A 576,716-nucleotide genomic window follows, 5' to 3' on the forward strand; every position below is an offset into this window, starting at 1 on the left:
GAGTCGCACGAGAAGTCGGCCACGGTTTCAAGTTTGTGACGTAAAGCTACCTCCCCTCTTTTTTTACCTCCGTGTTGTGAACCCGACTTTGAAGTTCCGTATGCGATGACCCCTGGGGAGTGAATCGATCTTGAAAAGCTCACGTCTACTTTCGTGACGTCTCAATTTGTGGCATAATACAGTGACGTAGTTTTACCATGACATATAGAAAAAGGTATATTTTTAAGATAAGTGTATGTAAAAGTGGAGATGCACATGTTTACTCTTAGCAACAAGTGATATTTACAAATACGCAAACACTCGGACTACGAATAATGTCTGTGGTAGCCAACTTGTAACATCTATGCATAGTAAAAAAGAAGGAAATCTGACCAGCTGTGTGTAATCTTTGTGGGGAGGTTGTTTTATACGTGGTGTTCCAGTGTGTGAAAATTTTTACGATGGTAATGTTATTTATAACATTTGATTGAATGCAGTGGTATCGTTAATAATACATACCAAAGTTTGCCGTTGTTAATTATGTTGAACTGTTCATTTATTCGTGGTTTCAGCATTGACCTAATGACCTTCATGGCATTAACTTTAAATAAAATGTTATATAGGTTGTAGAATTTCGCTCGTTATAACGTAGTTCAGTTAACATTTAATACCTAGTAAAATATGTTGACTGATGGAGGATACTGATTTGTTGATAGGCTGAACCAATTCGTGTGGTTGTTACTGGGGCAGCCGGACAGATCGCATATTCGCTACTGTATCAGATTGGCAGTGGCGAAGTATTCGGCAAGGATCAACCACTTATCCTTCATCTTTTGGATATTCCACCCATGATGTCAGTATTAGAAGGCGTCGTCATGGAAATAGCTGATTGCGCTCTTCCTCTCGTGAAGGAGGTAGTACCCACAGCGGATCCAGCTGTCGCATTCAAAGATGTGGAAGCGGCTTTTCTTGTAGGTGCTATGCCACGTAAAGAGGGCATGGAGCGGAAAGGTGGGTGAAACCCGTTTGACACTGCATTTCATGGTTGTGTGTGAGGCTTCGAAGTGTGCAGCTAGCTATAAACCAATATTAAAGCTTAGCATAATGAATAAGTAGTCGATAGGGAGTTCACAAGGTTTCCTTCTTGCGTACGCATTAATTTCTGCTCAGTGATAACGACTGTTGTGGCATTTATTGAAACAATAAACTAATTAAAGCAAAACCAGATGCTGAACTTAGTGACCACACACACACACACACACAAAATGTACGAAGGGGTGCTTAAGAGTTGCCAGAGGTGTGACAATTTGCAGCATTTACATAGACATCGTGTCAGCTGATTGGTTCCATGTTCTATGACTCAACTAGAGTGTACTGTAATTATGATGTGACCAACTGGTTCAGAGAGTAATGTTTTGCTTAGTTTTAAGGAAACATGCTGATGATTTATGTGAATGTCTTGCAAATATATTTATTGCAAATTTGGGTAAAAATTAAATTTTGGACCCCCCTTTCATTTTTCAGTATGATACTGTCACCCCAAACTAAGTTAGACTCTGGTTGTGCCACAGTTTCATGCCAACAAAGATTTTGAAGGGGGTAGGGGAGGTGGGGCTGCTCCAATATCACACTTCAACCCAAATTTGTTCTAGTTAGTTTTATTTGAAAACCATGCAGTTTTTAATGTTGATTTTGAAATTTTTTTAGTAGAAATGTTACTTGTCAGAAAGTTTTCAATCTTTTTACAGATGAGTATTTCACTCTTTTGGTATTTGTTCCAAGTTATCAGGGAAACTGGAGCAAAGATAAAGACACAGGTCTCATACAGAGTTCTCACATCTATACTTTTACTCTGGAAGTTACATTAGGGGGTGTGATAAAAATTGCATAATATTGCCTATAACTAGACCTAGAGTGCCACCTCCGCCTACTCATTGTGTGAATGATGTACACGATAGACAAATACTAGACTTTGTTTGAATTTCGTCCATTGCCTCCCACCCCTCATTTATGTTCAGAGTTACATGTAGGAGAAAGTAATATGTTGCTGGATTCTTCTTGAGAAGTGCACTATTGAAATAGTGACAGTGAGATTTTCCATAATGCAAAATGCTTTGTGCATAGTGTCTAATACTGAAATTTGATGGGCATCAGAGTTAGTACTCTTCCTTGACTGAAGTTAAGAATAGAAGTGTTGCACAGGGCAAATTTTCTCCCCTGACCTTAAATTTGCAGTCAACCAGTTTTGAGACGCCAATAGGAAGATACTTCCTGGCAGATTAAAACTGTGTGCCGGACCGAGACTCAAACTCGGGACCATTGCCTTTCGCAGGCAAGTGCTCTACCGACTGAGCTACCCAAGCACGACTCATGGCCCGTCCTCACAGCTTTAATTCCGCCAGTACCTCATCTCCTACCTTCCAAACTTCACAGAAGCGAACCTTGCAGAACTAGCACTCCTGGAAGAAAGGATATTGCGGAGACATGGCTTAGCCACAGCCTGGGAGATGTTTATAGAATGAAATTTTCACTCTACAGCGGAGTGTGTGCTGATATGAAACTTCCCAAGTTCGAGTCTTGGTCCGTCACACAGTTTTGACCTGCCAGGAAGTTTCATATCAGCGCACACTCCGCTGTAGAGTGAAAATTTCATTCTAGAAATAGGAAGGTAGTTTTTGGTAATGAAAGAGATGCAAGAAAAGGTCTTTCAAGTTGTGAAACTGAAATCTTTTGATATTATTTAGAGTCCGTTGTGTGCTCTCAGCCATTTCTTGGACTATGTAATGTAGACCAAGATCATGGTTACATTGGGCCACAGTAGTGTAATTTAAATTGCAGCAACTGGTGCATGATGTTCACTGTTTTCACAAATGACCCATCCTGATATTGTGGCTGTATAGGAAAGTGAGTAAAGTTGCAGCCAACCATCTTTTATGTTGTTGCCGTTAGTCGTGTCTATGTCTAAATACATACTTCGTAAACCAGCATATGGTGTGTGGCAGAGGGTAGCTTGTACAGTTTCGAGTCCTTTCCTTTGTTCTTCCACTTGCAGATAGTGAGGGGAAAAATGACTGTGTGTACCTGCATATGAGCTCTAATTTCTCTTACCTTCACGGTCGTTACGTGAAATGTTTGTTGGCAGCAGTGGAATTGTTCTTCGGTCAGTTTCTCGCTCTTGCGGCTATTTACTCCGGTTCCCCAACTCATTGGCTCCTACATTGGTTGCTTCCGCCGCCGCAGGCAGCTGGCATCTGGGCCATCTGCACTAGACACTTCTGTGTCGTGCTATCCACGCAGGCGCTGTGATCGCTGGTCCTACACGTGAGTTGTATTGCTTTTTTATTTACAGTGTTATTCAGTTCATTTCTGTCTGGAACTTTCCCCAAAGTTAGCATTTTTTTTTCCAGTCCCATGTGTGTGTTTGATGTGGGTGTGATCCCCAATGACTGACTGGCCTGACCGCCACACACATTTTCATAATTGTGTGAGTACACCACTTTCCACAACTTTAGCTTTCTTTTTAGTATGTCTACCCCATAGTATTTGGATATTACCAGCCCCTGCCCTTGTTCTCAGTGGGTGGCACCTGGAGATGAAACTTCGAACTTCAAAAGTGGTTCTGGAATAAATTTACAAAACTTGCATCACCTGAAGTGGAATGTTATTGTATAAATATGTCTCTTAGTTGTGGGTTTTTGCCTGATCAAATATTTTCTACCTCAAAAAAAATTTGTACCTACTGAGATCACCTTGTGCTGTATTTGTCTCCCTGTGATAGGATAGAGAAAATTCTACCAATTAGTAGACCTGAGTGAACAACTATCGATGCATTTCTTTTACTGGGTTGCTGCCCACAACTGACGGTGAGGCAGCTTTAACAAACCGTCAGATTGACAAATAATCTTGAAGCCCATACTCTGTTTACTTAACATTGAGACCTCCCCACCCCCTCGTCCCATACGTACCTCAGTGTAGCTATGGGAAAACACTGCTATAGGCCTTGAAATGCAAGTTCTCATGTTCGATCCAGTGAAAGTACTGCAAGAGGCGGCTGTTGGGAGGGAGAGAGGGAGGGAGTAGAGATGATTGTGTGTCAGGAGGCACTTGACCAGTTCACTCCTTGCCATTTTTTCTCAGAAGGATGATGGTCTCCTGTTGCCATCAGTAGGTGCAGTGAAAGATGATTCAAAATTGTTTATTTCCATAAGCTACAATCAGTGACTAGACTCGCTGTTGACACTGGCTGCCGATGCCTGTCGAGGTTCCTCATCGTAAGTGGCATTCAATCTGCTCAAGGTAACTGATGCTGCACTCACTTTTCCTGACCAGATACTGCTACGCTGGTTGGCTGCATGTGGTAGCAGCAGCGCTGGCTGTATTGTGATCCCGTGGCACGTGTGTTGGACTTGTACACAGCGATTTGGGAGGTGCTCTTTTCCCTCCCACTCACTGCCATTCACTAGCATCTGTTGAGCCACAATGATGGTTTCCATGTAGTACGACAGTCTTGGCCTGCTGTTCAGGTAGACCCTGGTTAGTCCGCCGAAATATCAGGCCTGCTGATGTACTGGATACGATGGGGAGGACCCCTGGTTCCACCCATCTGTGACAGTGGCAGGCTGTGGTATTGAACTCTGTGATAGGTGATTATGGTTATGTGGCCATTTCTCCCAGTGGTGGCTGTCATTACTCAGTATTGTGCAGGAAATCTATAACAGACTTGTGCCAGACATCAGTTTACCACAATCAGGGGATCTAGTGTAAGTGTTATGTATGCCATTGGTCCGCCTGACCGACTATCTTACAAGCTAAAATGCTGTAGAGTTTATGGAGCAAAGTAAAGGCTAATATTTACCCAACATCACTTGTCATGACTGCATAGGTCTTGCTATTATGAAGGTGTCAGCAGTTCTCGTGCTTACTTATTGAGTTTGTTGTAGTTAAGGACTGGTTCGTAAATGCTCTTGGCCTGCCTTGTTGGATTAGCAATAGAGTTTCTTTCATGCTGCAACAAAGGTGTCCTGATCCTGGCCCGATGCTGTGCTGTACTACATTTCTGTTGAGGTCCGCTGTCTGTCTCTCAACAAGCACTGCTGTTGTTTTCCCAGACCCACTCTCAGTGGTGAAACGTTATTCTTCCTGCCTGCCTCATGGCAACACCACCATAATGTAATCTCTGCCTGGGCTTCGAAGATTTCATCTGTTTTGTTGCCTTGTATAAAGTTAGCATGCAGCAGTACATAATGAGCTTTGTGACACTTCACCTCCCAACAAGCATTCTGTTGCTTCCAAATCACCAACAAACAGAATGCTTACTGAAATTTCACAGAAAGAGCAAGTTTTCAGCTCGAAATTATCATTTGTAACTTCTGAATAAAACAATGTTGATGATGATTGAAGGGATACAGCTGATACTCTGTTTAATTTCGTAATCCTTAGACCTTTCTACCAAAAGATCAATGCTGTTGTGCATCAAAGGAATTGTTGCAGCCATTTAAGAGAGGACATACCAGTGATACCTCACTGCCATATTTCACTGAAGCATTTGTGTTTAACAAGTGCCCCACCTTCAGAATAAGTAAATGTCACACAGAAGGTGCCAGACTATATTTTGAGACTCAGAAGCTAATAGCATACAATGTAATTGTATGTGAAGGAACACCACAACTTTAGCTTTGTATCATGACAGCACCGGGACTTCACAAAATCTTCAACCAAATGCACGAGCACATGAGCAAGAATAATTAAAGATGTATTCTCAAAACATTTAACCGTGTTTGGTTTGAAGGTATATCCTGCCAGTGGCAGGAAAGTACTATTATATTCATTTTAAAATGATGGGGTAATGAGTCTTATGAATAAATTATTTAAAGTAAATAAGTGGATATTCAGTGGATTGTTGGTCCCTTGAATTGATAGTCAATCATAGTCACCATTGTTTCTGGCATACTTGCTCATTGTTGGCCATTTAGTATATTAAGTCAGTAATTCTAGGGGCTTTGTCCACTCTCAACACCTAGTTGCCATATTTTTTCTATCTAGAAAAGCTGTATGACACTACTTGGCACCACCACATGCTGTCTGCCATATAAGGCTGCCTAATGAGCATAAAACAAAAACTTTTCTCTCTTTCGCAACCCAGTGAGCACAATCTTCAATAACTTAAAGGTACAACAGAACAGGGTGCCTCACGTATCTGAACAGATGTTTAGATCAACAATAGCTTCACAGCAGATGTATCATAAGCACTGACAGTGAAACAAGACTTACATTATTTGCAGCAGCTAGAAATATGGTGGTGGGTTCAACAATGTTCCCACATAAAGACATACCCGAAAGAACATGTACATCAGCAGATGAAAACTTAATAAATGAAATTGCCATGTGCTGGGCAGATGCATGACACAAATCAGCTCTATTGGATGTGAGGAGCCATGGAGGTCTAAATATAGATTTTGATCACTTTCTGTTCTGGGCATGAGTGAGGGCTGGGATCTCCAGTGCAGTGCAGGGAACATGACACACTATGCCTAAATTAGATAACAGTACCAGGAGAGAATAACAAGAATATTCAAAAGTGCTGAATGTAATAACATTGAATATCAGCTGGAAATAGATGCAGCAGAAACTGCAGCAAGTGGAATGCTAGGAAGGGAAGTAAGACATAAAAGATCTCTGTGGATTGATGCTGAATGTGAAATAGTAATGGAGAAAAGAATGAGGCATATAAGAGGACACTACAATCACAGTGTACAAGGATGGTGGAAGATTATAAAGGAGGAGAATTGAAAAGAGGGCCCATTAAAGAAGAAAGGGAGAGTGGATGAAAACAAAAATTGAAGAAATGGATCTTCTGAGGAGTAAGTATGAGGCAAGAAAATTTTACAGATAAGTAAAGGCAGCAAGGAAATCCTTTAGTGGTAAAACAAGCCATATAAAAATAAAATAGGAATAATTTTAAGTGAGGGAAAAGAGATGTGTGAAAGATGATGCAGACACTTTGACAAATTTCTCAGACAGCATAGATCCACCAAACTTGCTGAGAAGAAACTGAAAAACAAGACAGCAGCAACAGACCATATTCCAGCAGACATACTTAAGCAAGGAGGTAGCAAATTCGAATGGATCTTAAAGACAACTGTTTTAGTATGGGAAGAGGAGAAAAGTGCCCCAGCAGTGAAAAGAAGGAATTATATGCTCCATGTACAAAAAAGGGTATATTTTAGAACGTGGGAACTGTGGAGGGATCATATTACTTATATTGTGATATAAAGTATTCTCAAATGTACAATTCAACCATCTCCTCCCAATAATTCAGAGCAATCAGGGGATATCAACCTGAATTTCTCCCAGGAAAGTCAGTTGTAGATCAGATCTATACGCAAAGGCAAATCCTAGAGAAGACAATAGAATTCTACATCGGTACAAATCCTCTCTTTATATGCTGTAAAGCGGCACATGATTTATAGAGAACAATTATTTTGTGCCTTGGCTGAGTTGGGAATCCCTAGTAAATTGGTAAGACTAGTGAGAATGACAGCAAGTGATACATGGAAAAAGCATAAGAACTGGAAGAATCATATCTGATACATTAAACACTGAAGATATGGTACTTTTCTCAAATGGCATCCTGAATGCCATGGGTCAAGGAGTCAGGTAGATGCAGTATTTTTCAATTTCCAAAAAGCAGTTGACTTGGCACCACACACATGCATTTTATCGAAAGTATGATCATATGGGGTATCGAATGAAATATGTGACTGGATTGAGGATTTCTTGGTAGGGGGGATGCATCATGTTATCTTGGATGGAGAGTCGCTGCCAGATGTAGAAGTAACTTTGGATGTACCCCAGGGAAGTGTGTTGGGCCCCATACTTTTCATGTTGTATTTTATTGATCTTGCAGACAATATTAATAGTAACCTCAGACTTTTCACAGATAATGCAGTTATCTATAAAGAGTACTGTCTGAATGAAGCTGTACAAATATTCAGTCAGACCTTTGTAAGATTTAAAAGTGGTGTAGTGATAGGCAGCTTGCTTTAAATGTTCAAAAATGTAAACTTGGGCACTTCACAAAAATGAAAAAGCATAATATACTATGAATGTAATGTTAGTGAGTCACAGTCGGAATCTGTTAACTTGCGCAGATACTTGGGTGTAACACTTAGTAGCGACATGAAGTGGTATGATCACACAGGGTCAGTCAGGGTTAAAGCAGGTAGCAGACTTCAGTTTATTGGTAGAACACTAGGGAAATACAACCAGTCTACAAAATAATTAGCTTACAAATCACTCATTGGACCCATCCTGAAAATTGCTGGAGTTTGTGGGACCTGAACCAAATAGCAGTAGCACGGAACATGGAACGTACACATAGGATGGCACGAATGGTCACAGGTTTGTTTGAACCCTGAGAGAGTATCACTGTGATGTTGAAAGAACTGAGCTGGCAGTCTCTTGAAGACAGACTTAAAATATCCCAAGAAAGTTTACTAATGAAGTTTCAATAACCAGCTATAAATGACTCCAGGTATATACTACAAACCCCTACATTTCACTCCCATAGTGATTGTGATGACAAGATTAAATTAATTACAGAACACACAATATTTAAACAATCATTTTTCCTGTACTCCATATGTGAATGGAATGGGAAAGAGCCCCAGTAACTGGTACAATGGGATGTACCCTCTACTAAGCATGTGATAGTGGTTCAGAGTATAGATGTAGATGTAGCTGAGGGAATCCTGTGTGACTAGTAAATACTTCCATTGATGGCATGCAATTTAGTTGCAATGCTTGTTTTCAGATGTTAGATGGGATTATGAGGAAAGTGTCTGTCATTACAGACACATTTCCTCATGTTGAATACACCATGTATCTCTGAATCAGAGATGACTTCAAATGCACAATGGTCCCCCATTGTTCAATTAAAGACTGCAGGAAAGCACACATTCTAAGTTTATTTTGAAAACTTGTGAATGGTTCTAGAGTGAAATTTTCACTCTACAGTAGAGTGTGTGCTGATATGAAACTTCCTGGCAGATTAAAACTGTGTGCCGGATCGAGACTCGACGTCAGGACCTATTGCCTTTCACGGGCAAGTGTTCTACCGACTGAGCTACCCAAGCACGACTCACGCCCCGTCCTCACAGCTTTAATTCCGCCAGTACCTTGCCTGCGAAAGGCAAAGGTCCCGAGTTCGAGTCTCGGTCCGGCACACAGTTTTAATCTGCCAGGAAGTTTCTTATGAATGGTTATTTTATTACTGGTAACTGAAGGAAACAATAAAAGTGCTGGTACACAAAAAAAATCAGGTAAAGACCTCCCTTAGTCAGATACAGATTTCCACTGTCGTGGTTGTCGTGCATTTCTTTCCATAGTAGGTCATCTTCATGCCCAACTGTTGTCCTGGATGGCATGTCGAAATAAACAGGAGCCTTGGTCAGCATTTACGATTTGCCCTAAGAAATAAGCATGTTACTTTCTCAGTCTTATAATGCGTCTCTGATACTCGACCAACTTCCCCACATAGAATGCTGGAAGATGCTGAGCAAGGGCTGTTGGACATCGTAGCAGACGTCCATTGTATCGCATCATCCTTGTGCACCTCCTAGAGCTGGATTTAAATTGGACCCCACATTCCTGTGCAAAATAACATGCTTAATTTTGTATGACATCGCAGGAAACTGCAGTTTCTCCTTTACATTTCTCACACAGAAATGCCACCACTTACATTTCATTATTTATGCAATGTCCTCTCTGTTGGCCACTTAAAGCTTTCTTGGTAGACTTCGCATTTCTTAGATGTACAGGGTGATTCAAAAAGAATACCACAACTTTAAAAATGTGTATTTAATGAAAGAAACATAATATAACCTTCTGTTATACATCATTACAAAGAGTATTTAAAAAGGTGTCTTTTTTTTTTTTTTTTTTTTTTTTTTTTTTTTTTTTTTTTTTTTTTTTTTTTTTTCCCCCCCACTCAAAAACAAGTTCAGAGATGTTCAATATGGCCCCCTCCAGACACACGACCAATATCAACCCGATACTCCAACTCGTTCCACACTCTCTGTAGCATATCAGGCGTAACAGTTTGGATAGCTGCTGTTATTTCTCGTTTCAAATCATCAATGGTGGCTGGGAGAGGTGGCCGAAACACCATATCCTTAACATACCCCCATAAGAAAAAATCGCAGGGGGTAAGACCAGGGCTTCTTGGAGGCCAGTGATGAAGTGCTCTGTCACGGGCTGCCTGGCGGTCGATCCATCGCCTCGGGTAGTTGACGTTCAGGTAGTTACGGACAGATAAGTGCCAATGTGGTGGCGCTCCATCCTGCTGAAATATGAATTGTTGTGCTTCTTGTTCGAGCTGAGGGAACAGCCAATTCTCTAACATCTCCAGATACTGTAGTCCAGTTACAGTAGCACCTTCGAAGAAAAAGGGACCAAAAACTTTATTGGCTGAAATGGAACAGAAAACGTTCACCTTAGGCGAGTCACGTTCATACTGAGTTGTTTCCCGCAGATTCTCAGTGCCCCATATACAGACATTGTGACGGTTGACTTTCCCGTTAGTGTGGAAAGTTGCTTCATCACTAAACACAATCTTTGAAACGAAAGATTCATCTGTTTCCATTTGAGCAAGGATAAAATCACAGAAATAGATTCTTTTAATCTTATCAGCTGCAGACAGTGCTTGAACCAATTTCAGACGATAAGGTTTCGTAACTAACCTTTTTCGTAGGACTCTCCATACAGTTGATTGTGGAACTTGCAGCTCTCTGCTAGCTCTGCGAGTCGATTTTCCTGGGCTGCGAACAAATGCTTGCTGGATGCGTGCTACATTTTCATCACTCGTTCTCGGCCGTCCAGAACTTTTCCCTTTGCACAAACACCCATCCTCTGTAAACTGTTTATACCAACGTTTAATATACCACCTATCAGGAGGTTTAACACCGTACTTCATTCGAAATGCACGCTGAACAACTGTCGTCGATTCCCTTCTGCCGTACTCAATAGCACAAAAAGCTTTCTGTTGAGCGGTCGCCATCTTAGCATCAACTGACGCTGACGCCTAGTCAACAGCGCCTCAAGCGAACAAATGTACAACTAAATGAAACTTTATAGCTCCCTTAATTCGCCGACAGATAGTGCTTAGCTCTGCCTTTTGTCGTTGCAGAGTTTTAAATTCCTAAAGTTGTGGTATTCTTTTTGAATCACCCTGTATTTTGTCCTCTTGCCACCTCCGAACATTGGCTTCTGTGACTCGATATTTCCTCATAGCCACACAGTTGTCTGTTGCTTCTGCATACTGAACAACCATGATTTTGAAATTCGTGATTCTGCTGAAACATTTAACGTTAAACAACATTGTTCCACATCATGATCCATTACGCACTTTACCGTACAGTTTAGATGTAGGATCCCAAAGTCAAACAACTGATAAAAATATTACCACAGCAAACACTTCCTGCTATTGTACAACAATGTTCAAAGTGCATGTGCAAGTATATGTTCAGGGTTAAAACGGTAATCATGGCAGCGATAAGAATTACAGCTTAATGAAAGCTCGAGGTTCTGTTTGGTAAAGAAAAGAAAAACTCCACATTTTATGCCATAAATGCAAGATGACCCCCTACTCCTGGACTTGAAATTTTGTGAAAAAAATCTCATCTTGGATTTAGAGATATATACTGTAGTCTTATATTTGTGATAGTGTAGATTAGTGTTAGTAAATCCTGAGTTCTTTAAAAAATCAAATTCTCATGTACAAAGATTCTATCTTCTGATTACTTTATAAACAACTTATTGTGCTGCATATTTCATGTAAAACATGTAAGTGAGAAAAAGTTCAAAAAAAGGTGTGAAATTATGCTTAAAATTTGTTGGAACTCTTGAAGTGCTCTCACTGTCAAATACTTGAGAATAAAGTCCGGATATTAACATGCAGTGTGTTATGCTGCCTCAAAACACACTGTTTCCAGCTGTGAAACTTGTCTTATTGCATTCAACTTTTAACATCGGATTGTACCTTTTAATGAATGGATTATTACAGCAGTTTAAATTTGGCCATAATTTCAAGAGATATTTAAAATCAAATTTTTATTGCCCTTGAAAGCCATTACATAGGCTGCAACTAACTAGTAGCAGGTTCCAGGATAGTCACTTAGTAATAATACCTGGTGTCACGATGATATAACTCCTGAATTTACTTTATGTTTAACGCTTTACCCTATCAGTAGTTAGTAATAAGACAATGTGATCTAGTGAATGAAGGAGTTATTTTATCTTAAAAATTAAATGTGATCATTTCCTGAAACACGTTTTAAAAAGTGTTCCAAGGCTTTATATTATATAAGTGTAAAGACTGAAATTTCCTTAAAAATGTGATACCTGCACAGACTTAGTGTTAAATTATTTTTTTTTTATTTTTTTTTATTTTATTTTTTTTTCATTTTTTTTTTTTCAGATCTACTGTCTGCAAATGTGCGTATCTTCAAAGTACAGGGTGAAGCACTCGACAAATATGCCAAAAAGTCAGTTAAGGTGCTTGTGGTCGGTAATCCAGCTAACACTAACGCGTTAATCTGCTCAAAATATGCTCCAAGTATCCCACGCCAGAATTTCTCAGCTATGACAAGATTAGATCAAAACCGTGCAAAAGCCCAGATTGCAGCACGCCTTGGGATTGGTGTATCAGCTGTTCGCAATGTTATTATTTGGGGAAATCATTCATCCACACAGTTTCCTGATGCACGTAATGCCACAGCTGACATTGGAAAAGGTGCACCTGTGCCTGTCTATGAAGCTGTCAAAGACGATGCTTGGCTGCAAGGAGACTTTGTGACGGTAAGATTACTATTTTGACAGTTAGAGCTTGCTGTTATTTCTAGCTTTATATACAACAACAGCCTGCTGCACAGGATTAAAAGAGTTTAGATTTTCATTTATCATCCAGAATATGAAAGCTGTAAGTAGTTCGTGTTTTAAGGTATTTTTCAGTTAGTTTTGATTTTGTTAAAGACCCCCTTGAGCATATCCAGTATACAGTGAGATAAGTCATAGGATACGCTCTAAAATCATGTCAGACCACCTTATGCCCAGCACAGTGCAGCAACTTGCACCATGGACTTAGCAAGTTGTTGGAAGTCCCGTGCAAAAATATTGAGCCCTGCTGCCACTATAGCCTTGCATGATTGTGAAAGTGTTGCTGGAGTAGGATTTTGTGCACGAACTGACTTCTTGATTACGTCCCATGTTGGGTGGTCTGGGTGACCAAATCATTTGCTCAAATTGTCCAGAATGTTCAAACCAGTCGCAAAAAATTGTGGCCTGGTGACATGGCGTATTGTATCCATAAAAATTTCATTGTTGTTTGGGAATATAAAGTCCATGAGTGGCTGAAAATGGTCTCCAAATAGCCGAACATAACCATTTCCAGTCAGTGATAGGTTAAGTTGGACAAGAGAATTTAGTTCATTCCACCCAAAGACACCATTATGGGGCCACCACCAGCTTACACAGTGCCTTGTTGACAACTCAAGTCCATGGCTTCATGGGGTCCGCACCACAGCTCTTACCAATTGAAATTGGGACTCATTTGCCCAGGCCACAGTTTTCCAGTCTAGGGTCCAACTGATATTGTCATGAGCCCAGGAGAGACACTGCATGCAATGTCATGCTGTTAGCAAAGACACTCGATCTAGTTGTTTGCTGCCATAGCCCATTAATGCCAGATTTTGCCACACTGTCCTGATGGATATGTTTATCGTATGTCCCACATTGATTTCTGTTGTTATGTCACATGGTCTTGCTTGCCTATTAGCACAGACAACTCTATGTAAACGTCTCTGCTCTGTCATTAAGTGAAGGCCATTGTCCGTGATGAGAGGTGGTGCCTGAAATTTGGTGTTCTCGGCACACATTTGACACTGGGTCTTAAGAATATTGAATTACTGGAATGTCTCGTGCATCCTAGCTCCAACTACCATTCCTGTCGTGTGGCCATTAACCACGTCAGAAATGTTTTCGCATGAATCAACTGAGTATACAAAGGACAGCTCTGCCAGTGCAATGCCCTTTTATACCCTGTGTGTGTGTGGTGCTACCGCCATCTGTGTATTAGCATATCAGAATCCCATGACAACTGCATAACAAATACAGCACAATTGTAATACCTGGTGGCGGTACATCGATAGGGCTCTGATCCAAGTGAGTTGAACCTATTACCATCATTAAGCTTTGTTTAAACTTGTGTGAATAATTTTGGATGATTGCCTGCATCATTAATTACTGAGGCTCTCACAAAATCTTCATGTTAACTGTGAGAAATCTGGCACTGCCACCAGTGTATTAGTCAGTAATGAAGAAAACTTAACAGTTCTTGGCAAATGAATTCCATTTCTTATGGTTTTGTTATGGGTAGAGCATATTTAATTTTATATATATTCTGCCAAGATTTCGCTGGAACTGACACTCTATTAACTCGTTATACGAGGTGCGTGAGAAAAGTAATGAGACTAACAACACTGCGACCGATGCAATGCTGTGTTCTACTTGTGTAGGCAGATGTGGTTATCCCTACCAGATGCTCGCTCAAAGTTTCAGCTCTGTACAGCCATCACAGTATTTCTGAGAGAGTCATCAGTGAAATTGTGTTTTTGCTGTTATTACTAAAATGGAGCAGCAGAATTTAGAGCACCATTATGGAACCAAATTTTATGTTAAACTTGGGGAATGTGCAACTGTGACATTTGAAAAGTTGAAACAGGCCTGTGGGGGAACATTCCTTATCACTAGCACAAGTTTTTCAGTGGCACAAATCATTGTCGGAAGGCCAAGAATACTTGGGAGATGAACCTCCTTCAGGGAGATCTTCAATTTTAAAAACCAGCAAAAACATTGAATGTGTGTGTGTGCTCTTGAGATCAGGTAGACAACAATAAGGATGATGGGTAACCAGTTAAACGTAAATACTTCCACCATACATCAAATTTTGACTGAAATTTTGCACCTGCGAAACGTTTGTGCCAAAATGGTGCCGAAAAACTCGCAGCTGAGCAGAAGGACGGTTGAAGCAATGCATACATTGATCTTGAGAGGATTACCAGTGACCAAATGGTTCAATTGTGTAAGCACAGGTGATGAAACATGGATTTTTGAGTATGATTCTCAGACAAAGTGGCAACGTGAGGTGTGGCACACTGGAACATCTCCTTGACTGAACAAATCTCGAATGAGCAGATCAAAGATCATAACAATGTTGATTTGCTTTTTTGACAATGAGTACTGCACATAAAGAATTAGTTGCTCCAGAACAAACTGTCAACAAGTGTTTCACAATGAAGTCCTGGAAAGGCCCAAGAAAAGGGTGAATCGAGTGAGATCAGATATTGGAGCCAAGTGGATATTGTGTCATGATAACACCTCATGTCACGCAGCCACATCCACCACGGAATTTTTGGCCTCAAAAGGCATTCCTGTTGTTCCACATCCCTTCTGTTCGCCTGATCTGAGTCCTTGTGACATTTCCTTTTTCCAAAAATTGAACATTGTCTTAAAAGGACATCATTTTGGGGCTCTAGGGAACATTCAAAAGAATGTGGTTGGTTGACTGATAGATTTGTGAGAGGGGACCAAACAGCGAGGTTGTCAATCCCATTGGATGCGGGAAGGAAATCTGCTGTGCCCTTTCAAAGGAACCACCCTGGCATTTGCCTGAAGCAGTTTAGGAAAATTACTGAAAATCTAAATCAGGATGGCCAGACGCAGTTTTGAACCCTTGTTCCCCCAAAAAAGAATGTGACAGTCATGTTAAAGACCCTACCAGTTGAAGCTGTTCAGTACTGCTACTAAGTCTGGGAACAATGACTTCACTGGTTTATAGCTGCGGAAGGGAAACTTTGGTGGATAAAAAAATCAGTCTTATTACTTCTCTCACACACCTCATATTTATGTGACAAACTTGTTTCGGCAATTATTGCCGTGTTGAAACGATTCTGCAATGATGGTACAATTGTTTGTAATATTATATGTTAAAAGTACATTGCTTACGTCTATGTGAGTAGTTTGTTCTACAACTTATGCCACAATATATTGTGCTACATGAGTATATGTATATGTTAATGGTTGTTTTGTTTATGCTCCAGTATAGTATAATATTAAAGTATATGGATTACATATACAGTATGTTAATAGTTTGCTTTATGTCCCTGATGTTACGATGTATGTCACCATATTGCTTCCTAGAGATTATTTTTGATTATCTCTGTTTTTGTATTATTGGTAATTTTTCTGTGTGTATTAATTGTATAGAAAGCCCCACCTATTTTTCTAAGTTAGAAAACTAAGTACACTGATAACCAGATTTATACAAATAATAAAAAATAAACAATAAAATAGCTCTCCTAATATATATTAGCCCCCCAGGAAGGAAAATTTGTTTCGTTCCATATAACCACCTTCTACACAGATACACATTAACAGGAAAAATAGAGATTATAAAGAAAATCCTTATACACAATGGGAAATATCTATCATCAAAGCATATGAGACATTAGAACTATTAAGGACACACCTTGTCACACAATTATTTTCAATTCTGGAATAAAATTTACAGACCGTATGATGAAGTAGCAATTGTCAATTGTAGACACAATTGCAGAAATATTAATTGATGCATCAGAAGAGAAATTTTTCAGTTTGAGTTTGCCCACTTTAGACAAAATTATCTATCTATATGTGAATGAATGGCACACTATTACTGGTAAATGGTAATGACAATAACATACAAATAGTTTACAACAATTAAGTAGCGCGCACACACCCTAAAGTGCAGTCAAAGGAGAACAAAACAAGTTAATAAACTCTCTAGACTTAACAGTGAGACATGATATCAACTATCAGAGGTTTCAGATATGTAAGGAACCCATCACAGCAGACATTATCATAAACAATCACTCCCATCATCCAGATTTGCTTAAATATGCGTTCTTCAGGTCCATAATTAATAGAATCACAAAATTATCACTTGATACAGATACCATACAAAAGGAAAAAAAAAACATTGCGATGCATAGCACAGCAGAATGCTTTCAACCACACAGTGGTGCTCAGACTATACGAGCAGTACACACAAGCAAAAACATGCTTCATATATAAAGAAATAATCCTAAAAAAGAGGAAGGAATCAAAAATAAACCTACGTACATCACAGCACCATGCATCGGTCAAATTTGAAGAGAACTGAACAATCTATTCAAAAAGATGAGAAAAACTAGCCCGTACCAATAATAATTTGAAAACAAAAATTCGATCAGGAAAAGCCAAAGTCTTTATTTTTTTTAATGCATGGATTTACAAAATCTCTGGCCTCAGTTGCTGGAAATTTTACATTGGACAGACGGGTAGAAATCTCAGAATAAGGTTTGAGTAACACATCTGGGACTGTTGGAGCAATCAGGCTTCATTTTACATGTACCCACAAAACCAAAAACAGAAAGCAGCAAAAATAGAACATTCAGTAGATACTCTACATAAGGTATACAAAGGACATAACAAATATCGTAGAACTACTTGAAATCTGTACTCACACAGACGTGTACCAAAACGAAATTCCTAAAGCAAAAACGGATGAATTTCGATGTTTTGTGACACTTAAATACAACAGAATACTCAGCACAAAAATCTTTGTACAAGAAATGAATAAATTGTAGTGGTACAGTCTACGTAATGTATTTATTGCTGTTTTTTTTTTTTTTTTTTTGAAACTTATGATAAACATGTAAGCATCACAGGAGAAAGCTGTTGAAACACGTGCTATTATAAATATGATCACATGCACATATGCAATTTTCCTGCAGTACATGTTACTGTGACTACTTTGGTTAACATTGGATATTAGGCGTCATAGGAAGGGTCTGTGCACCTTACATGAAAAGTGTATTTATTCATCAACCACTAATCATGTACATCTCTCCCTCCCTTTCTATTCTTTGTAAAGATCATGTTAAGTAGATACACTACTTGTTTCAACTGTAAGTATTAAGATTCAAAGTATAGCTTTGGGAATGGCTCATCAGTTGACAACAGTTCATCACTTTCTTGTAAGGGGCAGCAGTTCTTGATCAAAGAAACTGACAATGGTTATCTTTATTACCTCCCAAAGCTTTTTCAATGCAAGAACACTATGATAGGGCTCCCAGAGCAGCTTACAATTTTTATCTACAATTACCTATCCCTTGCAGTGTTCCACGTCTGGGCAGGTTCAACCTGCAGCTACCAATATGTATACGGAACTTTGGTCTCTCGGGGATTGGTTCTGAGTGTATCCCTCTCCACACTGCAGGAGGTGTGGGAAGGATAGGGGTAAAGAATGCCCTACCACTATCCTTCTCACCCTTCCCACAGTGGTATTCCACCACCCACTGAACTTGCACAATATCTTCATCCTTCCCTACACAACCACTGCTTCCACCCCCTTGCCTTATGACTCATATCCCTGTAATAGACCTAGGCGCAAGACCTGTCGCATACATCCTCCCACCACCACGTACTCCAGCGGTCACAAGCATCTCCTATCTCATCGGACACAGGGTTACCTGTGAAACCAATCGTGTGGTCTACAAGCTAAGCTGCAACCACTGTGCATGACAACCAACAAGCTGTCTGCCTGCATGAATGGCCACCGACAAACTGTGACCAAGAAATAGCGGACCACCCAGTTGCAGTATATCGTACATTCCTGTAATCCTTCTGGCCTCAACATTCGTTAGTCATCGTCCTATATCCACCTATCCCCACTCCATAATAGTACAGCCCTTTATTTCACCAATGTACCCACAGTCTTTTTACTTCCTCCTTTTCCACGGCCACTCCCCCAAATGTCTAACCGCCCAACTGCACCTAGCTGCCCTACCCTCTCTTCATCTCATCCCTGTATGCTCTCACAAGCAGTGCTTTACGGTCTGTCAACCATACCCTGCTATTCCACGCCCTCCCCTGCCCTAGTCGCCTTCTTTTGTGTGTGTGTGTGTGTGTGTGTGTGTGCGCGCATGTGTGTGTGTGTGTTTAATTCCAATGAAAGCCTATTTGGTCGCAAGCTTATTTGACAATCTTTTCGTTGTCTATCTGCAACTCAACATATCTACTATATGGTGCTTTGCAATCTATCATTTCCGTAATACTCTCTGCATGTTACTTGCGTTTACCATCAAATGTGTAACCTCAGCAATTGTTAAAGTTCACGTTTTCTCACACCATTTTGTTCAGGGATGTAGAGTGAAGAAATCAGTAAGTTTGGTCAATCATCAATGAACAGTTTCTTAATACCCTTGTTATTGAATTCTTTGCCTCCATCACATCTAAAATGTTAACAGCATGTCCATTAGTTTGAGCTTCGTTAAAAAATTATTTCAGCATAACATATTTAGGAAAGAAAATTCGACAAATTTTAATTAAATCATGTTTTAAAAAATTTAATATCGAGCACCTCCAGGCAACTCTAGACTCAACAGTACATTGACATATGCATGGATTAAGTCGCCAGTAACCATGGAGTAGTTTACTTGTTGTTTGAATGGTATTTTGTGTCTCTTTCCATTGTAAAATTCGTCATTTCGATCTTCTGTTCTTATATCAGTTTCTTCAAGATTTTCTTGATGTGTTGTTTATTTTGATTACCAAATTTTTCATAGATTGCTCTTGTCTGGCCTAACAACAAGTACAGCCCGTTTTCTATGTAGCTTGTCACATCTGTGGTACCACTGACTTTTCCCGAATCCTGGCGCTTTTATAGTCAAACATTAAATTGCAGCTATTATATGCAGCTGCTCTGCCTGAAAAGAAATGACCCCCTGCAGCAGACACACACAAAACAGTTTTGCACTTAAACAGTGTACCATTTGTTCCTTTGTCTAATTTTGGTATCAACTGTTCCTCGACCAAATGCACGTGTACCTTGTCTTCCGAATGAAATCACTTTAGAAATATCAAATTTTCTGTGCAAGGGGGGGATCATTGTCCAAAAAGCTGCATCCAAAAATGTGATTTGTCAGGTCATATCTTGATTTCTATTGATCAGAGAGAAAAGGTAAAGTGTTTTGGCTAACCCTGGTCTTAGCAGCCATTTGTATGCGTATCAGAACAACGGGCATACTGTAACTATCCTATAGTACATAGTCAAAATTTGAACACCACACATTTCCTCCAGCCCAGGAAGTTGAAGAAATCTATTGGTTCTTTTGCATTAGATGTGGTTTAGCGTGGACCTTCGGGAGCTTATAAAAGGGCATCCCGAGAAAACTCAGAAAAACTACACTTTTAGGTACGAAAAGTACCAATTGTGCGGTGTGGTCACATCTGTTACTTCTGATTGTGGCAAATCATCAAAATTTTTACCATATGCTCTTTAGACAATGTTCTTGAGGAACTTTGAAACTTTTTTTTTATATCATTATCCCTTCCATAGGTTCATAGTTACTGTACTTCAGCAGCTAATATATGCATGTAATATTCAGTCTGGGGTGTAAATGTAATTTTAACTGTCATAGTGAACACTTGGCAAGGTTGTAAGGTTATTGTAGGGGTTGTGATGTAACCACTTTTTTTACCAGTAAAATTTTGACGTACCCTCTCTGTATAATGGGAACTGATGCTTCCCATAATAAAAGAAGTGAAATGAGTATGGCAACAAACAAACTGCCTTTATTTAGTTGCATAGGCGGTACATACCTCCACGAATTTAGAGCAATTAAGGGAAAGATGGAAAACAGATAAAAATGACGATTCAACAAATACATCCAAAGTGGTACTACAGTGTCAAAAAATGGGCTAGAAAGGGTCTTAACGTGCCTGAAAAGAATTTAAAATGGCTGCAGTCTTTCCAGTTTTACATAATTTTTGGCAAATTCAAAAAAAAGTCCAATAACTTTCGCTTAAGACACAAATCATTAGCCGGTCATTTTTGGTGAATTGTGATCAATGAGCAAAGTTTCCAAGACAACATAAAGCAAATGGTTTTGTGTTAACCTTGTCTGAGGCATACTTGTTGTGTGTATGTGTCAAAGTACACACTTCAAAAAAAGTTTTGCGTCACCTCAGTTCCAAGAGATCCAGAACCTCTACAGAAAATTGGAATAGAGATCAATATAAACATCATTTCTGTCCTTTTTATTGCTCGTCAAAACCACACATTGCATGTTGTACCACCATACAGCAAGACCTTCAGAGGTGGTGGTCCAGATTGCTGTACACACCAGTACCTCTAATACCCAGTAGCATGTCGTCTTGCATTGATACATGCCTGCATTCATCGTGGCATACTATCCACAAGTTCATCAGGGCACTATTGGTCCAGATTGTCCCACTCCTTGAAGGTGATTCGGCATAGATCCCTCAGAGTGGTTTGTGGATCACGTTGTCAGTAAACGGCCATTTTCAATCTATCCCAGGCATGTTTGATATGGGTCATATCTGGAGAACATGTTGACCACTCTAGTCTAGTGATGTCGTTATCCTGAAGAAAGTCATTCACGAGATGTGCACAATGGGGGCACGAATTGTCACCCATGAAAACGAATGCCTCGCCAATATGCTGCTGATGTGGTCGCACTATGTCAGAGGATGGCATTCACGTATCATGCAGCCATTAAGGTGCCTTCCATGACCACCAGCGGTGTATGTCAGCCTCACTTAATGCCATCCCAAAACGTCAGGGAACCTCCACCCTGCTGCACTCACTGGACATTGTGCCTAAGGCGTCCAGCCTGCCGGGTTGCCTCCAAACACGTCTCCGACGATTGTCTGGTTGAAGGCAAATGCGACACTCATTGGTTAAGAGAATGTGATGCCAATTCTGAGTGGTCCATTCGGCATGTTGTTGGGTCCATCTGTACCACACTGCATGGTGTTTGGTTGCAAAGATGGACCTCGCCATGGATGTCGAGAGTGAAGTTGCGCGTCATGCAGCCTATTGCGCACAGTTTGAGTCGTAACACGATGTCCTGTGGCTGTGCAAAAAGCATTATTCAACATGGTGGCCTTGCTGTCAGGGTTCTTCAGAGCCACAATCTGTAGGTAGTGGTCATCCAATGCATTAGTAGCCCTTTGGCGGCCTGAGCAAGGCACGTCATAGACAGTTCCTGTCTCACTGTATCTCCTCTGTCCGAACAACATTGCTTTGGTTCACTCAGAGACCCCTGGACAATTCCCTTGTTGAGAGTCCTTCCTGGCACAAAGTAACAATGCGGACGCGATCGAACTGCAGTATTGACCGTCTAGGTACGGTTGAACTACAGACAATACGAGCAGTGTACCTCCTTCATGGTGGCATGACTGGAACTGATTGGCTGTCATACCCCCTCCATCTAGTAGGTGCTGCTTATTCATGGTTGTTTACATCTTTGGGCGGGTTTAGTGACATCTCTGCACAGTTAAAGGGACGTGTCTGTGATACAGTATCCACAGTCAACATCTATCTTTAGGAGTTCTGGGAACCGGGGTGATGCAAAACTTCTTTTGATACGTGTGAATGTTGTGAAGTATATAAACAAACTATCAGAACTTAACAGATCTATAGAACTATTTTATATATAAGCAGCACACCCTGCTTCAGCTGTGAAAAAGAAGGTAGCCGGGAGAAAATGCTCCTATTGGAGCACAGAAAAGGCAGATATGTTCCTCTTTAAAAGTCTTGGACAGGAAAGTGGGGAATCAGCTGCCTCAGTCCTCACTCTGCCTTTCTTGCCAAAAATTTTGCAATGCGAACATGTTCACACTTTCTTGTGCTGAAAGAGAGAAGCAGAGAGACAGTGCTGGTAGGAGAGAGAAAATACCAAGAGAGTGAGAGATAAAGGGATAGTAGCAGTGAGAGCTAACGAAAGAGAAGACCATGGAAATGAAAAATATGAATGAGTGGAGACCATATGTAGGTGGGGGAGGTATGTTCTGCATCATCCCAGATCGGCGAACTTTAACACACAGGTATGGTGGAGGGTGCGTTTTTGACCAAAATTTTAAACACTTTGGTGTAGAGGAAAAAGTAAGTTGGAACCTCTAGAATTTTTCAGCTGCCGAGTTGTGGTAGAGACAGGGGCAATAGGAAAGAAGACAAAAGGAGACAGTGTGAGAGGGGAGACAATGGCAGTGGCATATACTGTAAATCAATGGATACAAAGGAGACAGTGGTACAGAGACACACATAGACAGTGGCAGTGAGAGGGAGATGCTGAGTGTGAAAGCGTAACTACAATGAGAGACTAGAGTGTTCTGTTTTAAGAACGTGAATATATCTGCATGTCAAAAATTTTGGTGAAGGTGGAATGAGTATGGAGGCAGCTGGTTACTGACTTTTCTGTCAGAGCCTTCTACAGAGGAACATATTTGCCTGTTTCATACTCCAACAGGAGCATTTTTTGTGCTAAGCTTAATACATACAGTTCTTAAATGAATTAATTATGTAAATGCCGTTATTGACTTGTCTGGTATATGGAATAGTAATCTCTACAGTTAATAAAATTGTAACCTACTAATGTCTGTACATAGGAGATATTTAAGCAAACTTAATATGAGGGATCTTCACAATAGGAATGGGAGCCAAGACAATTATTTTTAAGAATTTTTGTCTGTTTGTGTGTGTATGTATGTATATTTTTACATGCATCAGACATAAACTACTGCACGAAATTGGATGTGGTTTTCACAATTGTATTGTTGGAGGTATTAACTTAAAATCTTGTATGTTCCATCTTGATATGGCACCTAGAAGCCAATTTATCTTTACATACAGTGTGTTTCCTTTAACTTGGGTCAGTAAGGGGAAATCAGAATCCTAGGAGATACAGGGAAACTGTCTTAGGAATCTTTAGGTGCTTTTCTGTGAAAAGTAATTTGACCATAATCAAATTTTTGGTCAAGCACGAGTTGTCCATGAAAATGAGAAAACTGGCAAAAAAATTTCTATACAAATCGACTCAGTTTTGTGTAAGAATCATTTCATTATAGGCGAAGAAAAAATTGGAACAGCAGAAGTTTTATAAAACTAAACTAAATAAATCAGGATATTTTTTATCATGATAATGATGTTAACAGCTAAATCCTGTGATCCATAAACATTCTTGAATTCATTCTTGAATAAATGCAACTATTATCATAGATAAGTTTGTCGAGGAGTAGTAATGCCTTCCTTGGTATTTCATACTTCGAATATACAAACACATCAGTTGTTAACCGATGTGCCCATTTGATAGCTTCATCTTCAGTTTTCTTATATCCGTGTATCTCACCAATAATAAGCTTCAGGATTTTTAAAAATTTGTATGGATTCAAAATCCATGGGAACAAAGTTGCAGACAAAAGCTAGTTGTAGATAAAAAGGACCAATAGATAAATATGTAGTTGTCATTTGTGAATGTCATGTATTCCACTGTGTAAGAAGTTGAGGATTCTTATGTTGACACTGACATGCATCTATTTCTTGATATTATTTAACAACATGCCTGTATTTGAAAGATATAGATACTGACGATGATGAGTATTAGAAATGAGTATTAGAAATGATATACATATAGGGAGCATGTCCATTTCAACTCACTGCTGCAAAAATTGAAACTGAAATTTCAAACCAAAGTTGAAGGCTTTGTTCTTGACAGACTCCTGCACTCTGTAGGAATATCCAAATTTCATTTAAACCTCTAAAGTGGGTAAAGTGCAAAATTGTTTTTAGTGGCTGTTTTCCCATTCCTATTTTTATTCAAATAAAATTACCACTTCATGGTGTTTGTTTGTTGTTGTCATTGTTGTTAAAGCCTGTGAGGTATTATTTTGAGATATCTTAAATATGTTAACCTTTGTGACAAACACTTGAATGTACAGCATTTGTATTTAAGGAAATTCTGTTTCATTTTCACATCCATCCAGTCTGTTATCCTTTCCTTCATCACTGTAGGCTTTGTGAGTCAATCTAGACAAATTATTTGTTGCTGAATTATGTACATATATAATTTTTTTTTTTTTTCAGTGATTTAAAATTTTTACCTGTTTGTTTTATATATTCTACAACGAATTGCATCCCTTGTTCTGAATTTCTGCTTTTGGTATTTTAGACAGTTCAGAAGCGTGGAGCAGCTGTCATTTCAGCTCGTAAGATGTCCTCTGCAATGTCTGCTGCAAAAGCTGCTGCTGACCACATGCATGACTTGTGGTTTGGCACAGCACCTGGCGAAGTTGTATCCATGGGTGTTATCAGCGATGGATCATATGGAGCTCCACCAGATGTTGTTTTCTCCTTTCCTGTTACTATAAAAAACAAACAATGGGAAATTGCTCAGGTATGTATCACAGGTCCAGTCTGAAGAACTGTATTGTCATTCTTCTGACTTGACACGAAAAGGGAACAGTAGAAATTAACTGATAAAATAGTGCATACAAAAACTGCCCATACTTAAATAAAATATAATGGGCAGATTTCAATAATTTGCAAAAATTATAAAACCATGACAGCACATACTCTAGATATTTTTCTAAAACTACCTAAATTCTTGCGTCTTCACTCCAACAAATAGATATAGTACACAAATAAAACAAATACTGCGGGCAATTTTTGCCACCCGTTAGTGGTGCTAGGGTTAAGTTATCTGTGTCTTTCTTACCAAGCTTGAACAGTGTACCTTTGTTTGATAATACACTTTCTTTTCTCAATTATGGCTAAAAATAAAACAGATATAATGGGGGTGGTAGAGGTAATAATTAAAGAATTGAAGAATTTGGATTTACCCTTTGGCTGCTGTGGGCATTTGTACACATCCTGCTCCACCATTCCTCAGGTGCTATGGATATATATAAGCGTGTCGGTTTGGTTTCCCTACAGTGCTATGAATGTCTGTATGCTTTCTGAGCTGCCGACCTGTCACTGCTACAGACGAGTTAAAGCTTAGAGTATTTATCATGCAATGTATGTGCCTCATTGCATTCTATCATGTCCAAGAAGTGTCATTTAGATATCTTGAATCATTTATTAGGTATGAAGATTGTGATAATGTGATTTCTGATGTGCAAGGACAGGAATGGGTGCGTAGCGCACGACCCTCATTTGAATATAAAACCCAATAACTCAAGTGCAAATGAGATATTGTTCTGCTCTGTTTTAAATAAACTTTCGATATCTTACCTGCATCTCGTGCACTGTATGAGCTAGTAACAACCATACACAAAGTTTACGCAATGTGTTTATACCTCTGCAAAATCTTTATAAACGTTCGTGCAGTGTTTCAGTTAATTTGATGCAGCACACTAACTATGGTGTATAACGAAAAGAAATGGTCCTTTATCAAGCAAAGATATCAGACTGTAAGATGTACAGAAAAAGGAAATTTTTCGACCTAATAGTTTTCTTAACCCATTTCTGAGAATCCTCTGAGAGAGCGCAACAAGCCTTACGGGCACAGATTTTGAAATCGCCTGTTATATCTCATATTTCCAACTTTAGTGCCCTAAATATAATCAGTGGCTTTCATGGGAATGTGTAAAAACAGAAGATATCAAAATGGATGCTTAAAGCACCTTCTCACAAACACACAGGAAACAAAATGTAAAGGATAGAAATTTTGAAACCATTACTGAATGGTTGGTTTCCAGTACATAAATTTTACTGAGCAGTAAATTTGTGCAAGAAAACTCCAATTTTAAGTCACTATTTTTTGCTGGTGTCTTTTGCACTCACTCAAAAGTCCCAGCTTTTACATTCATAGTTTGACATCCTTCTGCAACCCACACAACCTAATTGGGGAGGTGGGTGTAAGACCATGTCAGCTGTGCCTGTCAGGCCAATTGCATACAATGGAGGTTCAAATCTGATACGTATATCGAAGCAGCGAGCAAGTCCACATTGACAGAACTGGGCATATCACGTGCGATCGTCCATCAGATACAAAATCCAGTAACTTGAGACTGAAATGAGATACTCTTCTACTCTCAATTTTAACTGAAATTTCGATATGTTAGCTACATTTCATTCCGTCCAATGTATGAGCTAAAATCAACCATATGCAAAGTTTGTGGTGCTTTTTTTTTTTACCTTTGCAAACTCTTCAACTTTCTGTGCAGTGTTTTACCTAATTTGATGTACTGCTTTAATTTTGGCAGATAACAAAAGAAATTCAATTATTTATGAGTGAAGGTATTGGACTGCAAGATGTGCAAAAATCATTTTTTTCTCTAATAGTTTTTGAAATAACAGATTAAGTATTTCATATTGCCACAATGCCATCTCTCAGCACAGGCACCAGCATTTGGCAAGCAGTGCAGCCATAGCCAAAGATGCCTCAGCACGAAATGCCGAGCGCACATCTGTAGCAGCGAAAGAGTTAATATCATATCTTGCAATTTGGCACTGTTTGTAGAGAAACACACTTAGTTAACAACTTCGACTAAAACTGAAATCGAGATGAATAAATATTATTAGATGCATTTATAATTGTGAAAAGTAGGTTTCCATAAATTTGCAGAGCTAGATACTTATTTTATTTTGAGGAAGCTGGTAATAAATATACCATCTTCGCTTCCCTCTGTTGTCATTACTATAGCTTTACACAGTTGGCTGAAATGAAATGGTGACTTTCCACATTCAGAAGAATCCATAGAAATCATTGAAAGTTGAGTAGTTGGCTCATATTCATTTGATCATTAGGGATATGTTTATACATAGAAGTATTTTATCAAGTTAAGCATATTATGCATTTGGTATTCCTGGTCTGTGTATAGTTTAGTGAATAAAATTGCATTGTATGTTTGCTGCACAAAATTAACTTCCAGATTTTATTGATTTTTAAAATTCTATTAATGCAGTGCATTCATTTCTTTTAATAAAGAAATGGGAAAAAAATTAATCATTTTATCAGAGTGGTTACAATTCCTTTAAAACAGTTTATTAATGTGTGACAAAATTATATACAAGAAAGTCTTCACACATGTGCTCTCCCACATACTCTACCATTGTTTGTATTTCATTTCTGTGATTGTCACGAGATTGCACTGGACCGTGAAACAGTGCTGTTGGTTACTATGAATCTCCCACTTTAATACTTGCTTGAACACATTAATGCTAGATGAAGTATAAAAAAGTTACTTTCCCAATCTTTCATTCTCACTCCCACTTACTATACTTATAAACTGTACTACAAAAATGATAGCGCTACTTACCATAAAGATGACGCCTCAAGTTGCAGACAGGCACAATGAAAAGACTGCTACACGTTAGAGCTTTCAGCCAAAGCCTTTTTCAGCAAAGAAAATGTGCACACATTCATACAACCACTACCACCAGCATCTCCAACCGGAATGTGACTGTCAAGTAAGTAGCAATCTGGAGTGGTTGGGGTAAGGGAGAGGGATAGCAGAGTACAGATAGGGGAAGAGAAAAGCACTGTCTGCCAGGCCATTCAGGGCCTAGGTATTAGGAGGTGGGGGCCTGGGGGGGGGGGGGGGGAGAAACGGAGAAGATACGAGGTGTGGCTAGAAAAAAACCGGACTAGTACTGGTGAAACAATAAAACGAATGCAATAAGGCTGAAAGTCGCGTGGCCTGTCACGTGACTCTCGCTCCGCCTACTGCTCGAGTTTCATCTGCCTCCTGCACTCAGTCTGCCCGTGGCGTCTGTTTTAAGTAGTTGACGTTTTGTCTGTGCGTCGGAAAATGTTGAGTGTACAGAAAGAACAGCGTGTTAACATCAAATTTTGTTTCAAACTAGGAAAATCTGCAAGTGAAACGTTTGTAATGTTACAACAAGTGTACGGCGATGATTGTTTATCGCGAACACAAGTGTTTGAGTGGTTTAAACGATTTAAAGATGGCCGCGAAGACACCAGTGATGACACTCGCACTGGCGGAACATTGTCAGCAAAAACCGATGCAAACATTGAAAAAATCGGTAAACTTGTTCGACAAGATCGCCGTTTAACAATCAGAGCAGTGTCTGAGTTAACAGGAGTTGACTTGTTGTCTTGTCGAACAAGTTTACCGATTTTTTTCAATGTTTGCATCAGTTTTTGCTGACAATGGTCTGCCAGTGCGAGTGTCATCACTGGTGTCTTCGCGGCCATCTTTAAATCGTTTAAACCACTCAAACACTTGTGTTCGCGATAAACAATCATCGCCGTACACTTGTTGTAACATTACAAACGTTTCACTTGCAGATTTTCCTAGTTTGAAACAAAATTTGATGTTAACACGCTGTTCTTTCTGTACACTCAACATTTTCCGACGCACAGACAAAACGTCAACTACTTAAAACAGACGCCACGGGCAGACTGAGTGCAGGAGGCAGATGAAACTCGAGCAGGAGGCGGAGCGAGAGTCACGTGACAGGCCACGCGACTTTCAGCCTTATTGCATTCGTTTTATTGTTTCACCAGTACTAGTCCGGTTTTTTTCTAGCCACACCTCGTATTGTTGATACTCCAACCTGGAGTTTCCATTACGCTATAAACTATTTGAGTACTCTCTCTATAACTTCAAACTGTATGTATGCATATTTTGTTGACACTAGTTTTTCAAAAGATTTGGTGAATGTATCAAAAGAAATTGCAGTTTTGTTTTGATCGTGGCTTGTCATTTTTAAACAAACTGTCAAGAAGAGATGAAAGAACAGTGAATCACACTTGAGCAGTAACTGAATGCTGCTAATGCTACCAAATGACTTAAAAAATCATTATTCCCTAGCAGGTGCCAAATTCCCGAGATAACATCTTTATTTATTCGATTTTCATTCTGATCAGATTTGGACCATTTACAGAGTGAATTGTGGGTGTGTGTGTGTTCTGAACACATTACTTTGTACACTGTAACCAAACTCTTACCATCAGATTCAAGGGAAAACTTAATAAATCAAGGCAGTGAGTTAAAACACACCTGAGATTTTGAGCAACAAACTTCAGACACTTCATATTTATAATTCTATTTAGGGAATCATGTGACAGAACGTTATATTTCAGTATCTCACATCTGAATTTAGAATAAGATTGAGATGAGATGCTGGGATTTGTCACTGTTTGGATCTTGTTGTAATACAACTTAGGAATTTCTTCAAAAATAAGAGTGCAAGAAAACCTTTATTAATAGATACAATTTTCACTTCAAAAAACATTTATGATACAGAACTCTGTTTGATAAGAAACTGCTGTAAACCATTCCCATCTGTGGTTTCAGGCAACAAAGAAAGTAACTTTTTATAGAGAAGTGCTGTTTATTCAAAGAATGAAATACTTTTAGAAAATGTGTTGCCTTTGTGTACAGTTCTAATGTAGAAAGTCGCATATCTAAGATTAAAATCAATGGCACTTTAAGATAAATTGCAATTTTAGAAATAAATGACTGGATGCCTAGATATGAGATGTTACTGTTGTAGTTTTGACTGTCAGATTGTCATCTAAGGAGGCACAAAACAGTTCCTGTAGGTATATTTTATTTATTGTGCAATTTACCTTAATGTAAGAGTTGTAGTCCATTCAAATGCAAATTTAAATGTTTGTATTTATGATACAGGGACTGCCACTGGATGATTTTGGTAAAGAAAAATTGGCGATTACTGGCAAGGAGCTACTGGAGGAACGCACTGAAGCACTTGCCGTATGTGAATCTTGCAATCTGTAGGGAATTGCAGGACGAATTAGTAATGAGGGAAGCGCAGTGAGGTCTCTGGATCAGTGAGTCAGACCACTAGTAAAAGGATTACATTGCTTTTCATTATATTTAGTGCCAAAGATAGTGAAAGGAATATGTAAGTTATTGCATTTTCTTGTTTCTCATTCCCAGCTTATTGGCTCAAGGAAGAGTAAACTAAGGTAGTGTTACATCAGTGATACTATACTCGCAGCTTTTAATAAGATTGACACTGCTTTATCAGTATATATTTGCAGTTCAGTGGGCATTCCAGTGCTGAAAAACTTGCTTATATGGTTACTTTTTATGTGCATCGGTAATACGATTTCACATTGCTTTCTCTTTTATACTCCAGTTTTTTTTTTTTTTTGCCTTTTAATTATTGCTGTGCGAATCAGTGTAGCTTAACCTCCCACCCCCCCATTTTGATGGATGAAAATGTAATGTTGTTTTATAAATGTCAGAGGAAAAATAACCACCTGTTATGTTACAGATTAGAAACTATTTTTATGTATATAAAATGAACTTCCTTTCATAAAACATGGTGCAATTTGTATGAGATTTTACAAAGGTTCCTAGGTTCTTCACTAGATTAAGAAGCTGTTATATAACTGAAGATTGTGATACTCGTTTTGACAATTCTCACCCACTGCCAGAGGCTGTGTGTTTCCCTACTGTGTTATTCTTGTGTTAATGTACTCGCTGACAGCCTCACATCACACCTTTCCAGGGTCCATTGTGCAAGCTAGTTATGAGCTGTAGCTAGTGAGATACACCTAGGTAATATGAATACTCAGGTAGAATCAGTTCCATATTTTTGTTTTAAAATGATGTTAAACATTGGAAAGAAAATGTTTGTTTAAAATCTTGTTAAAGTTTATATGTATATAAATTTGTTATTTCACTTTGGGAATAAATTTGTTAATGCAGTTGATCTTTGTTTCACCTTGTTTCATTCACTTACATCCAATGTAAAAGTGTCAACAATGTAGGAAAAGACAGATTGCAGCTTAACGCAAAGAAGACTTGTCAAGTTGCAGTCGGGCACAATTAAGAAACTCATATATAGTTTTTGGCCACAGCCTTTGTCTGCAAAAAAAAACACCACACACAAAACCTCATGGACACACAACTGCTAACTCCAGCATCTCGGGCCAGCATGCAACATCACACTTAGGGTGCAAGCAGCAATCTGGAGTGGGTGAGGAAGGGGAAGCGATAGTAGTGTACAGGTGGGAAGAGAGACGAACATTGTCTGGAGGAGTGTGCAGGGACTAGACTGCCAACAGGTGTAGTGTCAGGAGGTCGTGGGGCAGGAAAGTGGAAAAAAAGAGCAAAAAGGGAGAGGACCAAGGAAAGACAGGCAGATGCATTGGCAGAGCGCTGCAAATAAACGGGTGGGATATGAGAATGGGGACAGAGGGGGTGGAAACTATTGAGTGGAGGGTGTGAGGATAGTATAACTACCGTAAGTCGAGGCTGGGATAATTATGGGAGCAGAGAATTTGTTATAAGGATAACTCCCATTTGTGCAGTTAAAAAAAGCTGGTAGTGAAGGGAAGGATCCAGATCACTCGGGTAATGAAGCGCTCATTGAAATCAAGTGTATTATCTTCAGCTGCATGTTGTGCTACAGGGTGGTCTATTTTGCTCTTGGCCACAGTTCAGCAGTGGCCGTTCATCCAGGTGGACAGCTGGTTGGTAGTCATACCAATATAAAAAGCTGTGCAATGATTGCAGCAGAGCTGGTAAATGACACAGCTGCTTTCACAAGTGGCCTGGCCGTTGATGGTTTAGGACAAACCTGTGATAGGACTGGAATAGGAAGTGCTGAGTGGGTGGATTGGGCAGGTTTTGCATCTGGACCTTCCACAGGGATATGATCCCTGTAGAAAGGGGTTGGGATTGGGAGTGGCTTAGGGATGAACTTGGATGTTGTGGAGGTTGGGTGGGTGACGAAACACCACTTTCGGAAGGGTGGAAAGTATCTTGGGTAGGATTTCCCTCACTTCTCGGCATGATGAAGGGTGTGGTTTAGTTGTTCCAGTCTGGGTTGGTACTGAATGATGAAGGGGACACTCCTTTGTGGTTGGTTCTTGAGGGTATTAGGAGTTTGAGGGGAAATGGCACAGACAATCTGTTTGCAGACTAGTCTGGAGGATAGTTCTTGTCTGTGAAGGCATTGGTGAGACCCTGAGCATATTGAGCAAGTTAGTTTTTGTCACTGCAGATAAACTGTCCCTGGGTAGCCAGGAGAGGGATTTTTTTGTTGAGGTGGACCACGTGAAGCCGAAGGGGGGGGGGGGGAGATGTTGAGGTTCTGAAGGAACAAAGATAAGGTGTCTTGGCCCTGAATCTAGATCATGAAGATATCATCAATGAACCTGAACCAGACTAGGGATTTGGTGTTTTGGAAGTCTATGGAGGACTCCTCTAGATGGCCCATAAAAAGGCTGGCATAGGAGGGTTCCATGCAGGTGCCCATGTCTTTTCAGCAGATTCGTTTGTATACCATCCCTTCAAATGAGAATTGTTGAGTTTGCGATTTTATGGAGCATGTAGGAGGTGGGGGTGCGGGGTGTCATAGGGGTGAGGAGGGAAATGGATTGAGTGGAGACTGTTTATTTGCAGGCCTCTGCCAACGCATCTGCCCATCTTTTCCCACTCCTCCCCTTTTATTGCTCTTTTTTTCCCATCTCCGTGCCCCACAACTTCCTGATGCTGTGCGTGTTCACAGTATAGTCCCTGCACACTACACCAGACAGCATTAGTTTTTCTCCCTGCCCCTACACTACTATCATTACCCCCTCCTCCCCCCTTTCAAGATTACCGCTTTAATTGTGCCTGTCTGCAACCTGACGTGTCTTCTTTACGGTGAGTAGCAATCTGTCTTTTCCTGCATCGTTGATATTCCTACCTGGAGTTTCCATTGTTTGATTCAATGTAAAAGTATAAAAGATGTCATGTAAAAGTATTATATTCTATAATATAATTGCGTAGGCTTCCGCGGCCAGAGTCAGTCGACATAAAAGTGACCAATAAAACAAACTATCTTTTTAATATTATGACGTTATGGCATGCGCAGTGAACAATAACAACAAATATAAGGGCCACTGCATAGCTAGAACGCACCAGTAGATGCAGAAGAAGGCTACTGCAACTGTGGCTGAAACATTGTTTTTTTCTCCAGCAGCAGTAGTTTTATACCAATGATGCGGTTCCACACCCAAAAAACTTTTATGTCTTATATTCTTTTCTGGCCCAGGATAGCCAGATAAGGTAGCAAAAAGTTGAGTACCTTTATCAAAACTAACTTCAGTGACGCTCATTCTAAGAATGAACACAAGGTGGGGATAGTAAAAGTGGTGGTTTTTTTCCAGTTTCATTACTTTAAGCAGCAGCTGTTATCAGTGCTATTAAAAACAAGTGGCGCAGAAGTAGTTGATCAAACAAAGAAATCTGTGTATTTCCAGTTTGTAAAAAAAATGGGAATTGACATTGACTTCAAAACAATAATTCATTTGAAAATAATATTGCCGTGAGGAAATATTATAGAGTATCGAGTTATATTATGTACCTGGATGTTATAAAAGCGCTTGTCCGCAAAAGTGGTGAGCAGGGAATGGAGGAATTCTCTAGTGTCATGAACATAAAAATAGAAAGAAAAAAAAGATTACACGTTGTAATAGATAAAGCATTCATTTTTGGTACACAGAAGTATTTTTTAACCTAAAAAGGATTCAGATATACGTTTGGTTTTTATGAAACTTATCTGGTGAGAAATTGCCATATAATCGTGAATAGAATGATTCGTGCTCAATAGTATTGTGATGATCAATATTGCCCTGTACCTGCAATTGAAAATCGCATGATACTTCTTTTTAAAAGACTCATTGTCACAGACTTCCAGGGAATTCATGGCTGGGAGTATAACAAGAATAAAATAACTTTGTTAATGACAGTCGGAAACAGTTAGGTGCAGTCTTCAGCTTTGCAAGGCTCTGCATGTAGCTAAAAACATAATCACAATGAGCACATGCCACACAGCAAAAACTTGTGATTGGCTGGTGGCTGATCCCATACACTCAGTTCACTGACATGTCAGATACAAATTTATTTTAATTTTAGCCAGTGACTGGTTAATAGGCCCATACCACTCAACATTCTGAGTCAAGACAGATAAACTTGGATCATGAAATTTGGGTACACATGCTTTGAAAATGAGGACCTTTTGAGTAAGACTGACTCTCTCTCTCTCTCTCTCTCTCTCTCTCTCTCTCTCTCTCACTCACACACACACACACACACACACACACACACACACACACACACACACACACACCTCTCTCTCTCTCTCTCTCTCTCTCTCTCTCTCTCTCTCTCTCTCCACACAAGGGCTAGTGGGACAAAACTTTTGATGGTAACTAGAGAATAGCCAAAAAACATTTTACTTATGGTCTGCTGTCCAGTTCCTGACATCTCAACAACTTTGCTGTAAAATAACTAGTTTTTGTATAACTTGAAGAGGAATAGAACTGAAACCAGCTCTACGGTATCAAAAAGTTCACCTAACAGCACCTCGCATCGTTTAGAATTGAAAGGCAATGGTAGTTCCTAGGTAACCAATTGAGTTATCAGCAGGTAATTTCAATAGACATTTGCTTGCTATAAAGTGAATAGTTTATAAAGTTCAACTTCCAATGCAGTATATAATGCAACGAGCGCACACTATGCAAGAATGATTAATGTCTGGTAAAATATACTGCACAATGTGAGAAAACATGTATTAGCACAATGTAGTATACTACATTCAAAGAAAATCTGGTGTCATAATTTGGCACCTATAGATGTTTTAATTACTTATGTATAACAGAAAAGTAGTCATGTTGTCAACTATAATTTAGTAAAAACTGTGCCTTGATATATTTACTCTTTCTGTGTATATTTTGCTTGGCCCGTCTTAGTTGCTCGACAGTTGGAATGCAACATTATTAAAAGCAAAGAGGAAGTAGATGAAGACAAGATGGAGGATGCAATACTGGAAAAAAGCCTGTCAGTACTGAAAGACTTAATTTGAAACGAGGGACCTGAGTTCTGTGAAGTAGCTATAAGCCTTTTCGAGGGTCCTAGGATCGTCAAGATTTTCTGCAGCTCAGTCTGGACGGAAAAAATAGGGTCATAAAGAATTATTTTGTTTTTCTTCCATTCACACTGAGCTGCAGGAAACCCTGAAGAGCCTTGGCCCCTCAAAAGGACTCTCAACTGCTTCCTTAGTACTGTATACCCCCCCCCCCCCCCCTGCACTTTCTACCTACTTCCCAAAATACACATATGCAACCATCGTGGCCATCCCATGGTAGGTGGCTTGAAAGTACCCACTATACACACTTCAACCATGGTTGACCAGCACCTCCATCCCCACGTATGCAGCCCCATAAAGTAGACAGAACACACCAATCACTTCCTGGAACAGCTCAGATTCCTTCCACTCTCACCCACCTCGAACCCTCCTTCTCACCTTCAGTGCAACCATGCTTTACAAAGACATACACACAGCCACTCAGCCTCAGAACACTACTTTTCTAAATGGCCACTTCAAAGCCTTTCTAAAACCACATTTATTGTCAACCTATTAACTTCATTCTTACCCATAACTGTTCTATGTTTGTGTGCCAGACTTACAAACAAATCAGGGGGATGATTCTAACCCGTGTCAGCATTTTCACACAGAACAGTCATTACTCGCAACCCAAAAACTAAGCCCTGTTGGCTTGGTATCAATTACATCTTTGTGGTCTGGACTCGGGGCAAAGAAGAATTCCTCTACTTCCTGTAAAAACTTAATGCCTTTTCCTAGCTCGAATTTGTCTGGTCCTTCTTTAAACACAAAGCCATCTTCCTTGATGTTGTTGAACTCAGCCTCAATCAAGCATATACCTCAACAACTACAGCAATCACTCTCTCAGCCTTTCCTCTCCTCCATCTACCTTACAGATGTTAATTAGTTAGTTTCAGGTTCCATGGATCATTTGCAAGATTAATCATAATGATTTGGAACAAGTTATTTTAGAGTTGCATCGTAAATTGCTTTCTAAATGCGTCTGCATGCTGATCATGTATAACTTCTTTTTATTTAAGTACTGATGTGAACTGGTAACTCCTGCCCGCTGCCTTGTACACATTGTAATAATAGAAATTCTTCTATGGAATAGGAGTTATCAAGGAGAAACCTCTTCAGTTTGTTTTCAAATTTTACTTTCCTGTCTGTCAGACATTTTGTATCACTGGATAAGTGATCAAAAATTTTGGTCGCACTCCACAAAGAAATCTAATGAGCAGCATCCTTGTCTCACCCTCTGACAAATACTGTTCCCCAGAATCACAGTTGCCCTCCTCTGTCACGCAGTACTCCCCAGACCTTGAATATCTCAAAATGTGACTGTGCCAAGACTATGATCTTTTAAAGTCAAGCCCTGAAACGAGATATGACTTTTCAAACCATTATCCCTACCACAGTATTCCTACCTATGCTCTCACCCCTGCCGTAAAACCTGCTCCATGTACCCGCCCAATACAACTCACTCCAGACCACAACTGATATATCCTACCGTTTCAATGGCTTGTGAAACCATGCGTATTGGTTAGCAACTAGCTCGTGTACACTGCACAGCATTCTATATGGTCAGGACCACCACAAAAATGCCTGTGCGCATGAATAGGCATAAAAAAACTGCCACCCATTACCCAGTTGCTGAACATGCTCTACTCTCTACAGCATGACTCAAGGGACTTGAGTGCTTTCTACACCACACAGGCTGTTTGGACCTTCCCACCCAGTACTAGTTCCCTGAACTGCAGAGATGGGAATGTGCTCTCCAACACATTCTTACATCTGGACGCCCTACTGGACTAAATTCTGGTTCACACATACCCTCTCTTATTTTATACAGGCTGATTATAATTAAAGTTTCAGTTTCAAAACAGTGTCAGAAAAGAACAACCACTGCTCAGAATGATGTCAAATTTGAACATTACGTTAACAAAGAAGGGGGAAATGTTATGGAAACAAAAAACAAAACAAAAAATGAAAATGTTACCACTAGATAGCACTGCAACTGGCAGAATATGCGAAATGAGAAGTGGGGTGCACTACACGGCTGTTCCTCAGTTTGTGTCAGAGATGCTTGGTATAACCATCTCAATGCAGGATCGCTCACTGTTGGTAAAGCTCTTTTACAAGAGCGGTGAGTGCACACCAGTAGCTCTGTGGACTCTCATGGGTATGAAGGAAAAAAAAAAAAAAAAAAAAAAAAAAAAAGAGGTATTTGTCCGATGTCTGCCAAGGATCTGGAGAAAATGATTGTTGCTGTGGTCTTCAGTCTTGAGACTGGTTCGATGCAGCTATCCATGCTACTCTAACCTGTGCAAGCTTCTTCATCTCCCAGTACCTACTGCAACCTACATCTGTCTGAATCTGCTTAGTGTATTCATCTCTTGGTCTCCCTCTACGATTTTTACCCTCCATGCTGCCCTCCAATACTAAATTGGTGATCCCTTGATGCATCAGAACATGTCCTACCAACCGATCCCTTCTTCTAGTCAAGTTGTGCCACAAACTCCTCTTCTCCCCAATCCTATTCAATACCTCCTCATTAGTTATGTGATCTACCCATCTAATCTTCAGCATTCTTCTGTAGCACCACATTTCAAAAGCTTCTATTCTCTTCTTGTCCAAGCTATTTATCGTCCATGTTTCACTTCCGTACATGGGTACACTCTATACAAATACTTTCAGAAAGGACTTCCTGACACTTAAATCTATACTCGATGCTAACAAATTTATCTTTTTCAGAAACGCTTTCCTTGCCATTACCAGTCTACATTTTATATCCTCTCTACTTCGACCATCATCAGTTATTTTGCTCCCCAAATAGTAAAACTCCTTCACTACTTTAAGTGTTTCATTTCCTAATCTAATTCCCTCAGCATCACCCGAATTAATTTGACTACATTCCATTATCCTCATTTTGCTTTTGTTGATGTTCATCTTTTATGAAATTTGAAAAGACTGGTTCTTTTGAAGTGCAGTGTGGCAGAGGGAGGGAAACAATTGATCTGACGTCAGTAGATATGGCCACAATATTGCAGGAGGGGTCAAGTGGTGGTCTGCAAACATACAGTGCATGGAGAATAGACTGAACTTTGGACATGTCTGTGAGCACGGTGCATAAAATTCTATGGAACATTCTGCATTATTTCCCATACAAAAGTACCCATGTTCAGGAGCTGCTTCATGCTGACCTGCCCTTAAGAAAAATGTTTGCTCTACAATTTATTAATCACATGGAGGTGGACAAACAAAGCCCATTTCCATCTCCAAGGGCATGTCAATACACAGAATATTAGAATATGGGCAATGGAAAATCTGCCCCCACTTCAACTAATATCTCTCCATTCTGCTGAGGTAACTGTGTGGTGGAGGTTGACAGCACTGTTTACCATAGGGCCATATTTTCTCAAGGAGACAGATCCTGGAGGTTCTATTATCTGTACCATTACTGGGAAACATAATGAGAGTCTTTTGTGCACAGTGTTAGTCCAACCCTTCAACAGTGTGAATGTGGGGTAGGATCAGTTTTATGCAAGATGGTGTTCTTCCTCACACTGCACAGCCAGTGAAGCAGCTTTTGCAGAGGCATTCTGGAAATGCTAGAATTATCAGCCATCATTTCCTTACAGCCTGCCCATCCAAATCACCCGATCTTAATCAGTGTGACTCCTGGCTGTGGGCTTATCTGAAAGATGTTGTGTTCAGTGCTCCAAATACAAATATAGGTGAACCAAAGCCACACATTGCGCTACAATTCTGAATGCTACAAACAGGCCTGACCTTACTGACAGTGTAAGTGTAGCGTCAGGGATTAGTGATCATGATGTCATCATAGTGATGCTGGTCACTTAAGTTGATAAATTCATCAAGAAGGCTAGGAGAGAATTTATGCCAAAGAAAGCAGATAAGCAGTTGTTAGCATCCCACTTAGACAATGAACGGACATCATGGAGTTGCAATATGACAGATATAGATGATTTGGGGAAAAGTTTAAACTGATTGTAAATCACAATCTGGAGATGTGTGTGGCAAGTAAGTAGGTCAATAATCAAATTTGGAAGATTCTGAGGAAACAGAGATTGTTAGACTCCCAGATAAAAAAGAATGTGCAAATGTTGATGGCAAAATTGAGTAGAAACTTGTGCATCGGCAAGATGATCAATATGTAAAAATACAAGTATGTCTGCCATCTTACCTTAATGAATGATCTAGCCAAGAAAATTGTGGTCATATACAAAATTGCTTTGTCCAGTCTGGGGTGGCAGTGGAAGACAGCAAATGGAAAGCTGAAGTTTTAAATTTCACATTTAAGAAATTTTTCACATAGGAGGATCATACAAAATACAGTCGTACAGACTGCAGCCTGGAGGACGTAGAAATAGACATCTGTGGTGTAGACGAGTAACTGAAAGAGATGAAAATAAGTAAGTTGCCTGATCCACATGAAATCCAAATTCAGTATTGTAGAGAGTCCTCTGTGGCATTGGCCCCTTGCTTAGCTTGCGTTTATCATGAATCGCTTGTCCAAAGTCCCATGTGACTGAAAAAAGTAAAAGTTACTCGTGTATACAATAAAGGTAAAAGAACAGGCGCACAAAACTGCAGACCTACATCATCCTTAACATGAGTTTGCAGTATATGGGAAGGTGCCATCAGTGAGTGAGTAACTGTAGGAGTAAGTTAATGCAGATGAGTAGGAGAAACACTCCTGTAATATTTGAATACAGCATTAGTAGAGTGATGCTCGACACAGTCACACCTATTAACTATTTAGGCATAATGTTTCAAAGTGATATGAAGTGCAATGAGCATGTCAGGTTGGCAATAGGGAAGCCGAATGCTGAACATCATTTTATTGGGAGAATTTTGGGGAAGTGCATCTCATCGATAAAGGAGGTGGCATACTGAATGCTACTGCAGCCCATTCTTGAGTACCATTTGAGTGTTTGGGATCTTCACTAGGTTGAATTAAAGGAAGACATCGGAGCAATTCGGAGGTGTGAAGTGTTTCACATTGGCTTGCTCTGCACAGTTGTTTGTTACACCAAACACTTAAATAAGTTGCCACCTGAACACTCCTTTTATGTATCATGAATGTTGCTTACTGAATATTTGGCCACCATTAAGTATAATTAATCAGGGTCCAGCTAGTCTTTGCCCCGAATCCGTGTGCCTTCTTTCTCCAACTTAGCTCAGACTTCGCCTCCTTGCAGGCTGCAGATGAAGCTGAAATTCACCTTCTTATATTATCTACAAAATTACAATCCAATAGGCCTACATGATAAATAAGGGTAACTACCAACTTTTGTATACTGCCTCTGAGTGCTATGTACCGGGTGATCAAAAAGTCAGTATAAATTTGAAAACTGAATAAATCACGGAATAATGTAGATAGAGAGGTCCAAATTGACACACATGCTTGGAATGACATGGGGTTTTATTAGAACAAAAAAAAAAAAAAAAAAAAAAATACCAAAGTTCAAAAAATGTCCGTCAGATGACGCTTCATCTGATCAGAATAGCAATAATTAGTGTAACAAAGTAAGACAAAGCAAAGATGATGTTCTTTACAGGAAATGCTCAATATGTCCACCATCATTCCTCAACAATAGCTGTAATCAAGGAATAATGTTGTGAACAGCACTGTAAAGCATGTCTGGAGTTATGGTGAGGCATTGGCGTGGGATGTTGTCTTTCAGCATCCCTAGAGATGTCGGTCGATCACGATACACTTGCGACTTCAGGTAACCCCAAAGCCAATAATCACACAGACTGAGGCCTGGGGACCTTGGAGGCCAAGCATGACGAAAGTGGCGGCTGAGCACAAGAGCATCACCAAATGACTTCCGCGAGAGATCTTTCACGTGTCGAGCAATATGGGGTGGAGCGCCATCCTGCATGAACATCATACATTCCAGCAGGTGTTTATCAGCCAGGCTGGGGATGATGCGATTCTGTAACATATCAGCGTACCTCTCGCCCGTCACAGTAGCAGTTACAAAACCAGAATCACGCATTTCCTCGAAGAAAAAAGGCCTGATAATGGTAGATGTAGTAAATCCAATCCATACCGTGACTTTCTCGTCGTGCAATGGAGTTTCCACGACAGTTCTAGGATTTTCGGTTGCCCTAATTCTGCAGTTGTGGGCGTTGACAGGCCCTCGGAGCGTGAAATGAGCTTCGTCGGTCCACAACACGTTACTCAACCAATTGTCATCTTCCGCCATCTTTTCAAATGCCCACACCGCAAATGCCCTCCGCTTCACTAAATCGCCAGATAACAGTTCATGATGCCAATGGATTTTGTACGGATAGCATCACAGGGTACGCCTAAGTGCCACCCAAACAGTAGTGTATGGAATGCCGGTGTGACGTGAGACTGCACGAGCGCTGACTTCCCCGTGCATAGACAAACCCGCTATAGTCTCCCATTTCCTCCTCAACTGTCTCAGCAGCATCACGCCTTGTGCTCAGTCGGCCACTAAGGGGTCTATCGTCTAAACAACCCATGGCTTCGGACTTTGAAATTATTCTCGCCACAGCTGCATATAACTGACCTTTACCCGGTCGAATCCCCTTCCTATGACGATAGGATCGTAACGCTGAACTAGCACATTCCCCATTCTAATAATACAGCTTCACTAAAAGCGCCTCTTCAGGTAACGTCAACATGCTGCGACTGCTGGCACATCTGATTCTCTCTCTCATTACAGCTCCTTTTATACAAGATTGTCATGCGCAGTCACTGACATTTTACTGTCCAGCGCCATCTGTCAGACATTTTGTGAATTTTTTTTTTTTTAATAAAACCCCATGTCATTCCAAGCATGGGTATCAATTTTTACCTCTCTATCTACATTATTCCGTGGTTTATTAAGTTTTCAAATTTATACTGACTTTTTGATCACCCAGTACATAACAGATCTGCTATTCAACTTCATAACTAAAAATTACAATACATTTATTATCTTTGAAATTTTGCGTTCTTGGATTTCATGGAGCTTTTTCCTCCACACCACCCACTCCATGAACTCTTGCCACCAACTCAGGCAGGTAGGGTCATCTGACTGCTATCCACTTCCGTGCAGTCACTGGATCATTAGCTCTGGTATCAGCACCTACAATTTAAAACACCTTCTGACACTGGGGTGCTCACAACTTATCAACTACTCTAACTTGAACATCTTTTCTCTGACATATGTATTTAAGGACATTATCCCTCTCGTTCAGGGAATGGGATGTATCAATACAGGTGTGCTGCTACATTTCTTACCAGTAGGTTCGATCAGCACACAAGTACTATGCAGAAGCTTTGTGAATTCAAATATAAATCCCTGGAGACAAGACAATGTAATTTTCATGAGGCATTATTGTGAAGATTTAGAGACCTGGCATTTGAGGGTGACTGCAGAACAATTCTACTGCCGCTAGTGTTCATTTTACCTAAGGACAATGAAGATAAGATCTGAGAAATAAGGGCTCGTACAGAGGCTTTTAGACAGTCATTTTTCCCTCGTTTTATTTGCAAGTCAAACTGGAAAGGATATGACTAGTAGTGGTGCGTTGTATCGTCCACCATATGGTGGCTTGCGAATGTGGGCACCCCTACCCATTGGCAAGAGGGGGTTGTAAACCCCTCCCCTCTCTCCCCCCCACATTCTCAGGTAAAGGAAAAAATATAGTGTAGTCAGGTGTTTTTCTTTCAAGAAAATAATTTAAAAGCTGATATTATGCAAGTTTTTAATGGGGTCAGAACAGGAGCTTTTAGTTAGCTGCTTGCTAGTTGTTGGTCTTCCAAAATATTAAAAATACTCCATACCCTCAGGTAGAGCCTGCTCCTCCTTTTCCCCCTACAAACTATCAACTTGTGGGCACCATTGTTGTGGAGTATGTCTGTAGATGTAAATGTAAAACGTGACCCCTGAGACACTCGGATCTGTTGTAGAACATGCCACATCTCAGTTTCAACTTGCAGCAGTGAATGGTGGCCAGCATATTGAACCCATCTTGCACCAGTTTCACGACAATTAAAAACTGATTTCATTGTTACTTTTTATGCGGGTTTTGGCCTCTGGCCAATTAGAAACTGGTTTCATTGTTGCTTTTCGGCTTCAGCACAATTAACAACCAATTTTGCCCTTATTTTTCCCATCTAGTGTAGTATGGTAATGCTGCGGTGCATGGGCTTACCTAACTGTGCCACAGTTGTTGAGTGACAAACTTGTGTGGCCATTCACATTGCATAGTGATTTAAGATGCAACTCACACCATAGCTGTCTATTGAGATTCACCCGTCTTTTGTAGATGAACCCATTTATGTTACGATGCTTACAGTGCCGTCAAGTGGGAATTTTCTTTTCTAAATTTTGTTTGTTTGTATAACATTTCCCCACTTCTTTGGTAATATTCCATTCAGGTTTGATGCCATTCTGAGTAGCAGTTACATATTATGACTTTTTTCCTCCCATAACTCTTAATTGCACTATACCTTTCTCTTCCCTCAAATCTGCCTTTGTTTCTTACTTTGTCCTTATCATCTCTGAAGCTGACAGTGCTAATCAATGTAAAATCTTTGTTTATATCTGTATATATCTTGATGCAGAGTAACTTGCAGTCTGCAAGTTACCCAGACTATTTGAGAATGAGAACACATGGACACTTCCAACAAACTTAAGACATAATTTGAAAACTTTGCAGAAATATTCCTCACTGACTGAAAGGAAAAAAGTTTATTGCTTACTACATTTTCGCTTTTCAAGCACTACAAAATCAACATCAGACGTGACATTTTAATTTATTGCTTCTTTACTACTAATTCTACTTGCAACACATTTAGCAGACATCCACATATACCACTGAATCTACCTGCAAAATTATATCATTCTACAACAAACAGTTTAAGCGATACAGCACCGTACACATTGAGATGCATGAAAAACTGGCTTTTTCTTAAAATAGAGTGCAAGTTACCCAGACTATGCTGATACTCAACCACTGTTTGACAATGAGAGAACTTAGCAACATCCAACAAAAGTTAAATTTTATTTCCAACCTTTTCTGAACTTTTTCACACTTACACGCTTAATGGCAAATATTTCAAACGTTGACTCATTTATAATGTAAACAGAAGTTTGAAGCTGTTCTATACATGGATGCTTTCAATTGTTTAAAGAATAAGGGTGTACTGGTAATTTCTAAAAGAGAAATCAATTACAGTAACTTTAACCACACAAAAGAAAGCCGATAAAGCAAAACGATCAATAAGAAAAGGGATGGATAATTTCAACCAATTTTGTGCATGGCCAAAGGTGACCTTTATATGAGAACCAGGGGGATGAAACTGATAAGGACTTCTCATGACTTGCCCTTTTTCTACTGCAAGTCAACTTGGAGCACTGCAGGTTTATCGATCCTTTCTCATATTTTCGTATTAGGTGGTTTAAAGTCCTCCATATTTGTCTTCGAGTCATAGTAGGCCATTCCCTATCCTTTATGGCGTTTTTAGACAGTGTAGAAATACTCTTTAGTGGATTAAGGAATTTCAAAGAAAACGTAATTGTAGTTGGAGATTTTTGTGTAAATTTTAAAATAATCTGTCAAAACATATCTAAACTGAATAATTTGTTATATTCACATACTTTATCGCCAATTGTCTGTGAATATGGTAGATTTGGAGAGACTTCTAAAACTACAATTGATAAAATATCTTTTGAGTCGCAAACACATGATAATAATGTAGAAGTAATTGACACCGGATACTCAGATCATGAAGCAATAAAATTTAGTGTAAATAGCGTATTCAGAACAAATTCTAGGAAAAGTGAGAAATACTATAGAAGATGTTTAAATGTGGACAACTTTATGATTTTTGATTCTTTGTTAAGAAATTCAAGTTGTCAATTTGGATAAATATGACAATGCAGATATGAAGTTTGAGCCATGTATAGATTGTTACAAACATAAGTCGGTACTACGTTACAGAAAAGCTTACAAGAAAGTCATTACAGCAGTAAACAAAATTCAGTGATTCATACATCATTACAAACAAGGGCAACAAAAAAGTTACAATCAATTTCGAATGTGATAAATACAAACTTAGGCTAAAGCAAAGCAAAAAACATCAACATTGTTATTAAAAGTGAGGACAACACTATAAATGATCCTTGTTTCCTGCTTTCATGCAATATGATCAGCCCCAATTGAACAGCTCTATCAGGAGGGTCAATATGGAGCTACATCAGCTGCCTCAGCAGTTACTTTGTCAGGCATAGATTTGGTACCTGTTGGTGGTATTGGTAGGTGGGACTCACAAGACATGGCTTGCATCTCAGTAGGAATGGGAAGGGTAAACTGGCTGGGATGATTGCAAAATCTTTACGGGGGGGGGGGGGGGGGGGGGGGGGTGTTTATATAAAAGCACAGTGAAAAATAATGTTAGTATATTGCATCAGAATATCAGGGGATTAAAAAACAAAGTAGATGAGCTTCTTGTTTGGAACAGATGTACTATGCCTGTCTGAACATCATATAGTCAAAGGTAGGGAAATGGTAAAAGTAGGTGGATATAAGCTTTCAGCATATGTAAATAGAGACACTATGGAGAGAGGAGGAGTTGCCATATGTGTCAAAATCTGTCACAGTGTGAAAAATATGGAAACTAAAAAATTTTGCATAGAGCAACATATAGAAGCATGTGCGTGTGAGCTTAAACTAAATAATGGCACTTTTATAATTGTAGCCGTGTAAAGGTCCCGAATGGGAAATTTTCAACAATTTTTTAAAAACTTGGACTCTTTGTTGTGCTATCTGTCAGACAGAGGAAAGCAAGTTATTGTTTGTGGGGATTTCAATGTAGATTTTCTGAAAGAGTCTAATAGGAAGCTTGACCTTGAAGTATTACTTGGTTCTTTAAATTTGACATCAGTTATTGATTTTCCTACACAGGTGGTACAGGAAAGCAGCACACTGATAGATAACGTTTTCATAGACCAAGATAAATTCAATCAAATAAAAACTTTTCATGTTAAGAAAGGTCTGTCTGATCATATGCACAACTAGTTACAGTATATGACATAGCTCCATACAGTAATGCAAAACAGTCCTCCAAAATAATGTGTTCAGTTAACAATTAAATATTTTAGGGAAAGCTTGCAACAGTTAGACTGGGATGAGGTGTACAGGGAAAATGATGCTAATTTAAAATTTAACCTGTTTCATGATACCTTTGTGAGTATATTTGGAAACAGTTTCCCTAAGAAAACAGTGAAATATAATCGTAAGAAACCATGTAAAAGGCCGTGGCATACTAAAGGGATAAACATTTCTTGTAAACAGAAAAGGGAAATGTATCTTATAGCTGGGAGGGGTAATGATCCCAAAACAGTGAAACATTATAAAAACTACTGCACTGTATTAGAAAAGTTATTAAAAAGTCCAGAAGTATGTACATTATGTCTGAGATTAGCACATCTGATAATAAAATTAAAACAATTTGGAATATTGTTAAAAGGGAAACAGGGCAACCGAGGGCACAGGAAGACTGTATTTCTATCAAACACAATGAAAAATTAGTTAACAAGAAGTCAGAATTAGAAAACATTTTTAATAATTATTTTTAAGTGTTGTAGAGAAAATAGGGGGCCAAGGAAATGACCTGGGGGGGGGGGGGGGATCTATGCAGACACCATGAGACTCTGGCATAAAATGGGCATGATACATGATTACAAGAACTCAGCAAGAGAGTTCTCACAGCCTCTGTCACCTCAATTCTCCAACTTCCTACCTACACGTAGTGCCCCTGTTAAGCCGAGCAACTCAGCGGAAGGTTGGGTAACCAACCCCAGCGGGAAACTGAGTTGGTGAGCAGATAGGAGTTGGAGGACAGTGGAAGACAACGGGAAACCACCACTGAACTATCCCAAGAAAACCCCATGGCTTCGCTCAGCTCAAAATGTTCCGGAGTTTCAAGTTCCCCGATCGGATCTCCGGGGGGAACCAGGTTGAGAGGAGCTTCACGAAGAGTAAGATGGTGCAAAGAGAAGCACTTCATAGGAACATGGAATGTAAGATCCATGTATCAAGGAAAACTAGACATAGTGAAAAGAGAAATGGAGAAAATTAACATCGACATATTGGGAATAAGTGAAATGAGGTGGACTGGCATGGGAGAATTTGCTTCGGATGGCTATATGGTGTATTACTCTGGGCACGATAACAACAGAAGTAATGGAGTAGCCTTCATAGTTAGTGATAAAGTGAGAAAAGCTGTAATGGGATGCAAATATAAAAATGATAGAATGATGTCCATCAGACTTCTAGGTCAGCCCTTCAACATCACAGTAATTCGAGTTTATGCGCCAACAACTGATGCTGTAAAGGAAATTATTGACCAGTTCTATGGAGATTTACAAGAATTACTACTGTCAACACCAAAAAAGTATATCGTCTTCATAGTTGGAGATTGGAATGCAAAAGTGGGAAATCAAGCTGTAGAAGGTATAACAGGGAAATATGGTCTTGGTACAACAAATGAAGCAGGGCAGAGACTCCTAGAATTCTGCCAAGAAAATTCATTTATAATTACTAATACACTGTTTCAACTACCAAAACGACACCTATATACCTGGACTTCACCAGATGGCCAACACTGGAACCAAATTGATCTCATACTTTGTAATCAGAGGTGGATGAGCGCCATTCAGTCAGCTACAACAAGACCTGGGGCTGACTGCAGGTCAGATCATGAGCTCCTGATTGCAAAATTTCGGCTGAAACTTCAGAATGTAGCAAAAAGTATCCCAACTTGCAGATATGACCTTAACTCTTATACCCTCTGACTACACTGTAGAGGCGCAAAACAGATTTAATGTATTAGAGCTGGAGGACAAAAGCTCACAAGAGATATGGACAGAAGTAGCTAATACTGTCAAGGAGGCCGCAGAGAAACACATTCCCAAGAAAAGGAACAGCAAGAAGGCTAGATGGCTATCAGTTGAGGCACTGCAAGTTGCAGAAGAATGAAGGAAAGCAAAAATCAAGGGAGATAGATCAGCCATGTTTGAATTAAATAAAGATTTTCAGAAATTAGCTGAAGAGATAAAAATACATTCTTTAATGAACAGTGCAAGGAAGTTGATGATAGTAACAGAATGGGGAAGACAAGAGATCTTTATTAGAAAATTAGAGAAATTAAAGGAAAATTCCAGGCAAAAATTGGAATGATAACAGATAGAAACAGGAAAGATCTGAGTGTAGCAGAGGATGTTAAGGAAAGATGGGCAGAATATGATGTTAATGTTAATTTAGAACTAGAGCCAGATATTTTGGAGAGCAAAATCCAGTGGGCCCTTGTAAATATGGCTGATAACAAAACTAGTGGACATGATGAAATACCAGTAGAATTGTTTAAAGTCACTGGAAAGGATGCAGTGAAAGTGCTGCACTCAATATGTCAAAAAATATGGATCATGCAGCAGTGGCCAGAAGACTGGAAAAGATCAGTATTCATCCCCATTCCAAAGAAGAGAAGTTCTAAAGAATGCTCAGATTACCGAACAATCGCACTTATCTCTAGACTACACCAATATCTAGATCGAGAGCTACCAGAAGAACAAGCAGGATTTAGGAAAGGAAGAGGAACTAGAGATCAAATTGCTAACATTCAGTGGATTATGGAAAAAGCAAGAGAATTCCAGAGAGATGTGTACCTCTGCTTTATTGACTATGCCAAAGCCTTTGACTGCGTCGATCACAACAAATTATGGAACATACTGAAAAACGTGGGTGTACCAGATCACCTCATTCATCTGATACGGAGTTTATACCTTGACCAAGAAGCCATGGTGAGAACTATGTATGGAACAACGAAATGCATAAAGATTCAGAAAGGGGTCCGGCAAGGCAGCATACTGTCACCATACGTATTCGATCTGTATGGAGAACATGTTATGAGGAATGCGAGACTAGATTAAGGAGAAACAGGAATTAAAATAGCTGGAATAAATGTTAACAACCTCAGGTACACAGATGATACGATCCTGTTGGCAGAAAGTGAAGAAGAATTGAGAACAATCTTGCTGAAGGTGAAAGACGAAAGTGAAAAGGCCGGTCTTAGGCTGAATGTGAAGAAAATGAAAATTATGGCAACTACACCTACCAATTCGTGGGATATAGCAGGAGAAACCATGGAGGTAGTGACCACATTCAGTTATCTCAGTTTCCAGGTCTCTGCTGATGGCGACTGCAGCCATGAAATCCGGAGACGCCTGTTGCTCGTTAGACAGGCAATGTCAAACCTTGACAAGGTTATAAGGTCCAGAGATATAACACTAGCAACAAAGATCCGTATTGTGAGGGCTATGGTCTTTTCAGGTGTGATGTATGGATGTGAGACCTGGACCATTAGAAAGGCTGAACGGCGAAGAATTGACTCCTTTGAATTGTGGTGTTGGAGGAAACTTCTTAGAGTTCCATGGACTGCAAAGAGAACCAACAGATCAATATTGGAGCAAATAAAACCAGATTTCTCCCTGGAAGGTCTAATGTTAAAACAAAAGCTGACCTACTTTGGACACACAATGCGAAGGCATGCCTTGCTGGAAAAAACATTAATGCTGGGGAAGATTGAAGGAACTAGAAGAAGAGGACGTTAGAGGATGAGATGGGTCGATGGCATCACAGAAGCAATGTGTTCCAACCTTGAAGGTCTATGGGAGAAAGTGCAAGACAGGGAAAAGTGGCGTGATTTGGTTCTTAGGGTCACGAAGTGTCGGAACTGACTAAACGAAGAGAGAGAGAGAGAGAGAGAGAGAGAGAGAGAGAGAGAGAGAGAGAGAGAGAAATAGGATCCAGCTATTCATTAGAAAATGCAAGGCAGTATATGGAAGAAGCAAGAGACCTATGCTATTTGATAAAATTGAAATTCAACCCACCACTCCTACTGAAATTAGGGAAAATAATAAATTCACTCAAAAGTAAAAGCTCACATGGAATTGATGGCATTTCGAACATAGTATTAAAAGCTTGTTCCCAACAAATAAGTAGGATTCTCAGCCACATATGTAGTAGCTCACTGAAACAGTGCATTTTTCCAGATAGACTGAAATACTCTATTGTTAAACCATTGCATAAAAAAGGGGATAGGTCTAATGCTAACAACTACTGTCCAATCTCACTTCTGACAGCTGTATCCAAAATGCTTGAAAAAGTAATGTATTCAAGAGTAGCATCACATATTTGTAAAAATGAAATACTAAGAAAATGTCAATTTGGCTTTCAGAAAGCCTTTTCAACAGGAAATGCTATATACGCTTTCACTGATCAAATAATGAAATGCATTGAATAACCAAACATGACCCATTGGGATATTTTGTGATTTCTCAAAGGCTTTTGATTGTGTGAATCATGAAATTCCTATAGATAAGCTTAAGTGTTGTGGTATGAGTGGGGCAGTGCACAAATGGTTTAATTCATACTTAACTGGAAGTTTGTAGAAGGTTGAAATTAACAGTACAGATAGTCTGCAAAAATCAGCAGAGGCCTCTAACTGGGGAGGTATCAAGAATGGTGTCCCACAGGGTTCTGTCTTGGGTTGCTTATGGTTCTTAATATGTGTTAACGACTTGCCACCCTATATTCATGAAGATGCAAAGCTAGTTCTTTTTGCTGATGGTACAAGTATAGTAATCACACCCAACAAGTACCAATCAGCTGAGGAAATTGTACATAATATCTTTCAGAAAATTATTACATGGTTCTCTACAAATGGACTCTTATTAAATTTTGAGAAAACACAGTTTATACAATTCTGTACAGTAAATGGCATAACATCACTGATAAATATAGACTGTGAACAGAAGTCTGTTGCTAAGGCATAATACTCAAAATTTCTGGGTGTTTGCATGGATAAGAAATTTAATTGGAAGGAACACATTGATGATCTGCTGAAACGGTTAGGTTCATCTACTTATGCTATTAGGGTTATTGCCAATTTTGGTGATAAACATATCAGTAAATTAGCCTACTATGTTTATTTTCATTCACTGCTTTCATATGGCATCATATTTAGGGGCAATTCGTCATTAAAAGAGAAAGTATTCATTGCACAAAAGTGTGTAATCAGAATAATAGCTGGAGCCCACCCAAGATCCCCTTGCAGACATTTTTTTAAGGAACTTGGGATATTCACAGTACCTTCGCAGTACATGTATTCTCTCATGAAATTTGTCATTAATAGTCCAACCTAATTAAAAAATAACAGTGAAGTGTGTAGCTACAACACTAGAAGAAAGGATGATCTCCACTATTCTGGATTAAATCTCACTTTGGCACAGAAAGGGGTGAATTATGCTGCCACAAAAATCTTTGGTCATTTGCTGAATAATATTAAAAGTCTGACAGATACCCAACCAACATTTAAAAGCAAATTAAGAGAATTTCTGAATGACAACTCCTTCCACTCAATAGATGAATTCTTAGGTATGAAATAGTAACTGTAAAAAATTAATTAATTATTATTTTGTGTAAAGAAAACTTATGTTAAAGTGACACTTTCCACATCATTACGAAGTGACATATTCATGACCTATGGAACAAGGATTAATGTATGTATATATATATGTATGTATGTATGTATGTATGTATTTATATACAAACACTACACTCAGTCAGTATACAAGCATAGCACAAAATCTTATAAAAAAAACAATCATATAAAGGCTAATCATATCATCTCTGCAAATCCCGAAACTATGTTGTTGTGTCCTGTAACATTACAAGAGTTCGAGAATGCAATCAACAAATTAAAAAATGATTTTTTTCCTGTGGCACAGATGGCATTTCAGATAAAGTAATTAAAAACAGCAAATATGATGTTCCTCTGCTTGTTGATATTATTAACGCTCTTTCAGGACTGGTGCTTTCCCACAGAAGTTAAGCTGGCTAATAAAACCATTATATAAAAACAGAGAGCCTTAAGATGTAAAAAGCTACAGACCTTTATCAAAGTTGTCTTGTTCTCAAAAAATTTTTGAAAAGAGTAATGAATGAAAGACTCTACTTTTTTGAACAAAAGTGAAATATTTACCAGTGAACAAAATGGTTTTAGAAAAAACAGATTCACTGAAAGCACTATGTATAATTTTCTAAAATACATTGATTATAATGAAGTAAACTGTGGATTGTTTTTAGATTTATCTACAGCATTTGATGTTATTGATCATAAAATACTGCTTGGCAAACTATACTGGAGTCCATGGCACTGCTCATATGTGGTTAAAATCTTTCTCATCTGTTAGATACCGGAAAGCAGAAATAGTTCTGATGTACCTCTGTCACAATGCATGTGATTTCAAAGATTGTGCATCCATACAGTTGACACGCCAGCTTATAGAGGCCACCTGGGTCAGCCCCCTGCCATGCTCTGGTGAGCCATCAAAGGAACAGTATTATTTAAGTGCTTGACCCATTCTGTAACCTATATTACTGTTGTCCAGTCAGTGTGTTCAGTACTATGCACAACCTGTACTTCATTGTATCTTACATGTTGCTCTATGAAGTACTACAGTGAAGAGCCAAAGAAATTGGTAGACCTGCCTAATATCGTGTAGGGCCCCCTCAAGCATGCAGAAGTGCTACAACATGACATAGCATGAAATGTACTAATGTGTGAAGTAGAGCTGGAGGGAATTGACACCATGAATCCTGCAGGGCTGTCCGCTGTCCATAAATCTGTAAGAGTATGGGGGGGGGGGGGGGGGGGGTTTGCAGATCTCTTCTGAACACCTTGTTATGAAGTTCATGTCTGGGGAATCTGGTGGCCGGCAGAAATGCTTAGACTCAAAGAGTGTTCTTGGAGACACTCTGTAGCAGTTCTGGATGTGTGGGATGTCACATTGTCTTGCTGGAATTGCCCAAGTCCATCGGAATGCACAATGGACAAGAATGGGTGCAAGTGATCAGAGAGGACGCTTACATACGTGTCACCTGTGAGAGTCATATCTGAATGTATCAGGGGTCCCATATCACTCCAACTGCACGTGCTCACACCATTACACAGCCTCCACCAGCTTGAACAGTCCCCTGCTGACATGAAGGGTCCATAGATTCCTGAGGTTGTCTCCGTACCCATAAGTCCAATGTCGGTGTTGACGGGTCCAGGCAAGGCCTAAAGCTTTTGTGTCATGCAATCGTCAAGGGTACATGAGTGGGCCTTTGGCTTAGAAAGCCCATATTGATTATATTTCATTGAATGGTTCACACACTGACACTTGTTGATGGTCCAACATTGAAATTTGCAATTTGTAGAAGGGTTGCACTTTTGTCATATTGAACGATTCTCTTCAGTCTATCTTTGGTCCAGTTCTTTCAGGATCTTTTTCTGGCTGTATTGATGTTGGAGATTTGATGTTTTACTGGATTCCTGATATTCTCAGTACACTCGTGAAATGGTCATATGGGAAAATCCCCACTTCATCACTTCCTCGTATGTGCTGGGTCCCATCACTAGAGTGCTGACTATAACAGCGCATTCAAACTCACTTAAATCTTGATACCCTGCCACTGTAGCAGCAGTAACTGATGTAACAACTACAGCAGATACCTATTGTTATATATAGGCACTGCCAACCACAGCACCATATTCTGCCTGTATTTGAATACGCATGCCTATACCAGTTTCCTTGGCACTTCAGTGTATGTTCAAAAACTGTTTGTTCTTGTCATAGCAAGTTCATGAAGGTAAACCCTACTTTTTTGGATAGAAGGAAGTTACTCATGGAGTATCACAAGGATCGGTGTCGGGACCCTTGTTGTTCTTGATATTCATAAATGACTTACCAAGTTATTTATCACAAGCTGATGCTGTACTGTTTGCTGATGATGCTAGTCTCTTTTTTAAAGTGCAGAATGTAACTGACTTACACAAAAAATAGAAATAATAACTGAAGAAGCAGCTAAATGGTTTAGAGATAAGTCTTTTTGTTACTATGAAGAAAACATTATGTATGAATTCCAGGTGTACATCAAATAAAGTAAACTCTAATATAATAATGGAATCAGGTGAATAGAAAATACCGCAAACTTCAAATACAATTTTTTTTTTGGAATTTGGTTAGAGAGCATCTTGAATGGGATAAACATAAAGAATGCTCTATAAAAAATTAAGTAAATGCAGTTACATATTTAGAATGATCAAAAATTCCTGCAGTGAAGAAACGGTGATGAGCCCATTATCACAAAAGTATAATATGTGATCCCAAAATTCTTGTTAGTGTCCTTCCCTTAAGAACTAAAAAGGTATCAAAGCTGCACATTTTAAAAAATGGGCATAAGAAAATGCTTATAAGTGAAAGCTTTTATAGTGCTGATGAATACATGAATTTTATGAATTCGAGGACATCCATAACTTAAGTAAAATATAACCACGTGTCACTGGATATAATGTAAACTTAGAATTTGTTTGGTTCATGTATTTAGTTATCTGTATGAGTTGTATACAGACACTATTACTTAAGATTTTTTATCAACAAATTACAAGTTCTGTATCATTGTATCTGATAAAATGGATGATTAATACATATCAGTACCAACAGAAGCTGGTTTCATTGTATTGTGTTTCTAATTATGACTTCTTGTGTGTATTGTGCTCTTTGAATTACATTGTAAATATGTTGGGTCATCGTCCGCCAGATTTGCTTGTATTCTTAGTATTGCATTGGGTAAACAGTTCCTTCCTACCTCTCCCTGACCAATGCCCTCTGTGAATCTCAAGCTGGTTTTGTCACATAGTGTTTGTGGACTCGTGTATATTTTTTACTGCTTACAAATCTGTATTTTAACTGCTGGATTTAGATGCATTGTGAGTATATTGCCCTCACTGCTTTATTTTTGTCTGCATCCATTTTTTGTACTTTCTTGCATGTAATGAAAACCTATACCATGGATCTTTTCTATACTTATTGTGTTTATGTATGTATGTGGTTTTCCCTTCCCCTAGAAGTGAGGAGTGACGTATCTTCATTTGTGATGCACGTGATTTAATTAACCGCACACCCACACAGTTCACTGGCCCACTTATAGCAGCTACCTGGGTTGGGCCCCTGCTGTGCTCGGGTGAGCTGCCAAGGAAACAGCACTATTTAAGTGATTGCAAATGACTGCTCAGCCTATTCTGTAATCTGTATTACTGTAGTCCAGTTGATGTGTTCAGTGCTATGCACATCCTGTACTTCATTGTATCTTAAATGTTGCTTTATAAAGTACTATGTTCCATAAATTGGGCTTGTCCTTGCTGTAGCAAATTTTGCAATGAGTAATAGTTACATTTTCTCCACATGTTAGTGCCAGTGGTAAGTCACCCAACAAACATCTCCATGGAAGAAATACTCCAGTGTATCAATGCCCTGCAGCAAGAACCAGAAGAAGCAGCTAGCAGCAAGAATCAAGTGTCACCTGTGTGTTTGTGGCAGGTTACTCTCCCATCAGTGCAACTATTACCCTTTCTGGCATATGACGAACTGGCTGAAGATAGGGACTCCTATGAGACATGGTTACGCCAACATTTCTAGGTTTTTCATGTGTGCGATGCAAACATGTGTTGAGCTTTCTTTCTTTCTGCCTTTTGCCATTCATTTATCAGTTGTTGTGCCAACTTGCACCTTTGCAAGATCTGGCCAGTCTATCACTTGATGAAAATTGCAAGCTTCTCTCTGCCTATTACTGTGGCAGAACGCACATCATTGGAATGCATGTGGAATTTTCCCATTGTCAGAAATGCTTAAACCAATCTTACAAAGCCGAAGGTGCAGGATTAAATAAGTTGAGCCATTGTTGTAAATTTGTTACTAGTACCTCATCATGAATGCTATGCTGAACACATGGTGTGTGATGCTATTATTCATCTGGCCCCGAACAGGGAAGTCTGTGAAAAAGCACTTCAATGTGAGAATACGATGCTTACAAATGTGCTCAATATAACACGGGCCTTCGAAATATTATGGGCCACAGGCAGTCAGATTGCTGCATGGGGTAGGCATCGGAAGTTGCTCAGTCAACTCCAGTTAGGCATGCTCTAAGTGTTCAGGATGATGGGGAAGCCATTGCAGCAGTACAACCTTGGACTCTGTGTCACATGGGGCTGTGTCGGTTATGGCCACAGCAACACCAGGCCACTTCAAAACAAGGGCCATGTGCCCCCCCCCCCCCCCTTTCTGTCTTGCCCATAATGCTTCATCCAACACAAGGCGGTGCCTGACCTAAGCATTGGGCTGTTTGCAACAGGTATCGGAAAGAAACGCCACACTGTAACATTGTGTAACTTCTCTTCAAACATGGCTGACACAGAAGAATCAATGGACATAAACTGTATCTCTACAATGACTGTCTCTCTGAACAAATTGTTTATTGACTTTCCTGTGTTTAATAAACTGCTAAAAATGCAAGTGGACACAGGAGCTGCAGTGATTTTGGTAAACACACAAACGTACATGGACTTGGGCTTCCCTCCCCTCACACAGGTTTCATGGAAGTTGGTTAGCTACAATAAACAGCAGATTCTGATCCTAGGTCAGTTCTGCGCTCCTGTCTGTTACATATCAGTTGTTCACCCTCTCACCTTCCTTGTGAATCATTCTCATACCACAAACCTGTTTGGGTTAGATGTGCTAAACACTTTGAGTTTCTCCATTGCCAATGAGGTACTTTTAGTTCAGATCAAATTCCGTATGAGCAACTGGAGCCCCCTTGCTCTGACTTTCTGTCTCTCTTTTCCACTGGACATGGTTGTGCTAATGGTTTTCAGGCCCACATTACCACGAAAAAGACTGCCTGCTCTGTCTCTTCTTCTTCTTCCTTTTTTTTTCACAACAGGTGCCTGTGGCATTGCGCAACTCTATCAAGGCAGAATTAGACCGTTTAACATTGCCTGATGTCATTCAGCCTATTTCTTCCAGTGAATGGGCTCCACCACTGGTCATCATTAAGAAGGTGACTGGTAAGCTTTACCTATGTGGTGACTTCAGTATCACGATTAATGCACAGTTCATGATAGATAAATACCTTTGCCCCACCCTGATGACTTGCTCGTAAAATTATCAGGCGGTCACTAGTTTTCCAAAATTGACTTGTTGGAAGCGTAGCTCCAGCTCCCCTTGAATGATGCCACTAGGTCCCTTCTCATTGTCAATACACTGTGACGTTTCTGGGCAAGACTTTTGTAAAATCTGTGTAATATATGCAAAAAAATACATTTATCTGTGTTCTTATATTTCTTTTCTGTATGAACAGTTATCGATTGTGTGTATTCTGTATAAAAGAAATAATCATTTTGCATTTTTATGTTTGTATAATATTATGTATGCCAATTTTGCAAATAACGTCTGTGGTCGGCGAGAGTGGAAACCGATGCAGACAATGATAATTAAAAATATAACAATGATATATATTAGCATATTCAATTGCTTATAAATAGTGGAGGCTTAGACATTACTGTCTGTCTTCTCGTAGCCGTGAATGTTGTAAGAGCCTGTGACGCTATCTCGAACGCTTAGTTTATTTCGTTTGTTTTTTGATCGAGAAAGACGCCATTGGGCACTGATGTATACAAAAGGTGTCTACTTTGAATTTTATGTTAACTCTGAATATAGAAATTATTGAAAATACTTGTAATAATTTGTAGCTTGCTTGCCCAGTATTTCATCCCACATTTTTAGCCCTTTTCAGCGAATTTAGCATTTTTTTGCGATGCAGTGCTGTGCCATGATCGCGGGAGCCGCTGCTGTGGCAAATTCAAACTATAATTGAATGAAAGCAGTTTTCCTGCAACTATGTGGCCAGGTAATTGTACATTAAAATTATTTCTTTGAGCTTCCTGGAGACCACAAAGGAGAACTGCAGATTTTATTATGTCAATTTCAGATGGGCACGGGCAACTGCTAGTACAATATTAGTGACGTAAATAATTTATGTAAATCAGAGAGTTAAAACTTTACTTGTGTGAGATCAAAGACCGCTGTGTTGAAATTTGATCTGGTTAATAATATTAAAATCATTTTCATTTTTAGTTTCATGCTCTCGTGTTAGCCATGGCAATCAATAGTGTTCAAATATTAAAAAATCCACTGGCAAGCATTGCATACTGTAACTTCTGTGTGTGTAATAAGAGTAATTTTCAGTGCATTTCAGAGACTAAAGTAGAGAAAGACATGTTTAATTCCGTAATCAGTTACAGTAATGATACAGTGATTCATTTCTAACAAGCCAGATCAGAGTTATGAGAACATGGTTTTACAAATTAACAATCATACATTCATGAACCGTGGACCTTGCCGTTGGAGGGGAGGCTTGCGTGCCTCAGCGATATAGATAGCCGTACCATAGGTGTAACCACAACGGAGGGGTATCTGTTGAGAGGCCAGACAAACGTGTGATTCCTGAAGAGGGGCAGCAGCCTTTTCAGTAGTTGCAGGGGCAACAGTCTGGATGATTGACTGACCTGGCCTTGTAACACTAACCAAAACGGCCTTGCTGTGTTGATACTGTGAACGGCTCAAAGCAAGGGGAAACTACAGCCGTAATTTTTCCCAAGGGCATGCAGCTTTACTGTATGGTTAAATGATGAGGGTGTCCTCTTGGGTAAAATATTCCGGAGGTAAAATAGTCCCCCCTTCGGATCTCCGGGCAGGGATACTCAAGAGGACGTCGTTATCAGGAGAAGCGAAACTGGCGTTCTACAGATGGGAGCGTGGACTGTCAGGTGGGTTAGAAAATTTAAAAAGAAAAATGGATAGGTTAAAGTTAGATAAAGTGGGAATTAGTGAAGTTTGGTGGCAGGAGGAACAAGACTTCTGGTCAGGTGAATACAGGGTTATAAACGCAAAATCAAACAGGGGTAAGTCAGGAGGTTTAAAAATGAATAAAAAAAATAAGAGTGCAGGTAAGCTACTACAAACAGCATAGTGAACGCATTCTTGTGGCCAAGATAGACACGAAGCCTATGTCTACTACAGTAGTACAAGTTTATATGCCAAATAACACTTGGTTCAAGAATCATGATAGAAGGTTGTGTACATGGAAGAAGCCTGGAGATACTAGAAGGTATCAGATAGATTATATAATGGTAAGACAGAGATTTAGGAACCAGGTTTTAAACTGTAAGACATTTCCAGGGGCAGATGTGGACTCTGACCACAATCTATTGGTTATGACCTGTAGATTAAAACTGAAGAAACTACAAAAAGGTGGGAATTTAAGGAGATGGGACCTGGATAAACTGAAAGAACCAGAGGTTGTACAGAGTTTCAGGGAGAGCATAAGGGAACAATTGACAGGAATGGGGGAAAGAAATACAGTAGAAGAAGAATGGGTAGCTTTGAGGGATCAAGTAGCGAAGGCAGCAGAGGATCAAGTAGGTAAAAAGACGAGGGCTAGTAGAAATCCTTGGGTAACAGAAGAAATATTGAATGTAATTGATGAAAGGAGAAAATATAAAAATGCAGTAAATGAAGCAGGCAAAAAGGAATACAAACATCTCAAAAATGAGATCGACAGGAAGTGCAAAATGGCTAAGCAGGGATGGCTAGAGGACAAATGTAAGGATGTAGAGGCTTATCTCACTGGGGGTAAGACAGATACTGCCTACAGGAAAACTAAAGAGAGATTTGGAGAAAAGAGAACCACTTGTGTGAATATCAAGAGCTCAGATGGAAACCCAGTTCTAAGCAAAGAAGGGAAAGCAGAAAGGTGGAAGGAGTATATAGAGGGTCTATACAAGGGTGATGTTCTTGAGGACAATATTATGGAAATGGAAGAGGATGTAGATGAAGATGAAACGGGAGATATGATACTGCGTGAAGAGTTTGACAGAGCACTGAAAGACTAAGTTGAAACAGGGCCCCAGGAGTAGACAACAATCCATTAGAACTACTGATAACCTTGGGAAAGCCAGTCTTGACAAAACTCTACCATCTGGTGAGCAAGATGTATGAGACAGGCAAAATACCCTCAGACTTCAAGAAGAATATAATAATTCCAATCCCAAAGAAAGCAGGTGTTGACAGATGTGAAAATTACCGAACTGTCAGTTTAATGAGTAACAGCTGCAAAATACTAACGCAAATTCTTTACAGACAAATGGAAAAACTGGTAGAAGCCGACCTCGGGGAAGATCAGTTTGGATTCCGTAGAAATATTGGAACATGTGAGGCAATACTGACCCTACGACTTATCTTAGAAGAAAGATTAAGGAAAGGCAAACCTACATTTCTAGCATTTTTAGACTTAGAGTAAGCTTTTGACAATGTTGACTGGATACTCTCTTTCAAATTCTAAAGGTGGCAGGGGTAAAATACAGGGAGCTAAAGGCTATTTACAATTTGTACAGAAACCAGATGGCAGTTATAGAGTCGAGGGGCACGAAAGGGAAGCAGTGGTTGGGAATGGAGTGAGACAGGGTTGTAGCTTCTCCCCAACGTTATTCAATCTGTATTTTAAGCAAGCAGTAAAGGAAACAAAAGAAAAATTTGGAGTTGGTATTAAAATCCATGGAGAAGAAATAAAAACTTTGAGGTTCGCCGATGACATTGTAATTCTGTCAGAGACAGCAAAGGACTTGGAAGAGCAGCTGAACGGAATGGACAGTGTCTTGAAAGGAGGATATAAGATGAACATCAACAAAAGCTAAATGAGGATAATAGAATGTAGTCAAATGAAGTCGGGTGATGCTGAGGGAATTGGATTAGGAAATGAGACATTAAAAGAAGTAAAGGAGTTTTGCTATTTGGGGAGCAAAATAACTGATGATGGTCGAAGTAGAGATGATATAAAATGTTTGTAGTTCTCAAGTGCAATCTTGACAAAATTCAATTTTTTCAGCAGTCAGTGGGGCACCTATGTTTTGAGGTTTCTCAAACAGGGGTCAAGCCATTGCATCACCACACTGACACAATTGCAGCTATGCTGCAGCTGACCTCTCTTAAGGAACTGCAGGTTTTTCTAGGTAAAGCTGTGTGCTACTGTAAGTTTTTACCAGATGCATCCACTGTTGCTCAGCACCTGCATGTGCTTTTGTGTAAAAATGTCTTTTTTTCTGGTCTCCAGATTGTGACTGAGTGTTCGATTACATGGGCAGGTCTGAACAACCCATTGTTTATGCTTCTAAGTCTTTAACTCCCACTCAGCAGTGGTATTCTCTGATTGAAGAGGCAGCTTTAGTGACTCTGTTTGCCCTCAAGAAATCTCATGTCTTCTTGTATGCATCGAAGTTCCATTTAATCACAGATCACAAGCCATTGGTTGCTCTTTTTAACCCTTTGGCTTCCATGCTGGACAAGGCAACACATCATTCGCAGCAATGGGCTCTCTTCCTCTCCTGTTATCATTATCAGATCCATTACTGGCTGACAGTGCAACATGCCAACGTCGATGCCATATCTTCCTTCCGATCAGGCTGGACCCATCATTTGATCAGCATGAGTTGCTTTGTTTTAATGCAGATATTGTGAATCAGAATGGTTTTTCCTTTACTAGTGCCACGATAGCATCAGCTGTCACCACAGATCCTGTACTTAGTCGGGTGCTCGGTTTTGTACAGCACAGTTGGCCGAAAATACCCGAGGACCATGTATTGGATCCCTTACATAATAACTTACCCCTCCAGCACCACTTTTCTGTGTTTGATGGGGTTCTTTTGTTAGCTATGGAGGACACTGCTCCCCGGTTTGTGATTCTGACTTCCTTATGCTGTAATGTATTGCGGCTTCTTCATGTCAGTCATTGGGGGACCTCTGACACCAAAATTTCAGCCCATCAGCATATATATTGGCTGGGTATAGATGTGGTCATTACACAGCTTATCACCACCTCACTGTATTCAGCAACAGGCAGTCCCCCAGGTATTTTCCTCCCCATGATCACTGAACGGGGTGGCGCAGTGGTTAGCACACTGGACTTGCATTCGGGAGGACGATGGTTCAAACTCAACTCCGGCCATCCTGATTTAGATTTTCCATGATTTCCCTAAATCGTTTCAGGCAAATGCCAGGATGGTTCCTTTGAAAGGGCATGGCCAATTTCCTTCCCAATTGCATTCGGTTGGACGATAGTTCAAACTCAACTCCGGCCATCCTGATTTAGATTTTCCATGATTTCCCTAAATCGTGTCAGGCAAATGCCAGGATGGTTCCTTTGAAAGGGCATGGCCAATTTCCTTCCCAATTCTTCCCTAATCCAAGATTGTGCTCCGTCTCGAATGACCTCATTGTCGACAGGACGTTAAACACTAATCTCCTCATCCTCTCCTCTCCCCATGGTCGATGCCGCGGCGCCCATGGAGCATCTACGTATTGAATTTGCTGGGCCCTTCGTAAATTAGTATTTGCTCATTGTTGTGGACACCTATTCCAAGTTTCTCTATGTGGTGCATTGTCTGTCCATGTCCATGGCAGCCTCTATTTTGGCCCTGTCTAAGAGTTTTGCAATTTAGGGAAATCCATATACCATGGTAACAGTCCACCTTTTGCTCAGGCTGCTGGTGTTCACTACCTCACAGCTCCCCCATTTCACCCTCAATCTAATGGTGAGGCCGAATGCACAGTTCAAATGTTTAAAACACAGATGCGGAAGTATGTATCCAACAGGTATTGTGAAGCTCCTTTAGGCCATTTTTTGAGTTTGTTCCATTTCACTCCAGTGGAGCCCAATGGACCTGCTACATGGACACCAACCATGGACCTTCCTTCACCTGCTACATCTGATGTCGCATCTGCCGTCTATGTAACACTTTCGGCCAGGGGCACAGTCTGGGCTCGTGGTTTCGGTCGCCAGTCAAACTGGGTTCCTGCCATCGTCAAGTGTTGTTGGGGTCAGCGCCTGTGCATCATCTGTGTTCCTGACAGATAGACGTCATGTCAATTTGACCAGCTGCGGCCGCAGATGGCAGTGTCTGTTCTGGATGGCCCACCACCTCCCCCGCCCCCGCTGCCACCAATGTCTGTTCCTATGTCGCAGATGGTCTGATTTGTGCTGCAGCTGGGATCACTGCCTGGCAGATTGCTGTCGGTGGTTCCTGTCTCCAACTGCACAACTAACTCGACTGCTGTCGCCAGTGCAGCCCTCGCTGCACCTGATGCCGCAGCAGCTGCTGCGATCTCCGTTGCTGGGTCCTGTGCAGCTGTTGTCTCCGACACTCCCTCCCTCCCCCCTCCTCCCCCCCCCCCCCCTTGCCTCTGCTGCCGACTGATGACCTCTATGAGGACGAAACGCCATCCGCCATCCCCGGTCCTGCCCTGCAGATTCTCACAAGAGGAGGGATGGCACACCATCCGCCCTCTCATCACTTCTGCCCCTACTTGCCGGTGACTGCTGCCACACGCTGCAGCAGCTGCTGTCACCAGGCAATGAAATGGATGTCAGTGCCGTCATTGGTGTGTTTCATATATCGTAATGTCAGTGCCTTGTGTGATCAGTGCTTTTTTTTCTGTACCACCAATATTTCTGTACCATCAATATTTCTGCACCTAGTGTTTTTATGTGTGTATGTGGTTTTCTCACCTTCTAGAAGGGAGGAGTGATGTACCTTTACTCATGACACAACTGATTTCAGAGATCGCACATCCATACAGTTCACATGCCTGCTTATATTATAGAGGCCAGCTCGTTAGGCCCCCTGGCGTGCTCAGGTGAGCAGCCAAAGAAACAGTATTATGTAAGCGAACGCAAATGAGTGCTCAGCATATTCTGTAACCTGTATTATTGTTGTCCAGTCAGTATGTTGAGTGCTATGGACAACCTGTACTTCATCATTTTTCCATAAAGTACTTTGTTTCATAAATTGTGTTTGTTCTTGTTCTAGCAAGTTCATGAAGGTAAATCCTACTTTTTTGAGTACAAGAAAGTTACTCTTGGAGTATCCCAAGGATGGGTATTAGTATACTTGTTGCTCTTGATATTCATAAATGACTTACCAAGTTATTTAACACAAGTTGATGCTGTACTGTTGGCTGACAATACTTCTCTCTTTGTTAAAGTGCAGAATGTGACTGACTTACACAAAAAATTAGAAATAACAACTGAAGAAGCAGCTAAATGTTTTAAAGATAACAGTCTATCTGTTAAGGAGAAGAAAATGTTATGGATGAAATTCAGGCATACATTAAATAAAGTAAACTCTGATATAATAGTGAAGTCAGGTGAATAGAAAATACTACAGACTTCAAATACAATTTTTTTTGGTTAGATGAGCATCTCGAATGGAATAAACATATAGAATGCTCAATAAAAAATTAAGTAAATTCTGTTACGATTTAGAATGCTCAAAAATTCCTGCAGTGAAGAAACAGTGATGAGCACCTATCATGCACAGTCTACTGTGGTATGGTGTGTATGTTTTTCCAGCTTACAAATCTGTGTATGAACCACTAGATTTAAATGCATTACGAGCATATTGTTTGTATTCCTTTATTTTTTTCTGCATTGGTTTTTGTACTTTCTCGCATTTAATGAAAACTTGTGTAATTTTCATTGCAGTGGGGTGATGATCCTCGTACACAGATTGTGCTAAAATGTATTGTTTATAGTACCTGTTAATAATGTGTGAACACATTTCTGTAACTATTGTTGCATTTTCAAGGAAAAGTGCTCTAATCATTAAGACTACAAAGCATACTCACAGGGAGAAACACCACGATTCAAAGCAGAATTACTTTCTCGTTCCATGACAAGAGACAGTAAAGTTGAATGTCAATTCTGTCGAGAAGCTGGTAACATGGAGTTCTTTTCTGTTTTGTTCAGAACAAATATGGGCTCATTTAATTCACCCAATATTACAGATTAACCAGAATACGAGCAACGTTCAAAGAGTGTGATACACCCCAGAAGTCGTAAAATGGAACACAATGCAATGAAGCCAGCTTCTGTCTCACGTCATGTTAGATGATGTTTAGGTTTTGGGGTGTGTTAAAAGTGCAATTATTTCCACTTGGTAGTGGCTACATGGTCAAAATTGCAATATTAGGTTTTACAAATAAATAATTTTATATTCTAAAGGCAACCACAATCTGTAAAATTTTACATGAGTGTGTGTACCCCAGCTACGAGAAGTTAACCTTAGTTTTTTATTGATAATTTTTGAGTATACTACTCGACTTATCGGTGGTCCACAATTCCACCCCATAAAGCATAAATGAAAAATATTATTGTACGATACTCTAATTTCGCAAAGCAAGAATACAGGTTTTTGAAACACATTTTAACTTATCGAAGTTTACTGCCAGGCCACTACGAGCAGTACTGTAGTTCTCTGATTCCATATCATAACATTGGCACTACACTCTTAAGACATAAAAAATCAATGCACTACAAGGGTATTATTCAAATGGGACAGAAATTGATAGATGTGACGTACTTAAGCAGACAAACAAATGATTATAATTTCAGAAAAACTGGATGGTTTATTCAAGAGATAGAGCTTCAGAAACTAAACAAGTCAGTTGTATGTTGGTCCACATCTGGCCTTTATGCAAGCAGTTATTCAGGTTGGCATTGATTGACAGAGTTGTTGGATGTCCTCCTGAAGGGTATCATGCCAAATTACGTCCAATTCGCACATTTGATAGTCAATATCCCGAGATAGTTGGAGAGCCTTGCCCATAGTGCTTCAAATGTTCTCAATTGGGTGGAGATCTGGCAACCTTTCTGGCCAAGGTGGAGTTTGGTAAGCATGAAGACAAACAGTAGAAACTTTTTCTGTGTGTGGGCACCATTACCTTCCTGAAATATAAGCCCAGTATGGCTTGGCACGAAAGTCATCAAAACGGGGCATAGAATATTGCCATTGTACCACTGTGCTGTAAGGTTGCCATGGATGACAACCAACGGGGTCCTACTATGAAAAGAAATGGCACCCCAGAGTGTCACTCCCGGTTGTCGGGCCATATTGTGGGTGATAGTGGGGTTGGGATCGCACTGCTGTCTGCGACATCTCCAGATGCTATCTCATTGGTAAACAGATCTAAATTCTAAGCAGAACTCACCACTGAAGACAGTTCTACTCTACTCATTGAGGTTCTTGGGCAAAGACACGTCTGGAGACACTTCGGACAGCAGCGGGAAACCAACAGACTGCCACCCACCAACCAGGAGTTGGAGCATTATGAGCAGGGTGCTCCATCCATCTCAGGATTTTGATGATCTAATGTGCCAATAGGACAGAATTTGGCATGATATCATTCAGGAAGACATCCAACAACTCTATCAATGAATGCAAAGCCAGATAACTGCTAAAACAAGGGCCAGAGGTTGACCAATATGTTACCGACTTGCTCAACTGGTGAAGCCCTTTGTCCTGAAAAAACTATCCAGTTTTTTCTGAAATTGCAATCATTTGTTTGCACGTGTACAGGGCGATTTTAATTAAAGTTTAACTTTCAAAACCCTGTAGAAATAACGCCACTAGTCAGAATGACACCAAATTGCAATGGAATATTATCGGAGAAGGGGGAAAACATATGGCAGAAGAAAAAAAAATGGTGTGAAAATTGATCAATAGATGGTGCTATGTGTGTCAGAATATGTAAATGAGAACACCTGCCATGTGCATGGTCCACTGAAGTTATGTATAAACACACCGGGTACACGGCTTTTCCTCCTTTCGCATCTGCGACGTTCGCCATGACTGTCTCAATGCAAGACCACACTCTGCTTGTATTACAAGAATGATGACTGTGCACACATCGCTCTGCAGAAGTTCTGGACATTGAAGGGTTTGAAAAAAGGCGCCGGTCCAATGACTGCCATGGGTGTAGAGAAAATGATTCAGAAATTTGAAAAGACAGGTTCTTTTGGTGTGCAACCTCATAGAGAGAGGAAAAGAATTGATTTAACATCAGTGGAACAGTGACCACAGCAATGCAGCAGGAGACGAGAGGTGGTGTGCAAACGTGTAGTGCATGGAGAATTGTCGGAACATTGGACATACCCGTGAGCACTGTGCTATCCATTCAAAATTACCCATGTGCATGAGTTGCTTCCTGTTGACCTGCCAACAACAGAGACTTTTGCTTTAGAATTTATTGCTTGCATGGAAGTGGATAATGATAGGCTGCGGAAGATTTTGTGGACAGATGAAGCCAACGTCCGTATGACAGGATATGTCAATACCCAGAATTGTCGAATATGGGCAACAGAAAATCCACAGGAAAATTAACCAGTACCACTTCATCCTGTAAAGGTCAGTGTGTGGTGCAGGTTTATGGCATCATTGTTCATAGGGCCATATTTTTTCGAAGAGACAGGTGCTTCCGTTCCTGTTACCTGTATCATCACTGGTAAGCACTATGAATGTCTTTTGCACAACCATGTTATTCCACCTCTCCAGCAGCATGGATGGTATCATTTTTATACAAGATGGCGCACCTCCACACATTGAAAATCCAGTTAAGCAGCTGCTGAAGTGCCATTTCCCTACAGCCTGGTCACCCCGATCACCTTATCTTAATCTGTGTGACGTCTGGCTGGGGGGCTATCTAAAAGATGTTGTGTTCAGTGTTCCGACTACAAACTTAGCTGCACTGAAGGCACACAATGCACAACACATTCTGAACGGGACCCCAGGAACACTTCGATCAGTTGTGGAACATGCTGTTTCTCGATTTCAACTTGTTGCAGAATATGATGGACAGCATATTGAACATATTTTGCACCAGTCACACAGAAATTAATAACCAGATTTGATTTTGATTGGTGCTTTTTATGTCGTTTTTGGCCTTAGGACAATTAAAAACCAATGAGAGTGATGCTTTTTATGCAATTTTTGGCCTCAGGACAATTAAAAACCTATTTTTCCCACCCGATGCGATATGATCTTGCTGTGGCGGATGGACTTGCGTAACTAACAGTATCACACCTGTACACCCGTGCACACTGAATAGTACAGTTTATTTAACAACAATTGTACACCTTAGGCATTTGTTCTATGATTCATTTGTCATTTGTAGTCGACCACTATTACATTATTATGCTTATAGTGCCATCTATTGCTACATTTTTTGCAACTATTTCAGACAATTCCTTCATGGGGAATTATTTCTTTTTTCCTTAATGTCTGTGTTCTGTACCACCAACTTTTATTATGCAAGAATTTAGGATATGACAAACAAAGCAGTTTTCATCTGAATCTCAGACTTATGAAAGGTACAGCAAGTTGAATACAATTACAATCACACACTTTTTCCTATTCCTATCCTGTTTTTAAGGTTGTCTGTGTGGTAACTGATGCCTTTAATTAAAATTGTTTGATATATATGAAACTAGGCTTGTTGTATATGTGACACAACCATAGTAGCTTAATGCTTCCAGGGAAGCACATTGTCTGGCAATTTTGTGCTGTATACATCAACAATGTTGTACTACAAGGCTGTGATGACTCGATATTGTGCCCTGGACACGACTGATGCTGAGAGAACATTAACTACGGTTAGTTGGGGTGCAGAATTTTCACTGGCTGTGTCCAAGGTGGGTGGTTGCCATCAACTCCAGGGTTTGTACAATTGCTTTACCTCTGTCTGCTGCTATTTTGCAATCGGATCTTTGTGCGAAGTCTAAGGCTTGAGTTGTTTGTAAGATTTTGTCTAATGACAGGTCTACTAATTTTAATTCTTCAAGACATAGTTCACTTTCTGGTAAACACTGGACAGTCCCATATTAACAAATCTGCTTGCAAAGTTTGACACTTACGACAGAAAGGAACATGTATGGCTTAAAGCATGAAGTTCCAGTACCTAAGACTGCTCCGATTTCTTCTCCAACATATAAAATGCTAAATATATCTAAAAACAAAGATGATGTGACTTACCAAATGAAAGTGCTGGCAGGTCGACAGACACACAAACAAACATACAAAATTCAAGCTTTCGCAACAAACTGTTGCCTCATCAGGAAAGAGGGAAGGAGAGGGAAAGACGAAAGGATGTGGGTTTTAAGGGAGAGGGTAAGGAGTCATTCCAATCCCGGGAGCGGAAAGACTTACCTTAGGGGGAAAAAAGGATGGGTATACACTCGCGCACACACACACATATCCATCCGCACATACACATTTGGTGTCTGTGTATGTGCGGATGGAATATCTGTGTGTGTGCGCGAGTGTACACCCGTCCTTTTTTCCCCCTAAGGTAAGTCTTTCCGCTCCCGGGATTGGAATGACTCCTTACCCTCTCCCTTAAAACCCACATCCTTTCGTCTTTCCCTCTCCTTCCCTCTTTCCTGATGAGGCAACAGTTTGTTGCGAAAGCTTGAATTTTGTATGTATGTTTGTGTGTCTGTCGACCTGCCAGCACTTTCATTTGGTAAGTCACATCATCTTTGTTTTTAGATATATTTTTCCTGCGCGGAATGTTTCCCTCTATTATAACCATATAAAATGCTAAGTTAGAAAGCCATCATGTGCAATTTATTAATGAAAATACACTGTAAAAACATCGCAAATTTTGGGAAAAGGAAATGCATCCAAATCTTCTAATGGACCAGGCTTTTTAATAACTGCAACAGAAATATTTGTCCTCAATGGAAATCCCATGTACACATTTTTGAATGTTCAATCTTTTCATGCAGCACAAGTGCTGCCACCTGGCCACCTGACCGGCATCACTGTAACAACACAAGTGAATTTAACAGTGTGCAGCAATTTGTGACCACCAAAATCCAAGGAGATTGGTTAATTATATTCCCATGTATTATTGAATATTACTGTTCTTTTTGCATGGTAATTGTTGAGTGATTAGTGTATTTGTTACAACAGTGAATATTTCAAACTTAATTATTTTGTCCATTAAATGAGCCAAGTGTAGAACAAAATTTTATTTTGGAAATGGATACACACATTTATATACATCTTGCTTTTAAAATCATGCAAGATCATTAGAGCATAAATAAAATTTTTCCTCTCTCCGTAGATAAAATTCAAGTCTGAGAGAGTTGAGTATGAATAAAAAAAGAAAAAAGTGAATCATTAAGAAAAAATTACTCCAGGTTAATTTGCTCAGTGAAAGGCCACACCTCTTGTTTATGAAAAATCAGTAATGACACACAGGAAAGAAGGGAAAAACGAATGAAAGGAAGGAAGAAAGAAGGGAAAAACGAATGAAAGGAAGGAAGAAAGAAAGAAAACATGGCAATTACAGAGAAAATTGCATCTCAAAAACATTTAGGGGTAAGAGAAATTTTGGACGAGAGGAAGGTCATTTGAGTGATAGTAATATAATTATCATGAAAACCTGCTTAACGGTTACACCTGTTGCTGTGCAATAATGTTTTTAGTTAATAAAGAAAAGTAAAGAAACAATTTTTTGTGTTTTGTGATTATTATTTCTTATGTTATCCCAAAATTTGACACTGCTGAAATAACCCCAACTCTAATAATCAAACTTGACAAAAAACAATGCAACAATTGACAAAGCCCAAAAGAAAAGTTCATCAAAATAGCACATAATTTAATTCTGCTTCAAAAGAAACAAAAGAACCCTTGGAAGAATATGTGCTGTAAAAGAGCAGTTAAATCTAAGCATGAGGCATTCAAAAATTGGAATAGTAACAAAAGTGAAAATAAATACACCACCTTCCTAACTGTAAGAAAAATTAATCGGTTAGACTAAAAGAAACTATGAAAATGCCCAACTTTTAGAAATCGAAAGAGACTTGCAAAAGAGCAATACAAGAAACTTTTATAAAACATTCAAAACAAAACTAACCAGTTACCAACCTCAGAATCTTTGCATCAAAAATGAAAATGGCAGTTTGACTCTTAACAACTCGGGAATTGTAAGGTACTTGCTAATTATCTTCAAAAACTATTAAACTGTCCACAACCAGCAAAGAAATTCCAACCGCAGCAAACTAATAACACCAACCCTAACTCTAAAGAACCTGACGAAATTGAAATAACTAAACAAATTAAGAGAGTTAAAAACAATAAAGCATCTGGAGGAGATGGTATAATTGCAGAACTACTAAAAGCAGCTAGTCCCAACACTATAAAACAGATCACTCAACTAAAAGGACATATCTGGTTAAATGGGAAAATACCTGAGGACTGGGAAACTGAGATAATTCATACATTGAATAAAAAAGGGAATAGAACTGATGTTAATAATTATTGAGGAATCTCTCTTTTTTTTTCCCCCCCCGTCACATACAAAATTCTCTCACACTGTTTACTTGATCTAGCCCAAGAACAGTTAGAACCTAAAATTGGCTTTAGACCAAACAGACCCCGTCTGGAACAAATTCATAATTTAAAACTAATCCTTAGGCACCAAAGGATTTCCAGTAACAATATTGTATGTATATTTGCGGATTTTAAAAAAGGCCTATGACTCAGTTGATTGTGAATCTCTTTTCCAAGTTTTAAAGGAACGAGGTCTACATTATACAACACTGATGAAGGAAATGTTAAGTGACACTAGCTCTCAAGTTAAATTAATGGAAGAAATTTCTAAATCATTTGGTATAAAGACTGGTCTTAGACAGGGAGATGGACTCCCTGCATTACTGTTCAACTGTGTTATGGAAAAGGTAATTACAAAATGACAAGAGCAAAAGTCTAGTCAAAATATAGGTCAATGAGTCAAGTTAGGTAGAAGTAATATTAGAGTAATTGCCTTGCCTTTGCTGATGATTTGGCAATTTTAACTATGGATGTCCAGAGCTGCACTGGACATCTTCAGAGGGGTGTTTCTCCTCCGGTGAGTCTTGCCGACAGTCGGCAAGACTCACCGGAGGAGAAACACCCCTCTGAAGATGTCCAGTGCAGCTCTGGACGAAACGTTAGGAGCTGAAGAGTTTCATGGACCACGACCTTACATCCCGGAAGGTTTACCAGAAGATATGTCATCCGGTCGTGAAAGCCTTCATACTATGACTACAAATACCGTTGAAAAAAAAAAACAAAAAAAAAAAAACAACCGAATATATGATGTGCAACAAACAAGCACCAAAGTTTTTGGACACAAAATGTAGAAAAATAAAAAGGGGTTTCTGAGATTAAATATTTGTGGGAAATCATACAAGCAAATAGCCTGGAAAATTCTGCAAATAAAGTTTGCTGTCAAAATATGGCAACTGCATTCAGATTAACACAAAATATTTATGATAAAAAAATCACTTTCTAAATTCAGTAAACTTAGGTATTGCAGTACTGAAGGTCTTCATAGAGCAGAAACTTTAATTTTAGAGAGGGGGATACTGAAGAAATTCAAAAGAAAGGTTATTAGGAAAATATAAAGCCCCAGAATTACTGATGGAGAAACTTATAGGCTGAGAAATAATAAGGAAATACAACATGGTGACATGAGAAAACGAAGACTTAAATTTTATGGGCACATTAAAAGAATGGGACCCACTAGGCTGACAAGACAAACAGTAGAATTCTACGAAAACAGAAGCAAGGCCAAAACTGAGCCAATTAAATGGATCGCTATGATTAAGGGGGACCTTAAAGTAGCTGGTGCAGCTTGTGGCGAAGCAAGCCGAGATATTTTTAATTCCCCTCTTGTTTTGTCATCTGCCTCCTTAAAATTAATTTTGTTACTTGTAACTAATTACCATTAGCATATGTAAGTTTAAATCTGCATTTTCATGAAAGAGGAAGGTTGGCCCCCAGTTTTAAAGAATATAACATCAGATCTGATTTTGTGCTTAGTTTTATGTATTTGATTTTCTAATTTATTTTGGTTATTCCTAATTAGTAACTTTCATTATTAGGCAAAATCAGTAATTGTTTTGTAACTAAATTCTATTGTTGCCATATAAACAAATATCAGTTCTGTAATAACTGTAGACATTTGGAAGACGAAATGCTAGTAATATTAAAGGATCTATTAAGCTCTATTTGAAAACATGTTAGCAAAACCAGCCATTCATTAATAATTAACAATTTTGTCAAAAGTATTGTTTACATAAATATATTTGTTAATTTCACGATTTAAACAAATAATTTGGCATAACACTCGTAGCAGAATAAACTGCTCAAAAGAACCAATTTTTCAATGTATTCAGTTAATTGAGTTTTTATTGTAATTTCTGTAAATTAAACTTCGAACAATGTGTAGTTTCAGTACCGATTACTGTGATGATATATGAGGGCCCGATTTATGGTCATGAGACAGTCAGTCCACGGCAGAGTTTCTGACGAGTAACCTGTGCTGGTTAGAACAACGACAATGCTTCAAATTAACTGTGGAATAAGTGTTCAACAATTAGGCCATGTGTAAAAACAGTGAGTGTCTGCTCCATACGTACCTGATTATTATTCAAGAACTGTGGACTTTGTGGTTAGGCTTTACTGCTCGTAGATGTTCAACAAGAAACTATTGTAGCAGTATGTGGAGCTTCGCCTGCAAACTGATGATGAGGCTTATCGTAAGTTAAACAATAGTGCACTGACCATCTCACAGTGTATTATTATGGGTTTGTGAACAGTGAAATTAAAGTACTGTAAAATGTAACTGCGCATCTGTCAGCTATATCATTTAAAGTAGTCAGTGTTGGAATCCACAAACCCCATTTTTCAGCCAGTGTAGCATCGCAATATGTTGACATTGAGGACAATCAACAAATGAAGAAATAAAAAAAGCAGGAGGAACCGCCACAAAGTCAGGCAGATGTTACAGGTAGAAACACATTCAGACATTAGATATTTGATTGGAAAGTTGGTCAGGATGAGACTACAGAACGGACTGGAACACCATGGTCCGATGAAACAGACTTCATTCTGAAAGGATGGAACAAATTTGGACACAAAGGAAGGCCAACCATCAAAAGCGGCATTTATTGATTGTACGTCATGTGGTCCTATTGGGCTCATACGTGAATGGTGATGATAATAATGATGATGATGATGATGATGGATGATGATGATACTAATTTCTTATGGTATGAAAATCAATGCTTACTGTAGAGTAAGCAAATAGAAACAAAAATGGACAAAAGTTTTAAAAATATACAATTTTAGATTTTGCTACAGATGGCTGTACAGATTACCTAATCATTTGTGATAATGTCATGAGACTCATCAGCATTTTACTAGCTAACAGTTATTGTACAAATGTTCGAATTGGAAGCAGTTTTGTATAACTGCAGTGTGGAATACTGCTGTGATTGTATTCGACAAGATTATCAGCATTTTAATATTTACAATGAAAGCAATGATCCTGACAATCATTTACACATCACATTCCAAAGTGTTAAATACAACTTGTACTACCTAAGAATTTTGTGTACTATTCAAAAAGTTGAGTCTGAGGAAACAGGTTTTTGTTATGTTTTAAATGTTTAATAGGAAGACACGTGTGGAAAATATGGACTACTATTTGAACAATTTGCCTCTTTCATGTTTCCCACCACCACATAGTGCCCTTGCTTTGGAAGAAAAGTATGCACACGAATTTGTTTTTCCACCAGTGCGACGTCCACATAGGCAAAGTACCGGACAGGATAAATCCTTCCGTGAACCAGTTGTGCCCACAAATCTCTATGTCCACATATCTCAGGACACCTGTTAACCATGGTGAAAGATATTGCCCAGGTGATCCAGTAAATGCTGCGCAACTGATGGTCAAAGCTCGCCCCACTCTGCACTGTCAACTGGTGAGAGTGCATCTCTGGCAACCTCTGGTTGCTGTCTGCTGGGTACCAAACAAATGGCTGCCAATCAGGGCTGGCCACAGTGTGCCGAACTTCATGTGTGCAGCGTGTATGGGGTGAGGCCCGGCCTGTCACTTAGCTGTGCTCAATCCTTCTCAGAAGTACCCGTAACAGTGCGAAATTTGATATAGCATTGCGGTGCGGCATTTTGTGGTTGGCACAACTATGTGAGCGCAGCAGAATCGTAGGGTCAGCAGTGTTTATCCTTCACTGTTTGTTCATGTATGATGGATGTTCACAAGCCCAGTGGCTGTTTGCACAAAAAGAGGCAGTCTAGTGATCTGTCATCACAATCTTTTAAAATGAATGGGAATGACATGAGAGAGGTGAGAATTCTCAGTTCGTGTAAGCGAGGGGTACGTTAAATAAGTAAGTGGCTCGAAACAGCATATCCAGACACTACGGGATGATGATGGCATTGAAACAGAGGATGACACGCGTAAACCTGAAATACTAAACACCTTTTTCCAAAGCTGTTTCACAGAGGAAGACCACACTGCAGTTCCTTCTCTAAATCCTCGCACAAACGAAAAAATGGCTGACATCGAAATAAGTGTCCAAGGAATAGAAAAGCAACTGGAATCACTCAATAGAGGAAAGTCCACTGGACCTGACGGGATACCAATTCGATTCTACACAGAGTACGCGAAAGAACTTGCCCCCCTTCTAACAGTCGTGTACCGCAAGTCTCTAGAGGAACGGAGGGTTCCAAATGATTGGAAAAGAGCACAGATAGTCCCAGTCTTCAAGAAGGGTCGTCGAGCAGATGCGCAAAACTATAGACCTATATCTCTTACGTCGATCTCTTGTAGAATTTTAGAACATGTTTTTTGCTCGCGTATCATGTCATTTCTGGAAACCCAGAATCTACTATGTAGGAATCAACATGGATTCTGGAAACAGCGATCGTGGGATTCCGGAAACAGCGATCGTGTGAGACCCAACTCGCCTTATTTGTTCATGAGACCCAGAAAATATTAGATACAGGCTCCCAGGTAGATGCTATCTTTCTTGACTTCCGGAAGGCGTTCGATACAGTTCCGCACTGTCGCCTGATAAACAAAGTAAGAGCCTACGGAATATCAAACCAGCTGTGTGGCTGGATTGAAGAGTTTTTAGCAAACAGAACACAGCATGTTGTTATCAATGGAGAGACATCTACAGACGTTAAAGTAACCTCTGGCGTGCCACAGGGGAGTGTTATGGGACCATTGCTTTTCACAATTTATATAAATGACTTAGTAGATAGTGTCGGAAGTTCCATGCGGCTTTTCGCGGATGATGCTGTAGTATACAGAGAAGTTGCAGCATTAGAAAATTGTAGCGAAATGCAGGAAGATCTGCAGCGGATAGGCACTTGGTGCAGGGAGTGGCAACTGACCCTTAACATAGACAAATGTAATGTATCGCGAATACATAGAAAGAAGGATCCTTTATTGTATGATTATATGATAGCGGAACAAACACTGGTAGCAGTTACTTCTGTAAAATATCTGGGAGTATGCGTGCGGAACGATTTGAAGTGGAATGATCATATAAAATTAATTGTTGGTAAGGCGGGTACCAGGTTGAGATTCATTGGGAGAGTGCTTAGAAAATTTAGTCCATCAACAAAGGAGGTGGCTTACAAAACACTCGTTCGACCTATACTTGAGTATTGCTCATCAGTGTGGGATCCGTACCAGATTGGTCTGACGGAGGAGATAGAGAAGATCCAAAGAAGAGCGGCGCGTTTCGTCACAGGGTTATTTGGTAACCGTGATAGTGTTACGGAGATGTTTAATAAACTCAAGTGGCATACTCTGCAAGAGAGGCGCTCTGCATCGCGGTGTAGCTTGCTCGCCAGGTTTCGAGAGGGTGCGTTTCTGGATGAGGTATCGAATATATTGCTTCCCCCTACTTATACCTCCCGAGGAGATCACGAATGTAAAATTAGAGAGATTAGAGCGCGCACGGAGGCTTTCAGACAGTCGTTCTTCCCGCGGACCATACGCGACTGGAACAGGAAAGGGAGGTAATGACAGTGGCACGTAAAGTGCCCTCCGCCACACACCGTTGGGTGGCTTGCGGAGTATCGATGTAGAAGTAGATATTTGCTACGAAACGACATTATAGTACCATTCAGAAAGAATTTAAACTTTTAGATGACAGTGAAAGAGCAAAAACTTACAATGATCGACAAATGGGACTCCTTGTTTTGTACATCAAGAAGCAATTTGTGCTAAATTTATAGGCGTGGAGCACTAGAAGAAATTGGTGGCACGAGTAGTAATATTTTTTAAGTCGCAGCCGTTATTCCTTTTTCAGTTCCAAGAGTTTTCAATGGAAATGAGCACACAGTATGGAGACTTCATATATTACTACAAAGTGCGTTGCTTAAGTCAAGGGGTATGCCTGGAACGATTTTTCGATTTAAATATCAATACTGTTGAATTTATGAAAGAGAGAGAAGTGCAGGGACGAAAATTAGAGCATCCAGAATGGATCGCACCTTGCATTTTAAGTTGACTTGACTGCACAGTTAGACATTCCAAGGTAACTTCTTTCCGATTTGATAAGGATGCATTTAAAAAGAAAAACACATTGTACAAGAGAGATATCCTGACAAAGACAATACAGCTCCCGCAGCTCACTGGCATTAAATAAAGTGCGAGGTTTGAAGAATTCATTGTGGCCTTGCAAGAATTACAACAATAATTCTATGAAGGTTTAGGGAACACTGGTCACTCTTCATTTGTCATTTCAGTTGAAAGTGCCCCAGTGCATGTGCAAATGTAACTGACTGACCTGCAAGGTAATTCCAGTTCTAATTACAAATCTGTTTGTTAAAACTGTCAGCACGTCTGCATTGCTTTTCTCACGTAGATTTTCCAAGTCTCCATAATGAAACTGCCAGAGTGCTACAATATTTCACTCGACATATTTATGTGGAAGATATTTTTTTCAATTATGAAACTAGACAAGTCACAATTATGTGCCAACTTGAGGGCGAAACTCCGCAAAATTGTTTGCGTCAGTCTGTACGCCGACAGTTTTTACCAGATAAAAATTATATTATGTCTTCAGCATGCCAAAAATAATTAATACTGAAAACTTGTTTTGTTTGAAATCTATGTTGTTGAGAAATGGGAAACACAAAACCAAGTCATATGCAGTATGATTGTATTGCCATTTAAATGCGCCGCTTCGCTGTTTTCCCGTTCCCCTTTGTCGTGCTCTAGACAGGGTGCTGTGGCAGTGGGGGAGATGTGAAGCGAGGCCGAGTGCTTTGGTACTCGCACTCGATTACCAGTAGGACATCATTAGGAATAATAATAATCATAATAAACTGTGAAACACGAAACAAGTCTGGCCCCGGGGCAGCCAGAGTGAGTGGTCGTGTGGGAGAGCTTGTGTTTGCGTGAATGTGGTAGTTTATGTTGTCTATTTTGGAAGAAGGCTTTCTGGCCTAAAGCTTAAATGTTTAGTAGTCTTTTTGTTGTGCTTGACTGCGGCTCAACATCTCCGCTATATGGTGAATAGCAATCTTTCCTTTCCATAATATTGTCGATCATCCATCCTGGATTTTCCATTGCTTGAAACAAGAAATAAATTATTTGATCTCTCCATAATGTGTACTTGAAGAAGAAAGAAGTCACTTTTAAGTATCAGTATTTCACGAAGTTACTATTTCTTCAAAAGCTTTGCAGTTGCTGGTAAGTTTTTGCCATAACCTAGCAACACTTTCATATTCAGAATGTGTAGAAAAGTTGAAATGGGACTCTCATGAGAAAAATACATTTTTACCACTCAGCGTATCACCAATTTGCAACTTCAGAAAAATGGAAACCAACTCAGTGGCATACTCCCGCTACAGTGTGTAAGTGTAGGACCAACACTACAGATGAAACTGTACATTCTGTTACACCCTTGAGAACGTTGTCATACTGCATGGCCCAGTACCCACTTGTTTTTACACAACAGCACTCCCCTTTCTGCTGTTTCCAGATCATCACTGTTGTAACAGAGTGTGAACTAAAATACCACACTGTGAGGTTCTCCTCCTCCAAAGACTGATACTCACTTCATTTTGCAGCTCTTCAATGATAGACTTGTGTAATAGTAACAATTCTGGACACGCAAATGTGTACATCTGGTTCTAAATCTACATCACCTCTCTTTAATCTAAATCAGTTATTGCTGGTTGTGTGGTCTTTCTGGATGTTCAATTTTCCCAAACTCTGGTACATTTTGCAATTATGGCACAAAGTTCCATGATGTGCATTTATTTAATAACTTTTTATTTATTTTCTGGTCTGTAATTTTAACAGAAATCAGCTATGCTGACACCTTCACAGTCAGTGGGTACCACTGAATTCTAGTCATAGAAATAAAATCTGTAGTTTGCTTTATATTTGCATTTCCTTTACTTAATGACAATCTTCTGTTTTGGAGATGTTCATTCTGTGGTTTTTGGCTACCAATTCAGTATATTTCAACACTTACAAAGAGTGGTTCTCAGCAATGGAATCGACTTTTTTGAACTATCTATACAGTGATGTACATTAAGATCCCAGGTATCACATCCTGCAGCCATTCATCTTGGTGGGCCCTCATTTCCAAGTAATCAATGGAAAAAATTGAAATTTCGCATGATACTCTACAGCTTTGAAAAAGGGGTGTTTTAACAGACTGGTTGTGCAATTGTAATGATTAAGGTACAGGCTTTACACGCAAAAGGTTGTGTGGGTTTGCATCTCATGTCATTTTTATTCAGTTAATTTGTTTAAATGTAATTTTTTTATTTCTGTTGGTCTGTCACACCATTTTATTTTTATGTATTGACTTAGATTTAACTTCTTCCGTTTATCATTCTATATTTTTGTCCATGTTATTGCATTCGCTATTTCTATACCTTATTTTGCTTGAATTTCATTTTATTTATAACCTCTCCTTTCATTTAAAACTTCATTTGCATTACTTTGCCCACAGTGCAGTAAGAATTTATTGTTTGTATGACAATTACTATCCAAAATAATGTAACCTAGTGATGAAAAATGTTTAAATATTGTGATAGATAAATAAAAGAAATTAAATACACATGCAGAAAGAATACAGAATCCAATTGGAAAAAGAGAGGAAGAAAAAATGAGATTGAAAAAGCGAATATGGTGATTACAGAAATAAAAAATTTCAGAGCACCTGATGACATTCGAACCCATAATCTTTTGCATGTGAGGGCTGTACATTAACCATTAGACTGCACAGCCCATCTATTAAACATCTCTATGTTTATAAGCTGCAGAGCATCACGCAAAATTCTGAAATCTTTTTTCTTTGGCTATTCGTGAATGAGAGCCCACCAAGACGATGGTTACAGGGTGTGATACCTCATACCTTAACCTACATCACCATACAGACGACTTCAAGGAGTCTACTCCAATGCTGGGGATGTCGCCATGTAAGCAAGACTTCTGTACTTTGTAGACTTCCAGTTCCTCTATGTATGCCAAATTTGTCAGCAGCAACTGAATATTCTGAACCATTTGGACCGTGTTGTTCTGTTAACAGGCATCATTTTGTTATGTGCTGGGACGAGGTCATCATCAGATTATAAATTTCTTCTGTTGTGGCAGTGAATGTACACTTCACTATGTATATCACACAAAAACTCTAGAAACTGTGTAATTAGGTAAACAGCTTTTAAAAGCAAATTACTCACATGAACCTCCTTTAAAAATCTTACTACAGAGGGGTTCTTAGTGTATAACACCATGAAAGGAAAGTGGGGGTTGGAGCAAGACATCAAGACTTCTTATTTCATTTTAAGAACTAATCCATCTATTTCCTGCCACATTCCTAACACCATCGGTAACCATATTTTCTAACTTGGCCCAGTCTAGTTTCCATTCCTCCACAGTTGCACACTTTTTTTTTAATTACAAATGTACTGTCAATTCCTCAAATAAAAATATGAAATTGTACAGTGTAACAGACTGTATGTACTTCTATATAAAGTGAGAGAATACAAATAAATCTACTAGCACTTTCCCTTGTTTCAGTTCATCACCAATGCCCTATTTTTCTCATCACTTACCTGAAAGGCAAGCAACAGGCTTGATTGCTGATAAGTTTTCTAAAGATTTCTCTTCAGTTGTGATGGCAGAGAGTGCAAATGAGATGGAACGAATGTTAGATGATCTAAAAACAAAATTAGAAGAATATGGAATGAAGATTAACTAGAAGAAAACGAAAAGCATGGTAATTGGAGGGAAGGGGAGAAAATGCCATGTGAAAATAGGGCGAGAGGAAATAGTGCAAGTGAGTTACTTCAATTACTTGGGAAGTGTAATAATGGATGATATGTATTGTTCAACAGAAATTATGGAAAGAACTGCAATGGCAAAAGAAGGATTCAAGAGGAAACAGAAATTACTTTGTGGACCACTAAACAAAAATCTAAGGAAAAGACTTGCCAAATGTTACATCTGGAGTGTTGCACTGTATGGTGTGGAGACCTGGACATTGAGGAAGGAATATTGGAGGCACTAGAGATGTGGATATGGAGAAGAATGGAAAAAGTGAAATGGGAAGACCGAGTAAGGAATGAAGAACTATTAAGAAGAGTTGGAGAAGAAAGAAACATGCTGAAAGTCATCAGAAAGACAAAATGGAGCTGGACTGGACATTGTTTGAGGAGGGACTGTTTATTGAAGGAAGAAATAGAAAGAATGGTGGAGGGAAAAAAGGGGAAGAGGAAAAAGAAAATATCAAATGCTGGACAATAGCAAAGGAGAAAAGTATTCTGAAATGAAAAGACTGGCTATGGACAGACAAAAGTGGAAGAGGCTTAACCCATGACAAGGCCTGCCATAAGGAAACTTCACACCAGTGCACGACCAACCACCCATGCCTACTATCTCCACAATACAGTAACTGTCCAAAACCACATCTAGAGAAGCATGACTACTTGCTGCAAAGATCTCTTAAGTACACTTTGGTATTATGAGTGTCAAAATTCATCATAATTACAAGATGGGATTTGGTAATAGTGTTACTCAAGTTTTTTTCTTTCTGCATTCTTCTGATGAAATTCTATTGTTGTATCGGTTCACCAGAAATGTGACAAAGCAAATGCCAGCAGTTTAAACAGTAAGTGATACGGATCTTCCATCTGTGATGTCTGGCTCATCTTCATTTTATAAAATCTAAAGATACAAAAAGTAGGGTTTAAGATCAAAATGAATCTTTACGAGATTACACCTTTTGATTAACATTTCATGTTCTACTTCCTTAAGGATTTGCAGCACTCCTGTGGTAAAAATGAAGTGCAGTCTGGATGGGACCTACCACAATAGTACCAGTTCATGTGTAAAATAGTAGTTCTGTAGTTTAAGAGATTGACAGAATATATGATGGGAAAAAATATCAAATAGTTAAAAGCGATGAAAATTTAATATTAATGGGCGACTGCAATTTAACAGTAGGAAAGGGATGAGAAAGAAAAATATCACGAGAACATAGAATAGGAAAAATGAATTAAACGGAAAGGTGCATGGTATAATTCTGCACAGTTGGTGAGAGTTGTAACAGGAGCAATCATGTAGCGATTCAAATAAACAAGGAAAGGGAATACGAGATAAAACAGATGAGTAGCTCTGAGAGATGAAATAATGAAGGCATCCAAGGATCAAATAAACAGAAAGACAAAGTCCAGTAGAAATCCACAGATACGTGAGATTGAATCTAACTGATGAAAGAGAAAATAAAGAAAAATGAAGCAACTTAAAGAGGCAAAAGGGAATACAGATGTCTAAAAAGAGGTACTGACAAAGTGGAAAATGGCAACATGAATGGGAAAGATAAATGCCACCAACAGCAAAGTTAGAGAGACACCTGGAAAAAATCAAAACACCTGTGTGAATATGAAGAAGGTTAAATGGCCAGCAAGTACTAAACAAGGAAGGCTGACACATGGAAGATAGGGAAGCGCTATACAAAGACAACAAATCTGAAGGCAGCATCGTAGAAAGGGAAGAGGAAGTAGATGACAAGATGGTAGAACTGATACCACAACAATAATTTGGAGGAATAAGTCAAAACAAGCCTCCTGGAATAGACAATGTTCCCTCACAATCTCTGGGAAAACTAGCCATGACCAAACCATTCCACCTTCGGAGTGGGTGAAAGAAACAAAAGTGGCCTCAGCCAAAGAAGCACAGTTGAAAGAAAGTGATACCATATGTGACTAAAATAAAACATCTTCATTCAGTCATGAAAGTTGCATGCTTGTATGTAGTAAAATCTAATAATGATAGGAAAGTGTGGAATGAGGACATCAAAATAAAAGATAAAAGTACTCTGAAAATTCTTGGGCCCCGAGACTTAAAATACATAGAGATTTGTTACTACAAGCTAAAAATGAGACCTAATAGCTTAGGAAAGTGGCAACAAGAGAAGGAATAAGTGGACTGAATTATAATCAGTTAAGCCAATGCGTCCAGAAGTGCACAGGAGGTGGAAGAAGAACTGATAAGAGGAAGTGATGCAATGGAATTAAGACACTGGCTGAAAGTGAGCACACAAATAATGGAACAAAACAAATTATCTGGTTTGCCTGTGTGACCTAAATGTGAAAGTAAGAGTGCAGCAATAACTATATACACAAAACAACACTATTTATTCAACAGATAGATGGCGGATGCCATACTTTTAACAGTTTGGAGAAACTTATAATTATGGACAATGAAGGAGTGATTAACAAAGAGAAGTGACATATGTAACAAGATCACAAGATTTATTAGCTAATGGTTAGATCCCTGTAGTGAGAGAGAAGCAGGAAATATTTACAAGATTTTGGACAGGAATGTGTTCCAAATTCTGGGAAAGAACAGGTTGGATGTTGTGGAAAGTGAAAAGTATTATATGAATTTTACATAACATGCATTTTAATAACTCACATCAAAAGTGAGTGAGTAGTTAAATCACCAGCAAAAAATAACGAACAATAAAAAGTAACATAAACATGACACATGTACAGAAAGTTCTATTTAGGAATAAAGGACACAACTCACCGAAAGGCAGATGTGCTGTGTTGTCAACAGGTACACAAAAAAAAAAAGGTACAGAGCTTAGCTTTGCTAGCTTTTGGAATGAAATTCCTTTCTCAAGCTGTAGGAGAAAACACACACACACACACACACACACACACACACACACACACTTCTCCTACAGCTTGTGAAAGAATTTCATTCCGAAAGCTAGCAAAGCAAAGCTATGTACCTTTTGTTTGCATACCTGTTGACGATGCAGCATTTCTGCCTTTCGGTGAGTTGTCTCCTTTATTCCTGAATAATACTTTATTAACGTAAACATGAGGTGGAGAAGACAAAAATATCTGAAAGGAAAGATGAGATGAAGGAAGAGTGGTTTAGTGTATCATGATGGTAGAAAGGTCAAAATACAAGTTGGTAGGTTTAGTGTATCATGATGGTAGAAAGGTCAAAATACAAGTTGGTAGGTGCATCCGAGGGGCTTATAAACAGGTTTCAATTCACATACGCTCTGACTAGCAGGTAACTGAAACACAGCATATACAAATAACAGTGAAAAGCTCTGGTAGGCAATCAGTATAACAACCATTGCAAGAGCAATAAAATAAATATCAATGCGAAAGCAAAGATTTCAAGGAAACTGTTCCCCTTGGGCTCGGTGTGGGATTTGTCAATTTAAATGTGGTCCAAATGTTAGGAGTCACTTCAGTTACACAAAGTACTGTTGAAAAAATATAATTTCTCAATGAATGTGTGGAGGAAGCGCCAGACTATGACATTTCAGAACAGATATTTCGCACGCAAGTGCGATTTTGTGTGTGTGTGTGTGTGTGTGTGTGTGTGTGTGTGTGTGTGTGTGTGTGTGTGTGTGTAGCTTTTTAAATCAACCGGCTATTTTTCTACAAAGTACTTTTTAAAAATCTGCTATCATAATCAGTGGTATCACAACTAACTTTTCACACCCCCAAACAAGTTTCTCCATGTTTTTCTGTTCACTGGATGACAACAATTGAGGTATGCTCAAACTGTACTTCAGCTTACTGGTTCCCTGTTTTATCCATATATTAAATCTTGCTACTCCAACACTTTTATGAAATTCTTTAGAAGTTCCGATTCACTATTTTACATGTCCACTATTTTCTTTATTCAATGCAGACGTAATGTCTGTCTGAAACTGGTCACTGAAGAAACTGACAATTTCTCCACTTGTATAAACATTCCAAAGGATCACAACGAGCCACAGTAAAAGACAAGACAAAAACATATTATTGACAGGTTTAAGTCTTTCCTTGTACATGAACATATTGACTATAAACAATTATATACAAAATAAAGTAGACATCTTAAAATAAAACAGTAACTTTGGAAACTCTACAAAAAATACACAATTAACACAAGTCTCATTCTCACTATGCACATGCCTGTGTATTTAAAGGAACAATAATTCTCACTGACAGTGATTTATCCCCCCTCCTCCGCCCCATTTCACATCTTATTCTCCCCCCCCTCCCCTCCCCCCCCCCCCCCCCCCCAAAGCACAAGTGATACACAATGGCATGCTGTTGTATAGCAGACACAGAAACGACACTGGTGAGCACATTCAGTTCAAGTGGAAACCACGTTCACGTGTGGCAGCTAGTAAACGTTGTCGCAGCAGTTCCTCTGTTGGGTAGTCTGGCAGCTTCAGATAGTGCACACACGTGTTGACAGATGGGTAACTACCCTCGCCTGCATCCACCTTTCGTACGACTGTCAATCGAGGATACAAATTTGCGAGTCCACCTGGAGGTAGTGAGGAGCATCCTGTTGTGAACTGCAGGAACGCCTTACGCTCTTCAGCTGACATGGCCACCAGGACATTCACAAAGCGTAGGAAACCAGGACTGCAACGTAAAATATTAAAATTATGTATCTCTGCACACTGGAAACTCAAGATTCTTGAAGGCAACACAGACAATAACAAATATGGGAATTATATCTTAACCCATGTACTGTGTGAAACACAGAGACTAATGTTCCTCCTCACACTACTCCAATAGAAATGAAAAGTAGAGCGTTTACGTAGATGGAGAAAGTACAAAAATGGGAAGGCTCATCTTGTTTCTTATTGCAACTATTCTTATTAACAAATCCAATTTTGATTTGCTATTCTATAGTGGCTTTTGATATGACTAACGTGTTGTCAAGCAAGCAACATGTAAGATAACCAAGAAACCTAATTTCTACTGACAGCAACAAATGCACTATTAATCACTGACAGTATCAAATATGGTAGCCATTAATGTAACTTTTTCAACTACAACAGCAAAACAAGCAGCTCTTCGACCTTGAAATGCTTCTGTATATCTACTATGCAAGCCACCACATGGTGTAGCTAATAACTATGTTAAAGACATCACTAGTTGAGACAGGCAGCTTTGGACAATATAGTTTTATCTATTACTGCCTTGGTCTTGAGAAATTTTGAGCATTACTATTGGTATTGACTAATTTTGAGCACCTCAGATCTCTGCTGACTTTGAACACCTCTTCCTTCTATAAAACATCTACACAACCTTTTTTATCTAGCTCATATTTTTCATTTGTTTAATTAATTTAAGTAATTGTTTAAAAGGTTACAAAATATAGAAATTCAATGTCAGTCTCACAATTTTGTTTCAGCTACTAAGAATAACAACCCATTCCAGATAAGCATGTGAATGCTGTCATATCATGGGGTATACCAAATGAAGAGATGTTTGAATGTAACTGCTCACAATTTATTTCATAGAGTGCAACCAGCACAAGTATATTTGTAGTTAGTATTTCTTCAACCGTCATGACTAATCTATTACACTGAGAAAAATGTTCGAAGTGACTTTCAGCAGTTTGTAGCAACTTTGTAAGTTGATAGTGAATGCTGTGAGCATAAACAAAATTATACAATGTATATGTAAAACTGATCACAGTGTGTTGCTTCTACTGTTTACAAGTCGTTAAACTATCAGCACAATACAATGCTGCAGCAAAATGGATTGCTTTAAAAGTCATACAAGAGATATAAGCTGTGCCTGAAATCAATGGAGTTGATCTACATCTACATCTACATCCACATCCACATCCACATCCACATCCATACTCCGCAAGCTACCTGGCAGTGTGTGGTGGAGGATACCTTGAGTACCTCTATCGGTTCTCCCTTCTATTCCAGTCTCGTATTGTTCGTGGAAAGAAAGATTGTCGGTATGCCTCTGTGTGGGCTCTAATCTCTCTGATTTTATCCTCATGGTCTCTTTGCAAGATGTATGTAGGAGGGAGCAATATACTGCCCGACTCCTCAGTGAAGGTATGTTCTCAAAACTTCAACAAAAGCCCGTACCAAGCTACTGAGCGCCTCTCTTGCAGAGTCTACCACTGGAGTTTATCTATCATCTCCATAACACTTTTGCGATTACTAAATGATCCTGTAATGAAGTGCACTGCTCTCCGCTGGATCTTCTCTATCTCTTCTATCAACCCTATCTGGTGCGGATCCCACACCAGTGAGCAGTATTCAAGCAATGGGCGAACATGTGTACTGTAACCTACTTCCTTTGTTTTTGGACTGCATTTCCTTAGGATTCTTCCAATGAATCTCATAACATCTATGACACACACACACACACACACACACACACACACACACACACACACACACACAAAATTCTAATTTATAACTAAGTATTGAAGCAGCTTTTATAATACCTCTAAGCTTTAAGTGAAGAGCAGAAGGGAAACAAAAGAAAGGAAGCTGGATAAATGAGTTACCCAGCTTTCTAATAGGGTACAATGTAAGGAAGCAGTCCACTGATTTCAGCAACTGATGAAGGAAGTGGTAAATATCAAGATATGTAATGCAGTAGATACTAACTAACCAAGTCGGAGGCAATATAATGAAAATGGATAGTCAAAAAAATCTACTCAACAATAGGTGGCAGGACAATACACACACACACACACACACACACACACACACACACACACACACACTCAATTATTGTTTATTTTTGTTATTATACAATTTGGAGCAAGGTTGACAATTTTGAAGAGGTTCGTATCTCCAAATAGTTTATAAGGCCTCCAGCATTATCCATTAAATAATGTACATTTATGGAAGATAGTAACAGCCCCGTACCACTTCCTTGTTTGCTCCTGAAATTATCTTCACATTTGTTGATTTTGTTCCATTAGCAATCATATGTTGAGTTCTATCTGCAAGGAAGTCTTGAATCCAGTTACGAATCTGGTCCTACACTTGATAAGTTTGCATTTTGTTCACTAAATGAAAACGTGAAACTGTACTGGATGCCTTCCAGAGGTCTAAGATTGTGGCATTAACCTGGGTGCCTTTGTTTGTCCAGGAAACCCAGAGCACTGTAGCCAAAGATCTCTGTTTACAGATTCAATGATGATTTTATACAACAGATTTTCTTTCTTGAAAAATGTCAATATGCGCGAGTATGAAGCAACCTTGCTAGGTCTCCAACAGATTAAGCCAACTACAGAGGCCTCTAATTATGTACGTGTGTCTGGTGACTATTTTTAAAATGGGAATGACCTGCACTTTTTCCAGTAAATTGATAGCCTTAATTGCTCCAGATGTATTTTATATCATGTTAATATCTTTAGTGAAAGATAACTCTTTTTTTCAGATGTGGTGTATGAGTTTTAGACAATGCTCATTTGTGGTTCATTTCACTGTGTGATTGGTTTCTTCTGTGAGGCGAGTTTATTTTGCACTACAGAATTTCTGAAGCTGTAGTGGAAGTGAGCAAAAAAGTGTAGCTGCTAAATGGAAAGTTCAGCAATCTACTCATGTTTTGCGTGGCCAGATGCGCGAGTTACTGTGCTTGATGCTAGACTATTTCTAGAAAGAGAGAGACAGTGGTCCAACTCTATTTCCTCCAATAAAAGTAGTCAAAAGAACTGCAAATGCCTTGAAGATGCATTATTCTTCGGGAGGCAAAGTTACTCAGTGGTAGCAAAATGTCTTTGTTAATGGTTGTCAGAGGCCTCAGTTTTTGCTATAAAAAAATTGAAGAATGGAAAATTATAATGGAGAGAGGCATTGTTGATTTTTAAGAACTATAGTTAGAGGCGTTTGAAGGTGTGTGGCTCAACAAAACCTGGATAAATGCCAGTCATTCTGTCATAAAAGACTGGACAGATGATGGCACATGTGGAAGTTCTGCTATTCAAGTGGGACAAGGAGCAAGAATTATTGTCTTGCATGCTAGAATTGCATCTGGTTTTGTATGTAACTGTCTCCTTGTTTAGAAATTGACGAAAACAAATGACTACCATGAGGAAATGAACCATGATAGTTTTCTGAAGTGGTTCAAGTGGCAACTACCGGAAAACTTAGATCGGCTGTCTGTCATTGTAATGGACAATGCCCCATACATTCAGTTACTAAAGATAAAGCTCCAATGACAGCAATGAAAAAAGCCGACATTGTTGAATGGTTGAAAATCCACGTGTAAATTCAGGACGATTTATGTAAGGCGGAGCTCATGGAAGTAGTGCAAAGAATAAAAAGCCACAGTTTCAACAGTATGTTGTGGACGAGGTAACTAAAGAACTTGGCCAAAGGATTCTTAGGCTTCCTCCATACTAATGCCACTTTAACATCATTGAAATTATTTGGGCACAAATTAAAAATTATGTGACAACAAATAACAAAAGCCTCACTGTGGCAGAATTTTGAAGACTGTTAGAGGAAGCAGTGGCACAATAACACCAGTGAATAGGAGAAATGCTGTACACATCACAGTGATTGGTAAGTACTCAAAATCAGTTTATATAATTTAATGTTGTTTCTTATTGTATTACGTGAATGATTCAGATCCATTTTAACACCCCTTATGTATCGAATATGATGACTGAATGCAATTCATTCTGATTATTGTAAAAACAGTGCTCTGTATGTTGCTTTTGTTGAGATGCATAAATAATAGGAACACGGTATCATTTTATACATGGGAGTGGTTTTGTTAAGCCACAAGGATACAACAATCTTTAAAGCGAACTCAATACTGCCCATTACAAGGCGGCATGAGGATGTAGTCCAGTAAGAAACCACACAGCTGTTGCTGCTGCAGTCATCATGCACACTTACACACTGGTCAATCTACATTGGCCCCTTCCATGAGCAACTGTGCTTTGCTGTCAACCACTTTGTTACTCTGATCTGGGCATAGTGACAACAAATCATGACAAATTTTTAAATAGTATAATTTTATTTCTTTATGTTCAATGCAATTGTCATCAACACCTCTACAGCCACAGAAGAAAAAACTGCAGCTTTTTTCTGCACTGTATGTTCAATAAATCGAAAGTGTGAAGGCGGGTTATCAGTCTCACAAGGGAATGGTCCAATCCGACAAGCTGAAAACTACTCTGAAATTTTTCATGCAGGAAGAACACACCAAAAGAAATGCACTAAACCATACCAAAAATGTCTGCCATAATGAAGTTTTTTAATAACTTGCAGTTCATATCAACAGATAAACCACTGCAGATGTAACTGCTACGCAAGTGAAGAGCAGAGGAAAGAAAAATCAACGCAGTGTACGATTTTACATTACAGACGACTTCCACTGATTGGGATTTTAATTTGTTGATATTAAATATTTTATAACAAATTCCTGTAGCACAGTTCTTATAATAATTGATGAATATTGTATATTTTGCCAACAATGAAACATCTCCCCGTTTATTCTCTATAATTGACAAAAAATGCAAAAGCATCTATCGGATATGAAAACAAACATTTCCTCTACACTAGGCATGCCTGATAAAAGAAAAGTTAATGCACTGAGGCACTTCACAGTAATTACTAGTACTTTATTTAGACAGAACTGCAATTGAGTAAGAAACGGTCATGCCCATTGCTCTGCATATTGGCTAGCTGTGTACCAGGCATACTTTATCAAATTTGTAGACTGTGGTTACGCAAAATGACAATGCAGAAATGACTTTATTTTAACAATGCAGTTCTGCTGATGACAAAAAGCTGTGGAAAATTATCTTGTATAACAATTTTCTGTTGAAAAAGTTTTTTTTTTATTGAGAGGCTGAATCACACTATTAGCTCCAGGTGGAATCAAAATTATATTTTGTCATCCTCCTAAAGACAGAGGTAACATTATGTTCGGGCCAATAGTCCAACAAGAGCAATGAATTATTCTCTGTAAGTGGTAAGATGTTTGGGATATAAAATGGAAAATTATTCTCTCCCATTTTTCCACTTTGTTACACTGATTACAAGACTTTTGCAAGTAAACCAGTCCTTTGTCTTAATTTTTGGTCCTAAATTGCCTCGATGTTCCTGAAGAGAGAGACAAAGTTGTAGAAACAGCAATCTATTGACACTTTACCACTGGTACTTTTGTATATAAATGTCTCATAGCAAGCATAGACTGCACAAGTGACATTGATAATTTTTTGCTTCAAATGATAAAGTGTAGTTTGCACTAAATCTGACTGACTGGCTTTATATGTAGCTTTTAGGGGACAAAAATAAGCTCTACTTTAGATGTTGTTGTTGTTGTTGTTGTTGTTGTTGTGGTCTTCAGTCCTGAGACTGGTTTGATGCAGCTCTCCATGCTAATCTATCCTGTGCAAGCTCCTTCATCTCCCAGTACCTACTGCAACCTACATCCATCTGAATCTGCTTAGTGTACTCATCTCTTGGTCTCCCTCTATGATTTTTACCCTCCATGCTGCCCTCCAATGCTAAATTTGTGATCTCTTTTGATGCCTCACGACATGTCCTACCAACCGATCCCTTCTTCTAGTCAAGTTGTGCCACAAACTTCTCTCCTCCCCAATCCTACTCAATACCTCCTCATTAGTTACGTCATCTACCCACCTAATCTTCAACATTCTTCTGTAGCACCACATTTCGAAAGCTTCTATTCTCTTCTTGTCCAAACTATTTGTTGTCCACGTTTCACTTCCATACATGGCTACACTCCATACAAATACTTTCAGAAGCGACTTCCTGACACTTAAATCTATACTCGATGTTAACAAATTTCTCTTCTTCAGAAACGCTTCCCTTGCCATTGCCAGTCTACATTTTATATCCTCTCTACTTCGACCCTAATCAGTTATTTTGCTCCCCAAATAGCAAAACTCCTTTACTACTTTAAGTGTCTCATTTCCTAATCTAATTCCCTCAGCATCACCCGACTGAATTTGACTACATTCCATTATCCTTGTTTTGCTTTTGTCGATGTTCATCTTATATCCTCCTTTCAAGACACTGTCCATTCCGTTCAGCTGCTCTTCCAAGTACTTTGCTGTCTCTAACAGAATTACAATGTCATCGGCGAACCTCAAAGTTTTTATTTCTTCTCCTTGGATTCTAATACCTACTCCGAATTTTTCTTTTGTTTCCTTTACTGCTTGCTCAATATACAGATTGAATAACATCGGGGAGAGGCTACAACCCCGTCTCACTCCCTTCGCAACCACTGCTTTCCTTTCATGCCCCTTGACTCTTATAACTGTGATCTGGTTTCTGTACAAATTGTAAATAGCCTTTCGCTCCCTGTATTTTACCCCTGCCACCTTTAGAATTTGAAAGGCAGTATTCCAGTCACCATTGTCAAAAGCTTTCTGTAAGTCTACAAATGCTAGAAACGTAGGTTTGCCTTTCCTTAATCTTTCTTCTAAGATAAATCATAAGGTCAGTATTGCCTCACGTGTTCCAACATTTCTACGGAATCCAAACTGATCTTCCCTGAGGTCGGCTTCTACCAGTTTTTACATTCGTCTGTAAAGAATTCGCGTTAGTATTTTGCAGCTGTGGCTTATTAAACTGATAGTTTGGTAATTTTCACATCTGTCAACACCTGCTTTCTTTGGTATTGGAATTATTATATTCTTCTTGAAGTCTGAGGGTATTTCGCCTGTCTCATACATCTTGCTCACCAGATGGTAGAGTTTTGTCAGGACTGGCTCTCCCAAGGCCGTCAGTAGTTCTAATGGAATGTTGTCTACTCCTGGGGCCTTGATTCGACTCAGGTCTTTCAATGCTCTGTCAAACTCTTCACGCAGTATCGTATCTCCCATTTCATCTTCATCTACATTCTCTTCCATTTCCATAATATTGTCCAAGTACATCGCCCTTGTATAGACCCTCTATATACTACTTCCACCTTTCTGCTTTCCCCTCTTTGCACAGAACTGGGTTTCCATCTGAGCTCTTGATATTCATACAAGTGGCTCTCTTTTCTGCAAAGGTCTCTTTAATTTTCCTGTAGGCTGTATCTATCTTACCCCTAGTGAGATAAGCCTCTACATCCTTACATTTGTCCTCTAGCCATGCCTGCTTAACCATTTTGCACTTCCTGTCGATCTCATTTTTGAGGCGTTTGTATTCCTTTTTGCCTGCTTCATTTACTGCATTTTTATATTTTCTCCTTTCATCAATTAAATTCAATATTTCTTCTGTTGCCCAAGGATTTCTACTAGCCCTCATCTTTTTACCTACTTGATCCTCTGCTGCCTTCACTACTTCATCCCTCAGAGCTACCCATTCTTCTTCCACTGTATTTATTTCCCCTATTCCTGTCAATTGTTCCCTTATGCTGTCTCTGAAACTCTGTACAACCTCTGGTTTAGTCAGTTTATCCAGGTCCCATCTCCTTAAATTCCCACCTTTTTGCAATTTCTTCAGTTTTAATCTACAGTTCATAACCAATAGATTGTGGTCAGAGTCCACATCTGCCCCTGGAAATGTCCTACAATTTAAAACCTGGTTCCTAAATCTCTGTCTTACCATTATATAATCTATCTGATACCTTTTAGTATCTCCAGGATTCTTCCATGTATACAACCTTCTTTTATGATTCTTGAACCAGGTGTTAGCTATGATTAAGTTATGCTCTGTGCAAAATTCTAACAGACGGCTTCCTCTTTCATTTCTTAGCCCCAATCCATATTCACCTACTATGTTTCCTTCTCTCCCTTTTCCTACTGTCGAATTCCAGTCACCCATGACTATTAAATTTTCGTCTCCCTTCACTACCTGAATAATTTCTTTTATCTCACCAGACCTTTCTTCAATTTTTTCGTAATCTGCAGAGCTAGTTGGCATATAAACTTGTACTACCGTAGTAGGCATGGGCTTCGTGTCTCTCTTGGCCACTATAATACGTTCACTATGCTGTTGGTAGTAGCTTACCCGCACTCCTATTTTTTTTATTCATTATTAAACCTACTCCTGCATTACCCCTATTTGATTTTGTATTTATAATCCTGTATTCACCCGACCAGAAGTATTGTTCCTCCTGCCTACTTTAGATTGGCTACGAATTTCTCTACAGTATTACCTATTAATGACATCAATCCTACACTTTTCTTGAGGCAGACTTTGTAATTTATTAACTACCTTTTCCATACAATTTCTTGAATCTGTTTACCCACACTGAAGAAGCCTGGAAATCAGTAATGGTCACCTCACTTACAATCCAGAGCACCCCATCTTCTAGATCTCCTTCAGTAATGGTGCACTGGCTCTCACAAGCAGTTCTCAATCCTTCAAATAGTTCTCCTTTCACACTTTTGCCAGATGCATTTTGGCTCATATTTTGTACCCCCATGTAAATCTTTCTTCCATTTGTACATTTCATGTTCATATTTTATGACATGAAAGCAGCTCTGCACACTGCTTAAGTTTAAGCATTTTCTCCCTCCTTGTTTAACCAAAAAATTTATAGCTCTTTCTTTCTCACTGAAAGCTATTACTCTGCGTGCCCCTTTTTTTCTGGCTTGAGACGTACTCTGTTTTTGTACTGGACTTTAATTAGCATAACAATCTTCATTCAAACCACAATTCATGGACTTATCCGAGTTATTTCCTGTTTCTTCTGATGTTTCCAACAATTTCTAACAGAATGTGGACATCACTGGAATGAATGTCCAATGATGATAAACAGGACACATGTAAGGCCTGCAGGAGAAGTAGTTGATTTTCATTGCATACCGGTACCACATTATTCATATTTCATCTTTGCAAGATTGAAAACATTAACTGTATTCCACATTACTGTGAACCTCTAGAACTTCCACAAAGACAGATGATATTAGCAACCATATAACAAGAAACCACAAAGAAAATTACTTCATTTTTATCTCCAGTGTTAGGAATACTGCAAACGCTGCTGCTAATTAATATGGATATTAAATAAGAGGCAAATCTGAGCGAATAGCAACTGTGTACAATTATGTCAGAGAAACTATCAATGGAAACTGAAATTCACACTACAAATTATGATCACATTGTGCCTTCTACCTGTTTACCGATGTGCCATCAACCGAGGACATGTAACCTCCATGATGCACATGTCTGCAGCCATCTGGCGAGCTATGCATTCAGCAAGTTCAAACATTCCTTTGAAACATCTGCTGTGTGTCTTAGCACCTAAAATTTTAATACTGTGTTTCTTCGGTGTATTCTTTTTGCACAAAAAAATTACAGTGAAGGTTTCGAAATGTTGGACAGTTCCATTGTCAGCCTATAAGAGCAGTGATAGTGAAAAGCATGAACCTGGGATCAAGTCCCAGTCTTACAAACAGAACTGAGATATAAAAGTTTCAATTCTTTAGAGTATTATTGAAAATATGCATTAATATAATAAGTAAAATAAAGGAAAGACAACTACTCATCACGGTCTGTGTGGCAGTGTGTGTGAATGTGTGTACTTTGCTGGAAAATGAGCTGGTGCTTGAAAGCTAGTGTGAATGCTGTTTTCTGTTGTGTTATCATACTCCACACATCAATCTGCTATAGGTGAGCGATTGCTATTCCTTTATTTTACATATTGCTCCATCCAGGAATTTCCATTAGTGTAATAGCACATACCTGTCACGAGTATATCCAAGTTTGGGCTCAGTGTAAGTTAAGAGATCTTCTCTGGACCATTGTGGATTCTGGTCACCACACAACATGACACGTACTTCATCTGGGCTAAATGCCCTCAATTTATCCATAGGAAACACTCTGTTAAATCCAGCACGAAAAGCTTCTAACTGCCGTGCAATACCACGCTCCAAGCAAAAATTTGTGGTCAGTTCAGCATATTCCTCTACATTGTCTAGAGTAACCTGCAAAGTTAACCATAGGAAAATGATGATTACTTATCAATTTTAACAGACTGACTTGAAGGGTGACTGATCTGAAGGACACTTTTCCTGTTAATCCTGCTCAAGCACCACAAATATACATGGAAATCAGCTAAAGTCACTTGATATGATTAAAAAGAAAACTTCCTTTCTACTACTCTTAGATAACACTTCTATTTCCTACATGTTATCTTAACATCATAACAACACGGAAGGTCGTGTTATTGGCTTATTACATAGAGGGGGAAAAAATCATTCTCAAATTGTGCTAACTTCTCACGCTGGCACTTCCTTTGAATCGCATTTGTTTGTAGCACCTGGAGACACAAAGTGGTAGAGGAGTGGTGCATACCACAACCAAATCCCTTATAACTAAGGTATAAAAAAATTGAGGTGGTGGAAAAGAAATCTACAAATTGGTGTCAAGTATTTTGAAAAATAAATTGAAGTACATATCATTTTCATATAAATGACCATCATATAAAAATAAGCAAAATTATCATTTTATGAACAGCAGAATTACAAATAACTTCAAGAATGAATTTCACAAAGTGATCACATTTTATGGGATCATATGTCTTCTATCAAACAATGGCTTTTGTCACGTCATCGTGCGTATACCAGTCAAAATCAAAATCAATGCACCAGAAACCAAATGACGTACCATTATCTGTCAAAAAATATTTCCAATCCTCTTGTAATTAGAAAAATATTTCTGATATTTACTTCAGAGATGCTGTTGAACATTATGTTCCCTGCAATAAGCACTGGTGCCATTTGACATCTTATTGATAGCCTCAGGAGAGAGGAAGGGAGCGGTGGGGGATGCAGCACGATGTGATGCAATTTTTCCATTTTTGTTAAAAAAATGTAAAGATGAACCATTAGTTTAACACATTTTATTAGATAAAATGTGTTCTCAAAGACAGTGCATACCCTAACAAGTAAAAAACTGGCTCTAGTGAAACCCTTACACACAAAAGGTGAAATAAAGCATGTTCAGAACTACAGACTTACTTTGCTATTTCAACATGCAGCAAACTGTTTGAGAAAATAATATTAAAAAGCATTTTTAAAAATTACAGCAGTGCTGACACAAGGTGATTTCCAGTATGGTTTCAGAAGAGGTCAGCAGTAGTACAATTTATCCTTTATAAACTTGATGAAGTAAACAGACAGACCCAATCAGGATGAGTATTCCTAGACCTCTCCAATGCTGTCGTCATCACTGACACTCTCTAATATCAAGAATTGTGATGAGAGAGAATATTATATGACAGTGGAGAAGTACTGAAGAGAAGATAGTCAAGAATAAGAACTATATGTTTTGATGTCCCTCAAGGGCTCCTTCATATTGATATTACGTAAATGATTTTTTCGAGGTCTCTAGATAGTAAACATCTGATCATTACCATATTTCCTCGAATCTAAGACACACTTTTTTTCCGGTTTTGTAATCCAAAAAAACCGCCTGCGGTGTAGAATCGAGTGCAAAGCAAGCGGTAGAATCGAGTGCAAAGCAAGCGGAAGTTCTGAAAAATGGTGGTAGGTGCCGCCACAACTAACTTCTGCTGTCGAATATATGTAGCGCTACACTGGCATGCTTTGTAGGCACAGAGATAAATACTGGCGCCAAAACCTCTGAGTCAGTAAATAAAAAAAATAAATAAATTAAAAAAAATAAATAAAGAAAGAAAGAAAGGTGGAAGTCCAGCTTTTTTTCCTCCGCCCCGAGTTTTGACCACTACATTTTCATACATTATCCAACGAAGTAAATACAAATTTCTTATTGTTCATCTTCAAATGTAGCAGAATTTCAATGTACTACGAAAATACGACTGGCAAGACTGTTGCCAATAGGAACCTGATGAAATGTGAATTCTCTTCACCATAAGAATAATACGGATATAAACATTTTGCCATGTATTCTTTCGTGTTTGCTGCTATCTCATTTAAATCCTGTCTGCCTAATAAACTACGAAACTAGAGTGAGACAACAGCAAACGCACAAGAATATATGTATCGTGTCATGTTTATATTCGTATTATTCTTATGCCTAATAGTGATACAGTCAGAAATGAAGCACGGCAACGGGCTAGATTTTTAAATCTAAGATGACTAATTTCTGTGCAGAATTTGATGTACTAAAGAAGCAGCCGCAAAGATTTTCAAACGGAGAAAAATTTTCGCCTAACTCTCGTTCAGAACATGTTGTATCATACGCAGTCTATTATTTGGTTCTTGTTGATCATTATCAAAGAAAGCAGCAGTGTAAGTAACAACAAATAGCAGTCTCTTGCCACTGTTTCGCTAATGAGATGATTCCTCCCTCTCTCTCTCTTTTTTTTTTTTTTTTTATTATTGTAAGCGGCGGTAGCGCGCACAAAAGCAAGCCATGCCGCGAGCGGCGACAGGCCATAAACACACACTATCAGAATGCGACAAACAATGCATGACGCAGTACAGTAATGCATTTTCAGCTTAGAGTGACGTAAACATCTATAACAAAGAAAAGGCACTTATCAGATCAAAGCAAAATAAGCAATCGATTCAAACCAGACAAAGCACGTGAAAAAGGAATGGTACCCGTATAAATACGGACGGAGCGTCTGACGCATAGCAATGGCTACCTGGTAAAGCTTAACTGCTAAGCTTACAACTCGAACCAAACTACTGTAGCTGTATCGTCTTTCATTCGACTAAATTGTGTCTCATATTACATTGAACCAACTTTGTTTCGATTTGGAGGTGCGGCCTAAAACTTTTTTCTCCCCTTGAATTTCGAGTCTCAAATTTCAGGTGCGGCTTAGATTCAGGAATTTTTTTTTCCCTTTATTTCGAGTCTCATTTTTCAGGTGCGGCTTAGATTCGAGTAAATACGGTATGTATTCCAATGACACCTTTGGTGGCTGCTGGAGACACAGTGAGCCCTGCCTTATTGAAGAGATTAAAGATTTCACTGAAAAGACGAGAGCTCACTTTGAAACAGAGGACTTCAAAGTTCACACAGGAAAAATAAATATAATTCACTTAAAACTGAGTGGTCCAAATAGACAAAATATTGTGAATAAAGACATTCTCCCAAAAATCTGTTCAGGAAGTAACCTTTTTTGGATTTATACATAAATGAGACTTTCATGGAAACAACCACCATGTCTGCAAAAAATAACCTTCAGGCTAAATCTATTAACAAGGCTATCACCATACCTTAATTGTCAAACTCTAAGGAGTGTCTAATTTTGGATCAGTATATCCTCATTTGTCTTATAGAATAGCACTGTGTGAATGACACATGAAATATTATTAAAAGGGTTTTCACACTGCAAAAGAGTCTAGGATTTTAGCAAAAGTAGAAAAAGCCTCTTTATTAATTTTGATAATCTCATGAGTTATGCCACTTATATGCTACAAATCATTATGCTAATGAAAGAAAACACTAAGGTCACAAAAGTGCGACATGCAAATTCAGAGCCATGGTACAAGGCATACAGTTAACATAACTGATACTTCAAAAGGAAAACATCCACATGCCACACTTGCTGTTTTTCATCATTTGCAAGCAAATGATCTTAAAATATTGACAGGAAATAGTTATTAGTGGCTTTTTCATAAAAGGAACAGAACTTGAATCTAACATGAATTATAATATAAACAATGTAAGGAAAAGATAAACTGCTATTTACCATAAAGATGACATGTTAAGTTGCAGATGGACAGAATTAAAGACATTTACATATTAGCTTTTGGCCACAGCCTTTAGCTGAGAAAGAAATGCGTGCAAATTCATTCACACAAGTGAGCACATGACCGCCATCTTCAGCAGCTCAGACCAGATTGCATTCTGGTCTGAGCTGCCAGAGATGGTGGTCATGTGTGCCTGAGGTGTGCTTGTATGTGTGAATGAATGAATATGTGTGTGTGTGTGTGTGTGTGTGTGTGTGTGTGTGTGTGTGTGTGCATTCCTTTTTCAGTTTAAGACTGCGCGACCAAAAGCTAATGTGTAAAAAATGTTTTTTAGTCGTTCCTGTCTGCAACTACACGTCATCTTTACGTTAAGTAGTAGTCTTATCTTTTTATTACATTGTTAATATTTCAACCTGGAGTTTCCATTGTCTGAATAATAATAATAATAATAATAATAATAATAATAATAATGCAAGCAACAATACCGTCCTAGAAATAAGTACAGTACAAAATTGCACATAAAACCTACTGTTCATTATGGAATGAATTACCGTCTTACTATTTGAATTATTTAATTGTAGAATATTGTAAAAAAAACTTCTCTGTGCACAAACCTAATGCTGTAATTTGTATTTTGTTGATGTCGCCCATGTGTGTAAAATAATGTGTTATGAGCACAAAAATTTGAAATCTCCAACTACAATTTGATGGACGTTTTTGTCACTCTTACTCCACGCAAACTGAAGACAAAGCTTTTGTTTGAACCTTCTCTACCATCTCTGTTAACCGAAACAGGCATGCTTTCCACATCATCACAAAATAAACCAGAACTGCTCAAATGATAGCTCTATATGTGACCACCTTCATGGCCGAGTTATACTTCCTTACCATCTCCCAATAAACTTAAGCCTTCCATACATTTAGATCTATGTGGTTGTTCAATTTTAAATTACTCCAGCCAGATATGCCTGGATACTTACTCAGCAGTGATTTATTTCAGTGATCGATTGTCGACCACACTTTATTGGTATCGAGCCTTATTTACGTTAAATTACACTTATTTATGTTGAAAGTCAGCTGCTGCCAATCTTTGCACCAGGTGCTGATTGTATACAAGTCTCCTTGCATATCATAACTATTTCTAATGGTGCCACTTCCCTGTACACACCTTTGTCATCTGCAAAGTACTTTGTTTGTTTTGTAAGATGTCTTCAGTCTAGTCACACATCTCGTCTGATTTCTGCATGCACGTTCTGTTTACTAGGTGATATTGTGGAATTGTATCAAATGATTTCTGAAGGTCAAGAAACATTATCAATCTATGCTCTGTTATTTGAAGTATTTGACGGAAGCAAGCTTAGAGTTTACTGCCCTGTTGACAATGAAGTCATAAGAGACCGAGCACAAGCTCAGATTAGGGAGGGATGGGGGAACAAAAATCAGCCATGCTCCTTCAAAATAACCATCCAGCATTTGTCTGGAGCAATTTAGGGAAAGCACGGACACTCAGATCTGGATGACCAGATAGAGATTAGAACTGCTGCCCTCCCGCATGCGAGTCCAGTGTGTTAACTGCGACAACTGTCGCAGTTACTACTATTTGCTTTCCTAACTTTCTAATGCCAGAAAATCTATGTGCAAATCAAGGGAAACTGCCCAACTTTATTTTTTGTTGTCTGCTACTGAACTAACAGGAGTAAAGCAATAAATTTTAGGATTTTTACAAGACGGTAGCATTAAGACTTGATCCACTCACCTCTACATCGGCACCATCACGAACGAGGTCTATGGCAGTAAAACCAAAGTCACGGGAACCTGGAAGATATTGAAATGTAAGAGCAAGGTCTTCTAGTCGTACTCCACCACACAGTGCAAGGTTCGCTACTTGGTGGGCACGTGCCTCTGGAGACAATGTATTATCTTGCATTATCCGTGCTTTACGTATCGATAATTCACTTAGTTGCGACAGAAACTTTCCACGTTCAGGATCGACAACTGCTAAATCCTCAGGGCCCAGTATGTTGTGGAACCTGTAGCAAAAATAAAGTAAAATATTACAAAAATGCAAATCAGAAGTTCAGACTTAAAACATGAGACTTCACTATTTTCCATGGAACTAGAACAAATCAAAAATATTTGAGTATCTCAGAATGCAGAAATTACATGTGACCATGGATTAACATACGGTTAATTTAAAGGGGATGAATTAACGCACTCTTTATGTATTAGTTATAATAAAAAACTCCATTTAAATCAATTATTTCTGTACAACTTCATATTTGTGTGTCTAGCCACTGAAACATTTCCTATATATGATGAGCAGTTGCCTTAGCGTATGACATAATTGATTATGTTTCAGATCAACTTTTTATATTTAAACTTGAGGGCATTAGATACGTATGTGACTGACTGATTACTGGAAACAGCTTAAAGGAACAATTAGTGATTCAGAAATATGATCCATAGTATTTGTTCATCAGCTATTTTGCTTCATGACTTGCAACTAGTATCATGACAATAGCCCTAATTCAAACAGTGAAAATTTATAACACAGCTTTTTTTCATCCTAAATGGATGGACACCTTAGTACTCAATGCTGCATCTATTTTGTAAAAAATGACTTACCTATGCATAGATATCAATAGTCACAGAACAGGTGTGACAAAAACAGCTAAATTGGTTAATAGATTATTATTTTTCTGTCTTACGTATCTCCCAAGACAAAAAGTTTACATAGGATAGGCTAAGTGAAACAGTATTCTAATTGGTCGGGAAATTTTACAAAATACTAGGATGGGTAAAGGTTACTATTTTACCACTTCCTAACAACGCTTCAATAGTGAGATGGTAAGACACACATAAATACAAACCAGCGACTTTGTTATGTAAGAAGACCCACCTAAAAGTCACTAACCAGTTGGTATATCAGTTCCCAAATTCCCATGTCAGCCATATTGTAATAAGTAGTGTGCACTTAATGCTACCAGTTAGACTTACTTTGTAACAAACAGGCTAAGTTTTAGTACAATCACATGACTTCCAAGACATTAACAGGCCATACCAAAATGTAATGTTGCTGTAGGCTTACCACGGTCTACTTTCTGTGATGAACATTGGTTTTGGAGGATCCAGTTCCAACTCCTTTTCACTCTCTTCAGAAAGTAGAGATGATGTCATCGGATCGTCATCTGAGGGTCGTATATTGGAACTAGGCCCAATGCCGCTTACCAGATCGCCTCCACACATCAACTTCAGGAAAGGCTGTGAAAGTGGCAGGTCAACAAGTCGATTGTCCTGTAGCACTTTAGCCAAGAACACACCCAAAAACCAGAAGTACTTCGTTGCACGATCACATGCTGCTGAGTCCTGTCAACAATTTAAAAGTGCTGGAATATCTTCTCAGTATGAACAGCTATCTGTAAAATCAAATCTAAATCTTACAGCAATTTAATCATGAGCAAGTACTGGTAAAAAACTGTTCTATGCAACACATCATTAGTAAAAGTAAATCTGAATTACGAAAATTTAATTCTATAACAGAAGCCATATTTTCTTTCATAAATGATGTTTTGAATGTATGGACAATATGTTTTGCCAGATGGTATACTCCTTGATCTGTCTAAAGCATCTGAATGTGCTGCTCACAGGATTCTTCTCGAGAAAGGAAGCCACCATGCAGTAAGAGGACAAGGGATAAGAGGCTAAAGCCTTATCTATGGAGCATGCAGCAAAATGCTGTTCTAGATTTCGACAAAGAACAGGCAGGAAGGGTAATCTGCTGTGGAATGGTACATTATTGAGTCCCACAACTGTCTTTGGTACCTTATCATATTTCATATACATCAGTGATGTACCTTTGTCTCATAATAAAGCAAGCAACTTCAAAATGTTTGCTGCTGATATGAGCATTATGATGGACAACACACTGTCTACTTAAGGGGGCTAGGACGTCAAACGGGCCGACTTTGAGCAGGAGAGGCATCTCAGGACATTTTAGTTTCCAGTGTCTATATTTTTACAAATAAATTCATAAAACTTTGTCAGCATCCCCACGAAGGATTCAGGATTCACACCCATTGCTGTGGAAGTTTGAAAACATAACAAAAAAATTTTTTTACGTGCGAAATTTCATCATTTTTTCACTTACTAACAGCTGCATTTGTTGCTATAGGTACCCTTTTCTTCATAAGTTAGAGAGATGAATTTTGCACAGCAGACATACCATACTTACAGGTGTATGAAACTCTAGAATTTATTTAATTTATGAAAAAACGAATGAACTGTTATATTTTAAACTTCATGTTTAGAAAAAGCACAAATTTTATAGTTAATTACCTCAATTTTTACTATAGTTTTTAATAGATTTGGAAAATTCTAGAGTTTCATACACCTTTAAGTATGGTTTGTATGCTGTGCAAAATTCATCGAAGAATCTCTCTTACTTATGAAGAAAAGTGTACCTATAGCAACAAATGCTGCCATTAGTAAGTGGGGGGGGGGGGGGGGGGGGGGGAATTCACACGTAAAAAAGTAACTTCGTTATGTTTTAGAACTTCCACTGCTATGAGTGTGAATTCTGTATCCTTCCTGGTCATGCGGACAAAGTTTTATGAATTTACCTGTAAAAGTATAGACACTGGAAATTGAAATGTCCTGTGGTGCCTCTCCTGCTCCAAGTCGGCCCGTTTGACGTCCTGTACGCCACTGGCCCCCACCTAGACTTTTACGCAAACTGCAGTTTTAAACAAGGTAGATGTTCATAAAAAGCCGAAGTAAGCAGTGTACATTCCCATGGTTTGCCTGTACAACAAAATTTCTGCCTGTTCAAAACTACCCTTCCTGCACTAATCATAGTTCTCAGCCTAACTGGATCACTGCCCCTGTACAAAACCTCAACAGTGAAAGCTTCACCTGTACATGCAAGACGATTCCCATATTAACTTATAAAACAATGTAAAAATTTTGACTTCAGCAGAAATAGTTTAATCTGTGAATATAAGATCAATCCATATTTTTCAAAAGATAAATTTGGAAAAAAAAACCTCTTCATATAATTGGGTAAATACAGTAAATTAATGGAATGTAAATGACATGCGTACCTTTGTGCAATATTCTCTTACCACAGTTCTCATACATGAAGAAGGAATAAGGAAAGCATAGACAGATGCATTCAAGTAAACAGAACTATTTGCTGTGCTAAAACTAAAGTTTTTGGAAAATTACATGCAAGAAAAGATGCCAGTGAATCTCAGATGTGGAATCGAATTGTCTACAGCTGTTCTCAACCAGGCTTTCCTTATCTCTGTGTCAAAGACCTGTTCATTTTGGAAGTTTGAGGAGGTTTGGTCTGCACCTAAGTTGATTTCCATACCTCTGCCAATGTAGTGCCACATTAATTCAACCTTAACAAAATGCAAAAATATACCACAATTTCAATTTTCAAAGCGGAAAAAAGGGGTGGTGTCAGAATAAAATTATAGCACTGCTTACTTCCATTAGGCTGCAATGAACTTATGCTAAGTTCAGTTACGTATTGTTATAAATAAAAAGAAAATACTGTCTTTTTCCATACTTGAGGTAATGGTGCTGGGAAGAGGCCTGAAGATCTCCGTACATAAAAGCCCGGCGGTCGTGCTACTCCACCGAGATCTGCAACAGCTGTGTCATACACTGCACTGTCTGAGGCCTCTGTGTCTATAGCTTCATCACACAGCCACAGCCCCAAGTCACAGCGCTGAAGTTCTGCACCTACCAACGCATAAAATTCCAGAGTTGGGCCCAGACCTGTGCCCTCTTCACCCTGGAACTCAACCTGCGAAAACATTACAAAAGCATTTATCAGAAAACACAAGATGCCATGCAGGGAACAAAATGCACTTGCCCCCGAGTTTCTCTTGGGTGACAAAGGTATCAAAAACTTATTCTAATTTTACTGTCTCATACCAACGTATTTACATTGAAGTTGAAGCAACAATACATATCTGTAACATAAAAATTATGGAAAGGGTAGAGTGCTACACTCCACAAAGATGACATGTTGAGTTACAGACAGACACAATGTTACACACAAAGCTTTTGGCCAGTGTGTGTGTGTGTGTGTGTGTGTGTGTGTGTGTGTGTGTGTGTGTGTGTTCTCAGTGTTGCTTGTGTGAATGTGCATGTGTTTTTCTTTTCTGATGAAGGCTTTGGCCAAACGCTTAATGCGTAACAGTCTTTTCGTTGTGTCTGCTGGCAACTTAACATGCCGTCTTTATGGTGAGCAGCAATCCATCATTTCCAACCTGGACTTCCCATTGATTGTTTCCTGTATCCTGTAATGTAATTTATTCACATAAATCATATTTTGTGAATCCCACCATGAGGAAGATACTTGCAAAATAAAAACAAATAATGTCAGTGAAGTGAGAGCAGAAGAAATTTTCACCTTAAAAAGAAATGTTGAGGAAAAGAGGCTACAATAACAGCAAGAGCAAGAGGATGAGTAAATCGTCCTGATAAACCAATATTAAAATCTCTTCAACAGCAATACAGGAAGATGGTGACTCATACCTCAGCTTCTCATGAAAACAAACAGAGTGATTATATTTTTTGCCTATAACTGTGTAAGCTTTCTCAGCCATTTTCCTTGAGGTTAAGAGTTTTTCTTCCTAATACATATTAGCACTGTCTCATTTTCCACACATCTTTTCCCAAAATCTGAGCACCTTTGCAAGTTTCTTCTTCCACAGTACTTTCTCTTTAGTGTGATTTGTGTACTGCTCTTTAATGTAGGTATCTTCTGTGTGACAAGAGTTGCCATTCTTCCATCTGTCCTGAACCCTTTCACTGTGGAATGGAAACTGCCTTTTTGGTACAGGTTTACCCTTTCTGTTCCCTTATCTCTTCCCTCATATGCAATGGCTAAAAAGAAGTATACTGACTGTGATTCAAGTGGTTGAATTTGAAGGTTTTTTTGATCCAACAAACAGAAACAACAGGGCATGGTCACTCCTTCCTATTTGCTTTCGTGTTCCCATTATATGTTTAGCTTGATTTGAATACGGCATTCAAAAGCCAGTTGAGAACACACACTCACTGCTCTTCTTTGTCTACAGGTTGAACAAGCTTTAGCACTTGCTTTTGCAGCCACTAGCTATTGAATGGAGGTTTTGCACTTCACTAACATTAGATTTTATAGCTCAACTGCAGGTACTGGTTCTCCAATTTCTTTGCTGCATTTGTATCAAGCTGTTTCACATGTTATGATATTTTTACCACCACAGCAGAATAACTTGAAACTGAAGGTAGGTTTAGCACTTTTTAAGCCTCTTGCACTTCAGAATACAAGATAAATCATTTTTATATATAATTCTGTCTACTACAAACAGTCAGGATACACATCCACCTCAAACAGGACATTTGAAGCCAGTTATCAGATACTTTTGCAGGTGAACATTGTTGTTGTTCTTGTTGTGTTCTTCAGTCCAGAGACTGGTTTGAAGCAGCTCTCCATGCTACCCTATCCTCTGCAAGTCTCTTCCTCTCCAAATAACTACTGCAACTTACATCCTTCTGAATTTGCTTACTGTGTTCATCTCTTGATCTCCCACCACAATTTTATCCCCCCCCCCCCTCCCCCACTACTAAATTGGTCACCCCTTGATGCCTCAGAATGTGTCCTACCAACCGATCCCTTCTTCTAGTCACGCTGTAGCACAAATTTCTCTTCTCCCCAATTCTATTCAGCACCTCCTCATTAGTTACATGATTTACCCATCTAACCTTCAGCATTCTTCTGTAGCACCACATTTCAAATACTTCTATTGTCTTCTTGTATAAACTATTTACCATCCACATTTCACATCCGTACAAGGCTACACTCTAAACAAATACTTTAAGGAAAGACTTCCTGACACTTAAATCTATACTCTATGTTAACAAATTTCTCTTCTTCAGAAGCGCTTTTCTTGTCATTGCCAGTCTATATTTTATATCCTCCCTGCTTCAACCATCATCAGTTATTTTGCTCCCCAAATAGCAAAACTCATCTACTACTTTCAAGTGTCTCATTTCCTAATCTAATTCCCTTACCATCACCTGATTTAACTCGATTACATTTCAATATCCTCGTTTTGGCTTTGTTGATGTTCATCTTACATCCTCCCATCAACACACTGTCCAGTCCAGTCAACTGCTGTTCCAAGTCCTTTGCTGTCTTTGACAGAATTACAATGTCATCGGCCAACCTCAAGGTTTTTATTCTGTTTACAGAGCAACATGTATTTTCTTGTGGTAAAGAGGCCCTTGACGTTATGTTCATTCACGTACTTGGTGCGTATACACAGAAAAATAAATAAACAAAATAAACAACAAAAAATTCCAAATTTCTCCCAGATCAAGTGAAATTTGTGACTGCATTGAGAGCTTTTTGACACGGAGGACACAGCATATTATCTTGCATGGAGAGTCATCATAAGATGCAGAAGTAACTTCAAGTGTGCCCCAAGGAAGTGTGTTGGGACCCTCGCTGTTCATGTTTTATATTAATGACTTTACAGGCAATATTAGTAGAACCTTGGACTGTATGCAGATGATGCAGTTACCTGTGATGAAGTACTATCTGAAGCTGCATAAATATTCAGTCAGAGCTTGATGAGTTTACAAGGTGGTGCAAAGATTGGCAACTTGCTTTAAATGTCCAGAAAATGTAAAACTTGTGTGTGCACTTCACAAAATGGAGAAAAAAATAAATAAATAAAGAGAAAAAAATAGTATCCAACAACTGCAATATCAGTGATTCTAAAAATATGCTTTTTCCCAGTGAAAATACAATATATACTCTGGATGAAAGACATTTTTTTCTGTGTTAAGTGACAGTATATTTTCCTTCAGAGCTGTAAAACTTATCACTCCTTTGTATGGCAAAGATTTTATACACTGGCAGAACTTCCTGGCACTTAGGAAATGAAGCCCAGCAAAAAACACAACATTTAGGAAAGATCTTAGACATTCTCCAAGATATACACTGCATATTTTTGTATAGCAAAAGTATAAATACAACTTCTACCAAATACAGTACAGTAACTTCTGAAGCACTGAAATTGAGATTGGCTGACAAAAGCGCTTGTGCAAAGCAATCGTAGTTCGTCTCATGTGATCTCACCAGCCAATGACAGGAGATATTCAGAGCACAGGTCAAGTGAGGGAGTCTGCCAATAGCAACATTACTGTTCAGCAGTATGAACACGCAAATATGAAAAGTTAATGGTTGATATTAATATACGTACAGTATAGTTACAAGAAAAGCTAAGCTTTTGCATATAACACTGGTCATCAAAGTGTTTTTGCTGCTTATTCTGAGGGTGTGACTCGGTGGATCCTAACAGCACAGATTAAAATGCAGCAACTAAATATTTCTGACAATCATGTGATTACAAATTTCATTGCTGTGCACCGAACATTTTGTGAGTTACCTGGCTGAACACACATTCCGTCGAGCATTTTGGCTTTTCAAGACCAGAGTAAAACATTCCAAGATTTGTTGTTACTAAGTACTGCATAGACTTCGTCCTAAAACCTTTGACACATTTTGCTGTTGGCAGACGTTTGTGTATGTGCTATGTTTTGTTGATGTAAATGGCACATTTTCTTTGCAACTTAAGTTTTATTTTGGTGTTATTCTCTTGTTTATGTTTTATTGACGCAGGATTATTCTGTAATAGTGGGCTAATGTAAAATTCTTTGTTAGAGTATCAGTTGTTACCAGCCAAAATTACAAAAATTCAAGTGCAAACTAAAAACAACAACAAAATCTCCAAGTACTAAAAAATTTCCAGGTTTTTCCTGGTTGCTCTAGGGTGTATACACACTGTTATTCTCATAAAAATTATATATCTCTAACCAGAAGTACGAACCAGCTACATTGAAGCTAAAAACATTGCTATAACCATCACTCATAATTTGCCTGCTCACTATCATTAACTTTTACCACTCTTTGTGTGCAACTCATCTTAGTCAGCAGTTACTAGTGAAATTTCACAAAGCTTATGCTATGTTTGAAACACACATTTTCTCTATACTCTTAACTCCAACTTAATTTTCTTTCACCAAGACACATTGTGCAGCTATCTATAAGGTTTACCTGTGTAGAAAAAATGAAAAGTATTAATTCATACAGGGGCAAGTTGAATGCGTCAAGGATATATTAATTAATGTAATCTGACAGGGTAGCGGAAAAATTTTAAACATTATAGTTGCATCTTCAATTTTTTATAACACCACCTCTCTTGTTTTAATGCTTGTAATAGAGCTCTTCTGTTCTCATTTCATCCGCTGTTGTGTACAGATGTATGTTGTTCTATATGTGCCTAATAAATAAACATGGATAGCTCGTGGAAGAAAAATATTTTATTTCTACCAGTTGCGAGAACACCTGTTCCCCTCTGTGTGCATCATGAACCATCTTCAGGATTCAGGGGAATAATCGTCAAGAAGCTGACCACCGTGTCATCATTGGCATTGTCGTATTATGAGAGATGAGAGGTAATTGTTGTTAACCCTTTTAGTGCCAAATACGATCTGATCGTGATCCAGATTTTCGGCGAAAGCTGCCAGTAACGATCTGATCGTGATGCCCTTCTCACTCATTTTTTCCGCACTTGAAGGGAAAGTTGTTAGTATTCCCTAGCCAAGACACAGAAGGAAGGCCGAAGGCACAGCATATTAATCTTCTTTTCGATTGTCAGTGCAATATGTCGAGTAAAATAAACTTCTCTGGTGTTGTTTATTTACCGAGCATTTCACAGGAGTAAGGCGTCATCGTGTAAGAAGTTGCAGTTCGATATGAGTGATTTAGACAATAATATGATAAGTAGTGGAAGTGAAGATGAATTTGCAGGATTTGCAGAAAGTGAATAGGATTATGAGATGTCCGGTGGAGAAGAGGACTCATCGTTTTCTTCTTCAAGTGACGATTGTGCGTCAGCAAATGATGACGACGACGACCAAACACAACTGAATTGCAGTGCAAATACTTTTGTTGAAATACTGGGTGAGGCATCAGATAATCCGCCCCCTCCAAGCTTTGTGTATGCAGAAGCACCAGGCCCTAAACATATACCAGCAAACGCCACACCAACAGATTTTTTCAATTTATTGTTCTCGCAGCAGCTTCTTACGATTATGGTGACTCAGACTAACAGATACACTCGCCAGGTGATTCAGTCAATGCATTTATCGCCAAATTCGAGACTCAAAAAGTGGCAACCAACAACTGTAGCAGAAATGAAGGCTTTTGTAGCAGTGATTTTGAATATGGGAGTGATTAAAAAACTGACTATTTTTAGTTATTGGTCAACTGATGCAAACCTGTTGACACCGTGGTTTTCGCAAATGTTTTCATGCAACAGGTTTCAGTTGTTGCTGCGGTTCTTACATTTTGTAGACAATTCGAAACTTCACCCTCCTGGTCACCTATTGTATGATCCAACAGCAAAATTTCAAGTGTTGGTGGATATTGCCAACAATGTTTTCTGTCACTACTACACTCCACACCAGCAACTGAGTGTTGATGAAAGTCTTGTTGGAACAATGGCGCACTCACAGCTAATCCAGTACCTTCCCAATAAACATCATCACAGATGGGGAGTCAAATTTTGGATGCTGTGTGATTCAGTAGTAAATTACTGCCTAGGGTTTTATGCATACCGTGGTGCAAAATGTGATGATGACAAAAACGAAATAAAAGAGAATGGCCTGGGATATGTAGTCGTCATGAAACTACTAGCTCTTGGGAGCTACATGCAAAAAGGTTACCATGTGTTTTGCGATAATTTTTTTACATCTATTCCTATGGCAGAAAAGCTGTATTTAGTCGGCACTTATCTAAGGGGAACAATTAGAAGAAACAGGAAATTCCTGCCACGTGGTCTTCTGTCGAATTACGCTGTAGGTCAGCTAAAGTTTTTCAGGATATCTTTTATACTTCTCTGTGGCTTCAGACAGAAGAAATCACAGAGAAATCCAGTCCTCCTCGTGAGTACATCATCCTCAGTTACATCATCAGAAAAGACAATTTGCAATAGACAGTCGGTCAAGAAACCAGATGTAATTTTTGAATATAATAAGTATATGGGTGGTATTGACTCCTCGGATATAATGGCATACTGCTATTTAGATGAGAGGAGGACTGTCAAGATGTGGAAGAAGGTAGTGTTCAGCATAATTGCCAGGATGTTACTGAATGCATATGTTTTGTATAAGGAAAGCCTAAACCCCAGCGACAAACCACTGACACGGCTGAAGTTTAACAGCATAGTCATTTTCAAACTTTCTCAACAGTGGTTTCAGGCAAGGACTGCAACCACAAGTGCAATAGATATAAATGTACCTGCTCCAACAGTATATGGTGTAGAGACTCTTCCGGCGAGAAAGGAACGCTACTGTAGTGTTTGTTCTACGAAGGATAAGAAGCGGCGTCCAGGCGTCCACAAACAGCATGTGTTTGTTGCAAGAAAGGACTGCATCCTTCATGTGTTGGTCAGCATGTGTGCAACTAGTTGTCACAACTGCAACCTCACATTTGTCAGTGATTTATGACTGAAGAACTGGGAACACGTTCAAAGCAAAACAATTTTTTTGTAATGTTATGTTCTTTTTGATTTTTTCCTTAGTGAAATAAAAAATTTTGTATTCCTTTATGATGTTTTTGTTAAGGAAACTACAGAGATTCCATATATACCTGAAATTTTTGAGTATATCATCATCTGATGGGTCTCAGAGTAAACTGAAATCAAAGTTTTAATTTTTTTCGGTAAACCCTATCATGAAAATAATTTTTTTTCTCTGAAAATATATTCTTTGACAATGTGTATTGCACATATTACTGTAGCCAGCAACATTCCCTAAAAATTAAAAAAAAATTACATTCCTTTATGCATTAGTTTAGATTTTATTGCAAGTATGGCAGAGGTCTGCATTTTACTGTAAAATCGCATGGCACTTTTAACATGATCTCTTGAGAAAATGTCTGGCACTAAAAGGGTTAAGAGGAGTTACTTTGTGTTACAGAAGATTGAAAGAGGTACCTATCATCACATTCTGCATGCTGCTCGTGTGAAGTAGAAAGCTTTCAACAGGAGTTGTTGATTGTGACGTCGTCATCATCCCCCCCCCCCCCCCTCTAAATTAATTTTATTTTTATAACACCCAGAATGCAATTTCTGACTTTGTTTTAATATTAAAATAAATCCCATAATTAGTTTCTATATTTGATTTCGATGCAATTGCCACCAGGCTTCATTGAAATTAATGCAGAGGCTCATCACAATATAACTATCATGATAACTTTAATTACTAGTGCATTACCTCAGTACAGTAGCTCCATCAGACAAAACTGGAGCTTTAATTTAATTTTGACAGACAGAACTACCCTAACATACGAATTCAATATAACCACTATAAAGTCTTTGAGAAGTTTTGATATAAATGCATGCAGCTGTAAGTCCAAAATATAACAAAAACAGATTTAATAGCTTCAGTTGCATGAGGATGCAGTCGTGTGAGAGAGTTGTGTTTGCGTGTGTTTATGCAGGTGTCTGTTTTTGACAGATGTCTTACTGGCTGAAAGCTTTATCTGTGACAGTGTTTATGTTGTGCCTATCTGTGACTCAGCATCTTCACTATATGGTGAGTAGCAACTTTCTTTTTCGTAACACTGTTCCACCCTTATATTTTTATTTTTTCAAGGCTGTTTATTTGGTACTGTCTCCTAACTGTAAATTCAATCTTGCTGCCAACCTTCAATATACAAATTACATCTTATTACTATTTAGCAGTTGAGAGAACTTTATTTCGTGCTGTATTCAGGATCACTGCTTTTCTACTAAATTTTTCCATTGGACTGATAAACACATAAGTACTCATAATGTTTCTTGTTAATTAGTACAAACAGGAATGTAATACTCACCTCAAGGATGCTCTTCCTGTCAGCATGCAAACGCATGACTTGTACAGCCCAGTCTAGGAGCTTCTCACCACGAGGAACTTTGACCCTTTCATGTTTCAGTCTTCCCACACGGAATTCATGAGGGTCTTCTCGGCGGGGAGACAAACCTGGTGCTCGCTGCCGCTCAAGAGTTACATCACGTTGTGTCTGAAGCCAGACGATCGACCTGTAAAATCGAATGCAAACTGAAGGTAATTCTACTACGCAAGTTAAATATCTACACACAGAAAACATATTTCTCAACATTTGTGACAAAATAAGCATTGCATACCAACAGTAACCCTCATCCTGGCTTGTAGCAGGCAGTGTGCTACAAATTGCACTGCCCATTTTTGGCTCATGGACCAACTCAAAATTTCAGCTCGACACTTTTTTCTTCTCAGGATTAATATTAATCTTACAATTCAACATTAACTGAAATATTATTGCAAAAGTTATGCCTCAAACATGGTTCTAAGAAGAAGAAGGAGAAGGAGAAGACGTTGATGATGAAAAAGGAGGTCATCAACAATCAAAACGTTGGTCTGAACACATTTAAGGGCTCTACTGGCACAGTTTTATTGGAGGTAGCATGCCTTTGACTTTCTCCAGCCACTAGCTAAATCTGTTAACAGTTATTAGAGAACTGGCGGTATAATAAGGATTCTATGCCATGGTACAAATCGGCATTTTTCAATTGGGGCTCGGTGGGGAAGTGCTAGACTTCCATAGGTCCAGGCTCAATACCCAGTTAGTCCTCTCAGATTGTTTTCACCCTTGTCACTGTTTTTTCACTCCTGGCAATGATTTGTTAATGACAAAATAAAATGTTGCTCTGTGGTTTGGAGTCTGTGTTTAACTGTATGTCCCCTGTAAGTGGTAAGATTGGAGGATGGGAAGGATATACAGCCTCCAATGGGACCATGCCTTGTAGAGCATTGCGGAGTTTAAACTGACTTTTAGTTTGAGGACAGTTCTGTTTTTTATATATATGAGGTGACTTACCGAACAAAAGCGCTGGCAGGTCGATAGACACACAAACAAACACAAACATACACACAAAATTCAAGCTTTCGCAACCAACTGTTGCCTCATCAGGAAAGAGGGAAGGAGAGGGGAAGACGAAAGGAAGTGGGTTTTAAGGGAGAGGGTAAGGAGTCATTCCAATCCCGGGAGCGGAAAGACTTACCTTAGGGGGAAAAAAGGACAGGTATACACTCGCACACACGCACATATCCATCCACACATACAGACACAAGCAGACATACTTAAATTTTTCCCACGTGGAATGTTTCCTTCCATTATATATATATATATATATATATATATATATATATATATATATATATATATATATATATATATATATATATATATATATATATATATACACTATTACAACAGTTCACAATATTATGAAAAGGATAGATTGCTACACACCATATAGTGGAAATGTTGAGTCACACATAGGCACAACAAAAGACTGTCAAACAAGTAGGCTTTAGGCCAGAAGACCACCTTTCAAACTGGACACCAAGAAGTACTACAGTTAGAAACTGTGTGTATCTTTAGGCAGCGTAACTGACAGCCTGCAAGTACCCTGATTTTATTCATCCATTATTTGAGAGTAAAAGCACTTGGAACATACAACAAACATTACAGACAATTCTGAATCTTTATGGACCTTCCTCTTGCGGATCTCCCCCTCCCCCCCTTTTCCCAAAGTGCACACACAAAATGAGGGAAGGAAAAAAGTTAATCACTGACTACACTTTGGCTGCTCATGCAGTGAAACTTCAGTATCAGCCATGACTTTAAATTTATTAGTTCTTTAGTACTAACTCTATTCACAACACAATTTGCAGACACTACCTACATAATTACTGAATGTACCTGCAAAATTATATCACTGTACAACACATAGTTCAGGAGATATGTCATCATCATCATTAAGATGCATGAAAAACTTGCTTTTCCTTACAATGGGGCACAACTAAGACTATGTTCACCCACTGTTTAGCAATGAGAGGTTAACAACTTACAACAAACATGAAGCACAATTTCAAACCATTTCTCGATTAGATAATTAATGTCAAATATTTAACACATTACCTCATCTGTAATGTAATTAGAGGCTTGAAGGTGTTTTATACATGACAGTTCAATTCTTTAAAAAAATTGGTAGTTTACTGACAACAGTATCAAGCAGTGCTGTTTATATTGTTCATAAAAACGGAATCACTGACTGCTAGAAATTAGAACATACAATTACACCGAAGAGACTTTACTTAACTGTAAATTAGTGTTCTCAGCGAGGTGAGTATCATCATCATCATCATCATCATCATCATCATCATCATCATCATCTAAGACTGATTATGCCTTTCAGCGTTCAGTCTGGAGCATAGCCCCCCTTATACAGTTCCTCCATGATCCCCTATTCAGTGCTAACATTGGTGCCTCTTCTGATGTTAAACCTATTACATCAAAATCATTCTTAACCGAATCCAGGTACCTTCTCCTCGGTCTGCCCCGACTCCTCCTACCCTCTACTGCTGAATCCATGAGTCTCTTGGGTAACCTTGCTTCTCCCATGCGTGTAACATGACCCCACCATCTAAGCCTGTTCGCCCTGACTGCTACATCTATAGAGTTCATTCCCAGTTTTTCTTTGATTTCCTCATTGTGGACACCCTCCTGCCATTGTTCCCATCTACTAGTACCTGCAATCATCCTAGCTACTTTCATATCCGTAACCTCAACCTTGTTGATAAGGTAACCTGAGTCCACCCAGCTTTCGCTCCCATACAACACAGTTGGTCGAAAGATTGAACGGGGCACAGATAACTTAGTCTTGGTACTGACTTCCTTCTTGCAGAAGAGAGCAGATCGTAGCTGAGCGCTCACTGCATTAGCTTTGCTACACCTCGCTTCCAGTTCTTTCACTATGTTGCCATCCTGTGAGAATATGCATCCTAAGTACTTGAAACCGTCCACCTGTTCTAACTTTGTTCCTCCTATTTGGCACTCAATCTGTTTATATTTCTTTCCCACTGACATTACTTTCGTTTTGGAGATGCTAATCTTCATACCATAGTCCTTACATTTCTGATCTAGCTCTGAAATATTACTTTGCAAACTTTCAATCAAATCTGCTATCATAACTAAGTCATCCACATATGCAAGACTGCTTATTTTGTGTTCACATATCTTAATCTCACCCAGCCAGTCTATTGCTTTCAACATATGATCCATAAATAATATGAACAACAGTGGAGACAGGTTGCAGCCTTGTCTTACCCCTGAAACTACTCTGAACCATGAACTCAATTTACCGTCAACTCTAACTGCTGCCTGACTATCCGTGTAAAGACCTTTAATTGCTTGCAAAAGTTTGCCTCCTATTCCATAATCTTGTAGAACAGACAATAACTTCCTCCTAGGAACCCAGTCATATGCCTTTTCTAGATCTACAAAGCATACATACAATTCCCTGTTCCACTCATAACACTTCTCCATTATTTGTCGTAAGCTAAAGATCTGGTCCTGACAACCTCTAAGAGGCCTAAACCCACACTGATTTTCATCCAATTGCTCCTCAACTAATACTCGCACTTTCCTTTCAACAATACCTGCGAAGATTTTACCCACAACGCTGATTAAAGAGACACCTCTGTAGTTGTTACAATCTTTTCTGTTTCCATGTTTAAAGATTGGTGTAATTACTGCTTTTGTCCAGTCTGATGGAACCTGTCCCGACTCCCAGGCCATTTCAATTATCCTGTGTAGCCATTTAAGACCTGACATTCCACTGTATTTGATGAGTTCCGACTTAATTTCATCCACCCCAGCTGCTTTATTGCACTGCAATCTATTGACCATTTTTTCCACGTCCTCAAATGTGATCCTATTTCCATCATCATTCCTATCCCATTCTACCTCGAAATCTGAAACATTACTGATCCCATTTTCACCTACATTGAGCAACTCTTCAAAATATTCCCTCCATCTGCCCAAGGCATCCACAGGATTCACCAGCAGTTTTCCTGACCTGTCCAAAATACTTGTCATTTCCTTCTTACCTCCCTTTTGAAGACTGCTAATTACACTCCAGAATGGTTTTCCAGCAGCTTGACCCATAGTCTCCAACCTGTTTCCAAAGTCTTCCCACGATTTCTTCTTCGATGCTGCAATTATCTGTTTGGCTTTGTTTCTTTCTTCAACATAACTTTCTCTGTCTACCTGAGTTCTGGTATGTAGCCATTTTTGATACGCCTTCTTTTTCCTTTTACAGGCTGCCTTGACTGTATCATTCCACCAAGCTGTTTGCTTCATCCTACTTTTACACACTACTGTTCCAAGACATTCTTTAGCCACTTTTAGTACTGTGTCCCTGTACCTTGTCCATTCCTTTTCCAATGACTGTAATTGACTACATTCAACTAACTGGTACCTTTCTGAGATTGCTGTTATGTACTTGTGCCTGATTTCCTTATCCTGAAGTTTCTCCACTCTTATCCTCCTACATATGGACCTGACCTCCTGCACTTTCGGCCTCACAATCCCAATTTCACTGCAGATTAAATAATGATCAGTGTCATCAAAGAATCCCCTGAATACACGTGTGTCCCTCACAGCCATCCTGAATTCCTGATCTGTTATTATATAGTCAATGACAGATCTGGTTCCCCTGCCTTCCCAAGTATACCGGTGAATGCTCTTATGTTTAAAAAAGGAGTTTGTGATTACTAAGCCCATACTGGCACAGAAATCCAAGAGTTGTTTCCCGTTCCTGTTGGCCTCCAAATTTACCCATAACCTTTTCATACCCTTCTGTTCGATTTCCAATCCTGGCGTTAAAATCACCCATGAGCAGAACACTGTCCTTGTCCTTTACTCTAACAACTACATCACTGAGTGCCTCATAAAAACTATCCATCTTATCTTGATCTGTCCCTTCACAATGCGAATATACTGACACAATCCTAATTTTCTTGCTAGACACTGTCAAATCTATCCACATCAGTCGTTCGTTTACATACCTTATTGCAACCAAGGACTTTTAAAAATGGGGTTTCAAACATGTTAACCAGACAAATTATACCATAAAACACCTGGATACTATCCTCAGGAGCCAAAGAAAATGGTACACCTGCCTAATATCGAGCAGGGCACCTGCGAGCACGCTGAAGTGCTGCAACAAGACATGGCATGGACTCGACTAATGTCTGAAGTAGTGTTGGAGGGAACTGACACCATGAATCCTGCAGGGCTGTCCATAAATCCGTAAGAGTACGGGGGGTGCATCTCTCTTCTGAACACCACAATGCAAGGCATCCCAGATACACTCAATAACATTCTCGTCTGGGGAGTTTGGTGGCCAGCGGAACAGTTTAAATGCAGAAGAACTTTCCTGGAGCCACTCCGTAACAGTTCTGGATGTGTGGGATGTTGCATTTTCCTGCTGGAATTGCCGAAGTCCATCAGAATACACAACGAACATGAATGGATACAGCTGATCAGACAGGATGCTCACATACATGTCACCTGTCAAAGTCATATCTAAATGTATCAGGGGTTCCATATCACTCCAACTCCACATGCCCCACACCATTAAAGAGCTCTTCGGGAAAATTTTTAAGAATGGTGGTCAAACCCTACAGGATACCATCACATAAAGGCTGAAATGTGTGGAACTCCATTTAGTCGCCTCTTACGACAGGCACGAATACCTCGGGCCTATTCTTACCCCCAGACCCGCAGGGGGAGGGGGAGGAAGGGGGTGGACGAGACGGGACGAAATGATGCATCCTTTGAGAGGACACTGCAGATTTATTCAGTATACCCCTAATAAGCCTGCAAATTATGGGATCAAGATTGATGTCTTATGTGATGCCAAAACATTTTACACCCTGAACTTTGAAATTTATTGTGGCAAGCAGATGCCAGGACCCTACCTGAAGTCTAATAAGCCTGATGACATTGTGCAAAGATTAGTGACACCAATTGAGAAAACAAACAGAAATCTTACAACTGACAATTACTACAGTAGCTACCATCTGGCTTAAAATGTACTTGGCAAAGGTTTGACTTTCTTGGGAACCATGGGGGAAAAAAAGAGGATATGAAGGAAACAGCTCAAGAATTCCAAGCCAATAAAACCTGGGAAGTCCAGTCATGTCTCTTCGGTTTTCAAGACGATTTCTGTATGGTCTTGACTGTTCCTAAAAAGAACAAAGCTGTGATTTTTTATCGACAATGAACAGCAGAAATAAAATAGGTTAAGAGACTAAGAAATCAAGAATGAATTTGGACTACAATGCTACCAAAGGAGGAGTAGGCACTGTAGATCAGATGTGCCCATCCTACAGTACTTCCAGAATAAAGCAATGATGGCCACTTGCACTTTCCTACAGACATCTCGATATTGCTGGGATAAATACAAACATTATTTTCAAATTCAACAATCCTGATAATAAAGAAAGAAGATGAATTTTTTAAAACACATTGCTCTGGACCTTATGGAAGAACATTTGAATCAATGAGCATTACTAGAGACACTTCCCTAGGATATTCACACCTTCTTGACTAAATATAGGCACAAAGAAGAGAAGACCAAGGAGCCCAAGGAGCTAACAAAACCTGGAATTTGTTAAATATGTGGCAGGCATAAAAACGACAGAACCAAAACAGTATGTATGAAATGCAAGAAAAATATATGCAAGAAACATAGTGTCATAGATACAAAATGCGTGCAATGTGAAAGTGAGCTTCAGATGGAAGTTGACTAATTTATTCACAATCATAAACAGTAGTGGGAGTTTATGAATGCTCGATTTCATAATGTGTCCCCTTGTTACTTTCTTTCATGTGAATCAGTGTAATTAGGTGATACAATTAAAAGTACCATGAAGGCAATAAAGAATATCTGCTTGTTATAAATTACTATGACAAAAATAGGCAATTGTGAAGGCAACATATAAATAAAAAGATTATTTTTATAGAGCCATGAAATGTTTTATGTTTACTCCAATAAAATGTAACTGGCAATTATATAAAGCTTATTTTTCCTTAGGTTAAAACTGTAGTCCTAATTGCAGTGTAAAAGCTGCAACACTCTCACTCATGGAAGTATGAAAGGCGTGCCCACCAGAGGGTTAATTCTCTGCATCATTTTGGGAGTCATGTAACTGTGGCAAGATGTATAAACAAAACTTGTAAGCACAGAGTGTGGTGAGAATTATTCACATTATGAGATAGATACAGCATCCAACAAATAGATACTTATCACTGTAAGTAAATGTGAATAATGTGAATAAATGTCAGTAATTCCCACCACACTCAGTGCTTACAGGTTTTGCCTTGCCAGAGCGACATGACTCCCACACTGCTGCAGACAATTAATAAATATGTACATTCTGGTGACTAATCGCTAGGCAGTGCGAAACCAGTAATGGACTACTAAAAAAATTGAAGAACAAAACAAAAGGTGACTGGTTGCCGTAATTTCAAGAAACCTTTACAATATTCCCACATATCAAATGAAAGAAGACTCTTCCCGAGACTCCGGACAAGTGTGACACACAGATATTCATCTTGCAAGAGTAGCTTAAAGCCAGGAGTCAGTCATCATGAAATAGATAATAGATGGAGTAGTACACCACAAAAATCACCGAGACTTTCAGAAACTCTGCTAGTTATTTATTTATACTAGCTTTACTGTAATTCAGCCCTGAAAGTGCCACTTAACAATCACTAAGTTTTAGTATTAACTAACCTTGAAGCGCCAAATGCAGTACAATTGAAGTATAGCTGTCTTGTCTCAAAGGGAAAGAGGAATGGACAAGATCGGTTGAGTTCTTCACACCACGATGGAAGTGCCCCTGATGACAGCACCAGAGGATCCTGTATCTGTTGTAGCAATTTATTGGTTATCTTCTTACTAGTGAATTCTTCAATAGCTAAGTGACCTTCACTGTCTTCAATTTCATTTTCATTCTCTGCCTCTGTTATAAAAACCAAATATAAATGTATTTTTCTTAAAGAAAGTTAGTCTTCTAAACACATTAATGCAACAACAAAAAAAGAAACTATAAAAACCATCGTAGTTTGTTTCCCAAAAATAATGTAAAATGCATAAAACAAGCTACACATAGGAAGAAACTTAGAACACTGTGATATGCTAGTTGCTTCAATTATATAAGCTCTGAAACAAAACTTCAAAATAACAATGATCCTTCACCTTATCTCACTTCCTGTATGGCACTCTTAAATAAAGGTATTAAATCTATAATTACAAATGTCTCCCCAACAATTGTGCACCAAAACCAGCACGTCTGCTTGCACCCCCAATCAATCACACATTTGCCTCTGTGAAACTGGACCAAAGATGGATGGTTGGGGTTCATGAACACAAAATAAATAAGGAACATTACAGTTGAATGACGTAATATCAACGAAGTCATTACACAGAGTACTTGCTCAAAATGAATCAACGATGAAGCAGAAAACTGAGTTTGTTCCAGGGTAACTATGTAACTATGGCTGGACGAGTGAATGAACCCTGTTCCTTACAAATATGAGGACATACCTTGCCTGCTGCTGTGGAAGGGTTTTCAAGCAGCATACATTTAAAGGGTGGATAGTAGTACTTTAGGCAGACTGTGTAGGAGAGAGAGAGAGAGAGAGAGAGAGAGAGAGAGAGAGAGAGAGAGAGAGAGAGAGAGCGGAACTTATAAAAGCAACCCTCGGACAGGATAGCGAGCTAAGTAGGCATATGTGAGGGAAATACTATAACCGACAGGTAGCACAGGCTGAAATATACAGTTGAAGGCAGAAGTAAAACATGTATGATTTGATTTCATCTCAGTTAAAGAGGAAGCTTAAAGTATAACATCTTGTCAAATCTAAATCATCAGACCAGGGAAAGAATTCAAAGATAGGAAAGGAAATCAGCCAGAACGTAGCAGAGGAACCTGTTGGCACATTTACCTGAATTGATTTAAAGAAACAGTGGAACATGTCAATCCAGATGACCAAGCAGAAATCTCAATAGCACTTATCCTAAATTGGGGTGCCCTGTATCTACTCTGCAGAATCTCAGCTGGTCACACCTTGAGAGTTCCAGGGCACTAACTATCTGATGTAGTACTTCAAGAATGTTATTCTCCATACCTATTCATGAAGAATGTTGTGCAAGAAAATACAGTGATGTGATTACAATAAAATAATTACAGATAGCATAGAACTGCAGTGTGATCACTTACACTTGTAGAAAACAGGGAAGAGAGTTCTATGGGTGCCACAGGATCTATCAAGTATTTTATGGAACCGGGTGGGTGATGGGGTGGAAACATTTAGTTTTAAGTGCCAATTAAAGAAATTGTATCCCCAGTAGACGGACTGCAGCATCGGGTAGTACTGTATCAGGAAACAAGTGCTTGAGTATAATTTTCTGTTTCGTATTGTAGTGCGGTCAACTAAAGATACTTGTCTCCAGGAAAAACTTACAATGGATGCCATACAGAAATATCCACGAGGCCATCACATTTTTTTTATTGTCCACCAAATGCTACAAAAGGGCAAAGTTTGATTGATTTTTTTCTCATTTGTCATGAAAGTAACTTGGGTCACCTGTGAACACTCATACCACTGTCTGTAATTTTTGCTGTCTTTCGCTATCAATACTGCTTACTTGCTTGTGCCCATGATCTGTGGTACACTACAGTTTAAAACAACTGAAAATGTTACCAACAAGTAGGGATAAGAAAGAATAGTTATATTTTGTGGCAAAATTCTGTATCATTCTTTTGCAAAACTGGTTTGTTGTTGCCAAGTCAACTTTTTAATTTTTTATTATTATTTTATTTTTGCTTTAGCTGAGTTCAATCTCTTTTTTGTTAAATTTCGATGTGATTTTTGTCAACTTTGATGCTATTTTCATAATTACTTCAAAGTTTGTTATGATCATACAGATACCATAGTCTTGAGGAGATTAGAAGTGAACAAGCAATTTTCACGTTTAATTACTCAGATTTATTACTTTTTATACAGGAAAACTACAAATTTCATGATCTCTCATAAAAATCACCAATTTAATTAAAAGCAACTAATTTTGCATTACAGTTTTCACATTATTTTCTTGTCCCTTTTCATGAGCAATTGAAAGAAAAACCAACATACAGTTTCCAAAACGTTAACATTTCACCTGCTTGCAGGGTATGTTTATGATACAGTTTTGCTGCTGGCACTTTCCTGATCACCAGGAGCCTCGTTATATTCATGCTGCAGCCTTACTGCTGGTCGGGAGTAATTACCCTGCAGTTAATCACATAGCTAGCAGAATTAAAAAGGGTGCCGGTGGAGTGACCTTGAAACAGCCAATCACAACTCAAGTTTCGGAACATACAATGATGGTTGTGAAATGAAACACAAACCACCTTGAAACTGTTGCCTCGTGAAGATCACAGCGAGCAGTGGGGAGAACAGTGACAGTGCAGGGTAAATGGGCTGGTAAGACTCCGTGGGTTTGATTCACTTCAGGAGGCCATGCTGGCAAGGTGGAAGCATCAACACACCCTAAGTTACTCATTAAACCCTTTCCTTCTCTTCCAATCAAGTTGCCCATATTTAAATTATTATCTACAATGCAATTAACTACGTTTGTTTCCTATAAAAATGCATACATAATAGTGACGATACTATCTACAAACCTATAAGAAGACAAAGTTCAGCATTTCATATTATTATAGGGCTGAAAGAATGTTCCTGAAGAGGAATAAAAATAATTATCTTCACTCAACACACACACACCCTACTTAAACAAACATCTGAGAAGGAAGTGCAGTTTTGGGATTATGCAAACAAAACATTTTTTTTGTAAATACTAGGTAATTGTCTGAAGATGCACAAAGGTCACATTCTTTTTTTCTCCCTTCACTGCTGTAGGCTTTAACACAGAGTGATGTTAAAGTTCAGGTTATTCCCATCAATCAAAGAATATGGTGACAACAAAGGCAACAATCAGAAAATGTAATTACATTCTATGACATAATTCATTTTATTCATCATAATCTAGTGACTTTTGGTTTTGGGATTGGGCAACACTGAAAAGTAAGAATTACAAACAGCAACCAAATCAGTAACACATATTAAGCATAAAATTCTTCACTGTTGGATTCACTTGGGACAAACTAACAGGTCAATCTATACATGTGTGTAGAATTTAATTATGAACATGCGAAACATGGAAAGTCACATAACTTTTAACACTGCATTGTTCACATTCTGCAAGAAAACAGCTCTCTAACATAGTAATACCTACACAGAAATTCATGCCCAAGACTCAAGTTATATTTAATCATAAATAAATAAAAAAAAAACATTTTTTAAATATGAGCCCCCTCAATAAAATGCAGAGGAGAATCTAATAAAGCTTACCTTCATCTTTAAATGTGCTGATGACAAAAAGATGCCTGAGAAGTTGCAGCACATCATCAACACTGCAGGCAGGCGGCATGGTTGGTGTCGCAGGAGTAGAAGGTGAAGTAGTACTTGAAGGAATACTGCTCTGGTGTGTTGAATCTACATTTTGTTGATCCTCTTGTCCAGGTGTGCTGTCATCTTCGCGATATACTATGCTGTACCACAAGAGACACATGCAACAATAATAAGCAGCCCTATAACAACATTAATATGATCATCAAGTTAAACTTTGTCATGGAGTCCGTGAACAGTGCAACAAATTAACTCATCACATCCCACTGTATGATTTATCATACGCATTCTCTTCTTATACACATCTGTTTCCAGCAGATCATGTCAACAACTGTAACATTTCTTATAACTTTAATTGTTAGTTTGGAAGTCCATGGCTGAAAACAACAGTTAACAGAGAAGAACAGGATTGCTTACTACCTGGTAGAAAGCATTTGTTCTAGTGCTATTAATTCTGCCACTTCTCGTAACGGCTAGGTGACATGTATAATAAAATTACGATGTATATTTTTGTACCTTTGCTCATATTATTACAGATTACTAATTTGGATACTAAAATACATAGAATAAATTTAAAATGATTACTTTATCAGCACTGTTGCGTGATTGGCTTGTATCAGTATGTACGAAATATCATATTTTATTTCAGACAAAATTTGGAAAAGCAGAGACATTTAGAAGAGCTTTTAAATATCCTGTACTCCACAGAAGCAGAAGAAGAAGATGATGATGACTATAAACTTTTACTGATACATTGATACCTCTCAGGAGCTTGAATTTGTGTTATTCAACCAATTGATGGTGATGACAGTGAAAAAGACGATGTGAGTACTGATTCAGAAGGACAGCCCATCGCTTTGTCTAGTCTCAGTTGCCCACCCGCAGCTGTAGCATCATTTTGGTGCAGCCTTCTATACAAACCCATGATCTTTCTCGGTTTCAGTCAACTCCAGAGTCCATGGGGCATTTTATAGGTGGAACTAACATTGTCTGCTGCTCCTGTAGTCCATACTTGCTTCCAAAAGGAAGCCAGATATAAACTATAAACCCCCCCCCCCCCCCTTTTTTTTCCTTCTTAGGCTGGGTGCTGAGCAGGTCTGTTGAGTCTATACAGGTTGTTTACCCCTAACAGATCTTGTACCACTCTTTCCAGTTCATCACTGTGCCAGAGCACTGATTGTGCATTTAAATGTGCATTTAATAGTAAATTTTGTTTGCTTGCATAGTTTATAATTATACTAATACTGACTGCATAACTTCCTGTTTCACGAAAGTACTGACCAAAAACTGACTGGAGCCATGTTCCACTGTCCCCTGCTAACTCTATTCTATAGGGTACAGTGTTTGGGTACCTTATGGATAGCACATTTCAGAATTAGTTACTATGACTGCCACCATGATTACGCACCATCCTGCTACCATGATCACGCACCATCCTCATTTAATGCTCAACAAACACATTTACAGCAATCCTCTTGTTTGCCTGATAAAGAAACCTTCAGTTCTGACAGTTACTTGCAGCTTGCGTAAGTTTTTATTGGTCTGCCTGCTAAGTACAACTGGTAAGTACAACTTCCCTTTATTTACATCATTACCCACGAACATTAGTTTATGAAGGTTACAGAGTTTCGGTGATTGCTAATCTCATTGCAAGTGCAGTTATGTCTGGCGAAAATGCTACAACCCAGTTTGTTCAAACTGGTGAAAAAGATAACTAGTTCCCATAAAACAATGTTCTATTAGTTGTGGTTACCTAACTACAAATGAATATATCACAGCATTACAAGGTATTTTAAATACTACTAATTGGTATCTGCAAAGACTGAGTTATTGTTGAAAGGAAACGAGGTCCTCAAGCTGCTCATGATTATTCCTGTGTGTGTGTGTGTGTGTGTGTGTGTGTGTGTGTGTGTGTGTGTTTTTTACAAAGTGTATAGGGTTTAGACGTGTAGAATGACTCGATCATACCATACTGTTTCTGACATTTCCACACATTCATGGAGGGGGCTCTAGCTATATACAATGTGTAATCTGATATAAATTCTTAGCTAAATAGCTGCTTATATCATTTTCAAAATATGCACTAGATTTAAACCTACTGAAAATTATAAGAATTTATGAATAATGTCAACTTACTTATAAAGAATGTCAACTTACGTGTATACTGGTTCCCATATACGTCGCAGCTTTTCTTGCCTTGTTCCAAGTTCTGCACTTTGGACAAGCTGTTGTACAGCTCTGAATATTGTCCAGTTACGGTCTGTTAATGGTACTTCAACATCAGGAACCTAAACACATAGAAAAGAAAGCATTATTTACAAATTGCTTATACTTGAGTTTGTGTTAATAATAGAAAAGTTAATTATATGGTGATGACGCAGTAGTACTGTTGTTGTTTATGAGTAAAAGACTGATACATGAGCTAAGGAAATACTAAATTAATATAAATATACCACCACTTCAAAATGTTCTGAGACTTACAAGCGATGTCGGCACAGTAACTACAGTGGTGGCTTGAACCAACAACTGTAAACAACAGATATGCATTCAGACAGTCAGTTGTTTGTAAGCAGTGGCTATGGGACTGTGTTGTGTCAATGTTTTTGTATTCCACATAGCAAATGAGCAACAGCTGTAAATCGAGTGTCCATCATATTCTCGACAATGTTTTTAAGAAGAAAATGTATGTGCAAACTCAAGCCATTAACAATATTATGAAAAGGATAGATTGTTACTCACAATATTGAGGGTACACCGAGTCACGGACAGGCACAACAAAAAGACTGGTACACATTTGAGCTTTCGGCCAACAGGCCTTTTCCTAAAACAGAAAACAATCACACACACACACACACACACACACACACACACACACACACACACAAAAATTCACAACACATACACAGCCACTGCCTTTGTCTCTGTCTCTGTCCTCAGCAGCCAGAAACAGTGGTTATGTGTGTGAGAGATGTGCTTGCATGAGCGCGCGCGTGTGTGTGTGTGTGTGTGTGTGTGTGTGTGTGTGTGTGTGTGCGCGCGCGTGTGTGTGTGTTTTCTACTTCAGAAGAAGGCATTTTGGCCAAAAGCTCAAATGTATAGCAGTCTTTTTGGTGTGCCTGTCTGTGGGTCAACATCTCCTCTGTATGGGGTAGCAATATATCCTTTTTGAAATATTGTAGCTACTACAAACTAGTTTTTCCATTGCCAATGTGATAAGCAAGTTGAAAGACATAACAAATGAAGACTTTTCTAACATTTTCACAGGGCTGTATGAACATTCTGCACATTGAAGTCAAGGGAGGGGGGAGCTGATGCATTCAAACAATCATCTTAACTTTTATCTATTTTTGTTAATTCAGTCTTGATTATTTTTTTTTTTACTGACCTGGGTATTTAGTAGAAAAATAGCTTCAAATGATTTAATATTACTGCTATTATACGATGAACTATTATCTTTACACATTCTGCAAATATAATTATTTTTATACTCAATATGAAACATTTCACTGACTTCACGCGCGCATGCTGTACCTCGTGTCAAGTGAAAACGGCCTTTTTTCCAACAATAACGGGGGTGAGTAACTCAAAACTGCATAGAATTTTGTATTATTCACATGATCATTATACAATTCTCCCTCATGCCAATACAACCAAATTGATGCTCTCATCAACATACAATCACATGTAAAACAACATTTTGGACCGAACGAAGTGTGATCCTCTGGTAATGGTGCCACTGCATTTGGTGTGGAGGGGTATGGGGTCAGCATACCACACTCCCAGCATTGACATTTTTTGTGACCTGGAGCCCTACTTAGCCAAGTATCTCCTCGATTGGCACTTATAATCACTGGCAATACGTAAAGACTATCACATTTACGGTTGAGGGATGAAGTTTAATGCCTGGTCACCGTTTAAGTTACTACGGACCGAGTGTGATTTTTGGACTGTACAAGTATAGGAAAGCAATTCAACCATTTATTACCAAAACTGTTCCTGAGAGGTAAAACGGGAAGAGAAGTTGCAGGCTACTCCAACTGTTCTTAAAATGCTCAAGAACCATCTGAATTCATCTAATGTTGGTTGAAGGCTTTTTGGGTTAGATGCTTGGCTGAGAGAAAGCCTGCTAATCAAATTGTGTGTTGAAGGAGTATTGTCGCAGTTGTGCAACTGGATTCACAATAATTTCCTGAAAGGTCATAGTTCATAATAACTGACAAAGTCACTGAGTGATATATGGAATTTCCAACAAAGTGTTATAGACCCTCTTCTGTCCCTGATCTAAATAAACTTATTTAGGACACAATCTGAGCAGCCCTCTTAGATTGTTTGCATGATGCTGTCATTTACCATCTAGGAAAGTCAATAGAAGATCAAAATGACTTAGGAAAGATACCTGTAAGGTGCGATAAGTGGAAACTGACTCTAAACAATAAAAAGTATGTTGTCATCCACATGGGTACTGAAGGAAATCCGTTATATTTCAGTTCTACAACAAATCTCTCAAAATTAAAGGTTGCTGATTCAACTAGGTACCTAAGGATTACAATTACAAAGAACTTAAACTAGAACCATCACATAGAAAATGTTGGTGGGGGAAGGCAAACTGAAGATGACAGAACACTTAGAAGATGCAACAGTTCTACTAGACTGTTTACACTACACATGCCCACCCCTTCTGGAGTACTGCTGCGCAGTACAGGAGCATTGCCAGATAGGATTAATGGACGACATTGACAAAGTTCCAAGAAGGGCAGCTGTTTTGTGTTATTGTGCAACAGGAGAGAGATTACCGTCGATATGACATGTGATTCGAGGCAACAATCATTAAAATATAGGAGTTTTTCATTATGTCAAGATATTTTCGTGAAATTTCAATCATTAATTTTCTCCCGATTCCCACTACATAGTGTGACTTGATCATAATAATAAAACAAGAAAAATCACAACCTGTACAGAAAGATTTAAGCAACTGTTTTTCCCATGTGCTATTTGAGAGTGCAACGGTAGAGAAATTGTCTGAAAGTGGTTTGATAAACCCTGTGTCAGGCAGTTAAGTGTGAATTGCAGAGTTACGTAGCAAAAAAAGAAGGATATCACCTAGTGCTACTTAAGGAAACCAATGACAACCTAAAGCTGCATGACCGCATGTACATTTGAACACAGTCCCTCTTGAATTAAATACGAGTGTCATTATCACTGCACCATCTCTTTCAGTGATTTTATCTAGGTCTTAGCCTATCATCTTTTTAATAATAAAAAGCATAACAATTTCTATAAAGAAATTTCCACCATTTGACTGTAAATTACTGTTCATTTATTTCACACAATCAGCTTTAGAGCCTGTTTAGACAGAATGGACATCCTGCAAGAGCTCAGCTAGCACTTTAGAATGGTTATAAAGCCAAAATCGTGATGGCATGACCAGTAATTTACAACCAAATGGTGGAAATTTCTTTCAAAAAGTTCTATACAAATGATTCTGCCAATGTGGCTTATAAATAATATAATTGTAACTGTTGTGTTTGACTCTCGAATTTACAATTAAAAAATAGAAACATGGTTACAAACTACACTATGTTAACTATCACAGCATTTTGAGTCAGGCAAACACATGAAGAATACAACAGTAACTGATAAAAAACAAACCATCAATACAGCTCTAGTATGGATGTACAGTCTTGTGACTCTGAATTAATAAAATTTTCTTGAATTCATCAATTGACAATGACCAAGAAGTAATCAACAGAAAGCAAATTGAGTTTTAATACTTAAAGTGAGAAAAAACTAATTTAATCAGTGTTTCAGATGGTTACAAATTTTATTTCCCAAAGATAATAACATAAATTGAAGTTAAGGATTATAGAAACATATATTTTACAATTTCCCTACATAAATTTCCAACAAAATTTATTACAGATGAATAATTGGGAAATGTGGTTTTCTATTTCTTCATATCCATCACGATGGCAACGACATGCAATCCTACTCTTTCTCAACAGAAAGAATTACCTACCCCGTGCTGGTTTGGTCCTCGTAATGATAGTTTGAGGCGGGGCTGCGGCACTGTCTCTACATCTGAGCTGCTCCCAACACTGATACAACTGCTCTCCCCACTTGAACTTTCATCTGATCCAGGTGGAGGAACTTCCAAATCTGATGTCTGATTAACATTAGTGCGGCCCGGTCGTGGATCAAACGCAGGTATAAGTGCCGAAAATTGCCTTTTCAGGACAAAGTCATCATCCCACGAGCGTCGTTTACCACCTCTAACTTCGTATCCTTCTTCCTCCTGTTAAAACAGAAAACCAAATTCGATTTCCAATGGTGAAAAATACCAGCACCAAAAGACATTACAGTATGTGTTTGTTGCATAACCAGTTAACAAACAATCACACATAATGAGACAAAGAGTGCCATTTTTGTAAGAATGATGAGTTCAACATGTTTCATAAAAATGTTTGTTGAAGGATATGAACAAACTAGAGAAAATACTAGATACCTGATCACCTGTAAAAAAGCTATTCATCAGTTGTGTAATTTCACCTTAATATTAGCATTTCATAAACATGTCACCAGAAAATTGTTTTTAAGCATGTAAATTTAAGTAGATAATGAATATTAACTCTACATACAATACATGCTTTGTAACAAACTAGTACTTAAGCAAGTGGTAGCAGAATGTTTCATACCGAGTCTTATAAGCTAAATGTTGTATCTCGTGGTTTTTGACACTACTGCTGACTTGTACTGTCAATCATACTTCTCTGATTCAGTTTGGTGTCCAAGTCTGCCACCAACTGTATTACTGAATGGCTAACCAGTTTCATGGTTCTTGGTGCAAAGACTCAGTTGCAAATTGCCTATATAACAGCTTCCAGGGGCAACAAAAATTTTATTTTTAATATTTTATATAATTACTGACTGAATTTAAAATTCTGTCATGATCTACTCGTTAAGAGGTACAATCTTATATAAAGAAGGTTTAACACAGTAAGGCAAGTATTATAGTAAGGAGCTGTGAATAGACATAGCGATTTCCAGCAAACTTTCCACGTAATTTCAAACCTTCACAAAACTTGTTCTCACCAACACCTCTCATAAAATGATGAAAGGAAAAATGTTAATTGCTTACAGTTTTGTTGTTCATCCACAAAAACTTTAACTTCAGGCAAGACATATTAATTTATTACTTCTTTACTACTCACTATTCGCAACACATTTTGCAGAAAGTATCCTAATTTACTACTGAATGTACCAGCAAAATTATACGATTGTATATAGTTCAGGAGATATAATGTCATCAATAATGAGATGCATGAAAAATTAGGTTTTGCTTAAAATGGAAAGCAATTACCTGCACTATACTTAACTAGGCTCGATAACGAGAGCACTTTGCGGGTTTCAACAAACTAAGATAATTTCAAACCTTTTCTAAATTTATTCTCTCTTACATGTTTAACATCAAATATTTAACACGTTAACCCGTGCGTAAGGTAATTAAAAGTCTGAAGATATTTTATAGATGAGAGTACAATTCATTAAGGAATCAGGGGTTTACTGGTGCTCTACTAAACACATACGCCTGGCCACTTTTGAAATTATGCACCATAATCATACCCTGGCAGTTTCTTTTACAATTAAATTCCAATACGTAGTTGCGCCCTCAAATAGTATTCTGTTGTCATTCTCCAGTCATTGTTCCACCATGGCTGACTTGTCCACTTCTCTTCATTGTATATGGAGCTTGTGTTCAGCACAGCACTTTGTGACTGTGCAGCTGGTCTTTTCTACATAAATACTATACACACCTGGCACTCTAAAGTGTTGAGTTGAGCTTGGACAGCTCAGAACTTGAAAGTATTGACCATGAGTGGTAAGGGCACATACCCGACTCCTGGCACAACAAGGTAAAGACTTAATTTGTGAGTAACTTCATGGCAGAGTGCAAGTTCTTTTTGTTGAAGGTATTTATTTCTTAACTTGAATTCTTCTGTGTGTGGACTTTCACTCTGTCATTATCTGGTTTAACTATGCACCCAACCAACCAACCAACCAGCCCCCCCCCCCCCCCCCCTCCACAGATGTGACAACACCCTCTCACCAAACAGTACATGCTATTTAAATACAAATCCCTGGTTGTTTCACCCCATCTCCAAAGTTACCTTAAATATTTGAATAATCTGTGCTTTTTTTTCTGAATTTAAGGACAAAACACTGGGGTATGGAGATTATTCGAAACAAGGTTGGTACTGCTCCGCCTCCAACAATATATCCCATTATACTGTAGCACTGTTGTGGCCTCAGTTTGTGATGCCTCTGTAGCACATTATAACTGAAGTATTGACATCTTCAAACTTGTTATTATGGCTACTATTTCATTATCGCTTGTACACTGCTAAACAAAAATTGAAAATTACTGAGAAGCCGAAAACATTGGAAACCGCGCACCGCGCAGTGGGAAGAAAGTATGACATGAACGAGAGTTGTATTCGTGCCTGGCAAAAAAAAAAAATTATGCTGCTTCAAGAAACTAACAGTAACTGCTGGGCATTTCAATTTTGCGGCCAAAAAGCGAAACATCCAGACCTCAAAAAAAGGCTCTGCTATTATGTGGATGAGAAGCAACAATACGCAGTGATGAGTGAAATGTGCCAGCTTAAAACATCGGCTTTAGCCAAAGAAATAGATATTACCAATTTCAAAGCTAGCCGGGGCTGGCTATCAAGATTTTGCAACATAAATGGTAACACTGGGGACAGCTGTTGGGGCCTGGTACCCGAAAAGGCATCTTATCTTTGCCCAGACTTGGGAAGGTGACATGTGGCACCCAATGGTGAAGACGTGTCTCTCCCAACACTCCTTCTTCCGTTGTTTGATAAGGTAGTGAACACTGGTACGGAGCCGTTTAAGGGGTATGAGGTGCTCCACGGAAGGGTGTCGCTGTAGAGCTCACTGACAATCCTTAATTGCCTCAGCGACTTCCAGCAACCCCCAAGGGACTGTCTTACGGCTCAGGCACCCTAAAGAGCAACGAATCGTGTTTTCTGCCGCAGAAGCAATTGTACTGGTCACCTGCTCAACCATCACATCAAGGTTACCGTGAGGGGGAGATTCAGCAGTGACAGCAGAGGTGAAAGTTCCCCAGTCCACCTTGTTCAAAGCCCGTCTCGGCGGGTGTCCGTGTACCTGATGTTGGGGCAGTGAGAGGAAGACGGGGACGTGGTCACTACCACACATGTCATCATGCACTCTCCAGTGGACGGACGTCCCTGATGGTGGTGGTGGTGGTGGTGGTGGTGGTGGGTGCTGCTCCCGAAGTAGGTGGTGGTGCAGGAGGAACAGGGAGGGAATGGACCCCCTACAGGTGTAGTCTTTCGGCTCCGAGAGGTGACCTGGGTTGGCGGAGCTAATGGTGCCAGAACCGTTGTAGTGGTGGTGTAAGATGATATATGCACAAGATCAAGGCATTCAAATTTTCTCTTAGCCTCAGTGTAGCTCAGTCGGTCCAGAGTCTTGTACTCCATGATTTTCCTTTCTTTCTGGAGAATCCTGCAGTAAGGCGAATGGGGCTCTCTGCAGCTGACACAGATGGAAGGTGGGGCATATGGAGTATCGGGATGTGACACTGGAAGTACAACGGGAGACATATGGCTGATCTTCCAGCACGTAAAGCACCGCATAGAGGGAGGGAGGTTGATTGGTTGGTTCTGGGGATTGATGGGGGCTAAACATCGAGGTCATCAGTCCCCTGTTCCAAACATACATACTTGTAAAAGGCCTATACAGTAAAAGCGTAACCTCTGCACCCAGAGGGAAGGAACACCAAGGGGTACAGAGCTAAAATGAACACCGCAATAACACAAAACAGAGGACACTTAAAAGGAGCAGAGCAAATAGTTGACTAGAGTAAAACAGACTACAGTGGTTGATGGATTAGGTAAAGGGTCAACGACTCAACTACAAACGAAGAACCTCCAGATGGAAAGTGTTGATAGAGGTACCAACACAACTTGTTACCATAAAAGACACTATTTTGGTATCCACGTCCCAATTAAAAGTCGCTGGAGTGGGTGTAGCCTGAGAAATCATGCGAGAGTGCCCACACTAGAGTGAGTGATAAAACCCAGCTGCACGGATAAAACGTAAAACTGAGTCAACTATAGAGGCATCGTCATATAGAATTAAAGGAAGTGTAGCTGGTAAATTAAAGGACTGCCGCAAGGGGGCTAAAAGAGGGCAGTCCAGCAGAAGATGGACCACTGTCAGCCCTGCATCACAGCGACACTTGGGCGAGATCTCACGGCGAAGGAGATAGCTATGGGTCAACCGCATTATGTCCAATTCGGAGACGGCAGAGAACAACCGAGCCCCTACGCGTGCTCCTCAAGGATGTGTTCCATACGGCCGTAGACGACTTTACCAACGGAGCTTATTTGGAGTGTTCAAGACAGACCATTCAGAGCTCCAGACATCGCGGACCTTGCGATGTAGGCCTGACCAGAGGTCTCTTTCCATGAGACCAAGCTCCAGGGGTGGCGAAGTGGTGGCCTGCTTGGGCAACTGATCGACACGTTCGTTTCCTGGAATGCCGATGTGGCCCGGGGTCCACACAAACGTCGCTGAACGACCACACTCGGCAAGAGCAAAAACAGCATCTTGAATACCGCGCACCAAAGGGTCCTGAGAAAAACACTGGTCGAGTGCTTGCAATCCACTCAGGGAGTCACTGTATATGACAAATGACTCCCCAGGACAGGAGGAAAGGTGAGCGAGTGCACAATAAAGAGCAACCAGCTCCGCAGTGAAAACACTACTCCCACAAGGCAGGGAATGCTGCTCAACATAGTCCCTGTGGATGAAAGCAAACCCAGCGCATCCATCGACCACAAAACCATTGGTGTAGACTACATCTGTATCGCGAAACGAGGCAAGAAGAGCCATGAATTGTTGATGAAGACTGGCAGGTGGAACGGAGGACTTGGAGTCACAGGACAAATCCAAAGAAAGATGCAAGCGAGGGAGGGACCAAGGAGGGGTAGATGAAGAGGGCCGGAAGGATGGAGGAAGGGGAAAGGACTTTATGACGAGAGAAGGGAACGAATGCGGGTCGTGATCCGGAGACCCAACCTAGGCCGCCGTTGTGGGGAGGGGAGTGCAGAAGATGGAAAAAGGAGCTTGCGGTTTGGGTAGTCGGGCGAGGCATGGACGTGGGCGATGTATGACGCAAGCAACTGTTGTCTGTGGAATCGTAGGGGAGGGATTCCAGCTTCTACAAGAAGGCTCTCGTAGTTGAGACGGGACTGGACTAAAGCCTTATAGAGCTGTAGGAGGGTTCTTCTTGTAGCCCCCCAAACAGTATGGCTGAGGCAGCGAAGGATGTTGACGTGCCACCAGCACCATTGTTTAAGCTCGCGAAGATGAGGTGTCCAACTGAGCTGAGCACCAAACAGCATGCCAAGAAAGCGATGCATCTCCTCAATACGAAGGAGTTAATTGGGAAGGTAGAGCTCTGGATGGAGGTGGACCGTTCGATGACGACAGAAATGCATCACTCAGGTCTTAGAGGCTGAGAACTGAAAACCATGGTTGGATGCCCAAAAATGAGCCTTACGGATAGCTCCCTGCAGCCGCTGTTCAGCGACGCTGATGCTTGGGGAACTGTAATAAAGACAAAAGTCATCAGCATATAGAGAGGAACAGACCGATGAGCCCACCGCAGCCGCAAGACCATTAATTGCCACCAAAAAGAGGGGGAACACTCATCAGAGGAGGGAAATAGGGCTTTACATCACTCTGCTAGACAATCACATCACTCTCAAAGACCATCACCTCAACCTTCTTGGGCAATGTATCACCCTCAAAGGCCAAGATGAAGGCACTGGTGGCAATCCGAGTATCCTTCGAACCCCGGTGGATATGCTGCACAAAATATACACCTCGCCACTCTAAATTGGCGCGCATCTTATCATCGCACTGCAAAAGAAGTTCTCTGTGAAATATGATACCCTGGATCATATTTAAGCTCTTATGGGGCGTGATGGTTACAGAAACATCCCCCAGCTTGTCACAAGCGAGTAACCCCCGTGACCGAGCAGTTGCCCAGATCTCACTTTCGACAAGCCCTCCACCTCCCCGAACTAGTCCTCTAAATGCTCAACAAAAAACTAAGGCTTCATCATCATGAAAGATTCCCCATCAGCTCTCCAACATACAAGATATCGGGGCAAATAAGATCCACTGCCATCTTTAGCCTGACGTTCCTCCCATGGTGCGACCAGGGAGGGAAACGATTTGGGGTCGTACTTCTGTGCGTTGAACTGAGCTCGCTTAGAGACTGCTGGTGTTTCACCACCAGCAAGACAGGAAGTCTCGATGCCCCAGGGGGATGGGCATCTACCCCTTGGCATATGTGAGGAGTTAACGGCGCAGGCGTCAGCAGAGCGATCCCTGTGTGGTCAGGGGGCTACACCCAACAGGGTACATGGCGGCCACACCACAACGGACTGGCTACCATGCTGGATATCAGGTGCAAAGTAGTCCATGGTCATTGGCGATGCAGAAGTCAACAATGTATAGTGCATGGAGGAAAACACACCCAGGAAGGTGTCCTCGCCCAAAAGATGGAGACTGGGCAGGACTGCAATGCGACAACGAGAAAGAGGGCTAAAGATCTCAATGCACAATGGACATGATGCACCTTGTAAGGAACCCTTCCCCAACTGGCTCGTTCTTCGGGAAAATTTTGTAGAATGGGGGTCAAACCCTACAGGGGACCATCACATAAAGGCCGAAACACATGAAACTCCTTTTAGTCACCTCGTACGACAGGCAGGAATACCTCGGGCCTATTCTAACCCCCGGAGCAGCACAGGGAAGTGCATGAATTATTCCAGGGCGTGGATTATTCGAGTATATACGGTAAAATAAAACCGTTGGGAAGAGTGACATTCAAATGCCTCAGACTGCTGACAATGCACAGCAGCCGGCAGTTACTGCGACTAGCCTTTGGGGTGACCAGCTAATGCCATACACAGTTTTTTTATTGCACTTACCAGTCCAAAAATATTGACTAGGAGGCAAAAACAACCACTTCCAGTATCTGTTCTGGGTATCTACTTGGTGTCATGTTATTTGGTTATTTAACAACTGCTTAGTTTGTATCCACATCTGCCACCTCCTGTGTCATGAATGCAATCCAGAACTACATGGTGTTCGAGTTTTATGTTCCCACAGTCTCTGTGATGCAGGTATCCTGGCCCTCTCTTGCTTCAAGTGGGGTTTACAACAACTAAAGTCAGGAATGGTGACACGCACGAGTGGTGTTCCAGGATAACAACAGAAAATGTCTACGAACCCTGGAACGATATGATGTAAATAACAGCGGGTAATTATTGCATATAGCCGGCCGTGGTGGCCAAGCGGTTCTAAGCACTTCAGTCCGGAACCGCGCGACTGCTACTGTCGCAGGTTCGAATCCTGCCTCGGGCATGGATGTGAGTGATGTCCTTAGGTTAGTTAGGTTTATGTAGTTCTAAGTTATACGGGACTGATGACCTCAGATTTTAAGTCCCATAGTGCTCAGAGCCATTTGAACCAATTATTGCATATAGCTATCTCATAATTTGTGACTGGAAATATCATAACATTTTATCCACACCCAGTATCTTACAATTTCATTTGAAATGTCTCTCAACCTGCCCCTCCCAGCATAACAGCATACGAAAAATCAACTCGGTTTGAGAGAACCCAATCTGTTCTTAGAGAAGAAACCTGAACATGTCAGACAGTGAAGTCGGGACTGACCATCTTAACATTTCCGTGAGCTGGATTCCCAGTGCCTATATATCCGCTCTACCTTACGCCACCACAAGTGTGATTAGTTAAGATATTATGATGTCACTCACTATTGCGGAGTCAGAATGAGAGTAAAAATTGGAACAGAATGTGGCATCCTCATGGGGAGCAAACCCTACACCTGTATCTGACACAGTCTATGTACAAATAATTCTTATATTCAACTGTGTTATTGTTACATGATTATTCATTACCACAAAAATTATATGAACTAGTTCTCTTCGTGCACGTTAGGAATGTAACAGCCCAAAAGCCACCCAGCCATAATACCACCATCATCTCTAACAGTACAGACTGTTTGCTGGCCAAAGCAAACAGTGAGAGGGGGAAAATAAGGAAGAGTGGAGCACATGGTATCAAGGGTAAGTGTGACAACTTTATAACAAAAGAGACAAAATGGACATAATGTATCAGAATAAAAATGTAAAACCAAATATGGAAAACAAAAGAAAAAAGAAAAAGAGAAAAATGAAGAACAGTAAAAGAATTTATTTATGAATACCTTTAGTAACTGAGTACACACACAGATGTTAACAACGTACAGCTACTTTATTTCCACACATCTCAATTTTTTTTTTTTTTCTCTCTTACAGCTTTCATTTTACCTCTTTTTCCAGAAAAGTCTCAACAGAAATATTTGTATCTCTGCAATCAAAATTTATTCAACTCTTAACAACTCGCAATTTTTCTTTGTCTTAACTGCAAAGTAAAAAAGGTAAACATGCTGTCAGCAGTACCAGCAGGCTTATGCTCTGCATGATAATTACGATAAAATTTTCATCTGAACTCACCATGACCTCTTCATACTCTTCATCGTCGTCATCCTCATTCTCATCACACTCATCATCACAATCAGCATCTGGGATTTCGTCATCATCTTCCAGTTCAGCGAGCAAAGTTGGAGCACGACAGCTCTCCAGAAAATCCTGTTGGTAAATATTCACATAGTGAATAAGTAACATTAAAATTATGCTTCACAATGGCAGCAAATTTCATATACCAAAATGCAACCTCTAGCAAATAGCATGAAAGCAGATGATGATGATGATAATGGACTGGTTTGTGGGGTGCTCAACTGTGCGGTCATCAGCACCCGCACAAAGCCTCAATTTACACGCAGTCCAATCTAGCCACTGTCATGGGTGATGATGATGATGATGATGATGATGATGATGATGACGACAACACTCAGTCCCCGGGGCAGGGAAAATCCCCAACCCGGCTGGAATCAAACCCGGGTCCCTGCGATCCAGAGGCAGCAACGCTACCCACTAGACCACAAGCTGCGGACATGACAGCAGAGGAGGGGGAAAAAGCATGAAGGGAGATTGGGAAGGAGGGAAGGGAGTTAACGTGGACAGTGGCACGTAACACAACAAGTGAAATTGTGGAGAGTGAGGGGGGAGGGAGTGAGGGGGGAGGGAGGGGGGGGGGAGGGGAAAGAGGAGAGAAAAACAGAAGAATTAAAGTGTGCGAGAGTGAGGGGAAGGGGGAAGGAGTGGGTAGCATGTCATAGAGGGGGAAAGGGAGGACTTCAGTGTGAGAATATGGAATGAGGGAATGGATACCAAGAAGTCCACTTAAGAGAAAGCTTGGTGCAAGTAAAAATGTTATAGAAATTAAAAAAGAAAGTCACTATTTGTAAGCAGCAATAGAAAAATGAGTTCTCTTCAGAAGAAAATGTATACATAAAGAGTAACTGAGAGTAATGCGTTGCCAAACCATCAGAAAATCTGGGATACATGCAACAAATTTAAGTCACTTCTTGGAAACCTCGTTTAAAGTTTGCTATGAGACTTACTGTGCCTTCATAATTAAAGACATCCGCACAAAAATTCTTTTTCATACACTAGTATTGGTACACTGTAAAGCGTGGTGAAGTATAACACATCCTGCCCCACTCCTCATCTTCCTAATCTACCTTTGGTTAATTTGCAAGAATAATGACTGTCAGTACATCTCTACATGGATCCAATTTAGATGTTTTTTTTAGATCTGCATTAAAACTACAAATCACTGTGTCATTTTCATTACCATGCACACAGTGCTACTAAAAGCAATACCATCTTCTTTCCATACGGCCTCCTTCACAATTTTAACATATTTCTTTGTGCACTATGTGCTAATGAAGGAAGTTTAAACATGAAAATTATTGTACATGATAAAAATTATATAATCTCCATTGGATGCCAGACGGAACTCACTTGCTTAAACCTCTGCTTTAAAGAAGCATGTATAACAAGATCACAATGTCAACTTATTTCCTTCTGAAATGATATGTTTCCTTCCATTATATTGTGGAATGTTTCCTTCCATTATATTTCCTTCTGAAGTTAGATAATACTTACATTATAACTTACTTTTATTACTAAACAGCACTCACCAATCTCTTAATACTCTATTACCATGCACAAGAGAGAAACTCAATAATAGTCCGGAGCACTAACCTCCAGACTGACCTGCTCGGAATCACTAGAGGTCGAGGTAAGACTCATAGTAAGTGCCTGACTAAGGCACGGCGCACCTCCAGCGGTTGTTGATACTCCACCTGAACCTGTTCCACCACCACTCCCGCCACCACTTGTTGTCAAACTGGGATAACTCTGAGCTGTACTCAGAAGACCACCTGCAAATGTTTCAAACACATGTCATTTGTAAGAATAAGGTTGAGAAGAACAAAAGATGTGGAATACTATCACTAGGAAAAAAGGCAATACCGACGTAGAAGTTTATAGAATGAAATGAATGACTGCATGGCATTACTGATTAGGAGACCCCATCTGGGGTTGTTTGTCCGCCTGGTGCAAGTCTTATTTGAAGTCACTTTGGTGGCTTGCAAGTCAATGAAGACAATATGAAAGGATTAGGAGAAAACAAACACTGAATCCCCAGGGGAAAAACATCTTAGACCCAGACACAAATCAAATTCGGCATACTGCAATCTAGAGGCAGACACACTAATCACTAGACCACACGCTGCAGACAGTTTATAGACTGTACAACATAACACAGTGTTGACTGTAGACTTCTCCCAAGGATTGCAAAGACAACATTGAAAATGGACAAGAACCACCAACACGATGACAATAAAACAGCCAACAACAAGCTGACAGTTTCTTCTACTGCAGATCAATTTACAAATACGTCTACTGTGGCTAAATGGAGATAATTTGTAGAGTGGACACACAATGGAATACAACAGAAAACAAATTTGCTGTCCTTGCTAAAATACAGTGGAAATGTGGCAAAAAAATGGTCAAAATTTCACAATCTGAATATAAGACATTTGTTATGTGATAGCAACACACACAACTCTCACCAACATTAACAATAGTTTACCACTGATTTTCTGTGAGCAGATTATAATACAGGATATTTGTGTACGCCATGACCTGTCACTGTGACTGGCACCCATGTACATTCCTCATTCATATTCTTTCATCCAACCATATACAGAAACAGAAGTTACACTGAAGCGCCAAAGAAACTGGTATAGGCATGCATAACCAAATATAGAAATATGTACACAGGCAGAATATGGTGCTGTGGTCGGCAATGCCTATGTAAGACAAGCATCTGGCACAGTTGTTAGATCGGCTATTGCTGTTACAGGGGAGGTTATCAAGATTTAAGTGAGTTTGAAGTGGTGTCAGGAATCTGGCAAAACATAAAATCTCCGACATCACTGCGGGAGAAAGATCCTGCAAGAATGGGACCAACGATGACTGAAGATAATCGTTCAACATGACAGAAGTGCAAGCCTTCCACAAATTGCTGCAGATTTCAATGCTGGGCCATCAACAAGTGTCAGTATGCAGACCATTGAATGAAACATCATTGATATGGGCTTTCGGAGCCGAAGGCCCACTCATGTACCCTTGATCACTGCACGTCACAAAGCTTTACGCCTCGCCTGGGCCCATCAACACTGACACTGGACTGTTGATGACTGAAAACATGTTGCCTGGTTGGACGAGTCTCATTTCAAACTGTATCAAGTGGATGGGCATGTACAGGTATGGAGGCAACCTCAAGAATCCATGGACTTTGCATGTCAGCAGGGGACTTTCTGAGCTGGTGGTGTGGGGCGTGTACAGTTGGAATGATATGGAACCCCTGGTATGTCCAGATACGACTGACAGGTGACACGTACATAAGCACCCTGTCTCATCACCTGCATCCATTCATATCCATTGTGCATTCGCACAGACTTGGGCAATTTCAGCAGGTCAATTTGACACCCCACATGTCCAGAACTTCTACAGAGTGGCTCCAGGAACACTCTTCTGTGTTTCAACACTTCTGCTGGCCATCAAACTCCCCACGCATGATCATTATTGAGCATATCTGGGATACCTTGCAACGAGCTGTTCTGAAGAGATCTGCCAACCCCTCTTACTCTTAGAGATTTATGGACAGACCTGCTGGGTTCATGGCGTCAATTCCCTCCAGCACAACTTCAGACATTAGTCGACTCCATGCTACATTGTATTGCGGCACTTTTGTGTAATCATGGGGAGCCTACACGATATTGGCACATGTACCAGGTTTTTTGGCTTTTCAGTGTAGTAGCAGTAGTAGTTGTGGTCTTCAGTCCAAGATTGGTTTGATGCAGCTCTCCATGCTACTCTATCCTGTGCAAGCCTCTTCATCTCCGAATAACTACGGCAGCCTACATCCTTCTGAATCTGCTTAGTGTATTCATCTCTTGGTCTCCCTCTACGATTTTTACCCTTCACACTGCCCTCCAATACTAAATTGGTGATCCCTTGATGCCTCAGAACATGTCCTACCAACCGACCTCTTCTTCTAGACAAGTTATGCCACAAATTCCTCTTCTCCCCAATTCTGTTCAGTACCTTCTTTTTAGTTACATGATCTACCCACCTAATCTTCAGAGTTATTCTGTAGCACCACATTTCGAAAGCTTCTATTCTCTTCTTGTCTAAACTATTTATAATTCTCATTTCACAATCATACATGGCTACACTCTATACAAATACTTTAAGGAAGGACTTCCTGACACTTAAACCTATACTCTATGTTAACAAATTTCTCTTCTTCAGAAAAGCTTTTCTTGTCATTGCCAGTCTATATTTTATAACCTCCCTACTTCAACCATCATCAGTTATTTTGCTCCCCAAATAGCAAAACTCATCTACTACTTTTAAGTGTCTCAGTTCCTAATCTAATTCCCTCACCATCACCCGATTTAATTCGATTACATTTCATTTCAATATCTTTGTTTTGGCTTTGTTGATGTTCATCTTACATCCTCCTGTCAAGACACTGTCCATTCCAGTCAACTGCTGTTCCAAGTCCTTTGCTGTCTCTGACAGAATTACAATGTCATTGGCAAACCTCAAAGTTTTTATTTTTTCTCCACAGATTTTAATTCCTACTCCAAATTTTTCTTTTGTTTCATTTACTGCTTGCTTAGTACACAGACTGAACAACATCAATGATAGGCTACAAACCTGTCTCACTCCCTTCCCAACCACTGCTTCCTTTTCATGCCCTCCACTATTACAACTGCAGTCTGGTTTCTGTACAAATTTTAAAAATCCTTTTGCTCCCTGTATTTGACCCCTGCCACCTTCACAATTTGAAAGGGAGTATTCCAGTCACCACTGTCAAAAGCTTTCGCTAAGTCTACAAATGTAGGTTTATTATTATTATTATTATTAAGCATTACAATCCATGAAGGCTTTTTGCTGCAGAATGGACAATGTTGAACCACTTTGCTCTGTCTTTACAAGTAATTTGCCACTGTCTGTCATGTCCAAGTTTTCTGAGATCGTCTTGAATATTGTCCAAGTATCTCATGCGTGGGCGTCCAAGAGGTCGTCTTCCGGTGGGAATCTCTTCAGTCACTTTCTTGATGGTCCTGTTTGGTGGTGCTCTGATGACATGCCCTATCCATTTCAGTCTTTTGGCTTTAATTTTGGCCACTATATCGGAGTCTTTATATAATTTGTAAATTTCATTGTTATTTAGCAATCTCCATTCATCACTGATCCTATCTCTTATGGGTCCAAATATTTTTCTCAAAATTTTTCGTTCAAATACTCTTAATCTGTTTTCCTCTTTTTTTGTGAGAGTCCAGGTTTCAGATCCATAGGTGAGTACTGGTATAATCAATGATTTGTATACTTGTAGTTTGGTGTTCCTAGAAATTAACTTGCTTTTGAAAACTGTCAAGAGACTATAGTAGCATTTGTTAGCCTTCTGAATTCGTGATTCTATTTCAATTTTTATGGAGTTGTCAGAGGTTACTATTGTACCAAGGTAATTAAATTCATTTGTCTTTGTGAAAGCTGTGTTATTAATTTGCAGTACATTATTATTTGATGGATAGCGGGATAAGATAAAGTACATTGTTTTGTCTGTATTCAGCTGGAGGCCTGTGCCATTTGTGGCTTTAATTAATTGTGCTGTAAGAAGCTTCAAATCATTCTCACTGTCAGATAATAATGCAATGTCATCAGCGTATGCTACAATGTTAATTTTGCTTTCCAGTTGTGCTCCAATTTGTAGTAGCTTTACTTTTTGGATTATTCTATTGATTACTATGTTAAAAAGAACTGGTGAGAGTGAATCCCCTTGTTTGACTCCAGTTTTAACCTCAAAGTCTTCAGAAAGTTTGCTAGCTACTTTTATTTTGTATTTTGAGTTTAAAGTGCAAGATTTTATTAAATTTATCAATTTGTTAGGGATGCCAATCTGCCTCATGCACTTCCATAAATATTCCCTGTTGATACTGTCAAAAGCTTTTTTAAAATCAATGAAAAGCATATGTACATTTTGATTGAATTCATATTTCTTTTCACCCAACATCCTTAGGACATATATATTGTCAATAGTCGATCTGTTAGGTCTAAATCCACATTGGGCATCATCTAGGGAGTCTTCAACGTAAGGGCTTATCCTTGCTAACAGTATATTTGTCAGAATTTTATATGTTGTGTTTAGTAACGCAATTCCTCTGTAGTTTGAACAATTTGTTGGGTCCCCCTTCTTGTATATAGGGCACACAACTACTTCTTTCCAATCATGTGGGACCTGTTCCTGCTTCCAGATGTTGGTGATGATTTTGTGTAAGCAGTTTACAAAAGGAAATTTACTGAGCTTCCATATATCTGTGTCTATACCATCACTTCCAGGAGCTTTATGTCTCTTCAGCTTCTTGATGCTTTCTTTAATTTCTGCTAAGCTGGGCTCTTCGTCCGATGGGTCAGCAGTAAGATATTCATTGTCATCTTCCTGAGAGACGCTTATAGTTGGAGCATTTAGTAACTCATTAAAATATTCCTTCCATCTGTTAGCAATGTCACTTCTTTCTGTTAGCAAGGAGCCATCTGGGTCTGTTATGAACTGTCCATAATTTTTTATATTCCCACTTTTAAACATATTTATGCTCTTGAAAAATCCTCTGGAGTCTGTGGTACGGTCATTCTCAGCTCTTTTTAATTTGTAATTCATAAAATCCCTTTTCTTTTGCCTAATGAGTTTCCTGGCAAGTTTCTGTTTCTCTTCAAAAATAAGTTTGTTTTGTGTTATTGGTTTTTGTAGGAATTTTTCCCTTGCTAATTTTCTATCTTCGATAGCGTTCGAGCACTCGGCATCAAACCAGGGGTTCTTAGTTGTAGTAAAATGTCCCAAAACTGAGGTAGTTGCTCGTGTGATATTTTCTTTCAGAGCGTTCCAGGCTTGATTAGTATCATCATTGTTAATTTTACTTTCCACTTCAGGTTTGTGTGTTTCTAATTCTCTAATGTACTGGTTGAGAATGTTTGGGTTTTTCAGTTTCATTGTATTAAACCTAGGAACACCGTTTAATTTAGACCATTTATGTCTTGAGAGTGAGATCTTGAACTTGGCTTTTACAAGAAAGTGATCCGAATCACAGTCTGCTCCCCTTTGACTTCTGATATCATGTATGCATTTATGATGTTGTTTTTCGATTAATACATGATCAATTTGATTTTTTGTGATGCCATCTCTTGAAGCCCATGTTTGTTTATGTATATCTTTATGTGCAAAATATGTACTTTTGATCAACATGTTTTTGGAAGTGGCAAAGCTAATAAGTTTTGTTCCGTTTTCATTACTCTGCTGATGTAGACTATGAGGTCCAATTGTAGGTTTATAATGATTTTCATGTCCTAACTTGGCATTGAAATCTCCTAGAATTATTTTAATTGAATTTTTCGAGAATGTATCATATACCTGTTCCAATTTGTTGTAAAATTCTTCTTTAATATTGTCCTCTTTATCCTCTGTTGGAGCATGGCAATTTATAACATTTAAAGTCTTATATTTGCATTGAATCGTAATGTGAGATATCCTTTCATTCACTGCCTCAAATTTCCTAATAAAAGGTAACAATTTGTTGTTTATTATAAATCCTGTCCCTAGTGCATGTATTTGTGTATCATTTCCCCCATACATTATTGTATACTTATTTTTGTTTATACTTCCATTACCCGTCCATCTGGTTTCTTGTACTGCAACTAAATCCATTTTATACCTTTCAAGTTCCTGTATGACATTTATCAGTGATCCTGATCTATAGAGACTTAATACATTCCATGTTCCCATATTCATAACCTTTAAATTTTGCAAGTTCGTCATCAAGTTTGGTGGCCCAGCATTCTTGTCATTCTGATTCGTAGCAATCCATTTTCTCCTACAGGATCCTGTGATAGGGTCGCTGGCCCTAAGCACAACCCCCAACCTGGAGGACCAGGGTCTTGATTTCGGGGATGCCTACCCCTAGAGCAGTTGCTTTCACTTCAGCTAACGAACTTGCTCTGCCCGGCCTGTTGGACCGCGGGAGGTATTTGATTTCCCTCCTACCACCCATATCTGGGAGGCGTTCCCCTATCCGCCACCTGGGGACGCGCCCTCTAGGAGTTACAGGCTCTCCTGAGGGCAAATGTAGGTTTGCCTTTCCTTAATCTATCTTCTAAATTAAGTTGTAGGATCAGTATAGCCTCGCGTGTTCCAACATTTCTACGGGATCCAAACTGATCTTCCCCGAGGTCTACTTCCACCAGTTTTTCCATTCGTCTGTAAAGAATTCACGTTAGTATTTTGCAGCCGTGGCTTATTAAACTGACAGTTCGGTAATTTTCACACCTGTCAACACCTGCTTTCTTTGGAATTGGAATTATTATATTCTTCTTGAAATCTAGAGGTATTCTGCATGTCTCATACATCTTGCTTACCAGACGGTGTAGTTTTGTCATGGCTGACTCTCCCAGGGCTATCAGTAGTTCTAAAGGAATGTTGTCAGCTCCCGGGGCCTTGTTTCGACTTAGGTCTTTCAGTGCTCTGTCAAATTCTTTGCGCAGAATCATATCTCGTATTTTATCTTCATCTATGTCCCCTTCCATTTCCATAATATTTCCCTCAAGTACGTCACCCTTGTATAGACCCCGTATAGACCCTCTACATACTCCTTCCACATTTCTGCTTTTAATTCTTTGCTTTGAACTGGTTTTCCATCTGAGCCCCTTCATATTCATGCAGGTGGTTCTTTTTTCTCCAAATCTCTCTTATTTTCCTGTAGACGGCATCTATCTTACCCTTAGTGATAGATGGCTTTACATCCTTACATTTGTTCCCTAGCCATCTCAGCTTAGCCATTTTGCACTTCCTGTTGATCTCATTTTTGAGAGGTTTGTATTCATTTTGACCTGCTTCATTAACAATTTTTTATTTTCTCCTTTCATCAATTTAATTCAATATCTCTTTGGTTACCCAAGGATTTCTACTAGTCCTTGTCTTTTTACCTACGTGATCCTCTGCTGCCTTCACTATTTCATCTCTCAAAGCTAGCCATTCTTCTTCTGCTGTATTTCTTACCCCTGTTCTTGTCAATTGTTCCCTAATGCTCTCTCTGAAACTCTCTATGACCTCTGGTTCTTTCAGTTTACCCAGGTTCCATCTCCTTTAATTCCCACCTTTTTGCAGTTTCTTAATTTTTAATCTACAGTTCATAACCAATAGATTGTAGTCAGAGTTCACATCTGGCCCTGGAAATGTCCTACTGTTTAAAACCTTGTTCCTAAATCTCTGTCTTACCATTTTATAATCTATCTGAAACCCTCCAGTGTCTCCAGGTTTCATGTATACAACCTTCTTTCATTATTCTTGAACCAAGTGTTAGCTATGATTAAGTTAGGCTCTGTGCAAAATTCTACCAGGCAGCTTCCTCTTTCATTCCTTACCCCCACTCCATATTCACCTGCTACTTTTCCTTCTCTTCCTTTTCCTACTATCAAATTACAGTCCCCCACGACTATTAAATGCTTGTCTTCCTTCACTATCTGAATAATTTCTTTTATCTCATCATACATTTCTTCAATATCTTCGTCGTCTGCGGAGCTAGTTGGCATATAAACTTTTACTACTGTGGTAGACGTGGGCTTAGTGTCCATCTTGGCTGCAATAATGTGTTCACTATGCTGTTCGTAGAAGCTTACCCGTGCTCCTATTTTTTTTTATTCATTATTAAATCTACTCCTGCATTTCCCCTATTTGATTTTGTATTTATAACCCTGTATGCAGCTGAGCAGAAGTCTTGTTCCTCCTGCCACCAAACTTCACTAATTCCCACTGTATGTAACTGTAACCTATCCATTTTTCTTTTTAAATTTTCTAACCTACCTGACAGTCCACGCTCCGATCCGTAGAACGCCAGTTTTGCTTCTCCTGATAACGACGTCCTCCTGAGTAGTCCCTGCCCAGAGATCCGAAGGGGTGACTATTTTACCTCCGGAATATTTTACCCAAGAGGACGCCATCATCATTTAACCATACAGTAAAACTGCTTGCCCTCGGGGAAAAATTACGTCTGTAGTTTCCCCTTGATTTCAACCATTCGCAGTACCAGAACAGCAAGGCCAGCTCAGTCGATCATCCAGACTGTGACCCCTGCAACTACTGAAAAGGGTGCTGCCCCTCTTCAGGAACCACACAATTGTCTTCAATGTAGTATTTGCGTAAAATTACTCTTTTGTTGTACAAGTGGATTATAAATATATATGTGTTATCAGACAGAGACACTGTTTTCTTAGGAGGAAAAAGGTTCCACTATTTAACAGTACCTTTTATGGAAGTGTTGTATTCAAGTTCCATCATAAACATCGAGAAGCAACCGAATCTCAAAATGTGAGTAAAGCTTCAAAGCTGCACACCATTTATACAGGGGCATTCGGGAAATAAAGGGCAAGTTATTCTATGCCCACAATGTGTTTGCCCTGTGCATGAACTTTTTAAAAAAAAAACACCCACCACCACCAAATATTTCTCATACAGTTGATGACTTCAGCCATTTGTTGGCCAAAATTGGTTAAATAAAAAAACACATTATGATGCAGTCTAGAGTCCTGCAATGCTGAATTTCCAACCAGTTGCGACTCACCTGCTGAAGGAGGGACTGAGCCGTTAATATCTGGCTCCACACAACTCTGCTCGGTCAGGCACTTATTCTGTGTCTGTTGTCCGGACTCCGGACTTGTGAATAACCGAGCATGACCAGTGTTCACTCACATCTCATCTTGCCTCGATGCACAGCACAAATCAAACGACCCCATCCCCCTTGCTCCCTCTAACACACATGCAGTGTTTCCAGGAACACTCATGTCATACAGTTAACTTCATGCATGATGTGGGAAATAATACAATATTTCAGTACAACCACAGAAAAAGATATGACTCATTTCCACATTGCATTAATGCTGTTCCTCAAATTCAGGGGAAGACTGTCTTCATAAATAAAACAGCCTAACAATATTATATATGTATGGCTGCAACTTGTCACTTTTTCATTTGCGTGAAAGAGAGGACACTTTAATAATTACTGTTGATTAGCAGTTGATCACTCCTGTGCCCTAGATTTAATAGGCTGCAATGATTTGTTAATAACATGCCAGCAGTAACAAAGAGCAATTCAATAGGTGTCCTTACTGCTAGGATACATAAGATACGCCTTGAAACTGCAACAACAGGAAATATTCAAGCTTTTGCTATAATGATTTAGTCATACGTTTAAGAAGAAGTCGATATGAGCATCACAATGGCGATAAGGGAGACCAACATGCAAGGACACTCAACATGTAGTAATCACTGCACACACTATTTTTTTTTGTTTAAAAAAACAGAGAGAGAGAGAGAGAGAGAGAGAGAGAGAGAGAGGAGCAATTCTGAGCAATCTTTAAACTGTATTAAGTTATACTTGCACATTAGTCTAAGTGTGCATAGTTTTAAGCTTTCTACCATTACCTCAATTTGGAGAATCTAAAATTTCTGACTGACATGCATACTTAATAATAGGCAAGAAATAGCTTTAGAAAGGTAGCGATCACAGGAGCAGCTCAAAAGAATATTTCTTGCAACAAAATTAGGTGTATGCAATCTGTCATTCTGTAGACTGACAATTTTTGCAACTAATAAGGATGTTACTATATGAGATATACTCCACTGCAGCTACAGGAGCAGCAATTTCCAAAAGGGTAGGATGCTAAGACAGACGAAATGGCTTGAAGAGACAGTACTTTAACTATGTGTATGATTCAATCAATTCAAAGAGATGAGACACTGGAAACTGAATATCTGTAAGCTGGAGATCTGTAAATTAAAATGGGAGGAACAGTGAAATGCTTTGAAAGAACAAATGGCAGTAGATGACCATGATCATCTCACCTTAATACATCCCCAAAGCACAAAAACTTTAGAGACAATGTCTCTAAATTACGATGGGCAAATGCAGAAAGAATTCTTGAACAAGGCCACAAGTTATTTAGTTTCACGTTACACAAGTGTGTGTGTGTGAGAGAGAGAGAGAGAGAGAGAGAGAGAGAGAGAGAGAGGGGGGGGGGGGGGCGACAGGAGGGGGGAGGAGAAGGATGATGACGACAGGTTTGTGGAGCACTCAACTGCGCGGTTATCCGCGATTGTACAAATTCCCAACCTTTGCTCAGTCCAATCTCATCACTTTTATGAATAATGATGAAATGATGAGGACAACACAAACACCCGGTCATCTTGAAGCAGGTGAAAATCCCTGACCCTGCTGGGAATTGAACCCCGGACCCTGCGCTCGAGAAGTGAGAACGCAACCGCGAGACCAGGAGCTGCAGACTGGAGGAGAAGGATCAGGAGTAGACCATTACCTGAAGTTCCTACGTTAACAAAATAAATAAATTTTACCCTAAAAATTTTACATTTCTTTTACAATTCAGATATTTATACACCAAACCAAGTACCAAAAGATCACTTCAACTCAACATCCCTAAAAGAGTCAACAGGCAGAAAAAAAATCTTGAGAGCTCATCAAAAATGGCATCGAACAAATATCAACGGGGGGACTGAGAAACTTTTATAGCCTTATTTTTTTCAGCATTTTCATTTTAAGATTTATGATCCCCCATGTCAATAACTCCGCCCCCGCCCCCCCCCCCCCCCCCCCACCCCCCCCCCAAAAGCAGGATTTACAAACACTACTTAACACTATTTGTCCTCCTACACTGTTACACAACATGCCCTTGCTTGCAACTTAAATACAAGAGAATTACATGAAAGGCCCCTGCAGGTACTGCAGTTGTTGCCACACAACTACTGTATTCGAATAAAATTCCACATGACTTGTTCTCAGATGACTTCCAAAATATTTCTGTCCACTCACCTGGAAAATTAGAAGAGAGTGCTAGACGAACAAGGCCAGAAACAGAACCGGGCCCTCGTGGGAAGAGAGTTGCTGCATTTCCAGAGGTTGGCGGCCCACCGCCAGATGACGCTGGAACAGGCTGCCGGGCTCGACGGCGAGCTACAGCGGCAAACGTTTCTAGCAGACCAGCGGCAGCAGGGCTTTCCCGCTCCGGTGGACAGCAGGAGCCACCACTTGCACTTAGGTTAGGCACTGATACTGACATTGGAGCACATTCCTTCTTGCCTCCAGCAGCTGAACCTGTAGGGTTGTTATTTCTACTTCACCATGCTGTTCTGTTCTATTTTAGAATGTGTGTTTAAAAAAATATATACATAAAAAATGTAAAAATAATAGAATTATCACATCTACAAGATTTTCCTGTTCTTTCCTCTTTAGTACTCATCAGTTATATTAGGTTTTCTCGAGTATTATTGTTTCTGCTAATTTTTTCATCAACTTTTACAAATGCTGTCACACGTTTGGGAAAACGTTATCTTAATTCATTGCTAAAACACAAGACATCATGCACTTTTACCCACATAAAACTTTCTATTTGCAATCTTTTAGTGCTTTCTTGTACCAACACAATCTGTGTATTTTGGGTTTGATGTATTAACTTTTTGTTCCTTCATATTGATAATTATTTGCTGCATGCGCCATGATTAACTACAGTTTCATGCTCACTAGACATAATAGTAGTCACCCCCTTAAAAGGGCATAACGGACCCTTTGGAGTATTTTAGATGGGGTAGAGCACGTAGCAGGCAGTCATGTGACCCTCATTTATGGAGATTGTTCATGGCAGTGGAATGATGTGTATATGCCAGTCAGTCGTATGGAAGCAGTGCATTAGAATGGTTCAACATCGACATTTGACAAAATGGTAGAAAGGAATTGTGTTTAAACATGCCTGTGACCACACCTTGGCTGAAGTTGGCAGATATGTTGCTGTATAGATACAGACTGTCCAGTGTGCCTGCAAGATACGCTGTATCAATCACAGCCACATAACATGGTGTAGAAACAGTGGCCATAATTAATCTTAACCAAGATGGACCAGAGACCAACGTCTCACCTCATCAACGACAGTGGGTTTCAAAACCTGACAGAAGTTGCTGTTGTCAGTGGAGGCAGGTCCATATCAACGAGGTTCTGAGTGAACACTGTGAAGGGAATTGCATGTAATGGAATTTGGAGTCAGGCAACTTCCAAATGACTTTTGTTCACAGTGGCACATAAAGGTGCATGTCTTCAATAAGCCAAACAATGCAGAAACAGGACAATAGTTGACTGGAGCTTTGTAGTGTGGTCCAACGAGTAGCCATTCTGTACCTTTTCAAATAATTCGAGGCATGGAGTGTGCCGAAGGCTTAATGAGGTTTCATAATTTTTAACCTTAATAAGGTGTTTAACCTGCTGTATATGGAGGGTGTAGTTCAGGCTGCATATGGTTCTGTGATATTTTGGGACTTGGGTCCATTCCAATGTTCTAGGTGATCAAGTACTGACACTACTTCTACACTTCCATAATGAGAATGTTGTGGGCACACTCAATACGACATCAGTCATCTTCAAAGGGCTGCAAGTGTACCTTCCTGGTTTCGTGGACAATCACTTAGAAGTTGTTTCATCTCAACTGATCTGCCAAACAAGATTAAACCCACCTCTCCCCCCCCCCCCCCCCCCTGCTTTCTTTCTTTAAAAGGGATTGAGGGGGGGGGGCAAAATTTGGCAATTGATATCTCCGAAATTTGGTAATTCAACGAGATGTAATCAATAGTAAGTGTTTTCAGATAAAAATGGCATAACTGAATAAACTTCTGGACTATCTTCCTTGCCAAATTTACAGTGTGTAAACTTAAAGTTGGTATATCAGCTCCCACATTCTGAATCGACAGAAGTCAGAAGGCTTTGGCCAGTAGTCATTTGTTTTCGATTGCAACTAACGTCAGCCGGCTAACAGCACAGTCCTATAAGTGGCCCTTGTTGCCTGCTGCATTACTTTGTTGTATTTTACTATATTTTCGAGTGTTTCCCTTCACTGTGATAAGTGTGTGCACCAGCTGCAGTTAGGACCTTTATTAAACATATCAATACGCAAGACAATTTCAGTTTTGATTGCAAACAACATGTCACCATTTTACCTCTGTGCATGACTTCTTCTATTGCAAAAGCATGAAGCACAGTTTGAGGTGCCTTACTGCGGGATCGCACAGTTGAATATATGTGTGACACCCCAGTGTTTTGCATTGTGTGTGCATGACTACATCTACATTTATACTCCGCAAGCCACCCAACGGTGTGTGGCGGAGGGCACTTTACGTGCCACTGTCATTACCTCCCTTTCCTGTTCCAGCTGCGTATGGTTCGCGGGAAGAACGACTGTCTGAAAGCCTCCGTGCGCGCTCGAATCTCTCTAATTTTACATTCGTGATCTCCTCGGGAGGTATAAGTAGGGGGAAGCAATATATTCGATACCTCATCCAGAAACGCACCCTCTCGAAACCTGGCGAGCAAGCTACACCGCGATGCAGAGCGCCTCTCTTGCAGAGTCTGCCACTTGAGTTTATTAAACATCTCCGTAACGCTATCACGGTTACCAAATAACCCTGTGACGAAACGCGCCGCTCTTCTTTGGATCTTCTCTATCTCCTCCGTCAAACTGATCTGGTACTGGGAGATGAAGAAGCTTGCACAGGATAGAGTAGCGTGGAGAGCTGCATCAAACCAGTTCAAAGATTCAAATGGCTCTGAGCACTATGGGACTCAACATCTGAGGTTATCAGTCCCCTAGAACTTAGAACTACTTAAACCTAACTAACCTAAGGACATCACACACATCCATGCCCGAGGTAGGATTCGAACCTGCGACCATAGCAGTCTCGCGGTTCCAGACTGAAGTGCCTAGAACCGCTCGGCCACACTGGCCGGCATCAAACCAGTCTCAGGACTGAAGACCACAACAAAAACAACATGCGTCAATAATCTAAAATTAATAAAACCAATATAGTTTGGGTTTTACATCTTCAGTCATACACATTTTACCCAGCAAACATCACATATTTGGCACATTAACTCATTTGTAAATAATCACACGCCTGAAGCTGTTTTATATGTGGGAGTTCCATTCTTTTAAAGAAGCGAACGGAGGGGTGGGGGTGGGGGGAAGGTATGTGTCGGCGGCAGTTTACTGGGAAGTAAGAAAAACTTCATGGCCCACAAAACTAAAGTCTTTTGCTTTTGGTTTCAATGGTTCACGGATGAAAACAGTCCTAAAAAATTTAAAAAATCTTTCACTTACTGCTAGAACAGGCTGAAAGGATCCAATTACATTCTATCTTACAACAATCAAGGCAAACAGCAACAATTAAATCCTGTATATAAGCAAGATTAATTCTAGAGTTTGAAAACAATGCCAGAAAGTAACCAAATCTAATCATAAAACAAAAATCAGAAATATGGCAAGGGAATTATTGGTCTGACGAGACTATACATCACATCAGTTCAGAGGTATACAACATGACTATCTTCTTCACATTTCTTCCACAAAATTTTTGGCGAACTGTTGGTAACGTGTTGCCACGATTTTTCAGCACAGTCTTCTGCTGTATCTTCCGGTGAAAATATGCTGAGTCTCCCCTACTTAAAACCCCGCTGCTGGAGTGCATGTTCATTAGCTGAATGTCAGTACATTGCACGCCTTTTGTGGCAAAAGCTTGCCACACTGATATCAGATTGATCGTCTTACAATAGTAAAATCGCAGATAAAGAAGTTTTTCTATGACAGGATCCCATCCATAATCTAACTGGAAGCAACAGTCCTTACAGACATGGGCTCTGACTGGTTTCTTTCCTCTGATTCACTGATGATGGAACTTCGGCTTATGGACATGCCCTATGGACCAAAATTTTTCTTACTGTATTTCACCAAATGGCCAATAAAGATACAGTGCTCAGCAATAGTGGACTTGGTGGCTCAGAGGTTCCCACACAAGAATGCTGCTCAAGTTCCTAGATGTGATACTGAACAGTGTGCATCATTTGCCCCGTGTAACATTTGCTGCACTCGCACAGAACTGTATAAACACCTGCCACATGCTGCCCTAAGTCATCTTTGATACATCCCAACAATGCTGAGATAGATTACTTTAACCTTAAGTCTTCTTACTACTCTGCCTATTTTCACAGAAACATTTGCAATGAATGTACAATAGGCTGTTGTTTTGAAAGGTTCATCCTCTTCCTTGTACTGCCATTTGTGCATCTGTAACACTACCTGTACTTGCTGGGACGAATATCCATTGTTTAGGGACATACTTCATAGGTGTTTTCTTTCCATTCCCATGTCATTGGCATCCGAGACAGAATGAGTTCAGTGCTCAGTCGATCAAGGTCTTAGAAGGCCCACAGTTTGTGCTGGATGGTGGCAACTAGTAGCCTGGAAATGCAGGTTTGTATGAGTGGACTTTTGAAATATCAAATGTCCAAATGTGCCACTGCTTTTAAGTCATAAGAAGATGACTAAAAATGGCAGACAACCTACTTCCTCCAGCTGCACAGTAAACTTTATGTTTTCATTTACAAAGTTTAGATGCCGCACAAACTCCAGACTGTCCAAACCGCGAGGCCAAACTATAGAAGTATTATCAAAGTATAGCCACATTCTGTTGGTTTTAAAACAGCTGAGTCGAGTGTCTGCTCGTCTAATCTTCCATAAAAAGATTAGCTACCAGGGGAGAGAGAGAACCCTTCAAGGCAACACCATCAGAGTGTGTGAAAAACTCAATGTTAGATAATGAAAAATCCAGAATAGAAAATTGTCATTGTTAGATAATAAGTATGTATGACTGAAGAGAAACGTTTCACCTGTGGAGGGGCTGCCCTCTGCAACTTACAGGCAAACATGGATAAAATAGTGGTCAAATTGGGTAAAGGTAACACAACCATGGTCATAGGACGGGATGACAATATTAACAAGATCAGTGTTTAATTGTGTGACTCAGTGTGCCATAATATTGATAAGGATCCTACTGACCGTGTGATGAGAATAACAATGAAACTTTATAGTTCTCTACCAAAGGAGGTCATTAAAAAACAGACCACACAGTCAAGTGTTCACATCATATAAAAAATTCTACAGATTTCATCAACAAAATTAAATCACTTAGGCTGGAAAGCGATAACATATCAGTTAGTTCTGATGTCGTTTTGGTTTTTGCAAATGTGGCTCTGGTGAACTTGCTACATCTAACTGGCACAAGGTTTGGGGGCTGACATTACAGTATTGTTAGAGCACACACTAAATTGCCTGACGTACTCACAGCAACTGTACTGAATAACCATTAGGTGACATTTCACCTCCTCGATGTATTTTTTTTTATCTACCAATGAGTTTTTTGAACAACATATGTCTCTCCTGGTGGCCAGCCGTCTTACAGAAGACAGCTGTTAACCACGCTGCGCTCCCAAATCGGTAGTTTTGTTACGATGAGCAAAGGTGAATAAGTAAGCTATTGTACATGTGATAACGTCAGCTGCCACTATATGTCTGCTTTGCATAGCCGGTATAATTCTGCAATTATTTCATTTGAAGACAACCTACCTGATATCAAAGAAGTGAGCTTTCACCACAGAATGTGTGTGGTGCAACGCACTGACATGCAGCAGAACTGCATGTGCTCAAGGAGCATGTGCGCTGTAACAACTGTGTACACTATCTACATGCTGATACGGTCTTAAAATGGGAAGCTTAAGGTATTTTTGCCAGTATTCCACTGGAGATGGCCAGATGACTCTGAGCTGAAATATCAAGGTGGATATTTACAATCATCTAGCAGTCTGCCCACAACTTTAAGGAAGAATCTACAGGCCGGGAAAGTTTTAAATTTCAAAGTCTTCACAATAGACAGGAATGAGTGAAAGTCACAGGTGGAAAGATTAATTAACCATTGAAGACTGAACATGGAGCTGATTTTTGTGTTTTTACGCCAAATGTCAAATACATCATCATATACATGCGCACAACATTATTTGTTCAGATAAGAAGCACCCTTAAATATGCGCTTGATAGGTTTGTTATCGACTTCAATAAATGGTGTGTGTGTGTGTGTGTGTGTAGACTATGTAAAATGCTATATTCTAAGAAACAAAATATTAGGGCTGTCCACTTTTATTCTCTCTCGTCAATTGGTGGACAAGGATAAACCATATCCCTCAGGCAACTCAAAATATTGATTTGAGCTAATACTTCCTTCTTTCTATTCTTTTCCTCAAGATTAATTTACACCCAGAATTAGATGCACACTGTACTTCACAAGTTCTGTCAAAAACTAGAAGCAACTACCTGTTGTGATGAGTCCACTCCTTTAAATTCATTTTTCATTGGTACATTAACTACTTCCATTTCTATCCAAAAATAGCCTATTTCAATTGTGTAATCGGCATACTGTGTGTTCTCCATATTTCTGATGTCCAACACAGACAATGAGTGACATCTAAAACAATGTGAATCCTGCACAAACTGATGGGTATAAATTGTGAATGGTGGTCAAGGGGTATTACAATTTATCATAAGGAAACTGTGAGAGATTGGAGGAGGGTAACAAATCTTCATTTTTCTAAAACAAACAGGAAATGCTAAATTATAATGAAATTTAACATTTGTAGAGGCCACATAAGACAAATGACAAATTTATTTTTTCAAATAATCAGTCTTCCGATTATTTTGATGCACCCTGCCATAAAATCCTATTTTGCTAACCACTTCATCTCCGAGCAGCACTTATGTTCAAAATCTTCAACTATTTGTCAGATAAACCCCAATCTCTTTTCTTCTCTCACAGTTTTTACCCTCTACAGCAGTCTTTAGTGCCACGGAAGTTATTGCTTGAAGTCTTAACGCATACCCTATCATCCTACCCCTTCTTGTCGGTGTTTTTCAAACATTTTACTTCGCCGGTTCTGAGGAGAACCTCATTCCTTATCTTACCTGCCCACCTAATCTTCAACATCTTTGTAAAGCACCACAACTAAAATGCTTCAATTATCTTCCTTTCTGATTTCCCCACAGTCTCAGAAATTTCTCCAACTACAGTTGGATTCATGAATGAAGGCAGTTCTTCCAGCTATTAATGCCATCTTTGCCTGTGGTAGACTGCTTTTTATGTCATTACTTTCTCCATCATGTTATTTTGCTTCCAAGAAAGCAGAATTTCTGAACTACATCTATTTCATAGTCCCTGGTTGCAGTGTTTTGGTTTTTCATAAGACTTGCTTCCATTATTAACTGGAACATCAGAACTGCCTTTCTGGTGCCTTTATCTTACCAAAAGCCTAATTGTCGTCTAACAGATACACAATTTTCTTTTCAATTCTTCTGATATTATTCTTTTTAGCAACTTAGATGCATGACCTGTTAAACTGACTGTGCAATAGTTCTCGTAGTTGTCAACCCTTGCTATCTTCAGAATTGTGTAGATGATTTTGGAAGTCTATCTCCAGACTCACTGATTCTAGATACAAACCTGAATTGTCATCTCGTTGCAACTTCCCCAATGATTTGAAAATTCCAAAGGAACACTGTCTACCCTATCTGTCTTATTTGACCACAAGTACTCTAAAGCTCTGTTACATTATGCCTCTTAATACTGGATGACTTCCATATTGAGCCCCACTACTGCTTTTCTCACATCATCAGACAAGTTCTTCCCCTCATAGTGGCCCTCAATGCACACTCTCCACCTACTGACTCTCTCTTCTGTATTTAACAGAGAGATTCCCACTACAGTCTTAATGTTGCCACCCTTCCATTTTATTTCATCATAGGCTGGGTGGTTTTCTGTATACTAGATCAGTCCTTCCAACAATTATATCTTTTTTCAGTTTCTTCACTTTTTTTGTTCTCATTTCGAATTGCATTCCCTGCACTTCCTGTTTATTTGATTCCTCAGTGACTTATGCCACTGTATTCCTGTCTTTCCCTGAACACTTTTGTTCTTTCTTTTGTCAATCAATCGATTTCAATGTATGTTACGTTAGCCAAGGTTTATTCACAGTTCCATTATTTGTACCTATTTCTATCTGTTAAGCTTTTGTGATTATCCCCTTTAGAGATGCTCATTTCTCTTCAACTGTGCTGCCTACTGTGGTATTATCACAGTATCCACAGTCTTGTAGAACTTCAAATGTGTCATCATTCCTTCCTACTTCAGCATCCCACTTCTTTCCACATTTATTGTTCTGGACGAGTTGTTTCTAACTTCATCCCACTCTTCATCATTACAAAGTTGTGATCTGTGACTGCTCCTGGGTATGCCTTACAATCCAGTATCCGATTTCAGAAATTCAGTATGACCGTGATATAATCCAATCGGAATCTTCCAATATCTCCAGGCATTGCCTTGTGATTTTTGAACAGTGTGTTCGCCATTACTACCTGAAATTTACTGCAGATCTCAATTAGCCTTTCTGCTCTCTTATACCTATACCAAGCCCATATTCTCCCCTAGCACTGTTTTCTATTCCTTCCCCTACTACTGCATTCAAATCCACACGATTATTAGATTATCACCATCCTTTCATACTGAATTACTTTTTCAATGTTCTGACATACAGGGTGTTTCAAAAATGACCGGTATATTTGAAACGACAATAAAAACTAAACGAGCAGCGATAGAAATACACCGTTTGTTGCAATATGCTTGGGACAACAGTACATTTTCAGGCAGACAAACTTTCGAAATTACAGTAGTTACAATTTTCAACAACAGATGACGCTGCGGTCTGGGAAACTCTATAGTACGATATTTTCCACATATCCACCATGCGTAGCAATAATATGGCGTAGTCTCTGAATGAAATTACCCGAAACCTTTGACAACGTGTCTGGCGGAATGGCTTCACATGCAGATGAGATGTACTGCTTCAGTTGTTCAATTGTTTCTGGATTCTGGCGGTACACATGGTCTTTCAAGTGTCCCCACAGAAAGAAGTCACAGGGGTTCATGTCTGGCGAATAGGGAGGCCAATCCACGCCGCCTCCTGTATGTTTCGGATAGCCCAGAGCAATCACACGATCATCGAAATATTCATTCAGGAAATTAAAGACGACGGCCGTGCGATGTGGCCGGGCACCATCTTGCATAAACCACGAGGTGTTCGCAGTGTCGTCTAAGGCAGTTTGTACCACCACAAATTCACGAAGAATGTCCAGATAGCGTGATGCAGTAATCGTTTCGGTTCTGAAAAATGGGCCAATGATTCCTTTGGAAGAAATGGCGGCCCAGACCAGTACTTTTTGAGGATGCAGGGACGATGGGACTGCAAAATGGGGCTTTTTGGTTCCCCACATGCGCCAGTTCTGTTTATTGACGAAGCCGTCCAGGTAAAAATAAGCTTCGTCAGTAAACCAAATGCTGCCCACATGCATATCGCCGTCATCTATCCTGTGCACTATATCGTTAGCGAATGTCTCTCGTGCAGCAATGGTAGCGGCGCTGAGGGGTTGCCGCGTTTGAATTTTGTATGGATAGAGGTGTAAACTCTGGCACATGAGACGATATGTGGACGTTGGCGTCATTTGGACCGCAGCTGCAACACGGCGAACGGAAACCCGAGGCCGCTGTTGGATCACCTGCTGAACTAGCTGCGCGCTGCCCTCTGTGGTTGCCGTACGCGGTCGCCCTACCTTTCCAGCACGTTCATCCGTCACGTTCCCAGTCCGTTGAAATTTTTCAAACAGATCCTTTATTGTATCGCTTTTCGGTCCTTTGGTTACATTAAACCTCCGTTGAAAACTTCGTCTTGTTGCAACAACACTGTGTTCTAGGCGGTGGAATTCCAACACCAGAAAAATCCTCTGTTCTAAGGAATAAACCATGTTGTCTACAGCACACTTGCACGTTGTGAACAGCACACGCTTACAGCAGAAAGACGACGTACAGAATGGCGCACCCACAGACTGCGTTGTCTTCTATATCTTTCACGTCACTTGCAGCGCCATCTGTTGTTGAAAATTGTAACTACTGTAATTTCGAAAGTTTGTCCGCCTGAAAATGTACTGTTGTCCCAAGCATATTGCAACAACCGGTGTATTTCTATTGCTGCTCGTTTAGTTTCTATTGCCGTTTCAAATATACCGGTCATTTTTGAAACACCCTGTATTATACATTTACATCTAAACTTTATGTTCCTTGAAACAGTGATTGTAAATGTTTATGGATGATAAAAAAAAGAGGCAGAAATGGAGTTTTCACGTGGAAGGTAGATACCCTCCTGTCCTTATTAACAAAATGAAGTAAGTAGGTTGACATGTGGACCCTGAGATAAAGACTGGGGTACATTTTTTTGACACCATGGCATGAAGTTGGTGTAAATATGTGGCATACTAGTTCTTATTACAATTTCCTTATAAGGGTCTTTTCATGTTTTAACATTCTTTAAATTATATACTTTTTACTATCCTATGTGGACTGACAAACAATGAAACGAATACACTTAGGCAATGTGAAGAACAGGAAGGATGAGAAACACTAATTTTAGACTACAAAATCAAACAATGGAAACTCCATGTAAGAGAAGATAGATTGCTATTTACCATAAATATAACATGCTAAGTTGCACACAGACATAATTCAAAGTCACTTACACATAATCTTTTGGCGACAGCCTCCATCAGAAAAAGAGAAACAAAACATACACAATTCATTCACTGAAGCAAGCACACCTCATGCACACTTGACTGCCAACTCCGTGTCCTGAGCTGCCTGAGTTGGTGGTCGTGTGTGCATGAGGTGTGCTTGCTTCAGTGAATGAATTGTGTATGTTTTGTTTCTCTTTTTCTGATGGAGGCTGTCGCCAAAAGCTTATGTGTAAGTGACTTTGAATTATGTCTGTGTGCAACTTAGCATGTTATATTTATGGTAAATAGCAATCTACCTTTCCTACATGATTAACTTTAGACAATGATGCATGATGTGCTAACATCCAAGCACATCAAAGTGAAATCATTAAGATTCATAGCGGCACAAATTAGTGACTTTTTTGCCTCCCCATAAACCAGTGGAATTCTACAAATAGATATTTTGATCACTCTTGGGAGAACGTACAGGAATACTTAAAGAGACAGAAAGTGAGAAAACTTCATACTCAGGTACTTAAGTTGAGAAACTTAAGTTTAACTCAAAATATGGGAATAGAGAGAAGGGAGAAATCCATATAATGATAGGCAAGATAGTCGATTGTACATACAAATTGGGTAATGAATAGGTAGGTGCACCAATAAAAGAAGAACTACAATTTGAGTGAGGAAAAGAACACCAATGTTGAGTGGAAGGTTATATGATAGCTGAATGTCTTGATAAAGGAAGTGTAATTAATGTTTTCTACAGAAGTAGAATACTGCTCGTTACAAAGCTTACTCCAAATTTGCATAATAGAGGAACTTACCTGACACGTAGTAGGCTAGTTGACATAACGGATTAATAAATGAATAATAATGGTACAGTTGGCAGAACTTTGTGTACTGTTTCTAATATGAGTAATAATAGGTAAAAGAGTACAGTAAACAAAACTCAAAGTTATTAGTTGCTGCAAAAGTGTTAACTCCTCCTGCTTGTTCACAATGATTAAAGAAGAACTAAATTACTTTAAATTGTGTACTTGATATAGAGAACTGAATGCCTGATGTAAAATATGATTCTAAGTAACAGCCTGCTTCCAGCCGGGGATTTACATATTGGTCGCAAACTGTGAGAGCATATTTTAGGATATTTATAAGGGATTTGTATATCTAATTCACAAATGGGAAAATCTGGTGGCAATTTGTACAGTTTTCGGTGAAGTGCTACACATTTAATACAGAGGGATTTGAATTGATTTGACTGTACCAAGGAAATGAAATACTCATTATTTTGTCCATCTACAGCAGGGGAGAGAGGCCTGAAACAGCAGCAATTCAACAACAAGAATAATAATGTATGTGTGAAATAGTTCTGCTAGTTCAGTATTTCCTAGACGTTTACCAGATAAATATTATTATCTATTTATTCTAATAATATTTAATACACCTTTGCAGCATAACATATTAATTTACTCATTAATGGAAGAGAGAAAATTTTACAGAATAATGTACTGAGCACAGAAAGTGCATTTTCTAACCGCAAGGAAACAAGTCATGTGGAATATATATTGTTTTATATATATATATATTTATAAAAAATTATCCAATATATTTGAGAACACAGAATGACATTAGCTATTGCAAATTAACTTCCAAATACATACCCACTAGAAGAAATCATCTCTCTCTCAGCTCAAACCTGTTCTCCCGCACATAATACATCAGTAAAAAATATGGACAAAAATTTGCCATTCAACAATGTATGTAGGGGAGATATAGAGAGAGGGGGAGGGAGTGAGGAGGGAGGGGGAGAGAGAGGGGGTGGGGGTGGGGAGAGAGAGGGGGTGGGGGGAGGTAGAGAGAGGAGAGAGGGGAGAGGTAGAGAGGAGAGAGGGGGGGGGAGGTAGGGAGAGAGAGAGGGGGGGAGGTAGAGAGAGAGGGGGGGAGGTAGAGAGAGAGGGGGGGAGGTAGAGAGAGAGGGGGGGAGGTAGAGAGAGAGGGGGGGAGGTAGAGAGAGAGGGGGGGAGGTAGAGAGAGAGGGGGGGGGAGGTAGAGAGAGAGGGGGGGAGGTAGAGAGAGAGGGGGGGAGGTAGAGAGAGAGGGGGGGGAGGTAGAGAGAGAGGGGGGGAGGTAGAGAGAGAGGGGGGGAGGTAGAGAGAGAGGGGGGGAGGTAGAGAGAGAGGGGGGGAGGTAGAGAGAGAGGGGGGGAGGTAGAGAGAGAGGGGGGGAGGTAGAGAGAGAGGGGGGGAGGTAGAGAGAGAGGGGGGGAGGTAGAGAGAGAGGGGGGGGAGGTAGAGAGAGAGGGGGGGGAGGTAGAGAGAGAGGGGGGGGAGGTAGAGAGAGAGGGGGGGAGGTAGAGAGAGAGGGGGGGAGGTAGAGAGAGAGGGGGGGAGGTAGAGAGAGAGGGGGGGAGGTAGAGAGAGAGGGGGGGAGGTAGAGAGAGAGGGGGGGAGGTAGAGAGAGAGGGGGGGAGGTAGAGAGAGAGGGGGGGAGGTAGAGAGAGAGGGGGGGAGGTAGAGAGAGAGGGGGGGAGGTAGAGAGAGAGGGGGGGAGGTAGAGAGAGAGGGGGGGAGGTAGAGAGAGAGGGGGGGAGGTAGAGAGAGAGGGGGGGAGGTAGAGAGAGGGGGGGGGAGGTAGAGAGAGGGGGGGGGAGGTAGAGAGAGGGGGGGGGAGGTAGAGAGAGGGGGGGAGGTAGAGAGGGGGGGAGGTAGAGAGGGGGGGAGGTAGAGAGGGGGGGAGGTAGAGAGGGGGGGAGGTAGAGAGGGGGGGGAGGTAGAGAGGGGGGGGAGGTAGAGAGAGGGGGGAGGTAGAGAGAGGGGGGAGGTAGAGAGAGGGGGAGGTAGAGAGAGGGGGAGGTAGAGAGAGGGGGAGGTAGAGAGAGGGGGAGGTAGAGAGAGGGGGAGGTAGAGAGAGGGGGAGGTAGAGAGAGGGGGAGGTAGAGAGAGGGGGAGGTAGAGAGAGGGGGAGGTAGAGAGAGGGGGAGGTAGAGAGAGGGGGAGGTAGAGAGAGGGGGAGGTAGAGAGAGGGGGAGGTAGAGAGAGGGGGAGGTAGAGAGAGGGGGAGGTAGAGAGAGGGGGAGGTAGAGAGAGGGGGAGGTAGAGAGAGGGGGAGGTAGAGAGAGGGGGAGGTAGAGAGAGGGGGAGGTAGAGAGAGGGGGAGGTAGAGAGAGGGGGGGCATAGAGGGGGGAGGTAGAGAGAGGGGGAGGTAGAGAGAGGGGGGGCATAGAGGGGGGAGGTAGAGAGAGGGGGGGCATAGAGGGGGGAGGAGGAGGGGGGAGGGAGAGAGGGAATCTTCCAACAACCTATCATAAAAAAAAATTGCCCTAGATCACAAATACACCTTGGCCATTTTTTAAATCCCAAAACAGAAGCTTAAGACACGTGGCTCTGCAGAAGATTAACAAAGATTAGATGGGAAGATCAGATAATTAATAAGGAGCTGCTGATCCAAAATGGGAGATGCTGACACCTTAAAGAAGCATCAGTCTGGTAATCTGGGGGGTAGGTAAAAACTGTAGAGTGAGACCAAGGCCGGATGATTACAGTAAGGAGGTTCAAATGCACGTACACTGAAGTAGTTATGTAGGGATGAAGAGGCTTGCACAGGATATACTAGCATGGAGAGCTGACTCAGACCAGTCTTCACACTGAAGACAGCAACACTTGCGTCTGAATATAATATTTCCTTTTTATTACCACAAAGTTTTGAAATTTCTCAAAAAAGTACAAGGTAAATGAAAATTGTTTAAATATGTTGTTCCCAACTCTTTGAGGAATTGTTGCATGGTTTTTACAAATTGCTGCCAGCGGCTGGTCATTTGTGAGCTAGTAAACTAAAACTTCCAAGAAGCTTTGAAAAATTAAGAGCTTCATTTATGGTAGATTTTGCTTTATATAACACTGCCAAAACTGCTGGAAACAATTTTCTCAACATTCTTTTATACCTTTCATTACAGACAAGTTTTTATTCAGACACTGGATGAAACCAATTTCATGATGGTACATTAACAAACAATTTTGCTAGAAATTTTAGACTGGACACTTACTTACTAACAAGGAACATCATGAATAAATACGGATACAAATGCTGAGAAAAGTAGTCTGTAGGACTGGTCATTGGTTATGTAGGTAAAAGGGAGGACTGGATTTTGCATAAACGTGGGCCAGGATCATGTAAGATGGCAGCCAGAACCCAGTATCACACAACACACAAGTAAGAGAGGGTGGACTCAAATGAAACACATGCAAAAAATGAGATCTGAAAAGCTGGGATGTGAAGATGTGATGTTAATGAAAAGAGAAAAGGAAATTAAGGTGAGGACAAAATGGGAACTGTAACAGGGAAGAATAGAAAGAAAGAAGGATAAAGATTTAATGCCTTGTTGGAAATGAGGTCCTGTTTAGATTGGGGAAAGTCAGGAAAGAAATCTGCAGGGTCATTTTCAAAGAATGGTCATGCAATTCACTTTTAAAAATTTAGGGAAAGCAATGAAAGTCTAAATATGGATGGTTAAATGTTGATTAGAACTGTCATCCTCCCGAATGCAAATCCAGTGCCTTGCAACTGTGTCACTTCACTCAGTACAAACAGAAATACAACTACAAAAAAGAAACAAGTAGTAATCAGAAAAAAATGACAAATGACCACTGAAAATCTGAAGGGTTGAAAAGACAATGAGAAACAAATGGCTGTTAGGAAGCAGGTAAAGGAACAAGACCAAGATTCAACAGGCGAGATCAGTCTCAAAGGATACAAAGCCTCATGCAAACTCTCATGTCATATCGAGCTCAGTATGACAACTTTGAGGAAGAAGATTAGCAAGGCCATGGCATTGTTTCAGAAATCATACTGGCATTTATATTTGATAATTTACGGAAACTACAACAATTTAGATTGTGTGACATCATGCAGTCTAATTTGTTATGGTTTCTGTAAATTATCAAATATAAATGGTTGTTAAATTCTGAAGCACTATATCATGAAACACACACAGACATGATTACTATTGACCTACTGAGCATAATTTGCAACACTTTTAAGCATATACATGTATGCAGAGTGGCTATTCATCCTTACTGAAAATGTAATAGGGTTTTACAAATGAGAAAGCTGCATAATGGTATTAGTAATTTTGGGAATGCTGAATGCCCAACTATACAGTCATCAGTGTCCACATAACCATCAGCTGGTATACAACCTGTGTCACCACACACATGTCACATTTGGTGAAATAGCCCTGATCAATTATGGGACGGATTCACAGTGAGAAAACTGCACATAACCATTTTCAACAAGGCTAGTCTGAAGTATAGAATCTTCTAGACAAAAAATTACGCTGATGATGGCATTATTCTCACTGGGATGCTATGGAATCAAAGAGTAAGAAAAAATTGTGTTTACCAAAAATGTTGATTGTGTGTAGAGGGAAATTTTTAAATGGAAATAATAACAACTGGTCCATCAATGTACTACTTACATTCAATGAGGTGTTCAAATAAACACATACCTGTATGCCAGAAATAAATTGATACTGGTGACTATTGTAAAGCAACTAAGCCAAAGAGGCAGTTATAAATTTACTGCAGTCCCAATTGTTTGACGCTGACAGTTTTTGTCATTTCAATAGGAGAGGATAACAGCCTATACTTGTATTCATGTATTGGAAACTTTGACAGATGTTTAAGTCTCCATTGATCTCTCTGTGGCACCACTGGCGGTTCACACTGTCACTCCAGATTTACCAGTCACTCCTGTTGTCCTGCAACCGTTGAGTCGCATTGACACACACACAGCTAACCAACAGCTATGAAGGATCTTCTTCTATTTTGGTTTACACTACCAATCTTAAGAAACCTCTCCAAAAAATTGGTAACCACATAGTAAAGTAACAGCTATGAAGGGTTTCCTTCTATTTTGGTTTACACTGTAAGTCATATGAAATCTGGTGTTCCATTTACACAATGTCAATGAAATTTTGGTTTCTATGAACTGCACCAAACGGCAACTGTACTTTTTATCATTAAGAAGAAAATGTATTTGGAGAGTTGTGCCTGTAAAGTGCAATAAGAGGAAGTTAGTTATTAAAAAAAAAAAAAAAAAAAAAAAAAAAAAAAAAAAAAAAAACTGAGCTCGCTGCAATGCAAGGGTGTGGCAAACTGAAAAGTGTCAGTTGATAATTACAAAGAGAATGAATTCTGACAGTTTTCTATAGATCATTAAAAATTGTTTTAGTCAGCTGTCAGGGTCATAGGCTTTGAAGAAACTGAAATAGAAGTTTCCTGTTAAATTCATGTACATTCTCTATGACATCTTGCTTAGTTTGTTTATTGGATCATTGGTGAAGCCACCATACTATGGATTTACGGCCTTTGTTTCAGGCCCGCATTCCTATCTGTTGAAACATTTTTTCCTTATGTATAATACATATTTTCATTAAATATTTACCATTTTGAAATTTTCAATAATTTCATTATATTCCATGTGTATGCATAGCCCAAGAAGGTTCTGTAACATTGTGCCTCAAAACAACTAAGGATATTTCATAGACATCATTTGAGTCTACGTACCGTCATGTTCACTCTCTTATGATGTAGTATGAGACCCCTCTGAAAAGTTGTAGACACTACAAGATAATTATGGGTGATTTTAAGGTGACATTAAGGCAGAAGTTAAAGACTACTCAGTGGGAAACATTAGATATGATACCGGAACGAGCAGAATTTGCAAAGAACAACATGTTTGCCCTTAACAAATTCTTCAAAAAAAAAATAAAAAATGGACTTAGCAAGGACCAAATGAAACTAAAACTGACTTTACTACATTTTATACAGGTTATATAGAGCGTGGCAACTCGAACCATCATTAGTATCACAAGTGATTGTAGACTCTTGATAAAGAGTAAATATGAGGGTAACTAGTTTAAACCACAAGCAACAAGTTCAGTATCTTAGAAAATAAATGTTATAAGGGCACTGACATAAGGGGAAATAATTCAACAAAGGTATTATGGAAACTGACAAAACAGATGAAGCAGATACAAAGAAAATAACATAAAAGAATATCTCAAATGAAAGGAGACAGCTATTAAGCATTTAAGATGGTAAACAGCACAGACAGAGATTGCATTGTTGCTGGTTCTAAGCGACAGTCACGACACATGTGTACATGTGCTTTGCACTTTAAGAAAATGTTTATCCTACAAATTAGGTCTGTCACTTGTCTATGTAGAATTTGTCATTAACCACCAACATCAGCAATGACAACTCACAACAAACAACTCTACAAACAACTTGCTTCGAACACGCTAAATGCTCGCACTGGCTGCAACATTCACATTGTAGCACTCCAAACAGTCTCCTATTTGTGACTCCAACTACAACAACAAAGAGAAAGCTGTATAAGCATTCCAAGGTGTTCAAATTTTAGTATATGTTAAGAGGCCATAATGAAATTAAGTCAATTCCTCATATAAAGCTGAATGAGACACACAAAGAAATTCCACTACCAAGGAAGAAAAGCCACCTGCAGATAGTGGCATTTCATGAGAAATGGCTAAAGCTGGAGGGATTGGGGAGGGGGAGAAAAAAGAAAATTCAGCCTGTACTCTGTAATACGAGGGTATTTTGGAAAGTGAAGATACACCGTATGCCAGAGGAACAGAAGAGTTTTGACGAGCAAGTTGGCAACACTGGTGTTAACCTTGAACTGTTATCTTTCTCCTTGCGGTCGTTTGGCAGTTGAACGTTGCTTCTGGTTGGAGTAGGTCGTGTTAAAAATGGCTGCGCTGATTCAGAATCCCACCAAATGCGAAGTGCGCTCCGTCATGCATTTTCTTCATGCAGAAGGTCAGCGATCAGCGGATATTCACAAAGAAATTGTTTCTGTTTATGGGAACATTATGAATCGACAAAATGTAATGAAATGGTGTCGTAATTTCTCTGAAGGTAGGACCGATGTTCATGACGAACAAAGAACAGGTCGGCCATCTGTGATCTTTGATGCCCTTCTTCGGAGAATGGAGGAAGCAATTTGTGCGAATACACACACACATTGAAAGAATTGCATCAGAGTAAACCGAACGTATCAATGACAACTCTTTATGACGTTGTGACTGTCAAGTTAGGGTACAGGAAATTGTGTGCATGTTGGGTTCCAAAACTGTTAAGGGAAGAACACAAAAAGGAAAAGGATGGGCTTTGCACTCTACTCACTCACACGCTATGCTGAAGCAGGTGATTAGTTCCTTGATCACATTGTGACAGGTGACGAGACGTGGGTTTATCACCACACACCTGAATCCAAGCAACAATTGATGCAATGGTGCCATTCGAATTCACCAGAAGCCAAGAAATGCAAAACGTCGATTTCAGCGAAGAAAATCATGGCTTTGTTTTTTGGGACAGACAAGGCATTCTGCTGTTGGAATTTATGCCTCCTGGAACGACAATTAATGCTGCTACATATTGCCAGACTTTGAAACGTCTTCGAAGGGCAATTCAAAACAAACAAAGGGGAATGTTGACAAGTGGAGTCCGCTTACTTCATGACAATGCTTGGCCTCACACAGCGCTCGTAACAGAAGCACTATTCAAACAATTCAAATGGGACGTATTGGACCATCCGCCATACAGCCCGGAACTTGCACCCACCGACTTCCATGTCTTCCATTACCTGAAGTCACATCTTGGTGGAAAATCATTCCACGACAATGAAGAGATCAAAGATGAAGTTGAAATGTGGTTTCGACAACAGGCGGCAACCTTCTATGACTGTGGGATACAAAAGCTTGTGCACCGACTTAAAAAGTGTTTGGATAACGGAGGTGGTGATGTCAAAAAATAACAAATAATCCAGTTAACAAGATGTAACTGACATTTTCTAAATAAATGTTCTATTTAAGGACTGCGAGCCGTTGTATCTTTAATTTTGAAAATGCCCTCGTATATACATTATTCACAAAAATTATCACAAACAACATAAAAATAAATATATTACATTTTCAATCTGGCGAAAGAACAAGCTGGCTTTAGAGGTGGATATAACACAGCAGACCATTTGCCAGGTGCGAACGAATTTACAGAACAGAACTAGGATATGAATAAACACTTGATTGGGATGCATGGATTTTGTGGCAGCTTTTGAGATGGTCCTAATAATTTTTTCACTAACAGCCCTTAAGGAATAAAGTTTTGATTTAACTTTTGTTTGCATATTGAGGAATATATATATGTCAATGCCATGGCTTCCATTGGACTACTTCAGGATAATGAGAAATACAGAATTTAAATAGAAACCAGAGACACTATTGCATATCATCGAACTACTCTCATATCCTTAAATTAGGAAAACAAAGAGGGAGTACATATATGAACTATCTTCATTTTCCTGATGACTGTTCTGTCTGACCCTAACACAGATCACTATCAGTGAATGGAGTAACCTGATAAAGCCTGAATAATGAACCTCCTCAAACAACTACTGACGTGTTGAAAACAATCTCAATCTCAATCTCATACTTTTCAAAAAGATATTTCTGAGAGCAAATCAATGACCTCATTCGTTTGCTAAAAACAGTAGCAAAATTTGGCTATAATACTGTATAACCAATGTATTTAAGGGGAGTTGGGGGAGGGGGGGGGGGGGGGGGGGGAATTTCGGATTTTTATTTCATTACAAAATTTGCAATTTTCCAAATAAAATTATATATATATCACCTAAAAACTCACATGGGAAGTATTTTTTTTTTTAAATATAATCTACACCCATTGGAAATGTTAAAATTTTTACATGCATTACTTCAAAATCTAATAAAATTGGTAATTTTTTGTTTGTAAGGCTGTGGATTGCTGCGTTATAAAGGTTAAATTACGTGTTTGTATTGGTAGCACTGTCAAAAACAGTAACTTATCATTTCATAGTATAAACACGAGTTGTATGTCAAATATTAATTTTTTTTTTAATTCGAGGAAAAGTGACGAATAGATTGGTAAATGTCTCAAAAAGTAAAGTATGATGCCAAAACGAAGTGTTTTTAAGAAACGTGGGTTTCATTGTAATAGATTTTCGAATAAAGGGAAATACTGTGTTTGACATGTGGTGTGTGAAGTTACAGACAACAAAATACAGGAAAACTCATCAGTATCTAAAGAAACACCCATTAGTGCTTCGAAGATTAAAATAAAATGTTGTGATACACAGTTTTCTCAAAACCAAAGTGATGTAAACAGTAGGTTAGGTTATATTCTGACAGATTTACATATCCTAACAAGGATGTTAGGTAAATGTGTGTGTTGTAAAATATGTGGAGGGCTAGTTAGTTTACATGAAGACACTGAGGTATCAAATGGACTAGCCAGGGAACTTATCATTAATTGTGCTATTTGTAAATATATACATTCCTTTTGGAATTCTGGTAAATGTAAAGATAATTATTTTGAAGTAAATGGTAGGTGGATTTATGGATTGAGAGCTATTGGCAAAGGACACACTACAGCAGAAACAATGTGTGCCGTGATGAATATGCCACGCCCATCATGTAAAAATCGACAAGTATGCAGGATTTATTGGAGCTGCTGTGGAACCTGTTGCATGTGAGTCAATGATGGGCACTGCAAACGAAGCTAATGAAGTAAGTGATGGTGTGACTGACATACCAGTAGCTTTTGATGGCATTTGACAGAAGTGCAGCTACAGTTCTAAGAATTCTGTTGCTACGGTGACCAGCGTGGATACTTGAAAGGTAATAGATTTCCAGATTTTAACCAAACATTGTCATAAGTGTAAATCAGTGAAAGAAGAATGGCGTTTCTGTGATAGAAATTATGAAGGAACAAATGGTGATATGGAGGGCTCTGCAGCTATTGAAATTTTTAGTCGATCTGAGAACGAAAGGGGAGTGTGTTACACTAAGTTCTTAGGTGACGGAGACTCAAAAGCATACAACAGTGTAGTAGCCACTCAGCCTTAAGGTGAGAAGATTATTACAAAACTGGAATGTGTTGGTCATGGCCAGAAGAGGATGGGCACCAGGTTGAAGAAGTTGAAACAAAGTTTGAGAGACAAGAAATTTTCTGATGGTAAAACCATACAACACAGGCTGACAGACAAAACGATTGAAGAACTACAGCAGTGTTATGGGATGGCCATTAGAAATAAAACTGAGGATTTCTTGAAAATGAAGCAGGCAGTATGGGCTACCTTCTTCCACAGACTGTCAACTTATGAAGAAACAGTACACCATGTTTTCCCTCCTGGACCTGATTCATGGTGCAATTACCGCAATGCCCAATACTCAAACAGTACATACAGCCATAAACATTCAATCCCAATCATAAAACCTATTAACAGATACCTGGCAAATCCTGAATTACTGAAGAAGTATGTGCATCCCAATGAGTTGTTCAATGATCTTATATGGACTCGCTTACCAAAAAATGTTTTTGCTGGAATGAGGACACTAAAGTGGGGGGGGGGGGGGGGGGGGGGTCAGGTCAGTAATGCTGTTATTGCTTTTAATGATGGCAACATTGGTAGGGTGGAAGTGCTACAGCATATGGGAATTAATCCTGGAGCAAACTGAGTCAGAGAATTTGAAGAGATGGACAAGGTTTGCACTGATAAAGCAGAGTATGCAGCACAGTTTGCCACTATGAAGTCCGGAAAGAAGAAAAAACTTAGAAAAAGATGAAGAGGATGATATACGGTATGGTGCAGGGTGCTTCTGAGTGACTAAAAAAGAAAACAACTGCGAGTAGAGTATTCATATTTTCAGACAGTAAGAACATACGCATCCTGCGTCTACTGAACTAAAACAAGAACATAATGTTATGTATAATTACAATTATTTAGGATAACGTACAAAAAAGTACACAAAATTTTAACCATGTAATTAAAAAATTGTATTTCCAAAAGCAGTGGCTGAAATGCAATTACTGTAGTTCAGTAGACTCAGAAAATACAGTTTAATGTTCTACAAAAGTTTCATGTCAATGGCTACAGTGGTTCCTGAAATACAGGGAAGCCAAATCACTAAATTTAACATTGTCGGGATAAGGCGTTCCAACTCCCCTTAAAAGAAAGCAGTTCAAATCAACAAAGAAATCATAGAAACAGTATGGAGAGCAAAAGAAATTACCAGAAGAGTAAACATGGCATAGAGTCCTTTTGGTCAACTACATACATGTTTCAAAACTAAGATTCCCAAATGTCTTAAAATAAAAGTTTACAATTAGTGTATACTACCAGATTTGAATAATGTCAAAGAGACTAGAATTTTTAATGCAAAAATCATCAAACATGTGAGAGTTGGCTAGCAAGAATGTAAAGACGCATCTTGATAATTACTACGAGACACAGGTAAATGGTTGGTAGAGGGAACTAGAAAGTTCTGTGCTGATTTACAAGAGATGAGTGAAGGCCATGACAAGTTGGTGGAATTCGCAGTCGGTGGATTACATTAGAAAACGCCCCGGAGATACAATGATGCCTATATCTGAAGATGGTAATGGCAGAAAATTTTCTAGAGGTGGTCTTTCGTGAGCACTGAAGTTTAGTGGGAGCTGCTGCAGCCACTGATGATGATGATGATGATGATGATGATGATGATAAAAACCCATCCCCACTGTTTCCGACACTAATACGAAAGCATGTTTACTTTGTTTACACACACCACCACCCTGCGTGTGCATGCACACACGTGCACCCCTACAGTAATACACACGCACACCTGGGCAGGGTCACTCTGGAATTTGTGGCTCGTAACATGAACTCTTTCAAAAGAAATAATAGTGTTTAAACTGGCAAACACTACACAGGAAAAAAATTTGCACTCTGATTACACTTCCTTGTCCACTGTAAAGGAAGGTAACTAGGCTGACAGGCTTCTTTAATGCACACCTTTTTATTTAGTGGTCCTCACAGAAGTTTAGAGCTGTTCCCTGTAACCTATTACTTACTTATTTACTACTTATGCTATCCTAAACGTTTTGCTACATATGTTTTAAATTAAATAAAATATATATATTTTTTTTACCGCTACTCTGTCAATTTTATAGTGTCACGTTACACAACAGTAACACTGATCGTAACATCAGGGGGGGGGGGGGGGGGGGTCCTTTAAAATGTTATTAGCTTATTATCTTGCTCCTTTGTAGTAGGGTAGTACACTTCTTAACGTTCAAAATAATCAAACTTTGTGAGGAACTATAATCAGTATCAGGCTGTAGCAGCCATCTTGTGGTACTCATGACATTACAATTATTCGTTTCTGAATGTGAACTAGAGAGAGAGAGAGAGAGAGAGAGAGAGAGAGAGAGAGAGAGAGAGGGGGGGGGGGGGGTTGAAATTGGGTTAGGTGTGAAGGTGAGGGGGAGGGAGACTCACTACGAGGCATTCAACTGAAAATACAAGGGATTCCCCTAAATATTTACGCACCGTCACTTGTGACTGATGTTGACTGCTGCTGTTGCTGTTGCTGCTGTGAAGATGGAATCTTTGCACCACCTGCTACTGATTTAATCCGTATTCCCAGACCTTTCTCTTCACTGCTAGTACTATCTGTGCTTTCTCCACCAGATCCAGAAACACTAATGCGTACTGATGGAGCCAATGCAGATGCCATTAGCCCTGCTACAAATACAATTATGTTACTTTATTTATCCACTGTAAATACTGCCAAATGATGTAGAAAATTTTTTAACACTTTAAAGCATACCAATTGATACAGGCGGCTGCTGAGTAGAACCAAGCAATGAAGATGGCAACAATTCTCCAGAGAGAAAACTGTTTGTGTTGTTACGCAGCAAATCTGCACCTTCACGCATTTTGTCCAGTACGTCAGCAGCTTCTGCTGCCAGAGCAGCTTTTGATCTCGATGATTTTGATCGTCCTTGACCCTGTTCATTCCAACCCTTATTATCTTCACTTGCCTGTCGTCGAAGCTGTCCACTTCCTAAAAAATTTCAATAGAATGCACATTTTCAGACTCATGAATTGGTATGTTAGAAATGCAATATCATTTATCACAATTTACCAACAAGATATTCATTACAAATGTATATATATATACTTTTATTCTGACAAGCACTTTTAACTCTAATGTCTACTGAACATACCACTAGCAACATCTGGAACTATTATACACTTATTCTATAATTTTGTCATTTATATTCTGAAGATTACTAGTATCAGTTGTTTAATATGGGGAGTTGTTATCAACTTTTGGTTATTGGTTACTAGAGTGTGCCATATAGGAGTATGATATTGAAATCTGTTTCGCGCACACACGCACAGGCATGACCAAGCGAGGGGGAGAGGGGGGGAGGAGGGGGAGAGAGGGGGGAGGAGGGGGAGAGAGGGGGGAGGAGGGGGAGAGGGGGGGAGGAGGGAGAGAGAGGGGGGGAGGAGGGGGAGAGAGGGGGGAGGAGGGGGAGAGAGGGGGGAGGAGGGGGAGAGAGGGGGAGGAGGGGGAGAGAGGGGGGAGGAGGGGGAGGAGGGGGAGAGAGGGGGAGAGAGGGGGGAGGAGGGGGAGAGAGGGGGGAGGAGGGGGAGAGAGGGGGGAGGAGGGGGAGAGAGGGGGGAGGAGGGGGAGAGAGGGGGAGGAGGGGGAGAGAGGGGGGAGGAGGGGGAGAGAGGGGGGAGGAGGGGGAGAGAGGGGGGAGGAGGGGGAGAGAGGGGGGAGGAGGGGGAGAGAGGGGGGAGGAGGGGGAGAGAGGGGGGAGGAGGGGGAGAGAGGGGAGGAAGAGAGGGGGGGCCACACCAAGGAGCTATAACTATGTACCTGAGCCACTCTCACCAAGAGCCAGTGTCTCAACGATGGTAGCCAGATCACCAGAAGCGATGGCTGACAGGTCGGAATGCGGTTCCCTCAAAGCGTGCACCACTACAGATAGTTCGCCTTGCGGTTGTAACTGGGCTTCTCCAGCTACTGCCACAATTGCTTCCGCTCGAGCAACAGTGAGTACGCTCTCTGCTATTGCCTCAGCTGCTTGCTATCAACCAAAAGATTTTCATAAAACTTTTGATTTAAAAGAAAAAAATTGTATACAAAATATTGAGCAACATTTATTACTGAAATCAACTTTTGATTTAAAATAAGGAAAAAAAATTATACAAAATATTCAGCTATGTTTATTACTGAAATCGAAGTGATACAGCAATAAGATTAAACACAAAAGAACAGAATGTATGTTAACAGCTGTAAAATTATGCAAGGTAAGTGCCTAATTATTTGTCACATTTCGAAGCAATTCCTGTTTTACAATTTCAGGTCAATTTACTGTTTGTTTCCTTTTACCATCAGCTGAAGATTTTGATTTCTCTCTCTTTCCCCTTAGTACATGCAAAAATTTACATAAACACTGTCTGCAGAAACCAAGTTGACACTCAGTGGTGTGGGTGATGGGAGCAACCATAAAGTCATTTCCCACTTACAACTGCTCTCATCAGCTACCACGCTAAGTGTCAACTTTTGTGCAAACACTACAGCTATTGTACCTGTCTACAGCAAGAAATGTTATACAGGGTGATTCAAAACGAATACCACAACTTTAAAAATGTGTATTTAATGAAAGAAACATAATATAACCTTCTGTTATACATCATTACAAAGAGTATTTAAAAAGGCTTTTTTTCACTCAAAAACAAGTTCAGAGATGTTCAATATGGCCCCCTCCAGACACACGAGCAATATCAACCCGATACTCCAACCCGTTCCACACTCTCTGTAGCATATCAGGCGTAACAGTTTGGATAGCTGCTGTTATTTCTCGTTTCAAATCATCAATGGTGGCTGGGAGAGGTGGCCGAAACACCATATCCTTAACATACCCCCATAAGAAAAAATCTCAGGGGGTAAGATCAGGGCTTCTTGGAGGCCAGTGATGAAGTGCTCTGTCAAGGGCTGCCTGGCGGCCGATCCATCGCCTCAGGTAGTTGACGTTCAGGTAGTTACGGACAGATAAGTGCCAATGTGGTGGCGCTCCATCCTGCTGAAATATGTATTGTTGTGCTTCTTGTTCGAGCTGAGGGAACAGCCAATTCTCTAACATCTCCAGATACTGTAGTCTAGTTACAGTAGCACCTTCGAAGAAAAAGAGACCAAAAACTTTATTGGCTGAAATGGCGAACAAATGTACAACTAAATGAAACTTTATAGCTCCCTTAATTCGCTGACAGATAGTGCTTAGCTCTGGCTTTTGTTGTTGCAGAGTTTTAAATTCCTAAAGTTGTGGTATTCTTTTTGAATCACCCTGTATATTTCTAATCTTAACCAGCATATCATCACCTCTCTGTGACAACAACACAATATGTTGCTATAAGATATAACATTACTCTTGAATAATGAATTTTATTTCCTTCCATGCATGTACCTTATTTATTTTCTTATTGTATATGGCCAGTGTCAAAATTGTGTAAATTTAATTAAAGAAAATATAAGAAATGAATCTTAACTGTAGAGTCAACGATAGTCAGAAAAGATAATAAAAATTCTTTAGAGTAAGTATGCAAAGCAGCAAGCATATGTGATGTGATGCAGCTGTGTATGAGAAATGGTGCAAGAGAGTGTTGCTACAGCACAGTGACTATGAGTGCAACAATATCCCGTGGTTATTATAGGCGACACAAGATCCAAGGACCACAGTACACTGGTAACTGTGTAAGTTTATAATCAGGTTTAAAAAGAGTTAAAAGGAATAATACTGTTGGAACATAGCACAAATTAAGAAAAATTTGAATTTAGGGATGAGAGAAGACTATTGCAATTGTTGCCACTGAGCTACTACTTCGCTCCTGCAATGTCTCAGAATGGAAGACTGAACCATTTTTAGTATTATAAAAGACTTGCCAGTATTTTGAGTGAACTTATTCATAAATTTTTGGTCATTAGTATCCCAAATCACTGCCACATAAAACAGGGTCCATATCCAATCACAAGTTCCGAGAATCACATCATGAATCAAAAAGTCTATTATTTGAAGAGTTGATAACTTTGCCAGAAAGAACAGTAAATTTTTTTTGTTGAATTGAAAGTTCATTTGTTGTTAATTGATTAATGTCATTACATAATTCTTGAGCTAAACATTCATGAGTAACTTTTACGGTAACTGTTAAAAATCAATAAATCTGGCAAATCTTAATGAATTTTACCATTTATCCAACTATGCTGAGTACTTTTGTGTTTTTGGTAAATATATGTACTAATGTCTTGGTTGGTGCCTTTCAGCATTGCCAGGGTATTTTGCTGTTGTTTTGGAGTCCTTCACATTTAAATGTGATATATGTCAGGGTGAACTGTAATTAATTGAAAGGATTGGTTAACCACAATTAGTAACGTTAAAGATTACAGTGAGGTTACACTACGCAATTATTACCATTTCCCATAATAATTCAGTAATTCATTTAGTTTTGATTTTGTCTGTAAGAATTCTAAAGTTTTGAATAAGTATTTGCATTTGCCCAGCTATTTTTCTTATCACTTTGATATACAAATAAGTTTCTGCAAAAGTGCCGACAAATGTCACTAGTAAATGTGTTTCTGACTACCATGTAAATGTAAATTTGTTATAACCTCTGGTTTCAGGAATAAATTTTCAGCATTAGGACTGGCAGCTATGTGAGTTCATTACATAATTCAAATTTTATTAAACTGCAGTTTTCTCATTAAAGACAAATCTGACTAATCATTCAAGATTAATCTTTACACTTTTCATTACTGCACAGTGTATCCACTTTTTAAGCTAACAACTAGTGTATACTTTGCTGCACTCTTTTGGTCTATTCGCTTCAGAAACAATGCCTTTCCAACAAACAACGTACACACAAAGTTGACTGTAGCACGTATGAGACGAGGTGAAAATGTTACATCTCCTGCCGCTGTACACGACAGGATAGGAAGAAAATCCACTAGACTTACATTACCCTACAGCAAATTCAGTAAGTTCTTAAGACTTGTCTGTTGATAATGCCGAATCCCATATGATAAGCTACAGACTGTCTGGATATTAAATATCAGTACAGAACTTCGACTAGGGAAATCCATAGGTATGATTCCAAGAGAATACTGAATGTGGAAACTTGGTTTTATTAATTATGGCATACCTTACATACTACTGCTGAATGTAACAACTGCATTAGTTGTTTATATCCTGTACACAGCTATACACATACCATTTATATCGTGAACTTTAAATTTCTGTCATTAAAATTTTAAGCAATGATATCAAGTCCTGGAAAGTAAAGTGGTACGAGTAATACCCACCACCATCATCTTTAGAGGCTTACAAAGTTTTAAACATGAGTGTGGTTAAAAGAAAACCACAAAATATTCGTCTCATAGCCTGCTCAAATAGGAAGCATACTCAAATCTACACTAGAAAATAAAGTGTACTCTCTTAAAATATGAGTTACCGTAATGAATATGCCACAGCAATACAAACAGGTTGAGCATCTCACTAGAGCAAAAAGCAATGTGTAAGGGGGCTATGACTGAAGTGGAGGCATGTGAATAAGATCTCCTTGCACTGGTGTAACCAAGAGGAGAAACGCCACAGACAAAGTTGGTTTCACAGTCCACATCTTGTCACCCTTACCTCCAGCCATTCTTCCTAACCCTTCCTGGCTACTAAGTCATCCAGCTTGTTTCCATTCATTCCAGCGTGTCCCAGTGCCCAACTTATCACACAGCAGCAACAAGGAAATAATATCTTGAATATTGTGTACAATTTTTCTGTAGAGTATATTTATTAAGGGCTTGGAGAGCACTAACGTATCTGAACAATCTCACTCTTTCCCCTTTTGCCCCGTTGTCCCCAGGATCAAGTGCAACTCAGTACGATACATTTTAAATCTATTGTGACAGGTAGATGCTGAAGACATGATCAGAAAAACTGTTGGGTGGCCAAGTGAATTTTGCTGCTTTGCCCCACCTGTATACCTAAAAACTATATTTGGAGCACTTTCTTTTCTAAAATAAGTCAAATTTAAAATAATTCTCTGTCTCTTAATGTACAAAGGTGGTGGCTAACTCCAAACTTGGAATAAAAACATTCACCCTGCACCTTTCTGTATTGTGGCTCTTTGCTTGGATCCCATATAGCCTTGTTGCTCACAAAGAATTATCTGAAATATCTGTTGATCCATTGCGGACTGGGATAGCAACTGATCAAATATTTAACAAAGAAATTCGCTGAACAGCTGTGCAAATTGAGAAGTTATTTTATTTTATTTTTGCTACCAGTTTTGGCAATTCAATATGCCATATCCCAACATGCAACTGAAGTCAAATCTCGAAGGAAGCACTTGAGAATTCACGACATACAGAAACAGATGGACCCAGTATACCAATATTGATAATTTTGGAGAGGTGCACATGGGGCCTGAAGATGGCATATTGAACTGCCGAAACTGGTAGTGAAAATAAAAGAAAATAATTTCTCAATTTGCACAGCTATTTGGTGAATTTCTTCGTTAAAAATTATCTGAAATAGTCCAGGGCTGGATAACCTAAAGTGTGCCAGGCAAGTGCTTGGGGTACTGAGTGTATTTTGTAAGCTTGATGCACCAAGAATACTTGTCACTTGATTTGAAGAGGGGACTTGCCAGCATCCGCACAAAGGCTAGGAACAGGGCCCATGTGACTGATGTACTTCCTTCACGATGGACTGTATCTAAGATTTTCAGTTATGTTCTTGTTGATGTATACACTGTCACGGAACAAATTTAGTCGATACGGACTTAAGTGTGGCACTTCAAGAACACTAACTCAAACAATGACTAGAATGTAATATGCTGAGGCTGAATTCAGTTCCACTTCAGCTAATACCAGAAGATTACATCTTGAACAAGCCTTAGGAGAGAACCAGATGCAACAATCAAACATGAATCTTCACATATATATTCCATCAAACTTGTGGTTCATCTTGCATTTTGATGCTTTTATTACAGTCATCAGTCTGAAGACTGGTTTGAGTAAATCTTTTCATATCTGCACAACAACTCCAGACAACATCCGCTTGCACTTACTTAATGTAGTCAACACATTAGTCTCTTATACAAGTTCTACTCCCCATACTTACTTCCACTGTCAAACTGACTACTCCTTGATGCTTCTTGATTTATCTTATTAACCTCTCCTAGTCAAATCTTAATGACAGAGGGGTGGCTTGCACAACTCTATGACACAAATAGCTGTACCATATGTGAAATTACATCAGATGTGTATCTGTGGGGAGGCCAGACAGATTTATGTATGGAGAATTTACAGATCTGATCTTGTAACATTAGCCAACACTTTTTTATGTTGGTAAAGCTACCAACAGGCAGAAGACGTGCTTTGTTGGTGCATGTCTTGATTGTAACTGAGGTAAGCTCATGCCACAGTGTTCTTCCTTGGCATGCCAGTGTAAAAGTTGGTACAAAAACAGCTAAGTAAAAAATATGTGCCATTCACACGTTTATTTATATGTAAAAGCCAAATTCGTAACTTTCCTTTATGTGAGACTGCGTTTGCAAGAGCCACGTGATGGTTTGAAATTCTAGATTCGGATATTTTACTGTCTGTGTCACTTCAGCATAAGCTTGCATTCATTGTATCATTACCCACAATTTGTATTGCGAAATTTTGAACGATCAGAAGTGCTGCGATAAACACTTACTGTTACTTTAGTGTCAATTCTATGTTTAAACTTATTCGTGTTCTTTTAAAATTTGAGAACAGTAGGCCTATCCTCATTCAAAACAATTGTCTCTAATTTCATTGTATAATTACATGCGAAACAGCTTATTTTGACGATTTTTGAATGCTAACAAAACTATACTTTCATAAATTAACAGTACAAGTCTTTTGGATAACTTATTTCATAACAAATCAGCATTTGTAGTTCAAAGTTACTGCCAAAGAACAGATCACCCCAAATTTCATTGTATATCAACACAAATAAACATGCATTTTTTAGAATTTTCAGAAGTTACCATTCCCCTGTACATAATTTAATCTCTAGTAAATTAGCATTTGTGATTTGCAGATATTGTAACTAACATATTGTGTAGCATCTAGCTTTACCTTAAAGAGGAGTATACATACGTTTATCATATATTAATTCTATTTTTCTATTTTCAAGTTTGTTAGCGACTATAATTAACCTCAGAAAGTTTTAGGAAACTGTCATTTTTACCACTGGTTTTTCTGTTTCCTTATCAAAAATATCTTTTGGCATATTTACTTCAGTTCTTATATGGAATTAATACTTTAGCTCAACAGATTAAAAGATAATCAGTAGACTTAGTTTTAAAATAATTTGTTCACTGTCCTATAATACATTGCAACAGCCAAAATGCAGCTCCACTGTTGTTCTTAAACGCAGGATGAGTTGGTTGATATTCATAAGCAGCTTGAAATTGACCTGACTACTATCAAACGAATGGCAACTACTGCGAATCAGGGTGTGGAAGGGCTCCTGAGGGTCATGTATCCGTGGTACCAATACCAAAGGTATCCTAAGTAACATCCTCTCCTGTGGATCCTGTATCCTCCGCAGAAAGTACACGATCTGTCATTACCTGTCCATTTGACTGCGATCGGCATGTCAATGGTAGATCTGGTAGTCGTTTACATGGTGGATGGTGACCAGGGAGGACTCTGAGCTTTGTACGAGAGTTGAATGAGAAGTGATGCCTCCACCTTCGTTAATTGGGTTTGGATGAGAATATTTTAATAAATCAAATGCAGAAATAATCCTTAGAATGTGATCTTTAATAACCAATATTCAATTTTCCACATAATCACCAGCCAATTGGATACATTTCTGCCAACGATGAACAAGTTTTCTGAAGCCGTCACGGAAGAAGTAGACACACTGTTTCTGCAACCACATTCTCACAGTTCTCTTACCATCTTCATCAGAAGCATAATTATGTCCCCGCAGATCATCTTTCTTTATCGGAAACAGATGGAAGTCAGACTGTGCTAAATCTGGACTGTATGGAGAATGGTGTACGGTGGTGAGATTCAGTCTCTGAAGTTCTGCTGTGGTGGCACATGAAGTGCGTAGTTTGGCATTGTGATGCTACAGGAAAACATTTCCCTTTTCCTTTTGGACCCTTGTTAGCCGTCGTTTCAGAGTTTGCAGCACTGTGATGTAATGCTCTGAATTTATTGTTGTTTCACAATGAAGAACATCAACATAACACTATCTGCGTCCCAGAACACTGTGGCTATGATTTTTCCAGCGGAGGGCCGCGTCTTTAATTTCCTTTTCTGGGGTGAGTGTGTCGATATTCCATGACTGACGTTTCATGTCCGGGTCATAATGGTGTACCCAAGCTTCGTCTCCTGTCACAATCTTTTACTGAAACTGAGCCAGGGGGACTCACTTCATTTGTTTTGGGGAAACGTGTTTTGGCCTATGAAAAGAAGACAAACACAAAGGGTCTATTAACAGTCAGCAGTTCACACATACAGCAAATGATGGTAGGGAAATGGCAGCAAGGAACAGAAACGAACAACAGGTGCATTCAGTGCGTATACCTGGAGGCATCATTCAACATGTTGCAAAGGCTATTCCAGCAGCCACTGAGGCAACAGGGCTCAACCAGCTGCAAATTATAGAGCACGTTGGACAAAATGATGCCTTTCATCTGGGCTCCTACGTCATACTTGGACTGTGACTGGCACAGAAGTTTGAGAAGACCAGCTTTGTGCATGGAGTTTCAATGAACCTAACAAGTGGCAGCACTGTCCGGAGAACGGATCGTGGCCCTTCGATTCTGAGTCAAGTGGAGGGACTGAACCAGAGACTTCCAACATGCTGTAACACGTTAGGCTGGGTCTTCCTGGTCTTGCACCATAGGGTTGAGAACTGTGGGGTTCTCCTAAATAGGTCAGGTGTGCACTACACTTCAGATGCTGCTACCTATGTAGCTGACTGTGTGGAATGCAAACTAGGCTTTTCAGATTAAGCAACTCTCCATCCAATCCAGATAACAATAGTTGTACAATACTCAAAACAACAAAAGAAATGCCTCCCCCAAGTGAGTGTATTAAAATCCTATGGTAACAAAGTTCCACAATTCAAAGTGCTCTTGAAAAGCAGTACAGCTCACATAATACTTCGTACAGAAAACTGGTTGAAACCTGAAATTGACAGCAGTGAGATTTTAAACGAAATTTAGGAGTATGTCGAAGGGGTAGGGTAATAGGAAATGGAAGCAGTGTATTTCTCACAGTAGACAAGGAACTCAAATCCACTGAGATAAATTGAAGCTCCATGTGAGACCGTTTGGGCAAGACTAAGTTTCAGGGTTGGGCATAAAATGGTAACTGGATCGTTCTATCACCCACTATACTAATATCCTGATGCAAGTGAGCACTTTAGAGAAAACCTTAGTTCGCTTGTACGTAAGTTCCCCAGTCATACTGTAATCATTGGAAGCAACTTAAATCACCCAACAATTAAATGGGAAAATTACAGTTTTGTTAGTAGTGTGCAGGATAAGGCATTCTGTGAAACTTTAAGCCCTTTAGTGACCGGTGGGAACTATAGTTCCCACTTATTTGTTTTTGCTGTAAGTTCAGTGGTAATCCATGTTCCCACTTCTAACTTGTGCTACCATCTCAGTTAGAATGTGCTAACTATGTGTAGACTGTCAGCGGTTAGGCGAAAGCTGTTATATTTCTACCTTGTGAGTCAATCAATGCAGAAGTGCAGTTCCCACGTGAAAACGAGCCACTGTTTCGACCGCTACAGTGTTTTTTGGATGGTGTGCTTCTCTTTTTGCGTGTGAAGTGACTTGTGTTGTATTTATCTACTTTTATATTTTAGAGGGGTCCGCCCCTCGTGGTCTCGCGGTAGCGTTCTCGCTTCCCGAGCACGGGGTTCCGGGTTCAATTCCCGGCGGGGTCAGGAATTTTTCCTGCCTCGAGATGACTGGGTGTTACTGTGTCGTCTTCATCATTATCATTCATCCCCATTACGGTTGGAGGAAGGCAATGGCAAACCACCTCCACTAGGACCTTGCCTAGTGAGGCGGCGCGGTTCTCCCGCGTCGCTCCCCTACGCTCTGTAAAGAAGTATGGGACTCATCATCATCATCATATTTTAGAGGGAGATAGTATTCATGTATATTTACTGGATTTGACTGAAAATTACATAAATATTACAAGGTAAGTTAGTGGAAGCAGAAATGAAGTATTCTGCCCATTGGCTGTGGCAGAGTATAATAAAATAATGGGAGGAGTGGATAGATTTGATCCGCTGCGTGAATGGTATGCTGTAGGCCGTCATTCATGGAAGTGGTGGCACAAACTGTTTTTCTTTCTTGTGGATTTGGCAGTTGTCAATTCCTACGTTATGTGGAAGCTACAGAAGACAGAAGCAGACCAGCTAACATTTAGATTGCACTTGGCAAGGCAGCTTATCTCTGACTTCTCACGTCGTAAGAGAAGAGGAAGGCCTGTTCATTTTCAAGCACCAAAAAGAGGTGTGTCTGGAGTACCAGATGAAGTTTGCCTGGAGAAAGTTGGAACTCATTTCCCTACAAAAGGTACAACAAACAGAAGATGTCCCCAATGTAGCACTAAGAACAAAGAAAAGAGAACAAAAATAATGTGTAGCAACTGTCGTGTACCTTTGTGTGTAGCACCATGCTTCTCGAAGTTCCACAGTTCATCACCTTAGTGAACGCAAAGGACAGTATGAACTAATACAAATATAAATGTAATGTTTAACATGTTTTTGTACTAAAAAATAAAGGAAATACATTTTTTTAAATTTGAAAGTGAAGTTACTCCAGAGTTCGGTGGGAACAATAGTTCCCACTAATTTTTTTCTACTCATAGGCTAAACTCTCACTTTCAAGATTTAAACTATGATTGTATGAACGGTTTCTTAGCCCAATAAAGTGTTCATAAAAAGTCTACAACTTCCTGAAAAAATTTGGTCACTAAAGGGTTAAATTCCTTATCCGAAAAGACCTAGAGAAGATAGTTCGAAACCCCACTCACGGTGGAAATATATTGGATCTAATTGTGACAGACAGACTTGACCCCTTTGAGGATGTCCACATCAAACTGGTATCAGTGACCATGACGTGGTTGTAGCAACAATGATTACCAAAGGACAAGTAAACTAAAATCAGTAGTTTCATATCTTAACGAGAAATTGAACAGAATAATTGGCCATGCACTGGATAGGTACCCAGTAAAATCAGTTCATAATGGGAGGATACCTATATGGTATACAGTCACTGTAAAGAGAGATTACTGCATAATAGGTGTAAAACAAAGCTTAGGGTTACAGATAGAGATATGGTTTGCCGGTGAAGAGAGCAACTGTGAAGCCTTCAGAGACTACCATAGCAGAATATTGTCAAAATGATCTTTCACAAAACCCACAGAAATTGTGGTTGTATGTAAAGGCTGTTAGTGGTACCAAAGTTGGGGCCCAGTTCCTAGCAAATGAGACAAGAATTGAAATTGAGGGCAGCAAAGCAAAAGCTGAGGTGCTTAACTTGGTTTTTAAATATTCCTTTGAAAAAGAAAACCCTGGATAGCTGCCCCAATGTAATCCTTGAGCCTCCAAAATGATGAGTGGAATCAGTATTAGTGTCAGTGGTGTTGAGAAACAGCTGAAATCATTAAAATTAAACAAAGCTCCAGGATCTGAGGGAATCTCTATCTAAATACTTAATCTGCAGCTCACATAGCCCCTCTTCTAATTGTAATCCATCATAGATCCCTTGAACAGAAATCTGTGCCCAGCACTTGGAAGAAAGCACATGTCACAAACATCTACAAGAAGGATAGCAGAAGTGATCCACGAAACTACTGCCCAATACTCTTTACACTGATTTGCAATAGAATCTTAACATTCTGAGCTCAAACACAATGAGATGTATTGAACAGAATAACCTCCTCCATGCCAACCAGCACGGATTCTGGAAACATCTATAATGTGAAACCCAACTTGTACTTTTCTCACATGACATACTGAAAGCTTTGGATCAAGGCTAGCAGCTCGATTGAGTGTTTTTGTTTTCCGAAAAGCATTTGACTCGGTACCACACCTACATTTATTGTCAAAAGTATGATTGTATGGGGTATGAAGTGAAATTTGTGACTGGACTGAGGACTTTATGGTAGGGAGGACACAGCACATTTGTCAGATGTAGCAGTAACTTCAGGTGTGCCCCAGGGAAGTGTGTTCATACACTTGCTACTCATGTTGTATACTAATGACCTTGCAGACAATATTAATAATAAAATCAGGGTTTTTGGACATGATGCAGTTACCTGCAATTATATACTATCTGAGAGTCACTGCTTAATTATTCAGTCAGATCTTGATGAGATTTCACCATGATGCTGAGATTGGCAACTTGCTTTCAATGCTCAGAAATAAAATTGTAGACTTTCACAAAATGAAGAAAATATAGCATCCTATCAATATGAAATCAGTGAGTCACAATTAGAATCAGCCAACTTGTACAAATACCTGGTTGTAACACTTTGTAGGGATATGAAACGGCATGACCACATATGCTCAGTTGTGGGTAAAACAGTTGTTAGACTTCAGTTTATTGGTAGAATATTGGGAAGTGCAATCAGGCTACAAAGGAGATTGCTTACAAATCATTTGTGTGACCTATTCTACAATTTTGCCCAACTGTGTGGGACCCATACAAGGTAGGACTAACAGGGGATACTAAATGTATACAGAAAAGGGCAGTACAAATGGTCACAGGTTTGTTTGACCCATGGGAAATGTTACAGTGATGCTGAAGGAACTGAACTGGCAGACTCTTGAATATAGATATGAATTATCCCAAGAGACTCTACTATCAAAGTTTCGATAACCAACTTTAAATGATGATTCTACAAATATACTACAACCACATATGTATAACTCACATAGGGATCGTGAGGATAAGTTTACAATAATTACTGCATGCACAGAGGCATTTAAACCATCATTCTTCCCATGCTCCATATGTGAATGAAACGGGAAGAAATCCTAATAACTGGTACAATGGGACATACCCTCTGCCATGCACTTCACGGTGGTTTGCACAGTATGGATGAGAATGTATGTAGATAGATCTGAAAGCAAGGGGAAACATTTCTTATGGACATACAACTCTATTGTACGGCTAAATGATTATGGCATCCTCTTGCTAAAATATTCTGGCCAGGTAAAATAGTTTCCAATTTAGATTTCTGGGAGGGGAATGTCCACAATGATGTCATCTGAAGAAACATATCTGATATTCTACAGGTTGGAGTAGGGAATGTAAGGACCCTTAATTGAGATGGTAGGTCACAAAATTTAAAAAGGGAAATGGATTGGTTGAAGTTAGATATGGAGGGAGTTAGTGAAATGTGATGGCAGGAAGAACATGCTGTCTGCTCAGATCTGCACAGGGTTATCAATACAAAATCAAATAGGGGTAATGTAGGAGTAGGTGTAATAAGGAATAACAAAATAGTAATGCAGGTAAGCTAACAAAAACACATTAGTGGATGCACTAAAATGGCCAATATACATATAAAGCCAATACCCATACTGTAGTAAAAATTTATAATACTGACTAGATCTGCAGATAAGGATGATGATTACGATCTTGAAAGAAAGAATGAATGAACACAGAAATGGAATTATTCAACAGCTACGGAAAACAAAAATTTTATTGTGATGGAGGGCTAGAATTCAAAAGTTGAAAAAATGAGAAGAAAAGTACTAGGAGAACACAGACTGGGAGAGAGGAAATAAAATGGAAACTGACTGGCAGAATTTTGTACAGAGCACCATTTGATCGTTGCTAATACCTGGTTTAAGAATGATGAAATAATGATGTATACTTGCAAGGGATCAGAAGACACCAGAAGGAGGTTTCAGAGAGATCGAAATACCTGATTTTAAACTGCGTAATGTTTCAAAGGACAGATGTAGACTTTGGCCACATTATATACAGCAACCATGATGCATAATTACAATAGAGGAAGAAAAAAATGAACGGTGTCGGAAAAGACAGATTGCTACTTACTGTAAAGAAGACACACAAAAAAGATGCAGACTGGCACAATTAAAAGACACAAGTTTGGGCCACAGGCCTTCATCAGCAAAAGAGAAACAACACACACCTGGTCAAATACACAAGCAAACACACCTCATCTCGCGCCGAACTGCTGGAGGTGGTGGTCATATGCACATGAGGTATGCTTGCTTGTATGTATGTATAACCTGTTGTGTGTTTCTCTTTTGCTTTATGTGTGTGTCTCTTATTGTGCCTGTTTGCAACTTAACGGGTCTTCTTTCAGGGTTTCCGCAAGTTTCCCCAAGTCAAATTTCCGGGTATTTTCCTGATTTCCAGACAAGTTTTTGAAGTTTTTGCATTTGTCCCTGATGAATTTCGAGATCTCAAGCATAAGTAAAGACATAAATCGACAAAAAAAATGTAAGGACTTCTGTATTTCTCCCCCGTGTGAGCAAAAATCAGAAGTACTAATATCAACCTCTTTTGTAATGAACTGTTTTTAGATGGAGAAAGCAAGCCAAATGGTATGTGTTTCATTAAGGCCAGTGCTGTTATTTTATTTCAGTATAACTAAACACTTTTAGTGACAGAAACATGCATTTCCTTGGAGTTGCAGGACAGATTTAAAATACCTTCACCGATTTCAGAAATAACTTCAGAAAAACATGGGTCTCTTGAAAGAAGTGTTTAAGACAGGGAAGAGTTGTGTATATCAACACTATAGGTGACCACCAATAAAATGTTGGTTCTACTATGTCTGTTATTGTCAGTTATTACCCACTGTGTTATGTCTATTATTTTACAGGTATTGTCTCATTTTTCTTCTGAGAAATATATGAATACATAGCATACAAACCACCAGCAACTGCCACAATTTTCTTCTTCTTGTTGTCCATACTTTCTAATACATAAGTTATTTTCGAAGTGCCAAAATGTAATAGAATAAATAAAATGTCTATAACACACCACACTGAACAATGTACTTGTGGCGAAACACTGACAATTCCTGAAATCCATTGCCCATGGCCTCTGGCCTGTCGAGGAGCACTACAGTCCTGGATCCTTGGATAAACCATGAAAATCGGACGAATTATGCCACACACAGACTCGGCCTGTGGGCAGACTGGTGAGACCTGTAGGACTTGCACGTGGGAAACGATGGGTTTCAGATTGGGACGCCCGATTCATTAGAGATACCCGCAGAAATAGCCTGTGGTTTTAGCCCATCGTGGAAGTCCACTCGTGTGGTTGGCTATCCATATGTCACAGACACCATGTTGTTGAAATGAGACAGCAGTGATCAATCCATGCAAGAGATAACTTGCAGAAATACTCTTACAATCAATACTAATGAGGATAGATAGCAACGCACCATACAGATCACACTCTCACAACTAAATTTTCAGCCTTAGCTTTTGCCAGAAAACAAGAGCACATGCACACGCACCTGCACACACAACCACTCAGACACAACTAGTGCAGACATGATCGTTGTCTCCAGCCATGGTGTCAACAATATCCGAGAATCAGATCCAAACAAATCATTCCTCACACCTCCCAGCCTCTCATCAGCAGCTGCTACGCTAGTGGCAGGAAGTGGTGGCAGCATTGACTGCAAGCTGAGGGGAGTGGTACGAAGGGGAGAAGCAGTAAGAATGAGGGAGTAGGAAGCGGTGCAAGCACTGAGCTGCACCCAGCCAGTGACGAAGCACATCATCTCAGTAAGCAAACCATTTCATCTAATGACACAGAAACAAGATTTTTCTAGTGTTTTTTCTTTTTTTTACCAAATTTCTCTGACACATTTGAAATTCCCTGATTTCCAGAATTTCCAGAACTTGTGGCAGCCCTATCTTCATGGTAAGGAGCACTATCTTTTCTTACCAAACCTGGAGTTTCAATTGTTGATTTAGAACCAAAAAAATGACATTCATTACTCCACATTGTCTTTAGCACAAAAAGGGGTGCGCTATGTTGTCATCAACATTTTTGATCACTGGCCAAATAACATAAAACTTCTGACAGAATACAAATGTGCATTTGAAAGCAAACTGAAAAAGTTTCTCCTTGACAACTCCTCCTATTCCACAGAGGTATTTTTATTTTTGCAATGTATAAAAATGGTTAATTGCCAGCACATAGTCACATTTACATGTGAATACGTAATGTGAACGTTTATGATTAATTGTACAACTGAGCCATAGAATTTAAAACTAACTAAACAACCATAATTTATTGGTTCCAAACTGCAGATTAAAACTGGAGAAAGGTAGGAGACAGGACATGGATATGTATATGTTGCAAGAACCAGTAGTGGTTTCAAGTTACAGAGAGCACAAACAGGGGAAAGGAGTAAAATAGAAGACAAATGGGTAGCTATGAGAAATGAAATAATGAAGGGAGCAGTGGATCAAATAGGTGAAAAGACAAGAACCATTAGACACCCTTTGATGATAGCACATGAGATATTTAATGCAGCTGAGGAAGGGAGGAAACAAAGCAGCACATGAAACAGGAAAAAGAGAATACAGATGTCTAAAACATTAATAGGAACTGCAAAATGGCAATGTAGGACTGGCTAGATGAGAAATGCAGGCCTGTGGGTACATGGATGACTAGGGAAGAAATAGATGCAGTCTACTGAAAAACTGTAATGGCCTTTGGAGAAAAGACAAGCACCTGTACGAATATTAAGATACTGAATGACAAGTCCATACTAATTAAGGAAGAAAAAGCTGCAAGGTCAGAGGAACGTATAGAGGATCTATATAAGAGAAAAACTTGAAACCAATACTATAGAAAGAGTAGAAGAAGAAGGAGAAGAAGAAGAAGAAGACAAGACAGAGTATAGAGGAGGAAGAATTTCACAGAGTACTGAAAGATCTCAGTTGGAGTAAGTGACAGACGTTCATTCATTCTGAGTTACTGAGATGAAATGGATTGTATTTTGAGGCAAGGACATAAGATGAACATAAAAAAAAGGTAAAGTGAAGACAATGGAATGTAGTTGAATTAAATCAGACGATGCCAACAGAACTGTATTAGGAAATAAGAAACTAAAAGTAATTGGTAAGTTTATCTATTTGGGCAGCAAAATGACTAATGACGGTGTAAGTAGAGAGGCTTTAAAATACAGACTGTCAATACCAAAAAAGCATTTTTTTTAAAAGAGAAATTTGCTAACTGTTGTGACAGTGCCACGACATTTAACAGTGCCGCCACGACAGTACGTGCAAACAGCGATAGAGGCGCTCCGCAACTCGGCTGAGCGCGGGAACGCCACCTAGCTACGAACGGCGCCGGCCGCATGTCATGGCACGGCAGTCGAGTAAGAGATACTGAGTTGTTATGATGTAACCAGCTATTGTTTCTAAGTGAGTGTGTTTGAATATCCACGCAATTATTGGTGATTAAAGGTTATAACACTTTTTGGCGACGAGGATGGGATCTTTTCCCTGCGTTGTGGATTTGTGTGTTCGTGACAGGGCAGACATGGAACAGCTTATGCAAGCGCTCATTGAACAACAAACACAGCTGCTATTCAGGCACAACAAACACAGCTGACGGCTGCTATTCAGGCACAACAAACACAGCTGACGGCTGCTATTCAGGCGTTGTCAACGTCACTTACTCATCGTCTGTCTTCCTCTTCTCCGCCTCCATTCCCTCCTTACGACGAGGCCGCTGAAGACTGGGAGGATTATGTGAAGCATTTGCGGCAACACATCTTGGCTTTCGGCGTTGTCGACGCTCCTATGTGTAAGTCGTTATTTCTATCTTGGATTTCCCCACGGATCTATCAGCTGCTATCTCAGTTAGCCCCTCTGCGGGAACCTGCCTCTCTGTCCTTCCAAGAAATGTGTGACTTATTGTCTAACTATTACCGAAAAAACACCCACGTCGTTGCCGCCCGCGTGGCGTTCTATCGGTGTCGTAAACAGCCCCATCAAGCTTACAGGGCTTGGGCGGCGGAACTACACGGTCTGAGTAGGAAATGTCAGTTTGTCACGGACACTCATCATGAGTCTTATGCTGATTCAATGGTGAGGGATGCTATTCTACGGCTTGCTCTTGATAAAGAAGTTCGGCAACGTGCCCTACAACTGCCAAACCCGTCGTTGTCGGAAGTTCTAAGCATCGCTCAATCCTTTGAAGTGTCTCACGCTGCTGGCACGCAAACAGACGCGTTGTGTGATGTAGGCGCTGTACAGTCAACTTTCGACACGGAAAATTTGCCTATTTCACAGGAGAACGAAGATGTGGCGACAGTTCACACGCGTAAATAACTTCGTGTTGGGCCGCAACGCTCACAGCGAAAACAGCAACCACAGAAGCAGGTTCGTTCCGCACTTTCTTCTTGTCCACGTTGTTTCGTACAGCATGACAGGGCTGCGTGTCCAAAACGTTGGGCCACGTGTAATTCATGTAGGAAAAAAGGCCACATTGCTTCTGTGTGTCAGTCCCCTAAGGTTGCTGTCGATGAGGATGAGGCATCGGACATGGATGTTCACCGTGTGCTTTCTCAAACAAATAAGTTGTTGGTTACTGTTCATGTTCTGGATGAAGACATTCGCATGCAAGTGGACACTAGCTCTGCAGTAACTCTCATTAATTCTCACACGTATTTGGAGTTGGGCTCTCCTCCCTTGTCTCCAGTTACACGAAATATGAGAACTTATAATAAACAGAAAATTCCTATCATTGGCCAGTTTGATGCTTCCACTACCTACAAGTCTGTTGTTAGGCCCCTCACGTTTTATGTGGTGGATCATGCGGGCACTGAAAACCTGTTCGGTTATGATGCTTTCCAGTTGTTCGGGTTCTCCATTGATGATGATGTGCACCTCATATCTGCAGATATTCCGTAACAATAGCTGGATGGATTGTGTTCTGAATTTTCGTCCGTGTTCTCTGCTGGTCTGGGTCGTGCCAAGGATTTTTAAGCCCACATTACTCTTAAACCTACAGCTCGCCCTAAGTTTTTTCTGGGCACGCCCTATTCCGGTGGCGTTGCGTGCACCTGTCAAGGCTGAGATAGACAGGTTAACAGCTTCAGGGATTCTCCTTCCTGTTACCTCCAGCGAATGGGCATCGCCAATCGTGGTGGTTTCTAAACCAAATGGGAATCTGCGATTGTGTGGTGATTTTAAAGCCACTGTCAACGCTCAGAGCCTCATTGACACTTATCCTCTTCCCCGTCCTGAGGAGTTATTTACCAAGCTCGCTGGGGGCCAGTTCTTTTCCAAACTTGACTTATCGGAGGCGTACCATCAGTTGCCGTTGGATGCTTCTTCCAAGGAATTTCCCATCATCAACACTCCTTGTGGGTTGTATCAGTACCAGTGGTTACCATTTGGCATCGCTAGTGCGCCGGCCATTTTTCAGCGGTTTTTGGAACAGCTCACGGCTTCCGTTCCCGGCTGCATCAACTATCTGGATGACGTTGTTGTCACGGGGGCCTCCACTGAGGAGCACCTTCGCAATTTGCGTTCACTGTTTTGGGTTTTGCATTCGGCTGGGTTGAGGTGCAATCTGGACAAGTCACAGTTCTTCCAACCCTCCATTGTGTATCTTGGTTTCCACTTGTCCTGTGAGGGTATATGTCCTCTACGTCAGCATGTTGCGGCCATTAACGCTCTACCCCAGCCGTCTACGGTCAAAGAACTTCAGGCGTTTCTAGGCAAGATTGCTTATTACCACAAATTTATTCCATCCGCGGCGGCGGTAGCTCATCCTCTGCATCAGCTGTAACGCAGAAACGTCCCTTTCTGTTGGTCCGATGAGTGTGAGCAGGCTTTTGTCCGCCTGAAGGCTCATTTGCAGTTGGCGCCTTGTCTTGCCACATTCCGTCCGGGTCAGCACTTGGTTCTGGTGACTGACGCATCACAGTATGGCCTAGGGGCTGTTCTCGCCCATCGGTATGAGGATGGGTCGGAACGACCCATCGCCTATGCTTCCAAGACACTCAACGATGCGCAACGGCGTTACTCTCAAATCGAAAAGGAGGCGCTCGCTATCATTTATGCTCTAAAAAAGTTCAGCGTTTTTTTGTATGGTTCTAAGTTTCACCTCATCACTGACCACAAGCCACTGGTCTCTCTGTTCAGCCCATCGGCGTCGCTTCCAGATAAGGCAGCTCACCACCTGCAACGTTGGGCCTTATACTTGTCTCGTTTTCACTATCGCCCCACGGCCCAGCACGCCAACACTGACGCATTGTCGCGATTGCCGATGGGTCCCGATCCGGTTTTCGAATGTGATGAACTACTCTGTTTCCACATTGATGATGAAGAACGTCGTGCGTTGAGGGTTTTCCACTTACAGGTTCGCAGGTCGCATCGGCTACTGCGCAGGACCCGGTCCTGCGTCAGGTGATCGGTTTTGTTCAACGGAGTTGGCCAGACAGGACCAAGGGCCGGGCATCGAATCCCCTTCGCAACTACCATGCCTTGCGCCTTCGTCTGTCTGTTCGTGATGGTGGTGTTCTTCTGGCCACGGATGGTGCATCTCCACGGGTCATGGTGCCAGCCTCTCTTTGCAAAGATGTTCTCAAGCTGTTGCATGAAGGCCATTGGGGTATTTCTTGGACTAAGTCCCTGGCCCGCAGGCACGTTTATTGGCCCGGTATTGATTCGGACATCGCCCACATGGTTGCTGCGTGTGGTCAGTATGCTCAACAACTGGCTGCACCTTGTACAATGCCCTCTCCGTGGCCTGATCCGGCGCAGCCACGGGAACGGGTGCACGCTGACGTTGCCGGCCCCTTCCTCGGTACTTATTGGCTACTGTTGAAGTTGGCTACTTCTTGAAGTTTCCGTTTGTTGTTCGATGTCCGTCGCCCACCACTGCAGCGACGACGCTGGCTTTGTCCAAAATCTTTGCGCTAGAAGGTCTTCCATCCACGATCGTCACGGGCAATGGTCCTCAGTTCTTTTCGCAGGCCTTCCGTGATTTTTGCACTGGACACGGGATTCATCATGTTACAGCACCACCCTTCCATCCGCAATCGAATGGGGAGGTCGAGCGCCTTGTCCGCACTTTCAAAAGCCAGATGAAAAAATTCCTTAGTGATTTTTCCACAGATGGCACTCTGCTGCAATTTCCGAGTTCTTATCGCTTCACGCCTCTGGGTGATCGCAGCCCTGCTGAACTCTTGCATGGCTGCCAACCGCGCACTCTACTGCACCTGCTTCACCCTGTCAGGCCTTGTGCTGTGACCCCTAGTGCGGGAAAATACTCGTTGGGTGCCAACGTGTGGGCACAAAGGTATGGATCTTGCCCTAAATGGATTCCAGGGGTGGTCAAGGCTCTTTGCGGCCGCCAGCTTTGTGAAATACGTACGGACGATGGTATAGTTGTTCGCCATTACGACCAGATGCGCCCACGAGTGATGGCCACGCCGGTGCCACCGCCCCTTCCTTCGCCTCCACCAGCCCGAGAAGCCAGTCCTGTTGCTGCTGCCGATCTACTGTCCGTGTCGACGCAGCCGACGTCGCTACCGCTTCCGCGTACGCCGGAACCAGCCCCAGTCGCGACGCCGCCTTCTCTGGGACCCATCTCGCTGGAGCACACCCCCAGGTCCACGACACCTATGGATGCTGCTCCGGAGTTTTCACCCATCATCTCGTCCAGGAGGCACGTTCCACGCAAGAGCTTCCGTCCTGGACATTTTCGACCATACTCTCGTGTCTCTCCGCGAGTTCTTCTCGCGGCCTCACAAGAGGCCATGGATGTCTCCGCACTGTCCATGTCTCCAAGGAAGTGAGTGTTTTTTTTTTTTTCAAGGGGGGAAAAGTGTTGTGACAATGCCACGACATTTAACGGTGCCTCCACGACAGTACGCACAAACGGCGATAGAGGCGCTCCGCAACTCGGCTGAGTGCGCGAGCGCCATCTAGCTACGAACGGCGCCGGCCGCATGTCATGGCACGGCAGTCGAATAAGAGATACTGAGTTGTTATGATGTAACCAGCTATTGTTTCTAAGTGAGTGTGTTTGAATATCCAAGCAATTATTGGTGATTAAAGGTTATAACACTAACACTGAGTGTGAATTTAAGTGTTAGCATGTCTTTCTCAGATGTATTAGTCCTGAGCATAGCCTTGTCTAGAACTGAAACATGGGCAATAAACAGTTTAGACCACTAGAGAATCGAAGCTTTCAGAAAGTGATGCTGCAGAAGAAAGCTGAAGATATAGCAAATAATAATGGATACAGTAAATAATTAACGAGGAAGTACAGAATCAAATTGAGCAAAACAAAATTTTTTGGAACAGGTTGATTAAAAGAAGGGATCAGTCGATAGGACAGCTCTAGAGGCATCAAAGATGAAACATTTGATAATGTAAGGAAACATAGAAGTTAGAAATTGTAAAGAGAGCCCAACACTTGAGTAGAGTAAGCAGTTTGAAATGGACACAGGCTGCAGCAGTTATATAAAGATGAAGCAGCATACACACAATACACTTCTGTGAAGCGATCTACATCTGCATCTACATCTACATTTATACTCCGCAAGACACCCAATGGTGTGTGGCGGAGGGCACTTTACGTGCCACTGTCATTACCTCCCTTTCCTGTTCCAGTCGCATATGGTTCGCGGGAAGAACGACTGCTGCATAGCCTCCGTGCCCGCTCTAATCTCTCTAATTTTACATTCGTGACCTCCTCGGGAGGTATAAGTAGGGGGAAGCAATATATTCGATACCTCATCCAGAAACGCACCCTCTCGAAACCTGGCGAGCAAGCTACACCGCGATGCAGATCGCCTCTCTTGCAGAGTCTGCCACTTGAGTTTGTTAAACATCTCCGTAACGCTATCACAGTTACCAAATAACCCTGTGACGAAACGCGCCGCTCTTCTTTGGATCTTCTCTATCTCCTCCATCAACCCAATCTGGTACGGATCCCACACTGATGAGCAATACTCAAGTATATAGGTCGAACGAGTGTTTTGTAAGCCACCTCCTTTGGTGATGGACTACATTTTCTAAGGACTCTCCCAATGAATCTCAACCTGGTACCAGCCTTACCAACAATTAATTTTATATGATCATTCCACTTCAAATCGTTCCGCACACATACTCCCAGATATTTTACAGAAGTAACTGCTACTAGTGTTTGTTCCGCTATCATATAATCATACAATAAAGAATCCTCCTTTCTATGTATTCGCAATACATTACATTTGTCTATGTTAAGGGTCAGTTGCCACTCCCTGCACCAAGTGCCTATCCGCTGCAGATCTTCCTGCATTTTGCTACAATTTTCTAATGCTGCAACTTCTCTGTATACTACAGCATCATCCGCGAAAAGCCGCATGGGACTTCTGACATTATCTCTTAGGTCATTTATATATATTGTGAAAAGCAATGGTCCCATAGCACTCCCCTGTGGCACGACAGAGGTTACATTAACGTCTGTAGACGTCTCTCCATTGATAACAACATGCTGTGTTCTGTTTGCTAAAAACTCTTCAATCCAGCCACACAGCTGGTCTGATATTCCGTAGGCTCTTACTTTGTTTATCAGGCTACAGTGCGGAACTGTATCGAACACCTTTCGGAAGTCAAGAAAAATAGCATCTACCTGGGAGCCTGTATCTAATATTTTCTAGGTCCCATGAACAAATAAAGCGAGTTGGGTCTCACACGATTGCTGTTTCCGGAATCCATGTTGATTCCTACATAGTAGATTCTGGGTTTCCAAAAACGACATGATACGCGAGCAAAAAACATGTTCTAAAATTCTACAACAGATCGACGTCAGAGATATAGGACTATAGTTTTGCGCATCTGCTCGACGACCCTTCTTGAAGACTGGGACTACCTGTGCTCTTTTCCAATCATTTGGAACCTTCCGTTCCTCTACAGACTTGCGGTACACAGCTGTTAGAAGGGGGGCAAGTTCTTTCGCGTGCTCTGTGTAGAATCGAATTGGTATCCCGTCAGGTCCAGTGGACTTTCCTCTGTTGAGTGATTCCAGTTGCTTTTCTATTCATTGGACACAGTCTTTGGACTGAAGACCATAATAAAACCAACAAGGTCACTTTTCTCTTGAAATCAATACTCTACCTCTTTTTTCAGTTACTTATCTATCCACCTACTTTCCAGCATTCTTCTGTTAACACCACATTTAAAAATATTCTTTTCTCTTCTTATGTACAAGGTTATTATGTATTCCGGACAAATAACTTTACAATATACTTCCCAAAACTTAAATTTATATTTGATGTTAACATATCTAGCACCTCCTTTCTTTTGGCAGTATACAATTTATACCATATTTATTTTGCTGTCATTAGTAATTTAGCTGCCAATATTTTTATAGGCATGATTAAAATTGGTGTCTTAAATTTTGTAGTAGTGCGCATTACTATTACCTTTCATTACTGTCTCTTTACATACCATATTTTCCGTGAACCTGCACTAAAAGAATACAAGAGGAAGAAATAAACTGTGGAAGGATATTCATGCAAACACCTCCCCCTCAGAGAGGCAGTATGGTGGGGACAGCGGTACACATTAAAAATGACAGAAAGAATGATAGGATCTTAAAATGTGTATAGAATACATAACTAGAACAAAAGGTTACCTTTGCTGCAAGATTATCAGCTGATGCAGCTTGTTCTGTGCTTGCAACGGACGCCCGTGCTGCACCAACTTCAGTAGCGTCAGGCAGGCTCGGAGTTGAACTAGATTTGCGGCTTGCAAGAACACTGCTGCTTCCGTTCTTTCCACTGGCCTTACTGCTGCTTATTTGCTGGGTTGTACCACTGCTTGGTGTTGCTGTAGCTGCCAAATACCAAGTTCAACATCTACACACACTGTAAGAGAATTTACAGGGGGCAGGCGTGGGCACAGAGGGAAAAGCGACTCGAGGGGTATTGGGGGAAGAGGGGTATCGAGGGTGTGTGGGAGGAGGGAAGAGGGGTATCGGGGGTGTGTGGGAGGAGGGAAGAGGGGTATCGGGGGTGTGTGGGAGGAGGGAAGAGGGGTATCGGGGGTGTGTGGGAGGAGGGAAGAGGGGTATCGGGGGTGTGTGGGAGGAGGGAGGAGGGGTATCGGGGGTGTGTGGGAGGAGGGAGGAGGGGTATCGGGGGTGTGTGGGAGGAGGGAGGAGGGGAATCGGGGGTGTGTGGGATGAGGGAAGAGGGGTATCGGAGGTGTGTGGGAGGAGTGAAGAGGGGTATCGGGGGTGTGTGGGAGGAGGGAATAGGGGTATCGGGGGTGTGTGGGAGGAGGGAATAGGGGTATCGGGGGTGTGTGGGAGGAGGGAATAGGGGTATCGGGGGTGTGTGGGAGGAGGGAAGAGGGGTATCGGGGGTGTGTGGGAGGAGGGAAGAGGGGTATCGGGGGTGTGTGGGAGGAGGGAAGAGGGGTATCGGGGGTGTGTGGGAGGAGGGAAGAGGGGTATCGGGGGTGTGTGGGAGGAGGGAAGAGGGGTATCGGGGGTGTGTGGGAGGAGGGAAGAGGGGTATCGGGGGTGTGTGGGAGGAGGGAAGAGGGGTATCGGGGGTGTGTGGGAGGAGGGAGGAGTGGTATCGGGGGGTGTGTGGGAGGAGGGAGGAGTGGTATCGGAGGTGTGTGGGAGGAGGGAGGAGTGGTATCGGAGGTGTGTGGGAGGAGGGAGGAGGGGTATCGGGGGTGTGTGGGAGGAGGGAGGAGGGGTATCGGGGGTGTGTGGGAGGAGGGAGGAGGGGTATCGGGGGTGTGTGGGAGGAGGGAGGAGGGGTATCGGGGGTGTGTGGGAGGAGGGAGGAGGGGTATCGGGGGTGTGTGGGAGGAGGGGTATCGGGGGTGTGTGGGAGGAGGGGTATCGGGGGTGTGTGGGAGGAGGGGTATCGGGGGTGTGTGGGAGGAGGGGTATCGGGGGTGTGTGGGAGGAGTGAGGAGGGGTATCGGGGGTGTGTGGGAGGAGGGGTATCGGGAGTGTGTGGGAGGAGGGAAGAGGGGTAACGGGGGTGTGTGGGAGGAGGGAAGAGGGGTAACGGGGGTGTGTGGGAGGAGGAAAGAGGGGTAACGGGAGTGTGTGGGAGGAGGAAAGAGGGGTAACGGGAGTGTGTGGGAGGAGTGAGGAGGGGTAACGGGGGGTGTGGGAGGAGGGAAGAGGGGTAAAGGGGGTGTGTGGTAGGAGGGAAGAGGGGTAATGGGGGTGTGTGGTAGGAGGGAAGAGGGGTAATGGGGGTGTGTGGTAGGAGGGAAGAGGGGTAACGGGGGGGTGTGGGAGGAGGAAAGAGGGGTAACGGGGGTATGTGGGAGGAGGGAAGAGGGGTAACGGGGGTGTGTGGGAGGAGGGAAGAGGGGTAACGGGGGTGTGTGGGAGGAGGGAAGAGGGGTAACGGGGGTGTGTGGGAGGAGGGAAGAGGGGTAACGGGGGTGTGTGGGAGGAGGGAAGAGGGGTAACGGGGGTGTGTGGGAGGAGGGAAGAGGGGTAACGGGGGTGTGTGGGAGGAGGGAAGAGGGGTAACGGGGGTGTGTGGGAGGAGGGAAGAGGGGTAACGGGGGTGTGTGGGAGGAGGGAAGAGGGGTAACGGGGGTGTGTGGGAGGAGGGAAGAGGGGTAATGGGGGTGTGTGGGAGGAGGGAAGAGGGGTAATGGGGGTGTGTGGGAGGAGGGAAGAGGGGTAATGGGGGTGTGTGGGAGGAGGGAAGAGGGGTTGCTGGAGAGACATTCGGCCATTAAAAGCAATAATTACCATATTCTAGTGATTCAACAGGTGAATCTTCTTACCCTCTACTGCAATCAGTTAATGATGTAGTTACTGTAGATGCCTCAAGTGGCATTATTTTATTACTATGCATCTAAAGGAAAAACAAGTTGTGGTTGCATGCTGCTTTTGGCTGAATCATTCCATAATCACCCTGATTTCATTATCCACATGATGACATGAACACCTGAATTATTGATACTGAAGAACTTTTCTTTATCTACTTCTACTTTTCTTTTATTTAACTGAATACAACACAAAAATAAATTATGACAGCCATACCCCCCACCAAGGCGTGCACTCTATACATAAACCACAACTGACTACAAACACACTGTACAGGAAAATCTCTTAAGACATAACAGTAAATAATGCCCCATTTATTTAACTTTGGTTGTTGTATTACAGTGTTTTTTTTTTTCCAGTAATGAAAAGAATTCATTGTATCGATCAGCAATTAAAGAATTTATTAATAAGGGCAATATATTTAGTAACAACTATAAGAATTTGAAGCTAGATTATAAGATCTATGTTTTTCCAACCAGAAGTAATATGCCATCTGTATTTATTTCCTTCTGTTACTGGGTGATGTAAATATTTCCTAGAAAATTTAAGCTGTTTGAGATAACTGCAACTACATGAAGTTGGTTTCAGACTAATGTTGTTATTTGTTAAATAAAATAGACTTTGAATCCTTAATAACTAAATGATGGGGATTTGTGCAACCAGAAAAAAAGTTCCTGTGACATTTACAAATTGGAGTATAACGAAATACAAAGAGATATCAAATATTACTGCAGAACAGTTTGAATTATTTGTATATTCTAACCAAAAGAATCTAGCAATTCCAAACAGAAAGATCAAAGTTTGTATAGTGTGACAGTTATTGAACGATATTGAAAAAAAAAGTAAATTAGTTACAAACTACAGTGTGCATGCACTTTATTCAACAAGTAAATGTGACTACAGATATTCAAATTTAGGTTATGACACGTTCGATATGCACGTCGTCATGACAAAACCATAATCCAATGAAGTGTCAGAACACTGATACTGTCGATGACCTGAATAGCTATTTTCAGCTCAGCAATGATTTTGGGGTTATTACTGTACACTTTTGTCTTTAATATGGCCCCACAAAAATAAGCAGCATGTGCTCAGGTATGGAGAATATGGCTAATTGAGGACGATGCCACTGACCTCTGGGTACCCCAGAGTCAGAATGCGGTCCCCAGAGTGCTCCTCCTGGACATCAAATACTCTCCTGCTTTGATGGGGTGGAGTTCCGGCTTGCTTGAACCACATATTGTCGAAATCAGGATTACTTTAAATAATGGAGATGAAATCATCTTCCAAAACCTTCACATACTATTTGGTAGTTACCATGCCATCAAGGAATATCGAGCCAATTATTCTGTGACTGAACATTGCACACCACACAGTCACCCGTTGGGAGTGAAACGACTTCTCGATCGCAAAATGTGGATCCTCAGTTCCATTGATCTTATTGCAATATCTCTACAATGTGTCTTCCCGCAGATGAGGACGTATTAACTGCTTACTGAATTTAGCAATCAATTCTTCAAAAAGTGTCCTTATTACTGTACTCTTTTTAGTTACCTGTGTTCCCAACGAGAATCTGCTACTATTTTCTCGAATTTGATTTTTCTTTTCAATACACCTGTTTATCCTCCATTGCCCTCTTCCTCACCATGTTCACATTTACCGTATCACACCATGTGAGACAATTACTAACTGTTTCACACCGCTCCGGTTATGATCAAGGAGTGGTGGGAAGAAACTGCATGCGTAGAGATGAATTGAAGACACCAAAAATTCAGTTTGTAAACTTAGTTGAAATTATGCCTCTCCAATGTGTAAACCACCAGGTTTTGATCCACTTCATTTTCATTACTTTAACTTCCCAGTATTAACATCTGAGGGGCAATACAGCTACATTATTAGTTTGAAACAGTTTGTATGGTTCATTTGCTGATCTACAACACATTTTCCGAAAACTGCTGATTAACTTTACATGACACATCAATAACATTGGCTTTATAATACTCTTAACATCTATCAAACTTTTGCCAACGATAAAACTCAATCTCCTGACAATGTTCAATATTAAAGACCCATTTTTAACATACAAATAGCAATTTAGCTTCTGCAATAAGAGCATACACTAAGACCACTAAAAGTCAAAAGTCACAAAGTGAAAGTTTTTTTGACACTTTCAACACTGATGACAGAGGCTGCGGTTAAAAATGCGGTAATGACTCTTTTGTTCTAATCTCTGATGTGTGTGTTGTTAGACATGGCATAAACCGAAATCTTTTGTTGGTCCTACAATACCTGAGTAACAACAAGGGTGGGAGATTAGAGTTTAGTGTCTTGAAATGGAGCTCAAGCTTGGAATAGGACAAGATGGATGAAAGAAATCAACAATGGTGTTTCATAGGAACCATCCCAGCACTTGACTTAAACAATTTCAGGAAACCACAAAAAACCTAAATCTAGATGGTTAGAAGAGGATTTGTATCGTTGACCTCCCAACTGTGAGTTCCATGTGTTAACCACTGTACCACGACGTTCAGTACGAGAAACAAGAACAAATGATTATAGCATGTGAATTTTTAATTATATTTACCCCTCTAAGCAGATGAAAGCATGTTTATAAATGTATGAGAGTCCACTTTAAATGTTCACATTTCAGTTGCTATAGAAAAACCAAGGCTACAGGATAAAGTAAATTAATTTTATATTAGATAAAATGTCAGACTGTCAAGTAACATGTAGATATTCACAATATTACTTTCACTTAATTTCAGCACATTGCGTAATTATGCTGCCACCTTGTACCAGGCACTATAACCAAAGTAAGAGTATAATGTCTTGATACAGATATCACTAAATACAAAGGTCAGTTTAACAAAGGTGGGTATGAATCTGCTATATTCTTTAAGGAACTATGCTTCACCAGAAGTAGTTCAGGTGCATCTCAAAAAGATTTTCACCAAGATGACAAATATTTCACCCCTCAAGTTACCTTCCATTGGGAATGTGGGTGCACTTAACAACTGTGATATGACTTTCAAATGAGCACAGCAATCTGTTGTTATTTTCTTTCAGGTTTTATTAGGCAAATCTAGATTTCAGCTAGTGTCTAGCCATTATCAATGCACTATTTCATGATTTCAATGCATGTCCTAGTATGTCAGTCACCTGTTGTTCAGGCCTCTGTCAAGTTCGTTCATGACTACTAGAACTATGACATACATTGATACCATGAGATAGTGCACTGATAATGGTTAGGCACTTGCTGAAATCTAGATCTGCCTAATAAAACCTTAAAGAAAAGGACGACTGATTGCTGTGCTCTATCATTTGAAAAATATTTTACCTCCGTCCCCAGGAAACATAAGAGCACTATCTTAAACATTAGGCCACTGTGTTTTGCATCTATTACTCAACAGCAAATTAGACTTTGTAAGGCCAACTCATAGAAAAATGATTTAGATATGTGGACAAATAAAAAGCCTACACTGTCTATAAATAATGACATAAATATATAAAATAGGTTTTCTAAAGAACATTATTTCAGCTGTGAAAAGTCAGCTATAATGTGGAAGCAAAATATCTGACACATGGGAGAAGGTGGGGGAGGCTATTTGTTGACAAAGAAATGGTTCAGCTGCTGAATTATGTAGGAAGTGAGTCACAGAATAACAGTCATGATTTCAAATGATACTAAAATTACATGAATGCTGTCACACATGCACCTTGCAACAAGTTACTGGCTCCAACGCACCAAGTAACAATAATAATCCTAACACAGCAATGTAAACAATTTTGTGGTGACCCTATACAGAGCATTGTAGGTTTTAGCTGCTGATAAAGACAAGTGAAGCACATTTATATCCAGGTGATAAATGTAAATATGAGAAACTGTAGCTTATTATCAACAGAGAACCCATGACGGAGATATCTGAAACTTCACTGCTATGTTAAAGTAACAGTTTTATTCACTTTTTCTTTTTTTTTTTTTAGGATGTACGATATTTTAATATCAACTTTGGAATGTTATGAAATAGAAAACTAGACCTTACAGCTAGGTGTTCAAAAAATATCCCTTAATACATACACTCTTATTTTGGTATTGTGCATTTGTCTCCACACATAAAAAGGTCTTTTGTTGGGGTTGATCCACAATGTAAGTTTACTTTCACTCTCACATAGTGGACAAACAAGATTCCGGTCGTACAGAAATTATAGCTATCTCAGCAGAAATGTTGGTTTGTGTGATGTAGAACTTCTAAGAGAAGTCTCTAATTAGTACAATGAAGATCAGTTAAAAATTGAATTTACAAACTTTATCTTGTTTTAATGAGAAGTGTACAATTTTTTGTGTTCTCATATAAATAGTATATTCAGATAAAAATGGGTATGTTTCTGACTATCTGTGCTTTGGCAAATACACATATTGTCTTGTAACTTGCACAAGGACCAATTTCATTGTAAATAAAGCTTACTTTTTTGCTTCATAAAGTGCTCAGGGATTTTTAACTGCTGATCTAGCAACACCAACAGCCATGATGTTATTTACAATGGAACTTACTGCAGAAAGTTCCTCAATAATAGCGTTGTACAAAAATCCATTCTACATTACTTTAAAAGGAGAAATTAAAGTTCAGTCATTACTAAGGAGATACTTGTTATGTTTTTCAACTACTGGGACAAAATCAAGGTTCATAAATGATAAGCTGCATACTATATTCCCTTTGTTTCATTAATGGAGTTGATTCTTTGCATAACTGTAGACAAAGGTTTCACTTTGAGAAGCTTTACTATCAGATTAATTCAGACTTCTAAAGATCAAATTATTGAAAAAGATTATCCAGGCAAGGAATTAAAAAATACAGAACCAAAAACAGTTACAAAATCCTACCTTTCCACTGAAGTAAAGATGGTTTGTCATGATTATCAGTCAGGTCTTTGTTCTCTGATTCAAGGAAGTAGTCTCAATACAGAACAGTCGTGGACTCAGAAGTAGACAGAGAGCACAGGTCGGGAGCTTACCAGCAGGAGCTGTCGGCGTCTTGGGTGCGTCGGCATCTGAGACCCCTGCCCCAGAAGGTGTTCCTGCCAGGCGAAGGTCGTACTTTCCCTCAGCACCCATGCGGTAAGAGTTGGAACCTCCGTGGTCCCACGTGACATCGATCCAGCCTTTTGACATACAACCACACATCCCTGAAGGGGGACGAACTGCATATCTTCCCCCAGAATGGGTTGACAAGCACCTTTATGTAGGTGAAACTCACCTCCCTGAATTTGTCCCTGAAGAGTCTAACAGTTCTGAAAATGCGTGGTGCTTAGGGCTCTCTTCAGATATAATAGTACTGTTTCCTAATTACCACTATCTAGAAGACTGAAGCAGCCAGCAAGGAGGTTAGTGAAAATTACATGCAGAATAGAAAACTCAAGCACTCCTTTATCTGTGACACAGAGAGCTTTTTATTTCTGCATGTATGAAATTACTTCGAAAGAAATTAAAAAACTCGTGGTGGTGGATGTTTAACATATAATTAGATGTAATAATAGCTCAATTTCATTACTGTAATATGAAAAATACTTCCTCATATATTTCATTTGTTTATGAATGCATTAGGATAAAGGATATCAAACTGGAAAAAGTTAAATGTCTTTGGATACTATGTAGTTCCTCTCTCTCTCTCTCTCTCTCTCTCTCTGTCTGTGTCTGTGTGTCTGTGTCTGTGTCTGTGTGTGTGCACGCGCGTGACTGGGCATGCGCGCATACCCAGGCGCGCGCGACTGGGAGTGCGCGCATACCAGAGCACACAGGCATGCATAGAGAGATTTTTAAGAGTATTTGAAGAGGGTGGGACAGAGGTTTTAAAGTGTAAAAACACTAGCCTACAGAGGCCAGAAGTGTTTCAAGAGTCCATGGCTCAAAAATATGTTTAGGTAGTGGACCAAGGCAAAGGAGGGAGAGACCAGGGGGGAAGGGGGGGGGGGGGGGTGAGACAGCATTTCCTACATTGCATGGCAAAGTACACAATCATATCACGGAAACAGACACAAACTTTGAACAATGTAGTGAGGAAGCAACCATGAAGGTGTAAATAAAGAATAAAACACATTTAGGAACTCTAACTTACGTGGCTATTTTCAAATCCCCTGAAACTCTTGTCTGTAAGAACTTATGCGATCTCCCATCAACAATGAAATGTTACAGGTATGTGAAAAGATGTGTAGTGTGCATTCTATATCAGAATGTATTTTGTGTGTTCAAATATACATCATGGGGTATGTGTGTGTGTATGTGCTAACTTTTTTCAGTTCTCCACAACATCACTCCTGATATGTCATGAAAGAGCACTAGTGACAATTCTGGCAGACAGGATGACAAAGAATGACACACTATTGCACTTTAATTATTTTCAACTACCAATACTGAAAATAATCCATCCTTGTATTTCAGTGCTATGGGAATATTGTAAGTACTGGTGGTCAAGGAACTGAATAAATCTTGTCATATTATGAGCTAATCAAATATAATAGGTTTCAATAAAAAAGTCTACACAAACTGAACCTACAACTGAGTCCCGTGATATTCAGAAAAGCTCAGTGGATAAAGCCGACAGCTTTGACTTCATTTCAAAGAAAGTTATCTACTCACAATGTCTTCAAAACAGATTACTACTGAAAAATGAGAACTATGCTTGTTGGTACTGACAGGCCAGATGAACAACGAAGGCAACTTCAGACGTTTCCAATGAATTCAAATCATTTCTGTTACTTGTACGAAAGCAACAATAACACACTTGGTATAATATTCAATACTAATTATCTGCTAGTTTTATAATTTGATTTGCAGTAACACGCAGACAAGATGAATATCTTGTCAACTTTTGCTCTGTGGAAGGGACAAGGTCCTACAAGATGGGTGGAGATCATGTTATATTAGTAATTACTACCATTTGCAAGTTGAAGAGTTTAAAAAATGCTAATGAAACAAAATTACTTCATGTGCCTCTTTCAATTACCTCTACAATGCACTTTTTGACAGTCACATACTTTTAGCCATTTACCTCCTGCCTTTTAAGGCAAAATACACTAACTGTTCCATTTTACACTATAGCATAAGGAGTAGAGGTGAGGTGGAATCAGCAAATATTTTTACCTCCTGCAATATCAACAACCAGAATAACTAATACAATAACTTGAAAAAAGTTTCCATATCAGAGATTATATCTTAAAAAACACTTGAAAGTGCCAATAACCATCACCAAAACAAAATGTCTTATCAAATTATTAACGTGTCTCAGAAATCTATCTGTGATAGTCGTCACAAAAAATTGAAGACAGCAACAGCAGCTACAACTAAAACAATAACAGCTTCTAATGCTTTTCAATATCAGGAGTGTCCAAGGCGAACCAAAAAAACTTGCTCTTTGTGGCACCTCAAGACGAAAATTTAGCACTTACAATCAATATTGGTGCAAAATTTTTAATTATGCACAAATCTGTTTTGAATGTTTTTTGTCCTCAGAGTTTTACGTCCACCTCCATGCGAAGACTGCTGCCATGCAGAGGACCTGGGTTCGATTCTTGGTACAGCCGAGGAATTTTCCCAGGTGGGAGGGCTGGTACAGGGTGTGCTTACCCTTGTGATACCAACTGACAAGCTACTTGATTGAGAAGTAGCAGCTCCAAGGTCTGGAATGCCAGCAAAACAGCTGGGAGAGTTGTGTGCTGTCCACATGCTCCTTCACACCACAGCTGCATGATGTCACAAGGCATAGAATGACACGGCTGCCAGTCAACAACCTTTGGCCATTCAAAGCCTGGACGAGAAGCTCCTTTTTTCCAGTAAGGTTTTATGTCTCACTTTTTTGGCAATAGAAATTGGTGCTTTGCTTGCTGTTCCTATTTCATACTTGCAGAGAGAAAAATCTTGGTTGCAAGGTCAGATTTTTTGTCCCTTTAGATGACATTTAGCTAAGTGACATCAGTTGTATGTTATCTCTCTGCTCCTTCTGATATGGTGTCAGTAACACACAATGATCAAAATAACAGTAGCAGCATTCTAAAGATGACATTATTTCTACTTGAAAAGCAACTGAACTGATCCAAATAAAACTTACCTTAAAATGTTCTTTTGCTAAGGACAGTATTATATTAAACGTTGTTGCCTTGTAATAGTTTTCTGGTAAAGATACGATGTAGCAGAGCAATTAATCTGATATACGCTGCTTGCACAAAGAGAAGGGTTAAAAGAACTACATGCAAGTGAAACAAAATATAATGTACTTAAAATCTCATGTTGTTCCTCAAACCTTCCCCAGAACGGAAACAAATTACCCATATCCCTAGAGAACACAACGTAAATGAAGTTGGGTACTAGATCAAAACTGTTGCTCAGATCAGGAAACAAGTACAGCCACTGACTTTCACAACAGTACTCTCATACCAAAACTAATGAAACGTACAATTATCCACTTCCCTTCTCCTCGCTTTACAAACTCATACCGTGATGAAGAAATTAATCCGTACACTAGTCTTTGTCTTCAAGCCAAATTTCTCCTTTCCACCACCAGTTTTCTATTACAAGAGCTGTCCACACACCACCTGCAAAATGCAGCCATACACAAACCCCCCCCTTTAATACAAACAAACAATACTGGGGAAAAAATGAATTATTTGTCCTTTCTTATAACTTTCCCAAAACAGTCAAGTTCCAGACACAAGAAGTATATCAAACATTTAGTTTGGTTTTGGTGGGCATGAATGGTGGTACACAAGATATGCTTGTATATCTCTACTTAAACATGCACAACTGACATTTAAATTGATTATGACTGTGTATCTTAAAAGGCTAAGCAATGTTATAATTGAGGGATGCAGTCAGGCAGTCAGCTTTTAAGAATAGAAATCAGTAGCCTGTGAATGGAGTGCAAGGCAAGAACCACATAAATCTGTCAAAATTAAGACTCAGTAGCCATCCCCAAAGAAGGCAAAGGTAGGTAACACACTGAAAAAAGTAGGAGGAGATTGGCCAATCAGTAGAAAGAAGAATGTTACAGATTTGCAGCCTTAACCTTCTCACTTAACTAAGCAATACGAAACTTCAGAGGACGTTCTCAAATTATACAAGAATTTATTTGGAAGCACACTAATGAAGATCCAAGGCTTTCCTAATGTCTGATACTTTCTGGTTCTCTATGATGGTAAGATTTGTACACTATGTTCTATGCACCATTTATTTTATATAAAATTGAGATCATTAAGAACAAACTCAACACAGATAGGTCTGTACTTAATATCTGAATACATAATGTAGCAAGACTAATTAGCATAATGAAAACAACTACAGCAAGGAATAAAAGAATATCAGAAGCTCTTCGACTACAACAAGTAAGGAAAAAAGCAATTGCCAAACCATCATATTCCTGTTTACCTGAGAAACCCTCAAAGTTTGGAATGTGTTTTCAGTTTCTGAGTGATTACCTAGCAAACTTAAGATTTTTATTACTAAACTTTCATCTTACTTAACAGCTCACCCAGAATATAGACAAAATCAGACACCTCAGTGAAATAATGTCTACAGTCTTGCAAACACAGTACTGTGAATCTTTAAATGCAGGGGGAGGGGGGGGGGGAGGGGGGGGGGGAGATTATTATTGTTTATAAATGACTTATCTGATGACATTCATGGGCAGGAGCTTTACACAATACATAAAAAGCACACAAACCTGCTGGCTTCTTTGAATAAATAAGAAAATATACATCACCCCACACTGAACTTGGCAGTCTCCAAGTGCAACAAGTGCTGTTCAAATAAGCATTAAGCTACACCACATTTTGCTGTACACATGGGATACTGAATGAAAACTCTGCTTACCGGTGAGGGTGAGGGAACCATAAGAAAATGCTCAACCAAGAGCAAGAATTAGCATCAAACCACACCATTAGTGGAAAACTTTCAGATCACGTGGCATTGTTAAAATACTTGGAGGTAATATTAACAAGCAATTTAAAATGAATTAAAAATGTGAAATCAATAACAGGGCACTAAACAGAGGACTTGGGTTTGTTGGGAGGGTTCTGGGAAAGAGCAGTACACCTGTCAAGGTAATCACATTCAAAACTATTTTAGAGTCCTGCTGCATTATTTGGGGCTCCGAAGAAGTCAGTTCGAAAAGAGGAGGTAACAAGTATCCTGCTAGGATCTCCACAGTGGAAGTAATGAGTAAATTATATCACTACTATTTATTTTTGCAACCAGTTTCTGAGTGTGTCTTAACTGCTACTCCAAAACTGGCATGTACTCAAAAATGGCAACATTTCTTTTACTCTCCATTCCTCTTCCCCCCCCCCCCCCTTTTCCCCACATTTCGTTGCTGACATTGTTGTAAAGAACATTATGCCCACAGAGTGTGGTTAGAGGACGGGATCAACTATGGCCTGTACGATGAACACCTTTTTCGTGAGAGCGTAGACTCATTTATCAACAGTAGTTAGACCCTCACAACATTGGGCAGCCTATATATTTTAACAACACATCACTGTTATGATGTGCAGTTTTGTAAATCTACCTTTAAAGAACCTTGGAGAACTTTGACACAGAAGATTTTAATAATGAGATCCGCCACAGCAAAAAGCCTACACATAGTGTTACAGAAGACCTGAAGTTAATGGGTTAATTGTTAGCTACACGAAGAATTTATATGGATCTTCAACCTTTGCAAAAAGACCCATACTAACATACGCCCAATTAACGTACGAAATACGTTATACAGCAGTTTAATGTAAGATTCATACACACATTTGCAAGTACTCAATTGGAAGACAATCATGTTTTGAAACTGTCTACATACTTATCTGACCACTATTCTTCAGTAGGAAGGGAACTGCAGTATTGGTAGTGGCATCACAAAGTGTATGTAGCTACAAGTGCTTACATATGAAGGTCTCCATTATTCTACATTTCGTTTCTAAACAATTGGTTTCTTACTGGTCACTACAGAAGCAAATTTAAGAGTATTAAAGATTCTTCAGGTACTTGAAGCTTTTCTTCTCAAATTTAACACGAACTGCCTATGTGGAAAATACTGATTTACTTTGAACTGCAGTCACCTCTACAACTGACTAGCTCCATGGGTAATCACATCAAAAGAAGAAAAGGAAACACACTATCATCGATATGAGCATCAGTTGTACAGCATTCTGTCATTAAAATCAACCTGTGGGCATATAACAGATTTACGACTACAAGATGGCACTATTGAAATGTGATGTTATTACTGACTTTGAATATGTCATTAGTTATTGCTAAAACAGCAGAAACTGGGTGAGCAGTTTGTCTGCAGTAAGTATTCACAGAAACAGTGTTGTGAAAAATAGAAACTTCATGCAAAGGTTCATTGGATGATACTTTTTCTAGCATTTTCTGTAAAAATCTAACACGAGAACAATGGTTAATGAATTTTGGTACTCAGTTATCTTCTGTAAAGACATCTTACAATTATTGTTCTGAAGAATTCCTTAACAGTCATGTTTCTGTCTGTTATGTACTTAGTGAAGTTAACTAAAATCACTTGATTGTTTACAAAAAAATTGATGCCATGCACAACATGAGTGAGGAGGATCAGTATGCGACTAAATACGACATGGAGGCATCCTTATGCATATTTAAGGCAGCAATAATTTGTATAAGTTTGAACACTTAGTTGTGAAAAAGTATCTTCTCAATAGATTCCACGTAATTTGATTAAGCTCAAGAAAAGGCTTGTGTCCACCGACATATGGAAATGCTCAACAAACTATTGAGGAAATGCAAAGTCTGCATAAATCTTCATGGGTGAAAACTAGGAAGCCATCTACTGCTTGGGTGTTCCAAGATGAACAAAAACAAACGATAGTGGTTCATTCACAAAGCACTTCCAAGAAATGATCACTTAATAAACAATAAAGTTATTTATACCTTAAAAATGATCGTCTTTTGCAAGAACTAAGGCTGTTCTTATACACCTCTGAACTGAAGTTAGCATAAAGCATATTTTTTTTATTACCTACCCCCAAATACTTTCTGCTTTCTGGCCAGGAGAAGGAATCTGTCACTGCAAGAGCTGAGAAGCTCCAAAAGCTGAGTGTTATATATATATATATATATATATATATATATATATATATATATATATATATATATATATATATATATATATATATATATATATATTTTAAAAAAAATTCTGTATTGGGTGTTGTGCCACCTGAAGGTAAGTGGTGACCAGCATAATATAAGAATGATAATGTAGTACAGCAAAAGACTGTTTTATGGCAACTGAAGTAAGACGATAAAGGATCTGAAATTCTGGTGGTATAATTCTTTCCTTGAAACAATTGATAAGGCTGTAAGAGGAAACTAGTGTTTAACATCACAATGTATGGGCCCATCAGATTAGTAATATGAAGGCAGGTGGTGGAATGCAACCAGTAGATAGTCTGAACCTTAGCACAAGCTGCACATGCACAAGACTCTGCTCTCTATAAATTGGCTGTTACTATATTCACATTTCAGCAAGGGGTTTAGAATGTTGGGAGTATAATAAAATCCTGCATCTTTCATGTAGTGTGGGTCTTTCTGCCCTGTTATTAACACTATAAATAAATTTGTCCATTACATATTGAAAAACACGAATAAGTGCTTCAAAAGTAATACATCTGAATTTAAAAAACTGACATGTACAAAACAATGTGTTTCAGATATGTATTAATGGTTAAAAGTGTGAAGTGATTTTCATTCAAAATTTCCCTTAATGGAAAGGAGGAAAGCATAAGTTTGAGGGGTCACATGGCAGCTAGGGTGCAAAAAGCACACAAGCCATAGGACATAGAAGCAAGACATGCTCTAAAAATCTGCATTGGCATTGCCTGATGCTGATCAAAAATCTAAAAAATGGGCTGATTTTCATAGTTTTTGTACATTTTAGGCATTGAACCTGTTTATTAGCAATGAATTTTGTTCGTATGGTGGGAGACTCAACTGGATTACTTAGAGAGGATGATGATGATGATGAATGGCAAGACAGAACACTTACTTCTACTAACATCCATCTCAGATAAAAACCTTCTTGCTGATTGATCACTGCTTCATCTTCACATTATGTAAGGAAACAACTAGGACCAGGACTTGGGGGGGGAGATCTAATCACCCCCTCCCCCTTACGCATATGGAGGGGGCTGGCAAAGGGTTATAGGTAGGGGTGCAAGAGGCAAATGTGAGGTGAGTACTGAAGGGGTATCCTAGGGGGAAAGGGAGTAGTAGTACTGGACATTTAACAACAAGGTTGGTGGGTGGGGGGATATAGGAACTAGGCTAGTGGAGAGAGAGGGAGTGGGGATGGGTTCAAGATGGGAGAGAGACAAAGGGTGGAGGGGGCGATGGGTTTCCATGTAAGAGCCAAAGTAGACGAGTGGGGGTTGGGGGATAAGTTGGATATCCACAACAAAGTGTGGGAGACTGTGGAGCATGTGAGGTTATGGGGACAGAAGGTGGACATGGAATCCACTATAAAACACACAGTTGCTGTGAACAATATAAGAAAAAGACAGATTGCTACTTACTGTGAAAAGGGCCTGTTACATTGTCGACATGGACAAAACCCTCACGCTTTAGGCTTTTGGCCACAACCTTTTTCAGAAATGGAAACACATTTACACTCATTCACGTCTCATGCATACCAGACAGCCATCTCCAGCAGCACGAGCTGGAGTCCAGATGTCAGCTGTCACATAGAATGGAAGCAGCAATCTAGAAGGGGCAAGGAAGGGGACAGGATGACAGGGTATTGGAGGGGAGGGGGCGAGAAGAGCACTGTGTGGCACACAGGGACTAGACTGCCAATAGGCAAAGTGTCAGGGGGTTGTGAGGAGGGGGGGGGGGGGGGGGGGGGGGGGGGGGGGGGGGAGGGAATTGGGGAGTGAGAAAGGAGTGGGAAAAGGGATAGATGAGTGGGTGTGTTGGCAGAGACAAAGATGGTGGGAGACCAGAATAAAGAGGAGGTGACAGGACGAAGGGGGTGGTAACTTTTGGGTAGTGGGTGTGGGGACAGTAGGTTGCTATAGGTGGAGGCCGGGATAATTTCAGGAGTGGAGTATGTGTTGTAAGGACAAACTCCCAGCTCCACAGTTCAGAAAACCTGGTGGTGGAGGGGAGGATCCAAATGGCTCAGGTAGTGCAGCAGCCACTGAATCAAACCTGTTATTTTCAGTTGCCCATGTGCCAAAGAGTGGTCTACTTTGACCTTGCCCACAGTTTGGCGGTGGCTATTCATCCAGGTGTACAGTTGGTTGGTAATGATGCCAATATAAAAGCTGTGCTATAATTGCTGCATAGCTGATGCATGACATGGCTGCTTTCACAGGTGGCCTGGCCCTGAGATGGGGTAGGCTAGGCCTGTGACAGGACTGGAATATGAAGTTCTGGATGAGTAGATTAGGCAGGTCTTGCACAACCTGGGTCTCCCACAGGGATATGACAGCTGCAGTTCAGTCCAAGCTGCTGAAAACGGCAGTCGCGTGTGTGAGGTGTGCTTGCTTGTTTGAATGAATGTGTACGTGTTTCTTTTTTCTGCCAAAGGCTGCGGCCAAAAGCTAGTGTGAAAATGTCTTAGTTGTGCCTATCTGCAACTTAACGCGTCATCTTTATGGTAAGTAGTAATCCACCTTTTCTGTATATTGTTGATATTCCAAGCTGGAGTTTCCACTGTTTGACAGTTGCTGCAGGTATGCAAGGGTGTGGTTGTAGAAACGAAGGTAAACACAGCAAAAAGACCAAAATGGCATGGGAGATTCTGATATGAAGCCCATATAGCAAGATATCAATGGTCAAATTTAAGATCTACTGTTTCAATTATTGTTTGTATCAAAACGAACTACATATCCTACTTTATACCAATGCATTCAATGTTTTGTTCAACTCATTCTGGGGCCCCAAAATCACTTTTGTACTGTGGACTATTTCTGAAAACTACAAACACAATAGCAATCACTATAATTAAATATAAGTACGATGTTCTACATCAAACCTGTAATTAAAATGTATCAGTCAACTTTGTGAGCAATAAGAGACACTGAAAAGCATATTTTATATTTAATATGCACAGACTGAATTTTAAATAATCTAACAAATACATATATCAGAAGAGATTAACAACAAACAAAAACTGCCATCGTCCAGTCTCCCATTAGCATGAGCATGTGCAGAACAGGAAAAGTGCAGAGACATAACATCTTTTCAATTTACATCACAAACAGGATACAAACAGATTCTGTGAAGACACATGCATAACCTCAAAGCAGTGAAGAAATCAGAAGCAAAAAAGTAGATGGGTGTCAAGGAAAATAAGATTATGTGTGGTACAAGTTCATTCACGACAAAGCCATAAGCATCGAAGCACACAGTCCATACATTGTGATTAAATATTCAATGTGGTAAAAACATCTTGTAGAAATTAACTGCCAGTCACACCAGGTGTGAATGTTACCATGCAGCATGCAGTTTTATGAAGCTGTAATCGTTTTTCACTGCAGGAACAGTGGGAGAAAGCAACAGATTGAAAAGCTTGTCAAAAAAGAATAGAAAAGGGCCTGCATAACCCCTCCCCCCCCCCCCTCCCCTGGTGATTAAAATGATCAGCTACCCTTAATAGAAATTGTAGAAGTGGCTGCTAACAAGTAGGACAGTAAGATGGGATTTTTTTTTTTTTTTTTTTTGCAGTGTCAAACATAATGAAAAACTATGACAATCTCTTCCTAAATAATGCCTCATATCTATAATTTTACCCAATAGATCCACCACCCAAAGACAGGTTCAATATTGATAAGTGCAATATTATGCTCCCCAGTCACTGAAACTTAAAAGTTCCAGCTACGATTCAGCTAATTTTAAATCATTAACACCAGAGATTATTGAATTTCAGACAAGTTTCATCTATGATTCAACTAATTTTAAGTCATTAAACAACAGAAATTAGTGACTTTCAGCAGAGTGTAGCCAAATAACCACAACTGTTTTCATGTGGTTTTTAGTGGAAAATCTCAATTAATGAAACAAGGGAAAACAATATGCATTTAAATGAAATCTGTCAAATTTTAATTTGTCTGTGTACTATAAAAATCATACCTCTATAATGAGGAGGAATTCAATGTTAAAAAGGGCAGAAACATTGTAATTGGTAACATGAAGGGTTCAACTAACGCTAATACCAGTTGTGTCAAATATTTCTGGAACGCTGTATTTGTAAAAACATCAAAACATGCAAGTACAGTGTACAGGTGTACATAAGCATAAAAAGAATTAACACAAAATGCAGCAAGAAGGGGTAATTTAGGGAGAAGGGAAAAAAAAAGTTTTAAACATTTCATTTTATTTGGATACTCATGCAAAGAAGCAGGTATAATATTATACAAGAACTAAATCTCAACCTTACAGTATGTGTTTGAAATACAGAGCAAAACCTACCCTAAAATGAATATTAAACTGAAATACTCTATGTGCAGACAATGTGTTTCAATTGTCGTAAACATTGCTCCAGTGGTACTGGTGAACCGATTACTACAGTTGCATAATCTGATGACAAAGTTAACACATTATTTCTACAAAATAGGCTCAATATCATAGTTTTATTTTCTTCACAGCATTTGAAACTGTTAACATACCAAAGACAGAACTCTGAAAATTATCAGAAAAATAAATTTCATCCAGAAATGTGAGACTAATAACCTACACATCTCATTATTAGAAGATTTATTCCTGATGCAAACCAAACAATGATTGATGATTTAATTTCTCAACAGATTATTATGTTTGTACTTTCCAGAGAATAATTTAGTCTCTTGATTTCACACAGAGCCTGTAATTAATCTGTTTCTATTAGTAAAATACTTTCTATTTAATGTAACTGCCTTTCACACTTCACAAGATACAAGGAACAATCTCTCCAACTTTTTTTAAAACTTTTAATAAGAGTTGACAAGAAACTCATCACTGCTAACAATATCTTTTTGAGCACAAGTAGGTATTAGAAGTTTATTTCTATCATGTGAACCATACTAACATACTATTTCATGAAGTCAGTGGTATGCTTTACTTAATAAATTTGGAAAGTAAACATTAAAATATCGTTTATGCCTTTACAAACTGTTTCCTTTGATGCTCCAGCCACTATGTTATACATCAACCTTTTTTCCTACTACAGCCATACAACAGCATATATTTTTTACGTCTTCACTTGTGTGTTATGTAATAAAAAACACACATTTCATGACAAAGTGAAGTTGGAATTTACTATCTCTTTACACCACTCTAACCCTAATTTACATTTCTGTCACACTATGTAAATACTTATTTTATCACTAAACAAGTTTTTGCAACCTACCATCAACTCCTTCAATGTATGAAGTTCATTCAAATGAAACCTGGTGAGTGCGTCTACCTTTGCCCTACACTTAAGGTGGGACCACATAACTGTGAGTATGGTGGCGCCACCTATTGGTAGAGAGACTGACACGTGCACACCATTTGATGTTACATAGCACCAGTGTGGTTTCACGCCGAAGAGAAGATGGATATACAAGTTATCATCCACTACCGAACATGCAGGCGAGTAAGCAGGAACAACGAGGAGTGATTTGATTTTTGGCAGTGGAGGGAGCTGGAGGTCATGTAATGTATCGACGGACGAGGGCTGTGTACGGTGAGTAGAATCCGAGTCATTCAAGAGTTGTGGAATGGCGCAAACAATACCTTGAGGGGCGCACGTCACTGGAAGACTATGCTCGTCCTAAACAGGCTCATGATGTCATCACATAGCAAATGGTTGCGGAAGTGAATGCTTTAGTCTTTGACAACCGCAGAATCACCTTAGACGAAATCCATCGATTACTGGGTATTGCGTGGGCACCACCCACGCCATTAATGCCTTCTGACAACAGCCTACTGTCTTCAATGACAGTATCAACCGGATAGTGTTGCAATGTGATAAATGTGCCAACAGTTTTGGCACTATTTTTGAGTATGTGTACTGTGTGTAAACTACATTTTTGAGTTAGTAAAATTGTTACCGTTACTTTACACTAGTGAGCGGGTTTCATTTGAATGCCCCTTAAAAATTCACTAAGAAAATGATCACCATCTTCTGCGATACTTCAATTCAAATCTTTTGTAGAGGTATACATTTCATTTCAAAAAACACATCAACCAATGGAAAGTGTATTTTAATTACACATGGACCTTTTTTGTCTATGCGGGGATCAGGGTTCAATTTTTGGTACTGCCAACTGAGGAGCTGCTGAACCATTCAGTAGCGGTTCCATGGTCAAGAAACCTTACAACGACCAGCAGGGCGGTGTGCTGACCACATGCTCCTCCATACCACATCCAATGACACTACTTCATAAGATGATACGGTGGGTGGTTGGACCAACTGGCCCATCTAGGGCTGGAACGAGAAACTTTTACTTACTTATTGACTTTGAATGGCCTATTGTAACAATGCGAAAGCTGCAGAGAACGTGTAACTTTGCTTCAAATTGCACAATGTTAGGGCAAGTAACCTTTATTTGTGCTGGAAAACAGAGGTGATTGTTGTTTCAAATCACAAGAGCACATTATATAAATTGTGAGTGATGGCATTTTGCAGCGTCGTAATTTTGAGACACCATCACAACTAATACAGGGTGTATACATGGACAAGGAAAAAAAATTCCCAGATTTTTCCCAGATATCCCGGTTAAAAATATACTTTCTCCTGGGGGAAAATACACTTTTTCCGTGTTAAGACAGTATACTCTTCCTCGGCACTGTAAAACTCATCAATTCTTTGAATGTTTATGGTTTTATATACCGTCGTAGAATTTCCCGGCACTTTAGAAAACAAAACTTAGGGGGGAAAAACGTTTTGAAAGACCTTTGATGTGCAGCAACATGTACACTGCATATTTCCATATTATGAAGGTATAAATTTGAATTCCACCATACACCGCATGTCACTTTCCGAAGCATTGAAATCAAGATTGCAATGCGCTTTTGTAAACCAGTCATAGCTCATGTCATGTGATCTCGCCAGCTGATGACAACATAGGACATGTGGTGATGTCAGCCAGATCACTCTTAAGTAGCACAAACACACAAATAAGAAAAGTTAATGGTTTAAATTAAGTTACATAGCATTCACATATAATATTGGTCTCTAAGATTAATAAGCTGGAAGAGAAGCTAAGCTTCCACATATAATGTTGATCTTTTTGATCGTGATACACTTCAAGATATATCACACAAATGTGCCAGTAAAATTTTTTAATAAAGACGTAAATGTCTGATCTTCTGGGCTCGAAATTCTTCTAAATGGTTGTCCTCAATGAGTTCATTTTTAAATGAGAGTCAAACGCTTTGTGATTTAAGAAATTCATCGTACATAGTTCATCTTGTGTAAAAGGAAATTTGGTTTGAATGTAACGCTTTTCAAATCACCATTCACAATATTTTCCTGCGACCTGTTAGAAATAGGTTCGTTTCAGCAGTTGGAAAAGAGTGCCAGGTAATAGGCGTCACTGTGCTTACACAGCTACGATGAAGCAGGAAGCCCATATGTTCGTACGTGTAAAACATTAAAAGACCTTACATTATGTCATAAAAGAAACAAGACTGCAGAGGATACTTCAAGAGCATCGGAATTTCGTGAACCATACTAAAATGCATAATTTGGCTTAAAATGCACATTCATATGTCCAGATTCGTATGTAAATTTTCTTGGACTACCAGTACTGTATTATCTCATGTTTAGTTCTTTATTATGGCACAGTGACATAAGTGCACTTGAAATGCAGCCAACAGTTGAAACTAGCCAATAGTGTGAAATTAAACATTTCATTTCAAATAAAGCAGAAAAGATTAATGAAAGCCAAATCTCTCTAGCAAACCGACAAAAATAACTTCACTGTTCTGCAAGGCGATTAATGATTGACTGTCAGGAAGGTCAAAATAAAATCTAAAACTAACAACATATTTTAGTCTTCTGTAATTATGCGAACGTATTTTAATTAATTTGATAACTCCCGGATACAAAAATCCGTTTGTTATCGTTTAACGTGAGTACAATAAACGAAGAGGAAAGAACAAAATCACTGAACTCAAACACAGTTCACGTGGATACGACCCATCTCCCCACCACAACTCAGACTGCTCTGAGCATCAGCGCCAGATTTACTATATTTCCGAACCGGTGCAATATTAAGTAGGGGCGCCCAGCCATGCTTACGTAACCAGAAGTGAAAGAAGGTACTACAAATACGAGACTCAACTGCGCATGCGCAAGAGCCCGCCCGCAACTGCTCAAACGAATCTAATTTAAACAGTTGTCACGTCAGGCTCATTGGAGGCAGTTTGTTTTTATGAAGCACTGCATAGTCTTCCTAAAGCCCTTGACATACTTTGCTGTTGGCAGTCGCTTGTATGAGCACTGTGTTTTGTTGTTGTATACGGCTCATTTCCTTTGCAACTTAAGTTTTATTTTCGTTCCTTTTTTTTCCTCTCGTTAATGTTTTGTTGTTGCAGTATTATTCTGCAATAGCGGGATACAATAATATTCTTTGTTAGAGTATTAGTTCTTACCAGTCAAAATCACAAAAATTTAACTGAAAACTAAAACAATGAAAAATTCCCGGAATTCTAAACAACTCCTGGGTTTTTCCTGGATCTCCCGGGTCGTATACACCCTGTAATATCACTACGGATACATCATTAACCATTCAATTTTTTCCCCCCAAGATATCAGCAATTTCAAAGAAAATATGACAATTATCCAATAATTTGATGGTGCTTAGCACTTTAAACTCTGTTTAGTGACTTTATGAGCATGAAACTGTGTCACAATCACAATTAATTGACTGATCTGCTATGTCAATCAACATATTAATCTCTATACTTTTCACGTACATAGAAACTTTCACTTGATATCACTTTCATATTTCATCTATATTTTGAAAACAATTAAAATTTAAATAAGATTAAGTGCTGGAGGATAATTCAAGATACAAACCATCATTGTTTTCAAAACTACATGTGTTTGCAGTCACATTTTTTTTTTTTCTTTCATCTTTTAAGTGATTATTTCATTTACGAAAAATCAACATAAAGTTGAGTCCTCAGTCATTTTTTCTACCGTCTTTTCACCCTACTAACTCGGGTCTCTCCACTTTTCAGCAACAGCTTCATAATTCTGTCTCATTCCTGAACACCAACCCAATAAGAATGACACACAACTATTCGTTTTTTAAAATCTCTCAGAATTGCACAAACAGCTTATCAACACGGGAGGCTGTTAATATGTGGCTCGTTTATTTATTAGCAACCATATCATGACATTCATTAGAAGAAAGTCATTTTCCTGCACCACACCTCTGAAATGAACAGTATTATTTCAGCATTAGCTTATATCCTCCATGCCAGTTTAAGGAAAATTAAAAACATAGTTAGTAACAATATTAGTCACAATTGATTATCCTTCACCAGTAACATGTAGGGACACCCAATATTTGCACAAAAACGTTAATCTTTGCCTAACCAAATCATAAACATGTATGTCAACGGCAGTTTAAGTTTTTTCTCAACAGCTTGCATATTTAAGTATTTGGTGTTAGCATCCTCTTGTATTCAGTTTCTGGCACCTTTGAACAGTTGTTTACCACACTAATAGCGAAAATGACTGAAATCTGCCCACCACAACACTATGAAATGGCAACAATCATCTACAACCAAAGACCAAAGAATGCACAACTCAAAGGGGAAATCAAACACACTACTTTATATCTCTCTATTTTCAAACAGCATACAAGAAACTGCTTGTATTTATCCTACTTTAATACCTGGTAATTTAAGAGTGTCTTACCATTGTGTAGCTCACCCGTGACAGTGCCTTCGCCAGGTGGGCTGCCATCCTGATCACGCCACTTCCAGTCCAGCCCCCTGGCCACACGAGCACCAACAACAAGCTGCTTCAGCACTTGTGTCCGCAACAGCCTACGCTGCCTTCGTAAACTTGCCTCTGCCTCTTTTGCAGCTTTACCTGTCATGTAAGTGAATGCTCTATCACAAAAAGATTTCTTCCTTTGTTTCTTAACCACCACTGATAGTGTGAAGTACCATTCTGTCAATGGCTCACACTAATTGAAAGAAAATAAAAACATATTTTTATAGTCCAAGACTTTCAGAAAGGCCACCTGAAATAACTTTTGGTGCTCTACATTGCCATTTACTCCTTGTCTACACGGGGTTGGTCTCAAAGCAAAGGAAGGCTTCAAAAAAATATACTGCACTTGCAATGATACAAGTAAATACAACCATGCTAAATACTGGGAGATGTTAAGCAGTGGATAAGTACACAAACAAGAACTCTGACATAGGAGCACAGATACACTGTGACATCTCGAGACCTTTAGAAATTTCTTGCATAAGGGTAAGAGATGAGGAAAAGTATGCACGCCTATCCCTGCATCTTGGTACAAGAAGTAAAACCACGTAAATAAAATGTATGCTATTCACAGATTCACAACAGAACAGATATGAACTTTTTTTATTCCACAAATTAGTTGGGTTTTCATTATCCAGCTCTGTCAATTTGCAGAAAATGCACATACAAGCATCTGGAGCCATTCCTGTCCTACACGATCATGTTTGGTGGACACCATTCTATTCAAACATTATTAAATCCACTGTACCCATGGTGCTACAGTGGCCATGGATATGTACCTCAAACAGAACACTGACTGTGGACTTCAAGAGCTGCCATGGCAAGATGATGTCCACTTGTAGTTTAGCAAGTAAAACACACATTTTTAAAGCCAGGCCAACTGCCTCTGTACAGTTGCCACTACCATCCCCATTAAATCTGCAAGACATTGTCCTATGTCTTATGATGCTGGGCATGTTTATCTGGTAATACTCTGCACAGTCAGGTAACTCAGAACAATTACAAGAAAATAATAGTGGTACTTATAAGGATGTTCCCAATTCTTGGCATAACATGGAATTTCAAATCTGCTACTACCTGGTGTCATCTACACAGGTATTTAACTCACCAAAGTGAAACGACCCATAAAATATGTATACCTGTTTTGTATATGCAATAACCTGAAATAATTTCTAATGAAATCATTTACATGACAGAATTCACAATAATATCAGTAAGAATGTCCCAGAAGATGGTATAAATCTGGAAACAACACGCACTTAGAGAGCCAGCAGCGGCCACAGCAGAACCACATGCCTGACGCTGTGCGACTGGCCTGGTGGTTAACATCTGTCACTATGCACGAGGCATTTAGTGCGTTATGGATGAAAGCTTTGAGCAAAACCCAACCTGGTTCTTTATCTTTCATGGACAATATTCTACTACTGCAGGGCAGTAAAAGTCACAATGGAATATCTTCCTCCTAAAAACTTATATTAATTATAAGCACTGTGACAAAGTCCAAGAAGTCTAAGAACAACATACTTCAATGAACAAACACTTGGACAACCTGAGTGACAGACACTTCTATAATTCACTACAGTACAAGCCTAACAAGCGTATCAAAATTTAACAAGGACTGTTTGTGTGTATGTAATATATTAAAAGTGACTGTGTAGAAATAATTCTGGTCTTCCACATTTATCAACACTGTTAAGAAAGTTGAATGTGTTTTTGTTTGTTCCTGAAGCTACAGTGATCCGAACATTCAACTCTGTATAAAAATCTCCAAAATGACATAACAACTAAACAAAGCATTTTTAATACACTTACTAAGTCGCAGCTATTATACACAAAGACTGACCGTAACAGTGGATACGGTAAAAATAATTCCTTCATCTAGCAAATAAGCAACTGAGAAAGGAAGTCGCAAGGACACAGCACTTTTTAAATGTGTCTGGTTTCCAGTCCAAGAAAATACAGGGAGACCGAACATTGGGATGGTTAACAGTACAAGTCCAACAACATAAGAGAGAGAAATCATTTTTTTCTATACAAAATAAAATATTTATTACTGAAGTTGATGGCTATTTTTGAAACACCCTGGATAGAACTGGAATGTGTGGATGCTTGGAAGAAAAAGATAAATAGCAGAGGACTTCTAGAAGTGAATTCACATATGCATGAAGAAAGAGAATCTTAACAATCCTAGAATGCAGGATAGGCAGATGGTTTTATTAAGTGTATGTGATAAATGGCATAGCACAGGCCTAGACACTACGGTCTCCACTTGTTAGCCAACAGGAATGGATCATTACATTCCAAATAACTTGCACACAAACTGAGAACCCAGAGAGGATCGACACTATCTACCATCCGCAAATGTCTTTGCTGTTGACCAACAATTAGTGATTTTAAATCCATGAAAGGTATGTCCAGAATGAGCAGAAGGTTCTGTAGGTGAAGGCTGCAAACATTACGAACTGTAGTGTCTCACATCTGACAGCTCAACTATATTTTAGGCTTTAAAGAATGACAGCTGCCTCTAGTGGAGAACCATGCAAGCTTATGCCATGCATCACAGAGCATTGCAAAGTTCTATTGGGCAGAATACTATCCAAGATTATACAGAAAATAAGCTATGTTAAGCTACAAATAAAATACTGATTAGAATTGTTAAAATACAATCATCAGAAAAATCTTAAACCTTTTTATTTCTTCCCTGCAAAGTCACCATTCAGATTCAAGCATTTATCATCTCTCTTAATGAGTTGATAAGTTCCTGCTGCCTAAGATTGAAACCAATACGTGACAGCGTGTTGAAGTTCATCCAAGGCCAAGTGTTGGGAGGCAGGCCACTGTTATGCATGTGAAGAAGTGGAAACTAAGTCTGTATTTTACGGTGGATGTTCAAAAATCCACCATGTCTCGATATAAAACAATTTATTTACACCACATACATTCCATAAGCAGTACAAATTTCTTTAAGTTTTTTTCCTCTAAAAACAGAACAAATTTCAAATTTGGTCGGATTTTCAGTTGTAATGTTCATACTGAAAGGCTACAGCAAGGGAACACGCAGTAATATGGCTTAATTGCGACTGCAGCTCTAAGCACAGTGATCTATCAGTGCATAGACCCTTCTATTCCTCTCACTACTACCCATGTTAGACGAAAATGGAGGTTGTTTTGGAGATGGACTTAGCAGCACAGGACAAGAGGATTCTAAAAGTGCCTGGAAATAAAATTTCCATAACAGAGTTTATGAGAAATTATTTCCAAAAAGAAGTACACCTCTAACTCCACCCCCCCCACCCCCCACCCCACCCCCCTGCCCCCCACCCCCAAAAGAAAAAACCAAGAGCAAGTGATACTTTGATACTTACAAAACAACTCAAGTTTTTCAGTATAAACCAGGAAAAAAAGGAAAGTAGCCCTTTCAACAGAAATAGAGACAACATTGTGTAGACAATTATGAAACTAATGCTCGCTGTTCATTTTGTTTCCAGAAGTGAATCTATAATTAATTTGCACCACAGCAAAGTCTGTCAAAGGTGCAGAATTTGTGGATATCCACTAGGAAACTGATGACGTGGATTCGCTGGCAAGGAAGTTTGTCCGGCAATGCACTGCAAGAGTTTCTGACAAGGCTTTGTGCTACTATGTGAAACTGACCAACTGGCTTGTCCAACACCTTCTTGCTCCCCTGGTTGAAGTCCAGTCTGAGGGGACAGTATTTTGTACTGTTAAAATGTACAGAGCAGCATCATTAGGATTTTGAAAGGTTCTTCACTTCAAGGTTTGCATACCAGTTACAGCACGGATGGAACTGCTGCAAATGACATATTGATGCTCAAATTTGTTTTATCTAGTTTTAAAGAACATCCATTATCTGTAAATATAACTTCAACCCAATGAATCATTATTCTACAAACATTTCCCTCAGGGTGCACCAGAGACAACTCTTGGGCCTAATTCACACACAGATGGCATGGCATGGTGTGGATGCACCACTTCATGGTCTGCACCACACCCTATTGCACGTTGTGGAGATGACCAAGTGGTGCACTGCTGTTTTCGTCACTCTGAAGTCATCTGATATGCCTTCAAACTTTCGATGTGCTGTCTTTCACTCAAACTAAAATTGAGCAAGTGGGACTCACCTTCACCTGATTTCAAGAAACCTGTTTTGTTCAGTGTCAAAAGGTGGAAAACGCAACAGGGTAGGAATCTCTTAAGCATTCTCAGTTCAAATATATGGTGACTGATGGTATCCTTTAGGGAAATGGCAGCAAGGAATAGGAAAGACATCAGGTGCACTAATTGTGTAAGCCTGGAGTCTTCATACAATATGTTTAAGAGGCTAATCTGGTAACCATTGAAGGAACAGGCTGCATCCGACTGCAGATTATGGCGAACATTGAAACAAATTGTTCCTGTCGTCTGGCCTTTAAGATCATAATTGGATCATTCCAGTGATTGGCAGCGAAGGCTGATAAGACCAGCTTTGTGCAAGCAGTTTCAACAAAGCTCATAATTTGTAGCATTGTCTGCAGAACTGATTGTGGCCACTTCGTTCTGCGTCGAGTGGAATGCCTGAATCAAATGTTCTGCGAACCATTTAGGGGGACCCAACAGTTTTCAACCCTTATGAGTAGTGTATTACATATCAGAGGCTGCTAGATAGCTGACGGTGTGTGGGATTCACACATGGATTTTTTAGACTACGCGACACACTATCCAGTCCATATAACGATAGCTGTAGGGAACCCCGAAGCATCAGTGTAAGATGCCTCCAACAGATGAAAGTATTGAAATCGTGGTGGTTAACTGCTAAAGCACTAGCAACGAAGTGCCAAGAGTTTGAGATGATCCTGAAAAACAATGATGCTCACAAAATACTATGTACAGAAAGCTGACTAAAACCTGAAATTGATAGCTGTAACATTTTTGACAAAATTTAAGAGTATGTCGAAATGTTAGGCTAATAGGAAATCGAAGTGATGTATTTGTTCCAGTAGACAAGAAACTCGAATCCACCAAGATAGAAATTGAAGCTGCATGTGAGATTGTTTGGGCAAAACTAAATATCAGGGTTGGGCACAAAACAGTACCTAACCGAACACTTTAGAGAAAACCTCAGTTCACTTGTACGTAACTTCCCCAGTTGTACTGTAATCATTGGTGGAGACTTTAATTATCCAAAAATTTTGTTAGTGCTGGGCAGAATAAGACATCCTGTGAAACATTACTGAAGGTCTTATCTGAAAACTATCTAGAACAGATAATTCGAAACTAAAAAGACTAAAGTCATCAGTATTATTGTCAGTGGTGTTGAGAAACTGAACAATGCTCCAGTGCCCACAGGAGTTCCCATCAGATTCTACATGGTATTTGTGAATGAGGTAGATTTTCTTTTAAGTATAATCTATTGTAGATCTCCTTAACAAAAACCATGCCCAGTAGATGGAAGAAAGCACAAGTCACACTTGTCTGGAAGAAGGGTAGTAGAAGTGATCCACAAAACTACCATCCAATATCCTTGACACTGATTTGTTGTAGAATCTTACAACATATTCTGAGCTGAAACTTACAGTATCTTGAACAGAATAACCTCCTCCATTCCAAAAACAATGATCATGTAGAACCCAACTTGCACTTTTCTCACATGACAAACTAAAAGCTTTGCCTCAAGGCAGTTAGGTAGATGCAGTATGTCTCGATTTCCATAGAACATTTGACTTAGCACCACATCTATGCTTATTGTCAAAAGTTCGACCATATGGGGTATCAAGTGAAATTTGTGACTGGATGGATGATTTTTAGGTAGGAAGGATACAGCATGTTATCTTGGGTAAAGGGTCAAGGTCAGATGTGGAAATAACTTCAGGTGTGCCCCAGGGACCCTTGCTATTCATGTTGTATATTAATGACCTTGCAGACAATATTAAAATAAGGCTTTTTGTAGATGATACAGCTATCTATAATGAAAGAAGCTGCATGAATATTCCATCAAACCTTGATAAAATTTCAAAGTGGTGCAATGATTGGCAATTTACATTAAACATTCAGAAATGTAAAATTGTACACTTAAAAAGAAGAAGAACAAGTAGTTGGAATTGGCCACCTCATAGAAGTTCTGGGTGTATCACTTTGCAAGGATATCAAATGGAATGATAACATAGGCTCAGTTGTGGGTTAAGCAGATGGTAGAAATAGGTTTATTGGTAGAATAATGGGGAAGTGTAGTCTGTCTAGAAAGGAGACAGAGGGCCGTCCATTACTTACATGAGGCAATTTTGGAATTTTTTCACTCCCTTCTGCCTCCTTGGTGAGATGTCTGTGAGGTTTGGCTCAACCTCCTCCACCTCTCCCTAATCTCATGCGAGATCTTTCAAAATGTGTATTTATTTCATAAAAACATTAATCTTTGCTTGATTGCATTATATATAAGCATTTAACGCAGAATGGAAGTCTACAATTACAGTGAGGAAATCGAACAATGAAATACGTAAACAAAAGGAACTACTAAAATCTGTGAAAAATATTCTTTCTAATTCAGTTCACTCGCGTGGTCTCAAATGTGACTACTGGAATCAACACATCCATGTGATTTTTAGTAAAATTTTTTACAGGTGTAAACACAGTAGGTTGGGACCTGCCCATGTGTTGCTGCCACCCGGCTTGTATACTGCAGCATTCTTCGAGTCTGTGTGTGTGTGTGTGTGTGTGTGTGTGTGTGTGTAGGGAGCACAGGAGGGGGGGGGGGGGGGGGGGTCAGTGTGACACTGCTGAAACCCCCTCCCTCTTCAACATCTTGTCCCCAGATCAATTCACCCGGTCCTCCTCAACACAACAAGCCACCTCCAGAGTGGCTGCATCAGTACCTCTGTCCATATTAAACCTACTACCAGTCACCAGGAATACCTCCATTTTGACAGCTGCCACCCATTCCATATCAAGAAGTCCCTTCCGTACAGCCTAGCTATCCGCAGTTGTCTCATCTGCAGTACGGAGCAGTCCTCCTCCAAATATACCAAGGGTCTCTCCGAGGTCTTCACAGATTGAAATTTTCCACTTGACCTTGCACACAAACTAATATCCTAAGCCTTGTCTCCCCAGTCACCGAGCACCTCTTAACATACCCACCATTTGGCCACGAAGAAGCACTCCCCTCACCCCTCCCACAGTGGTATTCCACTACCCGCTGAAACTACACAATAGCCTCATAATTCTCCATTCCACCACTGCCCCAGCCCCTTGTCTCACAGCTCATATCCCTACAATAGACCTGAAGGCAAGACCTGTGCAATACATCCTCCCATGACCACCTACTCCACACCAGTCACAGGAAAGGCTACCTGTGAAAGCAGTCATCTGATCTACAAACTAAGCTGCAACTGCTTTGCTGTGTTCTTCGTGTGCCTGAAGACTAACATGCTGTCTTCTCCATCAATGGCCACTGACAAATTGTGGCCAACAGATAGCTAGACCAACCAGTTGCTGAACATGCTGCCCAACACAACATGCTTCAGTTTAATTACTGCTTCACAGCCTGCACCATCTGGATCCTTCCTACCAACATCACATTTTCTAAATAGTGTAGATAGGAACTCTCCAAACCCCCCCACCAACCCTTCCCACATAATGCTATGGCACCACCTTATCCCCACCACTGGATTTCTGTTCCCACCAGGAAGTTACAACTCAATACAGCCGCAGAGGCCAAAGAATGTCATAACGTGTATATGAGTTCATGCTGCACACACGCACACATTTTCTGCATCAGAAGGTCTTTTGGCTGAAAGCTACAGCGTATAGCAGTCTTTTAATTGTGCCTGTCTGCGGCTCAGTGTCTCCTCCATATTTTGAATAGCAATCTATCCTTTTCATAATACTGCCATTATTCCATCCTGGAATTTCCACTGTTTGAGGAGTGCATTTCATTTATCTCGTATATCTTGTACCTCAGATGGAACAGTTTTGTTATGATTGATTCTCTAATACATTTAAATAAGTCTGACTAGAGATGAATGTAGAAGGCATGCAAGTAAAGCAATCTGTCTCTGACAAACTGAATTTGATCACAAGAGTGTACAGCGAATGACTTTTCAGGCATCCAGAATGAAGAAGAAATTGTTTATATTTGAAACTTGTTTTATTCAACTAATGTGACAGATAAGTGTGATTAAATGAAAAGGAAAACCCTTAAATATTGTACTTCCTTTCTTGGGGCAGAGAATGAACAATGAGCAAAATTTGTTTTTCTGGCCAGCATACATACTGAGTTGTCACTCTAGCCAGTTGATATTGTCTAGAACAAACTCCTCTATAGTGGATGAGGGAAAATAGTTTCTAAGAGCTGCAGCAAAACTTTGTGCAGAATTCTCCTCCTCATAATCATCCCAGCCACCTTCATCCAGTTCTGCTTGGTTCTTTAGAAAAGCATCGCAAAGTCATTTATATCTACGTGATGTACAATAGTCAGAACACCGTCTTTACAACAAAGTCCTGAAATGTCACTTGTTGGAATATCTTTGACACTATTCAGGGAAATCATGATCATCTCCTTCTACAGCAACTGATACTGACCCCACAGCCAGTACAATTCAACACTAGTAGGTTACAGCATTCCAGGCGGAAACTACGCGTAGCCTGTAAAATATTCATACTCATTATATCCTGTCGTTCTAGGAATGAAACATACCTCTGGAAAACAGCCATTCAGTATATAAACTACCACACAACAAATTAGGCTGAAGTCCAGAGGCTGCAAGCGAAATTTTTAATAAAAAGAAAAAGACAAAGCTTCAATTCCAGAAAGCTTTCTCAGACCTTATCTCATAATAAATTCTGATCTATGGGAATGGATCCACTACTAATTTTGCAGTACACACTGAACTAAGACGAAGGTGCCAAATTGTATTTCTTTGCCTTGTAGAAGAGTGTAACATTTCAATTGCCTTCAATATCTCAAATAAATGTCAGCTTCTGCTGAATGTTCAGCTTCCTTCTTTTGCTGCCCAAAAACTTTCACAGTGTAGACCTCAATCACATGACTTACATGCAGAATTCAGCACTTGTTTGAAATTATCTACCAGACCCTATGACCCACTACTGGCAATAAAAATCGATTTAGAATGACTAATCCAATAACCCATTTAACGCGGCTTGTTCAAAAATGTTTGGAATCGGGATTCAGTCTCCAATACGTTTAAACATTTTATTATTTAAAACCAGACTTTTCTTAAAGTATGGTTCCTCTACACCAAATTTCAATAGCATAACTCTAATGGAAAATTCAATAGGGCATACAGGAATATTCATTAAAAGCAGAAATTTCTTAACAGTGCCTTCATTAATATGGGATTTTACTATAGTAGATAAAAATTAACAAGATATATTAGCAAAGGTAACGAGTAACCTTTTCACCAACAAGATGAAACTGATTTTTTGATAATAAGCAGGTCAATCAAATATAAACTGGAATTTTTTTATATACAGGTTTATTTAACCTACAGAAAAATTCACACTCACAAACTTATTTTTCTATATAGTCAGTTGCAGTTTCTTGATCCTGCGTTTGTAAAATGAACATCGCTGTGTCAACAGCCAGCTGCATACAAACACTTCAAAAGCGCCATAGCCATCAAATCTGTGTATTTCGACAGCCTCCTTTAGTGATCCAAATAAATGAAAATCGCAGGGCGATAACTCCACTCCTTAGAGAGAATGTTCTAGTATAGTCTGGGATAATTCCTGAATTTTTTGTTGAGATTGGGCAGATGCCTGGGTTAGACCACTGTCACGAAGCATGATGATATCCCAGATCATAAATAAGCACCTTTTCTGATGATACACACATTTTGTGTGGTTCAAAAGTTGGCAACAGTATGCAAAGTTCACAGAACAATGTTCATGGAGAAAATCAACGAGAAGAACTCCTTTAAGATCAAGAAACACTGTTGCAAGAACCTTCCCCATGGGAGAGTTTTTTTGCTTTGATGAGTACTGATTCATCATTTTTGTACATTCCATGCTGCTTTTTTTCCGATTCTGTGTTTAAGTGCATGTATGTTTCACTGCAGGCCACCGTCTGGTGCAAAAAAAGTTCCCTTTCAGTTCTGTAGTGTGTTAATACCAGTTTCCTCAAGACAATGAAATTTGTGCTCTGTGGTGAGAAGATGGGGCACCCACCTTGGGACACTTTCCAATCTCCAACATTGTCAGTAATGATCGCCTGAGAGTACTACCATAGATTATGTCAACCCCAGTATCAATTTCAGCAACTGTTATTCGGTGATCATCTTGAATAAGCTGGCTAACAATGCAAATATTCTCCTCAGCCATGCTGGTCCTCAAGCGATGCTAGTGAGCTGCACTCTCAAGTGTGTCTCATGCTCATAAAAACTGTTTGTGCCAAGCATACACTTTAGTCTCTCTCATGGCATTGGCCCCAAACTGTGCCAGAAGTCTTAAAAATTTCAGATGGTTTTGTGCCCTCTGTTGTGAGAGACTTTATTATAAAGTGTTGCGCAACAGATGGCAGTACCTCTTGCTCTGACATTTAGTTTCTGACTAAAGAAACAGTATGTCAACGCTCCAGCTGTGGAGAACAATCAATCATCGGAAATGACAGCAACAATTACACCACTCTCCATTTACAAAAAAATTTGCAAAACAAAAATTCTGGTTTATATTTAATTTACCCTTGTCTACCATGGCCACTGCAAATCTATTATGTTATTGCTATATACGGAGTCAAGCAATTAAAATGTGTAAATGTGTAATAAGGGATTCTATTTTATGTGCTAATTATGAAGAGGATACAAAATATTGACACAAAGTGCTAGTTCTCACCAAGGTCATCGCAGACGCCTGTTACTGTCCCGTACAGTTCCAGCCCTGACAGACTGAGGTAATGTGTTTGACCCGAAGCGTTCTTCCCAGCCTGTTGCAGCCTTACATGGCGCCATCCTTGAGTTTCTTCAGCTGGTGGTTCCAAAGGCCATGAAGCTGTACTGCCTGGTTCATTCAGGCTGCCATCATCCACATGAGTATAAAGTGTAGTCCAATTTACACCATCTTTTGACACCTGGATAGAGGAATTAGAACAGAAAATTCAAGTGCTGATACAAATTTGTGCAACATTCGAGTGTCATTATGCTACATTCAAGTGTCATTATGCTATAAATTAAACACTTAAACACAGTCTGGTGTTTGAGTGGCTATTTCCTAATTAAAATTGCAGAATTACTTTCAGTAATTTTTGCATGGGGGGTAGTACATTAAAACAAAAAGTAGTGAGGGAGGGTGGAAAACGGAAGAAGAAGAAGAAGAAGAAGAAGAAGGAGACCTGGATCACAGAACAGTCTCTATAATCAACAATTAATGTAATGAACAGTAGGTATGATAGAAAATGAAAGTACATGTCGATGAACGCACTACAACTAGAAAGATGAGACTGGATTTGCTAGAACAGTTATGTTTAGTATCATTCACAACAATAATAATAATAAGAAGAATAAGAAGAAGAAGAAGAAGATTAGCCAACTTCCACAATAAGAATAATAGTGAAATCTGGGGGAATAAAAATCAGTGGCTCTTCATGTGTCCATGTGGCTGGGGAGGGAATACTGTCTATGGAGAAAGTTCCTTCCTTTTATATTTTCATGATAGAGATTGATTCATAAGAAATAAATTAATTGGAGATAAGTAGACTGTTTGTGCAAGTACATTACATAAGCATCTAGCAATGCATCTGTGGAGGGTAACTGCTTCATTTACCCGAGTATAAGACGACCACCCCCGTATTCTGTCTAATCAAAATTACAAACTTTTATTGAGAAAGTATCAGCCTAAAAAATTAGCATTACACCTATTCTAAATTTATTCCATTTATTGTCTAACGTTTTGATAATTCAAGGAGAAGTAAAATAAACAAAAAGAAATTGTTTGCATTAATTTTTATCTTTACTGCCTTTTTTGTTAAGCTTCTCATCTGTGGAACAACTATTTTGAATCAGGATGATGATGATCACAAATATTTAGCTGTTGAACATAAAAGAGGATTTCCATCTATACAGACATGAGAATGTTACAATGTCTTTCGATACAAAAGCATATCATCTGCCCACCACTCTCTTATTGCCTGTGCAGAACCAGCAGCTAACACACCACCTATCATTCCCATCATACTTCAAGGAGAGCATCAATGACATTGCTGCATGAAACATGAAAGTACGCCAGTGGCCCCAATCCAGACTTTTAGCATCTCCTGCAAAAATGTATGCCATTGTTAAGTATCTGTCCAATTTTGAAATCGATTCGATTCAGAGTACAAATGGATTGAGGCGAACTGCAGTTTAAACATGGTAGACATTTTCGTAAGGCTAAAGTACGCACTGTATGTTTCCATGATTGTAGCAAGATGAAATCTGCTGCCTGCCCACAACTCCCCTCCCCACACTTATTACAGTTCTCTGTCAATCTGGTGTGTGTTCCTCCTCCAAACCTTATGTTCTTCAACATTCACTCATCAGTCCAATTCTTGAACTTTTGCTCATCCCGCAATCTAGATATTTCTGTTGGTACTGTCTCTACAAATTTAATCTGGATTAACTTTTTCCCTAGTTTCATCTGAATGTCCCCATCTTGTTCTGAAGCTGATTAAAAACTGGTAACATTTTTCATCAACATTCTAATATGTGACCAGTGATCAAATATCTCATAAATCATTAGTTTCTCACAACCAAACAAAATATTTATTGGGTTCAGAATCAACTCATGGTTTATGTAGGATAAGATTTTCACCTTTGAATGTTACCTTTACTTAAAAAGCAGCACAAATGTATGGTATCCACACATGTATGAGAACCTTTATTGCAAACCCATTCAAACAATAGAAGTCTGTAAGTTGACAGAATTTAATGCTACTTCCTCCTGTGTTTCACATAATTGTCAATGGCACTGTTGTAGCAGCTAGTTCACAGTTTCTCTCGTATTCGTTGCTGTTGAGTAAAATGCCACCTGATTGAACAAGATCGATACTGTATAGGGCACTTCGGCATATCAAGAAATCTGGAGCTACTTGAACTAAAGTATTATTTGCTAAGACCCACTCTTTGAAATTCTTCAAAATAAATTTGTACAAAACTTTATCTGTAAATTTAAGACAACCCCTATATTAATTATTATATATTAATCCATCCACTATATATATATTAATCCATTCAGCATTGCAAAAAAGCTGACCTCAATAGCAATTGTTTAACCTGCAAATATAAGATTATCCCGTCTTTTTCAAATGATGAATTTGGGAGAAAACCTCATCTCATAATAGGCTACCTTCCTGTGTTAAAAATATGATTTGAACTGTTGTTATTCAGGTCAATAACATTCAAATAGCATTTATGGTCAACATTCTCACAAAATGTTATTTTCATGTAATTAAAGCTTAAAAGTCATTAAATATCAAGATTTGGTCATGTATTTGAAAATGCTGGGTTAGGGGCCTGATGCTATGGTGTGGTGACGTCACAGACTAAAGTTACAATGTTTTTACATCTTTTTTCTGCAAACAGTTTAGCTATTTAATAATGGAAAATGCAATTGCATCTTTTGAGTAACAACAGAAATGGAATTCTGTGAACGCTGATAGTGGGAAACACTGTGAAAGTTTATGTGTTTGTGCTGCACCCATTTACAGCGGCAATATGTGCAATGACGGACATTCTTTTCCCTGCTTCTTGCAACATCATTAAACTCGTCTACAAAACTCACTTAAAACTGAGGAATTGTAGAACTTTTGCAAATGGGCCACTATTTAAAAACTAGACTGTCGACTATCACTCATGAGATATGACGCAAAGCACAATAAAATTATTCTTGGCAAACCTTAGTGCTGATTTCCTATACAGAAGACACCCAAGCAGAGGTATTGGTCTGACGAGGCGTTCAATGCTGCAACGGATAGCACATCTGACTACGGATAATGAGGTCGAACGTTCAAGTCCCTGAAGGGTCAGTTATTTCTAAAAGTTTTACACAAAATACGAAAATAGCATTAGCAAGAACAGATCGTAGTAGATGTTTCAATGATAGGAGTATGATATATGTAGCTTCACATTAATCTTACTCTGAGAAATGGACAACAGAGGATAAATACATTTCCTTTGTGAACAAACAATTCACTTTTTTTGGAAAGCATTACTTGTAGTGAGGATATCACCATACGCCCACAATACAACGAGGTGTATGACAATGAGTTTTTCTATATAAAAAGATATAAAGCATGTACACCATGCAGGTAGCACAAACTTAAGGTCTGTGATGTTTGGGAGTGTAAAATAACGTCAATGCTAAAACAGACTTACTTCATCTTCACACAAGATGAAACTTTACAAGTTTACAAAACTGCGATCCTAGCTGGACAGTATGAAGATAAAAAATATTGTTTCTAGTAAAGTACAAAGACAAACATCAAGCACTCATGTAAATACCTCAAAGTTAAAGAACAAAAGATTGAAATAGTAAAAGAATTCAAATATCTCTGAGAATGGATTAGTTGGAATGCTGGGGAAAGCAAAGCAATGTAATCTAGAATAAGCAAACTTGAATTGGCCTTCCAACTACAAAAAAATACATACAACAAAAAATCCCTATCATGGGGGTCCAAAATTACACATTACAAGACAGTGATTAAGCCAGAAGCACTGTATGCAGTAGAAACACTAAACATGAATTTCAAAGGCCAAATGGAGAAACTTGAGCTAAAGTAAAGAAAAATTTTAAGAAAAATTCTAGGACCAAAATTTCAAGACAATAAGATTATAAACTTCAAAAATGAAACTCTCTACAAGAAAATTGAAAACTTTCAGATACTATGCAAAAAGGAGGATAAATTTTTATGGTCATCTCGGAATCAATTCCAACAGATTAACCAAACAAATCTGACTTTTTCCGTAACCGCAAAATGAAACCCAACTTGTTTAAAGAAACTGAGAAAGACCTAGTAGAATGAAAGATTTCAGAAAATTCACTTATCGATCGAACAGCTAAATTAATTACTAAAGATGAAAACCTAAGGTTCCAAGACAAATCTACACGAAAGTCAAACCCTTCATCTCGGAAGAAGAGAGGAAAAGAAGATCAGAAAGAATGAAGAAATACTGGGCCCTAAGAAAAGAACACACAAAGAAATGATTGATCCAGCATGCCCCAAAGAGGGTGAAATGAAAGAAGAAGAAGAAAGTACAAAGTGTATGGTCACATTAATTACAAAATATCTTTTTGAAGGTGACGTGTGAATAACAACTGCAAATTTAAGTGCATGTAAACAACAAGGAAAACACAATAATATTCTGTTTCCGATTGGTCTGATGAAATTTTGTGATTGTGATTACATTATCACATAAGACGAATGTCGAGTAGTTTTATAAATAAATGAAAATATTCTTCCAGGTTGGAGTCAAACCAGCAATTTATGGACATCATCTTGTAAAATTTGACACTCTACCAATCTCTCACATTCTCTGGAACATTCAAACTTTTTCGGGAGTTATTACAGATGTGTTTGTAAATTATGGTACTACGCACCATTTGTAACCATTTTTATGCAATGTAAATTCCAAAACATGACATTACTGTGAATAGCTTTATGGCAGTAGGAGCAGCGAGATAGCCAGTGACATCACGGGCATCATATGACTGGAATGGAGTGTTTTATTGAGCTTTCGAATTATCTGACTCATTTTCATTTTTATAAATGCATACTGACATTCAAGAGGAAAGCATGTTAGGGGGATAAAATAATGTAATTAATCATTTAACAAAATTTCCAGAAAACAGTCAAATACCCTACTGGGTAAATATAGTAAAATTTCAAATTAACTGAAAATTGATAAAAAATAAAAATCCTCTAACATCCTAGCCCTACAACCTCTCTCATTAGACATCTGCAAAGGAACGCCCATCTAAACAATTTTATCTCATCTTTCTCCTAGGCTTCGACTGTCTATCGTCCCGCCCAGAAACGAAGAACATCTCTCACCTCTCCTTCATCTCCCCCCTTCTAAAGTACATCGACATTGTAGCTTAAGACAGAATCCACTTGGACAAAAGGATTCCAGTCTGCTTTTTAATCTTGCCAGATGGAGTGAGTGCACCATAGTGAGTGCACAAGCCCCTTCTAAAGGCCAATTGGAATAATGTTTTGCAATTTTCTGAGGCAGTCTTTTAATGGCTTGTTTATGCAGATAAGCAGCGACCTTATTTTTGGTGGAGGTCTAAGTCCAGGAATGTGGCCGACTGGGCAGAGGGGGACTACGTGAAGTGGATGACAAGAGAAAATGTTGAGGTCGTAAAGGAATGGTGTCCTGGCCCTAGGTCCAGATCACTAATATGTTATAAATTAATATGTTACAAATTAACTTAACCAGACATGGACTTTGGGAGGCCAGGAAGGTTTCCTTTAGATCACCCATAAACACACTGGCACTGGAAGATGCCGTGTAACTGCACCTCTCATGGTTCCAACCATACTTTCAACTTTCATCCATTTCCAGCACACTAGCCATCTATAGTACCTGCCTTTTGACAGCTGCCATCTCTTCCACAGGGGGGGAAACCATCTCACTCCCATATAGTCTGGCCCCCTGTGGACAGCAGGTGGACAGCGTATCTGCACTGATAAGCACTATTCCTCAAACGCAGTCTGCAAACGTTTTCCCGTGCCTTATCCTCACGCTCTCCTAATCCTTCCACCAGTTCCAAGAACCTGCTGCAAAGGAGCACCTACTTATCACTCAATACCATGCCAGGCTGGAGCAACTGAGCAATTTGATTATCTATCACCATGGTGGAAATAAGGGACCATCCTATCTATGATCCTTAAGTGGTATTTCACTGTTCACCCAGGCTCCACAACATCTTGCTCCATCCTTATGTCCTCTCACTCCCAACACTTTGCGCTTTGCCATAGGCATCATATCCCTAAGTAAGAGCCAAGTGCAAGACTTACCTGATTCACCTGCCCAACACAGCCTACTCTAGTCCTGGCACAGGCTTATCCTATCCTATCAGAGACAGGACCCCACCAATGAAAGCAGCCATGTCAAATAGTAACTCTTCTGCAATTTCTGCACAGCTTTTTATGTGGCCTTGACAATCAGCCAACTGCTCACCCAAATGAATGTCAACTGCCATTCTGCAGCCAAGAGCAGACCTGACCACCTAGTGGCGGAACACACTGCTCAGCACAATAGACTATATCCATGGCTGGTTCATAGAGTGTCATTTGGATCCTTCCCCCAGACCAGCTTTTCTGAACTACGCAAATAGGAACTATCCTCCAAGCACATCCTTCATTCCCATAATCCTCCTAGCCTCAATCTCAATGAATCTGTTGCACCCTCACCCTACACTTAAAATGTAGGTGCACGGGTGCTCTAGCTCACTGAGACACACCCCTCCCCTCCAATCTACCAACTGAACTCCAGTCCCGGCAACGAAACCAAGCAAAGTTTTCATTCTTTTTTGTGTTCCTGATGACAACTCAATGCTTCTAGTATTCATTGCTTATGTTTATATTATTTAAATAATAAAAAATCATTTACACAATGGCCACCATTTTTCCCTAAGGCTGTATGCTTTAAGTTTCCGTAAGTTTTGAGGAATAGTCAAAAATTATAATTTTATCTTCTCCATAGAAACGGATAACAGGAAAGGCAAAAATGAAAGATGAACTAGTTAACGAGTGGACAGATGTGCAAAAATTAATTGCATCACATTGCAAAATTAGAAAGACAGTATTATATCTAAACTAGGATGCACAAGGTATAGTTTTAAGGGATCACATACCACAAATTTCTACAACACAAACTGAATGAGAAAATATACTGTGAGCATGACCACTACGCAAGAAAAAACAGAGGAAGCTTAACTCCAGAACATAATTCAATTACATATGAAGATTGAACACAAGGTTGAGACACAAAGAAATACAGCCATTTGTCCAATAACTATCTGACCACAATGTAAGTAAATGAATGTGCCTTGAAATCTACATACAAAGTCCTACCATGAAGGCAAGCATGCAAGGTATTTTACTGTATCGTAGTTTTGGTCCTGTTGTCTACAAAACGTCATTTGCATAAGACAATGGCCAAGTCAAGTTTTAAGTACACTTCTATAAGTAATTTCTAGGCACACTTGTTTAATTTTACAATAATATGCTTTATACACTAAGTAGTATATATAACACACCTCATAAATTTAAATATCCTTTAATGGAGTAAAAGCACTGATGCGGTAAATAAGACTTTAGAGATTTTCCAAAGGTTTTGACCTCAGTAATAGCTCTTATGTTTACCGTAAGGTTTTTTTATGAAGTTTAACACCCACGTGGAATGAACCTTTTGGCATAGACGTGTGTTGATTTGGGTTCTAAATAAATTTTTGCATTATCTAGTAAACCGATCATGTACATCGCAGTTTTTTTGCAGACTGCATCCTTACCTATTACATTTATTTTAAAGAATATAAGAGTATTCAAAAGGCATACACATGCTAATGGAGGAATACCAGATATCTTAAACAGAGGTTTGCAAGAGTCTCTAGTTTTGCATCTAAACAAGATTCTAATGGCACTTTTTTGTAATTTGAGAGTGCTATTAGCTGTCAAAGTTTCCCCAGAAAGTGACTCCATGTATAAAGTGAGAATGGAAGTAAGTATGGTATGCATTCGTTACTATTTTCTCATTACAGCACGATTTTATAGAGCAAAGAAAGTAACATGACTTGCTAAGTTCCACATTAAGATATTCAATATGCTTATTCCATTTTACATTGTTCTGCAGTTGAAGACCTAAGAATTTGGTTTCAGTAATATTACCAACTAGTCTGTCATTGATTGAAACCAATGGGGTAAACATGTCCTTGCTTGGAGCTTTGTTGAATTTTAGTGCAAACATTTCTTCCCCCATTTACATTTTATTAAAACCTTTCAAAAATTTGATTTATTGAAATTATGTGGAAAAAGAAATGATTTGGTTTAATAGCAAATTGTGACTGTGTAATAATTCATAATACTCAATAAGCATGTAGCACACACACACACACACACACACACACACACACACACACACACATTCACACATTCCAATATACAAAATTATTTTCAGCACTGTCACCTTCAGCAACTTTCGTGTCTATTTTTGTTTAACATACATTCACTGTCTTGAGTTAATCACCCACAGTTTAAAAATACGAATGCTACATCCTCGCTCAGCCCCAACCTCCAAGCTTATATTACACTTAATGTGGAACTGTTTCTTAAAAATAACACAAAAAATGACTCCCTAGACTGTTCCCAGTCTTACCTGAAACAGCCAGTTCCGAAGAGCAGATCTCCCATAACCACGAGCATGGCGCAACGTGTAACTGGTAGGAATAAGCCAGAGGCCAAGGTCAACAGCAAACCAAGCACGCTTATCATCATTTGTATGGCAGTTTAGGGCAGAGGTGTCACGGCTCAGTATATCCTCTAGACGTCCATACGGCAGGTTACGGCCATCTGATGAAGTCACAGTTACAAGTCCAAACTGTGCTGGGTTAACCCATTCTGGACTTGTCCTGTAAATATTCGCGTGATTATTGTGTGCCGAGGTTGTCAAAAACAAGATAAAGTTATAATTTCAGTATCTGTTCTCCCAACAAATTTCAAAAGCTCACTGAGCACAACATAATAGCAAATATATATCCAAAATAATGAAGACAGGCTGCAGATATTGAGGACATCACCTTAATGTGAGGATGGCAAAAATTTATTAAATTCATCAAAATTAAAAAACCAAGATACTTTCGTGTTACCACCACGAGGTTCTCAATTAAAGGTATCCGCTCTTAACTGAGACATGAATTATGTTCTTCATAATGACACTGCAATACCTGTATTTTGTAACATGTCAGTGATTTATTTTTTCCATATAGATTGTGAAAGTCTCCTACCTGTTACAAAATAAATTACAGTGTTTTAAGTCTGGTGCTCCCTTTCTCTTCCTCTCCAATTTTTGTGCAACAGGCTACAATTAAATTTAAACACAGTAAGGAAACTTAAGCTATGTGCTTTTCCCATAGCCCCTCCCTTGCAACTCCCCCCCACCCCCTCCACCACCACCAGTGCAGCTTGAAAGGCAGAGCTGCTTCTCAGAATACCCATAATGCGCGCACACACACAAAGTAGATGTGATGCTAAACTCTACGAGCACTCAGAATCCGATACAGCATTTAGTCTTTGTGTAAGTGCCTGTAGTAACACACTGTGTTGAGATGATGATGACAGTTGGTAACATGAAAATTGGTGTTGGTATGTTGGACTCAAGCAGCCATCTCCTTTATCTATGACCTGCAGAATCTAGAAGAAAAAGTTCTCCATTTTTCTTCTCTTTCACAGTGGTGTGTGTTTAGATGTTCTAAGAATGTGGCCTCATGTTTTTGTACTGTATCTCCAGAAACAGGTGAATTTTAGGACTTCTAACTGAAGTGTACCAACACTTATCAGTTTGTTCAAAATACAGTTATTGGATAGGTGAAGCTAAGCAAGTTAGTATCAAAGTTCCATTTTACAGGCAAGTTCCCCTTCAGGGGCGTTCCTGCCCATAGTTTCTCATGGATGCCAGTGTGTGTTCATGGTGAGGTACTAAATGAATTGGTTCACAATATTAGCTTCACACAGTTGCATCAGCAGTTAACTCATCAAAATATTTTAGTTATTACACCAATATTGGATATAATGCTGAAGAACCATTTAAGAAATACAACACACAAAAAACATGACAAAAAGACAATTTATTTTGCATGTAAATAACAGTAACTGTTTCACAGCAGCTATCTTGCCAAATATATTGCCAAAAGATATTATCAAATGACTACTGCTGCGAGAAAATGATTAGCCATCTCTATGCGGAAAATCATAAAATTAAGAATGAGTGAATGAATAGAAAGTTTCAGATATGACCTTTCTGAGGATGTAACTGAGCCATTATTTTGATCTTAGTTATTCCTGAAAAAATATTTTACCAAGCAATACTCGTACTTGACTTGTTTCCTTCATACGAACAAAGCAGAGAATTCAAATATGTATTTAACCCTATTATATTATAAGTATTATGAAAATTATAATTTCATGAAAACTGAAATCTAATGTGAATGTTCACAAAAAGTAAAAATCTTGCTAGCAGCAGCTGTTTGTGCGTGTCAATGACCTGGTTATTATGGAGAAAACACTTATCTAACATGTTAAGAAATGGGGTCGATTGAGAACTGGATCAAATTATGCAAATTTTTAACTAAGATATGAGCAATTAAACATGCTGGTATTTACAGTACACAGCCTTCAAACATGTTTATGAAACTATTTTTATCTAGGAAGTCTTTTTAAAATAATTCATGAACTATGCTGTGAAGCTTATACATCACGAATGGCTGAATTACATAGCCCAACTTACTTTGCATTAGTGCCAATCCAGTAGAAGAGGCCATTTTCATCAAAATCATGTTGCTGCAAGAATGTAATGCGCCCTTGTTCTTTAATACGTCGTACAAAAGAGAAACTTGTACGTTCATAGTCATACCACTGTTTAGCCACCATTTTCAGCAAGTAGCGCTCTAATTGCTGAACAGTTGCCAACGGTTCCATCTTGAGGCAGCGTCCTGTGCGATCTATCAATGATGATTCACCCGGAGCTTTCTCCAGTCTGAATCGAATACGCCTTGTGAGTATCTGCAAGAAGCATTGAAAACTTATCACTATCCATTCACAAAATGACAGAAATCAAAATTAGTTAGCAGGATGGGGTCAGATGTTCATGGTAACTTTTTGCAGACTATATAATGACCAGCACACACAATTTTATGACCAACTGAATTTTGGTGGCCAAAAGCTTACTTTTTGACAGTCTTTTTGTTGAGTCTGTCTGTGACTTGGCATCTCCATTGTATAGTGAGTAGCAACTATTCTTTTCATAATATTGTCATATTCCACCCAATACCACATTTTCCATTGTTTGGTTTTGTTTAAGGCTAAAGTAAAAAGATGAGCTAAGCACTTTGGGGGGGATTAAAATAGTCAACTTAATAAAACAGGGAGGAAGTAGTATAATACAGAATCTCTTAGTACGAGTATCACATCAATATCAAATACATAGATGTAGGCCCTATATGCCCTATGCTTGGCACAGCTTGGAAACTGTGAGGGATCACTAAACAGGACCTCTGAATGTCTGTCTATGTGTGTGCATTTGTAACTAAATTATTATGTAACTTCCGCGATCCATATGTTCTGTGTAAATAAATGTCTATGTTGACTGGTGTTGTTCAGTCATTTTATAATTTCTCCAGCAGAAAAACAGTTAAAAGCCAGTGGCCTTAAATCTGTAGCTGAAACTACCTGGTTGAATCTCTTTAAATTAGGTTCAGTTGTCATTCCACAGACCCCAATATGAGATGATTCTCGGGAGTGTGGAACATGTCAGAAAGTAGAACATAAAAAATAAACAAGATCTGAACATTAACACTCACTTCCCTGATCATTTGTTAGGAGATTGTCAAGAAATGTGAATACATTACAGTAAACTGGAAATATTAATAATTGTAGAATTAATACACTGTCAGAATGAAACATACTTATGCACTTTTAATGAATTTATCATACACAGAATATACCTAGTAATCTGACTGTTATGACCAAGTACTTTCAAAACTGAAACCTAACCAACATTTTTACTTCAGCTGGTCTAACAATCCCTGTTAAAATGCCTACCAAAAAGTCTTTCAAACTCCGTTTCAATTACGTTTCATCTGAATCCAAGTTTCTGATGGCTGCCGCTAATTTACTGAAAATGGGTGTTCCCGAACACTGGACACGTTTTTCGACCAAGGTATGTAATTTTAGTTCTATATGTAGATTGTTCTCATTCCTCACACATGACAAGACATACGACTGTTGTACCTCAACAGCAATTGTACAAGAAACAGTATGTTTTAACCATCATCACATCTCAAAAAATGAAGTTCTGCAATCAATGTGGTATGGAGATAGCAATGTGTACCATGCCTGTGCCCATGTACCTGCAACCAAACAAAAAAATTAATTACCTAACTATTTTTGAGGCGATAATTTGAACTTTATGAATGCACGCCACATACAACTTTAGCTGTTGCACTTGCAAACTAATTAAATCGTCATGATCTCGTTCACCAACAATTACGACACCACCTTCTCCTGACCTGGAAGCAAGTTCTCTCTACACAGTACGCAGATCATGCAGCATGTGTGGCAAAAGCAGCTGTGAAGTTTATCTGCACAATGAAGTATTATGTTCTCCAGTGTGACTTTATCAAATGACACAACCAGCAGTTAAGTGTTCCTGCACCATTGGTAAGGTAAAATTTCTTACCAACCCCCCCCCCCCCCCCCCCCCCCCCCCCCCCCCCCCCCCCCCGCCCGCCACACACACACACGTGTGCTCGAAATATTCTTATTTGTATGTTATTTCTCACTACACTTCCACTTGAAAAAACCTCTTCCAAAAATCCAATGTGTTATGAAACTCTGTGATATGTCAGTAAGCAACACAGTCTCAAGTTTTGCTGCTGTTTATTGGTTGGTTGATTGGTTTAAAGGCAGGAGAAGGGACCAGACTACGAGCTCATCGGTCCCCTAATAAAACAATGCCACAAGTGTGAGAATAAAACAGAAGAAGCATATAACACAAAACGGAAAGAAAGGAGAAGTCACAAGAACGAAAGGGAAGGCAACGAACACTAAAAGGAGTAAAAGAGGACAAGAAAACAACAGAGATGCTAGAAATAGAAGAGAGTAAAACATGAAAGCAGATTACAGTGGCTGGCCAACCACGAGAATAAAAAGGGAAAGCCAGCCACTCTGCAACACATTAAAACCTCCACTCTAAAAGCACTAGGGTAGAGGACACAGAAGGACAAAGTACATGCGCTAAAACCTATATAGAAATATAAAACCCACTGTCACGGACAACACGTAAAACAGGCATTGTCACCAAACACCGAAGGCAGGGTGCTGGGAAAGTGAAAAGTCTGCCACAGAGCGGCTAAAAGTGGGCAGTCCAGCAAGAGGTGGACGACTGTCATTTGGGAGCCATAGCGGCACTGAGGTGGGTCCTCGCAACGGAGTAGGTAACCATGCGTTAGCCACATATAGCCAATGCGGAGCCAGCAGAGGGCAACTGATTCCCTGCGAGAAGCTTGCATGGAAGACTTCCACACATTCATAGTCTCCTTAATGACACGCAGTTTGTTGTGCATGCTGTTATGCCATTCCATCTCCCAAAGCTGGAAAACCCTGTGGTGTAAGACAGAATGCAGGTCAGCTTCGGAGATGCCTATCTCCAGAAGCGGTTTCCACGTCACCTGTTTGGTCAGCCTGTCGGCAAATTCGTTTCCGGGGATTCCAACGTGTCCTGGGTTCCATACAAACACCACGGAGCGGCGGGACTGTTCCAGGGCATAGATGGACTCCTGAATGGACGCTACCAGAGGGTGGCGAAGGTAGCACTGGTTGATAGCTTGTAGGCTGCTCAATGAGTCAGTACACAGGAGAAATGACCCGCCAGGGCATGAGCGGATGTACTCAAGAGCACAAGATATGGCGCCAACTCTGCAATGAAAACACTGCAGCCAACTGGCAAGGAGTGCTGCTCAATATGTCCTCCATGAACATACGCAACGCCTTTGTGACAATCAGCCATTGAGCCGTCGGTGTAAACTGATTCAGAGCCCCGGAACACGTCAAGAATCAAGAGGAAGTGATAGTGGAGAGCGGCGAGGTTAACGGAGTCCTTAGGGCCATGCAAAATGTCCAGCCGAAGCTGCGGCCAAGGCGTACACCATGGAGGCCTACGTGAACGGACCACACATAGAGGTGGTAAAGGAAAGGACCCCAGTTCGGAGAGAAGGGATTGCACATGAACCACAATCATTAGCCCCAATCTGGTCTGTCGATGCGGGAGATGGACTGCCGCGGGCGGGAAAAGGAGATGGTAATTCAGGGGAATTATGAATATGTGCTGCATAACTGGTGACCAGTTGTGCACGTCTGATCTGCAGTGGAGGGGCACCAGCCTCCACCAGGAAACTGGCAATCGGACTCGTCCTAAAAGCTCCTGTCGCTCGAACCCCACAGTGGTGCACAGGTTCGAGTAAATGCAATGCCGAAGGCACTGCCGAACCATAAACCACACTCCCATAGTCAATTCGGAATTGGACAAGGGCTCTGTAGAGCTGCAGCAGCACCCCAATTGGTGTTGCTCAGGCAAAGGAGGGCACTGAGGTCCTGCCAGCACTTCTGCTTAAGCTGATGAAGATGAGGGAGCCAGGTCAATCGAGCATCGAAAACCAGTCCTAGGAATTGATATGTCTCCACTACAGTCAGTGGATCGTCATTAAGGTGAAGTGCAGGATCCGGATGGACGGTACGACGTCACCAGAAGTGCACGACACACAACTTTGCGGCTGAAAACTGGAAGCCGTTGGCTAGAGTCCATGATTGTGCCTTGTGGATGGCTCCCTGGAGGCGCTGCTCAGCAACAACAGCACTGGAGCAGCAGTATGAAATGTGGAAGTCATCTGCTTACAGAGAAGGTGAGACAGACGGCCCAACAGCTGCTGCTAGACCGTTAATGGCAACTAAAAATAGAGAGACACTCAATACAGAGCCCTGCGGGACTCCTTTCTCCTGGATATGGATGGAATTAAGGAGTCACCAAAATGGACACGGAAAGAACGGAACGACAGGAAGTTTTGGATACAAATCAGGAGTGGTCCCCGGAGACCCCACTCATACAATGTGGCAAGGACATTATGTCGCAAGTCATGTATGCTTTATGTAAGTCAATAAAGACGGCAATCAAGTGTTGCCGTCTGGAAAAGGCTATCCAGATGGCAGACTCGATGGACACAACATTATCAGTGGTAGAGCGACCCTGGTGGAAGCTGCCCTGACAGAGCCAGCAAGCCATGTGACTCCAGGACCCAACCCAATTGCCGACATACCATACGTTCCAGCAGCTTACAAATGGATCTGAGCACTATGGGACTTAACATCTGAGGTCATCACTCCAGCAGCTTACAAAGAACGTTGGAGAGGCTGATGAGCCGATAGCTATCCATATCAAGCAGGTTTTTATCGGGTTTGATCACCAGAATGACAGTGCTCTCCCACCACAGGGATGGAAAGATGCCATCACACCAGAGCCAGTTGAAGATGACAAGAAGATGTCGCTTGTAGTCAGATGAGAAATGTTTAATCATCTGGCTGTGGATGCGATCAGGTCCAGGAACTGTGTCGGGGCAATGTGCGAGGGCACTAAGGAGCTTCCACTCTGTAAATGGGGCATTATAGGATTCACTGCAGCATGTACTGAATGAGAGGACATTCCCATCCAGCTGCCGTTTGAGTGTGCGAAAGGCTGGGAGGTAATTCTCCGATGCAGAGGCTCGAGCAAAGTGCTCAGCAATCACATTTGCGACAGTACATAACTTGCCATTTATTGTAACACCGGAGACAGCTTTTGGGGCCTGGTACCCGAAAAGACGTTTGATCTTTGCCCAGACTTGGGAAGGTGATGTATGGCCTCCAATGGTGGAGACATATCTCTCCCAACACTCCTCCTTCCATTGTTTGATAAGGTAGCAAACATGGGCACGGAGCCGTTTAAAAGCTATGAGGTGCTCTAGAGAAGGGTGTCGCTGTAGAGCTCACCGACGCTCCTTAATTGCTTCAGCGACTTCTGGTGACCACCAAGGGACTGTCTTATGCTTCGGGCAGCCTAAAGAGCGAGGGATCGCATTTTCTGCCACAGAAACAATTGTGCTTGTCGCCTGCTCAACCATCACATCGATGTTACCTTGTGGGGGAGATTCAGTGGTGACAGCAGAGGTGAAAGTTCCCCAGTCCATCTTGTTCAAAGCCCATCTGGGCAGGCATCCGTGAGCCGGATGCTGGGGCAGTGACAGGAAGATGGGGAAGTGGTCACTACCATACAGGTCGTCATGTGCTCTCCAGTGGATGAACGTCCCCGATGGTTGGAGGAGTGTTGCTCCCAAAGTAGGTGGTGCAAGAGCAGCAGGGAGGGAAATGCCCTCCACCATCAAGGGAGCAGGTGTAGTCTTCCAGCTCTGAGAGGTGACCTGGGTTGGCGGAGCTGATGGTGCCACAACTGTTGTAGCAGCGGCGTACGACGATGTCGTACGCAGAGGGTGCAGGGATTCAAATTTTCTCTTAGCCTCAGTGTAGATCATTCAGTCCAGGGTCTTGTACTCCATGATTTTCGCTTCTTTCTGGAGAATCCTGCAGTCAGGCGAGAAAGGCAAATGGTGCTCTCCGCAGCTGACACAGATGGGAGGCAAAGCACATGGAGTATTGGGATGTGATGGGTGTCCACAATCTCGGCACGTGGCACTGGAAGTACAGCGGGATGACATATGGTCGAACTTCCAGCACTTAAAGCCCCGCATCGGGGGAGGGATATAGGGCTTTACATCACAGCGGTAGACCATCACCTTGACCTTCTCGGCCAATGTATCACCCTCAAAGGTCAAGATGAAGGCACCGGTGGCAACCTGGACATGCCGGACAAAATGTACACCTTGTCGCTCTATATATGATACCCTGAACCAAATTTAAGCTCTTACGGGGCATGATGGTTACAGAAACATCACCCAGCTTCTCACAAGTGAGTAACTCCTGTGACTGGGCAGAGGATGCTGTTTTGATCAAGACTGACCCAGATCACATTTTGGAAAAGCCCTCCACCTCCCCGAACTTGTCCTCTAAATTCTCAACAAAAAATGAGGCTTCATCGTCATGAAAGATTACCCATCAGCTCTCGAACATACAAGGTACCAGGGCAAATAAGATCCGCTGCCATCCTTAGCCTGACATTCCTCCCATGGTGTTACCAGGGAGGGGAACGATTTGGGGTCATACTTCTGTGCGTTGAATTGAGCTCATGATCCCTTAGAGACTGCTGGTGTTTCACCACCAGCAAGAGATGGTGGACTATGCTTCATCGCCTGTAATCCACCCTGATGCCATCTACTCCAACCAGGCGCCCTCCCGACGGGCGCCACCCAGCCGCAGCAAAGGCCACCTGGCAGGATGGCCATTGCCAGGAATCCCGATGCCCCAGGGGGATGGGCATCTACCCCTTGCATACGTGGGGAGTTAACGGCGCAGGCATCAGCAGAGCGATCCCTGTGTGATCAGGCGGCTACAACCATCAGGGTACATGGCGGCCCCACCACAACGGACTGGCATCCGTGCTGGATATCAGGCGCAAAGAAGTCCACGTTCATCATCAATGCAGAAATTGACACTGCATAGTGTGTGGTGGAAAATATACCCAGGAAGGTGTCCTCACCCAAGAGATGGAGAATGGGCAGGACTGCAATGCGACAACAAGAAAGAGGGCTAAAGATCTCAACGCGCAATGGACATAATGCACCTTGTAAGGCACCCTTCCCCAATTGGCTCGCTCTTCGGGAAAATTTTGACGAATGGAGGTCAAACCATCACATAAAGGCCGAAACGTGTGAAACTCCTTTTAGTTGCCTCATACAACAGGCAGGAACACCTCGGGCCTATTCTAACCCCTGGACCCACAGGTTGGGGGGGGGGGGGGGGGGGGTTATTGAGTAATAGACATTTCTTCCACTTTGTTTGTCACCTTTCTCAATTACTCACGAAATGTCAGTATCAGAGCAATTATTTGTAACTCTTTATGAAGTAAAATGGTGATACTTTTTCAAATGAACCATAATCCTTTTGGTTACTGTGAAGACGCATTACATGCCTTCAAATTACAGTTACACATATAGGAGCACTTGCTCATGGCCTGCAGAATATTTTTTTGGTAGCATACTGAGAACCAATTTGATCCCACTAAAAGACAGGAAAATAATCATCAGCCCAAGCACAGCATCACTCACTGGATAACCCAAACATAACCCATGTGCAGTAGCTGCTTCTATATCTATACCACCATTCAATCACCTGCGTAACATGTGGCTCACCTTGAGAAACCATTTCTTACAGGGCTACTTACCATACACTATTCCACTATAACACAGAAGAGTGTTCCTGAAGCATGCACAGAGCTTTCAGTCTATAGTGAAGAATTGCTCCCTGGTCAGAGAACCTATGTCTTCAACGGTGTTCCTATTTCACCTTTCCTGATGTTGTCCACCCAGTTTCCATTGCGCAAATGTGTGTGTCTTTACTGATCTCTTGGAAACCAAGAAAGAAATTCCTTGTTATAATGACTACCCATTCACTTGGATATAGCGTCCACCCGCTACCATTTAATTTTAATTACAGTCACAATTATAACTTTTACTTGTCTGTCCCCTTATCCATTTGTTTGTTTTCCAGTCTCTCGCAATTATTCTAAAAAGGGCAGGGGAAGGGGGCAGCAGGCGGTAGATACATGGAAAGAATATGTTGCACCTCAAGTGGGACAATGTATCCGAGTGATTTTGGTGAAGTATGTTAACTCAACAATCTTATTCCATGAGCCTCATCATGAAAGGAAGCCTTCAAGGAAGTGGAATGAGACAAGTTATATGTAAACATGAAGAAGCAACCACTGCAAGGTACTTCTGTGAAGTATACTAACAATTTATTGTAAGTACCGCTAATTTACTCACCGTAAGAACTATGTGAAGCACTTTAAAATATTTTTATGGATGTCCAAAAGCTAAACTAAGAGCAAAACTGTTCTTATGTGCCCATTTACTGAGTATTGTCTCAATTGAGGAGCATTTTTTCAAAACTCTGCAAACATAAAAATGTAGATCTTTGAGGAAACACCTTTTTAAAGTATCATATCAAAATACTAATTATGTAAACAAGATAATTTAACAGTTACACAGCTTTTGCAGGCGTGATTCTGACATTGTGTTTGACTTTTCTAAAATTTTCATTGTTTCTTTCATAATAGAGGAATGAAATTTCCCAGATTTTCAAAAGTCAATAAATGCAAGATGAAGTTAAAAGTTTTGTCTATACATATTCAAACTAATTTTTTCCGTTTCTTTTTTATTTTTAACATTTATTACATTAGAAGGTACTTTACTGTTCATTTTGTATAGAAATACTATAATGCACCACGATATTACACTCCAATATCATATTTTCCATAAATGTTTGACAGGCAGACGTGGAAAATAGCAACAAACACTTCTGAAATATAACAGAAAACACTGGGTGCAACAACACTAAAGTGGAAATCTACTGCTCACTTTCAACAATGTCCTTATAAAAATCTTCTTCTCCTTCTGGTACATTAAAATGCCTAAGACCAGTTTTTCTTTTCCTTGCTGGCCACATTCTCCTTTACCAAGGTGGCTGCTTGCCTCACTTCCTGGCTGCTGTTTCTGCATTTCTGTACCTCAACCTCTCCTGAGCTTCCATTATAAGTGTCCGATACTGACAAAAATACTCTGTATCAGACTTTTTGCCATCACTCACTGAGCTGTTATTTTGAAATGCATCTTAGATCATAGAGCTTTTAGTGTACTGTACCTGATATCCTTTGTCTCCCAAACTTTAGCAGCTTGATGAAGCCATATTGTTCCAGCACTTTATAGTACTCAGTTGGTTAAAGAATACTTCCTTTTCCTGTAGTCTTTAGCCCTCTACCAAACACTCCGTCATTGCTACAGCCATGACCAAAAATAGGGAAATAATGTATCAGCTTATTAAATTTTTTGCTTTCGTCCACAAAGGTCATTAGTGCACACGAAATTACTGTAACTGTTTTGACTGGTACAAGACTCAGAAAATAACCAAATTTGGACTATTTTCTGGCTGGGGTGCCTCAAGGTTTTTGGGAAAACTTAATAGAGCAAATGCTACTTAGTTACATACTTTCTGTCCTCCTGTTTCAAGCTAAGTATAAAAAGCAGTCCTTTCATTTGTCTGTGCTCAAGAATGAACTGTAATGTAGAAACTGTATAGACAATCCTGGCTTGAGTAGGATACTTCGACAGAGAGCTTTCATTTTAGCTGATTCTGTTTTATATCTAACTATACTGTAACCACATTTGTGTTTTCCTCCTCCATTATTGCACTGAACTTTCTTTGCACACAGTTTGTGGAAGCTGTGATTTGTTGTTAATTGATTCGTTTTTTCCAGCTCTTGGTCCTTTTGAGAGTGTTTTTGGACATCTCTGATGATGTTTCAAATGTTGCGGTACATACAGGTGCTGTCTAGCCATGTTTTTTCTCATGCTGTATTCTTCCTTTTTGCTTCTTTACTGATGCTCCTTCGTCCTGAAAAACCTTGCTCGAACTGAGCAATAATCAGAAAATTTTGTTGTATAAACAACTAATTTACTTCTGATGTTGGCAATGGTGGCAAGTGCTTGTCTACAGTTTATTTTCTATTTTTCTGCAGAATACTCTCCCATTATCATTGTCAGCAACATCCTAGAAAGTTATTTTCCCTTTAAGTCTCTCAGGAGCCCCACACAGTTTGCATTTATTGACTTTTGCTTTAAGTGGCCGAGACCAAATATCAAGTGTTTTACAAAAAATCTTTGTTTTCAACGCCCTGTAACCGTAAATATTGGCTTTTGACAAAACTGTTTCAACAGGTTATGCATGGTACCAAGATTGATTTTTAACTACAAAAACTAAATTTTGAAAAACGGGTCATTTGTTGACTTTCGGAGGGGGAAAAAAGGAAAATGCTCCTCAATCACATATCTTTACTCTGGCCGCTGTTTGAATTCCATCCAGAACTTTCCAGTGCAGTAATAATAAAGGTGGTTCAGGCGCATTCCACTAATATGTATTCTTCCTCTTTTTGTTACAACCATTTTCTTCTCAGTTTACGGATTGGAAAGCTGCTTGAAACAGTTTTAATGGTATGGGATATCTCTGCCCAATTATTCCTTCAACTCTGAACTTCCCACAAATCTTAAGACATCTAGAGGAAGATATTAGAAAACTAATGAACACACACATCAGTGCTCTTAGGTTCAATGAACGCTTTGCTCTTCAAGGATATTAGTACAGACTGTTTAAGATGAATCAAAAGTTTTGCTCAAAAACATACGAATCCCAGGTAAATCAGCAATTATACTCACTGCTCCATTATATAACTTTGTTCATGAGTCAAAGACAGTTCACTGTACAAAGTTTGATCCATCCAAGTTTGATGACAACAGAAAAGAGAAAAATATGTGAAGCTGTTAACACTGTATGCTACAACACTGAGATACAGAATAGTAAGTTGTTTCAACAAAAAAGGAGAAATAATATTTTTCTGTCAATAGAGAAGTGCAGCTACTAGACTTACAGATGCACAACAACCAATATCAATAACACATAGGTTCAGCTTTTCCTGGAAACCATTGAGTGTTCGAAATTTTTCCTTAAGTGGATCACTTTCCTGGATGTTCCCTGAAGATATCCAGCAAGAGATCTGCTTAAAGAAAAATTACAAATGTTTTCAGGAAATGTCAAAGCTGGAGACAGGGAAGGTGTGGACTCTAGAGAAAAGACCAACACTGGAAACGAATGCACGAGAATTGGAGGGGGGTGGGGGGGAGCAGTTAAAGCTCAGAAAGAGAGACAGTTGAACTGATGTGGTCCCTAGTCGATCAAAATGGAGAGAGAAGGGCAATAATCAAAAGTTTGTTTCCATAAGGAAATAGAAATACTATTTTTTGTCAACAGAGAGACCCAGCTACTAGACTTATAGTTGTACAATTACTAATATCAATAATATTGTAAAGTTAGGCAGAAAAAGTTCAGTTTATGATTGTACAGTAAAAATTTTAAATAGGGGGGAAAAAATTTCAATCTGAAACTGTGGAGGGCCTCGGAAGCCCGATATTAACAGAATTACACTTAGTTAAAACATGGAGTGCGACACTGTTTTCACGCTTTATACAAATACTACATTACTAATAATTCCAGAAGAAAAAGCTCATCTGCTTTCCACCAGGAATAACAACTGGTATTAACATAATCACAAAAACTGAAATTTAAAGACGTTGCAGTTATTACTACCTTTATGTCAAATATTCTGTCAATTTTAAGTTTTATTTGACTACATGATGTAGCGCCAAGCTAAGCTAAATTTCTTCACAAAAGCACTTGTGGCCAAACTAAAACAATGGTGGAAAGCTATCTCATAGCACCGCATGTTTGCTTGGGCCAATACCAATTTTCTACCAACTTTATACTTTGTCCAGCAAAACTGTACAGCTGTCAAGTCTTATTCTATTCTCCTCCCACCTCTTTTTTCTTTTTCTTCTTCTTTTTTTTTATTTATTTATTTTTTATTGGTCTATAGCAAAATGTTTCAATGGAAGTGATACTATAGGGCTGGTAAACCACATTTGAGTCACCTGATGTTAATCAATTAATTCCTTTTCCAAATATTCTGTTCACTTTGCCGAAGTGAGTAACCAACTGACAAGTACACAAATTTTAATTAGAATGCTTAGCTTGGAAACTTGAATGAGGACATTTCTAAGGAAGAAAACCGGCAGTCTGCAAAAGCAAATACATACTCCAAGATACTTTCAGGAAAAATTGAAATAATGGGATTTATATCACTTACCTGCAGCCCGTATCCTGAGCCAGGATTATCATAGAGATAAATGGGCAATTTCTCTATTGATTCGAGAACGGCAACCAACTTGTGCACCAGGACAGACACTGAATTCACACCTGAATCTTTGTCCTAATAATAAAAGAGGAACATATGAAACCGTTTCAATTAATTTCAACAAAAATATATTATTCAAATGTAATCAATTACAGTCATGTTTTTTCCCCTAGATCCTAATGCTGAAATTAGAAAGCCTTGAAAATAAACAATAAAAATAAACTTCCATCTCAGAGGAGAAGTGTGAAAACTCACTTTTGCAACAAAAATTATAATCAACAAAATTTTTAATGTTTCACAACACATTAGCTGCTCAATAATTATTATTATTTTCCTTGGTGCATTACAGGGAAAGTCACTAGGAGTAAAACTAAAGTTTTAAGGACAATGATAAAATCTGATCCACTTTAAAACTATTACCCTATTACCCACACCATAAGAAACCATGGTTTTTTTTCTATTTTTTCATCAAAAGGAAAGTCTCATGGACTAATCTGTTGTTTCCAGACTTGTAGCTAAACACACAATTTTTAATAAGACTGAAGAAGCAAGCTTATTTACCTATAAATGGTGGCAGTAATCATCGTAACACTATGAATATTAACATTTTTATTCTAATTCTTCACCATCAGGTGATAACCTGAGGGGAAAGGGGCAAAAATGAAACAGTTATGCTCAGAATACAGTAAATACAGTAGAGCACCAATCATCTGAATAATGATCAAATGACACACAAGTTAACCGAAAGTGTTCCAGACAGCAAATTTAACATTGTGTATGCACCTTGAAGTTCTGCTGGCATTGGACTGGCTCCATTCTGGGCTGGCCAATCTGGCATTTTACCACTTACTGCCAACCAATACACTGATAGTAACTTAGCAATTTTCAAAATTCGAAGAATGCAATCAGGAAAATATTGAAGACTGGCTTGAGTGCAATAGTGTTGAACCCGACTATCAAGTACTGGCAGATGAGGAAATAACTGTCAGTGTCATCGACGACAGACAACCGTCAGTGTCATCGACGACAGACACCTGTCGGTTTCATCGATGACAGACACCCTACAGTTGTGGTGGTGCAAATATCTCTATAGCAATGCCTCAGTATTGTCCCAGCACTGTAGACGGCAACTGTTTCTGCCTGCAGCTGTCGGCATTTCACAGTTGAAAGCTGGCAACAGTGCTACAAGCTGTCAGGGATCTACTTACACTGTCTTGACTAAAGGAGAACAACCGTGCTGTGAACAGTCCATCCAGTGGGGATGCCTTGAGACAGCTGTGAACTGGTTTCACAAGAAGAAAAACCAGATGCTGTTCTGTTGCTGTCTTTGAAACATTAGCGAGATTTAGCAGTAGAAAAGTGTCTCAGCTCTGAAACAAATACGTATTAAACTGGTGCCCTCTTTTTAATGGTCATCTGCAATTTTCAAACCATTTATGCAGTGTTCAAAACTGGCTCTGAGCACTATGGGACTTAACTTCTGAGGTCATCAGCCCCTTAGGACTTAGAACTACTTAAACCTAAATAACCTAAGGACAACACACATCCATGCCCGTGCAGGATTCGAACCCGCGACCGTAGCGTTTATGCGGTGTTATTTGTAAGATGTGGTATACAAAACATATATTTACAGGTTTGTGTTAAACTCAGTGTTTGTTTGTTTGTTTCAAATTTCTATGAATACTAGTTTAGTACGTTTTTGTAAATGATGGATAACCTGAAAAATCCGATTCTTTTAAATAACCAATGCTCTACAGTACTCCTGTCAGTGGGAAGATGAATCAAGCAATGTAGGAAATAGACAAACTTTGACGTTAGCAATGCTGAAAAGAGAAAAAATAATGAAAGGCAATGATGAAAATGGAAGGGAGAGAGAGAAAAAAATGGCTTGGAGCAAGAAGTGCGGGCACAAAATAAGAAGAGCATGCCAACAATGAATCATTTACAAACTGACTACACCATCACAATGAAACCTTTTTCTTGTATCTTATACTTTCGCGGTATTAAATATATTGGAGCACACATTAATAAAGGTTTTGCTTTGTTTTCATCTTATTTTCATTATGTGATGTCAAATGCCTGTGAGATGGCGTATTAATGAGTAATCAATGATAGCTCCACCTTAACTAATTCCAAACTCTCCATAACAAAACAATATAGGGGTCAATTAGGCTATGCTTTGACGACTGGCAACTGTTTCTAATGCACTGTGTTGCTGCAAAATACAGATCTGCAAATATTATATGTAACTGATTTCCTTAATGTCATATATTGACATTTGATCTGGAATGTAAAGGTCTGACTACTTTTGCTGTAAATGCAAAATTTTTGTCAAATGCTTTACAAATGGATGTAGGACAACAGGTTTGCCATTTTCACACACTAGGTGTGTCTTATCCAACATTCCACACCTGAGGTACATAGGCGCATTTGTGCACAATAGAGAAGTTTCCTCTCACAACCCCCCCCCCCCCCCCCCCCCACACACACACACACACACACACACACACACACACACACACACACACACACACACACACACACTTAAGTTTTAGGAAGCTCTTAAGTCAGGCAAATAATGGAGGAAGGTAGTGGTAGTACGTGGTGGTGTTGGATGGAGGATATTGTAGGAGGAGATGGAAATATCCCACAAGAAGCATTATAGGAATGGGTATGTGCGATGACAGGTCCTGGCAGCCCAACAGGAGGAGGCCATCAGATTCTGTATTGTCTTCACTGAGATAATTATACATGGACGGCTAGCTCAGCTATGAATTGTATTTTATTATTCAGGTTTACTCTTATCTACACACTTAACATTTATCTTAATGCATGTGTACCTGAAAACACCGTTTAAAAACTCGGATACGCTGCTTCTGCAGGCGTGCTGTGGTGCGCGAGTGCTGGCCCTGATCCCAGTAACTTGTAGCTAAAAGTTGCAATAGCGCCTGAACAAGGCCCGACGAGTGCAACTCGTAGGCTGACACCAGACCTTCTTCCTGCAGAAGAGCTGTCAGTTCACCCAGAGCAGAACGGAGATTATCACGCCACGCATCGCCACCACGCATGTGCTGTAATTTGAAAGAATGGCAATAATTACAGAACAACACACTGAAACAGTAAACTACAAAGAAGGAAAAGCACTAACTCCGGTGGAGCTGTATAACCACAAATAAATAATCAGAAATTCCGAGTAGCTTAGGCTTTTTTCTCGTACATGTAAAACGCATGTGCATTCACCCTGCAACTACTGTTTATGAGTGGTTGTCTATCACATGAATGTTTCGGGAATGCATAAGAGATGTTAAGACACACGAGCCAAAGAGAGGGCAGGGAAGTACTGAGAAGTAAAAGAAAGGTTGCTCTCATTGTCTTTTCACAGTTTCTCATCCTCAGACAATTATCTTGTCACTATGGAAATTACATCAAGCACAGCAATGACCTTTCCACAATGGAACACAACCTATCCTAACATAATTGACATCAACTATATCTTCTGCTTCCTTATCTTCCACAACAATCACAATCCAACCCATAATTATTTCTTATTTGAAGGTGAAGTTCCCAAACAAATTCTATAAACTGCTTTTAATGGCTGACCCAACATTTTCTCCAATACTTCCTCACCTCCTCCTGCCCTAGATGTCTTCCCTGTTCTCAACGAGCGAAAACGCACCCCCACCTGCTACATGGGCAACTGTCGAACAGAGAGAGAGAGAGTGTGTGTGTGTGTGTGTGTGTGTGTGTGTGTGTGTGTGTCTCCCCTTGTTTTTTGTACCTACTATGGAAGTTGTGTAAGGAAAAAAAAAAAAAAACCACCAGAGAGAAAACAAACAAGACAGAACTAAAATAATAAGTAGGTTTTATCTGATGTAAAGGAAATATACGGAAAATGATTTAACAAAACTTACAAAATAAGAATCAGGCAATTCTGAACAAAGCTGATGTCACATAGTACACCTAATGGGATGCAAAATATACAGTGAAATCCCACTTTTACAGGATACCTCTCGCATTTTCGCACTTTATGTATGGCATATGTACATAACAGGGATCAAAAGACTTGTCAGGGACTTGTTTATTATCTAATAAAAACTGCTGGTGTAACTGATAACTGTCTCGGAAGTAGGAATGTTTGACTCCATTTCATATGTCATAATCAATGTTTTTGAAAGCTTGCAGCTGTCATTCATTATTTAAATAATGAAATACTGCAGTATTTATTTATTTTCATGCTCAGCATGACAGCACAACACTATTCGAGGATTTTTTCTGATTGTCAAATGCAAATACGTACACAAGTATTTTGTGTGGTGTTTGAATATATGTAATTCTGCTTCTCGCACACTGTAGCCATCTTTCCGAGGTGGTCAGGTGCTGTGCTTCCTTGGTTATGTAGAAAACCACACACATGCAAATAATCACTCACATTGTTTGCTTGTGTAACATCACAAAAAATACATACGTAAATACTGCATTTGACAACGAAAATAAGTTCTCGAAACGAGTTTTGCACAGCAGAAAAAAAGATATGTAACTGGTGCTGTGTTTAAACTAAAAACATTTGAGCAATGCAAAGTGAATGACGGTGTCAACTAGCACTACAAGTGGCCAAACCCCAAAACACGCTAAATATGGTTCGACACAATCACAGCAATCACCAAACTGTGTTTGCGCAGTGGAGACAGTTAAGAAATGGTTGTGATTGGTCACTATATCTTCATTCAAACAAACTGAGTTACTCCTATCAGCCACCACGCCAAGTAGAGCTTGGCAGCAGCAGGAGATGCAGCATGAATTGTTCCAACTTTTACATGGTCAGCAGTTAAAATCCGCTGTGTAGAGTGCCCTGGTGTCAAGAAACTTAACCACGTTATATTTGTTAACACTACTGGATGGCCAGCATCATGCCAGTGTCATTTTTTCTCCATGAAATTTTTTTTTGTAATGTGTAAATCGGGGGGAAAATTATAAATATGTTGAAGCAAAATCAGTTGTAAATGAACACTGTGGGAATAGGAAATTTGACGGTAAGGATAAAAAATGTCGTAAACGGCAGAAAAATGTTAATTCCGGGAACGTAAAAGCAGGTTGATACTGTATACAGAATGGTGACTGACCTAAATTTAGGTACATGGATAACCAAAGCATAAGCAGTTTTCATACACAAGGGAAGCATTAGCAATTTTTTCTGCTTGTGAGATTTCATTAGTACACTCAATGTAGGCTTACCTGTTTCTGACATGCTAGCTCAATTTGAGCCACAATGTTCCCAAGCTTTGCAACTACTCCTCTGGGCTGTGCCTGAGCTGCCTTGAAATACTTGTCATAGATTTCTTGGGCCTGAACTTTCACCTGGAGGGGAAAAAAAACCACTTGCTTAACAAAATTCATATATCGCCAACGCGCACGCGCACAGGTGCACACATGTAGCTGCTGTAACTGCAGCAATTCATGATCTCCTTCCAGGCACTAGTACATAGTTCACAACCACACTGCACTGGATAAAATTTACCCTGATCTATGGCAACAACACTGGTGTATCATCTCTCTGCAATCAGCCACAATAACCTAACTATCACAGCGTCGGATGCAGGTCATTTACACTATTCACTACTGGTATTTCTAAACAATCAGTGTTAATTCTACAAACTGAAGATAATATTACTTTCCTTTTATGATATTATGCCAAATGCAATACTAAAAATTAATAGTAATTAACTCACAAAACTGTGTTATGAAGTATTGGCTGCAAAACCACATACAAATTCTCAAGCAAATTTAGTTCTGATTAGATATTTTTTCGTGGGCAGCAAAAGAGTGGGAACTGAAAACATATTTTGCACAAAAGAATGACTGCAGCTAACTGTTAACTATGCCAAAACAGGTCTCTGAAGGTCCAAAAGTACTGACCGACACGGTATCAGTAATTACAGTATTAACATACCTTCTGCTTCATAGCTTCCATCTTTGATCGTAGCCGTTTTCCTCGCTTTCCTGTCCATCCTGCAGCAAATTCTGGACCAAGTGAAGTTTCAGCAGTGAATGAATGTTTCGTACCACGATTTGATTCAAAAATAAAACCGGGTAGATCTTCACGCAAAATAGTTGTTTGCTGGAACAATTAAAAAACCACACACTTCACATGAAAAATATACTCTAAATGAAATAAATATTTACATATGATATTCACAAATACTCTGCAGTTTTATATTAAATCCTCAATACTGAAGTGACAAAAAATAACTTCATAATAGTATATATACAACTGCTAGCTCTTTGGTCAACCTAAGAAGAAATGGATTACTAATATTTGTATCTTTACTAAACATAAACACATTCCTGTTAAAAGCTTCATGTTTGTGAAAGTATTAATGTTAAATTGCTTTTCCACTATTTTCTATTCTCACAGTACTCATACAAGTGGATTATTTTCTGACACTTTGTCCTTGACCATATATTTTGAAGTTTCTGGGATCAATGTGAGAGGCAGGGTTCGTGACTGATGTGTGATTATAATGAGAAAGACTTCTTTGTCAATGTTCCTCCAATTCCCTTCCACCCTTTCACCATCCAACCTTCAGAACATACACAACTTGTTATAAGTTTGCTCCCAGCTCCATGACAAAAGACCTACTGTAAATTCATACTTAAGGCTTGCTCTACGTTTCACCTCTGCCACCTTCCACTCCAATCCTGTAGCGGTCACCTCTTAGGTTAGTCACCTTAACAAGCAGCACAATTATTGACTCCTATAAATTACAGTGGCAAATTAGGATCACCCACATAACACTGAGCAGACTGGAGTAAACAAAGGACCTCAAGGATTAAGCAATGCAGATTATGACAACATAAATACATACCTGCTGGCCATCAGAATTATGTATATGAAGCTCTCCCTCTTTTCGTGAGGACAATGCCCAGTTCCCTACTACTAGTCGAGCCGGCCCAGCATGCGTCAAAACTGGTTGGCTCGGGGTATTGGGCTTCACTTGGGATCGAGCACGCTGCAGTTTCTCAAGAAATTCCCCTCGATTCTCTGTGGACACAAGAGATAATTATCATCTAATTATTCTCTCTCTTTAGCATTCCAGGTGCATAATAGTTTCTATATGTGTGTGTGTGTGTGTGTGTGTGTGTGTGTGTGTGTGTGTGTGTGTGAGGAGGGGGGGGGGGGGGCGGGGGGGAGGCGCCTGAGCTTTGTAGGTTGTCATCTCTATTAAACTGTTAAGCAATTTTTATTTATTTATTTATTTTTTTGCTGTAGTCTTCAAAATTTGTGGTTGAATCATGGAGATTTATTGGGTGGTAAGTGGGCTTTAAAGTAACTCTCGTAATTAATTTTTCACCTACTGATGAGAATCATAACAAAGCTTTCATTCATCTCACTCTTGAGTCTTCTGATATGAGAGATTCCCAACAATGTATACCTCACTTAATTGAAATCTGAAATGCTTAATAGTTCCCGCCAAAAATGAGTCTGACAAAGGATGCAAATATCTTTTTACATACTTTATGTAGGCTTTCATAATTGAAGTAGTGAATACTGAACTACCACTACTTTGTTTCTCGTTGGTCAGCAATTGTCTTCCACTTTCTTATTCACTGTGTTCTAGAGCTTAATTTTTATTCATTCTCTCTTATGACTCAGTCTTCCGAATCAATGCTGTTTCTTTTCAGATTATCATGTATCTAAACTAATTTCTCCTTCAAGTTTCTCCATACGTACACGGTCCTGTGTGTTAGCTACTCAACTGCAATTTCAAACTTCATATCCAGTAAATTCCTGTCCTGAACAATGCTGAAAATGTAACATTGTTGCTATACTGAAAACATACTGCAACAATGTTACATTTCAGCATACTTCCTTTAGCCTTCAATGATTATCACACGGTGCAGAGTTTTAAATAAATGTGAATGCGCAACGCTTAAAAGCATATAAAATGGGCTTATGGAACTTCACCCAGTTGTACAAGAACTCTAAGCTGAAATCTATTTGATAAGCCTTTCTACATACACAATGCAGATAACAATATGTAAACACTGAAAAAAACAACACATGAACACACCTATTACGATGTGGAAAAACTGCTGGCATTCAAAACCACTTCCGGTCATCTCAGAATGGATAAACTTACAAGTTCCGTATGGTTTCCAAGTGAATCTTATACCATTCTTTCTGAAAGTTAGGGGCAAGTTCAGAAAACTATGACTGAAATGTATGGTGATTGTGGTCTACTTTGGAGAGAAGTGTGCACAAAGTCTCAATAACATTGATATCTATTAACTGAGGTGGCCAGAGAAGATGTGACAATTCATCCTTGTGTCCACAAAACCAGTCGTGGATTATGAGAACTGTGTGGCCCTTGTGGTATCAATAGCTATGATGCTATGGCGTAAATACACGACAGCGCACTCTAGCCGGAGCAGGAGAGCTCTACGAGCTCCGCTCCAGATTCTGCCCATTTGATCAAGAGCAGACGAGTGTGACACTTCGCACCTCATTGCAAAGTTATGTAACCATTGATTAACTTGTTTTTTGCCTATAGTAAACATCTACAAGTTGAAACACAGTACCGACGTGTCTTACCTTTTCCTGCTCCTACTCACTTCCTACATTCAGCCAACCTTTCAGTTTTCAGGAGCAGACCCACGTGTCGCCTTCCAGGTGGGATACAAAAGCCCTGTCATCTTGGAACACCGCATCACCATAGGCAAACAAACACTATATTGTGGGATGGTCACATAATCCTTGGCAATAACACAAGCTTGCAGCCCATGAAATACCATGATAAGGCTGCCCAAATCGCCACCGAATTGGCACAATGTTTCACTCTTCAGACATAAATTATGCCAAAATTTGAAAACAGTATGCCACCAGACTAATCCGACCAAATGACTTTCTTCCATTGCTCCATAGTCCAGGTTTTAAGGCTTCGGCACCACAATTTCCTGTTTCAGGCATTTACATCAGTAATGTATGGTTTTGGGATTCCTTCAGCTTGCCCTGCAATTCCCTGCTTGTAGAGTTCCCTTAGCACTGTTCTGGTACTGACTAGGTTCGCCAGTGCAACTTACAGTTCTGCAATGACCTTCTCAGCTGCCATCCATTTTTCATCACAATTATCTTCAATGACTATCACTGTCACTCAACACACTTTCATACGCTTTGTGACTTAGTGGACAATGTTTTTCCACTTTCCCTGTATGGGGTACAACTCTTTGATATTGTGTTCTGGAAACACCAAATGCTTTAGCTATCTTGATTACAGATGCACCCACCAAACAAGCATTAACAATTTGCTCACTTTCAAAATTGCTTCTCCCAACATAATGCTCTTACAACTATACAGAACACTGCAAAGGTGCCATTTGTGGTCAAATACAACAGTGCAATCAACAGGTTTGGCTAGTATCTGCATTTATGTTCAAGTAAAATTTGCAACAGAAAGAGTTTGGATACCACCCACTTCCTAATAAAAACAAAAATAAGGAAATCAACTTCCTCAGAGTTATCTGGTAGACAAATTACATAACAAAAAAATATGACATGGATAACAAATAATGTTCCATTGGGTTTCAACTATCTCAGTAAGATATCACCCTATGCAACTTCCTTCAACACATATGACAGTTGCCACCCTTCCACATCAAACGGTCCCTTCCCTACAGCCTAGGTCTTCGTGGCAAACGAATCTGCTCCAGTCCGGAATCCCTGAATCATTACACCAACAACCTGAAAACAGCTTTCGCATCCCGCAACTACCCTCCCGACCTGGTACAGAAGCAAATAACCAGAGCCACTTCCTCGTCCCCTCAAACCCAGAATCCCCCACAAAAGAACCACAAAAGTGCCCCACTTGTGACAGGATACTTTCCGGGACTGGACCAGACTCTGAATGTGGCTCTCCAGCAGGGATACGACTTCCTCAAATCCTGCCCTGAAATGAGATCCATCCTTCATGAAATCCTCCCCAATCCGCCAAGAGTGTCTTTCCGCCGTCCACCTAACCTTCGTAACCTGTTAGTTCATCCCTATGAAATCCCCAAACCACCTTCCCTACCCTCTGGCTCCTATCCTTGTAACCGTCCCCGATGCAAAACCTGTCCCATGCACCCTCCCACCACCACCTACTCCAGTCCTGTAACCAGGAAGGTGTACACGATCAAAGGCAGAGCCACGTGTGAAAGCACCCACGTGATTTACCAACTGACCTGCCTACACTGTGATGCATTCTATGTGGGAATGACCAGCAACAAACTGTCCATTCGCATGAATGGTCACAGGCAGACAGTGTTTGTTGGTAATGAGGATCACCCTGTGGCTAAACATGCCTTGGTGCACAGCCAGCACATCTTGGCACAGTGTTACACCGTCCGGGTTATCTGGATACTTCCCACCAACACCAACCTATCCGAACTCCGGAGATGGGAACTTGCCCTTCAGTATATCCTCTCTTCTCGTCATCCGCCAGGCCTCAATCTCCGCTAATTTCAAGTTGCCGCCACTCATACCTCACCTGTCTTTCAACAACTTCTTTGCCTCTACACTTCTGCCTCGACTGACATCTCTGCCCAAACTCTTTGTCTTTAAATATGTATGCTTGTGTATGTATGTGTGGATGGATATGTGCGTGTGTGCGAGTGTATACCTGTCCTTTTTTCCCCCCTAAGGTAAGTCTTTCCGCTCCCGGGATTGGAATGACTCCTTACCCTCTCCCTTAAAACCCACTTCCTTTCGTCTTCCCCTCTCCTTCCCTCTTTCCTGATGAGGCAACAGTTTGTTGCGAAAGCTTGAATTTTGTGTGTATGTTTGTGTTTGTTTGTGTGTCTATCGACCTGCCAGCGCTTTCGTTCGGTAAGTCACCTCATCTTTGTTTTTTTACATATAACAAACTTAATTATGTACGTAGATAGTTCACCCAACCCTGGAACAGAGAATCTCTATGATTTTTTCCCATAATCAACAATGATACTGGCAAGGAGTCAGTTCGGGAATTCCATGATTTTCGAGAATGTTTTAATTTTAAATTTGTACGTGGATAACAAGTGACAAAAGACACATATTTGTGTGATGAATTACAAATTACCAATTTTCTGATTTTTCCCCTTTACATCCAGTGTGAAACCTTGCTTCCTGCCAATTTAATGATTTTAGACCAACAGAAAATACCCTATAGTTTCTGATAAGTAACTTTGCGAGTAATAAACTATGTGATACAAATGACCGTATCTTCTGACTGCATTGACTTAAAAGCTTCAATTTTTACACCGCCAATGGACTGTATACCTCAGTATGTGACAAATTTGAACTTGATACATCTATCTGTTCCTGAGAAAAAGATTTTTAACAGGGAAGGACAGACAGACAGACAGACAGACAGACAGACAGACAGACAGACAATATTTTTACCAACTGTGGTACAGAATCTTAAGAATGACATCTTTACTTTTCATTGTTGCACAACAGGCAAGAGAAAGCTACAGCGTATAAGACATAAATCTTCAAGAAGGACCTGTGTGTAAGCAAACACTTAAAAACTGTGTTACATTAGGTTGGTGAGATAAATTTGGATTAACACATTTTATCCCGACTCAAGTACTACATCTGTATCTATTACACCTGTACCCACAAACCATGTATGCTGTGTCATTTGGGGTAATTTGTGTACACAGTTCTATTGCACTCCCAATTACATTTGCTGACAGTCCATGAAAAGAATAAGTGAGTGTAAACATCCCCGTGAGGAAGATTTTTTGCAGTTTTAATATCATGATAATTAGGCTTTTTCCTATGTAACTGCACCATCACATTCCTTTGGTACAACTTTGACTGAGTACCAGCTTGAACTTGGGGAGCATTAGAAGTGAAGTTATTTTTGTCAAGTGCATTGAGGATGAGGGATGGCAAAGTATCACCAAAACTGCATTATCAAATTTTGTGTGAAGCTGGAAAAGCCATTATTGTACATTATGAACAGTTACAAAGAGCTTAAGGAAAACATTCCCTATCCAGGGCACAGGTGTAATTTGCCACTTGCCCTTTTAAGGAGATTGGTAAGAAGTGAGACAAGAAGGTCAAATGCAGAGAACTCTAACAAGACACCAATATAGAAGGAATTAAACGTGTAATGCGATCAGATTGGCAAATAACTAAGTAAGAGAATGATCAATGATGGGTAAAATTTGAACAGCTTCAGTGTCCTTCAGTTTTAATACTAGATTAGGAGATGCACAAAAGATTGTTGAATAGAATTTCTTCAGTTGAAACAAAGTACAGTCAGTGATATGTGTGTGTCTTGATATTGTGTACAACCTTCAAAGAGGCAGAATTCTTCGGTTGCATTATCACATGTCACAAATCATGGATTTTCAAATCTGACTCAGAGACAAAATGTCGAATTCTTAAGTGGCACACCAAAAATTCTCCCTGTCCCAAGAAGGCAAGAGTGAATACATTTTTTGATGACTACAGGAATGTGCACAGGGAATGTGTGCCTCCAGAACAAATTGTCAAACTTTTTATCAAAAAGTCTTTCAAAGATCCAAGAAAATGAGGGCACATGTGATCACACGTGCTGTATCTATTTGGATACTACACCACAAAGACACTGTCTTTTCATGTGATAGTCTCCATCAACTTTTGGCAAGAAAAAGCATTCCTACATTTTCTCAGACTCCCATTTGCCCTGTAAAACTTCTTATTCTTTCCACACTTCAAAAAAAAACCCTTGAAAAAGCATCACTTTGGTACTTTCGATAACATCCAGAAGAACTGTAACGAAAATAACTGCATTGAAAAGACTGTAACCTGTGGGTTGAAAGTTACTTGAGCAGAAATCTTCCACCATTACTAAGACGACTAAAAACAATGCCTCTGCCACTGTGCAACAGCTGAAGGAGACTATTTTGAAGGGCACAACCCTAAAGTAGCAAGAAATTAATGACTACATGGAAAGACAAGAAATAAACACCAGCCTACGTTATCATAGAGATATCTGCAGTAAGAGCAAGATCTCCAGTGAGGAAAGAGAAATACCTCTCTAGACTTATAATTCATTAGTCACTTGAGATCATGTTTAACTGAATCTCAATTGAGACATTTTCTGACAAAGTGGGTTAAGACTACATTAAATACAGATATGAGTTGCTAATAATACAAACCCAAGAAAAGCATATGGACAGATTCTATGTAAGCCTGCACACTGTTCTACACTGCTACAGGAGAACTGATTATTAGTCATCCTGTACGGCAGTTGTAGCACTCTTCTGGAAAAGGCGAATTCCTACGCCACGAGCACTACTTGCTTCACCAAACTTGTGTTTGTACAGTGGAGTTGTTTTAAGTTTACTATGGGAGTATTTATTTGCATTTATATGAGCTTTTATATAAAATATATTCCTATAAACAATGGCTGAAAAGTGCTTAATTTGTAAGTGTGGTGTTGTCAAAGACCTATGTAGTATTGGTGGGAAAGGGACTGTATTGGTAAATGTGATATCTTGCTGCTGTCTGTCATTGACAGCATATTGTAAAATGGTCTGTCTTTGACAACATGTTCTAAAGCCACATAACTGTGTTGTATTTATTGGTGAATTAACAAATGACCAGAAAGTTACTGTGCTTCTCTCACCATAACAAATGTGAAATGATTTGGGTGAAGGTCACGGTTAAAGCAGGCTCAGACATGGTAATTGGATGTCTCTATAGGCCCCCTGGCTCAGCAGCTGTTGTGGCTGAGCACCTGAAGGATAATTTGGAAAATATTTCGAGTAGATTTCCCCACCATGTTGTAGTTCTGGGTGGAGATTTTAATTTGCCGGATATAGACTGGGAGACTCGAACGTTCATAACGGGTGGCAGGGACAAAGAATCCAGTGAAATTTTTTTTAGTGCTTTATCTGAAAACTACCTTGAGCAGTTAAACAGAGAACCAACTCGTGGCGATAACATATTAGACCTTCTGGTGACAAACAGACCCGAACTATTTGAAAAAGTTAACGCAGAACAGGGAATCAGCGATCATAAAGCGGTTACGGCATAGATGATTTCAGCCGTAAATAGGAATATTAAAAAGGGTAGGAAGATTTTTCTGTTTAGAAAAAGTGACAAAAAGCAGATTTCAGAGTACCTGTTGGCTCAACACAAAAGTTTTGTCTCAAGTACAGATAGTGTTGAGGATCAGTGGACAAAGTTCAAAACCGTCGTACATAATGCGTTAGATGAGTATGTGCCAAGCAAGATCGTAAGAGATGGAAAAGAGCCACCGTGGTACAACAACCGAGTTAGAAAACTGCTGCGGAAGCAAAGGGAACTTCACAGCAAACATAAACATAGCCAAAGCCTTGCAGACAAACAAAAATTACGCGAAGCAAAATGTAGTGTGAGGAGGGCTATGCGAGAGGCGTTCAATGAATTCGAAAGTAAAGTTCTATGTACCGACTTGGCAGAAAATCCTAAGAAATTTTGGTCTTATGTCAAAGCGGTAGGTGGGTCAAAACAAAACGTCCAGACACTCTGTGACCAAAATGGTACTGAAACAGAGGATGACAGACTAAAGGCCGAAATACTAAATGTCTTTTTCCAAAGTTGTTTCACAGAGGAAGATTGCACTGTAGTTCCTTCTCTAGATTGTAGCACAGATGACAAAATGGTAGATATCGAAATAGACGACAGAGGGATAGAGAAACAATTAAAATCGCTCAAAAGAGGAAAGGCCTCTGGACCTGATGGGATACCAGTTCAATTTTACACAGAGTACGCGAAGGAACTTGCCCCCCTTCTTGCAGCGGTGTACCGTAGGTCTCTAGAAGAGCGTAGTGTTCCAAAGGATTGGAAAAGGGCACAGGTCATCCCCGTTTTCAAGAAGGGACGTCGAGCAGATGTGCAGAACTATAGACCTATATCTCTAACGTCGATCAGTTGTAGAATTTTGGAACACGTATTGTGTTCGAGTATAATGACTTTTCTGGAGACTAGAAATCTACTCTGTAGGAATCAGCATGGGTTTCGAAAAAGACAGTCACGTGAAACCCAGCTCGCGCTATTCGTCCACGAGACTCAGAGGGCCATAGACACGGGTTCACAGGTAGATGCCGTGTTTCTTGACTTCCGCAAGGCGTTCGATACAGTTCCCCACAGTCGTTTAATGAACAAAGTAAGAGCATATGGACTATCAGACCAATTGTGTGATTGGATTGAGGAGTTCCTAGATAACAGGACGCAGCATGTCATTCTCAATGGAGAGAAGTCTTCCGAAGTAAGAGTGATTTCAGGTGTGCCGCAGGGGAGTGTCATAGGACCGTTGCTATTCATAATATACATAAATGACCTTGTGGATGACATCGGAAGTTCACTGAGGCTTTTTGCGGATGATGCTGTGGTGTCTCGAGAGGTTGTAACAATGGAAAATTGTACTGAAATGCAGGAGGATCTGCAGCGAATTGACGCATGGTGCAGGGAATGGCAATTGAATCTCAATGTAGACAAGTGTAATGTGCTGCGAATACACAGAAAGGTAGATCCTTTATCATTTAGCTACAAAATAGCAGGTCAGCAACTGGAAGCAGTTAATACCATAAATTATCTGGGAGTATGCATTAGGAGTGATTTAAAATGGAATGATCATATAATGTTGATCGTCGGTAAAGCAGATGCCAGACTGAGATTCATTGGAAGAATCCTAAGGAAATGCAATCCGAAAACAAAGGAAATACGTTACAGTACGCTTGTTCGCCCACTGCTTGAATACTGCTCAGCAGTGTGGGATCCGTACCAGATAGGGTTGATAGAAGATATAGAGAAGATCCAACGGAGAGCAGCGCGCTTCGTTACGGGATCATTTAGTAATCGCGAAAGCGTTACGGAGATGATAGATAAACTCCAATGGAAGACTCTGCAGGAGAGACGCTCAGTAGCTCGGTACGGGCTTTTGTCAAAGTTTCGAGAACATACCTTCACCGAAGAGTCAAGCAGTATATTGCTCCCTCCTACGTATATCTCGCGAAGAGACCATGAGGATAAAATCAGAGAGATTAGAGCCCACACAGAGGCATACCGACAATCCTTCTTTCCACGAACAATACGAGACTGGAATAGAAGGGAGAACCGATAGAGGTACTCAAGGTACCCTCTGCCACACACCGTCAGGTGGCTTGCGGAGTATGGATGTAGATGTAGAAATCACTTCCATTCAGGAATTGCTGGCAATTCTAGAGTGGGCTGCACTTAGTGTAATGACAATAACTTCCATGGTATATCTTGAAATGTGGGAGTGAATATGTGTGATGGAATGAGAGTGATTAAGTTCATGTCTAGAACAGTTATCTGCTGTAATGTATTGTTTGTCTAATGTTGAAATACTGAAGTTCCATAATGCTATGTGACCTATTTCTGTTCAGAAAAAGCCAATTTAAGCCTCTGGGCCTCTTCAGTGCTGGAAGAGCTGAGGCTGGGGTGATGCATTCGATACCATCACGCTGTGAAAAGTATTCCAGTCATTGACAGTGCAGACAATGAAATCAACATTGCGAATACATATCCACAGCAGGTTATACTTGGGGGCAAGCTATTCAGTGTAGTACAGTTAGCAGCTCCAGCTGTTGAGCTGATTTATGTAACAGCTCATTTAGCAATTTCAAATAAATACTCCTTTAATGAACTAAAAATAAGCCCACTATACAAACATGAGCTTAGTGAAGTTAGTTTGCCTACTCACATGAGAGACCTGCACAGAAAATGCTGGGGAGGTGCAGACAGTCTGTAAACTGAAAAGCAAGCAGCATTCATGGTGGGAGAAGTTGCCTTGCCCAGAAGAATGTTACGGCTACCATACAGGATGACTACAAATCAATTTCCCTCTAGCAATGTAGAATGGTGCGCTGAGATTTTCATAGATTCTGTCTGCACATTTCTTGCATTAATATTTTTGTAGTTCATATCTGTATTCCACATAGCGCTAACACACTTTAGGGAGAATGAACACCTCCCAACATGGTTGCATACTGTGTCAGCGATTTGTGATTTCTAAGGTAAGCTGTGGAAGGATCAGTATCATTTTGTGAGGCCCTGCAAAGTTGATTTTTGTGAATGGGTGGTACAGAGAAATGTAAAACTGCCTGGTCGCTCTTCACTTTGTAGACCTATGGAAGAGGGAAGTGTACAACTACAATCCAGCCATCTACCTTCCCTGCCTTTCCTTCCTGTATTACCCCCAGAACAAAACTTATCCATTAATATGGTTCTATTGTATTTAGATGTGACACAAACATTTTACATTTGTTCTTCTTATTTAACAATACGCATTAATTTTATACCACTGAAACACTATTTTTAATAATATACGATTTTGCCATCCCCTGCAATGTGCAAACTATCAGTCCAGGAGAAAAAATGAAAAGGACCTTTTTGTAGTAAATTTAATGCAGTTCAATTTTGTAATGCAAAACATTTTCACTAGAAACCAACATTTTAGAGATGGTCAAGAAACACAAAGAAGTGTCCTTTAAACACCCCCTCCCCTCCCACTCTCATGGTCAGGATTTTTACAATGTTATTCATTACACTCCCCCTACCAATGCACAAAAGTTTGCGACTATATGATGTTTCCCACTAGTTTTCCATCACTGACTGGACTACATTAATACCTCACTGATCTGATGATGCTCTAGGTAAGACATACCATTTCATGCACTAAGCTGAGAGCAGTTCATACCCTACATCTACATCTACACCTATACTCCAGAAGCCCCCCCCCCCCCCCCTGCTTCCCTGTTCTATTCATGAATGGCCTGCCAGAATAATAAACATAGTTAAAGTTTCTTATGAATTCTGGCTAATTCATTCACTGTCTCTAAGTGGATTGCCCAAAAACTCCTGTCAAAACTTTACTGATGTATTGAAACAATAAATGTTTATACTACTCTCAGTTATAATCAGAAGTACACAATATTTCACTATTATGAAATATATTACGTTTAAAATTTATCTGTATTTAGTAATAAATGCTTTTTGGCATGGAGTACTACATTAATATCTTGGCTGACAGTCCTTACTGTGTTGACCCTAGCCCCCAAATGATTTAATTTGAAAACAAACCTGTGAAGTTGAAATGTGCAGTTTTCACCTGTTAAAACATATTTTGAAGGAGAAATGTTTTTCACAACACGGATCAGAATTGGTAGATTCACATTCTGCAAACAAGCTGTGCGATATGAGAAGCAAGCTACCAGCCAGCAACAGAAGAAGGCATCCACAAGCCTGCACAGCGAACAGCCACTGGATCACAGAGATTCATGGACTTCAAATCTTATTTAGTAGTAACCCACAGACTTTGTTGATAAAACTTTTTCACAAATGTATCTCTATTGTGTCCTTAACAATCGAATCACTGCAGGAAGCGGTCTGAAATATTTGTATGATTTGCTGTAACCTACACAAATACACAGAAATGAGCAGTGGCTGGGAACTACACACTGGAACGAATCCAACTCAAGCTCACATTTCTACATTAACAGCTACACATCAAGATTTATTGTGGTATTCTGTGCCAGTAACCATTCTAAACTCAGCATCAGTTAAATTCAACACTAAACTATAGTTTTGGTTTTTGAAAATATTACTACCATAATTCGTAAAGCCAGAAATTATGTCAGGTAATGTGTGAAATTTTACCAATATCAGCCAACTGTAATCCTGATGTTTATGGAAACAATGATCCTCACTGCCAGTTCATTGCACATTTAAGTCATCTAATGAGATATATAAACACAATTAACACAAGCAACCTCCTCAAGCAAAAAAGAATATATTCCAGACGCAATTTTTGCTGACACCTCTCATTGCTATGACAATGTGTTCTGTTGGGTAATAGGAATAAAAGGGGAAACTACACTCCATCCGTGAGTGGGGGGGGCAATTTTTTTTCCAGAGAGCTTGACACAACTGAAAATAATGATCACCAAAGAAATGACCAGATTTCCATTTGAAACTTCCCAAGTCATCATCCATGAGTTCTTTCAGTAACTTACCTTCTGTATAAGATGTGGCTCCAGAAGGGCAACACGAATTCGTCCCATTCACCTAAACCCCCCCTTCTTAGAAAACCTTGCCAAATTTAAAGAGCCTTACCTTCAGTTGTGAGCGTTTCTGTGTTTCTTCCTTTCCCTGGGAGAAAGAAAGGGTATATTTAGTAACAGGAAACCGAGGAGGCTGTTAGAGAAAATATGAGAAGTAGAAAACCAAACAAACAGCTGCATGCAAGGACTGATGTTAATTAAGCCACTAACACTCTCATGAATTTGATATGCAACTGTATATTGACATTCAACTATCTAGTCATAATGTTAAAACGCTCTTCATAGCATGAGACGGTTATAACAGTGTTTAACTGAAACAAGTAATATGAAAAAATATAAACGGTTACAACATTACACTAACAGCTACCATATAAGGTTGTTTTTATCTGAAAAAATGTCCAACATTTAAATTCAACCGTAAGATAAGAACTATTATGTTATGTCGTATACAATTTTTAATACTTCTGTAAAATCACAAATTAAATTCATAACTTTTGAAACTAACAAAAATTTCTGCTCCCTGATGGCATAACTAAAAACAAAAAAAGTGAAAGAACAAATACCGTATAAAGAGCATACCACAGAAACAGCTCTGATGAGTCTGATGAGCAAAAGTTTGCTCTTTACAAACAAGGATTGAATACAAACATATTTTGTACACCTCTCTCTCAGTTTTTAAATGTCTTAGTCGTTTTTCCTCAAATACAACTTTAATATTCAAGCCACCATGTAAAAAGGGGAACAACATCAATAAAACAACTGGGATATAGTGTATTTATTACTTTTCAAAGTACTTTCCCTGAAACACTACAAATAAGAAAGCAAGTGATGTGAATGGTGCATTGCTAAATTGACTGGCACAAATGGGTAATGAAAACTATGACTATAATTGTGAAACAGTATGCAGAGAGACATAATAGCCGTTTTAATTTTCAAATTAAAACTTGAATATGTACAGCAACAGGGAGACTGGAGAAGATGCAGGACTGAGGTTATTTACAAATACAAATCACTATCCTCTCCCTATTGGTTCAGTCATTTCTCTTTCTTTCACCTAATTCAATTTTGTTTCATTTTATTTTTCTCACTAGTTCACATATTTCTCATACTTCACCAATTCTTCCTGTACATTCTGTGGCTTTTGCTTAACATTTCAAACAGAAGCAGAAAATCTGGAAATTGGCCAGATCCACAAATTGTGTCGTGCAGATCGCAGGCAAGCCTATATTATGTTAGCACCAAACTTCTCTATACAGGACAACTGAAGTAACTTCAAGGACTGTCAGTTTAAAAGTTCATAAATATGTGTGGAGTCAGAAAAGAAAATTGAAGAGCCCAGGCATCATGTTTACCCATTACAGGTTGTCAAATCTTGCCTACTACCATTCATTTTCTTTTCACTCTGTTTTGCAGAATCTCCCTTGAGCTAGGTGACCTTTTTGTCTTCTGCTTAATACATAAATAATCATAGACTCTCTTTCCCTTTATTCTGTCAAACAAACAGAAGATTTTGGAAGCTAGAATTTCTGTCTTTCTTATTTCATGTTCATTTCTGTTGCCGCATGCTAATTATAATGCTATAATACCGTCATCCGACAGTTACTCCATATCACAGAAATTAATATGAGGTTTACTCCAAATATTTCTCCTTGCAATTTTGATGCTATTTCTCTCTATTCATTTTCAGTACTTCATTTTCTCTTTCCATCATGCTTACACAGAATGTGACACTTTCATGTTTAATCCGGGCAGGTATGAGCAAAATAAAATGGCCCAGAAAATATTTGAAAGACATGTGGAATTGAGCCTTGTTAATGCTCATCTTATAAAATGCTGGAAACTGATCTCTAGGGACCAATCAGTTACTTTCACATGTTTGCACTTGCACACTTCCAGCACGCTCTCTCATTACATTTGAGTGAGTGAGAGGAGCAGACATGGTTAGTGACCATTTGAATGTAACGCAAATGGAGCTCACAATAAAAATAGCACTTATTCATTGTTGAGTATTATGCGAGGCGTATATCATGGAAAATACGTGTGGAGCTGTTTGTGCACGAGCTGAAGACTTGAAGCATATTGGCAAAACTTCTAGTAAAATATGCAATGCAAAACTTAGTGGAAATGCAGTGCAAAATGGGCTCTGAAGTGAATAAAAAACTATCCGAAAAATAGTTTGAATGCCAGAATACATTGCTCGATTTAATAAAAGTCTGGAATGAAGTCACTATCTCTGCAAGAAGATATTAAGAGACTGCTTATCAAAAAGGACCCGTATCCTTAGAAATTTACTGTTTTGCACAAGCTGAAGTACCCGCACAAACTTTCATGTGTTGGGTTCTGCTGCTACTTTCCAAGTGAAGCGGAATCACTGCTTTTAGATCCTCAGTTTTTCATTTCTTCAGACAAGGCCTGGTTCAACCTTTCAGGATATAGAAGACCCACCATAATGCATCAGGAAATCCCCGCCAGAACTTTGAAGAACCACTGCATAATCTCAGGATTGGTGCACAAAGGCTGTTGACTGCAATGTAAAATGATCCTTTCACCAAGAAACTTTTTAAGTCGTATATGGATCATCCCACGAAATATAAATGACTGAATGGATATTTTCAGCAAGATGGAGCAACAGTACACTTTGCTTTGACAACCTTGTCATGAGAACATGTGTTTGGTGAGGAGAGGATACACAGCATAGGTGATGCAATCTCCTGCCCACACTGATCACCTACTTTCTCTTCTGATGAAGTGTACCTATGATTTTTGAAGGGTTAGGTGTACTCAAATAATTGTGACATTGCGGAAGAGGTACAGCAGAACATTGATAAAACTACTGCTACTATACCTCGGGCAGAGCTACTGCATGGGTTTCTCAATTTGAAAAATCAGGCCCAGCACTGCATCAATGTCAACTGTGGAGATTTCCAGCATTTTCTGTGATTTTCATTAACAAGGACCAATTCCACATCAATTTTATTGTAAATATTTTCTAGGCCAGTTTTATTTTGCATGTTATGTATAATACAAACAGCCTCAGATATCCATACAACAACGGCTGATAAATTAACTGGAATATTTTTTTCTGCCATAGGTTCAAGATGAGTCTTATGAACATTACTGGTTTTTGGCTAAAGTTCATCTTCGGATAAGTGAAGAATATAAAAAAAGCTAAGATAACCTACTGGTTGAATAGAAACATACAAATGGTACGTAGTAATAGAATTTTATTCATGACACAGGTTATCCTTCACAAGCCATTATAAACAGATACTGAGGATGAATTTATTGTCATGGTATCTAGTGCTTCTTTGGCTCCTGTGCACCATATTCGTATCATTTTAGATCTGGACTCGAGCAGCAAATAACTGGTGAAGTATGCACCAACCTACAATAAATGTAGCACATCAAAAATTATGAAAAGGACACATTGCTACTCACCGTAAAGGCGACGTGGAGCTGCAGACACGCACAATGAAAAGACTGCTACACACTGAGCCTTTGGCCACAGGCTTCTTCAGAAATGAAAGGAAAACACACACACACACACACACACACACACACACACACATACACACACACACACACACACACATTCAGACAAGCAGGTACAACTCACACACACATGACCACTATCTCTAGCCACTCTGGCCAGACTACAAAGGTTGGGTTGAACAAAAGGAACAATCCGGAGTGGGGCAGGGAAGGGGGTGGCATAGCAGAGTACAGGTGGGATGGGCAGGAGGTGGAGGGGGGGAGACAGGGAGAGAGAGAGGGGGGGGAGAGAGAGGGGGAGAGAGAGAGAGAGAGAGAGAGAGAGAGAGAGAGAGAGAGAGAGAGAGAGAGAGTACGCCTGTCTGGCAGAGTGTACAGGGACTAGAGGGCAGCAGGACAACGGACAACATGCCAGGCACAGCATCAAGAGGCTGTGGGGAAGGGGTAGCGGGAAAGGAGAGGAGTAGAAAGGGAAGAAGACCAGTGTATGCGCTGGCAGAGAGTGGTGCAGAATGAGGGTGAGAGGACATGAAATGGGAGGAAGTGATACAGCAGAGGGGAAGAAACTTGGGTGGAGAGTGTGAGGAAAGTAGGTTATCATAGGTTGGGCCAAAATAATTTTAGGAGTGGAGAATGTGTTGTCAGAATAACTTCCATCTGCGCAGCTCAGAAAACCTGGTGGTGGAGGGGAGGATCCAACTAACTCTGGTTTTGTAGCACCCTCTGAAATCATGCATATTATGTTCAGCTGCATGTTGTGCTATAGAGTGCTCTACTTTGCTCTTGTCCACAAGTTGGCAGTGCCGATTCATCCTGGTGGACAGCTGGTTGGTAGTCACACCAATATAAAAACCTGTGTAATGACTGCAGTGGAGCTGACATATGGCATGGTGCTTTCACAGGTGGTCCAGCCTCTGATGAGGTAGGATAAGAGGATAAGCATGAGGCAGGAGTGAAAGAGGAATTGCTGGGTGGATGGATAGAGCAGGTCTTGTACATGGGTTTTCCACAGGGTGTAACAGAAAAGAAGAGGAGTAGACAGAGGAATGGGTTTGGATTGGGAGTGGTATAGGAATGGACTTGGATGATGATGATGATGATGATGATGATGGCGATGGAAGAATCTTGGGTAGGATGTCCCTCATTTCAGGGCATGATGACAGGTAAGCCCTGACAGAGGATGTGGTTTAGTTGTTCCACTGATGAAGAGGGTGGTGGGAGGATTGGGGTGTGTGAGGATATGGCACAAGAAATCTATTTGTGGACTAGGTATCATGAACAGTGCCTGTCTGTGGAGACCTTTGTAAGACATACCACATGTTGGGCAAGGGAGTTCATGTCACTGCAGTATTCAATCTGCAAGTGGCCGTGTGGATGGAATTTTTTGGTGTGGAAGGCATAGCAGCTATCGAAATGAGAGTACTGTTAGTGGGTAGTGCATTTAATGTGGAAAGATGTATGGATGGAGCCATCAGAAAGATGGTGGTCAACAGCCAGGTTGGTATCATGCTAGGTTGAGGAGTACCAGGTGAAGCTGTTGGGAGGGAAGGCATTGAGGTTGTTGAAGGAATGAGGACAGGGTGTCTTGGCCCTGAGTCCACATCATTAAGATATAGTCAGTGAACCCAAGCCAGATCAGGGGTTTGGAGTTTCAGGAAGCTAGGAAGGTTGAGTACCAATGGCTGTGCCCTGGATTTGTATGTTTATTTTCCCTTCAAAGGAGCTGTAATTGGGTGTTAGCATATAGTTAGTAAAGTGTATGAGGAGTAAGGCTAAGGGCTGGGAGTCTGAAGGACTTTGGGAGACATACTGTTCTATAGTGGCAAAACCAATGGCATGAGGGATGTTGGTGTATACGGAAGTGTTGTCAACAGTGACGATTAGGGATCTATGAGGTAAATGGGTGGGGATGGTGGAGAGTTGGTGAAGGAAATGGTTGGTACCTTTGAGGCAGTTGATTGAAAACGTCTATCAATGAGTGCTGAAATTCTTCCAGTGGTGCAATTATCAGCCGCAATTGGATGTCCAGGACTGTTGCATGTGTGTGGATTTTGGGAAGCATGTAGAAGGTGGGTGTCATAGAGGTGAAGTGAGAATTGCATTCAGGGGAGAGATTCTGGAATGGACTAAAGCTTTAAGCTGGTATTGAAGTTTATGTTGGACTTCTGGGATGGGGTCATTCTCCTTTGAAGAGAAGTTAAACAAACACACACACACACACACACACACACACACACACACACACACACACACAAAATAAAATAAAAATAAATAAAAAAAAAAACACTACACAGCCATCGGCAGTCGCATGGCATCCAGTTATGTCCACCTGTTTATGGGTCATCTAGAGAAGACTTTCCTAGCCCTGCAAAACTCTAAACCCCTGATATAGTTCAGGTTTACTGATGATATCTTTGTAATGTGAACTCAGGGCCAAGACACCCCTACCCTCATTCCTTCAACAACCTCAATGCCTTCTCTCCCATCCACTTCACCTGGTACTCCTCAACCTAGCGAGCCACCTTCCTGGCCATTGACCATCACCTCTCTGATGGCTCCATTCACACCCCTGTCCACATTAAATCCACTAACCATCAACAGTACCTGCAGTTTGACAGCAGCTATCCCACCCACATCAAAAAATCCCTCCCACATAGCCACACTGCTGTGTCAAGAATGTCTCACAAAGGCCTTCAAAGATAAGCACTATCCTAATATCCAGTCCACTAACAGATTTCTCATGCCAAGCCCTCAATGCTCCTACCACCCCCAAGGACAAGCTATAAAGGTGTGCCCCCTTTATCACCTATCACCCTGGACTGAAACAACTATATCACATTCTTCACCAGGGCTTTGATTATATATCATCATGCCTTGAAATGAGGGACATATTATCCAAGATTCTTCCAACTCCTCCTAAAGTGGTGTTCTGGTACCTACCACCCACCACAACATCCTAGTCCAAACCAGTGCCATTCCCAATCCCAGCCCCCTGCCACAGGTATCAAAGCTTTGGAAGACCCAGGTGCAAAACCTGCACAATCCATCCATCCACCCACCCAGCACTTCCTATGCCAGTCCTGTCACAGACTTATCCTACCCCATCACAGGCTGGCCCCCATGTGAAAGCAACTGTGTCATACACCAGCTATGCTGCAATCATTGCACAGCTTTTTATATTGGTATGATTAACAACCGGCTGTGCACCTGGACAAATTGCCACTGCCAACTATGGCCAAGAGCAAAGTAGATCACCGTGTGGCACACAACGTGCAGCTGAACATCACATGCTTGAATTCAATGGCTGCTTCACAACCTTGGCCATATGTATCCTCCCCTCCCAAAATTATCATGGCCTCAACCAATTATAACCTATTGTCCCCAAACCCTTCACCCAATAGTTTCCAATCCTCTCTGTTCTATCACCTCCTCCCACTCAATGTCCCCTCAACCTCACTGTGTGGCACACACTGTTTATGCAACCATCAGTCCTTTCCCCTGCCCCCTGCTCCCCCTCATTTTCTGCTCCCTTCCCCCTCCTACCCCCACAGCCTCTCAAAGCTGCATCTGGCAACATAGTCCTGCAGCCTTCTAGTTCTTGCACACACTGCTAGACAGGGCACTTCTCTCCCCTCACCTGTACACCACTATCCCTTCATCTTGCCTGCCTCACTCAGGATGGCTGCGTTCGCTCAACATAACAGTTGCAGTCCGGCCCAAGGAGCTGGAGATAGTGGCCATTTGTGCACGACATATGCTTGCTTGTGTGAATGGTGTGTTTTTTCCCATCCTTTTGTGAAGAAAGCTTTGGCCGACTGCTCCAGTGTGTAACAGTCTTTCCACTTGTTGTGTCTGCAGGAATATGCCATTTTTATGGTGAGCTATTTCTCCTTTTCACAATTGTTGACATCCATTGTTTGATAAATGCAGCATATAAATTTCCAGCTTAGTTCAGACTTCCGTTTTTTAACTGTACGGTAATGAATATGTCCATTGGTGCATATGTAAACTTTGAATATGTTTTGTAACTTTCATCTGTTTGATCTTAATGTTCATTATTGTAATATCACTACATCAGTTGCTTCTGAATTAAATGTACTACACAGTATTGTTTTATTTCTAATTATAGCTTCAGGTAAATGTTGTAGCTAATATCTCTGTAATTTGGATGGGGAATCGCTTCTATTACAATTAATCAGATTACACTATAGTTCAATTGGCAATTGATACAGTCCAATAATCTGGTTGCCCATTACCCTAGCCTACACATTACCTCTGCAAGTGACATCTTTTATTCACACAAGAATCATTATTATTGATGTGATACTTCCTGAATCATTTTCTGAAGACAATTATTTTTAGCATAATGGACCTATGCATTAAAGCCGTAAGATAACAGATTGCCATTCACACTGGTGCTCCACCAGAGGTTATCAAGTCCAAACATGAAAGAGAACTACTCTAACAGTCAGTACTTGTTACAGTACACAAGTTTCTAATCACTAAATAACTGTGGGTTAAATATCAGGCATCAGTATTATTTTATGGAGTAAAAGGGTAATACACTGCCAGCACTGTGCCTTCTGTCAGTATGACATGTCAACCATATTAGTCATCTCAGTGTTTTCTCACAGAAAGCTATGTGCTAGGACCAGGTTTCAAGACACAGTGTAACTTCTAGTTTACCCACTGCTCACACATGCGAACCCAACTATACCTCACATGTGCTCATACTCAAAGCCCTATGATCCGTACATGTAGGGTTACCAAATTTTTAAACCCAAAAATGGCTAGACCCGTAACAGTACTGAACAACTCATTTTTAGGGCAGTTCTAGTCTGGATCTCTGTAAGAGGATAGAATAATGTAAACATTGTTGAACCCTATCATATATAGCGATGCTAGAATTTAACTTTTATTTACTTTTTTAAATGTTGCTATAAAACAATGATGCCATTTTCCTATCGAGATTAGACCAGTCCCTTTAGGACTGCTGAATGAAACACCATTGGTTAAATTTTATGTCATCAAATGGCTATACTACATATATAACAAACAAAATAACAAGTATTACAAACATCCCACATGGCTCATGTGTGTTTTTTACTGAACTGAATTATTTTTAAAGATCCTTTTGTTGATACAAACATTTGAAGAAGTTTTTGCAACTGGAATGTCCAAAATTAAATTTTACACTTAAAAGATTGTAATTCCTAAAACTAAAAAATGCAGACATTAGAGAAACTCTAAAAATGTATGGGGTTATTACATTAAATGATAAAATGTGAGCATGCCCATGTCAATGTGGATGTATGGTAACCCTACACACACGGTTGTTACATACTACACTTTCCATATACTGAGTGACTCACAAGTACCGGTCATTCAACATTCAAACTCACTCATTCACTCTTACAGTTATCCCATATTTATTATAAAAGTAATTAAATAAGCAGGTCTGCAGAGCCCTGAACAGTGCCATACAGTAACAGAGAACTTAATTTCTTTCAAGACTCCCTTCACGCGAATTCTCTTGAGGAATATAACCATGCTCTTGAGGAATATAACCAATCTACAAGAAAATCAATCCAGAGCCAAAGCACTGGACACCGACTTCCAATCAGTGGAATTACAGATACTTCTAACACTATATTACATTATAACATTAACACCACCACTAAAATATTTTCCTGGGGGAATTCAACAAAATATAAAGTTTTTATGATTTGCAATGAGCTGGGCTGCAAAAGCAAAATGACTTGTAATGCTTACGCAATTATTAGCTACCATTTTCCCCACTTGACACGTATTTTAGAACAGCTGATAGACATTATGAAGATACAAAAAAAATCTAAATTTCAAAACTAAGTAAGCCTCAAACATAACAGTAAGTTTAATTTTTCATCTACAGCAACATTATTTGTCTTGAGCACATTGTTTTCTTGATTTTATTATATCTTAAGAGTTTCAGCATTGCATCATTTTCAAAGAATCTATAATGAAATTGGTATCTGTAAAATAAGAATATGAATCAGTCGTAATAATGATTTCTTTAACTGCACAACCAATTTCAGAGCATTAGAGCTCCAACCTCAGGTGCTAACAACTGTAAATACAGTCTTTACAGTCATTAGCATGCGAGGATGGAGCTCTCCTGCTCAGAAACCAATCACAAGTTAAATTTTTATTACAAGTGAAGCAGATTCTTACTTTATGAATCTTACTTAGATGCAGATGTCCTCCACATCAAATCTTTTGTAAAATGGGTATCAGTGAGAAACGTGTGATAACAACAAAAATAGTAAGTACCACAAAACAAGCAAATAAAACTTAACACTTACCCAAAGAACAACTTTTTTATGGATAGCAAAAAAAGCATAATGAATATGTCCAATACAGACACAAAGTATCTCATCACCCTTAATGTTATGACACATAAATGCAAATTTATTAGAATGTGCACACGCACGCACGCACGCACGCACACGCGCGCGCACACACTAAAGCAAGCAAGCACACCTCAAACACACTCTGCCGCCGCCACCGGTAGCTCCGACCAGAATGCCATTTCATTGACATTCTGGCCGGAGATGCTGGTGGTGGCGGCAGTGTATGCACGAGGTGTGCTTGCTTGTGTGAATGCGCGTACATTTTCTTTGCTGAGGAAGGCTTTGGCCAATAGTTGCATGTGTAACCGTCCTTTTGTTATGGCTGTCAGTAACTCCATGGGTCATCTTTACAATAAGTAGAAATCTATTCCTTATATTATTTTTATTCCAACCTCGAGTTCCCACTGTTTGAAGATGTGAGTTACTTTTACTATGGTTCTTAATTTCATTATTTTATGGTATTGTATGGTGGTTATGGTAAGTAATCAGATTTTGATGCCCTGTGCATTCCTGATGTATCATTCTGATGTCCTTACAATTAGCCACCACCTACTAAACCTCATACAACATGCTCATCACTGCACACTAAAAGACAACTTTACAATTTTAGCTTTGTGTGCTCTTCTTAGTTATAACAGTGATTATATCCATATTTGTGTATTCATTACTACGTATTTTTTGTACAAATATTACGTATGACACGTAACTGTATAAATATAACCATCATATGTGGAATGCAATTTGGTGGTCTGCTCTTCTTACGGATTTGTGAGTGCGTGCTAAACAGTTTGCATTTACAAGTCATTTCACCAAGCTCGACGAGATAACTATGTACCTATACTGGATAGATTCATTCTGCTTTTTGTTATCTGTAAAACTATGTTATAATTCTGTGTCAGTGTTAAGTTTCAACTGCTTGTTATGCTTTGGATGTTATCGTACTATTCTCACTGATGCCCATTTTATTATCGATCTTCTGAAAATGGCGTAATGCAAAAATGTGTAACGTGTAACAGTCAATAAAATACTGTAGTCGAGACACACAGTGTTATTATTGAGCAACTAAATCACCACAACATCTCAGAGAGCATTTACGCAACATGTATCTTTAGTTGTTCAAACCGTAACACACCAGAGCTATCAGTGCCTCCCTCAGGGCTCCCACTCGAATACATTGTTGCGAGTTTGCCATCAAGGATGAAGCGAAACCAGCCATTGCTACCATTTGACAGTTCAAGTGCTGCTGCATCCGACCATATGTACAAGCAGTCACGCCCACGACACAAGCACCAGTCACGCCAATGGTAAGCCTTGCCAGCAACCATCTCTTTAGCATCCTCAACAGCAGGTTCTGGTGGTTGTTGCTCTGTCTCCTCCTAAAAGGGAAACAATTGGAAAATAATAGCCAAATGTGAATGTTCAAAGTAGTTAAAGATAGACAACATATTTATGGTTACCATAATAACATGTGGCACTGGTGCAATGGGGAGGGGCGGGGGGATGGAGGTAGAGGGAATTCAAGGATTTTGCAACCAAAAACATCTTTCTTCCTATTTAACCCCAATTTAATTACAAGTTTGTGATTTCTTTCTGCTAACTCTCTCTCTCTCTCTCTCTCTCTCTCTCTCTCTGTGTCTCTCTCTCTCTCTGTGTGTGTGTGTGTGTGTGTGTGTGTGTGTGTGTGTGTGTGTGTGTGTGTGTGAGAGAGAGAGAGAGAGAGAGAGAGAGAGAGAGAGAGAGAGAGAGAGAGCCGACAGTCTGTTAAATGATATGTTTTGGTTTGGATTGAGAACAACAACAGAGTGATAGATAATTAAGACTGTATCAATTTGTAATAGGTATCACTTGATAACTATAAAATTAAATATTTCATTATTTAATTTTTTCATTAACTTTTATATTGATGAATATGCAATCAGGTAGAGTAATGCTACATTTCAAAGCTCACAAAGAGAAATTAAAATATGTGAATGCCAATAAATGTAACATTGAGGTGGAAAACTTGCTTGCAACACAAAAGAGGAAGAATATGTCTGAATGAAAATAAACTAATAAGAGTGATTCTGATATCTTTTTTACTTTTCCTCTATGAATACTGCATAAACTGATGGTGTAATTTTTATAGACGGAGTGTCAGAAGAATGTCTTTACACAGGAATTGTCTGGCATTTGCCCAAAATCATATCCACAAACTACAGTAAACTTAAATATGATGGCCGACCAGAGTTTGAAACCTACTCCTAACAAATACAAGTCCAACATCTTAACTGCTGCTGATCTCACTCTGTGATACTGAATTCATTTAGACCTCACAAATTCATCTAATAAAAGAAGTTTCTATACAATGGCATAATGGTTACACAAAATTTAAAAAAATAATAATTAGACCAAACAAACCGTGGGGCAGGTGAATTTTATGAAATAGCTCACATATGAAAACTTTAAGAGGTGTTAGGGGTTTTTCCAACACAGACCAGCACATCCACAGTAATACATTCACATGCAATTCGAACATATTCCAACAGGTAGTTTTCTAATTGTTGAGAGGCTTCCGAATAGAGTTCCACAGATCACTTCCATCTTCTTGGCAAGTTAAAATCAGGACTCTAACCCAGATCCTAGCCTTTAACAGGCAATGCTTTTACAAACTGAGCTCTCCAGGCATGACTACTCTACACAGATTCATTTCTTCCAGTGAAGTTTCAAACGCTCGCTCTCTGCAGCCATGGAGTAAAAGATTATTGTGCACATTCACCCAGTAACAGCACAAAAAGCATTTGTGAAGAACAGAAACATAAAATGTGGTCATCTTTAAAAATGAAACAAACAATACAGAGAACAACACAGACTGTTGAACCTCGACAGGTAAATTGGATAACAAAGAGGCGATGATTCGAGTAGGGTAGAAAATACTTTAATAGCACAACTTGACAAAGAGGAGGTAATGTTGATATGACACATTCCCTAGTACCAAGTAATGGGGAATTTGGTGATGGAGAGAAGCCTGAGGGATAGCAACAAATAGACATGCATACATCCACACACAAAAAAAGCAGCTTACAGGAGGTTCTTCTTTCTTCTCCACTGCATCTTGTGGACCAGCAAGTTGTAGAACCTTGGAAAAAACTCCAAGTTTGGCAAAGTGATCCAGAAATATATCCTGTGCTTTTGTCATCAAATCCTGGATTATCTGTAACACAACTAGGTGGCCATCCTCATCCTCCTGCAACAAAAATAACCCTTTAGTAGGAAGCACAATACTTTGTATTAAATGAAAGCAGTAACACTAGGCAGAAAACCACTTCCTCTCAGAGGTGACAGTATGTAAATTAAGTTAATTATCAACACACTGACGACATTTACCCGCATTTACCCGAAAGCACACAACTAGTGTAATCTATTGTTTCTGCAAATACTAACTGTGTAATGAGAGTTAGCCACTTAAAATGCAATGACTCAAAGACTTATTTTCATAAATAATAATTCCAAATCATATTAAACATATGAATATGAAAAACTTAACAAATTGCTCTGCATTGGAAACAGAGAACTTCTATCACCACAGCAAATGGAAGAACTTGGCTTATCACAATACTATGTTGTCGTAGGATCTTTTATTTTTCAATTGGCATTACAATCTAGTCCAGTATGGACAATCTGTACAATAGCAGCAAATTTTAGCACAATCAGATCACTGGCACTTAAGGAATGAGATGCTCCAGTGCCAAAATCACACAGGTAGTAATCTTTTCAGGTATCACGCTGTCAAGAAAGTACCACGAGCACCTCAATTCAGGGAAAATCACCTTCATATAAAGTGTCATGGTCAACTGAGTGTTAGTGATGGCGATTTCAGACAATTGTAACAGGCCACAGACCAGTAAATCACTTACCAGTTCAGCATTAGACAACAGTGCGTGAGCAGCCATACCATCAGTACCATCATCTCACTATGAATAATAGGAGCTGCTGCTTCACATGCATATCTCTGGCCATTGCACATAAAAGGGCACAAAGATTAACCTTTTCATTGCTGTCGGCATGTATATATGTCCTGTTGTGCCGTTTCCCAGGTGTTGTGGATATGTCTACATGTGCTCCTTGGGTTTTCCGACACTGCTATGGATGTCTAAATGTGCCCTTAGTCACCAACCCCTCACTGCTATGGATGAGTTACCTCGAATCTTGTAAACAAAAAGGTTTCAAGTTTCATTGTGTGCTATCATTTTGCAAGAAACCTCATTTCGATATCTCAAATTGTTTATGACATATGATTACTGTAATGACCACACGATCTGCAATGTGCAATGATGTGAAAGGGTGCGTCGAGCGCAACCATCATTCAGATATTAAAACTAATAACTCAAGAATGAAATGAGATATCCTTCTGCTCCCAATTTTAAACAATATTTCAATGTCTTATCTAGGTTTCATACACTGCAATGTGTTAGCTAAAATCAATCAAACACAAAGTTTACACAGCGCATTTTTGCCCCTGCAAAATCTTTACATCTTCATGCAACATTTTACTGAATTTGAGGTGGTACAGTAACTATGGAAGCTTTACCAACCAGAAGTATCAGACTGTAAGATATTCAAAAATCAATTTTTTCACCTAAGAGTTTTCTAAAACCAGGATGATATGTACTTCGTATCCGACAGGAGGACCCAAGCTGATGCCAGGCTACCAGTACACTGGAAAACATTAGGCAATGTGTGTGGCTTGCCAATAGGGCACTGTTCAGGCAGGTGGTGGAAGCATTCTCTTGTGGCACATGTTTACATAGGAAGAAATGGTAACCCCAAATCTATCTGCCAATGTCTCTCACCAGCAACTGGCATGGGAACCTACTCTCTCATCACGTGTAGTCATGCTCACCTATAGCACCTCTGAAGTGACCTGTACCCTTGACATATTGCTCCATCCTGTCACTTCAAAATGAAGCCAAAATTCTTTGAGGATCGCCCACAACATGAAAGTGTTTGTGCAGGACAAGGATAACTTGCGTTCAGAGCTAGACTGTGGGAAATGTGCAGTTATGCATCAAGATTACTCAGCATTTTCTGCATTTCGGGGAATCCATGCCACAGCATGTTACGGCTGAGGTAGGGGTGAAATGTAGTGTTATATGCTACTCCATAGGTGTGTGTAGTTCCATTTATTCATAAGGGTGCTGTGCTTCACAGGTCAACATCCTACTATTACTAGATAATAGCAAACAATAAGCAACAACATTTCTGTTCGACAGCTATTATGCCTTTCATATTTTATCTCTCTACCATAGTTTACAGCCTTGTGAAACCCTAATCTGTTGTGATACACGCTGTTGAGAAGTCTCATATGGAAAAATATTTATGTCATCATCTCACAAAAGTGAAACCTTTGGTAACATCACCTCTATATCCACAGCAATATTTGATGTACAGAGCTATTCAAAAATAAGGAACAGATTTTGAACATTTGTTGCTTCCAAACTACAAAAGACAGACATGCAGCTCCAATGCTCCTGGAAAGAGTAAAGGTCCAATTTTTATGCATTCAATCTAAGCACCACAAGTTACATGACAAACATCAAAACTGTTGCTCATTTCCTGCCGCACATGAAGCAGCTGGTATCAGTTTCAGAAATGTTATGCCGCAAACTTTAAAGAGTGTCAGGTTTGGGGGGGATAAAAACGTGGTCTTTACATACCATCTTATGTAACAGAGAGAAATTCTCTAAGCACATCTGACGTTATAGAAGAGGAGAAACAGAAGATGAACTTCATTGCCTGTGTCCTCCTGGGTTTCCAGATCTCTCACCTTGTGACTTATCTGTGGGGTTAGGGGTCTCCCTGGTGAAGCTCGACTGCTCTTTCATTCGTTACCCAAAACAGATCAAGTCGAAATGGTGATAGTGATAAAAGGTCATTTGCTTTCTTCATTTCAACAGGTGCAGTTTGTTTGGAGTCCAACACTGCAAGTCCAACAGCTAAAACTATTTGACAATGGAATCAGCAGTTGCAAGATACTGGTTGTTTATTTAAGGGTAAATCAGACATACAGCACACTGCAAAGCTTTGAATATAGCATATGTACGTCAACTCCTCATGCCATCTGCGAGTTGGTCATTTCTCACGTGTCTCCCCCCCCCCCCCCCCTTTTGTTTTAAAGCAACATACTTGTTTCATACTACACAAGAGTCAATTGGCACAAGCCCTTCATTACCGAAAATGACATGTTAAGTTTCGTGAAATCATTCTGTGTGTGGAGAAAGAAGATAATTCCTTAACTTTTAGTTTTTGGTGTTGAGACTATGTTCCATTTAACTGAACAAGATAACTACCACAATTAAGAATAAGGGGAACATAGCAGTCAAAGGCCATAGCTTCATGTTTTGGGCAATTTCCTAAGAAAAGATTTTCAGCCCATTCTTACATGCCAAAAAGACATTTAGAGATCTGGCTTTTTCCAAAATTGCAATAAAATGGCAAAAATTTTATTTTTCAGCACGGCTCAGCACCACTAACACTCGTGCCTGCATTTCAGAGCATTTCTTAACAATGAGTTGCCACAGCAATGAACTGGCCAAAAGAGGCATATCTCTCACACTGCACCATTGGCCTCCAATGTAACCTGATCTCAACATATGTGACTTATTTGTGGAAGTTTGGTAAAGGATTTGTCTAACTTTGAATGAATTTTGGTGCCAAGCAGCAACAGTGGTGTATGCAGTACGTCTAGATGTGCTCACAAAAGTATGGGATGAGTATGACTATTGTCTGGATGTCCGTTTTTGTAGAGGGCATACTGAACTTTTGAGAAAGGTAAATGAAAAATGTACTCCAAGGTTGTATGTGCATGCATGTCAAATGCAATGGCACTAGCTGTAAAATAAGAACTTTGTAGCCCTGTGTGTAAGTTAAAATTCACCTCAAGCTTCTATCTTCGTTCAAGTAGAAGATAAAGTCCTGTTAAATCTGATTAATTGTTTGAAACACCATGTATTTAATGATGCTGAAAACCACACCTAAATTTTAGTTTTACTTTTTCAATCATCTGAGTTCCTCCTACCAGTGCCAACAACAAAGAATTCTTAAGAGTTCAGCTATTCAACTGTAAAGTATGTGTGTAGAACTGTAAACGGATCCTAGCCAAGGCTCAACATACGTTACGCACCAAGAATAATGGAGATGTAACCCTTGTGCGTGATTTCTGGTTAAGCCACCTCACAAGCACAAGTATAAATTTAAAAATTACAGGGTCGCCACCAGCCCAAGCCCTTCCTAACAATTAACAAAAGACCAAATTGGAAATTACCAGTTTAATTTAAATAAGAATTTAATTATAGGAATGCAATTTTTTTCAAAGAAACTAACAAGATGAACAGCATTGTATGTCGTACATCAATGAGCTTGTTTAATTACATGTGAATTCCTTAACTTTGAGACAGTATGCCATTCACTTGGATTTTAACTCCCATTTTTGTTCATCACAAGCAAGCAGATTAACTTTTAAAAAATCAGGGAACAGAATATTAATTTGAAAAGTGGCACCAATGAAAAGATAAAGGACGCTGAATTTATCTTTTACTTAGCACATTTATTTCATGACTGAATTTGATGCACATCCTATGAATACACAAGACTGGTGCCTGGATAAAAAATTTAACTAAACAGTTCGTCCAAAATGGTAGAATAGTGCAATTAAAAAGCACACAAAAGGGAAGTGGAACACAGTAATTCAATCATACCCACAACAGAAATAGTTCAGAGAGATACCTATCACCATTATGCTCATGCACTAGCTTGGAAAGAGGTTTATCCGTTCGCAAGGTTTGTATACTAGATATACAATGCGGAATCCATGCCTGCCGCTTATGAACGGCTGAACTTCAGCACATGGTAAACTTGATCACGAGTTAACTGTTCAGAAATTAGACATTAAGCCAAGCACAAATTTAAGAAATTTTAATGGTGCAATACCAGAATGATTTTGCCACCACAAAATAAAATTAACTCAGCCAGGGAGAAACCCCCCCCCCCCCCCCCCCCCAATTGTTTCAACTTACACGTGGTCCATTCAGAAACAAACCGTTACAAACATTTGCTCTATGCGCACGAAAAACTGATATTTTACTGACATTATACACACGAAGCAATTAAACTGGTAATATGAAAACCTACTGCAGTGCCGTAGTAGACCAGAAGGATCATAGGTTACCACACACGAGGTACAAGACGAACACAAAGAGAGAATAGAAAATAAGAACAATAAAAAGTCACACTCGCTCGAAAACACTATTATTCTCACATTCACCTGAAGTTATACTGACTAGCTTTTCCTAAACATATTCCCTGCTAGAAATTCCACACCGTGATGTCCGAAAGGAACAAAGCAACTTCTGCACTTTTAATTTCAAACCACCATCATCGCCAACTCTTTTAATAAAATCATTATGCCACATTCCAAAAATACGTAACTACACACATTTCAGTTAAGCTGAAGTACTTAAATATTCCATGAGTTTAACATAAGGAAGTTCTAATTCAACTTACTTCCTGTCAGCAGATACCACCTCTGGGACCTGCGAACTATACTCACCAACTGCTAGCTGCAGAGTGTCCTTTCTCCACCGAGCTTCACCTAACTAACGGTGCAACGAAATCTACCAGACGGGTAGGCTTCCAACACCAACCTCAGACTAACAGGGGTAAACCTCTCTGACCAGGTACTAGGATCCTAAGTTGGTCATCCTGTGCTACCCTCCAAACGAGGAGCAAACATCACCTGCTCCTAGCAGACGACAACCAACTCAGCGGCCCCCCACAGAAGAAACCCGAAACCACACGTGAAAACACTCATTCAGTCACATTCACGCACACATAGGGTAGAGTGAAGGGAAAAACATAATAAATACAGGTCATGATTTCCAATGGAACACACAAAAATCAAACATAATATCGTTTAATAAGCCTTAGTTTGATTGCCCAGTCTTTCTGGGAGAATCAATAAATTAAACCGCAATCAGGCAGTGGACAAAATAGGATGCACAGAATCCAGTGAGACAAGTGTCTTATGAAACAATTCCAGAGAGATGATTATTAAGGACATCATTGCGCAGCCCATACCACTAAGGACAGAAACTTGAAATTTGCAGATGGTGTTGATCTTATACTGTAGGCACCATTTCAGAAAAGATTTTTCAAAATTCCACTCCTAAGGGGGTGAAATAGTATTTTGAAAAGTATTTTGAAAACATTTCACTATTGAGGCAATTTCGAAGATAGACCTACGAAAATCGGTATTTGGGTTCTCAGTCAGAAATAAAGAAATACATGTTTCAACATTTTTTTGAAATTTTATCCCTGTGGGGGTAAAATAGTGGATTATTTTTAAACAAATCATTATTAAAGAAACTATTTAAGTATTTTTAAACGTAGATTATGAAAATTGGTATTTGACTCCTTGGTTACGAATTAAAAAAAAAAAAAAATGTGTGTTTCAGTGTTTTTGGAAATTTAACCACTGAGAGCGCGTATTATGAAATATTTCATTTTGAAAGAATTTTTAAGGCTACATGTATGAAAATGTGAATTACGTTTCTTGGTTGGAATCTAAAAAATTACATTTCACTATTTTTTTAAATTGAACCCCTATGGGGATGAAAGTTCTTATGGAAATATTTCATTATGCAAGCATTTTTAACGTAAATCTAAGAAAATTTGTATTTGGCTTCTCTGTTAGAAATTGAAAAACACACCTTTCTCTTTTTTGAATACTCAATCCCTAAGGCAGTGAAGAGGGGGGGGGGGGGGGGGTGACATGTTTTATGAAAATATTTCATTGTGAAAGCTTTTTTAAAGCTATACCTATGACAATTAGTATATGGCTACTTACTTAGAAACAAAAAAATACATGAAACTTCCTGGCAGAAAATTAATGTTTTAGCATTTTTGGAAATTCAACCACTAATGGGGTAAAATAAGGGACGAAAATCTAAAAAAATATATTTTATTATGTTAAAAAAATTAAAGGTAAATTATGAAATTGATATTTTACTTCCCTGTCAGGGGATGAAGTTTCTATGGAAATACCACTGCAAGAATGCAAAAGAGACAATTAACAAAAAATCAGACTCCACCGATGAGAATCTCTTTTTGGTCAGAAGTACATTCAGCAAAGGCCATCCTTTTATGACCTTAAATAGCGTGAAATGTTTAGAATGTGTTGCAATTTATGAACATCATAAAAAATTCGATTAAAAAAAGTAAAATAAAAAAATTCTGTGTACAGAACGCAGTCTACATGAGCGAAGCAGCAAGCGCTAAGCTAGTAAAATTTTAAATAAGTACCTCATTATCTAATACTGTTGCAATAACTTCAACCAACATTGTACCAAAGTTATATGTTGGAGACTCGGGGCTACACACTTCAACTAACAGGCTTGGCTGGATGTAATGTACCATCTTCTTGATGAGACCCAGGCTGGCTTTCCTGTAAGCACAAGTAATGTAATGAGCTATTAATATAAATTGTATTCTGAACAAAATTTGTGAGCAAACTGCCAAGAAACCCTACACACTCAACAGGTACGATTAAGGTCATTTTACTAAACAGATAATATTTGTAGATATTTAGAGTCTGCAGTGAAACCATGAAATGTTACAATAAGGAGCCTTCTTTTTATCTGCAGTGTTCAGTTCAAATAGCTTAATATTCAGATCATTATTTCAAATGATTTAATGTCAAATGCAGCAGTCATCTTTTCTTTACTGGCTGTATGACTGCACAATTTCACTGTTCAATCATTATCAAGTATTGTATAGAACAGAACCACCGCGTGTTCCTGTATAACCAATCACTTAAAAGTTAAAATTAGTAAAAAGTGAAATCTTAAGATGCGCTACAAAAAATGCAACTTGCTTTAGAAAAAATTCGTTGATGGCATACTATCCCACACAAGTCTCTGCACTTGCACATCACAAAAACATCAACATTCACTGACCTATGAATGCAGGTGGTGTAAGTATCATCAAACTGAAACCACTATCACCATTACTATAGATGCACATCATAGTTTTTAGAATTTTATGTACTCCATGTCCTAACACACTCAACATATGCATTATGGATGCACAAAGTATAATGTGAGCTTGGGAATACACAACAGCTGTTGCATAGGTCTTACACTAAAGTATACTTAAGACATACAAAGATTACATGCTCACTGCACATAGGCAAAGCACACAGGTGTTTTCCTTCATTTGGGCTTACAAGTTGTAAGATATGTTAACGTAAAGTAAAAGCCAGAATTTATAATTTACCAGTCGAATAGCTAAAATGAAATAGTTTTATAATAAAACAACAAAAAATATAAAAAATTAATAAAACTAACACATGATGATATGCCCCCCCCCCCCCCCTCTCATTGTGTCTACATATCACCATAGCAGTGACTGATTCTCACATGGCCCTGCAGTGCCTCGCCACAGAACATGCAAACATGGTCATTAAATTTTGTTTTTTGTGTGTCTCCTTGGTCATTTAAAACAAACCAACTGATGTGAACAACAGAAGCACCGAGTCTTCAATAGGATCACACAAAAGAGGAAAAACACTTAGCATACGAAAGAGGAAACTGTTCGGTAGAGGAAGTGGGGAAAGATTGAGATAAGAGGGTTACAGGAGTGAAGGATGTGTTGTAAGGGTAACGTATTGCTTCTTCCAAACTTAATGATGCTAGCAAGGTTATAGATGACATGTGGAAAGAATTCAAGCTTATCCAAAACAAAGTTGTGTTACCTAGTGAAGTGGTGATTGTTTTGAAGTGTGGAGACTTTCGAACAAAATTTAACAAGAAGTACTGGTATGCACTTGCTCAAGTGAAGTTAATGTCAGATCCATGGGATCCGGGGAGTCATCTATCCCCCAGGGACGTTAACATTCTTAGTTAACGGGTGGAGTGTAGTAATTTTCCTGCACCAAATTCCCCTAAACTCAAACTATTCTATCCTCCCACACTTAGAGATACTGGTTAAAACCTTACCAGCGAGAATTTGTTATTACATCATTCAAAATTGCTCCTGGTAAGAGATTTTCTTGTTCCAGTCAGATGTCCCGACTTTGCACGGCTGCACCACGAGGCAGAGAATGCACACGTTGTCTCCGATCTTAGTCATTTGGCACAGCCTTCGGACAATATATATTAGGTGCCTGGTCAGTTCTTATCTCCCTAAGTCACAGGAATACTATTCTCATGCAGATTGTATCATAGTCAAGCCAGCTTTTGCCTTTTTGCTCTACACGAGGTTTCTGTCCTCGCAGAGCTGGCCCTAGGACAACTGCATTATTCTTTGACACAAGTACCGTCATAGTCGGTCCAGAGTTCAAATTTATATTTCCTAACGCATATTTGCCTTAATGAACGGGAGTGAATATTACGTTAGCAGAACATACGATATTGGACGAATAATTAAATAGTGATGATACTATAGCATATTATGTTCTATTTTGTATAGAATATTTTATACCTTTTATGAGATGTCATGTAGACGGGAAGGTTTGTATTGACTTTGAAAGGGGTGGGTAGTGTAAATAAGAGCATGATTTACATTAACAGAGAAATCATGGCTAACACAGAACACACATCACACCTTCTTTTAAAAAAGAAACACCTCGTAAACAAGTGTGACTGGCTCTTCACCATTTGTCGTTTCCATAGGGTTGCTAAGATTTTCTTCGGGGACCTCAAGGGTGAAGGTCTAAAGATGGCCTTGTACGCCAAAAACTGGTTAACAATAAAACTAATATTGTAGAACAAAAGCAAACTGGTGCTTTTCATTTATTATAATGTTGTTATACCAAGAACTGACGGAAGATTCTGTTAATACAACACTTTATAACTGAAAAGAAAAACCATTTTCACATAGGAAACTGAGGACCAGTTCAAACATCTGTGCATCATCTGCTAATATTAAAGACAAGGAATCTGGAAGGCTATACTTAGTATGAAGGGGGCAAAAGAAGGGGTCATTACACCAACATATGGAATTCTGCCAGTCTGGCTCCACAGCCACATTGTGTGGGTCGCTCATTAGACTCCTACGAGAAGAGCGGAAGGAAGAGCGCCAAACAGCAGTAGTCTCCGTGATTGTGTGGAGTTTTACTGAGAGCAGTTGCGCACCAGATGTCATTCCACTTTTGGGCAAAAGAGAGATCTGACGTGTATCCACATATCTGCATGTGGAATCCTGAAAGGGATTGGAGGTGGGGGTGGGGGTAGTTATCTGTCTCTCTAGCCAAACACTTGGCCAGTTCGTTCCCTGGGATGCCCACATGGCTTGGTGGTGGTGGTTGTTGGGATGTTTAAGGGGGGACTAAACAGCGAAGGTCATCAGTCCCCCATTCCAAAATCAGGTGAGACATAAATGTGCGAAGCAGGTAAAACCCCAAGGGGAAGGAGACTCCCCCCCCCCCCCAGGCACTGAAAGAACACAAATGCGGCAACGAACACTACAGACAAGAAGAGTACAGAGGAACACCAGACAGAAAGAAACAGAAGAAAAGAAGATGGCCGGACACTGGTTGACTGACCACGAGAACAAAAGGCTGACTACACACTAAAATCTGCAACCAAATATGAGACACTCGAGGACAAGAGACACAGAAAGGGAAAGGTGCAGGACCTCCCTAAATGGAACCATAAAAAGGACTACTACGGATAAAATTTAAAACGTCGTCAGCCATGGAGGCATCGTCACATAAAACCAAAGGCAAAGTGCCCAAGAGATTAAAAGACTGCCAGAGGGTGCGCAGTCGGGGACACTCCAACAGAATGTGGGCGACCGTCAGCCGGGACCCACACCGACACGGGGGGGGGATCCTCCTGACGCAAAAGATGGCCGTGCATCAGGTAGGTATGGCCGATGCGGAGCCGACACAGGACGACAGAGTCCCTGCGAGAAGCCCGCAGGGAGGAGCGCCACACATCGGTCGTCTCCTTAACAGCCCACAGTTTATTCGGAGATGTCATGCCACGCCACTCAGCAGTCCACATCCCAAACACCTTACGGCGCAACACCAACTGCTGATCAGGAGCTGGGAGGCCGATCTCCAAAGCTGGGGCGTCGATCGCCCCTTTGGCCAGCCTGTCAACACGTTCGTTCCCCGGGATGCCAACGTGACCTGGGGTCCAAACAAAGACCACCGAATGACCAGAACGGGTAATGGCGGAAACAGACTCCTGAATAAAGGACACCAGAGGAGAAGAGGTACAGCAGCGGTCGATGGCTTGGAGGCTGCTCAGGGAGTCACTGCAGATGACGATGGACATGCCTGAGCAGGAACGCATATGCTCAAGAGCACGCAATATGGCCACCAGCTCTGCAGTAAAAATACTGCAGCCAGCCGGCAAGCAGCGCTGTTCAACATGGGCAGTGTGAGCAAAAGCGTAGGCAGTGCGACCATCAACCAGGGAACCATCAGTGTAGACAGTCTCTCAGCCCGAAAATGAGGCGAGGAGCGCAAGAAAACGAAGACGGAGGGCCACAGGCGGAACCGAGTCCTTGGGTCCCTGTGCCAAGTCCAGACGGATGGACGGCCGGGGCAAACACCAGGGAGGCGTAGGTGCACGGACTCTGAAGGGAGGCAGAAGAGGGAATGACCCAAGTTCCGACAGCAGGGACTGGACGCCGACAGCTATGGAAAGCCCAGACCTAGGTCGCCGTTTGGGCAGATGGAGGACCATGGCAGGGAAAAGCAGGCGACGATTGGGATGGCCCGGCGAGCAATGCACGTGGACAGCATAGTCGGTGAGCAGTCGATGGCGGCTAATCCGCAGCAGGGGAACCCCGGCCTCCACCAGTAGACTATCCACGGGGCTCGTATGAAAAGCGCCAGTTGCAAGCCGAACCCCACAGTGGTGTATGGGGTCTAACAACGTCAACACTGAATGTGATGCAGACCCAAAGGCCAGGCTGCCATAATCAAGCCCGGACTGCACAAGGGCTCATACAATCGCAACAGCGTGCAGCGATCCGCACCCCAAAATGTGTGGCTCAGGCAGCGGAGGGTGTTGAGGTGCTGCCAGCACTTTTGCTTCAGCTGAGTAATATGAGGAACCCATGTGAGCCGGGCATCAAAGACGAGTCCTAAGAAGCGGCAAGTGTCCACCACTTCAAGCAGGTGGCCGTCGAGGTAAAGTTCAGGATGAGGGTGGACCGTCCGACGCCTGCAGAAGTGCGTAACTCGAGTCTTGGCTGCAGAGAACTGAAAACCATGAGTCAGAGCCCATGATGCTGCCTTGCGAATGGCTACTTGCAGCCTGCGTTCGGCGACTCCCGTAGTCGTGGAGCTAAAGGAGATGCAGAAGTCGTCGGCATACAAAGAAGGAGACACAGACGACCCCACGGCTGCAGCCAGACCATTAATGGCCACTAGAAATAAGGAGACGCTCAACACCGAGCCCTGCGGGACCCCATTTTCCATTGTATAAGATGAACTAGAGGTGGCACCGACTTGCACCCGGAAAGAGCGGCGCAATAGAAAGGTTTGAAGAAAAGCTGGGAGCCGACCACGAAGACCCCACTCATGCAACGTAGCAAGGATGTGATGCCTCCATGTGGTGTCATACGCCTTCCGCAGATCAAAAAATACAGCAACAAGATGCTGACGTCGGGCAAAGGCCGTACAGATGGCAGATTCCAGCCGCACCAAATTGTCCGCAGCAGACCGGCCCCGACGGAAGCCACCCTGCGATGGAGCGAGGAGACCGCGCGACTCAAGGACCCAACACAAACGCCGCCCCACCATACGTTCGAGCAATTTGCACAAAACGTTGGTGAGGGTAATGGGACAATAGCTGTCCACCGCCAGTGGGTCCGCACCGGGCTTCAAGATGGGGACAATAAGACCCTCTCGCCACTGCTCAGCGGGGCAGGCGCCCATAAGAATGACACTGGGGCAGTGACAAATAGATGGGAAAATGGTCACTACCACACAGGTCAGGATGCACCCTCCAGTGGAGGGATGGGACAAGTCCGGGGCTCCAAAGAGAGAGATCGATGGCCGAGAACGAGCCATGGGCCACACTGACATGCATGGGAGCACCGGTGTTCAAGAGGCTAAGGTCAAGCTGAGCCAACAAATGCTCCACAGCACGACCGTGGTCATCGGAGACAGTCTCACCCCATAGAGGGTTGTGGGCATTGAAATCGCCCAGTAACAAGAAAGGTGGCGGCATTTGGGCTATCAGTGCAGCCAGGACATGCAGCGCGACATCACCAACCGGTGGAAGGTAAAGACTGCAGACGGTAATAGCCTGCGGCGTCCACACCCTAACAGCGACAGCCTCTAAAGCCGTTTATAGAGGGACAGACTCACTGTGAACAGAGTTAAGGACATAGATGCAGACGCCACCAGACACCCTTTCATATGCTGCTCGGTTCTTATAATAACCCCGATAGCCTTGGAGGGCGGGGGTTCACATTGCTGGAAACCAAGTTTCCTGCAGAGCAATGCAGAGGAAAGGATGACGGCTGATAAGTTGGCGGAGCTCAGCTAGATGGTGGAAGAAACCGCTGCAGTTCCACTGGAGGATGGTGTTGTCCATGGCTGGGAAAGGCGTGACGGGACTGGGAAGGCAGATTACGCCACTGGGTCACCTGCTGCCTCCGACTGAGCACCTGTGCTAGTGCGTTCCATGGCGTCGGAGGGACCGGCGAGATCGAGGTCCGCAGCGGAGCCAGGATCTCCACCTCATCCTCAAGAGTTGGAAGGTTGCGGTGGGACAGGTGCCACCGCAATGTCAGGATGCTTGGGAGCCTTTTTCTTCAACTGCTTTGCACACTGTGCCTTTGGAGGGTCTGGCTGGAAGGGCCCCTCTGGGTCAGTCTCGGGGACGGACGACGACTGTGAAGCCCTATGACCAGCGACCGGTTGTTGTTTCAAAAATTTGAGGGTGTCCGCTTTGGCACTGGGCAAAGCCTGGGATGGGAGGGCCCCAAGGGACCCCTTCCTGGCTAGAGTAGCCGAAGAAGCCTCACGCTTCTCCGGCTGGGAAGGGGGAACGAATGTCCCCGATGGTTGGGGTGGTGTTGCTCCTGGAGTAGAAGGAGCAGGAGCAACAGAGGGGGAAGTGCCCCCCACAACCAAGGGGGCCGGTTCATTCTGACATAGCTGAGAGGCAACAGTACGTGACGACATGGGAGAGGATCGTACCGGTGTTGCAGCAGCGGCATAGGTGGATGTCATGGGCACAGTATGGAGCCGCTCATATTTCCGCCTTGCCTCGGTGTAGGTCAGGTGGTCCAGAGTCTTATATTCCATTATCTTCCTTTCCTTCTGGAAGATCCTACAGTCCGGTGAGCACGGGGAATGGTTTTCTCCGCAGTTAACACAGATAGGAGGCGGGGCACAGGGAGTATCGGGATGGGAAGGATGGCCACGATCTCGACAGGTGATGCCGGAAGTACAGTGAGATGACATGTGCCCGAACTTCCAGCACTTAAAACACCGCATCGGAGGAGGGATATATGGCTTCACATCACAACGGTAAACCATCACCTTAACCTTTTCGGGTAAGACATCACCCTCGAAGGCCAAGATGAAGGCACCGGTGGCTACCTGATTATCCCTCGGACCCCGATGGATGCGCCGGACGAAGTGAACATCTCGTCGTTTGAGGTTGGCGCGTAATTCATCGTCGGACTGCAGAAGAAGATCCCTGTGGAGTATAATACCCTGGACCATGTTGAGACTCTTATGCGGCGTGATGCTAACTGAAACATCCCCCAACTTGTCACAATTGAGCAACATCCGTGACTGGGCAGAGGATGCCGTTTTGATGAGCACAGAACCAGAGCGCATTTTGGACAAGCCCTCCACCTCCCCGAACTTGTCCTCTAAATGCTCCACAAACAACTGGGGCTTGGTCGACATAAACGAGCCCCCATCAACCCGCGTACACACGAGGTACCGGGGCGAATATTCCCCACTGCTGTCTTTAGCCAGGCGTTCCTCCCATGGAGTGGCCAGGGAGGGAAACGATCTCTGATCAAATTTCTTCCCGTTGAAGTTAGACCTCGATCGCTTAGAGACTGCTGGTGGAGGCCCACCAGCGAGAGACGATGTACCACGCTTCATTGCGGGTCATGCGCCCTGATGCCACCCACTCCGACCAGGGGCTCTCCCCACGGGCACCACCCAGCCGCAGCAAAAACCACCTGGCAGGATGGCCTTTGCCGTGAGTCCCGATGCCCCAGAGGGATAAGCAGCTACTCCTCAGCATACGTGGGGAGGTAGCAGCTCAGGCATCAGCAGTGCGATCTCTGTGTAGTCAGGGGGCTACCACCAAGAGGGTACATGACAACCCCACCACAACGGACTGGCTACCGTGCTGGATGTCGGGTGTCGAAATATCCATGTACATCATGAGGGCAAAGATGGAATTGCACATTGGAGGGAATGTATGGCACCCAGAACACACTGCAGTGGATGTGGCCGGAAGCTCGATGTAAGTCCAACTCCATGAAAAATCAGGTGTGCCAGATCTTAGGGCAAGATGGATGTAAGATGCACCACGTAAGATGTCCTTCCCCAAATGGTACGCACTAACGGAAAAATTTAGAAATGGAGTGGTCAAACCCCTTAGGGGACCATCACATTAAAGGCCGAAACAGTTGAGACTCCTCTTAGTCGCCTCGTACGACAGGCAGGAATACCACGGGGCTATTCTTACCCCCGAACCCGCAGGGGGGGCCACATGGCTTGGGGCCCAGGAAAGATAACCAAGCAGATTTCATGGCCAAGGGCAGAGAGAAGGTCATGGACAGCAGAGACCAAAGGGTGACAAGATTAGCATCGTTCTATAGCCTGCAGGCTCCTCATTGAGTCGGTACATATTAAAACACGTTGGAGGGAGGCCCAAGTATCAAAACAGAGGGCCATGTCAAAGGCTACCAGCTCTGCTGTGAACAGAATACATGATACTAGCAGCAAATGGTGTTCCGTGTCAGTGGGAGACGTAAAAGCGTATCCCATTTTATCTATCGTTTTAGAACCGTCAGTGTAGAAGATGGTAGCACCCTGGAACTCTTCTAGGACGGAATGCACAATATGATTGAATATCATAGGAGCAACAGAGACCTCTAGGAGTTGGCTCCATCGTATGTGTAGAGGGGGAATCGCCACTTGTGCAAGGAGACTGTCGCTGTCAACAGGACTAGTGCTGAAAACACCGACAGCCAGATGCACTCCATAATAATGAAGAGGGTCATGTAGTTTCACAGACAGGAAGGATCCACTGGGCCATAAGCCTGATAACCATAATCCAGTCTAGACAAAACCAGAGCACAGTAAAGATTGAGAAGAGTAGCACAGTCTGCACACCAAGATTTGTGGAACCAGGAGACGGAGAGCATTAAGAGCTCTCATGCAGATAGTCTTCAGGTAGCAAATTGGGTCAGCCACATCAGCTTTTTATTGATAAAAAAGGAGGCCCAAGAAATGGGACTGCCCTGTAACATTTAGGCACTGGTTTGTTCAATGGCAAAAATGCAGAAGCCACGTTTTGGAGGGAGAAAATTGGAAGCTATGGGAAAGTTCTCACGCAAAGGCCTTTCGGATAGTGTTCAGCAGACACAACTCAGTGGGAGCTGCAGCAGATGCAAAAATCATTGACATACAATGCCGGGGTAACCAGAAGCCCAACAGAGGTTAAAAGCACATTGATGACCTTGAGGAAGTTTGTGACACTTAACAGAAAACTCTGTGGGATACTGTTCTATTGGATCCAAGGGGTGCTTAGGGAAGTGCCAACTCAAACCCGGAAGAACTAGTGGGACAAAAACTCGCAGATAAAAACTGAAAGATGGCCACAAAAGCCCCAGTCATGGAGGTTAATTAAAACGTGATGGCGCAAAGCCATGTTGTATGCCTTGTGTAGATCAAAGAAGACCACGACAAGGCGTTGACTTTTAGCAAGTCTGTCAGACTGCTGTTTCCAATTTGAGTTAATAGTCACTAGCAGATCATCCTTTCCAGAAGCCACACTGATACAGGGACAAAAGACCTCGAGATTCGAGAACCCAATATAATCTTAAGCTAACCATTCTCTTGAGCAGCTTACGAAGTACACTGGGCAGGCTGATCAGTCAGTAGCTGCCAAGAGATGTTGGGTTCTTCCTGGACTCCAGGGTGGTGTAACCCCATGAGCCAAATTCGGCTGAAAGACCGTGAGTAGATGTTGCCGAGCCTGTAAGAATTCCCATTCAGTGAATGGTTCATTACAGATTTCTGCTCGGTGGGGTCGAAACAGAGGGGTGTTTCTTTAACTTCTTGTTTCTGCATGAGAAAGGTAGCAAGATTGGAAGATAATGCCAATTCTGAAAGGGCCAATGGATCAGTACACAGAGCTCTCTGTAGGATAAGAACTCGGGCAGTTGGCTATCACTGGTGGCCCAGAAGGCTACACAACTCAGACCAAACCAAGGATGAAGAGGCACATGTCCCAAGGGAGGAAACATAGTGCTCCCAGCACTCCTTTTGATTCCGTTTAAGGTAGTGAGCCTTTGCACGGAGACGCTTAAATGCAATTAGTTTAGTCTGTGAGGAGTGTCATTTAAATCGTTGCAGAACCCATCGGCGGTCCTGATCGTCTACTGCTACAGCCTTTGTTCACCATGGTACCAGTTAATGACAAGGGGGACCTACGGACAGGGGGATAGCAGCACCAGCGGCGTGAAGTGCAGTGTCAGACACATCTTGCACGACCATTATCAATGCAATTTGAGAGAGAGAGGTGTCTAAGTGCACAGCAGATGCATATAAGAAGCATCTTGCTCTGCGGAATCCCCAATGTGGGAGCCTGTTTTGCTGGCGGTGGCAGGGGAATGATAGAATCACCGGAAAGCGGTCAGTGTTACAAAGATCATCATGGGGTGACCAGTGTAGTCAAGCTAAGAGAGCAGGGGAGAAAATTGTGGGATAGATTGCAGAAAAGGTGACATGAGTGGCACTTGAAGTGTATAGGAGAACTGTCATTGAGGAGACTCAAGTCAAAGCCCGTAATAAGTTGGTCAATTAGAAGACCCACTACCCATTGAAGTGGCATTCCCCCACAGGGGATGGTGTGCATTGAAGATCCAAAGGAGATACAGGGATGGGAGTTGCTGTATTAAGGTAGGTAGTTCAACATAAGAAAGTGGCCTACATGGAGGGAGGAAGACGTTGCAAATGGTGATTGTTGAGGTTGTTTGCACTCGTACCATTATTGTTTCCAGGTTGGTATGAAGGGAAACCAGTCACTAATGACATCGGTGCGAATAAAGTGCAGACCTCTTGAGATGCAATCTTGGGGCTGGCACGGTTCTGACAACACCTGATAACAACGAAACGATGGAGAGTGGTCATCATGGAAATGCATTTCCTGCAGAGCAAGACACAATGTAGGATAAGAGGGCACAAGTTGTGTTTCGATTAGGTGATGGTAATATCCGCTACAATTCCACTGAATTATCATGTGGTGAGAGTGCACGTCAGGCGTAAAGAAGCCTAGGGGAGGTCTTGTCACTGGGTCAGTGATCATCACCGACAAGGATGGGGTGACATCCATAAATAACATGTCAGAGACAGGCTACAAGGGGGAAATTGGCACCACTGGGGGCACTGGGAGGTGGAAGGGGGTAGCTTGTTCTGGGACTATTAATTCTTATTATTCTTCTTTTTCTTCTTATTCTTCTTCTTCTTTTTCTTCTTCTTCTTCTTCTTCCTCTTCTTTGAACAGGCTTGGCAAGTTCTGGAACCAAAAGAGAGTGAGCGACCTTGGCATGCACAGACTGTGTAGCCTGTGACCAAATTGTGGTAGCAGGCCTCTGGCCTGAGAGATGATGTGGGGAGGGGTCCCAGGAGGAAGCCCCATCACTGGCAGGTGCCGAAGAAGGGGGGCCCTTTTCCAGCCTGGGAGAGGGAGCAGCACCCGGAGGGGAGAGGGAGAGGAGAGGGGTTGGGACTGGAGTAAAGAAAGATGTAGGAGAGGGAAAGGATGTAACAGAGGCAAAAGTAGAAGACATCAACACTGGGTGGAGAAGGTCATACTGTTGATGAGCCTCAGTGTAAGATAGACGATCCAGGGACTTATACTTTTGTATCTTCTGTTCTTCCTTAAGCATGGAGAGTGGTGGTCATGACAACTTACACACACAGGAGGTGGAACACAAGGGCTTCCCTCATAGAGGGAGTGTCCACAGTCACCGCACAGTGGGAAGACATATGCCCAATATGCAAATGCCGAAAGCACTTCATGGGTGGTGGGATGTACGGCTTCACGTCACATCAGTAACACGTAACCTTAATCTTCTCTGGGAGATTATCTTCCTCGAATAAAGGTGTCGGTATCGGTGTGGTTGTCTTTATTACCCTTCTGCATATGTTGAACAAAATGAATGCCGTGCCGCTCCAGATTAGCCCAGTGTTTCTCATTAGTTTGAAGGATGAGGTTCCTATGAAAAATCACTCCCTGGACCACATTCAGTGACTGTTAAGGGATAACAGACACCTGGACATCGCCAAGACAATCACAAGCACGAAGAGCTGCAGACTGGGCAGCAGAAGACGCTTTGATCAACAGAGCTTGACCGCATCTTACTGACAGACTCCACTTCGACAAACTTGTCCTCAATATCCTCCACAAAAAACATCATCTTTGTGGCAGTGAATGTGTCCCCATCTGTCCTAGTACAGATCAGGTTGTGGTGGTAGTGTTTCACCTCAAGCCAGCGAGCTTGGCTCTCCTCCCAGCCTGTAGCGAGGGAAGTGAAGGCTGCAAGGTCATACGAAGCAGCATTCAATGCTCTGTTACCACTCAAAGAGATGCCAGATTTCTACAGCTTGATTCGCTCCATGTGCTAAGTATCCACCCTGATACCACCCACTCCATTCAGATGCTCTCCCCACGGGTGCCACCCAGCCACATCAAGGACCATCCGGCAAGGCGGCCATTGTCGGGAGTTCCGATGCTCCAGGAGTACAAGCAACCACTCCTTGGTATACATGGGGAGACAACAGTTCAGGTATCAGTAATTTGACCCCTGTGTCGTCAGGAGCGGGCTCAGTTAGATGGGTACATAAAAGCCCCACCATGCAGACTGGCTACATGTGCTGGCAACTTAGCAGTGCAAAGGGGGGCTCCACCACATGGACTAGCTATACATGCTTGTGACCTAGCGGGGCAGAGGGCAGGGGGGGGGGGGGGGGGGGGGGCTACGGAGGGGATGGGAAGGAAAGGAATGGGAATGGGAAAGGAATGGAAAAGGAAAGTGGAGTGGGGGAGGAATCCATGCCGTAGATGATAGGGTGGGTGTTCTTCCCCAAATGGCTCACGCTAAAAGCAGAAAATTTAGAAGTGGAAATCAAATCCCAAGGGGGGACCAAAACACCAAAAAGCATGGAAGAACAGGCAAGAGGAACAAAATCACATGGAAAACAGGGAACCAGGCGGATAGCCAGGTCAATATAAACAAGAAAACAAAGGGATCGGAAGAAGGGAGCAGCAAGCAAGGAGTGAGGATGGGGAGGGAGGGGCACGATGAAGGAAACGCAGCCCGAGAAGCAAGAAAGGGCTGCAACATCTCGGGGTCCCATGCATACCACACACAAACTCGTGAAAGAACTATGAACCCCCTGGGGAGGAAGTATGAACGAAGAGTTTTTATTTTGATAATGTACGGACAGTTCTGGTTGAAAATCACAAATTATTTAGGAATAATGGAGACTATTCACCAAAAGGAAGAAGCACTGCATCATCAATAGGTACACAAACAAAAGATATGGAGCTTGACTAGATTCCAGAATGCACTTTCTTTTTCTAGCTGCAGGAAAAATATGCGCACACACACACACACACACACACACACACACACACACCTATCTCTCTACAGTCGACGGGGCATAATGTAGGGAGACAGGTGTGTGTGTGTGTGTGTGTGTGTGTGTGTGTGTGAGAGAGAGAGAGAGAGAGAGAGAGAGAGAGAGAGAGAGAGAGAGATCTTTATTCCTAAATAATTTGGCTCTTTATGTTGCTAATGTTTGCCACTATTGTTTCCAGTTTGCTCTTACTTGTGAGGAACTATAGACATTTCTTTACTTTCATTTGCTCTGTAATCCAGGGAATTAAACAGCCAGAAAAAGGAAATACATGGTAATACTGTCCAAATTCCAAGCGTTTCTAGTTAGACCACTCAGCCAAAGTGCTAATGCAAAGACAAATTTTAATGTGTGCGAAAGAACTGAATCATTTAACAGTCAGACATAGTGAAGCAAAGCACTAACCAGAGAGAATCGTGGAAAGGTCCACGACTGTGGAACTTGTGAATAGGCCACCACACACTCAATTCAGAGGTATGCATGAATTAGCACTGTTGCAGGCACCTCTTTGCCTCTTCATGCAATAACTGCAGGCATCTGGTGCACAAGAACAGTTGCACAGGTGTAAATGCACCTTAAGAAAGGATGCAATCCCATAAGGGATTGCACTACAGAGACCCATGTCAGGAAAACAGATACCACACAGCAGAACTGCGCAAAAGCAGAGAAAATGATACACTATCTTCTCCATCGCCTCCAAGAAGGATACACCAAACACTGTGCAGAGGTCATCGCAGGGACACCATGTTGTCGACGCAATCTTCAATGACATTCAGAGCTGTGTGAAAAGGCAAGACCCATTATACTGTTATGTTCGTAAAGAACCCCAACACTGGCCTGACAGTGTCACAACAATGGTACACCGGCAAGAACAAAGACTCAGAAACTGGGAAATGAACGAACGGTGTCAGTACAGAATTGATTAGTACATTGAAATGGCAAGAATGACTTCGTAAACATAAGATGAGGGCCGCGAAGCATGGGAATCTTGAGTTTCACAATAGATAGAGCCACTCATGTGAGTGTAATAAAGGAGTCAGCACTGAAGAATATGATGCACAGTAACACTGATGGAAGAATAAAACTTAAAGACATAACAAAAGAAATAAGACACATGGAGACACGATGTTAACGATGATTGTAGATGACAATTTGTGTGTGTGTGTGTGTGTGTGTGTGTGTGTGTAACACAAGTTTCTTGTACAGAGGGCAGTCAAAAGAAAATGAGCCAGATGGAGAAAGTAATTTAACAGTTTACTATTCCAAAAGTAATCACCGTAACTGCTAATACATTTATCCCTCAGTGAGAAAAGACAGTCAGTGCTTTCATGGAAAAATGTTGATGGTTTCCTATGGAACCATGATTGTGCTTAGTGTGCATCTCTTCATCTGAAGTATACATATGGTCACAAAACGTTTTTGTCAGGGCTACAAAAATATGAAAATCGCATGGGGAGGGATCAGGACTGTACGAGGGTGTTAAGGACTTCCCAGTAAAACTGCTGTAGCATAGCCTAAAGAAGCTTGGTAACTTATGTATGGGAAGAGGAAAGGACTTACTGCGCCTGAATCAGGGTAGAAGGCATGTGTACTGTAGTGGGAGCAGTGATGGGTACAGACAGGTGGGGGACAGATACTAACGAATTTGAAGCCATGTGTGTGACAGGAATGAGCAATATGTTGTAGAGAGGGTTCCCACCTGCGCAATTCAGAAAAGCTGGTGGTGGTGGTGGTGGGTAGAATCCAAATGACACAAGCTATGAAGAAGCACATTGTGTTGGGTGGCACATTCAGCAGTTGAGTGGCTGAGCTGTCTCTTGGCCACAAGCTATGGGCAGGCAGCTTGTTAGTCACAATTCCCATGTAGAATGTCGCACAATGATTGCAGCTAAGTTTGAAGATCACATGGTTGCCCTCACTGGTGACCCTGTCTCTGATGGGGTAGGAGATGCCAATGAAAGGAACTGGAATAAATGGTAATGGGAGGATGTATGGGCACAAGGCTTTCATCTGGGTCTATTGCAGGAATACACATGCAAGGCAAATGGTTGGGGGCAGGGGTGGGTAGGGACAGACAAGGATACTGCATAGGTTCGGGGTGGGGGCAGCGGAACACCACTGTGGGAGTAATGGGGAGGATAGTAGGAAAGATATTTCTCATTTCAGGGCACAATGAGAGGTAGTGAAAGCCCTGGCAGAGAAAGTGATTAACTTGTTCAGGTCCTGGATGCTACAGAGCCAGGGAGTGCTACTCCTTTGTGGCCAGACAATGGGTAAGTGGGGCATAGCAGGAGTCTGAGGAGACACGGCAGAGGTGGTCTGTTTCTGGACAAAGTCTGAATATCTCCGTGAAACACTTGGCATATTTGGAGAGGGACTGCTCATGGTTACAAATGCAATGCTAATTGGTGACCTCGCTGAGGGACTGCTCACGATTACAGATGCAATGATAATGGGTGGCCTGGCTGTATGGAAGATGGAAGGGATTTCTTGGTGTCGAATGGGTGGCAGCTGTTGAAATGCAGGTACTGCTGGTGGTTGGTAGGTTTGATGCAGACTGAGGTAATGATGTAGCCATTCTAGACGTGGAAAATTTTCAATATTCCATAAATAAATAAGAACCAGACCTTCCAAACATTACAAATACTAAATGATAAACAAATGCAGGATGCAAGAACTGAACCTGTGATTGTAACCACTACATCAAAGAGGATGACCTGGAGTGGGGGAGGACAAGATTTCGGTTGGCGGGCCATGCCCAGGGCAGAGTGCAAAGCTCTCAGTCTAGCTGGCATGTTTTCCTCACCATCACGCCATGCTGTCTGAGAATGAGGAGGGGTAAGAGGGGAAATTTAAATGGCAGTGCAGCCGCAATGCATACAACTGATTTATATTTCACATTTCTCAACAACAGACCACAAACTAAACAAATTTTCAGCTTTCGTTAACTATTTTTGATGCACAGAAGACAATTTTTATTTGGTACAAACTGTCAGCATATGCACAGACGCAGAAAATTTCAGAGCTTTGCACTCACGTTGCCACTACTCGTGACTTATTTAGTTTCATAATCGAAAAAAGGTCTTTCACACATATATGTCGACAGAGACAGTGTAACACTTTTGCAACCTCATTAGAGAGATCCTACGTGAGAAAAGCAATGTAGACGCCCTGGAATTACCGTGCAAGTCAATTGGTTACATTTGCATGTGCACAGGGTCACTTTCAACTAAAATGGCAAACAACCTCAAACAGCTTGAAAATAATTCGAGGTTGATAGTGTCTTCAAAACCTTTATAAGCCTACTCCTGTAATTCTTTCAACTGCAATGAATTCTTCAAATTTCACTTTTTTTAACGCCAGTGAGCTTAGGAAGCTGGATTGTTTTTGTCAGAATGTGATCCATGTACATTGTGATTTCGTTTTTAAATTAATCCCCATCAAATCAGAAGTTACCTTGCAATGTCTTACTTTGGGCAGTGTGCAGTCAGGTCCACATAGAACGCGAAGTTTGCCATCCATTCCGGATGATTTCATTTTCATTCCTGCACTCATTTTTCCTTCATAAATTCAACAATTATGAGTTTCAAACTGAAAAATCATTCCAGGCATGGCCCTTGACTTAACCAACGTACTTTGCAGTAATATATAAAGGTTCCGTATGCTTTGTTCAGTTCCAATGAAAACTGTTACAAATGACAATGGAATAATGCGTGCAACTTCAGAAATTTTACTGTTCGTGCCACCAATTTTTTCACATGCTCCATGCCCGCAAATTTAGTGCAAAGTGCTTCTGATGAGCAGAACAATGAATTTGCAGAAAATACCACCGGTGTAATGACAGGCAGTTATCTCTCAATATTAGTAAGTGTAACCTACTGCGTATAACAAGGCAAAAATCCCCATTAACGTACAAGTACAAAATAAATGCCCAGTCTTTGGAAGCAATAACGTTCATCAAGTATCTAGGTGTGACTATTCGAAATGATCTCAAATGGAACGATCAGATTACACAAGTAACGGGCAAGGCGAACTCTAGATTGTGGTTTATTGGTAGAATCTTGAAGCGATGCAGTCCTTCAACAAAGGAAATTGCTTACTATATGTTAGTTCATCCAGTCTTAGAGTATTGCTCGTCTGTATGGGACCATTACCAGTTGGGTCTCAGTCATGAACTTGAAAAGGTCCAAAGAAGAGCGGCAAGATTCGTGACTGGTACATTTAGCCATTGCAAGAGTGTTACAAATCTCATAGAAATTATATATAAAAACAAAGATGAGGTGACTTACCGAACAAAAACGCTGGCAGGTCGATAGACACACAAACAAACACAAACATACACACAAAATTCAAGCTTTCGCAACAAATTGTTGCCTCATCAGGAAAGGGGAAGGAGAGGGGAAGACGAAAGGAAGTGGGTTTTAAAGGAGAGGGTAAGGAGTCATTCCAATCCCGGGAGCGGAAAGACTTACCTTAGGGGGAAAAAAGGACAGGTATACACTCGCACACACGCACATATCCATCCACACGTACAGACACAAGCAGACATATTTAAAGACAAAGAGTTTGGGCAGAGATGTCAGTCGAGGCAGAAGTGTAGAGGCAAAGAAGTTGTTGAAAGACAGGTGAGGTATGAGTGGCGGCAACTTGAGATTAGCGGAGATTGAGGCCTGGCGGATGACGAGAAGAGAGGATATACTGAAGGGCAAGTTCCCATCTCCGGAGTTCGGATAGGTTGGTGTTAGTGGGAAGTATCCAGATAACCCGGACGGTGTAACACTGTGCCAAGATGTGCTGGCCGTGCACCAAGGCATGTTTAGCCACAGGGTGATCCTCATTACCAACAAACACTGTCTGCCTGTGTCCATTCATGCGAATGGACAGTTTGTTGCTGGTCATTCCCACATAGAATGCGTCACAGTGTAGGCAGGTCAGTTGGTAAATCACGTGGGTGCTTTCACACGTGGCTCTGCCTTTGATCGTGTACACCTTCCGGGTTACAGGACTGGAGTAGGTGGTGGTGGGAGGGTGCATGGGACAGGTTTTGCATCGGGGGCGGTTACAAGGATAGGAGCCAGAGGGTAGGGAAGGTGGTTTGGGGATTTCATAGGGATGAACTAACAGGTTACGAAGGTTAGGTGGACGGCGGAAAGACACTCTTGGCGGAGTGGGGAGGATTTCATGAAGGATGGATCTCATTTCAGGGCAGGATTTGAGGAAGTCGTATCCCTGCTGGAGAGCCACATTCAGAGTCTGGTCCAGTCCCGGAAAGTATCCTGTCACAAGTGGGGCACTTTTGTGGTTCTTCTGCGGGGGATTCTGGGTTTGAGGGGACGAGGAAGTGGCTCTGGTTATTTGCTTCTGTACCAGGTCGGGAGGGTAGTTGCGGGATGCGAAAGCTGTTTTCAGGTTGTTGGTGTAATGATTCAGGGATTCCGGACTGGAGCAGATTCGTTTGCCACGAAGACCTAGGCTGTAGGGAAGGGACCGTTTGATGTGGAATGGGTGGCAGCTGTCATAATGGAGGTACTGTTGCTTGTTGGTGGGTTTGATGTGGACGGACGTGTGAAGTTGGCCATTGGACAGGTGGAGGTCAACGTCAAGGAAAATGGCATGGGATTTGGAGTAGGACCAGGTGAAACTGATGGAACCAAAGGAGTTGAGGTTGGAGAGGAAATTCTGGAGTTCTTCTTCACTGTGAGTCCAGATCATGAAGATGTCATCAATAAATCTGTACCAAACTTTGGGTTGGCAGACTTGGGTAACCAAGAAGGCTTCCTCTAAGCGACCCATGAATAGGTTGGCGTACGAGGGGGCCATCCTGGTACCCATGGCTGTTCCCTTTAATTGTTGGTATGTCTGGCCTTCAAAAGTGAAGAAGTTGTGGGTCAGGATGAAGCTGGCTAAGGTGATGAGGAAAGAGGTTTTAGGTAGGGTGGCAGGTGATCGGCGTGAAAGGAAATGCTCCATCGCAGCGAGGCCCTGGACGTGCGGAATATTTGTGTATAAGGACGTGGCATCAATGGTTACAAGGATGGTTTCCGGGGGTAACAGATTGGGTAAGGATTCCAGGCGTTCAAGGAAGTGGTTGGTGTCGTTGATGAAGGATGGGAGACTGCATGTAATGGGTTGAAGGTGTTGATCTACGTAGGCAGAGATACGTTCTGTGGGGGCTTGGTAACCAGCTACAATGGGGCGGCCGGGATGATTGGGTTTGTGGATTTTAGGAAGAAGGTAGAAGGTAGGGGTGCAGGGTGTCGGTGGGGTCAGGAGGTTGATGGAGTCAGGTGAAAGGTTTTGCAGGGGGCCTAAGGTTCTGAGGATTCCTTGAAGCTCCGCCTGGACATCGGGAATGGGGTTACCTTGGCAAACTTTGTATGTGGTGTTGTCTGAAAGCTGACGCAGTCCCTCAGCCACATACTCCCGACGATCAAGTACCACGGTCGTGGAACCCTTGTCTGCCGGAAGAATGACGATGGATCGGTCAGCCTTCAGATCACGGATAGCCTGGGCTTCAGCAGTGGTGATGTTGGGTGTAGGATTAAGGTTTTTTAAGAAGGATTGAGATGCAAGGCTGGAAGTCAGATATTCCTGGAAGGTTTGGAGAGGGTGATTTTGAGGAAGAGGAGGTGGGTCCCGCTGTGACGGAGGACGGAACTGTTCCAGGCAGGGTTCAATTTGGATGGTGTCTTGAGGAGTCGGATCATTAGGAGTAGGATTAGGATCATTTTACTTCGTGGCAAAGTGATACTTCCAGCAGAGAGTACGAGTGTAGGACAGTAAATCTTTGACGAGGGCTGTTTGGTTGAATCTGGGAGTGGGGCTGAAGGTGAGGCCTTTGGATAGGACAGAGGTTTCGGATTGGGAGAGAGGTTTGGAGGAAAGGTTAACTACTGAATTAGGGTGTTGTGGTTCCAGATTGTGTTGATCGGAATTTTGAGGTTTTGGAGGGAGTGGAGCTGGAAGTGGGAGATTGAGTAGATGGGAGAGACTGGGTTTGTGTGCAATGAGAGGAGGTTGAGGTTTGCTGGAAAGGTTGTGAAGGGTGAGTGAGTTGCCTTTCCGGAGGTGGGAAACCAGGAGATTGGATAGTTTTTTGAGGTGGAGGGTGGCATGCTGTTCTAATTTACGGTTGGCCTGTAGGAGGATGCTCTGGACAGCCGGTGTGGATGTGGGAGAGGAAAGATTAAGGACTTTTATTAAGGATAGGAGTTGACGGGTGTGTTCATTGGCTGAGTTGATGTGTAGGTGAAGGATTAGGTGGGTGAGGGCAATGGATTGTTCAGTTTGGAACTGGTATAGGGACTGATGGAAGGAAGGGTTGCAGCCAGAGATGGGAACTTTAAGTGTAAGGCCTTTGGGGGTGATGCCAAATGTCAGACAAGCCTGAGAAAATAGAATATGGGAGTGTAATCTGGCTAGGGCGAAGGCATGTTTGCGGAGGGAATGTAAATAAAACTTAATGGGGTCATTGTGGGGGTGTTGTGAGGGTGACATGGTATTAGAAGGTGGAAAGTGTTAACATGAGGTGAAATGAAAATGAAAATAAAAATATATGGGGAGAGATAAAGGTGAACCGGAAAGAAACAGGAGATCTGGAATGAAAAAAGGCGAAAAGGTGTTGGTTACAGCTGGGCTATGTTGGACTTGGGTTGGTAGATAACGATGTGCATAAAGGTTAGGTGGTTGTGTTGCCGCCAAAACACGTTAAAGGACGCAGAAATTCGGGAAAATTTCGAAAAAACTGCGTGTAGTATATTAAAAGGAGTGGTATTGTGGTGGCAGATTATGAAAATGAGACTAACAATTGTCTGACGAAGAAATAATCGCGTTAAAACCTGTGGGAAGCGGCTAAAAATGATCGGTGGTGTGGGAAAAACGGAAATGGAAATAAAGCGAAAGTTATTAGAACTGGCCGAAATGGTTGTTTAAAAGGTGAAAGGAGCTGTTTGTGAACCATGAAACGGTGGATATTATAGCGGCGGTAGTGCTGAAAGCGGCAAAAAATTTTTTTGGTTATGGTTTGGAAGTGGGTTACGTATAATTGAGTGTATATATATAGGCGGGATAAAATAGTATAGCAGATTACGGTAAAAAGGAGAAGGTGAATACAAAGTGAAACTACTGGCAAAAACAGAAGGAGGAAAATAAGACGACAGAAAAGATTTCGAAATGCAACAGTGACAATAACAAACGTAATTGTTGGATTCAAATTAATGATATCAATATAATGGAAGGAAACATTCCACGTGGGAAAAATTATATATAAAAACAAAGATGAGGTGACTTACCGAACAAAAACGCTGGCAGGTCGATAGACACACAAACAAACACAAACATACACACAAAATTCAAGCTTTCGCAACAAATTGTTGCCTCATCAGGAAAGGGGAAGGAGAGGGGAAGACGAAAGGAAGTGGGTTTTAAAGGAGAGGGTAAGGAGTCATTCCAATCCCGGGAGCGGAAAGACTTACCTTAGGGGGAAAAAAGGACAGGTATACACTCGCACACACGCACATATCCATCCACACGTACAGACACAAGCAGACATATTTAAAGACAAAGAGTTTGGGCAGAGATGTCAGTCGAGGCAGAAGTGTAGAGGCAAAGAAGTTGTTGAAAGACAGGTGAGGTATGAGTGGCGGCAACTTGAAATTAGCGGAGATTGAGGCCTGGCGGATGACGAGAAGAGAGGATATACTGAAGGGCAAGTTCCCATCTCCGGAGTTCGGATAGGTTGGTGTTAGTGGGAAGTATCCAGATAACCCGGACGGTGTAACACTGTGCCAAGATGTGCTGGCCGTGCACCAAGGCATGTTTAGCCACAGGGTGATCCTCATTACCAACAAACACTGTCTGCCTGTGTCCATTCATGCGAATGGACAGTTTGTTGCTGGTCATTCCCACATAGAATGCGTCACAGTGTAGGCAGGTCAGTTGGTAAATCACGTGGGTGCTTTCACACGTGGCTCTGCCTTTGATCGTGTACACCTTCCGGGTTACAGGACTGGAGTAGGTGGTGGTGGGAGGGTGCATGGGACAGGTTTTGCATCGGGGGCGGTTACAAGGATAGGAGCCAGAGGGTAGGGAAGGTGGTTTGGGGATTTCATAGGGATGAACTAACAGGTTACGAAGGTTAGGTGGACGGCGGAAAGACACTCTTGGCGGAGTGGGGAGGATTTCATGAAGGATGGATCTCATTTCAGGGCAGGATTTGAGGAAGTCGTATCCCTGCTGGAGAGCCACATTCAGAGTCTGGTCCAGTCCCGGAAAGTATCCTGTCACAAGTGGGGCACTTTTGTGGTTCTTCTGCGGGGGATTCTGGGTTTGAGGGGACGAGGAAGTGGCTCTGGTTATTTGCTTCTGTACCAGGTCGGGAGGGTAGTTGCGGGATGCGAAAGCTGTTTTCAGGTTGTTGGTGTAATGATTCAGGGATTCCGGACTGGAGCAGATTCGTTTGCCACGAAGACCTAGGCTGTAGGGAAGGGACCGTTTGATGTGGAATGGGTGGCAGCTGTCATAATGGAGGTACTGTTGCTTGTTGGTGGGTTGGATGTGGACGGACGTGTGAAGTTGGCCATTGGACAGGTGGAGGTCAACGTCAAGGAAAATGGCATGGGATTTGGAGTAGGACCAGGTGAAACTGATGGAACCAAAGGAGTTGAGGTTGGAGAGGAAATTCTGGAGTTCTTCTTCACTGTGAGTCCAGATCATGAAGATGTCATCAATAAATCTGTACCAAACTTTGGGTTGGCAGACTTGGGTAACCAAGAAGGCTTCCTCTAAGCGACCCATGAATAGGTTGGCGTACGAGGGGGCCATCCTGGTACCCATGGCTGTTCCCTTTAATTGTTGGTATGTCTGGCCTTCAAAAGTGAAGAAGTTGTGGGTCAGGATGAAGCTGGCTAAGGTGATGAGGAAAGAGGTTTTAGGTAGGGTGGCAGGTGATCGGCGTGAAAGGAAATGCTCCATCGCAGCGAGGCCCTGGACGTGCGGAATATTTGTGTATAAGGACGTGGCATCAATGGTTACAAGGATGGTTTCCGGGGGTAACAGATTGGGTAAGGATTCCAGGCGTTCAAGGAAGTGGTTGGTGTCCTTGATGAAGGATGGGAGACTGCATGTAATGGGTTGAAGGTGTTGATCTACGTAGGCAGAGATACGTTCTGTGGGGGCTTGGTAACCAGCTACAATGGGGCGGCCGGGATGATTGGGTTTGTGGATTTTAGGAAGAAGGTAGAAGGTAGGGGTGCAGGGTGTCGGTGGGGTCAGGAGGTTGATGGAGTCAGGTGAAAGGTTTTGCAGGGGGCCTAAGGTTCTGAGGATTCCTTGAAGCTCCGCCTGGACATCGGGAATGGGGTTACCTTGGCAAACTTTGTATGTGGTGTTGTCTGAAAGCTGACGCAGTCCCTCAGCCACATACTCCCGACGATCAAGTACCACGGTCGTGGAACCCTTGTCTGCCGGAAGAATGACGATGGATCGGTCAGCCTTCAGATCACGGATAGCCTGGGCTTCAGCAGTGGTGATGTTGGGTGTAGGATTAAGGTTTTTTAAGAAGGATTGAGATGCAAGGCTGGAAGTCAGATATTCCTGGAAGGTTTGGAGAGGGTGATTTTGAGGAAGAGGAGGTGGGTCCCGCTGTGACGGAGGACGGAACTGTTCCAGGCAGGGTTCAATTTGGATGGTGTCTTGAGGAGTCGGATCATTAGGAGTAGGATTAGGATCATTTTTCTTCGTGGCAAAGTGATACTTCCAGCAGAGAGTACGAGTGTAGGACAGTAAATCTTTGACGAGGGCTGTTTGGTTGAATCTGGGAGTGGGGCTGAAGGTGAGGCCTTTGGATAGGACAGAGGTTTCGGATTGGGAGAGAGGTTTGGAGGAAAGGTTAACTACTGAATTAGGGTGTTGTGGTTCCAGATTGTGTTGATCGGAATTTTGAGGTTTTGGAGGGAGTGGAGCTGGAAGTGGGAGATTGAGTAGATGGGAGAGACTGGGTTTGTGTGCAATGAGAGGAGGTTGAGGTTTGCTGGAAAGGTTGTGAAGGGTGAGTGAGTTGCCTTTCCGGAGGTGGGAAACCAGGAGATTGGATAGTTTTTTGAGGTGGAGGGTGGCATGCTGTTCTAATTTACGGTTGGCCTGTAGGAGGATGCTCTGGACAGCCGGTGTGGATGTGGGAGAGGAAAGATTAAGGACTTTTATTAAGGATAGGAGTTGACGGGTGTGTTCATTGGCTGAGTTGATGTGTAGGTGAAGGATTAGGTGGGTGAGGGCAATGGATTGTTCAGTTTGGAACTGGTATAGGGACTGATGGAAGGAAGGGTTGCAGCCAGAGATGGGAACTTTAAGTGTAAGGCCTTTGGGGGTGATGCCAAATGTCAGACAAGCCTGAGAAAATAGAATATGGGAGTGTAATCTGGCTAGGGCGAAGGCATGTTTGCGGAGGGAATGTAAATAAAACTTAATGGGGTCATTGTGGGGGTGTTGTGAGGGTGACATGGTATTAGAAGGTGGAAAGTGTTAACATGAGGTGAAATGAAAATGAAAATAAAAATATATGGGGAGAGATAAAGGTGAACCGGAAAGAAACAGGAGATCTGGAATGAAAAAAGGCGAAAAGGTGTTGGTTACAGCTGGGCTATGTTGGACTTGGGTTGGTAGATAACGATGTGCATAAAGGTTAGGTGGTTGTGTTGCCGCCAAAACACGTTAAAGGACGCAGAAATTCGGGAAAATTTCGAAAAAACTGCGTGTAGTATATTAAAAGGAGTGGTATTGTGGTGGCAGATTATGAAAATGAGACTAACAATTGTCTGACGAAGAAATAATCGCGTTAAAACCTGTGGGAAGCGGCTAAAAATGATCGGTGGTGTGGGAAAAACGGAAATGGAAATAAAGCGAAAGTTATTAGAACTGGCCGAAATGGTTGTTTAAAAGGTGAAAGGAGCTGTTTGTGAACTAGAAACGGTGGATATTATAGCGGCGGTAGTGCTGAAAGCGGCAAAAAATTTTTTTGGTTATGGTTTGGAAGTGGGTTACGTATAATTGAGTGTATATATATAGGCGGGATAAAATAGTATAGCAGATTACGGTAAAAAGGAGAAGGTGAATACAAAGTGAAACTACTGGCAAAAACAGAAGGAGGAAAATAAGACGACAGAAAAGATTTCGAAATGCAACAGTGACAATAACAAACGTAATTGTTGGATTCTAATTAATGATATCAATATAATGGAAGGAAACATTCCACGTGGGAAAAATTATATATAAAAACAAAGATGAGGTGACTTACCGAACAAAAACGCTGGCAGGTCGATAGACACACAAACAAACACAAACATACACACAAAATTCAAGCTTTCGCAACAAATTGTTGCCTCATCAGGAAAGGGGAAGGAGAGGGGAAGACGAAAGGAAGTGGGTTTTAAAGGAGAGGGTAAGGAGTCATTCCAATCCCGGGAGCGGAAAGACTTACCTTAGGGGGAAAAAAGGACAGGTATACACTCGCACACACGCACATATCCATCCACACGTACAGACACAAGCAGACATATTTAAAGACAAAGAGTTTGGGCAGAGATGTCAGTCGAGGCAGAAGTGTAGAGGCAAAGAAGTTGTTGAAAGACAGGTGAGGTATGAGTGGCGGCAACTTGAAATTAGCGGAGATTGAGGCCTGGCGGATGACGAGAAGAGAGGATATACTGAAGGGCAAGTTCCCATCTTATCTACCAACCCAAGTCCAACATAGCCCAGCTGTAACCAACACCTTTTCGCCTTTTTTCATTCCAGATCTCCTGTTTCTTTCCGGTTCACCTTTATCTCTCCCCATATATTTTTATTTTCATTTTCATTTCACCTCATGTTAACACTTTCCACCTTCTAATACCATGTCACCCTCACAACACCCCCACAATGACCCCATTAAGTTTTATTTACATTCCCTCCGCAAACATGCCTTCGCCCTAGCCAGATTACACTCCCATATTCTATTTTCTCAGGCTTGTCTGACATTTGGCATCACCCCCAAAGGCCTTACACTTAAAGTTCCCATCTCTGGCTGCAACCCTTCCTTCCATCAGTCCCTATACCAGTTCCAAACTGAACAATCCATTGCCCTCACCCACCTAATCCTTCACCTACACATCAACTCAGCCAATGAACACACCCGTCAACTCCTATCCTTAATAAAAGTCCTTAATCTTTCCTCTCCCACATCCACACCGGCTGTCCAGAGCATCCTCCTACAGGCCAACCGTAAATTAGAACAGCATGCCACCCTCCACCTCAAAAAACTATCCAATCTCCTGGTTTCCCACCTCCGGAAAGGCAACTCACTCACCCTTCACAACCTTTCCAGCAAACCTCAACCTCCTCTCATTGCACACAAACCCAGTCTCTCCCATCTACTCAATCTCCCACTTCCAGCTCCACTCCCTCCAAAACCTCAAAATTCCGATCAACACAATCTGGAACCACAACACCCTAATTCAGTAGTTAACCTTTCCTCCAAACCTCTCTCCCAATCCGAAACCTCTGTCCTATCCAAAGGCCTCACCTTCAGCCCCACTCCCAGATTCAACCAAACAGCCCTCGTCAAAGATTTACTGTCCTACACTCGTACTCTCTGCTGGAAGTATCACTTTGCCACGAAGAAAAATGATCCTAATCCTACTCCTAATGATCCGACTCCTCAAGACACCATCCAAATTGAACCCTGCCTGGAACAGTTCCGTCCTCCGTCACAGCGGGACCCACCTCCTCTTCCTCAAAATCACCCTCTCCAAACCTTCCAGGAATATCTGACTTCCAGCCTTGCATCTCAATCCTTCTTAAAAAACCTTAATCCTACACCCAACATCACCACTGCTGAAGCCCAGGCTATCCGTGATCTGAAGGCTGACCGATCCATCGTCATTCTTCCGGCAGACAAGGGTTCCACGACCGTGGTACTTGATCGTCGGGAGTATGTGGCTGAGGGACTGCGTCAGCTTTCAGACAACACCACATACAAAGTTTGCCAAGGTAACCCCATTCCCGATGTCCAGGCGGAGCTTCAAGGAATCCTCAGAACCTTAGGCCCCCTGCAAAACCTTTCACCTGACTCCATCAACCTCCTGACCCCACCGACACCCTGCACCCCTACCTTCTACCTTCTTCCTAAAATCCACAAACCCAATCATCCCGGCCGCCCCATTGTAGCTGGTTACCAAGCCCCCACAGAACGTATCTCTGCCTACGTAGATCAACACCTTCAACCCATTACATGCAGTCTCCCATCCTTCATCAAGGACACCAACCACTTCCTTGAACGCCTGGAATCCTTACCCAATCTGTTACCCCCGGAAACCATCCTTGTAACCATTGATGCCACGTCCTTATACACAAATATTCCGCACGTCCAGGGCCTCGCTGCGATGGAGCATTTCCTTTCACGCCGATCACCTGCCACCCTACCTAAAACCTCTTTCCTCATCACCTTAGCCAGCTTCATCCTGACCCACAACTTCTTCACTTTTGAAGGCCAGACATACCAACAATTAAAGGGAACAGCCATGGGTACCAGGATGGCCCCCTCGTACGCCAACCTATTCATGGGTCGCTTAGAGGAAGCCTTCTTGGTTACCCAAGTCTGCCAACCCAAAGTTTGGTACAGCTTTATTGATGACATCTTCATGATCTGGACTCACAGTGAAGAAGAACTCCAGAATTTCCTCTCCAACCTCAACTCCTTTGGTTCCATCAGTTTCACCTGGTCCTACTCCAAATCCCATGCCATTTTCCTTGACGTTGACCTCCACCTGTCCAATGGCCAACTTCACACGTCCGTCCACATCAAACCCACCAACAAGCAACAGTACCTCCATTATGACAGCTGCCACCCATTCCACATCAAACGGTCCCTTCCCTACAGCCTAGGTCTTCGTGGCAAACGAATCTGCTCCAGTCCGGAATCCCTGAATCATTACACCAACAACCTGAAAACAGCTTTCGCATCCCGCAACTACCCTCCCGACCTGGTACAGAAGCAAATAACCAGAGCCACTTCCTCGTCCCCTCAAACCCAGAATCCCCCGCAGAAGAACCACAAAAGTGCCCCACTTGTGACAGGATACTTTCCGGGACTGGACCAGACTCTGAATGTGGCTCTCCAGCAGGGATACGACTTCCTCAAATCCTGCCCTGAAATGAGATCCATCCTTCATGAAATCCTCCCCACTCCGCCAAGAGTGTCTTTCCGCCGTCCACCTAACCTTCGTAACCTGTTAGTTCATCCCTATGAAATCCCCAAACCACCTTCCCTACCCTCCGGCTCCTATCCTTGTAACCGCCCCCGATGCAAAACCTGTCCCATGCACCCTCCCACCACCACCTACTCCAGTCCTGTAACCCGGAAGGTGTACACGATCAAAGGCAGAGCCACGTGTGAAAGCACCCACGTGATTTACCAACTGACCTGCCTACACTGTGACGCATTCTATGTGGGAATGACCAGCAACAAACTGTCCATTCGCATGAATGGACACAGGCAGACAGTGTTTGTTGGTAATGAGGATCACCCTGTGGCTAAACATGCCTTGGTGCACGGCCAGCACATCTTGGCACAGTGTTACACCGTCCGGGTTATCTGGATACTTCCCACTAACACCAACCTATCCGAACTCCGGAGATGGGAACTTGCCCTTCAGTATATCCTCTCTTCTCGTCATCCGCCAGGCCTCAATCTCCGCTAATTTCAAGTTGCCGCCACTCATACCTCACCTGTCTTTCAACAACTTCTTTGCCTCTACACTTCTGCCTCGACTGACATCTCTGCCCAAACTCTTTGTCTTTAAATATGTCTGCTTGTGTCTGTACGTGTGGATGGATATGTGCGTGTGTGCGAGTGTATACCTGTCCTTTTTTCCCCCTAAGGTAAGTCTTTCCGCTCCCGGGATTGGAATGACTCCTTACCCTCTCCTTTAAAACCCACTTCCTTTCGTCTTCCCCTCTCCTTCCCCTTTCCTGATGAGGCAACAATTTGTTGCGAAAGCTTGAATTTTGTGTGTATGTTTGTGTTTGTTTGTGTGTCTATCGACCTGCCAGCGTTTTTGTTCGGTAAGTCACCTCATCTTTGTTTTTATATATAATTTTTCCCACGTGGAATGTTTCCTTCCATTATATTGATATCATTAATTTGAATCCAACAATTACGTTAGTTATTGTCACTGTTGCATTTCGAAATCTTTTCTGTCGTCTTATTTTCCTCCTTCTGTTTTTGCCAGTAGTTTCACTTTGTATTCACCTTCTCCTTTTTACCGTAATCTGCTATACTATTTTATCCCGCCTATATATATACACTCAATTATACGTAACCCACTTCCAAACCATAACCAAAAAAATTTTTTGCCGCTTTCAGCACTACCGCCGCTATAATATCCACCGTTTCTAGTTCACAAACAGCTCCTTTCACCTTTTAAACAACCATTTCGGCCAGTTCTAATAACTTTCGCTTTATTTCCATTTCCGTTTTTCCCACACCACCGATCATTTTTAGCCGCTTCCCACAGGTTTTAACGCGATTATTTCTTCGTCAGACAATTGTTAGTCTCATTTTCATAATCTGCCACCACAATACCACTCCTTTTAATATACTACACGCAGTTTTTTCGAAATTTTCCCGAATTTCTGCGTCCTTTAACGTGTTTTGGCGGCAACACAACCACCTAACCTTTATGCACATCGTTATCTACCAACCCAAGTCCAACATAGCCCAGCTGTAACCAACACCTTTTCGCCTTTTTTCATTCCAGATCTCCTGTTTCTTTCCGGTTCACCTTTATCTCTCCCCATATATTTTTATTTTCATTTTCATTTCACCTCATGTTAACACTTTCCACCTTCTAATACCATGTCACCCTCACAACACCCCCACAATGACCCCATTAAGTTTTATTTACATTCCCTCCGCAAACATGCCTTCGCCCTAGCCAGATTACACTCCCATATTCTATTTTCTCAGGCTTGTCTGACATTTGGCATCACCCCCAAAGGCCTTACACTTAAAGTTCCCATCTCTGGCTGCAACCCTTCCTTCCATCAGTCCCTATACCAGTTCCAAACTGAACAATCCATTGCCCTCACCCACCTAATCCTTCACCTACACATCAACTCAGCCAATGAACACACCCGTCAACTCCTATCCTTAATAAAAGTCCTTAATCTTTCCTCTCCCACATCCACACCGGCTGTCCAGAGCATCCTCCTACAGGCCAACCGTAAATTAGAACAGCATGCCACCCTCCACCTCAAAAAACTATCCAATCTCCTGGTTTCCCACCTCCGGAAAGGCAACTCACTCACCCTTCACAACCTTTCCAGCAAACCTCAACCTCCTCTCATTGCACACAAACCCAGTCTCTCCCATCTACTCAATCTCCCACTTCCAGCTCCACTCCCTCCAAAACCTCAAAATTCCGATCAACACAATCTGGAACCACAACACCCTAATTCAGTAGTTAACCTTTCCTCCAAACCTCTCTCCCAATCCGAAACCTCTGTCCTATCCAAAGGCCTCACCTTCAGCCCCACTCCCAGATTCAACCAAACAGCCCTCGTCAAAGATTTACTGTCCTACACTCGTACTCTCTGCTGGAAGTATCACTTTGCCACGAAGAAAAATGATCCTAATCCTACTCCTAATGATCCGACTCCTCAAGACACCATCCAAATTGAACCCTGCCTGGAACAGTTCCGTCCTCCGTCACAGCGGGACCCACCTCCTCTTCCTCAAAATCACCCTCTCCAAACCTTCCAGGAATATCTGACTTCCAGCCTTGCATCTCAATCCTTCTTAAAAAACCTTAATCCTACACCCAACATCACCACTGCTGAAGCCCAGGCTATCCGTGATCTGAAGGCTGACCGATCCATCGTCATTCTTCCGGCAGACAAGGGTTCCACGACCGTGGTACTTGATCGTCGGGAGTATGTGGCTGAGGGACTGCGTCAGCTTTCAGACAACACCACATACAAAGTTTGCCAAGGTAACCCCATTCCCGATGTCCAGGCGGAGCTTCAAGGAATCCTCAGAACCTTAGGCCCCCTGCAAAACCTTTCACCTGACTCCATCAACCTCCTGACCCCACCGACACCCTGCACCCCTACCTTCTACCTTCTTCCTAAAATCCACAAACCCAATCATCCCGGCCGCCCCATTGTAGCTGGTTACCAAGCCCCCACAGAACGTATCTCTGCCTACGTAGATCAACACCTTCAACCCATTACATGCAGTCTCCCATCCTTCATCAAGGACACCAACCACTTCCTTGAACGCCTGGAATCCTTACCCAATCTGTTACCCCCGGAAACCATCCTTGTAACCATTGATGCCACGTCCTTATACACAAATATTCCGCACGTCCAGGGCCTCGCTGCGATGGAGCATTTCCTTTCACGCCGATCACCTGCCACCCTACCTAAAACCTCTTTCCTCATCACCTTAGCCAGCTTCATCCTGACCCACAACTTCTTCACTTTTGAAGGCCAGACATACCAACAATTAAAGGGAACAGCCATGGGTACCAGGATGGCCCCCTCGTACGCCAACCTATTCATGGGTCGCTTAGAGGAAGCCTTCTTGGTTACCCAAGTCTGCCAACCCAAAGTTTGGTACAGATTTATTGATGACATCTTCATGATCTGGACTCACAGTGAAGAAGAACTCCAGAATTTCCTCTCCAACCTCAACTCCTTTGGTTCCATCAGTTTCACCTGGTCCTACTCCAAATCCCATGCCATTTTCCTTGACGTTGACCTCCACCTGTCCAATGGCCAACTTCACACGTCCGTCCACATCAAACCCACCAACAAGCAACAGTACCTCCATTATGACAGCTGCCACCCATTCCACATCAAACGGTCCCTTCCCTACAGCCTAGGTCTTCGTGGCAAACGAATCTGCTCCAGTCCGGAATCCCTGAATCATTACACCAACAACCTGAAAACAGCTTTCGCATCCCGCAACTACCCTCCCGACCTGGTACAGAAGCAAATAACCAGAGCCACTTCCTCGTCCCCTCAAACCCAGAATCCCCCGCAGAAGAACCACAAAAGTGCCCCACTTGTGACAGGATACTTTCCGGGACTGGACCAGACTCTGAATGTGGCTCTCCAGCAGGGATACGACTTCCTCAAATCCTGCCCTGAAATGAGATCCATCCTTCATGAAATCCTCCCCACTCCGCCAAGAGTGTCTTTCCGCCGTCCACCTAACCTTCGTAACCTGTTAGTTCATCCCTATGAAATCCCCAAACCACCTTCCCTACCCTCTGGCTCCTATCCTTGTAACCGCCCCCGATGCAAAACCTGTCCCATGCACCCTCCCACCACCACCTACTCCAGTCCTGTAACCCGGAAGGTGTACACGATCAAAGGCAGAGCCACGTGTGAAAGCACCCACGTGATTTACCAACTGACCTGCCTACACTGTGACGCATTCTATGTGGGAATGACCAGCAACAAACTGTCCATTCGCATGAATGGACACAGGCAGACAGTGTTTGTTGGTAATGAGGATCACCCTGTGGCTAAACATGCCTTGGTGCACGGCCAGCACATCTTGGCACAGTGTTACACCGTCCGGGTTATCTGGATACTTCCCACTAACACCAACCTATCCGAACTCCGGAGATGGGAACTTGCCCTTCAGTATATCCTCTCTTCTCGTCATCCGCCAGGCCTCAATCTCCGCTAATTTCAAGTTGCCGCCACTCATACCTCACCTGTCTTTCAACAACTTCTTTGCCTCTACACTTCTGCCTCGACTGACATCTCTGCCCAAACTCTTTGTCTTTAAATATGTCTGCTTGTGTCTGTACGTGTGGATGGATATGTGCGTGTGTGCGAGTGTATACCTGTCCTTTTTTCCCCCTAAGGTAAGTCTTTCCGCTCCCGGGATTGGAATGACTCCTTACCCTCTCCTTTAAAACCCACTTCCTTTCGTCTTCCCCTCTCCTTCCCCTTTCCTGATGAGGCAACAATTTGTTGCGAAAGCTTGAATTTTGTGTGTATGTTTGTGTTTGTTTGTGTGTCTATCGACCTGCCAGCGTTTTTGTTCGGTAAGTCACCTCATCTTTGTTTTTATATATAATTTTTCCCACGTGGAATGTTTCCTTCCATTATATAAATCTCATAGAAAGTTTGAAGTGGGGCACACTTGCAGATAGACAACACGCTAAACGGAAGGGCTGCTTACTAAATTCCGAAATCTGATCTTCACTGAGGATGCAGAGCATATATTATTACCACCAACATTCAAATCATACAATGATCACCATTCAAAAACAAGGGAAATTAGAGCTTGTACTGAGGCGTTCAGACAGTCGTTTTTTCCCCTCGTGCGATCTGCGAGTGGAACAGAGGGGGGGGAAATGTGACTTTGGCATGAATTATGCCCTCTGTCACGCACTTCTTGGTGGCTAGCCGAGTATGTATGTAGATGTAGAATCCCATCTGTCGACTGTTGTTATTTTTTGCTCTTTCATTGTCAACTAAATCTCTAAATTCTTTCTGGATAATGTTGTAATGTAGTTTCTTAGTATATACGCACTACCAGTCACTTACGCAAACTGAGAAATCTCACCCACCTCGTCTGTCGTTCCCATGCATTTTAAAGAATTCTGACGACAGGTCAATAAACCTCTCTCTCTCTCTCTCTCTCTCTCTCTCTCTCTCTCTCTCTCTCTCTGTGTGTGTGTGTGTGTGTGTGTGTGTGTGTGTGTGTGTGTGTGTGTGTGTGTGTGTGTGTGAACAGTCACTGGACCTGTGGACATACCATGAACAAATAGCAAACCTTAAACAGCACTGACTGCATGATTCTGCCAAATTCGGAGTTTTTCTGACTATAACCCACCACATCACAAAGCTGAATGAAATGGTGCACTGTTCTGGGTACTTCCGAGAAGGACCAAGCAAAGTCGAGTAACAGGCCGGGCCTTGGCCCGTACAAGGTGCATGCGTGAAGTCTGGCATGCCATGGCCGGCCCTGATGTAAGGCACGCGACATTGCTGCCCCTACTTACAAACCTGAGATCCACTGTTTTGGAACAGACTATAGCTCTTCCCAGATTTGGATCTAGTCTGTTTTTCTTAAAGTAGTAATGGGAGCCTCACATTGATCTGTTGTGGTCACTGCGCGATTGTCGGGCAGACCTTTAGGTTGCTGGGTAAGCACTCAATGGTATTTTGTCTTGTAGAAATCTCTGGCAATGATCAACAAATCTCTTTCTCAATTAACAAAGCTATCTAATCATGGCTGTGTTTGACATTCAGTGCTGCTGCATCAACTGCATGGTTTCAACTTTAACCCTCATATCTCTCCTCCCACTATTAGCCTTATTATCGATGTATCATCACATATGGTGTTCCATAAATGCCATCAGTACAACATTTGGAAGTCTGCTAATGTTTTTTGGTGTACTCTTTTTGGGGGCTTTGCCTCGGTGTACTGGCACCATTTGACAAAGCAATCTTGTGTCATCTCCCCCACACATTAGTCTCCTTTATTGAGCTATACAGATCTTCTACTGATTGTAGTCAAAGATTTTCTAAAGATCTGAATGAAATTTGTCCCAGCTCTCGAGCGTTTCCTCAGTCTCAAACCAACGCTAGGCTGTATTGCTCACAAAAAAAAGTAGCTGTTGCAAAGATGAATTGTGTCATCTCAACCATTATTAGCGAATCCTACTAGTAATTTCATCGGACCCTGGACGTTCTCTCCTGACAAATATACTGGGTGCCCGATAGGCATCTGACTCACTGACATTTTGTACTCCTTGATATCTTGACAGAACAGATCATAAGAGCAATGTACTACACTTTCACGTGCCTGCCTATAAATGTGACAGCTATTGGGTAATATTACTGGAATCACATCAACATCTATATCTGGGATACTCAGCATCTCAACCAAACTATGTCAAATACAATCCAGAATCAAGTGCAATTACAGTAGCAGTATCATCAAGAAGAACAAACATTTCACACAGAAAGCACATTTATTAAGGCCCCACAAAAATAGAGACAGATCTGAAATGTCTCAGTGCTATTTACACATACATAGAATGTTTTAGTAAATCATTATATTCAATAAATAAGTTAGTTCCAGAACCTTTTAGAAATCATGAATCTTACATGATGTGGGAATTGAACTGGTTATTACATGTTGCCAGCCAGTGACAACAACGGCTACACCTTGCCAAATGACAAACAGCATGTAGCAATATTCTGTATACAATACTATCAATTATGTTTCATAAAATACTTCTGACCTGTGTAAAATAATTTGCCCATTCATCCCTTCATTTATTTCTCCTCTTCATGATAAACTTTGTTAAGTGAACACTGGAAGTACTGCGAATTTTACTTGTGTGTTCTGGAACACCCTCAAGAGACTTCACTTTTTAAAATTTGATTTTGTGATTAAGAAGAGAGAGATACCCATCCAGCATAGCTTTCATCAGTCTTCTCTATGAAGAACCATTATGCACCATTCTCTTTTAGCAAAATGTTTGTGAATTAATATTTTGTTTTTCTTTTTACAATTAGTTTTGTGTAGGTGCAGCATGGGTAGCCTAATCAGTGTTTGAGAAGTATCAGCAGCAGGTGACAAATTAGTAGAACGACAAAATTCTCATTCAGAAAGAACAGCAGTACACAGCCTTGCTACTTATTCTGGATTACACGTACAGTAAGGCTCATGATGCAGACTAATTCACGACTCCCCCTGTCTGTCTCTCAATCTGATCTACTCTTAAGGTATTCTCACGGAACGAAAAATTAGTGTCACACAATATAATACCTAATAATTGTGTGTAGTTAGAAGCTGTTGGTCTATGCACATTACAGACAGCTGACACACACACACACACACACACACACACACACACACACACACACACACACACAGAGGAGAGAGAGAGAGAGAGAGAGAGAGAGAGAGAGAGAGAGAGCACGCATTAGCAGTCTATAGCTGCAGCCTCCCTATGTGATGAAGTGACTCTCAGCATGTTGTTGTGAGTGGCTGTTCAGTGCAGGTAAATGTGTCTGGCATGGAAATATTGTATAACTTTCTGACAACTGTTCAGTCTGGCTTCTGTAAAGGATTCTCCACTGATCACTTTAAACATGGCAATGTGGAAAAGCTCCATGTTATCAGATATCGCTTTCAGCATCATCATTGTCACCATTCTCTTTCTCCTCCTCATCCAATCTTGATTCAGTAGGTACATGAAATATCAAAATGCTTTCACAAGCTGTATGTTTATAATGCTTACTGTTCACAGTGAAACTGAGTTGAGGGATGACAATGATATAAATATATTGTAAACAAACATTTCAGAAAATATTCAAAATTTAACATACAGAAGAAACTCAAACACAAAAATTTGACAGCACTAATAAGCGTGCTTTAAGATGGACATAGTACATTTAAGGCCCCACTTTTCACTACCCGCAGCTGGTGATTGCGAAAATTAACAACATGTGTGTGTTTGGCATTTGTAGTAAATCTGCTTGCATTGGTAACCTGCCAAATCCTGTCACCCAACGCAGTACAAAAGAGTTCCCCCCCCCCCCCTTCCATGATCCACTGGCTTATTCACTTCCCCATCAGACACCAAGAAATATACAGAGAGTTAATTATACTAAAACAAATAGCCACACACACGGATCCTTAGCACACCACATTATACAACTAAACAATAAAAATTAAGAAATAAGAAGAACTAAAACACTGTGGAATATACCCAACAGCAAATAATAGCAATAATTTTGTCCAGATAACATATTATGGACAAATTTCTCAACAAACTTACAGTAAGAACTCAAAATGATGTCCCTCTGTGATAAGAGCAGCCTGACATCTCCTGAACACATTACTAAGCACTCGACAAATTTTGGCTGCCGAAATCTGGGAAATGACTAGCCAAATCCTGACTTCCAACTCTTCGAGCATGTGGGGATTGGTTGCATACAATTTGTCTTAACATTCTTCATAGACAAAAATCACACGGATTTAGATCTGGATAACAAGGCCATTCAACTATTATTCTATCATCAAAAATGCTTTGTACTGTCGTCATAGAAGAACTGGCAATGTGTTGTCTTGCACTGCTCTGAATGAAATAGCCAGACATCTTTTCATTAGGTGTTTTCGAGGATACAAATTTTTAAAAAAATCATGATGCATTATATTGTTCTCATACTTGTCAAAAGGTATTGTTTCATGGAAAAATATTGGTCCAATAATTCAGTTGCACTAATTGCACACCATACTCCTGTTTTCACGTCATGTGGAAGTTGTTGATGTAATTCACGATTTTCAGAGCTCCAAAGTCTATTGTTCTGAGAATTTACTTATTCTGACAAATGTAGCCATGCTTAATCAGAAAAAAAAAAAAAATCTCACGATCAACTTCCCGGCATGCACAGACTGTAACAGCCAGTTACAATAACGATGTTGAGCAACAGTGACTGAGTTCAGAGTTGCTCAGTTGATGCATTATCATTATTCAATTTCAGTGTGTACAAAGCTCTGTGAGCAGATGTTCTTGACATCGCTCAGCTAGTTTATTTTCTGTTAAAACACTAGGTTTTCTAGGCCTTTGTTTGTGAACCACAGATCGAGTATCTTGAAATTTCTCCACCAATCTGTGTATCGCCAAATCATTGGGCACATGCACATTGGGAAGTTATTGAATGAATTCAAGCCAACATTCCACACAGATCATGTTTTTGCATAGTTCAACAGAAGAAACCTCACTGATCCTCAATGGAAGCTCGACAGGAAACTCAAAACAAAACACCCGAACACTCAGTCACACAGTACAGAAGACGCAACCAGCATTTCTGTCTGAGGACCAGGCCCGAGACACACAGGCGGGGTAAGTCCCGGACTTAGCGCAGTTGCAATAATGACAGCTAATAAAATTATTTTAAGTGATTAACCTAGACAAAAACTCAAAATAAAACACCATTTAGCTCAGTTTTCACTTTTTCAAGTAGGGCTGTGTTTGAGCACGACTCAAACTGTTTGAATAGTTTACGTCACAGTTCGGCAAATGTTGTATTCTGTCAATCTTTTGATCGGCCCAAGATCTACTGATTTTTGCTGGTACTATATCCATGACCTGTCTTAGTGTCTGTATGGCACTGTGGATTTTAATAATAAAAATAACTGTGAAATACAAACTAAAATTTCTTCTAGAGTATACATCATTTGTAACAACAGTAACTATCTATAAATAAGAGTTTTCAATATTGTTTCTGTCAAATTCTCATGCGTTCACTCATCCAGCAATCTAGTGATGTCTGACCGAGACTGATGCCGCCACTGTGATTTATTCTCACGATAGGAATTACAGTCAGTTTACCACGATATATTTTGTTTGTTACGAATTTAATTTTTCATTAATTTTCTTCACTGTTTCATCTTAATGTAGCAATTTCAAGTAAATTGGTCAAGAATTTTGAAGGAAATCAGTCAAGTACTTTCCGAGACATTTGGTAACAATGTTTCTCCTTTATATATAATTTATTTATTGTGTGTATTAAAAAACAAATACACTATCTCCACCCAAATGTTCATTATGGAATAACGTAGAAATTTCAAGCACGGCCTCCAAGAATTTTTAGTGTTTTTTGGTAACAACCTTTCCTTTTGGCATATTAGGTACATATGTGTTTCATGTCAGATCATAAAATTTCATGTAGACATCAATCTTCCTCTTGTCTTGAAGCTAAAGTGTGCCAAACTTTATCAAAATTGAAATAAAACTGTAGATTTGTGTGAACTGCAAACAAACAGACACACATGTGCTGGGTCTTGCTTTATATACCCCTACCAATGGGTAGCCCCACAAGTGGTGAATTCCCCAACATACCAAAAAGACTGAGTGGTCCACAATGTTCCAGAATGTTCCAAAATATTCGAAAGTGTTCCGAAATGTTCTACAATGATCTGGGATGATTCGGGATGTTCTCAAACATTCTGGATTCTTCCTGAATATTCCAGACTACTACTGAACATTTCAGAACTTCCCATATCATTGTGGAACATTCTGGAACATTTTAGAATGCTCTCAAATACTCTCAAATGTTCTATAAATTTCTAGAGGGCGAAACTTCCCAGCCCTTATATCTTCGAAAGCGCACCCTTCAGATAAAAATGGGAATCTTCTTCATGGATGGAGGGTAGTGGGCTACCACACCACGTAACTACTTTGATCGTTTCTGAGGTTTAGCTGCATGCACGCTGTACCCTTACTTTTGTAATGTATTATACGTACTGATTAATTACTTTGTAATTTAACATTTTGTAAAAGCCTTCTTATGCAACCTTTTAAATGGGCAATGTGAGCAGTGCCACAGTCACTCTCTGTTGAGCATTCACGGAGTCATTCAGAAAAACAGAGCTGAGCCACAGTCAATTAGTTCAGTTCAGTAAACTGCTACTAATTACATGAGGTGTAATTGAAAACTGACTCCACAGAACCTGTGGATGATACTGATCCTAACGAACATTGTAAACAGCAATATGTTCAGTATCTGAGTTAAAATGAAAATAAATGTTCAGCAACTGCAATTTAAACTTTGCGAATATTGTCTTGATTATTATGATTTGTTACAAGTATCTATTCACCCACAAGAACTGCAAAAAAATACAAATTGATATTGTTGCTACTTTGCCTTTGTCCCGCACCAGCACACGGTCGGCATTGTTGTTAACAAATTTGGCATGGTAGTTTAAGGGGGATGGATGCCCCTCCTGCCACCACCCCATTATCACCAGGACGGAATGTGTGTACCCCAACTGTTTGCGTGCAGTGTTATTCATGCGAAAGTTGGCAAAGTTTCGCTAAATGTTACAAATAATGTAACTGAGGCGAGACTTCGCTGGCAACCTGGTATTCATCTAATGGGATGTGGGAAACCACCTAAAAACTACATCCAGTCTGGCTGGTGGCACACCTATCCTCACTGTTAATCAGCCGAGTGGATTCAATCAAAGGGCACGTGCACCTCCCAGTCCCAGGAGCTGCACTTTAACATGCTTAGCTATCCTGACAAGTCATACAAACTGAGAACTAAACAACAAAAATTACCCTGTTGGTATTTTCTGTTACTCTGCCAGGTCTGTCAACAGATACATCAGGCTCACGGGAGAAACATCGATGTGAGCCGGAGAGGACAGTCAGGAATGTTAGGCACTGTGGCATTCTATGTTAATGTCTTCACATGAACTCACACTGACTCTTGTAGATACTGAATTACCAGCAACATGTGAATTAGAAGTTAAAATGGAAAGATAATTAGAGTTCAATGTGTACTTTCACAGCCACAGTGTGTCAAGAGCACAAGCTCAAACTGGACAAGGACCTAGACTATGGATCTGTCTAAAACAAAGATTCCCCAATTGGCTTCAAGTTTTTCAGGGAATCTACCATAAATTGTAACTCGGGATAGCCAGATCAGGATTTGAACCCTATTCCTCCTAAACATATATCTGGTGCCTTCGGCACTGCACTCACTCGGAAAGATTCCACAAAGCTGTTTACACTGACAAACACGTTTTACAGACAAATTTACTGGAATCAACACGTACTTAAAGAAATATATCTAAAAACAAAGAAGATGTGACTTACCAAACGAAAGCGCTGGCAGGTTGATAGACACACAAACAAACACAAACATACACACAAAATTCTAGTTTGTGTCTGTGTATGTGCGGATGGATATGTGTGTGTATGCGAGTGTATACCTGTCCTTTTTCCCCCTAAGGTAAGTCTTTCCGCTCCCGGGATTGGAATGACTCCTTACCCTCTCCCTTAAAACCCACATCCTTTCGTCTTTCCCTCTCCTGCCCTCTTTCCTGATGAAGCAACCGTTGGTTGCGAAAGCTAGAATTTTGTGTGTATGTTTGTGTTTGTTTGTGTGTCTATCAACCTGCCAGTGCTTTCGTTTGGTAAGTCACATCTTCTTTGTTTTTAGATATATTTTTCCCACGTGGACTGTTTCCCTCTATTATATTCATATCATTAATTTGAACCCGTACTTAAAGAAATTTAGAAAAGGTTTGAAATCAGGTTTAAAGTTTATTAGAAGTCCTCTAAGTGCTCTCATTACCAAATCCTGGGTGAGTATAATCTGGAAGTCATACCTCCTGAACTACGTGTCACACTACAATGTAATATAATTTTTTCAGGTACATTCAGCAGTATACGTGAATACTGTCTACAAAATGTGTTGGAAACGGGATCATTAGTAAAGAAGTAATAAATTAAAGTGTCATGTCTGATGCTGACAGTTTAGCCCAGAGCAGAAAAAATGTAGTAAGCGATGAACTTTTTTCCTTTCATTATTGTGGGAGGGTGGGCAGAGGTGGGAGAGCGCATTTGCAGCGGGGAAAAAAGTTTCGCAAAGGTTTGAAATTACATGTAAAGTTTGTAAGATGATGTTAAGCGCTCTCATTATCAAATACTGGATGAATACAATCTGGGTACTTGAGTGCAGAGTTATGATGCCTCAAGACATATACACAGTTTATAGCTGTAATTCTTGTCTTTTTGTGTTAAACCTTTAGTATACGATTATCTCTCTTCATGACTAGATTATGACAACATTTTCAATTTTCAAATTTGGTCAATAGCTATGCAAAATATTGAAAATCAAATCTTTGTTGCCCCTGAAAGTCATTAGGCAGGTAACCTCCAACTGGGACTGTGAACCATGAACCTAGCCATTTAGTAAAACAGATTGCCCGTGGTAACAATGAAGGGTTCTGCCACCTGTTAAAAATATACAGTTATTACAACTACTTGTTTTCTGTGTGTAACTTGATTGGATGTGCAGTTCAAAATTATTTTCCACAACTATAAAGCTGCCTAAAAAACATGCCACTTCCAACTCCGCTGGATTCAACAAAGGCATTATCTCACTAAATACAAACTCACATTACTCTACAAATAGGAATGTGGAACAGTAGCCTACTTCATAAGGCACATAGTAAATCTATTAATAATACTCTTACATTAATAACAGTCTAATAAAATGTGAGTGTATTACCTGACAGATGGAAGCATAGTAGACTGGAAAGTAATGCAGAAAACAGGCAGCAATCTTCGAAGATAGACAGGAGCCATTTCAGGGTCCCCCTTTGGTTCTGAACTCTCTTCTGTTTGCTGCTGCTGCTGCTGCTGCTGCTGTGCCAATTGCTGTGGCTGCTGCTGCTGCTGCTGCTGCTGCTGCTGTGGGGGTAGCTGTGGTGATGGTCGTGGCTGCTGTTCTTGTTCATGTTGGTCCTGCTGCTGCTGCTGCTGCTGCTGCTGCGAGTCTGGTTCTTGTGAGGAGGATTGTGTTTCTGGCTGCTCTTGCTGTGGTTTTGTACCTCCAGGCTCTGATTGTTGGCCCTGATCACGGCTGCTGCCAGCTGCAGCTGCAGGTGCAGGTGCAGGTGCAGATTCCGAAATGCCACCCGCACCCGATGCCTGCGACGACGATTGAGAGTCCGCTGTCGAAGTCCCTGGGTCCTCTGTGGCATCGCGTGTCTCCTGTGGAACCATCCATTCACCAGGACTCTGGAGAATAGCAGCCACCTGCAGAGTAGATCCGTAATAAACATGATACAGACGAGTTTTCGTTCCTTATAACTAATACCTGTGAGATCTCGAGCGCAGGAAATTAATGTTGACCTTACTTCCATTAAGTGGCAGTCACATATCCCAGAAGCAGAAAATACTTCTATGTTTTGTGTTTTGATAGCCTTTATAGTGTTTCTGGATTACAACTTTGCAATTAAATTTCTGTTTTCTTTTTAAATAGAATTTCTTACATCGAGTAAGGAAAGAAAATTCATAACTCCGAAATAAATTTAGATCTGTAAACTGTATTACAGAAAATTTAACTTAACACTTTGGAGAGCCGAGTGGAAGTTGGGTCATCATTTTCTGGATATGCGAGCCACTAGCAGCTCGTAAACTGGACTCGTTTCATACGAGAACAATGTACAGATGTCTCGCTACCTGTCCCTTGACTGGTGTTGCCTTCTGTCGTCAATTTCTAGAATTGTTTAACAAGACATATCAGCAAAAGTAACAGCTGCTGTTGCGAATGGCCGAGTCAATACAATTGCACTGACGCAATTTCGAGTGTGTACTTGTTAGGTTTTGCAGTTTGCTGGAATTATTCTACAAATACGTGATATCTGTTGCGTGAGCAAGAAATTTTGGATGCTCAAGAGGAATAAATTGCTCACTGAATCACCTGACACTTCTTTCGTGGGTGAATAATTATACTTTCTGTCAATCATTTTAAAACTTGTATCTATTAAAGAACTAAAGTAAATATGAAAGATAAATCTTGAAGTTTGGCTCTTTTTTAGTATGTACTGGTGCTGAAAATACATTGATTACATATGTGCCAGTAATGCTTTAAATAACAGCATAAATGGCCAGTTTCCTAGGCTCGGTATTCTTCTAAGTGGCTGGTCTCCAAAGTGTTAAATGTTACTTGTGAGATGGCAAGAAGTATGGCAGAGAGAGGTGAACAAGAAAAAAAAAAATGTTAAATAATCTGTTATTCAGTTTTATGCATGATGTACTTATGTACTCAGGAAGAAATGCACTATGTTACTGTCATGGACATACAGCTAACAGCTTGTAACAGAGAAATATGCCTGACTGCTAATACAGCTAGAGCTGACTGTCAGTAGCCCTACAGGTGACGGGCATGTGAAGCAGAAATGAATTTTCGAAGAGTTTATTTCTTTGCTGTAATATAATATGAAAAATTTACAATTCTATTAAGAAAGGAACTGAGGATTGCTTTTTTAATTTAACAATGCAGTATATTTAACTGTTATTGTGGTAAGGCTGCCCAACTATTCAGTCAGGAGAATTCTCCAGGAACTTAAGTGCATGACACATTCAAGTTCATCAATGCTGTAACAAACATTTGTTGTGCACCCATTCACCTCATTAGTTAAATAGTGAATTTGGAGAGAAGAAGGTTGGGTAGAAAGGCTACCGTTTCCCTATCCATTAATGATGTTATTTAAGCTGGAGCGCAAGCTGGGTCTGAGAAAGATTTGGTAGGATATCGACTAGGGTACTTTCAAACAAAAAATCCCAGAATTTGACTAAATTTTCAACTGGAAAATAATCACCACATTTGAATTTTCATTCATTGGATTCTAACAATTTCAAAGTTGAAGGTGCCAACAAGCCATAAACCTGGCAACCATAATCCAGTCGGAATGAGACAAGAGCCTGGTAAGTGCAGAGGGGACTAGCAAAATCCGTACCCGAAGAGGTGCAGAAAGAGTTAAACTTCCTCATGTAGCTACAAAGCATTTAAAATTAGCTGCAACTTGACATTTGGCTAACGGGCAACATGACGCCGTTGACCAGGTAACACCAATAGCAAGCTGACTTTTCCTACAACACTGCCAGCAGTTCGATTGGCAAAGCACCCCTATTGCCGTGCTGTGGATAAGAAGTACCATGTGGTGTCACACATTAGGTGCACCTGTGTTTGTTAACTCTCATTGTAAAGCGGTATCTTTTGGTGTTCAAGTATTTTACAGTCATCCAGTATTGTGAAACAACATGTTGCCCAGCTGTGACAATTTTTTGCTGCGAAATATTCCTCCAAATTCGACAATTTTAATGAACAATGTGCCATACCAGTCTGTTGTGATGGATAAAGCTCCAACAATGCAGTGGAAGGAAGCAAGTATTTTACTCTTGTAAGTACAAAGAAATGTTCCACGGAATGAAGTTGAACCTGTATAAGGCAGAGTCAATGGAACTTCTAGCTCTATAGAAACCGAAAACTCCATGCTACCACGTTGACGAACTGGCTAACATTAATTGGCATAGTTTAATCATGATTCCTCCATATCACACCCGTTTAAATCCAGTTGAGAATATATGGGCCCAGGTGAAAAGAAGCATGGCAAGAAACAACAGTAAGTTTATGCACAGTGATGATGTGTGATATCATTTGCCAAAATCTTGTTTTGACAACTCAAATCGTTTGAGATACAAGGGATTTATAAATATTTCATTCTGGCTTTTTAGGCTGCCATTAGTGACTGAGCACTTTACACACGCTACACCTTCTTGAGATAAGACAGAGATAGCCTTCCCAGCTTAAAAAATAATCAATATGTTACCTATATCTCGTATGCAGTAACACGACCTACACCTACCACACGCCAAACATAAAATCATAGTGATCCCCATTGTTCATTGCAAACTTTAAGAATGTCCCTTAGAATTTCACCTAACCTCGAAATGTCGCAATAAGTATGACCGTTAACAAAATAATAGGCAGCACATTATAAATCTGATAAATGAAACTATAAGACAACAACGAAAATAATCAACTACTGATAATATAATGTGACTGGATAGATAAAAAAATCTACTCACCAAGCAGCAGCAGCAGTAGCAGCTGCAGAACGAGTGTGCGCGCGCACACACACACACACACACACACACACACACACACACACAAACACACACACACACACACACACACACAAAGGTTTAACTTAGGCAAGCTTTCGGAGCCAGTGACTCCTCCTTACGGCAGAAGAGTTGAAGGGGAAAGAAGAGGGATGGCAAAAGGACTGGAGAGGTTTAGGAAAACAGATACAGTTCAGAAAAGTCACCCAGAACCCTGGGTCAGGGTAGACGTACCAAAAGGGATGAGAAGAAAAGACCGATTGTTGGGGACTGCACTAGAAGAGATTTGAAAACCTGAGAGCTTAACGGTGGAAGAGAGGGTAAAATGCAAGACAGAAACTACTACTAAAACATTGTGCACGAGTTAATAAGAGCGAAAAGCTAAGTTCTTTGTATGTAACAGAATGGGAGGGATGACGGCAAAAAAGAGACAGGTCAGAAAATGAAAGATGTAGGGAACTAAAATGGAGTGAAGAAAGGAGTAGTTACTGTGCAGGAAAGATGAGAGACTGAAGAAATTAATGTAAATTAAGGCCAGGTGGGTGACAAGAACCACAGACATGTTGTAGCACAAGTTTCCAGCTGCAGAGTTCTGAGAAACTCTTGTCTGGGGGAAGAATGCAGATGTGTGTGGTGAAACAGGCACAGAGGTCTTGACTGTCATGTTGTAGAGCATGCTCTGCAACCCCAATCCTAAAACCTTTACAACAGTAAACATGACACTGAACTCTGCTTTGAACAATTCTGGCAGTGATCTCGACTTGACCACCCACAACTTCCTCAGAATCATCCCTTAACAAGCCTTCCAAGAATTCCTCACGTACAGCATTGCTTCACAACCCTTCCTCCTCAGGTCCCTCTACAACATTAGCCTAACGTGTCCTCTGCAAAACTCCAGACTCTACATTCCCTAAAAGCTTATGACTGTCATTATCCTCCCAGCAGACAAAGGCTCTACCACTGTGGTACTTGACTGACAGGAGTGTGTAAGTATAGGTCTGCAACAAGTGTCTCACACCTCTGCATATAGCATCTGCCATCAAGATCCCATCCATGTAATTCAAACTGACCTGCATTTGCTCCTAAAATCCTCAGGTCCCTCACTAGGACTTATACCCCATTCCTTAGAACTTCTTACTCCACCCAAACCACACAGGCCTACCTTTTACCTCCTTCCTTCGATACGCAAACCCAATCACACTGGCCGTCCTACAGTTGATGGCTTCAAAGCACCCACCAAATGTATATCTGCCTTAGTTGATCAACACCTGCAACCCATAGTACAAAGATTTCCCTCCTATATTAAAAACACCAGCCATTTCCTAGATTGTCTGGAATCCGTGCCCGACCCACTTCCTCCACACACCTCGCTTGTCACCACTGATGCCATCTTCCTCTATACCAACATACCTCACATACAATGTCTGTCTGCTACTGAACATTTCCTAAGTCAGTGTCCACTGATACCAAACCTATGACATCCTTCTTGTTCACCTTAATCAACTTTATACTTACCCTTCAACTCTGAGAGCAAATAGATCAGGAGTACAGCCACGGGAAAAAGGATGGCTCCGTCCTATGTCAACCTTTTAGTGGGTTGCTTGGAGGGGGCTTTTCTGAGATCCATAAGCTTTCAGCCTCTGGTTTAGTTTAGATACACTGATGACATCTTTGCCATAAGGACTCATGGTAAGGCTGACATGCTAAAATTCCTGCAATCTCTAAATACTTTCTCCCAATTAAATTTCACATGGTCCTATTCCAAATCCCATGTCACTTTCTTTGATGTTGATCTAATCCTCACTGAAGGCCTGCTCCACACTCCATTCTACATTAAAACTACTAACAAACAACAATATTTACATTTTGACAGTTGCCATCCTTTCCACGTCAAACGTTGCCTCCTATACAGCCGTGGCATTCAAGGCAAACATTTTTCGGATGAGAACTCTTTACAGCAATACATCACCAATCTCACCTCCCGTTCACTGGATGTAATCATCCCTCCCCCCCCCCCCCCCCCCAAGTCTAGTTCTAAAGCAAATTTCCCAGGCCATCAATTCCAATCCTAGTATTGCTGATCCTTCCAAACAACAACTTCAGAACAAACCACTTGTCACACATATTATCCTGGTTTGAATGTATTAATCAGCTACTTTGCCAGGGCCATGACTTCCAAAATCATCCCCTAAAATGCGATCCATTCTGTCCAAGATTTTGCCCACCACACCTAAAACAGCTTTTCATCAACCTCCCTATCTCCACAATACCATTGTCAGACCCCTTGTACCTCTTGCATCCATGAAAAGACATCATATACCCGCTGTTATGTAACCACTGTTTGGCCTTTTAGATTGGCACTTCTGCCACCCAGTTACTAGTCAGGACGAATGGGCATAGACAGAGGATGTATACCAGCAACACACTATACCATATTGCAGAGCATGCTCTACAACATGACAGTCTTGACCTCAGTGCCTGTTTCACCACACATTCCATTTTTATTCTTCCCCCAGACACCAGTTTCTCAGAACTCCGCAAGTGGGAACTAGCGCTAAATGTTCTTGGTTCTTGCTATACATCTGGTCTTAATTTAGATTAATTCTTTCTGTCTCAGTGTTTCTTCACACTAACTACTTCCACCTTCACTCATTTTAGTTTTCTACATCTTGTCATGCACAATGTTTTAGCAGTAATCTCTGTCTTGCATGTTACCATCTTCCACCTTTGAGCTCTCAGGTTTTCAAATCTCGTCAGGTGCAGTCCCCAACAATCAGTCTTTCCTTCTCATCCCATCCAGTTAAGTCTCCCCTCACCTGGGGTACTGGGCGACTTTTCCAAGCTGTACCCCTTTCACTAAACCTCTCTAGTCCTCTTCCTTCATCCCTCTCCCCTCTTCCTTCCCCTTCAACTCTTCTGCTGGAAGAAGAGCCACTGGCTCTGACAGCTGGCTTAAGTTAAACCTACCTACCTACCCCCCCCCCTCTCTCTCTCTCTCTCTCTCTCTCTCTCTCTCTCTCTCTCTCTCTCCCCCCCCCCCCCCCGTGTGTGTGTGTGTGTGTGTGTGTGTGTGTGTGTGTGTGTGTGTGTGTGCGTGTGTGCGTGTGTGCGTGTGTGCGTGTGTGTGTGTTCTCCTGCCACTGCTTGGTGAATAGACTTTATCTATCCAATTAAATGAAGCTCTAAGACATGTACGAAACAAGATTTTTTCCCTGAATAGTTTCTTTAACATCATTTAAGAAAGACTGCAGATCAGGCAGCTTGAGTGACTTCTTGTTCAAGCAGTCAAGCAAATTTGCTAGCTTTCGTGTCAACTAGCATGGCATTTTTGCCGCACACTGATGTACTCTGCACACACTGTCAACTATGCTCCTCTGCACTCGCTCCAAACCAAACTGTCAAAAGTAGCTGATTATTTTAAATGCACTCTAGTCTTTAGAGGATGAATATGGGGCAGCTGAGACAGCTTTTTATCAAACAGAAGGTCCAAAAATAAAGACTGTGCAACAACGTCCTCGTGCTGGGTATCCAAGTAGAGTTCTGGGACAGTATAGGCCATGGTATGACAAGAATTCGTGAACCACATTTTTGCAAATGAAATTGGTAACCACGGGAAAGGGTACAAGCTGACGTCCTTCAGATGGCACTTTGGAGCTGGCATTCCACCATGGCTACAGGGTGGGAGCTGCAACAAATATGGAAGTCGTTGACATGACATGTGGGGGTGGCCCAGTGGCTGGACAGAGGTCACTAGCTCATTGATAGTGACGAGGAAGTGTGTGTCACTCAGCACGGAGTCATGAAGGGCATCATTCTCCTGTGGAGAGCTGAGTGGAGTACCAACTGCACCCAGAATAACTGGCGAGTTAAAAACAGCTGCAAAGAAGTGGTGTAATTTAGAAAAAGCCTGTTGGATTGTGGTTTCCAGCCTAGCCAGATGGTTGGTTGTCGATCATCCTTCCCAGAAACCATACCAACATGGGACAAAAGGTACCAAGATTTGAGAAACCAGCATAATCTGTGGACAACCATCCTTTCAAGCAGTTTGCAGAACACATTAGTGAGGCTAACTGGTTGGTAACTGCCAGTAGATTTTTGGCTTTTCCCCTGGATTAAGGAGTGAGACAATGATAATACTTCGCCACTGCTGAGGGAAGATGTGTTCTAGCCAAATACAATTACAGAAACTGATGACATGTAGCCTTTGAGAAGTATTCAAATGTTGAATGATCTGTTTATCAATTGACTCAGAGTCACAGGCTGTTATTGGAAAATGAGGCACGGGCCGGAAGCAGTTTCCAGTCAGTGAAAGTTTCATTTTACAATTTGGCTTGGTGAGGTTGGGGGGCAGAAGAGGGAGGGAAGTGAAACTTGAAAGGTAGCTGGGTAAGAAGAGGATGCAGACATTTCGCGAAGTGGGTCACAAGTGTTCAGCAAGAACCAATGAATCATCAATACATAGACCATCCTGAAGGATTAATCCCGGAACAGTTGCTGATGTTTGACAGCTTGGAAGACTATAAAATTTGTTCCATGACTGGGAGGGAGAAGCTTATGTTTCCAAGGAAGAGATGTAATACCAACACCATCCTTCTTACTGCACTTCATAAGACAGTCAGCCTTAGTGTGGAGTTGCTTAAAATTGAGGCCTGTGAAGGATGCAGCTCAAGACACTACAGGGCCCTACAATGATCCTGAATAGATATTACAATGTCTTTGATTCACCATGGGACTGGCCAACAGTGCAGCATGAAAGAGGAATAGCAGTTCCAGTAGCACGAGTGAATGTAACAACAGAGGTATATAACTGTCAGTTGGATCTTTAAAGAGCTCATCTGGTAATTGATCCATCAGCCACGATAAAGAAGTGATGGTATTATATATAAGGTCAACAGTCAAAAAGGTGCCATGACTGGCACTGGAGTAGGTAGTAGTACAATCACTAAGAAAACACGAACTGAGATCTGAAAGAAGCTGGTCAATGAGAAGGGTCCTATCAGACAATGTGTTATTTTCCGCAGGGTGTGCTTCACAATGAAATCCTCAAGCGAAGGGGACGAGAGGAGGCGGAGAGGAGGGGAGAGCTGTTGGATAAAGGAGTCATCACAAGGGGACTAACAGTCCTGCTTGAAGGTAAATAAATGTTATAAATGATGATTTCTGGGATAGTCTGCACTCACACCACTACTGTTTTCAACATGGTATGGACAGGAATCCACCCACTGATGATATCTGTGCGCACAAACATACAGACTCCTCTAGGAACACTGGGAAAAGTTCAATTATCACAGAATGCATGGTAACCCCAAAACATTGAGGAATGGTCATCAGTCAATTTCTTGGAGGGTGATACGGACTGTAGAACTAAAAGGAAATTAGTCGCAGTTCCAGTAGGTGACAGCAGCATCCATTACAGTTCCGCTGGATCATCATGTTAAGGGTGCCCTAGTTAGGTGTGAAGGGGCCAGGAGGACCAGTCATGACCCAAGATCACTGCCAGCTACCAGAGGGGATGGAATCACATAAATGAACATTGGTTCAGATTATTACTGCGTGGGAGGATCTGGCACCTCCAAGGTCAATAGAGTATTATTACTATTATTATTCTTTCCTTTCTCAGACGTTATGTCTGGTTAAAAATGGAAAGTGACACGGACCTTGATCAAGCGTGAATTCCTTTTAACTGTACAGTATATGTTACACTGCATTTCGGGTACTGTATTTACTCGAATCTAAGCCGCACTTTTTTCCAGTTTTTGTAATCCAAAAAACCGCCTGCGGCTTAGAATCGAGTGCAAAGCAAGCAGAAGTTCCGAAAAATGTTGATGGGTGCCGCCACAACTAACTTCTGCCGTCTAATATATGTAGCGCTACACAGGCATGCTTTGTAGACACAAAGATAAATACTGGCACCAAATCCTCTGTGTCAGTAAATAAATTTAAAAAAAGGTGGAAGACGAGCTTTTTTCCTCCGCCCCGAGTTTCAACCACTGCATTTTCATACATTATCCAACGAAGTAAATACAAATTCCGTATTGTTCATCTTCGAATGTAGCAGCATTTCAATGTACTACGAAAATCCGACTGGCAAGTCTGTTTGGGATGTTTGTCAATATGGCCAACTCTACGTTCTGAATTTTTTCCTACCTATGAGAAGAGATGGTTGCTAATAGGAACTTCTATGAATTGTGAATCACACGCAGTATTCTCTTCACCATAAGAATAATACGAATATAAACATTTTGCCATGTATTGTTTCGTGTTTGTTGCTATCTCATTTAAATCCTGTCTGCCTAATAAACTACAAAACTAGAGTGAGACAACAGCAAACGCGGAAGAATATACATATCATGTCACGTTTATATTCGTATTATTCTTATGCCTAATAGTGATACAGTCAGAAATGAAGCACAGCAATTGACTAGATTTTTAAATCTAAGATGACTCTAATTTCTCTGCAGAATGTAATGTATTAAAGAGGCGCCCGCAAAGATTTTCAAACGGAGAAAAATTTTCGCTAAACTATCGTTCAGAACATCTTCTATCATACGCAGTGTATTATTTTGTTCTTGTTGATTATTATCAAATAAAGCAGCAGTGTAAGTAACATCAAATAGCAGTCTATTGTCATTGTTTCGCTAATGAGACGATTCCTCTCTTTTAATTGTAAGCAGCGGTAGTGCGCACAAAAGCAAGCCATGGCGCAAGCGGCGACAGGCCGTAAACACGCATTATCAGAATGCGACAAACAATGCATGACACAGTACAGTAATCCATTTTCAGCTTAGAGTGACGTAAACACCTATAACAAAGAAAAAGCTTAACTGCTAAGGTTACGACTCGAACCAAACTACTGCAACTGTAGCGTCATTCATTCGACCTAAATTGTGTCTCATATTACAATGGACCAAATTTTATTTCGATTTGGAGATGCGGCCTAAAACTTTTCTCTCCCTTGAATTTCGAGTCTCAAATTTCAGGTGCGGCTTAGATTCGCGAAAATTTTTTTTCCTTCATTTTGAGTCTCATTTTTCAGGTGTGGCTTAGATTCGAGTAAATACGGTAATTGAACATGTATCAATAATTACGGATTTCTGTAATTGTATATATAAGTTTGGATGTAGCTGTATTGCGTTGATGTACTGGTGGATATTGTGTGGTATGACTCCTGTAGTTGATAGTATAATTGGTATAATGCCAACTTTATCCTGATGCCACATGTCCTTGACTTCCTCAGCCAGTTGGATGTATTTTTCAATTTTTTCTCCTGTTTCCTTCTGTACATTTGTTGTATTGGGTATGGATATTTCGATTAGCTGTGTTAATTTCTTCTTTTTATTGGGGACTATGATGTCAGGTTTGTTATGTGGTGATGTTTTATCTGTTATAATGGTTCTGTTCCAGTATAATTTGTATTCATCATTCTCTAGTACATTTTGTGGTGCATACTTGTATGTGGGAATGTGTTGTTTTATTAGTTTATGTTGTATGGCAAGTTGTTGATATATTATTTTTGCTACATTGTCATGTCTTCTGGGGTATTCTGTATTTGCTAGTATTGTACATCCGCTTGTGATGTGACCTACTGTTTCTATTTGTTGTTTGCAAAGTCTGCATTTATCTGCTGTGGTATTGGGATCTTTAATAATATGCTTGCTGTAATATCTGGTGTTTATTGTTTGATCCTGTATTGCAATCATGAATCCTTCTGTCTCACTGTATATATTGCCTTTTCTTAGCCATGTGTTGGATGCGTCTTGATCGATGTGTGGCTGTGTTAGATGATACGGGTGCTTGCCATGTAGTTTGCTCACAACAAGAAGCGACAGAGCAATTAGACGAAAAGAAGCAGAAATTACAAGCATTGGCCAAACGACTTAGAAGATACAAAAAAAGTGAAAATAGAAGGAAACAAAACCAAACATTCAACACAAACCAAAAGAAATTTTACCAGACAATAGATAACACACACAACCTTTTTCGTTTTTTTTCCGAGATTTCATTTCTTATAAATTGTGTTAGCTGTCCGATGTCTTTTCTCAGTTTTTCTATTTTGATCTGTAGCCTGTGTTGCCATGCTGGTTTTGTGGGTTTCTTCTGTGTGTTGGTTGGTTCTGATCTCTGCCTAGTGTGTATATTTAGTGTAGTGAGTGCTCCTATATATACCAGTAGTTGTAACTCTTCCATAGTTGTGTTTTCATTTATTTTGTTGTGTATGATTGTGTTGATAGTTTTTATTGTTGTTTCGACTTGTGGGTTATTTGGTGGTCTATGCAAGAATGGTCTAATGTCCGTATTTGTGTCTTTGTATTCTATATATGTTAGCTGAAATTTTTCTTCTATATCTAATATATGTGTCACTTTGTGTTCTATTTGTGCTTGTTCTGGTGGCTGCCTTAAGATTTCGTTTTCCTCTGATTGTTTAATTGGTGCGTATTGTTCTTTGTTTGTTTGCTCTGGGATGTTTGAGTCCATTACTGTATTTTCTTCTTCTTCTGATTGCACATTATTTTGTTCCAGTATTTGTTGTACTTGTTGTTTGATGTTATCTAATTCTGACTGGGGTATCCTGTTATTTTTTATTATTACACGGATCTGATCAGCCAGTCGTCGTTCTGTTAAAAATTTTAATTATGGGTATCTGGTAATAAATGTTGTGTATACTTGTGATCTGTATCCAGTTGTGTTGGTTTCTAGGTTTGTTGCTTGGTAATAACAGAACATGAGGTGTCGATTAACTTCATCTGACCATCTCATCCTCTGTCTTTGTTTTCCTTCTAGGGTGGTTGCAGGAAGCATATCCTGCAAAACACCTCTATTTGGATTTAAATCATTTTCCAGTTGGCTAGCAGTGTCGTTACCATTGTGGGCGGGCATAGGGTTCAAGCATCGTCCCCGACCATGACGGCGCTTGTCCGAGGCTTCATTAGTTCTGTCCTGAACCAACTAATCACACTAAAAGGGGGGTTAGCCATATTAGTGGTTTGTTCTTTTCGTCGCCTTTTACGACTGGCAGAACATACCGGAGGCCTATTCTTTTCCTGGGCCTCCACGGGATTTATTATTATTATTATCTTCACTTTCTCAGACGTTAAGTCCGGTTAAAAATGGAGTGACGCGGACCTTGATCAAGCGTCACTTCCTTTTAACTGTACGGTATGTGTTATATTGCATTTAGGAACTTTCGGGTAATTGAACATGTATCAATAATTACGGATTTCTGTAGCTGTATATATATGTTTGGATGTAGCTGTATTGCATTGATGTACTGGTGGATATTGTGTGGTATGACTCCTGTAGTTGATAGTATAATTGGTATGATGTCAACTTTATCCTGATGCCACATGTCTTTGACTTCCTCAGCCAGTTGGATGTATTTTTCAATTTTTTCTCCTGTTTTCTTTTGTATATTTGTTGTATTGGGTATGGATATTTCGATTAGTTGTGTTAATTTCTTCTTTTTATTGGTGAGTATGATGTCAGGTTTGTTATGTGGCGTTGTTTTATCTGTTATAATGGTTCTGTTCCAGTATAATTTGTATTCATCATTCTCCAGTACATTTTGTGGTGTATACTTGTATGTAGGAATGTGTTGTTTTAAAAGTTTATGTTGTAAGGCAAGCTGTTGATGTATTATTTTTGCGACATTGTCATGTCTTCTGGGGTATTCTGTATTTGCTAGTATTGTACATCCGCTTGTGATGTGATCTACTGTTTCTATTTGTTGTTTACAAAGTCTGCATTTATCCGTTGTGGTATTGGGATCTTTAATAATATGCTTGCTGTAATACCTGGTGTTTATTGTTTGATCCTGTATTGCAATCATGAATCCTTCTGTCTCACTGTATATATTGCCTTTTCTTAGCCATGTGTTGGATGCGTCTTGATCGATGTGTGGCTGTGTTAGATGATACGGGTGCTTGCCATGTAGTGTTTTCTTTTTCCAATTTACTTTCTTCATGTCTGTTGATGTTATGTGATCTAAAGGGTTGTAGAAGTAGTTATGAAATTGCAGTGGTGTAGCCGATGTATTTATATGAGTGATTGCCTTGTGTATTTTGCTAGTTTCTGCTTCTCTTTCTAGAAAGAATTTTCTTAAATTGTCTACCTGTCCATAATGTAGGTTTTTTATGTCGATAAATCCCCTTCCTCCTTCCTTTCTGCTTAATGTGAATCTTTCTGTTGCTGAATGTATGTGATGTATTCTATATTTGTGGCATTGTGATCGTGTAAGTGTATTGAGTGCTTCTAGGTCTGTGTTACTCCATTTCACTACTCCAAATGAGTAGGTCAATATTGGTATGGCATAGGTATTTATAGCTTTTGTCTTGTTTCTTGCTGTCAATTCTGTTTTCAGAATTTTTGTTAGTCTTTGTCTATATTTTTCTTTTAGTTCTTCTTTGATATTTGTATTATCTGTTCCTATTTTTTGTCTGTGTCCTAGATATTTATAGGCATCCGTTTTTTCCATCGCTTCTATGCAGTCGCTGTGGTTATCTAATATGTAATCTTCTTGTTTAGTATGTTTTCCCTTGACTATGCTATTTTTCTTACATTTGTCTGTTCCAAAAGCCATACTTATATCATTGCTGAATCCTTCTGTTATCTTTAGTAATTGGTTGAGTTGTTGTTTTGTTGCTGCCAGTAGTTTTAGATCATCCATGTATAGCAAATGTGTGATTTTGTGTGGGTATGTTCCAGTAATATTGTATCCATAATTTGTATTATTTAGCATGTTGGATAGTGGGTTCAGAGCAAGGCAGAACCAGAAAGGACTTAATGAGTCTCCTTGGTATATTCCACGCTTAATCTGTATTGGCTGTGATGTGATATTATTTGAATTTGTTTGGATATTAAGTGTGGTTTTCCAATTTTTCATTACTATGTTTAGGAACTGTATCAACTTAGGATCTACTTTGTATATTTCCAATATTTGTAGTAACCATGAGTGGGGTACACTATCAAAAGCTTTTTGGTAATCAATGTATGCGTAGTGTAGCGACCTTTGTTTAGTTTTAGCTTGATATGTCACCTCTGCATCTTATCAGTTGCTCTTTACATCCTCGTGCTCCTTTGCAACAGCCTTTTTGTTCTTCATTTATAATTTTGTTCTGTGTTGTATGTGTCATTAATTTCTGTTTAATGACTGAAGTTAATATTTTGTATATTGTTGGCAGGCATGTTATGGGGCGATATTTAGCTGGGTTCGCTGTGTCTGCTTGATCTTTAGGTTTCAGATATGTTATTCCGTGTGTAAGTGTATCAGGGAATGTGTGTGGGTCTGCAATGTAACTGTTAAATAATTTAGTTAGATGTGAATGTGTTGAGGTGAACTTCTTTAACCAGAAATTTGCTATTTTATCATTTCCAGGGGCTTTCCAATTGTGAGTAGAATTAATTGCTTGGGTGACTTCATGTTGCAAAATTATCACTTCAGGCATTTGTGGTATCATCTTGTATGTGTCTGTTTCTGCTTGTATCCACCGTGCATGCCTGTTATGTTGTACCGGGTTTGACCATATGTTGCTCCAGAAGTGTTCCATATCTGTTATGTTTGGTGGATTGTTTATTTTAATGTGTGTGTTATCTATTGTCTGGTAAAATTTCTTTTGGTTTGTGTTGAATGTTTGGTTTGTTTCCTTCTATTTTCACTTTTTTTGTATCTTCTGAGTCGTTTGGCTAATGCTTGTAATTTCTGCTTCTTTTTGTCTAATTGCTCTGTCGCTTCTTGTTGTGAGATTTTACCTAACTTTTTTCGTTTTTTTTCCGAGATTTCATTTCTTATAAATTGTGTTAGCTGTCCGATGTCTTTTCTCAGTTTTTCTATTTTGATCTGTAGCCTGTGTTGCCATGCTGGTTTTGTGGGTTTCTTCTGTGTGTTGGTTGGTTCTGATCTCTGCCTAGTGTGTATATTTAGTGTAGTGAGTGCTCCTATATAAACCAGTAGTTGTAATTCTTCCATAGTTGTGTTTTCATTTATTTTGTTGTGTATGATTGTGTTGATAGTATTTATTGTTGTTTCGACTTGTGGGTTATTTGGTGGTCTACGCAAGAATGGTCTAATGTCTGTATTTGTGTCTTTGTATTCTATATATGTTAGCTGAAATTTTTCTTCTATATCTAACATCTGTGTCACTTCGTGTTCTATTTGTGCTTGTTCTGGTGGCTGTCTTAAGATTTCGTTTTCCTCTGATTGTTTAATTGGTGCATGTTGTTCTTTGTTTGTTTGCTCTGGGATGTTTGAGTCCATTACTGTATTTTCTTCTTCTTCTGATTGCACATTATTTTGTTCCAGTATTTGTTGTGCTTGTTGTTTGATGTTTTCTAATTCTGACTGGGGTATCCTGTTATTTTTTATTATTACACAGATCTGATCAGCTAATCGTTGTTCTGTTAAAAATTTTAATTCAGGGTATCTGGTAATAAATGTTGTGTATACTTGTGATCTGCATCCAGTTGTGTTGGTTCCTAGGTTTGTTGCTTGGTAATAACAGAACATGAGGTGTCGATTAACTTCATCTGATCATCTCATCCTCTGTCTTTGTTTTCCTTCTAGGGTGGTTGCAGGAAGCATATCCTGCAAAACACCTCTATTTGGATTTAAATAATTTTCCAGTTGGCTAGCAGTGTTGTTACCATTGTGGGCGGGCATAGGGTTCAAGCGTCGTCCCCGACCATGACGGCGCTTGTCCAAGGCTTCTTTAGTTCTATCCTGAACCAACTAATCACACTAAAAGGGGGGTTAGCCCTATTAGTGGTTTGTTCTTTTCGTCGCCTTTTACGACTGGCAGAACATACCGGAGGCCGATTCTTTTCCCGGGCCTCCACGGGGTTTATTATTATTATTATTATTATTATTATTATTATTATTTCTTTCCTTTCTCAGACGTTATGTCTGGTTAAAATGATTATTATTATTATTATTATTATTATTATTATTCCTCTGCAGCTTTTGGTGGCCAAGATTCTTGCAAGGGCATATCCGTGGTGTGTGTGGTGACAGACTAAGAGAAGGCTGCCTTGAGACAAATAGGCTGTGGCTCCTTCAGCAGATGGCTGGTGCTGGGCCTCTGACCTGTATGTTTCTGGGGAGAGTGAGCCCGAGAGAGTGTCCTGTCATCAGTAGATGCTGGACAAGGAAGCTGTTACTCTTGTCAGGTGTGGGAAGTTGTTCCTGAAGATACTGTCATAGCAACCACGAGACTAGAGACCAGTGGTAGCTCTGGTTTGGAAAAAAAACAAGCACAGAAAGTGACAGCAGGATTTTTGCGTAGTTGGTCATCATGTAAGACAGGATGCAGGTGTTCATATTTTTTCTTGCCTTGGTATGTGACAGGCAGTCAAGTGAATTATGTTCTTGTATTTTCTTTTCCTTTCTAAATACTAGGCAAAACTGTGAACATGGAGGATGGTGATCAGTATACATTTTTCCCAATCAGTGAAATTCACCAAATTTCTCTCCTTTGTGTTCCATAAAAAATAATGGTTTTGTTGCCATAAAAGTATTTCCTCCTGTAATACTATACATCAAGTAGTGACTAAACTGTTTCACTTCCAGTCTGGCTTGTCCCTCCTCCACCTGAGAGTCAGGGTAGGAAAAGCAGTAGCACTGAAATATCCAGACCTATCGGCTGAGAGAACCAAATCAGAATGGCCATTGCATTGATTCAATTTGATATATTTAAAACCAAATCAGAATGGCCATTGCATTGATTCAATTCGATATATTTAATGTGAAAAACATCCACCCTAATGACATCAAATCCAATTGAGGGTGCCACCTAGCCACACAAAAGGTCATTTGGCATGATGACCATTGCTGGGAGTCCTGAAGCCCCAGGAAGATGGGCATTTACTGTGGCATGCATGGGTAACTACTAGCTCATGGATCAGAAGCGTGATGCCCATTCTGTTAAGAGCTCTACCAAAAGGGTACCTAATGATCCCACAACATTGGATTGGCTACCACACTGGCTCAAGTTCATATACAAGTCTATGCAATTACTGCGCACAAAGGATCATTAACACTGTAGGCTGTTTTTAAGGCATTCTTCCCCAGTCAATCCAAACTACAGGAGGGGGGGATACTGAAAATTGAAGTCAAACCCAGGGGCAGACAAAAATTATTTCAACTGAAAAGTGGTGTAACAAATAAGAAAACAACAAAAGACAGCAGAACCTTCTAAAATAGTCAAATCAACATCCAAGGGCTGCCACTGCGAGAAAAAAGAAAAGATGGGAGACTGCAGGACAAGAAAGCAAGTAAATGCTGCAATAGCTCGAGACCTTGTGCTCACCACATGCGTACTTATGAAAGAGCAGTGAGCCTTTGCAGCGTCTACAAAAAGGGAGAACTGGTTGGTGCGCTTGACACCGAAACAGGGTTTTATGGATAATGAAGAGCTGGAGGTCAGGGTACAAGAAGGTAGCAAGCTGGGCTGAATAAGACCACATGAAGTGGATAAGAAAGAAGGTACTGAGGCCACCAAGGAATAAGCAAAACATGTCTTGGCCCTGGGTCCAAACTGTGACGATACCAGGGAACATGAAACAGACAAGGGCCTCCGGATGGATCTCTGATGGCTAGGGTGATTCCCTCTAGATAGCTCATAAAGAGGTGGACTTATTTATGTTCAAGAACACTGTTTATCTTCAAAAAGGACAATATAAACTAGTAACAAGTTTTTAATACAACTTGCCTCACGATGGCCTTCATCGGACCTTTCACGAGCCTTGTCCAGAGGAGTCTTCCCATCTTCATCACGCAAATCAGGATTTGCACCATGGCGCAGAAGTACTTTAGCAATAGCTGGTCGTCCGAAACAGGCAGCATAATGTAGGGAAGATGAGCGTTGACCTGTAAACACAATGGGGTTTTGTTTGTAAGCCAATTTAACATTTCAAATTTTTATGAAAAACTAATATAATTTATGGATCACTAGAAGAATAAGTAATGGGCAAGTAATTAGACTATTAGAGGGCCAAAGGAAATTAAATCTTATTGAATGTGTACTGTCTCAAAAAGTGAAGAGAGAAACTGGTAGAAGCAAAGGTAGAAATCTGATAGTAATAGTGATCCATGTAACACTTATTTAATAGAATAATGATGCAGAACCCCCCCCCCCCTCTTGTGTGTGTGTGTGTGTGTGGGGGGGGGGGGGGGGGGCGGGCATGTGTTAATGTTGACCCAAACAAAAAGTTTTCAAAAACTGCGTCAAACTGTAATGGTGAAGTTGTGTCAGAGGGAATGGGTTACAATAAACATGCAAAAAGAGCCGAGACAGTCTAAGACTAGTTGTTATTTTTATACATCTGAACTAGAATGGTTTAGATGGTACCATGTGTTATTTTGCAGGTTAATTAACATTAAATATGTATCAAATGTCGAGAACATTATGACTATGAGAAAGGTTGAATTCCGTGAATCTGACATAAGCAACGTGTTGCATTTCAATATTTGTAATTAAATTATACGATTTGCAACAGAAACAAGTGTGACACTCACTCGCAACAATTCACCTTATTCACGAAGCATCTATTCTGAGAGCTGAAGCTTATTCTCTGATTGTTGTTAACTTTGAAACGTGAAACTACCATTACAAAGTAAAGAAAATCAATGAATTAAAGCTCGGGTAGTTATAAAAGGTGTACCTCATGGTGTCAAGCCTAAAGGTTGATTTTATGTAGCTGTTCACCCTAATCTATCCTGAGCAAGCGTCTTTGTGTCCACCTAACTACTGAAACCTACATCCATTTGAAAAACTGCTTATGCAGTCCAACATTCATCTCCATTGACAATTTTTATTTCTCAGACTTTCCTCCCTAATCTTATTACAATTTTTTGATTGCTAGAGATGTATCCAATCAACTGATCCCTTCTTTAAGTCAAGCTGTGTCATTAATTCCTTTTCTCTCTGATGTCACTTACTGTATCTTCATTAGTTAGCTGATTTGATCATCTAATTTTTAGCATTCTCCTGCAGCACCACATTTCAGTTATGTACAAAGCTATACTCCGCACAAATACTGTCAGAAAAGATTTCCTAACACTTAAATTTAGTTTTCTTTCTCTCTCTCTCTCTCTCTCTCTCTGACCACCGTCCATTTGAAATTCTCAACAACCACTGGTTCTTTCAATTAATTGATCCCACATCCTTAATTTTACAACCAACTGTAATTTCTTCAGTTGTAACTTTCAGTCTTTAGTCAATAAATCGTGGTCAGAGTCCACATCTTCCCCTGCAAAGATATTTCAGTTCAAAATTTTTTCTTACCATTATATAACCAATCCAAAATCTTCTGGTGTCTCCTGGCCCACATATACACCTCCTTCCATAATTCTTAGACCATGTTTGCAATGATTAGATTGTGCTCCAATAAAAATTATAGGAGATGAATTACCTTTTCATTCTTTTCCCCTTACCCACGTTCTCCTAATCGCCTTTATCTTTATTTTGCTGCTGTTGAATTATGATACTCCACCATAAATTTTCATCTCCATTAAAAATATAAATTACCTATTACTTTTGTCTGATCATATATTCTTTCAAACTTTTCATTACCTGCATAGCAAGTATGCCTATATACTTCTGCTGGGGGTGTTGGTTTTGTGTGTCTCTTGGCTATAATAATGTGATGCTGTTCATAGAAGTCACTCATATTCCCAATTCCTTATACATTATTAAATTAAAACACTCATTTGTGGCTCTCCAAGATGAAGTGTTTCATGAAATAAAATCCAAAAGTTGAGTTTTCCTCCTAGAAAAATATTAATCTTCATTCCCCATATTTTACACAAGATAGTTTTCATGTATGTAGGTTTCCACCTGGATAAGTATTCCAAAAATGTTCTGTACAAAAAGAAATCAGGTGTTGCATAGATATTGTGCGTGCAAAATTTTGTGCAGCCCAGCAATTACAACGGACATGAATTAGGGATATTTCAGTAGAACCAAAGATTTCAGACACCTTACATGCTGGTATAATAGGACAAAATCCCAATTCATTAATGTTTTTCTAAAGTTTACATTTATTTAGATGTGATGCATATGAACAGAAACCTATGTGCATACCTTTATTGACATCAGCTCCTCTCTCACACAGGAACTCTACCATCTCCTGTGTGCCAAAAGCAGATGCCCAATTCAGTAAGGTCTGTCCAACATCATCCATGAAGTTCACTTCAATACCTGCAGACAAAAATATTTTCATTTAGGAGTTAATTTTGTACTTTACAGTACTACCCAGGCAACCATAACAATTGTTTTAAGTGACTGGAAACATCCTGAATTCACCATTTGCGTTTCTTGGCTGTTTAGTAAACAGTGTTGCTGGACTATGTTCACCAAGAAGGTGATCCGTCTTCAACTAAAGAGAGTGAATTCTTGCAAGTCCAGTGCAAATTGTGAATGTTCCACCCAAAATATGTCAGTGTACAAATAACTTTTTTGCTCCTGATATACTTTCCATAATGCTTTGCAGAAATATTTGAATGCATGTATCGTATCATTAATTACCTATTTTCAACCTTTGAACACAGATATATTTTGCAAAAGCACACTATTTCAAGCCCCTCTGCAGCTGACAGTCTTTATTCTACACAGCTATAAATTATTTGAAATTTTATGTAGTCACTGCATATTATAAAACAAAACGAAACACACAACACATGCGCGCTATTGTTTGCTTGAATATATTTCTAAATTTGCATGAATTTTATGCCAATATCCTGTTCCGAGACATGATGGGTAATTGGCATCTGCACTGAGTCCTTTCAACTTGTAGATGACCTTTTCCTTAATGTAACTGCAACTCATTGTACCCATGCCACCTCGTAAAAATGATATAATCTTAACAGTAATGTAGTGTTTGAAATGAGAAGTCATTTGAGATTAAAAAAAGATAATTATTCTGCCAATTACTTCATTTAAAAAATCTTACAAATCATTTAACTTGTGGACAAACATACGTAAGACAAATGTATGTTCTTCGTCCCTTACATTCTGACATGTTTACCTGCTTCCTGAAGATGTCTACCTGCAATGAACTACACCCTGAAAAGTTCTCGGCATTTCATCAGAACTTAACCTCTTATAAAGTGCAATTTTTCTCCAATGTTCATGTAGTTCATTTCTGTAAAAAGTTGGTGTGCTATAAGACAATGACTCAAAGTACACTCTCATACACTCAAATGTTTATAGAATTACCAAAACAAGTACTTGAAAATAAAATTATAACAACAATGTGCTTAATTATTTACTTTAGTTCAGGATTTCTAATAACTTCAAAAAAACCCTAATCAAATGATGGAAAATCCAAGACGGCAATATTATGAACAGTAAAGATTGCCATTCTCCATACAGAGGAGATACTGAGTTGCAGACGGGGAAAAAAGACCACTGTCTCTGGTCCGGCCTCAGTGCCCAGAGAGAGTGGCAATGCGTTTGTGTCTGTGACTCAACAACTCCATATGGTGAGTAGCAATCTCTCTTTTCTCATAATATTACTGTTATAAAACCCACATTTAAATATACTGTTCAGCCATTAATTTTAATGCGGCTCCCAAAGGTAGGTTCAGTGGCCACATTTGATGCTTACTATTGTTAGAAAGTTGCGGTACTTTAAGCCAAAAGAAAAAACAATAACAACTTGTTTGCTACAAAAATTTTAAATCAAACCAGTACCGGCTAGTAATTTATAAAATAATAAGAAAGAAGTAATTATTTTTGTAATACCTCCACTATCAATGGCCTCAATAAGGGCATCAGTGTCCTTGGAGCGAATACAATCTATCAGTTGTCGGTGTGTCTTCTCTCCGGCACTGTCCATACGACGAAGCCGCGGTAGGAGTTGGCTGCCACCTGCACCAGAGCGTGCAAGAGCCTTACGACCCTCAAAAAGCAGCACCAGCAATAGATCCACAAGGCGCATTGAGTCCAAGGAACACCTGTAAATGTAAAGAAGTACTTAGTTCTGCGTCACAAAGCCGAGACTGTGGAATGTCAAATGTATTTATGACAACTTTCACACAATAGTGTCAATTAAGTTATAAAATTCAACAATGTGTACCCAAGCTTTTACATATTACCAGGAAATGGAAGTGCTATGTATAATCTAAAAAAATGCTCATGTGATTCTAAGAAACTTACATCAGTTGCTTTCTACAGTCAATTCAAAATTATTTTAGGATCAACAGCTATGATGGATGTATTAGGGAGGAGGTCCACATGGGTGGCACGGACCCCACTGTGCCAATACCATGAGACCCGTAGCCACAGCAAGCACCCAAAGTTGCCAAACTTTCACCCTATCACAATCCTTCCAGCCTGCACTTCACTTCTGCTACAGGGAGCCAGCTGCCCTGCTTGATTGTTGCGCCCTGTGACTTTGTTTTAGTTTTTACAATTGTAGGAGCTGGTATTTTATTTGTTCTTACTGTTATTTTCTGTGTAATGCTGAACAATGCCAACAGGAGGTGCGTCAAAAGTTATGAGCAGTAAAGATCAACAACATTCTCCTGGCAAGGGGATTATCGTAACAGGTCGGTCAATAAAAATGGTATGTGCATTACATGCCTACGCTGGGACTGAAAAACTTAATGATAGCCTACCCCTTTCCATTAACAAGGTAATAAAGGAAAATGCTGCAGCTTTGGGAAAAAAACCACTTACAAAGACTGACAAGGAAACATCTGAGAAAAAAAAAAGGAAGTTGGAGGAACAATGAAGCTTAAAACCCTAGATAAACATTGTATGGATAAGAGGCTTACACATGTAGACTTCAGAATGAGATTTTCACTCCACAGAAGCACTGATAAACTTCTTGGCTGATTGAAACTGTTTGCCGAACTGTGACTTGAACTCATGGTCTTTGCTTTTGCAGGCAAGTTCTCTGCTGTGGGTGAAGCACTTGCCCATAAAAGACAATGGTCCCAAATTCAAGTCATGTTCCAGCACACACTTTTAATCTGCCACTAAGTTTCAACACAGATTTTTCTGCAGAGGATGCGATTCATCTTCATGTTTATGATTATTACAGCAGAAAAGAACATCTGATACCACCAACTATTATTCTCACTTAAGGAACCACAACTTTTTTAACTGCTAACAAGTCATTATTTACAGTTTAACACAACCTAGGCTTTCGCTATGCACATCCCTGTGGCTGTAAGCTGTTGATGGAAAGGGAGGACATAGCTGCATGGCAATTCCGATTTTTAAGGCAGATTCATAGTATGAGTATGAACAAAGTTGTGAGGCCCAATGAAACATGGATCAGCTCTTGCGGTAGTGGTATGTATAGAGCACTCAACACTGGTGATTAGTGCTCAGTTCTGGTCAAGTTGTCAAGCACGCCTGGACAGACAACAATGAAAAGGCTCTCTGCAGCTGAAGCACTCACAAAAAATAAAAAAAGCAGTCAGAATGTTACCCCTGAAGACGAAATAAGCAATCAAACATACAGACACAGTGTCATGGAAAGAGCATAGCAGAATGAAGCTGTTTTGGAAAATTCAGTAAAGGAGAGGATTATTCCAATAAATAGCAACAGTGACAGTGACACTTAAAGCCTCTGTCACAGCGAGTAGGTTGATGACAACAAGCCATCACCACCATAGAAACAGAGCACAGGCAGATTCTGCTGCATGTTTGGAGTGCACATTTCACAACTGTGTAGCTACATATTAAAGCCTTATTAGCATCTCATTCCAAATGAAGTTTCTCTCAAATATTCAGTCTGTATCAAACAGAATAAATTATACTGTTTACAATATTATAGCTGTAATACTGAGGCTCTTTTTTTATACTGTTTTTGTTCTTTCTCCCAATAACAGTTGGTCTGTTTAAAACATTTTCCCACAGTGGTATATATGCATTTTTTTAATTATTTAAAATTTTTTTCTGTCTCAGAAATAAGTAGACCGACCATAAATATCAATTCTAACGGGTGAATTACGAATCTAGCTATCTGTTTCTGGTAATGAAACCATATGAACAGTTGATTAGTATTTGACACACAAGCAGAACACTGTGCGTCGAAACTATCTCGTGTTACAAAATGTTGATCAAATTATAGTTTGGATTATGAAAATGTGATGTATTCTTAAGTATGCCCACAGTGATGTCTCTTTCCTCCTGTACAATCACACAAACATGGGAATACAACAGTATGCACAAAGATTTGTGGAGAAAATGCGTGTACCCGTGGGCATACTCGTATCCGCACACTGTGTCACTGAGAAAGCAGTCTGCTATGGATGTACCCCTTCTTTGCATGTGAGCTCGTGCTGCATTTACTCTTGTGAAATGGCGACAGAAAAAGAAAGTGCAGATGTGAGTGTTTGTATGAAAGTATTAAAATCATAGTAGTATGAGAAGTACAAAGTGACGACAACATTTCGTTCGCAAATTTTAGGCGGTGGTCACACTCAGCTTTTAGATTTATGTATGGGAAACTGCAGCAATATGGCTGGCAATAAGATTTCATTATCTAATAACCGGCGACTTATGCTCCAGTTTGAACAATTTTTTGTATTTCAAAACAAAGTGTTTCCGTGATACTTCCTGAAACTTAGAATACTTTCAACATGTCATTTGTGTTTTATTTTATAAGAAAGGTGTTTACACAACTTTAATCATGATCGATTGTACAGTCGAACTCAACAAATTTTTGGAATTTCATAGATGCCAGAATCCACTGGAAAGGAAGTCGTGTTTTCCATTTTTTTTTTTTTTTTTTTTGTCATCAATGTCCTTCATTCTCATTTCTACTACACTGTTGAGGAGCTACACACACTCCATCACTTCTTTCTGATTCAGGCTCTTGAATTATTGTACTATTATGTCACCACAGCATGAATTTAATTCCACTGCTTTCATATAACATACATTTTTCATACATTTCTAACTTATTCTGCTGTGCTTTCTTACTTCAAAATTTCAAGTATCTTATTCTTTACAGCAATAACATTTGAAACTTTACATAATACCTCATAAGGGCATCAATTGCAACTTTTCATTCAAGCAGTCTACAGAAGTGGTATTACAATTTTCTTTGTCTGTAATCATCTATAAATCTCAGCATTCTGACTTTTGAGTCAACAGACGTTATAGTTAGGGACAGGAAAAAATTGATTTACTTTATTGTCAAATATGAATTTCTTTGCATCAAATTTGGTGGTTTTTTTTTTTTAACACCAAATTCAGTGCTATTTTTGTGCTAAATTTAGTGCTATTTTTTGCAGCAAATTCATTTGCCAATTTCACAGTTTTTTTTCCTGTTATTTTGTTTTGCCAATTTCATTGTTATTAATTTTGGTGCTACTTTTTACACCAAATTCGATGACAATTTTCCAGATTCGATGACATTTTTTGCCAAATTCGATGACATTTTTTGCCAAATTCGATGACATTTTTTGCCAAATTCGATGACATATTCTTGAATCAAGCTTTAAGAGACACCATTGTGGAATCTGTGATGATACACCTGGTTGAAACAAGCGACAGTGAATCTGAAGACACGGAGCCATAAGATCATTCAGTTTAGGTTGGTGCCATCTATGTAAAAAGCTGACTTTATTTAAATGTATGTCTATTCATTTCAGTTATAGAGGACATACTGCGAATGTTTTTCCCTTATTGTAGATTTCTGATAAATTTATCACAAGTGGTGGCGATTAGTATACTTGATAGTAACTGTCAATTAAAATAAGATTGTCAATTCTGCATTAATTAACAACAGTTTTTCCTAAAAACCTGTATTGAATGTCTTTACACTCACATATAATCTTACTGCATTCGGTTTACTTGTACATCCGAAATTTAACTCCTTTTTTTTCAAAGAAGGATTTACTGGCTGTTTTGTGGTAAGGGTAATGCAGTTCATAAAATGACAAAATGTTGTGGTGCTTGGGTGTATCGACTGTCTATATAAACAGTGCAGTAACATCAGAACAGTCCCAACACCTATTCTGATTCTCCGAGAACAGCACAGAAATCTATGATATTTGACAACTTTTACAAAAAACTAGACCATAGAATTGTATTTCTTTAGTACGACAGAGGATAGTATCCGACGGTAGAGAAATGCAGGGTAATGTCCATGATAAAATTGATTATTCTGGCCAGTTACTTCAATGCACTGTCTTCTCCACTCACTTGGGTTTTAATTCAGAAACTGCAATGATGGACGAAATTTGTGACACAAGACAGGGGCATTGCAGTAGTAAGAACGAGGTTTTTGTGTACCAAGCACAAGCTGAGAATAATAGAATTACAACAAATTTAAATAAAACTTGGGTTTCACAAAACCTTTTGAACAAGTATTTTGCTCGACTTCAGTGAAAATATTGGCTTCAAAATAACTACAATTACAGGGTGTCTATGTGGACAACGAAAAAAAATTCCCGGATTTTTCCCGGGTAAAAATACACTTTCTCCCAGTGAAAATACACTTTTTCCGTGTTAAGTGACCGTATACTATTCCTTGGTACTGTAAAACTCATCAATCCTTTGAATGTTTATGGTTTTATATACCGAAGTAGAATTTCCCGGCACTTTAGAAAACGAAACTCAGGGGAAAAAAAAAACACGTTTTGAAACACCTTTCATGTGCAGCAATATGTACGCTGCATATTTTCGTATTACGAAGGTGTAAATTCGAATTCCACCAAATACCGCATGTTACTTTCCGAACCATTGAAGTGGAGATTGCGATGCGCTTTTGCAAGCCACTCATGACTCATGTCACGTGATCTCGCCAGCTGATGACAGCATAGGACACGTGATGTAGTCAGCCAATAGCAAGATCACTCTTAAGTAGCGCGAAAACACAAATAAGAAAAGTTAATGGTTTAAATTAATCTACATAGCATTCACATATAATATTGGTCTCCAAGATTCATAAGCTGGAAGAGAAGCTAAGCTTCCACGTATAATGTTGATCTTTTCTGCGCGTGATACACTTTAATATACATCACACAAATAAGCCAGTAAAATTTTTAATAATGACGTAAATGTGTGATCTTCTGAGCTCAAAATTCTTCTAAATGGCCATCCTCAAAGAGTTGATTTTTAAATCAGAGTAAAACGCTTTGTTATTTAAGAAATTCATCGTACATTCTCGCACATAGTTCATATTGCGTAAAAGGAAATTTGCTTTTAATGTATGCAACGCTTTTCAAACGACCGTTCGCAATATATTCCCCGCTACTTGTTAGAAATACCGTAGTTTCGTTTCAGCAGTTGCAAGAGAGAGCCAGATAAAAGTCGTCATCGCGCGATGACGCAGGAAGACCATATGTTCGTACGTGTAAAACAGTAAGAGATCTTACATTAGGTCATAAAAGAAACAAGACATCAAAGGATACTTAGGAGCATCGGAATTTCGTGAACCATACTAAAATGCATAATTCGGCTTAAAGTGCACATTCGTATGTCCAGATTCAGATATAAATTTTCTTGGAGTACCATTATTGTATTATGTTTGGTTCTTTATTATGGCATAATATCATACGAGCACTTGTAATCAGCGAACAGTAGAAACCAGCCAACAGTGTGAAATTAAGCAGTTCGTTTCAAATAAACTGACTATCTCAGCAGAAAGGATTAATAAAAGCCAAATCTCTTTAGCAAACCGACAAAAATAACTTCATTGTTCTGCAAGGCGATTAATGCTTGACTGTCAGAAAGGTGGAAATAAAATCTGAAACTAATGACATATTTTAGCCATCCGTAATTATGCGAACGTATTTTAATTCATTTGATATATCCCGGTCACAAAAATCCGTTTTATCATTTAACGTGAGAGCAATAAACGAAGAGGAAACAACAAAATCACTGAACGTTAACACAGGTCACGTGGAGACGACCCACCTCCCCACCACAACCCAGACTGCTCTGTGCATCAGGCCCGGATTTACTATATTTCCAAACTGGGCAATATTAGGTAGTGACGCCAAGCCACACTTCTGTAACAAGAAGCGGGAGAAGGTACTACTCATACCCGAGTCAACTACGCATGCACAACAGCCTGCCCACAACTGCTCAAAGTAATCTAATTTAAACAGTTGTCACGTCACGCTCATCAGAGGCAATTTGTTGTTATGAAGCATTGCATAGCCTTCCAAAAGCCTTTGACACATTTTGCTGTTGTTGACAGACGCTTGTATGAGTACTGTGCTCTGTTGTATACGGCGCATTTCGTTTGCAACTTAAGTTTATTTTACGCTTTTTTTTTCTCTCTCTCGTTCATGTTTTGTTGCTGCAGTGTTATTCCGCAGTAGTGGGGTACAGTAATATCATTTGTTAGAGTATTGGTTCTTACCACTCAAAAGCACAAAAATTTAACTGAAAATTAAAACAATGAAAAATTCCCGGAATTGTAAACAATTCCCGGGTTTTTCCCAGATGAAAAAATTCCCGGGTTTTTCCCGCATCTCCCGGTTCGTATACACCCTGAATTACTTTAGCGTAGCGTATATTGGCATTTTGAGTGATGGATGCAATGACAACGGATGTGTATTAGCAGCCAGTAAAATATTTTCGGGAAAAAGGGAATATTCTCGGTCCTATTAAAGCAAGCCGTCCGAACAAAACTCTTTGCGACAGCCTACGACTCGCGCGCTGCCGCACACAGAATGTCGCGGAAGTAATTTGCCTCTGTACGTGATACAATACAATAATTATGTCTAATGTTACCAAAAATAATTTTGTACTTTTCTTAACAACCTTCTCATGGGAAGTTTCTTCACAGTCCTACAGAATGAAAATTCATCAGCAACTACATTTTTCACTACGCACTTGGCACAGTTTCACACCTCTTGTAATATTTTATTTTTTATCTCAGAATACTTTTATGTTTCCGATATAAAAGGCGCAGCATATGCATCGGTAAACTTTGAGGATGTTCATTTTATTTTATTTTATTTTATTTTTTTCAGTCCGATTACGATTCTGTTACTACCATAGGTTGAAGTAAAAAATTATTTTCCTCCAAAATTTCTTGTAATGTTAGTTTAAATTTTTTTCCTAGCAGCTAGTGGGCTTTTTCTTTTGGAAAGCACTCCATCACATTCTGAACTAAAAACAGAGTTGCCCAATTTTTATTTTTACAAACATTTGAAATTATCATTATAAAAAAACTGTCAATGCTGTAAGACAGCGAGGTGACCTTGAAGCCCTATTTTCATGCCGGCCACTACACCAACTGTTTGAATTCACGTCTCTGTACCAACGGAGTGGGCATACAGTGCTAGAAGTCACAGGTAGTAGCCTAACAATGGTGTAGAATGGATTCTGAAGCAAGCAGCTACAAAACGATCCTTCCAATCCATGTACAGCTTCTAAAATTTTACAATATTTATGATGTTGTAAAGGGAAGCTGAATTTTGGCAGTAGGAAAGGATATCAGAAGATGAATGGTTGGACTCCAAGTTGTGGCAAACCTACACTGCACGAACTTTAAGAAGCAAGGAAGGATAAATTTTATTTGTCCAACCTAGTCCTCAGAAACAGTAGGAATATGTTGTATGTATGACCGCTCTACTGACTGCCGAGGTTAAACATCTGAGCTGCTGCTTGATGAGTACATTTTTTTAGCTATCCAGTAACACTATACTTTCAAAATTTCATTATTTTCATTGAAATGAATTTTTGGACACTTAAGCAATGAATATTTCTTCACTGTTTAAAAACATTAACGTACGTACATTTTGGACAAACTGTGGCACGACATCAGCAGTTGGTTAAGCATTCCAGAGTAGTTGCTACACCACCATTACACCACTCTGTCTTTAGAAAAAAAAACACTCACGAAACACAATGCTTTGAAGCAAAGGACTCTTCTTGTTCACCTACCCAGGCTTCATTCTTAATATCAACTACATGTTTCCTACCTTGGACTACTGATATAAACTTAAAATATGATATTTAATCTTACCTCTCATCACCTTTCAATGCTTTTTCAATAGCGTCTGGTAGTTCTGACCTCAGAAGATCCTGAAACAGAGGTAAATACATTCTGTGTAAATGCTGTCAACAATCTTCCTTTTATTAACTACCAACAACTTCCTTAAAGCAACCAGTACATTTTTCAGTATTCTACCCACTGAAAATTCTCTATGAAAAACACTCAAGTGAGTACAATTTGATAACATATTGATACGGAAAACTTACATGTGTGATGGTTGGAGATCCCCTACAGAGTGTAGAAAGAAGGCTTATAATAGTTGATACAGAGGCTGACGATTTGGTCTCGGGGGCAACAGTTGTAGCTGTTGTGCCAGATGTACCTAAACAAAAGCAATTACATAAAATAATTCTCTCTCTCTCTCTCTCTCTCTCTCTCTCTCTCTCTCACACACACACACACACACACACACACACACACACACTCCTCAGAGGTAAAGGTTTGTTCAGCTCGATTTACACTATTCTGACATAAAACCCTATTTGTAATACTCAAGACAGCCCTCATTTCTGGAAGAGGGTGTCATCCTGCTGCAGCCCATGGCCAAACTATGCAGTGTTAAATGGAAATTTACCTATGTCACACTCCCTAACTTGCCCATGGGCCAAGACTGGCATTCCTTTTCTTCAAATAATGTTCAAATGTTATGAATCTGGTCTTAATGACAAAATTGCAAAAATTTGACTTGGATCTGTATAACACTCCGATTCAGATATACTGTCAGCAAAATTTTTGTAGAATGAAGTCCACCTATTCTGAATAATATTCTCTTCTTGGAGGAGGGAATAATGACAACATAAAATTTTCTCCACAATTAAAATTAATCTGCTCCACTGCACTTATAATGATAATTGCATGCAGTCTTGTAATGAAATTGTCAAAGTATAAATAATGTGAATCCCAAGAATACAACCAAGGAAAGCAATGAACCAAACACGGCCCACCCACCTACACCCCCCTCCCAGGGCACACAAATTGAAACTTACCTAGAATATTGTACAATGAAAATTTAGAAGCTACAAAATGAGTAATTTTTATTTGATACATAGTTAAGATTTACAATAATTATGAACATCTAAAGAACCTATGAAGCGTTGTTCTGTAATCTTAGTACAACAGATCAACATTTATTGTAATCATTAAAATAAAAAAAAGGGCCCTGTCCGTGAATACCAATCTACCTCATTGCTCGCAAGTGTTTAATTGTCACTGCATAGAGAGTTGAATAGTAGTAAGGAGCGCATGTGACTTGCACACTGTACACTTTATTTAGGTCTTTCATGCCAAGACTCGCTGCCGCCTGATGTAAAGACGTGGATATGGGCCTCTGTACAGTCTGACTATGAGCTCACATTCATATAAAGGTTCTATACTAAGGAACAGATGTACTGCTCTGCTCTCCATGCCTTTAAAATGTTTGGTGCTTTATGATAATTGATTTTTAATCCTTCGGGTGTGTCACACAGTTAAAGTCTAACAACGGAAAGCCCACAAAAAGTTTTAGTAAAAAATGAGGCTAGCAAGTCAAAATGAATCTCTAAAAGTTTAAAATGGGGTACCTAACTGTTAGCTCTGAAAAATAAGCACCAAAATATTAATAGTTAAAAAGAACACACACTTATAACAAAATGGAAATTCCTAGACTGAAAAATATCTGAAGCAAGGGAAAGGCAACAACTTACCTATTGAAGATTGATGCGTGGCGCACACAAACACATAATTGAAAACAATTAATACTAGCTTTCATGCTCAGAGACCTGAATGGGGCTTCTTACCACAGGCATTATGCAATTAAAATTACTGAAAAAGGGCCACAATTGAAATATTACTCTTTGGGCTGTCTTAAGCTTATTATGCAGAGAAGTACAAGATTCTTTCCACTGGAATTTAAAACGTACAGTAAAATGAGACTTTAATTATACCACTTATTACTTTATCAGATGGCTATAACGTAAGGTAGTTACTAAATTTAGCCAATATTTTACTGGAAATAATGAAATGAAATATTTGCAAAATAATTAAATTTATGAGGTTTTATCTTTCTTTAGTACTACAAAACTCTTTAAATTCTGATCAACTGAACGTGTGAAAACTAAATTATATACACTTCAAAAAATCTGATCCCTGTTAATAAATAGCTCAATAACTAAATCCAGTGAATTTCTTCTACACTACAACAAGGTACTCTTCCCCTTTCATGAATAATAAATCCACATTCAAGTAATTTCTTTACCCATAGAAACTTCAAATAAGACTTACCACTAGCAGCACTAGGAGCAACAACAGGACCAACAGCATTCGACAGTCTTGTAAGCAGCTCATTACACAGTCCATGCTCTGCAAGAGGAGCTGGATCGACACCACGGCGTGTGAATCTATCAGCTAGTGATGCAAAACAGCGTAAGGCACCATCAGCAACCTATAAGGAATACAACCCAATAAATATAAGTAAAGCAAACAGTGAAATGAATTGTAATTATTAAGCTGTACATTTTTAAACTAACTGCCCATAATGCAGTAAGCCTACAAATTGCTGGGTAAACCACAAAAATTTAAAAATGTGACAAGTAACAGTACCAACATTTATTATGTTCTACCATTTAAGTTCCACACAGAGTAGTTTAAAAATGGTTTCTACACCATACAAATTTACATCGCAGCAGCTGTGGACTGAGATGCCAGCGTGAAAGAAAAAAATATTAAAGAAGGCTGCACACAAAAAAGCTTAGAAACCTACCTCACAAAGCTTAAAAACCTCAAGAAATACACGGGTGCGGAACATGGTCTGATGAAATAGCACATGATAAAACTGGAAACATGATAACCCAAACACATGCATTAACTTCAGTTGGGGTGAGTCAGCAGAAAATACACACACACTAAAAATAAACATAGCTGTCAACCGTTGAAAGATATGATGGTACTCCAAATACATGCAGAACATTAAGTTCTGAAAATGAGAAAACTTTTACAAATCCGAAGTTAATAGAACTGGTAGTGTGATGGTTTCCACTTCCCAATAACTATGACCAACAGGAAACTGATCACGAAGACTGACTACAGCCGGGAGAGCTGTGTGCTGACCACAGGCCCTTCCGTATCCGCATCTGGTGGCGCTTAAGGCCTGAGGATGACACAGCGACCGGTCGGTACCATTGAGCCTTCAAGGCCTGTTCGGGCAGGTTTTTTTTTTTTTTAACCAAGGGAAGTAGGTCTCAAGGGTCATATGTTCACTGTGCTGCATGTACATGTAGAGGTCTGACAAGCATGACTGGCTGCAGGACAGCAAATACCCCACTCCCCCCACTGACAAACCGGCAGTTATGGGCTATAAAACAGTGCACAAAGTAAAAGATGTCAGTCAGTCTGCAAATGATATGGAAGCCAAAGACTTTTAAGCTGTTAAAGTAGAAACCTCTGTTTTTGTGGAGTATACAGACCACAGTTGTCCTTGCAACACACCACTCACTCCTGTGATTCTCCTAGTTTCAATCTCCAACAACCCACAGCACATCCACTCCCTCTACTCTACAGTCCCCAAATCTGTCCTGCCACCCGTCCCAATCCACATCTATAGGTCATCATCGTTGTGCCCTGAACCGACTCATTGGCTCTGTGTTCAGTCGGCACCACATTTGTGTGTCTGCACCAACAACTCAATGCTTCTACTATTCAATGAGTGGTCTCCTTCACTCCTAAATTATTTTCATTTTGCCAGAACTCTCCTCAGCAAATCTGGTAACTGTAGTTCAAAGAAAATATTAAATTGAGAAATTGTTACTATTACAGTGAGACAGAAAAACTGGCTAATATGAGAGGACTTCAAAAAGTAAGTTACACATCATTATGGCAGGTCAAGTAATCTTTACTCAGTGCTGAACTACACTTTAAGGTGATACAAGTCCAAGACACTATTTTTCAAGCATAGTCACCAAGTCCTGTAAACAACAGTCAAAACATTCAACCAATCTTTCACTTCCCTGATGACAGAAATTTGTTCCTTGGTCACGGAATAGCCATTAATCACTGTGTGAATGTCCGCTTCTCCTCCTCCCCCTCAAGTGTACTTTCAGTTAGTTGACAAAGAAATCACATGGCGCAAGATCTGTACTGTATGGCAGATACTTTCAGGTTGTGTGTGTGTGTGTGTGTGTGTGTGTGTGTGTGTGTGTGTGTGTGTGTGTGTGTGTGTGCATGCGTGCGTGCTTGTGTGTGTGTGCGCGCGTGTATTTTTCTTGAGCTTACGGGCACCCAACACCGAGATTATAATACCCTTACACATATTAAAAGAAACAACTGTAGATAAAATGTCTAAAAATGTCGCACAGTAACAAGGAAACCTAAAAAATGACACTCACTCACATCCACCCCACTCATGTCAACCCACACAATCACTATCTCACACGCCTTAATACAATGGAGAAAGGTGAAAACTGCTACTCCTGTGATTGAAATAGGAGTAAAACCACAGAAGAGCTAAAAGAAAACCACAGGGCTAAGTAACTGGCTGACCACTTCCAAAAAACATAGGTATCACAAAATGTTAAAACTAATCACATTCATTTCAATGTCACTTAAAATAGAAGGCAGGAGAGTTTCTGTAAAGTCTGGAAGGTAGGAGACGAGGTACTGGCAGAAGTAAAGCTGTGAGGACGGGGCATGAATCGTGCTTGGGTAGCTCAGTTGGTAGAGCACTTGTCCGCGAAAAGCAAAGGTCCCGAGTTTGGGTCTCGGTCCAGCACACAGTTTTAATCTGCCAGGAAGTTTCATATCAGCACACACTCCACTGCAGAGTGAAAATCTCATTCTAGAAGGCAGATATGCTGCAAAATCTGCCACTGCCCTCTGGTCCAAAAATCAAACACTAGTAAAATGTGGTGCACAATTGTCTGTACACCACAAGCACCACACACCGGAGGAGCCTCTTATTGGAGCAAGGAGCAATGTGTCAGACGACTTTGGCCTATGCAAAGATGAGTAGGCACGACCTCATGTCATCTTTGTGGCCGAGAGAAGGTAAGCCACAGCCGCATAGTGAGCTTTACTAGCTACATCTTATTATCAATCACTTCCAGCCATTCGTTTTCCTTTCTGCACATGACTCTGTACCTCAACAGTGAAGTAATAGTATGCAAGTGGGGTAGCACATCGCTACACTTCTCCTTGGCTGCTACATTTGCCCTTCATTCCCCACGATACTCATGTGTCCTGGTACCCAGCAGAAAAACACGACCTTCTGCAGCTGTTGTAATTGATGAGGGACATCCTGGATATCCTGAACTACTTTATCTACTACGTACAAGTGTTGTAGACAGTGAAGGGCACTCAGAGAAATTGAACAAACAAAGCATTTACCACTCAAACCATGGCCCATCTGCTCCAATGCCCACAAGATCACACGCACTTCTGCATCAAAGACAAAGAATTCTCGAAGTAATCAGATCTTGAGGACATGATCAGGAAAAACAACAAAGCAACCAATGGAATTCCCCCGTTTCATCCAATCTGCAAAGGCAACTACAAAGTTGTGGTGCTCAGTTAAAACTACAGAAAATAAAATACTAAAAATATATGCAGAAGTGCAGTCTCTCCTGTACGGCACTAGATCTAAAATTACTCTGAGCCTATGCAGTAACCATGGTGGCAGGTGGTTAAGACCCTGGATTGAGGTTGTACGTTTGCCACACCAAGTGACTCCAGCACACGCTGCGCACTGATCCCAAACAGCATTGCTGCTCAAGGATGTGGAGAAAAGGCGTTCCAAAGTCAGATGAATAACAGTCTGGTGTGTAGGTAATTCAGAGCTCCGAGGACCTTTCGTGCCTGACACCATGAGGAGCTGCTGCTGGATGGTGAGTCTCAGCACAGAGACTGGCAACAAGACCGGACCAGCCTAATCCCCTTGTGGTGGATAGCATCAATAACCTTCACGGAAGGAGGTCTCGCTGACCGATACACTGTGCATCCATAGTCTAGCCATGAATGCATAAAACCCCTATAAACTGGACCAAATATGCCCCCTCTGCTCCCCAAGACGTGTCTAACGCACTTTATGATATTCCTTGCCTTCTGGATTCTGGCACTCTTGTCTCTCAGATGTGGTAACTACAACAGTTTGGAGTCAAAAAATGAGCCCCACAAATCTTACTGAGCCTTAAAATGTAGAATGGGTATCCCTCATATGCAAGTTTGTAAATTAAAAATGTGATGAGAATTATTAAACTGATCACAAACAATTTTTTCTGCAGAAGAGTGGAAACCTGTCTGTGTAGCCCACTCGTCTAATCTCAGAAGTGTAAGTTGCAACTGATGGGTCATTGTTCCAACACTGGACGAGGAACAGAAAACAGCAAAACCGTTCGCATATAAGGAGCACTGTATGGGACTCCTCACCACAGACACGATACTGGTTATGGCTACAGCAAACAGGATAAGAATTAAAACACACCATTCTCCTGCTAAAAATGACCGGACAGCACATCAACTCGGGACCTCAACAGGGCTTAGACATGAAGGACCATATGGAGGTGGGGAGTGGCCACAAAAGCCCCATTGATGGAGTTGCATGAAGATACTGTGTCCCCAAGTATTATCAACACCTTACTGATATCAAAGAATACACTGAGACCGTGGTGTTTATGTAGGAAAGTCTGCTGAACAATCACCTCTAGTAAGGTCAGGTTGTCAACAGTAGATAGAAATCTCTGAAATCCACACCGAGAGCGGCTAAGAAGTTGCCTGGTCTCTAATCAGGGTCCTTTCCTGGTTTGCGGTGAGGTATCAGAATTGCCTCTCTCCAAGCCCTGGTTGCAGTATCATGAGTGTCAGACAGTCAATTCCAACTCCCACTTGGAGAAAAGGTAGTTGTAGGAGTCAAAATTGTGGGAGATGATATCTAACTTTGTCTCAGTCGCAGGGTAGTGGCAAAATCCCAGATCCTGGCTGGCATTGGCTGTAGTTGCTGCAAAATGCTCTGCCACTGTCTGAGCGATGTCTCTGGGTGTGGTTGGGAGATACCCCTGTTTCAGCACTGCTGCTATTGGTAAATGAGTGTTTACGGGAAATTCTCCAGATGGCTTCCCATTCTTTTGGAGAGAAGTGGAACAGTTGATAGAATCCAGGAACACATGGCATGACCTTTTCTTACTCTCCTCAATTAAGCATTGAGCCTTGGCTCTTGTGACTTGGAAAACTGTGAGGTTGTCTGCTGTTGGACAGCATTTAAACCACTGAAGAGCAGCACACCTGTCCCAGATTGCTGAATGGCACTCATCAGTCACCAAGGTACAGGCTGCCTCCTAATATGACCCAAATATTTTGGGAAGGATAAGTCAGAGGCATGATGGATCACTCGCTTAATGGGATCCACCCATTCCTGAATGTTGTTGCAGTGGCCAAACACAACCAGCTGGATAAACAGCATCCACTTAGCCCATCCATTTCGATATCTCCTGTTCAAATAATCTTCCTTCCAGTAGGTGGATCCACAGTGGGAACTGTTCATTGGAATGCTTCCCACTGTGCTGAGTCTGCAAAGACTGGAAAGCAGAAAGAGAGGTTGATTTGAGGATGAACCAGCAGCAGTAGACAAATAAGTGGAACTGCCTGTGTTGAGGATGCACAGCTCCGGAAACATTGTGAGGTTCTCCAAGACTTGACCTCTGGACAAGTATAGTTCTAGCCACATACTGCATTATGGGCACTGAAATCATCCAGTAGGAGAAATGGATGGGGGAGTTGTACAACCAGGCCTTGAGAGAACCTCAAGAGTCTATGGCATCCTGCTGAGGTAAGTATAGGGTGCAGATAATGATATGACTCGTATGAACAGCAAGCGCTACTGCTTGTAGATCAGTAACCAAGGACGAGTGGTGTTTGTTATTGGCAAACACAGCAACCCCTCCCTTGGCTCCTCCTTCAGTCAGGTCATCCTCCCAGTGGAGGGTATAGCCCTGCAGCACAGGGATGTCAGATGCTTTGAAACATCTTTCCTGCAAACACAAGCACATGAAGTGTGCCTGTGCCAGGAGTTTCAGTTCCTCCAAATGAGTCCTGAACACATTCATGTTCCACCATAGTAAGGGAGCCATTTATCATGAGGATTGCACTTTCACCCTGTTTTCTGCTGGGGTGGGGAGACAGCAAAGGGTGAAGGGTCAACAATGGGGCAAGGTGGTTGCCCTGGGCCGACTTTAAATCCCATTCGCTCTGACGCAGATGTAGAACTGTCATGTCGAAAAACACTAAAATTGTATGACAGTCTACCAGCTGTTTTCGCCCTTGCTGGAAGCCTCCCATTGGCTTTCTTGGCCTCGGAGGGCTTTGTGGGAACCACTGCAGCAGCAGTAGAGAGAGAGTGCTGGATTTATTTATTTTTTTTAACCAGACCTGCCTTTGGGGATACCAGGAGATCTGCAATTGTGGCTTTATCTGATGTTCTTGGGAGAGCTATGGGCTCTGAAACAACTGCCACTTGACAAGAGCACTGACAAATGCAGGTACCAGTGCTGACTTCAGTAACCTCCTTTTGTGTAGAAGCACTGGCTGTCAGAATAGGCTTTTTAAAGGCCAAAGCAAAAGATGTAGTGAATGTCGGAGGGCTGCATGGCCTTCTACATCTTATTGGCCTCATCATATGGAATGCATTTCAATGTTTTAATCCCTGGGTCTTCCTTTCTTCAAGGAAAAAGCTGCAGTCACGGAGAGGAGCAACCAACTCCATCATGGGCAGCCTTGCCATATTTACCAAAAGTAGTTTCTCCCTTACATCCTGAGATGGTGTGTCCAATGTGCTGGCATTTAAAAAAACACACTTTGTTGAGGAAATAGGCCAATACACTTCGGCGAAGGAAACTTACCTTGATATGTTCTGGTAGTTTCGTGCTATTCAAGGTAAGAATGAAGGAGTCAGATTTTATTAGATCTCCATCCATCCTTTTCAATGTATTTTGCACATCCACGATTCCCTCTTGAGACCAATCACCTTTCAGTTCCACCTTGGGAGTGCCTACCAGATCTCTACATGACAACATCTTTGCCGTAGTTCAAGGTGCTGTGGAGCTTCGTTTCTATGGCATATTCCTAGGGCTTTATGCTTTCCAGAAGCTTGTCATTTGTTGGGAATTACAGGGTGTATAAGCAGACAAGGAGAAAAAATTCCTAGATCTCCCAGTTAAAAATACATTTTCTCCTGGGTGAAAATATACTTTTGCCATGTTAAGTGACAGTATACTTTCCCTCGGAATTGTAAAACTTATCCATTGACAGGATATGGTTTTACACACGGCTAGAATTTCCTGGCACTTTAGAAAACGATACTCGGGGGGAATAAACACGTTTTGGAAAGATCTTTGATGTGCAGCAACATGTATGCTGCATATTTTCGTATTACGAAAGTAAAAATTCGAATTTCACTAACAGGAAAAGTTAATGGTTTAAATTAATATACATAGTGTTGCTACAAGAAAAGCAAAGCTTTTGCACATAATATTTGTCTCTAAGTTTAATAAGCTACAAGAGAAGCTAAGCTTTCACTTATAATGTTGATCTGTTTACCACATGTTACACTTTAGGATACATCACACAAATACGCCAGCAAAATTTTTAATATAGACATAAATCTCTGATCTTCTGGGCTCGAAATTCTTCTAAATGGCTCATCATCAAAGAGTTGATTTTTAAAAGAGACCAAACACTCTGTGATTTAAGAAATCCATTTTACATTCTCGCACATAGTTCATATTGCGTAAAAGGAAATTTACTTTGAAAATAACACATTCCGAACAACAATTCGCAATATTTTCTCGTGACCTGTTAGAAATAGTTTCATTTCAGCAGTTGTCAGAGCGCTCCAGATAAGAGGCATCACCGTGCTTGCACAGCTACGGTGATGTAGGAAGCCCGTATGTTTGCACGTGTAAAACATTAAAAGATCTTACATTATGTCCTAAAAGAAACAAGACATCAGAGGAAACTCCAAGAGCATCAGAATTTCGTGAACCATACTAAAATGCATAGCTCCCCTTACAGTGCACATTCATACATCCAGATTGTCAATGACATAGACCTGGACCAGATATGAAGCTTTTCAGTGTGGTTTTCGGGACGTAAATTTTCTTGGAGTACCAGTACTGTATTATCTCTTGTTTGGTTCTTTATTATGGCATAATTCCATATGTGCTAGAAGATGAAAATGTGCATCTGAAATGCAGCAAACAGTTGAAACTAGCCAATAGTGTGGAATAAATTGACTGCTTCAGCAGGAAATCTTAATAAAGCCAAATTTATTTATCAAACCGACAAAAATAACTTCATTGCTCTACAAGGCGATTAATGCTTGACTGTCAGAAAGGTGGAAATAAAATAAAATCAGAAACTAGTAACATAGTTTAATCTTCCGTAATTATGTGAATGTATTTTAATTCACTTGATAGCTCCCAGCCACAGAAATCTGTCTTGTTTTCATTTGACATGAGAGCAGTAAACAAAGAGGAGTGGAGACTCCTCCCCCCCCCCCTCCCCCCCCCCCCCCCCCCCACTATAACTCTTACTGCTCTGCGCATCAGAACGTCAAAAATAAAAAATAAAATACAAAAAAAGAGACACATTTCAAAAATAAGTTCATTTTGTAGCGCACATCTTCCTGAGTCTGATACATAAAAGACATATCTTCGAGGAAATGTAAGACACGTTATTTGGTCTTAAGCGTGCGGTGATGTGCCAAGCATCTTCAAACAACATTCTTACACCGCACATCACTGTCTTTCCCTCTGTGGAACTCAAACGTGTATATTTTGTAATGGATGTCATCAAACTATTTCAGGACAGTGGAAATTAAAATGGCATGTACCGCCTCTCCTGCTCCCAGTTGGCCGGTTTGACATCCTGTCCTGTCCTGTCCTGTCCTCTCTCTCTCTCTCTCTCTCTCTCTCTCTCTCTCTCTTTGTAAAAAGTCCATCACAATTAATACTGGATAGGATTATTTGTAACTAGGAGAACAAGAACTCTTCAGAAAAACTGGACTCTTTATTGCCTATTAGCTAATAACTTGCTCTTCTGTGTGATATAAAATTAAATACAGGACACCTAAAACCAGTAAAGACAAGAGACAGGCAAGACAGTACACATTTCTTCAATCCTTAGGTCCTAGTGATGTTTCTCTCTAATCTTGCTACAGCTTTACATGGCGTGCTTTCCTTTCTGCGAAAGGACTATTATCTTATCAAAGTTCATCAAACGTTTTGCTACATGAAAAATAGAAATGTCATTGTCTAATACTGAAAAAGCTGTTAATACAAATAGTACCCAAGACGGGTGTGGTTTCTCAAACTGATTACATCTATTTTATTACTGTGTGCTGGAAAAAACAAAATTGACCTTTCTAATATTTCAGCAATTGTAACACACACACCAAATAGGCAAGACTGTTTTGGCAATAATGATCATTTTTATAATACGTCAGAAAATAATTCACAAGTAACAATACGAAATATCTATTTGGCCTAATACAAGCAAAAAGCTTTACGTTAGAAATAGTTTCACATTTCATTCATACGCTCCAGTTTCTCATGCACGAGACCGAAGAGTAGTAGAACGAAATTTTTGTATACATTTGGAATCGTCATATTCTTCCATAATTTGTGTGATGTCGCCGCTTCTTCTCCTTCCTCGTTCTAACAAACAGTCTTGTCATCACTAATTCTGTAACTATTCCTACCACTGTCACTCTCCAGTTAACTTCACTAACCCTGCCACAATCACTAGTTTAGTTATCCAGCAGTCATTCTCCAATTAAGCATTATTACGTGTTTGTACAATGCGTTTTCCGTGCTACTCCCAGAATGGAACTTAAGCAGCTGCTAGCCGGGGACTACAACTGGCCCTGTCTCATGTAGCAATCTGGCCAAAAAACTTCTGCCAAAATTTCACTTTCTTGGATACACCAAGAAGATAATACGTCATATTTCTTACCTGTTAGTTGTAACTCTGGTAGTCTGAATCTATGGATTTCGCGAGTAATTATAACAACACTGAACATTCGCAAACCAAATCAACCACATAAACAAGCAACACTTGGCATTCACCGGTTCGGCTTGATTCCGCTCAGCTCGCATAGCCCCGTCCCATTTTGTCTGCAGGAAAGTTTATTTCTAGATGTGACTAGGATTCCCCTGGCAGAGACATTGCGTACACTATGCACACATTCAAAAATCAACTTATAATTCATTCAGAAATCAACTTAGAATGTGTTCAAAAACCAGCAGGGGTGCGTTTCAAAATCATATGAATAATCGATAGACCGACTTCCACTGGATGCTAGCTGCTTTGTGAAACAAGGTTTTTTTCTTCCTCAAGTATATGAATTTGCCCCCTCCCCCTGAAATTGCCGCCTGGTTCAGATACCCCGGTTTGCCCTCACTCCCCACTAGATCCGGGCCTGCTGTGCAAGCGTGAAGCTGGCAGTTTGGGCGCGCCAGTAAAATTTTTCCAGGTAACATGTGGCTGGTTGCTGCTGCTGCTGCTGCTCACACAGCCAACAGCCACATTTCTGTAGCCAAAAGCTGGAGGAGGTACTACTCATACGCGACTGAACAGTGCATGTGCATGAGCCCGCTCATAACTGATTAAATGAGTAATGTAAACACTTGTGACATCACACTCATCGAAGGCAATTTGTTGTTATGAAGCACTGCATAGTCTTCCGAAAGCCTTTGACACATTTTGCTGTTGGCAGACGCTTGTACGAGCACTATGTTATTTTATATATGGCACATTTCCTTTGAAATTTAAGTTTTATTTTCTCGTTCGTGTTTTAATGCTGCAGTAGCGGGATACAGTAATATCCTTTGATAGCTTAATGGTTCTTACCAGCCAAAATTACAATTTAACTGAAAACTAAAACAACGAAAAATTCCCAGAATTCGTTTTTCCCAGTTTTCTCCCGGATGAAAAATTCCCGGATCTCCCGGTTGTCCTGGGTCGTATACACCCAGGAATTAGCTGTTTCGACCAACAGTTTGCTGTTATGCAACCGCTTTACAGATTTCACTGTACCTGTGATGCCCTCTAAACCTTCTTGTGTATTAATGGCGAAAGCTTTTCAAAGCTGCCCTCTTTCCATTTAAAAATCAAAACACATTCTGACCGGCAGCATGGGTTCAGATACCCCTGAGCCTGAAGGGCTGGCTAAATGAGCCCTCTCATTTGATTGGGTGGTACTACCTAATAGTGGCCACCCTTTCTGCTGGGAGGAAAAAGATACAATTTCGAGGGTTCCATTTCGGCCCCACGAGCAGCTAGGGAAATGAAAGTCCACCTAAACAGAGCCTAGGTAAGCCTTATACAGCTGAGGTGCAACAGGATTCCCAGAGGTTGCACTCTAATGATTGTTCCACCTCAACTGCTATGCATCTCATCAGCATACAGCGCGCCTTGAGATTGAAGGGATTTTTAGAGATTTTTAACATCCTCATGATCCAAGCGGTCAAGCCAAGGTTGCTGTTCCCTGTGGTATACAATGTTCCACCACCACGGCGCACGATGGTCGCTGAAGCATGCCCAGAGCTTATGGTGACAGAGGACTGGTGTCGCTTACTAGTCCTCAGCTCAGGAACTTCAGGGTCACCAAGCTCGAACCCGGAAAATGAATGTTGGGCCCCAGAGACATTGGATACTTCTAAACGTCCCATCAAAAACATTTTACCAAAGCTTGTGTTGTGCATGCCATGTGGGACATTGCATAGTGCACAACAATGCCTTTGCTTAATATCCTGCGCCTCTTGTTCTTTACTGTTGCGTAGCAATGTCAATGTTGCACAGTATGAATCGGCATTAATGACTGTACCCTTTGACAAACTTTGTGTACATGACTCCTTCAAAGGCGAACAAAATGGTGGCTATGATCTGCTCAGCTGATGGCACAATTTCACATTTCTTCCACACAGGCAAGGTCGTGTGCCTCTGTCCCACAAACACTCTCTTTGTTGCAAGTGTGAAATTATGACTAGTACTGGTATGTGATACTCCTTGCATTGCTTGTGGGGTATGTATGTAGGTGTAGAGGGACCCGTCTCTTATTGCCCATAATGATGTAGCTTGAGAAATCAGGAAAACAAAGCCTTCCACAGAGGAATGTTTATGACAGTCCAAGGACACCGTAAATCTTGCACATTTGAGTGGAGGTGACAGTGTTTGCGAAACCTAATGTGAGCACAATGTCTGATACTGCAGACATTCTCATTCTCAGATAGCGAAAAGAGCACTGCCTATTGAGATGTGCGTCTGCTGGGCATGTCCAGGATAGTCATTCCACAACTGCTGTGAATCAGTTCCTCGACTGCTTGGACACTGTCATCTGGCGTCACTGTCAATGGCCTTCCTTCTCAATCAGCATCACCCATGTCTGAACAATCTCAGTCAAATCGTTGACACCACTCGAATAATGCTGGGCACAACATTGCATCTTACTCACATACTCCCAGAATTTCACAGTGAGACTGTGTGCAAATTAAGCATTTTCCCACAAGAATCATATTGTCCCCCTTACAATTCGGAATAAAGTTCCAGTTGCCATACCATTTCATTCACACACTGTGATTCACCTGCTATTCGTATTGCAGCAGAACTGTGTCTGCAGGAAATCTGGAACATATCCTCTCTTCTGACAATGCACCACTTTCGTTGCGCAATTCTCTTAGCGAGGAACATCACGCCAAACTTAGTTTATGAAGTATGTACATATGTATCATCTGGAGACATACTTCTAAGTAACACAAGAACAAATAATTAAAAGTAGAAATCACTGTTACCAGACATGCGAATTACATCTTCACTCTTCTGGACGGAAAGATAGATTAGCTGGGGAAGGTGGGAAGAAAGTTCACAACACCCAAACCATAAATTGTAAGTGATTCACCTGTTGTGAGGAGGAAGAGAGGCAAAGATGAAGCAGAAGGAATCACTGTAGGAGTCTGAGGATAGTACATTGGTAAGAGCACTGTGCCAGCTTCAGCTCAAATAAGACAGAAGGGGCAAAGTGGGAAGTAAATATGGATCAGCAGAAAAAAAGAAAATGGAAAGCAGAAAGAATAATCCAGTTAAGGAAAGTACAAAGGGGATAAGGATTGGGAGACAGAAATTTTATCTCTTGAAGGTAAGTTTGATTGTGTGTATCACTAGATAATTTCTTGCATTTTTTACGAGATGCTGAGCAATACAGCCAAAGATAAACCAGTTTCAAAGTGCAAATGGACCTACTGTGAATACAATGAAATATTCTTCTAACAATAGTGTCCACTAATGGTTAACAGGCACTGAATACCAGTGTACTCACATGACTGTCCTCATGCTTGAGGAGAGTGGAGAGCGCCTCTACGCAACTGGGCAGGCTGGCATCTTGTGGTTCCATCTTCGTACAGAGCCGAGATACCACAGCCATTGCTGAATGCAGTGTATCCTTGTGTACACGCCATCCATTATCCCGAATGAATGACAGTACACAACTGAGGCCACCAGCTTCAAAGACTGCACCTGCCTCTCTTGTGCATATCAGCTCCAAAACCTAAAGAAAAACATTCACACTTTAAAAGAATTTTTACCACCACCACCACCACCACCACCACCACCACCACCACCACTACTACTACTAAAACAAAAGCTGTATTCCAAGAATTACTTTGCAGACACAGAGCTTCTCCTGGCACACACAAGACTGGGTCCTTAACATCTACCATAGCAGCTCTGTGGATAAAGGGCTCTCTATGATCAAGTAAACAAAACAAGGATCACTCATATGACATATGTAAGTTGGTCCATGTACTGTATTTCTGCACCTTGCTATGCCCTTGAGCCCACAAGTACGCCATCCTGAACATCATACGTGTGCTTTCGTAATCCAGTTTCAGGAACTTCATGTCAATGATTCCATTCATGTTACGCATGTTTCAGCGAAGATTAGTTGGTAGTCACTAAGATTGAGCTTCACGGTGGAATGATGATTAGCACATGATAATTTCCTTATTTAACGGAAAGGTCACTGAACATATTGACAGTAACCTCCAGTGTTTATAACTTTTTTTTTAAGGAAGGAGAGCAGTACATAGATTCTGCTTCCGTAGGTGTGAAATTCTACCAGATGTACACAAAAAAATGTGAATTTAATCGAGTAGGTAAGACTTTTGTATTAGATGGCTATGGAGTATTATACAAATAACTTACTGATACAGATTTATTTAAAATATTGTAACGAATCTTGAAAACCACTTGAAGAAATACTAATTTTGCAACTCTGTTATGACAAGAGCATTTAAAAACTCTTACCACTGAGACTTAACTGTTATCCATCCCACTGTCTATATACCAGGCATAAAAGAAAACACTGCATACAAAATTTTAGTGTGTTTGGAGGAGATAAAAGAAAATTTTTTTCAATGTAACAAAAATGTCACAGGCACACAGTTTCTTAACTAGAGGTCCATGAAGGCTTTCGACCAATCATGTTCTGAGACAATGTTAAAACTGCCACATGATGAATATTGTTTTACAGATGCTGCTGAAAATGTTGTCCGTTTACATTACTACAGAACTGCCATCTGTCTGCTAGCAACTGTCTGGCACCTTCAAAACAATCAGGCGTTTCATGACTAATGGCCGCAGCTTTAGGCAAATGGACAACCAGCTCTTCAGTATGTAACAGCATCATAAATCGCTGTTCCCTCTACAACTCTACAAGTATGACGACACCTACTACATGGGAAAACTACACGGGTGGAAGGTGTAAAAACGGTGGAGAGAAGGGGGGGGGGGGGGGGGGAGTGTTAAGGCACCCATTTAGAGGCACTGAAACGCATTTTTCATAATGACAGCCCAAAACTGATGGTATATTATTTCATTTGCTTCTGAAACTTACACTACACTGTCATCATACACAGACAAAAATGCACACCGTTTAGTTAGCTTTGACTACAAAAGCAAGAAAAACCTATGTGTAAGACGATTTCATCCAGCAAGTACTTTCCTTACCCCTTCTCGATCAGTACAAAAATAATTTCAGTGTGGAAAGAAAATAATCACCTTGACACACTGCTCTGCGAGATCCTTACTCGTTCGAGAGGCAGGCTCTGCCACGACAAGATGGGAACATATGGCACGTACTGCCCCTTCCATGGCAACGATGCGCCGAGTGCATTCTGCTGAGACATCCAGGTAATATGTGATTGCACGGGCTGTCACCTCCAGAACATTGTCTGGAGCACACTCGTCTAAGAATATGCGACATAGTGCCGGGAGGAACGTGCGTGGTGGGCAGCTGTAAATAGAAAAAGAGTCATAAAACCACATTTTGGCAAGGTGTATATGTAACAGTCCCATGAAGACTAATCTGGAAGACTGTGTGCTTAAATATATACAATGGGTCATGTCATACACTAACTGCTTAATAAACATAAAAATAGTTGTATCATTTATACTAGGAGTAGACCCAATTACAGACTAATTTCACACCAGTGAGTTTGATGAATGTCTTAAAATGCTACAGGAATTAATGATAGTATAACTATTTACATCAACAGAAATTGACTGCTGTGCCTGTATGAACAACACATTCCTACAAGTTATGAGATGTGTTCAAAAAGTCAGATGACTTTATTTTTATGAAAAAGTATTTATTTATTAATCAATATTCAAGTAGTCCCCTTCAAAGTAATCCCCCTCAGAAACAATACACTTGTGCCAACACATCTTCCAATCCTCGAAACACTTCTCATAAGCACTTTTCTGTACAGCCTCGAGTACTTCCGGCAATGCAGTTTTTATTTCCTCAATCGCTGAAAATCTTTATCCTTTCACAGGTCTCTTCAGTTTTGGGAACAGGAAAAAGTTGCAGGGGCCAAATCTGGTGAATATGGTGGCTGAGGCATGATTGTCATGTTTTCAGCCAAAAATCTCTCAAGCACCGATGAATGAGCAGGTACATTGTCATGATGCAGAAGTCTTGAATTGTTTTTCCACCTTGAGGTAAAAATTCATGATGCACTATGCCACAGTAATTGAAAAAAACATTGAGCATAACTTTGACATTTGATTGAACTTGGCATGGTTTTCTCAGTCTTGGCTCTCCGGGATACCTCCACTGGGACGATTGCGCTCTGGTTTCAACATCATAACCATAAATCCATGTTTTGTCACCAGTTATGATCTTTTTGAGCAAATCAGAATAATTATTGACGTCATTCAAGAGCTCCTGAGCAATGCTCAAGCGATGGTTCTTCTGATCAAAAATGAGAAGTTTTGGAACATCTCATGTCCAAAAGATCCAACAAAATTGCTTGATGTGAGACGACCAATATGCCAACATCCTCAACAACTTCTCTTATGGTAATTTGACGATTTTCCAAAACAATTTTTGTTCGTTGTGGTCTTCAGTCCTGAGACTGGTTTGATGCAGCTCTCCATACTACTCTATCCTGTGCAAGCTGCTGCTTCTCCCAGTACTTACTGCAACCTACATCCTTCAGAATCTGCTTAGTGTATTCATCTCTTGGTCTCCCTCTACTATTTTTACCCTCCACGCTGCCCTCCAATGCTCAATTTGTGATCCCTTGATGCCTCAGAACATGGCCTACCAACCGGTCCCTTCTTCTAGTCAAGTTGTGCCACGAACTCCTCTTCTCCCCAATTCTATTCAATACCTCCTCATTAGTTATGTGATCTACCCATCTAATCTTCAGCATTCTTCTGTAGCACCACATTTCGAAAGCTTCTATTCTCTTCTTGTCCATACTATTTATCGTCCATGTTTCACTTCCATACATGGCTACACTCCATATAAATACTTTCAGAAACGACTTCCTGACACTTAAACCTATACTCGATGTTAACAAATTTCTCTTCTTCAGAAACGCTTTCCTTGCCATTGCCATTCTACATTTTATATCCTCTCTACTTCAACCATCATCAGTTATTTTGCTCCCCAAATAGCAAAACTCCTTTACTACTTTAAGTGTCTCATTTCCTAAACTAATTCCCTCAGCATCACCCGACTTAATTCGACTACATTCCATTATCCTTGTTTTGCTTTTGTTGATGTTCATCTTATATCCTCCTTTCAAGCCACTGTCCATTCCGTTCAACTGCTCTTTGCTGTCTCTGACAGAATTACAATGTCATCGGCGAACCTCAAAGTTTTTATTTCTTCTCCATGGATTTTAATTCCTACTCTGAATTTTTCTTTTGTTTTCTTTACTGCTTGCTCAATATACAGATTGAATAACATCGGGGACAGGCTACAACGCTGTCTCAACCCCTTCCCAACCACTGCTTCCCTTTCATGTCCCTCGACTCTTATAAATGCCATCTGGTTTCTGTACAAATTGTAAATAGCCTTTCGCTCCCTGTATTTTACCCCTGCCACCTTTAGAATTTGAAAGAGAGTATTCCAGTCAACTTCGTCAAACGCTTTCTCTAAGTCTACAGATGTAGGTTTTCCTTTCCTTAATCTGTTTTCTAAGATAAGTTGTAGGGTCAGAATAGCATCGCGTGTTCCAACATTTCTACGGAATCCAAAGTGATCTTCCCCGAGGTTGGCTTCTACCAGTTTTTCCATTCATCCGTAAAGAATTCGTGTTAGTATTTTGCAGCTGTAACTTATTAAACTGATAGTTCGGTAATTTTCACATCTGTCAACACCTGCTTTCTTTGGGATTGGAATAAGTATATTATTCTTGAAGTCTGAGGGTATTTTGCCTGTCTCAGACATCTTGCTCACCAGATGGTAGAGTTTTGTCAGGACTGGCTCTCCCAAGGCCGTCAGTATTTCTAATGGAATGTTGTCTAATCCTGGAGATTTGTTTCGACTTAGGTCTTTCAGTGCTCTGTCAAACTCTTCACGCACTATCGTATCTCCCATTTCATCTTCATCTACATCCTCTTCCATTTCTATAATATTGTCCTCAAGTACATCACCCTTGTATAGACCCTCTATATACTCCTTCCACCTTTCTGCTTTCCCTTCTTTGCTTAGAACTGGGTTTCCATCTGAGCTATTGATATTCATACAAGTGGCTCTCTTTCTCCAAAGGTCTCTTTAATTTTCCTGTAGGCAGTTTCTATCTTACCCCTTGAGCAATAAGCCTCTACATCCTTACATTTGTCCTCTATCCATCCCTGCTTAGCCATTTTGAACTTCCTGTCGATCTCATTTTTGAGACGCTTGTATTCCTTTTTGCCTGCTTCATTTACTGTGTTTTTATATTTTCTCCTTTCATCAATTAAAGTCAGTATCTCTTCTGTTACCGAAGGATTTCTACTAGCCCTTGTCTTTTTACCTACTTGATCCTCTGCTGCCTTCACTATTTCATTCCTCAAAGCTATCCATTCATCTTCTACTGTATTTCTTTCCCCCATTCCTGTCAATTGTTCCCTTATGCTCATCCTGAAACTCTGTACAACCTCTGGTTTAGTCAGTTTTTCCAGGTCCCATCCCCTTAAATTGCCACCTTTTTTCAGTTTCTTCAGTTTTAATCTACAGTTCATAACCAATAGATTGTGGTCAGAGTCCACATCTGCCCCTGGTAGTGTCTTACAATTTAAAACCTGGTTCCTAAATCTCTGTCTTACCATTATATAATCTATCTGATACCTTCTAGTATCTCCAGGATTCTTCCATGTATACAACCTCCTTTTATGATTCTTCACACAAAATTTGATGCAAATTCTTTGCTCCATTTATTGTAAAAATGGAAAATCGATGAGCACACTAAAACACATCTAACCTTTCTATCTGCCAAAAACAAGCAAAGTATGCTATACATTTGAAACTGAACGTATATTCGGGACATGTGTTAAAAAAAGACTGATAATCAAACGTACGTTGACTGCGCAATTTGAAAAGCCACCTTACTTTTTGAACAGCTCTCGTACTGTCAATAGCACAGCATGTCTTCGTTAACACACTCAATTGAATGTTTTATGTTCTCTTGATGCAGCAAACTGGGATAAAATTTGAACCTTTGGGCAAATGTGCTCAGCAGATCCTTAGGAAACAAACAACTATGGTAAAAAATCCATACCTTACTTTTATGTTACGTATGCCTAGGATCGACCAGCTTACGTTACCATGAACAAAATGATATGGTAGCAATATACATATGAGGGTTTGCATCTAGCATTAAAGGAGACCAACACAGGGGAGATGATTTACAATACACATTCTTGTGTTTGTAGAAGCATGCAACTACATAATTTCTGGCAGGAGTGAGTGGAGGAAAGTATATCCTTCAGGAATCATACATCTCAATTTCTTCCACCTCCATACAAGGTAGAAAATGTGAGAAAGTGAACTTGAAATTTGTTACTGGCTATAAATTGGGAGCACACAATGCACTTTAATAGTTGTTTGTTTTTCCCCCAAAGATTTTAGTTTGAGCCTTCAGATTTATCCAGTTTCATGAAACAGATGCTGGCTAGAAAAGTGTAAATACACGCTGAAACATTCACAGTTCACCGATGTAACCTGCATATCAGAATAAGCCTTCATAACAATGGATCACACATACCAAGAGGAACAGTTTTGTCATGGTTGGTTCTTGCAAGAGTCGTAATAATTTTGAGGAAATTTTGTATACACTAGGTGCATTGTTTTGACTTAGGCCAATCGGTGTTATGTCAAATTCTTCTCACAGTATTGCAGTCTCTGTCTGATCTTCATCTACTTCCTTCTCCCTTTCCTAAAACTGGAACAGTCGTGCTGCTATAACCCAGTGGCGTTTCTCGAAAATTGAAATCCTATTGAAGAAACAAAGTTAAATGCATCTTCCGTCTGTCAACAATTGTCAGAGTCCTATGTGGAAAAAAAATCTGTGTGAGAAGGTCTAGTGTCAATATAAGATTCCTTGTAGCTGCAGGAATTTATACAGTGGACTAATTTGTCACACAGTGAAAGACAGATGCATCTGACATCGATGATACACAAGCCTGGATCAGCCAGAGAAATCTGCAGTACAGGGCACAATATGGATTGTTGAAAGCACAGGCTGTTTAAAGCGTTACTCCCCCTGGACAGAAGTTGGCATTGTGCCCTATGTATTCAATCCCAACGCAATTTCTGTGTTTCATCGTCAATGCGAAGGTAAAAGGGTTACAGTAAACCAGCAGTGGTGCATCGGAATCCACTACTGGACTCCCAGGAAAGGTTCCAAACACAAACGGTTTGAAGCGTTACTCCCCTGGACAGAAGTCGGCATTGTGCCTTTTGTATTCAATCCTGATGCAATTTCTGTGTTTCATCGTCAATGTGAAGGTCCAAGGGTTACAGTAAACCTGTCGTGGTGCATAGGAACCTAATACTGGTCTCCCAGGAAAGGTTCAACACAGACTGTTTGAAGCGTTATGCCCCTGGACTAAAGTCGGAATTGTGCCTTTTGTATTCAATCACGATGCAATTTCCTTGTTTCATCGTCAATGTGAAGGTCGATGGGTTACATTAACCTTCCACAGTGCATCAAAATCTAATACTGGTCTCCCAAGAAAGTTTTAAAGTACAGACTGTTTGAAGTGTTACTCCCTCTGGTCAGAAGTCGACATTGTTCCTTTTGTATTCAATCCCGATGCAAGTTCTCTCACCCACATCTTTGTATTACAGTGGAAATTTGCAGTTTGACAAACCTGTTGAACAGACACAGGGTATCAACACAGTGTACCACAGGATCCAACACTAGAAATATTAAAGTCACAGCATCCACACAGGGAAACTTTGGCTCATACAAGAGATGATGATTTCATGGCAACATCAATATTTGGATGAAAATAGCGAGGTTGGTCATATGACAGTGTGGACGTGTGCATCAGCATGAGGCTCCAAATGGAGGGTGCTGGTGCAGCAACAGCAGCATAAAGAATAAGCTAAGACCTTTTTAAGTGCACCAGAGCTCTCAGTTCATGAACTGACAGGGGCATCACTGTAATGTAATCCATATCTTTACTACCCAACTTTTCCTTTCACATAGCTGTTTCTTTCAGAAGGCAGAAAAATTCTCTGACAGATGCTGAATGTCAGTCTCATTGCCTTGATGGGATACATTCAATGAATTGAGTTTTCAAACATGTCAGAAAGATACGCCAGCTTCAAAACTAAGTCACTGATACATACTTGTCAGAACTCAAAACATTTCTCATTAATAAGGTAAGGGTAAAGTTCATTCCTGAGTTCATACGTCAACTTCAAGACTTCCCACGCAAAAGCCAGCAACAGTTCCTGTAATAAGTTAGGGAAATGTTCTCAGCTCCCATGTCGATGCACATATGCTAAAAGCATTTTGATTTAAATGACCAACATTTAATGAAATTTATCACTTTGATCACCCATTTAAGAATCTCATGAAATACAGGGCTAATGCTTTTTGTTGCCAGTGCCTCTCAGTAAATACAAAAGTGTGCCCGAATAGCATGAGGAGCTTCTTTACAGATAAGAGCTTGCAATGCAGTGTAACAGCCAGCCGTACTACGAACCTACAACACTATTTTTCCAATTAATGTTGGTTTCTTCCAATAAAGAGTGTAAGGGGTCTGTTTTTGTTCCATGTGTTAGTTTCCTGGAGAAAATATTATTTTAATCAAATCTTCTGTCATGTATAAACCACATGTAACAAATTAAGAGTTGCATAACTGGTTGTCTATAGCTTCACCAAACTGAATAACTAATTACCTTTGAGGTTTTCACCCAACTGATCATTCATGGTACCAACCATATCAAGTATCCAACAACTATTAATGTTGTGTGACAAAGACACAGTTTAAAGTTTCTTGGCAACTGATTCACCTAATCCTAACAAATACCATGTCAAGAGCAGGTTTTCCACTATGGTGAGATATTTCATGCTGTTTGCAATGTGGCGGGCAACTTCATTAGATGAAAGAAGAGTCTTTGTAGGAATCATAGCTTGTTTAGTGAACGTTTATTTTGTTACGACATTTCTTTTAACTTGTGGGAAAAACATTTTCGTAGTTTGTTTATCAAAATTTCCAACAGTAGCACATGTAAAACCAAAATTCAATTAATTGTTGTCATACTTCCTGAATTTTTGTATATTGCGTGTTTGGAACTGCACAATACATTTGAAGTATTACGATCTGTATTTACAGTTAAAAATGTTTCTGTGGTGATAGAGAAAAACAAATAGAATAGATACAAAGAACAGTTAAAAGTAATCGGTATTCAACAAAACTAACATACCGACCGTTACTGCTATCTTTATGCTGGCATAGTAACAACACTCACTTGTCAGCCCACTTGATATCCCTACACTTTATGCAGGAAGCAAATTACACAATTATCACAGAAGCCACAGTTTTATCGCTAGAGATATAATAAAATTATCTTGAAAACTGGAAAAACACTGGAAATAGTATGAAGATTTGTTAACCTAGTGAGAGTCAATACTACATGACAGATAAATAAGAAGTCTGATAGATCTATGAGCACTAAACTGTAACTGTATCTAATCCACCGTAACATCAGCTTTCAACCACCACTGATTTTAATAAGACTAAATTTTTTGTGCATCCATTCACAAAATAATAGATTTGACCACAGAGAATCAGCTACCTCTCAAAGCATCGATCCACATTGTCAGACATCAACAGCAACATGCACAACTGTTCCAGAGCTATCAGCTGCATATCACGCTCATCCCCCTGGCCCATGTTCAGCCATTCCAGCAGAGTCTCAGGATCCACATCAGCCATCTGCAAGACCAAATAGTAGATATAACAACACCGTGTAAAATTAACAACTTAAAATGGAAAGCTTTACATGAGGAAAGGATTTTACAAACTACAGAAACTGGTCACACATTACTGTTCATTATAAAAATACCCAATAATATAGCGCATGAAACTTCCTGGCAGGTTAAAACTGCGTACCAGAATGGCACTCGAACCTAGGACCTTTCCCTTTAGTGAACAAGTACTCTATCGACTGAACTATAGGAGCACAGCTCACTAGCTACCCACACAGTTTTAGTTCCACCAGTACCTCATCTCCTAGCTTCCAACCTTCACAGAGGTTCTCCCTGTTTGGTTACAAATACACTAAACAATATCTTCAACTTTGCATGACTTGAGCCAACACAGGTTTCTCATTTGTGGTGTACCTTTAATTAAGCATCCTGAAGAAGCGAGTGCAGTAACAAATTAAGATTCAAACCAATGTACGTACACTGAAGAAACATCAATGTTTAAAAGGTGATAATGGAATAAATTTCTATTGGATGAAGATGATTGAAGATGAAAAAAGCAAGTCTACTGGGTAGATATCATGCAGCATTCAGGAACGTCTTACTGAAACAGATATCTCACAATGACACAGCTCTTTCAGGGCTACCAGCAAAAATAAAAATAGTATTACAGGAAAGCGTGTTGCAATCGGTGCCAAGAAAATAAACCTATTAACGTTGTTTCTTATTAAGTTTTCATACAACTAGGCTGAGATTCTATGTGGGCATTACTGAGAGATCAATGATTCAGATGTCATGGTACATCCCTCTACTTAAGTAAATACGTCAAGAAATTGGCTGATGCAATTCGAAGTGGCATAAAGCCATCAGTTGTTAACAAAGTTATTAATAAAGTATATGCTGTGACAGTTGACACACAGACCAATTTGCACAAAAAGGTGCACTATTTGACCCTTATAGCACAATGCATGAATGCAGATCAAGTTCTCATTTACAACTAAAATCCTAGACACTAAGAAAACCCAGCAAAAAATTGTGAAACAAATAGAGGAGAAAATGGATGACCAGCAAATATCACTGGACATGGTCCATAATTTTGTCTCCAATCCTGCAGTCAATACCATAAAAGCATCAGAACAGCTTCCTTGTGCTACTCATTCTATAAACACAGAACCCCCTAATCAGTTAGTTGTTCTCTGGTTTAAAAGCTTCAACAAAATTATAATGTCACTGGCAACAATTGTGAGGCGAGTTTAATTACTGAAGTTACAATTACGACTTCACGATGTTACAGAAGAAAAGTTTATCGTTAACACTCTATTGCACGACCTTTTTAGGAAACCAATTTCAGTGGGGGGAAAAAAGGATCTGGGGGTATGGTCTGACACAAAATGACTACGTAACAGGTTGAAAATAGAAATTTTGATTTATCCAATATTTTAGGTTCTGAATTGTTCATTTACAGAGACATGGAAACATATTATGTGCTATCATTAAGCAAGTGTTTATGTACATTACAAAGCTAACTAGAAGTGGTCTAAATAATTCATTCTTTCAGCTGTTTACACACGTTTATGTACACACTACCTTCAGCAAAGATTATTGATTTTCAACGATTTCCACCAACATCATGACGTTAAACATAGTCTAGCTCAATGCAGCCAGAATGCGTATGTTACCAGACTGCAAGGTCAGCATTTATGAGTCTCTTCCTTAACATTATATTAAATTTACAGTTTATTGCCAAAGAACAACAACATACAATAGAGGGTTAACTAGTGGTGTGTAACAACTGAAACTGTATGTGTTTTTTAAAAGGAGGTACAAAGGATTAAAGATTGGGCTCTTACTTTTCAATGGGAGAAGGTTGTAATTACTTCCTATCATAAAATTGCTGTGTTCCTTTGACCTTCTTTCTGTGATCTGGCTACTAAGTTTGAACAAAAAGCATAAAATTCTTAACTGTGCGACAAGTGTGTACAAATTATGCAGGTAAAAAACACTGGATGGCAAAAAAAAGGCTAAGATGACAAAAGATACATCTATACATTATCAGGAGATATGTAAAAGATTAAAATTGTATTCTCTGTGACAGGCAGAATGACTTCCAGAAAGTATTCATGTTGTTGCCAGCCTGGAAGTGCATACAAGGCGTCAGAACAGTTTCAGAAGTTGAAATACCACTGCGAAGGACATGGACATGCTGGACACAGTTTCAGAGTGGCCTCATTAGGGCTCTTCATTTGGTCGAACTGTGCATTACCCAGATCTGTGTGGCATTCAGTTGTATCAGTAGCCTGACTTTGGGCTGCATGGGACGCGAAGCTGGGCATATTCCTCTGACCATCACACGGGATGATTGCCATGTCATCATCATCATCATCATCGTCATCATCATCTTGGACAGTTTACAGCCTCTGGCCGGGTGTGTATAGAACATAGGCCTCTCCATCCTCTTCTGTCTTGCCACCATCCCTCCATCTTCACCTTGGTCTAGTCTTCTCCTTTCTTCTGGACGCATTCCTCTACTCCTTTCAGCCATCTGTCTCTCTGCCTTCCTCTTGGTCTCTTTCCTTCCAGTTTCATCTCGTGTATCTTCCTGGGTATCCTCTTCTCCTCCATTCTCTTAATGTGTCCATACCATCTCAGCCTTTATTTCTTTATCTCCTAATGTAATGTTTCCACTTTCATTAACACTCTGATCCTCTCATTTCTTAACCTGTCTATCTTATGTCACTACAATACTGTTTCTCAAGAATTTCATCTCACTAGCTTGTACTTTGCTTTTCTCTCTTCCTTTCATAACCCAGGTTTCTGATGCGTATGTCAGGATTGGGACACAGTATGACTGGTATATAACCTTTTTACTGGTTTGGGGTACATCCTTGCTCCATATCAGGCTTCTGACACTCTTCCGAAGTGCTTCTGCTTTTCTCCCCTGCTTTGTTTATTTCTCTGTCATTTTTTCCATCTTCCTGTATTAGGCTTCCTACGTACTTGTAGCTCTCCACTCTCCTCAATTGTTCCCCACCAACTGTTATTCTCGTTGTTCCTCTCTCCTTATTTCTTATTGTGATAATCATCTCACTCTTACTTATACTAAATTTCATCCCATATTCTTGTACTGTTTGTTCCCATATGTCCATTTGCTCTTGTACTTCCTCCTCCTCATTCCCCAAATCATCAGATCATCTGCGAACACCATAGCTTTCATTTTCCTTTCACAAACTCCTTGTGCTACTGTACTCATTATATCATCCATCACTACAATGAAGAGTGATGGTGAAAGTGCACTTCGCTGCCTCAAGCCAGTCCTCTGTTCAATCCCAGCTCTCTGCCCCCACTTTCACACAGCTCACACTTCCATGGTACATTTCCCTAATCCTCCAAATAATCTGTTTTGCTACTCCTCTGTTCTCCAGGGCTTTCGACACTTTGCTTCTACATACACTATCATACGCTTTTTCAATGTCCAGGAAGGTCATTAGTAGATCTATTCCATATTCATGGTGTTGTTCCTGCAGTCGTCTTACAGCAAAAATTAGATCCAAAGTGGACCTTCCTGTTCTGAAGCCATGTTCCTCTTCTCTCATTCTTCCTTCTAATTTTGCCCAAATTCCTGCTTCCAAAATTTTCTCAAAAATCTTTGCACAATGACTCATCAATGTTATCCCTCAATAGTTCTTGCACTCTTTTCTATTTCCCTTCTTACACATCGGGACAATTATTCCCTCCTTCCAGTCTTATGGGATCACCTTCTGTCTCCATAAAATTTTCATTACTCAATACAGCCATTGTATCCCCACCTCTCCCGCTGCTCTCACCATCTCTACACTTAGCTCATCCAGACCTGATGGCTTCCCTCCCTTCATCTTGCCCTATGCTTCTTCCACTTCTCCCCACGTAAGGTCTTTTCCTATTTGCTGTTCCTCCTCTTTTTTCTCCTCAGCTTGTTCCTCCTCATAGAGGTCTCCATTCGAGTTCAGGAGTTCTTCAAAATACTCCTTCCACATATTCTTGAGTTCCTTCTCTTTCTCTACATCTTGTCCACTTCTGTTTACCATTAGAGTATACTCTGTCGTACCGTTCTTCCTCTTACTTTTAATCATCCCATATATCACCCTTTCTGAACCTTCACTATCCTCCTCCATCCACTTTCTCCTTTCCTCCGCCACCTCTCTTCTAGCTTCTTTCTTGCTTGCCTGATACTTGCCATGTATATGCACATTTTATACACTAGCGTAGAACTTCCTGCGGCGAGGGGGGGGGGGGGGGGGGGGGAGGGGAGGGAAGTTTTGGAAAGACTTTTGATGAAAAAAAGGAGAGAAGTTTTGGAAAGACCTTTGAAGTGCAGCAACATATACGCTGCATATTTTCGTATTACAAAAGAATAAATTCGAACAGCACCAAACACAGCACATTAGTTTCCAGAGCGTTGAGATTGAGATGTCCTTTTGTAAGCCAGTCATATCTCATGCCACATGATATCGCCAGCCGATGACAGCAGATATTCAGTGACAGCAGATATTCAGAGCATAGGACACGTGTTATAGTCAGCCAATAGCAAGATCACTTATGTAGCACAACCCCACAAAGAGGAAAAGTTAATGGTTTACATGAGGGGTCTCCAAACTATGGCCCGCGGGCCGAAACCGGCCCGCGAGAGCCGGCAAACCGGCCCAAGTTAGCTGGCCGGACATCCGCGGTATCCGGCACGCCAAATATTTGAGGTGGTACCTATACCACCAACAACTGAGTTTCGAGGCCTATCGCGACCAATACACCGTGACATTGGCTCTGCTACTCGCTGCAAGACTACATAACTAAACTTATTGTTGCGTCGCTTGAAATAACAATGCGTTGACATACTTTAACTCTATTACGTCTTGCAGTAATAGTGTTGCTAACAATGATGTTGAGATTTCGTTAACTTTGCAGGACGCTTTAGTGAAGAATGTGCAGTGACATACTTTTTTTGTCGGTGAAATTCGCCAGAATTTCGGTCAGGTACGTCCACCAATCAAAATTATGTAATTAAATAAAAATCGTAGTTCGTTTCAGTGCTAGCTATTCCCACAACCTTAGATTTTTGCGATTTCATCTTTCCTTTAGCCTTACATTATGGTAATCATGGAGTGCTAGGGTGCTTTAATCCCACTAGCTATATCTTGGCCCTTATGACTTCGTGGAGAAGTCAATGTGGCCTGCGGACTAAAAAGTTTGGAGACCCCTGGTTTACATTAATATACATAGTATAGCTACAAGAAAAGCTAAGCTTTCACATATAATATTGGTCTCTACAATTAATAAGCTACAAGAGAAGCTAAGCTTTAACATGTAATATTGATCTATTTTCCATGTGTTATACTTTCAAGATACATCACACAATGTCCCAGTAAATTTAAAATAATGACATAAATGTCTGGTTTTCTGGACTTGAAATTCTTGTAAGTGGCTGGTCCTCAAAGTGTTCACTTTTAAACGCTCTGTGATTCAAGAAATTCACCCTACTTCCTCACACATAACATAATTCATCTTGCGTAAAAAGAAATTTACTTTGAAAGTAACGCTTTTCTATCCCGAGACTGTTAGAAATAGATTTGATTTAGCAGTTGCCAGAGAGCGCCAGAAAACAGGCATTACTGTGCGGGGGCAGCAAAAGTGGTGTAGGAAGCCTGCATGTTCATATGTATAAAGCACTAAGAGAGCTTACATTACGCCATAAATGAAACAGGACATCAGAGGATACTCCAAAAGCATCGGAATTTCATAAAACATATTAAAATGCATAATTCGGCTTGAAGTGCACATTGGTTTTTTTTCAGATTCACAATGAAGTAGGTCCCATCTGATATTAAGCTTTTCAGTGTGGTTTTTGGGGTGTAAATTTTCTTGGAGTACTAGTACTGTACTATCTCATATTTGGTTCTTTATTATGGCATAATGCCATACATGGTAGAAGATGAAAACGTGCACTTTAAATTCAGCGAACAGTTGGAACAAGCCAATTCTGCGGAACAAAACACTTTGTTTCAAATAAACCGATTGCCTCAAGAGAAAGATTAATAAAGCCAAATTTCTTTAGCAAACTGACAAAAATAACTTCATTGTTCTGCAAGGCAATTAATGTTTGAGTGCTACTAATTTGGAAATAAAATAAAATCAGAAAACTGAAACTAATAATATATTTCTGCCCTCCGTAATTACGTGAATGTGTTATAATTCACTTGATAGCTCCCGGCCGCAGAAATCCGTTCTCTTTCCATTTGACGTGGGAGCTGTAAACGAAGAGGAAACAGCGAAATCACTTAACGCAAACACAGGTCACGTGGAGACCAACCCCCTCCCCACTACACCTCAGACAACTCTGCACACGCGCGAACCTGGCAGCTAGGGCGCGCGATAAAAATTTTTCTCGTTAGCATCTGACTGCTTGGGAGAAGGTACTGCTCATACACAAAACTGCGCATGTGCATGAGCCCACTGGCAACTGGCCAAATGAACCTAATGTAAACAGTTTGGGACGTCACGCTCATAGAAAACAGTTTATTGTTACTAATTATTACATAGTCTTCGCCCTAAGGCCTTTGACATATTTTTGCTGTTTGCTGACATGTGCATGCACGGTGTTTTGTTGTTGTAGATGATGCATTTCCTTTGCCACTAAAATTTCACTTTTTTTCATTTATATTTTATTGCTGCAGTATCATTCTCCAGTAGCAGGATACTGTAACATTCTTTGCTAGAGAATCAATTCTTACCAGTCATAATTACAAAAATTTAACTGAAAGCTAAAACAATGAAAAATTCCCGGGTTTTTCCTGGTTTTCTCCCGGATGAAAAAATTCCCGGATTTTTCCCAGATTTCCCAGGTTGTATACACCCTGCTACATGAGCATCATCGGCAAGTATTGCAGCGACCTTATGAGAAGCTCCCATTCTTCTGATGTCTTGGAGATGCACAGCAGTTTTACTCCTAGCATCATGGTATGGAGAGCCATCAGCTAGGATTTGAGGCCAGGGTTTGTAGTGTGAGGGGACAGTAGCACATCACAGACATCCCGTGGTCTCTTGTTAGCATCTACCTCTCATGTGAAAGTACCGTGAGGGCACTTTTCTACTGGGGAATGCTCATCCATACATAGGAACTGTCCGCACATGATGTTGAGGAACTCCCTTGGCTGGCAAGATCCTCAGATCTTTCCCCGACAGATGTGTTGAACCACATCAGAGATAAACTCTGTCCCAGTGCCAGTACACACGACAACAGCAACCAATTACAACTGTGGGCCTGCCTGCTTCAGAAGCAGATACACCATTCCCTACCATATCAATGTGCACATCCATGTCAGAGGAGATGCAATGTCATATCAACAGGTGAGTCGATACTGCCAACTTCTTAGTAAATTCGACTCTACACTGTTATTACTGAAATAAAAAGTTCACTCTCTCAACCCATGAAGTTTCATTTCATTTCTTTATCCCCTTCTGAGTACCTCATTTTTTGTCAAACAGTATGATGTTCCTCATAAGTTTTCTTTATAAAGATAACAAACCCATAGATTCTAAGGATAGCATTTACTGATGTGTACGCAATTTCCTATTATTAACAAGCAAAATAAATCTTCTGCTTGGAAATGAGTTACATTTTTTATGATTTTACTGATACATCAAACTAGTTTCCACATGTTTTATTAAGTTAATTTGTCAGGAAAGCATTCTTGTTCTTGGAAATATTGTGTGTCAGAAGAGGGAGGGTAGCAGATTACATCTCAAGAGCCAAGACAACAGACATGGAGCAAACATGTGACAAAGAAGACTAATGTGGGACAGACTACAACTAGCAGTTCGGTATCCCTTCCGCAGGTGAGCCCTAACACTGTTATGGACACATTATCACACATAACACCAAAACAATGTTGTGCATCTTGGGAATGTTAAATATGTCAGCACAGATAAATTCTGTCAGCTAACATTATATATCATATGAAGTATAGCCATCCGGAATGAAAGCAAAAGAATTAGATCACCTCACCTCCTGCTTGGAGGCTGATAGGGACACAGGATGCAGCTGGACTGATGCTGACAATAATATATGTACAGTTTGAGTCCACAAGGAAGCTGCATTACAGTTTCATAACCTCCTTGTTCCCTCAATACAATAGTGTCAAAGCCCCATATGGGCACATAAGTATAACTGCAAAGTATATGAAGCATCAACATCATACATTCAGGTCTGATGACAAAGATGTAGAGTACAAATAGATAAAATATGCGTTGGTGTGCCTTCAGTTGACAGAGACTGCAGTTGTGTGTGTGTGTGTGTGTGTGTGTGTGTGAAAGCTTATTTGTGACAGTCTTTTTGTTGTGCCTATCTGCGACTCAGCATCTCCACTAAATGGAGAGTAGCAACTTTCCTTTTCATGAAATTGTTACATTCCATCCTGAATTTTCCATTGTTTGAGAACTGCATTGACAATAGATACTGTCCAGTCACAGTAATATGCCCACTTGTCAAAAGCCTGAATAACCATCTTTTACAGTGCAGACCACTGTGAGATGTGCAGGAAGACAGTCAGTCAGGTTCAGGAAGGCACCAACAAGGATATGGAGCCATGCCAACTCTAGTGCTGTGGCCAACTGCACTAGGTTTCTCGATTGAGGAACCGTGGTGCGTATAGCCCAATCAAGGAGATCTCTCAGATTCTTGATTGGGTTTAACTCCTGGGAGTTTGGTGACAAAAGGAGTATGGTAAAGTTATCCTGGTGCTCTTCAAACCACACATGTACACAACAAGCTGTCTGACACGTCACATTGTCCACCGGTAGTACATGACATTGTGCCGAGGAAAAACAAACTGCTTGTAAGGAAGTGGACATGGTCCCCAAGGATAGATGCAAACTTGAGTTGACCCATTATGCCTTCCAAAATCTCAAGATCACCCAGGGAATGTCACAAAAGCATTCCCCCAGATCATAAAGCTGCCTCCTTCAGCCTAGACCCTTCCAATGATTGTTACAGTGTGTTTGTGTTTGCTTTCAGACACTTCATGTCATACACACTGACACTTGTCTGTCTGGTGGAACACAAAATGTGATTCGTCTGAAAAGGCTATCTGTCACCACTCAGTAGACATCTAGCCCGGATACTGGCACGCAAATTCTAGCCTTCATCGTTGATAAACAGCAGTCAGTAGGAGTGCACGAACCAGGCGCCTGTTGCAGAGGACCATACACAGCAGTGTCAGCTGAACGGCCATTGAGGGCACACTGTTGGTAGCCCCTTGGTTCATCTGGGTGGTCATTTACCCAACAGCTGCATATCTATTTGCCAGTACATATCTCCACAAACATCTTTCACTCCTGTTCTATGGCCCATGGTGCACCACAGTTGCCTTGCCACGCACTGTATACTTTAACTATGATGGCACACGAACAGTTTAAAAACTTAGCCATTTTGGAAATACTCCCACCTAAGGCCCGAAAGCCAATGATCACGTCGTCTGATGTAAGATGAATTGCTCTATTTCTGCATTGTGACGACTGCACTGTTTTCCGTGTCCCCTGACACCCTTTACATGCCCTCCACTGCTAGTGCTGCCACCTGCGAGTGATTACTGCACACTGACATAAAATGTAAACGGTGGTTACATTACTGTGACTGTACCATGTATCTCAGACCTGTATTTTGTCACGCAAGGTTATGTGGGACAGAAATGACACAGTGGTTCAAAAGCAATCTCAAAGATGCTACAAAAAATAACAGAGTGTCATCAGAGGATTAAGTTATAGCAGAGCCTTGCTGACCAACAAATGCTCAAGCAAGCCAAAAATGAGTGTAAGGAGAGCAATGCAAGAACCATCCAAAGAATTCCAGGGAAAAAATCTTGCCAATAAAGTCTCGCAAAGTAGTTCACAGATCGAAATCATCTATTCCACCATGAAAATAGTGACACTGAGAATAAATATGACAGGGATGTGGCCAAAATTCTTATTCAACTTTCATAAAGGTTTCACTGTGAAAGTTTGCAATGCAGTTCCTCATTTTAGTCACAGCACACATGCCAAAATGGCAGACCATGAGATAAATAATCGCAGAACGGCAAATCGTCACAAGCACTCAACGATGTAAAGGCATCTGGACTTGATGAGATACATGTTAAGCTTAAGTGAAAGGATTTTCTCCTCTTCTGGCAGCAGTTTATTATAGGTCACAATAGCATCAGACGTGTCAGAAGCACACACAAATGGTATAGACATATAAAACACTAACAGAATAGAAGAAGGCTGGAAAACGGCCATGGTGTAATTGAAGGAACAATCCCAGTGTTCACCTTAGCAACAAGGGGTAAATCGTGGAAAATCCATATCAGGATGGCTTACTGTATTTTAAACTGCTAGAGATGATGTGCTCAAAAAGGTCTTCAGTGTCATATTGACATGTTTGTTGTTAAATAGAGAACTGCTGATGGCGAAATCCCAATTTTATACCAGTGCATATCATCTGAAATATTTCTTAAATTTATCAACAATTTTTTGTTGTAGCCAACTCACTTAAAGCCAAATTTTTTGTGAGGCTAGTAACGTAATAGGCAAATCAGTCAAAAACATCCTGTCCACTTTTCCTAGAAGGATACCATGATAATACTGATGATGATGATGACAATGACAACAACTTCCCATTGGTGCCTACGGGTTTCTTTCAGCAGTGTCCAAATATCAACTGATGAAAATTCGATTTTTAAAAGATTTTGTAACTGTGGCAAACATCTCTCCCTTTTTTAATTTTTGAAAGAAAACAGTATAAGATAAAACAACACCCATCCATTACTAGCATCTGTACATCACCACCTGAAACATAATGAGTGTTAGTAAAAATCCGAAATGTGAGAAAAGAGTGAGCGAAACTCTTTTTTAAAAAATGAAACAAGTTTAATCAACACTGTGTGGGCTAACATAATAAAAATGCATTGTTCAGACTTAACTTTCTGGTACTAAAGAAATTGTTCTTTCAATATTTGAACTATTACTGAAATGTTCATTGGCACATTTAAATAAATGTTTACATATTCTGAAAACGAAGATGAAATTTACTGAAACACCTGCCTCATTAGGCATCACATAAAACTGAATATTTGTTTGTGAATCATGTAAAGGACATGGCAATAAATAAGAAAATTTATAAAAAAAAGATAATTTATCATTCACTACTTTGCTTCACTGCACCTGCTATTTTTGTCAGATTGATGAATTTTCTACTTTATCTTAATAGTGTTGACAATACGAATTGTGGAAGTATTCATGACCTTCAAAACATAACAAAGGGCTGAGTTTGGTCTTCCTCCAAATGAGACATTTCTACTGGAACCTAGCCAAGATGTCATTTTGAAATCTCACAACTTGCCAACAAACAGAACCAAAGCCAAAGCTTTGTCTCATTCGTACAATGCTAGTGTTTTCCAACAGCATTCATAAAAGCTCAATATTACAGTAGCAATTACTTGATGGACATGAACGAATGCATCAACAAGCAATAAGTCTTATAGCAGCAAAGAATCTTGTACATTGCATGTCTTGCCACTAATTACCTCTTTTGATGGGAAACTTTTCAATTGACTTACAAAAATAAAACATGTTCTCACAAAGTTTATGGCTGTGCACCCACAAGTTATTGTCACTGTGACTTTACAGAATGAATTCCTCATGTCTTCTTGTAGTTAGGGCCAGTATGTAATTTAATTCAAAGTCCCTTCCACTACCAATTAGCTATTTCATATGGAGTAAAAGTTCCCGAATGGCTATAGACGTAGCTTACCATGCATTTTCAAAATATTTTGTATACACAAAAATTGTCATTTTACTTTATATCTTCTCCTTCCCATTTGACATTATAACACCTACACACTGCCTCATATTGACATATAGACACTGTTTTATTTAAGTTTGGTGGCAATATATTTGCAGGAAATAATATATTTTGCAACTATCCTTTTGAATTTTATGGTAATTCTCTTCCTCTAATCCTTTCCTGTCTCAACATGAATGAATCAATTGTCCTGAATGATAATACAAATGTATCTGCTTTCCTTATTTGAGGAAGCAGTCACAAGCAGATATTGTATACCATCCCAGAAAAATGTGGGAAACATATATGCATAGTGAATATTACAAGTGTTGTGTTTGGAGCATGGTTATTAATATTTTGCCTATTAGGTTACCAACCTCACAAAAAATTTTAGCTTTAAGTAAGTTGGCTACAACAAAAAATTGTTGACAAATTAAAGAAAGATTTCAGATGGTTTTGAGAAGGTGCGTTTCTGGATGAGATATCGAATATATTGCTTCCCCCTACTTATACCTCCCGAGGAGATCACGAATGTAAAATTAGAGAGATTCGAGCATGCACGGAGGCTTTCCGGCAGTCATTCTTCCCACAAACCATACGTGACTGGAACAGGAAAGGGAGACAGTGACACGTAAAGTGCCCTCTGCCACACACCGTTGAGTGGCTTGCAGAGTATAAATGTAGATGTAGACGATATGCACTTGGTATAAAAATGGGATTTGACCATCAGCAATACTATGTTTAACAAAAACATGTCAATATGGCACCGAAGACCTTTTTGAGCACATCATCTCTAGCAGTTTAAAATGTAGTAAGCCATCCTGATATGGGTTTTCTATGATTTCCCCCTTGTTACTAAGGTGAACATTGGGATGGTTCCTTCAATTACACCACGGCCGATTTCCAGCCTTTTTCTAATCTGTTAGTGTTTTATATGTCTATACCATTTGTGTGTGTTTCTGACATGTCTGATGCTATTGAACCAAAAGGACTATGGATGAATATACAATTAAAGTGTAGATGTCGGGAATCAGGTACAGCTGAAATACATTGAAAGAATTCATAGTAACTAGACATACATGAATGTGATTGCTTAAAAAAAGTGCAACCTATAAACTATTCCATAGTACATATTATAGCAGAGAACCTAATAATTTCCTGATAGTGGTTTGTTACATCCCCTCCTCTATTTTTTATTTACCTTGCAATATTATTTGTATAAAGAAAAACATATTACATAAAGAGAAAATGGTGCACCAATGAAGGTCAACCTCAGGTTACACAACAGATTCATATGCCATTATAACCAATATATCACAACACAGACAAACAACCACACCCTTTTTGTCTACATTACAGCCTATTTTTTTCTTGTTCTCATCATAGGAGATAAAGCATGCGAGATTTTATTGTATCTATAGTTTATTGAGTTAGAACACTATTTTTAATGCATTAAAGAGAAACCAAAAAGGTAAGACTTCCAGCTAAGTTTGACAGCTGCCTAGTGATTTCTAATTTACATTATGTTAATACTACCTCTCGAAAGATTTTTGTTCTGTACTAAAAACATCTAATAAACACCAGTGTAAGTACCTTCAACAGCTGCTCGTGTTCCGAGAATCAAATCGTCTCCCCGCCTGTGTGTTAGCTGTAAAACAATGAAAACATCATTATTACTATTATTTTATCACTATAACGTATGTCTTATAAAGATTAATTCCTTATTCATGTAAACAAATTACTAAACCAATCGCTGAAAAATGTTCTTCTATCACAAAACTGTGTGCTTCAAATAATAATCATCCATTCACCAAACCTAGAAAACAAATATAATATGGACACACAGTTCTTAAGTGTTGTAATGTATGCTTACCACTTGGTGCATATACACTTACAATTCTTGAGGATCAAAAACAATAAACACAGCAGAGTAAAAGGCTGTTTTGGAAATTTAAATTGTATTCTATTCTTACAGGTTACACTTTAGCACACAGTACAGTTTCCACAATTGCTACCTGATATGCCAAAATAGTGCAACATACAGCATAAACAAAAAAGGAAAACATACACAGCATTCTGACACTTAAGTTTCATTGATTAAGCTGCATTTGCACAAAATTGCTGTTTTCGTATATTTAAAAATTATTGTGCTCAATAAAAATAGTGCTTTACTAGGAAAATCTTACTTTGAGTAACACTTGAAAAAGTTTTTTTTTTTTCCTTCTAACATTTTACTGTATAACGTGACACCCAAACACATTACATTTTTCCAACTAGATTTGTTGGAGAACATTTGATGGATATTTGGCAGTCCTCAAGTACCGTAATTGTGATGTCCTCGTTTTACAATACAGGAGTTTTCATTGTATAGTCCCTAGGTTCAAGAATAAAGCCGGACATTTATAACACCAGCCTCAGTAAAACAAGGTTGACAAGATTGTTTATTTCAAGACCACAAATTGTATTATGAGTATTCTGACAAGACAAAGACTCTGTTACAGTACATTACTTAAAGTGAACTTAGTAAAACATTTTGAAATCATTGATCACAATTAAATGTGAAAATAATGAAAATAAATTACTAAACGTTTGCTTGAACATAAAAAACATCTACGACAATTGGATCTGTAAAACTATACTAGTTAATAATACACGAATAAAGGTAGTAAAGTTTCATCTTGCAACATAATCCACGGAGCTTTAAAATTCCAGTTCAAAGAGACAATGGTCTTCTTCGCCATAAACTTCACCGAAACGAACGATTATTTCAACCATTACTGTAATTCATTTACCCATGCTTACGAGCTCATGATTTTGTGTAGCTATCGAATTCTCCTTTTGCTTAGAATTTCGTTGTCTGGCTGTAAGAAGTATTTATAAGCAATACCAACCCAACTACGAAACACATGCATTGGCGCGTACTGGAACGATTTTCGTATTTTAGTGAAATGCCCAAAATAACACTCCCCCCCCTCACTTTTTTTCCCCCACAGACATACTTTAGGTCTCAACCGAGTGCTTTTTCGTTCTCCCACAATAAGTTGTTAATTTGATGTTACACTCTCCTCCGGGTGAAATTAAATTCACTGGCCTAAAACATTTCCTCAAGCAAACATGTCATCGGTTGCATACTATTATATTTCAAGAGTATTAACACACATAAAAATATAAATAATATTGAGGTTGTAGTTGGGGCTGGAGTAATTCTGCTCTACGAAACCATCAAAGGTAAAGACGTGTTATTTACAATGTTGCTCGGGTTATTGATTTTTGAACTGTTATTCCATAAATGTCTTCACACGATCTACACCTCCGCTTCGAATGCACTATGACTAACATTAAACATTTAAGTAAAGCAGCGACAGGCTGTCAGATGTGCGTCGGGACACATTCGTAACGAAACAAAACAAAAAGCACTTACACGTAGAAAGCGCGTTTGCAATTTTTGCCAATGATGCTGCCTACCACACTGACCGAGTGGCAACTTAAGAAACATAAAAAAGTACCACTATGCCAATTAAAACATGTTCCGAAAGCTAAATACAAGACGTAAGCTAAATCCACTATCAAAGACACTGTATGACAGATGTATGTTTCTGAACCAATTACCGAAGACGAATATAAAAAGAACACAGAAATTAATTGACACTTCAATCAAAATAATTCTCTTCGTACAAATGCATTCTACAATGACCTTTACTCTAGTGACAGGTCCAGACGAAATCATATAACGGAACACTCCAAAGTGAAAACGGTATTCCTTTGTCATGTATTTGTGGATACAGTTTAAGAATTCCTTTGAAAATATAGAAATCAACCGTACGATACAAACCTGAAATAATCACATCTCCATTGTCTGCTGGTCTTACGGCTTCACGTAATTACAGTACCACAAACGAACCAACAACAACAAAATCACAAGACGCTCTCCCAACCCTCGCGATCACTTGTGCTTAGCAAACTCCGTGAACTTACAGCAATGGCTACGTTGTCTTGTACTGACGTCAGATTTCACGTCTCTAACACGTGACAGTCTGTTTGCATTGTTGAAGTGCGGGAAATTCAATACGTACAGTTTGAAGGATCTTTCCAGTATTGAAGATGCGCTGTGGAGTTTCACACTGTGTTTGCTAAAAGACGGTGTCGTTTTGCTCCACAACATTACGAAGAAGGATAGAATATATGTGAATATTTTCAATCAGGAAATGGACATTCGTAGGCTCGATAGGGATCTCAGTTATGTCTGTCTTGCAGGAAATACGCTTAGTTGTGAACAGCAAGTTGTTTTGTATAACTCTCTTACAAATTTGCAGAATGAAAATAATTTCACGAATGTTTATTTTTGGGGAAAGATACTTGGTACAGAATCAGATTATTTTCTAGCGTATGGTTTCCGAAAGGATGTCATTAAAGGAAAAGTTTTTTTCTACAGGTAAGAATGTATCCTAGTCATAATTCACAAATACGTTTAATTCTGACGATAAAGGATGACAGCCAAAAACAGTTGCAGGATAAATATTTATTAAAATTCTTGACCAAGGTTTCGGTACATATAAATATACCTTCATCAGAAGTAAAAAATCTAAAATTACATCATGCAACGGAGATTAATAAAACAATTGTGCCAAAGACGTCGTCAATAATTACGACACCTTCTCCATTTGTACAACATGACTATAGGCACAGGGTCAAAGCGAACAGTTTAGCACCATTACTTCGCCTATGAACTATCGAGACATTCTTGTCTACTGTTTTTGGCTGTCATCCTTTATCGTGAAGAATTTCAACAGTTGCTGTTGCAGCCATGTTTAAAATCTTGTTTAATTCTGATGTTTCCGATAGTTTTTCTCTTACAGTACAAACTGCGTTGACTGGGGTGTTCTGCCACTCTCATCTCCAGCTGTTGCAAACTTGGCACTTATTTGTCAAGCACCTTTTCAAGGAGATCCTTCACTAGTTCTCAACGTCAGCAAAGAAGGCTTCGATGGCTTTGATATAGATGAGGTAAGTCAGTTCCATAGTGCCTCGAGACACATTGCCCGAATTTTAATTGATCTCTAGAAATCCCCGAATTTTATAAAAACGTATCTTCAACATCTGCTCCTAAACCACTGAATCGATTTCATCCAAGGTACATATATCACTTGGTATCTGGTAAGAAACACTGTAGGAGTAAGGACCACATACATCTCGAAGGTGTGGAGGTGAAAAACAACCATAAATCACTGCGGGCAAATATCCAGACAACATTCATCCAGGATTGTTAGTGGTGGGCGTGATGAGACATCATGTGAAACATTACAATGTCGAAACTGGTACCAGTGACCATGATCCAGTTGTATCGACATTGTTTACCAAAGTACACAGAACAACTAAAACGAGCAGAAAGATACATATGTTCAGTAAACTAGATAAAAATCATAAGCGTCGTATTTCAGTGAGGAGCACGTAGAGGAGCTCTGCCACACGTTTTAAAGAATAGATGACCATGCACAGGATAGATTTGTACCCAGCAGAACAGTTCGTAATGGGAGGGAACCTCGATAGTGTGCAGTCATTGCAGAGAAACAGAGATTTCAGCATAATAGGTGTAAAACAAAGCGTAGGGCTATAGATATGGAGATGCTGAATGTAACGAATTTGGCTGTCAAGAGAACAATGTGTGACGCCTTCAGTGACTACCCTAGCAGAATACTGTCAAGTGATCTTTCGCAGAACCCAAAGAAATTGTGGCCATATGTAAAGGTTGTTAGCGGTTACAAAGCTAGTGTCCAGTCACTAACGAATGAGACAGGAGCTGAAATTGAGGCTATCAAAGTGAAATCTGAAATGCTTAATTCTGTTTTCAAATGTTCCTCAAAAAAAATCCCAATTTAATCCTCGTACCACCGAAAGGATGAATGAAATAACTATTAATGCCAGTGGTGTAGAGAAATTACTGAAATTGTTGAAACTGAATAAGGTTCCAGGGGACCCAATGGAATGCCTGTCAGATTCTTTAATGAATTTGCGGTTGAGTTAGCCCCTCTTCTCACCATAATCTATCGTAGAAAAAACATGCCCAGTTCTTGGATAAAGGCACAGGTCACGCCTGTCTGCAAGAATTGTAGTAGAAGTGATACACAAAACTACCGCCCAATATCCTTGATGTCAATTTTTTGTAGAATCATAGAAAATATTCTGAGCTCAGACGTAGTGAGGTATCTTGGACAGAATGATATCCTCAACGCCAACCAACATGAATTTTATAAACATCAATCATGTGGAAACCAATTCGCACTTTTCTCACATTACATACTGAAAGCTTTGGATTTCCAAAAACCGTTTGACTCAATACCACACCCACGCTTATTGACAAAAGTACGATGATAGGGGCCTCAAGTGAAATTTGTGTCTGGATTGAGAATTTTTTGGTAGGAAGGGAGCGGTATGTTAACTGTGATGGAGAGTCATCATTGGATGGAATGATAACTTCGAGTGTGGCTCAGGGGAGTGTGTTGAGACCCTTGCTGTTCATATTGTATATTAATGACCTTGCAGACAATATTAATAGTAACATAAGGCTTTTTGCAGATGATGCAGTTATCTGTAATGAAGTACTATCTGAGAGAAGCGGCATAAATATTTAGCCAGATCTTGATAAGATTTCAAAGTGGTGTAGAAATTGGCAACTTGCTCTAAATGATGGAATTGTAAAATTTTGCACTTCTCAAAACGAAAAAACATAGTATCCTACGACTATAACATCAGTGAGTCACTATTGGAAACGGCCGACTCATACAAATACCTGGGTGTAATACTTCGTAGGGATATGAAACTGAATGATAACATAGGTACAGTCGTGGATAAAGCATGTGGTAGACTTCAGTTTTTTGGTAGATTACTGAGGAACTGCAGTCAGTCTGCAAAAGAGGTTGCCTACAAATCACTCATGCGACTGGTTCTAGAATATTGCTCAAAATTGTTTTACTCGTACCAGATAGGACTAAAAGGGAATACTGAACGTACACAGAGAATGGAAGCACAAATTGCCACAGGTTTGTTTGATCCGTGGGGGAGTGACACAGAGATACTGAAGGAACTGGAGTGGCAGACTCTTGAAAACAGATGTAAACTATCCCAAGAAAGTCTTATCAACAAAGCTTCAAGAACCGGTTTTAAATGATTTTTCTTGGGATATACTACAGCCCCCTAGGGGTATTGCTCACATGGGGATCATGAGGATAAGATTAGAATAATTATTGCATCCACAGAGGCATTCAAACAATCATTCTTCCCGCGCACCATAGGCGAATGGAATAGGAAGAAACCCCAATTACTGGTACTATGGGACACACTCTCTGCCATGCACCTCATGGTGGTTTGCAGAGTATAGATGTAGACTTGCATCCAACTTAACACGTAATTTCAAAAGCTTATGAGACTTTTTCCCGCTGACACTCTCTACAAAATGAAGAACGTTTATCATGTACTACGTTTTCGCCGTTCACGCAATAAAACAGCCACATCATGTATAACGCTATAGCTTATCACGCCGTTACTACTGACTCTTTTCAACACATTTTCCAGACACTACCCACATATACCAGCAAATGTGCCTGCAAATTTGCATTATTGTACGACTCGTAGTTCAGGAGATATGACATCATAGATGTGTGTGTGTGAAACTAGCGTTTCTTATAATTTGAGCCAAATTACACAGAATATAGTCAACGAGTGTTTGATAAAGTTGACACTTATTGACTTCCGACGAACTTTAAAAATTATTTCAAACCTTTTCTAAACTTTTTATTGCTTACATGCTGTATGTCCAATACTTAACATATACGTAAATTAATCAGAAATTTGAAGCCTTTTTGTACAGGATAGTCCGATTCTTCAAACAATAGGTAGTTTACTGATTACTTACTATCTGGAAAGAAGAACTGCAGGATTAGGAACCACCTACATCCCTTAGGAGGGGAAAAACTCACAAACTTCTGCAGCAATTTCAACCAAATTTGTTAGGTACACGACTTATTATTGTATAAAAATATTGTGAGAGGTGACTTAAAAATGTTGAAAATCGTCTTCCTGTATATTTAGTTGACTTGAAATGCTTTTAAAAGTACAAAGTGCAATTTGTCTCTTATTTGTGCCGTTCAGCACATCAACCAGGTCGTAAGAATGAGCACTCAAGTGAGGCAAAAATCTTGCCAGCATGTTTCGGAACCTAAGATCAAGCCATACAACTGAAGACCACAGATAAATTTAACATCCTCTCTGGGGCTGTATGCGTAGAACAGCAGAGAATTAGACATATGTGTGTAATATGTGACCTACGCATGTGACGTTCACTATCTCTTCTTAAACCCATGGATCAGTTTCAACTGAACTTGATACATATTTTTTATTTTATTTTATTTATTTATTTATTTTTGAGTCGTCGGTCTTCTGACTGGTATGCCACTAATTCCGTTCCTGTGCCAACCTCTTCATCTCAGAGTAGCTTTTGCCATCTATGTCCTCAATTATTTGCTGGATCTATTCCAATCTCTGCCTTTCTCTACAGTTTTCATCCTCTACAGCTTTCTCTAGTACCACAGAAGTTATTAACTGATGTCTTAGCAGATGGCCCTTCTGTTGCTAGTGTTTTCCATATATATTTCTTTCCTCTCAAATTCTGCACAGAACCGACAGACTAGTTTACTTTCGAGAGAAAATAGTGTGGGGATGCAAACCACCAACCTTCATGGGGTGGGTGTAGGGGTGATAATGGGATGTTGGACACAGAAGGAATGGTGGAGGAGGTGGACAGAGAGAAGGTGGATGAGTGGCTGGACAGACAGAGAGGAATCTAGGAGATGGACAAAGAGAGAGGGGAGAAAAAGATGGCAGAGAGGGTGAGGAGGAGGATATCTAGAACGACATGGAGGGGAAGATAGACAGAATTGGTGGGGGGGGGGTGGAGAGGAAGAAATAGACAAACTGAAAGATTCTATTAATTTTTAAAAGAAACTATTTGCTTGAATTTATGAAATTCTATTTATAAACTGTACATGTTTTTGGATCTGATTTAATGAAAGAAAGATATGTAATTACCGTTCTTGGATCATGTGGTCCTATAGGATAACACCAAGCATTTTGTATTGTAATATGTTTACAGTGTGTAGCTTAGTTTCACATAATTTTAAAGGAAGAACTGCTGTATGTTCCAAGGAATACATGGATAAGCTGTGAGAAAGAAATGAGACTGTAAATATGTAAAATCTGTTGCCTAAGAAAATTTTTAAACAGTTGAGAGTAACTACTCACCCACTACAACACAGTGACCACAAAAATATTTATTTTTTATTCTATCCAAAGTGACAAGAGCATTAAGTATTATTTTAAATTACACAAACTGACCAGAGCCAGAAATTTACACAAGAAGTCATATAGCTTTTGTAAGAATGAACGGGAAAAGTTGCAAAGTGATAAGTGTTAACGGTAACTCAAACTGTCTAAAGGGTCAAGGACGTTGATTAATAATTTTTTCAGTCAGGGAGACATAAAATTACTAAGAAAAATGAGTGACAAAGCATATAATACCCACTAATATCATGTCGGACCTCTCTTTACTCAGCATAATGCAGTAACTGGACATGGCATGGACTTAACATGTCATTGGGGTCTTCTGCACAAATATCGAGCTATATTGCCTGTACCATCCATAATTGTGAAAGTGTTGCCGGTGCAGGATTTTGTGCATTAACTGACCTCTCGATATTGTCCCATAAATGTTCCATGAGATTCATAGCAGACGGTCTGGATGGCCAAATCATTCACTCCAGTTGTCCAGAATGTTCTCCAAACAATGAACAGCTGTGGCCCAGTGACATGGCGCATTATCATCTATCGTTGTGTGGGAACATGAAGTCCGTAAATGGTTGCAAATGATCTGAACATAATCATTTCCAGTCAATGATCGGTTCAGTTGAAGCAGAGGATCCAGTCCATTCCATGTAAACACAGCCCACACCATTAAAGAACCACCACCACCTTGAACAGTGCCTCATTGACAACTTGGGTCCATGGCTTCGTTGGATCTGCACCACATTCGAACACTACCATCAGCTTTTACCTGAAATCAGGACTCATCTGACCAGGGCACAGTTTTCCTGTCGTCTAGGGTCAAACAAATACAGTCACAAGCCCAGGAGATGTGCTGCAGGCAATATCATGCTGTTATCAAACACACTCGTGTCGATCATGTGCTGTCATAGCAAATTAACGCCAAACTTCGCTGCACTGTCTTTACGGATACGTTCATCATACATCCCACATTCATTTCTACAGTTATTTCATTGTTGCTTGTCTGTTAGTACTGACAACTCTATGCTCTTGGTCGGCCTCCGCATTGTCTCTGGTGAGAGGTAATGTTTGAAATTTGGTATTTTGGGCACAATGTTGAGACTCTGGCTCTCAGAATATTGAATTCCCTAAAATTACCAACACAGAACGTCCTGTGCGTCTAGCTCCAACTACCTTTACACATTAAAAGTCTATTAATTGCTGTCAGCGGCTACGATCACGTTGGAAACCTTTTCACATGAATACAAATGACAACTCCACCAATGCACTACCCGTTTGTACCTTGTGTATGTGATACTACTGCCATCTGTACATGAGCATATCGCTAGCCCATGACTCTTGTCACCTCACTGGAAAAGTCCCTTCTCTTGCATGCAGCTTTTTTAAAGGTTCAAAAAATAACTACAATATTTAAAGACCTTTTCACCTTACCTGGTAAGATTGCTCCTGACTTTTTCTTCAACTAATTACATCAAGACTTTTATTATCAGTCATCAATAAACATTTATGATGACAAACTAATTATATGAAGCTCGTTGCCTGTATTTCGGTGCAATTTATTGAGGATATTGTTTTACTAAATAAGATGTCTCTGGTCTCTAGATGTAAAAAGATACAGTCATCACATAAAAAAAGAATACTCAAGTACAAGAAACGATGATCTGTGTCTGAAATTCCTGAGGTTCTAATACTGTGATAATTAATAACATAGAATGTAGTTCAGCTGAAGAGCAATTGATGTCGCTAAAAAGGACAATTACAGCATTTGGGCTGAAATTTATAGCTACAAGGAAGGCTAGTGAGAAGAAAACTTTGTTATTGGTAACAGAAGAAATATTTCAATTGATCTGACGTAGTTTGGAAATACAAAAATCTTCAGAAACAGAAAGAAATACAGAAATATAAATCACTCATGCAAAAGAATTAATGGGAAATTTAACTGAAAGCGAATGGCTCCAGGAAAAATGTGAAGAAATCGAAAAAGAATTGATCATAGAAAGAAAGTGTTCAACATCAGTGTTTGAATAAAAAAAGACTTCCTCTCTTAAACACAGAGGATAGAGTGGATGGGTGGAACAGGACACTGAAAACATTTACAAGCGGAAGGACATGTCTGCTGAAATGATAGAAGAAGAAATGTATGTTGCTATGGAAGGCATATGGGGAGGAGGGGGGATGGACTCGTGGGATCTGATGTACAGACTGTTTTCTGTAAATTATTCTCTGCTACTCTACTAAACTTCATATTTAGCAAAGAATCAATTGGATATACTGTGAATTCAGTATTTCCTTTGTAGCTTTGGTTTTGTTTGGCTGTCTCCTTTTTTTTAACGGAAATTATATTTTCTTAGCCCTCAGTGCGGGTTTTGGCGATGTTCTGCACTGAAAACACATGAGAACCTTTACAGAGCATTGCCGGAATAGAACCCCGAAACATTTATCTGCCTGTTAGTCGTGTATGCGACTATCATCTTCATGACAGGGTGGAAAACAACACACCATGCTATTGTAGAGTTGTGAAATCTGTAGCTCCAATGGTATGATTGCACAACAGTGTTTCAGAATAAGGAGAGGAGAAACATTTTTGTTGAATCCTTTTTCCCTACATCCATCTAGTCGAATGATGAGCCAGGGTGACAGAACTCCAGAACATACCTTTGACATTATGTGTGCTCAATTTTAATTATGGTAGTCAACTTCAAAGAAATGTAAGATACACAAAAACTGCAGTAAACCCATTACGTAATATTATGCTATGCTTTGTAAGAAAAACTTCATGAATGGCATTGAAACTCAATAAACACTATTTAAAGTTTATTTTCTTTGTCTCCACTGTGATGACATAAATCAACAGCTAACATGATTTTCTCAACTGTACTGACTTTTCTTCAGTTTCAGGTATTTAATTTCCAGGGCTGATGTAGTGTTATTGATAAATTAATTAAAGTAACTGTATGTAGATATATTTCCTAACAATTTAGATGTAATTCTTTGATGATGAAACCTGAGATCGTTATCTGGAATAAAATGGTATCCATGTCACATTCATAATACAAAACGATGCACAAACTGTGCATTTACTATAATTATATGTTAACAACTTAAGCTTCAAAGTAATAATAATAATAATAATAACAATAATAGTAATAATAGAAATAATTTAATCGTTATTGGGACTTCCAGCAATAGATAACACAACATACATAGCACAATGCAATTAATAATCTAAAAGAACAATAGATCCCTATTAACATTACAATTTATACATTCCTTTATATATATATATATATATATATATATATATATATATATATATATATATATTCGTAAAAATGAGAATAGGATGTTCTAACATATATTTGAAATACAGATCTATAAGTTGCTGTAGTAAATAAATTACTCTAGACTACTTATCACTAATATATTTTATATGTTGATATCAAGATGATTTGTCATCTAAATATACCACCAAAAGCATAACATAATTGGATCATCTGAAGAAAGCTTGTATTTTAGAATAAAAACCGTCTACTGAGTTTTATTTTCCTTCAGAAAGAATCCATTTGTTTTTAACCAATAGCCCTTTGACTGCTGCGGACATGTTAACCCGTCATGCTTCGCCATTCCCCTGGCGCGCCTGACGTGTATACACGCTGCCTTGGGTCTTCCCTACAGCGCTAAGGACGAGTTTACGCATCCCGCGCCACCGGCCTTCCCACCGCTAGGGACGGTATTAGGAGCGCTGAGTCACAGGCACCTGAGCGCTACTGGCGTGTACACACACAGAGTTATCTTTCCGCCCTGCTCTTCTAGTAGCTTTTCAGTGGTCTGACTGTGTAGTTCAAGAGTGCATATGTCTTTGTTGCTGTGTTCGCTCTTTGCAGAATTCGACTTAGATTCCTTTATTTTCGTCAGTTTTCTTGTTTTCTACGTAAGAAATGTCACGCGCCGTGGTTGCACAGATAAAGAAATGGTGGATATGCTCACTAAGAGCGACAGCGAGTGTGAATTATCTGATGTTGCTAACAGTGATGAGTCTTCAACAGACTCTCGAAGCTATAGTCCTCAGCCCTTTACATCAGAGGGGAGAGCAAGAATTACTGTCAGTGACACATTTGACTGGAAAGAAACCGATTTCCAGCCGTTAAACCATTACTTCGACTACTCGAATTCTGGCCAAAATGTCAATTAGATACTGACCCAAGCATTCTTTCATTTTTTGTGATATTTATGTCTCAAGAACTGTTGCAATTTATTGCAGACGAAACAAATCGTTTTTACGTTTACACCAGAGAAAATACTACAGAATCTGTGAATTCTCGACTGTCGAAGTGGAAAGACACTGGATTTGAGGAAATGTATTGTTTTGTTGCTGTTTGCCTTTTAATGGCGTAAGTTAAGAAGTTAAAATTAAGTGATTATTGGTCCAGAGACACACTTTTGAACACACCAGTTTTCAGCGAAATTATGTCCCGAGACCTTTTTTGTCTACTTCTGAGAATGTTACACTTCAGTGATAACTCTGTGAGTACCAGAGGCGACAGTCTATTTAAAATTAAGACGATTGGTGACAAAGTTCGTTAGGGGTTTTGTAATTCATTTCGCCCACATCATAAGCTTTGTATAGATGAAAGTCTCTTGCTGTTCAAAGGACGATTATCTTTTAAGCAATTTATTCCAACCAAGTGAAGTAGATTCGGAATAAAAACATTTGTACTGTGTGACTGTCACAGTGGGTATATTTTAGATTTTATTGTATATACAGGCACACCAGAAATTGGGTTCCACAATTTGGGAAATATGTGGCGATGTAGTGGCAACTCCAGCCCAGACCTGTTCCTCTGGCTTCACAACCATGGAACAGCCGCATGTGGCACTGTTCATAAGGACGAATGCAACATGCCAAAACTGCAGAAGAAATTAAAATGAGGAGAAACTGAATTTAGGTCCAGTGACAAGGTCTTTACTAAATGAGATTTTCACTCTGCAGTGGAGTGTGCACTGATATGAAACTTCCTGGCAGATTAAAACTGTGTGCCGGACCGAGACTCGAACTCGAGACCTTTGCACTTCGCGGGCAAGTGCTCTACCAACTGAGCTAACCAAGCACGACTCACGCCCCGTCCTCACAGTTTTAATTCCGCCAAGCACCTCGTCTCCTACCTTCCAAACTTCGCAGAAGCTCTCCAGCGAACCTTGCAGAACTAGCACTCCTGGAAGAAAGGATATTGTGGAGACAAGGTCCTGAGTTCGAGTCTCGGTCCGGCACACAGTTTTAATCTGCCAGGAAGTTTCAAGGTCTTTGCTATCAAGTGGTGTGATAAGAGAGAGGTGTACACGTTGACCACAAGCCACACAACACAAATGGTTGAAACAGATAAGACTGACAGAAATACTGGCGAAAAACTAAAGAAGCCGCAATGTACTGTAGATTACAATTCGAGTATGGGTGCAGTTGTCCGTTGTGACTTGTTACAGAGCTCCGTGGGATCAGTGCGTAAGACTGTGAAACGGTATAAGAAATATTTTTTTCACGGATTTGTGCATTCTAAATGCTCATGCTCTGCACCGGTCAGTAAGAGAGCGAAAAATGGCACTCGCAGAGTTTAACCTTTCTCTCGTAAGGGAGATTGTAGAAAAATATGCTACAGAATGGAAAAAAGCTGGTAGGGGAAGGCGCTACGATAACGAGAATGCTCAGCGATTCACAGGGAGACATTTTCTCGCTGTTATCGTGAGTGAAAATTCGCAGAAAAGTACGCTAATGCACAGGTACGTGGTTTGCATGAAACAGAAAATGCGCCGGGACGTTAGATATGAATGCAAAGCTTGCAACGTTCCATTATCCGTTGCACCCTGCTTTGAGACTTATCATACAAAGAAGCTTTATTAATCAATGGGAACTAAATCTGAGAAAATTTATTGACGCTTCTGAATAAATTACTAAAAAAAGGCAAAAATGTAAAAAAAATATAAATCTATTTTTAACTTCGCCAGTGTCGGTCCAAAGCCTGGATCAAAAAGGACGGGAAATAGACGCAACAGGTGTAAAATTATTCAAACGGAGCCTGACTTCTTCACATGTAGCAGTTTACTGGCAAATGAACGGACTTGGTGGTTGAGATGGCGCAATATCTATACGGTAGCAAATGTTATTATGGCAAGTACATTGCGCCAGTATAACAGAACCCATACACTAATATGTGTACGATACATTTAAATTATTAACAACTAACATGGGCAGTTAGATTCTCTTATCCTTAGTAGTACAAAAGTAGATCACATTCAACTACTTGTTTAAAACATGTTTACCATAACTGATTTAAACGCCTTTGATCAATGAGAAACAACATGCCAAAGTTAAAACTCTTTTCTCAGTGCGATTTTTCTTGCTATTTTGCCTCAGTTGTTAGCCAATATTGAAAATTAAACTCATTGTTCTGAGGAGGGTGGGGGTGCTTAAAAATTGTTTTTCGAGTGAGACTAGCTTTGAAGCATTAATAGAAAACGGTATTTGATAAAGAAGAATCGAATACAACCTGCTTTCATCATTCCATAAAAATCAACATCTTTTCGACTAATTTATAGATTGTTGGAAAATAGTGGAGGAATAAAAAATTTTTATTCCTTATCGTTGTGCAGTCAATTTATTGCACTCTAAATTTCATTTTCATAATGCATTCACTCTAGCAGATATGCTAACTCGTAGTTTACATTATTTTGGGTCTGATTTTCGCGCCCAACTTTCATTCTAGTTGTACAGCTTGGTATGTTTTATGGATCATCGTTTTTTTAGCAAAATCGGAATCAAAATACCGCATTTTTGAAGTTTTTCCAAAATATTCAATTTTGTGCTTAATTCATTGAGTACTGAAAACTGATGTAGAAATTAAACTTTATATTTAAGAACCTTGTGTTGTTAGGTTACTACATGCCAAGTTTCAAATGCGTCATAGCATTAGTTCAGGAGATGCAAGAAGCCAGACTTCGGAATTTTTTCGGGCACCTTTTTTTTTGGCAGATTTACCTACAATTTTCTGGCTCAATATGGCTCGTAAAATTCTTTTCGTTATTATTCTTAAGAGAACGCTTGAAGTTGTACAAGATGGCCAAATTTTATTTCCTTACAAAAACTATTGCTGGAGATATTACAGCTCAAAGTCGCCAAAAATTCACGCTGGCTCTGCGCGAGTCGTATTCAGCCGAGAAATATTCAGTACGGGGCGGGTTGAGCAGCGCGGGCCGAACCGGTCCCGGCAGCGGCTCCGAGAGACAGGCATGCAGCGCAGGTAGATGGATTACGCCACAGGTGGCGACGCCTCAGCATGCCAAGCAGGTGGTGCGCCTTCAGTAGTCAAAGGACTAGAGTAGCTTTCTTTGCAATGCACGTTTTAGGAGTACTGAGCTGATTAAAGTTGTGAAGAAATGTTCTAACGTCCTCATATGGATTTGTGCTTGTTTTAATAAGTGATAACAGATCATTAATTATGAGTAGGAAAAGAAAGGGCCCAGTACAGATCCCCGAGGAGCACCTACCTCAACTTGTTCTATGCTGAACATGTCTCTGCCAAAAAAGACAACTTGGTTATGTTGCTGTGGATATGATGGTAATAGTTATCTCTAACGCCATAGAAGTCCATTTGTTCTAGAAGTGGTGTCTGCTCTACACAGTTAAAGCCTTTGCTTAGAACACAAAGCCTGACTTTTGTCCTCAGATACTTAAATGAGGTATCTGACTACAAGGTCTAAGGCATCAAAAAGAAATACGTTTTCCTACAAAGATATTGTGATCTACTAATTATTCTTTGATTTTTTGAAGTAAACAGACTGGAAAATTGTAGAGCCCGGTACTTTAGAAAAAGATGGGATTATAGGAACTTACCTGAAACCTGAAGAAGAGTCTTTATCTTACTATTTATATTCTGCAACTCCTCTGGACAGTTTAAGCTCATCAGGAAAATATCCTATGGGTATGTACTTGTTCATACAACACATTAAAGGATAAAAAGTAAAACATTTATCAACCTCAAGATTGTTTGAACACTACAGTGATTCGCTGTGTATGGCCCTGATGGAGGGGGTTTGCTGTCACCTTTATTCAACCTTTGTTTTGACACACCCAGCCAGTTATAGGAGGACCTACAGTTTTGATGTGGATGCCAAACCTCTCTGCATCTCAACATTGTGCACATCAATATATATTGCAGAGATAAAAGTAGTGATAAGTGACAGTTAAAAATCATAGGGTTCACTAGAGATCGAACCCTAGGTCTTTGGATTTGTAGTGTGGCATTCTACCACTGAACCACACCACTTGTTGAGAAATTCACAACTATCAGGCAGTGTAGATACATCTGACTTATCTTGAAATCTACTGAGGACAGTAATAGATTCAATTGTGTATATTAAGGGATTAACAATTTAATCTGTAACTATCTTCAGTACATTGCAATATTTGTCTGGTCATTTCAGAAGCTTTAATAGACATACTTGTTCATGTTGGTCAACTACATACATAAAGATGGCGGCTTGCATAAATGGACAGTATGATATTCATGTTAGTAAACAAATAAATTGCGAGAAAAATGTCTAAAGTGCAAACGACACTATTGATACAGGTAAAATAAGGGCTTGGTGTGTCATATTACCGCAAAAATAACAGAAATGAAAGCATAGGACATAGAAAAATTTGATAAAGAGGTTGCTTACTTAGCAACTACATCCTACAAGGGTAATATGGACATATTTCCCGATCCCAGATATTGATACTGTGAACAGTGAGCTCATAACTGTATTACATTTGTCAAATGTAAAACACGAGCTCATAAATGTATAACATGTGTCAAATATAAAACAATATTCTATTTTCAATATGCAAACGCCACTTTAAAATGGAAAATATGGCTGTGTGCAAAATGTGATCAAAATTAACTGAACATTAAAACCGAAATTATTATGGCACTAATAGACGAGATACATACATTAAAATACAATTGTGATGAACTTTTCGTATATTAAAATGGAAAACCATAGTACAGTAGAAGTAAGTGAAACTGTGCACAGTTAAAGAAGACGAGTGGAAAAATCGGCGAAAAATACGGAGTATTGATGCTACAACTGGAAAGAAACAGATGAACAGTACCAGTTATCCAGACAAACAGATCTGAAAAAAATACTGGTAGAGCACAGTGTTGAATTAGCATTGAAAAAACAACATGAAGAAATCTACAAACAACAATGCACAAACACAATCACTAACAACAACAAAAAATAATATTCTCAGTTGAAACTTCCAAGCTGAGAGGCCGTGGTCGATATATAATATTTCTACCTAACGTTTCGTCTCCATCTGTGGGACACATCTTTTGAGGTCGTCCGGCTACTGCCACTGAGGCTCCAGGTACTCTCGCATTTATAGAACACATCGAGGGCACCACCATTCGTCACATGATGCCGACGGTTTGCCTATTTTGGAAGGCGTCATCATTCTCGATTACGAGTAATCGATTGTCATTCTGCTGGCGCAAGGTCGATGTCCATATTTTTCCAACTTTAAAACTTCCTCTTTGCTATTAAAATTATTATAGTGTTTGTGAATCTCTGTTGCTTCTCTATACATGCGCGCATGATAATGAGATGTTCGTGCTAGAACGCTTGTCTCATTAAATTTAATTTCGTGGTTCCCATCTAGAAAAACATGTTCAGCTACAGCCGATTTTTAGATGTGTCCTAAGCGACAGTTTCTTTTATGTTCGGCTAAGCGGGTATTTACACTTCTTTTCGTTGTTCCAATATATACTTGTCCACAACTGCATGGAATGTTGTATACCCCAGGTGTTGCTAGGGGGTGTCAGGTGTCTTTTGCAGTTCTTAAATATTCCTTAATCTTCTTGGTGGGTCTGAAGATTGTTTCGGTCCCATACCTGGCCAGAACTTCACCGATACAGTCCGTGACTTTATTAACGAACGGGGAGAAAACTTTTCCAGTAGGTGACTTTTCAACTGAAGACAACACTGCCCGTGAAAGCCTACATTGTACGAAAAAATAATATTGTCAGACAGCCACAGATGAAGACAAGCTGAACAAATAGATCAAACGCCAACGTTAAAACTAACCAGCTTTCTCAAGCCAAATGCTATCAGAAATAGATAATTTAATACTATCTGCTGATTGTGCTAATTTAAATCGAAGGATTAAGTAATTCTAATAGGCGGGTCAAATGACATGTACTAAAACAAAACGCAAGTGGCTGCAAGTAATTTAAAAAAAGTGCCTAAGCTGTCTTACTCACACAAATGTTATAGTCTGCAACATACCATAAAACTACGAATTACAAGAACGGTCTTGTGCAAACAAGGAAATAACAGTTCCAAACAATATTTTCAATTTTCAGTGAATTCAGAAACGTTGAAACTATGGATATAAACAGTACTGGTCGCAGATTTCATATTGGTAATGGTCAGCATGTAAATAAACTGGACAAACGACTGATAGCCGAAAGAATAGCCAACTCTGTGACCAAAAGGCAATGTAAATCCTCTGCAATCATCAACTAATCTTGTGACTGAGAATGACTCAACCAAACACACAAATTCAACAAAAATAACACCGTAATTTCATAAAATATCCTCACCAAGAGGGAAACAAGAAACAACTTCAGGTGGAGAAGCTGCTGGTCAAATGAATGGTTTACAAGAAGCTGCAGGTCGAATAGATGCCTCAACAAAACCTGCAGAACAAGTCGATGCTTCACCAAAAGGTTCAAAACAAGTGGATGCCTTGCTAAAAGTGAAGCAGAAAGCATTGGAAAACTCGTCAAATGGTCGGCCGCTTAGGAAGAGAAAAGCAGCAGTTCCCTTCCACTTCGGGGTTTTTTTTTTATTGTAGAACTATAGAAAAACCACAGTAAGATAAGTACAAGTGTAATGTTTTTACATATTAATGCGCAGTATCTTAAAAAAAAAAACTTAATGTACTTGAGTAGTAGCTGGAAAAATTCAACTACACTGCGACTTCAATAAAGGAACTCTAGCTTAGCATTGAAGCACTAAAATTATGTGTGCCATTTGGATCTGAATTAGCAACCAGCTACTGTACAACAAGTTTTAAACATGTTGGTACATTTGTATATGTTAAAAATTGCGTAAATCTAATCTATGAAGTGATAGATGTAAGTGAACTGGTGTAAACAAAAGCAAAATCTGAAGCTGCAAGCATAAAATTGATAAAATAGGAAATTATAGTAGCTTCAGTAAACCGCCTCCCAAAACACAATGAGGACCTGTTTGTGGAACTTCTGGAGAAACTAATAATTTTGCTACTCAAATACAAAGATTACAGTATACTAATATTTGGCGATATCAATATAGATATTACGTATAAGAATAGAAATAGTAACCACTTGCTAAATATACTAAGATCCTTTAACTTATGTTTCATAAATGACAAACCCACATTCAGGAAGCACGTCTAGATAATATGATATATAATTTTCATCTAAACAAAACAGAATTTGGCACAATCAAAGTATTTCTGATCATAAGGAACTATGACTCGAACTCGCAACAGCAAAATAATTTAAACTTTTACTGAAGATGGAAAATTATAAGACCAATTAATGTATAAAAGCTAAACAAGTTGATATGTAAATTGAATGTAATACAATGGGATAAAATAATAATCACTGCAGGTGCAAACGAATCTAAAAACAAATCTTTAGAACTGTTAACTGAACATTTTGAAACACATGGCACTAAACACAACACGAAAATCTCGAAGCAGAAACCTTGCACAAACCGCAAAATCTAAAAAAACCGGAACACCCCATATCTAAGTGGAATGAGATTCATGATGCTACTCTATTATTATAGCTCTAAGCAAAATAATGCTGACAAGGTATTCTCAGAGAAAGATTCATATGTCTGAAATCAAGGCAGTAAAGTGCAAAGCAAATGATATATATATACTGATCACAGTGAATAAACGCAAAGCTGCATCAGAAATTATTAAAACAGAAATAAACTGTGATGATAAAGTGCACTAGATACCAATTACGACTGATATTCGAAATGCACATTTTGTCAGTCCTCATTCAAGTATCGCCAGCATGGAGGATGTGAGTAATTAACTGAGGAGACAGTCAATGAACCAATAGCTAAGCACAGTAATTCTCTAACAGAGGATTACTATGGCCTCTCAAATTATGTTATTAAATATATCCGAAATGAAACTGTAATGCCTTTGACTAAAATAACCAATAAAATTTTCAATGAATATATTTTATCCAGAATGTTTAAAAATTTCTGTGGTTAAACCAGTACATAAGAATGGAGATAAAGCATCTTCAGATAACTAGCGACCTATATCACTTGTTGTTGTTGTTGTGGTCTTCAGTCCTGAGACTGGTTTGATGCAGCTCTCCATACTACGCTATCCTGTGCAAGCTTCTTCATCTCCCATTACCTACTGCAACCTACATCTTTCTGAATCGGATTAGCGTATTCATCTCTTGGTCTCCCTCTACGATTTTTACCCTCCACGCTGCTGTCCAATACTAAATCGGTGATCCCTTGATGCCTCAGAACATATCCTACCAATCGATCCCTTCTTTTAGTCAAGTTGTGCCACAAACTTCTCTTCTCCCCAATCCTATTCAATACCTCCTCATTAGTTATGTGATCTACCGAACTAATCTTTAGCACTCTTCTGTAGCACCACATTTCGAAAGCTTCTATTCTTTTCTTGTCCAAACTATTTACCGTACAAGTTTCACTTCCATACATGGCTACACTCCATACAAATACTTTCAGAAACAACTTCCTGATGTTTAAATCTATACTCAATGTTAACAAGTTTCTGTTCTTCAGAAGCACTTCCCTTGCCATTGACAGTCTACATTTTATATCCTCTCTACTTCGACCATCATCAGTTATTTCTATATCACTTATAACCATAATGTTAAAAATAATAGAATACTGCATGCATAAACAGATGAGTCACTATTTTGATCATAAGGGTATATACACTGTCTCACAATTTGGTTTCCGATCCAGTCTCTCTGCGGTCAAGGCAGTTGAGAGTATGGTAGTAAAAATGTACAATTGTTTACAAAATACATATTTTATCTCTCCAATGCTGTTACGCCACAGGAAAGCTTTTAATACGATCTGCCCCAATATTATCATAAAAGGTTCTACAATTACAGAGTGAGAGAATGCTCTGTGTCTAATGCAGAAAATAGTTAAAGCAAATAATAAAATGTCAGAATGTTTTCCAGTTGCAAAGGGTGTACCTCAAGGATCTGTTCTTGGACATTTCCTTTTCATTATTTACATAAAATATTTACTCACAGTTGTACCATGTGATGCAATGACATATGCATATGACACAACACTCATCACATGTGGTACCAATCTTGAAAATGTGCAACACAGCATGACAGTGGTAATGGAGAGGCGTACCACGTGGTTTGAGGCTAATGTACTGCAGAATAATGATAGTAAAACTGAAGACATTGTATTCAGTTTGAATGCTCCCAGTCATCATAATATTAATGCATGAACACGAAAACTGAAGTACCTATTTTTAGTATTAATTGTACAAGGGGGCCAATGAAACTTGTATGATTCGAAATGTCCTTTTCCATAGATGTACACAAAGACAAAATCATTCGTGTATGTTGCCATTAAGAATGGTAAAAGGAAGTAGATGTTACTGTATTCGTAACTCTGATGATATCTTACTTAGTTTCTACAGGGAATCACTCCTTTCTGAGATGTCTAAAATACTCCTCTGTGATACTGAAGAGAGGGAGATTAAGTCAGTAATTAAATCACTGAAGACTAAGCACTCTCGTGGATATGATGGATAGCCTAGCAGAATATTAAAGTACTGTCCTGCACATGTTAGCGCTGTACTTATCCATATTTGTAGTTTTTCCTTCAAGAATGGTCAGTTTCTTGAATGATTGAAGTACTCAGTAGTGAAGCTGCTTGGTAAAAGGGGAAAAAGGGATAATGTAGACAATTTTAGACCTGTTTCTATGCCATCAGTGTTTGCTAAACTTATTGAAACAGCTGTGTATGTAAGGATAATTGAGCATTTTGTATCACATAATGTGCTATCGGATGTACAGTTCGGCTTTAGAAGTGGTTTAACAACTGAAAATGCTATTTTCTCATTTCTCTGTAAAGTACTGGATAGATTAAACAAAAACTTTCGAATGCTAGGCATATTTTTTTTATTTAACTAAGGTGTTTGATTGTGCTGACCACAAAATATTGCTTCAGATGTTGGACCATTATGGAGTACAGGGAGTAGCTCACAATTGGTTCTCCTCTTACTTTAACAACAAACAGCAAAACATCATTATTCACATTGTTGAGAATGACTGCAATGTAGGGTCTGAGTGGGGTACAGTCAAATGGCAGTGTGCCCCAGGGATCAGTGTTGGGGTTCCTCAACTCTTGTGCAATATGCCGCCCTCTAGTATTATAGGTATTTCTAAAATATTTCTATTTGCTGATGACACTAGCTTGATAGTTAAGGATGTTGTGTGCAACATTGGCTCTGTTTCAAATAGTACATTTCATAACATAAGTTCATGGCTTGTAGAAAATAAACTCTAAATCACAGTAAGACTCAGTTTTTTCAGTTTCTAACACACAATGCAACAAAGCTCGACGTTATAACTACACAAATCGGCATACGATTAGTGAAACTGAGCAGTTCAGATTTCTAAGTGTTCAGATAGTTGGTGAATTGTCGTGGAAAGCTCAAGATCAGGATCTTGTTCAAAGACTTAATGCTGACACTTTGACTATTCGAAAGTAAGTGATCGTTCGACACGAAAATTAGCTACTGTCCTTATTTTCATTCACTTATGTCGTATGGTATTATATTTTGGGGTAACTCTTCTCATTCGCAAAGGATATTTTTGGCCCAGAAATGGCAGTTCGGACAAAACGTGGTGTAGGTTCGCGAAACTTTGTCAATCCCTGTCCACTAGTCTTGGTATTCTGACATTGGTCTCTCAATATACATATTCTTTAGTGTTTCTTGTTAACAATATCAGCTTATTCCCAAGAATTAGCAGCTTTCACTTAGTTAATGATAGGCAGAAATTCAGTCTTCATTTGGATTGCCTTTCCTTAACCCTTGTGCAGAAAGTTGTCAATATACTGCTGCATCCATTTTCAATAAGCTACCACAAGAATTCAAAAATTTTAGCAGTCATCCATGCACTTTCAAATTGAAAGTGAAGAGTTTCCTCATGGGTCACTCCTTCTATTCTGTAGAGGATTTTCTTGAAAAATGAAGCTGATTCCTATGTTACATTCTTGATTGTGTTTAACTTAAACTTATTGTTTGACTTTTTAGGATTCATAAACATTTTATTTTATCTGCTATTACTGTTATGTTGTAATTTAATGTGCTGATACGTTCCATGACCTTGGAGATTTGTTCCTTAATTTGGTCCTATGGAACTAAACATGTAAATAAAAATAAATCATGCATTAAAATCTCCAATAACCAAACAACGACGATTGAAGTGCCGCCAACTTCTGCTCAGCATACCCATCAGGTTCTGTGGTAGAAATTACACACAGAAGTAACAATGTTTCATTGAATTGCATTCTTGGGACATTCATGTTAATTTGGTTCATTTGCAGTAACACAACTATACCCGGCAGGTCGGTGGCCTCAGCACTGGAAATCAAGATTTCTTAGTAATGAAGTTGTATATTGTCGTCCTTATTTAGTTTACTTTCGTGTAAGAGTAACTTTCTTGTCATTTGCCGCCGTTACCAGAAAATTTGAAGTGCGTTTTTAATTTTTAAATTCTTCTTTTTCAATTACTATTATTCCGACTTACCTCGTCATATAGATCTGATGTTTGTTTTGTGCTATGACTAGAAGGAGAACGCAGACAGATCGGAGCTAGATAAACAATTTTTGAAAAATAAAGAGGTATATGGACATTTATAATGATACTGCATCTGGTTTATTGAAAAGAGAGGTAAAAGTAAGTAGACTTATACACAGGAGAAAAGAGAAAAGTCTCCCTCTGCCCCTCATATTGTCACCAGCTTCTAGCACACATACCGATCATGGGCTATGGTACAAATGAAACATGAAAGTAACTACGTTTCATGAAATCGGATTCTAGGGACATTCATGTTTAAATGTTCCAGATGGTTCATTTGCAGTAACACACGCACAGCTACAGTGCCACAACTGCTAGTTTGTTGATGTTGTCAGCAGTGGAAAACGAAATTTAGTAAAGAAGTCGTCAGGGACAACAAACATTTTGTTTATTAACTTCGTTTTTTTCTTTATTTTCGTCCAAGAGTAAACAGAAATGTGGACATTGATATCGATAATCTTATTGTAGTTTTTACAGATACACTTAAATGTTTATTGTATGTGATTTCAAAGAAATTCGAGGGCTATAATTGCGGTTTGTTGAATTTTAGAGATGGGCAAACTGGAACATGTAACTGTTTCGAAACAAATGAAACAGTACAATGTAATTTTTCGATACGCTGTTTCGAAACAGTGAAACAGTTTGTGTTTTGTAATCTAATAAACCTACACATTTTATCATGTTGAATGTCTACTGTATAAGCATGTCCATATAAACACAAATGAGGTGCGAGAGCGCTAATCATATTGCAGAAAGTATGAAACTATCACTTAGGCATATTGGCAGTTTCGTATTTCATGCAGCAAATGCACTGCTTTCGTATCGAGTGACTTTCATACTTTTCAATTGGCTGAGGACAGCCATAGCTGCAGACAGAAAAACCACCACAAACGGAACTGAAGGTGGGAGCAAACTGCAGAAACTACGGATATGCTACTGGGATTCCCACATTCCGTTAATATGGGCAATATACCCATCCTGCTAATTTCCATGCACACAAAGGGAATCATTGTGGATAATAGGCACATTGACTATAGACTCACAAATAACGCCAAATAATTCGAATAAATAACAAAATATAACAGAAAAATTTTTGTCTTTCAAGGAGTTTGGAACCTGTTACTATAAATTAACCATGCTATCCAGCCCTTGCTGTTCACCATTACACTATGTTTTTTATCTCATTTTGTTCGCTTTTGTTGGTTGCATCTGCTCAGGGCGGACGTCGTATGACAGCCATTGAAATTAGTTGATGATAGGCTAACTCATTTTTTTTTAATTACAGTTGGCACGTAGCCCTCTGACCGAACACGCTGAGCTACCGTGCCGGCAACACTATAACTGATATGTCTAACAGAATGCTTGCAATTATACCTACATCAAATTTATGTGTGTGTCTAATAACTGTCACTCTACTCCTTTTTTTTATTCAAAATGTTGTAGGCTTACTTGCGTTTCTTAATATGATTACTGTACATGAACAGAGAAGCGTATGTTACAAAAAAAGTGTAATTTAACTGAACGATTTTCACATATTTATTATTTTGAATGTGAATAGTATGCGTTGTTTTATTGTTTGGTTAGTGTTTATAAAGCAGATGTTACGCCATTTCGGAATAGGACAGTCAGCTAGAAACGAAGCTTTATTTTCGGATATGCTTTTGCCTGTCAAAAAGATTTCAACACTCTTGAAAGTGTTTCATGAAGTGGTATGTTGTGTTTCAGTACCTGTGCCGAGCCGGAATCTCGTCCGACACAGAGCGGAATGAAACATTTCTATTTCGATATAATTAGTCCTTTCCAAGCACAGGTGGACTGAAACAGCCTTATTTTGAAACAACGATACAGTTTCTGTGTCTGGCTGTATCTGGCTCGAATCTGGTCCGGTTATCCGAGACAGGGGCGGAATGAAACACCACTGTTTCAAAACAGTGAACCATAGCCGTTCCGAAACACTGAAACAGTTCCACGTATCGATACACTGACTGTATCGATACATAGAAACAGTGGCCAAGTCTAATGAATTTACATTCCAGACTTAGTAACGCAAATGATTTCACGTCTGATGTTACTTAACACAATGCAACAGCATTCACATTGTGTTGTCACAAATTACTTTACCCGCTATTATCACAGATTTTTTTTTCAACCCACTGTAACAAGGAGTCAATTCAAATGGTCAAACAATTAAAGAGAAATCAAAGATTTATTTTACAATACTCATAGCTACAATGGTGAATTTGCTATTGGTCATTTCTGATGCTAAAATTTCAGAGTTTTGCGTGGAGGGTATTATTTTAAGGTAGAAGATATTTTTTTATCACATATCAGGTACAGTGACTCAGCTGGTAAAATTTCGACCACAGGCGATACAAATGATAACAAAACAAAATTATTAGGATTTCACAGAGATCAAAAGCTCAACTGGGATGCTCATACAGTGAAATTATGTAACAGACTGGCCCATGCCGTCTATCTGTTGTACAAGTGAGGAGCCGTGTCAATAAGGAACTTCTATTATAGGCATAATTTTCATTCTTCCATTCCCACCTTAGTAATGGGATACTATTATTGGGCGTTTCCAGAGACTCAAAATTAGTTTTTAAATGGCAAAAGAAAGCTGTAAAATGCATTGCAGGTTCAACCCATATGAATCATGTCCGGACTATTTCAAGGAACTAGATATAATGGCAGTGCCTAGCCTGTATGTTTACAACTGCCTTGTCTTTGTTAAAGAGAATCTAGGTAAATTTGACCTCAGGAGGACAGTTCATGACGATAACAGAAGTGGACATACAACTAATGTGCCATATGCTAGGCTTGCAAAGACTGATAACAGTTACAAACATATTCATCATGTCTACTTCAACAAATTACCAGTAAAGAAAGTTAAAACTAGTCTTTTGAGATGGATGAAAATTAAAGTCATTTACTCTGCTCAAGAATTCCTTGACTGTGTTTCAAATGTCCCACATTTCGTATGCAAATTAACAAAAAATTAACTACAAACGTTACATATGTCACACTGTATAACTACCTTATTACTCTTTCATATACTTATTGTTAATTATCTGTTTGATTAATCAGTATCTTTGTCATTTACTTAACTATTTAGTTCATTTATCTGATAGTAGTTAGGGAACTTTTTGTTGTATTGGATTTTTTTTAAATACATAGTGTATTGTTAGGAAACTTTTGTTGTTATTGGCATTTCTTTAAATATGTAATATATCTATCTTGGATTATTTTCTTACAGTTAATGACATGTGCCCAAGTTTACATTATTATTATGGTGTTAACTCTTATGACACCAACTGCTTGTAATTATGCTCAAAGGTGAAATAAAACATTTGCATTTGTACAAACATCAGGTTTGTTAATAGAACTTCCTACTTCTCTGGCTGATTTAATGAAAAAAAACATTGAATTTTGGGGAGAAGTATTAATTCTGTTGTTTCTTACATCATTAGAAACAATATTTATTAGTTTCCACATAGTCTTGTACTTATTGGTAGATTTTTCAATACTACAGAGACTGTGAGCCTTTTAGGCTTGCATAGTAGGTGTTTAATACTATTTACTATCTTTATACAGGCTAAAGTGGTCAATGTTCAATCCTATGTCTATTGTACACGGACATAGTTTGTTTCCTCAAATTAGTCAACTATTTAGTGTACTGTAGGTTTTTTGATCTGCAGTTTTGAAGCCTTTCTCGATTACATTGCAATTTGTTATGGGAATGCTATCATTAAATGTCGTTATCAGGAGAAAGAAAACTGGCGTTCTACGGATCGGAGCGTGGAATGTCAGATCCCTTAATCGGGCAGGTAGGTTAGAAAATTTAAAAAGGGAAATGGATAGGTTGAAGTTAGATATAGTGGGAATTAGTGAAGTTCGGTGGCAGGAGGAACAAGACTTCTGGTCAGGTGACTACAGGGTTATAAACACAAAATCAAATAGGGGTAATGCAGGAGTAGGTTTAATAATGAATAGGAAAATAGGAATGCGGGTAAGCTACTACAAACAGCATAGTGAACGCATTATTGTGGCCAAGATAGATACGAAGCCCACACCTACTACAGTAGTACAAGTTTATATGCCAACTAGCTCTGCAGATGACGAAGAAATTGAAGAAATGTATGATGAAATAAAAGAAATTATTCAGATTGTGAAGGGAGACGAAAATTTAATAGTCATGGGTGACTGGAATTCGAGTGTAGGAAAAGGGAGAGAAGGAAACATAGTAGGTGAATATGGATTGGGGGACAGAAATGAAAGAGGAAGCCGCCTGGTAGAATTTTGCACAGAGCACAACATAATCATAACTAACACTTGGTTTAAGAATCATGAAAGAAGGTTGTATACATGGAAGAACCCTGGAGATACTAAAAGGTATCAGATAGATTATATAATGGTAAGCCAGAGATTTAGGAACCAGGTTTTAAATTGTAAGACATTTCCAGGGGCAGATGTGGACTCTGACCACAATTTATTGGTTATGACCTGTAGATTAAAACTGAAGAAACTGCAAAAAGGTGGGAATTTAAGGAGATGGGACCTGGATAAACTAAAAGAACCAGAGGTTGTACAGAGATTCAGGGAGAGCATAAGGGAGCAATTGACAGGAATGGGGGAAAGAAATACAGTAGAAGAAGCATGGGTAGCTTTGAGGGATGAAGTAGTGAAGGCAGCAGAGGATCAAGTAGGTAAAAAGACGAGGGCTAGTAGAAATCCTTGGGTAACAGAAGAAATATTGAATTTAATTGATGAAAGGAGAAAATATAAAAATGCAGTAAGTGAAACAGGCAAAAAGGAATACAAACGTCTCAAAAATGAGATCGACAGGAAGTGCAAAATGGCTAAGCAGGGATGGCTAGAGGACAAATGTAAGGATGTAGAGGCCTATCTCACTAGGGGTAAGATAGATACCGCCTACAGGAAAATTAAAGAGACCTTTGGAGATAAGAGAACGACTTGTATGAATATCAAGAGCTCAGATGGAAACCCAGTTCTAAGCAAAGAAGGGAAAGCAGAAAGGTGGAAGGAGTATATAGAGGGTCTATACAAGGGCAATGTACTTGAGGACAATATTATGGAAATGGAAGAGGATGTAGATGAAGATGAAATGGGAGATATGATACTGCGTGAAGAGTTTGACAGAGCACTGAAAGACCTGATTCGAAACAAGGCCCCCGGATTAGACAATATTCCACTGGAACTACTGACGGCCGTGGGAGAGCCAGTCCTGACAAAACTCTACCATCTGGTGAGCAAGATGTATGAAACAGGCGAAATACCCTCAGACTTCAAGAAGAATATAATAATTCCAATCCCAAAGAAAGCAGGTGTTGACAGATGTGAAAATTACCGAACTATCAGCTTAATAAGTCACAGCTGCAAAATACTAACAAGAATTCTTTACAGACGAATGGAAAAACTAGTAGAAGCCAACCTCGGGGAAGATCAGTTTGGATTCCGTAGAAACACTGGAACACGTGAGGCAATACTGACCTTACGACTTATCTTAGAAGAAAGATTAAGGAAAGGCAAACCTACGTTTCTAGCATTTGTAGACTTAGAGAAAGCTTTTGACAATGTTGACTGGAATACTCTCTTTCAAATTCTAAAGGTGGCAGGGGTAAAATACAGGGAGCGAAAGGCTATTTACAATTTGAACAGAAACCAGATGGCAGTTATAAGAGTCGAGGTCATGAAAGGGAAGCAGTGGTTGGGAAGGGAGTAAGACAGGATTGTAGCCTCTCCCCAATGTTGTTCAATCTGTATATTGAGCAAGCAGTAAAGGAAACAAAAGAAAAATTCGGAGTAGGTATTAAAATTCATGGAGAAGAAATAAAAACTTTGAGGTTCGCCGATGACATTGTAATTCTGTCAGAGACAGCAAAGGACTTGGAAGAGCAGTTGAATGGAATGGACAGTGTCTTGAAAGGAGCCCCCCAGGGGCTCAGCATTCATTTGCTGAGTACGGGCTTGGCGACCCCGGGGTCCTGAGCTGGGGACTGGTCAGCGCCACCAGTCTCCTGTCAACGTAACCCCCGGACATGCTTCAGCGACCACCGCATGGCGCGGCGGTGGAATGTTGTGTGCTGCGGGGAATGGTAATCTTGGCTTGACCGCCTGGATTGCGAGGAAGGTAAACCTCTATAAAAACCCCTCAATCTTACGGTGTGCTGCGCGCCTATAAGATGCATGGCTGTTGGGGTGGAACAGTCGCAAGCGGGCAACCTCTGGGGCACCTGCCGCGCCCCAGTTGTATAAGGCTTACCTAGGCACGCGGGGCTCTGTCTAGGTGGACTTCTAGTTCCCTAGCTGCTCGTGGGACCGAGATGGAACCCTCGAACTTTTATTCTTCTCCTGCCAGCGGAAAGGGTGGATCGCTGGTGGGTTCTAACACCCAATCCAACAATAGGGCTCGTGTAGCCAGTCCTCCTGATTCAGGTAGTAGTAACAGAACGCATGCTGCTTCGCAGAATGTGTTTTTCATAATTAAAAGAAAAGATGGGAGTTTTGAAAAAGTTTCGCCATTTTATATACAGAAGGGCTTAGAAGGTATTGCTGGCACATTAAAATCTGTAAAGTGCTTGCGAAATGGCACCTTGTTGGTTGAAACATCTAGCTTCCAGCAAGTCCAGAACCTTCAGAAGGCACAATTTCTTGGGGAGTTTGCGATAGAGACTGAATTTCACAACACCTTGAACTACAGCAAGGGTGTTGTGACTTGCAGAGATCTCGTTGACATTCCCCAAGACGAACTGAGGGCTGAATGGTCCCGGGAAGGAATTGTGGACGTGCAACACATTATGAAACGGGTGGATGGTGCTCTCATAAAGACTGACTCGTTTATCCTTACATTTAACACCACCAAATTGCCAGAGCATGTGAAGGCAGGTTTCCTACGTCTCAGTGTACGGCCTTATTACCCCAACCCCATGCGGTGTTTCAAACGCCAACACTTTGGACACACTTCTCTCGGCTGTAGAGGGGAAGCCACTTGCGGGAATTGTGGTAAAGCCGCCCATGAGGGAGTTGGTTGCTCCTCTCCTCCCAAGTGTGTCAACTGCTCTGGGGATCACCCTGTGTGGAGTAGGGAATGCAGAGTTTTCCTTGAGGAACGGAAGATCCAGGAACTAAAAACTACAAAACGCGTCCCGTATGGTGAGGCGAAGAAAATCTACAAGTCCATGCAGCCGCCCACGTTCGCTGCTTCCTTTTCTTCCGTTCTCAAACAACCAGTCTTGAAAACTGATGCCGCTACACAAACGGAGGTTGCTACTGTCTGCACTAGCACCTGCGCTTGTCAATGTACGTGTGCTGCTGCCGTTCCTGTGAAGCCTGCTGCTCCCCCCCTGCCATCTGACCAGGCTGTGGTAGCTGACATCATGGAACTTCCTGCCCCTTCCCGGGTCCAGTCTAGTGCACTGCCCAGCACTGCTACACCCGCTACTGCTTCTGAGGTTTTGGCTCCAATGCCACCTCAAGCCAGAACATCGAAGCCAAAGACAAAGGCGAAGACTCGCCCACTAAAGGAGACTGCAGTTATACAGTCTCCTGATGTGGATGTCATTCTCCCTGACGTCTCTCTCGACTCCTCTTCTGCGGCGATGGAGGTTGATGTCAGACTGGGGCAGTCATCTCGCCCCAAAACTGAGCCTCCACCTGTTGTGGGCTCTCCTCCCCAACAGAAAGTGAGAATGAAGGTACTCCCACCGTGATAGATGGCTCCCATTATACAGTGGAACATGAATGGATTCCGGGCACATGTGGAGGAACTGAACCTCCTAGCACGGCAACGCCCCCTGTGCTTGTGTTTACAGGAAACACATTTAAAACCATCTGATGCTCCTGTACTAAGGGGCTATACGTCATATTGCAAAGATGACCTGACTGGAGAAAGGGCCAAAGGCGGAGTCGCTGTGTTTGTCAATAATGACCACCACTCCTCTGCCCTCCCCCTGGATACTGACCTGCAAGCAGTTGCAGTTGAAATTTATTCACCTCGGAGGCTTACCGTTTGCTCTCTTTATTTACCCCCTCTGGATGCAATGACCTTAGACGCTCTCACAGATCTTATCGACCAACTCCCCCGCCCATTTCTTCTCCTGGGAGACTTCAATGCCCGTCATGTCCTGTGGGGCTCCACTTCTCTTTGCGCTCGAGGTCGAATTTTGGAGAGTCTCCTAACATCTCAAGTGTTGTGCATCCTCAACACAGGTACTCCGACTCATTTCTCTACTGCTACAGGGTCATTCTCAGCCATTGACCTATCTTTCTGCTCTCCAACCCTCACCGACTCTGTTCACTGGGAGGTCATTGACGACCTTCATTCCAGCGATCACTTCCCTATCCGCATTCATCTCCTGGATGGTGTATTGCTGGAGCCGCGGCCACCATCGTGGATGATTGGCAGGGCTAACTGGCCACTGTTCACTCGGTTGGCTGTCTTTGACCGCCACAATAACGTACAGGAATGGGTGGATCACATCACGCTTGTGGTCCATCATGCTGCTGACCTGTCCATATCACAGTCTTCTGGCACTCCTAAGCGGCGCCTTGTGCCTTGGTGGACAGAAGAGTGCCGTTCAGCAATCCGGGACAGGCGTGCGGCTCTTCGCCGATTTAAATGCCGCCCAACAGCGGTCAATCTTACCGCCTTTCGAATCGCGAGAGCCAGGGCACGCCGTGTCATTAAAGAGAGCAAGAAAAGGTCATGGCAGGAGTTCCTGGACTCCATCAACCGTTCCACTTGTTCCACAAGAGTATGGGAAGCCATCCGGAGGATTTCCGGTAAACATAGCCGTTTACCAATAGCTGCTGTCCTGAACCAGGGATGCCTCCAAACGACACCCAGAGCCATTGCTCAGACGCTGGCAGAGCATTTTGCACAAAGTACTGCCACTACAAATCAGGATCCAGCGTTTCGTCGCTACCGTGCGACTGTCGAAAGAGCGACCTTGGACTTTCGGTCGAACAGTTCTGAGGCCTACAATTCCCCTTTCTCCATGTGGGAACTTGAATCGGCACTTACTGAGACTTCTGACACTGCGCCAGGTTACGACCGCATCCGGTACTCCATGCTTCGACATCTGCCAGCGGCGTCAAAGGAAATCCTCCTCGAATGTTTTAATCTCATATGGCAGACAGGAGTGTTCCCCACCTCGTGGAGGGAGGCAATTCTCATCCCTCTCCTCAAACCAGGAAAGGACCGCACATGTCCCGGTAGTTATCGTAGTATTGCCTTGACAAGCTGTGTCGGAAAGACCATGGAACGGATGGTTAACCGGCGTCTTGTCTGGCTGTTAGAGACCAGACAGCTCCTTAGCCGCTTTCAGTGTGGATTCCGAAAATTTCGGTCCACGGTCGACAACCTGATCCTCCTAGAGGCAGCTATTCAGCAGGCTTTTCTCCGTCAGCATCACTGTATCGGTATCTTCTTTGATATCAGTAAGGCATATGATACTACTTGGAGACACTGTATTCTTGCACAAATGTATCAATGGGGCTTTCGTGGCCGCCTCCCCATTTTCATTCGGTCTTTCCTGTCTCAGCGGTTTTTTCGGACCCGCGTTGGTAACACACTGTCTGATCGCTTTGAGCAAGAGAACGGTGTCCCCCAGGGCAGTGTTTTAAGCGTTACCCTCTTTGCCATAGCCATCAACAGTATAACGTCTACAGTGAGGAGTCCAGTACAGTGCTCCTTATTTGTGGACGACTTTGCTGTTTTCTGTTCCTCCTCCAGTGTTGCAACCGTGAGCCGTCAGTTGCAGCTAACAGTGCGGCGGTTAGAGGAGTGGGCTGCAAAGACGGGTTTTCGGTTTTCTGCCGAAAAGTGTGTTTGTGTTCATTTTAATCGTTCTCGTCATCTTTCTACTTTGCCTGCCTTGCATATGGGGGATACTGTACTACATTTTAGAGACACAGTGCGGTTTCTGGGCCTAATTTTTGACTCCAGGTTGTCATGGCTGCCACACCTACATGATTTGAAAGCCAGAACCCTGAAGGCACTGAACATCCTCAAGTGCCTCAGCCACAGGTCTTGGGGCGCGGACAGGGCGCGTCTCCTGCAGTTTTATGGAGCTTTTGTGCGTTCACGGCTGGACTATGGGTGCACAGTATATGGGTCAGCGAGGCCATCTTATTTGCGGATCCTTGACGCTGTTCACCATGCTGGGATCCGACTGGCCACGGGTGCTTATCGAACCAGTCCCGTACCCAGCCTCTGTGCTGAGTCTGGTGAACCCCCACTTACCATCCGCCGACAGCTCCTGCTGGTGCGCCAGGCTTGTAAGTTTCTTGCAGCTCCCAGATCGCCTGCTCACCATCTTGTTGCCCATCCACCTCTGGACCGCCTTTTTTCCCGCCGTCCCCGGGCTACGTTGCCGTTTGGGATCCGTGTGCAACGTGTACTAGAGTCCCTCGGTGTGGAGTCTGTACAACCCCAAATCCAAGGTTTTAACCGCCTGCCACCCTGGTTACTGAAGAGGCCTGGAGTAATTTTAGATTTATTGCAGTACAACAGAGATTGCACTCCTGCCACCGTTTTTAATGCAGCATTTTCTGCCATTTTATCTGAGCACCACGACTATGTAGCTGTTTTTTCGGATGGGTCTAAACAAGGGGATTCTGTTGGTTGCTCAGTTGTTTTTCCATATCGTGTCCTTAAGGTCCGACTGCCTCAGACTTTTACTGTCTTTGATGCAGAATTGTTTGCGATCTTGCGGGCACTGGAGCACATCAGACATTCTTCCTCTCCTAAATTTCTTGTCTGTTCTGATTCACTCAGTGCCCTTCTCTCATTGCAACGTTTGTATCCAGCAGACAAAATTGTCCAGACCATCCAGGATGCCCTCCGCCGACTACAGCGACTGGGGAAGGTTGTAACTTTCTGCTGGGTTCCAGGGCATGTCGGCATTGCTGGGAATGAAAGGGCAGATCTCGCAGCCAAGGAGGCGTGTCTCGATCCACACGTATCTCAGTGTGCTATCCCCTTGCACGCACTCACCTCGCTGTTGAGCTCACGGGTCATGCGTCGGTGGGAGGATGAGTGGCTGGAAGTGACTGACAATAAGCTCCGTATAGTCAAGCCCACAACGCGTGTGTGGTGTACTTCCTTTCAGCCCCGTCGACGAGGTTCTCCTCACTCGGCTTCGAATAGGCCACAGCCCTATGACGCATGGCTTCCTTCTCCGGCGAGAGGACCCTCCAATGTGTAGTGCTTGCGGCGTCCAGGTCGCTGTGCGCCACGTTCTCTTGGATTGCGTTTTATTTTCTGACCAGCGGTCCGCGGCTGACTTGCCAGCCGACCTGCCAACTCTTTTAGGCAACACTCGGACGAATGTGGTTAAATATATATTGGATCTAGTGGCAACAAATGGACAAGACCCCTTTGAGGATGTTCACATTGAAACTTGTATCAGTGACCATGATACAGTCTGGCAACAATGACTACCAAAGTACAAAGAACGACTAAAACAAGCAGAAAAATATATATGTTCAGTAAACTAGATAAAAAATTGGTAGCGTCGTATCTAAATGAGGAACTTGAAACTGTCAGTACAGGACAGGAGCATGCAGAGGAACTCTGGCTCAAGTATAAAAGAAATGTTGTCCATACACTGGTTAGATATGTACCCAGTAGAACAGTTCATAGTGGGAGGGAACGTATACAGACACTGTAAAGGAACTCCCAAAGAAACAGATTATGCATAATAGGTGTAAAACAAAGCGTTGGGATATAGATAGAGACACGCTGAATGAAATGTGTTTGGCTGTCAAAAGAGCAATGTGTAATGCCTTCAGTGACTACTGTAGCAGAATTTTGTCAAATAATCTTTCACAGAACCCAAAGAAATTCTGGTCGTATGTAGGGCTGTTAGTGGACCAAAGTTAATGACCAGTCCACACTGAATGAGATAGGAACTGAAACTGAGGGTAGCAAAGCAAAGCTGAAACACCTAACTCTGTCTTCATATGTTCCTTTACAAAGGAAAATCCAGGAGAATTGCCCCAATTTAATCCTTATACCACTAAAATGATGATTGAAATCAATATTAGTGTCAGTGGTGTTGAGAACCACTGAAATCATTAAACTTCAACAGGGCCTGGTGAAGTTTCTATGAGATTCTATACTGAAGTGTTCAAAGAATCATTCTTCCTGCATTCCATAAGTGAATGGAATGGGTAGAAATCCTAAAAACTGGCACAGTGGGACATAACCTCTGCCGTGATCCTCATGGTGGTTTACAGAGTATATGTCGATGTTGATGCAGAAACCTTCCAGTCTTTAAAAGTCATTTCACCACCACATTTAATACATTTTCATGTCGCTGCAATTAATCAATCGTCGCTGCAATTAATCAATCAGACTGGCATCAGTGGCCAACGTTGGTGTGCAGAGCTATATCACTTAAACCACTTTATAGCACTTGCTGCCTCAATCACAAAATATTTCTCTCGTACTCACTAACACACCCAAAAAGAGTAAATAAGGCAATGAATTCAGTTTTGGTTTTAGAAATACCTTGTCTCTCTTCTCACATCTCATTGGTTATGTTGAAGAATCACACTGGCTATGCAAAGTTGACTTGTTGCCAACATATGAGAAGTGGTGCCTTCGCTCTCACAGATATAGACTTTAGCCACGGAATTTTGACTGTTGTAGAATAAACACGGAAAACAGGAAGGCAAATGTTAGCTCCAGCAATATGCAGAACACGCTTTGGAGATAAAAACATATCTCTTATATTCCGTATACTCTTCAGAATTAGCTGTCTATTGGAAGATGAAAACAATAGTTTGTCAAGACTTTAACATCGACTTCTTAGTAGAGTCATTCTAAAAGACAACTAATGAATATCTTTCTATTGTTTCTCCATGTACCCTCTTATTTTAAGGATTGCTATAATAACATGAACCTCATCTTCCCTCACAAATAATGTTTCACAAACTTTGATAAGTTTCTGCTTGGACACTAAATGTTGACATAAAACTTTCTGACAAGAAAACACAAATAATGAGTATAATCTACGTTACTCCAGACAACACCCATTGAACCTTCAGGGCCTAGATGAGTAGCTCTTTCATCCCAGACAACCAAACATTTTATAAATACTTTACAACGTTCAGTATGAATAACATTTCTTCCTTTCACTATCAAAAGAAGCAAAGGAATGGGTACATTTAGAATCAGTAACTGATAAAAGTGTTCAATGCATTCTGAATTACATTTGTGCGTATTTTCAAAATATATTTCCCTTAAAAACTAAGAAAATTAAACTAGCAGCAGGAGACAGCAAACAATGGATAACACAGGATGAAATATGTTAAACCGAACACTGAAACACGTAATACAGAACCACAAAATAAGCAAACACCCACAATTTCCTGAATTTACAAATCATTATAAAATTTCTTCTAGATAGCGATAATGAAACAGAAGAACTGTACAATGATAAAATAAACAAAGATACATGAAATAAAAGCAAAGTCATATGGAATAGCAATGAAACAAATTAAAAGAAGAAAGGACAAGATCATAATCTCAAGATATAGCCAAGAAAAACTTGAAAAGGGGTCAGAAATTAGTTGATTTCATAAATGAGTGTAGCAAAAGCATTCCAACAAACCCAATCAAACATTGTGCCAAAAGATTCAGTAAAACGACTACGGGAAGATCATTGCTAGACTATTGATGGTGAATCTGATAAACGAGCTAGAAGTTTTGATTGCAATAAAATCGCTGAAAAACCTGGCCTGGTAGACTAACCAGTTTCTACTATGATTGGATGTGTGAGCATATTCTCCAAAACTCTCTTGCACATTATAATTGACCATTTTGAGAAGGTGCTTTTCCAAACGAATTACAGATTTTCAAAATAATTCACCTACACAAAAAGGATGACTCACTATGACTGGTTAATTACCGTCATTTATATTTCATGTCAACTTTCTCAAAACTGATACCAAGTTGCATGAAAAACAGAGGATTAAATTTATTGGGATATTTCAACTTCCTTCCTACTTTTCACCATGGTTTCTGTAATAGGAAGAATACTGAAACAGCTACAACTATTGTATGATTCATAGAAGACAGTTTGAACAAAGTAGACTACAACAGATTCACTTTAGTCATGAATGTTGACTTATCAAAGGTGTTTAATGCAGTGAATCATAATGTCTAACTGAGAAGATTAGACAAAAGTAGTATAGGGAAGGAGAACAGTAAAAAAATGGTTTCAGTGTTGTGCATTTTCAACTTTTCTCAGCGTAATGAATAGTCCATTATATTTCAGACATGCACCCATGCAAATAAAATTTCTTCCACTGACATTTTGAGCGTGTATCGTCCGGCCATCCTCAGAGTGAGTTGCAAGTGTTGCGAATCACTCTGACGATGGCCAGACGATACACGCTCAAAATGTCAGTGGAAGACATTTTATATGCACGGCTGCATGCCTGAAATTTAAAAGGCTTCAATGCTATTTCAAAAATAGGTACCAAGTTGTCTCAACTAATAATCTGGTCAAAAGAAATAAATTCATATCAAACATCCAATCAGTAACAGTGGGTGTTCCACAAGGCAGTGTCTTAGCATCCTGTATTTCTGTTTGATGATTATATTAATGAAATTATTATTCCTACACATGTTCCTAATTTACAGTATTTGTTGATGGCAGAAATTGCCAGAATTTAATACTTTCAAAGAATGGTTTTGTTTATTTTAGGAAAACAAAAATCAGAAGTCGTTCTCAATAACAGTGACCACTTTGCAGAAGGGTTAACTACCAATAAATTCTTATGTTTGCATCTGGATGAAAACCAAGACTGAAAGACTCATATTCTACATTTTACAAATAAGCTGAATACAGATTGCACTACGTTTAATTTGAAACATATTTTTCTCACTTTCACTCTTAGCGACATATGGGATCACATATGAGTAGAAAAACAAAACTCGAAACTGTTTCCACACTTACGAAAATGTAGTATACGTTCGAGTATAAAAAATTTCGGATTATTGCCATCAAAACAACTATTTGTACAACGAAATATACACCCTTCTTCTTGTACCCACATTGAAAAGTAGTATAATATTAAATGAGAACAACTTGAAAATTAATTCTGACCTCCACTTGTACAACAAGAGGACATATCACATATTTCACAAAATAAGAGTAAATGAGGTCATCACACAAAACCTGTGATTGTCTTTGTTATTATATAAAACAGATTATGTAAAAGTAATAAATAATATGAACAATGTTGAAGGATACAGTTTTCAAATATATCACATTAAACCTCTTCTGCAGGGTGATTTTTTACTTCAATGTAATACAATGATTTTTTGTTATATCTTAAAGGAGCAGATTGTATTATTATTTATATCATATGTGAAAGGTATGTAGCCATATAAAAAATTTTTCTGCTACTATTATTCCATGTAGGATCCTTTGAACTTATTGTATTGTTACTGGATTAAATTGCGCAGTTGTTCTACATTTTGTTATGGTACACAATTTATATTGTATATGCTGAATTATCAGTCAATAATTTTCATTGTAATGCATATTGTTTTTGTGTGAAACTGTGTGTGTGTGTACTTGATGATACCAGAACAATATTGTATTGTATATAGCCGAAAAAATGATGGGAAATAAGGTTGCAGAGATGATAAATAAAAAAGCAAACTCTAATTGCTTAGATTCAATTATATTAGATGAGACATACTTTTTGTTCCATAGATCTATAGTGGGAAAGTTATCACCAATGTGGTACACGTGATAAAAGAAGAAAACATAACACATATTTGAAGAAAAGAGATATACTAATTTTAATTCCATAGATCCTAAGTTAAATAAGCCTTATAAATGTGGTAAAATTTAAATATATGTATACATCTGCATATGATAATTCTTAGGCTTTTGTAACCATTGATCACCCAGCAGATAATCAATTTACAGTGCTTATTTACATTGTTCATATTACTGCAGTACATACGTACAGAGTTCAGATTTTATGCAACATTCAATTTATTTGATATTAAGGTCTTATTTCACATTACACACTATAGAATTCTAAATTGTGAATCCAGTTCCTGGCAAAATCTCCACGACAATGTACAGATCTCAAGCTAAAGGCCATTCCACACTGCCCATCACATCACATCACGTTCTGTCCTGTCTAAACATTCTGCAGTGCATTTGAAGTGGCAGCATCCACACTCGCCATCTCGTCCCATCGTGTCACAACATTGCACCTTCAAGATTTCTCTGGAAGGTAGTTTTGTCAGTTGACATCACCTGACTGTTGTTGATCAGGTGAAATCCAAGCCAATTTCCTCCCAACACATGGACATGCACAGATATCCAAATTTCGTTTCGTTGTGCGCTGTGTGGTTAATGTCAGTTGTTTATTGTTCGTTATTTGTTATAAATTGTTTCATTTCGTATTTTTTTGTTAAATGTTATAATAAATTATAACAGATTAATTCATGCAGTGAGGCAGCAGTCTGAACTAAGTGACATAAGCATACGATATTACTCTCATCTACTACATTTATAAAGATGATTTCTGTATGTAACAGTATGATATTTAACATTTTAGAATGAAATGCATTGCAAAATGGCTCCTACTTGAAGTGAAAAAAATACTGTGAGTAGAATCAGATTGATTAGTAGGTCGGATTTATTTGTTTGATGACAGGCATTTGTAAAGAAATGGACAGAAACATTCAGACACTCCAACTCGTTTATTTAAATATCTGTTTCTGGCAGGCATATTTATTGGTGAGTAGCTCTCTGGATTATGTGAGAAACAGTTTTTCAAGTGTCAGTGTTCAGTATTTATGTTGTTTCTGTAGCTAACCACAGTACAAATAAGGCATTTCTATTAAAAGCCAAATAGAAGTTTCTATAAATATTGCAGGGGAACGTATTGATGGAGATGTGACTATCGCAAAAGAAATTTCCGTGGACCAGCTGCATGATACTTGCTTTCTGCAAAGCCTTGGCAGGCATCCTCAATTTGAAAATGGCACCTGTGTAAATTTAATGAAAGATGCCTAAGACTGTTTGCATGAGCAAACACCACTACACAAACTTTCTGCATATTGGTTAACTTTAAGTTGAAAATTTGAATAACTTAAATGGAATGGTAACGGAAATATGGCATTGCTGCAAGAGACCAAGTTAAGAATTTTATATAACAACAACATTTATTTAATAGAAGTCATGAAAAATACTCATTGATCACTCACTTTACTTAACAGTACGATTATATGGAATACTGGCCCATCGTCAGTGATACAAAATAAAAACAGCAATTTTATCCAAACTGACTATCTCTCCTAACTAAGATGACTATAGGAGCCATCACACAGAGCGTCTATATTCACCAGGGTCTCAACAGGGAATCCTAACCACTTCCTCTCATCCGGGGTCCACACACAGTGACCAGAAGGGCTCAGAGAGTCTGCACAGCGGCTATTTGCCAACCTAATAGGACCTGCTAATGCATGGGGAACTTAAGTCTCTCTGGTCCAGTGCAGTTGCACTATACTTAATACAGTGGTTCACTGAACTGCATCTCCACATTCACAGGACCCAGAATAGACAGCCCACCCACAAGTCAGCAGGCGACTCGCATTCACATTTGCAGACTGTACTAAGAGTGATAATATAACATAATTCCGAATAATAAATCTTATATTGATCTTCCCTGAGTGTCAGAAGGGCACCCAGGTGTGTTTTGAGTATTTTACTGTTGTTTCAAGCCACGTGGAAGCACTACATAACCTTCGCCTTGTGAGAAAAAAATGAGCAGTAGGTGTCCTTGCTTTGGAAGGGCATTTCCAAACATTTTTTAATCTTAGTGGCAGGAGATGTATCATGTAAATATATAATTGATCACTATTTTTAAGTACAAAAATTCTTATCATCTAATATATAGAACATAATATATGAAAATTATTAACTATTAATGAGTTATTCTACTTCAGTGAATATTGACATAATCCTAACACAGTAATATATAGGCTCATGTAGTTCTGAGACATCATTATGGAAACATACATGATATGACTTAGCGTTTAAGCTGAAAACAAGTCATTTCATCTATTACCTCGGCCAAGCATTCCATTTTAAATGTTATGTAAGTGAGTGCAATTTTGAAATTGTTACAAAGACATGATCATTTTCTACACTTTAAACATTCGAAATCCCAAGAATCTTTCACATACTCATGTACAAATACATAAGGCTCATAAAACATGTATACAAATCAATAATCGACTTTTGGGCACTCAAATTATGAATATATTTTCGTAAGTGTGGCCTCCTTGAAATAATCTACAAGACAGAGGAAAACAAAATCTTTAAACACGAAAAATTTAAATACATTACATGAGCAACTTAATCAAGTACAGTTAATGCAAAATTCCCAAGCTTGTTTTGGCACTTCATAAATATTTCCCTTTTTTTTAAATTGGCAAACAAATATGATTGAATTTTCTGAGATTATCACATAAAGTCGTTGAAATGCTTTTAAATTTCATTACTGAACTTCGGATCAATGTGGTAAAGTCCTTTCTTTAACATTGGTCCATATTTTCTTTAGTTAGAAAACAAAAGATCAGTTTGAAAATAGGTTTTCCTTTTTGGTACAACTATCAGATTTTAAGAAATCAGTCTCTGTAATTAACCTAAGTACATTTCTGAGAAATTACATAAAGATACTATGCATATAAAATCAGTTCCACTGTAAAACAAACATATGCTCTACCTTTGTGGAATATGTGGCACTTCCGAGCACTTTTATACACTTCACTACTAGGCTTGAGACATTCTGAGGACATCCGTGTTGGGCTACTTGTTGGATGGGGGGAGAAACTTGTTGTGCAGGTGTTAGGGACTGTAAACTGTGCCTCTGTCACTCAGATCAACTCCTTACCTCTGGCCTCTCCCTCACGATTTGGCAGCAGCTCAACAGGACCTGTGGTGCCTCGTGTTTACAGTCACATCAGGACATGGTGGCAAGTGATTCCACGACAGGTGAGTGTCGATCTCTGGGTAGGATGATCTCACCCCAGCTGTCATCAACTCTTGTCATGACGCGAGTGCCTGGACCCACATGGCTGACATTTCATAGTAGTGTGGCCTTATCAGCAAGTATTATGCTGACAGCCACTGCTCATGACGTCACCCCCTCGGTAGCGTCATTCCCTTTTCTTCCTCTTGCAGTCCCTCCATGCTCGACTCGGGTGGTGAGTCTGACATGTCTCTTGATTCGGTACTGCAGACATTGTGGGTGTGCTGGTGTTGCTGACATGTCACCACTGGTGCCACGCCCTTTGCATGCACCCGTCTTTCTTCTCTCATCCATCCTGCTGCATCACAACGACTGACTTATGGTAAACCAAGCTCGCCTCTTGTGTGTGCTGTAATTTTCAGTTTTGTATTTGGCAATGGCTGTCAAGCTGACAGCGCAATGCCTGTACGGACTGCCCGTGACCATTTGATGTTTTTGTGCGACTCCCTCAGCGTTGGGGGGCGTGTCGCCTGTCAGTGTGGGCGTTCAGCAGGTGTGGGTCACTACCTCTCACCACACCCCTGTGCTGCTCGTGCTGCTCTCGACAGCCTGGGGTGGCCGCCACTTCCACCGGGTGGTGGGGAGGGTCCACATTATCGCCTTCGGCGACTGCGGGCAGCATTTTTCAATCAGGGAATTCCAGATGCGGCCCACTCATACCATCATCAACTGCTAACCACCTTTGCCTGTGGCCTCCACTTTCCCCAGTTGCAAGCTGCTTCTTGATGTGAATCTGTGCTCAGGGGAACACTGTTCTCAATACACCCTTCACAATAATTTTCTAACATTTATCTCTTTTCAATTATTCTTAATATTGTGCCTTATGGCGTTAACTTTCAAATTATATTTACCATGGCTTGTGATTCAGCCAACTATTATGTAAAAAAATACTCTATTACTAATTTACAGTAGTCTCATTTCTTAATCATTCCCTCAATAGCTTTACAACAATAAAGGAATTTTTTTTACAACACTTGAAGTGTTTTTACTTAATGGTAAATAAGAAATAAATTGAACTTTGATTCCATGAACCATTTATCGATGCTTTGTGTATCCTAGCAACACTACTTAGGAAGCTAGAATATCGAGTGTGAAAAGAACCCACTCATTTCTTTACACTCTCATGTCATTCACGCCTCAAATGTCACATTCTTTTACACATATACGTAACACACACAGACAATCTTGACTAACTAGGCAGAAAGCATCCCTGGTGACGTCACATTTTCCACATGCATGACTACTCATTTCTAGCTACTTTCACACATAATACATAGAACATGTACTATAATTTTTACCATGCATATTAAATTATTACAGAATGCTTCAATACTACATTAACAAGTACAAACACAGAACTACCATCACCCCAAAGTGCACTCTTCAATGGCTACCATGCATTCTACAACCTTAATTTATACGGTAATTTACTCCTCCAGCTTCCTTATTTTTGTTTTTCCTTTCCATGCCCCTGGCACACGTCATATGGCGTCTTGCTCCATTCCTCTTTGCGCTGCTGAAGACTTATTTGCTGCAACATAAATTCTCTCCACAAAATGTAGTATCTTTTTTTTTCATTAAGTTTTCTTGGTAAATCTTATTCTTACCCTTTTAACTCTTAACATAGATGACTTACATTGCCTTGTTGACAATTTAGGACATAATACTATGGCCACAAAATCTATGAGTGAGATTTAATGTACAAGGTAACGCTATTGTCCTATATTACATAAATTGTACATTGACACTGTTTGCTGTTCTATGAAGGGCTTCACGTTGGACATGTGATGCAGCCCTCTCGATTTCTTTGTCTGTAGGGTCTGGACTTCGATAGCCTTGGCGTGAGGGATGCAACGCACTCGGTAAGGTCCACTATAAATGCTAAGGAATTTTTTGCGGATCCTGCTCCCCCTATTTGATAACTTGTGTGACCGAACCTACGCCTTGTGTCGGAGATGTCTTTCTATTGGCCATGGTACCACTTCTTTGATTCAGTTCAGAGGCTCCTTATTTTTCAGTACTAATACCGGTGGCAACATCTTTGATCCATTCGACAACTCGTTCAGAATTTCTTGGAATGCCTTTATATCCACATCCCACGTATTGTGCTTGTGGTAACTGTATAGCAGTATAGCCCTAACTCTTTCATGGTGCGTTCTGCGGGGTTCGACGATGGGTGCAACAATGAGATGAAGTTCGCCTTCCTTTTTCTCCACTTTAACATCTGCAGCCAATGTTGAGACCGGAATTGCAGCCCGTTCTCCGAGATTACCTGTTTGACCGGCCCGACCTCTCGCACAAAATTGTTTATAAATGCCGCCGCCACCATTTTCCCCTTTGCTTTCCTCAGCGGAGTAAGCAGACAAATTTTGATGTTAGCTCCATGGATACAAGAATGTACGTGTAGCCAGACTTCATCCAAGTCGTTGGCCCAAACAAGTACACTGCAGCGACTTCTCGCAACCTGTTTGGAATTATCGGGTATATCGAAGTGGCGAAAGATCTAGTGGGTGGCTTGGTCCTTTGACATGGCTTACACACTCTGATCACCCACTGTATTCTTTTTAGCATAGTATTAATATAGCATGCCTCGCAAAGCTTCTGAAAGCTCTTCCACGCCCCAAGGTGTCCATAGCTTAGGTGGACATACCACACTAGTTTATTGATCATTGCCTCTGGTATTACCACTAGCCCCCGTGGTTCTCCTACGCTCCGTTTCCGGAAGAGGATCCCATTTTCTACCCTATAGTATTGCCGAATGGCAGCTTGATTTCTGTCCCTCCACTTTTCCTTCACTTCTTTGAGTATGGGGTCCTTGTCTTGTTTGCCACCGATATTCTTTAGTGGCATTCTCACAAAGTTTTCGGAGGTACAAAATGCTGAAATTGTTTTCGCCTGGGTCACCATCTACTCGGTGTCTTAGGCCTATCGGAGCCTGAGAGAGAGCCTCTGCAATCAGGTTATTTTCCCCTGGTATATACTCAATTGTAAAATTGTATTCTTGAAGGTAAAGCGTCCAGCGAGATAACCTGCTGTGGGCCAACTTTACCGACATCAGGAATTGTAGTGCCTGATGGTCGGAAAAAACCTTCGTGTTCCTTCCGTACAAGAAGTATCTAAATTTACTGAATTCCAGACAACTGCCAACCCCTTGAGTTCTGTGACCATGTAGTTTCTTTCTGCTTGCGACAGCAATCTGCTCACGAAAGAAATGGGCTTCCAAGTCGACCAATCGTTAGTGTCTTCTCCTTGAAACAGAACCGCACCAATGCCGTTCACCGAACTGTCCGTCATGAGGTAGAAATCGCGACTCAAGTCTGGTTGTGCGAGAATAGGTGCATTTACTAATGCCTCGATCAACGTTTCGAATTCGTCCTGTGCTTGCGCGTCTCAATTCCAAATCATATTCCTTCCTGTTAGCGTGCAGAGACGTGGCATGGCCGGCACGCTTAAGTGCACAAATTTCTTGAAAAAATTTGCAACTCCTAAGAATCCTCTTAGTTGCCCCTTCGTTGTTGGCCTTGGAAATTCAGCAATCGCTTTGATTCTCTTGGGGTCGGGTTGTATCCCGTCCACCGAAACTATGTGACCTAGAAACTTTATTCTCTTATGCCCAAACAGTGATTTCTGTAGGTTCACTGTTATACCTTCTCGTTCAAAAGCGTCTAATAAACGGTTCAACACCTCATTGTGTTCTTCCCAGGATTTCTCCGCTGTTCGCACGTTGTCAATGTATAATGTAATTCTCTCATGTAGGTCCTTAGGAAGGATACTGTTCAGGCCTCGTATGAACGTTGCCGCCGAAACATTCAGTCCGAACAGTAGCCATTTAAATTGGTAGCAGTTCCCACAACACAAAAATGCTGTCTACTGCCTACACTCTGGATGCAACACGATTTTCCAGTAACTGGTTCTCATATAAATGGAAGTTAATACCTTCACTCCATGGAAACTTTGCATTAATTGTGATTTTTCAGTTTCACCCGGTGTATTTGTTGCTCGAAAAGTCCACGGGTGTACTGCCGGTTCATAGTGTCCAACGGGCACAATATTTCGGCGATCAGACATGTCTCCATCGTCAGGTGCGCTGACGAACTGAGCTCCTGAGGGCGGGCGGCCAATTTAAGTCCCCTCCCCCTGCGGGCCGCTCTCTTCGCCGTCCACGGCCGCGCACCGGCGGTCGCGAAGACGTGGGCGTCGGAATCTGTCGTAGCGTCGATGTGCTTTATACGTCCGTCCTGGTTGCCAGTTCGTACTTCTTGCTGAGAGTCTTCTTAAATTACATTCAATGCCGGTCCGAAGCCTTGCTGAAATTGTAGCCGCAATCTCGTTTGATAAGATCTTTCCTGGTGCGAATTTCGTTAGCCTCCCTTGTAACGCTGACCTAATATTTACAGGTCTGAGCCAGGATTTTGGTACGCTCATAATCCATCTCTTGTTTCTCGGACAAACAGTGCTCGGCTACCGCCGACTTATTTGGATATTTCAGTCAAGTGTGCCTTTAATGTTCTCGGCAACGATCTTCGATGGTGCGTACTGTCTGTCTGATATAAGTCTTCCCACACTCACAGGGAATTTGGTATATGCCGGCCTTCCTCAAACCGAGATCATCTTTCACACTTCCCAGTAATGCCCGTGTTTTATTGGGCGGGTAAAAGATGGTTTTAACTCGGTGTTTCTTTAATATACGGCCGATTTTCCCCGATAGTGCACCATTGTACGGAATAAAGGCAGTGGCTACCTCTTCGTCCGTGATTACATCCGTCTCCACAGGTTGTGTCGTGGTGGTGGGATGGAGAGCACGTCTAATCTGCCATTCTGAGTACCCGTTTTTTCGGAACACGATTTTGAGGTGCTCCGATTCCTGGGGCAGATTCTCTGCATCTGGGATGCTGCGTGCCCTGTGTACTAGTGTTTTTAGTACTCCATTCCTCTGAGAAGGGTGGTGGCAGCTGTCTGCATGCAGTTACAGGTCAGTGTGCGTTTTCTTCCTATACACACCGTGGCTCAGGGTACCATCAGCTCTTCTCTTGACCATGACGTCCAGGAATGGTAATCTTCCCTCTGCTTCGGCCTCCATAGTGAATCTGATGTTCGGATGTATGGAGTTTATGTGTGTAAGGAAATCCAATAGCTTGTCCCTACCATGGGGCCAGATGACGAACGTGTCATCGACATAACGGAAGAAACAAGTAGGTTTCCAATTGGATGACGCCAAGGCTTCCTCCTCGAAGTACCCCATATACAAATGCGCGACCACTGGCGACAGTGGGATGCCCATTGCGACTCCATCCGTTTGCTCATAGTATTCCCCATTAAACAGAAAATACGTTGAGGTCAAGACATGCCTAAAGAGTTCGGTGGTCTTCTCGTCAAATTTCTGCCCAACAAGCTCGACTGACTTTCGTAGAGGCACCCTGGTAAATAGTGAAACCACGTCAAGGCTCACTAGGATATCAGTGTCTTTCAGTCTGAAGTTGTAGAGACGTTTCACGAAATCCACGGAATTACAGATATGGTGAGGGCATTTACCTACATAGGGGCTAAGTAATTCAGCCAGATATTTTGCCAGCAAGTAAGTAGGTGCCCTAATGTTGCTGACAATTGGGCGCATAGGTATCTCCTCTTTGTGGACCTTAGGGAGACCATAAAGTCTTGGTGGTACAGGTCCTTGAGGTGACAATTTCTTGGCGTCCCCTTCTGGTATATCTGCGTCCTTGAGTAGAGCCCTGGTCTTGTTCTCCACCTTCTTCGTGGGGTCAGCGTTGATCTTCCTATAAGAGTCATCATCTAGCAGGCGTTGCATCTTCTCAATGTAGTCCTTATGGGAAAGAACAACAGGGGCATTGCCTTTGACAGCAGGTAAGATAACAATCTCAGAGCACTCTCTTAGGTCCCGAATGGCCACCCCCTCTCTACTGGTAATGTTAGTCTACGTAGGTTTAGTTCTGGTCAGAGCCCGACAGGTTTCCCGACGCACTTCTTCTGCTGCTTCAGGTGGTAATCGCGCTGCAACCTGTTCCACTGCTCTGACGATGTCCGCGACCGGCGTGAACCTAAGGGTGGAAGCAAAGTTGAGTCCCTTCTCCAGAACCGAAACCGCATCATGAGACAGCTCCATGTCAGTGAGATTGATGATAGTTTTGTATGGTGCCTCCAGTGATGGTTTATCCGAGAGACGTGAGAACTTTGAAATCTGATGTTCAGTGGCCTTTTTATGTGCAGAATCGGCTGTCGTCCAGGTAACACCATCCACCCAGTCCCAGGTCCATGAATTAAACTGATTGGCCAGCTTAAGATAAACTTTAAATAGTACTTGGGAGTTATATTCAAGGCTGCGTCGAGTAAAGTGCACCCTCTCACGTACCAGTCCACCAGTATACTGCCGGTTCATAGTGTCCAACGGGCACAATATTTCGGCGATCAGACATGTTGCCATCATCAGGTGCGCTGATGAACTGAGCTCCTGAGGGCAGGCAGCCGATTTAAATCCCCTCCCCCCGTGGGCCGCACTCTTCGCCGACCGCGCCTGCGCGCCGGCGGTCGTGAAGATGTGGGCATCGGAATCTGTCATAGCGTCGATGTGCTTTATACGTCCACCCTGGTCGCCAGTTCGTACGTCTTGCTGAGAGTCTTCTTAATTACGTTCAATGCCGGGTCCCAAGCGTTGCTGAGATTGTAGCTGCAATCTCGGTTGGTAAGATCTTCCCTGGTGCGAATTTCGATAGCCACCCTCTTAACGCTGGCCCAATATTTAGAGGTCTGAGCCAGGATGTTGGTACGCTCATAATCCATCTCGTTTTTCTCGGTCAAACTGTGCTCTGCAACCGCCGACTTAATTGGATATTTCAGTCGAGTGTGCCTTTAATGTCCTCGGCAACAATCTTCAATGGTGCGTACTGTTTGTCCGATATAAGTCTTGACATACTCACAGGGAATTTGGTATATGCCGGCCTTCCTCACACCGAGATCATCTTTCTCACTTCCCAGTAATGCCCGTGTTTTATTGGGAGGGGGGGGGGGGCGGGGGCAAAAGATGGTTATAACTCGGTGTTTCTTTAATATACGGCCGATTTTCCCTGATAGCGCGCCATTGTACGGAATAAAGGCAGTGGCTACCTCATCTTCCGTGACTTCATCCATCTGCACAGTTTGTGTTGTGGTGGTGGGGCCGGCCGGAGTGGCCGTGCAGTTCTAGGCGCTACAGTCTGGAGCCGAGCGACCGCTACGGTAGCTGGTTCGAATCCTGTCTCAGGTATGGATGTGTGTGATGTCCTTAGGTTAGTCAGGTTTAATTAGTTCTAAGGCGACTGATGACCTCAGAAGTTAACTCGCATAGTGCTCAGAGCCATTTGTGGTGGTGGGACGGAGAGCGCGTCTAATCTGCCATTCCGAGTATCCGTTTTTTTGCAACACGATTTTGAGGTGTTCCAGACCCTGGGGCAGATTCTTTGCGTCTGAGATGCTGCGCACCCTGCGTACTAGTGTTTTTAGTACTCCATTCCTCTGAGAAGGGTGGTGGCAGCTGTCTCCATGCAGGTACTGGTCAGTGTCCATTGTCTTCCTATACACACCGTGGCTCAGGGTACCATCAGCTCTTCTCTTGACCATGACGTCCAGGAATGGTAATATTCCTTGCGTTTCGGTTTCCATAGTGAATTTGATGTTTGGATGTGTGGAGTTTATGTGTGTAAGGAAATCCAGGAGCTTGTCCCTACCATGGGGCCAGATGACGAACGTGTCATCGACATAACGGAAGAAACAAGTAGGTTTCCAATTGGATGACGCCAAGGCTTCCTCCTCGAAGTAGCCCGTATACAAATTCGTGACCACCGGCAAGAGTGGGATGCATATTGCGACTCCATCCGTTTCCTCATAGTATTCCCAATTAAACAGAAAATACGTTGAGGTCAAGACATCACTAGCATATCAGTGTCTTTCAGTCTGAAGTTGTCGAGACGTTTCACGAAATCCACGGAATTACGAATATGGTGAGGGCATTTACCTACATAGGGGCTAAGTAATTCAGCCAGATATTTTGCTAGCAAGTAAGTAGGTGCCCTAATGTTGCTGACAATTGGGCGCATAGGTACCCTCTCTTTGCGGACCTTAGGGAGTCCATAAAGTCTTGGTGGTACAGGTCCTTGAGGTGACAATTTCTTGGCGTCCCCTTCTGGTATATCCGCGTCCTTGAGTAGAGCCCTGGTCTTGTTCTTGGCCACTCGCCCCCAGGAGCTCAGTTCGTCAGCGCACCTGATGATGGCGACATGTCTGATCGCCGAAATATTGTGCCCATTGGACACTATGAACCGGCAGTATACCGGTGGACTGTTCGAGCAACAAATAAGCCGGGAGAAACTGAAGAATCTCATCATATACCTTTACGGGGAGGAGATGTATCGCAGCTTGAACAAACTCGACAAGCTGCGCCACCGAAGACGCCGTTTGCTGAGTGCTCTTGCATTCCTGAAGAGATGTCATACCGAACATATTGTGCCGGACTTTGCTAGGGTCACCCATCAGATCGATTCTGCAGCAGCCAAGAGTATTAAGAGATGGGCCAGGCTTGCCTTGATACGTGAGAGGGTGCACTTTACTCAACACAGCCTTGAATATAACTCCCAAGTACTATTTAAAGTTTATCTTAAGCTGGCCAATCAGTTTAATTCATGGACCTGGGACTGGGTGGATGGTGTTACCTGGATGACAGCCGATTCTGCACATAAAAAGGCCACTGGACATCAGATTTCAAAGTTCTCACATCTCTCGGATAAACCATCACTGGAGGCACCATGCAAAACTATCATCAATCTCACTGACATGGAGCTGTCTCATGATGCGGTTTCGGTTCTGGAGAAGGGACTCAACTTTGCTTCCACCCTTAGGTTCACGCCGGTCACGGACATCGTCAGAGCAGTGGAACAGGTTGCAGCGCGATTACCACCTGAAGCAGCAGAAGAAGTGCGTCGGGAAACCTGTCGGGCTCTGACCAGAACTAATCCTACGTAGACTAACATTACCAGTAGAGAGGGGGTGGCCATTCGGGACCTAAGATAGTGCTCTGAGATTGTTATCTTACCTGCTGTCAAAGGCAATGCCCCTGTTGTTCTTTCCCATAAGGACTACATTGAGAAGATGCAATGCCTGCTAGATGACGACTCTTATAGGAAGATCAACGCTGACCCCACGAAGAAGGTGGAGAACAAGACCAGGGCTCTACTCAAGGATGCGGATATACCAGAAGGGGACGCCAAGAAATTGTCACCCCAAGGACCTGTACCACCAAGACTTTATGGACTCCCTAAGGTCCATAAAGAGAGGGTACCTATGCGCCCAATTGTCAGCAACATTAGGGCACCTACTTACTTGCTAGAAAAATATCTGGCTGAATTACTTAGTCCCTATGTAGGTAAATGCCCTCACCATATCCGTAATTCCGTGGATTTCGTGAAACGTCTCGACAACTTCAGACTGAAAGACACTGATATCCTAGTGAGCTTTGACGTGGTTTCACTATTTACCAGGGTGCCTCTACGAGAGTCCGTCGAGCTTATTGGGCAGAAATTTGACGAGAAGACCACCGAACTCTTTAGGCACATCTTGACCTCAACGTATTTTCTGTTTAATAGGGAATACTATGAGCAAACGGATGGAGTCGCAATGGGCATCCCACTTTCGCCGGTGGTCGCGCATTTGTATATGGGGTACTTCGAGGAGGAAGCCTTGGCATCATCCAATTGGAAACCTACTTGTTTCTTCCGTTATGTCGATGACACGTTCGTCATCTGGCCCCATGGTAGGGACAAGCTATTGGATTTCCTTACACACACAAACTCCATACATCCGAACATCAGATTCACTATGGAGGCCGAAGCAGAGGGAATATTACCATTCCTGGACGTCATGGTCAAGAGAAGAGCTGATGGTACCCTGAGCCACGGTGTGTATAGGAAGAAAACGCACACTGACCCGTACCTGCATGCAGACAGCTGCCACCACCCTTCTCAGCGGAATGGAGTACTAAAAACACTAATATACAGGGCACGCAGCATCCCAGATGCAGAGAATCTGCCCCAGGAATTGTAACACCTAAAAGTCGTGTTACGAAAAAACAGGTACTCAGAATGTCAGATTAGACTCGCTCTCCGTCCCACCACAACAGCACAACCTGTGGAGATGGATAAAGTCACGGAAGAAGGGGTAACTACTGCCTTTATTCCATACAATGGCGCACTATCAGGGAAAATCGGCCGTATATTAAAGAAACACTGAGTTAAAACCATCTTTTACCCGCCCAATAAAACACAAGCATTACTGGGAAGTGTGAAAGATGATCTCGGTTTGAGGAAGGTCAGCATATACCAAATTCCCTGTGAGTGTGGGAAGACTTATATCGGACAAACAGTATGCACCATTGAAGATCATTTCTGAGAACATTAAAGGCACACTCGACTGAAATATCCAAATAAGTCGGCAGTAGCAAAGTACTGTTTGTCCAAGAAACAAGAGATGGATTATGAGCGTACCTAGATCCTGCCTCAGACCTGTAAATATTGGGACAGCGTTATAAGGGAGGCTATCGAAATTCGCACCGGGGAAGATCTTATCAACCGAGATTGTGGCTACAATTTCAGCAAGGCTTGGGACCCGGCATTAAACGTAATTAAGAAGACTCTCAGCAAGAAGTACGAACTGGCGACCAGGGCGGACGTATAAAGCACATCAACGCTACGACAGATTCCGACGCCCACGTCTTTGCGACCGCCAGCGCGGGGGCGCGGACGGCGAAGAGAGCGGCCCGCAGGGGGAGGGGATTTAAATTGGTCGCCCGCGCTCCAGAGCTCAGTTCGTCAGCGCAGTTGATGATGGCGACATGTCTGATCACCGAAATATTGTGCCCGTTGGACACTATGAACCAGCAGTACACCTGTGGACTGTTCGAGTTGCAATAATTCTCCCATGCTCTCTGATCTGTCTGTTTCTGCTTTAATAGTTATGCTTGATTTGTCAAGAATCCAGCACCAGCCGGTCTGATTCATCCTTTTTGTATACCACTTAAAATGGTGAGTTGTACGAACTCACGTAGTGTTCGATTTTGTCCTGCTCAAGCATCTTCGCGACCTCTGCCTTCACTTTTTCTATATGTGCTAACGGAACGGGGTACGGCCTCACGAAAAACTTTTTGTGTTGCCGTACTTGGAACTTGTAGTCAAAGCCTTTTATCGAACCCTGTGAGTCCAAAAATATTCTTTCGTGATCCCTTAAAACTTCCAGCAATCTTTAATGGGCATCCTCTGGTGTGTCTCCTACGCTGTGCATGCTTTTTTCAGATATTTTTCTGAAAACCCCGTCCCTTCTGTGCCTGATAGCGGCAAGCTTGCTCCACTAATACAGTTTATGAGGTTCTCCAGTTCCTGGTGGTATTCCGGGTAAGTGAGAATTTGTAGGCAACTGGCTTCAGACTCGTCCCTTATGACCCAATTATCAAACTTCAGTTCAACAAGGTTCCTCTCTCTGTTTAGAGACATGATACCTACACCCAAGTCTACAATTGGCTGGTGAGCATTCATGAAGTCTACCCCTAAAATTACTTCAGTGTTCATTAAGAGTACAATGAAGAAGTTTTTCTTGAACTCCTTGTCCTGGCATTTGAACATGATCCTAGCCTGCCACTTTACTTCTACACTTTTACCGTATGTTGCCCCTTTCACCTTCGTCCCTCGCAACGGTAATGTCGGCCACGCTTCTGACTCCCCACATTTTCGGAATGCAGTCGCACTAACAATCGAGATCGGACTCCCGTGTCGATCACGCAGTCCAGCGATAGCCCTTTCACTGGGATGGCAATCACAGGAGTAATGGCTGAAATCCTGCTATCCATTTGTTCCTGAAGTAATGTTTCCCTAATATCTTCTTGACGTATGTAACGTACTCTGCAACTTTCCGTCATCGGGTGTGGACTAATACCATCTCCCTTGATCTGCATTGGTCATAACTGTTGTTTTCCCTCCATTTCCAGTGGGTTTTTTTGTGGATCAGCTTGTCTGATCTACACATCAGTGGGTATAGTTTCCCTTTTCTTATTCTCCGGGGCCTGCCTGTATTTTTCACCGTTATTTCGTGGTGAGCTCAGCTGGTTACTGATCTCGTGTTTTCCTCTATTGCGGTTATTGCACATCTTGTGATGGCCATTATACCATTCGTTTCTATATATTTGCCATGCTTGTTTCTGTGCCCCCAATTATCTTTATATGGTTGGTAATTACTGTCTGCGTACTCGCCTACCCGTGAGCTCATACACTTCGACGTTTTACTGCGGCCGCGACTCGTTTTCTGGTTTCGTCCTACATTGTCTCTTACTGCAAACTGTGCCTTTTCCTGTTCCCACTCGCCAATGTTGTACTCTAACTCCTGTAAGAGTAGTTTAAACGATTCTAACTCGTCCTTACACCGTCTGGCTAGTACAATATGGTGTAGCTGAGTTGGAAGTTTAATTATACACAGCCTTATCAGTTCGCCTGGACTGTAAGGGTTGTACAGAAACTGGCTGCTCTGGAGCATGTGTTTGAACACTTGCGCAGGACTCACAAAACCAGATTGGTTTAAATTTGGTAACATCATTATCTTATGCTTTATCTGGTCTTGCGCTGCCTCGGACCAATAGGCTGAGAGAAACTTGCGCTCAAACTCGCGTACCGTCGTGCACGTGCGCGTTACAGCTCTCATTCACACTGCGTGTTCAGCCTTGAGATGCCTGTACATAAATTCTATTTTATTTTCTTCTGGCCAATTGGGTGGTGGACAGAACTGGTATTGTTCAAACCAAGCACATGGGTGCATCCCGTTCACCGAGTTGCGGAAGACTTCGAATTTTCGCAAAGAGAGAAAGTGTTTATAGTCAAATTCTTTCGCTTCTCTCCTGTAAGAACATACACACAGGTTTGTGTGCCCTTCCCGATATTTCCCTATATCCCTATGTTTGCTAGTTTCTTCATAGTCCTCATGTCAGGCATCACATTCCTCGTTTCTTGTGCGCCTTTGCGCACGTGGTTTCCCTTTTTGGTTCTGCACACAAGAAGATTCTCCACGTGAGCCAAGAGTTTGCGTACCTCGTTTGTAGCATCGAGTTGTCGCCTGTTGACCTCGCATTTGCCTTCCTGAAATCTCCTTAATAATTTGATTTCTTCATTATCTATTGCATTCAGCATTGAAGTGTTCTCGCTTCTCTCGGATATTGTAATATATGCAACCTTTTCCACGAGTTTTTCTAACTCTTCTTTCACCTTCTTTATTTCCTCCCTATTTTGCACTTTTACCACTTCTACTTTTCCCTCAAGTTCCAAGATTGCCCTAGTGGTTGCAGCTACCTCTTCTTTAGTAACTTTGACGGCTTTTGTATGTCTGATCACCTTTTTCTTTTTGCTATTACATCTTTCTGTTAATGTTTGGAGCCCCTTTTCTAATTTTTCTCCACGTTTTCTCATCTCGAACTGAACTCTTTTCTGTTCTTTCTTGACAATGCTTAATCTACTACATACTACATCAAATTTTTTGTTGACCTCGTTTACAATGTCCTTCCAAAACTGTTCCAGTAGCGCCTTACTTTCTTCAAATCTTGCATTTACTCTGTTTATGAAGCCCTCGAATTTTGAGTTAAATTTTGTATTATTTTTTTCTTGTTTTGCCATACTTTCTTTCATCACCCTGACCAATTCGGCCACCCACATGTTATTCGGGTCTGTACTTTGTCTGCTCGCTATTGTCTCACTTTCGTCTGCCCTTGCGCTTGGGTCCAAAGTCCCGCTACTGGTTGAGGAGATAGTCTGCACACTTTCTAAGTTCACCATTGGTGTAGTGCAGCTGAAATGGAGGATATTCCCATTGCTTGCCTCACCTGCTCCTGTCTCCTCTCTCTCTGTGGCTACCTTATTAATGGTAACTTCATCTGAGCCTGACCTATTTATCCTCGCACTGCTCCTTGAGCAACCAAATGTCTCCATTTTGGATACTGGGATCACACTTTCACACAACATACCTAATTAACAGTGCTGCTCTCACAGAAAAACAAATTCCCTACCTTGACTATGTGAACCATGATGAATTATTTTAGTATCTTAGAGCAAGTTATAATTACTTGCAACCTAGCACAGTCTTCACACACAGCCTAACACATATACAGTCACATGCACTGTAATTTAAAACTTCCCAGAAAACATGCATATAACACACAATGAAACTTGCCCCCAAAATCACACAAATAAAATCACAAAGCAATGTGGTATATGCAACACAGTATTTGCAATGCTGATTATTCACAAACCGGAATTGTGATACCTGTGGAAATTTAATCATTCATTAGTACATCCTAGCAATCTCACAGCATCACAGAAGGGTTCCTGATTTATATAAATGACTTTCCACAATATATCCGACATGGAGAGAAGATATTGTTTGCCGATGACAGCAATATTATAATCACCAGTGAGACATCAGCACAAATGTTGGAAAATTGTAATGAATCACTGAAAGATGTCTACAAATGGTCTACAGAGAATAAAGTGACCTTAAATATTAAGAAAACAAATAGCATACGCTTTAGAATAAACAGAAAAAACAGTCCCCTAAAGTTAAAGCTACATAACACCTCTGTAGACGAAGTGCCCACCACAAAATTCCTAGGGTTGCATATTGACAGCCAGCTTAGGTGGAGTGAACATGTTAAAAACTCACAAAAAAGATATCTACAACGTGTTACGCACTTAGAGTTCTCTCCTCAGTATGCAGCGATGAATGTCTAAGAACTGTATATTTTAGCTATGTACATTCAGTCATAAGCTATGGGATAATTTTCTGGGGAAATAATGTACTCAACTTACAAACAGTTTTTAAAGTGCAGAAGAGAGCAGTGAGAATTATAACTAAAAGCAGTAAGTGGGCTCACTGCAGAGAACTATTCAAAATACTTGGTATTCTAACTGTTCCCTGTTTATTTATGTTCCACACTATAGTATATATAAAGAAAAATATAGTGAATTATAATACAAACAGCATTTTACACAGCTATAGCACAAGAACAAGCCACTGCCTTCATCTAGATAGGAGAAACAAGCATAAGACCCAAAAAAGTTTCTTGTATCAGGGTGTAAAATTGTATAACAAGCTGCCACAGGAAATCAAAGAAATTAACAGCATGTACTGTTTCAGAAAAACTCTTAAACTGTATTTTCAGGAACACTGTTTTTACACAGTAAGTGAATATTTAAATGTTTGAATGTAATTTAAGTGACATAATGACATTGTATTGTATATTCTGTAAATGTATAACAAGCTGCACAGGACATCAAAGAAATTAACAACATGTACTGTTACAGAAAACCCTTAAACTATATTTTCAGGAACGCTGTTTCTAAACAATAAGTGAATATTTAATTGTTTGAATGTAATTTAAGTGATAAATGTCATTGTATTTGTATACTCTGTAAATGCATATAAAAGTGTCAATGTATCTGCAAAAATCACTGTATCCAAACTGACAACATCCATACATTGCAAAATGTCTACGGATGGCTAATCAAATAAATAAATAAATAAATAAATTTGAATGAGATCCTGGCATGGTTGCCATTATACATGAGTCTTGTTTTCTGCAAAGCCTTGGCAGGCATCCTCAATTTGAAAATGGCACCTGTGAAAATTTAACGAAAGACGCCTATGAATGTTTGCATGAGCAAACATCACAACACAAAATTTCTGCTTATTGGTTAACTTTACTAAGTTGAAAGTTTGAATAACTTAATTGGAATGGTATAACGGAAATATGGCATTGCTGTGAGAAACCAAGTTAAGAATTTTATGTAACAGCATTTATTTAATAAAAGTCATGAAAAATACTCATTGATTGCTCACTTTACATAACGATACGATTATATGGAATACTGGCCCATTGTCAGTGATACAAAATAAAAATAGCAATTTTATCCAGCAGACAACCTGCATTCACATTTGCAGACTGTACCAAGAGTGATAATACAACATAATTAAGAATAATAAATCTTATATTGATCATCCCTGAAAGTCGGAAGGGCACCCAGGTGTGTTCTGAGTATATGATTGTTGTATCAAGCCATGTAGCAGCTCACATAGAGCCATTACACAGCAACTAAACTTACACAAACCAATTTTTTGCAGGATGTGATGACAGCACAAAACATTGTGTTCCATTTAGTAATTTTTGTTGCAATTTGATCTAACAAAAGAAAAAAACTGATGTTTTGACTTCCTAAAATATGAAATGAAGATTTTTCTTTCTGGAGCTCCTTATATGAAGTGTGAAATCCCCTTTCTGTACTACTTAATGACATTTTTTGGACCCACACTCTTTTTTGTTTTTTGTATTATTTTGCACTTCAGTCTCCCTTCACTAATATATGAGCTATCCCTGCAAATTGTAAACCATCTGAGTCCAATAAATGTCATTTTTGTACGTCTACAACTACATATATATTTATACTTTGCAGTCCACCATGAGGTGTATGACAGAGAGTATGTCCCACAGTAATAATAATAATAATAATAATAATAATAATAGCTTTATTCAACATCGAATGGTACACTGCCCATGTACAAAGAAACAGTAATGATTAAAGTTATTTGTACAATACACAAGACACATTCTTCTGAATATGTCATTAATTTACAGCAAAATTACAATAAGATGTTTACTGATTCCTATTTACATAATTTCACAAAGCATTTGTTGTTCTTCATATAAGTATGGTACTCTTCTAATGTGTAGAAAGGGTGTTTTACTAAAAATTTCTTAAGCTGATGTTTCAGTTTAATTGTAGGAAGAGCCATGACTGCACTAGGCAGTGCATTAGCTAATTTTATACCTGTGTACTGAGGCCCCTTTTCGTAAAGTGTTGTTGCTGCCAATGTAAAATCTTTCTTTATTTCTAGTATTGTACTGGTGGAAATCTGAATAAGTGTTTGGGTGCAGTCTTTTCACAAGCAATATGGCTTTTAGAATGTATGTGTTTATAACAGTTAACACCTCTGTTTTTGGAAACAAGTTGCAACAAGATCCCCTATATTTTGCTGCACAGATTATTCTCACACCCCTTTTTTGAAGAATGAGTAGCTTATCTAGATTAGCTTTGGTTGTTGCCCCCCAAATTTCAATACCGTAGTTCAAGTGAGAGGAGAAAAGAGCATGGTATGCAGTCTTTAGGACTACAGTGTCTCTACAGAACTTGCTAATAGTACTGATTGCAAATATATTTTTTGACAATTTAGTTGCTAGGGAGTCAATATGTGTGTCCCATTTCAGGTTGCTTTGGATTGTTACGCCAAGGAATTTTACACTAGACTCTTTCTTTACCATTTCATTATTCAAACTACTTTTGTTAAACTCCATCAGACATGGTTTACTGGTGCTTACATTTAAGTGGCTTTCATTAAAAAACTGAACAATTTCTTTTGTCACTTTATTACACTCGGCATCTAGTTCATTACATGATTCCTTTTTACACACAATGGACGTGTCATCGGCATACAGAACAATTTTGGAATTTATAGTACAATATTTAATATTATTTACATAGATCAAGGACAGAAAGAGGCCCAACACCGAGCCCTGGGGCGAGTCATATTTTATGCAAGTGATCTGTGATTTGTACACACCACTTTCCATTTTAAGTGGAACAAACTGTTTTCTATTGCTCATATGACACTTTATTAGGTCATAAGCAGCATCTCTAATGCCCATGTTCCATAGCTTGTCTAATAGGATGTCAACGTTCACACAATCAAAGTCTTTTTCCAGGTCTAGATATACACCTGCCACATGTTCCTTGCTTTCGATACCCCCTAACACCTCTTCAATTAGTTGAGCAGCTGCAGTGCTAGTTGATTTACCTTTTAGGAATCCATTTTGATTTTCAAACATCAGGTTGTGTTTGTTAAGGAAGTTTATAATCCTGTTGTATATAACTTTCTCAACTATTTTGTTCTATTTTGTTGTTGTCACCTTTCTTAAAAATGGGTGTTACCTGTGCTATTTTTAGTCTGTCTGGAAAGGTGCCTGATTCTATTATATTGTTGACTGCTACAGACAGAGGTACAGAGACATTTTGGCTACAGGCTTTAAAAACATTAATATTTAGGCCATCATGCCCAGCTGAATTAGAGGGTTTTAGAGAGCTAATGATGCCCATTATTTCTGCATAGTTTGTGGGGGCTAGATATATACTATGGTCACATGTATTACCTTTAAACCTGTAGTGCATGTTTTTATGTTTGTCATTTATGGCTTCCCCTACGGAAGAAAACTATTCATTAAAAATATTTACAATTTCCAGTTTGTCTTTTATGAGCATGCCATTGTGGTTAATAGTAAAGTCCATACAGGATTTGTCATTGCAAGTTCTAGAACTGTTTATGACTGCTCAGATGCCATCAGTTACGTTGTGTGAGTTTTGAAGCTTATTTGCAACATAGTTGCTCCTGGTCTGTGTGAGTAAGTCCTTATAGTGTGTTTGATATATTTTAAAGGCTTCCTTTAGCTCAGGAATCTCTCTATTATTCAGTATTGCATTGTGGAGTAGTTTTAATTTTTCCCTCGCACCAGTGACATTACTATTTACCCAAATATTATTGTTTATATATTTTGTTTGTTTCTTTTTTGTGATTACAGCTGGGCATGTGGTATCAAAGCAATAATAGAAGTTAGCAGCAAAACTATCATATGAAAAGTTATTATTTTCAAACCATTTTATTTGTGCTAGCATGCAGTTTATTCTATTTATCTTGTTATTATACATTATTCTTTTAGTTACAAACTGTTGCTTTGTGGTGACAGTGGGGGCCTCATGGAGCTCCAATTTAAGCTGTACTGCATGGTGATCTGAGATGGCTAGTTTTAAAATCGATGCACTGTGGGATAGGTGGGTCATGTTTGTTATTATGTTGTCAAGATATGTTTTACTATTGCCAGTTTCTCTAGTGGGTTCCCGAATGAGTGGGGTCAGGCTAAATTCATCACACAGGCGATGTAACTTTTTGGTGCTGACATCATTTGTTAATAATCTATATTTATATCCCCTGTAACTATAATACTTACATGACCATTTGGCCCAGAAAATGTTGTGTCTATATATACAAGCAAGTCAGAAAGATTTACAAAAAAGGTATCTGTATTTGTGCAGGTGGCCTGTAAACACCGATAACTGTTATGTTATCTCTACCCCATTTTAGGATTATTGTAGCAAATTCTGAGACTTCTTCCAAGCAGAAGGTACTCTCATCAATAACATTAAAATTACTTTAATTTACAGTGAAAATTGCTACACCTCCCCCAGTCCTGTCTTTTCTACTGAAGGCTGTGCAGAATTTCATACACAGTGGTTGACTAATGCTAATCAGAGTTTCATTGTACCAATGTTCAGTTACAATTAATATATCGGGTTTGTCAATCCATGAAATTACATCTAGATCATTATGCTTATTTCTAAGGCTACCAAGATTCTGGTGTATGATTTTAAGGCTGAGTTTTACCTGCTGGACCTAAGAGGATAATTTTGGACTAGCAATGAGGCCAGCAGGCTTTACAAGTTTCCTTGGCTTGCCAGCGGTGGCTGGTGTTCTGGCAGGTTTTGTTGAGGTGGGTTGTACCACCCCATGGCAATGGACTTCTTTTCTTCACTTTGTGGACAATGTCACCTGACTTCCTCAATAATTTCGCTACTAACAACCTTTTTGCCTCTTTTGTTCGTGTGCAGACCATGAGATGTGTGCAGCTCCCTTTCTAGATAGCTGACATCTACTAGAGACACATTCTGAAATTTACTACATAGAGCTTTAATCCTATCATTTGTTTTATGAACTTCCCAGTTCACAATAGACTGTTTCATAAGATCATACCTCTGTGGAATATTGACAACAATTGTTTTAGTGTCATTTAACTTACCCAGTACCATTTTCACATGTCTAATTGCATCATTTGCTTGATTTCTTGCTACATCATATGAACCTCCCATAATAACGACACAGTCATTGGATGAGAAGGAGTCACAATCCCGCATGCATGGCTTCACCACAGCAGAAAGAGGGGCTCCAGGCTGGATGTGGCCTACAGCTGCAAAGTTGTCTTGCATATTTGCGATGTTTTGCCCTATTTCACGTCCATGGCTGTCTCCATATAATAGAATCCAGCCTTGCTTGTGTTTCTGATTGTCGTCATGCCTTCTGCTTTTCTCCAGGGACGATTTCGTGCATGTACTTTCACAGATTCCATTTCCTTGGACGGTTTGTTTACGTTCAGTTTCACGTTTTGCACACGAGTTTGGCACTTGGTGTTTTCTGAACTTAGCACTGGCAGTTTTTTTGCTGCTTGAAGGATTACTTCTAGTTTGCATGGACTGAACTTGTTCTTGTCCCACTATTTCATCGAGAATTTGAAACCTGTTTTGAGTAATGACGGCAGCAAAGCTTTCCTTGGTTTTTAGTTTAGGCCAACAGTCGTTCCTCAGGTGCTGTTGTTCAAATTCACACAACTTCTTATTTAAGAGAGTAACTTCAGCCTGTAGGCTCTGGATTTCACTTACCATATAGCCAACTAGTACAGATAATTCACACCTACAGTCACAAATTTTTGCTTTATGATAGTTATCTGAGTTCTTAACACAGCATGTTTTAAATTCATTATTTTCTTTCACAGATTAGTCCACTTTTGCACATCAAAAGTGATACAAGTTATTACTTTACTTGCACATGATTCCAGTTTTCAGCACTTTTCCACATTTTGTACACTTTTCCTCATCAAAACACAAGTTTTTACATAAGCTAAGAACTTTACCATTACTATTTACCGCCATCTTGCCCTCTACAAGTATCAGTTAGTAAGGTTTTTCCTTTTCCATTCACATATGGAGCGCAGGAAGAATGATTGTTTGAATGCCTCTGTGCATGCAATTATTCTAATCTTATCCTCATGATCCCTATGTGAGCAATACCCCTAGAGGGTTGTAGTATAACCCAAGAGAAATCATTTAAAGCCAAGTCTTGAAGCTTTGTTGATAAGACCTTCTTGGGATAGTTTACATCTTTCTTCAAGAGTCTGCCACTCCAGTTCCTTCAGTATCTCTGTGACACTCTCCCATGGATTAAACAAATCTGTGACAATTTGTGCTGCCCTTCTCTGTGCACGTTCAGTATCCCCTGTTAGTCCTATCTGGTACGTGTAAAACAATTTTGAGCAATATTCTAGAACCAGTCGCACAAGTGATTTGTAGGCAATATCTTTTGTAGACTGATTGCACTTTCTCAGTATTCTACCAATAAACTGAAGTCTACCACATGCTTTGTCCACGACTGTACCTATGTTATCATTCAATTTCATATCCCTACGAAGTATTACATCCAGGTATTTGTATGAGTTGGCCAGTTCCAATAGTGACTCACTGATGTTATAGTCGTAGGATACTACGTTTTTTCGTTTTGAGAAGTGCAAAATTTCACAATTCGATCATTTACAGCAAGTTGCCAATTTCTACACCACTTTGAAATCTTATCAAGATATGGCTAAATATTTTTGCAGCTTCTCTCAGATAGTACATCATCTGCAAAAAAACCTGTTGTACAACATGAACAGCAAGGGTCTCAACACACTTCCCTGGGGCACATCCGAAGTTATCACTGCATCTGACAATGACTTTCCGTCACTGTTAACATACTGTGCCCTCCCTACCAAAAAGTTCACAATCCAGTCACAAATTTCACTTGATGCCCCATATTAGTACTTTTAACTATAAGTGCATATGTGGTATTGAGTCAAATGCTTTTTGGAAATCAAGAAACACTACAACTACCTGGTTACCCTGATCGAAAGTTTTCAGTATGTCATGTGAGAAAAGTGTGAGTTGGGTTTCACATGATGGATGTTTTCAAAAACCATGCTGGTTGGCATTGAGGAGGTCATCCTATTCAAGATATTTCATTATGTCTGAGCTCAGAATATGTTCTAAGATTCCACAACAAATCGATGTTAAGAATATTGGGTGGTAGTTTTGTGGATCACTTCTATTACCCTTCTTGCAGGAAGGTGTGACCTGGGCCTTTTCCCAATAACTGGGCACAGTTTTTTTTTTTTCGAAAGATTTACAATAGATTATAGTTAGAAGTGGGGCTAACAGAGCCACAAATTCAGTATAGAGTCTGACAGATATTCCATTGGGTCCTGGAGCTTTGTTCAATTTGAACAATTTCAGCTGTTTCTCAGGACCACTGACACTAATACCTATCTCATTCATCTTGACAGTGGTCTGAGGATTAATTTTGGGTACTTCTCCTATGAGCATTTGAAAATGGATTTTAAGTGTTTCAGCTTTTGCTTTGGTACCCTCAATTTCAGTTCCTGTCCCATACGCTAAGGACTGGACACTAACCTTGTTGCCTCCAACAGCCCTTACATATGACCAGAATTTCTTTGGATTTTGTGAAAGATCATTTGAAAATATTCTGCTAGGGTAGTCATTGAAGGCATCACAATTGCGCTCTTGACAGCCAAATGCATTTCTTACAGCATCTCTCTATCTATAGCCCTACACTTTGTTTTACACTTATTATGCAGTAATCTCTGTTTCTTCAGAAGTTTCTTTACAGTGACTGTATACCATGGAGCTTCCACTAGGTACGTATCTATCCATTGCATGGTCAAGTATTCTTTTAAACATGAGCCAGAGATGCTCTACATGCTCCTGACCTGTGCTGAAAGTTTCGAGTTCCTCACTGAGATAAGACATTACTGATTTTTGATCACCAACTTTCTCCTCCGAATGCAAAAATATTTTGTTGACACCGACCTACATGGCGAGAAATGATCACCACAGTAAAATAAGGGATATCATGGCTTGTATGGAAAGATATAGGTGTTCGTTCTTTATGTGCGCTATACGAGATTGGAATAATAGAGAATTGTGAAGGTGGTTCAATGAACCCTCTGCAAGGCACTTAAATGAGACTTGCAGAGTATTCATGTAAATGTAGATGTAGATGGTTTACGGAACATATATATCTTTCCCATGTTTTGGTTGCCCTCTGTACTCTGGTAATCATTGTTACCACAACTGCGTCGTTATTACCGATACCACTTTCGATGTGGACATTATCAAAGAAATCAGGTCTACTTGTTGCCTTTATATCTAATATATTTTCAGCATGAGTGGGGTTCTTAAATATCTGTTCTAGGCAGTTTTCAAATAATATTCAGTAAAGTTTCACAGGATGTCTTACCACACTCATCACTAACAAAATTGTATTTTTCCCAATTAATTGTTGGAGGATTATGTCTCCACAAACGATTACAGTATGATTGGGGAACTTACATACAAGTGAACTGAGATTTTCTCTTAAGTTTTTGGTTACATCAGGAGAAGAGTCTGTTGGGCAATAGAAGGACCCAATTATCATTTTATGCCCACCCAAGTACTGAATCTTGCCCAAACAATCTCACATGCAGCTTCAATTTCTACCTCAGTGGAACTGAGTTTATTGTCTACTGTAACAAGTACACCACCTCCATTTACTATCTTCCTATCCTATCGTTATACACTTAAATTTTCCCCAATAACCTTACTGCTATCAATTTCAGGCTCAACGAGCTTTCTGTACCTAGTATTATGCAAGCCTCACTGCTTTTCATGAACTCTTCTAACTGGCATTTTGTTATGAATGCTTTGGCAGTTTACGATTAGGATTTTAATACTCTCTCCTGTGGGAGGCATTTCCTTCGATCTTTCACTGATACTTCTTGGTTTCCTACAGCTATCGTTATCTGCATTGGATGGACAGTCGTCTAATCTAAAAAACCCACGTGACCACCCCACACACTACCTGAGTAGCAGCCCCTGATGCGTAGTGACCACCTGACCTATTTAAGGGGACCCTTCAGTTCTTAAGTGTATGGTGCAAGTCCAGAAAGTCGCAGCCTAACTTGTCACAGAACTTTCTAAGTCTCTGGTTCAATCCTTCCACTTGACTCAGAACCAAAGGGCCATGATCAGTTCTGAGGACAGTGCTGTAAATTGTGAGCTTCATTGAAACTCTATGTGCAAGACTGACCTTCTTGACCTTCTCTGCCAGTCGGTGGATTGACCCAAGAATGACTTTGGAGCCCAAGCGACAGGCATCATTTGTTCCAACGTGTGCCACAATCTGCAGTTGGTTGCACACTATTCCCTCAGTGGTTGTTGGAATAGCCTCTTCAAAATGTTGAACGAGGACCCAGCAATACAGGCTGAGTGCACCTGGTGTCCTTTCCTGTCACTCGCTGCCTGTTAGTTTTTATTAAATATTATCATTCTTACAAGAGACTGAAAAGTATTTTTGCGGACAGCCAGAAAACAATGGGGAACATACTGACCATAGTTTCCAGTCTGGAAGTCCACATTCTCCTTGTGCTCACTGAAAGGAATGTCTCTACTCTCTATTTACCCAGTGGATTCAGAAACTATGATTATAAATAAAAGTTTTTTGTTCTAATTGATTCATATATTCAATAAAATGTCACACACAAAAATAGTAATATTCTTGATAATAATAATAATAATAGCTAACACAATTTATAAGAAATGAAATATCAGACAAAAAACGAAAAAGGTTAGGTAAAATCTCACAACAAGAAGCAATAGAGCAATTAGATGAAAAAAAGCAGAAATTGCAAGCATTGGCCAAACGACTTAGAAGATACAAAAAAAGTGAAAATAGAAGGAAACAAAACCAAACATTCAACACAAACCAAAAGAGATTTTACCAAACAATGGATAACACACACATTAAAATAGACAATCCACCAAACATAACAGACATGGAACACTTCTGGAGCAGCATATGGTCAAACCCGGTACAACATAACAGGCATGCACGGTGGATACAAGCAGAAACAGACACATACAAGATGATACCACAAATGCCTGAAGTGATAATTTTGCAACATGAAGTCACCCGAGCAATTAATTCTACACACAATTGGAAAGCCCCTGGAAATGATAAAATAGCAAATTACTGGCTAAAGAAGTTCACCTCAACACATTCACATCTAACTAAGTTATTTAACAGTTACATCGCAGACCCATACACATTCCCTGATACACTTGCACATGGAATAACCTATCTGAAACCTAAAGATCAAGCAGACACAGCAAACCCTGCTAAATATCACCCCATAACATGCCTACCAACAATATACAAAATATTAACTTCAGTCATCACACAGAAATTAATGACACATACAACACAGAACAAAATTATAAATGAAGAACAAAAAGGCTGCTGCAAAGGAGCACGAGGATGTAAAGAGCAACTGATAATTGATACAGAGGTGACATATCAAGCTAAAACTAAACAAAGGTCCCTACACTACGCATACATTGATTACCAAAAAGCCTTTGATAGTGTACCCCACTCATGGTTACTACAGATATTGGAAATATACAAAGTAGATCCTAAATTGATACAGTTTCTAAACACAGTAATGAAAAACTGGAAAACCACACTTAATATCCAAACAAATTCAGATAACATCACTTCACAGCCAATACAGATTAAGCGTGGAATATACCAAGGAGACTCATTAAGTACTTTCTGGTTCTGTCTTGCTCTGAACCCACTATCCAACATGCTAAATAATACAAATTATGGATACAATATTACTGGAACATACCCACACAAAATCACACATTTGCTATACATGGATGATCTAAAACTACTGGCAGCAACAAATCAACAACTCAACCAATTACTAAAGATAACAGAAGTATTCAGCAATGATATAAATATAGCTTTTGGAACAGACAAATGTAAGAAAAATAGCATAGTCAAGGGAAAACACACTAAACAAGAAGATTACATATTAGATAACCACAGCGACGGCATAGAAGCGATGGAAAAAACAGATGCCTATAAATACCTAGGATACAGACAAAAAATAGGAATAGATCATACAAATATTAAAGAAGAACTAAAAGAAAAATATAGACAAAGACTAACAAAAATACTGAAAACAGAATTGACAGCAAGAAACAAGACAAAAGCTATAAATACTTATGCTATACCAGTATTGACCTACTCATTTGGAGTATTGAAATGGAGTGACACAGACCTAGAAGCACTCAATACACTTACACGATCACAATGCCACAAATATAGAATACATCACATACATTCAGCAACAGAAAGATTCACATTAAGCAGAAAGGAAGGTGGAAGGGGATTTATAGATATAAAAAACCTACATTATGGACAGGTAGACAATTTAAGAAAATTCTTTCTAGAACGAGCAGAAACTAGCAAAATACACAAAGCAATCACTCATATAAATACATCAGCTACACCATTGCAATTTCATAACCACTTCTACAACCCTTTAGATCACATAACATCAACAGATACAAAGAAAGTAAATTGGAAAAAGAAAACACTACACGGCAAGCACCCGTATCATCTAACACAGCCACACATCGATCAAGACACATCCAACACATGGCTAAGAAACGGCAATATATACAGTGAGACGGAAGGATTCATGATCGCAATACAGGATCAAACAATAAACACCAGATATTACAGCAAGCATATTATTAAAGATCCCAATACCACAACAGATAAATGCAGACTTTGCAAACAACAAATAGAAACAGTAGATCACATCACAAGCGGATGTACAATACTAGCAAATACAGAATACCCCAGAAGACATGACAATGTAGCAAAAATAATACATCAACAACTTGCCATAAAACATAAACTAATAAAACAACACATTCCCACATACAAGTACACACCACAAAATGTACTGGAGAATGATGAATACAAATTATACTGGAACAGAACTATTATAACAGATAAAACAACACCACATAACAAGCCTGACATCATACTCACCAATAAAAAGAAGAAATTAACACAACTAATTGAAATATCCATACCCAACACAACAAATATACAGAAGAAAACAGGAGAAAAAATTGAAAAATACATCCAACTGGCTGAGGAAGTCAAGGACATGTGGCATCAGGATAAAGTCGACATTATCCCAATTATACTATCAACTACAGGAGTCATACCTCACAATATCCACCAGTACATCAATGCAATACAGCTACATCCAAACATATATATACAACTACAAAAATCTGTAATTATTGATACATGTTCAATTACCCGGAAGTTCCTAAATGCAATATAACATATACCATACAGTTACAAGGAAGTCACGCTTGACCGAGGTCCGCGTCACATTCCATTTTTAACCAGACTTAAGTCTGAGAAAAAAAAAGTCAATAATAATAATAATAATGTCTATATCTTAACAGCACTATGAGCAGTTCAGAGGCAACCTCTATGGTAAGTTCTAATTAAACGGTCTTTCACCATGACTTCTAATAATCAAAGTTAATTGCTTGCCACAAAACTGGAAAATAATCTCACCACTTTGCTAACATTACGGGCGGCTCTCAAACAGTTACTTCCGCAAAATCTAAGCAATCCAGAATGGTGCACAGTCCTCGTGAGTTCACTTCATGTTTGTGCCAAAAACATGCATTTAGCAGCAGCTCAGTGCAAAGCACGTTTCATTGCATTCCAAAATTTTTTCAGTGACATAATTTGGAGGGATTAGGTAATATTCCTTCCATGCTAATTTCATGGCCCAGGAATTTTATTTTGCTCCTTACACACTCAGTCTTTTCTAACTTTAATTTCATACCTCCTTTTTCTGTAGCTTCTAGCATCCTGTCTAGTAGATTGATATATTCTTCTCATGTGGGAGTTGCCAGCAGTATATCATCTACATAAAAAGTCACCTGATCTAACAATTCCTGCCCAATTTACTCTTAAAAAGGCACACACACAGAAATATTTAATCCAAGTGGGACTACTTTATATTGGTAGCACACTCCTTCATACAAAAAATGTGTGTGAAATTTTCAGATGTGTGTGACATCTTATGGGACTTAGCTAAATTATCCTAACGACAAACACCCACACCCATGCCTGAGGGAGGACTCGAACCTCCTTCATACGAAAAGGGTTTATATTTACATGATTCTTTTGCCAGGGGCAAATCTCAGTATCCACAAGTGATGTCCACAGATGCACTGTACATAGCTCCTTGGAATTTTTTGTTAGGTCGTCCATATTTTCGGGACAGTCTCTCTCCCTTATTACAATTTCATTTAGCAGGCGTGCACCTAGTACTTATCTAACACTTCTGCCATGCTTAGGCACAACAGCAAGAGGATTATTATATTCACTGACTGCTTGCTCAATGACACCCCAATGAATTTTTCTCTTAACCACTTACTTTCTTGAAACATGTATCTGATAAGGCTTCTTGAAAAATACCTGCCCAGGCTTTACATTCAAGTGGCATTTACACCCTTTAACTTCACCAGGCGTATTAGAAAATACATAGTGATGAGTGGTTAATACTTCCCTTACTTCTGCTTTCTGTTTATCGGAAATTTGATTTGTTGATTGTAGCTTTGCCTCTATCTCTTCTAGTATATAGTTCCCTTCTGCATTAGCACCTTGCACATTATTACCAAATTCAGTATCTTGCTTCAAGTATCCCTTATTTTGCATTACCCTAACAGGCAGTCCTCATGCTTCATTATTACTGCCTCGGTACATAATTTCCTATGAAAGGTTCTTTAATTACGTGAGAATCAGGTAATGTCAATACTAAATGGTTCTTATCAAAATCAATCCTTCCCTGATATTTTGTTCAGAAATCTGTGGCAATTAATATCTCAACACTGAAACTGAGCATGATTAAGCAAGGATGATCTATTATTACATCGCCTATACCAGTTGGTATCAAAGCTTCGTTCTGTACTGATCTAAAACTTTTCCACTAGTATCTATTATTCTTCAACCACTTACTTTCATGACTATCAGTTCACTCTTATTAGGAACAGAATCATAAATTGCCTGGGACAGAGCACTTGTTTCACTGCCACTATCAAGAAGACAACGTATTGGTACTCCTGAGATACTAGTTTTTATAATAGAGTGAGTTATTCTAATTTGAAAAGGTTCCTCATTAAAGTCTTCTAATAAATCCTTTTCAATCTTTTTTCAGCTAAACTAGTTTTGTTCAGTTGCAAGTATATTCACACTTAGATTCATGGAGTCATCAATCTCCACATTCTCAGCTGCCTTTTCCAACCTGTTCACCAGTTTTAAATCACAGCACTTGACGATTGCCTCTAGTTTCATTTGCTGCACATCAGCTAATCTACTCTCTGCCATTGGACAACTGTATCCCTGCACAACATTGCTACCTATAATACTGCTTTTACAGTTTGTGGCAAGTCAATACAGCTAATAGGTTCCTTGATCTCATTATTATTGCTACCCTCTTCATCCATGAACCCCTCCTCTTCAAAACCTTGCAACACTGACTCTACTTCCTCTACCACAACTCTAACCTTCAGACCTCCATCATTGTTGAAGATGTAAGCCTTTATTTCATCTTTGTCTTCATCATATTCAGATCCATTACCTTGTTCCTTCCTGTTATCCATGATGTTTACTTTCTCCTCCTTGACCAATTTTTCTAAACTTTCCAAAACATTGTCAGCTATATAATGAGAGTCATTTAGCACATCACTGGTACAGTCTGTTCCTATTTCATCATCCCTGTTATCTATTTGCGTGTGCTGACTGATTGTGAGTTGTGATTTTTTTACTGGCTATGTTACTGTTTCTGCCTTGTGAGTGCCAGTTTCCTTATGGACGGGACTTAGTTTCCCACATGCGGCCTGTTGTGTTCATTTGATACAGGATCAGATAGGGAAGTATTTGGCCATTTGACTAGTCTCAATGGCACATTACTTACATTTCTGCTTTCGTCATAATAACTTTTATGAAAGCGTGGTGACTATCTACCCCCTCTTCCTCTACCACGGCCTTGACAACGATAATTAAATCTTGTATTCTGAACCTTGGTACTTCTAACATTCTTGAACCCACTGTCATTATTTCTGTTGTTTACGTGATTGTTAGAAAACTTGTTATTATTTAGCACCTGCTCCTCAGCAGCATAGCCAGTCTTTCTGCTTGCTGTAAATATTCAATGAACCTATCCACATTATCTTTAGGTTTGGAAATGATTCTCTTCTGCAAATACCAAGGCAGTTTACCTTCAAGTAACAATTTAATCATTCTCGGTTTCATCTTCTCTGACAGATGTGAGAGAAGAGAAACCCACTTTCTAGAGAACTCTTTTATTGACTGAAGTCCTGGAGCAAACTTGTTATCATTCCAAAACTCCCTCAAAACATAATTTTATTTGTTGTAAGACCAGTACGCATTAAGTAATGCGGCTTTAAATTCAGAAAGAGTTTTGCATCTTATCATTATGTCACCTGACCATCGCAAAGCATCTACTGACAAATAACTTATTATCAAAGAAATGATCTCTTGCACTGACCATGCTTTAGGCAAAACATCCTCAAAATCATTCCAGAATTCTAATGGGTGAATTTGTTTGTCTGAATCAAAACGTAAAAATTGATGACATGCAATGAAAGCAGCATCAACTCAAGCAACTTGTTGTATAGTAGTGTTACAAGAACTACCAGAGGTTACTCTATTCTCTATGTTAGTAATACTACTATTTAGTTCTTCTAGTTGTAATTCTACTGCTTCCACCCTGTTAGAAAATCTTTTACCAACATCCTCACATAATTTCACATAGTCAGACTTTACTTTCTTAATATTATTACGACAAGCATTTACTTTAGTTGTTACTTCTTTGAATCTATTAGAGCAAAGTTTGGATTCGTTGCTTTTTGATAACCTCCCTTCCACATGTTCATGTGGGTCTTTGAAATCTTTGCGGAACTATGTTAACTTCACTTTTGAATGTGCTATGCATTTTATTTAGGTGTTGGCCTACTTTGACTTGCAGATTATGGTGGTTGGCATCAATTTTATAATTTAATATCTATTCAGTTTTGAGATCATTTCATCCTTTAATGCTTTATTACTCTCTTTCAGTTCTTTACTAATATCCTTTAGTTCTTTACTGTTAGATTCAGTCTTACTGTTTATTTATTATTGGACTTCATTTTACTGTTCAGTTCTTCATGATGTGATTCAAGTTTAGCATACAGTAATTGCATCCAATATGGTGCCTCTACGCTGCCATTTGATGTTTCCACTGGTTTTAAATGAGTTTCTAGCATTCCCTGACTTGGTGAATTTCAGACATATTGAACTCAGTTTCATTATCTGACGACTCTATTAATTCTACCATTTCCATTTTTGAAGTCAACTTCAACTACCACGTCATCAGAAAAAGGTTCTAACTTTGCCATAACATTGAAATTCATTTCAGATTCCACTTCTGACAAATCATATTCCGACTTTGGATTTATTACTCTGATAGAACTATCCTCATTAATTTCAGTTTCTGATTCTCAGGATTCATCGTTAGAGACTGGTTCCATCTTATCTTTGACATTATTCTCATCAGTATTTTCCACTGTTAGTAGCCTATTGGAAACAATTAACAAATACTTTAAATATTCTTGATTTGACTTAATTGCTTGACCTCGACAAACGATGCCAGTGCTGTGTACCACCAAAAGTGATGCGACGCATCGTGACATAACACAGGCAGTAGCAGCAGCTGTGGCAGTGAGGATGGCGTTGTGTATCGCCTACTACAGTAGCATAGCTCCAGGGGGACGGGACGAGAGGGGGGGGGGGGGGGGGGGGGGGGGAGCCCTTAGCACCGGTGAGTGCTCGCAGTAGCTCGCAGGTCTACGCAGCTCCATGAGGACGCACCATCTTCCTCTCAGCACCGGTGTATCCGTGATCTAGTGTCATCTTCTTCCCTTCTTCTGCCATTATCAAGGTTGCTGTGGCTAACATTCACAGCTTATTTTCCACACTCGCAAGTAACTCTTAGCACTGTTCTCACACTGGTTTCTGCCTATTTCACTTCAATATCCTGTTAGGGCCTAACAAGTTCTCTGTTTCCTACCGATCTCTTTCACTGTTCAATTTCCCAGCCAATACACCATATGTGGAGCAGCGGATTAATTTTTATTAAGAATTATTGTTCGCCATCTCTTTACAGGAGCCTGAAAAGTATTTTTGTGGCCAGCCAGAAAGTGATGGAGAACATATGGGCCATAGTTCCAGCCTGCAAGTCCACATTTTCCTTGTGCTCACTGAAAGAAATGTTTCTTCTCTCTATTAACCCATCGGGATCAGGAACTACGATATAATTAAAAATTTTGTGTTCTAATTGATCCATATATTCAATAAAATGTCACACGCTCAACATATTAATATTCCTGATAATAATAATAATGTCTCTATATTAAACAGCACTCTCAGCACTTAAGAGGCGACCTCTAGGTAAGTTCCAGTTAAAGGGTCTTTCGCCCTGACTTCTAACGATCAAAGTTAATTGCTCGCCACAAAACTGGAAAATAATCTCACCACTTGGCACACGGTTTTGCTAACATTACGGGCAGCACACAGTTACTTCTGTGAAATCTAAGCGATCCAGGATGGTGTACAGTCCAAGTGAGTTCACTTCACATTTGTGCCAAAAACATGCATTTAGCTGCATCTTGGCTGTGACATCATCCGAGGCAAAGCATAAGCTGGCGTTCAACTGACATGGATAGAGTGATAGCTTGGTGCAAAGAGTGTCTCACTGCCTCTCAGAGAGTATTTATATATGGGCGCAGCGGACGGCGTATGGGAACATCTGCCGTCATCTGCAATATGTCCAGGTAGCAGTATCTAAGTGGCTGCTTTCTCGGACACATTAATTAATAATTCTGTTGTGTATCAATTTGCAATCTTTGTAATTTTTATATGAATGGAGTTAAATTGGCTTTGATTACAGAAAAAGTTTTAGCTCGGCTGGGTTTAAACTATGCCAGGTAGAATTTTTAGAACTGAATGACAGTGTAACATCACCTCTGAACTACTTCTTTAAGAGACCTTTTATTGATTGTTATTTACATCAAAGTCTTGAAACGTGGTAGATCTTCATTATTTAATGCATGTAATCAAGTGCTGTAATCAGAACCTTCTGTCATTAATATAAATGATACTTAATCTATTACAAATAAGGATGTTTTTCTTCCAAATTTAGTTTATGGTAAATTACTTGAAAACTATAGGTCACATAGTTAATGTTTTTATATCAAACTGAAGCTTCATACCAATTTTCATCTTTCTGAGATTACTATTGAGCACCTTCAATTTTTAGTAAAAACACGATTTTGACCGAAATATTGCTCTGATCAAGTTGACAGTTGTAACAGTTGATTTTGACATACATTTGCATATTCGGAACAATTTTTGGCTTTATAGTTTTATTATTTAGCGCCACTTGTTTCTTTCTCAAAATAATTTAGTTAGGGAAACATATCCATCTGATTACCATCAGATTTAACAATTAAAAAATTAATACACTGAAGCACGTGTTGACAAAATTTGGAAAATCTGTTTTAATTTTTAATTTCTTTCTTAGATTATAGCACAATACTCTGTATGCTACGTACAGGCGCTACTAGCAGTGAACTGGGGTAAGTCCCGACACACTCGCTCGCCTCTGTATCTCGCAAATGATACAGTGCTTGTTTCGCCGCACGACGATTAATAGACCCCTACCCTTTTGTGTTTGCCTCCTCCTGTCATGAGACAAAGCAGGTTTCCCCAAAGCAGGTGAAGTGAGGCCAGTGGCTCAGTTTCAGTGAAAGACAGCACCTCAAACTTGTTGGTTAGGGGGATCTGTACAACACCCTGACTTCTCTCTGGTATTGGACACGTTGGTCTACCATTGACAAGCCACTTGCAGTCAAGTTGACGGGTAATGACAGATCCTGTACTTTCTGCAGATACTACTGCTATTTGTATATATCACTGTACCATGTGTCTTGTCACCTAAGTGTGCGGTTAACACAAAATTGTTTGCTTTACATTTTTTGGATAATTTGCTCATGGACTGCAATTCATCAGAATACCCCACTTATAATTGGTATCTTAAAAGAGTAAAAATGTTAGAAATATTTTACTGAATTTGCAGTCTTTCCAATTTTACAAAAATTTTTGTAGTCATTTTAAGTTCTTTTCAGGGATGTTGACTTTTTAGCCCTCTTTTTGTCACTGCAGTTGCACTTTGGGGCATATATGTATGCGCCTGAAGTACCCATTGTTGAGAGACAGTGTGTCATAAAGTTTTATCAGTGGAAAAATACTGCTAAAATCATAGTTTGGTGACCTCAGAATGCTTGCAATGACTAGAATCCTTTCCATGTGTTCACTATGTCTGTTAAATTTTCAAGAATTTCAGGAATTTTATTCACCATAGATCATTTTACAATGATATTGGCTTCGTCATACAAGATGTACTAGTACATACAGAATAACAAAATAAACTTCTGTCAATACATTATAAATACATTTGAAGCATGGCAGTGTACCAAATTACAAAGGATAGCTTTTAAAAGCTAACGCAATAAGCTATCTTATAATCTAATATAATAAGGTATTTTATTGTTTATAGTATAAACTTTGTAATTACACGCGATTAACCACAGTACAAAATAATATGTTTAACTACAGACAACTTTTAAATGCTTATATTCTCCTCCGGCATCTCAAAGAATTCTTTAATGTCATAGAATGGATGATCTGACAGCCAGCTGTACCACTTAATTTTAAAAGAATTTGTATCCATAGACTGAACATGAATTGGCAGTTTATTGAACATTTTGAGTGGGTTAACTTTGTGGGAATTTCCTGTTCTCGCTAATCTGTGGCGCGGTATGTCTAAATTACCGTTTGCCCTGGTGTTGTGTTCGTGTATTTCCTTTCTGGCAATAAATTCTGAAATATTATTTTTAATATAGAGTACAGACACATAGATGTATAAATTTATAATTGTAAGTATTCTGAGTCTGGAGAAAAGAGGACAACAGTGCTCCCTATGACCTCTTTTACATATTATACGTATGACTTTTTTTTGTAATTTCAATACGTTTTTGATGTGAGGGGAGTGCCCCCATATAATAAGACCATATGAAATATGTGACTGGAATAGCCCAAAGTATGTCACCCTGAGGTACTCCAAGCTCACTACCTCCCTTAGTTTCAAGAGAAGATATGCCACCCGATATATTTTTTCACATACATGATTGATATGTTCCTCCCAATATAGTTTTGAGTCAATGTGAATACCTTAGAGTTTTACTGACTTATTGCCTACTTCATTTGATGTTCCCATTAAAAGTTGTTGTGTTTTGTCAGGGTTGCATAGGAGCTTATTGGCTGCAAACCAGTCCAGGGCCTTATCTAGTGTTTCTTTTGTTAGGTTATTCAGATCTGAAATGTTCTGATGTGTGGTAAGTAGTGTTGTATTGTCAGCATAACACACAACAGGTTGAGCTATATTTTTAGGTAAATCATTAATAGCGACAATGAAGAAGAAGGGTCCAAGGATAGACCCTTGTGGTACACCTGTGCTGATTTCCATGATGGAAGAATTTAAATTTCTGACTGAAACGAATTGTTTTCGGTTACTTAAATAAGAATTTATCACAGATAAAGTGCTCCCTCTCACCCCATAAAACTCTAGTTTCCCCAGTAGTATGTCAACAGGAATGCAATCGAAAGCTTTGCTTAGGTCACATAATACCAGTGATACCATGTTATTATTTTCAAAAGCTGTTAAGGTTTGGTCAATGATTTCCAAGATGGCCCCTGTTGTGTTCTTCCCCTTTCGAAAGCCAAACTGATTGTTACGTAGGATATTGTGTTTTTCAAAGAAGTTGCTTATTTGTGTGTGTATCAGCGCCTCAAATACCTTTGAGAATATTGGAACAATGGAGACTCGTCTGTAGCTTTGGGGGAGATGTTTGTCTCCTTTTTTAAAAACTGGAACAACTTTTGATACCTTGAGTGCATCCAGAAAAACTCCAAATTCTACACATTTATTAAAAATATAAGCTAATGGTTTGGCAATTAAGTGTATTGTCTTTTTAATTATGTTATTTGATAACCAATAACAGTCCATACTTTTAGAACCTGAAAATTTGGATACAGCTATATTTATGCCTCAAACCGGATATTACATGCATATTTTATCTACATAAGCACGGTAACTCTGAACCTCCAGACCTTGGTAACAGATATTGATATTGAAAAAGTTTCAGTGTTCCACGAGGACATCATTTTAAGAACAAATGGCAAAAATTTCGGTGATTTGCCTTGAATAGAAATTATAGAAGTGACCATCCTCACAGTTGGTACTTTTGGTACCTAAAAATAATGGTTTTACGTGTGTTTCCTGATAACGGATACAGATTTTCAAAAACAGGAAAATGGTGTTTCGATAAGAAAATCTGAAAAACTTACAGTTAAAATTTGAGCCACTGCTATTGTTAGTTATTTAAATCACTGCGGCCCAGGCTAATTACTTGTATTTATGGTTTTCTGTGCAAGTACGGTAACTTTCGACACAAAAGTTTTCTGGGTATGGAATCGCATCATATTGTATAAAACTACTGCTGGAGAAAAACCAAAGTTTTGGCCACAGTTACAGTGGCCTTCTTCTGGATCTACTGGTGCATTCCAGCTATGCAGTGTCCCTTATATTTTGTTATTACTATTCACTGTGCATGCCATTACGTCATGATTTTAAAAAGATAGTTCGTTTCATTGGTCACAAGGATGAAGGAGAGGGAATTTTATTTAATAGGTTATTGCGGTGGAGGGAGAGTGTAACCTCTGTTGTCTATTGGCTCTTGTGTAATGCGCCACGATTGGTGGTCACTGGCAAATGAGAAGTTGGCTCCTTTTTATCAAATGCTGGACATCAGCCATGTGGTGGCTGTTACTCGCCGATAGTGGTCATGTCTCGTGTTGACAGTGCAGTCTGTTGGGCTCTGCCAGCAGCCAAGATGGGGCAAGCCCTAGTCCATCCTCTCTATTCATGTTCTTAGTGTCCTTAAGTATTTTGATGGCCTCTCCGATTTGGTGTTTCGTCATAACCGGCTGCTTGGCCAACACATGGGCTTCCCTGAATTTTATTTTTTTTCTGCAATCTTGCTGATGTTCTGCCACTGCAGATCTGTTGTGTTGCCCTAGACAAATATAGCGCTCTTGATCCTGAATGTAAGTTGCTATTGGCCTGCCAGTCTCACCAACATTTGCCTCTCCACATTCGTATTCCATCTTGTACACAGCTGCAGTGTGTAATGCATCCACCTTGTCCTTAGCAGGTCCTGGATCCTCTGACCACTATAAAAGACAGCTGCATCCCAACCTGGTGAAGGTGTTTGCCTATTCGGTCCATAACATTTTTCACATAAGGTAAGCGCACTGCTTATGACACCTCATAAGAAGTCCCCACTCAGAGATCCAAATGACTATGAATTATATTAGGGGATAGGTTAAGGAAAGGCAAACTTACATTTATAGCATTTAGATGTAGAGAAAGCTTTTGACAGCATTGACTGGAATAGTCTCTCTGAAATTCTGAAGGTAGTAGGGATAAAATACAGGGAATGAAGGCCATTTACATCTTGTACAGAAACCAGATGGCATTTGTAAGAGTTGGGAGGCTTGAAACGGAAGCAGTGTTTGAGGTGTCTGAAGATAAACACTACAGGCTGTTATACAACTTTTTCCCCTTTTACTTTAATTTCTTTTACTTCTTTCCTGTGTTAATTTCATCATACATTGAAAAGGTTATTTCAGAATGAGTTTTGGAAATCTAATGTTTCATACAATTATATTTCTGTATACATAATGCAGCTATTATGACTGACTGTTGTTTCCAGTTATTGTGACAATGTGTACTTTCTTGTTTGTTAACATGTTTGAATTCATTTTCTATGGACAGAGCAATAAGAAATTGTGATTTTATTTAAAATTGTAAAATAATGTAGGCCTAATCAGAATCTTCAGATGTGTTATGAGAAGTAGGCTGCCTGAGTGATGTAAAAACATACCAAGAGGTCGAAAGAAAAGCCCTCTTCGAAAGTGTTATGAGAAGCGAGGTGCATGAGCAATGTAGAGACATATCGAGAGGTTGAAATAGAAAGCAGCAACAAAGAGTCAGGAATGACAAGTGGAAAGTGGAGGTGGTTGTTGTGCCATGTATGTACTGCGACACATTGTGTTCACAGCTGGTGAAAAATATCAGTGTCTGGTCAGTGCTAAATTTAAGATCTTGGTGTGTACCGTGATTAAAGACCTAGTGACTTTATGTGTTGCGCTGCTCATTTTCCAGAACTGTGTTTTGACTCATTAAACATAAAACGTTGATATGAAGACCAGTAAGCTATTTTCACACTGTAAAGGTACTGTTTTCGATTATAGACAGCACAAACTGTTTACTGCATACCATGGATTGTGGAATGAAACAGAAAATATGGTAACACAATTTCATGTCTTATATTGATATGAAGAACTTTAATTGTGAATATAAAGAAACTTTTAAAGAGATAGAGGTGTGAAACAGAGTTTAAGGTAATAGGCAGAGAGATGCTGAATTAAATGTGCTTGGCTGTCAAGAGAGCAAAGTGTGATGCCTTCAGTGACTGCTGTAGCAGAATATTGTCAGGTATCTTTCACAGAATCCAAAGATATTCTGATTGTGTGTAAAGGCTGTTAGTGGCACCAAAGTTAATGTCCAGTCACTAGTAAGAGAGACAAATGCAGAAATGTATGGGAGGTGGATTGGAGTATTGTCCGTCAGAGTAATGAGTGGAACACGGTTGGTCCTAGCTCAGTCAGTGTTCGAGGGGTGCTATTTTGTATGATACAGTTATGTTTTGTGAGACCCTCTGATCTGTTATCGCCACAGAGGGAATTGAGACAGTTTTAGCCTATCCCCATGTTATTTAATCAGTACATTAAGCAAGCAGTAAAGGAAACAAAAAAATTGGAGTGTTTGGAGTCAGAATTAAAATTCAGGGAAAAGAAATAAAAACTGTGAGGTTTGTGAATTACATTAAGCCTATCAGAGACAGCAAAGGACTTGGAAGAGCAATTGAGTGAAATGGAAGGTGTTGCGAAACAAGTATATGAGATAAAAAAAACCAAAGCAAAACAAGGATAATGGAATAAAGTATAATTAGGTCAGGTGATGCTGAGGGCATTAAATTAGGAAATGAGACTCTGAAACTAGTAGATGAGTTTTGCTATTTGGGCAGCAAAATGACTAATGGTAAAATGCAGGCTGGCAGTGGCAAAGGAAGTGTTTCTGAAGAAGAGAAATTTGTTAACATCGAATATTGATTTGTGGGTAGTGGGGAGTGGCATGGTAATTATGATGATAAATAATCAATCGAACTCCCATCACTTACTACGAATACTTTTATTCTCTCAGTATATACACAATGCGTATAGCATATAGCATGTACTACAGAAAACTGATCTGGCAAAGATACAGTTGTTCTTGCTGCACTAAGGCCGCAATATTATTGGGGGGTAGAGCCAGTGGTTCTACATCCCCACAGAGGGCCCCCTCCCCCCAAAAGTGTGGAGCATGGTGATGGTGTACGTCATGATGTGTTCTTGTGCTGGTGATGGTGAGGGCCAACATATCATAGTCCACCCCCCTGGGTGGCTGTAAAGGGTGGCCAGCCCCTTACATCTGTGATGGTGCCGAAGGGGCGGTGGCGGTGTCCGTTAAGTTATGAAGTGCTCCGGGGCACACAAGGAGGTAGCCATCCAAAGAAAGAGTGGATTTCAGACCTGCTGTGTCAATTGAAGGCGGAATGGGCATGGAGTGCTCTAATGACCTCAAGACTATGCTGTAGCCCAATTGTCTATTGTCGAATTTGGCCATAACCACAAGTAGTGACTCCTGCTGTGTTACGCAAATGTCTTCTTGGAGGTAGTCTCGCAGGTCCAGGCTGACCGTAAATTGGCTTGAGGGCCACATCTGGGGCCGATGGGTGTGTCCGCTGAAGTCGACGCCAGGTTTAGGCAGCTCAGTGACACTGTTGTCATTTTTTCAGCTTGCAAGAAATCAAAAGTGTTTGGCCGTCATTTCAGCACCTTGTATGGGGCACTGTATGCAGGGTGGAGGGTGGGTTTGATGGCATCACTCCTGAGCGTAGTATGTATACATGATCGGAGGTCCTTGTGCACAAAGATGGTTGGTTTGGTGTGGCAGGATGCGGATATGGTGGGTGTGGTCCCTGACACGTTTTACTAGGTCTGGCAGATTGACGTCAACAGAGTTGGTGGTTTATGATATGAACACTCCTGGGAAGGTGATCGGTTCCCCGTAGAGCACCTCTGCCAACGAGGTGTCCAGATCTTTGCATGGAGCTCATTTTCCCAGCAGTACCCAGGGGAGGGCCTCTGTCCACTCCTGATCATGGCATACGAGCACTGTCTTGAGGGTGCAGTGCCACCATTCCACAAGTCTTTTGGATATCAACAGCTCCTGGAAATTTACAGTAATTCGTCTATAATTGGCCCTGAAAGTTTGGACAGTGAAATCTTTATATAACAGTATCTTTTAAAGTAATTAAGTTTGGATTATCATAAACATTTTACTGGAAAGAGGAAAAATAACTCTTTAATTTGAAAGTGGTCTTTCTTCCTGATTTTGCCCATGGCTAGATGTATGAAATTTTATAATTGCAATAACTTTTGATGGCCATAAGTTCTGATGAAAGTAATCAACTCATTCCAACCAGGACAACATATACTGTATGATCTGAATAATGAAATTTGGGGGGGGGGGATTTGTTTCTATCATTTTGATAATTGCTTTGATAATGTGCGTGATGTGTACTTAATGTAGAAACTTTACATCGGAATTTCGGAGAGAAAATTAGTGAAAATTTCACATACACCTTAATTAATACATGCAGGAGTGTCTACAAATTAGGATGATCGGGATCAACCTGCTCTGTCACAACTGGACAATCCCACATGCATAGAAGAATTCTTGGTGGGGAGGGGGGGGGGGGGGGTAACCAGTTGCGGATTGCTGCCGGGACTTTCTCATCATCAATGAAACTTGAGCCATTAAGAGCTTCTTTCAGTGGGTTAAAAATGTGATAATCTGAAGGTGTCAAATATGGAGTGGGGCAAGCAGATGAACTCCAGGTCTCCGTGCACACATCCAGCTGCCTTTCTTTCATTGAAGCCAAATGTTTTATAACCCATCTCGCACACACTTTCTTGAACATTAGTATGTCATGACTGGTATGGTGGGCCGATCCAACAATAATGTTCATAGTTGCTGCAATATCACTCATCATAAAACATCTGTTTCCTCTTATCAACTCTCACAATGTCCTCCATGACTGCACAGACAGAGCGTCCTGAGCATGGCGAGTGATCAACACTTGCTACACTCTGGCAACTTGTACACCTATATTTGGCTCAAACAACTGTCACTTCATTGCACTGCCATCAGACAGTGAATTTTGATTGGTTTTGACCCTTCAGCTAACACAAGTGTGTTGACACTTCACTCTTCTGCATTGGTGCAAATCTGCAAGGGTGCTGCCATCTTGCTTCACCGATTCCCAGCATACTGTTTGTGAGGCAGGTGTGTCAGATCCATCTGATAACAATTCTACAACACCACCTAAAAATGACAAAGAAGCATAAACTTTGTCAAAGTTTAAATCAAGCAACTGAAACTTCAGGAAGGAATATCAACAATGTAGGATAAGGTAGATTGCTACCTACCGTAAAGAAGACGTCAACAGCATCTAGGGACCAAATGCAACAGCACATGGGATGCAAGCAGCAATCTGGAGGGTTGGGGAAGGGGATGCGATAGTAGTGTACGGGTGGGGAAAGAGATGAATGCTGTCTGATGGAGTGTGCAGAGGCTAGTCTGCCAACAGGTGCAGTGTCAGGACATTGTGGGGCAGGGAGATGGGGAAAAAAGGAGCGAGAAAGTAAGAGCACATGCGTTGGCAGAGAGCTGTAAAAATTTTGTATTTTTTATACCACTTTTCTGCTTATTTATTGAGTGGACCTTGTACAATATGTTTCCAGTCTGTAACCATGAATACACATTCCCTCAGTTCTTGTGTGTTGAAAGTAATGTTTTGCTAAGCATAAACAGTTTTGCAAGTATGAAACTTCTCCTTCCACTTCTTTCAATAATGATTAAAACTTTTATTTACATTTAACAAATTTCTTATGTATTGTTGAAGTACAAATAATTTTCGTCATTCCAGGTCCTTTAATGTTTAAAATGGGTTCTGCAAAAGATGATAAATGACTGAAAAAACAAAAACTAAAGAAGTTTTTTTGTAGGCGGGTGTGAGTGGGGGGAGGGGGGGGGGGGGAGGGAAGGGGGGGGAATCAATCCTAGTTGCAGTGTTTAGGTTTGTTAGTGTGTGTCCACTTGCATTTGACAAGACAGTGACAAAATAACAAAACTAATGCTGAAATCTGTGTACTCACCAAGTATGTTCATTTAGTTGTAGGCTCCTTTAAAAAAGGACCCATTTGTGTCCATACACTTCTACATTTGTTCCTTTCACTGGTGTTAATGTTTGTGTGTTTTGTTAGTTAGTTATATGTTCCATAAATTATTTGAATGATTATTTTACTGAAAATGTGTGGAACAAATTAGTTTTCAGGATATCTATAAATTATTAGTACTGACATTGCACCAAGTCCATATACAAGCTCTTCTGTTTTTGACTACAATTCTTTCTTTCAAAATTGAAAAATGAGTCCTTTAAATGGAAATTAAATTATAAGATCAAACAATGGAAAATCCAGGACTGAATATAACAATAATATGAAAAGGAAAATTTCAGACAGAACATAAGAACTAAGCTTACCATATGTCCAGGGTTCTCCTGGACAGTACTAGATTTTTAATGTTGTTCGAGGTAATGTCTGGGTTGGAAAAAGTCTGGGGTTTGGGAATTTTATGACTGGGAAGGCATTTTAAAATTCTATACCTAAATGTTTAACATAATGTTTTAAACATTCTTTTACAGATGTTCCTCTCTCAACTGATTTTGGAGCAAGTGCTTACATTGATGGGGAAGCTTGGCTAGTGATTTCACTACAACTTTTCTCTTACTTGTTAATCATTTGGCAACATAACAGAGGCAATGTGTTTATGTTGTTTTTATGTGTAAAGTAACTCATCTACAGGTTTTTGATCATTTTATCTCTGTTTATTTTTCTCATCATTTAGCAGTGGGCAAAAGAAAGTTTGAGTTTGTTTAATGTTGACCTACAACACGAATACATCTTTCTCACTGTGAATTTTATGATGGAATTAAACCATTCCTGAAAAGTCATGTCTAGTGAAAAACACTACTGAATAAATTAAGGTTAATGTCTTCAATGAACTGCTAAGATCTCAAGTAATTTTTAAAATGTGTCCTGGGTTGGACCCAAAAAATATTGTAAGCCTAACAAGAACGTATCTGCAGTAAAATGTTGATCTACTGCCATTGGCTTCACTAAGCGGATTGAAAAATCTACGGCTATCATCTCTGTCACATACTAAAAGCAAAAATTTACATAGAAAAGTCTGCTAAATTGAATGCATACAAAACGGTCTTCTCAGAACCAAACCTGTGTCAGTTCTCAGTTCAGCTACAACATGAAAGGTGGGAGGAAGTGTATTCAGAAACAAATGTAAACAAAATGTTTAATAAGTTCATGACACTATTTAAGTTAGAATTTGAGGAAGCATTCCCCAAAACATTGCATTCTGTTGGAGCATAAAATAAATAAATAAAATAAAATAAAATAAAAAAAGCTATATGGATGACCAGAGGTATCAAAAAATTGTCTGAAACTCTAAGGTATCTCTCATCCATCAAAAATAACCAGACCGACCGCCTTTTCAGGATTTTACAAAAATTGCAGAAGAACTTGTATAATAAAGGTATTGGTGGCTGCAAAAAAACTTACAAACATTAAAACTCCAATAAAGGCAGATAACAAAATAAATTAGTCAGGAATATAATAAAACAGGAGGCAACAAATGTTGTACCAAAATACCTGGAAACACAGATTAAAAACAAATATGTTCAAATCAGCAACCAAAACGAACTAGCAAACTTTGTGAATGAATATTTCAGTGGCACTGCTAAGAAACTGCAAGAGAAATTTGCAGACACATAATGTTCTACACTACCAGGACCAGCCACCACACTCATTGGTGCTGTTTCCAACAACAGAGGAAGATGATGATGATGATGATTGGTTTGTGGGGCACTCAACTGTGCGGTTATCAGTGCCTGTAAAAATTCCCAACCTTTGCTCAGCCCAGTCTTGCCACGTTCATGAATGATGATGAAATGATGAGGACAACACAAACACCCAGTCATCTCGAGGCAGGTGAAAATTCCTGACCCCGCCGGGAAACGAACCCTGGACCCCGTGCTTGGGAGACAAGAACGCGACCGTGAGACCACGAGCTGCAGGCAACATAGAAAGAGGTGGCACTGGTAATAAACCAATTAAACAATAAAAAAATCCACAGGGTTAGATGAGATCTCAGTAAGTGTCCTTAAGAAATGTATAAACAACATAAAAAACTCCTTAACATTAATAATTAATGCATCTTTGAGATCGGGCTGCTTTCCTGAATATCTGAAACAAGCAAAAGTATTACCATTACAAAAATAAAGGTGATCCAGAAAACATAGAAAACCACAGACCAATTTCTTTATTATCTTGCATTTCCGAAACAATAGAAACCATAATGAAAAATAGATTAATAAAGTACTTGGATAAATACAACCTTCTACGTAGTGAACAATTTGGATTCAGACCAACAAGAAGTACACAGTCAGCTACAGCACGTTTTACTAAAGTTGTACCTGAAGCAGTAGCCAACGGCAAGAATGCAACAGGCATTTTTTTTAATCTATCAAGGGCATTCAACACAGCTGACCACAGAATTTTAGTACAAAAATTAGAAGTATTAGGAATAAAGGGTATGGCACAGAATTGGTTTAAGTCATATTTGGAAAACTGGGTGCAAAGAGTTGAAATCTCACATACTTTTAAAAGACTGGTAGCAAAACACTTATCTGATCCAAAATGTATTAATATAGGCATACCCAGGGAAGTGTAGTGGGCCCAGTCCTCTTCCTTATATATGTAAATGATTTTCCATAGAGTGTCAGGTATGGAGAAAAAATACTATTTTCCAATGAGAGCACCACAGTGGTTACAGACTAAAATTCAACTCAGTTAGCAGAAAAAGCCAATGAAGCTCTCAGAGACATCCCCAACTGGGCCTAAGGAATAGAGAAACTTTAAATGTGAAAAAGACAAACTGTATAAACTCCTGACTAAATAAAAAACCCAGTGATATTATATAAAAAGCAAATAATGATGTGCTAGATCGTATAACTGATACCAAATTCTTGGTGATGAATGTAGATTACCAGTTTAAATGGACAGAACATACGAGAATTTTGGCAAAGAAGCTATCCTCAGTGTGTTATGCCCTGCCAATCCTTGCACCTGTGTGCAGCATTTCATGCCTCAAAGTAGTCTACTTTAGATATATACATTCAATCCTCATTATGGGCTAATGTTTTGGGGAATAAGTGCTGGGAACAGACAGACTATATTCAAGATACAGAAAAGAGCTGTATGAATAGTAACAAACAGCTGTAACAGGGCGTAGTGTAAAGATTTATTCAAAAAGCTAGAAATTCTGACAGACTGTGGTGAAGCAAGCTGGGGCTCTCTTTACTTCCTCTCTTGTTTTGCCATCTGCCTCCTTAAACTCATTTTATTTTCATTTTTGCCTAATTACCATTAACATACATGAGTATAATATGCATTTCTATAAAAGAGAAAGATTGTCCCTCAGTCGTAAGGAATATAACACCAGGTCTAATTTTGTGCTTAGTTTTGTGTATGTAATTTATTTCCTAATTTATTTTGACCATTTCTAGTTAATATCTTTTGCTACAGATAGTGTGAAATCAGTAATCATTTCGTGACTTAGATTCTATTGTTGACTTATAAACAAACTTAAATTCTGTAATAATTATGGGAATGGGATCGGTAACCGGCATATAGAAAACTTAATTCCCGTGTATGTCATAGCTCGTACATATTTACACTTAACACTGCATCCATACAGAATGAAGTATAACAGAGAACTGACTAAAGTAAAATTAAGATGGAGGCTCGACAGAGCACTTAGAGTTCACAGATATTAAGTTTCATGGTCAATACGAACTATCAATTCCACACAGACACCCCCCCCCCCCCCCCCCCAACACTACAGAGTACTACAGATGTCCAAGGGTGAGGGCATGCAGGTGTCGATGTCGGTGGAAATCATGCATGTAGGCAGGCGCACCACAGGTACTTCCATCTCGAATAAGGTGGGTTGTGCAGGTGGAGCACCGAGAGGCAGGTCCACTTCGTAGTCAGTCAGCCACCGTGGCCGGATGAGACTGCGGCCGGCCTGGGAGTACGTGGATGGGTCGGTCGACAGCGTGGTGGAGGCATGTGTGGCCCTTAAGTGGATCGAGCCGTCCGTAGAAATGAAAACACATAGAGATGCTCGGTCACACTCACGCGGGAGTGTGAGGTTTTGTGGAATGTTGATGTGTAAGGGTCCGTCCGATGGTGGGACCTCGGTATCTGTCAAAAGAATGAGCACTCAGTCATTGAATGTCACTATAGAAACATCGTTCACTCAGTGCGGTGTCATTCTGCAGGACTAACTGGTAGTAGGTGTGTGCATCTCCGACATTGGAGGTGAGGGCGCGAAACCTGTGCAGGGTGAAACAGGGGGCGAGGTCGGGATAATAGCGAGTGGTGGCAAACAGTCTTCGGTGGAAGAGGTGTGTGGTGAGTTTGATGGGAGCATGTCTTCATTTTAATCAAGGATGGATCATCTGCAGAGTCCGACTGCGGCAGTGTGAGACCATCAGGGTCAACGAAAGCCGGTTTCGGGCGATGCAGGGAAACTGTCTGTGTGTGGTCGTGAATCATGATATCAAAAGTCATGTCCCCCCACTGCAGGACCTTGTAGGGGTGAAGATAAGGAGGTTGAAGAGGCTGCCTAACTGCATCGTCATGCAGCATGACATGGGAGCAGTTGGAGAGTGCGGTGGGAACATAAGTCTCGGACGGTGAGTGGCTGATGGACGGGTGCAAACCCGTTTGTTGAAAATGTGTACACATCCGGCTAATGAAATCTGGCGAGGGGGGAAGATCCTCGCTAACCTGAGGAAGAATAAGTTCCCCCAGTAGGACCAGATTCTCCCAAAAACAAATTCGAATATAGTCCCCTGTAGGTCAGGTTTATAGGTCAAGCGTAGACCAAGTATCACCCACGGGAGAGCTTCCAACCAGAGACAATCATGGGATTGATGTGCCATTTTGAGGTTGCGGTGCCATTTCTCCACCAACCCACTGCTTTGTGGGTGATAGGCGGTAGTGTGTATTTTTTTAATTCCACAGATATTGCAGAGGATGCTGAAAATGGAGGATTCAAACTGTCGACCTTGATCGGTGGTGATAGGGGCTGGGCACCAGAAATGAACGATCCATGAGCCAATGAATACCTTGGCTACCATCTCGGCAGTAATGTTAGAGAGAGGGACAGCCTTGACCCAATGAGACAAATGGTCAATAGTTGATAAGATATATCTATGGCCCTCCGAAGGAGGAAGAGGCCCGATCAGATCAGTATGTACATGACGGAATCGTCCTGTGGGAATGTCAAACTTGCCCATGGTGGTGGCTGATCTTGTTGCGCTGGCAAATGACACAGCTGCGCGCCCAAGTTTGACAGTCCCATCTGATATTCTTCCAAACAAAATGTTCTGACATGAGACGTGTGGTGGCTTGAACGTCCAGGTTGGTGAGGTTATGCAGGGCGTTGAAAACCTGTCGGTGCAGCCCGGGTTGGAGCAAAGAGCCTAGGGTGCCAGTCAAAGAATCACACTCCACCTCGTCAGAAACTCCAGGAAATTTAGCCTTTGTGAAAACAAGTGATGTTTGTGGGTCTCGTAGGAGAGCATGAGAATCTTCATCATAAGCTTACAGGGAGGCCAGATCGGAAAGATCAATGATGCGGGAAACAGCACTGATCCACGAGAAGAAATCCGCAGCCACGTTATCTTCACATTTGATGTAACAGACGTCCATTGTGAATTGAGAAACCAGGTCAAAGTGGCGGTAACGTCAAGGAGGTGGGTCCTAAGGTGGGTTGCAGAACGCTTCTGCCAGTGGTTTGTGATTGGTGAGGACATCCCTCGACATTGGGGCGGAAATTTTTGGTGCCTTGTAAACAGAAAAGAGCTCTCTATCGAATGCAGAATGTTTTCTCTGAGCCATAGATAGTTTCTTGGAGAAGAAATGAAGGGTAGAAACAGTGTCGCCCTTGAGTTGTTGCAACACTACCCCCACCGCGATGTCGCTGTCATCCGTAGTGATGAATAACTCGGCTGAGGGGTCGGGGTGGGCGAGTGTCACAGCGTGAGCGAAAGAAGTCTTCAGAGCCTTGAAGGCATCTAGCATTGGAGCAGTCCAAGAGATGGGTTTGATACCGGAAGTTTGTTTGCCTGATAGCGTGTCTGACAGGGGTGCCTGAACAGTGGCGGTGGAAGGCAGATGGCGATGATAGTAATTGATGGTGGCAAGGAAACAGCACAGCTCTTTGTAAGTAGCCAGGGGCAGCAGAGACATGGAGCCTGCACACGAGATTTGGAAGGCTGTTTTCTGTCAGTGGAGATGGTGTAACCTAGGAAGGAGACTGATGCCTGGCAAAACTGAAACTTGTCTTTGTTAACCTCAACACCATTGGAGTTCAAGGTCTGGAGGACCGTAGACAGATGATTTTCATGTTCCTCTGCTGAGCTGCTGAAAACGAGAATGTCATCCAGAAAGCAAAGCAAAACTCGAACTGTCACAAGATAGAGTCAGTGAAGCATTGCCATGTTTGTGCTGCATTCTTTAGGCCGAACAGCATGGAGTGGTATTGGAATAAACTGAGTGGCGTGATAATAGCCGTCTTAGGAATGTCTTCAGGTGCCACGGGAATCTGGTGGTAGGTGTGTTTACAGTCAATAACATTGATAATTGTGGCGCTCGATAACATATGAGTGAAGTCATTGATGTTTGGCACTGGGTAATTGTCCATGACGGTATGAGCATTTAAGCTTCTGTAATTGCTGCGCATTCAAAAAGATGCATCGTGTTTTTGGATGAGGTGGATTGGTGGAGACCAGTTGCTGTCTGAAGGTTGCAGAACACCTGCCACCAAAAGTTCATTAATCTGCTGCCGGGCCGCGCGTAACTTGATAGGTTTGAGGCATTGGACCTTACGCCTAATAGGAGGGCTGGCAGTGGTAACTATCTTGTGTGTCGTTCCATCACTCATGGAAGATACTGAGAACTGCACATGAGATTGATTAACGTCCTGGCTCCAAGTCTTCGGACAAGTAGGGTGTGATGAGGCGTACCCATTAGAATGAGTGGGGAAAGGTAGCACGAAAGTCACATGTCTCTTACGGGAACACGGCATGCGCTTGTGTGGAGGGGGTGGGTGCATGCGCAGCGCCGAGCGAAGGGGAATGGACGGTGACTGTCCGCTGTTAACCTTGCACTGGACAACTGGCACAGACGAGAGCAGCGCTGGCGTCACATGTGGGACCACAATGGTCGCTGGGTCATGCGGCCGGTGAGTGAGAGAGGGGGAATGTTTAGCAACATGCGTGGTAGCTGTCCGAGAGGTGGGCATGGTCGTAACGTGAACATGACTGTCATTAGCAGCACTGAAACTTCCTGGCAGATTAATACTGTGTGCCGGACCGAGACTTGAACTCGAGACCTTTGCCTTTTGCGGACAAGTGCTCTACCAACTGAGCTACCCAAGCACGACTCACACCCCATCCTCACAGCTTTACTTCTGCCAGTACCTCATCTCCTACCTTCCAAACTTTACAGAAGCTCTCCTGCAATGGGGCGTGAGTCGTGCTTGGGTAGCTCAGTTGGTAGAGCACTTGCCCGCAAAAGGCAAAGGTCTTGAGTTTGAGTCTTGGTCCGGCACACAGTTTTAATCTGCCAGGAAGTTTCATATCAGCGCACACTCTGCTGCAGAGTGAAAATCTCATTAGCAGCACTTTTTGAAACACACAGCACTGGAAGAGGTGAGCGTGACATGGGGGTTGGAATGTCACACACAAGTAAAGTTTGTGGAATAACCTGGTGAGAGTTTGAGCTAGGCTTGGCCAAACAATCTTGTTTACGTGGCGGTGCCGTTGACTGCAGTTGCAGAAGCGAGGTACGAGCCACGATGAGCTTGCCGTAAGTGGACGCAAAGCGTTGTTTCAGCATCTTGTTGTCCTGGTAGAGTTGCATTGCCGAGTCATATTCTGACAGTAGGTTGGTAATGCAGGTCACAATGGCGCCCGCGAGGGCGGAGCCCTCATGTATGATATCATATGTTGCAGTGCAAACAGAGCGTTGGACATAGGTGTGGCTGCACGGTATGTGAGAGTTCGTAGGATGGTGGAGCACCAAACCCTGTACGACATTCAGAAATAGTTCGTAATGAGACAAAAAATCCATACTGAGGATCAGTTCATCGATGTCAGCAATGTAGAACCCCCACGGAATACGTAGAGAAGGAGATGGGGTAACAATAACCTTTACTGAGCCTGAGGTAGGTAACGACGACGCGTTGACAGCTCGTAGAATTGACATGTCAGCACCAGTGTCGACCAGAAAAGCTAGACCTGCCACAACTTCAGTCACATAGATACAAGCACCCGGCCAGGCGGACGAGTGAACGGATTGTGATGTAAGAGGATGCCTGTTAGGTTTCCCGCAGGACTCAGCATCTCTTAGTTCCTGCGGTCGGCATTTGGGTGTTGGCATGGCAAGCTGCACTTCTTGGCATCATCACTGAACACTTTGTGGTACCAGGAGAAAGGTTGAGCAGGGTGAGGAGGAGGTGGAGACTGTGACAGCGGGGGCAGCTTGTCCTTGTTGATCTGTTCCGGTAAATAGACCGGTACATAAGGTGCGATCCTGAAGTGCTCAGACAGCGGAGAGAGTGAGCCGATGTTGCCAGGAGAAGTAGACAAGGGGATAGTGGAGAAAGCCCTGACTCTGCTGGCAGAAGGTCGGTATGTGGGGGCGGCTGTGCCGATGAACGGTGTGGAATGAACTGGCTGATGTTGCCACAGAAGTGAATACAACTGGTCAGCAATGCATAGGTGGAAGCCGATGGACTTGAACGAGTGTGGTAACAGATGGATCTGTAGATCAGTAGGTAGTTTGGCAGACCACACAGCCCATAGCATGGTGTTAGCCATGGTATACTCATTCACGAGCAATTGGAGGTGGCGCCAGAGTTGTGAGGGGTACGTTCTCCCAGGTGCTCCTCATAGAGAATCTGATTATTAAATCTTGTGTCGAGCAGGCGAGTCATTCCATTATAGTCTTCTTTGCAAACTCGTATTTTGGTGCAGGCAGCGGTGAAAGGAGCAGGTCACAAACCAAATCTGAGTGGTCATGGAGGTGTGTAATGAGGCAGAGAGAGTTTGAGTTGTCATCAGACACATGATGTAACTCGAACAGATGCTCAACGAACGCAAACCATTTTGCCGGTTTGTCCTCGTATAAGGGTGGTAGCTTCGGTAGGCGGCCAGGAGGGGGTGACAACAGCGGCTTTGGTGTCTCCTGGGGTAGCAGCTGAACTGAGGTTAAGTCAGAGGCCGGTGCGGTAGGCCTGGATTTATACTAGGCGAGCGAATCCGTAGTAGCGGCAGCTGGCATAATTGACTGTGTGTCATGAAGAAACAGTGCGGCAGGCACAGACGGTACCGTGGAAACAAGCAGATGGATGGCACATGAGGGGGGGCCCAGAAACTGGACTGTGAGTGATGAGTACTGGATGGAAATGACCTGCTTCTGGAACAGGGCGAGAGACCGGTACAGCAGATACAGGTGCTGCTGTGGGAGCAGCAGGTGGTTGACTGACCGGAAACGAGACCCACGGAAGTGAGGGGGGGATTGAGAACGCCACCCGCGTGGAAACTGTCTGACGCATAACATGCCTGTAGTGCATTTGGTGGGCCACTGAGGCGGGGTTAGGGGGCCATGTTACGCAAAACACTGAATTGTGCATGTAAACTGGACACAACTGGAACACCATGTGTGCAGAATGGATCCGGCGTAGTTTGTAGTAATGGCGGCATTGCACACGGCCTGACAGTAACTGATGTAGCATGCTGGTGGGTGGCTAAACACATGTTTGAATGGAGATCACTTTGTTCTTGAAACACTTGATTTGAAGAGACACAATTCGAAATATTGTTCAGTTCACATTTCACTGTTGGATGGGCATACCCGGTGACGTGAAACCTGAGTCCATTGTTTGCTCTAACGACGTAGTTGTCAACCATTGAAAACTAATGAGGTTAGCACACGGCGTTGGTTGAGAACACGAATCATTGTACGTAAATGACGAAACTCGGTGAGCAGAGTTGTGCTTCCACCTCTCTGAACAAGGCATTATTTGGTGTTGTCATTGTGTAGTGCATATAATCTGTTGCATAAACACGGGCGCGGAAGATGCAAAACATGAACGAACTGCGGGGTCACCACTACGGGAACGGGATCAGTAATCAGGATATAGAAAACATAATTCCCATATCTACATCTGCATTCATATTCCGCAAGCCACCCAACGGTCTGTGGCAGAGGGCACTTTATATGCCACTGTCATTACCTCCCAGTTCCAGTTGCATATGGTTAACGGGAAGAACGACTGCCGGAAAGCCTCCGTGCGCGCTCGAATCTCTCTAATATATGTCATAGCTCATATATATTTACACTTAACACTGTGTCCATACAGAATGAAGTATAACAAAGAACTGACTGCAGTAAAGTTAAGATGGGGGCTTGACAGATCACTTAGAGTTCACAGATATTAAGTTTCGTGATCGATATGAACTATCGACACCACATAATTATAAATATTTGGAAGGAGAACTACTAGGATTCTTAAAGTGTTTATTTGGCTATGTTCGAAAACATATTAGCAAAGCCAGCTTTTAATTAATTCCAAAATAATCACCAGTTTGTCAAAAGTATTGTTTGTATAAATATATCTGTTAATTTCATTATTTAAACAAATAATTTGACCTAACCGTTGAGGTAGAAGGAACTGTTAAAAAAGAAGGAATTTTTTGATGTATTCAGATTGTTGAATGAGTTTTGTTTTAATTGTAATTTATTATTGTGAGGATGTATAAAGAACCGATTTTTAGTCCTGAGTCAGTCAGTCCACGTCTGATTTCCAGACAGGAAATAAGTATTGGTTAAATTAACAACAATGCTTCAACTTAACAGTGAATAAGTGTGACACACACAGACTGTGTGTTAGAACAGTTAATGACAATGTCTGTTTAAATTATTTGAAAAATAGTATCACACATACTGTATTATTCTGCAAGAAATGTGAACTGTGTGATTAGGTTTTTACTGCTCATAGGGATATTCAACAGCAAACTATTGCAGCAGTATGCTGATGTTACCTGCAACCTATTAATGAGGCTTATCAACATTTGCAGATTGTGAACTGGCCATATAATTGTATAATATTGGGGGAGGGGGGGGGGGGGAGGGGGTGTTGTGAACAGTGAAAGTAAAGAACTGTAAAATGCAATTGTACAACTGTCAGCTACATCATTTACAGTAGTCAGTGTTGAACTTCCGCCCCCCCCCCCCCCCCCCCCCCAATTTTTCAGTCAGTATAACAATGCAGTATGCCAACACCGAGGACTATCAACAAAGAAATAAAGCAGGCGAACGTCACAAGTTCCGTGTGAATACATCTATCAAAACATCATGTATATAAGAAAAATCTTAATCTGTACACTACAGACAGCACAGTACATGACCTTTGAACCAAATCCAGACAGTATTTACACTGAAACAGAAGAAATAAATCAAAAACTCAAAATAGTACATTATGCTATGGAATAAAGTTGTGCAACAGACTGCCACAAGAAATAAAAGATGCAAATGATCCCCACACCTTTAGCCAAAGCCTAAAAAAATATTTACTAAATAATAGTTACTACACTTTAAATGAATAATTAAAATAATTATAGATTGTAACTTAATGTTCATAAATACTGCACTATGTAACAAGTAGAACTAATTAAAATACTATAAGAGGAATGTTTATATTAATAAGAAATAATGTACAAACATCTGACGACATCCATACAATGTATATTGTTCTATGGATGAATAAATAAGTCAATCAATCAATCATACAGACTAAAGTCATACATTACATTAAGACCATTGCCTGCCACAAGATTTAATGTTGCTTGGTGATACTGTGGGCACGTGACACAGTAAGGAAAGTACATAGGAAATGGAGCATAAACATAAGGTGAATCATTTTAGAAACAATGTGAGCTGCAAACAGGGGAAATCCAAACATGTCTGTAGTTTCTGTTTATATCACAACATCTATATCATCTACATAACTAATCCACAAGTCACACTAAAGTGAACCACTTTCTCACTGTTTCTCTACTATTCCACTCTCTAACAGCGCTCTGGAAAAATGAAGACTTAAATCTTTCTGTGTGAACTCTGATTTATTTTATTTCAATTAGCATTTTTCACTGTGTTAGTGGGTGTCAACAAAATATTTTCACATTCAGAGGAGAACATTGGAGATTGAAATTTCATGAAAAGTTCTCGCCGCAATGAAAAAGCTTTTGTTTTAATGATTTGCCACCTCAACTCACTCTCTCCCCTGTTTTGTAATAATACTAAACAAATTACCCTTCTTTGAACTTTTTTGATGTCCTCATCAGTCCAATTGGTGAGGATCCCATATTGACAGCTGGACAGCAGCAGAGGATGGACAAGCATAGTGCAGGCAGTCACTTTAGTATTGGGACTGACTTCACCAAGGGAATTGAAACTTGTCACACAGAGTAGAGACCCATATTGATGAGACAAGACATTATGACCACTGCCCACTGTGAGTTTGAGTGCCAGCTGAAGCAGATGGGAAGTCATTCTAGCAATGATACAGGCCAGAAATGAGGAAAACCACTGACATGTGACTTTGACAAAGAGCAGATTGTTATAGCCTGGCACATGGGAATGAGTATGTTGTGACCAGCAAATCCAGTCAGTTTTTTGTGTGCTGCTTTTATGAGCATCTACAGGAAGTGTTAGAGGGGTGATGAAGCCAAGAGTGGGTGACAAGGTGTTGGACAGAATATGGATGTCAGAGGCTTGCCTGTTCTGTAAAGCAGGATAGGTGGTGATCTGCACATTGTTGAACATAGACATCTGAAACAGACAATCTCCCTACATGTTCCAATCTTGACCCAACAACATTTGCAATCATAGAGCTTGGAAGTCCAATGGAAACATGTTGCCTAGTTTGATGAATTATGTTTCTTGTCACATCAAGTTGACGGTCATACCCAGATGTGCCATTATCCAAGTGAACACCTCTTCTAAACATGCAACATGCCATGGATGCAGGTCAGTGGGGACAGTATTGTGCAATGGAAGACATACATTTGGGAGTCCATGGGACTGTTTCATGACAGCTGTGGATTATGTGAACATTAGTGTGGATCACCTGCATCTCTTTGTGCTTCATTCTTTCCCTATAATGCAGGAATCTTCCAACAGCATAACTGTCCATATCACAAGGCCAGAATTGTGGTGCACTTGTTTGCGATGCATGACAGTGAACTCATGTTGATGTCTTGGTTACCAAATTCGCCTGGTCTGAAACCAGTGAAACACATCTGGGATACTGACTGAAATTTCCACTGTGCAGCAGAGTGTGGGCTGGTACAAAACTTTCTGGCAGATTAAATCTGTGTGCCAGACCAAGACTCAAATTTGTGACCTTTGGCTTCTGTGGGTAAGTGGTCTACCAACTAAGCAACCCAAGCACCACTAACAACCCATCATCACAGCCCTAGCTCTGTAAGTACATCATCTTTGACCTTCCACACTTCACAGAAGTTATTCAGCGATGGGTCATGAGTCGTGCTTTGTCAGCTCGGTCGGTAGAGCACTTGCCCACAAAAGGCATAGGTCCCAAGTTCAAGTATCAGTCCAGAACCCAGTGCTAATCTGCCAGGAAGTTTCATATTAGTGCACACTTCACTACAGAGTGAAAATTTTGTTCTAGGAACTTTCCCTGGGCTGTGGTTAACCCATGTCTCCGCAATATCCTTTCTACCAGAAGCGCTAGTCTTGCAAGTTTTGCAGAACTTCTGTGGAGTTTTAAAGGTAGGAGATGATGTACTGGCAGAGGTAGGGCTGTGAGGAGGGGTTGTGAGGCATGCTCACGTAGCTCAGTCGGTAGAGCAGTTGCCTGTGAAAGACAGAGATCCTGAGATAGAGTCTTCATCTGGCACACTGTTTTAAATTGCCAGGAAGTTTCAGCTGGGATTCTTTTGCACACCAGCTTTATGCTCACAAACCACTGGCCCATAATTTATGGGACTTGCATAAACTGCACATAGACATCTGGTGTCACATACTTCCAGAAATCTTCCAAGGACTTGTTGAATCCATACTATGCAGAGTCATTTCTGTATTGCATTCCAAAGGTGGACTAACTCACTGTTAAGCAAGTGCTGATGTGTTAACTCACCAGTGTCATTTGAGGTTCAAAAACAGTTTAACACTAATACAGCACAACAAATACTTTGTCAGTAATGCATGAAGTCTTTTTAATTTTGTGTCAGATCTAACAGATTCATTTTTTCAATCATATGGTATAGAAGAAGCACATACATGCAGGGAAATAGTAGTTATGTTGAATAAGTGTAAGGAAGGTTTTTCTGTCATTGATTACAATGGCTAGTTCCATTGTTAAAGGCTGATTTGGAAAAAAAGAAGTCGCACAAAAAAAGCATGAATTAATATGTACAAGTTACTACATCCCAATACTGAAGGAGTAACAAGGGGAGGTACGAGGCATGTTTTTTAAGTATGTACCATTTTGAAATTAAAAAAAGACGTGCTAAGATATCTCAATAATTTTATTTTTACATGAAAGCCTGTACCTTAATCTACTTTTCTACACAATTTCCGTCAATATTGAGGCACTTGTCATAATGTTGTACCAGTTTTTGAACACCCTTCTCATAGAAGTCTGCCGCCTGACTTGTTAACCACTGCATCACAACTGTTTTGACTTCATCATCGTCTTGGAAGATGCTGACCACCCAGGTGTTTCTTCAGGTGCGGGAACAGATGGTAGTCACTGGGTGCATGATCTAGAGTTTCCCATCAAAAAGATGTGATGAGATCTTTGCTCTGATTCGCCACATGTGGACAGGCATTGTCTTGCAGCAAAACGATGCCCTTGCTCAACTTCCATGGACTATTGCTTTGATTCTAGTGTGACGTAGGCTACCCATGTTTCATCCCCCATAACAATTTGGCTTAAGAAATCATCACCGTTGTTGTGGTGCCGCTCAAGGAAAGTCAATGCACTGTCTAAACGTTTGGTTTTATGCACATCCGTCAACATTTTCGGTACCCAACATGCGCACAATTTTCGGTAATTCAAGTGCTAGGTCACAATGCCATACAAAACACTATGAGAAACATTAGGAAAGTCATCCCACAAGGAGGAAATCATAAAGTGTCTGTTTTCTCTCACCTTATTGTCCACTTCCTGCACCAAACTTTCATTAACGACTGAAGGACACCCACTCTGTTGTCCATCATGCACATTTGTGCGGCCATCTTTAAATGCTCTCACCCACTTTCTTACCATTCCATCACTCATAATGTTTTCTCCATAAACTGCATAGGTCTCATGATGAATATAGATCGCTTTTAGGCCTTTAGCACTAAGAAATCTTAAAACAGCCGGTACTTCACAGTCGGTGGGACTCATGATTATTGGAGGCATCTTAAACACGCAGTACACAATGTAAACAAGGAAGAATCAGACTGTAATGGTGTCAGTGCATAGATTAAGGTACAGGCTTTCATGTAAAAATAAAATTATTGAGATATCTTAGCACGTCTTTTTTTAATTTCAAAATGGTACTTACTTAAAAAAAACATGCCTTGTAGAATGAGGAATGAAAGGGTAAGGGAAATAGTGAATGATGAAATATTGCAGAGCAGGCCAGAAACATCAAGGCTAAGATGGTATAGGCGCTTAAAGAGAATGGAAAACAAGTGGATTCCCAAGAAGAGACTTGAAATGGAGATGTGAAGGAAATGACCAAGAGGAAGACTGAGGGATAGATGGCTGGCTGAATGGCATGGCGGAATGTGTTGAAAAAAAAAAAAAAAAGAGAGAGAGAGAGAGAGAGAGTTGAGGACTGGACCAGAGTAAACACAGAAAGATGGTGGGAAACAGGACTTAAAACTTAATAGAAAACTTGTTTTGTATATCTGCTTCAATTATTATAGGAAATTAGCAACTTTTTAGCTCCACAGATTATAAGATATCCAGTGGGCTTAATTTAATGTTATTTGTTCACTACCTTGAAGTACATTGCACCAGCCAAAATGCAGTCCCACTGCAAATGCTGTTCTTAAACATGGGATGAGTTGGTTGACATTCATAAGCAGCTAGAAATCGCACTGACTACTGTCAAACGAGTGGGCGCCACTGCGATCAGAGTGCTAGAAGAGCTCTTGAGAGCCATTTACTTGTGACACCTGTACCAGGAATGCTTCAGGTACTGTCCTCTCCTATGGATCCTATCTCTTCTGCAGAAAGTACAATATCTGTCATTACCCATCCACTTGACTGTGAGTGGCATGTCAATGGTAGCTCTAGGCATCCTGTGCAGGGAACAGGGAGGACTCTGGGTGTTGTACCGATCCTCCTAACCAATAAGTTTGAGGTGAGGTGCTGTCTTTCACTGAAACCGAAACTGAGCCAGTGGGACTCACTTCACCTGTTTTGGGGAAACCTGTTTTGTCCAGTGTTAGGAGAAGACAAACACAAAAGGGGAGAGGCCTATTAATTGTCGACAGTTCAAGTGTACGGAGAATGATGGAAAGGACATCAGGTGTGCTCAGGTTGTATGCCTGGGGGCCTCATTCGAACAAGCTATTCCGGCAGCCATTGGGGCAACAGGGTGCAACCAAGTGCTGATTGTGGCACACGGAACAAATGATGCCTGCCATCTGGGCTCAGAGTTTATTCTTGGTACATTCCGATGACTGACAGGGAAGGTTGAGAGGGTCAGCCTTGCACATGGAGTTTCAATGAATCTCACAATTTGCACCATTGTCCCCAGGACTGATCAGGGCCCCATGGTCTTCAATTGAGTGGAAGAACTGAACCAGAGACTTGAAAAGTTCTATGACAAGCTCGACTGCAACTTCCTGGACTTATGCCATAGGGTTGAGAACTGTAGAGTCCCCCTAAATGGGTCAGGTGTGCACTAAGCATCAGAAGCTGCTACTCAGGAAGCTAACTGTGTGTGGGGTGCACACAGGGGTTTTTTATATTAGGTGTCCCTCCATTGAATCCAAATGATGATGGCTGTAGGAAATCCAGAAGTATCAGTGTAAGAATGAAAGAAATGCCTCATACAGGTGAGGGTACTGAAATCCTAATGATAAACTGCCAAAGCATTCGCAAAGAAGTGCCACAGTTTGAAGAGCTCGTGAAAAGCATTGAAGCTCATATAATACTAGGTACAGAAAGCCGGTTGAAACTTGTGATTGATAGCAGTAAGATTTTTTATTTTTGGGGAAAATTCAAGTGTATATTGAAAGAATAGGCAAATGGGGAATGTAGGTGGTGTATTTATTGCAGTAGACAAGAAACTCAAATCAACCAAGATTGAAATTGAAGTTGCATGTGAGGCTGTTTAGGCAAGAACCAGTATCAGGGGTGGGGATAACATTATAACTTGATCTTTCTGTTGCCCACCAGACTCAGCTCCTGATGTAAACCAAAAACTTTAGGGAAAACCCCAGTTCATATATATGTAAGTTCCCCAATCCAAGTTTGTTAGTGATGTGCATGATAAGACATCCTGTGAAACTTCACTAAATTCCTTCTCAGAAAACTACACCTAGAACAGATAGTTGGGAAGCCCACTTATGATGGAAATATATTGGATCTAATTGCAACAAAAAGACCTGACCTCTTTGACAACATCCACATCAAAACTGGTATCAGTGACCGCGTTTGTGGCAACAATGATTACCAAAGTACAAAGGACAACTAAAACAAGCAGAAAGATATGTACATTCAGTAAACTAGATAAAAATAAGCAGTAGTGTCATATCTCAATGAAGAACTTGAAACTTTCAGCACAGGGAAGGGGCATTTAGAGGAACACTGGCTCAAGTTTAAAGGAATAATAGACCCTGCACTGGATGGATATGCACCCAGTACAACAGTTCATAATGAGAAGGAACCTGTCACTGTAAAGAAACTTCTAAAGAAAGAGATTACTTCATAATAAATGTAAAACAAAGTGTGGGGCTATAGATAGAGAGACGCTGAATGAAACACATTTGCCTCTCAAGAAAGCAATGCATGATGCCTTCAGTGACTACTGTAGCAGAATATTGTCAAGTGATCTTTCATAGAAAGTATGGTCATATGTAAAGGTTGTAAGTGGCACCAAAGTTAGTGTCCAGTCCCTAGTAAATGAGACAGGAACTGAAATTGAGGGTAGCAAAGCAAAAGCTGAAATGCTTAACTCCATTTTCAAATGTTCCTTCACAAAGGAAACACCAGGAGAATTGACCCAATTTAATCCTCGTACCATTGAAAAGGTGAATGAAATAAGTATGAATGAAATAAGTATTAGTCTCAGTGGTGTAGAGAAACAGCTAAAATTGTTAAAATTCAACAAAGCTCCAGGCCTCGATGGAATACCTGTGAGATTCTATGCTGAATTTGCAGCTGTGTTAGCCCCTCTACTAACTACAATCTGTTGTAGATCCCTCATACAAAAAGCCGTGCTCAGTTCTTTGAAAAAGGCACAGGTCACACCCGCCTACAAGAAGCGTATCTACTTCCAGAAAACTACCATCCAATGTCCGTGACATTGATTTGTTGTAGAATCTCAGATCATATTCTGAGCTCAAACCTAATTAGGTGTCATGAACAGAATGACCTTCTCAATGGCAACCAGCATGGATTTTGAAAACATCAGTCATGTGATACCCAACTCGCACTTATCTCATAAGACATACTGAAAGCTTTGGATCAAGGCCACCAGGTAGATGCAGTGTTTCTTGATTTCCAAAAAGCATTTGACTCAGTACCACGCCTATGCTTATTGTCAAAAGTATGGTCTTATGGGATATAAAGTGAAATTTGTGACTGGATTGAGGACTTTTTGGTAGGGAGGACACAGCATGTTATATTGGATGGAGAGATATCATCAGATGTAGTAATAATTTCGGGTGTGCCCCAGGGAAGTGTGTTGAACCCTTGCTATTCATGTCATATATTAAGTTGCATAAATATTTGGTGATATCTTGATAAGACTTCAGTGTGGTGCAGAGATTGGCATCTAAATGTTCAGAAATGTAAAATTGTGCACTTCACAAATCCTATGACTATAATCTCAATGAGTCACTGTTGGAATCAGCCACTCATGTAAATACCTGGGTGTAACACTTCATAGGAATATGAAATGGAATGATCACATAGGTTCAGTCATGGGTAAAACAGATGGTAGACTTGGGTTTATTGATAGAATACTGGGGAACAGCAATCAGTCTACAAAGGGGATTGCTTACAAATCACTCATGTGACTGGTTCTAAAATATTGCTCAGGTGTATGGGACCCGTACCAGATGGGACTAACAGGAGATATTGAACATACGTGGAGAAGGGCAGCATGAATGTTCACAGGTTACTTTAATCTGTGGGAGAGTGTCACAGAGGTACTGAAGGAGCTGAACTGGAACACTCTTGAAGACAGATGTAAAATATTCCAAGAAAATGTATTAACAGAGTTTCAAGAACTGGCTGTAAATGATTATTCTAGGGATATATTACAACCCCTTGTGTATAGCTCACATAGGTATTGTGAGGATAAGACTAGGATAATTACTGCAAGCACAGAGGCATTCAAACAATCATTCCACACTCCATGCGTGAATGGAACAGGAAAAAACCTAATAACTGGTATAGTGGGGTATACTATCTGTCATGCACCTCACAGATGTTTGCAGAATATACATATAGATGTAGATGTATATGTAGAGTAGATGGCAAAGCTTAAGTTTTGAAAATAGACTAGATAGCAAAGCTTATGTTACAAACAGACCCAGCCTGGGGTTGGGAACTGTTAAAGATGTCGATGAAGAAGAAGAAGATGATGATTATAATGGAAAATACTTCAAATCAATCTTGGTCCTCCTCCTACACCAGATATTTATTGCCTTGTTTCTGTGAAGGAAACTGTGAATATATATATATATATATAATATATAATATATAATGGAAGGAAACATTCCACGTGGGAAAAATTATATATAAAAACAAAGATGAGGTGACTTACCGAACAAAAGCGCTGGCAGGTCGATAGACACACAAACAAACACAAACACAAACAAAATATGTCTGCTTGTGTCTGTATGTGTGGATGGATATGTGCGTGTGTGCGAGTGTATACCTGTCCTTTTTTCCCCCTAAGGCAAGTCTTTCCGTTCCCGGGATTGGAATGACTCCTTACCCTCTCCTTTAAAACCCACTTCCTTTCGTCTTCCCCTCTCCTTCCCTCTTTCCTGATGAGGCAACAGTTTGTTGAATTTTGTGTGTATGTTTGTGTTTGTTTGTGTGTCTATCGACCTGCCAGCGCTTTTGTTCGGTAAGTCACCTCATCTTTGTTTTTTTATATATATATATAAAAATAGAGGGAAACATTCCACGCGGGAAAAATATATTTAAAAACAAAGATGATGTGACTTACCATACAAAAGCGCTGGCAGGTCGATAGAAACACAAACAAACACATACATACACACAAAATTCAAGCTTTCGCAACAAACTGTTGCCTCATCAGGAAAGAGGGAAGGAGAGGGAAAGACGAAAGGATGTGGGTTTTAAGGGAGAGGGTAAGGAGTCAATGTCTGCTTGTGTCTGTGTATGTGCGGATGGTTATGTGTGAGTGTGCGAGTGTATACCTGTCCTTTTTTTCCCCCTAAGGTAAGTCTTTCTGCTCCCAGGATTGGAATGACTCCTTACCCTCTCCCTTAAAACCCACATCCTTTCATCTTTCCCTCTCCTTCCCTCTTCCCTGATGAGGAAACAGTTTGTTGCGAAAGCTTGAATTTTGTGTATGTGTTTGTGTTTGTTTGTGTGTCTATCAACATGCCAATGCTTTAGACTGTCACAAATAAAGCTTTTGGCCATTAAGGTTTTTGTAAACAATAGACAACAGACTCACACACACACACACACACACACACACACACACACACACACACACACACACACACACATGACTGCAGCCTCAGTCAACTGAAGCCACACTGCGAGCAGCAGCACCAGTGCATGATGGGAGTAGTGACTGGGTGGGGGTAAGGAGGAGGCTGGGGCAGTGAGGGGGAGGGATAGTATGGTGGGGATGGCAGATGGTAAAGTGTTGCAGGTTAGATGTAGGGCAGGGGAGATGTGGGGTGGGTGTGGGGAGTAGCGGAAAAGGAATGAAGTAAAAAGACAGGGTATGATGGCAGAATGACAGCTGTGTAGTGCTGGAATGTGAACAGGGAAGGGGCTGGATGGGTGAGGACAGTGACTAATGGAGGTTGAGGCCAGGAGGGTTATGGAAATTTAGGATGTATTTCGGGGAAAGTTGCCACCTGCGCAATTCAAAAAAGCTGGTGTTGATGGGAAGGATATGTCTTAGGCTGTGAAGCAGCATGATCAGCAACAGGATGGTTCACTTGTTTCTTGGCCACAGTTTGTCGGCAGCCATCCATGCAGACAGACAGCTTGTTCATTGTCATGCCCAAGTAGAATGCAGCACACTGGTTGCAGCTTAGCTGGTAGATCACATGACTGGTTTCACAGGTAGCCCTGCCTTTGATCTTTGATGGGATAGCTGACGTTAGTGATCGGACTGGAATAGGTGGTGGTGGGAGGATGTATGGGACAGGTCTTGCATCTAGGTCTGTTACAGGGGTATGAGCCATGAGGTAAGGGGTTGTGTAAGGACGGATGAATATATTGTGTTGGTTTGGTGGATGGCAGAATACCACTGTGGGAGGAGAGGGCAGGACATTTCTCATTTCAAGGCACAGATTTATTTTTGTACAAGGTTGGGAGGATAATTATGATCTGTGAAGGCTTCAGTGAGACTCTCGGTATATTTTGAGAGGGACCGCTCATCACTGCAGATGCAATGACTGTGGGTGGCTAGGCTATACAGAAGGGACTCCTTGGTACGGAATGGGTGGCAGCTGTCAAAGTGGAGGTATTGCTGGTGGTTAGTAGGTTTGATATGGATGAAGGTATTGACATAGTCATCTTTGAGATGAATGTCAAGATCTAGGAAGGTGGCTTGTTAGGTTGAATAGAACCAGGTGTAGCAAATGGGGGAGAAGTTGTTGAGGTTGTGGAGGAATGTGGATAGGGTTCCTCAGACTCGATCCAGATAGCAAAGATGTCGTCAATGAATCTGAACCAAGTGAGGGGTTTAGAATTCTGGGTTTTTAGGAAGGATTTCTCTAGATGGGCCATGAATAGATTGGCATAGGATGGTGCCATGCAGATGCCCATAGCTGTACCCCAGATTTGTTTGTAGGTAATGCCTTCAAAGGAGAAGTAATTGTCAGTGAGGATATAGTTGGTCATGGTGACTAGAAAGGATGTTGTTGGTTTGGAATCTGTCAGGCTTTGGGAAAGGCTCAGTAGCAGTAAGGCAATTGGCATTAAGAACGTTAGGGTAAAGGGAGGTGGCATCAATATTTATGAGCAGGGCACCATGTGGTAAAGGGACAGGAATTGTGGAGAGTCGGTGGAGGAAATGGTTGGTATGATTTATATAGGAGGGTAGGTTCCAGGTAATATTTTGTAGGTGTTGATGTATGTGAGCAGAGATTCTCTCAGTGGGGGCACAGTAACCGGCCACAATGGGGCGTCCTGGGTGGCTAGGTTTATGGATTTTAGGAAGCATGTAGGAGTGCAGGAAATGGCAGGGGTGAGTAGAGAGGTGGACTCCAGGGAGAGGTTCTGGAATGGGCCTAAGGATTTGAGTAGTGATGAGAACCTGCTGCATTTCTGGATTGGGGTCACTGTGGCAAGGTTTGTAGGTGGAAGTATCTGACAGCTGGCAGAGTCCTTCTGCCAGGTAATCCTTGCAGTTCAAAACAACAGTGGTGGAGACTTTGTGTGCAGGTAGTATTATAAAGTCGGGATCAGTTTTTAGATGGTGGACTGTGGTTCTTTCTGCAGATGCAATGTTAGTTTACATGTTGAGGGATTTGGGGAATGATGGTGAGGCAAGGTTCAAGGTTAAGAAATTCTGGAAAGTTGACAGGGGGTGATTTGGGAGCACTGGGGATGGATCATGGTTGGATGGAGGACTGAGTTAGGCAGGGTTCAATATTGGTCTTTGGTTGAATCTGATTGGTAGCATTGGTGGTGAAAAAGTTTTTCCACTGTAGGGACCGGAAGAAGCAGATACGGTCTTTAATAAGAACTATATGATTGAATTTGGGAGTGGGGCAAAAAGTGAGGCCTTTGGAAAGAACTGATATTTCTGTGGGGCTAAGGCTTCTGGAGGAAAGATTGATGACTGTGTTACAGGTCTGTTTAGGTTCTGGATTCTTTGTGGTGGTGGGAGGGAGTTTTGGAGGATGGTGTATGTGTAGTAGGACTGCGAGACAGGGTTTGTCAGCTATGAATGGATGTGGGGGAGGTTTGGAGGTTTTTGTTGAGGTGGTGGACAGTGGTATTCCAAGGCAGGAGTAGGAAGTGAGCAGGGTGGAGAGCTTTTAGAGGTGACGTTGTGCATGTTGCTCAAGTTCCTGCAGGGCAAGAGTTTCATTGTTTGTCTTGGGTTCCAGGAATTTGGGATTGCATAGCCGGAGAATTTTGTGAATGGAGAGAAGGTACTGCAAGGAGGTTTGGGCTTGGTTGATATGATTTTGCAGGACAATGTTGGTGAGTGCTAAGGATTGGTGGAATATAAACAGGTGGAGGTCTTTGTGCTGGGACGGGTGGCAGCTAAATATGTCATTAGGGGGGACTCCATGAGCCAAGCAACAACATAGGAACAGTATGTGGGACTGGTATTTCACTAGGGATTTCTGTAGCTGGAAGGAGCAAAGATACATGGTGGTGGAAAAAAATGAGAAAAATTATGTAAACGACTTTGAATTATGTCTGAAAAATTTCGCAAAAATACACCCAAATGCGTGAAAATTGATGAAAAGGATGAAATGGATGCAAAAGGGGGAAACTAGATGAAATCTGAGGGAGTCAACAATAGCGAAAGGCAAAAACTCTCTAAAATTGCCGAGAAGTCACAAGGATCAAAGTAATGCATAAATAATAAAAAAATATATAATGCCCATAGCTTTACCACTATTGAACACTACCTTTCCCAATGCCTGATGGATTCCAGACCAACAACCTCCTTCCTAGTCGTCATGACCAACCATATCCTCACCCACAATTACTTCTCTTTTGAAGGCATTAACTACAAACAAATATGGGGTACGTGGCACCATCATATGTCAACCTATTCATGGCCCATCTAGAGGAATCCTTCCTAAAAACCCAGAATTCTAAACCCCTCACTTGGTTCAGGTTCATTGATGACATCTTTGCTATCTGGATCGAGGCTGAGGACACCCTATCCACATTCCTCCACAACCTCAACAACATCTCCCCCATTTCCTTCATCTGGTCCTATGCAGCATAACAAGCCACCTTCCTAGATGTTGACCTCCACCTAAGAAATGGCTACATTGGTACCTCCGTCCATATCAAACCTACTAATCACCAGCAATATTTCCACTTTCACAGCTGCCACTCGTTCCGTACCAAGAAGTCCTTTCCGTACAGCCTAGCCACCTGTGGTTGTAACATCTGCAGTGAGGAGCGGTCCCCCTCAAAATATACTGAGACTCTCACTGAAGCCTTCACAGATTGTAATTATCCTCCCAACTTTGTACAAAAACAAATCTGTGCCCTGAAATGAGAAATGTCCTGCCCACTATCCTTCTCATTCCACCCACAGTGGTATTCCGCCATCCGCCTAACCTACACAATATACTCGTTCATCCTTCTCTCCTTTCCAATCTCCCCCCCCCCTCCCCTCCCTACCTCTCACCTACCCTCCGTCTAACCTGCAGCACTTCACTGTCCGCCACTCCCATCATAGTATCCCTCCCCCTCCCCACCACAGCCTCCTCCTTACCCCCATCCAGTTGGCACTTCCATCATGCACTGGTGCTGCTGCTCGCAGTGTTGGTTTCAGTTGCCTGAGACTGCAGTCTCATATGTGTGTGTGTGTGTGTGTGTGTGTGTGTGTGTGTGTTTTGTCTATTGTTGATGAAGGCCTTAATGGCTGAAAGCTTTATTTGTGACAGTCTTTTTGTTGCGCCTATAGCATCTCTGCTATATGGTAAGTAGCAACTTTCCTTTTCATAATATTGTTAGTGATGGGTTTGTCTGAAGGGACTGTGAAGTGAACATAATCAAAAATGATATATACTGGTGTTGAATTCATAGTTTTTGGAATCACTAAGCTAACTGGTGGCAGTGGTTGCCAGTGATGTTTAATCCATAGGGCTGGTGCTGTAGGTGGGAAGGTGTGATATGCAAAGCATAGCTCCAGAACGTTCAGACCAATTTCAGCTAACATTGGTACACATTTGTCTTACCAACTGGGAAATATACTGTACAGCTAGAACTCCTGCAATGCTCAAAGTGATGAGTTGGAAGGGGTGGCGGCTGGAGGAGGGTCTACATGTAAATATAGGTGTTGAATACATAGAGAAATTAAATCAACTTGATCTACATCTACATCTACATCTACATTGATACTCCGCAAGCCACCCAACGGTGTGTGGCGGAGGGCACTTTACGTGCCACTGTCATTACCTCCCTTTCCTGTTCCAGTCGCATATGGTTCGCGGGAAGAACGACTGTCTGAAAGCCTCCATGCGCGCTCTAATCTCTCTAATTTTACATTCATGATCTCCTCGGGAGGTATAAGTAGGGGGAAGCAATATATTCGATACCTCATCCAGAAACGCACCCTCTCGAAACCTGGCGAGCAAGCTACACCGCGATGCAGAGCGCCTCTCTTGCAGAGTCTGCCACTTGAGTTTATTAAACATCTCCGTAACGCTATCACGGTTACCAAATAACCCGGTGACGAAACGCGCCGCTCTTCTTTGGATCTTCTCTATCTCCTCCGTCAACCCGACCTGGTACGGATCCCACACTGATGAGCAATACTCAAGTATAGGTCGAACGAGTGTTTTGTAAGCCACCTCCTTTGTTGATGGACTACATTTTCTAAGCACTCTCCCAATGAATCTCAACCTGGTACCCGCCTTACCAACAATTAATTTTATATGATCATTCCACTTCAAATCGTTCCGTACGCATACTCCCAGATATTTTACAGAAGTAACTGCTAGCAGTGTTTGTTCCGCTATCATATAATCATACAATAAAGGATCCTTCTTTCTATGTATTCGCAATACATTACATTTGTCTATGTTAAGCGTCAGTTGCCACTCCCTGCACCAAGTGCCTATCCGCTGCAGATCTTTCTGTATTTCGCTACAATTTTCTAATGCAGCAACTTCTCTGTATACTACAGCATCATCCGCGAAAAGCCGCATGGAACTTCCGACACTATCTACTAAGTCATTTATATATATTGTGAAAAGCAATGGTCCCATAACACTCCCCTGTGGCACGCCAGAGGTTACTTTAACGTCTGTAGACGTCTCTCCATTGATAACAACATGCTGTGTTCTGTTTGCTAAAAACTCTTCAATCCAGCCACACAGCTGGTCTGATATTCCGTAGGCTCTTACTTTGTTTATCAGGCGACAGTGCGGAACTGTGTCGAACGCCTTCCGGAAGTCAAGAAAAATAGCATCTACCTGGGAGCCTGTATCTAATATTTTCTGGGTCTCATGAACAAATAAGGCGAGTTGGGTCTCACACGATCGCTGTTTCCGGAATCCATGTTGATTCCTACATAGTAGATTCTGGGTTTCCAGAAATGACATGATACGCGAGCAAAAAACATGTTCTAAAATTCTAAAAGAGATCGACGTAAGAGATATAGGTCTATAGTTTTGCGCATCTGCTCGACGACCCTCCTTGAAGACTGGGACTATCTGTGCTCTTTTCCAATCATTTGGAACCCTCCATTCCTCTAGAGACTTGCGGTACACGGCTGTTAGAAGGGGGGCAAGTTCTTTCGCGTACTCTGTGTAGAATCGAATTGGTATCCTGTCAGATCCAGTGGACTTTCCTCTATTGAGTGATTCCAGTTGCTTTTCTATTCCTTGGACACTTATTTCGATGTCAGCCATTTTTTCGTTTGTGCGAGGATTTAGAGAAGGAACTGTAGTGCGGTCTTCCTCTGTGAAACAGCTTTGGAAAAAGGTGTTTAGTATTTCAGCTTTATGCGTGTCATCCTCTGTTTCAATGCCATCATCATCCCGTAGTGTCTGGATATGCTGTTTCGAGCCACTTACTGATTTAACGTAAGACCAGAACTTCCTAGGATTTTCTGTCAAGTCGGTACATAGAATTTTACTTTCGAATTCAATGAACGCTTCACGCATAGCCCTCCTTACGCTAACTTTGACATCGTTTAGCTTCTGTTTGTCTGAGAGGTTTTGGCTGCGTTTAAACTTGGAGTGGAGCTCTCTTTGCTTTCGCAGTAGTTTCCTAACTTTGTTGTTGTACCACGGTGGGTTTTTCCCGTCCCTCACAGTTTTACTCGGCACGTACCTGTCTAAAACGCATTTTACGATTGCCTTGAACTTTTTCCATAAACACTCAACATTGTCAGTGTTGGAACAGAAATTTTCGTTTTGATCTGTTAGGTAGTCTGAAATCTGCCTTCTATTACTCTTGCTAAACAGATAAACCTTCCTCCATTTTTTAATATTCCTATTAACTTCCATATTCAGGGATGCTGCAACGGCCTTATGATCACTGATTCCCTGTTCTGTACATACAGAGTCGAAAAGTTCGGGTCTGTTTGTTATCAGTAGGTCCAAGATGTTATCTCCACGAGTCGGTTCTCTGTTTAATTGCTCGAGGTAATTTTCGGATAGTGCACTCAGTATAATGTCACTCGATTCTCTGTCCCTACCACCCGTCCTAAACATCTGAGTGTCCCAGTCTATATCTGGTAAATTGAAATCTCCACATAAGACTATAACATGCTGAGAAAATTTATGTGAAATGTATTCCAAATTTTCTCTCAGTTGTTCTGCCACTAATGCTGCTGAGTCGGGAGGTCGGTAAAAGGAGCCAATTATTAACCTAGTTCGGTTGTTTAGTGTAACCTCCACCCATAATAATTCACAGGAACTATCCACTTCTACTTCACTACAGGATAAACTACTACTAACAGCGACGAACACTCCACCACCGGTTGCATGCAATCTATCCTTTCTAAACACCGTCTGTACCTTTGTAAAAATTTCGGCAGAATTTATCTCTGGCTTAAGCCAGCTTTCTGTACCTATAACGATTTCAGCTTCGGTGCTTTCTATCAGCGCTTGAAGTTCCGGTACTTTACCAACGCAGCTTCAACAGTTGACAATTACAATACCGATTGCTGCTTGGTCCCTGCATGTCCTGACTTTGCCCCGCACCCGTTGAGGCTGTTGCCCTTTCTGTACTTGCCCAAGGCCATCTAACCTAAAAAACCGCCCAGCCCACGCCACACAACCCCTGCTACCCGTGTAGCCGCTTGTTGCGTGTAGTGGACTCCTGACCTATCCAGCGGAACCCGAAACCCCACCACCCTATGGCGCAAGTCGAGGAATCTGCAGCCCACACGGTCGCAGAACCGTCTCAGCCTCTGATTCAGACCCTCCACTCGGCTCTGTACCAAAGGTCCGCAGTCAGTCCTGTCGACGATGCTGCAGATGGTGAGCTCTGCTTTCACCCCGCTAGCGAGACTGGCAGTCTTCACCAAATCAGATAGCTGCCGGAAGCCAGAGAGGATTTCCTCCGATCCATAGCGACACACATCATTGGTGCCGACATGAGCGACCACCTGCAGATGGGTGCACCCTGTACCCTTCATGGCATCCGGAAGGACCCTTTCCACATCTGGAATGACTCCCCCCGGTATGCACACGGAGTGCACATTGGTTTTCTTCCCCTCTCTTGCTGCCATTTCCCTAAGGGGCCCCATTACACGCCTGACGTTGGAGCTCCCAACTACCAGTAAGCCCACCCTCTGTGACTGCCCGGATCTTGCAGACTGAGGGGCAACCTCTGGAACAGGACAAGCAGCCATGTCAGGCCGAAGATCAGTATCAGCCTGAGACAGAGCCTGAAACCGGTTCGTCAGACAAATTGGAGAGGCTTTCTGTTCAGCCCTCCGGAATGTCTTTCGCCCCCTGCCACACCTTGAAACGACCTCCCACTCTACCACAGGTGAGGGATCAGCCTCAATGCGGGCAGTATCCCGGGCAACCACAGTCGTAGTCCGATCAGGGGATGCGTGGGACGAGCTGGCCGTCCCCGACAAACCCCCATCCGGACCCCCACAGTGATGCCCATTGGCAACAGCCTCAAGCTGTGTGACCGAAGCCAACACTGCCTGAAGCTGGGAGCGAAGGGATGCAAACTCAGCCTGCATCCGAACACAGCAGTTGCAGTCCCTATCCATGCTAAAAACTGTTTTGCAAAGAACGTCTGAACTAATCTACAGGGAGCGCAAACAAATCGACAAAATTTAAACGATAATTAAAATACAAGATTGCCTAGTAAATGCAGTAATGCTGCTACTTGCGCACTGCTGACACTGCTCGGCGGCGGAAGGAGACTAAGCGAAATTACACTATTCAGGTACTAAAACACGATGCTACAACTCTCAAATACTATAATACGCCCAAAATTTATGAATTAAACAATGCAAGAACCAAAAACACGCAAAGAAATTAAGAATTAAACTATGTAACAAATGAGTGAGCTAGGAGTATACGACTTGCTGCTGCAGCTGCTAATCCAACGGCGGCAGGGAGCACACTGACTGACCAACCGACACTGGCCGTTCAAAACAAAACAGTAGACAAACGACTACGCGAATTTACACTATTCAGGTACTAAAACGCGATGCTACAACTCTCAAATACTATAATACGCCCAAAATTTATGAATTAAACAATGCAAGAACCAAAAACATGCAAAGAAATTAAGAATTAAACTATGTAACAAATGAGTGAGCTAGGAGTATACGACTTGCTGCTGCAGCTGCTAATCCAATGGCGGCAGGGAGCACACTGACTGCGACCAACCGACACTGGCCATTCAAAACAAAACAGTAGACAAACGACTACGCGAATTTACACTATTCAGGTACTAAAACGCGATGCTACAACTCTCAAATACTATAATACGCCCGAAATTTATGAATTAAACAATGCAAGAACCAAAAATATGCAAAGAAATTAAGAATTAAACTATGTAACAAATGAGTGAGCTAGGAGTATACGACTTGCTGCTGCAGCTGCTAATCCAACGGCGGCAGGGAGCACTGGTGAATGCATATGGATTACTTCCTAAGAGAAAATTCTATGGGGCAAAGATATCATCAGCATCCCTCTTTTGTGGTAGTGAGGAGAAAGAAATGGTGCCACATAACCACAGTTCTGGAATGCCTCATGCAGTTACGAATGAATTTGGAATATGTACGATATACTCTCTGGAAAGGAATATTGACAGATTGTGACCTCCACTTGATTTCCTAGCTACAATTAGCATCTATCACACTTGACATGAATTCAGCCTTACCGTTTCATGTATTAGACAATGAACTAAGTAAGAACTTGCTGCTTATCTTTGTTTTTGAAGTTCTTGTACATGTCAAAACTGTGTAGTTATCATTTAGAGGCTCAAAATTTCAGTGTTGCATCTTCTTTAAAAATGGAATTGGTTTCTAGAAATAAAGCTGGCAGTCACTTTTAACCATCATGGTTTTTTTAAGCTTCTTGTTGCACAGATAACTTGATGTTATGAACATTACACCATAAGCACAATACCATACATGACATACACATAGCTTCTCCTCCTAAACCATCTACCAAGCTTCTGACCCTCTGACTTTCAGTTATAAACATGGTACACACACTGCAAGGTCAATACACTTATTACATTTTAATTTATTTATGCAGGTTACTAATGCATATTCAGATTTACATTAAATACAATACAGATACTGGTAATTTTTATATAATATTTCTCCTTTTTTGCAACGAGTAGAAACTATAAAAAATATAATTTAACATTCCTGCTCTTACAGTACAAAGAACTTCAAACTGACAAGTTGTTTTACTATTCTTGAAACAACATTACAATTTAATTTTTATTATTCTCTAAAGGCACTTTTCCAAATTTTATGCATTGTTTTAGTATTACAAGAATCTGATTATGAGGACAGTATCAGTATTTGTGTGAAACAGGTAATGCTGTAGAATTTCTATTTGAGATGTAATTTATGCATTTAAATGCTTGGATTATAGCGTAACACAAGTTTGATATAATTTAAAATTCATTGTGAATATGCCTTCCTCTAAGTTTTCTAAGAGCTATACATTTTTGAAAGGTAATAACTTTTATTTGAGTAAGTATGTAAATCTTGTAGGTAAGTGTTTTATTAGATTATGTATCAATTTGTGTTCTGTGATAGTTTAGATGGATTTTCATTTTCTTACACAAACTGTTGTCATTGCTTCTGAAGCTATTATTTTTAGATTTTTAAATGTCGCAAGCATAATCGTGATTGCAGATAATCAGAAACTTTTCTTTCCTTTATTAACTTGTGAGAATATAAATTGAATATTATAAAATTACCTGAGTATAAATGTTGAAGATAGTATCCTGATATTTATTCCTTCATCTAAGGGCAATATATGCCAACAACTGAGCTCACAAACTTTTAGTTAGTAAAGAACTAAATACATAGCACAAAAGTGTTAAAGTATCTGATACACAACCTGATTCAGTAGTGAAGTCTCTAATATGTGATCTAAAACATTATAGCAGTAAGAAATTTCTAGTGTGTTTAGGGGTGGGATGTAAGTGGAATGGAGTTATTTTTAAAACATTTAAAAATGATCAGTACTGGTGTAAAAACCATAGCTCTGGGGTTCTCTAAGCTGATTGGTGTCCTTTTCCTCCATCCTTATTGGTGGGGATGGCAATAGAAAAGGATGAAATGTGAAGTCTAATACTACAACTCTTTGAGAAATTTCAAACAAATTTGGAATACATAAGTCTGGTATACACAATAACTGGGAAACATTGAGTAATCAGCCTGTAAGTAAATAGACTGAAACTAAAAAAAAAACTTTTTGTTACTTTGCCTATTAATATTTCAGTTTGGCAACACAGTGGATCACAACCAGTGTAAAATGAGTTACAGTGAAATGCAGAAAGTTCCTGTTGTTTGTGTTTTGTCTTAAGATTTGTGTCAGATATCTTATGCTGCCTCATTCTTTGTTGTTGATACACATTTCAGCTGAGCTGCATAGAATAGGACATCCATTAATCTTTGGAATTTTAAATGATTATAATGGAAGTATTTATTTACTTTTTACATGCTATGTCATTTAACAATGCAATAACTCACAATATTCTTCTGTGTAAACTTTTTTTAGTTGGAAATGTTTTAAAATCTTCCAGTTAGTTACCTAAAACAACAATAGCAGCATATAAAAAATCTGAATATGTAGCAACCTATACAAAAAATTAGTCATACACGAAACAGATTGTTCTTATTTGTTGTACTAAACTGTTAATAGAATGAAGGACTCATGGTTCCACTGAAGGAAGAAGATCGTCTGTCAGCAACGGTTTGGGCAGTAACAGAAGCTGCAGCAGTAGTGCCTAGAGGTGTATTTGTAGTTAACTCTGATGATGGTTGTCTCTCATGGAATCCATGTTTCATTGGTCTGGGACACAGCAAGGCAGTCAGTCTGTCACATTATTTGCACCTGAGACCTCCGCGCAAACCCTGGAATACGTGCCTACTTACTGCTGCGTCACCTAATCCAGCCATTGATTGCCTTGATTCAGTTGACACTGACTTTCCACCAGGTATGAATTTTTTGTCATTATATTATTTCTAATTTGCTATATTTATGGAAAACAATGAAAGTCAAAATATCTTGATTTAGCATCTTTGAAGTTGGTAACACTAAAAATAATAATCACTATAAAAAAATTAATTAGATTTATGCAACAAGGAAACAAATATTCATATGAATTTAAAGGAAATATGCAGCTTGTTTTTCATGTCTGACAGCTATAATTCCCATGTGTCAATAAACAATTCTGATGAAACTTGGCGGGTGTGTAGAGGGGGTGGGGGTGGGGGGGGGGGCAAAATAATGAACTATGTATTTTTTTGTGCCAATTTCACTTTTAAGGGGTAAAACACACCCCAAAAGGTAACAGGCCTATTAGGTTTGGAGGGAATATCTTTGAAACGATGATATATAAAAAATGTTACTCATATAAAAATTGATATGCAAGTAATATTCTTAAAAACTGTGTAATCAAATTTTGTAATAATTTGAAATTTTGCAGAGTACCCCACCACCATTAATTAATTTTGATAACTTAAAACTTTTGTTACAGTATAAATTAAAGAAGCTGTCAAGCTATATACATACATGTGTAATAAAGCTGCTTTCTGGCATACCATTTTTGGAAAATAAGCTGCACACATAGTGCTGTCAGAGTATTTTCAATATACTTAAGTAAAATATCTAAACATTCGTTATTAGTCTAGTTATTTATTTTACTTATATTTGTTGTATGTTTTAAATTGTTATTTTATGTTTTACTTTTTTTCAATTTGACATATATGTATTTTGTTAATTGAAAATAATAAGTAACTTATTATTATGATATAAAATCATTACAGCAATGATAATCTGTAAATAGATGTTTAAAACATAACAATTTCTTACACCATTCACATAAAATGAATGGATTTTCCTCACATAATATAGATGACAGAGAACACAAAACAAAATCAGCAGGATTTCAAATTGTCACAGTGTAGCACTTCAAGAATTTCCGCATAAATTCTAGAACCACTTGTCCTTCTACCATCTTGAACACATGACATTTTAAATATAAGTGGGAGAGTGGAATCATATCTACTGCACCACCTGTTTCTGTGTGCAGGTTGGAAGTTTGTCATGAGAAGACTGTAAGCGTGGTGGTCGAACGACGCCGGCAAGTATTTGCCCCTAGCGCCACAGAAGCCGAGGTGAAACAACAAGAAGTAATTATGTAGTATTCTTTGCTGTTTTAGTGACTGTGATTATTGTTAAAGAAAAATGAACAATTGATTATAGACTTTTAAGTACTTCACATATTGGGCTCACTAGAGGCAAGATGGATTCATAAATTATGTGGTTGTTACACCAACTTTATTGCAGATGTATTTTATCGAGTCTAATGCGAGATGAGTCGGTTGACTTGTAAACATTCGAATATTGATGTGAGAAATATTGAATTTGTTCTCTGAGGAAGTTGAAGTATATGATGACTGAATTAAAAGTATTCTTTGAGTACTAAATTATTTCAAAAGTAGTGAGTGAGTCTTATAAATTCCTGTTAACCAGCAGTATTCTTCGGAGAATAAGTTTTTGGTGATCGACGTAGCCGGAAATCAAGAGAAGAAGATTGGCTGTACATACCAAGTAAGTCAACCTATGGGAGAGAGGTGTGTATTTTGCAATTCAACTTCACATCACTTCGGGTCATCTAAAGTGTTAGAACAGATGATCCTCCAAATATCCTGATTTGAATTAGGCATATTTCAGTACATTGTTAAGCCATGATAAAAAGAATTGATAATGTAGTAGCGACTGCAGCTTAATTACATTGTTTCTTAAATCTCGATTAGCATCAAATTCACTCAACAGAACTAGACCTGAAAATCTTCTCACTCAAAAGGTTCTTCCTACATCAAAAGCCATATATGTACCACATCTTTACCTGTGTTGTCGAGGCTTTTGGGATCATCAGGTGAACAGTTTTCTTGTCCTTGGGTATGGTGGTCAAAATGGTTTTTTCACACTGACAACATGCCTTATCTTAACTGTAAAAGGAACTAACTGTGATTTAGACCAAGAATTTGATAACCTCTCTTTGAAGCCCCAAATTTTCTTGAGACAGCATCAAAATCTGGTAAATAAATATCTGACCAAGTGAAAATATGTTTGAAGATGTTTTCTTTCCCAGTGAGAATGAAAAATCTGTATTATTGTTAGGGCTGTCACTGTAAAAAAACCATACAGAACATTATACCAGAGGACAAGGATCTAGTGATCCGAAAGGGTTCAACAACACTTGTAAAGTCGTGAGGTGTAAATGGCATTCAATGTTGGAAGAACTTTGTGAGCAGATTTTCAGATATAGTTCTATTGAATGATCTTGATGTCAATCTCTTCTTGAGAAACAATATAATTAAGCTGCAGTCACTAGTACATCATCAGTTCTTTTCACCAAGGCTTACCAGCGTACTAAAACATGCCTGATGCAAATCAAGATATTCAGAGTGTCACCCACAACAATTTGGAATCCTGCTGAATTTTGTCTTATATTGTGTTCTCCATCATGTACATTATGTGAAGAAATTTTGTTCATTTTATGTGCATGGTATAAGAAAGCATTCTGTTTTAAGCATTTATTTCATTGTTGGAATGATTTCAAATCATAATATTGAGTTACTTATTATTTTCAGTTAACGAAGAAATAAAAAAAAAAAAAAAAACTAACAGACTGCTTCACAAAATAATAACAGTGCTACCCAAATTCAACATTTGTCCAGCTAGATTTCAGAAAACAACACTTCATAATCAGTGGAGATCTCCTAAATAGAGCAGGACAACTGTATGTCTGTGCTCAGATTATGAAAACAATAAATAATCTCAATGATCAACACAAACTGCCTGGTATCCTCACTGTAGCAGTAACTGAGCAAATGGAAATTTGCAAGGAAACGTTTAAGATGAGAGAGATACCTAACATACCGGTACCAGTATCTGAAGGAGTCATAGAATATGGCGTACCAGCAGAAATGTCAGAAACATCCAGCAGAGTTGAAGAGGAAACAATTTCTTCAGATGAGAAAGCCTACAAACCTAATGTAAACTCATGTGCACCTGAAACCTTCAAGGATGAAGCTGTCAGCACATTCCACACACTTAATGCCTCATGCTCACTTGTAACTAGGACTGCAACCACACCAACAGCCAAGAACCATTCTACTAGATCCAGAAACTCATCAGCTGCTCTGCAGACATCTCAAAGAAGAGCCTCAGGATAAGAAGAGCTGCTGTGCGTAGTGACTATTTTTTATGGGATCTTCGCAATTCAAAGAAGAAGGAAAAGGCAGAATATTTACAGTGTCAGCAACAAGAAAGTACAAAGGTAAATAGTGCAGCAAATCCACTACATGAAACTTTAACAGTTGTATACCAAAATGTGCAGGGACTAGAAAGTAAATTAGCTGAAATAGAAGTTTTATTAACTGACTATCTAAAAGACATTAACATACTATGCATAAGTGAGCACTGGGTAAAAGAAATGCAAGCGTCTAGCATAATTATTCCAAATTTTCAGATGATTAGCAAATTTTGTAGAATCAACCATAAAGGGGGTGGGACATGTATTTATGTTAGGACAGGGGTAGAATCAAAAGAAATTAAATGTAAACTAAAATGCATAGATAAAGATTTTGAATACAGTGTATGTGAGCTAACCAAATTAAAAATTACTATTGTGTGTTTGTACTGATCACCATTGGGCAACTTTGCCATTTTTATGGAAAACCTTGAGAGACTACTGAATGAACTTAAACATAATGTGATTGTTCTTGGTGATTTTAATGTTAACTTTAAGAATGATTGTAGTAAACAACAGCAACTGTGCAATCTGTTTTTGTGTCATAATATGATGGCAACTGTAAATGAAGTTACCAGATGCAGAAATATGTCTTAAACTATAATAGATCAAGTATTTATAAACAAGGACAAATGTGAATATAACACTGAAGTAATTGACACTGGTATCTCGGATCACAAGGGTATCAAATTGAGTTTAAATGTCACATCTTACAAGGACCCTGTTATCAATAACAATTACAGAGAAAGGAGATTTATAAATGATGACAGCATAAGAATTTTTAACTACTTTCTGGAAAATAAAAACTGGGGTAGTGAATCAAGTGGTGATTTCAACACAACGTTTGACTCATTCCTTGAAAGCTACAAACACTGCTTTGATGTTGCCTTTCCTATAAAAAGAGTCAAAACTAAACATAAAACCAAAACATGGGTAACACAGGGGATTAGAAAGTCATCAGACACTCTCAGAAAGTTAAATAAATCAGCCAGGAAGAGTGTAGCACTGAAAGCACATGTGAAATGTTATAGAAGCCTGTACAAGAAAGTAATAATTGCAGCTAAGAAGCTTGATAATGATTCATATATTAAGAAAGGTAACAACAAAATGAAGTCAACTTGGGAGGTAATAAATAAAAATATAGGTAGACACAAAAGAAAAGATAACAGCTTTGTCATTAAAAGTGAGGGTAAAACTGTTAAGGACCCACTTCAGATTGCCAACATATTTAACAAACATTTCACAAATATAGCTATAAATTTAATTAAAACTAAATGCAATTCCAGTAGCAAGGTAAAAATCCCCATGAATGACATGACAATGTTCCCTTATCCAGTAACTGAATCAGAGGTACTAAATGCTATAAATAAGTTAAAAAATAAAATGTCATGTGGATGTGATGGGATTCCTGACAAAGTCATTAAGCAAAGTGCAAGAAACATAGCCTCACATCTCACTGAAATTATAAATGAATCTTTTGAGACAGGGGTGTTTCCATCAATACTTAAAATGTCAACTATAAAGCCACTTTACAAGAACAGTGATAAATATGATGTTATTAACTTTAGGCCTTTATCGATGTTGTCAGGTTTTTCAAAAATAATAGAAAGGATAATGTATCATAGACTATACAAATTTCTTATTAAGAATAGAATATTGGTTAATGCGCAAAATGGTTTCCGTAATAATAAATCAACTGAAACAGCTATCTTCAATTTTTTACAACTTGTTCTAAATTCCATAAATAGAAAGGAATCAAATTGTGGATTGTTTTTAGACTTATCAAAGGCCTTTGATGTCATCGACCATAAGTTACTGCTTAGGAAGTTATATGCCTATGGGATATGTGGAGTTGCCCACAAATTATTTGAATCATATCTGTTGGACAGGTATCAGAAGGTGGAGATAAGCCATAGGATGTATTCATCAAGATTCGAGAGAGTTTTGTACGGAGTACCCCAGGTATCTGTATTAGGGCCATTACTGTTTTGAATATTTATCAATGACCTACCAAGTCAACTATCTGAAGCAGAGGCAGTACTGTTTGCTGACGATACAAGTTTGTTTGTTAAAGCAAACAGTGAAGCTGACTTACAGGAAAAAGTCACATTAGCAACAGACGAAGCAGACAGATGGTTTAATGAAAACAGACTCATTGTGAATGCCAAAAAAAAAAAAAAATAATGTGGATCAGCTTCAGGCATATTACAAATAAAATAAAAACTAACCTTACAGTAGAACTGGGTAAGTGTAAGATTGAACAAGCATCATACACTACTTTCTTGGGAGTATTGTTTAACGAACACTTAAGATGGGAAAAGCATATAATATCATTGAACAAAAAATTAAGTCAAACATGTTATATACTTAGAATGCTTAAAAGCTCATGTAATATTAAAACAGTGTTATGTGTTTATTTCTCACTCATGCACAGTTTATTAAGATATGGTGTACAGTTTTGGGGGAACAATAGTCTAACAAAACATTCATTTAGAGTACAAAAGAAGGCAGTCAGAATAATAAAAGGTATAGGATATAGAGACTCTTGTAGGCATGTTTTCAGAGAATTAAAAATCATGACACTACCATCCTTATATATATATGAAAGCATATGTTTCTTAAAAGAACATGAGGAATTTTCTACATTAAACAGAGAATTTCACAACTACAAAACAAGGAATAGGAATGATTTCCATAGAGAAATTCATAAAACAGCTATGTGTCACAAAACTGTACTATACCAACCCAAAATCCTCTACAGTGCTCTCCCCAAAGAACTAAAAATAATACCAAAACTGCACATATTTAAAAGAGAATTAAAAAAACATGTTATTGAGCAATAGTTTTTACAGTATTGAAGAGTTTATGAATCATTGACAATGGAAGTGCAGTTAATATTTCCCTGACATAATAAATATGTGTAATTGCTCACATTTAAATACTTGCTGTTTCTATGAAAGTGTGAAACAGTGTTAATGTAAGAATGGAAATAATCTGTGATGTGAGAATCACTAGTGTGTTTTTTTTTTTTTTTTTTTTTTTTTTTTATCCTACTTGCATATTTTTATGTTAATGCTCTTATAGTTCTATTAAAATTGTAATGTCTAAGTGACAAGTAAATTCAATTATAAATTCTCATGTACATGTACTTTAAATTGTAATGTTTATTGACAAGTCCTATGTCATTTTGATGATGTACTACAAGGATGCTAATAAACTGAATTGTATTGAATTGAAACATATATGTCAAATGGAGAAAAGGTAAATCATAAAATAACAATTTAAAACATAAAACAAATATAAGTAAAATAAATAACAAGATTAATAATGAATGTTTAGATATTTTAATTAGGTTTGTTGAAAATAATCTGACAGATTATTTTCCAAAAATAATATTTCAGAAAGCAGCTTTATGACACACAGATGAATGTAGCTTGAAAGCTTCCTTACCTAATGTTTTAACAAAAGCTCTAAAATTTTCAAAATTAATTAATGGTGGTGGGGTATTTTGCAAAATTTCAAATTATTACAAAATTCAGGTACACAATTTTCAATAATGTTAATTACATATCAACTGTTATATGAGAAACCTTTTTTATATGTACATACAAATGAGGTCTGCCACAATTATAATACAAGAAGTTGTAAGACTTTATATGCAGATAGGGTAAGGACAACACAAACCCAAAAGCATATAAATTATTTTGGAATAAAACTTTACAATGCTCTGCCAGTGTTCACGAAGGAAATAATAGATGAAGTAAAATTTAAGACTGAGCTTAAAAATTACCTTTTAAGCAAAACTTTCTATGACATACATGAGTACTTTGATTGTGTGTAAATTTGTTGCCATAATTTTTAATTTATATCTCTAAATTTGTACTTTTAAAAGTGCCTTGAAAGTTATATTATTATGTTTGTAGTACTTATACTCGTATGATAACTTTGTTGCGATAATTCCTACATCATGTAAATGATTTATGGAAAGATAATGAAATGAAATGAAATTGAAAAGGATATTCCCTCCAAACCTAATACGCCAAATTACCTTTCTGGGTGTGTTTTACCTCTTAAAAGTGAACAATTTAGAACATAAAAAATATGTATTGCATCATTTTGTTCCCTCTACATATCTGCCACATTTCAAGATCATTTATTGACACTTGGGAATGTTGCCTTGTGAGTGGCTTTTGAAATACCACAAGATACATTCTTGTGATTAAACAAAGAGAGTGCTCTGTTAGATGAAATCCTTAAGTAAAAATAAATGATTATGACAGTCAATGTTAACTTATTTTTTTTAAAAATTGGAACTGTGTATGTTGTGCAATTTATGACACTGCAGCTGAGAATGAGAGCTTAACAGAAAGAGCAACTTTTAGTGAGGTACAAGTTATATAATACTGCATTATCAGATCTATAGGTTATCTGAAAACTTCTATTTGTGTTCTGAAAATTTATGAGTTTAAAGCGGTAATACTGGAATCAAGAAAAGTAATTTTGCTGATTAACTGATCACTGTGGTGCTAAACTGATGTGATATTCAGACAGGTCAACTATTTGGTAACATTTTGTGATTTTATGAGGATTTAATTTTCTGGTTGAACAAGAGTAGTACTCAGAGTGGGGAAGTGGGGCAATTATTTGGTGCAACTTCCATCCCCTTAATTTTGATTTGAGTAGTAATTAAGTTATGTGATGATGACTCTTTTCTTTTTTCGTAAAGTAATGATTAGTTAATCTATGCTACTGCACACCTTGACCTTTTGCTATTTTGCAAGTGGAAAAGAGGCTCAAATCTTTCAATTTTAACCAGTCTCAGACAGCTATGACTTAGAGTAATGTTTTGTAGTGTAATGTGCACTTGATTTTAAATTTTTACTAGTCCACACCTTTGGTATTATAGTCAGTTTTAGTACTAATTATTGTGATGCCATGAGGACAATGTAATGTATTTATTTAGGATGTAATGACGATCATTTGCTATTAGTGTTAAGCATTTTTTTCTTAGTTTTGAGTTAGAAATAAAAGTAAGTGTACTAAACTAGGGAATTTTGTCTAATTTTTTCATGTACTGTGACGGAGGAGAACCACTTGCAAGGGAAATGATAGCAGTGCATTTCCTTACTAACTGCCCCTTGGACCTGTTGAAAGCCTGGAGAACTTGGTGAGAAAATGTGTAAAAGCTCATTAAAAGTGTGAAACTGCTTGTGGAAGATACAAAACATTGAGCAAGTGAAATTTTCTGTCTTGTGGAAGATACAAAATATTGAGCAAGTGAAATTTTCTGTCTGACAGGACATGTATCAAGTGATGTGTACTTAAAATGTAATCTTCGCTTACCCAAAAAGAACATCACTTATGATGAGGATGTCTAATTTTTTGTTAAAAGTATAACTTGTGGGTATTTTGTGCATCTGTACAATATACTCTATGTAAATATTTTGTATGGAGATTTTCATATGGCCAGTTCATATAAGTATAAATCTGTAAAAACATATGTACCATAGTTTCAATAAGATTGATTATGTAATATTTTTTGTGTGTAGATTTTTAACCTAATTTCTGGGGTCACTTGATTTGCCCAGTTAGCTATTTGCAATATCTATCTGGTCAATCCAATTAGGGGGTGATATGACAAAGCAAGCTTGGATAATTTTACTTCCCCTCTTGTTTTGCCATCTGCCTCCTTAAAATTAATTTTTTTCCTGTCTGACTAATTACCATTAACATACGTGAGTATAATCTGCATTTCCACACAAGAGAAAAGTTGGCCCTCAGTTTTAAAGAATATAACACCAGATCCAATTTTGTGCTTAGTTTTATGTATGTAATTGATTTTCTAATTTATTTTGACTATTACTAGTTATTATCTTTTGTTATAAGGTGAAATAAGTAACTTAAATTCTGTTGTTGACTTTTAAACAAATATAAATCCTGTATTAATTACAAACACTTGGAGGAACAACTAATAGTGTTCCTAAATGATCTATTTGGCTCTATTCGAAAACATGTTAGCATAAATAATTCCAAAGTAATTAACAGTAATTAAAATTTTTGTCAAAAGTATTGTTTGTGTAACAATACCTGTTAACTTCATCATTTAAACAAGTAACTTGGCCTAGCTCTTGTAGTAGAAGAAACTCTAAAAAGGTTGCAATTTTTTGATGTATTCAGTTAATTTAATGAGTTAAGTTTTAATTGTAATTTCTGTAAATTAAATGTCAAACAATGTGTAATTTCAGTGCCTATTATTGTGTGGATATATAAAGGCCCAGTTTTTGGTCACGAGTCAGTCAGCCCACAGCCAAGTTTCAAACAAGAACATGTGTTGGTTGGAACAACAACAATGCATCAACTTAACTGTGAAATAAGTATTACACCAACAGGCCATATGTTAAGGCAATGACAGTGTCTGTTCAATTTATTTGAAAGACTATGAAATGTGTGGTTAGGTTTTTACTGCTTGTAGATGTTCAACAGTAAACTATTGTAGCAGTATGTGGATGTTTGCCTGCAACCTATTAATGAGGTTTATTAAAAGTTAAACAATAGTATCTTTCACGTTTAAAAAAAACTAGCTATGGAGTGCCCCAGGATTCCGTGCTAGGCCCTCTGTTGTTCTTGGTGTACATGCATGATTTGCCAAACCATTCGACAGTTGCAGAAACGGTGATGTTCGCTGATGACACTAGCATTTTTATAAAAGGATACACTGAGGATAATCTGCAGCAGAGTGTCTCTAGGACAATAAATGAGACAGGAAAATCATTTAGCGATAATGGTTTGATCATAAATAATGATGAAACGGTATTGATGAATTTCAGTAATATTAAAAGTAAAGCTAGAAGAAGAGTAAAAGCTGAGTTAGGGAACTATGTTGTTGCACAAGCTCCATACACAAAAATTCGCAGGTATATGGGTGAAAGAGCACTTGAAGTGGGAAAAGCATCTAGAAGTTTCAAGTAAAAAAGTAAGTAAATGCTGCTATGTGCTAAGAATGCTTTGGGAATGTTGCAACACTGAATCATTGCTATGTGCCTGTTGTGCTTACATGAACAGTTTGCTTAGATATTGTGTGATCTTCTGGGGAAATACAGGTATGGCAAAACAAGCTTTCAAACTTCAAAAAAGGGCTATTAGAATAATTAAAGGGGTCCCCTGCAGAGTGTCATGCAGGAAAATATTTAAAGAGTCTAAAATAATGTCTCTTCCTAGCTTATACAGCTATGAATGTGTATGCTTTCTGAAAATTCACCAGGAATTTTCAACATTAAATAATCAGGTTCATAACCATGAATCAAGGAACAGGGATGATTTTCACAGACACCCACAAAGGAGCACTCTCCCAAAAAGTTTTTAGTGCATTGCCTTCTACAATAAAGAAAATTAAAGAAATTCATAAAGTCATGATAGATCTTAAACAATTTTTACTAACATATAGTTTTTATAACATTGAAGAAAATCTGAATATGGAAAAGTAATATTATTTATATTTATTGATATAACATATTTGTATTTATTATCCAAGTTTTTGAAACAAATTAAATATAAGAAACTATATTGTAATTGACTACATCCATACAGTGTATATTGTTAATGGATGAATGAAGAGACTGAATTGAATTGAATTGTTAACTGGCCACATAACTGTGTATTATTGGGAGGATGTGAAAAGTGAAAGTAAAGAACTGTGAAATGCAACTGTGCACCTGTCAGCTTCATCATTTACAGTAGTCAGTGTTGAACTTCCACCCCACATTTTTCAGCCAGTATGTCAACAATGCAGTATGTCGACACTGAGGACTATTAACTTCACTCCCCATTTTTCAGCCATTATCACAATGCAATACGTTGAAATAAAGCAGACAAATGTCACAACTCTTCTTGGGATGTATGTTCCTTCAACTTTTAACAGTAAACCGTGCTGTGATGCAGAACACCTCTCTTGCAGTGTCTGCTATTGGTGTTGGCTGTGCATCTCTGTCATTGTTTTTGCACTTATTAACTGAACGTGTAATGAAATGCGCTAATCCCCTTTGGATTTTCAGTATTTTGTCTGTCAATTCTATCTGGTATGGATTCCAGACTGACGAGTAATATTTAAGTATTGGTTGAGCGTATGTTTTATATGCTCTTCCACTGTTGATGGACTACATTTTCTGAGGTTTCTTCCAATGAATCTCAGTCTGGCATCTGCCCTATCTGCGATTAATTTCATGTGGTTCTTCCACTTTAAATTGTTCTATATGCGTACTTCTATTTATTTTATGGATGTGGTTGCTTTCAGTGATTGTAAATGAGTAACCATACTTTACACTCGTGTATGTTAAATGTCAACTACACTCCCTCACCAAGCATTGACTGTCTACATATCTTAATGCATTTTGCTATAATTTTCTAGCATTGCAACTTAGTTGTACACAACATCATTATCCACAAAAAGCTTCGTGGAACTTCCAATGTTATCTACTAGATCCTACACATATATTGTGAGAAGTAATGGTCCTATAAAAATCTCTTTGGGTACGTTTGAAGTTACTTTTATGTCTGCAGACTTCTCTCCACTGATAATGACACGCTGTGTTCCATTTGCTAGAAACTCTACAATCCAATCACACAGTTTGTCTGGTATTCAATACGCTAGTATTTTGTTCATTAGATGGCAGCATGGAACTATATCAGACTGTATCAAATACCTTCCAAAAGTCAAGGAATGTAGCACCTTCCTGGGTGCCTGTCTCTACTGATTTCTGGGTCTTGTGGATGAACAGAGAGAGCTGGATTTCATATGATCATGGTTTTCAGAACCCCTGTTGATTCCTACAGAGAAGATTTTTAGTTCCCCAAAATGTGTGGAAGAACATGTTCCAAAATTATGCAACAGATCAATGTCAGAGATGTAGGTGTATAGCTTTGCGCACCTGCTTGATGAGCTGTTTTGAAAACATAAATGACTTGAGCTTTTTTCCAATTGTTAGGAACACTAGAGGCCTGTGGTACATTGCTGCTACAAAGAGGGGAAAGTCATTTCACACACTCTACATGGATTTGAATTGGTATACTGCCTGTCCAGTAGCCTTTCCCCTGTTGAGTGATTTCCATCACTTTTCTATCCCTTCGTCACTTACTTTGATATCTGTTGTTTTGTTGTTCATGCAACAATTTAAAGGAGGAACTACAGTATGATCTTCGTCTGTTAAACAGTTTTGGAAAAAGGTGTTTAGTATTTTGGCCTTTTCTGTGTGATCCCCTGTTTCAAAGCCATAGTGGTCACACATTGTCTCGATGGATAGCTACAGTTCGTTTACTAATTTAACGTATGGCCAAAACAGCTTGGTATTTTCTGTAGGTCAGTAGACAGACTTTCACTTTCAAATTCTTTGAATGCTTCATGTGGGGACCTCATTTGCTAGTTTTGGTTTCATTTCATTTTTGTTAGTCTGTAAGACTTTGACCACATTTAAATTTGCAGTAAAGCTCTCTTTGCTTTGTAGCAGTTATCTATCACAATTGTAGAATCATGATGGGTCTTTTCCATCCCACACAATTTTGTTCATCACATATCAGCATAAAATGTATTGTACAATGCTGTCGGACTTTGTCCATTGGTATTCAACATTATCTGTACTGGAGATGAAATTTACATGTAGACCTGTCAAGTAATCGGAAATTTGTTTCTTGTCCCTCTTGCTAAACAAAAACATGTTCCTACCTTTCTTTGTATTCCTGTTGACAGCCATATTCAGTGGTGCTGTAAGAGCCTTATGACCAGTGATTTGCTGTTTTATGCTGAGTTGAATTCAGTGCATTAGTGTTTGTAAAATGGTGCTTTCAAAAAAAAAAAAAAAAAAAAAAAAAAAAAAAAAAAAAAAAAAAAAAATTTCGATCATTCCACTTGGGACCTCTGGAAGGTACATTACCTTATTTGTTTCAATTGTAAATATTTATCATGTATTATTGTTTTTCTGACATGTTCTACATCCTGGAGGACCTCCTCACTACAGATCAATTGGAATGAAAGTAAATCTAATCTAAATCTAATATAAAAGTTATGGTATGTTTGGCTCTGGCAGGTCTAAGACATTATTTTCGTGTGTCGGTTGTGCGATTGACTGTTCTAGGTAATTTTTGGATAATGCACTTAGAACAGTTTCATACAGATTCCCGTTCCTACTACCAACATAATCACCTGAGTCTCCCAATATGTCTCCACCTAATACTATAACATGACCAGGAAATTTACACAAAATATTCTTCCAATTTCTCAACTGTTCCGCCATGGCTGCTGCTGAGGCAGGGGGTCTATAAAAGCATTTGATGACCATGTTTGATCCACCTTTCACATTTATTTTCAGCCAACTTATTTTGTATTTTGAATCTAGTAATCTCACTACATATTATCATATTCCTTATTGGTATGAACACACCTCTACCATCAGCATTCACTCTACCTTTGTGATGTACATTCCTCTCAGAGTTTAGAATTTCTTTGCTATTAACATCAAGTTTCAGCCAGATTTCTGTCCTAGTACTATATATAGTAGCTTCCTCTCTTACTTTGGCTTTAGTGGTAATGGAAAACAATTTTTATCAGTGACAATAAGCTGCCCTTCTTGGAATAGTTCGGCTGTCCCTCCAAGCATACCTCTTGTGCTGAATTGTGGCTGCTCATTACAATTAGTGAGCCAAAGTTCTCCTTGACTACCTACAATACTTATGATCATTACTGGCATGTAAATTTCTTTTGTGAGCTTGAGTAGCTTTTTGCAGTCAGCAAAAGCTTCATAGAAACGTACCAATGTAGAACTACTCAGCCTGGTATTATTCTGCACCTCTTAAAATATTAAACCTTTTTTTCCTTAACTTTCATCTGAATTTAGTCATTCATAAGAAGTGTGAATATAAACAAATATGTAAATTTATAATTCAGGTGGGTTGTTTTTGATCTGCTAATTAGAAAAATATATTTTGTTTTGCTGGAAACCATTTTAATGAACTGATAAGAAGTATTACTACAGCATGTAATGGTAAAACTAGTATGAAATTTGAGTGTGATTGGCACTACTCATTAAAAAATCAGCATTTGATTCCTTCCAGTGACCTGTTTCAGTTTTCAAAAAACTAATTAACTTCAAAGCTATATCTAATTAAGTTTTGAACATACCCAAAATTATTTTTACCATTTGAGCCAGTATGCCTGTTAGATTCTGAGAAATGACTTCACAGTCTTGTTGCCTTTGTTTTTCTGAACCACATAACACACTTCATTATTCAGTTAAGCCCTTAAATAGATGATTGACAAAATTAACATAATTTTAAAAATGGCAACTTTCCTTTTAAATTAGTAGTCCTCAATGGAGGCATACAATATGCTAATGAAATAGTACTGAAAACTTTTATAATTTTCCAACTAATTACCTTTTAGTTAAACCAACAGGTCATCAATGTTATTCAATTTTCACCTCACAGTTTTATAAACTATGATGTAATTCTCAAGATCAGAAAATATCATTACACTAGTTTCTAAATAACCTTTCCAACTCAAAATTCTTCAGTTCTGGATGACATCTCTGTGTGCCATCTTGTTGTATTTTTGTTAATATCTTTGGTAGCAGTTTGATTGCATTGACCTTCATACTCAGTTAACATCTGTTGTGAGTACACATACTGTTATCATCAAACTGATGTCTCAATGCTACTGCATTCACAATTATGATTACAGAAACATTTGTGCAATGGATAATTATGTACCGTATTCATTTGATAAACTGTGATTTGAAAGACAGGTTCGTTGTCACTAAATACTGAACTTTTGTTGATGAACTATTCTAACTGCTGTGTTGAGAGTGAGGTCAAGAGACTGCAAAGTGGTGTTGTGCGCAAGTGAACTCATCATAGATAACAAGAATGGACTGTGTAGATGAACTTTCACTGAATGTTCCTTTGTTTATAACATTTTTTGTTGTCCTTCTTTTGGATGAAAATTAGCAGGGTAGTTTGAGCTAGATTTACCAGTGGAATAATATGTAAAGATCTTTCAGTTGGTATAGATTGGTCATCATTCCAAATGAACATATTTGATGTGAATAAATGAGAATTTGTGAAAAATTTAACACAAGGATATTATGTTCATCATTAAACTGCACTACCAACAAAAGCAATTTCAGATTATGATACTTTAATTTTTCAGGTGCCACCAAGAAACTTCAATCTGCAACCAAATAAATGTTACAGACTGAGCATCTTGATTGATGACTGGAACACAACTCCTTGATGATGGTGTGATCATTTTCAATGGCAAACAACCACTCAATACACTCATTGAAATAGCTTAGTCAATACGGAACTGTGATATTCCACACACATTGATGGCTTGCGATGCTTGCAAGAAGTCCCATAGTAAAATAACTGTCTGACTACATCCTACAAGACAAATTTCAAAGAGCGCATTCTGTAATTGATAGTTATTCTTCTGATATATGCTCCTGCTGTCTGACTGTACCTCTCATTTGCGACTTTCAGCACAGTTGTTTTCATATCATGGAACATAGTTTTCGTAAACTGACAATGATAGGTGTCTGATATTATGGAAAAAGAAGCACCTGAGCCATTTAACGCCCACACTGCTTGGTCATCAATGAGATTTCCTGCCATTTTGGTAACTGTTGTGGATTGAGCATTTTGATCTGTGATGGCCTCACCTTTGTAGTTGGCCACTGCACTTAGTTTTCCTGAATTCAGTGGCTAGGTGAATGGCTGGTTCACCTTAGGTGAGTGGTTGGTTATTACTTTATTACTATTACTTTATTACTATATCTTCGTCGTTTACCAGCCGTGGCTGGACAGACTGCATCACAAATACAATGTTTATCAACTAACATTTATACAACACCATATACAAAATTTATATTACAAATAAAAGAAAATATTTATGCAGTGCACAAAAACACATAGAACACAGAGGGAATTAAATATAACTAAACAGGAAAGTAAAACTTCATAGCAGCAAATGAAAATACCATAAAGCAAAATGTTTACAAGTCCATGTAGATCACACACACAAAGTTTCATTTTGGCAAAATATGTACTTTAAGTAAAACACAAAATTAAATGTGCAGTTAACATAAAAAGAAGATTAAATTTATGCAAAATTATATGTAAAACATAACAATATTTATTATGTATGGCGACAGCATGTTGTGGAAGGACTTTGTCCTGTGTATGGGATGAGCTTCAGCCAACAGGTTGACATAATCATCTGCAGTCAACTGTCATAAATAGGACTTGTGTGATGGTTGATGTCTTGTGCATAATAGTCATCAAACCCTCGTCTTTTTACTCTGCATTAGCTCACAATATGTCTAGAGTGTCCACAATGAAAACAGAGTAACTTGTTGTCCTATGTGCTCCAGCTGTCTGTCATTTTATAAGGCATTTTATAAAGGGCAGTCAAATGAAAACAAGACAGGTGGGGATTAGTAAGTAAACTGTTTATTATTTCAAAAGTAATCACTGCAGCTGTTAATACAGTTATCCCACTGTGAGACAAGGTGGTCAGTGTCTTCATGGAGAAATGTTTGTAGTTGCGTATAAAACCATTATTATACCTAGAAGTGCATCTCTTCATCTGAAGGACGTTGATGGCGAAGAATGTCTTTCTTCAGGGTTTCTAAAATATGGATATCACAAGGGGATATATGAGCACTGAATGGGCTTCCCAGTGAAACCTCTGCAGAATAGTCGAAACAAAAAGGCAGCATGCGGGTGGGCATTATCCTGCAACATAATGATACCATCCGTGTTTGTTCCTAGATCTATCACATGCATGTGACACAATATCTCATGAGCTGCTATTTGATAAACACAAAACTTGTGATATCTGAAGATAGGAAAAAGTCTCTTACAATAATACCTACAACATAGATGTCAGGTCACACAAGTCACACACAAAATGGATGACATTATAAAGAAATACAGCTCCAATACAACTATAGTAAAGGGTGGCGTGCCACAAGGGTCAATTCTGTGGCATTTGTTATTCATAATTTAGATTTGTGATCTGCCCACAGAACACAACAACAAGGTACTGAACAATGAGATCACGCAACAGTTGTTAACTGGGGACCCAACATGAATGATCTAGCCCAAAAATGTTCTTGTTTATTACTTGTATTGAAAAATCACTTCATAAACAATCTATTTTGCTTAAACATGAGTAAAACAAGTCTAATGGACTTTCAAATACACCACAAACTTGATGATGTGCAATAGAACGTGTGACGTTCATCTGCCTTATTTATTCATTGGTAGTCCTCGGTATTAATATACTGCATTGTTACGCTGGCTGAAAAATGGGGGAGAGGAAGTTCAACACTGACTACTGTAAATGATGTAGCCGACAGTTGCAAAATTGCATTTCACAGTTCTTTACTTTCACATTCATAAGGCCCCAATATTACACAGTTATATGGCCAGTTCACAATTGATAAATGTTGATAAGCATCATTTACAGGTTGGAGGCAACATCAGCATACTGCTACAATAGGTTGCTCTTGAACATCTATGAGCAGTAAAAACCTAACCACTCAGTTCACAGTTCTTGCAGAATAATGTGGTACATGTGACACTATTTTTCAAATAAATTAAACAGCCGTTGTCATTAATTGTTCTAACACATGGCCTATTTGTGTTAGAGTTATTCCACTATTAAGTTGATGCATTGTTGTTAATCTAACCAATACATGTTTCACATCTGAAAATCGGCCATGGACAGACTGACTGTGTCCTTTATATATCCTCACAATAATAGGCACTGAAACTATACATTGTTCAATGTTTAAGTTACAGAAATTACAATTAAAACATAACTCATTCAACTAACTGAATACATCCAAAAATTCCTTCTTTTTAACAGTTCCTTCTACCATAAAGGTTAGGCCAAATAATTTGTTTGAATAATGAAATTAACAGATATAGTTATATAAACAATACTTTTGACAAACCTGGTAATTATTTTGGAATTAATTAGGTGCTGGCTCTGCTAATATGTTTTCACATAGAGCCAAATAAATACTTTAAGAAAACTAGTAGTTCTTCTCCCAAATGTTTATAATCAGGACAGAATTTATATTTGTTTATAAGTCAACAATAGAATCTAAGTCACAAAACCACGATTACTGATTTCACCCAATAACAATCTGTAGCAAAAGATATTTACTAGGAATGGTCAAAATAAATTAGGAAACAAATTATACACACAAAACTAAGCACAAAATTAGACCAGGTGCTATATTACTGAAGACTGAGGGACAACCTTTCTCATTAATAAAAATGCAGAATATACTCATGCATGTTAATTGTAATTAGGTAAAAATGAAAATAAAATGAATTTATGGAGGCAGATGGCAAAACAAAAGAGGAAGTAAAGAGATCCCAGCTAGCTTCATTACATTACTCCTCATTGGATTGATCAGATAGATATTGCAAATAGCTAATTGGGCAATGCAATGACCACAAGTAACACCAGAAAGTGGATTTAACATTCTACACACAAAAGAATATTGCCTAAGAAATCTCCTTATCAAAAATTACAGTACATATGTTTTTCATATTTCTACATATATGGAATTTCCATAGGAAAATCCCTAATATTTACCTATAGTGTATTGTACAATGGCACAAAAATCCACAAATTATGTTTTTTAATAAAATAGGCATCTTCATCATAAGTTATGCCCTTTTTTGAATAAACAAAGATTACATTCTAAGATACACATCACTTTCTAGTCCTCTCTTGCTTCAAAGAATAAATGATCATGGGTTGCAAAAAGTTAAATTGCACTGTGCCTTGCAGTTCATTTTCAGACACAAAATTTCACTTTTTCAATGTTTAGTGTTTTGCACAAGCACTTTCACTCTTTTATTGAGCTTTAACACATTTTCTCACCCATTTGTCCACACCTTCCAAAGGTCCAAATGCTAGTTAGTAAGGAAATGCACTGCTATCAGTTCCTCTGGGGGTGGTTCTCCTCCACTACAATACTTCAAAAATTAGATAAGATACCCTACTTTAGTACACTCACTTTTACTTCCAAGTATAAGAAAAAAATGTTTCACACTAATGGCAAATAACAGTCCTTACTTCATAAATAAATACGTTACACAGTTCTCATAACATCACAATAATCAGCAGTAATATTGACTATAGTATGAAAGGTGGGGACTAGTCTCAAACTGTTTGAACTTGAAAGATTTGGGTTTTCTTTTCCCTTTGCATCATCACTAAAATGCCAAATCCTGGTTTGAAATTCACCCAATTTATGGACTCATATCAGCTTAATGCCCAAAATATGTACATTACCTGTAGCAAATGGTCAAGGTGTGCAGTAACATAGATTTACTGATCATTACATTTTGAAAAAAAAAAAAAAAAAGAATAGACTCATTATCACATAACTTACTTACTACTCAAATCAAAATTAAAGGATGGAAGTTGTACCAAATCATTGCCCTATTTCTCCACTCAGCTCTGAGTACTATCTCATTCAGCCACAAAATTAAATCCTCACAAAATAACAAAATGGTACCAAATAGTTAACCTGTCAGAATATTCGCATCACTGTAGCACCACAGTCAGCAAAATAACTTTTCTTCATTCCAGTATTACCACTTTAAACTCGTAATTTTTCAGAACACTAATAGAAGTTTTCAGATAACTTATAGATCTGATAATGCAGCATTATATGACTTGTACCTCACTAAAATATTGCCCTTCTGTTAAGCTCTCATTCCCAGCTGCACTGTCATGAATTGCACAACATACACATTACCCAATATTGCCTAGGTCAAGAATATATTATCAATATAGTTACACCAAATTTGGTTGTATACAGTTATCTTCTTCATTATTCAATCATATCTGTCACCTCCATTACTTCACTTACATTTCTTACCTTGTTAGCTAGTAGAGTGCATTCTCAAAAAATACCCCTACTGCAGAGACAGGCTCCCTAACCATTAAGACCCTAACATTAGTCATTATTCTATTATTTCATTATTGCTTCATTATCTAATAAATAAACACCTGCTCTGCGTGCAAAATTGATTCTACTGAAAAACACTCCACAGTAACAAATCCTTATGCTAAGGCAAACTTAATTCTCATTACTGATCAGACAAAATTACCACTTAGAAAAACTATTATTTCACTGTATTCCAACAAATTGCTTGAGATTTTAGCCTGAAGGGCAATTACATACAAATCTTGCTTATTCTTTCCACTCACATTATTCCAGGCAACTACGTTTAAAGTTTTATTTTCTTAATGTTAGAACAGGCTGTACCATGACACACTTCTATAGAAAGTTATCTCCATATACTGACTGAACTGAGCACAGATCCTTCCATTATACCACAATTAATATTAATATCTAGTATTCAAGATGGTTTTTACTGCATATTGCCTTTGCTGCTGCACCAAATTATACTAATTTCACATACAAGCTGATTACTTCAGATATTAATTGTAGTTTTCAGATAATCTGCACCTTTTCCTCCACTTATGCTGACACCTTTTATTTTCTGCTTACTGTACCTCTCTGACTGACAGAAATTCTTTATCATTGACACCAATTTACTTTCACCACATTTCATAAAACCAGGATAAACACAGTATCACATAGATTTTTACCAAATGTGACTGCTGGTTTTTTTATTTTTATTTACTTATTTTTTATTGCCTTTTCTTCCATCCTCTTATGAATCCATTACTTTTCACTAACAGAACATAATATATATAAATAACACTGGAGAAACGTTTTCGAAAATATTCCTGTACTAAATTATTCTGCTGTACAAAATCACATGGAAGTCAAAGACAGATTGTTTCTGATTCATTTATAAACTACTGAAAGGATAGGAGAAGAGTTAGACTACCTCAGGAAGCACAAAAAATTAGAAAGACAGCTGGGGTAAGCATTATCGCTATATAATTGAATCCAACGTAGAATGCTGAAACCCCTACTTGTTATCTAGTTCAAAGGCTTTGATCCAGAGTTACCATCTTCTCCTCCTTTTCTTTTTCTTGAATTCCTTCTACTATTTCTGTGCCCGTCCTGGCTATCCTCCACCTAGTCATTCCTTGAATTTCTACTAGAATTAGTTCTGTTCATCCTATTTACTTAAAAATCTCTACCTGATTGATTATTATCATCAAAATTCCTCCTACGATTATCCACTGATGGCTTCACCCTCTCCACTTTACCAACATAATTCAAAAAATGAGTAATATTACTCCTAGGAGCAGGTACAAGCGATTCTCTTAACTTTCTGAGGCAACTTAGTTTCTAAACCCATAATTATTGATTCACTACCTAGCTCTTTGACCAAATATTTCAGTTTGCTTTTCAAAAACTGGCAGAAACCTTCCACAGTACCTTTCCTAGAGTCAGACCTCTCCTCCCCAACATTCACTCAAAATTTCTCTGCTGTTTCTCTTTGGACCAATATTCATCTAAAAATGCTTTGTTAAAGCTATGCCATGAAGTACAACTATCAGCTACCTGAGCTGCCGATCCATAAGCATCCCCTTTCAAAAAATCTCTTGCAAATGACATTTTCTCTTTGTCATTCCATGTTTCAGGCAAATCATTAAATTCTCTATTGAAATCGAGTAGATGCACTTCTCCATACAGTTCAAAAGTATTATATTTCTTACAACTAACAAATGAAGGACTGTTTGGGACACTGCACACTCAATGCTTTAGATTTTGTACCTCTTTCACCTTTTTCTCCATTTCAGCCAATTTTGAATCTACATTTTTATTTACTTTTACCAGTTTTTCTTCTACCATTACTGCACACTTGGTTTTTAACCTCCCTTTCCAAATCATTTTAGATCTGATAGTTCGGTTCTCAAGTTTAACGCTATTTTATGCACAAAATTTTCAGCTTCTTTGACTTCATTGTTACACTGTTTCTCGGACACCTCCACCATCCTACTATAGTCATCAAAACGTTTCTGTCTCTCTTCTACGCATTTACTACTCATTAATGTAAATTTTTCATTAGTATTCTGTACTACTTTCTTTACTTTTTCATCATAATCTTTCACTACTGCCTCAACCTTCTTATTTAACTCTGAAAGATTAAGGCCGACTACCTTAATTTCCTTTTTAATTTCTTTCTTCAGTTCATCCTTTAAGCTGGCCATGTCAGGTTTAATGTAATCAATTTTATTTTCCACCCTACTAATGTCATTTTTCATACCATTTTCCACCCTACTAATGTCTTCTATCGTACTCATACTAATCAAACTACTCATAATTTGCCTTAATATCACTTCCAGTTTTCTGTCTGTCATAAACTTTTGCCTTTGCTGACTTTTGCTACTAGATTCTTCCTCCTTAGCCTTAATGACTTCATCCACTTCAGTACTGTTTTTGACTATTTCGCTCAAATCACCATACAATATAGATGACGTTTCTATCATCTCATCTAAAATATGACTTTCATTCCCTTCATTCAAAGTTACAATCATGTCTGATTTATAGCCACTGTTGTCTACCGTATCAGTCCCCATTAAGCCTTTCTGTTCATTTAAAAACTTAACCTCTAAAGCTTTGTTATCAATCACATTGCTTCCCTGTTGTCCATTCTCTGCCATCACACTGTCTTGTTTGTTAAGACGACCAATTCTAAGCTGCCCGATATTCATGTTGAAATGTGTTCAGACTGCAGGCCTCTGCCTGAATCCAATAAAGTGCCTCTCTCATACCAACGAAATAAAAGTCTCCAGGCATCTACTGAATAGCAATGGAATCTGTCCTGATCCAGAGAAAATAACAGCAGTCACATATTTTCCAACTCCTTGCGCATTCATCATGTGAGGTGTTTTCTTGGAACATGCCCATACTACTGGTGATTCTTTCCTTGTCTCTAAGTTAGTTCATCATCTTATCCATTGCTAGCATTATGTGATAAGAAGTCCAAGACAAAACTTCACACTCATGCTAGCAATTATGAGATATCTGCGATTATAGTACAGTTTCTGGATGATACTGAAAAGATGATAGCTTATACTTTCAGAGTACTCTTCAATTGCAAGATGGAGTACTCTACAACCAGGATAGAGTGTCTAGCAGTCATTTAGTTCCAGTTGTATGTTTTTACAAACCATTGTGATTGACCACCATTCTGTATGACAGCTGGTGAGCTTAATGGAACTGTAAAGTAATGTGGGCACTGAGGCTTCAGCTGTACAACACCACAGTGGTATACAAAGGCAGATGCAAGGACACCAATTGCCTTCCAAGGAATTCTTTGGCGAAGTCTCAGTCATCACTACAGTAAAAGACGTTGCTGTTGAACAATGGTCCAGGGACTATCTGAAGGTTCTATGATGTCATCTTGGAACATCTTTCCTGCTTCCTCCTGGATTGTCCATCGTTCAGCTGGAAACACTCTAGATGAGCATTGGCTAACGGGTAGATGATCTCCACAGTCAATATTGTGTTTTATCGAGGGATGCTTGTTTTGTCTTTTATCCACTCCATCTCAGAAAGCATCTGAAAATTGGTGCAGACCAGCTAACAGTCTGACTTGTTCCACATCATATCGATAAAATAATCGGGAAAATGATCTACGGAACATGACATAACTAAAACTAAGCTAAACTAAACTGTTGTACCTTGGTCAGGCAAGAACCCATTAACAGTTCAATAGTAGCTTCCTCTCCTGCATTGTCTGTGGTGGTAGTGGAGTACAATTCTTCACTGATGGCAGCAAGCTTCCTTTCATGGACTGGTACAGTTATCTCTGCGCACATACCTTTATGTATGAGTTCATCTGCACATCACAGTGTAATTGAGCATAATGACTGAAGACTAAAATCTCATTGATGACGGCAAGATAACAACAACTTCAATGGCAAACAAGTCTCAGGGCAATCTTTGTTATGTGTACTTGACGGAATAACGTTGTCAGTCTGGAGCTCTGATCTTCCACAGTCTATGAGTGCTTGTGATGCCCACAAGAAAACGTATGTGAGAACAATATTATAATCACATTCTGTTAAAATTATAAATTCAAAGGTTTGTGTTCTGTTGCTGATAGTTATTTTTGCAGTACACATTCCTGTCAGCTGGGCATATTTCCCATTTGTGACTTTCAGCGCAATTGCTTTCATGTCAGGGAACATAGTCATCTTCATCTGACAATGATAAGCATTTGACATTACAGAAAAGAGAGCCCCTGAGTCAACAAGTACATGACAAGTTGGCTGTTGATGCCAATATCAGTAAAATTTCCTGACATCTTAGCAACTGTCATCCAAGGAGAAGTTCCATCTGTGACAGCCTCACCCCCAGAGATGGTCACGACACTGATTTTTTTCTAAATTAAGTGGCTAAATTAAGTGGCAGCACATTGGGAGTGACCTCATCTTGGGTTCAGCAAATAGAATTGTTGACAGTTGATGTCTGGGGTGTAGTAGTAGTAGTCAAAAAGTTGTCTACTTTCTCTGCAACAAGATACAACATGTGCAGAGTGTACACAGTGGAAACACACTGGCATGTTGTTCTCTGTCATCCAAATGTCTGTAGTTCAGGGTATTATACTTGGTGGTGGAGTTGGTTGTACCTGCATTGGTCAGATGCTGGGTTGTCTTTTGACAGCTATGCCATAAGTCTGAATTGGCTGAGTCCATTCCTTTTGGTGCATTCAACTTGTGGCTGAGATTGGTGCTAAAGTTTGAAGTGTCACCTATGTTCTCCCTCAACAAATTGTAGTAAGATTAAAAGTGAGAGCTGTTGTGGCTGAGATTGGTGTTCAAGTTTGAAGTGTTATGTGTTCTCCCTCATCTAACTGTAGTTAGATTAAAAGTGAGAGCTGAAAGAGTACAGGAACTGTAGTACAGTCACCTGTGATCCTCTGTTGCTTTGACGTGCTTATGTATCATGCTTATTCCTTTCATTGACTTTGTCTCCATGGACTGAAATCTTGAGGCTGAAAGCATAAATCCAAACAATCTCTTGGATTCATGAAATAAGAAATATAGCTTCTTCATGAAACACTATATTTTATCTGCATGAGACAGCAGAAACATTTCTTTTAATACATTTCTGTCAATGAACATTAATATCTATTACATTCATTGAACAGTCTTTCCACTTCATGGTATAGAGACATAATGAATTCTTCCACTGTCCTGTGATGCCATCCTTTTTATTGTCATGAGTTTCAGCATACTCTGGGGTGCTGCACATCTCTGAGAAGGGATACACCTCCATAGAGCAGCTGACAACCCAGCAAGTGATGAATGGTGATAAACAGCTGTCACATCTGCCCTGCCTTGTAGAAATACAGCATCCAGCCTTCTGATTAAAATTGAATAGAATAGAATTTTTATTTGCCTTTCAGTATGTTTTCCATACAATTGGCATCATCAGTGTGTTCAATACATTTTTTTAAAATTACAATAATTATTATTGTACATAATTCTGCTTGTGCAGGGCAAGCAGATACGCATGCTAAAGAAATATTGATAATACAACAGTTATTCACTCAGAGTAGTAGTAGTAATAATAATAATAATAATAATAATAATAACAACAGTTAAATATACAATAGTATCAAGATATATTTATGGTACATCTTACGTATCCATGTAAAAGACTTTGTTGGCACATTACTGTCACAAACATATAGTTATAATTGAAATGACAGTTTTTTGTTTCATGTAGCATATCTCTTTTGTGTCACTCTTTAGAAACTCATCAAATGAGTAATATGGCGTACATTTGAGCCACACTTCCATTGTTTGCTTAAAGTTATTCATCGGTAGTTCGCTCACAGCCTTTGAGAGTTTGTTATAAAATTTCAAGCTAAGATGTTTATGACTCTTTTGTGTTAATGTCAGCCTTATGTATGGTACGTCTATTTTATTATAATTTTGAGAATTATGAACATGCACTTCAGATCTTAAATTAAAATTCTTTACATTCTCTTTAGCATATATTAAACACTTATAAATGTATATACTAGGTAGTGTCATTGTCTTTAGTTCTTTAAAATGATTTTTGCAACTTTGTCTTGGTGCTAGTCCTAAAATGCACCTAACGGCTTTCTTCTGCCACTTGAAGATGGTACTAGAACCCACTGAGTTAGCCCAAAGAAGTACACCATATTGCAGTTGTGAATGGAAAAAAGCAAATTATGTGGATATTAGCAGATTTTTACTGATAATGTGTCTCAGCTTGTGTAATAGAAAGAGAGTTCGAGCAAGTTTGCCACATAGATAATTTGTGTGTCTGTCCCACGTAAGTTTTTGATCTATATGTAAACCTAGTAACTTGACATTTTTTGTATTCTGTTCAATTGGTTTGAGGGTGAAGTAAATTTCTTCAGTTTTCAATTTGTTTATTGATAAAAGGTTGGCTCTGCACCAGTCACTGCTCATTTCAGTTACTACTTTGTTGTTTTCTATGACATCTTGCAGATTTTCTCCATCTGTTATTAGTGTCTTATCATCAGCATACAGTACATTGTTGCATGGCATATAATTTGAGAAGTCATTGATGTAAACAATGAACAGGAAAGGGCCAAGCACTGAGCCTTGTGGAATTCCTCTCTTTACTTTCATGGGTGTTGACTTTTGATAGTTTGTTTTTACTAACTGTACCCTATTGCTCAAGTATGATTGAAAAAATTGTAATGGTTTATCTACAATACCATAATGTTCTAGTTTTTTATCATTATTTCATGTGTGACTGAGTCGAATGCTTTTGTTAAATCCAACAGTGTAGCACAAGTGAATTTCTTGTTTTCATATCCTTCATATATATTACTAAGGAGGTATTCAACTGCTTTGGTTGTCGATAGTTCAGATCGAAAGCCAAACTGGTTCTTACTCAATAATTTATTACTTTCAAAATAATTGTAAATTTGGATATATACGCAGTTTTCTATTACTTTTGATATAATGGGAACTATTGATATAGGTCTGTAATTGTTTGGCATTTTTCTGTCACCTTTCTTGTAGATTGGGAGTGTAACTATCATTTTCAGCCATTCAGTGAATACACCTTCTTCAAGTATGCGATTCATCAGATTTGTTAGGGGCATTAAGATTGCAGTGGCTATGTGTTTAACAATACTGTTACTAAGCCCGTAATAGTCCACTGTTTTTGAGTTTTTAAGTTTCTTTATAGATTTGATAATATGGCCGGAGGTGATTTTTGACCAAGAGAATGTTCGGCGGCCGCAATCGGACCGTCGGCGCAGGGAATTGTAGCCTGACTGATGGACATAAATAACACTGACAATGAGCAGGCAGACCATTCCATCAGAACCACCTGATGATGGTGGAAAGGTTATTAGCTGAAATATCGTGGTACTTCAATGATAGTATCCGGCTGGACATCCGAGAGCCCTGGAAACAACACGTACGCCAGGAAAGCCTCCGATCACATATAAGAGAATTTCTTGATTGCTGGTGTTTGTTGTTTAAGAAGGGTTACAGCAGCTGAAATATTATCAGAATCATGTTTACCAAAAGAAGAAGAAGAATGAGAGATGGCACAATTTATAAAATATTCGTTAAGGATGTTGCAATCTATAGACACTGTGGCTTCCTGTTTGCTCATGTTGATTTCACTTTTTATTATATTCCAAGCTGCTTGACAGGCATTTTTTGAGCCTGAAATATATTCATCATTTACTTTACATTTAGATGATTTTATTTCATATTTGTACAACTTCTTAAGGGTCACATAGTGTTTCCTGGCTTCCTCATTTTTAACACTATTATTTTTTAGTATAAGTAGCAGTGTCCTCATTTGCTTGAGCTCTAGAGTGTACCACTTTTATGTACATACAAATGAATTTGTGGACAATATACATATTTGTATTTATTATACAACGAACACAGTTTCTATGCACAAATGACTATCGATCATTCATCGCTAACAGAATCAGGTGGCATCTTATCACTTTTATCAAGTGATATGTTAAACTTCAAATTCAGTACACCTCATCCTCAGCATTCTCTACTACCTACTGATGTATCAAGTTGACTTTCATGCCTACTCTCTCTTGCTTACTGAGTCCAACAATTCTGGTTGCGATAAAATATTGTACCTCTTTTCTGACGACCTGGCAAACAAGAAAGGTCGCAGTAGTCTTCCACCACATTATGGAAGTGATCATACTTCTTTCATTCTACTCTATTGTATTGCATTTTCTCAATACATTGGCATGTCTTGATGAATTCATCAGTTGATGTGACATTCCTTACCAGAAGAGCTTGGTACTTGTCTTCTATGACCCCTTCTATCAAGTTTGAAATCTCGTTGCCTTCTGTCACATTCACAACATGGCACAGGGCCCAAACATTCTATTTGTAGAACTGCTTTGTTTCCCCATGCTGTTGGGCCCTCTTCTTCAAATGTTTTTCACTAAGCAGACTTGCAGCTGTATGTTCCTAAGTTTTTTTTCTTTCTTTTTAGTTCAACTTGGAATTTGTCCCAGTTGTCAAGCTTCTCTTTGTTGTTCTCAAACCAACACTGTGCTACGGTCTCCAAGTAAAAGTGCACATTGCCGAAATACTTCGTGTCATCCCACCTATTGTATGTGGCAACTTGGTCAAATCCTTTCAGTCATTTAGTCAGATCCCTACCAGTGTCTCCGAGAAACCTCAACAGTTGCCTAATGTGCAGCTGACTTTTTGGTGTTTTGGAATCCATTGGTTTCCTTGAATATAGGGACACTGGGTATTATATACTGTTTATATTCGCTTCCTGTCTGTGTAGGCAATGGCTTTCACTTTTCTTAGTTGGTGGCAGGTTAAGTAGATGTTTTGAAGTACTCTGCACCTCCAGCAAACAATCTCACACCATAAAAAGGATCAAGTCCAAATCCAAAAGCGGGGTTATCATTAAAGTACAAAACTTGACACTGAAACCACATTTATTGTGAACGCCAATCTGCAGCGAGAACAGATCTCCTGCATGGCGAGTGGTCTTATTTAGACAAACATTAAATATTCAAGAATATAAAAATATAAGAAATTCTGAGAACCTTTCAGAAATGATAAATACTAAAAAAAAGTGGTGGTGGTCAAGTTTGAACTGGCAATGTGTGGTACACAAGCTAGCAGCTCTAACCACTACACCACACTACATGAATCAAATGTGTCAATATTATTCTGCTGAGAGATCAGAACAGTGTCACTGGACTTTGATCATAACTGCATAAATTAAATTTCATTCACTTCATATTTGTAATTATTTTTGAAGTATATGTTAGCATATTTCTTTAAAAAATAACATGGAGTTCTGTTTTTATGTGGACTGAATCACATGCCCCTGTCAGTTTTATACAGATCTTTCTGTAAAAACTAGTAGACATCATGACAAGAGAACAAACAAATAACTTCACATTCAACTCTAGATATGGCAAGCATAAAACAAAAGCTATTAAAATTTACAGTAACATTTAATAAATTTGTTATTCAGATTGCTCTTTATAAAAGTGCCTTTTTCTATCACTTCGTGTTTCGTGTCCATCATACAACATTTATTCGTCAATGGTAGATAAATAGCTTCTTTCTCATCATTTCCCTTGAATTCTCTCTCAGCACAGTTTCTTCATGACTGCTAATGTGAGAATAAAAAGAACATATGCACAATTCTTGCAGGTTGCTGGAGTCTTCAGCTGGAGTGTGGAAGTCATGTAGTTGTGCTCAGGAATCTGTTGTGGCCAGGTGCAGTGGGATACCATGCTGTTGGTACACCTGACCATGGATATGTCTATATTGGCTCAGGAAAGCGAAATCTTGATCTGCCCTTTATGGTCTGATAATGAAATCTGAAACTGAAAAATGTTGATTGTAGAATGTTACTGTTATATTGACAAGAGAGAATAAATTTTTGTTTGTGTTTAGGCAGAACCATCCTTGTAAGAATGCTTAAATTTTTAACTAAAGGTTGAAGATGCTAGCTCTTGGTGGACAGCTGTTGGCATGCTAAGTGACACAGTATTCCTCTCACAATGCAAGCAAATTAGAAGCAGTTGTTGCAGTGAATAGTCATTGTATGCATTCAGCTTAAAAAAATTAAAAAATAACTTTTGTGAATTAGACTGTATTAAATAAAGACTGAAGCATGTATGTGCAAACACTTCCAAAGATTTTGTTTACTTGTAGGTCTAAAATTGCCATGAATCATATTAATGACTGAGCATCAGTAATACCAAAACTTCAAACTCTTTCCCCTGACAACAGGAGGATCAGACAAACATAGTGTAAACAATTTGATTGCCACTTCATTTACGTTAAGTTAATATTCTCTAAATATGCCAGTCATTACAGCACATGAACAATTTTACATTGCAGATTTTTAATCCATCTCTGTTCAAACAAAATGTTAGTACCACAATTTAGGCAGAAATGATGCTTCCTGAGGCCCTCAGTTAATACTAAAACTTTTTGAGTGTTAGTTTTAGTCAATGTACTAATATTTTTGATAATTATTGCATTAAGACTCAATTAAAATTCTACATAATAACAGTAGAATGCGCATTCAACATCAGTTTTAAACTGAAATAGGTTATGAACACTTAAGTACACAGTTAAAGATGTTTATACACACTAGGGAAGACAAACATGCAATATAAACTTTTTGTCCCATCTATCTCTTGCTAGTATTTGTCTCAGAGTACTTAGAATGATTTTACATGGAAAGCAAAATGCCTTTGAAGTAAGGATGACAGTGCAAAGACTTACACAGAATTATTTTAAGATGAAAATGGAGAAATAGATTGAAAATAGTGACATTAAATACTGTAACCTTCAATGGTGAATGTGAGGATCTTGCAGATCTCATAGAAAGAAGAAAGATTGAGGTCAAAAACACACTGTCCATTTTCTTGCTTGATAGAGTGTAGTCAAAAAGAGGAAGATGGCTTTCACCAAGAAGCAGACAACCACATCAAACAAAATGATACTCTTTTTTTATGGAAAACCTCCATACTCTGGTGGAAATTGATACTACGGCAATGGAAAACATAGGAGTGAATGCCTCCTTGACCTTTGCTTATGAAACACCTCCCTAGGTTTTGCTTATGAATCAGTCCACTAGTCAAGATCTCCTGATTTAAAAAGCAGCTGAGTTATAAGATCACAAGGTACAGCTTGTATGAAGAACAGGAATCTTTGACTGAGGCTGGAGCATACATTAGTGACATTAAAATGCTACCAGAAGGAAGTCTGGACAATGAATAAGGGTTTCTAGCAGCCAATTCAGTGAACACCATGCTGAGAAAACAAATATGAGCCATAACCCCAGATAAAAAAAGAAGTCCGAATATCAGATAGCAACCACAGACCAACCTCCTGAATATGAGGTATGAGCAACTGTATTTTGTATTTAAGGAATTTCTGGTGGAAACTGTAGTCAGTATTGTTAGCAAAATTAGAAGCAAGTTAAGAGAAAGAAAGCCTTGGGTGTATTGAGGAAATGAATATATAGTAAAATTCAGGAACGTGTAACAAAAAAAAGTGAAAAATTTTAAAAAACAGTCAGGTCTCCAGAGACCTAAAAACATAAGGTGAAAAAAGAATCATTTTTACTGAAAAAGAGAAAAGTTGGACAAACACCACTTAGAATGATGAAAGAATAACACATATTAAAGGACAGCATCTTCAAATGCAAACATTTTAGGCTAGGCTTGACTGCGATCGTTATCAAAATCAGGTGGTAGCCTAATACAAATTGCTGTAATCAATCATGTTTATTATGCAATACTTTCCATTACATGTTTTGAAGGATTATACCTCCACCAAGTGAATTTTAGTTCAATTATAAGGTGTGGATCTAGTATATGTACTACTTTTTGGGTGGCATGTGGCAATGACTTTTAGTGCTCACAAGTTACTCAGAAGTCATACATGCATTGAATCCATGCCTTCTTAATTGAAATAAAATACTCCTGGTGATTGTGGTAAATCCTCCAAAATTGATAGTGTACAGTATTATACAATAATTTTAATTGGTTACAGCAATTTGTATTTTCAATTGAAAGGATAGTATTTCAGAGTTACATTGTGTTTAAATTCAAATATCAAACCACAGGGGACCACAAACGGGAAAAAAATTGAAGTGTGGAAGAACTTTGACATGAAGAGAAATGAAAAATACTGTAAGAAACATGAATAAAATGAAGTATGTTGAATCATATTTTTTTCTGTTCTTTTCTTTATATACACGTAAGCTATATGTAAACTGAATCACTTATAGACTGCGACAAAGATAAATTAACAAGTTGTTTTGTGGCAGGGATAATGTTTATATACATCTGAATGAAAAAAAGGAAGAAGAAATATGTTCTTCAATTTATTAATTCCCGTATATTCACCTATTTTTTTCTACAAGTAGTAGCGGGTGGACATATGATTAGATTCATCATACCAGTATTGTTTAAAAACATGTATTTCAGCCATACATTAAAAAGTGTTATAAAAAGTTATTAGGAAAGCGAAGTTTATTCAAACATTCACGACGACCACACCTGTCTGTTCATCATTTCGCCTGTCGCCGAAATCCCGTGTCGGCATTGTTATAATCAGAAACACCCACAGCGGAATTAATATGAAGAAGTATGTAACTTAAATGATGAATATTGACCTTAAATGTATTGACACTGGAGGTATGATGATATTATTACCAATTGAAGTTCACCCGGGATATGTGTACTTTCCAATTTCTTTCAATTATTCTTTCCAATTAATTATTTTTAATTATTCATGCAGCAATTATTAATCAGTTGCCATTATTTATTTGCCCACCTATTCAGCAACTATTCAATGGCAACCATTTACAGGATGGTGCCGAGTGGAATAGGAACAGACCTTTCAATTGTTGACATAAAAAAATTTTTTGAGATAAATGATTCATTTTATTGTTCCAAGAAACTAATGAAACTTTTGTTGTATTTGTTATATGTCTGTGAGATTGGCAATAAGAAAAAAAATTTTGGAGAAAATTAAAATTAAATTCTGCTTGCAAATGGGACGTGCTGGGAATGCTGATTTCAGCAGTAAAGGTTGGAAGCTGCCACACTGTATGATCATATAGCCGCACTTGGTGCCATCTGTCTGGCAGAGGAAAATCTTTTCCTTCTTATCCTTTACAGAAAGCGCATTTCTACAGAGAGGATGAAAATTTGTATAAAATCATCATTAAAGCGCAAGATAAGTCATCCAAATTCTGTAAGACTGTGTCAGATAATAATCAGGTTCGTTCGTGAATACACAGCTAAATCTACTTTAACTGAAAAGTACTGGTACAGACAAAACTTCATTTTTGAAAAAAAAAATTATTCATAATTTTATTAAAAACTATTTACAATGGAGTCAAAGGAAATGGCCATTGTTGAAAATTCATTACAAAATTCAATAAGCCAAGGTGTCGGAAATTCAAGCTTGACAACAGTTGAAGGTAACATGGCAACTCGTGAACTGGTTGATGGTAATCAAAACAATGAGGTTGGCATCCAACTATCAAAAAATGATGACACTGGTAATATAACTAGTCATGATGTCACTTCTATGATGCTCAATGAGACAATTTCTCAGTTCTCACCGGGAAACATTTTTTCAAATAGTGAAACTGAAGAGCACGACAGCAAACAGTCCTTTGATCACTTGCTCACGACATCACAAATGCAAGAAAAGGAAACAGTTCATAAAAACCATGTAAATACTAGTGGGACACACAATTTGATACAACTCATGCAACAAATAACACAACAGTTTACAAAACAACAGGAATTTCAGGAAAGTATAGCACAACAACTTAAGGGTATGACACAGCAGCTCAAGAAACATCAGAAAAATATAGAACAACAGTTTACACAGCAAAATCAGGTATTTAATGATGTCAAGAATAGTATTAGTCAACAGTTCAGTGAGGTGAGCAAAACTATACACACTGAATTATCTGATGAACTATCCAGGAAGATGACAGAGCTAGGTAAACAACTAAAACAAGAAATAATTACCGAAATGTCCTGCAAAATAAATACATTAATGGAAAAAGTATCATCCAAAGATGATAAACAGGAACAACTTGCAGGTGAGTTACAAAACCTTAGCGAAGCATATTCTCAAATTCAGGAGATGCAGTCCCAAGTGAATGCATCAGTAAAAATTGTGACTGATGCAGTCAACGATATGCGTGCAAAAACTTACATACGGAAGTACAAAAGTTAAGTCTCAAAGTAGACCAGTTAAGTTTAGAGTCAAAATTGCCAAAAAACAGAGAGTTAAGATATGTGCAAATGTAAAGAAAATAACTGAAAAAGCTGAAGCCGGAATACTGGATATAAGCACCTTTGGTGAAAAGGTAGTGTCAGAGTGCAAAATTTATGTAGATACTGTAGAAGAAGCTCTAAAAGAGAAAGAAAGTCAATTTCTAGCTAAAACAGATTCTGGTTGAAAGGAAACAAAGGAAAAGTTACGAGGCAGTATTCCTAAAACTACCGATACTCCAAAACAACATTTGACAGAAAACAAACCCATGCTTTTAGAGAAGTTAGATACTTTCACTGGTTCCCACAATACATGGGTTGCCCGTTGAAGGAAAATAGCAAAGGTTGCAGACTTCAGCAACACTTGCCGGCAGCAGTACCTGTCGATCGAGTGCAATTGCCACCAGGTATTTATCTCCGAAGGGGAAAGGACAAATCCCGTGGTCTTTATCAGAGCATTTAGAAATGTTTTACCTTGTACCTGGACCAAAGGACAGAAAATTAAATTTGTTGTTGGATACCACAGGGTGACGTTCTGCTATTGGTTACAGATGTGGCAGAATGTTGCCACTACTATGAACAGTTTGAGAGGGCCTTTCTGGATAAATATTCATCTGAGGCCGTACAAGAGAGGCTCAGACATGAGATAATCAACCCAGCTCCATTCAATAGCAAACATGGAAGCTTAAGGGACTATTTTGAAAAATATTTGAATGAAACCAGATACTGGACGAACCCAGTATCTCAAGTAGATGCACTGAAGATTTTAAAGGGCCGTCTTCCTGCCCACATTACGGAAAAACTCATTATCATTCTGGAAAATGACACTGAATACTTTCTATCTGTACTGGGCTCAATAGATTTGTTACATGAAGAGATACCAGTACAATCCAAGCCTGTTAATATGCAGGTAGTGCCACAGAGATCTACTGACCAGCAAGTGAACAACGGATTCATAACTTCCTGCCAGATTAAAACTGTGTGCCAGACCGAGACTCGAACTCGGGACCTTTGCCTTTCATGGGTAAGTGCTCTACCATCTGAGCTGCCCAAGCACGACTCAAACCCCATCCTCACAGCTTTACTTCTGACAGTACCTCGTTTCCTGCTTTCCAAACTTCACAGAAGCTCAGATGGTAGAACACTTGCCCGTGAAAGGCAAAGGTCCCGAGTTCGAGTCTCGGTCCGGCATACAGTTTTAATATGCCAGAAAGTTTCATATCAGCACACACACTGCTGCAGAGTGAAAATCTCATTCTGGAAACAGCCCCCAGGCTGTGGCTAAGCCATGTTTCCACAATATCCTCTCTTCCAGGAATGCTGGTTCTGCAAGGTTCGCAGGAGAGCTTCTGTGAAGTTTGGAAAGTAGGAGACGAGGGACTGGCAGAAGTAAAGCTGTGAGGCTGGGGCGTGAGTCATGCTTGGGTAGCTCAGATGGTAGAGCACTTGCCCGCGAAAGGCAAAGGTCCCGAGTTTGAATCTCAGTCTGGCACACAGTTTTAATCTGCCAGGAAGTTTCATATCAGCACACATTCCACTGCAGAGTGAAAATCTCATTCTGGAAACGGATTCATAGTACAACACGAATGGCAACCTTACCTCAAACTGACCTATGGTAATGGTAACAGTAACGTTAATCACAACGGCAATGAAGAAAGTGGTAAATTCAAGAGTGGATATAAAAGAAACAGGCAAGAATTTAACAAAAACAGCTACAAGAGGCTAGTAGTGTACGACCAGTCTGTACAATATGTACAAACATAAGGCACCGGCAATACTCAGCCGATCACTTGGCAAACATAAAACAATACCAGACAGCCGAATAATCCACAGACACCAGAATTCGGCCAGCAAAGTAACAAACATACGCCGAATAACGCACAAAGGCAAAGAGAATTTCAGTTGAGAGTCTCACAAGATACTAATTGGCATAATGAAACACCAACAGTCCATATAGTAGAAGTTATGCCTAACCCAGAGATCGATGCCACCACAATGCCGGAAAACTTGAACTGGTCGTGGTAGGCCCCCATTCTGTGACCTGGGAGGAGAGTGGGAACACTAGCTTGACTGACACTTCCTTTATCAGATGTGATGAAGGTATTGATGTGAAAGATGATCTATATCAAAGTAATCAGGATATACAGAACACCTTGACAGAGGGCAAGATACAAGCTACTATTAAAGCCAAAGTATTTCACCTTGATGTACCCATTGTGCTTGACTTCTTTCAAGAACTGAAGAAATGTGGGCATGTCTCACACTGCCAGTGCAAAATTGCAAAGCACAAACTGCCACTGGTTAGAAATGGAAAGGAGTCAAAATACAAGCCTTAATTCCCATATAACTAGGACAGTTTTTTGTATGACACAATTTTTTGAAAGTAGAGAAATTAATATTTGATTGTTTAATCAGTATGGATACATTTAGGACATATCAAGTACAAATTGATATAGGAAAGTGCCAATGTCATTTCACTGTAAATAACCAATTATTAGCAACAGGCCTAATCAGAGGAAGTACTAATAGATGTAAAACTGAAGTTACTCATGACCTCGAGGTTCAATTGATAAATCCCATAGTTATGTTTGTCAACACATACAATAACGAACAGTCAGCAGCAGAAGAGGTACACGTCGACACAATAAACACAAAGGTAAGTGAATCAAAGTGTTTGTCTCAAGAACAGCAGGCAGAACTTAGGGAAATGATACTTGCTTATATACAAATATTTGAAAAAGACCAGCTATCATTAAGAATTGTGTGTACAAAATGGATGTATATCCACACAAAAATTTTTGTTCTACTTCATACCCTATAATTTGGACAAAGAGGGAAGCAGTAAGAAAAGAGATTAACAGAATGCTTGGATTGGGCATAATACAAACATCATTTGCCGCTTATTATAGTCCTGTTTTGGCTGTGAGTAAGTGAGATGGTGAGGTGTGCTTGGTCCTCGACGAATGTAACATATTATATTACCAGTCTAAACACATCAAGACAATTTAGAGGAACAGCTTATGAAATTCCATGATGCTAAATTTCTTACCATAATCAATCTCCAGTCCTCATATTGGCAAATAAAACTACATGAGGAAAGTCAGACGTATAATGCCCTCGTATGTTGGGGCAGGAGCTTTGAATTTCAAGTATTAGCATTTGGATTGAATGTAAGTGCAGGTGTATTTGTCTCAGCAGTGGACAAAGTGCTAGGGCCTAAACTTTTGAGTAAGGTAACAGTATACGTGGATCACCCACTTGGGTAGAACACTTAAGATTAATTGAACAAGTACTGAGCCGCTTTTCTGAATATGGAGACTCAGCAAATCTCAAGAAATCTAGTCTCGAACAAGAAAATGGATAATTTTTAGGACACATAATCTCTTTGGAAGGCATACTGCCAGATCCTAAAACACTTGATACCATTAGGAACTGTCATGTACCTCAAAGCAAGAGGCAATTGAAGGCATACTTAGGCCTAGTTTCATTTTTCAGGAAATTCATCCCTACCAGACTAATGAACAGTGATGGTTTGCTCAATCTTCTCCGGAAAAATGGACCTTGGTTATAGAACAAGCAATGTCAAACCAATTTTGAGAACATCGAGCAAGCCTTATTAAATGCTAATATTTTATCTCAACCAGACATAGAGAAGGATTTTTGTTTATGCACCAATGTGTCTTCTCAAGGACTGGGTGCATGCCTTTTTCAAATGGTAGAAGAAGAGGGAAATCTCATCTCTAAAGTAATTAACTTCACCAGCTGCACCTCATTCAAAGCTGAACATTCATATTCAGTTACTGAGTTGGAGGGTTTGGCTGTAATTTGGTCTTTTAAAGAGTCTGAATATTTCCTTTGTTGTAAACACATAAAAGTAGACTGTGACCATCAGGCCCTATCATTTTGTTAACTTGTAAATTGCTACACTGATGGATAGCCAGATGGTGTATGTATCTTCTAGAATTTGATTTTGAAATAGGGTACATAAAAGGAAACCAAAACATAATAATTGATGATCTTTCTCAATTACCCCAAGGCTAATTTAATGATCTTTTAGAGCAGGGAGGTGAAATAAGAGCTATGTTGATGGAAGAGAAAACACTCCAATCATATTATGTCCACATGTGTAAACACGTGGAACGATTGCAGGATGAAAACAAACACTGGAGTAAGGTAAGAGCGAAACTTATGCAAAATGGTGGTGAAAAGCTAAAAAGGTTTTTCACTATACACATAGGTGTTCTGCTCCATAGGAACCATCTTGAACAAGAACAATGGCATGTTTTTGCCAGAGGAATATGTGGATGATTTTATCTTATACACACACAATACTTGGGGCCATTATGGCACTGCAAAATGCACTGACAAAATAGGTAAATATTGTTATTTCTCCAACCTTAGACGAAGAGTAGTATAAGTGGTAAGAAAGTGTATTGTCTGCCAGAAAGCAAAACATTCTAACATCTCCAAACAGATAGAACTACATCCCATTGTGGCTAAAAAAATCTCTAGAAAAGGTACCATTGGATGTGACTGGACCCTATCCCAGAGGTAAGAGGGGAGTAAAGTATTTCATTTCATTTCATTTTATTATCTTCCCGTATATCATTTACATGATGTAGGAATTGTCACAACAAAGTTATCATACTAGTACAAGTACTACAGACATAATAATGGAATATCACTTTCAAGACATTTTTTAAAAGTACAAGTTTAGACATACAAATTAAAATTTTTGGCAATAAATTTACACACAATCAAAGTACTCATCTACGTCATAGAAAATTTTGCTTAAAAGGTAATTTTTAAGTTCAGTCTTAAATTTTACTTCATCTATTATTGCCTTCATGTACACTGGCAGAGCATTGTAGAGTTTTATTCCAAAATAACTTACATACTTTTGGGTTTGTGTTGTCCTTACCCTTTCTACTTACGAGTTCTAGTATTATAATTATGGCAGCCCTCATTTGTACGTAGATTTTTCATATGTGCTCTTGTACACAGAATGCTTTTACAAATATACAGTGATGGTATTGTGAGTATTTGCAGTTCTTTGAAAAGGGGCCTACAATGAGTTCTTGGAGAGTTATGTGTTATGATTCGTACAGTTCTTTTCTGAAATTTGAAGATATCTGTTAAGCTTGATTTAGTTTTACCCCAGAACACTATGCCATAAGACACGATGGACTGAAAGTAAGCAAAATACACTAGTCTAGTACAGTCTGTGCTGCATACTCTAGATAATATCCTCAATGCAAAACATGCCGAATTGAGCCTGTGGGATAAGTACATGAGATGGTCTTTCCAGCTTAAGTTTTGATCAATGTGCATGCCCAAAAACTTTGTGGATTGTACACTCTCTATCTTCTTATCCATTAGTTTTAACTGGAGGTCCATATCTTGAGTTGCTTTGCCATACTGTATATAATTTGTTTTGCTTAGATTAAGTGTTAACTCATTAGCATTAAACCAATGTTGAATATATTTCAGGACTATATCAGTTGTGGTGGTTAATGACTTTTTATCATCACTTATAATTATGCTAGTGCCATCTGCGAACAACATTATTTTGTTAGAAATATTAGGATTTTTTATGTCATTTATATAAAGCAAGAATAATAAAGGACCGAGAACACTGCCCTGTGGGACACCTATTTCCAATTTCTTTGCATCTGAGACCCACTTGATTTTCTGATTTTTATGCTCTGCAATGATTTCTACTGCCTGAGTTCTATCTTGAAGGTAAGATTCAAACCACTGCTTCACAACTCCCCTTACACCTATTGCCTCCATCTTGTTTAACAGAATTTTGTGATTTACTGTATCAAAAGCTTTAGATAAATCTAAGTTAATTCCCACTACACATTTTTTAGTGTCGAGACTCCTGACAATCTCTTTGGTATAGGCATGGATAGCTGATTCTGTGCTGTGGCCTGAGCGAAAGCCATGTTGATTGCAGTTTAGAAGTTTGTGAGTTTCTAAGTAATTTATGAGTCTGGTTTTCATTAATTTCTTTAGAATTTTTGAAAATGATTGGAGAAGGGATATTGGTCTATAGTAGGTCTGAATGATATTTTCACCAAATACATAAAACTGTATGCTGTACAGAACATTACAGCCAGTTCAAACATCAGACGAATCAAAGAGGATTATTTTGCAAGCGTAAGAAAACCAGAAGTCGTATTTTGTTGAATGTAAATGGAAAGAATTTGTAGGTTCCAACCAAATCAAACACATTTTAGTATCCAAATTTCATCCCAAAGCATCCCCCATAGAAAGGGTGTTTAAGGAATTCAATAGGTTTTTGAGGACCTATAAACATACCAAGTGGATTGAATATGTCACTCCTTTCTTACAAGTTGTTAACAACCTTCCCCATACATCAACTGGAGTTACACCAAGTGAGCTGATTGTCAGTTGCAAACAAGTAGACGACTGGGAGGAACCTTTGCCCAAGATACCGATACCGGAATTATGACTGGAGGATAAAATACGACAAGCAGTAATCAACCTTGAAAGTTGGGCTAAATATAGGAAAGGAATTTATAACAGAAAGCTGAAGTGTACAACACAGTTTTATGTACGACAAAAGGTGTTACTTAGAACACATCCCAAATACACAAAAATTGGAAAACTGAACTGTACGTGGCAACTACTATACACCAGACCATTCATAATTATTAAAATCCCTTACCTGGGAGCATACAAATTGACACACATGAACATGGGTGAAGACAAGGACCTTTACCCACACAGACTTGAGAATGTTTATATACTGAATAAGGACTATATACCCTCTAAGCTGTATATATGTATAATAGTATTAGATGTATGATGCTTTAAAGGCACATTCCAGAATTTATGTTGTTAGTTGACAAGGAAAATGTTTGTTTTTTGTTTGTATTTTTTTTCTCATATGTCAAATGTGTAAATGATAAAATGAGTGGTTGTAACAAGGAAGGTTTCACTTTTACGTGTCAAGAGACGATGATACTCTAAATACAACACTTCACCTCACGCGTAGCCCAGCTATGAACAAATAAACGAACTTGCGATTTGCACAGTTGCGTGCAATGCAATACACAACTCACCACAAATAAGTGAGAGCGACACAGCGTATGCACATTGGAGAGCAGGTTATTCAACAAACCGTAAGCGCATGCTCACCAGACAGGCACAGCTGGGAGTGTCGGAGTGCCAAAAACAAACAAAAGTGATGAGCTACAGCCTGCACTAGCATTTGTAAAGCCTATTGAATACAGAAAATTAAGGGGGAGGCTATACTACAGCTATGACTATTTTACACACACACACACACACACACACACACACACACACACACACACACACACACAAAGATAAGCCTGGGCACTTATGACCATAGCAGTTTTGCGCCCTAAAACCATTTAAGAAGTAGAAGATAAGCTAAGGGGATTATATACATGAGAAAGGGATACTGAACTAAGAGATATTTACTTAAGCTGTGATACTATGTACATTATATCTATATATGTGCAATATTTACAAATTTAAGTATTGAAAGTGCATGCACTAATTATACTTGATGGGCCAAAAAAGTCTTGCTGTATGTAAACAAGAAAGTACAGTATAAGTGGCAAACTGAATAAGAGGTCACACCACACCCATAATACACTTTATCTTTCAGATTTATAAGGTAAGTAGAGATGCACACATGACATTAAATAAGTTTTGTGATAGCATGACTGCACACTGAAATGGATGAATACGTGGTTGAATATATGAAAAAAAGTAGTAGTAGCCATTGAGTCACTATACACTTGTCGATGAAAATTTAGTTTTAACTTAGTATTTTTCCAGGGACTGATGCTTCGACACATCCTAAAGTGAAGAAAAATAAATGCCTGTAGAGTGTTAGGTACCATATAAACATAAGAAAGGACTGCACTGCAAGATAATATAATTATAAGTTTATGATACATGTGAATGTGGTAGTGTGAAAGTATGTGAAGAAGAAAACAGTTGCAGTACATCACATATCATGATACTGAAGTAAGGTCGAGCACTATCATATAATAAATGGGTCAAAAACCAACTACTGTGAGCGTCGACTGCCTATGAAAGTGTCAAACACTTGATTTACATTGAAATTTTTGTGCACATTTGTTACTTATGTAAACATTGTTTTATACTCATTATACATAACATATCATATTTATGATACAGCTTTGTACACCTTGGCACATGAAATGGTTATACTTCATATAATGAACATAACAAGTAAATACTGAGCTGCACTTTTAAACATTGAATAAGTATTTGATATGATTGGTATCATCATATTTGTGTTGTGTTGATAAACAACAAACTATTTTGTTCTTGACATCACAGTTAAGCTTATTAATGAGACATAACTGAGCACATAAATGCCTTTCTGTGGAATTTCCTCAATCCTGTAGTGTGTAGATCCTTCCTGGAGAATGTTAGGGGGACGATGCCATGCATAGTTATCTGAGCGGTGCGTAGTATCTATTGTAGCAACTATTGTTTACTTCTTTAATTCTTTGAAATTGATAAATATGCTCTAACAAGAAATCACTGTAAATTGAAATGAAATGAATATCAATTTATGCCATAAAGGAAAACAAGATCTATTATTGTATGAATGTTACATAAAGAACGTATAACCAAAAGAGTAAAATATGTACTCACATAATTGGAATTGAAGAATGTAAATAATTTGTAATTTAACAAAACGTACTAAAACAAAATGACACACAATGAAACTATATATAAAAATGAGAGAGAATATGTTAAAGACTATAATGTATACAAGCGACAATAATGGCATATCAGAAAATGAATAGGATAAGTGTATTATGTAAGTGTATTTGTTTCTATTTTTGTATGTTATGTATATAGTATGTGGAAAGGAGAGTACAGAAACTTTATGTGATGCAACTTTATGAAAGTCACTCAAAACCAAAGGGCAAAAACATACAAAACCTGGTTGCAAAGTGTTAAGTATGCGCGTGATATACATTGATGTGCACGTGATAAACTAAAGATGGCAATACTTCATTTAATATGAATTTTCTGAGGTTGACAACATCATAAAAGCGGCACAGAACTTACCTTGTTGACGGATGTTGGATGTACTGCTGGTGGGCCCACTGAATGAATGAGAGCGACAAGGTGAAATTAATTCCTCGGATTGCTGATGTGGAAACCAGTTGTCACTGCATCGAAGATTTCACAAAGTATCACACCATTGAACACAAACTTCAAGAATTTGTGCAGTGAAAGCTACTGTAAACACACAACACAGACACTCTGGCCTTGTACTAAACATGTGAGCATGAACTGGGATGATAATGGACGTCGCTTTGTGCACTCATGCTCCTCAAGATAAACACTGTGCAGATGCTGACTCACAACAATGAGACTATGTGGTTACAGCAAGCACTTTGTTAGGAGAGAAAACTTATTTATGTATGTGTTCAAAGAAGCTGAGACGCCCATGTAAATTGATAAACATTCAGGATAACTCCAATGGCCAAAAATAAAGGCTATGCCCATTCCAGCCAGAATTATCAACCCTCAAGAAGGGAAATAAGCTCAGACACTGTGCACCTCTGTATGATGTGAGTGCACAGTGGGAGGGGGGCAATTATGTTGAATCATATTATTACTTTTTTTGTTCTTTTCTTTTTATATATGTAAGCCTATATGCAAACAAAATGACTTACAGACTGCAAAAAGATAAATTAACAAGTTCTTTCGTGGCAAGGACAATGTTTTGATACAACTGCATGAAAAAAGGTAAAAGAAATATATTCTTCAATTTCTTAATTCCTGTATTTTCACCTGTTTGTTTCTATAAGTGGTAGTGGGTGGATGCATGATTAGATCTGTCATACCAGTATTGTTTAAAAACGTGTATCTCAACTGTGCATTAAAAAGTGTTATAAAAAGTTTTTAGGAAAGCAAAGTTTATTTGAACATTCACAACAACCACACCTGTCTGTTCATCATTTTGCCACTGCCGAGATCCTGTATCAGCATTGTTATAATCAGGACTATGCACAATGGAATTAGTGTGAAGCAGCACGTAACTCAAATTATGAATATTGATCTTAAATGTATTGATACTGAAGGTCTGTTGATACTGGTACCAGTTAAAGTTCATTCAGGATATGTGCACAGATTTATAACTTACCTTCCAATCTCTTTCAACTATTCTTTCCACCAATTTTTTTCCAGTTATTCAAGCAGCAATTATTAAATCAGTTTCCATTATTTGCCTGTCCACATATGCCACTATTCAGAAGGCACTGGCATGTTTGAGTTATCCACCAACATGATAGAGAGCTGGAAAGCAAAGACTGTGATTGTTGTTTGAGAGTCCTAAGCACAATTTGTAAAGAAGAAAAACTCACTGAAGACTGTTCTAAAAGGGTCATTATCACTGTATTATAGGATGGAGGCACATGGAAACCTGGTAACTCAGGGGGCATTATTCTTCTACTTTATGGGCTCAAGATAATGGAACAGATTGTAGAATAGAGATTTATCCAACCACAGCTTCAAGAATATCAGTATGTTTTTAAAAGAAATAGAGCAATGAAAGGTCTGATAGTAAGGGTAACCATGGAGAAACACTGAAAAAAGGAAAAGATTTCATCTTTATTGTCTCAGATATTAAGACGGTGGGGACCTGTGGCAGTGTACAGGGAAGTAAAATCTGGGAATAGCTTGAGATTAGATGTGTATAACTGCTTTATTTGATAAGTCACCACTGACAGAGATGTATTCAAATGGGTGGTGAAAGGTGGTGGCTATCAGATTTTGAGACTAAGAAGGATGTAGAATAAGGCAGCATTTTTGCCATTTCATCATTGTGACTGAGGAAGCAATGAAGTTATCTCAGGCATGGGAGACAAGTGAGTGTTTTTCTCTCATAAAGATAAGTTATTCAGAGTGTAATAACAGTCAGTTTAGTACAGATTACTCAGTAAATACAAGTGTGTTTTTCTTAAGCTTATTATTAAAGGTTTCACTTTTCTTTAAGTATTATTCCAGAAAATGTGAAAAAATTGTAAAGTCGGGATATAATCATATTTTTGTTTACATTTTGATGCAGTAAGCCTAGAGAATCATGTTTAATTCTTGTTGTTTTTTTCCATACAGCAGTTTAAGCAAAATGTATCCCTTCATTTTTAAGTTCACATTTCCAGAAAGTTGCACAAATCTTATGTTATTTGATTCAGAAACTTTGCACGAGTAGCTTGTTTATGGTAAAGTTCCATTTTATTATGAATATGATAATATTCTAATAATTCTAATAATAATAACTGCAGATACTGCAGTTCAGTGCTGAGTTCTTGTTTTAAGCAGAATTAACTGACTTTTTAAGTTATATCATACACTTTAAGCACTAACCTGTAGGCCTAAATTTTGTGGCTTGTAAATAACAAAAATTTGTGTACCGCAATGTGAGTTAAGTGAGTAAATTACATTTTTAAGAATTTAATCAGTGTTGCAATACATGATAAGTGTGGGTGTTTCTATAAGGGAGCCAGACAGGGAGTGGTACATCTAATTGTGCATTGGAGTTCCACTGGCATGACTATATAGGGAATTGAAATTAGTGAAGCTTTTCAAAAAGACAAGGGAATCACTGAACAGGAGGCAAAGATTTTTGCCCTTTAGGCTGAATGAGAACACGTGAAATCTGAAGATGGAAAGTGATTGTGGGAACTGGCTAAAGGTAAAAGCCATGGGCTAAAGGGGAACAACTCTTCATCGGCATCTACATTTGAGCTTGGAGTATCAAATAAATGTAGAAAGAGCCTCATTCAGCAGTAGGTCACAGTAGGGTGCAACAGATTTCTAGCAAAGAAACTAAATGTGGATCAGTACCAAAAGAGAGTAGGAAGAAAATAGTGTTGCTGCTAGTAGTAAACATGGGAGATGTGTAGGCCAGATGGTACAGGACAAATTAGGAACAGGGTGCTAGGTAACAAGTATTGTGAAGCTGAGTGCTAGCCTTAGCCAGAGACACAGGACATAGGGGATTTGTGCAAAGATTTTGACACAGGATCATGTTATCATAGTAGGTGGAGCAGGGACATCCTGGCTAAATATGGAAATCAAAGCATTAGGGATAATCTAGATGAAGTAAGAGCAGTAACTACACTCAAAAATGTATTGTGGAGGTCATACAGTGCCATGACCAACCCTGAGTTAACACTACTGTGAGCTGTGTGAATACTGAGTTAAGCAGGCTGCTGCTGACTCGTATAATGGCAATCCCAACAGATGAGCATGAAGTTCTAAAAGTCATTAAATGCTTGAAATCCAAAATGTCCTCTGGGTTGGATGATGTACCTGTATCAATAATTAAGAAAATTGCTCCATGGGTTGTCAAACCTATAGTGCACATAGCAAACTTGTCCCTTAGTGAAGGGATATTTCCGGACAAACTTAAAATCTCTAAAGTGATACCTCTATACAAAAATGGTGACAGACATAAAATAGAAAATTACCGACCTATATCTCTCCTCCCAGCCTTCTCCAAAATACTTGAGGAATTACTGAAAATCAGGGTTACAAAATATCTAGAAAAACATAAACTAATAAATAACAGTCAACATGGCTTTCGAGCAGGGCACAGTACAGAAACAGCCATATTGGTCTACACAACAGAAATTGTAAGAAATTTGGAGTCAAATAAACAGGTTACTGGAATTAATCTAGATTTATCCAAAGCCTTCGATACTGTGAACCATGTAATATTACTAGAGAAACTTGAAGCAATAGGCATCAGGGGTACTGTTAAAAATGGTTTGAATCTTATCTGCAAAACAGGTCACAAGTTGTTGAGCTGAGGTCATCCAACAATCTTCACAATTTTAAGCTCATATCTGAACCAAAACAAATTGGAACAGGTGTTCCACAGGGCAGCATTCTGGGCCCATTGTTATTTCTAATTTATATCAATGATATACAGGCTCCAGACAGCTCAGCCAAAATTCTACTATTTGCAGATGACACGAGTATCATAATTAGT

The 576,716-nt window shown here is 39.9% G+C and overlaps 3 protein-coding genes across 9 annotated transcripts; 2 read left to right on the forward strand and 1 right to left on the reverse strand.

The window, feature by feature from the left end:
• The first annotated feature begins 290 nt into the window (after window positions 1-290).
• On the forward strand, window positions 291-31,570 carry LOC126416178 (malate dehydrogenase, cytoplasmic). Its single transcript, XM_050083753.1, has 5 exons — window positions 291-443; window positions 696-990; window positions 12,455-12,834; window positions 25,086-25,310; window positions 30,520-31,570. Exons 1-5 carry the CDS (start codon window positions 441-443, stop codon window positions 30,625-30,627), a joined length of 1,011 nt encoding a protein of 336 aa, XP_049939710.1. The 5' UTR covers window positions 291-440; the 3' UTR covers window positions 30,628-31,570.
• A 54,422-nt stretch (window positions 31,571-85,992) lies between these two features.
• Window positions 85,993-413,318, reverse strand: LOC126416771 (E3 ubiquitin-protein ligase HECTD1). Of its 7 annotated transcripts, none has more exons than XM_050084625.1 (43): window positions 413,175-413,318; window positions 410,936-410,990; window positions 397,368-397,507; window positions 389,840-390,074; window positions 388,101-388,328; window positions 375,029-375,188; window positions 372,976-373,091; window positions 372,740-372,798; window positions 364,537-364,748; window positions 362,875-362,991; window positions 360,502-360,659; window positions 342,399-342,928; window positions 299,732-299,873; window positions 292,458-292,619; window positions 290,529-290,772; window positions 279,568-279,603; window positions 267,302-267,477; window positions 266,386-266,553; window positions 265,671-265,793; window positions 263,279-263,509; window positions 260,391-260,513; window positions 248,226-248,500; window positions 246,099-246,351; window positions 237,580-237,814; window positions 226,675-226,836; window positions 209,765-209,911; window positions 202,571-202,770; window positions 178,728-178,938; window positions 177,663-177,899; window positions 177,383-177,577; window positions 153,309-153,590; window positions 142,063-142,241; window positions 140,407-140,541; window positions 131,775-132,050; window positions 127,916-128,046; window positions 125,702-125,901; window positions 122,040-122,268; window positions 114,245-114,449; window positions 105,872-106,111; window positions 103,388-103,665; window positions 102,056-102,329; window positions 96,356-96,597; window positions 85,993-86,345 (listed from the first exon to the last, which is right to left on the reverse strand). In XM_050084625.1, the coding sequence occupies exons 3-43, from the start codon at window positions 397,505-397,507 to the stop codon at window positions 86,063-86,065; spliced, it is 8,229 nt and encodes a 2,742-aa protein (XP_049940582.1). In that variant the 5' UTR covers window positions 410,936-410,990; window positions 413,175-413,318; the 3' UTR covers window positions 85,993-86,062. The 7 variants fall into 7 exon arrangements, with proteins under 7 accessions (XP_049940582.1, XP_049940580.1, XP_049940579.1 ...); XM_050084623.1 differs by having other exon boundaries at window positions 142,075-142,241; window positions 226,660-226,836; XM_050084622.1 differs by having other exon boundaries at window positions 226,660-226,836.
• A 115,191-nt stretch (window positions 413,319-528,509) lies between these two features.
• On the forward strand, window positions 528,510-530,382 carry LOC126417054 (radial spoke head protein 9 homolog). Its single transcript, XM_050084946.1, has 3 exons — window positions 528,510-528,515; window positions 528,739-529,033; window positions 530,132-530,382. Exons 1-3 carry the CDS (start codon window positions 528,510-528,512, stop codon window positions 530,158-530,160), a joined length of 330 nt encoding a protein of 109 aa, XP_049940903.1. The 3' UTR covers window positions 530,161-530,382.
• The last annotated feature ends 46,334 nt before the right edge of the window (window positions 530,383-576,716 follow it).

This window comes from Schistocerca serialis, chromosome 8 (genome assembly GCF_023864345.2).
Source record: "Schistocerca serialis cubense isolate TAMUIC-IGC-003099 chromosome 8, iqSchSeri2.2, whole genome shotgun sequence".
In the NCBI taxonomy this organism is placed as follows: domain Eukaryota; kingdom Metazoa; phylum Arthropoda; class Insecta; order Orthoptera; family Acrididae; genus Schistocerca; species Schistocerca serialis.

Bases quoted from the DNA above. Each gene is read 5' to 3' on its own strand.
- LOC126416178 (XM_050083753.1), top strand. The intron at 12,835-25,085 runs GTAAGATTACTA...TTGGTATTTTAG, and splicing joins TGCAAGGAGACTTTGTGACG to ACAGTTCAGAAGCGTGGAGC. The intron at 25,311-30,519 runs GTATGTATCACA...TTTATGATACAG, and splicing joins AACAATGGGAAATTGCTCAG to GGACTGCCACTGGATGATTT.
- LOC126416771 (XM_050084622.1), bottom strand. From the start codon at position 397,507: ATGGCTGATGTGGATCCTGAGACTCTGCTGGAATGGCTGAACATGGGC. The intron at 279,604-290,528 runs GTGTGTTACGGT...TCTTTCTCCCAG, and splicing joins GGGAGGCACTGATAGCTCTG to GGAAAGGAAGAAACACAGAA. The intron at 86,346-96,355 runs GTATGTGCTATT...TTTACGTTGCAG, and splicing joins CTTGGATATACTCGTGACAG to TCCTGGTTTCCTACGCTTTG.
- LOC126417054 (XM_050084946.1), top strand. The intron at 529,034-530,131 runs GTATGAATTTTT...TTCTGTGTGCAG, and splicing joins TGACACTGACTTTCCACCAG to GTTGGAAGTTTGTCATGAGA.